Source organism: Geotrypetes seraphini, chromosome 2, assembly GCF_902459505.1.
Source record: "Geotrypetes seraphini chromosome 2, aGeoSer1.1, whole genome shotgun sequence".
Classification (NCBI taxonomy): domain Eukaryota; kingdom Metazoa; phylum Chordata; class Amphibia; order Gymnophiona; family Dermophiidae; genus Geotrypetes; species Geotrypetes seraphini.
Genome location: NC_047085.1, coordinates 466,182,455 through 466,759,170, shown reverse-complemented (window position 1 = coordinate 466,759,170; position 576,716 = coordinate 466,182,455). Strand labels below are relative to the sequence as shown.

At 42.7% G+C, this 576,716-nt stretch overlaps 3 protein-coding genes across 6 annotated transcripts; 2 read left to right on the top strand and 1 right to left on the bottom strand.

Moving 5' to 3' along the window:
• Nucleotides 1-183,996: 183,996 nt before the first annotated feature.
• On the top strand, nt 183,997-266,443 carry RNF32 (ring finger protein 32). The gene is made up of 9 exons (XM_033931613.1): nt 183,997-184,082; nt 196,326-196,441; nt 204,895-205,180; nt 216,044-216,186; nt 239,662-239,694; nt 240,201-240,325; nt 246,530-246,638; nt 258,800-258,967; nt 264,424-266,443. Exons 2-9 carry the CDS (start codon nt 196,364-196,366, stop codon nt 264,658-264,660), a joined length of 1,179 nt encoding a protein of 392 aa, XP_033787504.1. The 5' UTR covers nt 183,997-184,082; nt 196,326-196,363; the 3' UTR covers nt 264,661-266,443.
• Nucleotides 266,444-275,074: 8,631 nt separating this feature from the next.
• LMBR1 (limb development membrane protein 1) lies at nt 275,075-494,143 on the bottom strand. 4 transcript variants are annotated; one of them, XM_033931609.1, is made up of 17 exons: nt 493,923-493,985; nt 489,606-489,678; nt 476,354-476,393; nt 470,474-470,613; nt 433,653-433,756; nt 405,060-405,186; nt 392,226-392,294; nt 391,957-392,021; nt 378,199-378,271; nt 358,071-358,151; nt 335,640-335,716; nt 335,395-335,472; nt 316,364-316,437; nt 316,038-316,128; nt 314,363-314,429; nt 302,812-302,973; nt 275,075-285,347 (listed from the first exon to the last, which is right to left on the bottom strand). In XM_033931609.1, exons 1-17 carry the CDS (start codon nt 493,983-493,985, stop codon nt 285,262-285,264), a joined length of 1,470 nt encoding a protein of 489 aa, XP_033787500.1. In that variant the 3' UTR covers nt 275,075-285,261. The 4 variants fall into 4 exon arrangements, with proteins under 4 accessions (XP_033787500.1, XP_033787501.1, XP_033787502.1 ...); XM_033931610.1 differs by lacking the exon at nt 302,812-302,973 and having other exon boundaries at nt 493,923-494,143; XM_033931611.1 differs by lacking the exons at nt 433,653-433,756; nt 476,354-476,393; nt 489,606-489,678; nt 493,923-493,985 and having other exon boundaries at nt 285,262-285,347; nt 470,474-470,603.
• A 23,021-nt stretch (nt 494,144-517,164) lies between these two features.
• On the top strand, nt 517,165-572,513 carry NOM1 (nucleolar protein with MIF4G domain 1). The gene is made up of 11 exons (XM_033931608.1): nt 517,165-518,091; nt 521,211-521,335; nt 523,285-523,480; nt 530,095-530,418; nt 536,274-536,384; nt 539,729-539,896; nt 540,892-541,013; nt 552,956-553,088; nt 557,635-557,766; nt 562,977-563,086; nt 572,104-572,513. Exons 1-11 carry the CDS (start codon nt 517,282-517,284, stop codon nt 572,279-572,281), a joined length of 2,409 nt encoding a protein of 802 aa, XP_033787499.1. The 5' UTR covers nt 517,165-517,281; the 3' UTR covers nt 572,282-572,513.
• Nucleotides 572,514-576,716: the final 4,203 nt, after the last annotated feature.

Genomic DNA, 576,716 nt, shown 5'->3' with positions numbered 1-576,716 from the left:
GGGAGAGAGATCTGTTATGGAGATTTACCCATCAAGCCCTTGACTCACTCATTAAAATATTTAGGGATATATCTCCACTCATCAGTAGCAGTTCTGCAGTGTTTTGCACAGAGGCATGTTTTGATTATATCCCAGTTGGTGAGAGATCCTATGTGTACTGTATACTCAGGTGCAAGAGAGCTCCTAGAACTCAGGGAACGCGTCTAATCTCTTAAGGCTAGAGTAGCAGACTTGGAGGAGATGAGACAGAGAGTTTATAGAGGAGGTCTAGAGGGACATAGAAGAGAAGTCCTACCTCCATTTTGGTGTTGCCATGGAGAACAAAGGTTTCCTGAAGGAAGAACATCAGCATGGAAAGGTAGAAAAGTGATCCTGTAGCCAGAACTTGCCCTCCAGGGAATGCAGCATAAAATCTGTTTTACTCTTTGGTATCTTGCCAGATACTTGTGACCTGGACTGGTCACTGTTGGAAACAAGTACTGGGCTTGCTGGACCTTCGGTTTGTCCCAGTAGGGCCTCGTATGTTTTTTATGATCGACAACAAAGCAGAAGAAATAATGTTGGTCTCCTCTATCAAACGCAGTAGAGCTTTTTACTGCAGGAATTCTATGAGAATTGTAGCATTTAGCACCCCCAGGCCATTGGTAGAAACCTCTACGCAGCTTAGTAAAATGGGGGTTAATGAAATTACAAAGATAAATTTTTGTAGAAATGGTTAATGTGTAACTGGATGACAAACAACTATATTTCCAAACAGGCTTGTCAAATATCTACAGCAAGTTCTGCTAAGTTCTCTTTCTTATTTTACTTCATTAATATTTATTCATATATTTTAAAAATATCACAAGTTCTTCAGATTTTATACTTAGCTATAGAATTAACTTAAACAAATATATTACCCAAATTGGCCTTCAAGCTTCACGACAGCCTGCTCCCTTAAAGAAAAGGAGGAAATATGAACATAAGAATAGCTTTGCTGGGTCAGACCAAAGGTCCATCAAGCCCAGTAGCCCATTCTTACTGTGGCCAATCAAGGTCACTAGTACCTGGCCAAAACCCAAAGAGTAGCAACATTCCATGCTATTGATCCAGGGCAAGCACTGGCTTTCCCCATGTCTTTCTCAATAACAGACTGTGGACTTTTCCTCCAGGAAATTGTCCAAACCCTTTGTAAAACCAGCTATACTTTCCACTTTTACCACAACCTCTAGCAATGCGTTCCAGAACTTAACTATTCTCTGAGTAAAAATATTTCCTCCTATTAGTTTTAAAAGTATTTCACTGTAACTTTATTCAGTGTCCCCCTAGTCTTTGTAGGTTGGATTTGGGTTATTCTTTCCAGTGTGCATCACTTTGCATTTGTTAACCATCCCTTTTTTAATAATTCCTAGCATCTTGTTTGCTTTTTTTGGCCACCGCCACATATTGTGAGGAAGATTTCATTGTACTGTCTACAATGACACCCAGATCCTTTTCTTGGGTGCTAACCCCCAAAGTGGACCCTAGCATCCAGTAACTATGAATTAGGTTATTCTTCCCAATGTGCATCACTTTACATTTATCCACATTAAATTTCAGCTGCCACATAGACGCCCTGTCTTCCAATTTCCTAAGATCTGCCTGCAATTTTTCACAATCCGCACGCATTTTAACAATTTTGAATAGTTTAATGTCATCTTCAAATTTAATTACCTCACTTGTTGTTCTAAATAGATTCTCCTGTACCTCTAACTCTAGGTCTTCTATATCTTAAATCACATATCTGAATGGAAAATCCCAAAATTTCATGTCCTTGTATCCTAAGGCAAGCTGATGATGCATTCTTCCTGGGAGGGGGAGGGGGAAGATAATACTCACACCTGGTCCTTTCTCAATGGCTTAAGTCTGCTCTACCACTGTAAACCACCTATTCTTCAAGTACTTCTTACAAATAATCTGGAAATTGGAACGACGAGACAATACGATGACACCTTCCTCCCAATATGCGGCAACAGCTGCAAAAGCAAACAGGATGCTAGGAATTATTTTTAAAGAGGGATGGTTAACAAGACTAAGAATGTTATAATGCCCCAAACTCGCTCCATGGTGTGACCTCATCTGGAGTATTGCGTTCAATTCTGGTCTCATTATCTCAAGAAAGATATAGCATCACTAGAAAAGGTTCAAAGAAGAGCAACCAAGATGATAAAGGGGATGGAACTCCTCTCGTATGAGGAAAGGCTATAAAGGTTAGGGCTCTTCAGCTTGGAAAAGAGATGGCTGAGAGGAGATATGATTGAAGTCTACAAAATCCTAAGTGGAGTAGAACGGGTTCAAGTAAATCAATTTTTCACTCCGTCAAAAATTACAAAGACCAGGGGACACTCGATAAAGTTACAGGGAAAAACTTTAAAACAAATAGGAGGAAATATTTTTTCACTCAGAAATAGTTAACCTCTGGAACGCATTGCCAGAGGTTGTGGTAAGAGCGGATAGCATAGCTGGTTTTAAGAAAGGTTTGGACAATTTCCTGGAGGAAATGTCCATAGTCTGTTATTGAAAAAGACATGAGGGAAGTTAGTGCTTGCCCTGAATTGGTAGCATGGAATGTTGCTACTCCTTGGGTTTTAGCCAGGTACTAATGACCTGGATTGGCCACCGTGAGAACGGGCTACTGAAGTAGTAAGGCTATTTTTATGTTCTTATGTTTTTATTGCCCCGGTTTGCTTTTTCACGGGGGAAGAACTTGAGAGAATTGCTGATACGATCATAGTTCCTCAGTCATCCGACTGAAGATTCCTCTGAAGAGATTGGGCACAGACGATGTGGTCAATCATGTTCTGCATGCAGTCACGCTATGGAGGTCAAACCATCAGACACCCTCGGTTTCAGTATGGACAAAAGTTGAGAATCAAGACAGATTGTAATACGGCAGGGATTGTGTATCTAATAAGGTGCCCATGCCACTTACTATACGCTGGGCATACAATTAAAACCAGAATCATTGAGCTCCTCAACAAGATTCTCAGGAGTGATACAGCAGAGCAGTAGAGCTGGAGTTCGTGGTGCTGGAGGCACCAACTTTGAGACTAGGATGAAATGTGGTGGTGCTGTTAAGAGGGATCAGCAGTGGATCTACAATTGGCAGACAGTATCCCCGCTCAGCCTTAATTGTGAGGTCGAGTGGTGGGCTGTTTTGTATTAGGGGCTTTGGTTTTGTTTTGTGGAGAATTGGCAGAGAAGCACTATACTTGATCCTGCATTCGGTCTCTTTGCTTACTTCTCTGAGCACTACAGAGAAACAGCAACAAAATAGAAAAATTGGCTGCTGGTTTGTTTGTCGTTTGCTATGAGCATTTCCAAAGCTAACATATTTCAGGTGATAAATTAAAAAATAAAATGCTTTCTTTTCTTCCTTTGTTGTCTGGACATCTTATTTTTCCATCATTTTCCTTCCAACTTCTCTTTTCTGCTTTCCTGTCTCTGCTAATTCTCCTTCAAACTGTTGCTGTTCATTTGTCTTTTCTCCTCTCTTCTATCTGTTCCATTCCCTCACTACACCTACTTCTAACATATTGATTGTTTCCTCTTCTTTTTTCCTTTACTACCTCTCTGTTCACTCAAATTTTACTCTCTCACCCTTCTTTATACTTTTCAGCTACCTATCATATTCTATCTTCTATTCTCACCTATTAACTCTCCTAGTCTTTTTCATTTTTAACCTACTTCTTCTACCTCTTGTAATCACTAACCTCCCCTCATTCCTCCCCCATTCCTGGCCTTCCCACATCGTTCCACCATTCCCAGCATCTTCTCCCGTCATTCCATCTAGGTCAGCATCTGCTCCCTTCTTTCTCCCCTCAGTAATAGCCTATCTCTCTGTTCCTTTCACTCCACCCCAGCATCTTCCTGGCACTTTTTTCTCTTCCCTCCTACCCCCACTCCACCCTATGGTCCAGGGTTTGAACTTCTCTCTTCCCTCCCTCCCTCCCTCCCATTGTCCTGCATCTCTTTTTCAATCTCTTCTGCCCCTGGATTTCCAACATTTCCTTTTTTCACCCCTCTCCTTCCTATGCATATTTCCTATTGACCACCATCTGTCTCTCTCTTGCACCCAAGGTCCAACTTCTCTCCTCCTCCCCCAATACAGCATCTCTCCTTCTTTTCCTTCTACTGCCATGTCCAGCATTTCTCTTATCTTAGCCCTTCTCTCTGTGCAGCATCTCTCCCTCTCTTACCTCTCTCCTGTGCATCTCTCCCTTTCTTGACCTTCTTCCCCCCCCCCCCAACAGCATCTCTCCCTCTCTTATCTCTCGATGGAGCAATGGATGACTGAATTCAAACTGAAGCTTAATTCAGAAAAACAACATTTTTTGTTTGCTTCGCCACACCCACTTGACACTAAAACATCACTGTGTATCAATAAACGTAGCTATCCCATCCAACCCACTATGAAGATATTGGGTGTAACATTGGACCAGAGTCTAACCATGAAAGACCAGGTAGACTCCTTAGTTAGAAAGGGTTTTTTTACTCTCTGGAAGCTTCGGTCCATTAAAGCATATTTCGATGTCTCATCATTTAGAATCCTAGTACAATCCCATATACTGAGACAACTAGATTATTGCAATCGCCTACCTGGCAATTTTCCCAGAAGAATATGCGGCGATTTACAATTGTGTGCAAAATGCAGCAGTTCAAACTAATTGTTGGGTTGAAGAAGTTCGATCATTTAACACCTTCCTACCAACTTCTACATTGGCTACCGATGGAGGCACACATGAAATTTAAGTTTGGATACTTTTGCTTTAAGGCACTATTCGGTTTAGCCCCTAAACATATAACTGACCTCTTCTCTTTCTCAAACAACAGACATAAGAGAAGCTCACACTCAAATTTTGTTTCCACACCGGTTAAAGGATGTAAATTTAAAAAACACCATCAACATCTTCTCTCACATCAAGCGGCATTTTTGGGACAATTGCTCACGCATACTACTTATGGGGAATTAAGGAAACACCTAAAAACATACCTGTTCCTGAAGTATTTAGGCAACTAACCTGTACAATCCTACTCTACAATAACTGATCTCTAGCGCTGTTAATAACTAGCTTCTAACCTTGTTAATTCTAATTAATTTGTAACATCTTTTAACCATTGTAAACTGCATAGAACTTCACGGTCCTGCGGTATATAAACTGTTATTGTTATTATTATTATTATCCCTCCTTATTTCCAACAATCCCTTCCTCCCTCTCATTATCCACTTTTCCTTTAGCACCCCTGGTCTAGATCCTCACCCCCAACCACCTACCTAAGCACTTTAATGAGTTTCTACAAAGACTCAGGCCCATCCAGAAATGGTGCCCACCTGACAGCCAGCATGGAGGTGGGAAGGTTCTCGGTCTTGCATCGCCCTCTCTCCTTCCCAAAGTGAGATTTTTTTCTTCAAAAAAGCAGCGGTAGCGATTACTATTTGCTGCCTGCAGCTGACCCTGAATACTTTTACCTGCCGCATCCCTCCTCTCTCTTATACAACTTCCTATTTCCTCCTGGGAGAATGCATCAGATGGAAGGCTTTGGGGTCAGCTATGGGCAGTGAATAGAAATTGCTGCTGCTGCTCTTTTGAGGCCTCCCTATGGGAGGGAAAATGGGAGATGCAAGCATGTAGACCTTCCTTCCATGCTGGCTGTCAGGTGGGTACTGTTGCTGGGTGGGCCTGAGTTCATAGTAGATGGGCACAGGCCCACCCAGGACACACAGAAATGACTCATGTAAGGGCAAGCTAAGGCCACTGGTTACTACAGCTTAGTAAAAGGACCCCTTAATATATAAGCCCCTGAATAATGTAAAGATTTTGAACTGAGGCTTCATAGACAAAACATAATTTTCCAAGAGACTTCACAGCCTAGGGGCTCCTTATACAAAGGTGCGCAAGTGGTTTTAGCGCGCGCTAAAATGCCACATGCGCTAGCCGCTACCGCCTCCTTTTAAGCAAGCGGTAATTTTTCATCTAGCACGCGCTAATCTTGTGCGTGTGCTAAAAATGATAGCGCACCTTTGTAAAAGGAGCCCTAGGCGTCCTGTTATGAAATTACTTTCATAAGTATTGCAATAAGACGATGGTAGGCACTGACTGGCCTTTAACCTATGGCTGGATGAGCTATTGAACCTCTGCATGTGAGAACTGGCCAGTGTTCAAGAACTAGCTCTGCTTTTCAAAGAGAAGTTCTCTGAACAAATTCCCTTTGAAATTTATGTTGCAGACCCATGACTACAAAGTACTTACAAGTCTATACGTTCTCTGTCTTATTTTATCATTGCCCTCTCTGTGGAAACAAAATAAGAATATAAAAAATCCAAATCAAAGGAGAAACATAGAAACATAGCAAGTGACGGCAGATAAGGGCCAAGGCCCATCAAGTCTGCCCACACCAATGACCCTCCCCTACCTCCTTTTGTGAAGAGATCCCACCTTTCGATCCCATTTAGCTTTAAAATCAGGCACACTGCTGGCCTCAATTACCTGTATCGGAAGACTATTCCATCGATCTACCACCCTCTCGGTGAAGAAGTACTTCCTGGTGTCGCCATGCAATGTCCCTCCCCTGATTTTCCACGGATGCCCTCGTGTTGACGTGGGTTCCTTGAAGAAGAAGATATCCTCCCCTACCTCGATACGGCGCGTGAGGTATTTGAATGTTTCGATCATGTCCCCTCTCTCCCTGCGTTCCTCTAGGGAGTAGAGCTGCAATTTATTCAGCCGTTCCTCATACGGGAGCTCCCTGAGCCCTGTTACCATCTGTGTGGCCATTCGCTGGACCGACTCAAGTCTCAGTATGAAATTGTGCTATTTGGTTGAAATGATCAAAATAATAATAACCATTATTATTATTATTACTGCATTATAAAAGATCTAATAGAATTAGGGGGGGGGGGGGAGTTTCAATCCTGTCCTTGGTACACACCTTGCCAGTTAGGTTTTCATGATATCTACAAGGAATATGCATGTGGATATTCTAAAAACTTTGACCGCCTGAGGACTATATTGAGAACCCCTGCAATAGAGACATGTCCACTAAAGCTTGCTAAGCAGCTGGCAAATGTTAAAACTCCTAGTACACTTACAAATTCAGAGCTAACTGTTTAGCACAGAATGGAGCAGGGGCTGGGCAGAGTATGAGTAGAGACTGGGCGTGGTCTATACATTGTAGTCATTGCGCTGTGTTGAAAAAAATTGCACTGGTTACCCATACTACAAAGAGTGCAGTTTAAGGTTCTTGTGATTATCCATCACATTGTATCACGCTTCTCCAAAGATTATACAAGAATTCTTTGAAATTTACAAACCGAGAAGAGAGCTTAGATCTGTAATGGGACGAAATTAAGGGCTCCTTTCACGAAGCCGCATTAGCGGTTTAACGCACGTAATGTCACGCGCTAAACTGCCAGCTGCGCTAGACGCTAACGCCAGCATTGAGCTGGCATTAGTTCTAGCCGCATAGCACGGGTTTAGCGTGCGCTAAAACCGCTAACGCGGCTTCGTAAAATGAGCCCTAAGTTTGGAGGGAAGAATGTTGATTATATATGTTAGAATTGGAGCATCAATGATGTCTGTCGCTGATGTAGAACTATGAAATGCCCTGCCTGGTATCCTACGATTCTGTACTGGGAGAATAAATTGTAAGAAAATGCTGAAAAAGCAATTAATTGCTGATGCTTATTTCATCTGAAAATACCTTCTTCAGAATATTCTGACAGTAATGTATGATTTAAAGCTTGTTTGTATTTCTGAAGTGTTTGAATTTGATTTTTTCTGCCTGTATATGTTGATTGGTTTTGTCATCTACCATGGAATGGATCATCTGATCCAATGCTTTCTCGCCTCCTTAATTGCTGAAATCTGATTTGATTTGGTATATTGATAATTTATGTTGGGGGGGGGATGTTAATGATGCTGTCCAGTAATGTCTATGCTATATGTGGAAATCAAGTTTCAGGTTTATTTCAAATTTACTATACCGGCCACTCGAACCTTCTGGGCGGTGTACAAAATACCTTACCATTATACCAATTAAAAAATAATTTAGTCTAAAACCAACCAGGGGGAGAAAAAAAAAAAAATAGATCAAGAACGATTAACAGACACGGACGCAGGGAAAGTAAGATTTTCTGTATGTGATATATAAACCACATAGTTATATGCGGTATATTAATTTTTTTAATAAATAAATAAATGTACGATTGCCACAGCTTCACTTAATGTGACTTGAATAGGTGGTATTAGGTGCAAATGCATTCATAGCAGCTGAATGTAAGGCATGTCCCTGTGGAAACTGCAGAGCAAGGCAGGGCACTTCCCCCTTCCCGTCACATACAGAATTACCGCAAAGCCATTGCACCTAAAACAGGTTAATTATGACTGTTAACCAGCATTAAGGGGTCCTTTTACTAAGGCGCGCTAGTGCGTCTTAGCGTGCACTAGCATTATATCCTATGGACGTGTTAGCACGCATTAGTATTTTTGCGCACACTAATTTTTAGCACGCGCTAAGATGCACTAGCGTACCTTGGTAAAAGGACCCCTTAAGTGCAGAAACTTAAAGTTCCTCAGTAAATCTGCCTCATAGTTTGTTATCTGAGTTTCACATTTATGATATATTTTCATTGGCTAAGCAGTAATGGAAAATCTGTTACATAGGAACAATGGGTTATAATAAACATTTTCTATCAAACCTAAGCTAATGGGTTCATAGACAACGGCGCGAAAGACAAAAGCGCGCGCCGACAATTGAGCACAGCGCGTGCCGCCGCGCCGCTCTAAATTACAGTTTTTAGGGGCTCCGACAGGGGTTTTTGTTGGGGAACCCCCCCCCCAGTTTACTTAATAGACATCGCGCCGGCGTTATGAGGGGTTTGGGGGGTTGTAACCCTCAAAAATTGGTAAAACCAAATTGCAAGTACTAAGGAAGTATCAATTGAATTCTACGGTACACAATTACTTCCTAAATTATTTCTTAGTAAACTTAGCCGTGCCTCAGAGACTGAATCATCTAGCAGATATTTTAGTATTGCATCTCATCAGTCAAGCTCTCATTCATTGGCAGCTGGCAGGTGTTTACATTTTAAATATTGTAAATAGCTTATTTCAAAATTCTTTTTTAGTTTTTCAAAATTTTTTAAGAAATAAATATGCAGATTATTAATAAGATAGTGCAAAACTTCAAAGCACTTATCTTTAAGTAGTCAGCACTGGTTCCCAACGGGGCCACCGTTTCACCCGATGTGGCTTCCTCAGGGGAAAATAAGCAGTGCCTGAAATAAACAAGTTAGTTTGTTACATTTCTTTCTACCTTACATTGTTGCAGAAATCTTTAAGCATACTTCAATGAAACATTTAAATGAAATTTAGTGAAGCAACTTACGGAACCAGATTCTCTCATGTCCTCCGTGTAAAGGGGTTTTGAAAATGGCGACAAGCTGAAAGAACGCTCAGGTTTTTAATTAGTGTAGCACCGCTCCCGGTGCTTACGTGGATGCGTGTACAGACGTAAAAAACGTCATGTTTTTTTCGGAACCATGTGACCCAAGGCTAAGTTTACTAAGAAATAATTTAGGAAGTAATTGTGTACCGTAGAATTCAATTGATACTTCCTTAGTACTTGCAATTTGGTTTTACCAATTTTTGAGATACTATGTCTATAAGCAATTGGAACACCACCTTTGGATTCAATGCTCAACAAGCAGAATCCATCCTCAGTGTACCTTCACAATATGATATCAATTCTTCTGGTATGGACAATCCTAATATGGATTGGAATCTTTTCTTTAATCAAAATAAAAAAATGTTGAAGATTGAATTAAACAGTGGCATCCTTGTAGAATATTGCAAGAATCAAAGAATACCTAGAGGTTTAAGAATAAACAAAGAACCCCAAAACTTCAAAGAAGATAAAGATTTTTTGAATAAATGGAATATGATTCTGAATAAATGTTCCTTCGACTTGATGTTATTAATCATAGAGAAAAGTAGACAACAAGTTGAGGAACTAAAACAAGAGTTAGAAAAAACCTTGACTAATTTAAAATCTACTCAATCTCCTGAATCATTCCAAAATCAATATACCATCACTAATGAAAGTCTATCTAAATTCAAAGAAAATACAAAGAAGTTTAAATTAAAAAAATTCTATAGGGATGAGAAAGATTATATTAACAATAAGGTCTATCATTGGATGCAAATTAATGAAAGTCAGACTAATGCTGGCGTATCAAACAACGTTGACGCCAGCACATCTTCAAGCAGTCTCAGTTCTTCTGGGAGCTCCACTACAGGAAAACCTTTTTTAGGGGCAAGAGGAGGCTTCCAGTCAAGAAAAAACAGACGGGGTCGAAGTACCAACAGAAACAGACCATGGACGAGATCCCAAATGAAAAGTCAATAACAACTGTCAATCTTTCCAAATATGAACTGAACTCAGGGGACCTTGAATTATTAAATCATGGACTTTCGTTTGTCCCCACTGTCCCCAATAATGAATTTCAGTTTAATATAGATTTCGAAAGATTTACCAGACTTCTTGAAATTAAACTTTTTTTCTCCAACAGAAATGAATCTGTGGATTTGACCACAATTGCACCCAAATCAACATGGAAACCATCGGGCCCTATAGATGTTAATATAAAAGTGTTTAAAGATCTAGTTTATAAAGAATGCAAAAAAGTTTTCAATCATCCAAAAAAAACCAAATTTAAATCTAATTTAACATCTCAAGAACACACTGCCTTAATCAACCTTCAACGTAATCATAACATTACTATTAAACCTGCTGACAAAGGTGGAGCTATTGTGATTCAAGATACCTCCACCTATAGGAGGAAAGCCTTAGAACATCTAGAGGACCAAACATCTTACATGGAAATTAAATTAGATCCAACTAAAAAACTACAGAATAAAATACGAAAAATAACTGACATAGCCCAAAAAACAGGCTTTATCACAAAAAAAGATTACCGGTTTTTGAATACTAATTACCCAGTTGTTTCCAATATTTATTTCTTACCAAAAATACACAAAGATCCAAAGGATCCCCCAGTGAGACCCATCACTTCAACAAAAGGGTCAGTGCTCGAACCTTTGTCAAAATTTGTTGACCACTTCATAAAAAATGAAGTAAAAAAATGCACATCATATGTGAGAGACTCGAAAGACTTTTTGAATAAAATAAATTCAGTGGATGTCAATGAAGGACCTTTTTTGATGGTCACTTTAGATGTTACCTCACTATATACATCAATTCCACAAAATGATGCATTAGAAGTGATTCATGATACTCTGGAAAATCAACCCAAACCACAACGGGTACCTACTGAATTTATTATTTCATTGGCTAGATTAGCTATGTGTGAAAATTTCTTTCAATTCGATGACAAACTTTACAAGCAAACCCAAGGGGTAGCTATGGGGGCTACCTTCGCCCCTTCGGTGGCGAACCTTTTTATGATTGCATTTGAAACAACTTGGATACAATTTTCTCCATTTGAACATCTAATTTTTTCCTGGTGGCGATATATTGACGATGTTTTCATGCTTTGGAAAGGCTCTGAAAAAGAACTATTAGCCTTTGTTTCTTGGCTCAATACATGCAATACTCATATTCAATTTACTGTTGCATTTTCTTTGACACGTATTCACTACTTGGACATAGAAATTACCATTCAACAAGAAAATTTTACTACACATACTTTCGAAAAACCTTTAGCTAAAAACACTTTCCTACAATATGGTAGTTGTCATCCAAGACATTTAAAGAACAGCCTCCCCTTTTCTCAAATGCTGAGATTAAGAAGGAATTGTTCCATACCTATGGAATTTAAAATTCAAGCGAAGAATCTCAGCAAGAAATTAAAAGCAAGAGGGTATCCAGAACATATTGTAAAAAATGCATATAAACGAGCCAAATATAACAATAGAGATTTGCTATTAGAAGAAACTAAATCCATGGTTGAAACATCAGATGATCCTTGTTTAACTTGTGTATTAAAACACTATATCAAGCACACAACTTAAAAAAATCATTAAGAAACACTGGGCAATTATTCAATCTCTTCCGGAATTTGAAAGTCACAGAATACGAGAGGAAAAAATTTAAAAGAATTCCTAAGTCAAAATCAGTTTCAAGAAAAGTATGTTACCCCGACCTGCCTGGGGCATTTTAAATGTGGGCATTGTATATATTGTGATTTTTCCTTACAAATTAAACAGTTTGAAAATCCAAACAATCTATATATACATCAGCTAAATCATTTTAGTACATGTCAAACGGACTTTGTGGTTTACATTATCCGGTGTCCTTGCCAAAAGTTATATGTTGGTATGACAACCAGATCTTTTAAAACTCGACTGGCGGAACACAAGTCCAACATTAAAAGACAGCAAATCAAAGAACCATTAGTACAGCACTGTCTTGAAAACACCCACACCTTTGAACATCTTAAAGGATTTGTAATAGAGGTCATCAGAAAAAGTAAAAGAGGAGGTGACAGAATTTCACACTTAAAACGCCGCGAAACATTCTGGATTTTCACATTACAAACTTTACATCCTAAAGGGCTTAACGATAAGATCGACTGGTCATGTTACTATTAAAATAAAAAAATTTCTTTCTAAGTTTTTATTATTCAGGTTTTTTATTTACTGTATTTTCCATGGCCATTTCTAGGCTGAAGATAAAAAAATTTTTTTGGATCTCCTTGGGTCACATGGTTCCGAAAAAAACATGACGTTTTTTACGTCTGTACACGCATCCACGTAAGCACCGGGAGCGGTGCTACACTAATTAAAAACCTGAGCGTTCTTTCAGCTTGTCGCCATTTTCAAAACCCCTTTACACGGAGGACATGAGAGAATCTGGTTCCGTAAGTTGCTTCACTAAATTTCATTTAAATGTTTCATTGAAGTATGCTTAAAGATTTCTGCAACAATGTAAGGTAGAAAGAAATGTAACAAACTAACTTGTTTATTTCAGGCACTGCTTATTTTCCCCTGAGGAAGCCACATCGGGTGAAACGGTGGCCCCGTTGGGAACCAGTGCTGACTACTTAAAGATAAGTGCTTTGAAGTTTTGCACTATCTTATTAATAATCTGCATATTTATTTCTTAAAAAATTTTGAAAAACTAAAAAAGAATTTTGAAATAAGCTATTTACAATATTTAAAATGTAAACACCTGCCAGCTGCCAATGAATGAGAGCTTGACTGATGAGATGCAATACTAAAATATCTGCTAGATGATTCAGTCTCTGAGGCACGGCTAAGTTTACTAAGAAATAATTTAGGAAGTAATTGTGTACCGTAGGGTTGTAACCCTCCACATTTTACTGTAAACTGAACTTTTTCCCTAAAAACAGGGAAAAAGTGAAGTTTTCAGTAAAATGTGGGGGGTTACAACCCCCCACGCCCCCCACAACGCGGCGCGATGTCTATTAAGTAAAGTGGGGCGTTCCCCCCACCCCACCCCCATTGGAGCACTAAAAACAGTCATTTAGAGCGGCGCAGCGGCGCGCACTGCGCTCAATTGTCCCGGCGCGCTTTTGACCTGACACCAAGCTAATGTCGCTAGGATCTGCTATCAAGCTGAAGTTGGTGATCAATGGCTATATTTTCAGAAAACCTTTTGATAAGTATCACATTCAGCAAGATTGAAACTAGCAACACCAGTGTTTTCATTGGACTTTTGTATTCTGACCCGACTACAAGAGGCCGATATTTTAAAGTACTGCATATGTTTGAAAGCCCTCTTAAAATGTTTACGAAATGTGAACATTTGGACATGTTAGCAGTGAATAGCATTCTTTGCCTCATAGCATTTTCTCTTAAACCTCAGCTGTCAACACCAGTAAGATCACTACTTATCTGATGTCATGACTGCCCCAGTGCTCCCATCACCCTGTTCACTTAAAATGCTTTGCTTCCTTTTAATTGCAATAAGCTCAGATTAACTCACTTCAAACCAAGATTGTTGCTTTTATAGTGTTAATAGTCTGTAGCAGAGCATGACAAAGCATCTAAGCTTTTTTTCATTTGTTTCAGTACTGTCTGAAAGTTATCATATGTCCAGGAAAACCTATACACACACATACAGAAGGTAATTTTAAGGAGCTTGTTTCACATGCAATGAATGTAAGAATATACAAGGGAGTGCTGAAAAGTTCTCAGCCGAACCAACCAGTTTCCTACCTCTTGTAATCCTAAATTCCTAAATTCTGAGCACTATTTTGCCACTGCAGTTGAAAAAGAGTGTTATCTTATTTTGTTAAGTTCCAATTTGCAGAAACAAAAACTCTGTTTTGACATTTCAGATCATTGATTAAACCATATCCACATCATTCTCTTCATGGTTGGACTGAGAACTTTTCAGCATCCCCTCATAAAAATAGCCATACTAGATCAGACCAATGGTCTACACCCAGTATCCTGTTTCCAATAGTGGCCAATCCAGACCACAAGTACCTGGCAGAAACATTCCAAGCTACCGATCCATAGCAAATCTGTCACATGTCTGTCTCAATATCAGACTATGGATTTTTCCTCCAGGAACTTGTCCAAACCTTTCTTAAACCCAGCTATGTTAACCACTGTTACCGTCCAAAAACGGAGTGGGGAAGGGACACAGTCAATCAACTTCAAGGACAATCAATTTATTGAAAATATACATGAATAGCTAAAACACATATAACATATTCAAAAAATAATACAAGCCTAACAAAGTCCTTTAACCCTTTTTGTACTGGTTGAACTTGTCTCTTCTCCACTCCTTTTTTGTTCTGTATTATTACACGTGGGGTTGGGTTTTTTTTCCATTTTGTTGTGGGATACAACCACCATTACCATATCATGGGCAACGAGTTCCAGAGTTTAACTAATTTTTGAGTGAAAAAATACTTCCTTCTATTGGATTTAAAAGTATTTCTCTGTAACATCATTGAGTGTCGTCTAGTCTTTGTAATTTTTGATAGAGGTTTTACAGGTAAGAAATTAAATCTTAGAAGAATACTTGCCAGAGGATAGTGGTAAATGAAGCTTATTCTGAGGAAAGGGATGTTACCAGTGGTCTGCCATATAGTTTGGTTTGTGGGCCTGTCCTTTTCAAATTTTTGTAAGTGTTATTGCTGAAGGGCTGCCTAGTAAGTTTTTGCCTCTTTGTAGATGGTACCAAAATCTGCAATAGGGTATACACGCCTGATGGTACAATGGTCCAGAATTTGTAAGCTAAGATTTAATGCTAAGAAATACAGGGTCATGCGTTTGGGCTACAAAAACCCAAGAACAAGGTCCAGTTTAGGGGGTGAAGAACTTTTGTGTACAAAAGAGGAGCAGGATTTGAGTGAGATCGTATGTGAAGATCTTAAGGTGGCCAAACAGGTAGAAAAGGCAACAGTGAAAACTAGAAGGATGCTTGGGTGCATAGGGAGAGGAATGGCCAGTAGGAAAAAGAAGTAATGATGCCCTGTATAAGATTCTGGTGAGACCTCATTTAGAATATTGTATACAATTCTGAAGGCCACACTTTTGAAAAGATATAAACAGGATGGAGTAGTTCCAGAGGATAGCTGCTAAAATGATCAGTGATCTTCATCATAACATATAGGGGGATAGACTTAAAGATCTCAATACGTATACCTTGGAGGAAAGGCAGGAAAAGGGAGATAAGATAGAGAGGTTTAAATACATACTTGGTATAAATGTATCTGGTTTCTCAATTTAATCTGGACAGTTCCATTAGGTCCACACGCAGAATTAATTTGTTCTCCTTTCCATTGTTAAAGGACTGCCGCTACAAAAGATCCTGGACAGAACTCTTGCCTCCCAGGCAGGTAAATGGAACGACTGGCTGGCTAACATCATCAACCATTCCTCATCTTACCTCAATTTTAGAAAATCAATAAAAATGAATTTGTTTAACCGATTGTAACCTATGAATCTAGTGTATCACTCCTCCCAACCTGTACCTTATTTTCGATGACTTTGCATTGTAACTTCTTCGACTTTGTATTGTAACTACTTAAGAAGTTGCCTCCGCTGGGTCAGACCAGAGGTCCATCGCGCCCAGCAGTCCGCTCCCGCAGCAGCCCATCAGGTCCATGACCTGTAAGGTGATCCTTTGTCTAAAACCCTTCAATCCCCTTTATCCTTCTATCTATACCCTTTCATAATCCTATCTCTATCTCTACCTCTATCTATATCCCTCAATCCCCATATCCTTCAGGAATCTATCCAATCCTTCTTTGAAACCCCGTAGTGTACTCTGTCCTATCACAACCTCTGGAAGCGCATTCCAGGTGCCCACCACCCTCTGAGTGAAAAATAATTTCCTAGCATTGGTTCTAAACCTGTCCCCTTTCAATTTCTCCTTGCCCTCTTGTTCTTGTGGTTCCCAATAGGCTGAAGAATCTGTCCCTCTCCACCTTCTCTATGCCCTTCATGATCTTGTAAGTCTCTATCATGTCTCCTCTGAGTCTCCGCTTCTCCAGAGAGAAGAGACCCAGCCTTTCTAACCTGTCTGCGTATCAAAGGTTTTCCATACCTTTTATCATTCTTGCCGCTCTTCTCTGAACCCTCTCAAGTATCGCCATGTCCTTCTTAAGGTACGGTGACCAATATTGGACACAGTACTCCAGATGCGGGCGCACCATCGCACGATACAGCGGCATGATGACTTTTTTCGTTCTGTTCTGTATTGTAACTACTTCGCTGATTGTCCAGCGCCTCTTGTTGTAAACCGCCTCGAACTTTCATGGCTTTGGGGGTACATAAAAATAAAATTATTATTATTATTTTGGAGCACGGCTTGATAAAAGGGGCCTTAATTTCCACACACAGATTTCTCTGGGAAGATGGTTGAGGCGCTGATCAAGGATAGCATAACCCGGCACTTAGACAAGCACGACCTGATGAGAGCCAGCCAACATGGATTCAGGAAGGGGAAGTCATGTTTGGCGAACCTACTTCAATTTTTTGAGACAGTGAACAGGCAAATCGATAGCGGAGAACCGGTGGATATTGTATACTTGGATTTTCAGAAAGCGTTCGACAAGGTTCCACATGCAAGACTCCTCAGGAAACTGCAAGGCCATGGAATAGAAGGAGACATACTAAGATGGATAGGCAAATGGCTGGAGAACAGAAGGCAGAGAGTGGGCATAAATGGGAAATTCTCAGACTGGGAGACTGTGACTAGCGGTGTGCCCCAGGGCTCGGTACTTGGGCCCATCTTATTTAATATCTTCATAAATGACCTGGAGGATGGAACATCTAGTGAGATCATCAAGTTCGCAGATGACACAAAGCTATGCCGGGCAATCAAATCGCAGAAGGACAGTGAGGAACTCCAGAGCGACTTGAACCGATTGGAAAATTGGGCAGATAAATGGCAGATGAAGTTTAATGTGGAAAAATGCAGTCATGCACTTAGGCAGAAAAAATAAGGAACACAAGTACAGTATGTCAGGTGCAACTCTGGGAAAAACCGAACAGGAAAGGGACCTGGGCGTATTAATCAATAGGACCCTGAAGCCGTCGGCATAATGTGCGGCAGCAGCGAAGAACGCGAATAGAATGCTAGGCATGATAAAGAAGGAAATCACGAGTAGATCGGAGAAAGTAATACTAACGCTTTATAGAGCGATGGTCAGACCACACATGGAATACTGCGTCCAACATTGGTATCCATACCTAAAGAAAGATTTAAAAGTACTCGAGAGGGTGCAGAGACGAGCAACAAAGCTAATAAAGGGCATGGAGAACTTGGAATATGAGGAACGACTTAAGAGACTAGGATTGTTCTCCCTTGAGAAGAGGAGACTACAAGGGGATATGATCGAGACTTTCAAAATACTGAAAGGAATCGACCAAATAGAGCAGGATAAAAAAAACTATTTACAATGTCCAATGTGACACAGACAAGAGAACATGGACTAAAGCTAAGGGGGGACAGGTTCAGGACAAATATCAGGAAGTTCTTCTTCATGCAACGAGTGGTAGAAACCTGGACTGCCCTCCCAGAAGAGGTAATTGCGGAATCCACCGTTCTAGGGGTTTAAGGGTAAGTTAGATGTACATCTCCTTATGAGTGGCTTAAGGTGGCATAGGTAAGGGTAAGCTAGATGCGCATCTCTTATGAGAAGCTTAGAGTGATATGGGGACTAATACTATGCCAGGGTACACCTGGCAGGGCCTCCAGAGATGGCACTTCTTATGTTCTGAAAACTGTCTAGCAGATACTCAGGTGAAGTCCTACTTGTTGACTTTCCTTCCAGGCAGGCTACTTGAAACTAACCCCTCAATATATTTCTAGCCACATTTGTTTCCTTAAGCTAACAAAAATAAAAATGTTAACCTACTATCAAGGCTCCTAAGAGGCCCCACATTATATAGGACACCTCTGGCATAAGCATTTATTTTCAAAGGAAATGTCTTTGAGATTATGATTATAAATCACAATTTCATTTATTAATTATGCTTTCATTATACCAGAAAAAAAAGTTGTATTTAATTATGAAAAGCTGTAATAATTACAAAGATTATATTTTCATGATCTATTCCTGGCAAAAAAAAAAAAAAAAAAGAAGCACTGAAGATTTATAGGTGCTTCAGGTTTATGGTTTGTAACAAATATCCACAAGCATGAAATATAACTCCTTATGTATTCTTCTAATGTTATACTGGTTAGTACATGTCTCGGTAGCCCATATTTGAATAACTATTTTGTAAGAGCTTTGTCACATCATTAATAACTTTATTCTAAGTTCATACACCATCACTTTAACAGCATTCAACAATATTGTAAAACGTTTGTAGGCCTCACAAACAAATGGGATTTGAGCCATGTGTCCAGATTTTACCATCGTACAATCCGGACACATGGCTATAAAAAAAACCAAAATGCTTGGGCAGGTTATTTTCTGGCATCTATTGTTCTGTTCTGGAAGCATTTATTGCGCTCTTATCTCCTATGGCTTTATTTTGTCCCCGCTCCTGATGAAGACACCAAAACGAAGCTCTGTCAAGGGGTGACAGAACCCGAGGGGATTCAGCCAAGTCAGCTTTATATTCTGAATTGAACTGAACTCAGCTAAGTTAACTGTTCTCATGGTTTTTCATTCTTTTATACCGTTGAATGATTTTTCAACGTATTTTGTGCAATAGTAGTTTGGGGCTTTTATAGCGCGTCACTCTTTTTCCTTCCACTTTGAATTTTTACTGTGTGGTTGTTGCTTTTTAGTGTGTGGCTTCTCTATCACTGATTTTGAACACTCACACTTATAATTATATAAATTATTTAAGACAGTAATGATGTAGACTTGGATCTGGTGCTAAGTCTCCAATGAGTTCCTGCCTGGGGCAAGGTTAAAACATATGGTGGACTGCCCGTACTGATGTCTTTTTGTTAAGGTTATTAAGTTTCCACACACTAATGTTAGAGGGAGGCAAAAGGTCAATGCCAATTCCTTTTCTGCTAACCCTATATATTACCATTTTTCACTTTTACCACAAAACATTAAAGGCAAGCTGCCCAATATTCAGTGCTTTTAAACCAGCCAGAAACAGCTCCTAGCCAGTTAAATAGTATTTAGTATATAGCCCGCTAACTCTGCTGAATATTAGCATTTAGGGCCTTATTCTATAAATGGCGCCTATCCGTGCCTAATTTTTAAGTACCAATCATGTAGACATCCTTTATAGAATTATGCCTAGCAGCAGTGGCGTACTAAGGGGGGCGGGGGGCGCTCCGCCCTGGGTGCACGCTCCAAGGGGGTGCACAGCCGGCCAGATCCGGAACCTCCCGCACTGCTGTAAACGGCACCTCAGCGCGGCTGCCGTACTTAGAGCAGAGTCGGAAGCCACACTGAAATGAGTTTCTTCAATATTGGGGGTGCTTGAGCACTCCTCCCCACCGAGTTGGCTCCTATGACAGCAAATGACAGAGTGGAGAAAGAGCAACAGAACATTCTGAGTGGACGGGGCTAGTGGCAACTGTTAACATAGGAACTCTGCCTTCTGCTTTCTGGGAGATTGTGATGCTAGACCTGGGAAGAAATGATGTCAAAGCAGAGGGATGAGTTCAGGGGCTCTTCTTCGCCCACGAACGTGGAGCATCGCATACCACATGGCTCCCAGGAAGCACGCCCACGAGTCGGCATGACGCAAGGCACCAGAGCACAGGGGGCAGGCCCCGCATACAAATTAAGTCATTTAAAGTGGCATGCAGGCGCAGCGAGGCCAAATAGGCACTTAGTCTGTTACACAGCTGTTCTCTCCCCTTATTCTGCCTCCTGGCACTGGCAGGCGGGCACTTTCCCCTGAAAAGCGCCGTCTACCACCTCTGTTCTGGAAGCGGGAAGTGACGTCGGGGGGGGGTGGACTGGCAGCCACAGTCATCGCGGGATCTTGCCGCAACTAACTGCGTCTGCCGGCCCTGCCCCCTCCGATGTCACTTACCTCTTCCATCCGGAGCAGAAGCAGTCACCTCGGGACCTTTGGGATGGAGAAAGAAAGGAGCATAGGGTGGGGAAAGGAGGTCAGGGTGGCATGGAAGGGTGTGGAGGGTGAGAAAGGGGGTCAGGGTAGTATGGAATCATGGTGAAGGGTGACAAAGGGGGGTCAGGGTGCTATGGAATTATGCTGAAGGGTGAGAAAGGGGATCAGAGTGCTATGGAATCATGGTGAAGGGTGAGAAAGGGGGTCAGGGTGCTATGGAATCATGGTGAAGGGTGACAAAGGGGGTCAGGGTGGTATGGAATCATGGTGAAGGGTAAGAAAGGGGGTCAGTGTGGTATGGAATCATGGTGAAGGGTGAGAAAGAGGGTCAGGGTGGTATTGAATCATGGTGAAGGGTGAGAAAGAGGGTCAGGGTGGTATGGAATCATGGTAAAGGGTGAGAAAGGGGGTCAGGGTGGTATGGAAGCGTGGTGGAGGGAGAGAAAGGGGCAGATGCTGATGGAATTGCAGGGAAAGAGACATAAGGGGGAAGGATACTGCATGGAATTGGGTTGGAGGGAGAGAAAGGGGGCAGATGCTGATGGAAGTGAGGGGAAGGGTGAGGAGAGAGTGAAATATCAGACCATGTGGGTGTGGGAGAAGGAAGGGAAGAAGAGGAGAGAAGAGATGCCAGACCATTGGAGGAGGGAAGGGAGGAAGATGGATGCCAGACAAAAGGGGGTGAAGGGAGAAATGGAAGGGGGATGCATAAAGTTTCTAGAACGGGAATAGAAAGAGAGAAGATGCCATATAGAAGGGGCAGAGAGAGGGTAGACTGTGGATGAAAGGAAGAGAGTGACAAAAAGATGAGGAAAGCAGAAACCAGAGAAGACAAGGTAGAAAAAAATTATATTTATTTATTTATTGTTTTAGGTGAGATGCATAGTTGTTTCTGTGATGTTGCATTGTATGCAGAGTCCAGCTTCTTAGTGCTTCATAAGAACATTAGAACATAATAAGAACATAAGCATTGCCTCTGCTGGGTCAGACCAGGGGTCCATCGTGCCCGGCAGTCCGCTCCCGTGGCGGCCCCCCAGGTCCATGACCTGGAAGTGTTCCCTACCTAACCTAAAATATCCATACCCTATTTGCTCAATGTCCTGTAAGGTAACTCTATCTGTACCCTGTAATCCCCTTTGCTTCCAGGAAGTCATCCAGTCCCTTTTTGAACCCCAGAATTGTACTCTGTCTTATCACCTCTCCGGGAAGCGCGTTCCAGGTATCCACCACCCTCTGAGTGAAGAAGAACCTCCTTGCATTCGTTATGAATCTGTCTCCTCTCAGTTTTTCTGAATGACCTCTTGTTTTAGTTGTCCCTGCTAGTCTAAAGAATCTGTCCCTCTCCACCTTCTCTATGCCTTTCATTATTTTATAAGTCTCTATCATGTCCCCTCTCAGTCTCCGCTTCTCCAGGGTAAAGAGCCCCAGCCTGTCTAACCGTTCGGCATATGAAAGGTTCTCCATACCCTTTATCATCCTCGTTGCCCTCCTCTGGACCCTCTCGAGTATTGCCATATCCTTCCTGAGGTATGGCGACCAGTATTGGACGCAGTATTCCAGATGTGGGCGCACCATTGCTCGATACAGTGGCAGGATAACTTCCTTCGTTCTGGTAGTGATACCTTTTTTGATAATGCCCAACATTCTGTTCGCTTTTTTTGAGGCCGCTGCACATTGCGCCGCCGGCTTCATTGTGTTATCCACCAATACCCCCAGATCTTTTTCTTGTTTGCCTTCCCCGAGTGCCCTCCCTCCCATCGCGTAGCTGTACATGGAGTTCCCTTTCCCTATGTGCAAGACCTTACATTTCTCCACATTTTAACCTTCTTCAGTTTAACCTTTATCTACGTATTTTTATTCTATCTCTCCATTTACAAAACTGTAGAGCGTTTTTTAGCGTTGGCATCTGAGCTGTTACCACCATGGCTAAAAACTACACTACAGTTTTGTAAAAGGGGGAGGAGTTAGTTTGTGATTACATACTAGGCAAAGGTGTTTTCTGTGTTCTGTGTGTTCGAAAAGACATGGTTTTCTGTTAGGATTGACTGTGTAGGATTGATCTGTACTAGTCTGGCAATGGGTTTATTGATGTACTGCTCACTGCAGTATGTAAGATGCTGCCTTTTCCTAGATATTCATATGTGACTTGTGGATTGTTACTAAAAATCATGTTTTTCATAAAGATGGGAGGGTGGGTCAAAAAATGATTGTCCCCAGGTGTCACATAAGCTAGGTACAAACAACTCAGATATATTGAAAACCAATGTATGTATAAACAACTCTTCCAATAGGAGACTGGTGTGGTCATGAGATGTTATAGTAAATTTACTGCAGAAGCAATGAGAAACCAATATCAGTTCTTTATTGCTCAAAAAGAAGGAAAACGCCTCAGAAAGGGCCCTCCCACCTCCACAATGGTGGATCTAAAGGTGGTTAAGCGGTAACCTCATAGGCAAAACCTTCTTGCAAAAGTGAGCAATTAAATCAAAAACTGTGCTTCACATAAATGCTGAATTAAAGATAGAGGCAAAAAACCACTTATCTTAGAGCTGATCGGCACACCGACGGAGGCCAGCGTTTCACCGACAGGCTACATCAGGGTGTGACCCGACCGATCAGTCTTTCTTCGAGTCCAGGCTTGAAAACCAAAAGTCAGCAGTATCAACCTGCTGTTGTTTAAATCTTGACAACAGCTGATGTGTTTTCAGTTGTGCACGAAGTTTCAGCAGCTGCCCAGGAAAGCTACAACTGGGCAGGATTGCAGACTGGAAGGGCTATTGGAAGAGTTGTTTATACATAAGCTAGGTACGCCACTGCCAAGCAGTGCTTAGATATCCTTAGAATTTTGGTACAGTCTCTTATACTAAGCCAGCTTGATTACTGTACTATTTGCCTATTTGGCAATTTCCCAGAAGAATACGCAACGATTGTGAATAGTACAAAATGCGGCAGTCAATCTGATTTTTAGGTTGAAGAAATGCGATCACGTAACACCCTCCTATCGAGTACTGCACTGGCTGCCAATGGAGGCGCGGGTGAAGTTTAAGTTTGGTTGCTTCTGTTTTAAGGCTTTGTTTGGTTTACCTCCCAAATATATAATTGAGCTTTTCTCTTTTGCAACCAACAGACATAAGAGAAACTCACGTCTGAATTTTTTTTTTCCGCCTGTTGGAATATATAAACTTTTTAAAAAATCATCAAAATCTTTTTTCATATCAAGCAGAGTTATGGGGTAAGGATTTAAAACAATTGCTTTTGCTTACTGACACTTATGGGGAATTTAGGAGACATCTAAAAACATATCTGTTTTTGAAGTATTTAGGCAGCTAATTCGTACAAATGTTATGCACTGTTTTGATCATTTTAGCGCCTCCAATTATTGGCTTTTAACTTTTTTAGTTCTATTCAACTTCTTTTATTTTTTTTTTAACTATTGTAAACCGCATAGAACTTTATGGCCTTGCAATATATAAACTGATTATTATTATTATTATTATTATTGCTAGGTGTCGTCGAGGTAGGTACCAGTATATTAGGCCAGGTTTTACTTGGCCTAATTTACCAACATCTATTTCATATGCCTAGCAATGCCTAGGTTTGCAATGCCTATTCTTTGCCCTAACCAAGCCTGCTTTTCAGGTAGGCATCATTAGGCGTTGGAAGGTGCCTGGACAGGTGTTGCTAGGTGCCATGCGGATATTTATTGATTTATTCAGATTTATTCAGTTCTCTTTACCGTTCTCCCAAGGGAGCTCAGAACAGTTTATATGAATTTATTCAGGTATTCATGCATTTTTCCTTGTCTATCTATCTAATGTACCTGGGGCAATGGGAGGATTAAGTGACTTGCCCAGGGTCACAAGGAGCAGCGTGGGTTTGAGCCCCCAACCTCAGGGTGCTGAAGCTGTAGCTTTAACCACTGCACTACATTTCCCCCACGCATAAATCTAATTATCAAGTAAAATTATTTTTAAAATCAGTTTTTAATGGTATGGTCAATTGCTATGCCCAATTAAGAAACGCCAAACTCAGGATGGAAGAAGATTTAGCTACGAATATTAAAAAAGGGGATAAATCCTTCTTCAGGTATGTTAGTGATAGAAAGAGGAATGCAGACGGGATAGTGCGCCTGAGGAAACCTGACGGCAACTTTGCAGAATCGGACTCCGATAAAGCCAAACTGCTGAACAAATACTTCTGCTCAGTATTTACCTGTGAGGCACCAGGATCCGGTCCACAACTGCAAACAAGGGAGAACTCAGAAGACCCGTTCAGGAACTTTGAATTTTCCACCAGCAGCATCTACCAAGAATTGTCAAGGCTCAAAGTGAATAAAGCCATGGGACCGGATAAATTGCACCCCAGAGTACTTAGGGAATTGAGAGATGTCCTGGCAGAGCCGTTAACCGCGCTCTCCAATCTTTTCTGAGCACGGGAAAAGTTCCATTAGACTGGAAAACAGCTAACGTCATTCCGCTCCACAAAAAGGGATGCAGGTTAGAGTTTGCAAATTACAGACCGGTAAGTCTCACGTCAATAGTGTGTAAGCTTATGGAAACATTGATTAAGCACAAATTAGATATGGTTCTGGACGACGAGAGACTGAGGGATCCCCACCAGCATGGATTTACAAAGGGGAGGTCCTGCCAATCCAACCTGATCAGCTTCTTTGACTGGGTAACAAAAGAACTAGATAAAGGAGAGTCCCTAGATGTAGTGTTTCTGGGTTTCAGCAAGGCTTTTGATAGCGTCCCACACCGTAGACTTTTGAACAAGATGAGTTCGTTGGGGTTAGGAGAAATATTAACTGAATGGGTTAAGGATTGGCTCAGTGGTAGACATCAGAGGGTGGTGGTAAACGGTACTCCCTCTGAAAAGTCGGAAGTGCACAATGGAGTACCGCAAGGCTCGGTCCTGGGTCCAATCCTATTTAATATTTTCATACAAGATCTGCCTAAGGGACTTCGGGGTAAAATTGCATTATTTGCTGATGATGCTAAATTATGCAATAAAGTGGGCAGAGGTACCATGCCCGACACTATGACACAGGACATACTTTTTCTGGAGCACTGGTCTACTATTTGGCAGCTGAATTTTAATGCCAAGAAGTGTAAAGTTATGCACCTTGGTAGCAGAAACCCATGTAGAATCTACACTCTGAATGGTGAGACCTTAACCAGAACTGTGGCAGAACGGGACCTGGGAGTTATCATTAGTGAAGATATGAAGGCAGCCAATCAAGTAGAGAAAGCCTCAACCAAGGCTAGACAAATACTGGGTTGCATCCGGAGAAACTTTGTCAGCCGGAAGCTCGTGATGGTAATGCCGCTGTATAGGTCCATGGTGAGACCACATCTGGAATACTGTGTACAATTTTGGAGGCCACACTATCGGAAGGATGTGCTAAGAATGGAATCGGTTCAACGATTGGCCACCAAGATGGTCTCAGGGCTCAAGGATATCCCATATGAAGAACGTCTAGGTAAGTTGCAGCTTTACTTTCTCGAGGAACGCAGAAAGGGGTGACATGATAGAGACGTTCAAATACGTTACTGGCCGTATTGAGGTGGAAGAAGACATCTTTTTCCTTACAGGCCCTACGGCGACAAGAGGGCATCCGCTAAAACTCAGGGGCAGGAAATTTCATAGTGACACTATGAAGTACTTCTTCACCGAAAGGGTAGTTGACCGTTGGAATGATCTTCCACTTCAGGTAGTTGAGGCCAGAAATGTGACTGACTAAGAATAAATGGGATCAACATGTGGGTTCACTTCAAAGAAGAACTTAGAGGGGAGGGTTATTTGAGTGGGCAGACTTGTTGGGCCGAAGGCCCTTTTCTGCCATCATATTCTATGTTTCTATGATGTTGACGCCTATGGCAAGATGGTAGGTACTGTGACCGGGCCCGTCCCTGAGTAAGTGGGAAACTGCGGCCCGGACCACAAGTAAGATTTTTAATACGCCTTTTATAGGGCAGTGGAAGGAAGACCCGGATACCGGATTCTTTAGAATATAGTATCAGGTTTATTACTAACCCAAAGTTCAAAGAAAATAAAACAGCAGAAGGAAAAACATAAAACATTCACTTCAGTTGGTTACAGTGCTTAGAGTGCCTCTCCCACATTATACTCTTACAGTCCAGGTTCTATTAAGGAGCAAGATTGCACTTCCTTATCACAAGTAAAATCCCAGCAAACGTATAAGTCAGTTAATGCTTTCCTTGGCTCGTAGCCCCTGCCGGGCTTGATTGCTCTCACTCTGGACTTCACCTTTTACGAGCCTAGCTAGCTGAGCACGGCTTGCGTCCAGCCTTTCCTTCTCAGCTCTCTGCATTTGTTTAACACTTTATTAGCACCTTGTTAACTCTGCCCGCATTGCTCATGCTGTCGGGTATACCAACAATAGGAGACCGTTCTTCAGGAGTTTAACTTAGGACCTGCAAACATCATATTCTCCCAGGTCCATGCCCTCTTCACTTATCTCATTACTTAGCACGCTGTCCATTTCCCATTCACACTCCCGGGAACTCTGGCTTGAAGTTTCTTCACTTCTTTCTGTTTGTGCTTCCCCTCCCCCTCTCTGTACGTCTGCAAAACTATCTGCAGCTTTTCTCTGGGGAGGCTTTCCCAGCCCTGCTCTTTGGGACTTGAGTTGCCAGTCACAATACCTCTCCAGGGCAGTAACACCTTTCCCTAGGTGTGGGCTTCTTGCCCTACGTTCCTGCTGGGCTTGAGGCACCCTCTGTGACCTGGAACCCACGTGAGTAGTTTGGCTTCTCAACCACTCCTTCTGGTTCTCCTCTCTCCTCACTCTCGTTCCTTCTCTAGGTTCCTCCCGTCTCCCCTCTCCAGTAAACTGATCTTTCCTATAAGGCCAACCCCGGGGTCTGACTCCACCCCCTTCTAAATTAGCCTCAGGTTTCTCCCTGACTTCAGGAAAGGAGTGATAGGGGAAATCAGTGGTCTGCAGAGCCTTTCTTAATTGGCTCTTCAGCTGTGCTGGAACCTGCCTGGGCTTGCCTTCTTTTGCCTGAGCCAGCTGTCCAGACTTCATGCCTGGTTTTATCCAGCCTTGTGCTGCATTCTGGGGAGTTTCAGTAGTAGTTTTCACCGTGACAGGAGCTTCCCTGTCACAGTACCTACTGAATTAGGCATCTACCAGCTAATTAATCTCCCCCCCCCATTTTACTAAATTGTAACAAGGTTTTTAGTGCTGGCCTCAGTGTTAACAGCTCCGACGTTCATAGGAATTGCTTCTGCCTGGTTAAATAACACTTTAGTGCCTAACTGTGGTTATTCAGTGGGCTATATTGCACAACATAGCTGGTTATGTGCGGATATTCAGTACCAAACTGGCTAGGTTTAATAACTAAAGCCCCCTTTATTCAAGCTGTTGTAGCGCTGCTGCTGTGGTAAATGCTATGATGCTCACTGAAAGTGAATGAGTGTTGGAGCATTTACCGTGGTGGCCTTCGCTAAAACACTTACCCCCCTCTTTTACTAAGGTGCGCTAACCAATGAGCGCGCGCTAATCGAATTAGTGCATGCTAAACGCTAACACGTCCATAGACTAACATGCATGCGTTAGCGTTTAGCGCCCGCTAATCGGTTAGCACACTTTACTAAAAGAGGGGGTTAGTACAAGGGGGCCTAAAATAGGCCTCATAATAGCAGGCCTATCTTAAACTGGTAAGCTCTTAACTGGTTAGTGCTGATGAATAGGACTTAACCATTTAAGCTGCCATTGTCAAAAGTGAAACCAGTTGCCGGAAACAGCCCAACGTTGACTATCCCAGTTGAAAGTCAGCAACAGGCACTCAAAATGCTACACACCACTGGCTGAATATCAGGCCCCTTATTTTTATATATGTATGCAGTTGTATATTTTTTTTATAAATGCCACTTTCTGCATGTACCGTAGTATGAATATGGGGGGGGGGGGGGGAAACTTTATCACATTTCAAATTGAAAGGGGACAGGTTTAGAACAAACGCTAGGAAGTACTTTTTCACTCAGAGGGTGGTGGATACATGGAACGCGCTTCCAGAGGCTGTTGTGGACAAGAAAACACTAAATGGATTCAAAGAAGGTTTGGATAGATTCCTAGAAGAAAAAGGGATTGGGGGGTACAGATAGGTATAGACCATTGCTCAGGCAATGGGCCTGATGGGCCGCCGCGGGAGCGGACCGCTGAGCAGGATGGACCTATGGTCTGCCTCAGCGGAGGCAACTTCTTATGTTCTTATGTACTCCCTTTAAATACAAAGAAAGGAACAATTAATGAATTCAAATCCAGAGGTGTCAAGTATTTACTAACCCCCCCTCTTCTACAAAGTCACGCTAGTGGCTACCACGCGGCAACAGTCCCAAAGCCCTTTAAATCTCTATGGGCTTTGGAGCCGTTACCGTGCAGCTTTGTAGAAGAGAGGGTAAATTTCAGTCCAATAGTTGAACATAAGAAGTGCCTCTGCTGGATCAGACCAGAGGTCCATCATGCCCAGCAGCCCGCTCACGTGGCGGCCCATCAGGTCCAGGACCTGCATATTAATCCTCTATCTATACCCTTCAACCCCCTTTTTCTCCAGGAAAACATCCAATCCTTTCTTGAAACCCAATACCGTACTCTTTCCTACCACAACCTCTGGAAGCGCATTCCAGGTGTCCACCACCCTCTGGGTGAAGAAGATCTTCCTAGCATTGGTTCTGAATCTGTCCCCTTTTAGTTTTTCCGAATAGTGGATCAGGGTTGCAGTAAGGTGAGAAGCAAGATTTATAGTTCAATGGAAAGATGAAGTATTTCTGATAAGGCATTTTCTTTTCTGTTGCACTATGTGAACTTTATGAGGTGTACAAAAGGCAGGCTCGTTCATTGGAAAAACCACAAAAATTCCATTCATGTATATGAGATCATTTTTAAAGGCAATCTAAGGTGTTTCTCAATAGGCAGGTTTGAATTCAGGAGAGAATTGTGTTTTCATATAATCCTTACTGATGTGCAATATCACAGTCATAGGCAGTAACACAACATGGATACTCTTTCATTTAGTATGAGTAAGTTTAATTATGACAATACTACTGTACTTATTAGTAGGAGCAGTCAGCAGTGTCTCGTACTATAAAGACGTGTTACCACATGTACATTTGACTGAGAAATGTGCAAGACAGGGCAAATATTCTGTCAGTCCAACATCTTATATGAGATCCTGTAAAACCTATTATAATATCAGAGGAGCTAAATTGCACATGGTTTTAGGAATATACACATTTTTTTAAAAAAAATTATTTTTGTTTTATTTACCAGTACTTTGTTTTTCCCAAGTCATTTCATTTATGGCATTCTGGTGTTTATTTTGGTTTTTTGATGGGGGAAGCAAGTCTTCCTTTTTTGGACTCCAGCATTAGTGTTTTCCATCTACTGTAAGCTTCATGAAATTTGCAGGCAAGCAGCAGCATCCCAAGGCTACTAAGACAGGGCAAAGTGGCACATAGACGTGGCCCTACAACCCTCCCCAATGGCCTGTCAACATCTCTGCTTCCCCTCTCTGCCTCCCCCCTGTAGGTATCATCTCCCTTTCTCTTCTGTATCTCCTACATCCCTCCCACCTCCATGGCTAGCATGCCCCTTTTCACTCTCTACCCCCAACTCAAGTTGCTAACATCTACCTCTTCCCTCCTCTCACCCCATGTCTAGCATCTTTTTCCCCTCTCCTAGGCTGCTGCTTCCCCTGGTATCTCCTTTGATGGCAGCCCTGGGCTTAAAAGAAGATTGTGTGCTGCATCGACCATGTAAGCAGAGGCCCCCAGTGAAGTGCTGCCATGTCCCACCCACCTCAAACAGGAAATCTGCCTTGAAGGGGGCAAGAATGCTATTCTCAAACCAATTTTGAAAAAAACATTGCTGGACCCAACTATACCAGCTCAGTATAGGCTGGTGTTCAACTTATGCATTCCAGTTCATTCAATTTATTTGATCTACCACAAATATAAAACCAGGGTTAAAACACAGACCATTGACAAATACAACTCTACAATCATCTACAAGAACATGAGGAAAAAGACAAATGGGTAATTACAATAAAATCTGAGGTATGGGAAAGAGGAAACAGGATAAAACATGTGGAGGGGCATAATCAAAAGGAACATCTAAGTCCATTTTCGTCTAAATCATAAGTCTTCCAAAGTAAAAAAACAGCTTAGGACACATTTTCGAAAAATACGTCCAAATTTTTTTTCATTTCAAAAATCGTCTAAGTATATGTCCTGCCGATCTGATCATCCAAGTCGCTAAATCGTCCATCTTTATACCATATTTTCATCCAACTTTTCGTCCAAGTCAAAATCGCCTAGAACAAGCCCTATTGGACATGGGAGGGGTCTGCAAAGTGATGGACTGAACACCCAGACATGGCACCTAAATAGTGGGGTACCTTAAAGGGCACTGCTGTGAACTTCACAAAAAGGGTGCCATGTCTTTACCTCACTACAGCTCCCTTATAGGTCATGGTGAACCCCCCAAATCACCTCCAGAATCCCCTAGACCCATTTATCTACCACCCCAATAGCCCTTATGGCTGTAGGAGCCACTTATATACCAGTAAAAAAGGATTTTGGGGGTGTATAGGGAAGTGCACATGTTTCAATATCAATGCAGTGATTACAGGAGCTTATGGGCATGGGTCCTCCTCTCCATGGGTCCCTAACCCACCCCCAAGACGGCTTAAGACGCCTTTGTGCAGCACAACTAGGTTTTCCTATGCCAGGCTGCCAGGTGATGATGTTCTGGAGGCACAATTTTTAAGTTGTGATTAATATTTTTATGGGGTGGGGGTCTGTGTTCACTGGGTTAGTGTGTGGGGGTCTGTATTATGTGTTTGCAGTGCTTATCTGGTCACTTTGGGTGGGATTTTGTGATTTAGACCATGTTTTAAATGGTCTGTCACAACATCCAAGTTCCGTTGATCCTGTGCTGTATAACTTTTGGTTATACATGCAGTACGACTAAGTCTAAGCTTGCCCACGTCCCGCCCAAATCCTGGCCTCGACACTCCTCCTGACATGCCCCATTTAGCTATGATCGTTCAGTGGCACTATGAAGGCCTAGGTCATTTATAAATACGTCAAAAACACGGTTTTATTATCGGCACTTGGACGTTTTTGACTGATTATCGTCCAAGTGCTGACTTAGGCTGGTTTTTGGACGTTTTTCTCTTTCGATTATGAGCCCCATAAGGTATGGGATAAAAATAAGATCTCATAATTTTTTTTAACTATGAGCAAAATGCCTAAGAAAAACAAGACGCCTTTAATTGAGCCTTAAATTTCGAGAACGAGTTTTCAGTGTGAAGGTAGTGAGGTGGAGAATTCCAGAGTGTAAGTGCCATAACGGAGAAGGAGGAATTCTTATGAACAACAAGGAATGATGGGACATTTAGCAACTGTTGTTGTGAGGATCGGAAAGCTCTCTGAGAGGAGTAATGAACTAAAAAATTAAATTAAAAAGAAGGAAGACTGCTTGATAATATCTGATACGAAAGAACATATTTAAAAGGAATATGGTAAGAAACAGGCAGAATGTGTTCAGCTTTTAGAAGAAGTGTGATGTGATCAAATTTTGAATGACAATAACGTAGTCTTACTTTGGAGTTTTGAACTAGTTGTAACCGATGTAGCTGGTACATTGGACAACCAATGAAAATGGAGTTACAGTAGTTTTAACTTGTCTTAGACAATACCAAGGAGTGTATTAGGATACAAAGAGAACCTAAATGAAGAAATGAACAAATAGATCGGATTTGACGAAGAGTGAAAAAAAAGAAGAAACCACCTTTGAGATATGAGAATGAAAGGTTAGAGCATGCACAACTTTCAAAATCTTAGTTGTTGAAAATTGTAAAGGGACACCTTTCATACTAAAGTTTAAGGACCTTGCTGGTGAAATCTTTCTAAAATTACTGAAAAGACTGCATTTCTCCAACTAAGCCAATTTGTGGAACAGACTCTAGCTCTTCATACACATCAATCCAACGACTGTAATAACTTCATGCATATGTGGCTCAAGATTGAATAACTCTTGCTAGTTCTTTAGATCTATCAGCTCCTTTCAACCTGGTCGACTGCTCGCGTCTTCTTTCCTATCTTTCTAGTTTAGGTTTGTCAGACTTTGCTCTCCATTGATTTCAATCTTTTCTTCAAGATTGAACCTTTACTGTTCTTACTCCGGCTTCCACTTCAAAGATTCAGCACCTGCACTATGGAGTCCCGCAGGGTTCCATTCCCCCCCCCAAAAAAAAAAATATATATATATATATTTGTTTCTAAACTCACTAGCAATAATCTGCTATTTCTTTCCATATTTATGTGGACGATGCTCTTCTTTTATTTCTTACTGAACCAGACAGACCCAATTTCATATCATTTCAAATCTGTTTAGACAAAATTGCTCAATAGCTCTTGAAGAATCATCTTGTTTTAAATCCGGAGAAACCCATAGCCTGTTGGCTAACAGGAGCTCTATTCTGGCCATTATCTAAATTACAGCTTCTAGGAATGACAATAACTCTGGTAGATTCAGTGGCGTACCAAGGGGGGGTGAGGGGGGCAGTCCACCCCAGGTGCAAGCCCTGAGGGGGTGCTCCCGGCCTTGAAGTAATTGGAGTCCGGTCCCCCCCCCCCCCGTGCCTGGTTTCCCCACGACTTCCGGGTCTACCGTCTGGCGTCTGGCGTTCGCTCCGGATTCCCCCACCCCCACCCCCCCAGCCTCCCCGCACCATTTACCTAGAGAAGCAGCCTGCAGCAAGATCGTGATGTCAGCGATCTTTGCGCTGCTTCGGTGCTGTTTCCTCTGTTGTGGTCCCGCCCCTCCTCTGACGTGCTTCTTCTTTACAGTTTCTATCCTTTGGAATTCATTACCCCTGATGATTCAGAGAGAGCTTTCCTTGAAAGGTTTTAAGTCAGCCATTAAAACTGGCTTTTTAAACAGGCTTACTCGGACTAATTTGGCAGGTCTTCAGGGATGTCAACCACCTGATCCTATACTATCCGTTGGATATTCTGTATCTTGGTTTGTTGTTATAAGTTAAATACTTTACTATCAATTAATTGTCGTTCCTTTCCATTTGAATTTTTTGGGTTTGTTTGTTTTTTTGACTACTCACTAGAGGTCTGCACGGGAACGGGGATTGAGGGAATCCCGCGGGTGCCGCGGGGGTCCCACAGGAATCCCCCCATAACCCACGGGACTCTCACGGGGACCCCCCTCTGGCCCATGGGACTCCCATGGGGACCCCCCTCTAGCCAACGGGACTCCCACAGGGATGGAAGGCTTTGGAAGCAGGGTTCGTCCATATAATATAATGAACACATCAGCCTTAGTAAAAGAGGGGATTTATAAGTTAATTACCTGAACAGAAAATAAAATTGGGTTCCACCAAAGAGATTCCACAAGGAAAACAGCAAAAGAAACTGTGGAATTGATGATCCTGTCAGAAGTAATTGCTACTTTTATGGAAACGGGCGGGGATGGAGGATGGGGATGGAGGGGATGGAGGGGATGGAGGATGGAGGATGGGGGATGGGTGGGGACGGAGAGGATCCTGATGGGGACGGGCGGGGATGGGTGGGATTTCTGTCCCCACGCAACTCTCTAACCTGAATGTAATTTACTTTGAACTACAACTAAAAAAAAGCATGTTACATCCAAAATCCTTTTCCCCTCCCCCTTCCTTTGTGAGGGTTTGGGGGGAGGGGTTTGGCAAATGCCCCCCCCCCTCATGTGAAACAGTGTTCTAAAGCCTAAAATGCCAGTGCTTTTGCACATTTTGGACATTTTACAAATTTTTATGTACAGACCCCCCATATGTAAAAAAAATAAAAATGCAGTTTAGTACATCAGCTGCCAAGACAGATGAAAGTTTTTCAATCTCCTGTCACTGGTAATTGATGATGGAGCACGACAATGATGCACAGAAGCATGTCAGAGGGTAGATTGGAGAACACAACAATAACAAAAAAAAAATCCAATTTATTGCAATCTGGAAGGGAATGGGAAAGTGTTGTACATTGCTGGCAGGTTCCCAGTCTGTGGCTAATGTGCTTTTAGATATGAATATGTCAATTACAGTGTTCTCAGAAAACTAAATTGCCCTTAATTTGTTGTCAGCTAATTAGATTATGGGTATGACTGATTGCCAAATCTTAAATAAATAGTACATTTAATGGTACAAGTATGGACATGCTGTTTTGTGCTGAAACGCTAAATTCCTTCTTCAAATCGATCAGAAAGCATCTTTTCAATAAATACAATATGAAACACACCTTTCATTGTTTCCCAGGTTTCTTACATTCAGTGCACTCTGTTTTGTTTGTCAAAGCATTTATTTTTCATTCAGTGTAACAGTATAATTTATGTGTCTAAAAATCTTTCATACTGTTGAAAATAATGTCTTTACTTCTCCTTAAAATTAATGTTTTAGCAGTACATAAGCATCATCTCGCTATTATCATTGCCACTGTTATACACTTTTAGTGATGCTTTTAAATTACCCCTGAGATATGACATTCTGCCCTTAAGAACATAAGAATCGCCGCTGCTGGGTCAGACCAGTGGTCCATCGTGCCCAGTAGTCTGCTCCCGCAGTGGCCCTTAGGTCAAAGACCAGTGCCCTAACTGAGACTAGCCTTACCTGCGTATGTTCTGGTTCAGCAGGAACTTGTCTAACTTTGTCTTGAATCCCTGGAGGGTATTTTCCCCTGTAACAGACTCCAGAAGAGCGTCCCAGTTTTCTACTACTCTCTGGGTGAAGAAGAACTTCCTTATGTTTGTCCGAAATCTATCCCCTTTTAACTTTAGAGAGTGCCCTCTCGTTCGCTCTAACTTGGAGAGGGTGAACAACCTGTCTTTATCTACTAAGTCTATTCCTTTCATTATCTTGAATGTTTCGATCATGTCCCCTCTCAGTCTCCTCTTTTCAAGGGAGAAGAGGCCCAGTTTCTCTAATCTCTCACTGTACCACAACTCTTCCAGCCCCTTAACCATTTTAGTCGCTCTTCTCTGGACCCTTTCGAGTAGTACTGTGTCCTTCTTCATGTACAGCGACCAGTGCTGGACGCAGTATTCCAAGTGGGGGCATGCGACATGGTACAGCGACATGATAACCTCTGATCTGTTTGTAATCCCCTTCTTAATCATTCCTAGCATTCTCTTCGCCCTTTTCATCGCCACCACGCATTGTGAGGACAGCTTCATTGACTTGTCGACTAGTACTCCCAAGTCTCTTTCCTGGGGGGGCCTCCGAGTATTGCGCCGGACATCCTGTATTCGTGTATAAGATTTTTGTTACCGACATGCATCACCTTACACTTAATCGCGTTAAACCTCATTTGCCATGTCGCGGTCCATTTCTCGAGCATGTTTATGTCACGTTGCAGGTCTTCGCAATCCTGTGTCTTCACTACTCTGAATAACTTCGTATCGTTTGCAAATTTAATCACCTCGCTCATCGTACCAATTTCCAGGTCATTTATAAATATGTTGAAGAGCACAGGCCAAAGCACAGAACCCTGCAACGCTCCACTCATGACACTTTTCCAGTCCGAGTATTGTCCATTTACCCCTACTCTCTGTTTCCTATCTGCCAACCAGTTTTTAATCCATGTGAATATTTCACCCTCAATTCCATGGCTCGCAATTTTTCGAAGTAGTCGTTCATGCAGCACCTTGTCAAACGCCTTCTGAAAATCCAGATATACAATGTCGACCGGGTCACTCTTGTCTATCTGCCTGTTTACTCCCTCAAAGAAGTGCAGCAAGTTTGTCAAGCAAGATCTTCCTTTGCTGAAGCTGTGCTGGCTGGTCCTCATCAGATTATATCCGTCAAGGGGATCAATGATGCGGTCCTTTATCAGCAGCTCTACCATGTTTCCCGGTACCGAGGTCAGACTCACCAGTCTGTAGTTTCCCGGATCTCCCTTTGAACCTTTCTCGAAGATCAACGTAACATTCGCCACTTTTCAGTCTTCCGGAATCCTTCCCGATTTGATCGACAGATTGGCTATTAGTTGGAGCAGTTCGGCTATAGCCCCTTAGCTTGTCCCCTGTGTCCTTCACCTGCCCCCTATGAAATTTGTGAGAATAAATTCCTTCCATGCACCGGAGCCTAGAACAGTCTGCACAGAAGTGGCTGCAGAGGAAAGCAACAAGATATTCGAGGGGATGCTGAAAAGTTCTCAGCCCAACCAACCAACCTCCTAATTCTGAGTATTAAATTGCCAATATAGCTGCAAAGAGTGTTATCTTATTTCGCTACGTGCCAATTTGCAGAAATTAAATTCTATGTTTTGACATTGTTTCAGATCATTGATTGAACCATATCCACATCATTCTCTTCTTGGTTGGGCTGAGAACTTTCAACACCCTCTCGTAAAGCCCTGTTAATCAGCACTTCTGTATCACACAGCAAATCAAAACGTCTTGTTTAACATGGCAGCAGGTCTTGCTCAAAGGTGAAGACAAGTAAAACTGGCCTATTACCAGCTGCAACAGACAGACCAAGTTTTACTTGTCTTCCCCTTTGATCTAGAACCGCTGCTATTTTAAACAAGAAGTTTTGATTTGCTGTGTGATACAGAAGTGCTGATTAGCAGGAGTTTATTTCTTGTTGCTTTCCCCTGCAGTCACTTACCCCTGACGCAGCCTCTGGATGAAACGTGGCCATGTCGGGTCATTGATATTACTAATTAAATGGACTTCTGCTTATTTGGTCTGATTTACTTCTTTTATTTAGACCAATCTGCTTTTTGGTGTGCAACTTGCAAAATGTCAATGCAGAAAACCAGCAGTTCTTTTTTTTTTTTTTAATTCTTTATTTATAACACTCTCAGAAACAAATACAAGAACACATCACAATGGTGCGCTCACAGGAGCACCTCATATCCCAAAACAGCATAACAGCTCAAAACAGTGTTAAACAAGTTTGACAAAAAATCCCCCCTCCGAAACTCCCCTCACCACTCACTTCCCTGAACCTAACACAACCCCCCCACTCAGCCCCCATCCAATCCCTCCCTGACCTCCTCCCCCCCGAAGAGACAGCTGAGAATCCCCTATCCAATGCACCCTACACCCCAACTAGAAGAAAATGGAAGATGCACAATCACCCTACCACAGTCACCACATACTTCAGTCCCCCCTACGGGGCGCAGACAACAATTTGAGGATCTTTAGGGAAGATTTGTAGAGAAAAACCAGCAATTCTAAACTTCAGCCATTTCTTCACATGAGCAACGCGTTTTTCCAGACCACTGTTCAATTGCGATGTAGCACCATCAGGTGCATCAGCAGAGAAAAAAGTGGTGATCGGGACTATAAGGAAATGCAACTCTTTTTTTAAAAAATTTCTTTATTGATTTTTAATCAAAAAGTGTCATACAAATGAAAGAACAGTAGGTATTACATACATTACACTAATATCTGTATAGGTAACATAGATATCATTCAATAATTTCAGTTTCTTGCATATAATAATAACACAATATAACCTAATATATAATACAAATGAAGAATAAAGTTACCCAAATGTCACTATCAATTTTTACTCCCCTCCTTCCAACCCCCCCCCCCCCCCAAAGATGTGTAAAGATAAATGAACCAAAGGAAAGATATGATAAATGCAACTCTAACATACAGCAACTGAAAAAATTCAAGGATCTTAAAGTTATGTCTACAAAAATGTTTTCTTTAAGGACAACCTTGTCTTTGAACTGAGAACACAAACACACTAGCCAAAATGTCTTTACAAAGCATTAAATTTATATATATGCGATAGTTTGGAGTCAGATTTGTTCAACAGTATGACAGCAGAGATATCAAAATTGCTTCCTCTTACAGCTCCGCAGCTAATGTCTTGACATCCGTTATGTCTAAGGACTGTGGAAGCAGTCATTTCAACTTTAAACAGATTGTAAAAAATATCCTAGCATAAGTTTCAAGTTTATTCAAAAATTTATAAACCGCCCAATCGGCCTTCTAAGCGGTGAACATTATATTATAAACATATATGGGGTAACTATACATCCTTTAAAACAATAGTCATAATTTAAAACATTTAGAAACATTACAAAAACAAACAGGAACAAAATGGGAAAAGGATAGAACTACAATTTATTAAGTAAGAAAAAGAACATATAGGGAAAGGACAAAAGGGAGGGTATCCAAAAGTAGATTAAAACTACATAGCCCTAAAAAGAGCATTTAGGTCTCGAATGGGGAGGGAGGACTTTACAAAGCCTTCCTGCGTGTAAAGCCTGTTTTATAACCAAAAATACAGCAGAACAGATGTCCTAAATTTGGGACATCTGTTCTGATCTACTATATTCCTGGTTAATAATAATACAAGTCACCCAAAACAAAGACAATGTTAATAGTTGACTGCGGGGCTCATTTTCGAGATAGACATCTAAAAGACAGCATAAACTGGCACTTGGATGTCTTACTAGTCAAAATGTCCAAGTGGGCATTTCCAAAACTGAATTTCTGGATGTCTAGCAGGACTTCTTACCCACTGTGCATCCAGAGTAGAAATGGGCATGTTGATAGGTATGCCATGCACAGGGACTGGTCGGGCTTTGGGTGGGCTTAGACTTGAATGTTCCCGAGCTATAATCAAACCTTTCCCAGGACGTCTTAGACAGAACTTAGACGTTTTCAACTAGACCTGTTTGAGAAGCGTCTAAGTGCTAAAAGAGTACCCAAAATGATCAGATGACCACTGGAGGGATTAATTAATGAGCCCCACACACTTCCCCAGTTGTCACTAACTCCCTCCCATCCCCCACCCAAAATTTGAATGAAACAGTACATACCTTGTTCTAGAACAGTAGCACTTGGTATGGGAAAGCCTAGTAGAGCATCACACAAGTGTCTTAAGTAGTCAGGTGGGTGGGTTAGTGAACCATAGAGAGGATGAACCAGGCCTATAAGCCACTCTAACCACTAAATTTATGGTGGAAAGTGTGAGCCTACCAAAACCCTGATGAAAGGACAATCAATGGGACACTGTGTTACCTGGGTACAAATTATGTCGCAATGATATATATCAAATTGGAGGTGGGATTGTGTAATATGTTAAAGAGGGAATTGAGTCAAACAAAATAAACATTCTGCATGACATAGATAGCAGTGTTGAACCCATATGGATAGAAATTCCATGTGTGACGGGAAGGAATATAAAGAGAGGGCATTCGGAAAAATTAAAGGGGGACAGATTCAGAACCATTGCTAGGAAGTTCTTCACCCAGAGGGTGGTGGACACCTGGAATGCGCTTCCAGAGGGCGTGATAGGACAGAGTACGGTTTTGGGGTTCAAGAAGGGATTGGATGATTTCCTGAAGGAAAAGGGGATAGAAGGGTATAGATAGAGGATTACTATACAGGTCCTGGACCTGATGGGCCGCCGCGTGAGCGGATTGCTGGGCATGATGGATCTCCGGTCTGACCCAGCAGAGGCATTACTTATGTTCTTATACTACCATCTCCCAAGACAGAATGAGCAGACAGATGAAGAAATGTTTTCAGAGATTAATCTGTCCCCATATTGACTTTCAAAAGTTGAGTATCAAAGGACAATAGAACAACAGATGATCCAGTGTCCCTATGTCTAGATGACAGTGCCAGCATCTATTAGATTTAGAACTTTCTAACCTGTGTAACCTAACAGGGGGTCCAAAAAAATCTATGTAACAGAAAAAACCATGTTTGTCTCATAGATGCTGATGCTGTACATCTCATCCTCCAAGTCCAAATGGGGACAGATTAATCTCATATTGAAATCAACAATTCCATTGACATATGAGGTATTTATATGTGGTACATTACTGCATATTAAGCCCCCCATGGACTGCTACAAATGCAGGCTTTTCCTAATCATGACAGGGATAACCATGCAAATGGTAACTTGCAATTGGAAAAATGACGGTCGCCTCAATTTTCCTTTTTGGTGGGCGAGTTTATGTTTATGCTACAGATATGAAAAGATGAATGCGGATATGTTGGGGCATAGCAATTTATTTAAACTGGTTTGAGGCCCGTTGACATCCTTTGTTACTTCATTATAGTTGTCTTTTGTTTTAATTTTTGTTTATTTCCATACACATCCAGGACGGGGGGGGATATCTTTTTGGTTTATTCTTTGACTAAATATGTTGGATGGGGGGGAGGGATATTTTTCTTCTGCATTGTTATTGACTGAATATAAGTGCTTATTTTGATTATTAATGTCTATAATTCTTGGCATTTTGTATTAGTTTTGAAAAATTAATAAAGATTTAAAAAAAAAATAAGAAATGTTTTCAGAGATTAGGAAAGATGGCAAATTGGGCAACAATATAATAAATGGTGATTTCAACTAAACCAACATTGACTGGATAAATGTTATATCAGGGTGTGCTAGGGAGATAAAATTCCTAGACATCATAAATAGCTGCTTCTTGGAGCAACTGGTTCAGGAACCAACAAGAAGGGGAGCTATATTATATTTGGTCCTTAGTGGAATGCAGGATATATGGGAGGTAACTGTGGTGGGTCTGCTGGGAAACAGTGATCACAACATGATCAAATATGAGTTGATAACTGGAATGATGTCACTAACTGTAGTGGCATTTAATTTTTGCAAGGATGTCTACGATAATATGAGGAAAATGGTTAAAAAGAAGCTAAAAGGGTCTGTGACCAAAGGTCAGAAGTGTAAACCAGGTGTGGATGTTGTTTATAAATACCATCATGGAAGCCCAGAACAGATGTATTCCACGTATTTAAAAAGGTGAAAAGAAGAGAAAACAAGAACCAGCGTGGTTAAAATGTGAAGTGAAAGAGGCTATTACAGCCAGATAAACATCCTTTGAAGAAGGGAAAAAAGATCCCAATGAAGAAAATAAGAAGAGACATAAGCACTGGCAGGTTAGATGCAAAACATTGATAACAAAAGCTAAACAGGAATATGAAAAACAACTTGCAAAAGAGGCAAAAATTCATAGTAACAATCTTTTTAGGTACATCAAAAGCATAAAATCTGTAAGAAAATCCGTGGGACCGTTGGATGATCAAGGAGTAAAAGGTGTGCACAGGGAAGATAAGGCCATACCAGAGAGACTGAATGAATTCTTTGCTTCAGTCTTTACGGAAGAAGATGTAAGAAATCTTCCAGAACCAGACATGGTTTTCAAAAGTGATAAAGCGGAGAAATTGAAAGAAATCTCGATGAACCTGGAAGATGTACTAAGCCAAATCAACAAGTTAAAGAGTGATAAATCACCTGGACTAGATGGTATACAACCCAAGGTACTGAAAGAACTCAAAATGAAATTGCTGAGCTGCTGTGAGAAGCCTGTGAGACAGCAGTTTATTCCAAAGCCCACTTCTCCTAGCAAAGGGAAAACTCAGAAAGGGGGTAGGGTAGAAGCAATTACACCTATGAACACACCAGGGAAAGCTTTACTCAAAGTAGGCAGTCTAGTTAAGTAACAGCCAATGAGAACTCTGTAGGTGTAAATAAACAGACAAGAGAACAGCAGCTAGGGCAGAATAGCTCCATTCCCAACCAAGGCTTCATTCCTTATACAACACAGAAGTCACAGGGCAGAAGCCTATTGCCCTCAGGAGGTCAAGCTACTAGAGGAACAAAAGCTAACCCAGGCTTTTGGCAAGGAAACATTCCAAATCCAGCTCTATAGAAAGGTCTGGTCAGGATTTAACCCAAGCAGCAGGTGGACAAGTTAGAGAACTAGTTTCTTTATATGGTGAAAGTGAAATTCAGCCAGAGTATGAGTGAAGGGGAATGTGATAAAATAAGCTTGTTGGGAGATGAAGAAATGCAATGGGAGCCAGGGGACTAAAACAAAAAGAATGTGTGGTGTTGTATGAATGTGTGTTCCAGTGAGAAACACTGAATACAGCTGACACATTTCAGAGCAGTTTCAGTTTCAGTTTCAGAAGATTTTCTGTGAGGGAGGCTCACTAATTGACAAGCACAGCTGCTGCAGCACTAAAGCCTAAAGATAAAGCCCTAATCCGGGGTAATACTAGATGGCCATCTATCCCTTTTTGCCCACATCTCGCAGGTGGTTTCCACCTCCTTCTACTACCTGCATCTCCAAGCCTGACCTAGCTCAACTTCTCTACGCCTATGTACTCTCCAGGATGGACTACTATAACTCCATATTTAATGTAGTGACTGCCAAGGAACTCAAATGCCTCCAGCAGGTTCAAAACTCGGCAATCTGTCTCCTGTGCAACCTCAATTACCATGACCCCACCTCCCCAGCCCTCTATGCAGAACACTGGCTTCCGATCAACAAACGCTGCACATTCAAGGCCCTGGTAATAGCCCACAAATGACTCCATCTCACTATACCAGCCTACAACACCTCCAAACTTCAGCAGTACACTCCCACCTGCCCCCTCCGCTCTGAAGCAGAAAGGCGGCTATGCCCAGGAAGATCTCACAGGATGGAAACTGCCCATAAGTGCTCCTATAGCCATTTTGTACTACACCTATGGAACCAGCTGCCTGCACAGATCAGATCACCAAAGAGCAGTAAAATCCTTCCTCTTCATCTGAACTACCTCCAGCAAGCTGCTCCCCTATACTCTCATCTTCTGATGAACACTGCTTTACAATCAACATGAAACACCTCTCTACTTCCTGTCTTGGCCTACACTACCATGGCCGTCCTACACTACCATGGCTGTCCTATGTAATGCACATGAAAGTCCATATAACTGTATTGTACCTTGAATGTTTAACATAACTGACTGATATGTTCATATAACTGAATGTCCTTTAACTGCAATGTACCTTGAATATCTAATATAACTGACTGTAATGTGCATGAATGTCTAATATAACTGACTTTTGTATAGAAACATAGAAAGATGACGGCAGAAAAGGACTACAGCCCTTCAAGTCTGCCCACTCTACTGACCCACCCCATTAAGTCTGAGTGCTGATGACCTAGTTCCTTAACTCGACCCTCGTAGGGATCCCACGTGGATGTCCCATTTATTTTGTAACCAGTTCTGAGCTCACGGGAGGACGGGATAGAAATCTAAAGAAATAAATAGAATAAAATAAATAAATCTTAATTGAAGCTCACCAAGGGGTTTTGTTAAATGTGAGGGATACAGACAGGCAGGTTTGCCCTCTCTTTGCCTAAGACTCATGGGAGTTGTAGTCAAGTTGCTGAATTGAAAATGGAATCAAGATGAAAAAATAATCCTGCATTGGCATTACAGATTGTGTTTGTAGCAACTTGCCTTTCATTTGTGACAAGATGTTTATGCTTTGTTTTGAGACTGTTGTTTTAAATAAATCAGTGCATGGTGGAAGCACTAAATGAACTTGGTTACACTTGCCTCAACAGCCACCCCAGAGTTTGAGGAATAAAAGTCTTTAATTTTTACACGTCTGTTTTTGTTTTCCTTTTTGAGTTTTGCAATCCCCTTGGCCACTCCAGTAATACCGCTTGGCTGGTACAGTGCTTAGGATTAAGGTCCAGCTGCCAGCTGTCGCTTCTCCCCCATTTAAAATCCATATGATTGAACATGCAGTAAATACTGCATAACTAATGAAAAACTGGAAGCTCAAATGGTTCACCACTATCAGGTAATGGGTTGTCAGTTTTGTGAGTTACAATGTTTAGCTACTGAGCATTTAACATTGAGTGGCAGAGGAGGTGATTTGAAGAAACTGAGACAACGGGAACAATATTAGATTTTTTTTTAACTACGATCTACAGAACCTCTAGGTCTTAATGTAGTGGTTGAATGGCAGGCCTTTTTTTGATATACGAGGGGGTGCTGAAAAGTTATCCGCCCAACCAAGAAGAGAATGACATGGATACGGTTCAATCAGTGATCTGAAACAATGTCAAAAAAAGCATAGAACTTTGTTTCTGCAAATTGGCACTTAACGAAATAACACTTTTCAGCTACAGTGGCAAAATAACACTCAGAATTTAGGAAGTTGGCTGGTTGAGCTGAGAACTTTTCAGCAACCCCTCGTAGACTACTGCAATGTGGTTTACTTGGGTATATCAAAAGATTGATTGAAATGGACAGAGATAATTCAAAATATACTGTAGCTCTCCTCCTAATTTACCCCTCCTTTTACAAGGTTTTTAGCACCGGCTGCAGTGGGAACAGCTCCAACACTCATAGAATTCCTATGAGCATTAGAGCTATTACCGCCATGGCTGCCGCTAAAAAACGCACTACGGTTTTGTAAAAGGAGGGGTCATTCTTTAAAACTTTCTAATCATGTTACCTCTTATTACATGACTTTACATAAGTTGCCAAGCTAGCTTGCCTGATCTTTAAGCTGATCTGTAGACCGGTTCTTACAAGATTACATCTTATTCGCCCTTTTCATTTTCTATCTTTTCCAAGCCTTAAGAATGTGCAATATAAGAAAGCTTTTCGGTCTTTTTATCATTATTTGGCCCCTACTTTTTGGTCAGCACTTCCAATAGAGAGAAAATCTGTTGACTTTTAATTGCTATGAAAAGGCAGTAAAAACATACGTATTCAAGAAATATGTTTCCAACTCATTTATTTATTGCATTCGGTTTTGCATTCAAAAATATGTTAATTTTCCTAGATAAATGATCTAGTTTCCTTAATATTATCCACTTAGAACCTTATTGGGTAAAAGCAGATTGTCATTTTAAGCTCAATTTACAAAATCTCCCCAGTTAGTGCACAGTGCAATAATTGGGGGGAGGGGTGCATGTTGAGTATGATTCTGACAGCTAGCACGCGGATTTTGCACTCAGCAAGAGTTAATTTTTTGTATTTAACACATGATAAATGTAAAAACTTATACTTTAGTAAACAGGAACCTGTGATCCTATTGTGGCAATACAGCCGTTCCATCCTCAGAGTCTGACCTTGTTGTTCAGCTCACAACTACAAGCATTCTGGGATTTAGAGACTTTGCATTGTATAGTGACAAAGCAGGCTCGCAAATCACAGGAAACTACTAAAAGGTGGGATCTTAAGAGCCAGGACTGGTTCAAAATCTCTCATACCTCTCAGACTGATGTTGGCAGATTTTCAGCTACTACTCAAGCGACACATTGTTCAGATGTATAATCAGGGATTTCAGATCTGAAAAGAACGCACGCATTCATCTTGTATTTTAAAAAAATGCTAAATTGACATTTAAAAGAAATGATTACAAATAGGAAATCCCTGGTTCCCTGTATCTAGCATCATTCAGTAGATGAAACCCAATAGAGAAACAGCTTACACTTACAAAGTTTTACAGTTTAGGGAAAAAAAAATGAAAAACAAATACTGTACAATCTGGCAAAGTGTAAGCTTTAATTTATTACACATGCTAATCAATGTAACCCAGAAACATTAACAGCCTGAGGGGCAAACCAACCCCTTTAATGCCAAAGACCCTAAATACACCATAGATCAAGTATCAAGCCTAAGCCTGCCTTGTCTGAGGAAGATGAAAGCACACACACGCAAAAAAAAAAACAACATCCAGGTGAAGGCTTTTTTTTTTAATCATCACCTGCAATTTAGCAAAGGAAAACCAAGAGGAGAAGAGGTAAGCTGAACATGCTTTATAAAGACCCCATCAGAGCAGGTGGATGCTTACTAAGGATGGCTGCGGTGTCTCCTGTCATTCTTTTGCCAAATGGAGCGCATTCATCAGGATTTCCTGCACGTTAACAGTTCACCAAGGACCAGGCATACTTTTTGCAACAGGATCATTCTGAAAAAGTACACAGTCAATATTCTGTCTTTTCCTGGTCCTGAGAATTTGTGTGTGAATTCAGTTTCCTTTTCTGCATCCATGCAACATATTTGACATAGCTGAACAAATGCTGCTATGAAACAATAAAAGATCTTCACAAGAACATAACAATAGCCTTACTGGGTCAGACCAATGGTCCATCTAACCCAGTAGCCCGTCTTCATGATGGCCCATACAGGTCAAAAATACCTGACAAAAACAAAATTAGCAACAATATTTCATGCTACCAATCCAGGACACTTTTAGAGACACAGCACTTAAAATATAGCGAAATCGTGGTTTTTTCATGAGCTTTCACCTCCATTGTAACTATTCTTGCTGCCGGTTCCCTGACGCAGGGTCGAAACATGGCACGTCGGAACCAGCCACACTCTTAAGTTAAGTTTTTCAAATCATTTTTCAAATATTTGTTACTTGGATGAAAAGCTCAGCATAGCTGTAATAGCTAGCAATATAATAGTTAAAGTAAGGGTATATACATTTTTTGAACACTGCAATGATTGGGTGGTGAGGCGGAACAAATTGCCTTCATGTCTCTGAGCAGAGTTCTATTGAATGCCATATGAGTAACACAACAATATAATTGTAATTGTGTGTAGTGACTTTTCTATTTGACCAATCCAGGTCAAGCAGTATCTTCCCCCCATGTCTGTCTCAATAGCAGACTATGAATTTTTCCTCCAGGAACTTGTCCAAACCTTTTTTAAAACTAGCTATATTAACCGCTCTTACCACATCCTCTGGCAATGCATTCCAGAGCTTACCTATTCTCTGAGTGAAAAAATATTTCCTTCTATTAGTTTTAAAAGTATCTCCCTGTAACTTCAGCGAGTGTCCCCTAGTCTTTGTCATTTTTGAATGAGTAAAAAATCAATCCACTTGTAGCTGTTGTACACCATTCAAGATTTTATAGACTTCAATCATATCTCCCCTCAGCCATCTCTTTTCTAAGCTGAAGAGTCCAAACCTCTTTAGTCTTTCTCATACGAGAGGAGTTCCATCCTCTTTACCATCCTGGTCACTCTTCTTTGAACCTTTTCTAGTTCCGCTATATCTTTCTTGAGATAAGGCGACTAAATTTAAATGCAATACTCAAGGTGAAGATGCACCATGGAACAATATAGAGGCATAACACTCTGTCTTGTTTACCATTTCTTTTCTAATAATTCCTAACATCTTGTTTGCTTTTTTGGCTGCTGCAGCACATTCAGTGGAAGGTTTCAGCATATTGTTTACATTAACATCCAGATCTCTTTCTTGGGCACTGACCCCCAAGGTGGACCCTAGAATCTGGTAACTATGATTTGGGTTATTCTTCCCAATGTGCATCACTTTACATTTGACACCAAATCTTAAGGAATCTCTAACTGAGTGGTATGAATAACCAATATGCAAAAAATATCAAATAATCTACTCAAATGAAGAGGTCTATATTCAATAAGCTACTGACAATTCTTGTTAGACATATTTTTAATCATATTTTTGATCGTATTGTTAATGCAGAAAAAGGTCTCAGAGTCACTGTCAGCGTAGACATAATCCGTATAACTACTCCATACTTCAATCACTGGCCAAAAACCTGCTTAATACATTTTTACTATTTATCTTTTTCTTCTTATCTTTTTATCCTTTTTTTTTAATTATACTTTGTGACTAATAAACTCCACAGTGAAAATTTGAATATAGACCACTTCAAAGGTTTGAAAAGAGCCAACAGGGAATTACTTATCTTCAATGTTTTTAGCTTTCTCATGTATTCTGTTTTCACTCTTATATTCCATTTAATCTGTGCTGTATCAAACTACCGGGGCCAGGACCGGAGCTTTTCCATGCTCCCGGAAACAGAGCCGGAGCCGACGCAGCCGGCGTTTCGCGGACCGTTTGTCCACTGCTTCAGGGCCAATTATAAGGCACAGTGGTATCTATAAATTAAAACCAATACAATAACTTATCAGTGAAACGTAATATTTAAAAACAGCAACAAGTTTACTATAGCAAATTTACTTACTGCCTCTCGATACTCTGTCAGGAGTTTTCAAACACTGGCAAGATGGCGCCAGCATGTGATTTATACACCCACAGTCCTAGGTAACCAAATGCTCCACCCCCTCCCTTTTCTTATTGGCCCTATGTTTTAAAGGTCCTAGACATCTGATAGAGCAAACCAAGTACAGGGCGTTTAATAAAAATGTTGCCATTCGATATTTTTGTTCAGCCCTTTAGGGAATAACGTATCAAGACGATATATCCATTTCTGTTCATGCTGGGCCAAGTATCTTCTAAAGTTAACCCCCCCCCCCCCCCTCTTTTTCCTTTATGGACTACTTCAATCACACAAGCTCTCAAAGACTGGAAATCATGCTTATTTTCTACACAATGTCAGGCTAATGGCGCTCCTAGAACTTGCTGTTTGATGTTACTTTTGTGTTCAGTAAGCCTGATGTTGAAGCGCCTAGAGGTTTGACCAACATAAAGGAGGTCACATGGGCACTTGATGATGTACAATCTAGGGAGGTCTGCTGTCTGCCTGGAGCCAGGATACGAGATGTCACCGCCAGTCTGGATAGACGACTCGCGCCCCGAGACCACTTTCCTATGCTTCTTGTCCACATAGGAACCAACAACACTGCCAGGAACACCCCGGAGACCATCACCAGAGACTTTGGAGCACTGGGCGAGAGGCTGAAGCGGACAGGAGCGCAGGTGGTTTTCTCATCGATCCTCCCAGTTAGAGGCAAGGGAAGAGCCAGAGATGAACGTATCCTGAGGACGAACGAGTGGCTACAGGGATGGTGCCAGGATATGAACTTCGGATTCCTAAACCATGGGGAAGCGCTACAAGGACTTCAGGGACCAGACGGACTCCATCTGACCAGTAGGGGTAAGAACGACTTCGGACACCGACTAGCCCGCCTGCTTCACAGGGCTTTAAACTAGGTAAGTCGGGGGAGGGTACCCATTCACATATTAGTGCAGAAAGGAATTATCCTGATGAGGTGAGTCGAAACTCCACTTCCATGTCCAAGGTAAGTACCCACATTGCAAACAGTTCTTTAGGAGTCACACCGACTCGGGTAGGATACGCCTCACAGGGACTTAGCAAACACAAGATATGGAGGGCCATGTATGTCAATGCACACAGTTTAGGTAACAAAATTCTAGAATTGGAGGCTGAAATAAGGAATGCTGACCTAGATGTGGTGGCAATATCTGAAACTTGGTTCACGGACTCACATGGGTGGGATATGGCTATACCGGGCTACAATCTACTTCGTCAGGACAGAGAGGGCAGGTTAGGAGGGGGGGTAGCTCTATACATTAAAGAGGACATCAAAACCACCAGGATCACAGATGTCAAGTACACCGGGGAGTCCCTCTGGGTAAACCTGGCAAGAGGCAGAGAAAAATGCCTGTATCTAGGTGTGGTATACAGACCCCCAAGACAACTGGAAGACATGGACGCAGAATTAATTGAAAACATAGAGAATATCACTCTACGAGGAGAAGCTGTACTGCTAGGGGACTTCAATATGCCTGATGCAGACTGGAACTCATTTTCAGAGACAACCAGCGGTAGCAGGAGGCTCTTAACCTCCATAAAGGGAGCATGTCTCAAACAAATGGTAACGGAGCCCACTAGGTCCCAGGCGATCCTCGACCTGGTACTCACCAACGGGGAAAGCGTCTCAGAGGTCTCAGTAGGAGATACGCTAGCCTCCAGCGACCACAACATAGTATGGTTCAACCTTAGGAAAGGCTTCCCTAGATCAAACACGAAAACAAAGGAACTCAATTTCCGGGGCACAGACTTCGCACGCATGGGAGATTTCGTCCATCAGACGCTGCAGGACCAAGCGGAGACCGATGATGTAGAAGCTAAGTGGTTAACACTGAAATCAACCATACATGAAGCAACTAGCCGCTTCATAAAATCAGTAAATAAACGACAAAGAAACAATAAACCCCAATGGTTCACCGCGGAGATCTCGCACCTCATTAAGGAGAAGAAAAAAGCGTTTCTCTCCTACAAGCACACGGAGAAAAGAGAGGCAAAAGTAGAATATAGGACCAGGTCTACAGCGGTCAAAATGGCAGTTAGGGAGGCAAAACTTCGAGTGGAAGAAATTCTGGCAAAAATCATTAAAAAGGGGGACAAATCCTTCTTCAGGTATATTAGTGACAGAAAAAGGAACACAGGCGGGATAGTACGCCTTAGAAGACCGGACGGAAGTTACGTGGAAGCAGATTCCGATAAAGCCGAACTACTGAATGAATACTTCTGCTCAGTCTTCACCTGTGAGGCACCGGGACACGGTCCGCAGTTGAAGGCAACACAAAGCACAGAAGACCCGTTTCAGAATTTTGAGTTCACACCAGGTGAAGTTTACAGTGAACTGGCAAGACTCAAGGTGAACAAAGCCATGGGACCAGACAATTTGCACCCAAGAGTGCTCAGAGAATTGAGCGATGTCCTGGTGAAACCGTTGGCTGAGCTATTCAATCTCTCCCTAAGTAAGGGGAAAGTTCCCCTGGACTGGAAATTAGCTAATGTCGTTCCTCTGCATAAAAAGGGTTGCAGGGCAGAGGCTGCGAATTATAGACCGGTGAGTCTCACATCAATAGTGTGCAAACTCATGGAAACACTAATTAAAAGCAAATTGGACACGATCTTGAATGAAGGGAATCTTCGGGATCCCAGTCAGCATGGATTCACCAAGGGTAGGTCCTGCCAATCCAATCTCATCAGCTTCTTTGACTGGGTAACAAGAAAGTTGGACTTGGGAGAGTCTTTGGACGTCGTGTACCTGGACTTCAGTAAAGCTTTTGACAGTGTCCCACACCGCAGGCTGCTAAGCAAGATGGAATCGATGGGGTTAGGAGAGATACTAACTGCATGGGTCAATGATTAGCTGAGTGGCAGACTTCAGAGGGTGGTGGTTAATGGTACCCTCTCTAAAACATCGGAGGTGACCAGTGGAGTGCCGCAGGGCTCGGTCCTGTTTCCACTCCTTTTCAACATATTCATAGGGGATCTGACTCAAGGGCTTCAAGGTAAAATAACACTATTCGCCGATGACGCCAAACTATGTAATATAGTAAGTGAATGCAGTTTACAGAATTATATGGCGCAGGACCTGCTTACATTGGAAAGTTGGTCCTCAACCTGGCAGCTAGGCTTCAATGCTAAGAAATGTAAGGTCATGCACCTCGGAAGCGGAAATCCATGCAGGACGTACTTCTTGAATGGAGAAACTTTAACTAGGACTTCAGCAGAACGAGATTTAGGAGTAATCATCAGTGTAGACATGAAAACTGCCAATCAAGTGGAGAAGGCTTCATCTAAGGCAAGGCAGATATTGGGTTGTATCAATAGAAGTTTCGTCAGCCGAAAGCCTGAAGTCATAATGCCGTTGTACAGGGCCATGGTGAGACCTCATCTGGAGTACTGTGTGCAATTCTGGAGGCCACATTACAGTAAAGATGTGCGCAGAATTGAATCGGTTCAATGGACGGCCACCAGGATGATGTCGGGGCTCAAGGGTCTCTCGTACGAAGAGAGACTGAACAAATTGCAGCTCTACACTCTTGAGGAACGTAGGGAGAGGGGAGACATGATCGAAACATTTAAGTACCTCACGGGATGTGTCGAAGTGGAAGATGATATTTTCTTTCTCAAGGGACCCTCGGCCACAAGAGGGCACCCGCTCAAACTCAGGGGCGGAAAATTTCATGGCGACACCAGAAAGTATTTCTTCATAGAGAGAGTGGTTGATCATTGGAACAAGCTTTCAGTGCAGGTGATCGAGGCAGACAGCGTGCCAGAATTTAAGAATAAATGGGATACCCATGTGGGATCCCTACGAGGGTCAAGATAAGGAAATTGGGTTATTAGGGCATAGACAGGGGGTGGGTAAGCAGAGTGGGCAGACTTGATGGGCTGTAGCCCTTTTCTGCCATCATCTTCTATGTTTCTATGTTACACCACTCCATCTGTTTTACAATCTGAAATATGTTTGAGAGTACAGATTACCTTATCTCGTGGATTCAGAAAATTGTCGGTACACATCATATTACATATCTGACATGAACCGCAAGCGCGGTGTCCACAGGGACTGTCACCTATAATAAAACTTTTCTCTGGACAGAGGATTGCTTTTAAATTCTGATTCCTCCTATATGCTATTCTTTGGTCATGATTTTTAAATACACCTGAGATTTTCAGTATCTCCCAATGTTTTCGGACAGACCGCACAGTTTGATAGCTGTTTTGGGAGTACGTAAGTACACATGTGACAGTTTGTTCATCAGACTGAGAGCCTGAGGACGGTTTCGGGGCAAGAAGGATTTCCCTATGATTGAAATATGCCCTCATATAATCATATTTCACTACTCTCGAGGGATACCCCCTATTTAAAAATTTTTTTTTAGTTCAGTTGCTTGGGATTTAAATTCAGCTGTAGAAATTTTACGGAGTCGCAAAAACTGCGAGTATGGTAAACTCTTCTTTAGAGTGGAGTGGTGAGCACTTGAATAATATAATGCTGAATTACAATCCATAGGTTTCCTAAATACTTTGGTATGAAAAATATTTTCTCTTATCTCTATGTCAACATCTAGGAAAGATATCTTAGATCTACTATGTGTGTGAGTCAATTTAACTTTCTCATGGCAGGTGTTCAAATAATACAAAAATTCTTCCAGTTTGTCCAATCCTCCATCCCAGATTAAAAATATATCATCAATATATCTTATCCAGAATTTTACATATTCAAAGTGATTTGAGGGATACACCCAGTCACATTCAAATTTATCCATGAAGAGATTGGCAACTGAGGGAGTCATCGTTATACCCATTGCCACCCCTGATTTCTGTTGAAAAAGGTGGTTCTCAAATATGAAAAAGCTATCTCGTAAAACTAAAGTTGCCAATTTTACAATAAAATCAGTAGGAACCACTGTATCATTTCTTTTCTCTAAAGTTTCATGGATGATGGAGATTGCCTCATTTCGTGAGATTATAGTGTACAATGAACAGACATCGATAGTTACCATAAAGGAGTTCTCTCCAGGAGTTATTCCCCCAATTTTCTAAGAAATTCTGTAGTGTCTTGAACATATGAAGATGTTAATTTCACAAAACTCTGGAGGAATTTATCTACGTATATCGAGGAGGCTTCAAGTAATGACCCCCGATTTGAAACAATTGGTCTCCCCGGTGGATGGGTTTGGGATTTGTGTATTTTGGGGAGTAAATAGAAGATTGGAATTTTAGGATGTAAGACATTCAGAAACCGGAATTCCCTTTTAGTTATAAATCCCTTATCCAATGCATTCTTTGTTAACTTATTGATCTTCAATTGTAAATATTCTGTAGGATCTGTTTCTAAAATATCATAATCATTGCTAAAAAGTTTATGCGCTTCTTCTAGATACATTTCCCTACTCAATAACACCATCATCAATAACAACAACCCTTATCAGCCCAGCATATTACTAAATTTGTATCCTCCTGGAGCGTTTTCAGTGCTGCTTTTTCTCTTTTATTGATATTAAATTTCTGTCTGTAGCTTCTTGCTACGTTCTCATTCTTCTCAATATCAGATAATAGTAATTTATGAAACGTCTCCAACACAGGATCCATGGGGCCTGGAGAGATCCAGGTAGACTTGGGGGTAACTAGAACAATCCTGTTCAGATCCTCTAGAATCTTCATTCGCAAAGTATGAAAAAATTTTTCAATATCTATTTTAGTTTGAAAGTGATCAATGGGTTTAGTTGGAACAAACGAAAGTCCCTTCATAAGAACTGTACGTTCATCTATTGTCAATACATGTTGAGAGAAATTTAGAATTGATATCTCCTACTGTGATGGACTTTCATTTATGGATACCTTTGGCCTCTTTGTGATCTGATTTGTGGCCTTTGATATTGATTTTGGCCCTGTCCCCGGCCACTGCCTCTTCGCCATCTGCCTCTGCGTTGCTGCCGTGGTCTAGGGCCTAAAAAATCATCATCTGAGTTTGAGCTGAAGTTTGAGGATTCTGAGGTCTTATCAAATGTGGCTTTCTTATCTGTCGAATTCTTTTCAGCCCCCTTGGGCTTCAACTATGGGTAAACTTTATGTTGCAGATAATCTTGCTCGTCTCTTTTAAATTTTTTAAACTTATCTTTCTGTATATCAAACCGAAACCCATCTACTTTGACTTTTATATCATCCTGATGTTGTTTTTATAACTGCCATTGCTTTCTTGGTTCGATCAATAATCAGGACCATCAGATCCAAAGAGCATTTATTCAAAATTGATATCCATTGTTGATTAAATTTGGCGCCTTCATTAAACATTCTTGGTTCCTTATATATCCGCAGACCTTGCTTCTGTGATAAAAATACCACATACCATCAAATAATCACAGAATTTTAGATTACATAATATGTTATAAAGCAAAGTACTCAGACCCTTCAACCAAACTGTTCAGTGTAATCACTAAACTGTGGTTGCTTTCGGGACCATCATTGCTGTCATTTACCGTCCCAGACTATCCTGACACAATGTACCTAATGCTAATGAATTTTATACAACTAATGATGATAAAAGAGGACTTATCTTAAGTTCCTTGGTGGTCAGCTGGTAACTCTATTCATGTGGCAGCCACAGTGGAAAAAAGTGCTAATGCATAGTGTTGGTGCTTAAAGTGCTATATAGAAGCCGTTTACTGAGATGCCCCTCCCCCCCCTCCCCCCACGGCTCGAGTTTGGTACTCTTCATCAGGAGGGGACACTTCTCACAGCAAACTCCTACCAGACAGACTGGCAAATTCAAGCTGAAGACGAACAACTGGGTCTGAGCACTTTACTTTACTTTCTAACATATTATATATCTATAATTCTGTGATTATTTGATAGCATCTATTAAAATAACAAGGCTCCTGTTTCCAAAGAGCCTTATGGGCTAAGCAAAGCAACTTAAATTTGCTTCTAAAAGCAATGTGCAACCAGCCTCATTGGGAGAAGGCAGTTTAGATTCGAGATGTTTAAGATTTGTAGAAACTTTGAATTGAACTTCAGACTTGCGCTTCTTCATCGCTGGGTGTTGGGACCAAAATAAAATACAAAATATTAGAACCACCAAAAAAGTACAGGTGGGAAAACAGTGACGATATACTGCAGTGGAACAAAAGCGCTAAGACCATAAGAACATAAGAATAGCCTTACTGGGTCAGACCAATGGTCCATCAAGCCCAGTAGCCCATTCTAACAGTGGCCAATCCAGATCACTAGTACCTTGCCAAAACCCAAAGTGTAGCAATATTCCATGCTACCGATGCAGGGCAAGCAGTGGCTTCCCCTGTGTCTTTCTCAATAACAGACTATGGACGTCTCCTCCATGCAGCCACTCAGGTGCCGAGCAAGCTGGAAGCCAAGCTCAGTTGTTTTCTAATGCAAAATATTGCATTGACATAGGTAATAAATAAAAGTCTACATGCATGCTGCCCTAGGAGGAGAAATTGAGCAGATGTAGCAGCTAGGAAGATGTAGGTGGTAGCACCTCCTACTGCTGCTGGGGATGCTGGGTAAAGAACTGTGGCTGAAGAAGACATGAAGTTGAGAAGCTTGGCCTCAACGAGGATTGCCACACTACATATATCATATGGGGCTCATTTTCAAAAAAGATAGACATCCAAAAGACAGCATTTAACCAGCACTTGGATGTCTCACTAGTCTAAACGTCCAAGTGGGCATTCTCAAAACAGACTTTCTAGAAGTCCTTCTGGTCATTTTGTCTCCGGTGCATCCAAATCTTAAGGGGGCATGTTAGAGGCATGTTTTGGGTGAGCTTAGGACTTGGACGCTTGGTAGGCATAATCATACCTTTAACAAAACATCCTGGGCTTTTTTTAGATGTTTGGAGCTAGACCTGTTTTAAAAGCGTCTAAATGCTAACAAGCTGCCAAAATTGACCAGAAGACCACTGGAGGGATTAAGGTATGGCCTCCCCCTTACTCCCCCAATGGTCACCGACCCTCTTTCACCACCCAAAGATGTGGGGGGGAAAACCCCAGTACCTTCTAGCCTGTATTATGGGGGGGGTTGCTTAAAAGTTCTCAGCCCAAGCAACCAACTTCCTAAATTCTGAGCATTATTTTGCCACTGTAGCTACAAAGAGTGTTATCTTATTTAGTTAAGTGCCAATTTACAGAAACAAAATTTTATGTTTATTTGACATTGTTTCAAATCATTGACTGAACCACGTCCTGCTCTTTTTGGTTGGGCTGAGAACTTTTCAGCACCCCCCTCCTACAGCTTCATATGGTCACACAGTCATCATTCTGAGCCCAGAGGGGCACACTAAGGGTTAATGCAGTGAATTTCACATTAAAAGTCCCAGGTACAGATGTCCCTATAACTTGCTTCTATTGTATGGTGAGCCCTCCAAAACCTACTGTACCTACATTAAGATGACACCTGCAGGCATAAAGTTTTGGGTGGGTTTTGGAGGGCTCATCAAACAAAATAAGCAAGTTATAGGGACATCTGTGCCATGGATTTTTAAAGTTGCATCCACTACAGTACTTCTGTGATCAGCTGTCTGAAGAGTTTGCTAAGAATGCAGGCTGCCTGGATGCCAAGAAAGCTTGCTTTTCTGCGTTTTTCATGTGGATTTCTTTATATTTGGGAATGACCAAAAAAGATAAATGTACCAAAGGCCAAAGCATCTAGATAAGTTATTCTCAAAAAGAAAAAAAGATAGACATCTTGCAGTTTTGAAATGAACATTTTCTCTGCTGGATTTCTGGACTTCTTTCCAAAAATGGACAACGTAGACTTAGATGTTCTATCGAAAATGCCCCTTCACATGTCAAAAACAATACTTTTTTAAGTTATATCTGATGCAATCAGTGAAGTCATTGTTTTCTAATAAAGCACTAAGAACATAAATTCTTCCTATAATAATAAGCAATCTAGATTATTGTAACTCCCTGCTTAAAGTGATTCATCTGCTCAATCTTCCTCATTTCCAGTTTCTCCAAAATACAGAAGTGAAACTTATTTCAGGAGCTAGCAAATGGGACCAGGCTATTCCTCTATTTCAAGTAGATCCCGCTGAAGATCAGGGGAGGGAAGTTTCATGGCGACTCCAGGAAGTACTTCTTCACCGAAAGAGTGGTGGATCATTGGAACAGACTCCCACAGCAGGTGATTGAGGCCAGCAGCGTGACGGATTTTAAGAGAAAATGGGATACTCACGTGGGATCTTTAAGGGAGTGAATTCAGGGGGGGGATACTTGGGCAGACTTGGTGGGCTATAGCCCTTTTCTGCCGCTTTTTTCTATGTTTCTATGTTTCTAACATTGGTTCCCTGTCTCCTATCAAATTACATATGAAATTCAAAACCCTGGTGCATAAAATTGATCATTCTGGAGTTCCTCCTTCATTATTCATATTCCTTATTCCATTCTCTTCATCACAAGTATTACATTCATCTCAGCAGAATCTTCAGGGTAGTAGGCCCTTCTGTTTGGAATAGCTTACCACAATATCCTATCCAGATTTTAGAAAAGGTCTTAAAACATTCCTCTTTATGGACGCATTTGGGCTATATTGACAAGAAAACTAACAGAAGAGTGATAGCACCAACCACAGATCAGGAACACCTGATATAACTACTGTTTTCACCTTTACTATGCTCTAGTTGAGCCTTTATCCATATTCTTCCTTCTATATCTTTGTTTTACTCTATCTAGTTGATAATGACTATTGTAAACCACTTTGTCAGTTTTCTCAGTATAATGGTATATCAAATTAATAAACTACATACCGGTAGTTATGTCAGGGCCAGAAAAGCCAGAAAAGGTAGAGTAGAACCAGTGCAGCAGTGATGGTGTGCGACAGAGCTATGTTATAACTCTCAGTGTTGAGTGGGAGGAACAGAGGCTAAAGAACCTGACCTCTTTCTCAGCACATGACAGTGGAGTACGAACTTTTGAGAAGGGAAGTTTATTGAGGCAGTGAGGCAGCTGGGTTTAGAGCAGGGGTGTCCAACCTTTTGGCTTCCCTGGGCCACATTGGCACAAAAAAATGTTTCTGGGGCCGCATAAACATGCAAACGCTGCAGAAAGACAGAGGAGGGAGCCGGCAAGACGGTAAACACCCGGGGGCAGCAGAGGAAAACACTGCATCGCCCTCAACCGGGGCTGCATAAAATACTTCACAGGGCCGCATGCGGCCCTCGGGCTGCAGGTTGGACACCCCTGGATTAGAGTGTTGAAGGAGGTGGGGGCAGCTGGTGGTTTGGAAGATATTTTACAAAAAAAACAAAAATCATTAAAAAATGCAGCCCTGTCTGTTTATCCTGGAACTGTCCAGAGTGCTTAACTTTGAGAGCAGGTTGTGGGACAGTTTTTATGAGCTGATTTAGGGAAATTCTGACCTATATAAATTTAGAGGAATGGATAGAAATTATGGGCTACTTTTACAAAGCTGCGCTAGCGGGTTTAACGCGGGTGACTTTTCATCACGCGCTAACCCCCGCCCTGGCCGAAAAACTACCGCCTGCTCAAGAGGAAGCGGTAGCGGCTAGTGCGGCCGGTGGTTTAGCGCACGCTATTACGCGCATTAAACCACTAGCGTGGCTTTGTAGAAGGAGCCCTATATTTCACTTGTGAACAGATTCACAGAGTTTAAATTTTAATGCACTTTCTGAGGGAAAGTTTAAAAGGGATTTTGATCCAAAATGTATATGAAAGGCAAGCACTGAATTTGGATGACCTAATTTGTTTGAAATAATTCAGACATTTAAAGAAATAGGAAGAAAACCTTGTTAACATGTCAGGTATTGATTAAAGTGAAATGTACAAGAAACAAGTTCCGTTATGAATTTGGACTACAGCTCTCTGGCAATCTGGTACAGGACCAAACTGAGAGGGATAAATAGGTTTGAAGATTGTTTAAAAAATAATTCCTTAAAAAAAAAAAAAAAAATCAAATCTAGTGCTATTAAAAACGCCTGTCCTGCTACAGAGATTCCCTTGAAAACATTAAAATAACATAACCTATTATCACTCCCTGTAAAAAAAAGCTTGACAAAATGTAGCTCGCTCACAGGAAATGGCTGCCTTGAGTTCCCGTAGTCTCTCGAGCCATTTCCTGTGAGCGATCTGCATGGGGCAGGAGCGTGGGAAGATCGCTCCTGCCCTGAAAACCCGCTAGACCACCAGGTAAGGGACAGGCTGGGACAGACAGGGAAAAATGCTTGAGTACCTGAATAAATTCATGTAAACCGTTCTGAGCTTCCCTGAGAGAATGGTAAAGAAAATTGAATACATAAATAAATAATTAGCTAATTAGTTTTCACACGGATTTGTGAGCCACACCCAAAATTGCTCGCCCAAGTTTGGGGCACCTATACAGAATCTGGCTGAATAGCTGTTTCTGAGAGTACTATGTGATCTTTGGATGATTTCTGTGTTTGGGGTTTCTTGACACCTAATTTTGAGCTTTCGCGCTCTTTTTTCTACCTAGCAACATTTTTCTCTCTTCTCTGCCTCAGCGAGAAACAGAAAATGGTACTTGCTCTACTTTCTTTCACTTTCCTGTTCACGTGTTAATGGTATCATTGGCCACTGAATTTAGAGGAAAGGTGGAAAGGATAGGTTTGTTTAGCTGCTCGTCAATATGTTTCCAACCTGATTGTTAAACTAAAACTAAACTAAACTAAAACTTAACTATATATACCAGGTCTTCAACCAGAGGAAGCTTGACGCGGTTAACAATAAGTTAATAAAAATAAGCTAAAATACAAGAGGATCAATTTTCAAAATGTTTAGCAAATAGAAAAGTTTTTAAAGGTTTACGGAAAGATTGAAAAGAGCTGGGACACTTCAAAATTAAAGGAAGTTCATTCCATAACGGGGGAAATTTAAAAGCCAGAGAAAGGCTAAAATTATCGACTCCTTGAGTTCCTTTCCTAGAAGGGAGGGAAAGTTTAAATCGCTGAGTGCCTCTCGCATATGAAAATCTATAAACGTTCCGTATAAAATTTTGAAAATAATCCAAAAACATTTGGGGCTCCTTTTACAAAGGTGCACTAGCATTTTTTAGCGCACGCACAAGATTAGCGCGCGCTAGTCAAAAAAATTGCCACCTGCTTAAAAGGAGACGGTAGCAGCTAGCGCGCACGGCATTTTTAGTGCACGCTTAACCGCTAGCGCACCTTTGTGAAAGGAGCCCTTAAACTGGATTCTGAGATAAGCCGGGAGCCAATGGAGTCACATCCCTCGAATTTGGTCGAATTTGCTTTTTTCCGTAAATCAAACTTCGCAGTGGCGTTCTGAATCAATTGTGGTCTTTGGAGGCAGATCTTTGTGATGCCAAGATAAATGATTGTTGAAGTGCCTCAAGGTTCAGCCTTCACTTTGACCTAAAGAGCTCCACTTTGTCTGCCTTCCCCATCTCTTGCAGGCATGATTAGCCACCAAAAATGAATTTTATGACTAAGGTTGCAGCTCACACTGGTGTTCTGTCCATTCAGTTTATTTAAAGATATTCAAATCAAAAAATGCACGTTCACTAAGAGTACAGCTCTTTTCCTTACCCTTCTCTTTGTCATTTTCCTCTGGAGAAGCTAAAACTGAACTTAGGTCTGCAAATACGTGTACCCAAGAAGCACAAAACACATCTGTAACACAATTTTAGTTTGCATTTCCATGGTTAATTTGACCGAAACCCCTACCCCACTAGCATAAGCCCTTATTGAAGCCTGCAATCCTATTTCCCGCCTAATTAATGAGTTGAGGTGATATCATAGTCGGGGAAGGTGCATTCTTAAGTGGCATGGAAAAGAACATCATTAGCCAATGTCAATCTCAAAGCAAAAATCACAATGCGTTAGCTTTTACAAGAAATCCTTCATACAACAGAATGTGTCTGCAATAAGTAAAACAAGAATACTTCTTACTTAATGCTACACAAATACTACTTATTCATCGCTGTCTACTAAAAATTAATTTCCAGTCTAACAAGGGTGCATGATGACAACTGGCTACAAAAACATTTCTAAAAATCAAAGTAGCATTAGGATCTATGCATTAAAGGATCAGGGTTTTTTTTTAATAACATGTCAATGTAGTTTAATTAGGCCAGACACAGACAATAAAGGAACTTTATCTCAAAGAAGGTGAACACCTGAAAAGGTAATCTATGATAACATAGCACAAAATATATTTCAGCAAAGTAAGTCTACCTTTAAACAACGAAACGTCTACAGATAGGGCTCCTTTTACGAAGGTGCGCTAGGGGCTTAATGCGTGGAATAGTGCGCGCTAAATTGCCCTGCGTGCTAGCCGCTACTGCCTCCTTTTGAGCAGGTGGTAAATTTTCGGCTAGCGCATACTATAGTGCACGCTAATCCGGTGCGTGCGATAAAAACACTAGTGCACTTTCGAAAAAGGAGCCCATAGTTTTTCACAATTGAAATCTCAGTTCGTTGCACCCTCTTTCTAAACTAAACTAAACCTTAGGTTTATATACCGCATCATCTCCACAATCGTAGAGCTCGGCACGGTTTACAAGAGTTGAGAGAGAAAGGAAACTCCAAAGAGGTTAAAGGGAATAGTGAGAGGGATATTTGGGGGGCTTAGAAGGCCAAGGAAGGGGTAAATGTTACATTTTTTTAAAAAGCCAGGTTTTCAGATGTTTGCGGAAGCGTTGGAAGGAGCTCAGGATCCGGAGGGGGGAGGTAAGGTTGTTCCAGAGCTCAGTGAGTCTGAAGGGGAGGGAGGTCCCTAGTTTTCCTGCATGGGAAATGCCTTTTAATGAAGGAAAGGATAATTTAAGTTTGTGAGTGGGTCTGGTGGTATTAAGATTTAAGGAGTTCCAGGAGAGTGGGATGAAGGGAGGGAGGATGCCGTGAAGGATTTTGAAAGTTAGACAGGCGCATTTGAAGTGGACCCTGACAATAATCGGGAGCCAGTGAAGCTTGGACAGGAGCGGTGATACATGGTCGAATTTACTTTTTGCGAAGATGAGCTTGGCCGCGGCATTCTGGATCCGCTGGAGTCTACGAAGGTTTTTCTTGGTAAGGCTTAGATAGATTGAGTTGCAGTAGTCCAGTCTGGACAGGATGATAGATTGGACGAGAACGGTAAAGTGATTTTGATGGAAGTAGGATCTTACTTTCCTCAGCATGTGAAGGCTGAAAAAGCATTTTTTTGCTAAGGAATTGAGGTGATCGTTGAAGGACAGAGTGGAGTCGATGATGATGCCCAGAACACTGCTTGAGGACTCCAGCTGCAGAGTGGAGCCAGATGAAAGGAGGATGGAGGTGGGAAGTTGGTCTAGTTTAGGGCCGAGCCAGAGTAGTTTAGTTTTGGACTCGTTCAGTTTCATTTTGACAGTATGGGCCCAGGACTGGAGGTTCGATATACAGGAGGATATGTTCTCCGAGAGGTTGGTAAGGCTAGGGTCGGTCTCGAGGAGGACTAGGATGTCATCAGCGTCTAAAGGGTCCTCTTGCAAAACTGCACTAAAATTTGGCCTTAGCCCTTAGTGCACCCTTATACAGGTCTTTTCCACACACTAACGCCATTTTTACTACAGCCATAAAAATCCTGATTTTCTATTTCCCCCTCCCCCCTATTACCCCCATTAATGGTGCATAGCTTTTCAGCACAGTTTGTTTTGTTGAGCATCACATACTTTCAGAGCATTTGTTTTTGCTTCAAGTAGAACTACTGCGGTTTGACTGAGCATGTTTACACTTTAGAACTGTTGTTCACAATTTGGTGTGTGTGTTTGTGGCTACCCATTCATCTCTTGTTTTTTATAGACCCCCCTGATGCAGGCAATGGGGAAAGGTGTGGCTCACTCGTAGAGCTGCTGCCTCTGCACCCAGAGGTTGCGAGATCAAATCCCAGTGCTGCTCCTTGTGATCCTGGACAAGCCACCGAATCCTCGAGCGCTCTCCACCTTCAATGCCAAAGCCACAAAAAGGCAGTATACAAGTCCCCATTCCCTTTCCCTTTCCAAATCACAGCCCATGTCAGGTCTTATTTATTTATTTCAGGCACTTATTTCTCACTTAACACCTAGGCAATTTACAATAAAATCGTGCTTTTTTCTTTGTCTATGTAGGTTTGGTAGTTTGTTAAAAAATGCAAGGTCGTGCATTTGGACTGTAAAAACCCAGTTTAGGGGTTAAAAACTTTGTGCATGAAAGAGGATCAGGACTTGGGTGTGACAGTATGTGATGATCTAAAGGTGGCCAAATAGGTTGAAAAGGCGACGGCGAAAGCTAGAAGGATGCTAGGGTGCATAGGGAGAGGAATGGCCAGTAGGAAAAAGGAAATATTGATGCCCCTGTATAAGACTCTCATAAGACCTCATTTAGAATATTATGTACAATTCTGGAGACCTCAACTTCAAAGAAGGATGGAATTGGTCCAGAGGTTGGCTTAGTTGCACTGCAAATAATCTAGAAAACCCAGTAAATCTCCAGTTTGAAAAAGAGCAGCTTAACATTGTATTCATGGGTGTTGGAATGGGGGGAAGCCATGGGTGCTATAGCACTTCCAAAAATCTCCCTACGCCCCGTTCTCTCCCTCTCTCCAGGTCTTGCAGCCGGCATCAAATGCTTTCTGAGTCAGAAATTAAGGGCTAGATTCACTGAAGTTGATGATCGCGGCTGATCTGATTCACTAAACAGCCCACCGCGTGCTTTTCCCCTCGATCGCCCATTTTTCGATCCAATCCGATTAAACCCATGCAAATTAGTAAAACCCCATGCAAAATAGCCAAGCGACTGATTCACTTACATCGCTTGTCTATTTAGCATCGGGTTTTACCGATCCTAAAACCCAAAAAATGATTCCCTCAGAATTAACAGCTCCTCTAATCCCTTCACTTAGTGCCTTCCCATCATAGTTTGTGGAAGAGCAAGGGGCAGGGATGTCATATTATCAATGAGGGGAGGAAAGACAATTCAGTACCAGCACCAAGAACAATTGGGGGGACACTACTCCCATGCTTCCCCAAACAAAATCCATTCCACGCACTCTCTAATCCCCTCACACTTCCTTCTGATTCCCTCATTCACTCCCCACAACCCTTCTGATCTTCTTACACTCATTCCTTCCCCATTTCAGTTTCTCACCCACAGCTCTGATAATCTCACCCTACCCACTCTCACATACCCACTTTAACCCCTCACAGATATTGCATCTCTGCATAAACCCTGTAGCACTTGGAATATGCTCCCCCAAACAACCCAGCCCTTCAGTCTTCATTCTTGCCCTCCATTGTTCAAACACCCAACAATCCCCGCTTTCTCACGTTCCCTGTACATTCTCTCCATTCTCCCAGTCTCTTTCCTTCCATGTTGTCATCAGATCCCCTTCTCAATGTTGTGGGGCTTGGGGAAGGACAGAGGCAGAGAATGCATCAGATAATGGTCTGCTCCTCTCCTACTGAATATCATACGAGTGGTTCAAAGTAAGACACTTAGCACCAGCTAGGAAATAAAGAGGACATGCCTCGCTGCTGTTTTTCCATAAGCTTCTAGGTGGAGAGGAAGAGGAGTGTGACAGGGAACGATAGGATAACCTTTGCTAGTGCTGCTTGATGCTTACCGTAGCAGTTTGACCCGGTCTCCTGCAACAGTCTGGGAGGATAGGCCAAATGTGTGGCAAGATCCTAATTTTGCTGCCCATACTGTGGCTATCGAATTGTGGTAGATTAGGGACCCTTAATAATAATTACTGAATATTCTCAATTTCATAACACACCAACCTATGGGACCTTTCTATGAAAGCATGGGTGTCCAATTTCAGGATTTCCCAATGAATTTCATGAGATCTATTTGCATACAATGGCAGCTGTGCATGCAAACAGATCACATGCAAATTCATTGGGGAAATCTTGAAAACCCAATTGGATTGTGGCTCTTGAGGACCGATGCTGAACAACCCTGTACTAAAGGGAATTATTCAACACATGAACCCAATTGCGAAAGAATAACCAAAAGCAATATGATAAAAAACAGTAGATAGATCCATATAAAGGCTTTTTATTAAACTCTTACATCAAGAGCATTGGTTCCACAGCTTTGCTTTTTGTTTGGTTGCTCTGTTTTCCTGTGGAACACTTTGGTGACTTATTTTGGTTTAATTTGGAACTTCTTCAGGAGCAGCTACCACATATCATTACATTACATTAGTGTCTTCTATTCTGTCAATACCTTTCAGTTCTAGGCGGATTACAAAAGAATTGGTCTGGGCATACCAGTGAGATTACAAGATAGCTAATTTGAAAATTACAAGATAGATAATTAGAAGAAGCATCAGGGTCCGGGGATATATTGAGAAGGTTAGTTTGACTTGACAAATTTCCTGGATAACATGGTTTTTAAATTTTCTCCTGAAGGTTTTGTAGTTGGATGTTAAGATCAGCAGGCTGGAGGTATGGTGGTCTAGTTTCACAGCTTGGATAGCTACTAGGCCGTCATACATTTTCTTACGTTGTTTGCCTTTGATTGGGAGGTGAGTGAAGGGTGCCTGTGTTCTCCTTGGTTGAATGTATTGCTCCTGGTTAGGCGATTGTTTCGATAGGTTGGTCCATCGCCATTCAGGGCTTTGAATAGCATGCTGACACAACTTATTTTGTAGTGTCACCAAAATTCTTGTTCCGTTGTGTGTATTGGTGGAGAATATTAATAGAGAATGACACGGTGGGTGTTACCCGTGGCTAGCTGTGGGTAGCCGCAGGTAACCCTCCAAAACGGGGGAGAGAAAAGAAGTGGTTGCCGTGGGTACGGGGAGAAGGCCATTCACTGCCCGTGGAGCAGTGAATGGACTTGCTCTCCGCAGTGAAGGGAGGGAACATGCGTGGTCACCGATTGCCACCGCCGGGATGGAAACATCTGTAATATTTCTGCAGCGATGTGCTTTTGATCTGAGCTAGTGAATCACCGCTATATGAACACCTCTAAAACTCCAGCTGTTGACAGCACACTTCACTACAAGTCGAATCTGTTCTTTATGGTGCTGTACGGTTTTCCTTTTTAGTGATTACTCACTGTACATCCTGATTGCTGCCGCTGCTGCCTGAGCCCAATCGCTGCCACCCAAGCATATCCCTCCCTCCCACCCTCCATCCTGATCGCCGCCACCGCCTGAACCCGATCGCCGCCGCCTGAACATCTCCCTCCCTGTCTTACCTTTGCGGCAGGGAATTTCTCTAAATGTGCTTCTTACCAGCACCCGGAGCATTGAAATCATGTGTGGCTGCTGTAAAGCTCATCTCTGATGCAACCAGAAGTTGCATCAGAGATGACCTTTCCTGCAGCCATACGCAATTTTAACACTCTAGCTGCTGGTAGGAAACATATTTAGAAATTGCCTGCAGTGAAGGTAAGGGGCAGGAAGGGAGAAAGGGAAGAAATGTGGGGTGGTGAAAAACAGACGCTGAAGAGACATGGGGAAGGTGGGGTGGAGGAAGTGGGAAGAAGACGCTGGGAAATGGGGAAGAGAGTATGTGGAGAAGACGCTGGGAAATGGGGAAGAGAGAGTATGGAGAAGATGCTGGGAAATGGGGAAGAGAGAGTGGGGAGAAGATGCTGGGAAATGGGGAAGAGAGAGTAGGGAGAAGATGCTGGGAAATGGGGATGACAGAGTTGGGAGAAGACTCTGAAGGGAATGGGGAAGAGAGAGTGGAGAGAAGACGTTGGAAGGGAAGAAGACAGAGATGCCAGACTATGGGGGAGCGGGGGGGGAGAAGATGGGTGCCAGACCAATTGGGGGGTGAAGGGAGAGGCACAGTAACAGAACAAATGGAAGGAATTGATAGTGGATGGAAGGAATTGAATGAGAAGATGAGGAAAGCAGAAACCAGACAACAAAGGTAGAAAAAAAAATTTTTATTTATTTATTTTCTTTTTCTTTTTTTTTTTCTTTAGGATAAAGTAGTATATTAGTTGTGTTGATAAAAATTTATAAACAAAGCCCTGCCAGCTGAACATCTCTTTCTCCAGATCAGCAGCCAGAACTTTTATTTATAAGGAAGGAATAAGCTAAATATTGCAGCACTGAGGCTTATATGGATGCTGCGGGGACGGGGATGAGGCGGTGAATGGGATGGCAGTAACGGTGATGGGGCGGTGAAGGGAATGGCGGTGACGGGGTGGTGAAGGGGACGGTGGACCGGGCAATGACGGGGACAGATTTTTTCCCCATATCATTCTCTAAATATTAACACTTGGCTATTAATACAAAACCAGTCATGCACCGAATGTTAGCTTGTCCGGTTAGCTGTTTAACGGTCATAAAAATACTGAATATTCAATCCTGCTCACTTGACTCAATTGAATATTCAGGTTTAATGCTGATGGCCAGCAGTCAAAGTGCTGCCTTCTACCAGCTGAATATTGGGTGGGGGGTGGGGGATAGGATTTATATTGTCTCTTTCAATAAACTTTCCCACTTTCTTTCCCAAAGCCTAATTAGCAGTTTTCACTCACATCAAAGTTCAGATCTCTTTTCCCTGAATGCAATGATGTACAACATGTCTAATTTCACTTAACCTTTTCTGGCAAAATTTCAAAAGAAAGGATTTTGATGGCAAGAGCTCAGTTTTTAAAAGTTCCAGAAGGAACAATGGGACCTTGTGAAAATGATTACATCATCAAACATCTGGTAGTCTCCCAAAATGTGCTAACAGAACATTTTGAGAGCAATTCTGTCACAGTGCACCTATTTTTAGGCACGTAAATGAGAAGAATTTCAGCATATATGAACATATTTGTGCACATACAAATGCTAACATTCCAGCTATAAACTATTTTATAAAATGACATCTAAATGAGAAGCATGCAATTAGAAGGTGGGCATACGCCTGAATGGAATTTGGGTGGAGTGTGTGCAGGGCATACAAGTACGCATGCAAATTATAGAATAATATAATTTTCATGGAGATTATAGCAATACTCAGAATATAACATAGGAACATAATAGCCATGATCTAGCCATGATCCTGTTCCCAGCAAAGGCCAATCCAGCATCTAGCAGAAACCCAAATAGGAGCAACATTCCATGCTACTAATCCCATATCTCTCTCCGTAGCGCAGATGCAGTTTACACCAGCTGCTATGGCTGCATCTAAAATGTATGTAGATATTTGCCCTGCTTATATGATATTGGACTTCATGGATCACTTTAGCAATGGTTTAGTACCTTTTCTGGCAAATAATTTTTTTGCTTCTTTTCTCTCTTCTTCTGCCTCACAGAAACTTTCACTGCCATGTAGTTCTACATTATTGCCTTCCTGTTTAATTTATTTTTAAGTCCTCTGGCTCATTTCATCACTGCCTGGCTGGCCCAGAACTTTCTCTCCGATGTCAGAATTGACATCAGGGGGAAGGCTTGTGGGCCGGCCGCGTGCAGCATGTGAGTTGCTGCACGCGCCATGGCCCGTCCCTGCGCAGAGTTGCTGCTGGGGGGGATGGAGTGTGTCGGCTCCAGCAAGGTGGGGCAGGGTCGACTTCGGGGATTTGGGGTGGTGCAGCGGGCGGGCAGACTGGGAGGCTTCCTTACAAGCGGCAGCTTCAGCGGGGGCAGACAGGGATCCCTGGTGGTCCCTGCGGCTTCTGTGGACAGGTCAGCTTCGGGGGAGGGGGCATGAGCTCGACACAGAAGGGAAGGGGCTTGAACATGGGAGCACTAACTTGGGGCATAGGAGGAAGGGCATAGAAAGGGAGAATTGATGGGCATGAGTGTGTGAGTGAGAGATGGTGCACATGGGGAAAGGAAGAAAGGAAAACTGGGCAGAGAGAGAGAGAGAGAGAGAGGGGAGTGAAGTAGAGGTGCATGGGGAATAGAAGGATGAGAGGGAGAAATGTTGGATATGGTGGTGGAGAGAGCAGATGGAAGAGGATGCAAGGGGGAGGAATGTTGGACATTGTGATGGAGGGACAAATGTGGCATTGTGCTGAAGAGGGGTGATAGAAGGAGAAATGGGCATGGGGCTGGTGGGCAGTGTCAAGGGCGGGTTAGACATGGGCATCTTGCAGCGATAATCAAACGTTTTGCAAGACATCCTGGGTGGAACTTATATGTCTGGAACTAGACAAGTGCCACTAAGGTGCCAAAACTGACCAGATGATCACTGTAAGCATCAAGGTAAGACACCCCCATGCTCCCCCCCCCCCCCTCAGTGCTCACTAACCCCCTTCCATCACACAAAAAGGTACATACCTGACTCTAAAACAACAGCGTCTGGTATGGAGCATCCTAGTAGAGCTGCACACAGGTATCTTAAGTAGCCTGGTGGGTGGGGCTAGTGAACCATAGAGAGGAGGACCCAGGCCCATAAGCCACTGTAACCATTACACTTATGGTAGAAAATGTGCGCCCACCAAAACCCCCCCAAAACCCTACTCTACTGCCATCTGCAGCCATAAAGACTATTGGGGTTGTAGACAGGTGGATATAGTGGGTTTTGGGGGGCTCACTAACTTATAAGGGAGTTTTGGTGAGATGTTTATCTGGTACCCTTTTTTTGACATTCACAGCAGTGCTTCCTAAGGTGCCCCACTGTTCTGTTGCCATGTCTGGGTGGTCAGCCCAGTACAGGACTGGCCCCTCCCATGTCCAAATAGTCTTGTTCTGTCCATTTAGGACTTGGATGGATGGATAGATAATGATGTTTCTCATTAAGAATTTCTAATGTATGTTTACACGTTTATAGTATTTGTGTATTGTATTTTCTGTAAGATGTTAATACTTAATAAAGATTGAACTTTTGTCCAAAAATGTGGTATAAAAATAGGCATCCTGATGGTCTGGGCATCCCAATGGCCTAGACGTCCAGATAATTTAAATAAATGTGTAGACGTATGGTGGTTTGCCTTTCGAAAATGGGCATTTTGTTATTGCTGACTTTGGACGTCCAATGCCATATGTCCAAATCGGACTTGGATGTATGTTTTGAAAATTCCCCTCCACGTTACTTCTAGGAATGGTCTAGTTTTAAAAGAAGACTTGTACATGCATAAATCAGCGTCTTACCTTTGAAAAAGATTTACAAAATTATCTCCATAATGCATAATTAGTAACAGCTAGCTGTCAAACCTGATAAATTGATATTGTGCATATCCTGTCTATAGAAAATATTTTTGTAATTGTATCGTAAGCTGCTAATCTCTTCTAACGTGACAAATAGCACCTTCCTTAAGTGAAAAAAAGTATGCTTGTTGAAGCCAGGGAATAACTGCACAAGACAAGGGGAACAGATGGCTTACAAATTAATCATTGCCTATACAGGTGATATTTAGTTATGTTCTTAGGCATCTGACAGCATGGTAATTGCAGAGCACTTGCATCCTCGGATCAGTTAAGAATTCAGTTTTATTAGTGAATGTTACTAGGCATTAATTTCACAGAGATATGGCGCAAAAAAAAGAGTCCACCCCATATCGAGGGGAGTTTTTTAAGGACAGCAACAAGGGTGGAAGAAAAGGACCAGGACCATTAATCCGGAACAATTCCAGAAGGTCAAACCAGATTTCTGTTTACTTCTGGCAAGCACCTGGCAGCCTCTCTTTACAGAGTCACATGAGCTCTTAAACTTGCTAATTCTGCTCAGAATTAAAGCTTAATCTTAAAAAAAAAAAAAAAAAAGCTTAGGGGAAAAGAAAGAAAAAAAAAAGTGAAATAGATGTGTTTAGAATGAATTTGTTTTTAAATTATAATCAAAACTTATTCTCCCCCCCCCCCCCTCTTTATCAAGCTGCGCTAGAGGTTTTTAGTACAGACCGGCGAGGTAAGTGCACCGATGCTCATAGGAATTCTATGAGTATCGGAGCATTTACCGCACCAGCTTCTGCTATAAACTTCTAGCATAGCTTGATAAAAGGGGCCTTACTTGTCAAATATGTTAAGACTTGCTACATATAAACTCTCTTGAACAAAAAAAATGAAATCAACATTTGTTTTCATTTGGGGGGGAATTCATCAAGAGGCCAATATAGCCAATATAACCAATATAGCCAATATAACCAATATAGCACACACTAAATGCTAAAGACACCCATATGAATATAATGGGCGCCTTAGTATTTAGCACACGCTAATTGATAACGCGTGCTAAATCGGTTAGAAACATGATGGCAGATAAAGGCCAAATGGCCCATCCAATCTGCCCATTATCTCTTCCTCTCTCTCTGAGATCCTACGTGCCTATCCCACATTTGCTTGAATTCAGACAGTCTCTGTCTCCACTACCTCCTCCGGCAGAACTTTCCACCCTTTCTGTAAAAAAGTATTTTCTTAGAGTACTCCTGAGCCTATCACCTCTCAACTTCATCCTATGCCCTCTCATTCCAGAGCTTCTTGATGAATTCCCCCCTTTATGTATATATTTAAATGGTTCACAGTCATAAGCGTGCGGAACAAAAGCACGCCGACATTACAGAGCAGACAATTGAGCGCAAGACTCCAACACGCCGCCGTAAAAGTTTATTTTAAAGAGCTCCGACGGGGGGTATGAGGGGACCCCCCCCCCTCAGTTTACTTAATAGTATTCATAATGCCGTTGGAGGAGTTTTTGGGGGGTTGGAAACCCCCCCCCCATTATAGAGGAAACTTAACTTTTCCCTATTTTTTAGGGGAAAAGTTAAGTTTTCTGTATAATGTAGGGGGTTACACCCCCCCCACACACACACACACACACACCCAATGGCAGCACGAACACTATTAAGTAAAGTGGGGTGTTGTCCACACACAACACAGGCATAACAGATGAGATTGGAAGACTCAATCCTCACCAGACTGGATTTCAAAGAAGTCATAAAACCAAAATCAATAGCAGATGAGATCTCAGGTCATCAAGATAAGGGCAGTAAAAGACTCCTCCTGAAGAAGCTATTGATGCGAAACTCAGGACTGAGTTGGGGAGTAGATAAAAATCACTAATTAGTACATTTGCACCATTGCACGGATTGCACATATTTATTTATTTATATCACATTGGCAAAGAAGAAAAAACATACAAAGACTCCGGAGCCATAGTTTTGATCATCCACATTGATTAAGATAAGTGCCATTTTTTATTGTATTTATTTATTGCTTTCTTTGAATAACATATGCATAAAAAGAGAGAGAACACATGAGCACAGGTTGGATGACCAAATAATTTTAAGATCAATTATTAATCATACAGAGGACCTATAAGTGCGATGATGGTCCTGGAATAACCTTGCTATGGCTCCCATGCAGGAGATACAAGACTGAGTACTTATTATGAATTATTAATAATCAATAGGATTTTTCAGTAATTAGTTTGGATAACATAATAATTAAAATCTTTTGCTGAATTAACAAAAACAAAAAAGCAGAATAGTTTCCAACATATTCTGCAAAGCCAGCACCAAGACCACTGGAGCTGGTACAATTGTTGTGGCTATGGACTCCAAGGGGGACTTCAATATGCCTGATGCAGACTGGAACAAACTTTTCGCTACGACCAGCAGCAGAAGGTTACTAAACTCCATACGGGGAGCACGACTCAAACAGATGGTATTGGAGCCCACCAATGATCAGGTGATCCTGGACCTCATACTCACCAATGAAGATAGTGTTACAGAGGTATCGGTAGGTGATGTGTTGGCCTCCAGTGACCACAACATAGTGTGGTTTCACCTCAGGAAGGGTTTCACTAGGTCAAACACATCAACAAAGGTCCTCAACTTTAAGGGCACTAACTTCAAGAGCATGGGAGATTTTGTTTATGAGGCGCTGCATAACCAGGACACGACAGATAGTGTGGAGGTACTGTGGTCAGCTCTGAAATCTACCCTACAGAAAGCAACCAACCTCTATATAAAGACCGTGAGTAAACGAAGGAGAAATAATAAACCCCGGTGGTTCTCTGCGGAGATCTCGGAACTCGTAAAACAGAAGAAAAGAGCATTTGTATCCTACAAACAATCACAACGACTGGAAGCTAAGGAAACCTATCTGGTGAAATCTAGGACTGCTGTTAAAGCAGAAGTCAGATATGCCAAGCTCCGGATGGAAGAAAATTTGGCTAAGAATATTAAAAAAGGGTATAAATCCTTCTTCAGGTATGTTAGCGTCAGAAAAAAGAACACAGACGGAATAATGCGTCTAAGGAAACCCGACGGTAACTATGTAGAATCGGACTCCAATAAAGCTGAACTACTCAATGATGCTCGGTCTTTACCTGTGAGGCGCTAGGTTCCGGTCCACAGCTGCAGACAAGGGAAAGCTCAGAAGACCCGTTCCGGAATTTTGAATTTACTGCCAGCAGCGTCTACCAAGAACTATCAAGGCTCAAGGGGAACAAAGCCATGGGACTGGATAAACTACACCCCAGAGTGCTTAGGGAATTGAGAGATGTCCTGGCGGAGCCGTTAGCTGCGCTCTTCAATCTTTCCCTAAGCATGGGTAAAGTCCCATTGGACTGGAAAACAGCTGACGTCATTCTGCTCCACAAAAAGGGTTGCAGGTCAGAGACTGCAAATAGTGTGTAAACTTATGGAAACGTTGATTAAACACAAATTAGATACGATTCTAAACGACGGGAGACTGAGGGATCCCACCAGCATGGATTTACAAAGGGAAAGTCCTGCCAATCCAATCTAATCAGCTTCTTTGACTGGGTAATGAAAACGCTAGATAAGGGAGAGTCTCTGGATGTCGTGTATTTGGACTTCAGTAAGGCTTTTGATAGTGTCCCACACCGTAGGTTATTGAACAAGATGAGTTCATTGGGATTAGGAGAAACATTGACTGCATGGGTTAAAGACTGGCTCAGTGGCAGACTTCAAAGGGTGGTGGTAAATGGTACTCCCTCCGAAACATCGGAAGTGGTCAGTGGAGTGCCGCAGGGCTCGGTTTTGGGTCCAATCCTATTTAATAACTTTGTACGGGACCTGCCTCAGGAACTTCGAGGTAAAATTGCGTTATTTGCCGATGATGCTAAACTGTGCAATGTAGTGGGCAGAGTAACCGTGCCCGACACTATGATGCAGGACCTACTTTTACTGGAAAAATGGTCTAATATTTGGCAACTGAGTTTTAATGCCAAAAAGTGCAAGGTTATGCACCTTGGTAGTGGGAACCCATACAGAACTTACACCCTAAATGGTGAGACCTTAACAAGAACTGTTGCAGAACAGGACCTGGGAGTAATCCACTCAGGATTTTGTAGAATTCAATCATATTCGGAAACAGATGGGAAGCCAATGAAGTGATTTTTAAACCTATTTTCTGTTTTCTATCTTTCAACCAGTTCTTAACCCATAATAGGACATTACCTTCTATCCAAGACTTTCTAATTTCCTCAGCAGTCTATCATGAGGTACTTTGTCAAATGCCTTTTGAAAATCCAAATACACGATATTAACTGGCTCACCTTTATCCACATGTTCATTCTCTCCTTCAAAGACATGCAATAGATTGGTGAGGCAAGATTTCCCTTGACTAAATCCATAGGAATTCTATGAGCATCTGAGCTTTACTGCTGAGGCCAGTGATAAAAAAATGCTAATGTATCTTCATAAAAGGGGAGGGGGAAGGAAGGAGTATGACAACATGTTGTCATTTTGTTCTTTATAATATAAAGCCCCCAGTCTGCCCCCAAACCTCCCACAAAATAGCTTGATTTTAGCGGTCTGTGGTGACATTCATTGATACTAATCAATTAAGGGCCGCTATCAGTGGCTAGTCTCGAACAAGCAATTTAACCAGCTAGAAGTCATCTCTGGCCAGTTAAATCACTTTGAATATTGACCCCTGTTTCTTTATGACCAATATAGGACACCATGTGCAGGAGAATCCTAAGGTCCAGATTGCCAGGGGATTTATGTGTATGAGAAAAATACTTAGCAAACAGAGCTCATATACTGTAACTGAGAGAATGGACTTAGAAAAGATACCTGGCTAGAACTCAGCTGACCAGATTAACGATTTGGCATTGCATGTGTTCTTGTGCCTATTGTGTAAATGCCTGAGTTCCTGCATAGATCACCCTCTTACTTTGTGAGGAGAAGTTAAAGTGCCCATGAGATCTGGCTTCCTTCCTAATAGTGATACAAGTGGCATAAGTCAATATTCTAAGTTCAGATGATTAAACTCATCTTTGGATGCCACGGTTGCTTGCATTCCCAAGGTGATCCTGTGTTCCAGTTCTTCACTAGAGAGGCACGAGATAAAGTGCTTCAAAACGACAGCTCTTATCCTCAGTCTAAGGTGAGACTGAGAACTTCTGTGGCATCTAAACAAGATTACCACTATTTACCTTCCTCCCCAACTACCAACAATTTGAATTCCTTGTTCTGTCCTCTATAGTTTAAAACAACAAAAGAAACTGACCCTATTCACTCCACAAAAAACACACACAAAGGAACAAAGAACTTGTGGAGAATCTATGTCCAAGTTAATGGCTTTATTGGGACAAACATGTAATCCACATAAATGCATCTAAGGCTGGAACCTCTAGAAACATATGGACCCTAACGGTCCGTGTTTCGACGCAATTGTCTTCTTCAGGGGTCCCTACTGGTCCTAAAAATGAACTTGTGGATTAAAACAAAGGTCTCTATGCAAAACCGACGCGCTCAAAATGACAGAATCGTGCTCCGTGCTTTTGAGCCTGGGAGCTCGGAGCACAATTCTGTCATTTTGAGCGCATCAGTTCCAGCCCTAAATGTATTTATGTGGATTACTTGTTTGTCCCAATAAAGCCATCAACTTGGACACCAATTCTCCAAAAGTTCTTTGTTCCTCTATAGTTTAAAATCACTGAATGGTATGCATAGGGGTTTTTTTATTGTATGAAGTCTAAAATCTCCATTTAGGACTGATTCACTAATTTAATATATGCAGGGGTGTAGATAGCAAAGTAAAATGCCTGTGCTAAAGAACGTATAAGCTCCTTACTGTCTGCAGGCTCTGCATATCAAAATCCTCTAAACTAGTCATCCCAGAGTCCAAGGACCAGTTGACATGTGTGGAACCTCTCTCACAAATCAATTACAGATTAGGGGCTCTGTACTCCTCCGACCCTGCCTTCCTCTCCCATCCAATATGGTCACACCCTACCCCAAAAAATAGATTCAGTTGCCCTAAACCTCAGCCTTGGGTTTTATCTGGGCCCCCACTTTCCAAACTCACTGGACTACCTCTATAATTTTTGCCAGCAAGAGGTTAGTTATTGACTTCTGAGCACCACAGTAGAGTTACCTGGCAATGATATAGGATTTGTTTTTGTATTTTATGTTTACATTCTCAAACTCATGTAGACCAAATGAATGCATTTCTCCAGTGAAATATAAATGTCTATGCTGATTCCCTATGAAGTTGGAGTGTAAAAATGTTATTTTACAGACATGCAAATGAGGAAGTGTGGGCAATCACATTTGGTTACATGGCCATACTTTATGCTGACAGCACAAAATAAACATGCGCAGAACCAAAAGGTGATAGACATCGAAGATTAACTCCGCACTGCCCATAGCAAAATGACACTGATAACCTACTGTGTTATAACTAGAGCAATCTAAACTCCTGCATGAAAGTGGTTCACATGACTTTTCTGAGATGCATAGGGAATCCAAGATTACTGTTAAAAAAAAACACCAACTTATGAATTATCAAATTCTCTCCACATTCTCCCTATTTAGAATTGCATAGCTACTTTGAAAAAAATGTATATTCCCATTCTTCACTGTAAAAATTCTCTGAAAGAAACCTGAACCCCTGACTTTTTCTTCCATATAGGAAAAAGCAGATTAACATAATAACTAAAGTGAGCACAGCAGATCCATGCTACAGAAAGAGGAGCATCTCTGTAATCCGGAGACTGTGATTCTTTTTTTTCTGCTGCAGTATAATGACTCAGGATACAATACCGCTCGGAGATTGCTGGCAAAGATCCATTGCTAATATATAACATTTTCCTTTACAGTGTAATTGATAATATCCATGGTGAACAGGCCATTTATTACAAAATGAACTTAAACGAATGAAGCTATCAGAGCCTTGAAAGCTTTTCAATCTTGTTGCATTTCATTTCTAAAATTTTTACCTAAAATTCACTAAGTTTCCCAGATTCTGTTACAGTAGTTACAGGATGAAATATAGCTGCTTTTTCAACACATAGACCTTTATTCATTAATGCTTAACATGCATTAACACCATTATCATGAATTATCTGCCATAAAGGTCATTGCATAAAATGAACTTTGTGATAGATAGCAAATGATTATGCTGTTGTTGCACATGTGAGCAGTAGTATAAGTTAAATCACCATACTTACCCTACAGAATAACCTTCTAGGTAACTATAGTAACATAGTAAATGACGGCAGATAAAGACCTGAATGGTCCATCTAGTCTGCCCATTAGTTATATCCATTAAAAATACATGATTAAATTAACTTGTCTATTCTTTGATATTTCTGGGTCATAGACTGTAAAGTCCACCTGGTATTGTCCTAGGTTCCAAATGCTGAAGTTGCCATCCAAACTCACTCCAGCCTATCCAACCATCCTGGCTGCAGGATATCCACCATAAAGTCTGACCAGTAACATCTTCATGTTCCAAGTTACTGAAGTTTCCATTGATGCCCTCCCCAGCCCAACCTACACCAAATTACCACATGTGGGACACAGACCGTGCAAGTCTGTCCAGTACCGGCCTTAGCTCTTTAATTTTACACCCTTCGTTTAGCATTGATCTTTAGTTGAGACTCTTCCTACAGAACAAAATAAGGAAATGCTTGGAATGCTCTCCTAGTGGTCGGTACCGAGAATCTTTGATGGAACGTGTAGTATTTAATTAGCTGATTGTTATTATACCAGTGAGAAGAGGTGTTCAGAACCCTTGATATAGCTCTATGTGAATCAGGTCCACAGTCGGGTCTGGCTGAAGCAGTTTACTTTGCCTGAATGTTCTCCTGAAGCCCTTGTGGTGTGGAATTCAGCAGTGAAACATTTAAGTACACCAGCCATTGACTGTTCCTAACAACTATTGATTTAACATTGGAGAACTGAAAATAATTGGGGAGTCTGTGGCACAATGGTTAGAACTACAGCTTCAGCACCCTGAGGCTGTAGGTTCAAATCTCACACTGCTCCTTGTGACCCTGGGCAAGTCACTTAATTCTCCATTACCCCAGGTATATTAGGTAGAGTGTGAGCCCACCAGAACAGATAAAGAAATATGTTTGAGTACCTGAATGTAAACCACTTAAGTTATAAGTGGTATATAAATACTTACAATAAATAGATAAAATAATTAATACAAAAAAAATTTTGGTGGAGTTTTTGGGTAGAGACCAATGACTGTGTTAGCTCCATGACAGGACTTGTATGAACTGAAAATGAGGAGTGAAAAGTTTTTCTGAGGTCTTTTTTTGGTTAAGTGCAATGGTCTTTTGATCATAGTTAGGGTTAGCAGATTTTCGAAATTGTGAATTGCGCAAAGCCTTTGGACGTCTAACTTTCAATTATTGCTTGTTAAAGTAATTAATTGTGCTTATTATTCAATCTATTTGGATGCCTCAGGGCTCTTTTTACTAAGCTGCGGTAGCATTTATAGCGCGCGCTACAGATTAGCACGCGCTGCCCCCAGCGCTATGCGGAAAAACTAACGCCAGCTCAATGGAGGCATTAGCATCTAGCGTGTGTAGCATTGTAGTGTGCGCTAACCGCACGCTAAAACCACTAGCGCAGCTTAGTAAAAGGAGCCCTAAGTTGTTGGCCATCCACATTGTGGATGCCTAACTGTAGGCGTCCTTTATAGAATTTGCCCCTCTGTGCACATCTAGTATCCTCAAAACACGATCCTGTGTCTTTGAACCAGCAGGCTGAAAAAATCAGGCAAACGGACTTCCTGATTAACATGGAAAGCCAAAATCATCTTCAGCAGGATAGAAGTAACTGTGTGCAAAGAAATCATCGTCCCCAAGATCCAGAGGAATGGTTCACTGCAAGAAAGAACCTGGAGTTCGGAGACATGCCTCACGGACATAACAGCGACCAGAAAGACCATCTGGAGTGTCATGTCCAAGAGGGAAGCTTCCCGAAGGGGCTCAAAGGGAGTCTTGGGTAGACTAGACAGCACCAGGTTGAAGTCTTATGAAGGGAACAGCAGTTTAATCAGTGGTCTAATGTGAGGAGCCCCTTTCAGAAATCTGGCAATGTCGGGGGGAGACGCTAAAGATGAATGATGACCCCCAGGTTCGCAAACAGGAGAGCCCAGCCACATGGGCCTAAAGGGATACTACAGTGAGGCTTTGATCAAGACCAGCCTAGAAAAAAGTGAACACCATTGAAACTGGAAGGAATATGGCTCCACTTGTTAATGCTGTAAAGTTGTTCACGCCGTAGCGTAAGCAGATACATCAGTCAACTTCTTAGACAAGAGAAGAGTGCCAAGGACCTTGTGGTATAAAGCTGCACACTCAAGAGCCATGCCGTAAAAGCAAAGCAACCCAAGTTGTCCACTCAGACCGGAGCCTGCATAAGTAGGTCAGAATAGGCACTCAACCAAAGGCCACAACCCTAGTGAAGATGCATCAGATTTGCATACCACAGCCTACGAGGCCAGTCTGGAGCCACCAGAATGACACGGCCCGGATGCTCCAAAATATGCCAAATGACTCAGCCTATCATGAGCCAGGGAGAAAAAGATTCCCTGAAGCCACGGCTGTTCCAGACCATCGAGACCTTTGCTTCTGAGCTCAGACCTTCAACTCACGAATCACTAATTTGCTGTCATGTTCTTTGCTGTGGCCATGAGATCGAAGTGGGGCTGACCCCAACGCAGAACAATGGTTCAGATTGCCGCCGGGGTCAGCACCCAATGACCCTGATCCAAGGGCTGTCTGATGAGGAAGTCAGCCTGAACAATGTTGACTCCTGCCCATGTGCTGCTGAGAGTGCCTGGAGGTGGCGCTCCGACCACAGAAAGATAAGGCAGGCCTCCTGAGAGTTGCTCTTGGTACCTTCCTGGCAACTGACATAGGCTACTGCCGTTGAATTGTTAGAGAAGACTCTGGCCCTCCAGAGTCTTCTGAATGTGCACCAGAGTGAGCCAAATAGCTCTGAGCTCCAACCAGTTAATCAACCATTTCCACTGAGAGAGCATCCAATACTTTGAATGGGATGCTGAGTGAAGTGGGCTTCCCAGCCCCAAAGGATGGCATCTGTCATCACCATGACCCAGGAGGCAATCCACAGTGGTACACCCTTGCATAGCGATTGCCCTGATTCAATAAAAGGCGCCTGTAGGTAAGTGCCTAGATCAGTACACCTACCGATTTAGGTGCCTAACTTAAATGCTTTTAATTTGTTTGGTGCTGAATTGAAAGTGCCATTAAAAATTATTTTAAAAATTAATTAGGCGGTAGATGCCTAAATCAGTAGGCATCTACACCAAGGTGCCTACCAGCAAGTAGGCATGATTAGGGATGGATCTGGGGCAGAGATTGGGCATGGACTGAGGTAGGCACCGGTATATTAGGCCAAGAAAAGCCTGGCTTAATATACCAGCTTCTAAGTTATTCACGTCTACTGGCACCTAAGTTGATTTAGGCGCCGATAGGTGAAATTCTACAAATGGCACCTAACTTTGATTGACATGTGGTAGATGTTGTTTTCGTAGGCAGCTATGGAGTTAGGTGCCATGTATAGAATCTGGCCCTATGTACCTATGCAGGTTAATTTAGGCCTGTGATAAAGCAAACCTAAAATTAAACCACATAGCTATACTTCTTGCAGCTGAATATTACTGCTATATATTGTACCAGTCTCTAAGAAAATGGCTGTATTTTCTTATATTAATTCACCGGAATCAGATCTCTAAACGTACTATAACCATACATAGAAACCGGTATGGAGTGTTTTCAAAAAGCTTCAATCGAGTATGAGTATGCCTCAGCCCCACCACTCCACCGCTGTACTAGCTCTTGACTGCGGAGAGATTTATGTGGCACTTCATCATTGGCCGCTCATAATCATTTTAAACCTACTATTGCTATTTTTTCAGAATTGTTTTTTTATGTATATGTTTTTTGTGTATTTTCTTATGCATATCTATAAAAACTTCTTAGCTATAAAGCTCAACTGTGCTTAGTTGTACTTAGCTTGTATTCAATTGAGTTCAATTGTATTCAATTGTACTTAGTTGTACTCAATTGAGTCGGATGACACGCTGCACCTCGGGAGACCCTTGACACAGCGCCTGTACGGTGCGAAACATGTTGGGTTAAACTCCCTGGCGTTGGCTGGATTAGCTATGCAATGCAAGCTAAGTACAACTAAGCACAGTTGAGCTTTATAGCTAAGAAGTTTTTATAGATATGCATAAGAAAATACACAAAAAAACATATACATAAAAAAACAATTCTGAAAAAATAGCAATAGTAGGTTTAAAATGATTATGAGCGGTCAATGATGAAGTGCCACATAAATCTCTCCGCAGTCAAGAGCTAGTACAGCGGTGGAGTGGTGGGGCTGAGGCATACTCATACTCGATTGAAGCTTTTTGAAAACACTCCATACCGGTTTCTATGTATGGATATATTGTACCAGTGGCAGTAATGGCATTACAGGGACATTCAGCACTGCTGCTTATCTATAGAGCAACATCAAATATAGGCCCTCTTTTATTAAGCCGTGGTAGAGGTTTCTACCATGGCCTGGAGTGCCAAATGCTCCAATGCTCATAGAATTCTATGAGCGTTGGGACAGCGTCAGAGAATTTAGCACTCCAGGCCGAAGTAGAAACCTCTACCATGCTTAATATAAGGGGGGTCATGCATTTTTTAAATGGCAGGAAGCATTCTATAGAATATTTTAGGGACTTTAAATATACAATTTAAAATTTCAAAACTATGTTGCATAAATGCTGACAAGCTGCATAACTCTCCACCCATTATGCTACTGGCAAAGTTATACACATGTATTTAAGCACTTTGGACCAGATTCTGTAAACAGCATCGTTATTAGCAGCTGTGTCAATCAAGCAACAGTGCTGTTTACAGAATCACGACTTTCGTCAAAGGTAGGTGCTAGAAATGTAAACCAGGGTTTTAAAGGTCCACATTTCTGACGCCTACCTTTGATGAGAATTGTGTCTAAGGAGGTGCCTTAGAATGCCTAAGGTTGTTTCTGGCAATAACCACACCTACTTCAACCATAGGCGTTCTAAGGTGTCTCTATAGACACGATGAAGACACTATTTTTAGGCGCTTATGTTTTTTTTTAATTTTTTTTTAATGGCTTTACCAATTAAGTTAGGCACCTAAATTAAGGCACCGTTTATAGAATGTGGGCCATAATAAATAATCCAATTTTGAAATCCAATACATTCTGTTTGAAAATTGTTAAGTCAATATTAAAAAGTATATGTATCACTATACTGAAAATTTACTTCCAGAAGTTCCTTGTTTTTGACAGCTCCCGCCCTCATTCTATTTCAATAATTAAAAAATCATAAATTAATTTGGAAAAGTTCAACTTCATATATCTAATTTGTTAATTGTTTTGGCCTGAGAAAAAAAAATCAAAGAGAATACAAGCAGGAGATCTTCTGCCAGGTCACTGACCTGGAACCTTTTTGAATTTGCATTCTTTTCCCAATTGCAGTTAACATGGAAGATAGAGGCAACTGCTGGCTCTAACCAATTATCATTGTTTTGTTTTTTTTACCAGAAAATTATCTCCTGTGCTCTTTCTCTCCCTTTTACATCCTTGTTCTTTCCCATCTTCCCTTTCCTGCCTTATCATTTTGCTCTGTCTTTTTCACCCCCTCTCTCTCTCTTGTGCTTCCCATCTTTTCTTCTATCCCTTCTCTCCCTCGAAACACTAGTCATCTGCAATGATGAATGAGTTTCCAGGCATGAGAAACAGAGTTGTGGTGAGACGTTTATGTGGCACCCTTTTTGTGAAGTTCACAGCAGTTCCCTGTAAGGTGCCTCACTGCTCTGTTGCCACGTCTGGGTGACCAGTCGATTACAAGATTGGCCCCTCCCACATCCAAATGGTCTTGTCCTGGGCATTTGGGGCTTCGATGAAATTTTGGTTAAAAATGTGGTATAAAGATAGACGTCCTGGCAGTCTGGACCAACAATAGCCTGGATGTCCAGATAGATGATTTACGTGGAGATTCTAGATGGATTTTGTTTTTGTTTTTGTGGGGGGTTTTTGTTTTGGTTTTTTTGGTTTTTTCGAAAATGGCATTTTCCCTCTGCTGACTTTGGGCGTCTAGTGCCATTCACCCAAACTGAAGGATTGGAAGATAGCCAATGTTATGCCCATCTTTAAAAAGTGATCAAGAGGTGACCCAGGAAACTACAGTCTGACCTCGGTTCCGGGGAAAATGGCAGAAGCACTGATAAAAGACAACATTGATGAACATTTTGAAAGAAACAAACTTCTGATAACCAGCCAACATGGATTCTGCAAGGGGAGATTGTGCCTAACGAACTTATTGCACTTCTTCGAAGGAATTAACAGACGGATGGACAGAGGAGACCCCATAGACAGCATATATCTAGATTTCCAAAAAGCCTTTGACAACGTACCCCATGAACACCTAGTTCGGAAACTGAAGAACCATGGGTTGGAAGGAGACGTACATAGATGGATCAGAAATTGGTTGGCAGGTAGGAAATAGAGGGTAGGAGTGAAGGGCCACTACTCGGACCGCTGCTATTTAATATATTTATAAATGATCTAGAAACAGGGACGAAGTGCGACATAATAAAATTTGCAGACGACACCAAACTATTTAGTGGTGCTCGGACTAAAGAGGACTGCAAAGAATTACAAAGGGACTTGAACAAACTGGAGGAATGGGTGATGAGATGGCAGATGAAGTTCAACGTTCAGAAATGTAAAGTACTACATGTGGGAAGCAAAAACCCGAGGGATGTTACTGAATGAGAGTACCCAAGAAAGGGACTTGGGGGTAATGGTGGACCGATGGCACAGTGCGCAGCAGCCACTAAGAAAGCGAATAGAATGCTAGGTATAATCAAGAAGGGTATTGCAACCAGAACGAAAGAAGTTATCCTGCCGTTGTATCGGGTGATGGTGCGTCCGCATCTGGAGTACTGCATCCAATATTGGTCGCCATACCTTAAGAAGGATATGGCGATACTCGAGAGGATTCAGAGGAGAGCGACACACTTGATAAAAGGTATGGAAAACCTTTCATACGCTAAGAGATTGGAGAAACTGGGACTCTTTTCCCGGAGAAGAGGAGACTTAGAGGGGATATGATAGAGACTTACAAGATCATGAAGGGCATAGAGAGAGTGGAAAGGGACAGATTCTTCAAACTTTCGGAAAATAAAAGAACGAGAGGGCATTCAGAAAAGTTGAAAGGAGACAGATTCAGAACAAATGCTAGGAAGTTCTTCTTTACTCAACTTGTGGTGGACACCTGGAATGCGCTTCCAGAGGGCGTGATAGGATAGAGTACGGTACTGGGGATCAAGAAAGGATTGGACAATTTCCTGTTGGAAAAGGGAATAGAGGGGTATAGATGGAGGATTACTGCACAAGTCCTGGACCTGTTGGGCCGCCGCGTAAGCGGACTGCTGGGCACGATGGACCTCAGGTCTGACCCAGCGGAGGCATTGCTTATGTTCTTATGAACTTAGACGTATGTTTTGATTAGGCAGCTCCTTTGGATTTCTGAAGCCCAATGCATCTCCCTACACTTTTTCACATTAAAGCTTAACAGCAAAACATTAAATCAAGATTCTAATCTTTTTAGATCACTTTTCAGTAGCCACTCTGTTGCCAGTCTTCCTGTCATTTGTAAAAAGGCATATATCACAGCAGAAAATTTATACAATACAGCCAATTAATTTATACAAATCACACAACTTAAATAAAATAAAAGGTGCATTTTCTTTTATTTCTCCTTGCTTTGCACTGCTTCCTATAGTGTAAACTCTTGAAAGAGGGTTTTTTTTCACCATATTACTACTACTATTACTATTTATTATTTCTATAGCGCTACCAGATGCACACAGCGCTATACATTAAGCACGCAAGAGACGGTCTCATTTAGAAAGAGCTTACAATATAAGGGATCCTTTTACAAAGCTGATTTAGAGGTTTCTACCCCAAGTGGGCAAGGTAAATGCTTGGACACTCAGCCCTGGGTCAAAACCTCTACTACTGCTTTGTAAAAGCGAGTGTAAGTTAATAAAATGAGGCCAAGTGGAAAATGAAGAAAAAGAAAGCATGTTTCTTTAATTTTTTTGGGGGGGAGGGGTTAATTCAAGCTGACCTCATGGCAAGAGAATGCTCAGTGGACTGCTGCTATTCTATTCCAGATGTTGGCCACAGAATAGCTTCACACATTGGTAAAGGGTTAATGAAGGTCCTGAAGATTGCAGTGATATGATTCTGAGCGGAAGCAGTGAACTGATGGTTCCATGACTCCTCTAAGCCGTCCTTTATAAACCAATGAAGTTACCTGCCATTTTCCAAAGTGAAGTGGCATCTTCCTGCTCCCGGACTTGGGTGAATTGCAATCCAGAAACTCTACAATGTATCGAGAACTAATTCCAATGGCCGCACAAAGCAGCATTATGGAATACAAATTTTGAGTTTACCTCCACAGTTTATGGGGACCAACAGCAAGATTAATTATCCCCCCGCTGAGATGCGAAAGCTGGCATAATGGTGTGCCGCCACATACCAAGCAAGGACGTATTCATCACAAATGAGAAGGTTGCAGAGAATAGACATTCCTGTTAGAATTTTTTTTTTTTTTCTTTTAATACTAATGTGGCTTGTAAACAATGTTCTCCAAAAGCCAGATGACAGAAAAGGAAAAAGGCTCTTTTAGCCAAAGTAAATGAAAGGAAGACTTTCAGCTATTTTTTTTTTGTCCCCTTATTTTAGAAACCATTAGGGATTTGAGGAAGATCTGGCGCTTAACATGTTTGCCTATTTGCTTTAAAACAAATCCGGCTGACAACAGCAAAGCGCTTGCTTTGTCTTGCACCACCACTTAATTTAAAGGGAACATGTTTACAAACAGTTTAATCTGTTTGGTACAAATACTCCTGGCATTCTTCAACTCTGTCAATTGCAGGGGGGAGGAGGGGGGGAAAACCTTCTGTAGCCCAAAATTAAACTTTTGAGCAACGTAATATAAATGTATTTCCTGGTTGATTTACACTGAAAATATTTATAAAATGTTTTACAATGCTTTTCACCTCTTAAATGCTTCCTCTGTTTATGAAATATTCTGCTTGCGTGCTTATAAAACTTAAAGAAAGTTGACATCCATAAACAGAGCAAAGGAGATATCAGGAAACAACGAGTGGCGGATATACGATGACTTTAATTGGGTTCATAGACAACGGCGCGAAAGACAAAGGCGCGCCCGGACAATTGAGCGCAGCGCGGAGGCACGCGCCGCTCAAAATTACTGTTTTTAGGGGCTCCGATGGGGGGTTTTGTTGGGGAACCCCCCCACTTTACTTAATAGACATCACGCCGGCGTTATGGGGGGTTTGGGGGATTGTAACCCTCCACATTTTACTGTAAACTTAACTTTTTCCCTAAAAACAGGGAAAAAGTGAAGTTTTCAGTAAAATGTGGGGGGTTACAACCCCCAAAACCCCCCACAACGCCCCCACAACGCGGCGCGATGTCTATTAAGTAAAGTGGGGGGTTTCCCCCCACGCCCCCCCCATCGGAGCCCTAGAAACAGTAATTTTGAGCGGCGCGCGCCTCTGCGCTGCGCTCAATTGTCCGGGCGCGTCTTTGTCCCAGCGCGCTTTTGACCTGACACCCTTTAATTGTGTACTCTGCAAATCTTTCTTTTTTTTAAATTGCAGCTCTTTCAAATTTCCATAAAGTGAAATCACACGAAATGCAGAAAAATCAACTTGAGGTTTCTTTGTCATAAAGAAATGACTGTCACATTAATGGCAGTATAAAATTGTTGCTGGGTGGGCAGTCTTAGGATTTCTAGCAACAATGGGCCCATTGATTAAGTAATGGGGTTCAATTCCTGCTGTGACTCCTTGTGACCCTGGGCAAGTCACTTAACCTTCCATTGCCCCAGGAACAAAACTTAGATTGTGAGCCCACTAAGGACAGAGAAAAGTACCTGCATATAATATATGTGAACTGCTTTGGTTGTACCACAGAGAGGTGACATACCAGATTCATGACCCTTTACCTTTACCCTGTGGCAGTCAGTGAGTTTAAAGGTGCTGACCACCACAGGTTAAATTTGACTCAGAGTTTTAGTGCCAGGCCTAATCCAGGCACCACCATTCAATATTCAGGTCTGACTAGATTGGAAGATAGCGAACGTCACGCCAATTTTCAAAAAAGGATCAAGAGGAGAACCGGGCAACGTACAGACCTGTAAGTCTTCCATCTGTTCCTGGAAAGATGGTTGAAGCACTGATTAAAGATAGCATAGTCCAGCACTTGGACACACACGACCTGATGGGAGCCAGTCAACACAGCTTCAGCGAAGGGAAATCATGTTTGATGAATTTACTTCAATTTTTTGAAACCGTGAACAAACAAATTGATAATGGAGAACTGGTGGACATAATATACTTGGACTTCCAAAAAGCGTTCGACAAAGTTCCACATGAAAGGCTTCTCAGGAAACTACAAAGCCATGGAATAGAGGGAGATATACTAAGATGGATAGGCAAATGGCTAGAGAACAGAAAACAGAGAGTGGGCATAAATAGGAAGTTCTCAGACTGGGAGAAAGTGACTAGCGGTGTACCCCAGGGCTCGGTACTTGGGCCCATCTTATTTAATATTTTCATAAATGACCTAGAAGAAGGAACATCCAGTGGGATCATCAAGTTTGCTGACGACACAAAGCGTTAGAGTGGCCCCTCTTTGCTGCTGTGTTGAAAGATATTACCATAGTGAAGTTCCCATGATCCAAGATAGAGTGAACTTCATTAAGGAAACCTGCTAAAACTGTCTCGGTACTGTGTATAGTTTGAAATCCTGCCTGTCTTGGATTTAGAACCTTTGTTAACTCAATATAAAGAGACCAATTGCTCTAAAACTATCCGCTCTGTCTGAAATGTAGGTGGGAGTTTTAAAGGCCTATATTTTTGGTGTCTAAATTTTTGGAGAATCATGCTTAGCAGCACCTAACTCATGTATATGCATGAAACAGATTTGCCTGCACTGCCTTCTTGGTATGCAAATCTCTCTCATGCATGTTCATTGTGGATATCCAAAAAACCTGGCCTGCCAGTAGATCTCGAGGACCGAACTTGGGCAGCCCTGCAGTAGATCTTTTCCTGTTCCTGAAGTAATTATATTTGAACCTAAGTCCCTTGGTTTACAGTCCATTGCACTAACCCAGTGGTTCCCAACCCTGTCCTGGAGGAACACCAGGCCAATTGGGTTTTCAGGCTAGCCCTAATGAATATGCATGAAGCAAATTTGCATGCCTATCACTTCCATCATATGCAAATCTCTCTCATGCATATTCATTAGGGCTAGCCTGAAAACCCGATTGGTCTGGTGTTCCTCCAGGACAGGGTGGGAATCACTGCACTAACCACTAGACTACTCTTCTGTTCTGCAAGGCAGTATGTGTGACCATTTTCATAAGAATACTGCCAGACAGACATTCTTATGTCCTGTTTTCCCCGTTATAATTTTGATGTTTCAGTTTGTAAAATGGTTGCTCAGGATGGATATCTCTAGCACAGTGGTTCCCAAACCTGTCCTGGGGGACCCCCAGCCAGTCAGGTTTTCAAGATATCCCTAATGAATATGCATGAGAGAGATTTGCATACCTGTCACTTCCATTATATGCAAATCTCTCTCATGCATATTCATTAGGGATATCTTGAAAACCTGACTGGCTGGGGGTCCCCCAGGACAGGTTTGGGAACCACTGCTCTAGCATAAGAAGTTTTTCTCACATATTTTTGAACAGGAAACCCAGACGTTTAAATGGATGGTTTATTGTTGGGGGTTTGTTTGTTTGGGTTTTTATACGTTTTGTACTGGAAATCTTTTTGGCACTTAGACATCCTTTCAAAAATACTGGTATGTACTAAAAACATATTAATAGACAGCATAGGGCAGGGGTCTCAAAGTCCCTCCTTGAGGACTGCAATCCAGTCAGGTTTTCAGGATTTCCCCAATGAATATGCATGAGATCTATGTGCATGCACTGCTTTCAATGCATATTCATTGGGGAAATCCTGAAAACCCGACTGGATTGCGGCCCTCAAGGAGGGACTTTGAGATCCCTGGCATAGGGTATAAGTGAAGATGGAACACATAGATAAGATATAATAAGAGAAGTTAGAAAATAAGGGGACCATTTTAAAGAAAGTTGCGAGAGAAGTCAGAAAGGTACATGAATATTATCTCAGCTAGGGTAAGAGTAGATAAGGAAATCCTGCTACAGTATATGCAGCCATTGTTATTTGTGTATGCGAGAGAGAAATCTGCTTCTTTTGCTTCTTCCATTAAAGTCTTCGTAGATAAGCCAAGTTTTCACCTACTTCCTGAAGCAGATAGAGTCTTGCACCAAGTGAAGCCTTTCAGAGAGTTCATGTTAGAGTATGTAAATCTGAACCCCATGCTTTGCTCACACAGTCATTCAGTTTTTTATACTGTTCTCCCAAGGATCCAGGTGAGTCCTCAGTGCGTGCATTGGTGAGAAGATGACTGAGGGGCTGGGAAAGCCCTCAGTGCCTGTGTGCCGGATAAGACAACCGAGTGATAGAGAAGCTGGGAGAGTCCAAGGACCCGGGGAGCATTGACTAAAGGACTGAGAAGCAGTCCAACTGAGGGACCAGCTGGGACGGTGGCAACCGGCGGAGGGTCCGGTAATGGCACCGGACGCTGCCATAGACCTGGAGGGCTAATGGAGGGACTCAGAAGAAGACTGGAGACCTGGAGAGATTGAGTCCAGGGAGATCTCAGGTTTTAAGGAAATGAATGTGGAATGATGTGTATTTAACCCTGTATGTTTGTGTGTGGTTTTAGCATATACATGAGGGTGTGGATATGTGATGTATATACTGCTTGGCCTGGTAACATGATGACACCGACTCATTTGCAACATATATATAAATGTATTTTTCCATTACTCATGTCCTGCCCCCACCCAGCTTGGACGTTTTTCTGTTGAAAACCACAACTTCTGTTTAGATTTCAGGTGCATCATTCTGATAGGCTACAATCCCTCCACCCTTTCCTGATTTTGTTGTTCTGCTCAGTTTGTGGTTCTGTTTCTGTAAGCCTCTGTATCTCTTGCTTAAAGAGATTCACTCAGAATTCACACAATAAGCTCACTTGTTTTGTACACTCCAGCTCTAGGTTCATGCTTATATCCTCAGTCCCTTCTTGATCACCTAGCAGCCTCCAACGTAGGGTGATCATTTTCAGGATGTCAGAGGAAGATGAAGTGGATGCCTCACAATGATGGGGTACCTTGTGCACTAGGGTTAGTTTCACCGTTGATTGAGAGAGGCAGCCCTTCCATATAGAGAACACACGTGAAAAGATGCAACAGCAAAGGAGGAGTCCAACAATCAACATGATACCTCCAAATAAAAGGTCTTTAACCCAAGGGCCTATTCCTTGGAACCATGAGGTCACTGGATCCCACCAAGTGCCAATTTGAATCCCACCCTGATAATCCTTGAGCTTGAGTTTGGCCAGATCATGAACTTCATTAAGAACAATATGTGTACCATTGCAAATAAGAGTACAACATTAGGACTCAGTGATATATTGACAAACTCCTCCTTGATGTGCTAGCATACCCCCTCTTCTACAAAACTGCGCTAGCAGGTTCTAGCGCGGGGAGCCGTGTGGAATGGCCCTCACTGCTCCCAATGCTCATAGGAACTCAATGAGCGTTGGGAGCAGTGCGGGCCATTTAGCGTGGCTCTCTGTGCTCTCTCTGCGCTAAAAACCGCTAGCGCGGTTTCGTAGAAGAGGAGGATAGTGTCAAGCACTCTATAGTTCTAGAAAGCTATATGTGACACATCATTTAATTGTGTTTGTATTGTTTCAAAAGCTTTATGATATTCAATAGAAATAATATGAAATAGTGATTATAATTTACAGTAAGTATACTCATGCCTAATTCAGCTGTGATAGCAGGGGTTTGAAAAATAGGAATCCATGAAGTATAGGACAAGGCATCAAGACGAACCTTAGTCAAAGGATAGGTAGAATTTATATACTTCATGGCTACTTCAATAGAAGCGCCAATGTCGGAAAGGGAAGAAGGAATTAAGGGGATTTGAAGATAGGGAACGCTTAGTTATGGGGTGTTGGGGAGAAGGAGATGAGAAGGAAAGAGATGGAACAAGGGAAACAATAGCAGAGAAGTGTTGTAGAGTCACTATGGTACAATGACCTATCCAATTAGAAGGAAGAGATTGCAGAAGCTTATTGTATCTACACATAAAGTAATGACCAGCCAAGGCGGTTAAGCTATTATTGAAATGGAGGAAAGGAAAGGTATCCTTCCAGTAACCGTTACAGTCAAGCACAGGAGACATACAAGAAGATGTTGTGGATGTTGTTTTCCACTTCCAGAGGATGATCTTGTATTTCTTAAGAAAAAGTAGACATTAGACTATGTGTTACTGAATATGATGATTACCTCTATATGTCCTCTGCTTCTGCTCACTGCCTTTTTGGCCTCCATAGGTACTCCTGTGTGTAAACCAGTTGTTTCAATCACTTCCTCATCTTTCTACCTATCCCCTTTGTAGACAATCTTTGGGTTCATGAAACCCTTACTACTATTTCAGCTTTAAACATTATTGATTATATATACTGCTCTCCCATTCAAACCTCTGCCTCTGCTTTTTCCCTCATCCTTCCAGCATTGGTCCATCCACTTAATGCTTCCCAATGGGTAGGTCACTTCCCCCCTTATGACTCCACCATAGAACCTGGTCTGACCTCGCTCTTAACACTTCAGACCATCTTTAAATCCGTTTTTCTCCATCTGCGGAGTTATGCACAGAAGGAAATGGACCTACCAACTCAGCTTGCCTTGGTGTTTACCCTTCCTGTAAAAATATTTTCTTCGCTAGCAGTACCTGGTATAACCTGACTTCCCAAATCCCCTCTGTTTTCCACTTCATGTCCCAGTCATTCACTGCCAGTGGTTCTGACTGCTTCTCAGTCAGCATAGATTCCCATAGAGCTCCTTCCTCCGTTCTGGGGCTCCTCCTCGTTCTGGCTTCCGTTCCTCTGCCTGCTTCCCCTGCTCTTCTAAACTCATTACAGAGCCTCCGTTTAAGCTGAGGGAAGAAACCACTCCCCTTTTGCTGCGGGGGAGGAAGTTTTCTTCCCTTGGCTTAAACTGTTCTCAAGGCACCCTGCTGTGCTGCTTTCTGCTTCACAGCACCTGGAAAACAGCGAGGTAAAACTTTACTGCCTGGTTTCTGGACAGTCTCAGGGAAGTCACAGCTTTCCTGTTCAACTTCCATTTCTGTCTCAGAGTCCACCGGATAGTCAGCTGATCTACACCCCCGGGCTCTGACTTGGTCAGCCCTTCTGCATCGGGGCTTGTAATTCCTCCCATATTTTTCTGTGACAAGACTTTGGGATGCAGGATTGTCACAATCTGTGAGGCAGATTTCTTTCCCCTTTGATTCTGAAATCCTGTGCTGGAGGCAGGCACCACATGGCACAGTGAGTAAGGCTATTGAAGCCTATGGGGATAATCAGGGGATCCTTAAAAGTTAAATTTGAGAGTTTTTGACCTCAGAGCCCAGGTCCCCCACCTTCAAAACCTCTTTCCCTGTTAGTTATTTCCTTCAGGGAAGTCTCCACGAGCTGGTTATGGTGTGATTTTTCTGGTAGTGGCCATCTGATTTTTTCTGGTAGTGGTAGCTGATCTGCACAAACGCTCCCATCAATCTCTCCCGCCGGGGAGGGGGGGGCTGAAGGCTGGGATGGAATTTAAAGGTGCCGGGGGTATGTAAAAGTGATGATTGATGGGGAGGGGGGCTGGGACGGAATTTAAAGGTGCCTGGGGGCTGGGACAGAATTTAAAGGTGCCGGGAGGGCTAGGATGGAATTTAAATGTGCTGGGTATATATTAGTATACAATTTGGTTCAGAATGTTTTTTTTCTTGTTTTCCTCCTCTAAATCTGGGAAGTGTCTTATGGTGAGGTGCATCTAATAGTGTGAAAAATACGATAAGTTAGGCATGCTGATGTAGGTGCCCAAATTTAAGTGGACTAAAAAGAGTTTGCCAGTTACTGCCTACAAAATGGGTGGCAGTAAGGGCTTATGCAGTAATATTTGTAATGGCTGTGTGCTAATTGCACAATTAACACATGGTCATTAATTCAGGAAATTGGAAAACTGGTCTATTTCTGACCACTGCACAAGTGTCCTTGGTGCACAGGAAAGACCCGTGGTAAGGATGCACCATGGCCACTTTTGCCACAGTTTTAGTAAAAGGGCCCCTTAGCTGCCAAGAACAGAATGTGAATGTGACTTCCATGGTGTGTGTGTTATGTTAAACCACAGAAGTACTTTATATGCTAACCTTGATTGTGGAAATATGCTTGTTGCCTCAGGACAATTATTGGCAATATAAGAAATATTGATCCAAAATTTGTTAAGAAAGATTGCATGATCACAGAATATTATGGTTTTTATTAATAATATGCCATATTGAGTTCAGTGAAAATGACTCAACGGTCAAAGCTTATAGTTTATGGACTATTAATTAGCTGTTAAGTCATTCTCTTAGTTGACCTACTAATCAACCTGATTGATGTACACTGGGCACCTTTACGGTCACAATAATCTTTTATCTAAGTTTCAAAATTTGAAAACAAATGTTAATAAGGGAATAACATGAAGTGATAAAAAGCCAGACAACTTACAGTATTTCATGATTCTGGGCTTTGATTAGAGGTAAGTTTGAGCTAACTACTGCATTTTCAAGCAACCTCATCTTTCCGATTAATCCCTAAGGACAACTGAGTGAAAACATGAATAGCACCTTGTTTTGTGTCCTTAAATAGAGGAAATTCAAGTGATTTTACAGATCTTTGGAATGTATAATATCAAACATAAATTTGCATTGCACTTCATTTACTAAGTGCTGCATTACCTCATCCTTTAGTTTTAACAATGGATTTTCTATAAATCTTCATGTAGTTAAATATGATAAACTGCTCAACATATCATGGAACATGGCAGTGCTTATTAGCACTTGAGAAGTTATTGATTGCTTATCTTGATTAATCTTTTATGGGTCTCTGGAGTACTAAATCTAAGTAAAATACTTTTCACGTTCCAAAATGTTAGCGCTGGTTCATACACTGTGCTATAGTTACAATAATGGCTCTGCCTATTACAGAGACTAATTATAACCTTTTTGCCACAAATGCATTCTTTCAGTCTTTGAAGACTTGATATTGTCTTTTATTACACATCAAGCAGAAGTAAAACCATTGAAATAAAATACTGTTTGCATTTTAGATTTAAAAGGGAAAAATATTATTTATATTACAGGTATATGAGTATAACAGTTTGTTAGGTGTGTTTTTTCGTTGGCTATACAGCTGATTACAGATACTAAATTCTAGTGTGTTGTAGATCCAGGCATTCCAAATGATACTAAAGATTGTTAAGAGACAGTGTAGGCATTCATTTACATCTTAGATCAGTTGACGACAAGAGATTGTTATTATGTGTTATGGGGAAGTCTCTTCAGGCAAATTCCACTAACTTCAGTTTAACAACTTATGTAAGGTATATTGAGTTCAGGGTAAAATCTTTAGGCCCCTCGGGCAACACTATCTGAAGATCTCTTAGGCCTTTTGGGTTCCAACAGGCAAGGTTCTGGCTCTCTATCTCAATCCATAAATTAGGGTTTTTACAAAGGCATTCTTTCAGGCTAGGTTCTGGTCCCTCTCTCAAGAACTTAAACCAACCAAGTTCCTGAGATTTCACAAACAGTTCCACAGTTTGTCCCCACAGCGTCTTTATCCTTCCTGTGAGGAAATTATGGCTCCAAGTCACTGTATTCCTTTTTTGCCTCTTTCCAACCTGGGCATATCTCATCCAATGCACCGCTCTCTCCCTGGCTTTCTCTTCCACATTTAAAACCCCAACTAATTTGAATTCCATGATTGGGACTGGATCTCAGAGTTGGCGCTCTACCATTCCCCCAACTTTCTCCTTAAAAAGCCCTCTGTTTTCTGTAAAGAGGTTTAGCTTTTTAATTTTTTTTTTTTATTTTCTCTTGTTACAGAAAAACTTATTATGTTCAAACTTACTCTCTTGCTATTTTGCTAGGTTTTTCTTGTGTGAATTATATACTGCAATATATAGGGCCCTGTGACCAACCCAGCACCAGTGCTGGCTTACTCCCAAGAAAAGGCAACATTAGGAACTTACAATCCCTTACCAAAAGAGCTGACCAGGTCAGTAGCCATAGTCAGGAGTTAGCTGGCTACTCCCCAGGCAGTGAAGCTGAACAAGTCAGGGACTGGTTACCTAGCCACACACAAAGGAGACCTCAGGAAAGGTTTATTGCTGAGCCAAGAAGGTTTACTGTTTTTAAAGAGAAGCCTGTTATTTTGTTAAAAAGCAGTAAGTAGGAAGCCAGGCTCCTCAGCTTAGAGAATCAATTCCCCTCTTCTGCTCCAGGTGCAGCGGGCTGGCTCTTCCAAGCATAAAATGCAGGACTTGGAACAGCTAGAGGAGGAGCCGGGGGAGGAGCAAGGGAAGCAGGTGAAACAGCCTCAGAAGCAGTGCTGGAGGCAGCAGAAGGAGCTGGTGGAAAGGACCAAGGGAGCACAGCAGTGCCTTGCTGAGCCATGGTTGGGCCAAGAGGTGGACATGCTTGAGGAGGGACTGGCTTCACCCCAAACCTCCAGGGAACCACCAGATTGGGAAGCTATGGATACCACCTGTGGGTCAGAGGAAGTCAGTTACCTTCCTGAAGTTATGGATGTGGGTCCCTAAAAGTTTAAACCTCTGAACTGTTTGGATTGGGGTTTTTTTTTTTCCTTCTTTGCCTGTTTTGTTTTAACTGGGGCTGGGAAGCCGAAGTTTCTATAGGAAGAAGCAGGAAGCTGACTTTGGGGAGTTTTATTTATTTTCCCCTATCAGTGTTTTGAAGTTTTATTCTTTTCCTGCATTTCTTTTTGGCTGTGAAGTTTATTTTTTTTACTGCTCAGTTCAGCAGTAATTGCAGCAAGGTGTGGGCTATTGGAAGTGTGTTCCTGGGGAGAAGGCTCAAGAGCCCTAGAAGTCAGACCAAGAGGATTGGAATCGAGGAAGCTTCTCCTCGAGGGCGCAGAGAATCTAGGGAGTGGAGACTCTTTTGAATATCAGCTATTACCTGCTGTTTCCTCTCCAGAGTGCTTTCCTGATACCTAAAGTGCCTATTGCCAACAGGCACTGGAGAAGGACACCAACTACCATCGGGTCCTGGCCCGGGAGATAAGAACGCACTTCCTCCTGTGGCAATCTGAGGAAGCTTCTCCTCGAGGGCGCAGAAAATCTAGGGAGTAGAGACTCTTTTGAATATCAGTTATTACCTGCTGTTTCCTCTCCGGAGCTCTTTGCTGATACCTAAAGTGCCTATTGCCAACAGGCACTGGAGAAGGACACCAACTACCATCGGGTCCTGGCCCGGGAGATAAGAATGCACGTCCACAGGTATGCGGCCGCAGGACGTGGCTGGAAGGGCATTCTCTGAGGGGCAGGTCATGCCCCTTATGAGCCCCTTGGGAGCACTGGAGCCTCTGGAGCAGAAATAGAGATAAGTTTAACTTTAGTTTTTGGACTTTAATAGACTGGGTAATGGGTAACGTAAAGGCAAATTTTGAGTCTCAACCCCGGTTACAGTTGGACCTATGGATAAACACTTGACACTACCTGGTACTTCAAAACCCATTGATAAACTTGATTCAATTTCAGGAGCCTCCTTTAGCTCACTAGAACGTACTCCCCCCCCCCCCTCCCTCCTGATCTTCCTAGGGGCTTAGAGCCAAATGGCTCACAAGCAGCTTCTTTTGAAGCCTCCGATCCCCAGCAGGCTATGGAGATTGTATTTTCTAAGATGCCTCAAGTTTTTCTTGGTACCATTAGCCAGGCCAAAGGGCTGGAAGAAAATCCAAAGGAAGTTACTTTAAAAGACTTGTGGACTCTAAATACGAGGATGGAGGCAATGCTGAGAAAGGTTACTAATCATGTGCAGGTTTTTTCCAAGGAAGTAGTAGATAAATTGGGAAATGTAGATGCCAACATTGGGAATCTACATAAACGTACACTCTCGATGGGAAAACAGTTAAAGAATTTACAGACCTCCAAGGTGGCATCTACTAAAGATTCTTTGAACATTCATTATAAGTTAGAAATGAATGAAAATCAGGCAAGAGCAAAGAATTTAAGATTGGTAAATTTTCCATCGACCCATTTGCTATCTCCTGAGATACTTCTGAGAAGGTATCTCAAGGAGATACTTGGGATAACTAATTCAGATGTTTTCCAATTTTTTTATATACCCCAAAAGAAAAAATTTCCAGTAGAAGGGGGAATGGATCAATTGAGTGTAGCAGATTTGGATTTGACAAAATTCTTAGAAGACTCTCAAGAATTGATCCCAACCCGGGCTACTTTGTTAATTACCTGTGTAAATGAATCAGATAAAGAACATAAAAACATAAGCATCACCTCTGCCGAGTCGGACCATAGGTCCATCGTGCCCAGCAGTCCACTCCCGCGGTGACCCCCCTGGTCCGTGACCTGTAAGCGATCCTTTACTTAAGACATTTTGTCCTGTATAGTACCCCTCTAACTATATACCCTTCAATCCCCTTTTCCTTCAGGAACTTGTCCAACCCCTTTTTGAAACCCAAAATCGTACTCTGCTCTACCACCTCCTCTGGAAGCGCATTCCAGGTATCCACCATCCTTTGAGTGAAGAAGAACTTCCTAGCATTTGTTCTGAATCTGTCTCCCTTCAATTTTCTTGAGTGCCCTCTCGTTTTTGTTTCCCCCTCCAGTCTAAAGAATCTGTCCCTCTCTCTTTTTTTTTTTTTTTTTTTTTTTATAATTTTCAATTTACAATTCAAGTATAGCTTGTACAGAAAAACAAAGATAAGCCAATAAAGCACTAATATAAACATTCTACATCCCAAACTTATTACAAGGAAAATCATTATAGCTTAACTTCAACTCTAGTCCACAATAAGGATCCAAGGCATAAATAGCGGAAAATTAAGGTAATATTAACAAACTAAATTGTTATATAAAAGAAAATAGGCCCTTTAGGCAGAGACAGGTTTAACAATAATCAATTATCCTCTTATCCCCCCTTAAACCTGAGGTGCTGTAGACAAGAATGTTGTCAACTGGCTTGGATCAAAGAAAACATATTTTTTCATACGATATTGTATCACACATTTACAAGGGTGTCGAAGATAAAAGGTCGCCCCCAAAGCTATAACCCCTGGTTTTAAAAGAAGAAATTCATGTCTCCTTTTTTGTGTATCTCGAGCCAGATCTGGAAAAATCTATATTTTAAGTCCCATAAATTTCTTAAGTCTATTTTTGAAGAAAAGCCTAAGCAACCAGTTTTTATCTGGTGCTAAGGCTACTGTAATCAAAAGTGTCGCTGGCATAGCCATTTCTATATCAGAACGCTCCAATATTGCAGTAACATCTAACGGTTGCTGGTCCTTTTCTTGTAAGCGCTGCTGTTCCTCTCTTTTGATAGGTAGGTAATAAGCCTCCATAAGAGGTGGCAACATATCTTCAGAAATTTCCAATATTTCCATCATATAACGTTTCACTATGTCTCTTGGTGATATTGTTGCAATCCTCGCAAAGTTAATTAATCTGAGATTATTGTTTCTAGAAGAATTTTCTAAGGATTCCAGCTTCCTTCTCAAATTAGTATTATCTTTAATTAGTGTTTCTCTAATCTGTTTAGAAGCTTTTAACTCCTGGTGGATATTTTCTAGGGAACTTTTAGATTCATCAAATTCAGCTTTTAAATTCCCCATCGTAACCTCTTGAACTTTAAGTCTTTCTTCCAACTGGCTCAGTTGGGGTTTCACAGATTTTGCCAAATCTGCCACCAGATCCCAAAGGGAGTCCAGGGTTACCTCTCTGGGTTTTTCAATATGAAAAACATTAATAAAATGAGAAGTCTCACCAGTTGATGTTCCCTCTTGAGCAGCATTCCTCTGGTTCCAAATTACCCCTTCAGTTGTTAGACTCTCAGTCTCTTCCAAACTCTCCTGAAAAGGAGAGAGAATCTGTCCCTCTCTACCTTCTCTATACCCTTTATGATCTTTTAAGTTTCTATCATGTCCCCTCTAAGTCTCCGTTTTTCCAGGGAAAAGAGCCCCAGTTTCTCCAGCCTCTCAGCATTTCCATGCCCTTTATCATTTTTGTTGTTCTTCTCTGGACCCTCTCGTGTGTCACCATATCCTTCTTAAGGTACGGCGACCAGTATTGAACACAGTATTCCAGATGCGGGCGCACCATCGCCCGATATAACGGCAGGATAACTTCTTTGGTTCTGATAGTGATTCCTTTTTTGATAATGCCCAACATTCTGTTCGCCTTCTTTGAGGCCACTACACATTGCACCCCCGGCTTCATTGTTTGGTCCACCAAAACCCCCAAGTCCTTTTCTAGATTGCTCTTCCCCAATACCATCTCCCCCCCGTCATATAGTTGTACATCGGGTTTCCTTTCACCATGTGCAAGACTTTGCATTTCTCTACATTGAAGCACATTTGCCATTTATTAGCCCATTCGCTCAGTTTGTTCAGGTCCCTTTGTAGTTCTTCACATTCCTCAACAGTTCTAACCCTACTGGAGAATTTTGTGTCGTCTGCAAATTTTATAACTTCGCACTTCGTCCCTACTTCCAGGTCATTAATGAATATATTGAACAGCAGTGGTCCCAGCACTGACCCCTACGGGACACCGCTTGTGACTGCTTCCCAGTCAGAGTAGTGTCCCTTTACTCCTACCCTCTACTTCCTGTCCACCAGCCAATTACAGATCCATCTGTGTACATCCCCTTCTACCCCATGGTTCCACAGTTTCCTTAGCAGGCGCTCATGGGGTACCTTGTTGAAGGCTTTTTGGAAGTCCAGATATATGATGTCTATGGGGTTGCCTTTGTCCAATTGTTCGTTTATCCCCTCGAAGAAGTGCAGTAGGTTCGTTTGGCAAGATCTTCCTTTATAGAAACCATGCTGGCTGGTTCTCATCAGACTATTTCTTTCTATATGCTCATTGATGCTGTCCTTGATTAATGATTCGACCATCTTCCCCGGAACTGAGGAGGCAAAATTTTGTGGAGATAAGGTCTTAATGTTTCCCAATGTGGCAAAGTCAACTCAACATAGGAGGAAAACCTTTTTAGCTTTACGACCTAAGGTTCTTGAAATTGGTGCTACATTTTTCCTGAAATTTCCCTGCAAATGTTTATTACATATTCAAGATAAAGATTATGTTTTTTGGGACCCACTTCAATTAGAATTATTTCTTAAAGGGAAAGAAACCTGACTTGTTTATTTGCTATTCTCAATGGGGATTTATACATGAGTAGCACTAAATGAATATATATAGGTTGTGAAAGGGGGAAAGGTTTTCCTCTTTCCACTCCTATTTTTTGATTTCCGGTTGTTGTCTGAACTATAGAGTTGTCTTCCTTCAAGTTGTGGGCTAGACAGATATTCACCTTAATTGGTTTATTTGATTTTGATAGTGTATTAATTGCTTTGGAATCCATATCTTAATTATGTTTAAGTTGATGTAATATGATGAAAATATTTCAATAAATAAAAAGAGGATTGGCATTTATTTTGAGGTGTGTTTTTTTTTTAATGCTAATTTGTGAATTTCTTCTCCTTTGTGCAAGCCAAAACACACTTACCACTCCAACCAGGAGGAAAAGGAACAACCTTCCTTTCTTTGAAGTACTTACCAGCAAACAGCTACAACTCAGTGGTGCAGTTTATGGGAGTATCTTCTTTCTGTTTGGCATTGCATGTTTCTCTGTAAAGTTTTCTTTTTGATTTTCATGAAAACTGTGGTGGGGATTTTCTTTGTGTTTTATAATTGCCAACCTGGCCATTTTGCTTTAAGCCCAGTGAAAGGGCTAAATAAAGACTACTTTTTCTTTTCACTACTTTTGTGTGGTGGTGATTTTGGGCTAATACAGCCAGCCTACTGGGTGGTCCTGGGCCAGCTCCCAGGCCAGTGTTTACTCCTAAGGGTTACCCTAGTTCCAGGGGAACACGCCAGGGATCCAAATCTAGTCCCCGCCAGCGCTCTCTGCTGTCCTGACTAGAGGCCTGGTGGGCGACAGCCATTAGGTATGATGTGGAAGTGCATTTTCGATATGATCCAAGTTTAGGGGCGCCTTTTACGAAGGCGCGTTAGGGCCCTAACGAGCGGAATAGCGCGCACAAGCCGCTACCGCCTCCTTTTGAGCAGGCGGTAGATTTTCAGCTAGCACACACTAATCCGGTGCGTGCGCTATAACCATTAATGCACCTTTGTAAAAGGAGCCCTAGATGTTTTGTGGAAAGTGCACACAAATCCAGGATCAAACATGCCCATTTTTGAGGTACGTGTCTATCTTTTTGAATCTTTAAAAAAAGAACCAAAAAAACCAAAACCACTTCCAAAAGAAACACACAAAATGAGCTATTGGAATGTTGGAGGTACCAGCATTCTTAGTAGACTGGCCACACAGACATCCCAGCAGAGCAGTGGGGCACCCTAGGGGGCAATGCAGTAGACATCATATAAAGCCCCAGATACACGTCTCACCATAACCCCCTTTTATTTTGTGGTGAACCCTCCAAAACCCACCTAAAACATACTGGACCCATCTGTACAACACAGCAACAGCCCTTATGCCGGCAGGTGGCATCTATATGGTGGCCTGGTAGGTTTTGGGTGGTTTTTGGTGGGCTCACACATTCTAACACAAGTGTAGGAGTTAGAGTGGGATATGGTCCTGGGTCTCAAACTCTGCAGTCTATTGCACTGACCACCAGGTTACTCCTGAGATCTGCTTGCTGCTCTAATAGGACTTCCAGAACATCTGAAGCTAACATGCAGGCAGGCACTGTTTCATTTACATCTTTGGGGATTGGACCACTGGGGGAGTGTGTGTGTGGGGGGGTCATATTTACATCCCTTTAGTGGTCATCTGGTCAATTTGGGTACCTTTTTGGCATTTACATATTCATTGTTAAAAAACAGGTCTAGCCTCAAATGTCTAAATTGTGCCCTGGACGTATTCTAAAAAGTTTGGCTAAGACAGAAAAATGTCCAGGTCATAGTCCCATCCACACCACACTTCTAACATGCCTCCTTGAGATTTAAATAAACTGTGGATGAACAACATAGAAATTTGTCTAGAAAATAGCAAATTGGAAGGGTTTAGTAAAAAAATAAAAAAATAAAAAAAATCCATCTGTCCCTTTATGCTGCTTTTTGAACATTTTTTTTTTCTTTATTCATTTTCAAAATTACATTAAGTATTAAATATATTCATTCACATTAACCATAAATACATCACTTACAAACAATCATTGGTACATTACATAAATACTTATCCCTTCCCCTTTCCTATCCCTCCCACCCATAATCCATTATCATATAAAATATGTAATAATAAAATTGTTTTGAACATTTTTTGAAAATGAGATCCTTATTTTAATCTTTACAATTTCTGTGTAACATATAATACCTACACAGGCTCAGGTAGTCATTTCAAAGGCATATTCAGCCAGCAACTGGACAGATTTCTTCAGTTAATTTTGGATACTTAATTGCATTTCAAGGACAACAGGACAGCTTTTTGTTGGGGGGGGGGGCAAACTCTGCTTCCAGCCTCACCCTTATTCCCATCCCTCTGCTCCTCCATCTTCACCTTTCCCTCCATAAGTCCTTGCTTCTTCTAGTAGCATCTCTAGACAAAAATAGTTGAGGTGACAAGCTAGGAGTGTGGGCAGGGGGGGAAGAAGGGGGCAATTCAAAGCAACATTTCTGCACATTACAACCCCCTTTCCCCCCTTTTAAATTCACAATAAAACACCACAGTCTTCTATACTTAAAAGAAATCATTACCCTTCCAGCCAGTTTCATCTAGTAAAACTGATAACATCATTCAACAAATTAGACATGGAGTTTAGATTCTCTACAGGATTTATTTATTTTAAACATTTCTATACCATTTAAAACTAAGGGCTCCTTTTACTAAGTTGCGATAGCGTTTTTAGCGCACGCAGGATTTTAGCGTGCATTAAACCCGCGCTACGTAGCTAGAACTAATGCCAGCTCAATGCTGGCGTTAAGGTCTAGCACGCGCGGCTATTCGCCACGTGCTAAGCGCACGCTAAAACCACCATCACAGCTTAGTAAAAGGAGCCCTAAGCGGTTTGCATGAATTACATACATAAATTATAAAAGAACATAATAAAACAAACAAACAATCGTAAAAACATATCTGCAAAATAGCAGCAAAAGTTTGAATAAAAAGATCATGAATAATTCTTCAGCTAAACCAGAGAAAATGCTTGAGTATCTGAACAAACTCATGTAAACCGTTTTGAGCTCCCCTGGGAGAACGGTATAGAAAATTGAATAAATAAGAAAGCATCTACAAATAACTGTCTCTTTAGCTATTTTCTAAACAGGCCCCTTTCACGACAAGTTCCATATTTTAACTCCTGCACAACAGAAAGTCATTTTACCAGTTTTCACCAACCTCAAGTTAGCATAGAATATTTATTTATTTTATTACTTGATCCACCACTGCTCGGTCAGCGCAGTGTGCTCTGGGCTCTCTTGGCCATACCTGCTTGGGCACGGCATGGCCTGGTGACACAATGCATGCAGGCAATTCTGTTTGCTTGATCTTACCAGCGTCCTGAGATCGAGAAAACAAGCAATCCAAACTCTGTGAGAGAATGAAAATCGCTAAGCACTGTTTTATACCATGAAACGTTGGCTATTGTTTAAGACATCACTCGTAATTTACAACACAGCAGGCAGCTTTACATCTTAGTCCTGCACTAAGATTAATAGTGGCAGTAGCACATTCTCCTCGGACGTTTTTGCCAGTGATGTGGGTGGAGGAGGTCTGAGCATTTCTGCTCTACCAAAATAAACCTGAGGCTTTTCTTCCGTTGAGATAGTGCTCTCAATTTAAAAAGTGGAGCATCTACGTTTATAATTAATTATTAATTTACCCATTTCATCATTTTAGATTTGGTTACATACATAATATACTGATCGCCCTTTAGTCGCATAGATGTGGACAAACATCTTATCAATTAAACATTCTGCAATTTTATACGTAGAAAATTAGAACAAATTGAAAATCATAATCGGAGATTAAATCTTTGCATCTTGAATTTTCCATTTTCTCCAGGAATTTCACCTATAGATTTTCTCAAAAGATACTTAATTGAAAATTTAAAAATTTCTCCTAACAATATTCCTCCAGTAAATAAGATCTATATCTTCCAAATAAAAAGATGCCTCAAAAAGAAATGCAGAAAAAGAATGGAGGAGAGAAACAGATTGACTTTGGGAATGTCACGGTTCTTTTGGAACAAACTTTGAATGAAGACACTTGAAAGAGCTACTCTTCTAATATCTTTTGTTTTTGAGCAAGACTTAAATATGATTTTAAGATTATATGTTTTAGAACTCTCAAAAACTATTTGGAGAACAACAGATTTGGTTGTATCCAAATTTTTCAAAAGTTACTCAAGAGCGAAGAAAAGATTTTCTTTCCTTACGTCAAGAGACTCTTAAATTGGGGGGGACCACACTTCTTTTAGCCTACCCTGTAAATGCCTGGTGAGGTATTTGGGAATTAAGTATACTTTCTTTTCTCCAGACCATTTGAGGGAGTTTCTAAAAGTCAAAAAGATCATTAAGGATTGATTAAGGAATGGATTATTAGTTAGATGGCACACTAAGCTTTTTTCCATTGAACTTATTAATAATAATAATAATAACTTTATTTTTGTATACCGCAATACCACAAAACAGTTCAGAGCAGTTTACAGGTTAAGAGACTGTACATTTACAGCGAAGTTACAGCATATCAGAAAACAGTTCAGAGCAATTTATGCAATGCAGGTGCAGAGAATTAGTTAACAATTGTATGGTGTAAACCAGTGACAATTACAAAATGATCCAATAACTGTTGCATGGGGGTGCCATCTGGGGAAGAAGGGGAGGAAGGGTAGGGAGGGGGGCGAGGTTGGGATTATTAGTTTGGTAGGGAGGGCGGGGGTTAGAGGAATTTATCAAAGAGGTATGATTTGAGAGATTTCCTGAAGGATTGATAAGTTGGGGCAAGAGAGATGAGAGTGGACAAGCAGTCATTCCATTTGCCAGCTTGGAAAGAGAGGGTTTTGTTGAAGAATCTTTTGTAGATGCATCCTTTTGGGGAGGGGTAGGCAAACAGGTGGGCATTGCGTGTATGGTTAGAGCCTGGGAAGGCGAAGTGGCGTGACAGATATATCGGGGCTGAGCCAGTTAGGGTTTTGAAGCAGAGGCAGGTGAATTTGAAGATGATCCTTGCTTCGAACGGTAGCCAATGAAGTTTTCTATAGAAAGGGCTGTTATGGTCTGACTTTTTGAGCCCGTAGATGAGGCAGACGGCGGTGTTCTGGATAAGTCGTAGTCGTTTAATGGTTTTCTTGTAGGAGCCCAGATATATGATGTTGCAGTAATCCAGGGAGTTTAGGATTAGGGATTGGACCAGCAAACTGAAGGTGGGGAAATCAAAGTAATATTTGATGGAACGGAGTTTCCAAAGGGTGGAAAAGCATTTTTTGACCTGGGCGTTAGTGTGATCTTCTAAAGTGAGGCATCGATCCAGGATGACTCCGAGGATTTTTATAGTGGAGTTGATTGGATACGTTAAACCATTAAGTTGCAGGGTGGTGGACATTAGTTTGTGGTTGGGACTTTCAAGGAAGAACTTGGTTTTTTCTGGGTTTAGTTTCAGTTTGAAGCGTGTGGTCCAGTTTTCTACCATGGTGAGGACAGTTGAGATGTATTGTTCTGTCTCATGTGATTATCACTCCCCCCACATTGTGGTCTAAGGAAGGGATGTAGGGCTACAATCACTAAGCAAACATGTACCGATCGGTTTGCGACCCCTTTGCGGCCCCGACCCGATTCACTAACCTTATGACCGATCCTTTCCGTAACCGATCTGATCCGCGCATGCAAATGAGGGAAATGGCATGCAAATCTAGGAAGGCAGCGATTTACCAACATTTTTCAGACACACCGATTGGGCTGGCCTATCCGAAACCAAGCGGCTGATGAGGACCAGTCGCTCACTCCTTTCCTTTCCTGAAATACCAGCCCTGCAATCCTAAAAAAACTCTACTTTCTGCCGCCCTGCCTGCCTCCTGTGTTCAAGCTGCAAGCCTGCTTCTCGTCCGCTAAACCATTGAGTCTGTGGGGAAAAATGCTGCCCCGACTCTCCTGCTCTCTGCCGCCCTTCCCCACAGTGCAGCCCCGCTTTAAAATCACAGGCTTGTACTGCAGGGAAGGGCAGCAGAGAGCAGGAGAGTCGGGGCGGATTTCGTGTTCTGTTCCATAGTCTGGCAGTTCTCCCCCCCCCCTTGGTTTTTTAAAAAGAGGCTGCAGCAAGTCCCATCGGGAGACGAAATCGGGCCCGGCTCAGCCCTTGACCACATGTCTGCCTTTGCCTACCATTACTTCCTGCCATTACTTGTTTTGATCTCGCTGGTGCAGGACAGCAGCGTATGTACGGATCACATGTCCAGCCATCAATGATGGTCTGCGCACGTGTCGCAATCGGTTTTCAACAATCCGTGAGATCGCTTGTGGGCGTGTATCCGATTAGGTCATTTGCATGGGGAGCCTTTAGTGAATGGGTCGCACAGCAAGACTCGGAAACGGATCGAACAGGTAAGGGGGCTTTAGCGAATCTAGCCCAAAGTTTTACTTCTGTATTTTGACAAGTTTTGTTTAAACGGTTAAAATGTTTCTTTTTCTGTGTTACATTGGAACAAGATTTATTCTTGTGAACTGATGTGAAAATCTAATAAATAAATAAATGATAATAATAATAAAAAACATTCAGCAATAAAACTGTAAAAAGTTAAAACCCAAATATTCATTAGCATTGTATCTTATTGGAAGAACAGAAATAGCAACATTTTCATTAGAAAGCATTAACAAAGAACTGTGTTTTCAACATTTTCTTAAAATTAATCTTTCCATCACAAAATCGCAGTATGTCTGGCAGAGCGTTCCAAAGTTTGACACCCACCACTGACATCATTGATGCTCCAATTAGAACATAAGAATTGCCACTGCTAGGTCAGACCAGTGGTCCATCGTGCCCAGCAGTCCGCTTCCGCCATGGCCCTTAGGTCAAAGACCAGTGCTCACTTGCATATGTTCCAGTTTAGCAGGAACTTGTCCAACTTTGTCTTGAATCCCTGGAGGATGTTTTCCCCTATAACAGACTCCGGAAGAGCGTTCCAGTTGTCTACCACTCTCTGGGTGAAGAAGAACTTCCTTATGTTTGTACGGAATCTATCCCCTTTCAGCTTTAGGAAGTGCCCTCTCGTTCTCCCTACCTTTTAGAGGGTGAACAATCTGTCTTTATCTACTAAGTCTATTCCCTTCAGTATCTTGAATGTTTCGATCATGGCCTCTCTCAGTCTCCTTTTTTCAAGGGAGAAGAGGCCCAGTTTCTCACTGTACGGCAACTTCTCCAGCCCTTTAACCATTTAAGTCACTCTTCTCTGGACCCTTTAGAGTAGTATCATGTACGGCAACCAGTGCTTGACGTAGTGCTCCAGGTGAGGCCGCAACATGGGTACAGCAGCATGATAACCTTCTCCATTCTAACATGAGTAATAGGCATCTTCCTCTCTAAACTTAATTTCATAGAGGGGCATAATCGAAAGGGACGTCTAAGTCTGTTTTCGTCTAAGTCGCAAGTTGTCCAAAGTAAAAAAACAGCCTATGACACATTTTCAAAAAATACGTCCAAAATTTTTTTTATTTCGAAAATCGTCTAACTATACATCCTGCCGATCTGATTGTCCAAGTCACTAAATCGTCCATCTTTATACCACATTTTCATCCAACTATTCGTCCAAGTCAAAAACGCCTAGAACAAGTCCTATCGGACGTGGGAGGGGTCTGCAAAGTGATGGACTGAATACCCAGACATGCCACCTAAATAGTGGGGTACCTTACAGGGCACTGCTGTGAACTTCACAAAAAGGGTGCCATGTCTTCTCCTCACTACAGCTCCCTTATAGGTCATGGTGAGCCGCCTAAACCACCTCCAGAATCCCCTAGACCCACTTATCTACCACCCTAACAGCCCTTATGGCTGCAGGAGCTACTTATATGCCAGTACAAAAGGGTTTTGGGGGTGCATAGGGCACTGCACGTTTCAGTATCAATGCAGTGATTACAGGGGCTTATGGGCATTGGTCCTCCTCTCCATGAGACCATAATCCACCCTCAAGATGGCTTAAGCTGCCTCTGTGCTGGACGACTAGGCTTTCCTATGCCAGGCTGCCAGGTGATGATGTTCTGGAGGCTGAATTTTAAAGGTGTGATTAATATTTTTAGGGGGGGTTGGTGATCACTGGGGTAGTGTGTGGGGGTCTGTTTTATGTGTTTGCAGTGCTTATCTGGTGAGTTTTTGTGAGTTTTAGGTGAGTTTTTGTGACATAGACCATGTTTTACATGATCTAAGTCACAACGTCCAAGTTCCGTCAATCCTGAGCTATATAACTTTTGGTTATACATGCTGTATGACTAAGTCTAAGCCTGCCCACGTCCCGCCCAGCTCCCGCCCTCAACACTCCTCCTGAAATGCCCTGTTTAGCTTTGGTCATTCAGCGGCACTATGAAGGTCTAGGTCGTTTAGAAATACATCCAAAACCCATTTTTATTATCGGCACTTGGACATATTTGGACAATGTTCGTCCAAGTGCCGACTTAGGCCGGTTTATGGATGTTTTTCTCTTTCGATTATGAGCCCCATAGTGTTTTCAGACCTTAGATTTCTTCTAGGTCGGTAAATTTCAAACAACTCCACAATCTCCATATTCCCCAGCAATGATGCTATCCCCCTTACAATTTACCACACAAAAAATATTCAAATTGTGATTATCTCCTTAGGAACATCACACTCTCCTTCCAAAACTTCCAAGTCTCCTTCCAAGTCGGCACTTGGACGTCCTAATAGCTGGGATGTCCAAGTGCCAATAATCACAACTGTTGCTGTTTTCAAGTGTGGACGCTAGGGAACCATATTGCCTGTAATGCCCTAGGGTATACCCTGCTTATATCTTTGTGTCTTTTAAGTACCTGTTTTTTCTTTTTGGGCTATTTTTTGTCCATCATACTTCAACATAAAATTCAAAGTTAACTTGCCATCATAAATTATACAGTTTACATTCAATCACATAGCGTGATTTTTCCCATAACAGTGTACATACTTCAATGACACGCAGTCATAGTCTGAAACAATCAGAAACAATTCTACCTATGACTCGTTTCCTGTATTCAAAGTGTTAGCAAACGTTCTTCATTCCCTAAGCATTTATTCAAATAAATACACATGCAACTTATCTACTTATCAAATCCAGAATAATTTTTCCAATACAAAAAATCTGTGCCATTAGAAGAATGCATTCCACTCAACAGTTTCTAGATCTTCAGTCGAAAAATCCATCTCTTCTTCTGCTGCAAGAGAATCTTCTCACAATTTCTATCTCCACTATTCTCATGCTTAGTGTCAATTCAACCAGACAAAGGAGAACCCACACAATATTCACACACCCGCCAACCAAAAATGTCAAATGAAGAAAAATGTATGATAACCTACTGGCCACCAGAGCAGCAAAACTGGACCGACAACTCATCAATCTGCTGACTTTGACCACAGACTACAAAACCTTCAAAAAAGAAACAAAAACCCTACTCTTCAAAAAATTCATAAAACCAATATAACACAACCAAACATGTTCCAAAAACCTCCAGCAATTGCCAACTACTCCTTAGCAAATGAGAAAATGTTCTAACTATTCCTTAAGTACTTCTTAATATCTTAACAATATGTACTTCTTACTATCATAACAATTCTTATGTAATCCGCCTTGAACCGTAAGGTAAAGGTGGAATAGAAACCACTAATGTAATGTAATTACAAAGCATCTTAAACTTTCTAAACTGCAACCATTTTCGGTGCAGTATGATGCCTCTAATCTCCTACTGGACAAACTTGATCTATGTTCATTCATCCTCAATCTGAAACTTCTAAGTGTTGAGCCCACATAAAATTTATTACATGGACATTTAATGACATAAATTTATAAATTAGATTACTTACCACAAAATGCTTTAACATGCTTTGCAGCATGCATTTTCACATGCACTAAGCATGTGGTAGGGCTTTATACCCCCTAGAATTATATACTGTACAGAAGCTAGAATCTGGGTTATTCTTCTCTATGTAAATCATTTTGCACTTGTCTACTGAATGTTAAATTTAATCTGCTGGCTGGATGCTCAGTCTACCAGTCTTGCATGATCCTCCTATATTTTCTCATAATATGCTTCCAGTTTTAAAATGTTGAATAATTTTGTGTTGTCTGCTTTCATTACCAGATCATTTATAAATATATTTTTTAAAACCCTGGTCCCAGTACAGATCCTTGGAACGCTCCACTATTCACTAGCACAGAGGATCAGAAAATAATGGCCAGTACTGGGCAGACTTGCACGGTCTGTGTCCCATATATGGCCATTCAGGAAGGGCCAGGGAGGACTTCGACAGCTGGGATAGTTTAGATGGGCTGGAGTGAGCTTTGATGAAGACTCCAGTAGTTGCAACCTAAGCACAGTACAAGGCAGAGCTCTGGGTTTCTGGCCCAGAAATATCTAAGAAAGATAACAATTTAAATGAAATCAAAGCAAAGAAAAGAAACAAAAACTTATCTTTGTTTTCTTTGCTTTGAGTTTTGAGAAGTTTTAATACTATTTATTATGCAATTATTTATATGATTACCAAATGACTCAAGTAATGAATAATAGTCAAATGTTGAGTTTTTGAGACCTCCCAAAATTTTTTTGAAGTTGCTATGTCCAGAGGATTACAAAATTTTATATCCTGCTGAGACGCTAAGGTCTTTTCTCTACTGCTATAAAAGTATCTGTGGTAGTTTTCAAATTGTACTGTGACACCTGAATGCATGTTTTGAATTAGGAATTTAAGGAGCATTCAATTTGATTGATTCTCAATTTTTTGCCAGAAGTTATGAACCATAGGACAATAGAATAACATATGATCTAGCGTTCCTTTTTCTTGTCCACAAGACCAATATAGAGGAGAATATTCGGAGTTAATTTTGTTTAATCTAACAGGAGTCCATATTACAAAAAATAGTGATTGTTTCATGGAGGCAGATTGACAACATCCTAGAACCCTTTTTGAAAAATCAGTACCATGAATGATTTTAGTCAAAGCTTACAAATTATGAATAAATCTGCCATTTCATTTTTAAGACTTTTCAGTACTCTGGAGTATATACCATCAAGTCCAGATGATTCGCTACTCTTTAGTTTGTTAATTTGCCTTTATTCTACTGTATCTTCCAGGTTCACCCACTGCCATCTCAATTTTCCTGCTATCCAACACTTCAGCTCTCAGGCCTGATCTTCATAGTAAGTGTTCTGTTCAAGTGATCTTGTACACCCCTTTTCTTTCACGATCTTATTACAGGCCCAGCAAAGACTATATAAAATTTTCAATGGCAGGCCAAAGAAAATTGTACTTACACAGCACTCTGACAGTATCATCAAAGATTTCCGATGGCCTGTAAATGGGAACACTGCTATCTGCTGGGAGAGAAAGGAACTGATAAGAAAAAGCAACTGTTCCTGAAAGACAGGAGGAGAAATGTGAGTGTAGAAACTTCATAATTTATTATTTTTTTATTTTGACAATGAATCTTCTGAAATGAGTTCTTCAAAATACAGCTTTCATTTTAAACACATGCTGAATATAAGTACAGTCTAAAAAGTATCATCTAATTGGTAAATTAAGCCAACAATAATGAGAAGTTAAATATAGTTCGATATGGACTAATTATGTCATTTAAAAAAAAAAAAAATGAGTGGAGGCATGGCCTAGTTAGGGCTGCAGCCTCAGCACCTGGAGGTTGCAGGTTCAAGCTTATCGCTATGCCTTGTGACCCTGGGCTAGTCACCAAACACTCCATCACTACAGGTACATTAGTCAAATTGTAAGCCCACTGGAACAGATGGGGAGAAATACTTGAGTGCCACTTGGATTTAAGCAGTATATAAATACCAAAAATAAATACATTTTAAAATGTGCAAACTAAAGGAGCTCATTTTTACATTTGCAAGAATTAATAATAAAGGCAAAAGCCAATTTCCAGAAAACACTCAATAGAAAATAAGAAATGTACTTCATCCCAGATCATTCTTAATTTTGCATCAAAGGGTGCTGTCTTCACCTGCTGCAGCTATGATAATAATGTAAAAGCTGATCAAACATATTTGAACTGTTGGACAAAAAGAAATAACAGATCGAGATGGACACTTGTCAGCAAATCAAAAGCCTTCACGCGCTGTTTGTCCAGCACTTGCCACCTTTGGATCACAGTATCTACACATCTTTCTTTTTATTATTATGACAACAGTGCAGGCCAATAGCTCTCATTCCTGAAAGACTGATGGAAATGCGTGATGATTTTTTGAAACAAGAGAAGAAATGGCTTATCTTTGTGAAGACACAACCTTTGATGCTAGCATAAAAATGCATGGAATGCATCTTCACTCAATTAAGAAATACTTGGAGGATCACTTAACCTTTTGCAACTGCTTCCTGGGCCATTGTGTAGATAGTTCATTGTATTTTTTGAAGAGCACAGCAAGGATCAGGAGAGTTTGCATTTCAAGTTCCCTCTTTGCTGAATAACTGGAAAGGGGGCCAAACAGTTTAAAGAAAAATATAATTTGTGACCCCACTGAGAATAAAGGTACCAAAAGTGGGTATGTGACTTATTTATGTCACAAGCTAGAGGGATATCAACTGCATAATCCTGCAAAATTTTAGCCTAAAATATCGACTAATTATGTAATTTAAAAATGAGAAATATTTGTCAATAAAAAAGTAATTAACCCCACAAATCACATACTCCACTTTAGGTACCTGTGGATTTTAGGCAGTAGAACATGAAAAACATCAAAAGTTGTAAAAATAAAATTGCATAGTCCCGTTCTACTGGCCTTATATTACACAAAACTTTCAAAAATGAAAGTTACCCCTCTTCATCACACCTAGCAATGTCTAAGCGATCTTAGGTGTCGCTAGGTGTCCTAGACATAGGCACCATTAGGCCAGCTTTTCACGCGCCTATTTTGGCAGTGCCTATGTCGGTTGCCTAACTCAACCACACCTATTCTTTGCCTATAACCATGCCTACTTGTTAACATAATTAGCTAGTGGCACTATATTCTTCAATTATACACTTCAATAAGAGCAATGTTCATAACACCACATAAGAATGTTTGATGTCATCACACATTCATCCTGCTCCTTATTTTTAACAGTAACAGTTTCCCAGATCCTCAGCGGTACCATCACACACTCAAATATATCTCATGGTATGTGGCTTTATATACCAACTCGTCACTAGATCCTATTTATATTACTTTAAACTGAAATTCAAATTCGGATAAGACAAAGTTTTTTATGATGTCACCTAACAAAATTATCCATGAACCCTCTATTAGTATAAACTCAATACTGTATGAAATTCTGAAAATCGTCTAACTATACGTCCTGCCAATCTGATCGTCCAAGTCGCTAAATCGTCCATCTTTATACCACATTTTCATCCAAATTTTCGTCCAAGTCAAAAACACCTAGAACAAGCCCTGTTGGATGTGGGAGGGGTTTGCAAAGTGATGGACTGCACAACCAGACATGCCATCTAAATAGTGGGGTACCTTACAGGGCACTGCTGTAAACTTCACAAAAAAGGTGCCATGACTTCTCCTCACTACAGCTCCCTTATAGATCATGGTGAGCCCCCCCAAACCACCTCCAGAATCCCCTAGACCCACTTATCTACCACTCCAATAGCCCTTATAGCTGCAGGAGCCACTTATATGCCAGTAAAAAAGGGTTGTGGGAGTACATAGGGCAGTTTTAAGTATCAATGCAGTGATTACAGGGTCTTATGGGCAAGGGTCCTCCTCTCTATGGGTCCCTAACCCACCCCCACGATGACTTAAGCTGCCTCTGTGCTGGACAACTAGGCTTTCCTATGCCAGGGAGTCAGGTGATGATGGTCTGGAGGCTGAATTTTAAAGGTATGATTAATATTTTTGGGGGGTGAGGGGGGTCAGTGATCACTGGGGTAGTGTGTGGAGGTCTTTTTTATGTGTTTGCAGTGCTTATCTGGTGACTTTAGGTGGGTTTTTCTTGGACGTTGTGACTTAGACCATGTTTTACATGGTCTAAGTCACAACGTCCAAGTTCCGTCTATCCTGGCCTGTATAACTTTCGGTTATACATGTGTACGACTAAGTCTAAGCCGGCCCACGTCCCGCCCAACTCTCGCCCTCGACACTTCTCCCGAAATGCCCCATTTAGCTTTGGTTGTTCAGCGGCACTATGAAGGCCTAAGTCGTTTAGAAATACGTCCAAACACCTTTTTTATTATCGGCACTTGGACGTATTTGGGAAATGTTCGTCCAAGTGCCGACTTAGGCCGGTTTTTGGATGTTTTTCTCTTTCGATTATGACCCCCTTAATGTTTATATACTGAAAGTACTTAGCTGTAAGGTCTTGCTCTCTCATTGGGATAGTTACACCGACATGTTTCACCCGTTGAACTTTACGTAGGATTTTTCAAGGCTACTATTCCCTAGATTGCTTTAAGCCATTACAACAGACCACAGTAATTTAGGAAATAGTAGCCTTGAAAAAACCTATGTAAAGTTCAACGGGTGAAACATGTCGGTGTAACTATCTCAGTGAGAGAGCGAGACCATACAGCTAAGTACTTCCAGTACATAAACAATAAGTAAATGAAAGTAAATAAATATAAAGTGATATAAATAAGATCCAGTGACGAGTTGGTACATAAAGCCACATACTATGAGATATATTTGAGTGTATGGTGGTACCACTGAGGATCTGGGAGACTGTTACTGTTAAAAATAAGGAGCAGGATGAATGTGTGATGACATCAAGCATTCTTATGTGGTACTTTTTAACATAGGCATCGTTAGGCATCCTTAGCTGTGGAAGGGTGCCTCCACTTAGACATCACTAGGCGCCCTAAGAGTTCAATAGCAACCTCTTAAAATTGATTAATTATTTTTTTTAATCGGCATGGTCAAAACTGGCATGGTCAATTCCTACACTGATTAATCCAATTAAAAAATAAAAATAGGTGCGGATCCTGAACTTAGGCATCGCTAGGGGGCTGCAATTACGGCGCCATTTATAGAATCTGGCCCTAAAGACCTGATTTTATAAATGGTGCCTAGCGGCACTTATCTCTTAGGCACCACTCAGCATAGTTCTCAATCAACCACTAAGCACTGTTTACAGAATCGCACCTAAATCAACTTAAGCATCGCTAGGTATCCTGTTAGATGCCAGTATATTAGGCCAGGGTTTCCTGGTCTAATTTACCAGCACCTAACACAGACACCTAGCAACACCTAATTTATACCATGCCTATTCTCCACCTCTAACCATGCCAATTTTTTTAGGTAGGCATTGGTAGGCACCACTCCAAGTTCCGCTTGAAACTCTTAATTGATTAAGATTTTTACAATTAAGCTTATTAATCAATTTTGTGTTCCACACGGAACTTGGCTAGATGTCCTTAATCAGGGTGCCTCACCTAGGCACCATTTATAGAATCTGGCTTTAAGGGCTTATGTGTGCGCCATGCACCAATCGGGAGCTCGTTCCAAGGATCAACCACTCTCTCGGTGAAGAAATATTTCCTGGTGTCGCCATGAAATTTCCCGCCCCTGAGTTTGAGCGGATGCCCTCTTGTGGCTGAGGGTCCTTTGAGAAAGAGAATCTCTTCTTCCATCTCGATACGGCCGGTAATATACTTAAATGTCTCGATCATGTCTCCTCTCTCCCTACGTTCCTCGAGTGAGTACAGCCGCAAATTTTTCAGCCTTTCCTCGTACGATAGGTCCTTGAGCCCCGAGACCATCCTGGTGGCCATCCGTTGCACCGACTCTACTCTCAGCACATCTTTTCGGTAGTGTGACCTCCAGAATTGCACACAGTATTCCAAATGAGGCCTCACCATGGTTCTGTATAATGGCATTATGACTTCAGGCTTCCGCAGGAGTTTCGTCAGCCGGAAGCTATACTAACCGATTAGCGCAAAACATGCCTACTTTCTGCCCCATACCTGACCCAGTATTAAAAAACTATTTTTTTAGCATGTGAGTAGCCCAGGTACATGTAAAAAACTAGTATAGGATGCCTGTACACACCCTGTGTCAAAGCAGTTCCTGATTGGTGTAGCCTTACTTTAATACCAGGAAGAGTTGGTCGGAAAATACCACAAAAGACTGAGTCTGCGATTCGTGAACCACAAATTTGCGCGGGTATACTGTATTTAAAAGCATGATGTACAATTCTGCGTTCTTACAAAATTGTTGAAGCATTTTCTTATCATATTCCTAGGGGAGGAACTGATGGGCTAGGGAACTGCAAATTAAGGGGAGGATGGGTCAAGGCCAAAGATTCACCCCAATACTCTTGCAACAATTCTGTGAATAAAGCCATGGAAAAAAACAATGTAAATACTACTATTACTTATCATTTCTATAATGCACCAGACTCAAGCAGCATTGTACATTAAACACACAAGAGACAGTCTCTGCTCAAAAGAGTCTATAATCTAATTATGACAGACAGGACAAAAAGGGTGAATCAATACACTGCTCAGGTAGGGAATAACAAATGGAGTGATAAGGCAGATAGGGTAGGGGACTAAAGAGGGAATGACAAATAGATATGGGTTCTTTGAAAGTGGGTTAGAGTTAGGATTTGAAAGCAACTTTAAAAAAGTGGCCTTTTAGCATGGATTTGAATACCTCCATAAAAAGAGCTTGACGTACCAAGTCAGGCAGTTTGTTCCAGGCATATGGCGCAGCAAAGTAGAAGGAATAGAGTCAGGAGTTGGCAGTAGAGGAGAAAGGTACAGATAAGAGAGACTTACCCGATGAACAGAGTTCTTGGGGCAGAATATAGGAAGAGATCAGAGAGGAGAGATACTAAGGTATACCAACCAATAGCACAATGGCGGCGGAGGAGGATCCACTAGAGCATACACTAAAAATGTGATGGGAAAGATAGAAAGTAAACTATGAGATAAGAGAGCCTTGAAACCCAAGCGAGGACAGTGTATCAATAAATAGGTGTAGATCTACAGTGTCAAAAGCCACAGATAGATCAAGGAGGATGAGAATGGAGTAGAGGCCTTTGGATTTGGCTAGGAAAAAGTCATTGGAGACTCTAGCAATGGCAGCTTCTCTAGAACGAAGAAGGCGAAAGCCCAGTTGAATCAGGTCTAGGATAGATCGGGACAACAGAAAGTCAAGACAATGGTGGTGAACAGCGCTTTCAAGTAGCTTGTATAAGAAGGGAAGGAGGGAGATGGGGTGATAGTTGAAAGCACATAGGGCCCAACAAGGGTTTTTTGAGGAGAGGTGTAACTACGGCATGTCTGAAGGTATCATGCACAGTAGACTTGGAGGCCTAAGGCCTAAGGCCCAGTGTCATCATCGAGAGAGGAAGAGCAGGAGGTTTTTTCGGTATGATTATCGGGGGTCGTTGGGGAGGGCTGTCGGCGGCAGTGGGGGATTTTTTTTCTTTTTTTTATGGTACAGATATTTTGCATGTTTAATGTATGCAAAATATCTGTGCCATTGGAAAAAATGAAAAAAAAAAACAGGCAAACCAGTCAGTAACACAGTTACTAGAGCAATCAGGTTTTACGATTGGTAAAACCCGATGCTAAATATCCAAGCGATGTTTGTGCATCAGTCGCTTTGCTATTTTGCATGGGGTTTTACTAATTTGCATGGGTCTGATCGGATTGAATCATTAAATGGGCGATCGGTGGGAAAAACACACGGTGGGCAGTTTTGTGCATCAGGTAATCTGATCCGATCAATCGCTAAATGGGTCAAAACGGTTTAGCGATGATCGGGACACAATCGGTAAGTTTTGTGCATCCCCCAGTTGATTTGGATACCGCAACACCTTCCAGTTCAATGTGGTTCATAATTCAAAGAAACTGAACAAACTCAGGGAAATACAGATTTTATTCTATAAAAATATATCAAATAAATCAACTTTCTATATACAGCAAAAGTCAAAAAATCCATACTGCTCAGGGATTGTTCAGTCCAGATTTTGCAGATTATCAGGCAGTACTTAAGTGCGTAATAAAGAAGAGATGAACAAGCTAATTTTGTTGATTTATTCACTAACAAATTTAAGGACATAAGAACATATGAATTGCCACTGCTGGGTCAGACCAGTGGTCCATCATGCCCAGCAATCCATTCACATGGCAGCCATTAGGTCAAAAACGCAGTGCATATGTTCTGGTTCAGCAGGAACTTGTCTAACTTTGTCTTGAATCCCTGGAGGGTGTTTTCCCCTATAACAGCCTCCAGAAGAGCGTTCCAGTTTTCTACCACTCTCTGGGTGAAGAAGAACTTCCTTACATTTGTACAGAATCTATCCCCTTTTAACTTTAGAGAGTGCCCTCTCGTTCTCTCTACCTTGGAGAGGGTAAACAACCTGTCTTTATCTAAGTCTATTCCCTTCATTATCTTGAATGTTTCGATCATGTCCCCTCTCAGTCTCCTCTTTTCAAGGAAGAAGAGGCCCAATTTCTCTAATCACTCACTGTATGTCAACTCCTCCAGCCCCTTAACCATTTTAGTCACTCTTCTCTGTACCCTTTCGAGTAGTACTGTGTCCTTCTTCATGTATGGCGACCAGTGCTGGACGCAGTATTCCAGATGAGGGCATACCATGGCCCGGTACAGCGGCATGATAACCTTCTCCGATCTGTTCGTGATCCCCTTCTTAATCATTCCTAGCATTCTGTTCACCCTATTCGCCGCTGCCGCACATTGCGCAGACAGCTTCATTGGCTTGTCGACCAGTACTCCCAACTCTCTTTCCTGGAGGGTCTCTCCAAGTACTGCACCGGACATCCTGTATTTGTGTATAAGATTTTTGTTACTGACATGCATCACCTTACACTTATCCACGTTAAACTTCATTTGCCATATTGTAGCCCATTTCTTGAGCGTGTTTATGTTCCATTGCAGGTCTTTGCAATCCTCCTGCATCTTCACTACTCTGAATAACTTCGTATCATCTGCACATTTAATCACCTCACTCATCATACCAATTTCCAGGTCATTTAAAAATATGTTGAAGAGCACAGGTCCAAGCACTGAACCCTGCGGCACTCCACTCATGACACTTTTCCGAGTATTGTCCATTTACCCCCACTCTCTGTTTCCTATCCGCCAGCCAGTATTTCACCTACGATTCCATGACTCACATTTTTTTGAAGTAGTCGTTCATATGGATCCTTGTCAAACACCTTCTGAAAATCCAGATATTCGATGTTGCCCAGGTCACCCTTGTCTATCTGCCTGTTTACTCCCTCGAAGAAGTGCAGCAAGTTCGTCAAGCAAGATCTTCCTTTACTGAAGCTGTGCTGGCTGGTCCTCATCAGATTGTGTCCGTCAAGGTGATAAATGATGTGGTCCCTTATCAGTGCCTCTACTATCTTTCCTGGTATCAAGGTCAGACTCACCGGTTTGTAGTTTCCCAGATCTCCCCTCAAACTTTTCTTGAAGATCAGCGTAACATTCGCCACTTTCCTGTCTTCCGGAATCCTTCCCAATTTGATCGACAGATTGGCTATTAGTTGAAGCAGTTCAGCTATAGCCCCTTTCAGTTCCTTGATTATCATTGGATGGGTGCCATCTGGTCCCGGGGATTTATCGTTTTTAAGCCTATCTGCCTGCATACCTCTTCTAGACTGACCGTCAAACGGGCTTTTTTACAGGAAAACAAACAAAAAAATTAAATATGCATTAGACTATATTAGAAGAGTCATAGAAAAATAATATTTTACTGTACAATTTGTTTTTGACTGTTCATTTTTTCCTGTTTGTTTGTAAATTTACTGTGAAAGCTCCAAAATCACCGTCTTTCTCTCTCTCTCTCTCTCTCTTTTCCCAAAAGTCAGGGTTCTTGGGCAGTCTGAATTTCTGGCATCCAGATTTTTGGCCTTCAACTGTATGTAAATGGCACCTAATCCTTCTAAAATAATTTCTTTTAATTATATTTATTATTTATTATTGTACTACATACAAATATAGTAACATAGTAATGGTCCATCCAGTCTGCCCATAAGTTATACGCATTTAAAAATACAGGATTAAATTAACTTGTCTCTTCTTCGATATTTCTGGGCCGTAGACTGTAAAGTCCTAGGTTTTAAATGCTGAAGTTGCCATCCAAGCTCACTCCAGCCTATCCAACCATCCCATTGTTTGAAGGATATCTACCGTAAAGTCTGGACAGTAACAGCCTCATGTTCTATATTAGTGGAGTTCCCATTGATGCCTACCCCAGCTCAACCTACACCGAATCACCATATATAGGGCAAAGATCATGCAGATCTGTCCAATACCAGGCTTAGTTCTTTAAGTTTCAAGTTTATTTATAATTTGGTATACCGACCATCACAGTTATTGAAAATTAATAAAAACATTTTAAAAAAGAAATAAAATAAGGTAGGTTGAAGCCAAGACAAGGACAAAGTTTAGACAAGCTGGATACAAGAGGAATTGGGGGGAGGGAGATTATAATTACATTATAAAATAAAAAAAGAGGAAGGGAAGAGGAGGAGGAGAATGCAGGAGGAAAGGGGGGTGCTTCTTAAAAGCAGTTCTCTGTTATTTTTTATTTATGTTTTTCCTTAGAAAGTATTCTTAGCAGCAGTTTTGGTATTCATATTTGAACAGAAATGTTTTGAGGTTAGTTTAAATTTGGTTAGAGAGTTTTCACAGCGGAGATGTAGTGGCATTGCATTCCAGAGGGAAGGGGCTATTGCGGAAAAGATAGTGTTTCTGGTATAATATAGGTCTTTGATCGAGGGAACCGTCAGTAAGTCACTGCCCTAATGAGATTACAATCCAAATGGATATCTGATGCACTAGAAGATACAGGGACGTGCCAAGCTCACATGAATGCCAGTGGCAGAAGCAAGATATGAACTCTATCTTCTGTTTTTCTCAGCCTATTCTTCCAGTTACTTGGCCACTTTCTCCTCCATTAATACAATGTCCTGTAGTAAGGATGCCTCAAACCCATCTTCAGAATGAGAAATAAGCCAGAATAGAAAGTGTTATGTTCACTAGTAACTAAACAGCTGATTAATAGGCAGTTCAATATTCAGTGGCAGATACCTTATAAATGTAAAGAAATAAAAAATTTGTTTAAATTTATACATAATTTCAGTAGCATCATCCATGGGCTCCTTTTACTAAGCTGCGATAGCGTTTTTAGCACACGCTTAGCGCGTGCTAAATTACCACGCGAGCTGGCATTAGTTCTAGCCGCGTAGCGTGGGTTTAGCATGCGTGGCAATTCTGCGTGTGCTAAAAATGCTATCGCAGCTTAGTAGAAGGATCCCCATGTGTCATCACTGAAAATCTGCATATAATTTAAATTGACACCTATCTAAGTTAGATTCGGTTTTTAACTGTTAGTACTTGGATGACTAACTTAAATGTTTAAGAACAAAAAAGAAGTCCAAAAAGAAAACTGCCAGAGGAGCTTACAAAAGAGACAAACTGAAAGGCAGTAAAGTCAACAAGTTCTGAGAGTGGTATTCTGGCAATAAGATGTGTGAACAAGGTAGCGAACCCTCAATAAATATATAAGTAAAATTATAATATAAGACAGGATATCCTCAGTGTGAAGGATTAGCGAAGGGAGGAAAACCTCCAGTACTTAACACACTAAGGCAGAGGCAGAAAGCCCCTACCTGCACACCATCATTGGATATCTCATGTGTGCCTAACCAAAACTTGTGAAAAATAGTGTAGTGAATAATTACAAAATCACACAAGTAAATCAATTAAAGCCAAAATACCACTCTGAGAACCCCCCCCCCCCAGCCAACTCCAGAAGAAAATAAACACAGACTTAGCTTGGATTGAAGAGTGGACAAAATCCTCCCAATAGCAGAAAGTCCAGAGAATAACTGATTCAAAAAATTATTCTTCAGGCGGGGTTCAACCAAACCCGGTTTCGGTGACAAAGTGTCCCTTCGTCAGGAACCCATTAGGATTGGAGATCTGAAAGCATCAGAAACCATGCAGGAAAACAATCCAAGCTGGCTGGAAGGAGGGCGGAGCTACCCGAGGGGAACACACACAGAGCTTAAGAGCTGAACAGGAAATACGTAAAACAGGGGAAAGCCAATGGGAATACAGAAAAAGCGCCCTATAAAATAGTGTTCCACTCAATACTGTCATTCAGTCCATCAGGTTGTACAGACCGTAAGTGGAAAATCCAGAATTGCTCTCTCAGTTGGATGCGAGACATTTTGTTAACCTTGTAATTGTCATAAAGTTGTTCAAGAACAAACCAGGTAAGATCATGAAATTCATGGCGCTTATCCAGGCAATGAGGGACTAGGGGAGCAGACAAGGTGTTAGTGTTAAGTCTGCTTTTGTGTTCTGTCAATCTAGTCCTGATTTTCCTACTGGTGTGCCCAACATAAATAAGATTACATGGGCAGATGATAACGTAAATGACTCATTGGGAGTCACAGGTGGTGTGATGTCTCAGATTATAAACTCGCTGCGTTTGAGGATGTTGCCAACTAGTGACAGAAAGCGTATTCTGACACATATTGCAGTGTCCACATGCCCTGTGGCTGCCCAGACCATTGCTAGGCTGGGAAGTCATAGAAGTTAATAGATTATTCAAGTTCTTGGGGCGGGAGAAGGCAATACGAGGAGGCTCCTTGAGTGTAGTATGACAATCCAGGATGTGCCAGTGTTTTTTAATAATCTTGGCGACTGTGTGCGCTTGATTAGAAAAAGAGAGTACACATATCTGTCGATCAGAGTTTTTATTAGATGTCTTGGTGCAGAGCAGCTGGGGATTAGCATAGCGGGCTCTGAGGTAAGCCCGTCTGATGGTCATACTCAGGGTAACCCCCTAGTCTTGAATCGCTGAGTAAGGATTTTAGCTTGGATTTTAAATTCAGCAACTGTAGAACAAATGCGTCATATTCTGAGAAACTGACTTATAGGGAGAGATTGCTTCAGACGGGAAGGGTGACAACTGGAGTAATGCAAGCAAGTATTGCAATCAGTAGATTTCCTGATGACTGTGGTCACCAGCTTACAGGAAGATTTTGTCACCAGGTGTCAAGGTAAGTGACGGTTGAAACGTCCACTGTAACCGAAAACTTCAAATGGATATCCAAGGAGTTGAGCCACTGAAAAAAACTCATGAAATCTTCCTAGAGTGTCAGTCCAAATAAGGAAAATGTCATCTATATAACATAACCAGATCACAATACTCGCCATCCAAGCCGAGGGATAGAGATGCTTCTCCTCAAAGTCAGTCACATATAAGTTGGCGACACTGGGTGCCATCGCTGTACCCATTGCGACCCTGTGTGTTTGAAGGTAAAAGTCACCTTGAACCTCAACCGCCTAGCAACCGCCCCCAGCAGCCGGAAGCAGCTGGGAGACAGGGAGCGCAGGCATTGTTCCTGAAGAAAGAGTTTGGTTTCCCCGAAACGGAGCTCTGTAGGACTTGAACAAGTTTTTCGCTTACATGTGGAAGCATTTCATTAACTGAACTCACAGACTTTCCGACCAATATTCAACACGAAGTCTGGTGCTTGTTGCCTATGAGATCTTGCCCGTTCTGATGTCCTATTATTATTGTCTTAGATACTTTTTCTAGTATTTATTTGAGTTTTACATTCTGGCACATTCTCACCAGGGGAAAAAAGTTTGTTGCCAATTGTGTTTAGGATATTTGTATTATTGGCAAATCTTTTGGGTTCTTTTTTTGAAGCCTTTTATATGCATAATGGACATTTCAGGAACAATCTAATTCTGTATTTACCACCATTACTAAGCTCGTTTGTCATAACTCCAGCAATGCAGTGTTACTCCTTGTCTATAGTTCATATTTTGTAATTCATGTACTGTACCATCATTACCGAAGTTAATGTTCATATGTCCATCAAAGCTGCTCATGTAAACCGCTCTGAATTGACTTCGTAGTCATTAGTTAGCAGTATAAAAGCTTTAAATAAGCAATAAACCCCACTGGGCTGTGTATTTTCCCTATGCTACTTCTGAAGAGGTGAAGTATGGCGGAGATGGAGCCATGTACAAAGCCATCCTTCTCTCCTCTCTCTCTTCTAAGACAAAGACATAAACAGAGACAGCACAGCTACACACAAAGACAGGGCTACTGTAACCATTAAGCAAGACCAGGTGGTTGCACAAGCGAAAAGCAACTGAAGTCAAAGCAAAAATATAGATTCTGACAGCCACAAACCATCAGCACATACTTTAAACTTCAGCTTTATAGGATTTCTGAGGAGCAAAATTACTGAATACAATTATCAAAATCCTGAAGGAGGGGAGGCAGGCTAGAGGTCTGAAAATTAAATTGGAAGGGGGGAGGTCTATGATTAAAGGTTTGCTTTAGATATCTACAAACCTTACACTGGCTCTGAACGCAGCAACACAAATGGAAGTTGGAAAGAATTCCATGAGCCATGTTCCACACCGGTGGAAAGTTCTCAGCCCAACCAAGAAGAGAATGATGTGGAGCCATGAAACTTTCGAGTTATTCCACACTTTTCATTTCAATGATATGAAATGAAAAGTGTGGAATAACTCAAAAATTTAATGGCTCCACATCATTCTCTTCTTGGTTGAGCTGAGAATTCTTCAGTGGCCCCTCGTAGACCTGGAACTAGGATGGACACACAAGCCTGCCCTAATAATGTATCAGTTTTGCCAGAAACAAAATTACAAGTGCTTCTAAGTACCTATTTTACTTATAATTTTAATGCACCCTATTGTCTATTTTTCTGTAAACCGCTTAGAATCCTAACGGAGTTTAGCGGTATATAAGAAATAAATTACATTACATTAATATGGCCATGCACACCTATATTCATTGTGATAGTAAAAGAATAAAAATAATACTTATATTCAGGAAGAAATACTTTTCAACCTTACAGAAGTCCAAAAAGACTGAACTTGGGAACTTCTTTACACAAGAAAATGCAAAGAATTTACAGAGGCATAATTACTGAGCAGGTCCAATGCTAACACTCTGGACGAGTATACACTGATAGCTCTAGCTCATTCCTGAATCAAAAGGGTGTTTGGCTGATCTGAGAGGAAGAAAAAAAAAAAAAGGCCATTGAGGCTTTAAAATGACAACTATTTTTTTCTGAATCAAACTCTTTATTGAAGTTCAAATGATGCTTGTCAAGAAGGTTAACACATTTTAAACTAAAGATGAAAGGAGCAAAAACAAGCTATGTAAACGATTAATTTATCTCGCTGAAGTAATAAAATAAAGGTAAAACTCTTTGTTCAATTTAGCACTTTATGTCTTTGTTGCATTCTATTTTATAGAGCTTGAAAAGGAGCTTTAAGAAACTCGTGACATTTAAAAGGTTGTTTCGAAATTCTGCCTCTTTGTTTTGCCATGCAACAGGTTAGTTTCTTAAAGATACCACAAATCAGGTTAAAAAACACGCACAGGTAAAAAAGTTCAGCACAAAACTATTTTAAAAAAAAATATATTCATTATAGGACAAGTCTGAGTCCTACAGGCACGTTCTGAAATCCCTTTCGATGACAGTTTGAAGAAAGCAACTTTTATGTGCTGCCGAGCCTATCTTTTCAAAGTCTTTTCAATTCAGTTGTTTACCTAAAAACGCAGACCAAGGCCAGAAATCTGGGCTTGAAGAGACAGTCTTTTTTTGCTTGCTCACCGTGAATTGAATCTGTAACTAATAAATTGTTCCGCGCCTTTTTTTTGTCTGGGCCACGGAAAGAAAAAAAAAGGCCTGCGTTTTCTCGCAAGAATGTACAAGCCTCCTCAAAGTAGTAGAGCTTTCTCCCTCAAAGTCAAAGCATTTGTTGACTTAGAGTTTGTGCAAGTGATAAGGTATACTGCTGGTTTGTTACTTCTGCCATCTGTGCTACTGAGTGTACCTCGACGCAGATCAAAGTTGAAAGCTTCTACAAAGATACACAAACCACAACGTGACAAATAGCATGCTTTGTTTGACACAGCAAACAAGAAATTACTTTCATCAGCCCAAGAAAAGAATCCCATGTTTTTAATGCTAATTCTGCAGCCTGTGAGACTAGGGATGGGGCTTTACTTCATTCTCAAAGAATGAATGTCTTTTCAACAATGATTCAAAGACATTCTTCAAACTACAGACTGGCAATTTTATTGGCATAAAGCTGTGCTTTAGTGCAGCATATAGTTATGCAGGTCTATATTTAAATTTTTATTGCTGTAATGAGCATTTTGATTTTAAACCTGATAAAACATTCTTAGAGCATGGATCAAAGTTTTCCACAGTTTTATAAAAGCACTTTGAAATCAAAACTATGCAAAAAAAAAAAAAAAAAAGTTTTTTTTCCATAGGGTTTTTTTATTTTAGGATGCATTTTCTGGGAATAAAGCATGTTTTACAGACAGATAACAGCTATTATAAAATTGCACAGGTATATAACATGTAAGCATGTCAATGAGAACATACAAGGGGCTGCTGAAAAATTTTCAGCCCAACCAAGAAGAGAATGATGTGGAGCCATGAAACTTACTCGTACAAATTATTCCACAATTTTCTTGACATTTTTCTTTTCAGTGATATGAAATGAATTGAAAAGTGTTAAGAAAAGTTTTATAGCTCCATGTCATTCTCTTCTTGGTTGGGCTGAGAACTTTTCAGCGGCCCCTCCTATATATATATATATATATATATATATATATATATATATATATATATATATATATATATATATATGTAGACTGCTCACAAGCATTCTCTGGGGCCTAATCCAGACCAAGCAAGGAGGGAGTTCTACGGTACACAGGACTTTCTAAAGCAGTGGTCTCAAAGTCAAACCCTTTGCAGGGCCACTTTTTGGATTTGTCGGTACTTGGAGGGCCTCAGAAAAAAATAAAGAAATGACAATTTTGCATGAGGTAAAACTCTTTTCTTTTGGCTAAGTCTTAATCAAGGAACTCTTTTATTTTACTTTTGTGATTATGATAAACATACCGAGGGCCTCAAAATAGGACCTGGCGGGCCGCATGTGGCTCCCAGGCCACGAGTTTGAGACCACTGTTCTAAAGCATGCACAGAAAGTTGTTCCTGCCTCAGATCTTTTTTTATGTATTTATTTTAGCTTATTAGTTTTTTTGTAGGGGCTCAAGGTGAGTTAAAGCTAAAGCATGTCATTTCTTCCTCTATAATATCCCCCAAACCTGTTCTTTCCTTTCTGAGCACACTACCAAAACCCCTATCCATACTCTTATCACCTAATGCCTAGATTACCGTAACTTGCTTCTCACAGGTCTTCCACTAAACCATCTCTCCCTCCTTCAATCCATTCAAAATTTGCTGCTCGACTTACCGTATATACTCGAATATAAACCGACCTGAATATAAACCGAGGTAACTTTCCCACCCCCCAAAAAAAGGGAGGAAAAAAGGTTGACTCAAATATAAATGGGGGGGGGCCTTTAATATTCAAGTGCAGTGCCTTTACTTTGCCCTGCACCCTGTTCCCCCTCCCTCGTTACTCTGCCAGTCTCTGCACCCAGCCCCCTCCCTCCCCTGCCAGGTTCTGTACTCCCCCCCCCCCCGATGCCTTGCATGCCTCCATTGGGCCTGCCATGAGTTCTGATGGTCCAACAGTGGCTGGGATAGGAAGGAACTCTCCCACCGCCTGTCCCAGCCAATTCTAATTATTTTTATCTCCCTCCATTCTCCCCTGCGTAACTTTTAGTTTTCCTGGTGGTTCAGTGGTGAATCATGACAGGAGTGATCTTCCTTCACTCCTGCCTGTGCAGAGCCACTAGCTAATTGGCTGCTGTGAGTTTACTGGGAAGGAGGCCTAAGACTCCGGTTGGCCCATGTGCCTAAAGCCACTTCTATGGGTCAGCTTAAGAATCCCTACGCATCTCCCTCAACTACAACAGATGCCTACAATGTAGGCAGCCTGCCTCGGGACTTTTTTTTTTTTTTTTTTAAACATGCATCCCGATTGGCTGGTTAGACAGTGGTAGGACGCCTACTGCCGCCAACAATCGGGACACCGTTTATAGAATTTGGTCCTCAGTGAATAAATGGCACTATTCTATATAACTGCACCCAACGTTTTGGAATGCTCATGCCCCTACTCTAGCCACGCCTCCTCTTCAGTTACACACTAAAGGATTTAGGCATGAGGTGTTATAGAAAACGTGCATGACGCAATTACAAGTTAAATTAGTGTCAATTAACTATTATTATTGATTGTTAAGGCCTATTAATTCACTGTTGATATTTAATTAAATTAGATACTCGCACATCTTGGATACGCACCTAAATTTAGGCGCTGATCTTTCAGCACCATATATAGAAATCCAGGGGGGTAGCATCTATTCAGTAATGGCATCTTAGAACCAAGATTCCATTTCTAGAATAACAACATCAGTCAGCATTAGCAAGGCCATATTTAGGCATGCTCTCTTACACAGGTTGACGTGTCTAGGTGTGCCAAGTGATGCACATAATTTCTAGTATTCTATAAACTATGCATGCAGCTGGGAGACATGCTTATGGCCTGCCTGTGCTCCACTCACATGTACACCCGCTTGCAGTTAGGTGCTATGAAACCTAGGCACTACCTTACAGAATCATTCCTACTGCACGTAGACACCCAACTATCAATTAACGAGGCCTTTGACGTGCATAAGTGGCGCCTGCCTTAGGTGCCAGTTTATAGAATTGCCTTGTAAGTCTGTACCTGAAACTATGGAGGATTAAGCAATTTGTCTAAGATCACAAGGAGGACCCATAGGGTTTGAACCCTGGCTTTCCTGTTTTTCAGCCTGCTGCTCTAACTATTAGGGAAAGGGATTTGGACTTGTATACCACCTTTTTGTAATTTTACAACCACACTCAAAGTGGTTTACATACAGGTACTTCAAGCATTTTCTCTCTCTGTCCCAGTGGGCTCACAATCTATCTTATGTACCTGGGCAGTGGAGGATTGAGTGACTCGCCAAGGTTCACAGGGAGCAGCACTGGGTTTGAAAACACAACCTCAGGGTGCCGAGGCTGTAGCTCTAGCCACTAAGCCACACTCTCCTATTAGGTTACTCCTCCTCCTATTATTTAATTATCTTAACTGTCTGGCATGAATAAAACTCATGTTTATCACAGGAGGAAATCCCACAAATTAGCACAGATAGAAAAACTTATGTACAAAATCAGTCTTAGTAGAGAATCACCCTAAACCCCATCGCCACTCGTGACACCAAGGACCTGAGTATTTCAACAATTCTAACACGGATCCCTCACTTTACGAGTATGATTTGCCTCAGAAAATATTTGCTTCTCAGAAAATAAGTGGGTTTTGTAATCATGGCAATGGTGTGACTGTAATCCTGCTACACTTCCCTCAAATGCTTTGTTTTCCAAAATAGTGAGTCTTGTTGTGTTCACCTACTAGATAACTAGCTTCCCCCACACACAAACACACCATATCTCTCCTCACACACAAATAACAAACTCTTTACACAATCCCAAAAGACAATTTATATACATTTAATGTTATGCAAGCTTTCGGTGTTTGTGACGGCACTGTCTCCATCTTCTGCCCATAAGGTAGAAATATAATTAGTAGTCCACCATATATGCTAGTGCAAACTCAATTGTCTACACCCTCTCCAACGCAACGGGCTAAAGCAGGGGTGTCAAAGTCCCTCCTCGAGGGCTGCAATCCAGCCGGGTTTTCAGGATTTTCCCAATGAATATGCATGAGCTCTATTTGCATGCACTGCTTTCATTGTATGCTCATAGATACCATACATATTCATTGTGGAAATCCAGAAAACCCAACTGGATTGCGGCCCTCGAGGAGGGATTTTGACACCCCTGGGCTAAAGGAAGGAAGGAATGTGAATTCCAGGATCCTGTTTTATAAAGATTCGTAAATTAATATCTTGTCTTTATAAAATACAAAAGAAAATGTTCCTTTAGGTGAGAAATAATATAACACGATCAAAAATTCCACAAAACATTAAAAATGACCAGATCAAGCAGGCTCTTCTACAGCTTTATATGAGCTTAAAACAGAATATTGTGTCATGCTTTGTTGGTACACTTTGAAGAGAGGAGATCTACAAGTGTTAAGCTAAGGATATGCTTTTTTTTATTTTTCATGATTTCGTTGCTGCACTTCAATCACACTAATGTGATACTGTGGGGAGTTTTGGACCGGTGATCAGAATGAAGAGTAAACTCATATAAAGCTCATTTATGCTGACTTTTACAAAGCTGTGATAGAGGGTGGTCCATAAAGTTTACTTTAAAGCTATAGGTTAGAGAATGATGTGGGGAGAAAATTTGTCCCCCGTCCCCACCCCATCCCAGCGAACTCTGTCCCCATCTCCACAAACTCTGTCCCCGTCCTGTCCCCGTGAACTCTGTCTGATCCCACCTGCACAAGCCTTGAATAGTTATGATTTTATATTGAAATCTTTTTATTAAAGTATAAAAAGAAACAATATTCTGTACAACGGTCAATTTATAAATCACAAATACAGAAAAAGGATCAACAAAATCCGTCTCCCCTCACAATATCACCTCCACTATCAGGAAAACTGAATACTACATAGAAAATTCATCCTAGCAGAATACCAATGCCAAATACATAATAGCTAACCAAAAATGATAAATATAACTTAAACCAAAATCACAAGAAGCCACACCTTCCATATAGTACAACACCAAAGAAATAGAAAGATCCATTTCCTCCTATACTATGCAAAATATAAAGATCACACAAGCCAGGGATGGTGTTAGGCCAAGGAGTACAATTAGGGCAACTGCCCCCTGGCTAGAGAAAGCCCTAAGCCTGCTGAAGTTGAAGATGGCACGGGCTAGTAGTGAGCTTTGGGATCTCCTCCCAAATTTCTACCCTGGGCCTGACCCATGTCTAACACCAGCACTAGTGGGATAAACATTTCAGTTCTCATATATTCTAATCACAAAATAGAACATTTTTCTACCTTTTGTTGTATGGTCATTTTATTTTTCAAGACATATTGGTCTCAGGCTCTGGCTTCTGTTTCTCTCTGTCATCTCTTTTCTCACTCGCCGGGGTCTCCTGCTCATTGACATTTCTTCTCTGTGCTCATCTTCCATCTTTGTGCACTTATCTTTCCCTTCTCTGTATCCCCTATACTTCTCTGTCCAGCAACTCCCCTGTGTCCCTGTATTTATCATCACTACTCTGTGTCCTGCATTACTCATCTCCCTTTTGTGTTCCTATTTTCTCCTGCTTCTAGCATTTTCCCTCTGTGTCCATATACCCCCCTCCTATGTCTGGCATTACTCCTCTCTGTTCAGAGAATTGAGCATAACAAGATAAGTACTGGTTTTAAAATACTTTTTGTAAAGTATCTACTTTTGTTATCTAAGGCGGTGGGACTTGATGGAACAATGATGGTCCTGAGAATACCCATACTAGTGAACTTTTTTTTTTTTTTTAATAAATCTTTATTGATTTTTAAACTTTGACAATGCAATACAATTATCTGAACATAAATATTTCATAAAACGCATTATTAAACATACAATTTATACTTAGAGCAATCATTTTCTCCCCCCTTACCAAATTACTACAATAAGACAAATTATGTAATTATAATATTATAATTAAGTATTTTAATAAACAAAATATGTTTCTCTTCCCCCTCCCTCCCCTGGATGTGTAAGGAATTCTACCAACCTAAAAAAAAAAAAAATTAAATAAATAAATACATTACAATTATTATGATGTTACAAATAGAGTCAATGGACTCCACACTCTATTAAATGTACTGCTAAACCCCAAACACTCTGCATTCATTTTTTCATATTTATACGTGGTACAAACATTTGTTCACCAAAATGTGTAATTTAGTGTGTCATACCTCTTCTAATTATGTGTAATCAGTTGGATAGCTATTCCCATCAATATCATAAAAAGTTGACTTTTATATTTATCCAAAGAAGGCTTGACATGTAAAAGCGTACCACAGATTATGGATTCATATGTTAGGGGAATTGCTGAATCAAGAATAAGATTAATTTGTCTCCAAATTGATTTCCAGAAATTAAGTATCAAAGAACAATAATATAACAGATGATCCAAAGTCCCTATATCATTATGACAATGCCAACATCTATTAGACCTGGAATTATCTAACTTTTGTAAACGAACTGGAGTCCAAAAAACCCTATGCAATAAAAATAACCAAATTTGTCTCACCTGTACCTTGTACACTTCAACCTCCAAGACCAAATTTGTGGCCAACGAGAGATACTGTTTTATCTCGATGCTCCAAATGTCTCTAAGACTATTTTTTGGCTTTTTATTACAAAATTTAGAAATTAATTTATACCACCGGGTAGCCTGATGTCCTACTAAATCTGCCTGGTAACAAATACACTTTGGGTATTGGGTCTGAGCACATCAATTCACGTGCAAATAAGATCTTTACAGCAGTAACCAGCAGTTATTTAAATATTATTCAATTGTGAAGTCCTGTGATACTTATTCTATTCAGAAATGGTGCAAAAAGAATCGAACAACAGACCCGGCGTGGATAACCAAAGAAGTGAAGAAAGCGATAGGTGATAAGAAGAATTCATTCAGGAAATAGAAAAAAGGCAAAACTGAGGAGAACTGGAAAGAGCATAGGAAGTATCAAAAAGAATGTCACCATGTGGTTAGAAAAGCCAAAAGAGAATATGAAGAAAGGCTAGCCAAGGAAGCACAAAATTTCAAACCGTTCTTCGGATATGTTAAAGGGAAGCAGCCGGCTAGGGAGGAGGTGGGACCGCTGGATGACGGAGACAGGAAGGGAGTGGTGAAGTAGGAGAAAGAAGTGGCAGAAAGACTAAACATGTTCTTTTCATCTGTATTTACAAAAGAGGACACATCCAACATACCGGAACCTGAGCAAATCTTCAAAGGAGACCAAACAGATAAATTAACATCCATGGAAGTAAGCCTTGAAGACGTACATAGGCAGTTAGAAAAATTAAAAAATGACAGATCGCCGGGCCCAGACGGAATCCACCCTTGGGTACTGAAAGAACTAAAGGAGGAAATAGCGGAACTACTACAGCAAGTTTGCAATCTATCCCTGAAAACAGGAGTGATCCTGGAGGATTGGAAGATAGCCAATGTTACGCCCATCTTTAAAAAGGGATCAAGAGGTGACCCGGGGAATTACAGACCGGTGAATCTGACCTCGGTTACGGGGAAAATGGCGGAAGCGCTTATAAACACAGCATCGATGAGCATTTAGAAAGAAATAAACTTCTAATCATAAGTCAACATGGCTACTGCAAGGGGAGATCATGTCTAACGAACTTACTGCACTTCTTCGAAGGAATTAACAAACGGATGGGCAAAGGGGACCACATAGACATCATATATTTAGATTTCCAAAAAGCCTTGGACAAGGTACCCCATGAATGCCTACTTTGGAAACTGAAGAATCATGGGGTGGAAGGAGACGTACACAGATGGATCAGAAATTGGTTGGCGGATAGGAAGCAGAGGGTAGGAGTGAAAGGCCACTACTCAGACTGGAGGAGGGTCACGAGTGGTGTTCCGCAGGGGTCGGTGATCGGACTGCTGCTATTCAATATATTTATAAATGATATAGAAACAGGGACGAAGTGCGAAATAATAAAATTTGCAGACGACACCAAACTATTTAGTGGTGCTCAGACTAAAGAGGACTGCAAAGAATTACAAAGGGACCTGAACGAGCTAGGGGAATGGGCGACGAGATGGCAGATGAAGTTCAATGTAGAGAAATGTAAAGTATTGCTTGTAGGAAGCAAAAACCTGAGGTACAGCTATATGATGGGAGGGATGTTATTGAGTGAGAGTACCCAAGCAAGGGACTTGGGGGTAATAGTGGATAAGACAATGAAGCCGTCAGCACAGTGCGCAGCGACTGCTAAGAGAGCGAATAGAATGCTAGGTATAATCAAGAAGGTATTACAACCAGAACAAAAGAAGTTATCCTGCCGTTGTATCGGGCAATGGTGCATCCGCATCTGGAGTACTGTGTCCAATATTGGTCACCGTACCTTAAGAAGGATATGGCGATACTTGAGAGAATTCAGAGGAGAGCGATGCATTTGATAAAAGGTATGGAAAATCTTTCATACACTGAGAGATTGGAAAAACTGGTGCGCTTTTCGCTGGAGAAGAGGAGAATTAGAGGGGATATGATAGAGACTTACAAGATCATGAAGGGCATAGAGAGAGTGGAAAGGGACAGATTCTTCAAACTTTCGAAAACTACAAGAACGAGAGGGCATTCGGAAAAGTTGAAAGGGGACAGATTCAAAACCAATGCTAGGAAGTTTTTCTTCACCCAACGGGTGGTGGACACCTGGAATGTGCTTCCAGAGGGCGTGATAGGATAGAGTACGGTATTAGGGTTCAAGAAGGGATTGGACAATTTTCTGGAGGAAAAGGGGATAGAGGGGTATAGATAGAGGACTACTACACAGGTCCTGGACCTGTTGGGCCACTGCGCGAGCAGACTGCTGGGCACGATGGATCTCTGGTCTGACTCAGCAGAGGCACTTCTTATGTTCTTATCACAGTATAAGTAAAAAAGAATTTTCCCACGGAGAAGGCACATTTTATTGTAACCAATCCACATTTTTCCCCCCTCATGTTTTCAGAGATGTTTGCAGGGTTTGTATTTGTTTATTGTTTGTGCTTGTACGCCTCCCTTTATATTTTATTATATTATAAACTGCTTAGATTTTAACCCTAGTTTTATATTTGCGGTGTATCAAATAAATTGAACTTGAACTATATACCATTCCCAAGCAGCATCTCCCTTTGTGTCCCTGTCCCTATTTTCTCCATTTCCTTTATTTCTTCTCTGTTTCTGATACCCCCCTGTGTCTCTCCCTTTCTCTGCTGTGTGTCTAGTATTTCATTCCCTCTTCCTTCATCTGCTTAGTATGGCATCTCTTTTTCTCTTCTCTTCAACCCCTCTCCCAACAGCACCTCTCTACCTTCCTTCAAGCAGCTCCCCTTCCACAGATGCAGCACTTTTTTCCCTTCCATCCAGCTGCCCCCCTTCCACATGTGCAGCACCTCTTCCCCTTTCCTCCAGCTCCCTCTCCTGCAGGTCCTGTAGCTTTCTCCTTTCCCTTCCCTTCAGTTCCAGCCTTCCCCTCTATAGGCCAAACACCTCTCTCTCCCTTCCCTTCAGCCCCAGCCCCCCTCCTGTGCCCTTTCCTCCAGCCCCAACCCCCCTCATGTACCCTTTTCTCCTGCACCAGCCCTTCCTCCTGTGCCCTTTCTTCCAATCCCAGCTCCCCCTCATGTGCCCTTTCCTTCAGCTCCAGCTCTCCTTCCTGTGCCCTTTCATCCAGCCCCAAACCCCCTCTGTGCCCTTTCCTCCTGCCCCAGCATCTGCTTTGCCTTGCATTCCCTCAGTCTCTTCCTTGAGGCTGGCTCCAGCTCCCCCCATGGGTCCAGCCTGGCTCCCTCCCTCCCTGCTGCTGGCACACACCTTGAAGAGTGAGACAATCTCTACACACACCTACTCGATGGTACTCGCGGTCTTCCCTCTGCCAGGCTTCTCCTTTTGATGCAAATTCCTGTCTTTGTGAAAAGAGAAAGTTGTGTCATAAGAAGGGGCCTAGCAGAGAGAAGGCCGCAAGCACTGTCGAGCAGGCATGTGTACAGATCTGCTCACCCTTCAAGGTGTGTGCCAGCAGCAGGGAGGGAGGGAAGCTGGCTGGAGATGCCAGACGCATGAGCAAGGGGGGATGGAGCTGCCGGACCCGCGAGCAACAAGGGGCTGGAGCCGCAAGGTGGGCTGTGATTGTGGTGGGGGTCCCCATGGGTTCAAAGCTTTATACCACTCCTGTGGAATGGTAAAAAGCTTTGTTCCCACACTTGCAGTAAACAGTCCAAACTTTTACCCGTTACTGCAGTTTGCCTACAGAGCCACATGTTGAAAATGACGGGCCTTCACCCTCCCAATTCATCTTGGGATGCAGTGGGAGGGGCCTAAGACCCCGATCTCAACAGGGGCATAGTAAGGGGGGGGCAGTCCGCTCTAGGCGCCATCTTGCTCAGGGCACCAGCATCCCTCCTTCCCACGCCTCCCCCTGCCACGCACATGCCCCTTCCCTTCCCCCATACCTTTTTAACTTTGACGCAAGCAGCCACCAACTTGCTGCCCCGTTGGCTTCGGTGCTCTCTCTGATGTCATTTCTGGGACCCGTGCCTAAGAAGTGACGTCAGAGAGAGTGCCGAAGCTGACTTAGGTAGTAAGTTGGTGGCTGCTCGCGTTGAAGTTAAAAAGGTATAGGGATGGGGTGGGTGGGGAAGAGGGCAGATGAGGGGTGCCACCGCCCCAGGCGTCGCTCACCCTCGCTATACCACTCTTTTACTGTTAACCTGGATTATTAGAACTAGGTCTCATTGCATAAAATAGGACTTGTGCTAAAAGAGTATGAATTAGTGGTAAAATAACATCTTAAATGGTAGCCCATGTTTGTTACTAACTCCTAAATGGCCTTTACACACACATTTCTAAAATGACCTCCATAATCTCATGTGCACATGCTACTGCATTTTGGTTCTCTGAACTAAGCACAGCCTTTGTAAGACCTTAGGACTAAAAGCATATTTGCAGACACGGACTTGTAGTGGAGAAGAGCTAATCAGACAGGACAATTTTACCAGGTAAATCACTGTTTAGTCCAATTTATAGCTTTGAAGCTTGCCTCCATGGGAAACTGCAAACTTCTAAAAGCCTTACAGAGGAGCGCATTTTCTGTCACTGTCTTAAATTCCGCCGTGCTCAGCTTGAGTTTTTGATCTTTCTTTTATTCTACCAACTTTATCAATTCATCAAAAAAAAAAACCCTTCCTCCTCTGCTTCTGGGAAAGCAAACACACTAAATAAATTAGGCCTTTGCATTCCAAACTGGATTTCAACAAGGGTGCATTCATCAGTTTTGTTTCAAAGAAGCCATCTGGTCATCTGAAAATCTAGCACGAGCTTAAGGGCAAATTTTATGAGCCCTTTCTACAGGTAAAACAGCAATTTGCATGCATAAATAGAAATTTATGAAATTGCCCCAGCTATATGTAGATAAAATTACAAGGGGCTGCTGAAAAGTTCTCAGCCCAACCAAGAAAAGAATGATGTGAAGCCATGAAAATTACAAATTATTCCACACTTTTCATTTCAGTGAAATGCATCTAGTAAATGGGCACAAGTATAGGGAAACCAAGCCAATGTGACATCACTGATGAGGTTGGCTCATAGGCATTGGTGGAATGAGGCAGTATAACATCACAATACAAGGGGCCACTGAAAAGTTCTCAGCCGAGAGACAAAATGGTGTCATAGTGGAAGGACGCTTTGTGTTGAGCTCCTGCCGTGGAAATATTTCCTCGTTTGTTGAGTCCTGCATCGCAATTTGCCATGCTGAAAAGGGGCAAGGTGGCTGGAATACTCACTGGCTTCATTTCGTCCTCTCCTAGGGGTGCTCCTGCTATGCCGGACATGAAGGAGGCATCAGCATTGGGAAGCGAGATTTCGCTTAGCCCTGTGAGACCAGCGCGTCCCCTGCAGCCGAGAGAGAGGGGAGTGCCAGGAGCGACGTCGGCGATGGTTCCGACGCTGCCAGTGGAGCTATCTGGCTGGCTGGCCCTCCAAGAACCTCCAGCTGAAGGACCTTTAGCAGGGGAGGAAATTGGAGTCCCGGTTGAGACAGGGGAATTAACATCTATTCAGCCCCTTGTGAGATCCGCCAATATTACCCTTGATTCAATTTGGACTGCACTAGATTCCCTCTACAAAGTATGTCTGGGACTCTATCCTCTTGGTAAAGACCAGATTTTAAAGATTAAAAAATGTGAAGAGGAATTGAAGACCCAAGGGGAGAAAATCAGTTGTTTAGAACAATCAGTACAACAGTGCAGGCTACTTGTGGAACTATTGTTCAGGACAAGCTAGTATTAATGAGAAAAGTAGAAAATTTTGAAAACTCTACAAAACAACTGAATTTAAGATTGCTAAAATTTCCAAAAACAATAACCATGTCACCTACAGAAATATTTTACATGTTTTTGAAAGAAGTTCTTCATTATCCTGAAGAGGGTCTTCCCCCTCTACACAAAATATATTTTCTACCAGTTGTTTCTTTAAAAAAAAAACCTTCTTCCTCAGAGCAAGTGGATATGTCTTCCGTAGTACCTTTAAGTTTGTTGAATATTTCCAACATACTGGAAAACTCTCAGGAGGAAGTTATATTATGTTCTAAGCTTCTTGTGACTTTCATATTCCAACAAAATAAGGAAGCACTTCTTCGCCTTTTTTTTTTTTTTAGGTAAAAAGAAGTCTCCTTTCTGAATGGAAAAATTTCGTTTTTCAAGATGTTTCAAGGTCCACACAAACAAGAAGAAAAAGATTCCTGGAGATGAAAGAAACTGTGAAAGTACTGGTGGCGAAATTTCAATTACGTTATCTTTGTAAATGTCTGATCTATTTAGATCAAAATTCTTATGTCTTTTATGAACCCTCCCAATTACAATTCTTCCTAGAAGGAAAGGGGGTAATATACTGCAGGGAGCCAAATGAAACACATTGTGCTAGTTCATATAGATAAATGGGGATGACCCAATACTATAATTTAAATTTTCATTGCTTTGTTTTAAATATCACTTCTTTTGATAAAGTGTGATTGCCTCTCTTGAATATAGACTTTAAAAAAGAGTCTTAAAAACTATTTTTCCTTTTACAATGATGTTTATAATTGTATGGTTTGCAATGAGACAAGACTCTTGATTCTGTTCAATAATTGTTTTTGTTAGAATATGAATAAATGATTAAAGAAAAAAATGAAAAGTTCTCAGCCCAACCAAGAAGAGAATGATGTGGAGCCATGAAACTTACAAGTTATTCCATCTTTGTGGAAGCCTCTGCCGTCTAGCGGTGCCTGGTCAGCCTGCCCCTGCTGAAGTTGATGCCCTGTGTGGCTCCACCCCCGAATTTGATGGTTCTTTTTTCCTTTCCAACTGGGCGGGTCGTTCTGTCCCCTCTGCCTTGCCTAACTGACCGCAAAACTCACTGACATTGCACTCGGACTCGGCTTCGATGCCTCAGCAGTTCTTCCGCTGGGCTCGAATGAACTAGTAAAAAAAAAAGGAAAAGAGAATGCCTTTTCGAACTGGACTTGTCTCACAGAGGGGTGCTCCTTCACAGCTGCTGGAGTGCTGCGATTCTTGATACTTCAGTCGCAGCGGCTGTCTCCCTACAGTCAGCGGTTTGAATGCCGTGGGGTTGGGCTGGTGGACGGCGGTTTTGTCCCGGCTCCACTTCTGACCACTGACGCTGGAAGCTCGCTGAGGCTGCTTACGCATGTCACTCCTCCTCCCCACCCCCAGGGCTCTCTGGCATCACCGCCATATTCCTTGCTGCAGCCGTCAGACAAAAAGAAGACGGCTGCAGCGGGAAATTCAATAAAGAAACCATCAAAGGCTGACAGAACTTCCTCTTTGCCAGTTTCCACAGAAAGTAAAGGCTCTGCATTACAGTCGGTGTCTGTGCCTCTCAGGAGTGAAGCTCAGCAGGCAGTTAGCTCTCAACAATCTTCCAGAAGTTTGGCTGAAGTTTTTTGCAGGTTCAAATAGTCAAGACTGGAGAGCTTCTGGAGATGGACTTGTTGGGACAAATGGAAGATGTGAACGGGAACGCTGACAGTCTGGTATCCGTATAGCAGGGATATTTAGAGTGGAGTAAATGTCTATATATATTGCAAACTGTTACATTCAATTTAAATTGTTTTAGGGTACTAGCATAATCACTTTAGTACTTTAATGTTATTTATTTTAGTCTAATTTAATCTTAACACCTAATCTTATATTTATTTCATGATATATGTTTAAAAAAATAATTTTTCAGGTTTCAGATCTCATTGATGTAATTTATGTAAACATATAATAACTTAATTGAGGGTTTTTTTAGATTGAGTTGGGGCAATATAAATGGCATTCAATGGGTATATTAATTAAAATATATTTGTTTAAGTAATCTCACTAATTTAATGAATTTCTACATATATAGAGAATGTACTTTATTTTATTATTATAGTCTATTATTTATTTGTTCACTTTTTATGAGTATTTATTCAGGTATTTATAAAATATTTTAGTCTACAGGGGGTTGATTAATTTTAAGTTTATAAGGGGAAATAATTATGTTGCCTGGGGGAGGGTTCTGGCTGCTAGTCTAGATGTATGTCTTCAAGCAATCATGATATAGGGGATAGGAAATTGGGGGGAGAACAGGGGATTTTTATTAAGGGGTTTACGTTTAGGACGTGTATCGAGCAAAGGGTGTTTTGGGGAAAAAATGGATTTTTGGTATCCTATTATGGGTTTTCTTCTTTGAAATTTTGCAATGAATTTTAAAATGTTTTCTTTAAATGTCAATGGCCTCAATCATCTTGTTAAGAGGGAAAAAAACGCTCAATTTTTTAAAGCAGCAAGATGTGGATATATATATGATACAGGAAACTCATTTGTTTGCTAAGGAATCAATGAAGTTGGAAGGGGGGTGGGTCAAGCAGTGTTTCTTTGTGCCAGCTATGGGAAAGAAAGCGGGGATGGCTATTTTAGTACATAGGAAATGTTCAGCTGTATTTAATTTTATTTGTGCAGATCGTTCAGGAAGGTGGGATCAGGTTAATATGACCTTGGGGAAGCATGCTCTGATGCTGTTTAATATCTATGTCCCTAATTCAAACTATTCAGTGGTCGGGTACAGTGGCGTTAAGCTTTAGAAAGGAATATGGCGCCTTGATAAAACCCCTTTGGTGAAACATGTTGGCGGTATAAATCCCTGAAAGCATGACTACAAGTTTTAAACTAAGTATTTAAACTATTTATACACTAAGGTGGAAAAAAGTATTTATAAATTTAATAGCAAAGTATGGAAGATCCGGTGAGGAAGTAGTACATAAAGCCTGACACAATGAATTTGTATGAGTGCTAGGTGGTACTTCTGAGGATCTATAAACGTTGTATTATTTACTGTGAAGAGAGTTAGGAAGGGTAAGAGAATATATACCCTTCCAATCTGAAGTGAAGCCTAATTCAAATATAGCAGAATTTTTCAAAACTCTTCATCAGGTACTTCTGCCACTAGCTGCCTCTAATCTAGTGGTAGCTGGGGACTTCAATGCTGTTATGGATCTATTGCTGGATAAACAACCCAGTAAGCTTTTGAAATCACTGGGATTGGATAATTTAGTTCAATCCTGTGGATTAAAAGATATCTGGCAGATTCTCCATTTTAATGCTTGGGAGTTTTCTTTTTGTTCCCATGTTCATAAATCATTTTCAAGAATAGATTATGTATTTGTATCAGATCAGTTAATTCAACAGATAACCAAAGCTGACATAAATCCAATTGTTTTATCAGACAATGCTGGAGTTTGGAATGAATTAAAATTTGAGGAACAAGATTGTAACAGACCTGTTTGGAGATTCAATAATGCATTGCTTGCAGATTCAAAGTTTATTGAGGAATTTTGATTAAAAATGAATTAATATTTTCAAATCAATGTCTCGGAGGAAATCTCTTTAGAAATATTATGGGATGCTTTCAAAGCTACCATGAGAGGGCAAATAATCTCATATTCAGCGTATGTTAGGAAACAACTTAAAATCAAATATTCTCATTTGGAACAAAATATTAAGGTTTTGGAGTCCCAATTGGACTTGAAATGAGAACAACTTTACAGACCCTCTTAAAAACTAAGGGCTCCTTTTATTAAGGTGCGCTAGCGTTTTTAGTGCACGTAGGAAATTACCACGCGCTACGCTTCTAGAACTAACACCAGCTCAATGCTGGCATTAAGGTCTAGCGCATGCGGCAATGTAGCACATGCTATTCTGCACGCTAAAGCCCTAGCGCACCTTAGTAAAAGGAGCCCTAAATATAAATATAATGATATTTCCTCTCAAATGGCTAGGCTCTCAGCAGGCTCTGTATTATGGAAACTCGAATAAAGCGGGAAGAGTATTAGCTAATTATCTTAAAGCTAAAAAAAGAAAAGTAAAAATTGTGGCTATCACAGATGAGATGGGTGAAACTCATTCTCAAATTGGAAATATCTTACAACAATTTTTGAAATATTATAACACTTTATATTCTTCTGAACTTTATTCAAATAAAGAACTTGAGGGTTTAGAGTTCATGAAGTTAATTAAGGAGCCTAAAATTCCTGAGCATTGCTAAGGAATTCTTGGCACGCCTATATCAATGAAAGAACTACAAGCAGCGTTGAAGTCCCTTAGAGTTGGATCTGCTCCAGGTGGTGATGGGTTCACTGTGGAGTTTTACAAATCATTCCAAATTATATTATTACCTCATCTTTTAAAATTTATATCAGGCTCAATTAACTAAAGGTTGTATTACAGGTACTATGGCAGAATCTTTAACTATAGTTTTGCCAAAGTCAAATAAAGATCCTACATTGGTTTTGAATTACAGGCCTATTTCTTTGATTAATGTAGATGGAAAACTTCTGGCTAAGTTATTGGCTTTACGCTTGGCCAAGGCTCTCCCTTATATTATTGATATGCACTAAACGGGGTTCATTGCTCAAAGATATTCTTCAAACAACACCAGACTGGCTTTCCACATGTTAAATTTAACAAAAGCCATGGAAGATCCGGCCTTCTCTGTATCCTTGGATGCAGAGAAGGCCTTTGATCATGTGGAGTGGACCTTCATGCATGAAGCAATGGATTGGTTTGGTAATGGTTCCGGATTTATACAAATGATTCAAACCTTGTATAGTTCCCCTTCTATTAATACTTTTTCAGAACATTTTCATCTGGAGGGGAGTTAGACAAGGGTGTCCGTTATCTCCTTTGCTTTTTAACATTATACTGGAATCCTTGCTATTGGCTATTCAACAGGCAAAAGAAATACGGGGTATTCCTTATGCAGGTCGGGAATATAAAGTCTCTGTATATGCAGTTGATATTTTGCTTCATTTGAGGAATCCAGAAATTTCCATCCCACATTTACTGGATTTGATTGACCGATTTGGCAAATTTTCTTGGCAAATTTTCTGGCTATAAAATAAATGTACATTGTCCAAAAGGATTATGTGATACATTCCCTTTTTAGAAGGAAGAGGGTATAAAATATTTAGGTATTTGGATACAAAAAACGTTGGAAGAGACGATGAAAGTAAATGAAAAATCTTTATTGCTGAAGGTTACAGAAATGTGTGAGCAATGGAACCCTTTACATCTGTCTTGGTGGGGGAGAGTTCAAACAGTTAAGATGATGATTTTGCCTGTGGTTTGCTACCAAATGGGTATGCTGCCAGTGTTTTTTTCAGGGGTCCTTTTACAAGAAATTAAATAGTATTCTTACTAAATTTATTTGGCTGGGTAAAACTGCGAAAATTGCTTTAGCATCTTTACAAAAACCAATTGCGACCGGGGGGGGGGGGGATAAATTTTCCAAATTTTTATAGGTACTATCAAGCCTATATAATGTGGATCCTCCCTGAGCTCATGGAAAATCTTCCATACTGGTTATGGTTGGAATGGCAACTCCTGTCTCCATTGAGATTATGTCACATTTTAAATATCAAGTTACCTAGGATGTATAAGGACAATAGAATTTTATTAGACAATTGGCAGACATTAAAATTTATTATTAATATAACACCTATTCCTATTCATAAATCCACCTGTCAGTCCCTTTGGCTGAACTCCAAGATTAAAATTGGTGGGTTTAAGATCCTCTGGAAGCATTGGATGCAGGCGGGCATACATACTATGTTTGATGTAGTATCAGAAGGAAAACTGCTTGACTTTTCACGACTGCTACAAACATTTGGTATTGCTAAGTCTCAAAATTATAAGTGGTTGCAGTTGAAGCAAGCCATTCAGAAGGGGTTCCCTGATTGGAGAAATCTTAAAAATCTGTAGTTTGCTAGTTCTATGCTTCCAGACAGATTTCCTAGGGCATCAGGCCGCCCAGTGGTACAAATTAATATCTGAATTTTTGAATAAGAAACCAAAGACTGGTCTTTGTGACATTTGGAGCATTGAGATAAAGCAGCAGATTTCTGCGTCTCAATGGCCACGAATTTGGACTTGGAGGATGAGATGTACGGCGTCTGCATCTATGAGACAAACATGGTTTTTTCTTGTTACATAGTTCTTTTTGGACCCCTGTTCATTTACAGAAATTGGATAGTTCTAAGTATAACAGATGCTGGCACTGTCATCTCGATGTAGGGACATTAGATCATCTACTGTAATATTGTCCCTTGATACTTAAGTTTTGGAGATCCATTTGGGGTCAAGTGAATAAAATATTTGAAAATCCAGTGGCCATTGACGTACAATACCGTGCTATTCGGCATGTTAATGAGGGAATATCATCCCATAATAATAAACTTCTCTTTATTATGACGGGAGTTGCCATACAACTTATTTTGAAGAACTGGAAAAACTGGGACCAGTTAAATTATAATTTCTGTTGGGAATCTTTATGCCACATTTCTAAAATGGAACGTATGATTGCTATACAGCAGGGTCATTATAGGAAATTTAAGGATGTTTGGGAGTCATTGACAAAATACTGTAAGGAGTGATTATGGATTTTGCCCTTTAAACATACACGTCCAGGGTGGGGAAATACTTTTAATTTAATTATGGATGAGTGCAATTGTTATGAAATATAATTTGATTGAATTTAAGTGCTGTTAAAGTGTAAAATGTCTGTATAATATGTTGCACTTATTTTTAGCTTTAAAATGAATAAAGATATTTTTTTAAAAAACAAGTTATTCATTTTGTTTTATATCATTGAAAAGAAAAGTGCCAAGAAAAGTGTGGAATAGCTTGCAAGTTTGAAGGCTGCACATCATTCTCTTCTTGGCTGGGCTGAGAACTTTTCAACGGCCCCTCGTATACCTTCAGGGCTTTTAAGCATACGTCTTTACCTGAAAAGAGCATAGGTTTTTATGGAGGTGGAAATAGGACAGAGTATGGACTTATGCGCATATGTTGTAAAATATTCAAAAACAAACAATGTGGAACCAGATCCTGGACTTCCAAGAGTTAAAATGGTATAGTTTATTAATGTCTATTTCAAATTCAAATATCACAATGTAGTAAAAGCCAAATATATTTCAGGAAAATAAACTCACTTGCTGCAATCTGATGATCAGATCCTACAGGGGCCGTGTTTTGGCAGTATTTGCCTTCTTCAGGGGTCCTATAATGGAACTAAAAGAACACACACGGCCTGTGTAGGGTCTGATCATCAGATTGCAACAAGTGACTTTATTTCCCTGAAATGTGTTTGGCTTTTACTATATTTGAATTTGAAATAGACATTAATAAACTATACCATTTTAACTCTTGGAAGTCCATGATCTGGTTCCATATTGTTTATTTTTGAACATTTTGGGGTTTTGTGGTACCTAGGTCAATTGCTGTGGAAGTTAGGACAGTCCTTGTAACATTGACCACTCCACAATAAGAAACTATTTCTCTGAAACGGACTTTTTACAAATTCTCTATGCCTTCATCCTCTCCCATATGGACTACTGCAACACATTATTCAATGGACTGACAGCAAAAAATATTAAGCATTTCAAATGTATACAAAACACAGCAATCAGACTACTGAAGAACCTTTGCGCCCGTGATTCAGTATCCCAATCGCTAGTGTCAGCCAACTGGCTACCTGTAGCCAAATGTTACCCACCCAAAATAAACCCAATTCTGTAACCGACATCCATGTTAAAGACACCAGTTACAGAACCGGGTTACTGTAGATGCGGCTGCTATACTTATCGTGGCAAGGGATCACCCTGCTATGATAAGTATAGCGGCTGTGGCTGCCAGTCCCCCCCCCACCCCCTTACAATTATAGCAGGAGGGAGCCCAACCCCTCCTGCCCAATGACTGCCCTCACCCATGCACGATTGCAGCAGGAGGAAGCCCAACCCCTTCTGCCTGATGACCGCCCACCCCGACACATACAATCATGGCAGAAGGGAGCCCAACCCCTCCTGCCCGAGATGGCCCATGCATCTAAGGCCCCGCCCATAGGAGGGACCTTAGGCACCTGGGCCAATCAGGCTCTAGGCTCATGTGGGTTGGGCAGGAGAGGGGCGGGCCCACTTCATTTTGATGAACCCGTCCATCCAGCCAACTTTCTCAGTGAGCCCAGGGGAGGGGGTTCCGGGGGATGGGGAGGGAGGGTTTGGGGATGGGGGTTTGCTGGGGGGGGGGTCCAGAAGAAGGGATTGAGCACCCTTCTGCCGGCGATCTTTAGGAAAGGGTGGGCGGTCATCAGGCAGGAGGGGTTGGGTTCCCTCCTGTTGGCCTATATTGTAAGCATCTCCCGCTCTACTAGGGAGATGTGTAGGGCCACCTAGATTCGCCTAAGACTACCGCCTAGCCTTAGGCAGGCTTGTGGGTCTCCCTAGGCTCAGGAGGTGCCTTCAATATAGGCAGCCTGCCTGGGGAGCATTTTTTTTTTTTTTTTTTTTAATATGCATTCCGATTGGCTGATTAGACAGCTGTGGGATGCCTACAGCTGCCTACAATCAGGACACAGTTTACATAATCTGGGCCCTGTCTACCCCATACTTCCCTTGTAAAAGACTCAATTCCTTTGTATTTCCCTCTATCTCCACCTAGCGTGCTATCTTCTTATTACTGTACTCTTCTATGCATTTTGTATATCACTTGATTGTATGTCACCTTGAACCTAGTTAGGTATAGAGGAGCGACTCACAAATTTTAGATTAGAATGGCCAGTAGGAAAAAGGAGGCAATGATGCCCCTGTATAACATTCTGGTGAAACCTCATTTAGAATACTGCCCTATTTGCCAGGACATCCAAGTATCAATTTTCAAAACCGTTTTTTTTTGGACTTCTTGCAAGGTGTCCTAGCCACTGTGCATCTAAAGCTAAAGGGGCCGCGGCCCATCAAGTCTGCCCATACCAATGACCCACTCCCTGACTTTTACTCCTCTAGAGATCCCACGTGGATATCCCATTTTCTCTTAAAATCTGACACGTTGTTGGCCTCAATTACTTGCTGAGGTAGCTCGTTCCAATGATCGACCACCCTTTCGGTGAAGAAGTATTTCCTGGTATCACCATGAAATTTCCCTCCCTTGACTTTCAGCGAGTGCCCTCTGGTGACCGAGGGCCCTGTAAGACAGAAGATATCATCCTTCACCTCTATACGTCCCGTAATATACTTAAAGGTTTCAATCATGTCTCCCCTCTCTCTTCGTTCCTCCAGTGAGTACATCCGCAGTTTTTTTAGCCTTTCTTCATATGTGAGATCCCTGAGCCCCAAGACCATCTTGGTAGCCGTTCGCTGAACCGACTCAATTCTCAGCACATCTTTCCGGTAGTGTGGTCTCCAGAATTGAACACAATACTCCAGATGCGGTCTTACCATGGATCTGTACAGCGGCATTATGACTTCAGGTTTTCTGCTGACAAAACCCCTACGGATGCAGCCCAACATTTGTCTTGCCTTGGACGAAGCCTTCTCCACTTGATTGGCAGCCTTCATATCATCACTGATGATAACTCCTAGATCACGTTCCACCATGGTCCTGGTCAAGTTTTCACCATTTAGTGTATAAGTTCTGTGTGGATTTTTTTTCCCTAGGTGCATCACTTTACATTTTTTAGCATTGAAGCTTAACTGCCAAGTTGACGACCACTGTTCCAGCTGTCGTAGGTCTTGTGTCATATTGTCAGGCACACTGCTTTTACCTACTATGTTGCATAGTTTGGCGTCATCGGCAAACAGTGATACTTTTCCTCTGAGCCCTTGGGTCATATCTCCTATAAATAAATTGAATAGAATCGGCCCTAAGACGGAGCCCTGTGGTACTCCACTCGTCACGGCTGACGTTTTGGAGGGGGTACCGTTTACCATCACCCTTTGAAGTCTACCGCTTAGCCAATCCTTAACCCATGTAGTGAGTGTATCCCCTAATCCCATCGATTTTAGTTTGTTCAACAGCCTACGGTGTGGGACGCTATCAAAAGCTTTGCTGAAGTCCAAATATATCACATCCAGGGACTCCCCGGCATCCAGATGACTAGTCACCCAGTCAAAGAAGTCAATCAGATTTGATTGGCAGGACCTTCCCCTGGTAAATCCGTGTTGGTGTGGATCGCGTAGATTTTCTTCGTCTAGAATTCTGTCGAGTTTCTGTTTGATCAGTGTTTCCATGAGTTTACACACTATGGATGTGAGACTCACCGGTCTGTAAACCACCCTACATCACAATAATTTAAATATAAGTTAAAAGATAAACATTTTATTTTTAAGACTGTGCATATTAACATATATAGGGCCAGGCATTGAATATCCGGAACAAGGTTTGGTGGCTTGTACTTAGCTGGCCAAAAAAATTTTCATTGGCTTCCAGCTAAGAGAAAACAGCAAAATACAGATCTGCTTTTAGACGGATCTATCTGACTGTATGTCGATAAAAATCAATGGTGACACTAGGGGTAGCTGGCAAGCCTGATAGCCAGCTATCTCCAATTGAATATCTCCTGCTGAATATTGACGGATAGCCAGCCAAATGGGGCTTAGCAGGCTGGGAGCCGTTCCCAGCTGGCTAAGTCCACAATTTCACCGTGGCACTGAAAGGAAAGAAAAACACTAAACAATCTTAACTAAGCTATAACCACAGTTTTCTGTATTCTCCTGAGACTTGAAAGATGCTGGAAAAAAAAATGGGGGGGGAGGGGGGAATAAAAGTATTTCTGCAGATAAAACCGAAATATCTTTTAGTATTATGCAGCTGCTCTGCAGGTAAATTCATTCATATAACTTCTACAAACATTACTCAGACTGAGTGCATATTTTCAAAAATTTGTCCAGATGTGAAATTAACCCAGATTTGTGTGAATGTCTATAATTTTATGACAGCATACCTTGTCATATGCCACTTCCTAATTATATATATTCCCTGTAATTTTCAGCTTCATTCTGAGTTGCTGCATTCCTGGTAGCTTTTTACCTCCTGCTGAACCCTATCAGAAAGCTGTTTATGGAGCTTAAAAACCTGTTATGAGCCAGCAGGAGTCAGTGAACCACTGGGGAGGGGTTCCTAACATTCAAGTGCAAAAATAATTGTAGAGGAACTAACTTGAAAAATGTTGCTCTTTGAAAGCAAAACTAACATTCTACATAGAGATGCATGTCAACATGCAAGTATAAGCACTCAGTTTCTTTTAAGTAATTTTTAAAGTTGATATATATGTGCCTTCAATGAAAATTGAGCAAAGAACATAAGAGTTGCCATACTGAGACAGACCGAAGGTCCATCAAACCCAGTATCTTGCATCCAAAAGTAGCCAACCCAGGTGACAAGTACCTGGCAAAGTTTTCAAGGAATAAAACAGATTTTATGCTGCTTATTCTGAAAAGGCAAAGACTGTGGAATGCAATATTCTTGAAATATTGTTTATTAAAAAACAATGAATAAAATCAAGGCAAATATAGTACATCCACTGTACAGAGCAGCTGACCCTATTGGTAGTGAGATCTCTGCCTTTTTGGTAACCTTCTATTACTATGGAACACCTTGGGCTTTCGTTGAATGCTGCTTATTCTAGGAATAAGCAGTGGATTCCCCCAAGCCATCTTCATAATGGCTTATGGACTTTTGTTTTAGGAAATTATCCATTTTTTTAAACCCTGTGAAGCTAACTGCTTTCACCACATTCTCTGGCAAAGTTATAGGTGCATTTTTCATATGTGCAAACATTATACAACTTTAATTTGTTGAATCATAAACAATAAACCAGAACTGAGCCAAAATAATGAGAGTAACATGGTTGTACATCCTGGTGATGGCAGAATCTCCTTAGAACATGACACGCAAGTGATAATGGTATGGATCCATTCTGCCCTGGTTCATTGGACTGAGGTTGAGCTTAGGTTTTTGATCTTATGAATAAAAAAGAAGGGTTAGAATTCATCACTTTTCACTCATTTTAAACCCTGGAAGAACAGAGAATGTTATTTTAAAAAGATATGCACAAAATCTAAAAGGAAAAAAGGGTATTTGACTGATTGTTACAGCTGACATTAATGTAGAGGTGGATTTTCCTGTGAAACTCATTCATCGCTTGCTAAAAAAAAAAGAATTTACAAGCATGAAAAACATATTTCAAAGCAGAAAAGGTCTTTGGTATGTCTTAACAGTATTAATTGCCCTCATTCAGTACACTGGTTGTTACTATAGAAACAAATCTCATTCATTAGTTATGTCAGAACTGAGCTCTGAATGTAGAGTAGTTAAATACCAATAAGCTTTTAACACTTTTCTACACAAGTCTTGTTAACAAGCTGAGTAGCTTAAGATACATGCTACAATAGAAAACTAGGTTAAAAATTGTTTATGTGACAAAAAAAAGAAAGTTCTCATGAAGAAAAAGGAGATTATTAGCAGATTGCCAGAGGGATTTAGTTCTAGATCTACTTCTATTCACAAAGGATGTGGTCAAGGCAACCAATATGGTGGAATTCAAAAACAGATTGAACAAGTTCCCAGAAAAGTCCATAAAATATATTAGCCAGGTAAACTTGGAAGAGCTATTGCTCATCCCTGGAAATGAACTAATGGGATATACAGTAGATATACTTCTGGGCATGTAAAGCACAGTTACTTACCGTAACAGTTGTTATCCAGGGAAAGCAGGCAGATATTCTCACACATGGGTGATGTCACTGACGGAGCCCTGCAGCGGACAGCCTCGAAAGCAAACTTGCTTGAAGATCTTGAGCTTTCGAGTGCTGCACCGCGCATGCGTGCATGCCTTCCCACCCGAACTAGGAGGCGCATCTCCTGTGAAGATCCTCAGTTCAGATACTAAGCCAAGAAGCCAACCAGGGGAGGTGGTAGGGTTGTGAGAATATCTGCCTGCTGTCCCTGGATAACAACTATTATGGTAAGTAACTGTGCTTTATCCCAGGACAAGCAGGCAGCATATTCTCACACATGGGTGACCTCCAAGCTAAGTATAAAGGGATGGAGGGAGAGTTGGCAATTAAGAAAAAAGATTTTGCAAAACAGATTGGCCAAAATGGCCATCCCTCCTGGACAAAGTATCCAGACAGTAATGAGAGGTGAAAGTATGAACCGAGGACCAAGTGGCAGCCTTGCAGATTTCCTCAATAGGAGTTGATCTGAGGAAAGCTATAGACGCCGCCATAGCTCGAACTTTGTGGCCCGTCACTCGACCCTGCAGAGGAAGACCAGCCTGAGCATAGCAGAAAGAGATGCAAGCAGTCATCCAGTTGGAGATGGTACGCTTCGAGATAGGGCGCCCCAACCTATTCGGATCAAAAGAGATGAAGAGTTGAGGAGATTTTCTGTGAGGTTGAGTGCGTTGAAGATAGAACGCCAAGGCACGTTTGCAGTCTAAAGTATAAAGTGCCGCCTCTCCAGGATGAGAATGTGGCTTTGGAAAAAAGACCGGCAGAACAATAGATTGGTTAAGGTGAAATTCTGAAACAACTTTAGGTAAGAATTTAGGATGTGTACGAAGGACCACCTTATCATGGTGAAAAACCGTAAAAGGTGGTTCCGAAACCAACGCTTGCAGCTCACTGACCCATCGCGTAGATGTGAGGGCAATCAAGAATACAGCTTTCCAAGTGAGGTACTTGAGGTGAACCTGGTCAATATGTTCAAATGGAGGTTTCATCAGTTGAGCCAGAACAACATTAAGATCCCAAACCACAGGCTGCGGTTTAAGAGGCAGATGAAGATTAAAAAGCCCCTTCATAAATTGGGAAACCATGGGATGCGAAGAGAGAGGTTTCCCATCCAGAGGCTGATGAAAAGCAGCAATAGCATTGAGATGGACTCGAATAGATATAGATTGAAGGCCCGATTGAGACAAGTGAAGCAAATAGTCCAGAACTGATGCTAAGGAGGAAGACATCGGATGAAGCTGACAAGTGGAACACCAAGCAGAAAATCTAGTCCACTTCTGGCCGTAACATTGACGAGTGGACGGCTTCCTCGAAGCAAGGAAAACATCTTGAACAGACCGAGAAAATTGAGAAGGATCTGTTACGTAGAAAGGTACCAAGCTGTCAAGTGTAGAGACTGCAGATTGGGATGAAGCAAGGACCCTTGACTCTGAGTGAGCAGAGAAGGAAAAACTGGTAGAAGTAGATGCTCCCTGACACTGAGTTGAAGCAGAAGGGAGTACCACGGTTGTCTGGGCCACCGAGAAGCTATCAGAATCATAGTGGCATGTTCCGCCTTCAGCTTGACAAGAGTCTTGAGAACCAGAAGAAACGGAGGGAAGGCATAAAGAAACTGATCCCTCCAGTCCAGAAGAAAGGCATCCGCCTCGAGACAAGGTGAGAAAATGCGGGAGCAAAACAGAGGGAGTTTGAAGTTGCTGGGCGACGCAAACAGGTCTATCTGAGGAGTCCCCCACCGAACAAACACCTGGCGAAGCGTGGGGGAATTGAGTGTCCATTTGTGAGGCTGCAGTAGACGACTCAATTTGTCTGCTAGACAATTCTGTTGACCCTGGATATAGACAGCCCTGAGAAAGATGTTGTGAGAAATCGCCCACTGCCACAACCGGAGAGCTTCCTGACAAAGGGAATTAGATCCCGTCCCTCCCTGTTTGTTGACATAATACATGGCCACTTGATTGTCTGTCCGAACAAGCACTACTTGGTCGTGAAGAAGATGACGAAAAGCTTTGAGGGCAAGGAAAATCGCTCTGATTTCCAACAGATTGATAAGACATCGACGGTCTGTGGACGTCCACAATCCTTGCTATGGATTGCCTGACCAGAGGATTAACTGGAGAATTAACAGATGGTTTATAAAAGGAATTATAGGGGCTTGGCACAGGTATTCTGTTCTTCTCTGCCATCCCTTCTGTTCTGCCCTGCCTGTCTGATCTTAGCACTGGGAATAGAGTTAATGGACAGCTTCTTTGGCTTAGAAATAAGCATATTTGCTTTAAGGGCAGGGTTTAAAACAGATTTTGAACCTGTGACAGGAGCTTCACTGTCACAATGCGCAAATTTCATCTTGACCAGTCGCTTTTTTTGGATTGCCAAAAGCGATCACTTTTTTTTTTAGTGCTTCGGGAAGCCATGTTAGAGCATCATTAGCTCTACTAGTTTAAATGGCATTTTAATATTAATTAGCTTATTTGCATGGTCAGTTCGGGGAATGAGGGATTGTGGAGAAAATCAGGAAGTGAGCCATTTTATGCATTGGGTCAGCAAATGCAATCGTCACTAAAGCTGTTAAAATAGGTTTAGAGGCGATCGCTAGCACTCCCTCCACCACCCGCCGATGACAGCCCACCCCAACCAAGGCACCATGAACCACCCCACCCCCCCCCCCCCGCACCAGTGCAAATAGCAGGAGGAATGCCCACTTCCTCCTGCCATGCCAAATCTCCCCCCATTGCAAAAATTGACAGAAGGGAAGCCCATTCCCTTCTGCTAATGCAATTCCCCCCATGGCAGCAAAACAGGAAGGCACCATTTTTCAGTTCTATCAGTACTCTGGGATGTATACCATCCAGTTCAGGCGATTTCCTATTCTTCAATTTGTCAAATCGTCCCAGAGATTTGTTTCAGTTTCTCTGACACATCAGCACTGAATACCATTTCTGGCACTGGAATCTCCTCCACATCTTCTTTGGTGAAGACTGAAAGCACAGTTACTTACCAGTTGTTATCCAGGGACAGCAGGCAGATATTCCCACATATGGGTGACGTCACCGACGGAGCCCCGCAGCGGACAGCCTCGAAAGCAAACTTGCTTGAAGATCTCGAACTTTCGAGTACTGCACCGCGCCTGCGCGCGTGCCTTCCCGCCCGAACTAGGGGGCGCATCTCCTGAGAGGATCCTCAGTTCAGATACCTAGCCAAGAAGCCAACCAGGGGAGGTGGGAGGGTTGTGGGAATATCTGCCTGCTGTCCCTGGATAACAACTGTTACGGTAAGTAACTGTGCTTTATCCCAGGACAAGCAGGCAGCATATTCCCACATATGGGTGACCTCCAAGCTAAGTAAAAAGGGATGGAGGGAAGTTGGCAATTTACGAAAAAAGATTTTGCAAAACAGATTGGCCAAAATGGCCATCCCTCCTGGATAAAGTATCCAGACAATAATGAGAGGTGAAAGTATGAACCGAGGACCAAGTGGCAGCCTTGCAGATTTCCTCAATAGGAGTTGATCGGAGGAAAGCTACAGATGCCGCCATAGCTCTAACTTTATGGCCCGTCACTCGACCTTGCAGAGGAAGACCAGCCTGAGCATAGCAAAAAGAAATGCAAGCAGCCATCCAGTTGGAGATGGTACGCTTTGATATAGGACGACCCAACCTGTTTGGATCAAAGGATATGAAAAGTTGAGGAGATGTTCTGTGAAGCTGAGTGCGTTGCAGGTAGAAAGCCAAAGCACGTTTACAGTCCAAGGTATGAAGAGCCGCCTCTCCTGGGTGAGAATGAGGCTTTGGAAAAAATACAGGCAGAACAATAGACTGATTGATGTGAAATTCTGAAACAACTTTAGGCAAGAATTTAGGATGAGTACGGAGAACCACCTTGTCATGGTGAAAAACTGTGAAAGGTGGATCAGCCACTAGCGCTTGTAACTCACTGACACGACGAGCAGAAGTGAGGGCGATCAGGAACACAGCTTTCCAAGTGAGATACTTGAGATGAGCTTTGTCAAGTGGTTCAAAAGGAGATTTCATAAGTTGAGCTAAAACAACATTGAGATCCCAAACCACAGGAGGTGGTTTAAGAGGAGGATGGAGATTGAGAAGTCCTTTCATAAAACGAGAAATCATAGGATGTCCAGAAAGGGATTTTCCATCCAAAGGCTGATGAAAAGCAGCTATAGCACTAAGGTGGACTCGGATAGATGTAGTCTGAAGTCCAGATTGTGATAAATGAAGTAAATAGTCCAGAACTGATGTCAATGAAGCAGATCTGGGTGGTAAATTATGTGTAGAACACCAAGCAGAGAATCTTGTCCACTTTTGACCATAACATTGTCTAGTGGATGGTTTTCTGGAAGCAAGTAAAATATCTTGTACAGACGGAGAGAATTGAGAAAAGTCTGTTAAAGAGAAAGGTACCAAGCTGTCAAATGTAGAGACTGTAGATTGGGATGAAGCAAAGATCCTTGATTCTGCGTGAGTAGAGAAGGAAATATTGGTAGAAGTAGAGGCTCCCTGGTGCTGAGTTGAAGTAGAAGGGAGAACCAAGGTTGTCTGGGCCACCGAGGAGCTATCAGAATCATGGTGGCATGGTCTGACTTCAACTTGACTAGAGTCTTGAGAATCAGAGGAAACGGAGGAAAAGCATAAAGGAACTGATTCTTCCAGTCCAGTAGAAACGCATCCGCTTCGAGACGTTGAGGAGTAAAGATGCGGGAGCAAAATTGAGGCAGTTTGAAGTTGAGAGGTGACGCAAACAGATCTATCTGCGGAGTCCCCCAACGAGCAAAAATTTGGCGAAAAGTAGGAGAATTGAGTGTCCATTCGTGAGGTTGTAGAAGACGACTCAATTTGTCCGCCAAACAGTTGTGTTGACCCTGAATGTAAACTGCTCTGAGGAAGATGTTGTGGAGAATCGCCCACTGCCACAATTTCAGAGCCTCTTGACAGAGGGAGTGAGATCCCGTCCCTCCCTGTTTGTTGACATAATACATGGCTACTTGGTTGTCGGTACGTACAAGAATCACCATGTCGTGAAGAAGATGCTGAAAAGCTTTGAGAGCATAAAATATCGCTCTGAGTTCCAACAGATTTATAGGACACCTCCGGTCTGCTTGGGTCCAGAGCCCTTGAGTGCAAAGACCGTCCACATGGGCTCCCCATGCATACATTGACGAGTCGGTTGTGAGAACCTTCTGATGAGGAAGAGGGTAAAACAGTAAACCTCTTGAAAGATTCAAAGAGAGCATCCACCAACGGAGAGACTTTTTTAATGAAGGAGTGATGGAAATTAGTCGAGTTGGTGGATCCACTGATTGTTGCCATTGAGATGCCAGTGTCCATTGAGGAATGCGAAGATGAAGCCTGGCAAAAGGAACCACATGAACTGTAGAGGCCATGTGACCGAGCAGAACCATCATTTTCCTTGCTGGAATAGTGGAAAGTTGGAAGAATTGTTGAGAAATCTGAAGGAGTGCATCCTGACGTGGTTGAGGAAGGTATGCTCTCAGATTGATAGTGTCCAGAGTCGCTCCTATGAACTGGAGAGACTGAGAAGGAATTAGTTGAGATTTGGGAAAATTGATGTGAAATCCCAGACTTTGAAGAAAGAGAATAGTCTGTTGGGTCGCTACAATAACCCCTGAAAGAGAGGGAGCCTTGATGAGCCAGTCGTCTAGGTATGGAAATACTTGGAGACCCTGGTTGCGAAGAGCTGCAGCTACAACCACAAGGCATTTTGTGAAAACTCTGGGGGAAGAAGCCAGTCCGAAGGGGAGAACTCTGTACTGAAGATGAAGATTTCCTACTTGGAATCTGAGGTACTTGCGAAAAGCTGGATGAATGGGGATATGAGTATAGGCCTCTTTGAGATCGAGGGAGCACATCCAATCCCCTTGATCCATCAAGGAATATAGAGTTGGCAGAGTGAGCATTCGAAATTTCTCTTTGACTAGAAATTTGTTGAGAGCTCTGAGATCCAAAATCGGTCGCAAATCCCCCGTCTTTTTGGGAACTAGAAAATAACGGGAGTAGAATCCCGAGTTCCTTTGGGAGAGAGGAACTTCCTCCACTGCTCGCAGGAGAAGAAGAGCCCGAGCTTCTTGAAGAAGAAGAGGAAGATGCGACTGATTTGAAAGACACTCTCTTGGATGGCGATCTGGAGGCACCTGAAGGAGTCGAAGAGAGTATCCCTCTCTGATAATGGTAAGTACCCAGAGATCTGATGTTATGAGCTCCCATTGATGATAAAAATTGGACAGGCGACCCCCTATGGGGAGGGGAGAATTTGGAAACAGAGAAATTTGAATGCTCAAGTTGAGATTGTCAAAAAGACTGAGCAGGCTTAGTGTTAGCAGGGGTCTGTGACTTCTGTTGTCGTTGTTGTGGAGGAGGCCGACGAGCAGGAGGTCTAGAAAAAGCAGGAGTTGTTTTCTGTGGATAGCGACGTGGAGTTTGTTTAAAACCTCTAGTTGGTACAGGTTTAGGTTTTGGACGGATGAGGGAAGCAAAAGAGCGCTCATGTTCTGAAAGACGCTTTGTAGCTGCCTCAATAGAGTCATCAAATAATTCATTTCCTTGACAAGGAAGATTAGCCAATCTATCCTGGAGGTTAGGATCCATGTCCACTATCCGTAACCATGCTAATCTACGCATGGCTACTGCAAATGCCGAGACTCTAGACGAGAGTTCAAAGGCATCATAGGAAGCTTGTAGCATGAATAGTCTCAACTGAGAAAGAGTCTTAAGGATATTTTTAAATTCTGAGAGACGATTGGTAGAGATATCCGGGTAAAAGGAAGACAAAATCTTTAAAAAATGATTGAAATAGGACGTAAAAATGTAATTATAATTTAGAACTCTATTTGCCATCATAGAATTCTGGTATAAACGTCGACCAAATTTATCCATGGTACGGCCTTCCCTACCAGGAGGAACTGAAGCATAAATTTTGGATGGATGTGCTTTCTTTAATGATGACTCTACCACTAGAGATTGATGAGAAAGTTGAGACTTTTCATATCCTTTAGATGGAACCGTTCTGTAACGAGACTCCAATTTAGATGGGATGGCAGTGATAGAATAAGGAGTCTCCATATTGCGAGTGAAGGTCTGCTGGAGGACAGGAGTCATAGGCAATCTGAGTGACTCTTTAGGAGGATGGGGAAGCTCCATATCCGCCAGGTACTCAGGAGTATATTTAGAGTCTGAATGAAGGTCTAGCTTAAGAGCTTGGCCCATATCAAAAATAAATTTGGCAAAAGAAACTGATTTTGGGTCAGATGATTCTTCAGGAGAGCCACTGCGAGATTTATGTTGTACTGAGTAGGATGGAGAATTTTCTCTAGAGTATGTGGAAATGTCCGATTCCATACGCATAGTAGGAGAAGAAGCTGTACTGTGAAGTGGAGTAAGAGAATGTTTCCTCTTCAGACTCCTGGATGGAGAAGTACCCGGTGTACGTGGTACCGAATGAGTCGAGGTGTGTGGAGAACTGTCTCGACGGACTGGCTTCGATGGGGTTCTGGATCGAGAAGGGCTTCGAGTGGAGGCTCGATGTCGAGATCCCTGCTTCGTCTTCGAAGAACGAGACAAAGAAGCCTCGGTATCCAACGGCGAAGACTCCCTCCGAAGCTTGGAGGCAACATGTCTCGAATGCTTCGACCGATGCTTTGGAGGAGGAGAGCCCGGAGACGACTCCGATGAAGAAATGTTTTTCGGTGTCCGGGATCGGCTTCGGGAGACTGGAAGCTCCGGTTGAGTAACAGGCTGGTCAGCCCGAGGCAAGGTCGAGGACGGGACCAGTTGAGCCACCAAAGAATTAATCTGAGTGGTGAGGATAGACTTTAACATGTCTTCCAGCATCGGCACCGAGACAGAAGATTCTGACCTCGTATGTGCAGCAGTACGCTCCGAAGAGGGCGACCTCGAAGGTGAGTATTCCCTTATCTTGGAGGTACGCTTTGAAAGTGGTCGCGCCGAGGACTCTGGTGGCTTCTTGGATACGGCACCTGAAAGGGAACTCGGAGACTTACCCCCCGTAGAAGGCTTCGTGGAAGACGTCGTCTTCGAGGCAACCGAAGTAGAAGAGGTCGAGGCCTTCGAGACCGAAACTCCAGCCGGAGTCTGGGTCGAGGCCTTCGAGACCACAGGTGTCGAGGTCGTCGGAGTCGAGGCCTTCGAGACCGGTGCAGCCGCCACGGTCGAGGCCGGCTCCGAAGATTGCTCCATACCGAAAAGTTGAAAAAATTGAGCACAACGCCGCCGAAAAGCTCGTGGAGTGAGGGTAAAGCAGCGATGACAATCTTCTGGGGAATGAGAGGAACCCAGGCACTGTAAACAGCGGCAGTGGGGATCGGTGACCGAAATCACCCGATTACACTGTCGACAACGTTTAAACCCGGTAAGAGGCCGGGACATGGAAAAAACAAAGTCCGTGTCGAACGAAGGAGCCTAGGCCTAGGCCCAAAGCTCGACGGCCGAACATAAAAGGAAAAAAGAATATACTTTTTTTTTTTTTTTTTTATACGAAAAAGAAAAGAAGAAAGATAAAATTAACACAGCGACCGACTTTAATTTAAAAGAAACAGCCGCGGTGATGAGAAGGCAATGCTGCAGAGAAAGAAAACGTGTCTTCTTGTCTCCGCGGAAATAAACGAACTGAGGATCCTCTCAGGAGATGCGCCCCCTAGTTCGGGCGGGAAGGCACGCGCGCAGGCGCGGTGCAGTACTCGAAAGTTCGAGATCTTCAAGCAAGTTTGCTTTCGAGGCTGTCCGCTGCGGGGCTCCGTCGGTGACGTCACCCATATGTGGGAATATGCTGCCTGCTTGTCCTGGGATAAGCAAAGTATCTAATCCTCTATGGGCTAGATTCTGTAAATGATGCCAAAAAGTCAGTGCCAATATTTTCACGCTAAGTGCTATTCTATAAATGACATTCATAGTTGATTGCTGTTTATAGAATAGATTTTAGCAACATGATCTGTGCCCAATTTTAGGTGCAAGGTTTTACACCAAGTAAAACCTGGTGCAAATTCTCATGTCTAAATTATGCATGGATCTTCTTTATTCTATAAAACCGCACAACTTCCAGGAATGCTCCATTCCACCCATGCCCCTCCTATGCCCGTGCCCTCTTATTGGAACTGCATGTAAAATTTACGGGTGACTCCCTGCACCTAAAACTATGTGCATCATTAGCCCTTTTAGTCGATTATCAGCATTAATTGACTTGTTATTCAATTAAATTGCATGTGAAAATTGGGCACACGTGCAATTTTTTGCATCATATATAGAATTACTGGTAAGTTGCATATGTCCAGAGCACAGTAAATGGAACAGACATAAAAAGAACTTGAGAAAGCATTCAAAGTCCCACAAAATCTCACTTTCCCCCCATCTCAGTGCACCCCTACAAACTACACCACTCCCAATATTTCCCCACCAGTTTCCCACTCCCAGCTCCAGATGTCCAGGAAAACTTGGACATATCCTCTTTTTAAAGGACTTTCTGGGTGCTCAAGAGGGATTTCCAAAACCCAGAAGTTTGTCCGGGTTTTGGAAGGCCCAGGCTCAGGGCTGCATCTGGAGGGCATCATAAAGAAGGGCATAACAACCAGAACACAGGAAGTCATCATGCCATTGTATCGAGCAATGGTGCGTCCACATCTGGAATACTGCGTTCAGTATTGGTCGCCGCACCTCAAGAAGGACATGGCGGTACTTGAGAGAGTCCAAAGGAGAGCAACGAAAATGGTAAAAGGGCTGGAACACTGCCCATACGCCGAGAGGTTGGATAGGCTGGGGCTCTTCTCTCTGGAAAAAAGGAGGCTCAGGGGAGATATGATAGAGACCTTCAAGATCATGAGGGGCATAGAGAGGGTGGATAGGGACAGATTCTTCAGACTGAAGGGGACAGCAAATACGAGGGGGCATTCTGAGAAACTGAGGGGAGATAGGTTCAAAACAAACGCAAGGTTTTTTTTCACCCAAAGGGTCGTGGACACTTGGAATGCGCTACCGGAGGAAGTGATCAGGCAGAGTACGGTACAGGGATTCAAAAAGGGATTGGACGGATTCCTGAAGGATAAAGGGATCATGGGATACTGAGGGAGGAGCTGGGATGTAACACAAGTATAGAAAGCTAACCAGGTAATGAGTATAGAAACCAAACCAGGTCGTGCAGGTGCAAGACCGGAGGGTTAGGACTTCGATAGGAAGACAGGACTTAAATGAGAAACCAAGGTGGCAAGGGAGCCCCTTCTGATGATACAGACAGGTCGTGACCTGTTTGGGCCGCCGCGGGAGCGGACTGCTGGGCAGGATGGACCTGTGGTCTGACCCGGCGGAGGCACTGCTTATGTTCTTATGTTCTCTGCATGCACAGATGTCATGATGACATCCGTGCATGTGCGGAGGTCCTCCAAATACAGCCCCGAGCTCAGGGAAGGAGACACAAGGCTTGTGTGGGGATAGGGCTGGGGGCAGGGCCAGGGCTAGGGTAGAATGAAGTGGGGCTGGGGATAGAACGGTATGGGATCAGGTGTCCTTTTTTTTAAGAGGAAATCTGGTAACCCTACTTAAAGCTCTTCTGCTATCAGTGACCTATTGCCAAAGTGGATGCTAAATCAGTTGATCTCTGGGGTCAGTGCATGTGAAGATTACATTATTGAAAGTATACAGATGAATTGCATACCTAGAAACATGATGGCAGATAAAGGCCAAATGGCCCATCCAATCTGCCCATCCGCAGTAACCATTATGTCTTTCTCTCTCTGAGAGATCCCACGTGCCTATCCCACGTCTTCTTGAAGTCAGACAGTCTCTTTCTCCACCACTTCTTCTGCATCTACCACCCTTTCTGTAAAAGAGTACTTCCTTAGATTACTCCTGAGCCTATTACCTCTTAACTTCATCCTATGCCCTCTCATTCCAGAGCTTCCTTTCAATTGACTCGACTCATTCGCATTTATGCCACATAGGTATCTAAAACGTCTCTATCATATCTCCCGCCTTTCCTCTAAAGTATACATATTGAGATCTTTAAGTCTGTCATTATACCCCTTATGATGAAGACCACACACTATTTTAGCCTTCCTCTGGACCGATTCCATCCTGTTTATATCTTTTAGAAGATGTGGTCTCCAGAATTGTACACAATATTCTAAATGAGATCTCACCAGTCTTATACAGGGGTATCAATATCTCCTTTATCCTAATGGCCATACCTCTTCCTATGCACCCTAGCATCTTACTAGCTTTCACAGTCACCTTTTCAACCTGTTTGGCCACCTTAAGATCATCACATACAATCACACCCAAGTCCCACTCTTCTCTTCTAAGAAAAGGGCAAAGCCAATCTCTAATTAGAACTGCATGAGCTGTGATGGACACCTGGGAATTCATAATAAAAGAACAAGAGGGTAAGTTAAAGTCAGTAGAAGTCAACAGTAGTGGTAATTCCAGTCGAGTGGCATTCTAAGGTCCCATAGCAACAGTTTGTAATGAAAGGGTTTAATAGTAATGACACAAATTCAGACAGGGTGAGAATATGAACAGAGGGAACACAGTGTATAGAGCGAGAGAGAGCAGATCAAAAGTGAGGGAAGAAGAGATCAATTCTGTCCTTGGTTTGGTAAAGTTTTTGACTGATATTAAGTATATTTATATCAAGAAGTTAGATGTTAGAATAATATATGTGTGTTTCTAATTTAAGTCCTATAGCTAGTTAAGCATTAACAGTAATGGTGTGGATATTTTTTGTTTGCTATTATGGCATCCCTTGCAAAGGTAAAGGGATTCCTTTTGTGAATTGATTATATAGCACAGTTACTTACAGTAACAGGTGTTATCCAGGGACTGCAGGCAGCTATTCTCACATATGGCAGCCTATTCTCACATATGGGTGACGTCATCAGCGGAGCCCGGATGCGGAAGCTCGCAAGCAGACATGCTTGAAGAAACTAGAAGTTTCGAGTCGACCGCACCGCGCATGTGCGAGTGCCTTCCCACCCAGCGTAGGGCTCATCTCCTCAGTTCAGATAGCTAGCAGAGAAGCCAACCACGGGAGGTGGGTGGGTTGTGAGAATAGCTGCCTTCTGTCCCTGGATAACACCTGTTACGGTAAGTAACTGTGCTTTATTCCAGGGCAAGCAGGCAGCCTATTCTCACATATGGGTGACCTTCAAGCTAATCAAAATGGGATGGTGGGAGTGTTGGCAATTTAAGAGAATATATTTTGTAATACTGTTTGGCCAAACTGTCCATCCCGTCTGGAGAAAGTATCCAGACTATAATGAGAAGTGAAAATATGAACCGAGGACCAAGTAGTAGCCTTGCAAATTTTCTCAATAGATGTAGATCTGAGGAGAGCTACTGAAGCTGCCGTTGCTCTAACTTTATGGGCTGTGACTCTACTGTGTAGGGGTGATCCAGCCTGGGCACAGCAGAATGAGATACAAGCAGCCATCCAGTTGGAGATGGTACGCTTAGAGATAGGATGTCCCAACTTATTAGGATCAAAGGAGACAAAAAGTTGAGGAGCAGTTCTGTGTGGTTTGGTGCGTTCCAAATAGAAGGCCAAAGCACGTTTACAGTCCAGAGTGTGAAGAGCTACTTCTCCAGGATGAAAATGAGGCTTCGGGAAGAACACTGGAAGAACAATAGATTGATTGAGATGAAATTCCGATACCACTTTAGGGAGGAATTTTGGATGAGTACGTAGGACCACCTTATCATGATGAAACACCGTGAAAGGTGGATCAGCAACTAAGGCTTGCAGCTCACTGACTCGTCGAGCAGAAGTGAGGACAATGAGAAACACCACTTTCCAATTGAGATACTTCAGATGAGCCTTGTCAATTGATTCAAACAGAGGCTTCATTAGTTGAGCAAGGACAACATTGAGATCCCAAACCACAGGAGGCGGTTTGAGAGGTTTGACATTGAAAAGTCCTTTCATGAAACTGAAAACCACCGGATGAGCAGTAGGCTGATGGAAAGCCGCAATTGCACTGAGATGGACTCGGATTGATGTAGACTTGAGGCCAGAAGTGGATAAGTGCAAAAGGTAATCCAAAACAGAAGATAAGGAGGAATGCTGAGGCTCCTTATCATGAGAAAAACACCATCCAGAAAATCTAGTCCAGTTTTGGTGATAGCATTGTCTAGTGGTAGGTTTCCTAAAAGCCTCTAAAACGTCTCTTACAGATTGAAAAAACTGAAGAGGAGTTATGTTGAGAGGTACCAAGCTGTCAGGTGTAGAGACTGCAGGTTGGGATGAAGCAGAGATCCCTGACTCTGTGTAAGCAGAGAAGGAAAAACTGGTAGTAAGCAGTGTTCCCGCTAAGCTGCGTTGGCCTGCGCTCGCGCACAAAATATTACATCGCAGCGCAAAGTTTCTCTTCACAGCGCACACACGCGTCGGTAAGGTAAGGGGACGCATTGGGGGGATTGCACTTCCCCACAATTGCCATGCTTCGGTTCCTCTTCTTCCTTCCTTCCTCCCCCCCCCCCCCCCCCCGCGGGACCCTGCGGCACCATCAACTCTTACTCCCTCTAATGTCGGCCCTGCAGCTCCAGACTTCCTCGCACCTTCTCCCCTCCCCCTTTGGATCGCTATTATTTTAAATGTTATAGCCGCGGAGCTGTATCCATCAGTGGAGATGTCTAACCTCGGCCTGCCCCGGAACTCTTACTGCAACAGTGACTTCCTGTTCCTGCCTAGACGGGCGGCTGCTGCAGTAAGAGTTCCGGGGCAGGCCGAGGTTAGACATCTCCACTGATGGATACAGCTCCGCGGCTATAACATTTAAAATAATAGCGATCCAAAGGGGGAGGGGAGAAGGTGCGAGGAAGTCTGGAGCTGCAGGGCCGACATTAGAGGGAGTAAGAGTTGATGGTGCCGCAGGGTCCCGCGGGGGGGGGGGGAGGAAGGAAGGAAGAAGAGGAACCGAAGCATGGCAATTGTGGGGAAGTGCAGAGCTGCAGGGAAGAGTGTTGTGGTACCCAGCTGGAGGGAGAAGGAAGATGAGGGAGGGAATTAAAGGAGATGCCAGGGCTTGGAGCGTAGGAGGAAGGTATGCCAGTCTAAGGGAAAAGGAAGGGGGAGATGTGAGAGCATGGAGGGGGAGCGAAAGATGGAAGAAAAGGAAAGGAGAGAGATGCCAGAGAATCAGGGAAGGGGAGATACCAGACTATGAGGAGAGGTGTGGGAGAGGGAAGGCGAGGAGAGAGATGCCAGACCAATGGGGTGAAAGGAGAGATGGAAGGGGGAGGCATACAGTTTCTGGAAGGGGCATAGAAGGAGAGAAGATGCCATATAGGGGAAGAGAGACGGCAGACAGTGGATGGAAGGAAGAGAGTTACAAGAAGATGAGGAAAGGAGAAACCACAGAAGACAAAGGTAGAAAAAAATTTCTATTTATTTATTGCTTTAGGAGACATGTGTCACTGTTTCTGTGAAGCATTGTATGCAGAGTCCAGCTTCTTGCTGGTTCAATTTAACCTTTGTCTATGTATTTTTATTTTATCCCCCCTTTTACAAAACTGTGAAGCGTTTTTAGCACCAGCCTTGGTGGTAGCAGCTCTGATGCTCAGAATTTTATGAGCATCAGAGCTGTTACCTCCGTAGCTAAAATCCACACTACAGTTTTGTAAAAGAGGGAGGGGTTAGTTTGTGATTACATATTCCTTACTAGGCGAAGGTGTTTTCTGTGTTCTGTGTGTTCGAAAGACATGGTTTTCTGTTAGGATTGACGGTGTAGGATTGATCTGTGCTGGTCTGGCTTGTTTAGTTTTACAATGGGTGTATTGATGTACTGCTCACTGCAATATGTAAGATGCTGCCTTTTCCTAGGTACTCATGTGTGACGTGTGGTTTGTTACTAAAAATCATGTTTTTCTTACAGATGGGGGGGGGTGCCAAAAAATGATGGGCCCCGGATGTTACATATGCTAGGTACGCCACTGTATGTAAAGATACCAGAAAGCTGGCGTAGCAAAAACTTCTAAGTTTTGAGTATTTAACCCTCCCACAATCTCACGGGCACTCGTTTCAAGTTTATTGAGATTTTGATTTAAACGCAATATCAAATATTTTCAATGCGTATAACAAAAATAAATTTGGGGAAATAAATAAAACCATTTGAACCAGTGTTCCCGCTAAGCTGCGCTGGCGTGCGCTGGCGCACAAAATATTACATCGCAGCGCACACGTTTCTCGTCACAGCGCACGATCGGAAGAGGCGTACGGCAGATGGCAGGGCGGCGAGAGGAGAATCGGGCGAGTTGGCTCATAACTTGCTGGCGCCCGATATTTTTGGCTCACGGTGAAAAAAGTTTGCTCACAACACCCGCCCGCTTAGAGGGAACACTGGTAGTAAGTATGGCTCCCTGCTGCTGAGTTGAAGTAGAAGGGAGTACCAAGGTTGTCTCGGCCACTGAGGAGCAATCAGAATCATGGTGGCATGATCGTTCTTCAACTTGACCAGAGTCTTGAGAATAAGAGGGAATGGAGGGAATGCATATAGGAAGAGATTTGTCCATTCCAGAAGAAAAGCATCTGCCTCGAGGCGATGAGGAGAGTATATCCTGGAGCAAAACTGAGGCAGTTTGTAGTTGTGGGGAGCTGCAAAGAGGTCTATCTGAGGTGTTCCCCACTGTGAAAAAATGTGATGAAGAGACGAGGAATGGAGTGTCCATTCGTGAGGTTGCAGAAGACAACTCAAGTTGTCTGCCAAGCAATTCTTCGCCCCTTGGATGTAGACAGCTTTGAGGAAGGTGTTGTGGCGGATTGCCCAGTCCCAAACCTTCAGAGCTTCTTGACAAAGGGAAGCAGATCCCATCCCTCCCTGTTTGTTGATAAAATACATGGCGACTTGGTTGTCCGTCCAAATGAGGATTACCAGGTCGTGAAGATGTTGAAAAGTATTGAGAGCCTTGAGGATCGCTCTGAGTTCCAACAGATTGATATGACACTGACAATCCGTACTGGTCCAGTAGCCTTGTGTACGGAGACCATCGAGATGAGCGCCCCAAGCGTAGGTCGAGGAATCTGTCGTGAGGACCTTCTGATGGGGGCATTTGAAAAAGCAAGCCTCTGGAGAGATTGGAAGAGAGCATCCACCAACAGAGAGACTGCTTCAATGAAGGAGTGACTGTTATGTGTTGAGAAAGTGGGTCGCAATCCTGCGTCCATTGAGATTCCAGGGTCCACTGAGGAATTCTGAGGTGAAGTCTGGCAAAAGGAGTCACGTGTACTGTGGAGGCCATGTGACCTAGGAGTACCATCATGTGTCTCGCCGAGATGGAAGACCGGGAAGACACTGTATAACAGAGTTGAAGAAGAGCTTCCAGATGTTGTTGTGGGAGGAATGCTCTGAGTTGGACAGTGTCCAGAACAGCTCCAATGAATTGTAGATTCTGTGAGGGCTGAAGTTGGGATTTGGGAAAGTTGATTTCGAATCCCAAACTTTGTAGGAACCAGGTAGTCCGTTGGGTCGCTACAATAACCCCTTGAGATGTTGAATCTTTGATGAGCCAGTCGTCAAGGTAGGGAAATACCTGAAGACCATGGTTCCATAGAGCTATGCTACCATTACCAGGCACTTAGTGAACACTCTGGGAGATAAAGCCAGGCCGAAGGGCAGCATTCTGTATTGATAATGCAGATTCCCCACCCAAAATCTGAGATATGGATGGGAGGCCGAATGAATGGGGATATGAGTGTAAGCCTCCTTGAGATCCAGAGAACATAACCAGTCGTTCTGCTCGAGAAGGGGATAAGGGGATAAAGGGATGCCAAGGACAACATCCAAAATTTTTCTTTGAACAAAAATTTGTTGAGAGCCCTGAGATCCAGAATGGGCCGCAGATCGCCTGTATTCTTCGGAACAAGGAAGTAACGGGAGTAAAAACCCCTGTTCTGCTGTTCCAAAGGAACTGGTTCAATGGCATGGAGACGAAGCAGAGCTTGAGCTTCCTGAAGAAGGGCGGTCTGGGAAAGATTGGAAGGATACTCTCTTGGAGGAAGCTCTGGAGGAACCTGAGTGAAATGAAGAGAGTATCCTTCCCTGATGATGGTGAGCACCCAAAGATTGGCTGTAATAGTCATCCATCGGTGGTAAAAATGATGGAGACGACCTCCTATAGAGGGAAGAGAAGTCAGAATGGTAGAGGTTATGCTCTGTTTTAAACAGTCAAAAAGGCTGATCGCTCACCAGCCAGGGGTGCCTCGTGGAAGAGGAAGGAGAGGAGAGTGAGACACCAGCACCGGCAGGAAGCGGAGAAGGGCTGCGGAAGGGAGACTAGCAGCAGGGAGACCAGCAAGCCTAGGGGTAGCGGCGAGAGGTAGCTCCGCCCCCCCTCAGCGTCATCGGACAGACTCCCCCTTAAAAGGGGAGGAGTCAACGGCGCGAGGCAAGAGATCGCTCACCAGCCAGGGGTGCCTCGTGGAAGAGGAAGAAGAGGAGAGTGAGACACCAGCACCGGCAGGAAGCGGAGGAGAAGGGCTGCGGAAGGGAGACTAGCAGCAGGGAGACCAGCAAGCCTAGGGGTAGCGGCGAAAGGTAGCTCCGCCCCCCCTCAGCGTCATCGGACAGACTCCCCCTTAAAAGGGGAGGAGTCAACGGCGCGAGGCAAGAGATCACTCACCAGCCAGGGGTGCCTCGTGGAAGAGGAAGGAGAGGAGAGTGAGACACCAGCACCGGCAGGAAGCGGAGGAGAAAGGCTGCGGAAGGGAGACTAGCAGCAGGGAGACCAGCAAGCCTAGGGGTAGCGGCGAGAGGTAGCCCCGCCCCCCCTCAGCGTCATCGGACAGACTCCCCCTTAAAAGGGGAGGAGTCAACGGCGCGAGGCCATTCGGTGCGCAGCAAAGGCGAGCGGCAAAGGCGCTCGTCTTAGTGAGAGCGCCTTTGCGAAGGAGTCTTAAGAAGGAGCCAAGAGCCCATTCAAGCTACTAAAAAAAAAAAAAAATTTAACCCACAGTTACTTTTCTTTCTTCTCTTCTCACTATTTTCTTCTCTCTCTTCTCTTTCAGCTAGCTGCACGCCGGGCACACTCCAACATACCGAGGAACTTAACGAGAGCGCCTTTGCGAAGAAGCCTTGCAAGGGAGCCAGAAACGCCAAATAATCACTTTCTTTTCTCTTTTTTCTCTCTCTTACCCACAACAGGAGCACACCAGCACTTTATGAGAGCGATGGAGGACCCAGGATCCCAGAGGTACTTTCCGGTATACTGCACAGAGTGCAATATGTACGACTACCTCCCCTTGGGAAGGCGGGAGTACATATGCAGTCGGTGTCAGGAACAAGAAAGCCTGAGGATGGAGGTCGGCAGATTTAGGGTCAAGGTCCAGGAACTGGAGGGACTGGAGGAACTGCGCACCACAGAGGAGATGAGCTGGTCAACCAAGGACACAGACGGAGCAGGCCCCATTGTGAACCAGGTGAGGGACCTCGAGAGATTCATCGAAGAGGCCTATAGGAAGGTGGAGGATCGGGACCAGCAGCTGCACAGACGGATGTCGGCAGACGAGACCCAGGATCCACAAGGCGACACTGGGGAAGGACCTAGTGGAGGAACCACGCAAGAGGAGGAGATCGTGATTCACCGGGACCTCGAGGGAGAGACACCGCACTACACCAAGGACACGGACCTGAGACAGAGGAGGTTGCTGAGGAAAGGGAAGTCTGCTATTGTGGTGGGAGACTCGATCTTGAGAGAGGTAGATAGTCACGTAGCTGGAGGAAGGGAGGACCGGCTAGTGACTTGTCTCCCAGGGGCCAAGACACGAGACATCACTGATAGGATCGAGAGGATCCTGGACGGAACAGAGACAGAGGAGACTGCGGTGATAATCCATGTCGGAACAAATGATGTGAGCCGGAGGAATTTCAGCATGGCCACACTGACTGATCAGTTCAGGGTCCTGGGACGAAAGCTGAAGCGGAGTACACGGAGGATAGCGTTCTCAGAGATCCTGCCTGTACCGAGAGCAGATACAAAGAGGCAGGCGGACCTCCAGGCTGTAAATGCATGGTTGAGGAGATGGTGCCAGGAGGAGGGCTTCCACTTTGTGAGGAACTGGACGTCCTTCTGGGGAAAGAGCAAGCTCTACCGGCGGGACAGCCTGCACCTGAGCACAGCGGGAACTAGACTACTGGCAGCCAAAGTGAGGAAGGAGATCGAGAGGGCTTTAAACTGAGGAGAGGGGAAAAGCCGACAGCTGATCTGATGTTGACGCTTCGGACAACAGTATCCAAAACAGAAGCTGAACAGGCTGACTGCAGAGAAGAAGTAGAGGGACCGGTGGATCTTATGATCAGATAGCGAGGGAAACATCAGGTAAAGGGAGCTTGCTGGGAGGAGACTAAGGGGCATGGAGACACAGGGGGACTGGGTGGCACGAGGGTGAAAGCTGAGGGCAATGTAGAGGCGCCACAAGGCGAGGGGGATCAAACAGAGGCTCAATGGATGATAGCCCAGGAGGGGGCCGTTAGGGCTAGAAAACCCAGAGGAAAAGCGGGGAAGTGGGGTGGCGGGAATGTGGGGAAGATGAAAGTTACGAGGGTAAAGGCTGAGGGCAAAACGGAAACACAGGGAACGGGAGAACTGCCCAAAAATCAAAAGGAGGCGGCCCAGGTAAATGCAGAGAAGGAGGAAAAACGGCGGGACCTGCGGTGCTTATACGCAAATGCAAGAAGCCTCATGGCCAAGATGGGTGAACTAGAAGTCGTGGCCAAAGAGGAGGACCTGGATATAATTGGAATTACAGAAACCTGGTGGACAGAGGAAAATCAATGGGATGTGGCGCTGCCGGGATACAAGCTCTACAGGAGGGACAGGACCCACAAGAAGGGGGGAGGCATAGCACTATATATAAAGGACTCTATCTGCTCGGTCGGGATGGATATGGCAACGAAGGCAGAGGGGCTGGAATCACTATGGGTCAAATTGCCGGGAAACAAGGGTGCAGGCATAAAACTGGGGCTGTACTATCGCCCACCTGGTACGCCAGAAGGAGTCGGACACGACTTGGAAGCTGAACTGAGACAGGAATGCAGGACTGGAAGTGTAACAGTGATGGGGGACTTCAACTACCCGGGGATAGACTGGAGTACGGGTCACTCCAACTGCACTAGGGAAACAGGATTTGTAGAGTCTGTGAGGGACTGCTTCATGGAGCAACTAGTCAAGGAACCGACGCGAGGGGGTGCAACTCTTGACCTCATCCTAAACGGATTAGGGGGGCCTGCAAGAGGGGTAGAAGTGGGAGGACCACTAGGCAACAGTGATCACAACACGATCAGATTCACATTAGAACGGGGGACACCCACAGCAAGGAGGACCGCAACAACTGCGCTCAACTTCAGGAAAGGGAACTATGTTGCTATGAGGGAAATGGTGGGGAGGAAGCTCAGAAACATCTTTAAGAAGGAGACTGTAGGAAGCGCCTGGACCCTATTCAGGGACACCCTGCAGGAAGCACAAAGAATGTACATCCCCAGTTTCAGAAAAGGCTGCAAGAACAAGCGGTCAAAGGACCCAGTTTGGATGTCAACTGAAGTAAAGAGGGCAATAAATGACAAAAAAGTATCCTTCCGGAGATGGAAAAAGGACCCAACGGAGGAAAATCACCAGGCGCACAGGAAAAGTCAAAAGGAATGCCACCGAGAGGTTAGAAAAGCAAAAGGGGTATACGAAGAGGGGCTGGCCAGGGAGGCAAAAAACTTCAAGACATTCTTCAGTTACGTAAAGGGGAAGTGACCGGCAAGAGAGGAGGTGGGGCCGTTGGATGATGGGGACAGGAAAGGAGTGATTAAAGAGGATAAGGAGGTAGCTGAGAGGTTGAACACGTTCTACTCGTCGGTTTTCACGAGGGAAGACACATCTAATATACCGGACTCAGAGGAGCTCATGAGTGGGGAACAGGCAGAAAAATTGGAGCACATAGAGGTAAGTAAGGAGGATGTCCTGAAACAGATAGACAGGTTAAAATGCGGCAAATCACCGGGCCCGGACGGGATCCACCCAAGGGTTCTGAAGGAACTAAGACAAGAAATAGCGGGCGCAATCCAGCATGTTTGCAACCTATCCTTGAAAACTGGAGAGGTACCAGAGGACTGGAAATTGGCGAATGTCACGCCTATCTTCAAGAAGGGATCGAGGGGTGACCCCGGGAACTACAGGCCGGTGAGCCTGACTTCAATTATAGGGAAGATGGTGGAAGCTATGATCAAGGACGGCATTTGCGAGCACATCGAGAGAAATGGCCTACTGAGAACAAGCCAGCACGGATTCTGTAAGGGAAGGTCGTGCCTAACGAACCTTCTGTATTTCTTTGAGGGAATAAGCAGTCGGGTGGACAATGGTGAACCCATAGACATCATTTACCTCGATTTTCAAAAGGCTTTCGACAAGGTACCACATGAAAGGCTGCTTAGGAACCTGTGGAACCACGGGGTGGGTGGGGATGTGCACAGATGGATCAAGCACTGGTTGTCGGGTAGACTGCAGAGGGTCGGAGTAAAGGGCCAGTATTCTGACTGACGGGGAGTCATGAGCGGTGTGCCACAGGGATCGGTGCTGGGGCCGTTACTCTTCAACATATTTATCAATGACCTGGAAAAGGAGGCAAAGTGCGAGGTTATAAAATTTGCAGACGATACCAAAATGTGCGGCAGAGTTAGGTCCAGGGAGGAGTGTGAGGACCTGCAAAGGGACCTGGACAAGCTGGAAGACTGGGCAAACAAATGGCAAATGCGCTTTAACGTTGAAAAATGCAAGGTCATGCATATAGGGAAAAATAACCCGTTGTTCAACTACAAATTGGGGGGGGCATTGTTGGGAGACAGCAGACTTGAGAGAGACTTGGGTGTACTGGTGGATGCATCACTGAAGCCATCTGCACAGTGCGCAGCAGCCTCAAAAAAAGCCAACAGGATGCTGGGCATCATAAAGAGGGGCATAACAACCAGGACACGGGAAGTCATCATGCCATTATATCGAGCGATGGTGCGTCCACATCTGGAATACTGTGTTCAGTATTGGTCGCCGCACCTCAAGGACATGGCGGTACTTGAGAGAGTCCAAAGGAGAGCAACGAAACTGGTAAGAGGGCTGGAACACTGCCCATACGCCGAGAGGTTGGATAGGCTGGGGCTCTTCTCTCTGGAAAAAAGGAGGCTCAGGGGAGATATGATAGAGACCTTCAAGATCATGAGGGGCATAGAGAGGGTGGATAGGGACAGATTCTTCAGACTGAAGGGGACAACAAGTACAAGGGGGCATTCGGAGAAACTGAAGGGAGATAGGTTCAAACAAATGCAAGGAAGTTTTTCTTCACCCAAAGGGTCATTGACACTTGGAATGCGCTACCAGAGGAAGTGATCAGGCAGAGTACGGTACAGGGATTCAAACAGAGTTTGGACGGATTCCTGAGGGATAAAGGGATCGTGGGATACTGAGAGAGGTGCTGGGATGTAATACAAGTATAGAAGGCTAACCAGGTAAAAAGTATAGAAAGCCAACCAGGTCGTGCATGTGCAAGACCGGGGGGTTTGGACTTCGATGGGACAATAGGACTTCAAATGAGAAACCAAGGTGGCAAGGGGGCCCCTTCTGGTGATTCAGACAGGTCGTGACCTGTTGGGCCGCCGCGGGAGCGGACTGCTGGGCAGGATGGACCTGTGGTCTGATCCGGCGGAGGCACTGCTTATGTTCTGAGTAGCCTTAGGTGCAGCAGAAGTTGAGGTTTTTGTTGCTTCTGAGGCTGCTGTTTCTAATGAGGAGGGCGATTGTAAGGAGCCATCCTCGGAGCAAAACGCCGTTGATAGATAGGAGTAGGGCGTGTAGGTTTGGCAGGAGCTGGCTTTGACTTAGGTCTGACAATAGAAGCAAAGGATTTCTCATGTTCAGACAATTTCTTGGTGATTGCCTCGATAGACTCAAAGAGGTCATTGCCTGCACAAGGAATATTAGCTAAGCGATCCTGAAGATTAGACTCCATGTCAATAGTATAGAAACATAGAACATGATGGCAGAAAAGGGCCACGGCCCATCTAATCTGCCCACACTAATGGCCCACCCCCTAACTACCTCCATGAAGAGATCCCACATGCCAATCCCATCTTTTCTTAAAATCTGGCATGCTGCTGGCCTCAATTACCTGTTGTGGAAGATTATTCCAGCGATCAACCACTCTTTCGGTGAAGAAATATTTTCTGGTGTCGCCATGAAGTTTCCCACCCCTGATTTTCAACGGATGCCCTCTTGTTGCCGTGGGTCCTTTAAGGAAAAAGAGATCCTCTTCCACCTCGATACGGCCTGTGACATATTTGAACGTCTCGATCATGTCTCCCCTCTCTCTGCGTTCCTCGAGTGAGTACAGCTGCAATTTCCCAGTCGTTCCTCATACGGGAGATCCTTGAGACCATCCTGGTGGCCATTCGCTGAACCGACTCAACTCTCCGCACATCTTTTTGATAATGCGGCCTCCAGAATTGTACACAGTATTCCAGATGGGGTCTCACCATGGATCTGTACAACAGCATTATGACCTCGGGTTTACGGCTGACGAAACTTCTACGGATACAGCCCATGATTTGTCTAGCCCTGGATGAAACTTTCTCCACTTGATTGGCAGTCTTCATGTCTTCGCTAATGATCATCCCAAGTCATGTTCTGCTACAGTCCTTGCTAGGATCTCACCATTTAGGGTGTAAGTCCTGCATGAATTTTTGCAGCCAAGGTGCATGACCTTGCATTTTTTGGCATTGAAACTTAGTTGCCAAGTCTTTGACCAATGCTCCAGCAGGAGTAGGTCCTGCTTCATACTGTTGGGCATTGAGCTTTTGTCAGGCACTGTGCTTTCATCTGTTGTGCGGTTGCCTACTATGTTGCATAGTTTGGCGTCATCGGCAAATAATGTAATTTTACCTCGAAGCCCCTCATCCAAGTCTCTTATGAAGATGTTAAATAGGATCGGGCCCAAGACCGAGCCCTGCGGCACTCCGCTGATCATCTCCGTCGTATCGGAGAGGGTACCGTTTACCACTACCCTCTGAAGTCTACCTCTAAGCCAGTCCCTAACCCATGCGGTTAATGTTTCACCCAGTCCCATCGAACCCATCTTGCTCAATAACCTGCGGTGTGGGACGCTATCAAACGCTTTGCTGAAATCCAAGTACACGACGTCCAGGGACTCCCCTATATCCAGCTTTATTGTTACCCAGTCAAAGAAGCTGATCAGATTTGATTGGCAGGACCTTCCCTTCATAAAACCATGTTGATAGGGATCTCGTAGCTTCTCGTTCAGGATCGTATCCAATTGGCGTTTGATTAGTGTTTCCATAAGTTTATTCACTATCGATGTGAGACTCACCGGTCTATAATTCTCAGCCTCCGTCCTGCAAGGCAAGGCGACACATGGCTAAAGAGCAAGCAGCTGCCAGGGCAGATAACTCGAAGGCATCGTAAGATGGCTGGAGATGTAATCGGAGTTGTGATAAAGAAGCAAGGAGTTCTTGAAATTCAAAGTGCTTTTGAGTATCCAAATAAGACAATAATTTTGGTAATAAAGAAATGAGGAACTCAAAATAAGTAATAAAATGAAAATTATAATTGAGGACTTTAGAGGACATCATGGCATTTTGATAGATGCGACGTCCAAATTTGTCCATAGTTTTCCCTTCCCTTCCAGGAAGAACGGTGGCATAAACCTTGAAAGGATGGGACCTCTTTAAGGAGGACTCGACTAGCAGGGATTGGTGAGATAACTGTGAGTTGTCAAACCCTTTGCAATGTACAGTTTTATACCTAGAGTCCAATTTGCCTGGAACAACTGGTATGGTATAATGGGTCTCCAGGCATTGACCAAAAGTCTGAGACAAAAGCTTGTGAAGAGGAAGCTTAAGACACTCTGCCGGAGGTTGAGGAACATGCATGACTTCGAGGTACTCCTTAGAGTATTTGGAACCAGCATCTAATTGAAGATCCAAGTCAACAGCCATCTGACGAAGAAAAGATGAGAAAGATAGCTGGGCAGCCTGGGTCGAAGATGAATCTTCGGCAGGAAAAAAGTCATCAAAAGAATATGGAGACTTGGACGAAGCAATCGAAACCGCTGCGTCTTCGAGGTTCAGAAGTGGAGACCTCGAGTGAGGAGTCGGCGGTCTAGTCGAAGTAGGAGTAGAGCGAGGCTTAGTTGAAGAGGGACGTTCTTTAGAAGAAGAACTATGCCTGGAAATATGCCTCGATGAAGGCCTCGATCGTCGGTGAGAACAGTGCTTGGAAGCAGATCTCGAAGATCGAGGAGACTTTGCCTCGGAGACAGAAGCAGCCGATGCCACCAAAGAATGGATAGGACTAGAGGCTGTAAATCGAAGCTCCAGAGGCTTGATGGAGGAACCTCGATGCACTCCCAAAGACTCTGCTCCTTGTATAGTGTGAATTCCTGCCGAGGCACTTGCAAAGATTCTGCTCCTTGCTTCATGTGCTTGGATGCCAGACCAGACACTCGCAAAGACTCTGCTCCCTTCAAAAAATGTGGAAGCTCAGACTGAGGCAAAGGAAGCGGCTCAACCTCGCGGGAGTCTGCTGAATGCCCAGGCTGGATGAGAGAAAGAAGCTTCGGTCCCATATTAGTAAGGAACTGAATGAATTGCTTCTCCAACATGGTCTGGAAAGAAGCCGGCAAGGATGGATCCGCGTCTGAAACTGGACCACCTGCTTTGGCTGGAGGTTCCACCGAGGCAGTGTAAATGTGCTTCGACTTAGAAGTCTTAGGCATTTTAAGCACCACCGCTGGAACTTTCTGCTGAGCTATCTGACCTGAGGAAACAAAGGAAGATACAGCAGGTGTCGTCGAAGAGAGAGCCGCTGCAAACGACGAAGGTCTGATGAGGCTCGAGGTGGAAGCAGTAGAAGCAGGAGGAGTCTCGGTCGAAGGTGAGGCCAAGGGTGCCTTCGATGTCGAGGGATTGGAGGAAGAATCCATCCCGAACAGCTTCTCCACCAAAAGATGATGATGTTTAAGGGCTCGAGGTTGAAGAGTAGCACAGCGCTCTCACGACTTCGGGTGATGTTCCGGCCCAAGGCACTTGAGGCACCGATGGTGTGGGTCCGTAAGGGAAATCACACGCTGGCACTGGCTACACTTCTTGAAGCCCGTGACAGGCCGGGACATAGAAGGAAAAATAGCCGCCGAAAGATCGAAGCCCTTAGGCTGCGGCCGAGCGGCCTGCCCCGGCAGACAGACGGAAGATTGAAATTTTTTTTTTTAACTAGAAATAAAACAAGAACAGCGATTCGTGAAGAAAAAAAGACAAACCGCGGTTCAGAGAAGGCACGAAGTAACGAAGTTAAACGCAGAGAGTCAAAGACAGACTTCTCGGCTCCGCAGAAAACTGAGAACTGAGGAGACGCGCCCTACGCTGGGCGGGAAGGCACTCGTGCATGCGCGGTGCGATCAACTCAAAACTTCTAGTTTCTACAAGCAAGTCTGCTTGCGAGGCTTCCGCATCCGGGCTCCGTCGATGACATCACCCATATGTGAGAATAGGCTGCCTGCTTGTCCTGGGATAATTATTTATACCGTTCTCCCAGGGGAGCTCAGAACAACTTACATGAATTTATTCAGGTACTCAAGCATTTTTCCATGTCTGTCCCGGTGGGCTCCCAATCTATCTAATGTACCTGGGGCAATGGGGGGATTAAATGACTTGCCCAAGGTCACAAGGAACAGCATGGATTTGAACCCACAACCTCAGGGTGCTGAGGCTGTAGCTTTAACCACTGCGCCATACTCTTTCCCTGCCTTAAGCCTCTCCCTACCACACTCTTTCCACTACAATCTATCCCATCCACATTCTTTTCCCCCCTATACAACTAGTACCCACCTGTCTCTCTCCACTCTTCTGCTTGCCACAAGTACTCTCTCTCAAACCCCAAGTTCAACCCATCACTCTCTCAGCCCCAGCTCACATCTTTCTCTTTTTCTCACTCTGTCATTAAACTATGATTGCTCCTCCATCTTCTGGCACCTTTACAAAATGTCTGTTTTCCCCTCCTTCCTTTTATTACTGTTGTCCCTTCTTGCTAAAGGTCAAAGTTGAAGCTGCTGCGCTGACACATAGCTCTAGCAAGATGAAGCTGCTGGCATCTTCCCATTCTATCCGCCTGGTCTGCATGAATCAAAGACGTTACTACTGAACTTTTACCTATCTGTCTCACAGCAGCTATTAGCTCTCTCTAAGATTAAATTGTAAGTTCTATCCAATTGCTCTGTCGAGCAGGGACTGTGTCTTATGTGTTTAGTGTACAGCACTGTGCACATCTAGTAGTACTATAGAAATGATAGGTAGTAGTAGTAGTAAGGCCCTCTCCTCTCCCAGACCACATCAGAAGAAGCTATCACTGCTGAGGCCAATGTTACGCTGATTTTTAAAAAGGGCTCCAGGGGAGATCCGGGAAATTACAGACTTCAGTGCCGGACAAAATGATAGAAACAATTATAAAAAATAAAATTGTGGAATAAGTAGACAAACATGATTTAATGAGATGGAGTCAGCATGGGTTCATCCGAGGGAGATCTTGCCTCACAAATTTGTTTGACTTCATTGAAGGTGTGAATAAAGGTAAGTCAGTTGATATAGTAGTGTATCTAGTTTTCAGAAAGCTTTTGATAAAAGTTCCTCATGAGAGGCTCCTGAGAAAATTAAAGTGTCATGGGATAGGTGGCAAAGTTTAGTTGTGGATTAGGAATTGGTTATCAGATAGAAAACAGAGGGTAGGGTTAAATGATCATTTTTCTCAATGAAGGAGAGTAAATAGTGGTGTCCCGCAGGGGTCTGAACTAGGACTGGTGCTATTTAACTAAATTTATAAATGATCTGGAAATTTGAACGATGAGTGAGGTGATTAAATTTGCAGATGACACTAAACTTAGGAAATTGGAAGACTGGGTGGCCAAATGGCAGATGAAATTTAATGTGGACAAATGCAAAGTGATGCACATTGGGAAGAATAATCTGAATCAGTTACTGGATGCTAGAGTTCACCTTGGGGATTAGCGCCCAAGACAAGGATCTTGGTATCATCATAGACAACACGATGAAACCTTCCGCCCGATATGTGGCAGTGGCCAAAAAAAGCAAACAGGATGTTAGGAATTATTAAAAAAGGGATGGTTAACAAGAATATTATAATGCCCCTGTATCACTCCATGATGCGACCTCATCTGGAATATTGCGTTCAATTCTGGTCTCCTTATCTCAAGAAAGATATAGTGGCGCTAGAAAAGGTTCAAAGAAGAGCGACCAAAATGATAAAGGGAATGGAACTCCTCTCGTATGAGGAAAGACTAAGCCGGTTAGGGCTCTTCAGCTTGGAAAAGAGACGGCTGAGGGGAGATATGATTGAAGTCTACAAAATCCTGGATGCAGTAGAACGGGTACAAGTGGATCAATTTTTCACTCTTGTCAAAAATCACTAAGACTAGGGGATACTCGATGAAGTTACAGGGTAATACTTTTAAAACCAATAGGAGGAAATTTTTTTCACTCAAAATAGTTAAGCTCTAGAATGTATCATCAGAGGTTGTGGTAAGAGCAGATAGTGTAGCTGGTTTTAAGAAAGCTTTGGACAAGTTCCTGGTGGAAAAGTCCATAGTCTGTTATTGAGAAAGACATGGGGGAAGCCACTGCTTGCCCTGGATTGGTAGCATGGAATATTGCTACTCCTTGGGTTTTGGCTAGGTACTAGTGTCCTGGACTGGCCACCCTGAGAACAGGCTACTGGGCTTGATAGACCATTGGTCTGACCCAGTAAGGCTATTCTTATGTTCATATGCCACCACTATTCTTCAAATCCTCTTGGGTCAAAGTTTCTATTGATCCTTGCCTGATCAGCCTATGAAAGCAGTGTGGGCAGGAGGTAAAGCAACAAGGGAGACTATGAACATGCACATCGCTTCCTGTTCTCAAGCTACTAATTAGCATACAGAGAAACAAATATCAGTTTTCGGTTGCTGGCTCTTACCACTAGTTGGACCATCCAGGACATCAGAATTCAGGGGGCGGCAGCATGCCATGGCATCAGTGTAACATAACTTGAAAATTCCCTCAGCAGGGCAGTGGGGCTTTTGTGAGGAAGAACCTGAGGATTTCTAATCAAAACAGTGGAAGGATGAAAATTACTACTGTCCCCTCCCAAAGTCTAGCGAGACTTGTTCACAGGGAGAGACTGAGGGCGGCGATCAGCAACACCAACCATGAGGTCATCCAGACCAGTCCCAAAAAGAAGCTGACACTGGAACGCCACTGGCGACAGCATCCCCAGCCCAAGGTCAGATCCAAAGAGGTCGGCACAAAGACACCTTATAAGGGGTAAGAACTCATATGAGATCAGAAAAGGTGTCTGCCACAGAATCCACACCGTCCAACAATAGCTGAGAACAGACATCCACTTCTGCAGAGGGCACTCTGCGCAATCTCGTGTGACAGGCACATGCCACAAAGGAGGCTGCTGACACCATGATGCCCGAAGAAGCCACTTCAAAAAGGGTTTTGTGTTTTTTTTAAATATCATATCCACTTTGCGATACTGGGAGTCCTTAAACACTACACCTCCATCACTAAGAAAGTCTGGTACACTGGGTATCCTGCGCCACAGTGGAATCTACCTTAGGTTATTCAAAACTGTTGAAAAGCAGAAGCCAGCAGAGAAAACTTAGACCTAGCTTGAGAAAGCCGGAAAGAGCTACTTTACTGGCTTCCTTCATCTTTGAGCAGGACTTAAATGCCTTTATGAAACAATATTTCCGTCGTTCCAAATAATTATTCCATGGTAAATGAATTTGAGCTTATTTAGATATCAAAACTACACAAGAAAGAAGAACCGTTTCTTTCTATGCGACAAGAGACAAGGGCCCTTGCAAGTTTATTATTAAATATGTGGAAGTTAAATACATTTGGTTTTCTCCCAGAGCAATTAAAGGCCTTTCTGGAATTAAAGAAAATCACCTCAGTATAATTGATGGAAGGATAAAATTGGACAATTTATTAGTGCTATGCTTTTTCTTAAGAGTATAATTTAAAATTTGCCTTCTTGTTAATTCCCTCAATTATGGTCTAAGGAAGGGAAAAATTTATTCTGGATTTTAGTTGTGATATTAACAGATATTATTCCTACTGTATTTCTCTAACAAGAAGTTCTTCTTGTATATTTATGTTGAAAATGATAAAGAATTTAGAGAAAAAAAAGAGAGCAGGAAGGAGCAGCCTGGGCATCCTATTGTACTGTAACCAGACCAAGAAGAAGGAATGGGATGGAAAAAAAAGAACAGCACATTAGAACTGCCCATGACCAAACACTGTGACATGGAAAGAGGAGATTCCAATCTCCAGAGCCAATAAAAAAAGTCTGGTGAAAATTCACACCTTGTCCATTGCTGGGCCCTGCTGAGGTGCTCACACCATGCCAAGAGTCCCCAGACTCAGAATGCAGGTGTTTGGTGCCAAACTCCAGAACGGGCTGTGGGCAAGATATTTTTCTGAAAGTATGGACCCAGGTCAGCTCCCCAGCCCTGCAGGACCTGAAGAAGGCGAAGCCCAATGTTCCTGCTCCCTCCCCCAGCATGCTGCAGCACGCAGTATACGGTTGCTGATCTGGCGTCAATCTAGCGCAATCAATGCACACATTCGACAGATTAGGGGCTGGGTAGTCCATCCCAATAAATCTGTAATCAAATTGAGAGGTTTTGAGGGAGAAATCAAACTTATAAAAAAAAAAAAAGATAAGATTAAAATCTAAGATGGCTGCCACCAGCAAATTTACACCAAAAATAAACAAAACCTGAAAATAAAAAAATAGCAATTTGGTGTTCGGGGAGATGGGGGGCCTGAACCTCATCTTCAGAAACTGTAAAAAATTAATTTTTAAATGTTTTACAAACTACCCCTTAAGTTCCCCTAGGAAATAGGTTTACTCTCAGTCTCTGAAGTGCCAGCCTGTCAGCTTTTTTACACAGCAGCTGAATGGAGAAAAGGATTTTCTGCCTCAGAATAGCTCCAAATTGACCAGACTTGAAGATCTTTGGACTGCCAGTTGGCCGTATACAGACTGTAGTCTCCACCCCCAAGAATCCTCTCCACTCAACCGGGGGTGGGAAATGCAGCCTGCAACCCCAAAATCCCAGTGAAGTTTTACTCAGGACGCATACAGCCTGCACTTAAACCCCTGACAAGGTCAACAGGCAAGCGATCTCCCAGGGGAATGGACCCAGAGTCCAAGAACGGTGGTGACACACAGCAGGCTGGTTCCACAGATCCACCAAAGTATCACCGTGAAGCAGCAGTCTGGACTCACGGGACTGCGTCCTTTCCTCCGACAGCAGTCTCAAGGCACTGAAGCCACAAAAAAAAAAGACAACTTTAAGCGAAAAATAAGAAAAAGATGGGAAGCACATCCAAAAGACTTCTGTAACTTCATCAAGTGTCCCCTAGTCTTTGTAATTTTTGACAGAGTCCTGAGTTTACAGTTACATGCAGGGACTTGTAGCTTTGATTTATCCACTGCAATCTCTAAGAGCAAGACTACAATCCCAACATGCACTGGGATAAACCCAGGATTGGATCAAAGCTGTCCAGGGAATCTAGATACCAGTTGGCAGGCTTTCTCAAGTTGCTTGGGGTGGGGATGAGGAAGGTTTGCAATGCTATTTAGAACTGATATGAATTGGAGGTGGGGGAGAGTACTGCGGACCTCTATCCAGAAGTTATAATGACTAATTACAAATGTATTGCAAATATCGAAAATAAATAAAAAGTTATCCAGGCACCAGCAGATATTTAGTACCGGAGCCCAGAGAGATAACCTGGCAAAAGTCAATGTTTGAAATGAAACATCCACTTTTCCCCCCTAAAAGATTACAAAACTTACACAGCAATAATACAGAATGAGGCTAACAGCAGCCGCATTACACACCTGTCATGTTTTTAGAACAGGGCACCTAGACCTAGTTTACGAACATCTTACTCTTACTGTCTACCTTTTCAGGCAGGAACCCCACTCCAAGCATTAAACAACTACCTCAAGATATAAACCTTCCCCTACGACACAACGCTCTCAAAACTGTATCGCCGCCACTATCCCGATCCCCAAAGTGAGAATGTGAGACCCCCCAACCTCTCCCTCTCCTTGTAGATCTGAAATCAAAATGGCGCCAACTACACTCCGATCAAAACGCAAGCGCGAGCTTTGAGGTCAAACGGTCAGGGCGCCATTTTGATTTCCGCGTTTGGAGAGGCGGAGCGAGGAAGGCCTGCCCCTCTTCCTCCGAAAATCTCAAGGATCGTGGAAACGTTAGGTGAGAGGTCACACAGTTGGGATTGGGACGAAAGGCGGGCGCGTGCACAGCGAATCCTAATTCTGGGGCAGTTCGAGTTTTGCGGTTGGGATGTTTGGGCTAAAGGGGGGGGGGATGATAATCCGTCCAACTCGGCGCTATCCGTGGGAGGCTACTTAGGGGCTTTTAACATCTTGAGGGTTAAGTTATTTGGATTTCGGTGAGATGGTGTTTCTTTTGGAGGAGGAGTTTAAACTACTGAGGGAGGGGTTTCTGCTTTGTATGGAGTTTTCACTATCACAAGTTTCAAGTTTATTAATTTTAATATACCGACCATCAAACAAATATCTGGCCGGTTAACAATAGAATTTAAAAAAATAGGAAGGCTAAAAATTTAAAGGTAAAATAATTGGTATATTAAATATATAGTGTGGACATGAATAATATTGGCAGGACAAACTAGAGAGTGAGGATAAATGGGAGGGGAGGGAAAAAGTTACATATTTAAGAAGAAAAAGGAGATAGAGGGATTGGGATAAAACATATGGGGTGGGGTCGCTTTATTAAAGCGGTTGGTTGCTTAGAAAGAAAAAGGAAAGAAGATAAGTCTAAGCACTGGTAAATGCGTCACAGAATAAGAAGGTTTTTAGGCCTATCTTAAATTTATCTAGGCGTTGTTCATCGCGAAGTTGCTGTGGTAGAGAGTTCCATAAAGTTGGAGCAGTTACTGCAAAATTTACTTTTCGTGTATAGTAAAAATCTTTTATGGAGGGAATAAAAAGGAGTTTTTGATCAGTTGACCTTAAAATGCGTGGGGAACATTGGGGTATGAGGAGTTTATCAAGAAAGGAGGGCTGGTGAGAGTGTTTTATTTTAAAGGAAAGTAAAATGATTTTATAGGTAATATGGTGAGTGATGGGGAGCCAATATGCTTTTTTTAGAAGAGGAGTGACATGGTCGTATTTGCCTATTTTATAAATGAGTTTTATTGCAGCGTTTTGTATTAGTTGTATTTTATTTTCAAAATTCATTTTTTTCTGTACCAGTACATATTATGATACAAAATCTCATTGTTGTGTTATGCCTCTATTAATATGCGCTTTATGTTTATCTTCTAATTGTTATTTTATATTTTAAGGACATGTATGGCACATCTATCCCTTTTATTGTTTTATTCATAGGAGATGTTTATTTACTCATTGTTGTTTTATATTTTTAGAACATGCGTGAGATATTCACCATTGTTTTTCTAATATTAATTTGTCAGTATTTGTTCAATTAACCTTAGGGCTCCTTTTACAAAGGCTTGCTAGCAGTTTAACGTGCGTAATACCGCGTGCTAGCCGCTACCGCCTCCTCTTGAGCAGGCGGTAGTTTTTAGGCCAGCGTGGGGGTTAGCGCGTGATGAAAAGTCACACGCGTAAACCCCGCTAGCGCGGCTTAATAAAAGGAGCCCTTAATGTCTTTTGAACTCGTCCCTAGTATAATTTCAATTTATGGTACATCCATATGCTTCCCATTCTCCACATGTCTGCATAGGCTCACCACACATAGTCTGCATGCACATTCAGTGTTTTGGGTTGAACACACAGTCATACCAGGTCATGTCTCAAACACCAGCTTCCATGCACATTTACTTCACATTAGTTCCCATTTAACACCTTCTGCTTCCAACACATCACACAAATCATCTTATCATTTATTATTTCTCTCATAATCCAATAAATCAGGTCATGTTCCAATATTAGGTTTCATGCACATTCACTTTCTATTAGTTTGCATTCACCATCCTCTGCTTCCAACACATTACAGAAATCATTTTTATTTTTCTTCCCCTTTATATACAATTTAACAGTTTCTCAGTACTCATGATTAACATTTGTCTCTAACAGTTTCTCAGTACTCATGATTAACATTTGTCTCTATACATTACCATCTATCGCCCTCACACTGTTTCTTTCTTTTTCACTGGTACCTTTCTGTTCAATGTATGACATCAGTACGTTCTGGTTTTTTCTTTGTGCTTTCCCATGGCGTTTTTTTTTCATTTTTGCTTTTGATATCGCACTGTGAAGGAGCTATCTCGACTCATATTTTAGTCTACCAAATTGGTAAGTCACCAGGTTTTTATGCCCTCGATGTTTACTACGTGTCTCTATTATGCTCAGCACTTTACAGTATTTCTAAGTTGTGCATCCGTTTCTTCACAGCATTTTTTTTAAAGTCTCACACAGTGCACCATGTCCCTTTCTCAGGTTAGAGTCCCGCTCTCACTTTACTAATCTCCACCGCAGCCGCATTTTTTAAATCACCATTCACGTTCTTTTGGAAAGTCTCTGACTTCCTAAGTTCTAATTTTTAATATTCTTTTGTAATAATGTTGGATTCGGTTTTTGTCTCCTTTTTAACCACTGTCACCATAAAACTTTATACCCTAAGTACAGACTGCATTGTTTCCTTCATTAGCTTTTTTATTTATTCATTCCTTTGTCATCTTTTTTGTTTCTTATTTTGCCCCAACATATCTTTTACCCATTGGCACACGGGTTGTACCCTTGATGCCGTTTCCACACCTCTCCCCCCCCCCCCTTTTTTCACTGAGGTTTATGTTTGTCTTGGAACAATTTTATTTTCATTTTTGGTTTCACAGGTTTTGGCACACAGAATAACAGTCTCTTGATTTGACAAAAGTCCCAAGCTGAGCCTAAAGCTGGTACTACCATGCCCCAAATACAGAATGCAAAAAGTCTTCTTCCAAACAGGTAGCAAGGTCTGGTCCTAGTCAGACCAGAACAGAGTTCACATGTAGTTAGCACAAAAAATTGGCTTAACTCAGCCAAGCCATATCTGGATGTTGAAGTCAAGGAGTATGCTGGGTCCATTTCTTCCTCCTACTTCCCTGGACCTCTCTAACTTAGTTCTGGCCCTGCCTTACGGTATATACTTTCTGGCAGCTGTTTTCCTGACTCCTATCCGTGTCATTTCCCCCTAAGGAGGAGCTACCTATGTTAAGGTAGTTCTGGCAATGTGAGGGAGTATCTAGCAGGTGGGAAGTGCTAGTGTCCTATAGACTCGCACATACACGTAACTGACTTTCCTAGAATCTTTGCATGCTGGACATGCCCCTGACCCTAGAGTTGCTATATATCTGGGTTTCCCTAATCATGTCCTCTTTTTTTTGTGACCATCAGGGCATCTGGACTTTTTTTGTGGATAGCAGTTTTTGTCTGGGTTTTAGTTGGGGAGCCTGCATCTGCTCCTTTTGCTTCCTGTGTGCTCTGGAAATGAAAGGAGAGAGGCACAGCCTCTCAATGCCTCTGATGTTCCAAACTCCTCCCCACTTCAGACTGAGAACCAATGCCTGGAGATATGCCTGCTCACCTCTGTGACTGATGGTAGCCCTGATAATGTAACCAGTGGGTTACAAAATAAATATATGTTATAGCTGACCCAGGGCAGAAGAGACCTGAAAGAGGTTTTTTTTTTCTCTAATATTTTAAAGTTAAAAGTTTTTGTTGTTGTCCAGCAAAGATAATGCTGTAGATGTGCAGGCATTCCCATAGAATGTCAGTGCATGATGGTGATTGGCTAGAACAAACCAGGAAACTGGTTGAGTGTGGCAGTTAGGAAAAGAAGAAAAACAACTGAAGATCTTGAAGAGAGGAGAGTTTGTGAATGAGTGCTCTGTAAGAGAAAGACATTTAGTTAGAGAAAGAGTAGTGAAAATAAAGTTGTATAAGAGTGAAGTTTAGGTTCATTAGACAGAAATATTTATTTTATTTTATGTAGAAAGGCACACAGTATTAGGTTCCTGTGCTTAGGCAGGCATATTCCATAGCTGCACACACTGTTAGGGAGATAGTTTCTCTCCTTTTTATTTATTTTAGGATAAGTTTAGGAAGAAGAACAAGTGAAAATATACAAGAAAGAAGGAGGAACGGAAATTAAAGCTGGAAGAAAAGCTAAGGGCTCCTTTTACGAAGCTGCGTTAGTGGCTTTATCGCACACACCTTTTTAGCGCATGCTAACCCCTGCGCTAGCCAAAAAACTACCGCCTGCTCAAGAGGAGGCGGTAGCGGCTAGCTCGGCTGGCAAATTAGCCCACGCTAATACGCATGTTAAACCACTAACACGGCTTCGTAAAAGGAGCCCTAAGTGCATGAAGATTAAAGAGAGACTTTTTACACAGACAGTACCTGTAAAACCCCCATATTAATTACTATATTTGTGAATATACTTATCATACTAGATCCAGTTAGTTGGGTAAATAAGAGACAAATGTACACAGATTTAACTTGTTGAAATTATTTAATTGGTTTTAAAGGGTTTTAAAATATTTTATTTGAGCAAACTGCAATTAACAAATCTTTTGCAGTTTAAAAAGAAAAAAACATTTGTGCTATTTATAACATTGAGTCTGATTCTCAATTAATTTTAAATTTCACCTCAATCAGGTTCTTCTTGACAAATAAGTCAAGATTTGATTGCTGCATTTCTCTTTAGACCTCATTTTTACACTACATCTAGCCTGAGGTAACTTGGCTATACAACTACATTAAAGATAAAGTAAGGCTGGTGTTACAGAATTACAGACTGAGGCTGGTTACAATAAGTTCCCAAACTGTCCAACTTCAGGCAGACACATTGTCACATACAAGTTGCTCTTTTCACTACCCCTCCCCTGCTGAAATCATATTACACTTCTCCCTCCGTATCCACGGGGGTTAGGGGCAGAGCCGGCCCGCGAATATTAAAAAAATGCAAATAATATTTGGCCCGGTTCTGCCCCTAACCTCCGCTTCCCCCCCCCCCTCCTTAAGCCTTACCTGGTGGTCTAGTGGGTTTTTGGGGCAGGAGCGATTTTCCCACGCTCCTGCCCCATGCAGATCGTTCACAGGAAATGGCTGCCTTGAGCTCCCTTAGTCTCTCGAGCCATTTCCTGTGAGCGATCTGCACGGGGCAGGAGCGTGGGAAGACTGCTCCTGCCCCGAAAACCCGCTAGACCACCAGGTAAGGCTGGTGACGGGTCAAAAGCGCACAAGGACAAAAGCGTGCTGACAACCGTGCACGGACAACTGAGTGCAGGGCTTAATCGCGCCGAAGAAAACCCATATTTTAAAGAGCTCTGATGGGGGTGTGTGTGGGGGAACCCCCCCACTCTACTTAATAGGGATCACGCTGCCATGTTGGGGGGGTATAACCCCCCACATTATACTGAAAACTTAACTTTTTCCCTAAAAAACAGGGAAAAAGTTAAGTTTCCAGTATAATGAGGGGGGTTACAACCCCCCCCAAAGCCCCCCACAACACCAGCGCGATCTCTATTAAGTAAAGTGGGGAGGGGTTCCCCACCAACACTCCCCGTCGGAGCCCTTTAAAATATGTTTTTTCTTTGGCGCGATGAAGCCTTCGCTCAGTTGTCCGCGCTCGGTTGTCAGCGCGCCTTTGTCTTCGCACGCTTTAGACTATGAACCAGTAAGGCTTAAGGGGGGCTTACAGGGCTTAAAATAGCCCAAAAAATTAAAATGGGTTTAAAACCACTATTAACCGATTCCACGGATGCTGAAACCGCGGACTCTGAGGGGGAAGTGTACAAGAGGAGAGAGTGAGAAGCTGCATAGTGGGCTTCTTCCTCTTCCTGTGTCTGCCCAGTAGTACCACAGGGTATTTTACAGCCTCCAGTGGTTCCCATGAGCAGTCAGTTCTCTAACTTGAGGCTAGTATCAATATATAAAAACTTAACACATCTTAGACAATTGGCAGCTGAATTTAGTGATCAAAAAACTGCAGAAGCTGCTTTTGGATTTAAATGAACCATTGTTAAATGATATCATTTGTGTCTTATTTGCCTTTTATGTGGCAACAAGTGTCTTGTTTGCCTTTTATGTGGCAACAAGAGACTCATACATTCTGCAACTTTCTTTCATCATATGACTAGCTGTTCAAGCATCTTACTGTTACTGCAACATTCATCCTAGCATCAAGAAAGCATTAACAAGCCAAAAAATAAAGGAGGTAAATAAATCAAAAACAAGGATACTCAAAAAAGATTAGATTACAAAAGAGAATCCATAATAAACTTAATTCCTAATACATATTTTATTCAACAAATCTTTAAAATCAATATTATGTAAGCACAAACATGCATACATGCAAATACAAAATCGAGAAGGAAATTCATACAGCTAAAGAAAAATCATATCAGTCTTTTGAGAAAACTGGAAATCCACACTAGCAGCACACAGATATTTCAAATAAAGAATAAACTTATCTGGAAACTGGCCCAATCAGCAAGATAGCCAATATCCCATGTTCGTAACGCTGAAGAGATCCAGTAAAAGTAGCTGAGAAGTTAGTTGCTGTCAAGTCCTTCTAAATGCTTGAATGTTCATCTGTGTTCATATCACATGTCTCGCAGAAGATCGAGAATCAGTCAAAGTGCAAAAAGTGAAAACGTGAATCCATTGAAATTGACGAGTGCAATTCATAAAAGATCAATTCATGACATTCAACTCCCTCAATACAGATCTTGTTTCGAACATCTCTTTATCAAGAGGAAGATAACTAAAAAATAGAGAACATGCAAGCCATAAAGCTCCAATTAAAAACAAGACAAAATAAAATAAACATCAATCTCAAATATTTTAAATATGAATACCAACTTTTAGTGGTCTCTTACTGGGTAAGGAGGAGAAACACACATACATCCAAATGGTAACTGCCGACGTAAACAGACCAGAAGTAAAAGGTTTCTACACTACCGGTTCAGAAGCGATTTAAATTTCTTAAGGGCGGGACTAAAAACAGCTGATATTATTTAATTTGATGCTCACACCGTGATAGTCAAATTACTTTAAATTATAATAATTTAGCGCAATGTGAGCCATTCAATCTCTCTATTGAGACCCTGAGGAATAACCGTGTTCCACTTAAAGATAAATTGCTGTTCATGATAGATAAGCAATTGGGAAATATCACCTCCGTTTTTCAGATAACACTGTTTAAACACGCAAAATTTCAGATCAGCAAGGGAATGATGAAATTGAACCCAGTGCTCAACAAAAGGAGCTTCAATTTTATTAGTTCTAATACAGCTGAGATGTTCAGCAATACGGTTTTTAATAGCTCTTTTTGTCTACCCAATATACAATCTCCGGCAAGGACAAAAAATGCCGTAAATCACCTGAGTGGAGTTACAGTTAGTAGATTGCCGTAATTCAAAGTTAACGTTCACATTAGGGATAAGCACATTCTGAACATTTAAAGTATATTGACAGTATCTACATGAGCCACACGGGGCGTGCCTCAGCTGGGAGCTGATTTTAGTGTAGTTAAGGTGATATTTCAAGCGCTCACCTGGGTTCTTACCACGCTTGAAGGCAAATCTAGACCTGTTTCTAAACACAGGATGAAATCCCAATATCTGTCAATGGCATGTAATAATCTTTTGAAGTATACCAGATAAAGGGGAGAAAGGCAAGACATAAGTAAGTCTCTGGTCACTAGTTCTCACGTGAGTGGATTTAGATTTAGAAAGAAAAAGCCATTCATGTTCAGCACAAGAGGCACGTTTTGCAGAGCGTTTAATAATGTTGTTAGGATATCCTCACTCACTAAATTTACGAGTCATTCTTTGAACCTGATCTTTAAAATCTACATTAGATGAACAAAGAAGTTTTAAATGTAGCATTTGACCGGTTGGTATACTGTTGCATAATGTTCTTGGATGTACGGTAATGTAGCAAAGAATTAGAGTCCATAGGTTTACAAAAAATAGATGTATCAAAACAGCCATCTTGGTATATTAACTGAATATCTAGAAAACTGATAGTCTTAGGATGACTACTGATCGTGAACTGATTATTGATGTTACACTGATTAAGATAGGTAAGAAATTCCTGAAGATCTGTATGGGAACCTGACCAGACCAAAAAATATATCATCTATGTATCTTTTCCAGTACAGGATGTTACAGAAAAAGTTAGAAGGATAGACATACTGCTCTTTGAAGGCTGCCATAAAAAGACAGGCAATCGAAGGAGCCACAGATGCTCTCATAGCCACTCCTTTCTTTTGACTGTAAAACGTATCACCAAATTTAAAATAATTCTTATTGATGACAAAGTTAGCCATATCTAGCACTAGATTAAGGTGATTACCAACACCTAAGGAGTGACTAAGGGAGTTTTTAACTGTTTGTAAAACTTCTGATTGAGGTATACTGGTGTACGGTGAGACGATATCCATGATAACCAACAGAACAGAGCTGGCTAGGTTCCGAAGTATCATAATATGCTGAAGTTGAGAAATGAAATCTATAGAATCTCATACATAGGATCTTATCTGATGTACAAGAGGTTGTAGAAAAAAGTCAATATATTGGGATAGAGGTTCAAACAAAGATTTGTGACAAGACACAATGGGACGGCCAGGCAGGTTAATAAGCGACTTGTGAATTTTGGGGAGAAAATAAATGACTGGAATGTTTGGGTGCTGATAGAACAAATATTTAAATTCCTTAGCAGAAATCAACCCTTTACTATTTGCTTCAAAAAGGAGGGTGTATACCTCATTCTGAAATTGGCTGGCTGGATATTGAGCAAGTTGAGAATAAACATTAACATCCATTAATTGACAAGTAGCCACGGTTTGATACATAACTGAATCTAATACCACTATTCCACCCCTTTTATCTGCCCTAGTCACAACAATTGAAGCATCTTGAGATAAAGATCTAATAGCCTCATTTTGAACATGAGTAAATTTATGGGGTTGTTTAAATTTATGATTCTGTAAGGAATTCAGATCACGGAGAACAAATTTCTCAAAAATTGTGATAAAATCATTAGGGTGACCCGGGGGAACCCACGTAGAAGGTACATGATGAGAATGAAATATTATCAGTAACAGGACTATTTTCTCAACCAAAAAAATAATTTAAGTTTAAGAGTTCTGAAGAACTTATGAAGATAAGCATATATATCATATGTATCAATCTGTTTAAATGGGACGAATGAAGTTCCTAGTTGAAGAACAAAAATTTCTACAGACGTCAGTGCGCGAGAAGAAAGATTGAACACAGAGTTTATTGGTTTCTCACTGTTTTGCGACCCCTGGTCTTGCCGGAGGTTATAGATGGGCCGCATTCCCACAAGTGGGGGTAGACGTAAAAAAGTGTCAGCAGTATTATTATGCAATGGCCTTGTTTTAGAGACGGAACTATCAATGGATGAATCACTGGACATAAAGGCAATCCATTTTTTTACATCTAGATTTCCTACCCCAATCCATCCATGGATAAATATATCCACGGGTATAGTCTACTTCATCCTGATGAAATTTAGCAATTTTTTGTTTGCAGATGTCTTGTTGATATAGGTCCATTTGTTTAATATGTTCATGATAATTGTAATTCAAAGTCAGAGCTATTGTTAGATTGTTTTAGCTGATCAAGACGCTGAATTAATTCAGTATCAATATCATTGATAATGGTATTTAAATGATCTATCGTCAAAAGCATTAAATCCAATGAGCACTGGATCAAAACCAAATTCCATTTTTGCACATAATCAGTGTAATCCAAGAAACGGGGTTCTTTATTCAGTCATAAGCCCTGGGGGATCCGTTGCATATGACAGTATTCTAATAGTGTGGCAGCATGTAACTGTTCTCTAATCAAGGTCTTATGAAGTTTGGAAACAGAAAGCCAATCGAACTGAATATCAGAATATTCTTGTCCAGGGATAAATAGTCTATTCCCATTCATAAGCTGAGCAATTTTGTCAGCCGAGAGGCCAAGTTTCGACTCCCACCTGATAGAGGCCATATCTCCTTAAAGAATATTGAACTAACAAGCCAAAAAATAAAGGAGGTAAATAAATCAAAAACAAGGATACTCAAAAAAGATTAAATTACAAAAAATAAACTTAATTCCTAATACATATTTTATTCAACAAATCTTTAAAATCAATATTATATAAGCACAAACATGCATACATGCAAATACAAAATCAAAAAGGAAATTCATACAACTAAAGAAAAATATCAGTCTTTTGAGAAAACTGGAAATCCACACCAGCAGCACACAGATATTTCAAATAAAGAATAAACTTATCTGGAAATTGGCCCAATCAGCAAGATAGCCAATATCAAGAAAGCATTTCCAACGTTTAATAGACACTTATTTTTCTGTTATCTATTACACCCATATCTGAAAGATAATCCAGTTACCTTTCCAGAGGTTGTAAAAACATAGGCAACTGAATCTTGTCAGATCATATCAAAATGGAAGGCTATATTTGTGATTTATAGACAGTTGTACAGAATATTGTTCCTTTTTATACTTTAATAAAAAAAAAGGTATAAATATAAAATCATGTGTTCAAAGCTTGTGCAAATGAGAACAGAGCTCATGGGGGCAGAGATGAAGATGGAGCCTGTGAGGATGGGGCGTGGATGGCGACAAACTTTGTCTCCATGTCATTCTCTAGAAACCTGAGAGAGGTGCTAAAAAGTTAACCCAACCAACTTCCTAAATTCTGAGCATTATTTTGCCACTGTAGCTGAAAAGTGTTATTTTATTTTGCAAAGTGCCAATTTGCAGAATCATAATGCTAGGTTTTGACAATGCTGGCATTAGCGTCTAGCGCGGCCGGCAGTTTAGCGCACGCTAGTACGTGCGTTAAACCGCTAACGCGGCTTCGTAAAAGGAGCCCCAAGTGGACACTTCCAAGTTAACTTTGCAGCATTGTCAGCAAGCTGGTACCAACATTTTGGAACGACTAGTTACTGATGATGAAACATGATTACACCACTATGATCCTGAGACAAAAATGGCGGCACTCATGTTCTCCAAGACCAAGGAAATTCAAGATCCAAAAGTCAGCAGGAAAAGTCATGACAACAGTATTTTGGGATTAGGAAGGTGCTATAATGACTATCTTCCAAGGGGCCAAACAATGCAGAGTACTACTGTAATGTGCTGTGCCAATTAGATGCATTGATAGAAAAAAGGAGAGGGGAAGCTGCAGAAAGGAATTCTCTTTTTGCAAGATAATGCACCTGCTCACAAGGTGTGAAACCCTACTCACCCTTCAGACCCTCCACCCTACTCACCAGATCTTGCTCCATCGAACTGTTTTATGTTTCCTAACCTTAAAAGAGTTTGAAAGGGTGACAATTTCTGAGTGATTCGCAGGCAATTGCAGCAATGGACAGTGTTTCAGTGACCAGACAACAGAGTATTTTTGGAAGGATTACAGAAATTTTGCAAGCGTGTTGAACTTACAAGTTATTCTACATATTCACCCCTAGTTATCATGGCTCCATGTCATTCCCTTCTTGGTTGGGCTGAGAACTTTTCAGCACCCCCTTGTATAGGATATTCAGGTCCCTAAACACCAGACAAATCAGCATCAGATAAACTTAAAAAAAAATCAGAGAGAGCAGATCCTTGTGGCACCCCTGCCATTCAATGGTACAACATTGAAAACAGTATCATTCCAACATACTTGGTAATGTTGACTTGTCAGGTATGAGGAGAACCACACTAGTACAGTACCACTGATGCCAATAGATTCCAAACACTATAACTGAATTTGATGATTGACTGTATCAATCCCAGAGGAAGTATCTAAAAGTACCACAGAATATTGTGATTATACAAGGATTAGATCACTGATCATCTCAATAGTTGAAAGAAGAGAAGTTTCAGTGCTATGGGATCTTTGAAATCCATACTGGTATAAATCTAAAATGGCTCTATAATCAATAAAATCATTGTTGAGATAAAACTAACCTCTCATCAACCTTCGCTGCCATAGGGACAGCTGAAATACTGTAGGTCTAAATACACTACTACAGATATATCCAAAGGTTCTTTCTTCAGGTGTTGTTTGAACCTTAGCAATTTTAAGAGTCCAGAACGTTGCTGCCTTTAAGTGAAGGATTAACAATGATAGTGAGAGTAGGAGATAATCTTCCATGGAGAACAACAATCCTGAAGCGACATAGTAGGATTCAGGATTCTAAGTAGTGTCTAGACTAATTCAAATTTAGCCTAAGACTTATCCCAAAATATGGAAGCAAATCTGTTTAATTTTACAAGCCATAAATATGCATATACAAAATTCTCTGCTAGGTACAATACTGAAACATGGATAGCAAATAGATAAAATTTATTGATAGCAGAGTACATTCAGGGAGCCTAAGTAAAGGTGTACAGTGTATTAGATTTTAATTTATTTTTCTATATTTTTGTATTAGGGTCAAAAGGAACCTTCAAGTTGAGAAAAGCAGATCTAATGGATCATCATGTTTTTCCGCCGAAGTTAAATAAAACCAGCTGTTCTTTATTCTTGAGTAATAAGAAAACATCCAAGGTACAATAAATAAAATATGATGTAATTGTGTTTATTGGGGTAGATTTCATAAGAATAGCCTTACTGGGTCAGACCAATGGTCCATCAAGCCCAGTAGCCCATTCTCACAGTGGCCAATCCAGGTTACTAGTACCTGGCCAAAACGCAAGGAGTAGCAATATTCCATGCTACTGATCCAGGGCAAGTTGTGGTTTCCCCCACATCTTTCTCAATAACAGACTATGAACTTTTACTCCAGGAACTTGTCCAAACCTTTCTTAAAACCAGCTATGCTATCTGCTCTTAACACAACCTCTGGCAATGTGTTCCAGCGATTAACTATTCTCTGAGTGAAAAAGAATGTCCTCCTATTGGTTTTAAAAGTATTTCCCTGTAAATTCAGAGTGTCCCCTGGTCTTTGTAATTTTTGACAAAGTGAAAAATCAATCCACTTGTACCCGTTCTACTCCACTCAGGATTTTGTAGACTTCAATCATATCTCCTCTCAGCTGTCTCTTTTCCAAGCTGAAGAGCCGTAACCGTTTTAGTCTTTTCTCAAACGAGAGGAGTTCCATCCCCTTTACCACCTTGGTCGCTCTTCTTTGAACCTTTTCAAGAAACACTATATCTTTCAAAAACTAAGCAGTTAGTTACAAAATATGTAGGTGTCTTTAATGATGGACTCCATGGCAGTTCTCAAAGAAAAAAGTATGCAGATTCTTTCTTTTTTTTTCTGAAAGAGGAGAAACAGAAGAAGAGGATGTGCGAGCAGCACAGAAAGCGATGCCTTCAGGCTCTCATCAGGCTCTTATTGTCTCAAAATTCTTTATTCAATTTTTCATCTTACAACAAGTACACAATATTACATCAAATAAAACTTTTACACATCACTTGAATTTCTTTCTATTGTCATCGTAAATACATAAATTTATTCCCACCCACCCTTCCCTCAAATATTTCAATCAAAAATATAATATAAATATTGTATTCTTATTTATTGATTAACCTTTAATTAGAACTTTATACCATCCCCCCTCCCCCCTATGTATAAATATATTGTCAGTGGAAAATGATGTCTAATCATTACAATAATTTGCCAATGGCCCCCAGATCTTTTTAAAATTATTATAATTCCCTTTCTGCAAAGCAATTATTCTTTCCATTTTGTAAATGTGGCACAACGAATTCCACCAGAATGTATAACTAAGATTATTGTAATTTTTCCAATTACTGGTGATATGTTGCATGGCGACTCCTGTCATAATCAATAAAAGTTTGTTATTGCTTGATGAAATTTGACTTTTTGTTCTCATTGACATACCGAACAAAATAGTATCATATGATAAAGCTACATGGTTTTCTAATAAACAATTTATTTGAGACCAAATTGATTTCCAAAAGGCCATGATACAGGGACAATAAAATATTAAATGATCTAGGGTCCCTGCTTCCAGATTGCAATGCCATCATCTATTAGACTTAGAACTATCTAACTTTTGTAATCGAACTGGGGTCCAAAAAGAACCAAGTTTGTCTCATAGATGCGGACACTGTACATCTCATTCTCCAAGACCAAATTCGTGGCCATTGAGATGCAGAAATTTGATGCTTAATCTCAATGCTCCAAATGTCTCTAAGACCATTTTTTGGTTTTTTATTCATAAATCCAGATATCAATTTATACCACTGTGCGGCTTGGTGTCCCAAAATATCCATCTAAAAGCATAAGAACTCCAGACTACACTGCTACCTTGGATTACGAGCATAATCCGTTCCAGGAGCATGCTCGTAATCCAAAATGCTCGTATATCAAAGCAAGTTTCCCCATAAGAAGTAAGGGAAACTTGCTTTGATATGTTTCCCCCCCACCTTCCCCCCCCAAGGCCATCAGCGCTGCTCCCCCCCACCACGAGAACCGGCATTGCTCCCCCTGAAGGCCTCCCCGCGAACTGGCACCCTCCCCTCCGCGATCCGGCACCCCCCACCGCCATCGTGCTCCCCCCCCCCGCCGCCACCGGCACCCCCCCCTGCCGCGACCTGAGATCCCCCAACCCACCCGAACCCTCTTCTTACTTCCAGTGTAGCCTCCGCATTGGCACCGGCACCAGCATGTCCTGTGCCCGAAAATCTGCTTCCTGTGCCGGGCCTTGAGCATGCGCGCATGCTCAAGGCCCGGCACAGGAAGCAGATTTTCGGGCACCGGCACCAACGCACAGGACATGCTGGTGCCGGTGCCGATGCGGAGGCTACACTAGAAGTAAGAAGAGGGTTCGGGTGGGTTGGGGGATCTCAGGTTGTGGCAGGGGGGGTTGCCCAATGGCGGCGGGGGGGTGCTGGATCGCAGGGGGGAAGGTACTGGTTCGCGGGGGGGGCGCTCGTACAGCGAGGCAAGCTCGGTTTACGAGGCACCAAGTTTGCGAATGTTTTTCTCGTCTTGCAAAACACTCGCAAACCGGTGCACTCGTAAACTGAGGTACCACTGTATACTGATTTTTCCATTCAGGGAACCCCTCCTGAATAGCCTGCTTCAGTTGCAACCATTTAAAACTTTGTGATTTATTAAGACCATATTTATGCTGCAACTGTGAAAAATCAAGCAGTTTACCATTTGAAATAACATCATCTAAAGTCTGTATACCTGCAATAATCCAATGCTTTCATACGATTTTAAATCCGCCAATTTGAATCTTGGAGTTTATCCATAAAGATTGATTTTTTGTATTTATTTATTGGGTTAGGTGTTAAATTACTGACATATCGCAATGTTTTCCATGTATCCATCATTATTCTGTTCTCTTTATATTTTCTAGGCATATTGATACTGAGAACATGGGATAAATTTAGAGGAAACAAGAGTTGCCATTCCAAATACAACTAATCCGGGGTATTTTCCATGAGTTCTGGGAGGACCCAATACATACCCTGGCATAGAATATAGGCTTGATGATACCTATAAAAGTTTGGAAAATTTACCCCACTCTCCGCAATTGACTTTTGTAAAGATATTAAAGCAATTCTAGGCATTTTACCCAACCAAACAAATTTTGTAAGAATACCATTTAGCTTTTTATAAAAGGACCCTTGAAAAAAAACTGGAATCATACTCATTTGATAACAAACCACAGGCAATATAATCATTTTAATTGTTTGGACTCTCCCCCACCAAGAAAGATGTAAAGGATTCCACTGCTCACACATTTCTGTTACTTTTTTTTAATAAAAATGTTTCTTTCTCTTTCGTTGTGTCTTCCAGTGTATTTTTTATCCTGATACCTAAATATTTTAATCCATCTTCCTTCCATACGAATGAGAAAGAATCAAATAATCCTTTAGTACAATGTACATTAAGTGGAAGAATTTCTGACTTACTCCAATTTATTTTATAACCTGAAAATTTTCCAAATGTATCTATCAACTCTAGCAAGCATGTAGATTCTGGATTTCTCAAATAAAGCAGTATATCATCTGCATACACTGAAACTTTATATTCCCAATCTGTACGGGGAATATCCTGTATCCCCTTTGCTTGTTGAATGTCTAATAACAAGGGTTCTAATACAATATTAAAAAGCAAAGGAGATAATGGACAGCCTTGTCTAACCCCTCTCTGCAAATTAAAACTCTCTGATAAATTATTATTAATATACAATCTTGCAGCAGGGGAGCTATACAACATCTGAATCATTTGTATAAATCCCGAACCTATACTAAACCAATCTAATGCTTGATACATAAAAGTTCACAAATTTAGAAATTGACTTAAAATATTTCCAATTTGAGAATGTGTAACTCCTTTATCATCCTTTATTGCAATAATTTTTGTCCTTCTTTTCTTTGCTTTGAGATAATTTGCCAATCTTCCCACCTTATTTGAGTTTCCATAATACAGAGTTTGTTGGGAAAACAAATCTTTCCTTACCAGTTTTGAAGATAATTCATTATATTTACCTTTTGCTTTTAATAGAGCCTATAGAGTACCATGCTCCCATTTATCAATCAATTTAGATTCTAAATATTTAATTTCTTTTTCCAAGTTAGAGTATTGCTTTTTAAATTGTTTTCTAATATAAGCAGAATATGAAATAATATTCCCTCTCATGGTAGCCTTAAAGGCATCCCATAAATTCTCCAAGGAGATTTCATCTGATATATTAAGTTGGAAAAATTCATTAATTTTTAATTGAAATTCTTCAAGGAATTTTGTATCCACAATCAATGTATTATCAAATCTCCAAACAGATCTGCTATACTCTTGTTCATCTAATTGAAGTTCAATCCATATACCAGCATGATCAGATAAAATAATTAGATCTATGATATGCAGATTCTTTCCATTTTTAAACTTCTTAGTGCAATGCTTACTCCTTATCAAAATCTCCATGGCTTTGACCCCCATTATTGTGGCCACAGTAAGCATGCAAGCTCTGGCGGCTCTTCCATCCATGATGCTGCTCCTGGCCCTTCTACAGTGTTACAGCCAGTACTGCTGTCATTCTCTATCTTTTTGTAGAGCCAACACTGGCCTCATCAGGAGGCGCAATCCAATGGGTTTTTTTTCCTTTTTTTTGGTCTGTCTAGGTCATGACCCCAAATGCAGATTACTGTATATACGGGTTTTTGTCTAGTTTTTTCAGGAATTGGCTTATTTTGGATGAGTAACTTTTTTTTTCATTGGTTCTGCTGCAGCACAATGGGCCAATTACAAATGACCTTAGGGACTCTGAGGTCATTTGTGATTGGTCCATTGTGCCCCAACTGAACCAATGAAAATTCACAACGAGACCGGGTCTGGAACAGCCAGCATGAGATGGACCGCGGCAGAGGAAACTGCAGCGGAGGACCTGAGTGACTGTTAAAAACGCTCCAGCGCCGACAGTCCTCTGCAGACAGTAATTAGCTTCTAAAGTTAGTCCAAGAAGTCCAGGGAGATGCCGGACGAAGGTGGAAACAAGGGAGAAATATGTCAGCCTTTGGGGGGGGGGGTGCTACAACTACAGGGCCGAGGGCAACTGCTCTGTTTACCCTAAAGGCCCTTGTTAAAATACATGGGAGGAGGGGGTTATAAGAGAGGGGAATATGCCGGACTGAGGGTTATGGAGGGGTTGAAGGGGAAAAAATGATGGGCCTGGAAACAGGAGAAGGCGAGAGATGGTGAACAGTGGGATGGAGGGAGGGAAAAGAAAGGGGGAGAAGGTCTTAGAGGGTGGTGTGGAGGGAGGGGGTATAGAGATATTAGATAGGAGGGTAGTTGGGAAGAGAAAGGGAGAGATGATGGACCCTGGGGTAATGGGGAAGGAGGGAGAGATATGTTGGATGAAAGAGTAGTTGAGAAAAGGCAATATGGTGGTTCTGGGGATGGTGGGATCTATTGTTGCAGCTGCTCTTTCATTCTTTGGGCGATCGGCAGCATGACTGAAGTAAACATGCTGCCTTTCACTGCTTAGAAGCTTTCCCTCTGCTACTGCTTCCTGTCCCCACTTAATAATGAAGCAGTAGCAGAGGGAAAAATTCCAGGCCTGAAGAATGCAAGAGTATCTGACTTTTTATTATTAGTTATTTATTCATTTTATTAATAAATTTACAAGCATCCACTTGTTCTGGAAATACAGAGAATAAAGAATTAAAAAGAAGAAAAAGTCTAACAATATCCTAAAATAACAGGGCTCTTTTTACGAAGCCACAGTAGTGATTTAACGCGCGTAATAGCACCCACTAAACTGCCTGCCGCACTAGCCGCTACCGCCTCCTCTTGAGCAGGCGTTAGTTTTTTGGCTAGCACGGGGGTTAGCGCGTGATTAAAAGTCATGCGCATTAAAACCGCTACCGCGGCTTCGTAAAAGGAGCCCTTAATCTCTTCCTCAGACCACAAATATCACTGGAGGGGGGACACAAAAAGATAAGGAGATCAATTAAAGATATATAGTAATTAAGGTATATGCTTAACGGGTTATAACATCATCTACAATTAAATCATCCCTGTACTTTCTGGACCAGCTTCTTAGTATCTAGAAAGGCCTTAAGCTGCTCTGGAGCAAAGAAGGTATATTTTGTCCCAACTTATTTGACAAGACATCTACATGGGTAACTTAGTAAAAAAGTAGCTCCCAATGCCTTAACTTCTTGTCTCATGTTTAGGAATAATTTCCTGCTTTCTTGAGTGGACTTAGTCACATTAGAGTAGACCCTAATTCTCTGTCCAAGGAATAAGGCTTGAGAAAAATGAAAAAACATACGCATCACAGAATTTAGGTCTTGTTCAAAAACAAATGAGATAAGGAGAGTAGGGCGAGATTGAATTTCTAAAGATTTTTCCAACAAATCAGATAGGTTATTGATATCAATTGATTGTAAGTTCTCAGCTCCAGAGGTATTTTCCAACTTCTTTTTTTTTTCAGGAAGATAATAAATGCGGTTTTTGGGCAGCATTGTTTCAAGTGGAAATGTTAAAATTTCAGACAAATATTTTTTGAACATGTCACCCGGAGTTACCCCTGAGGAAATTAAGCAGCCTAAGGTTTAACCTTCTGTTAAAATTTTCAATTTGTTCAACTTTTCTTTAAATATAAAGTTTGTCCTTGACCAAGCTCCCAGTTAAATGTTGAAGAGACGATACTTCTTTATTATTAGGATTTTTTATATTATTATTATTAGGATTTTTTATATACCGCCTATCAAGGTTATCTAAGTGGTTTTACAATCAGGTACTCAAGCATTTTCCCTATCTGTCCCGGTGGGCTCACAATCTATCTAACGTAACTGGGGCTATGGAGGATTAAGTGACTTGCCCAGGATCACAAGGAGCAGCGTGGGGTTTGAACCCACAACCCCAGGGTGCTGAGGCTGTAGCTTTACCCATCTGATAAAGCCTACTGGTTGTTTCCTTTCTAATAGAATCCACGGACATCGTTAAATCATCTATTTTACTCACAACCATTGAAACCATTGAAAAATCTGAAGTCAGTTTGGTTACTGCAGTTTCCAGCCTTTTTGGCATACTCCAAACTCCATCTCTCACTCCCTGGCTGACCCTAACATCAGTGTTGGATTTCAGCTTAGCTCCCTCTTCACGCATCTGTACCAACCCTCCCTGGATTGGAGAAGCAACGGCGTCGCTGTAGTCCGACGTCGGCCACAATGGAGGCAGGGTAAATGGAGGAGACAGGAAGCCCAGAAACTCTGGAGGCTCCTTTCTTCGAAGTGAAAGCAGGCAGCTCAACTCCGAATGCAGATGGTGAGCTTGCCATGAAGTGGTCCATCCTAGATCTTTTCCTTGAGTGCTGATCCACAAGGTGGATCGTAGCATCTGGTAACTATGATTTGGATTATTCCTCCCAATGTTCATCACTTTGCATTTGTCCACGTTAAATTTCATCTGCCATTTGGATGCCCAGTCTTCCAATTTTCCAAGATCTTCTTGCAGTTTTTCACAGTCTGCATGTGTTTTAACAACTTTGAATAGTTTGGTTTCATCTGCAAATTTAAAAAAGGTTTGGACAATTTCCTAGAGGAAAAATCCATAGTCTGCTGTTGAGACAGACATGGGAAAAGCCACTGCTTGTCCTGGATCGGTGGCACGGAATGCTGCTACTATTTGGGTTTTTGCCAGGTACTTGTGTGACTTGGATTGGCCTCTGTGAAGACAGAACCAGCTCGCCTTTATCCACATGTTTATTCACACCTTCAAAGAAGTCAAGCAAATTGGTGAGGCAAGTAATAGTAGTTGCAGCAATGGGTAACTTCTTCCTTCTGTGTCAGCTCAGACCTTTCTATCCAATTCTCTTGTCACCCAGTACTCATACCTTAAATGTACAGTGCTTCAATAGCTCACAATTTTAAAAAAAGTAGGATATGAACCCGAATCCCTTGATTCACAGCCCACTACACTAACTACTAGGCAGACTTGCTTTCTGCTTTAAGAATGCTGATAACACCTATAGGTGTCATATAGCCTGATATCCCTTTTCAGTTTCATTTTTAGAAAGAGGGAGGGAGACAGCAACCACTCGGGGATTAAGGAGGTGCCATGCCTTAAATCTTCCAGTGGTCAGCTGCTCAATTAAGAGCCCTTTATTGTACCTTGGTCATGATTGAAATAGGTTTAACTTGGGGCATCCTTCTTTTCAGACTTAGATGTTTCTTCCCTTTTGGTAATTGCTGTTGGATGTCCTGATTTTGGTCCCTCTCTAGTCTTGCCCACAACATGCTCCCTTGCTATTTGGACATACTGCAGTGTTGGATGTTCCTTTTCTGCCTTTGCAAAATTGGGACCTGGATGTTTCTAGTACATGGACATCCATTTGGGCATGTTGAGACGTCCATATGCTTCAAAAATAAGTGCTACAGTAACATATAGTATATGACAGCAGATAAAAGCATGCATGGTTCATCTAGTCTGTTAAAATCATGCAAATAATACATATGCATAATGTAAAAAAGTATTGCCAATCATTTTATTATCTTTTTTTAACATTTAGGATAGGCCTTTCAAACATGAATCGTTAACACTTACTGCACTTACTGCAGCAGCTCTGCAAGATCACATTTTGCATGATCTTCAGCTCCAGAATCTTTCATTATCCAGTCCATTTAGAACAGACATAAGAACTAACAAAACCAGATGCAAAATGGTGAACAAAGTAGTAAGACCAGTAGTGGACACTGGACTAAGAAGGAAAAATGTATCCCAGCACCAGAATAAAATGAAAGATGATTCAGAAGAGGAATATGTTCTGGATCCTTGCCCTCCACCATTATCTTTAGGTATTTTTACAATATTTTAAATATTTAGTAACTGGTTGTCTTGTTTATAAAAGCAAAATGTTATGAAAATTTAATATTTTCTTTTCTTCAAGGACAAATAGGCATAATATTCCACGTGTGAGTGACATCATCCATAGAACTTGGTACGGAAACTAGTAAGTGCACTGTCACTTTAAATCTTTATAATCCAAGTTAATAGTCCCTAATGAAATAATTGAGATAAGTTGGCATTAAATCAATATATAATAATTCTTGTGTAATAGGTGTACCCTCAGTGTGATCATAAAAGCTAACGGTACACTGGCACAGGTACTAGAGTTCCAGGTTTAAATATGTTTCAAGCAGGCAATTTTTCACATCCTGCTGCACACCATCACGGGCGTACACCATGTGCTTCAAATAATAAAGTGGCAATTCTAAAACGTTTACTATTACAATTTACATTATTATTTATTTTGTTTGTTTATTTTGTGCTAACTTATCAAAATTAAATGTTCCAACTCGGCGCAGTTATTTGTACTTATCTGGGCTAAGCTCTTCCCCACTCACAATCTATGATTCACAAAGATCCATCAATCAGCACTTCCCCGTATTAAAGATTCACATCCAAATGTCTTCTGTCTGGATTTGCTGCAAATCCAGATAGAAGACATTTTATACCGGGAAGTGCCAATTGATGGAACTTTGCAAATCATAGATTGTGAGCGGGGAAGAGCTTAGCCCAAGACAGCCTGCACATCAAATTGGAGCTTGCTCACCCCAGGTTCGTCCACTAGTGGGTAGAGTGCAGGCTGAGCGGTTCCATGGTGGTGTGACGGGGATTGGAGCCAGACTGCATTCCTCCGCCAGGCATCTGCACAGCGTGTCCAAGAGTAGTGGAGGTCTTTGGCCATGGTGGTCAGGCCAGGGGTGCAGTCAGAAGAGATAGAACCCAGGTTTCCAGTTTTCTGAGGCAACAGATCTCCCTGTTAGCAGTTTCTGCTGTGACTGCAGTGTGTTTCCATTCAGCACAGATCACAGTGAGTAAAAAGCTGACAACCTATATCAAGATTTTGGGGGTCTTAAAAAGGAGGTTTTAGGAGGTTTCCCTGCATGCCCTACCCATGGCCACCTCTAAAATCCCCAAATCACCATTTTTAGTGGGTTCCTGTGATTTTCCCAGGCTATTCTTAGTCAAAATCGGCACCCATGGCAGCCATCTTGGATATTTCCCGATTTGATTTTTTTTTTCACCTTCTAAGCTTTGTTTTTACAAGAAAGCTGCATAGATGGCCTCCCCAGGGTAGGATTGGATGGATTCATGCCTCATTTGCAATGGACGGTGGTCAGTTGCGCAACTGCATTCTGTGTGTGCTGCGGCCCAAGGAGGGGGGGAGTGTGATTTGTCTGGATGTGGTGCATTCGGACCCCGGAGAGGGTCTTCTAGTGCTTTCTGCCCAGACTCCCACGAAAGTAGTGTCGGGACCCTGGGGAGTGCGCTGGCATCATTTTGCGAATCGCAAGTGCAGCTTTGGCTATTTTACTTACAAATCTCCAAACAGGCTAAACCTGATGTGTAGTGCATGGCTCCCGCTGCGGAGGATGTCTTTTCTCCAGGATTTTGTAGTTGTGCTTCTCAGGTGTATTTAATTAAATTTCTGCCTGATTCCCTTTCGCTGGACTTTGTACTGGACATGGGGATCCCTGCTCAGGGGGATCAGGATTTGTCTTCTTGCCTTTCTGCCTAAGTGCTGGTGCATAAGACCACTGTGTCCGCAGTTCCGCCAGACACTTTTCCCAGCCCTCTGCTGTCACAGGGCAGATCGGTGATGTTCACTGTTATGATGAATCTGGCGGATCTTCAGGATCCAGACCAGTGCAGAGACGGTTTTTAGGAGGACTGTGCTGTACATAAGAACATAAGAATTGCCGCTGCTGGGTCAGACCAGCGGTCCATCATGTCCAGCAGTTCGCTCCCGCGGCGGCCCTTTGGTCAAAGACCAGTGCCCTATCTGAGTTTAGCCTTACCTGCATATGTTCCGGTTTAGCAGGAACTTGTCTAACTTTGTCTTGAATCCTTGAAGGGTGTTTCCCCCCTGTTTCTGAATTGCTGCAGGGATAGTAGCTGCAATGGAACAGCCGGTCGCTGCTGGAAGTTGCCTCATTTCCTGATCTTTCTATCCTGGGTCAGATTCTGGTAGATTTCTGGTAGACCCCTAACGGTCCCTTCAAATGTGCCCCAGCTCTGGCACGGCTTCCTCCCAGGGCAAATGGACAGAACAAGCACTTTTCTCCCCTGAAGAGGAGATTCTTCGGTGGTGCAGGCCACCAAGCACACATCCCTCCACAGTGTTGGGGGTTGGTCCTGAAGGATGTCTAGGACCGACGCATGGGATTTCATCCGTAAGGGTCTGTTTGATTCAACTGTGGCTGGTATCAAAGCAGCGACAGACATCTCTTCGTAGCTCAGGTGTGTCATTCCAAGCTGCGCCATGTTCCTGACACTGTGGTGCTGCGTGCTTTGGATTTTTTTCCTCCGTAGTGGGCGCCTGTTCAGTCTCGGCTCACAGGATGCTCTGGATTGGCAGTGGTCTGGTGATTCATCTTCTAAGGCTACGTTGAGCAGGTTGCCATTTAAGGGCCTGTTTCTGTTCGGCAAAGGTCTGAATGAACTTATGGCCAGTGTTCAGGATTGTTCCCAAGGCATTTCCTGGGAGCCGGTCCCGCCCTCCTATGATTTCAGGATGTTCTAATTTTTGTCCCTTTCGGCATTCCCATCTGTACACAGGTTCTTCCTCAGGACAGCGATCCTCTTCGTCTGCCTGACCACGGGTCCATAGGTCTAGCCATCAGCAGTCAGTGATAAGATGGTCAGCAGCTTCAGCTAGGAAATAGTTCTGACACGAGGCGCCAGCTCCTCCGTGCATCTGGGGGAGGTTGTTGGCCTTTCTGGCAGAATGGGAGACCACTGGGATATGGATGTCCTCCGATATGGCCACGAATTAGAGTTTCTCTGTCCTCTGCCGAGTGTTTTCTGGTTTCCCCTGTTGGCGGCCCCGAGAAGGTGGTTTGGGTGCAGGCCACAGTCTGCAGACTTTTGGATCTTGCAGCAATTGAACCCTTGCCAGAGCGAGACTTGGGCCCTGGGAGATACTCAATTTACTTCATCGTTCCAATGAAAGGTGGTCAATGCGGCGCTGAAAGTGTCCCGCTTCCACATGGAAATGGTGTGATAAGTAATAGCGTCGGTAGAACTGGGGAGAGTTTCTAGCCTACCTAGATCTGACAGAGGTGTATCTCCACATTAAGCCTGGATCTCAGAAATCTTCCTGTGCAGCCTTCGACAATCAGCAGTGTTTCTGCCCCACCCAGTATTTCTTTTCCCGAAGAGGTGACAAATTTGCTGGGGAGAGATGATACTAGCAGAGCAGGAGTTGCTGAGAGCTCCCTGCAAGGGTCAGGAACCGAAGCTGTGCTGCAAAGTTAGATATCTCTGACATTGGAGATTGTGGGGGGTGTATTGGGAGCAGAGATTTCTGAAGTGCGTCAGGACACTGGTGGAATTTCCTCTTCAATGGTAACTGTTTCAATTCCTTCTTTGGTCAATCGCCCCTCTGTAATAACTTAAGATGTAATCTGGGAAGCTCTATCAGAGACGGCAAAGATATTCCACAAACTAATGTGGAGGATCTTAACAAGAAATTTACCACTAATCAATCTGTGAATGAAACTTTAATTAAAGATAACTTGAGGGGGGTCACGTGATATAGCAGTGCTGAGCGGTAGCTTCTTGCTTGAGCTCTGACCCTCACCCGCCTAACTTTGCTCTTTTCTATTGCTTTTTCTGCCTGCCATGCTTTATTTTGGTACCGGAGTGTGGAGCTTCTTTCGCTGCATTGAGGGGGGCGACTCCTATTCCTGTTTCTGGACCCGGGCTTGAGTTATGCCCATAAAATTGGCACGACAGGCAAAGACTCCCAAGCACTCCAGCGCTGGTAAGATGGCGTCTGCGCCTCCTGGGTCTCCGACGGTGGTAGCTGCTGTTAAAGAAATGACGAGGACCATCTCGACCGTGATTGACGATCGCCTTTCTAAGCTGCAGGCAATGGTGGAAGATATCCGCGATCGCATGGAGCGCCACGAGCAGTGTCTGCAAATGGCAGAGTCCCGTATCACGGACTACAAGGACGGCGCGACAACCATGGAGGTGCAGGTGCGTGCACTGGAGACGCACTGTGCCACCTTTCACGCCAGACTTGAGGACCAGGAGAATCGGGGACGTCGCAACAATGTTCACCTGGTGGTCCTCGCCGAAACTGTAAAAGATGAGGAGCTTTGGGGGATTGTTGAGTGATGGCTCCCCAAAGCTCTTGGCCTCCTTCCCAAGGGCCCGAAACTGCTGGTAGAACGGGTCTACCGCTTGGGACTGCGGAGGGAGGGAGATGGCAGGCCGCGACCTGTAATCGCCCAGTACCTTAATTTTGCGGACAAAGCCAAGCTGATGACCCTCTATAGAAAGAAAGGAGCACTGGAATATCAGGGGGTCAAGCTGTTGCTCTTCCACGACTACTCAGCGGAAGTTGCTGCACGCCGGCGTGCCCTGACCCCCTATTTCTCTGAGCTCCGCAACCGGGGGCTGAGTTTCATCGTCCAGTTCCCGTCTCGGGTCCGTATCGTGGGCGCGGGAGGGCCAAAGATCTGTGAAAGACCTTAAAGCCTACCTACAGAGTTTGCCCCTTCTGGCTAACTAAATCCTAGTGGAGTTGATCTGCAGTTGCTGAGCCTTTGGGGTACATCGCGGCCTTTTCCACGGCGTTTCACTGCCTTCCGTGGGGGGCTTCACCTGTTGCTATTTGCTGCTCTTTGCGGATGTGTTACACCTCCCCTTGGTCATTTTTCCCTGGTTTGTGTTGGCAAAGCGGGCCCTGGGACTTGAGGCTCTACGGGAACTGGGGCTGGAGGTACAGCTAGAGACTTAGACTTGAACATGATGCCTGCTGTGGAGTTCTTGCTGTGTGGGGTCGGAGAGGACGCGGGAGATTGCTTCAAGATGCTGGGGCCCATGACTGTTTGTTTCCCTCCTGTCTGCCTCTCTGCTGCTCTGCACCTAGGCCCATAGGGGCTCCTCTAGCTGCCTTTTTTGTCTCCCCTGTGGCCTGTTATGTTTGTTTTCCGAGTTGGAGTTGGGGGCTTTTTTCTTTCTCTATTACTGCTGATATGTGGGTTGTAGAAATCTTAAGTGGACATTTCACCGTTCTGTCTTAGGTTGGGTTGGGTGGGGGTTGGACGTGGGCTTGTTTCTTCTTTTTATTCTGGACGGGATGGGAGAGATGGGCTGGGAATCGGTGGGTGGGTGGGAGTGTGTTTGTCGGGTTGGGTGTATGGCATTGCTTGGGATTCTAAGCGTGGTCCTGCTTTGGCTATGGGGTGAGTCGGGGGGGGAGTGCTGGTTTGGGTGGATGAAATGTGTTGTGGTTTTCCCTTGAGTGTCTGCGGGAGTGTAGAGTTGTCATGTGGTGGGGATGGATGACTGAGCGGGAGTTAGGGGGTGTTGGATGGCTGGGTGATTGGATTTTCTCTACTTGTCCCAGGAGGTCCAGCTGGGAGGCCCTTGGAGACCAATATATACCTGAGCATGTGTGTGGTTTGGTTTTCTGTACCTCTCGTGGCTACGGCTGATTTCACATGTATCACGTTAAATGTAGCTGGTATCAACTCCCCGGTGAAAAGGACAAAAGTTCTCTCCTTTTTTGTGGCGGGAGTGGGCCTCTTTGGCTTTTTTGTAGGAGGCTCATCTTACGGCATCTTACAGCGAGTGAGCACCGCAAGTTGGCTAGAGACTGGGTGGGGGAGGTTGTCTCTTCCTCCTTTTCTTCTAAACAACGGAGTGTTGCTATTCTCATTCATAAAGGGCTCACGGTGGTAACGCACAAGGTTCTTCAGGACCCCCAGGGCCATTTTGTCATCTGGGCCGGGACATTGTCTGTCAAACCCGTAGTGCTTTGTAATTTATATGCCCCCAATGTGCCTTCTTTTCAGGTATCCTGGCTCACCTCATGGCACTGCCTAATTATGAACTCATTGTTAGCGGGGACTTCAATATTACCAATGATCCCTCCCATGATTGTAAGCCACCTCGGGTGGTAAGGAGGGACAATGAACGCCTGGGGGTGAATTTTCTGATGGGGGAGTTGGATCTTCAGGATGTGTGGCGTGTATATCACATCGGAGAGGTAGATTTCACCTTCTTCTTGGGGGTGCACCATAGTCATTTGCGTTTGGATTACATCTTGCTCCCCTCCCGGTCTATTGGGCAGGTGGTGTGCGCCCGAATCCTGGATGTCCCGTTTAGTGACCATGCGGATGTCCTGTTGACTCTGAGTTGGGGTGGATCCTCACCTGACTGCATATGGCGATTCAATCCCACTCTATACCTGGATGATGCCTTCCATACTTACCTTATTGAGGAATGGACCAAGTATAAGCAATCCAATGAGGGGAGTGTTCTTTCTGATACAGTGTTCTGGGAGGCTTCCAAGGCATACCTTCGGGGATTTATCATAGCATACACTAACCGCAAGCATAAATCGCGAGATGCTGAACTCATGTCGCTTGCGAAAAAAGTAGGTCTCACCATTTGCAACATCGCTCTGACGAGGCCCATCAGTCATATCTTAGCTTGCGTAAACGCATTGATGCTATCCTTACCGATAGAGCCTTGACCCACATCGATGTCTACAAGTATAAACTCTATAAATGGGGCAATCGTGCGGGGAAACTTCTGACTAATCTTGTTCGACCCTTTAAGAAGGCCACACGTATTTCCCGTATTCGGGAGAGCCCTACGGCACTGCATACGGAGGAGGTTGCCATTCAGGAACAGTTTGTGCGCTTTTATAGTGAACTGTACAGCTTGGGCCAGTGCGACGCCATGACGCGAGATTCGTTCTTTAAGGATATGGACCTTCCCCAGCTCACCGAGGCCTAAAGGGATTTACTCAATGCTCCCATTACCTGCACTGAGATTCAAATTGCTTTTGGCAGCTTGGGAGTTCCACATGTGAGAATATTATGCCTGCTTGTCCTCAGAGAAAGCAAAGATACTTGACTGTAGCAGGTGTTCCCTAAGGACAGCAGGCATATATTCTTACAACCCACCTACCTCTCCTAGTTGGCTTCTTAGCTTTGTTACTGAACTGATGGTCCTGTGAGCTGACATTGGGCGGGAAGACACCAGTTTGCATGCGGTATGGGCACTGCCTGAAGATTTAAAGTGACAATGTATTTGGTAGTATCCGTACTGGGTTCCATGGATAGTGTCACCCACATGTGAGAATATATGCTTGCTGTCTTCAAAGCACACCTACAACAGGTAAGTGTCTTTGGTTTATAATCTAATGTTTCAGGTATGAAGCACCATTTTATGTAGGATGTCTAGGTTGTAAATAGACTCTAATAACATATAACATAGCATTAGAGCAACTTAATGTGAATAGAGAGATAATCAGTTTAAACCACATTGTATCATATATAGTTCATTTATAAGTAGGATCTTCAGGGGTGATGTCAGATAGCATTTCTCATTTGTCTGACCCGAATGCTCTTCATCGATCCAAACTTTTAAAATGTGCCATCTATGTAATTATTCAAAATCTATTTCTATTTTCTTATTTTATCTCATTTATAATGAATAATTTCACTTATCTCAAATGTCTTTGATTAAAGATGCCTCCCCTGACATGAGTCCATGTTTCACAAACACAGCATCAGGATGAAGGCACCTAAAAACATACATTGTGAAGATCCAAACCTTAAGAATGCACATAGTTTATTCTGAATAAATAGGATAAAGGGGATGGGACTTGTATACTGCTTTTTCTGTGTGGTTTACACAATCAAAGTGGTTTACATATTAGTTGAGCTAAAATATTCACCCCACACTTCTTTCATAATTCTCTGCGGTTGGTAACAGTGGCAACCCCCTTAATTTAAACAGACACTGCTTATGTCGCTTCCTGCAATCACTCTACACAGCATCATACAAGCGTCATCCATTCTGATTTTTCATTGATGCCCTCTGGATTTACTGTATTCAATCTAAAAATCCATCTTTGCTCCAAATAATTCAACAGTTGATTGTAACTATTGTAACTATTACCCTCCCATCTAGTCTGAAGTACATCAATAATCTTCCATCACATATCGCATATCTTCAATGGAATGAGATTTTGCACTCCAGTGTTTAACCAGTATTGCTGATTCTACTTTCATATTAATTCTACATTTATGTTCATTCAGGCATAGGACTCCTTTTACAAAGCTGCGATAGCGTTTTTAGCGCATGCAGAATTGACGCGCACGCTAAAGCTGCGCTACGTGGCTAGAACTAATGCCAGCTCAATGCTGGCGTAATCATCTAGCGCTCGCTAAGCGTGCACTAAAACCGCTATCGCAGCTTTGTAAAAGGAGCCCATAGTCTTCTAGGTTATAAGGTGCTCTCCAAATATACCAAATCACATGGGCATTAAATAATATATACCACAAGAGAGGAACCACAAGAAGTATCTGTCCTAGAACATAGTAACTGGCCTGTTTTAGGATATCCAACTTGAACCCATTAATGTAGAATCACACCACTGGCAATGACCACATGTTGTGTGATTTCTAGATGTTTGTTCTACAGTAGGTTGTTTTGTCATGGTATTTAATAATTCCTCTATACTGAAACCCCCCTGAAATGCAAAAACAAGTTATTCAGGAAAAAACTTTAATTGTTCCACAACATGCAAATATTTCAATATGAGTTGGTTAAGCTGGGTTGACAAGGGAGAATAACGCTGAACAAATGTAAGTACTGTCTGTTCAGATTTCTGTAAATATTGTAATAAAAGATCTATTTGTGCATAATGTTACATTCCATTGAGTTTTTTGCAGCCCAAAGACATGACCCTATATTTCTTAGCATTAAATCTTAGCTGCCAGAGAGGCAAACTTCAGCAGACAGCCATTCAGCAATATCACTTACAAAAATGTAAAAAGGAAGAGGTCCAAGAACCAAACTTTGTGGTACACTGCTAGTAATATCCCTTTCCTCGGACTGAGCATCATTTACCACTACACTCTGTACCCTTCCTCAACTGGTTCATAACCCAGTAACTTTGGAGCCCATACTGAGGGCTCTCATTTATTTATTAGGCATCTGTATGGAACCATGTTAAAGGCTTTGCTAAAATCTAAATACACCACATCTAGCACTCTCCTATCCAACTCTCTGGTCACCAAATCAAAGAAATTGATCAGATTTGTCTGACTCTAGTGAAACCATATTGCCATAGATCCTCAGCCAGTTGGATTTTCATGATATCCTTAATGAATATGCAGGAGGCAGATTTGCTTATAATAGAGGTGACGGGCATGGAAATCTGCCTCATGCATATTCATTAGGGATATCTTGAAAACCTAACTGGTTGGGGGTCTCTCAGGACAGGTTTAAGAACCACTGCTTAATCCATTAGATTCCAGAAACTTCACTAGTCTCTGTTTTAAAAGTATTTCCATTAATTTACTTACCACAGATATAGAGAATGACATGGGGACAAATTTGTCCCTGCAGGAACTCAATTTCCCCATCCCTGTGAGTTTTGTCCCTGTCCCTGCCCCATTCATGTAAGCTCTGCCTTAACCACACAAGCCTTAAAAACTTATGATTTTAAAGTGTTTGAGGCTTTTACAGATGAGGACAGAGCTTGCAGGAATGGGGCAGGGACAGGAAAAGAATTCTCCATGACGGAAAAATGAGCTCCTGTGGGAACGGGAAAAAAATTTGTCCCTGTGTCATTCTCTATACAGACGTCAGACATACCGGCCTTTAGTTCACTACCTATTCCACTTTTGTGGAGTGGGACCATATCCACCCTTCTCCAGTCCTCTGGTACAACTCTCGACTCTAGAGAAGCCATCAGAGCTGCCAGAACTTCCCTAAGTTCCTTCAGTACCCTCGGATGTACATCAACCAGCCTCATCATTTTGTCCACCTTTAGTTTTGCTAGCTCCTCACAAACACAGTCCTCTGAAAATCATTCAGGGTCTACCACACCTTCATTTTTATTTGGTTTATCTTCTGTGGTTCTGCTCCAGACCCTTCAGCTATGAACATAGAACAGAAATATTCATTAAGCAATTCAGCCTTATTTTTATTAGCTTCTGTATATTTCTTCTCTTGAGTTTCAGAATGCCACTTTTACAGTTTCTCCAATCACTAACATATTTAAAAAAAATGTCTTGCCTCCCCATTTACTGTGTTTGCTTTTTTTCTTTCATATGCATTTTTGTTTTCCTGACTACTCTTCCAGCATCTCTTAACTTTTCCAGATATTTTTGCTTATCTTCCTCTTTCTGCGGTTTTTAGTAGTTTATGAAGGCTAACTTCTTTTTTCCTTATTTTTTTCAGCTATTACTTTTGAGAACCAAAGCTGCCTTCTTTTCCTCTTACTTCCTTACAAAATGGTTTGTTGCCCTTACAATAGCTGCTTTCAATTTTGCCCACTGTTTTCCTCCCCCTTCCAAATGTTCCCATCCAGACAACACCTTGTTATAAAATACATGCATATGTACAGATTTCTACCAGCACATACATGCACAAAGTTGTTGCTTTTTTGGAGCAGGTGTAGCTATGTGCTTTTATAGAATTGCCTTTCTGAAAACTGCCATACATATTGCCTTTATGAAATAGACTATGTGCTTATGTGCCTTTTCTGCTTCTTATAAAATTACCTTTCACGTGGTATGATGCCTATATGAAAAATAAATCATCTGAAATCTGTGTTAGTGAACAAGTGAAAAAAATATAATAAAATGTCATATTTGCCCTTGCATGTTTTTTAGCTCAAAAATTAGGCTTAGTTGAGGCCCCTTCCTTGCCACTTACAATAGCTGAATGGAACAAAGCGAAGCAGAGATCCATAGAACAAGGAGATTCTTCACAGCCATGTGTAATATGTCGAGAAGAATTTGAACTTTATCCACAGGTATTTAAGTGAAATATACAAAGTAGCCTTTATTGCTGTTCTAACTTTTATCTGCTTACTTAACCAGTTAGTAGACTGAATATTCCCATAAATTGTTTAAATGCTGGCATTCTCCTGCCTGATTAAACCTTTTTGAATATTGGGCCCTTATTATATAACATAAAACTCTAAGGGCTCCTTTTACAAAGCCATGCTAGGGCCTTAACGTGCTAGCCGCTACCGCCTCCTTTGGAGCAGGCGGTAGATTTCCAGCTAGCGCGCGCTAATCCAGTACGTGCGTTAAAACCGCAAGCGCGGCTTTGTAAAAGGAGCCCCAAGAGCTGTGTACTATATGATATTAAGAAAACTATACTTCTCTAAAATTACCCTATATCTTTGCATGCCTACGGAAAAGTGTCACATATCATAGCTGAAAAATTGGTGTCCAGTTGGTTTAAATTTTATGAGGGCAAATCAAAAATTTAAAGCAATTATTAAATTATGCAATAACCAGAACAGAGCTAGCAGAATGCAACATATGTACTCATAAATTGCCTGTTGGATAGTTCATCCATGCACAGTGCAGTGCTCGGCCTTTAGTCATGTGGCAGCCATGAGGTCAGAAACATGGACATACCATTGCAAGATTGCATCATCGAAGAACAACGTGCAGTAGTGCTCTTTTTTGGGGCAAAGAAAGTGAAATCTGTGAATATTCACCGTTAGATATTGACTCAGTATGGACATAGCACCATGAATCAATGAAAAGTTTGAGTGGTAAAAAGTTAAAACAGAAAGAACAGGTGTTCTGGTCGCTCATCAACATTTCGTACACAAGAGCACATTGACAGGGCAGATGTCTTGATTAGAGAAGACCAACGGATAACTGTGTCTTAATTGGCTGCAAATTTGGATATCGGTTATGGATCTTCATTTGCCATAATATATGATCACTTGGGATACAGGAAAGTCTTTCTCACTGCTCACCACATATTAGATTCTCCACTTATTCACCATTATAGGACCCTCAGAGACCCCTGAAGAAGACTTTTTGTCGAAATGTGGACCGTGTTGGGTCCTGTGCCCCTAGTGAACTTGGTCCTCTAAGGTTTTTATGTGGATTACTTTATTTTTATGTGGATGATTTTAGTGTACTTTTGGAACTTTGACATTTACAAATAAAGTCCATTTAAGGAACATCATCACTTCACAGAGTTTCTTTTGCTTTCCTCTGGATTTTCTTCTCTGTGGATACTTTGGGGTCATTCTCCTTGGTTTTCACGATGAGTTCTTAAACAGTTTACTGATCTGCACAAGCAACAGCATGTGGAGGTTGTGACCCCATTCCTGAGACAGTATGAAGATCTGAATATTCTGGAGAGAATTGTTTCATGGGTGCATCACTGTGACCCGGAGAGCAAAAGACCAAGCATGATGAAGTAAAGGAAGTAGTGCTCACCTGGCTTTGGGAGCAGCCGAAAAACTTCTGTGCAGGAATGCAGAAGTTAGTTGAACGATACAAAAAATGCATCATCTTGCATGGGGACTATGTGGAAAAGTGATATATTCAATTGCTCATAGTTACTTCTGTTAAAGCCGCTAAATATATTTTGCCTTTTGAATTTACCCTCGTATATGTGTATGTGTGTTAGAGATGTCACAGCTAGCAGGGTTAAGTATAAAAAATAAAGTGTATGCTTTCCACAGTATCAGATAATTAACTATGATTATGAAAATGGAACACAGTAAATTTCCTATTGTAGAGTTTTCTGGGAATAATTTGATATATCGCTGTGTAGATCCATACAACATATTACCAGCAATTGGAAAAATTACAATAGGCTTAACTACACATTTTGGTGGAATTCGCTATGTCATATTTATAAAATGGAAAGAAAAATTTTCCATACAAAAAGGGAATTATAATAATTTTAAAAAGATTTGGGGGCCCTTAACAAATTGTTGTAATGAATAGACATCATTTTCCACTGAAAGTACATTTATACATAGGGGGAGGGGGAAGGGTAGAAAGTTCCTTTATTGGTCTTATTAATAGATAAGAATACAATATTTATATGATATTTTGAATTAAATTACTTGTGGGAAGAGTGGGTGGGGAGGGAATAAATTTATGTATGTAAAATCATAATTGAATGAATTTCAAGTAATTTGTTAAAGTTTCAAATGATGTAATATTGTGTACTTGATGTAAGATGAAAAATGAATAAAGAATTTGAAAAAAAAAAAAAGATATATCGCTGTGTAGATCCTGGAATTAACAGAGCATTCCCATGGATAACTCAAGAATTCTTGTGTTTTGCACAGAGATTTATCACTTTAGGACAATTCAAGAACTCATGTTGTCAAGAGTGAGAGTGTGTGGAGAAGTAGAGGAAGATTTAAGAAGACGTGGTAATAATAGTATAAAATATATATATATATATATATATACACACACCCCATTTTAGGCAGGTCATAGAAGTAGGAATTGAGATGTGTAGGTCAGTGCATCTCAAAGATCTTTATTCCAATAGATAAGAACTATTATCCACAGCCTATACTTTGGACTCCCAGATGAAGGTATCTCTTAGGTTTCATCATAGACATTTAAAAGACGAAACCTTGTCAATCGATTTATCAAAAGCTGCAGACAACATGAACTAGGGATTTAAACTGTACCATCCCAGAGGACACTATACTAATTGCATTAACTAAACTGTATTCTCTAAAGCCTTTATGTATGAGATCCAAAATGGCACCGCAGTGGAAGGACATGCTGAATGGTTGCACTGTAGAGGCATGCTGAAAGGTCACATTGAAAGGCTGCACAAGCAAGGCTCAGTGTTTTGAAGAGTTTTATCTGCCATTGTCTGATGAACCAGAACATACGCAGTAAGACTAGTCTCAGTTAGGGCAATGGTCTTTGACCTAAGGGCCACCGTGGGAGCGTGCTGAGCATGATGGACCACTGGTCTGACCCAGCAGCGACAATTCTTATGTTCATATGTTCATTATCTCCCTGACGTTTTTCAATGGGAAAAAGGAGAGGAAAAGTGTGGAAGCCTCCCCTGGTGCCACTATCCACTCTGGGAATGAGACAGCCAACTTTTGATTTCTTCTAAGCTCCAGTAGGACTTCTCCTGCAGTTGCACCTGGAGTTTTTGCATCAGGCAGTAGTTTGGGGCGTCTTGCCATGTAGAACGAATGGCTTTCCCGCGACAAGGTAAAAGTTTACCAGAAGTTCAGTGTTCAGCAGGGGAACCCGAGCAGGATGATATCCCCTGTGAGCAAGGGGAAGGAGGGCTGCCTTCTGAGGATTTGGAGTTTGCTCTAAAGGAAGAAGAACTGATACAAGCTACTTCTAAAACCTTGGGTCAGGAAACAGTGAGTAATCTAATGAAAGCTAAGACCCGGGTGACTCTGGTTTCAGAGGAGCAGGGAAAATTAAGACCAGCCATTGTGACACTTGATTCACTATGGAATGCCATTAATGGCATACAGTCTTCTCTGCTAAAAAAAATAATCAAAATACTATGGATTTGAAGAATATTTCTGAAGCAATCTTGGTTCAAGCGCAGGCTGCTAATCAACATAGACAAGAAATGGATTCTTTAAAGGCTAGGCTCCAGGCAGTGGAGATGTGTGACTCCTTGATGGTAAAAGACAGAAATTATATTGCAAAATGCTTAGAGTACCTTGAAAATCAATTGAGACGATTTAATTAACGATTTCTGAATTTTCCTAAGTCTCCGCTAGTGCCAGCTGTGGATATGTATAAGAAATTTCTGATTGAAGTTTTAAATATGCCGTCGGAGGCACTTCTTCCTGTTACACGTGTTCAATACCTCCAGGGTTGGAAAAGATCTGCTAATCTGGAGGTAACAGCTGAGAAGAAAGAACTCCTGGGACTTACTGCCTTTTTGGAATCCTCTCTGGAAGTGGTTACCCTTAGGACTACATTGCTGGTCACCTTTGCTTTTGAATTTGACCGTCACAATATTCTTTGACCCTAAACAGCTTGAGGAATTTTTAAGTGCTAGAGAAGACTTTGAATCTGCTCTAGCTCATCCTTGGCACCTATTTTCTTTATCCCAATTACCCGGCCGCCTCTTGCCACCTGCAGTACATTCCAGTGTTCTTCGTTCTTGGCATTTTTGCTGGAGGGCCTTGGTCATGTTGTTGGGGGCGACCCTCAGGTTTTGGATCAGTTGTCTATTCAAGGGCATCCGCAGTTCCTACCTGGCAGCGATAACCCAATCTTTACGCGTTGGTCTGGGGAGGGCTAGATTCTTCTTGAACATTTATTGGAATCAGACGCTATAAAATCCTGAGCTGCTCTTCCTGTGCTCCATCCCTTGGGGGTGGGCAGTTTATTTGCATAAAAATTCACCATTATGTGGAGTCCTTGGCTTGCCCTGGCCTACAGTTTCGTCTGGGATACTAACTTCGTCTCTTTTTCGCTCAGTTTCACGATAGTGGCCTGACGGTGTCTGCATTGCATGGGGCTTTATGGAGTCTCTCTCCCCGGAAATCTTAAGAGGCTTTGGGGCATCGCTGGGGGAGAGATCTGGGTATACCTGTCGAGGTCCTTGAATTTTCCCTCCCTTATTAATCGTATCTCCTCTATCTCTATTAGTGGCGAATTGAGGGGATGCCAATTTTGGGTGGTTTATCGAGCATATTTTTCCCAGGAGCACGTGCACAAAGTGGGGGGTATTTCTTCCCCAACCTGTCCTAAATGTCAACAAGGTTGTAATTCCTTTTTCCATGCTTTTTGGGGTTGCCTTCGCGTGAAAGTTTTCTGGAGGGCTGTACTCCGCTTTATGGAATGGCTTTTTGGACAATCTCTCCTGATGTTGCCGGCAGGCTTACTTTTGGATCGGTATGAATCTTTGAGGGTGTCTGCTTGGGGACATCGGATGTTGATTCGGAAGGCTGCTGTTTTAGGTAAGAAGATCATACTTATTGTCTGGATGCAACCGACCGCACCTGCTTACTGGGCTTGGCGGAACCGCTTTCATAATTTAATGCTCTTGGAGCAACGCCATGCCCGCTTGTCTTTCAAGCAGAAAAAAGTTTTTTTGCAGGTCTGGGACTCCTACATTCAATCACTCTCCCCTAGGGCCAGAAGTTTGGTCTTAAACACATTCTAGGTTATGATACCGCTTGCCCTAGGATGCTTCCCCTGGGTGCTTGGTATGGTGTTTGGTTGTGTGTGGATGGCTGGTTTTGATGTTGTGCTGAGAGCTGTTCGTATGTTGAATAGGGTGGGGGTGGTTTCTGTAGGAGGCTGATTGAGGGTTGGGGACATTTCTGTTTGGTGCTTGCTGAGCGACATAAGAACACAGCTTGCTCAGCAGTCCTTCTGGTCTGTTTGTTTCTTCTTTGGGAAGGGGGGCTTGGTGGGATCTGGGGTTTGGGTTTAGATTTGGGTTGAGTCTACACAAGGGGAGAAGGCAGGGTGGGGGGGGTGTACATGCAAATTGCTTATTGTTGTACTTTAGGTTTTTTCAACTTTGTTGTGCTTTTGCACTGTTCTGTTTGTATGCTGGTTGTACAACAATAAAAATGATTTACACTAAGTGCTAGAGAAGAAATTAATGTCATAGGGCCTCTTCTATCAAACTGCGCTAGCAGTTTGTAGCATGGTGAGCCACGCTGAATGGCCCGCGCTGCTCCCGATGCTCATAGAGTTCTTATGAGTGTCAGGAGCAGCGCGGGCCATTCAGCACGGCTCTCTGCGCTAAAAACTGCTAGCGCAGTTTGATAGAAGAGGCCAATAGTGTAAATCCCATACGTTCATTATAGGCTGGCAAGGGACAGGGTCTCGGAGCGACCTTTCAATGCATTTTTGTTCCTTTATTACTTATAGATATTTACTTTTTCCTAAATTTTGGATCACAATTACCTAAATATTTCTGGGCGAAAGGTGTTAATTACTTCTTAATTGTATTTTCAGCCTTATTTTATTTTTATTTCAAGAATTTCTGTTTGCCTCCAAAGTATTGGTGATGTCTCACCACAGAAAAACCAAAAAATATATAGAAAACAAAGCATACAACTATAAGAAAGAACAGCTGCCTCAAAAAAAGAACTCAACAAAACACATACAGATGAATCACATCAACCCATATGCTCAGTCTAGCAGGCCTGCAAAAGGGTGTAACATAATTGTTTCTAAAAAAAAAAAAGTCCACAAAAGTCCAAAATTCCCAAAAAGAAATTAACAGTTTAAATTCTCAATATGTGCAGCAATATACTTATCTTAATAGTTATAGCCTGGGACTAGTATAATTCAATTCAAACAGTCACAGATGTAGAGGAGCAAAAATAAACATCTTTCTTACAGCCAAGCCCGACAGCGGCCCTGTTTAGCATAAATGCTATCTCAAGGGCGAGGCACACATCTTCATCCAAATATCCAGAGCAAAAATCCCAGCACAAACTAACTGGAAGTCAGAACTTTCCTCCAAAAAGACAGAGTTTAAATGCAAGCATAAAGTGGTGACGTCCAAAAGGCCCACCACACAACCAGACATCATGATATCATCACTTCAAGTCTATTCAGTTGGTGGATCTGTCTAGGTGTTCATCTAGATACTGCTTTAACTTTTCAGCGTCAGATATTATCTATGGTTCGGTCTTGCTTCTTTTCATTGCATCATATTTATAGTATTTACTCTTATATTGATACACTTAGCTGTGCCTGTCATATTTAAATTAGATTACTGCAATGTTATCTATGCGGGTCTTCTAGCATATTCTCTGAAAAGATTACAACTAATTCAAAACACTGCAATTAGATTACTCACTTCTGCCCATCATTTTGATCATGTAATTCCTTTACTTAAGGAGCATCATTGACTACCAATTAAATACCACATACATCGTAAAATTCTGACTCTTGCTTTTAAAGCTTTTCATTTCAGTCTTCCACATTATTTGGCAATCTCATTGTTCTTTATAGACCATCATGCTCATTTTGTTCATCCTCGGCTCATCAATTAGCTATTCCATCAGTGCATATGTCAAAATTAGTATCAACAACACACTCTGCATCCTTTGCCATGGTTCTTCTCGTCGGTTTTCACGAGCGAAGACACTTCTAATATACCGGACTCAGAGGACCTCATGAGTGGGGAACAGGCTGAGAAATTAGAACACATAGAGGTAAGTAAGGAGGATGTCCTCAAACAGATAGACAGGTTAAAATGCGGCAAATCACCGGGCCCGGACGGGATCCACCCAAGGGTTCTGAAGGAACTAAGACAGGAAATAGCGGGCACAATCCAACATGTTTGCAACCTATCCTTGAAAACGGGTGAGGTACCAGAGGACTGGAAATTGGCAAATGTCACACCCATCTTCAAGAAGGGATCGAGGGGTGACCCCGGGAACTACAGGCCGGTGAGCCTGACTTCAATTATAGGGAAGATGGTGGAAGCTATGATCAAGGACGGCATTTGCGAGCACATTGAGAGGAATGGCCTACTGAGAACAAGCCAGCACGGATTCTGTAAGGGGAGGTCGTGCCTAACGAACCTGCTGTACTTCTTTGAGGGAATAAGCAGGCGCATGGACAAAGGGGAGCCCATAGACATCATTTACCTCGATTTTCAGAAGGCTTTCGACAAGGTGCCACATGAAAGGCTACTTAAGAAGCTTTGGAACCACGGGGTGGGAGGGGATGTGCACAGATGGATCGAGCACTGGTTGTCGGGTAGACTGCAGAGGGTTGGAGTAAAGGGTCAATACTCTGACTGGCGGGGAGTCACGAGCGGTGTGCCACAGGGATCGGTGCTGGGGCCGTTACTCTTTAACATATTCATCAATGACCTGGAAAAGGAGGCAAAGTGTGAGGTTATAAAATTCGCAGACGATACCAAACTGTGCGGCAGAGTTAGGACCAGGGAGGAGTGTGAGGACCTACAAAGAGACCTGGACAAGCTGGAAGACTGGGCAAACAAATGGCAAATGCGCTTCAACGTGGACAAATGCAAGGTCATGCATATAGGGAAAAAGAACCCGTTGTTCAGCTACAAATTGGGGGGGGGTATTGATGGAAGACAGCAGACTCGAGAGAGACTTGGGTGTGCTGGTGGATGCATCACTGAAGCCATCTGCACAGTGCGCGGCAGCCTCGAAAAAAGCCAACAGGATGCTGGGCATCATAAAAAAGGGCATAACAACCAGAACACGGGAAGTCATCATGCCATTGTATCGAGCGATGGTGCGTCCGCATCTGGAATACTGCGTTCAGTACTGGTCGCCGCACCTCAAGAAGGACATGGCGGTACTTGAGAGAGTCCAAAGGAGAGCAACGAAAATGGTAAAAGGGCTGGAACACTGCTCATACGCCGAGAGGCTGGATAGGCTGGGGCTCTTCTCTCTGGAAAAAAGGAGGCTCAGGGGAGATATGATAGAGACCTTCAAGATCATGAGGGGCATAGAGAGGGTGGATAGGGACAGATTCTTCAGACTGAAGGGGACAGCAAATACAAGGGGGCATTCTGAGAAACTGAAGGGAGATAGGTTCAGAACAAATGCAAGGAAGTTCTTTTTCACCCAGAGGGTCGTGGACACTTGGAATGCGCTACCGGAGGAAGTGATCAGGCAGGGTACGGTCCAAGGATTCAAACAGGGATTGGATGGATTCCTGAGGGATAAAGGGATCATGGGATACTGAGGGAGGAGCTGGGATGTAACAAAAGTATAGAAAGTTTGTCAGGTAATGAGTATAAACCAACCAGGTCGTGCATGTGCAGGACCGGAGGGCTGGGACTCGATGGGAAGGCAGGACCAAATTGGGAGGCCAAGGTGGCAGGGGAGCCCCTTCAGATGATTCAGACAGGTTGTGATCTGTTTGGGCCGCCGCGGGAGCGGACTGCTGGGCAGGATGGACCTATGGTCTGACCCGGCAGAGGCACTGCTTATGTTCTTATGTTCTTATGGTTCCCACACTTTGGAATTCCTTACCATTGGAAACACGTTTTGAGCTTTCATATATGAAATTTAGTGCACTACTGAAAGCATATTTATTTCAACAAGCATTCTCAGGTGAACCTTGAGCCAGTTAATGTGTAATATGTCAGTAATGGTATCTGAAAATTAGCTATAAGTTTGTAATTCTTCTCCTCTCTCCTATAATTAATTTGTAGTTCCTTCTCCTTTTTGGATTTATTGTAAACTGCTTTGATGATTTGACGAAGGGAAGTATATAAGCCTCAATTAACATTAAACATTTAAGTGATGTTGCCTACATTTCAGGTGGGTTCTCTGCCAGATATGCTAGTATGTTATAAAAAATAAGTAGGCAACTCTGGCACTTGGTTATAAAGTTATCCTCTTTTTGCCTGCCTCAGAGCAGGTGTAAATGTCCCTGCCTGCTTATCAGGGATTTATTTTTGTAAAGGCATATGGGTGCTGTGTGCCTAGGTGCCCTGCTTTAAAAAGACTCTTTTTATGTAGAGGCCATACCAATGAGCCTATATTCTTTTTTTTTAATATCTTTATTCGTTTTTACATTATGCAAACAAGTGTACAATAATTCAAGTCATACTATACATTCTTCACTTGAAACTCTACATTCATTTTATACCATAAACTATCTCCCCTCCCTCCCTTTCCATATATTACCCCTCATAATATCATAAAACCCACCCATCCCTCCTCCCCCCTACATATATTTAATGGGGATAAATATAATTATTTATTTATTATAATACTCAATTAATGGTCTCCACACCTCTTTAAATTTCTTATAATAACCTCTCTTGATTGCCAATGTTTTTTCCATTTCATACACCTGACAAACCGAACTCCACCAGAAACAATAATTCAATCCTCTATAGTCTTTCCAGTTATGTGTTATATGTTGGATGGCAACTCCTGTTAAAATCATTAACAGTTTGTTATTATTCGATTAAATTTGACTTTTGGCCCTCATAGACATTCCAAACAAAACTGTGTCATATGATAGGGCCACAGGATTCTCTAACATACAATTTATTTGACCCCAGATTAATTTCCAAAAATTATTAATAAAAGGACAATAAAATAATAAATGATCTAGAGTTCCAGCCTCAAGATGACAATGCCAACATCTATTAGACTTAGAGCAATCCAATTTTTGTAAGCGAACAGGGGTCCAGAGTGCTCTATGCAACAGGAAAAACCATGTTTGCCTCATAGACGCAGACATTGTACATCTTATCCTCCAAGACCAAATACGTGGCCATTGAGATGCATTAATTTGATGCTTAATCTCAATGCTCCAAATATCTCTAAGTACAGTCCTTGGTTTTTTATTTAAATATCCAGATAATGTTTTATACCACTGTGCGGCCTGGTGACCCATAAAATCTGCCTGGAAGCATAAGAATTCTAGAGTAAAATGAGTATTTAAAGACTTCCATTCAGGGAACCCTGCCTGAATAGCCTGCTTCAATTGCAACCACTTATAACTTTGTTTTTTATTAAGTCCAAATTTATGTTGCAATTGTGAAAACTCCAGCAGCTTACCATCATTAATAACATCATCTAAAGTACGTATTCCTGCTTCAATCCAATCCTTCCAGACAATCATAAAACCGCCTATTTGTATCTTGGAGTTCAGCCATATATTTTGACAAGTAGATTTTTGAATAGTAATAGGAGTTAAGTTGTTTACATACTTTAATGTTGTCCATGTGTCCATTAATATCCTATTGGTTTTCCTTATTCTAGGCATTTTAATGCTAAGCAGATGACGAAGCCTGATAGGAGACATGAGCTGCCACTCCAACCATAACCAATCTGGAAGCTTCTCCATGAGTTCTGGGAGGACCCAATACATACCTTGGCGCAATATATAGGATTGATGAAACCTATAAAAATTTGGAAAATTTACCCCTCCCTCCTCAATTGGTTTTTGTAAAGTCACTAGAGCAATTCTTACAGCTTTACCCAGCCAAATAAATTTACTAAGAATATTATTTAACTTTTTGTAAAAAGACCCCTGAAAAAAAACTGGTATCATTCCCATTTGATAACAAACCACAGGCAATATCATCATTTTGACAGTTTGAACTCTTCCCCACCAAGATAAATGTAAAGGATTCCATTGCTCACATAACTCTGTTACTTTTTGCAATAAACTTTTTTCATTCATTATAATTGTCTCATCAAGCGTGTTTTTTATCCATATACCTAAGTATTTTATTCCTTCTTCTTTCCAAATAAAAGGTAATGAGTCAAATAATCCTTTTGTGCAATGCACATTTAAAGGAAGAACTTCTGATTTAGTCCAATTTATTTTATATCCTGAAAACTTTCCAAATCTTTCAATCAAAACCAATAAATTTGGAATGGTTGTTTCCGGATTCCTCAAATGAAGTAATATATCATCCGCATATGCAGAAACTTTATATTCTTTATCTTTATGCGGTATACCCTGTATCTCCTCCTCTTGTTGAATAGCTAATAATAAGGGTTCAAGCACTATATCAAAAAGTAAAGGAGACAAAGGACATCCCTGTCTAACTCCCCTTTGCAATTTAAAACAATCAGAAAAATTATTATTGATATATAATCTAGCAACAGGAGAGCTATACAGAGTTTTAATCATTTGTATAAATCCCGAACCAATACCAAACCACTCCATGGCCTGATACATAAATGTCCATTCCACACGATCAAAAGCTTTCTCTGCATCTAGAGACACAGAAAAAGCCGGATCTCCAATTTCTTTTGTTAAATATAACATTTGCAATGCCAATCTGGTGTTATTAGAAGAGTGTCTCTGAGCAACAAACCCTGTTTGATGCATACCAACTATGTGAGGAAGAGCTTTTGCCAAACGTGTAGCCAAAAGTTTGGCTAATAATTTACCATCTACATTTATCAATGAAATAGGCCTGTAATTTGAAACCAACATGGGATCTTTATTTGGCTTCGGCAAAACAATAGTTAATGATTCTGCCATAGTGCCTGATATACAACCTTTCTTTAGTTGATTCTGATATAAATTTAATAAATGAGGTAAAAGAGTATTTTGAAATGCTTTATAAAACTCTACCGTAAAACCATCACCACCTGGAGCGGTCCCTACTCTAAGAGATTTCAATGCTGTTTGTAATTCTTGTAAAGATATTGGATTTTCCAAACTTCTTTTTATATGAACAGGAATCTTCGGACCTTCAATATTATTTAAAAACACTATACCATCTTTTTCTTTATTTAAATAAGACTCAGAAGAATACAGGTTTTTATAATAATTTAAAAACTGTTTTAAAATAGGACCAATCTGAAAATGAGTTTCACCTTTTTCATCTTTTATTGCATTCAATTTCATCTTTCTTTTTTTCACTTTAAGATAATTAGCCAATAATCTTCCCGCCTTATTTGAACTACCATAATACAAAGCTTGCTGACACATAATATTTTTTTTAGCCAAATTAGAAGAAATCTCATTATATTTATATTTTGCTTTTAATAAAGTTTGCAACGTAGAATTCTCCCACTTATTAATCAATTTTAATTCTAAATCTTTTATTTCGTGTTCCAGTTCCGTAAATTGCTTATTTAATTGTTTTTTAGAATAAGCTGAAAATGATATAATTTGCCCTCTCATCGTTGCTTTAAAAGCATCCCATATTATTTCTGTAGATATTTCCTCTGTAATATTATTTTGAAAATATTCATCCATTTTTAATTGAAATTCTTCACAAAATTTTGGATATGCAAGCAATGCATTATTAAATCTCCATACAGGCCTACCATTATCCGGGTCATTAAAATTTAAAGAAATCCACACTCCTCCATGATCTGATAAAATTATTGGTTCTATAGAGGCTTGTGTAACATCTTGTATTAGCCCATCAGAAACAAGAATATAATCAATTCTAGAAAAAGATTTATGAACATGTGAATAAAACGAAAAATCTCGATCATTAAAATGAAGAATTCTCCATATATCTTTTAAATTGCAAGAATTTATAAAATTATCCAACCCTAAAGATTTTAAAATTTTACTAGGTTTTTTATCCAATAAAGGGTCCACAACAGCATTAAAATCTCCTGCTACTATCAAATTATTAGCAGCCAGTGGTAAAATTATTGGTTGTAGAGTTTTAAAATATTCAATTTGATTCGAATTAGGTACGTACACATTAAATAGCGCCACAGTATTATTGCCCAAACTCATGTTCACATGCACCCATCTTCCTAATTTATCTGCTTTCACCATATTAAATCCTGCTGAACATTTTTTATTTATTAAAATTGCTACCCCAGCTTTTTTCCCCACCGCCGGTGCAAAAAAGCAATCTCTCACCCAATTACCAATTAGCTTTTTTGATTCATCTCCATTAAGGTGAGTCTCCTGTATGAAATAGACATCCGCATTTTGTTTTTTTAAATATAGCAATACTTTTTTCCTTTTTATCAGGTGGTTGAGACCATTAACATTTATTGAAAAAATTTTTAAAGTCATTATATCAAATCAAAACAATAATCAATAATATTCTTCACATCAATATTATAACCTCTTTTCCCCTTTTTAAAATTATTATTAGAACCCATCCCCTCCCCTATACCCCTTCCCATATTCTTAATCCCCTCCCCCTCCCATCCCTCCCTTAAATTACTTGCCAACTTTGAAACGCACACCTTGACTAGGCAATAGATAAACTCCTCACAAGCTATATTTATTATTTTAAAACCATTAGCCAGATCATTATCATATTAAAATGAATATCATTTTATCACACAAGACTTCTTTATCAAGGATTACCTCTTTTTTTTTTTTTCCTTTCCCCCATCTCTCATGAACCCTCCCTTCTCTACTCACTCATTTCCATTAAGATATTATTGAAATACATAAATAATCACACCAAATTTTAAAATTACATTCATCCAAACCACATCCATCTTTCATGTCAGATTACATCACATTCCCTCAAGTTAAATATCACTTTTAAATATTATTAAATATATAATGGAAATCTTTTTTCCTAACTTTTCCTATTCAAAAAGTCAATAAATTCCCCAAAACAACAATTTTTATCCCTTTAACATAACCCTCCTAACATTCCATACCCATTTCCACACTAGCATATTTGCTACCCTTTTAATTTCCACTCCATTCACAACATTCTCTTATATCATATGCTTTATATTATAACATCCAAACTTTCCTACATCCTTCGCTTTTACCAAAACTTCTAATTAATTTTTTTTTTTTTTTTTTAATCTCCTCGTATATCCACCATTATTTATATTAAGTTCAGACCAATTTTTATCCCAAACAACAATATTATGACTCTTGTTGCATTAATAGATTTGCAATTTTAAAACTATAGTCCATACATAACAACAAATTTCCTTTTCTTGTAATAAGATGCTATATGTCTCATAAAGTCTCATTTCAAATCTCCTCTTGCTTGCAGATCCATATCAAATTCTATCCTCTCACACTACTGTTTATACATTCTCAGTCTCATCTTTTGATCCACCTTAAATCTCCTTTCCAATTGTTTTGCATAAAGATTTACAATGACCACAATTTCAAACTTGTGGTGCCAATCATAGATCCTTCACATTCTACATATACAAACCCTGTTCCTTTTTTTTTTTTTTTTTTTTTGACCATCGTAGCTCTGTCATTTTTATTTTAAGGTCAGGCCAACTATATACCAGAACCATCTTCAAAAAATCCTCTGCTGCATTTAGAGAATTTCCATTACAATGTCTTATTCCATATATCACAGCTGACTTCCCCTTTTATGCAAATGAAAATTGTAAGGCTTACAAAGTCACAGTCTAACTCTCATCTTGCTTGCAGATCCATTCTATTTAATGTCCTCTTGCTTGTAGTTTATATCTTCTCAATACTATTTAGAACTTATTTCCTTCAATCTGTTTTGCACAATCCTCTATCGTTTCTCAGTCTGTCTGTCCAAACAGCAAGTCAGTACAATCCATCTTATTAACCTCTGTCCTTTAAAAGGTCTGTAATATTGCATCTCTTATACTCTTGCAGGCTACATTCCATTTGCCTCATGACAAGATAGAATGTGGAATGTATTTGAAATCCAACTGCAGCCATGCCTTCAGAATCCTATTAACTCTTTTTTTTTTCTTTTTTCTTCCTTTAACATAGAAATTTCCAAACAAAAATAAACATTTCAACCAAGAACACAAATACTTCCATCCAAGTCTCTATTAAGTAGCCATTGGTGATTCACACTGCTCCAAAAACTCCTTAAGTTTATCTGCAGTATCAAAATTCAAAGTTTTATTTTTATAAGTGACCCGCATAGTTGCCGGGTATATGAGCCCATATCTAGCTCCCAGACTTCTCAGCTGTGGTCTCAGGTCTAATAGCTGCTTTCTCTTTTGTGCCGTTGCTCTGGCAAAGTCAGGCACTATGTAAATCTTTGAATCCTGACACTTTAAGTTTTTATTATCTTTAGCTAATTTAATTATTTCAGCTACCTGTTGATATCTAAGTAGCTTAAAGATCAGTGGACGTGGTCCTTTTTGGCTGTTTGATAATCTCGTTGGGACCCTGTGTGCACGTTCTATTTCCAATGGAAACTTGTTTTGCATCGGGAGCACCTTGGGCAAAAAATTAATCAAAAATCCAATCGGATCCGACTTTTCAATTCCCTCCGGGACCCCAAGCACCCTTAAATTGCTCCTTCGTTCCCTATTGGACAAATCTTCCAGCTCCCTTTTAAGTGCTTCAATTTCCTTACTGTGTTCCATGTGCTTTATACTTTCCTCCTCACATTTTTCCACTCTTTTCTCAATTTGATCCACTTTCAATTCCATTGCTTGCAGTTTATTTGATAAACATACCACCTCTTCTTTCACTTCTTTTATATTTTTAGCGCATTCCAATACTATTTCCTTTACCGCCTGTATTTCCTTCATTATGTCTTTATTTTCTACATCCTCCGGCGGCAACGGAACTGACATCGGTGAAGCCGTATCAAGTTTCGATCGCTTCCCGCTTCCTGAGCTGCTCCCCGCCGCCAAATTTTTGTTTTGCTTTCCCGAAGCCATTATCCACCTCTACCTCACTTTTCAGAGTGAAATTTGAATTTTTTCTGGCTATGATCTCTGTCAAATAGCTTGTCTTCACAGAGCAACTCCACTACCCAGCCATTTAGTTCCGCTCCAAAGCCACGCCCCCAATGAGCCTATATTCTATTATTGTGTTGTCTGCTGGCAATATGAAACTGCAATTATTGAAGACCTGACTATGTTAAATATATTCTTCTTTAACAGCCTGCTAGTCCAGTCCAAATGAATGAGTTATCTCCCCCAACCAGGAGATGGAGAAAAGAAACTGAGAAATCAGTGATGTCATCAGCAGTCCTAGAATTTGTCAGTATTTCTCTGTCTCCACCAGATGGTCCAGTTGAAATGATGCAGCAGGATTCTGAGACAGGCCTCACTACCAAGAGTACAGGTTTGGCCTATGGCCCTGTGGTTGAGTCACTTGGCCTTTAGTGGCTCTCAGGGATTAGTCAGTGAACCTTTCTCTGGTACAGCTAGATGACCCATGACCTCTGAAATCCTGAGCCTCAGTTTATGGATTCCACTTAATGAGGCTTGTTGGTGAGGGCTTTGAGCCTCTATTAATGGAGTAACCCCCTGGATTCGACATGGCACTCAAAATTGAGCGCCAGTAATTGGGCATTGATACAAGAGGTGCACCCAATTAAATTAGTGCCAATAATTAGGTGCTAATTGGCACTAATCAGTACTTTGCTGTCTGTTATTCTATAACAATGTGTGCCCAAATCCCATAGCATGCAACCCAAAAGAGTTCATGGGTTGGTCAGGGGTGTATGCCCAAATTGGACACCAGGAATTTCACCTGGTTTTAGCAGGTTGGTCACAGATTGACACTTAAAGTGGAGTCTAAAGGCTCACTTTTGGACTTCTAAAACCCGAGTTTGTTCACAAGGCCCTGAAGCCTTTGTGAGTCTCTTGGAGTTGATCACAGATGGTGCGAGACCCATGATTGGTCCAGAGCTCCTATGAACATTGTCTTGGAAGTGGGTCTTATGTCTTCATAGTTTGTCTGTTAGATTCAGGTTGAATGCCTATTTAGGACTTCTGGTTGTTGAAAACTCTGGCTTCCAGAGTAGGTTCCTGTTAGAAGTAAAGGATCCACAATAGGCTGTCTCGACACGTCACCAGGATGTAGCCTCCTCTTCTATTGTTTGTTTGCAGCTACTGGTTGTGGAAATTTTGGCCCATTTCACGGGCATGTGTTATATACCTGGTATGGATTCTTATTACTTTTCTACCTGGCAGTTCATAACTGGGTTCTATTGATGCACAGAGATTCTAACCTAGTCCCCTAAGGAAGTCTAATGATTCCAGGTAACTCACTCAGATCTCCCTGAGATTGAGGTTTTTCTCTTCATGATGCTAAGCTTGTTCCTGGTGCTTGTCTCAGTTTTCACCCACCTCTGGTCACCTGGCCTAGGTTGTAACCACAGGTTCTAAGCTGAGCTCTCCTATAGTACCTAAGCATTTCATAGATGGATCCAAAATTGGCTGGCGGATAGGAAGCAGAGGGTAGTAGTAAAAGGACACTACTCTGACTGGAAAGGGGTCACGAGTGGTGTCCCGCAGGGGTTAGTGCTGGGACCACTGCTGTTCAATATATTCATTAACGATCTGGAAACGGGCACGAAGTGCGAAGTTATCAAGTTCGCGGACGATACAAAACTCTCCAACAGAGTCAAAACTGTTGAGGAATGCAAAGAACTGCAGAGCGACCTGAACAAACTGTGTGAGTGGGCAAAAAGATGGCAGATGAGCTTCAATGTGGAGAAATGTAAGGTCTTGCACATGGGGAAAGGGAACCCCATGTACAGCTATACAATGGGAGGAAGGGTGATGGGGAAAGGCACCCTAGAAAAAGACCTAGGGGTATTGGTGGATACAACAATGAAGCCAGCGGCGCAATGTGCAGTGGCCTCAAAGAAAGCAAACAGAATGCTGGGCATTATCAGAAAAGGTATCACTACCAGAACGAAGGAGGTTATCCTGCCATTGTATCGAGCAATGGTGCGACCACATCTGGAATACTGTGTCCAATACTGGTCACCGTACCTTAAGAAAGACATGGCGATACTTGAGAGGGTCCAGAGGAGAGCAACTAGGATGATAAAAGGAATGGAGAACCTTTCATATGCCGAAAGGTTAGACAAACTGGGGCTCTTTACCCTGGAAAAGCGGAGACTGAGAGGAGACATGATACAGACGTATAAAATCATGAAAGGCATAGAGAGAGTGGAGAGGGACAGATTCTTCAGACTAGCGGGGACAACAAAAACAAGAGGTCATTCAGAAAAACTGAGAGGGGACAGATTCAAAACGAATGCAAGGAAGTTTTTCTTCACTCAGAGGGTGGTGGACGCCTGGAACACACTTCCAAAGGAGGTAATAGGACAGAGTACAATACTGGGTTTCAAAAAGGGACTGGATGACCTCCTGGAAGCGAAGGGGATTGCAGGGTATAGATAGAAGGTTACTCTACAGGATATAAGCGAAAAGCGTATGTGAGTTTTAGGGTAGGGGCACTATCAGGTCCTGGACCTGAGGGGCCGCCGCGTGAGCGGACTGCCGGGCACGATGGACCTCCGGTCTGACCCGACAGAGGCAGTTCTTATGTTCTTATGGAGGATATTCAGTGGGAAGGACCCCTGAAAATAAATAGGTATCATACTCATTTGATAACAAACTACAGGCAACATCATCATTTTAATAGTTTGAACTCTCCCCCACCAAGAAATATGTAAAGGATTCCATTGCTCGCACAACTCCGTAACTTTTTTTAATATAAATTTTTCATTCTCTTTTACGGTATCTTCAATTGTATTTTTAACTTGAATGCCAAGATATTTAAATCCTTCTTCTTTCCATATGAACGGAAAAGCGTCAATTAATCCTTTTACACAATGAACATTTAAAGGTGTAATTTCAGATTTATTCCAATTAATTTTATAACCTGAAAATTTGCCAAACATATCAATTAATTCCAATAGACAAGATAAGGTAGACTCTGGATTCCTCAAATAAAGTAAAATATCATCCGCATAAGCCGAAATTTTATATTCCATATCAGAATATGGAATACCCTGTATCCCCCTTGCTTGCTGTATTGCTAACAATAAGGGTTCTAATACAACATCAAATAACAAAGGAGATAAAGGACAGCCTTGTCTAACTCCCCTCTGCAATTGAAAACCATCAGATATCATATTATTAATATTTAATCTTGCAATCGGGAAGCTATACAAAGTTTTTACCATTTGTATAAATCCAGAACCTATACCAAACCATTCTAAAGCCTGATACATAAAATTCCATTCTACCCTATCAAACGCTTTTTCTGCATCCAAGGAAACTGTAAAAGCCGGTTCATCCATTTTTTTTGATAAATTTAACATATGAAACAATAATCTAGAGTTATTAGAGGAATGTCTTTTAGCAACGAAACCCGTCTGATGCATGTCTATAATATGTGGGAGAGCTTTGGCTAATCTCAAAGCCAAAATTTTCGCCAAAAGTTTATTATCCACATTTATTAAAGATATAGGCCTGTAGTTTGAAACCAAAGTGGGATCTTTATTTGGCTTAGGCAAAACAATTATTATTGATTCAGCCATAGTACCTTTAATATTACCTTTTATAAGTTGTGTCTGATATAAATTTAGTAAATATGGGGATAGGACATTTTGAAATGTTTTATAAAATTCTACTGTATAACCATCACCACCTGTAGCGGATCCAACTCTAAAAGATCTCAATGCTGTTTCTAATTCTTTTAATGATATAGGTTCGTCTAAACTCCGTTTTATATGATCAGGAATCTTAGGTCCATTAATAGAATCTAAAAAATTTTTTCCATCTTTTTGTCTCTCCAAATAAGGCTCGGAAGAATACAGGTCCTTATAAAATTTTAGAAATTGTTTTAAAATTATATTTGTTTGATTTGTTATTATACCATTATCATCTTTTATCCCATTTATATTAGTTCTTCTTTTTTTTGCTTTAAGATAATTTGCCAATAATCTTCCCGCCTTATTAGAATTTCCATAATACACTGCTTGCTTGGAAAACAAATCTCTTCTTATCATTTTTGAAGTTAATTCATTATATTTACCTTTTGCTTTCAAAAGAGCTTGCAAAACCTCATGTTCCCATTTACTTACCAATTTAGCTTCTAATATTTTAATTTCTTTTTCTAATTCTATATATTGCATTTTAATCTGTTTCCTAACAAAAGCTGAATATGATATAATATTACCCCTCATAGTTGCTTTAAATGCATCCCATACATTCTCAATAGATGTATCCTCCACTAAATTTATTTGAAAGAAATCATTAATTTGTGTTTTAAAATTTTCCAAAAATTTGTCATCCACAAGCAATGCATTATCAAATCTCCAAAGAGGTCTACCATTCTCCAATTGATCCAATTGTAATTCTATCCATACTCCCGCATGATCCGAAATAATAATAGGATCTATGGAAGCTTTAATCACCTGTTGCACCTTATTTGTTGAAACAAAAATATAATCTATTCTTGAAAATGATTTATGAACCTGTGAACAAAATGAAAATTCCTGATCATTAAAATGAAGAATACGCCATATATCCTTCAAATCACATGATTGAGCCAAATTATCTAAACCTAAAGATTTTATGCTTTTACCTGGTTTTTTATCCAATAATGGATCCATTACAGCATTAAAATCTCCAGCCACCACTAAATTAGAAGCAGCCAGTGGTAACAACATATTCTGTAACTTTTTAAAAAATTCTGATTGATTCGAATTAGGGGCATATATATTAAACAACGTCAGGGCATTATTTCCCATACTTATATCAATATGTATCCATCTTCCATGTGGATCTGAATTTATTACCTTAAAATTGGCCATACATTTTTTATTTATAAGAATTGCTACCCCTGCTTTTTTACCTACTGCTGGAGCAAAAAAACATTCCTTTACCCATCCATCCTTTAGTTTTTTTGATTCCTTTATATTCAGATGAGTCTCCTGCAAACAATAAACATCCGCGTTTTGCTTTTTTAAAAATGCTAATACCTTTTTCCTTTTGATTACATGATTCAGGCCATTGACATTAATAGAATATATCTTAAAAGACATTATATATTTTAAAACTTATCATAATAATCTTTTTCCTTTCTTCCTTCATATTTAAAATCCAAAAAATTTTCTCTATGACACACATTTTTACCCCTGAAGTATCCAATCCCTTATTAACCTTTTCCTTAATCATTCTAGTAAATCCCATCTTTTTCCCACCCAATATAATGACTGCTTAAGGACACACATTGGAACAGCAACCCGAACATCCCCCTCCCTTCTAGGCAACCAATATTTAATTAATATCCCCTTTATCATTTCTTAAAATAAATTCATTAATCTTTCACAGTGTATCTTAGTATTTCTCCTTTTAAACATAAAATCTTTTTTTTTACCATTTTTGAAATAATTATATTTTCTATCTATCTATATTAACCTTTGATAACTTTAATCATATTTTACTCCTAACATTTCATTAATGTATCTTTATCCACTCATCAATCTTTAATTTATATTTCCCCAATATTTTAGTTTATATCATAAAATTCTATCATAAACATATATTTAATATAGTAATGTTATTTTTCCTATATCTTGTACATTCTATTCCATCAATTCTTATCATCCTTTTAATATCTAAAAACAAATATACATATCTTCATATATTACTTTAAAAGTTTTTAATATATTTTTTTTCCTTTTTGCATTCTTTTTTTTCCCAATTTTTATTTTTATCTGGTGCATTCTTCTTTTTTTTTTTTTTTCCTGCTTTTATTTTTTATTCAAGTTTTTATTTCTTTCTGATCACTCTTTACTCCAGCCATCCATATTTTACTCTTCTAATTTTAGTCTCTTGAGTTTCCAGTCTGTCTTTCTTATCTATTTCTTCTTTTATATTTTTTATTGTCTTTTTCTTTAGTTCATTTTATTTCCTGTTCTTTATTTCATATTCTTCTTTCTTTTTTTCCACAATGTCATCAAAACCAGTCTTGTTATTTTATGATCATTTCAACATCCATTATGTTAAAATGACATAGGTTCTGATTTTGAAAGAAAGGTTTTTAGCTTTTCTGGATCTTCAAAATACAAAGATTTATCTCCAGAAGATACCCTCATTTTTGCTGGGTAATATAATCCGTATTTATATCCTTTTTCTTTTAGTTGAGGTCTCAAGTCTAAGAATCTCTTTCTTTTATTTGCTGTGTTTTTAGCAAAATCCGGCAAAAACCATATTTTGGATCCTTTGTAATTTAAATTTTTGTCTTTCTTGGCAGCATTTAAGATTTCTATTGCTTGCTGGTATCTTAGCATTTTAAATATTAATGGTCTTGGTCTGCCTTGATTTTCCATATTTTTTACTGGGATCCTGTGCGCTCTTTCTATTTCTAATGGTTGTTTAAAATCCAATTGTAGTATTTTGGGAATTAGATTTTCTAAAAATTGTATGGCATTCTTCCCTTCCAAATTTTCCTGCATTCCAAAAAGTTTTATATTCTTTCTTCTTCCTCGGTTTTCATAATCTTCCAGCTGATTTTTTAATTGAATCAGTTCCAAACTGTCATTTTTACATCTATTTCCTTCACATTCTAAAGCCTCCATTTTAGTTTCTAAGTCAGTTGTTCTTTTATTATTTATTTCCATCTGTCTATGAATATTTAGTATTTCTTCCTTCATTTCGGCCATATTACTCACTGTTTCTTTAAGCATTTGTTTAATTTGTCTCAGTTCCTCCATAAGTTCTCTAAAGATGCTGCATACTGTGGTACTAAGCTGTAATGTGGTTCCGTAACTTTGGATCCTAAAGCTGTGTAGATGTTGCATATCTGACTTTGCAATAGTATACTGGCAAATTCCAGGAGCTGTATCACATTGTATACTACTGATGATAGCACTGATTTTGCATTTCCTACCCCTCTCTCTTTCCCTTCCCCTTACAACCCCTCTTACATTCCCTCCCCAACACCCCCCTTTCTTCTCTAACATTCCCCTCATGCATTTGTAATTCACTGAATGTCCAGCCTTCTTTCGATGTGAGCCGCCTAAAAGTTGTCTGACTATGGCGGTATAGAAAAATTAAGTTATTATTATTATTATTATTTTCTCTGCCTCCATCTTCTGGTTGGGGGGTGATTAACACAATCACCTGGACTGGTCTAACTGAACTCATGAAATGGAAATTTAGCAGATAAGAACCAATTTCAACTTCAATCCATTTGCTAATGTTACTTTTAATAGTAGCAGATAAAGGAATTTAAAATGGAGAAAAGACACAAAGCAATATAAATTTCTGAAAGCTATGTAGTTAAACTGCATATATGATTCTCATTTTTGAAATTACCTTAAAACTTTTATGCTTTTGTGTGAATGACAGGTGCTGCTGTCCTGCTCCCATGTATTCCACAAAGTAAGTACATTTACACTTTATTTATAAGATGACTTTCACAAAGCTAATTGTACCTAATTACATCTAGTTGTTTGTTTTGTGCTAGCAAGTTATTGCAGCTAGACAGTTATTCATGTATTGTGATCTGCCTTGAACAGACGTATAGTTCAAAAAGACAAAATACATGTTTTTGTATTAATTTTTGTAACTAACCACAAAAGCTGTTCCTATGAGCGTAGGGAGCAGCACAGAGCATTCAGTGCACTAGCCTGCGCTGCGCTAAAAACCGCTTCCGCAGTTTTGTTAAAGGGGAGGTAAATTATTTAAAGGTTGCGTTTTATGTAGTTGTTAACACTAAGGTATAGTTTTAAGGATTCAAAATACTATATAGTATTGATAGCATTAATTTTAAATTGTTGTAATTAAGCTATTATTGTAATCCACCCTGAATAGGCCACATTTCTTATAAAGGTGGAATATAAATTTTCAGTTCAATTGCCAAAATAATAGACATTTTTATCTCTAAGGCTTGTCTTCAAGCATTTGAAAAGTTCACCGGCAAAAAGATCTGTCCCATGTGTAGGAAGATGCAATATCAAACCAGAGTGATTTATGATGGGGCACGTCTGTTCAAGACAAAATGTGCAACTAGGTAAGGAATCTTTTATTGGATTTCAATTTAGCTCATGTCTTTTCAATAGAAGCCATTTTCTAATGAATAATTTGTATATGAAAATAACATAATATATATATATTTTTGTTAAACTGTAGTTATGTTGAAGGGTTTCTAATCAATTTAGAAATATTATAATCAAAAGGGCCAATTTATTAAGCTACATAAGCAGTATAATATATTTGATCTTCTGTTTTATTTGGATTTATTTTGACTTTATTACTTTGATTTGGGGCCTCCATTCTCATTTTTACATCGTTAAATTTAAATTACTAACTCTCCAGTTTGACCGGCACTTGGCGTTCTGGTGGAGAACAGCCAGTACCAAAGTGGAGGTGGCAGTCAGAGGAGGTGGCCTGCAAAGGGTTCAGCTGGAAATTGGACGAGAGGTGCAATTGGTTCTCCAGGTGCTTTCAACAGTGGCAGTAATACACTTCCCTCTTCCGACATTATTGATTCAGGGCTTGTGTGCTGCTTTTTACCCACGATTGAGATCGAGAGCCAGCTGGGAGGAGTGAGACGCTTCATATTGGGGAGGTGGCCTGCGATGACATCCGGAGTGCTGATGAGGATATGCTGATTGTTTAGTGCACCAAGGACTGTGTGCCGACTTTGCTTATGTGATCCGCTGCTTGATCATGCCATCTGGAATGACGGTTTGTTGGGGCATGTGTGGCTTGTCATTAGGGATCCTTCTGTGACCTGTCTGTTATTCCAGATATCCTTGGCATAATGGATTTGGCTGTTGGGGCGCTCCTGCCTCTTTTACCTTAACCATTGTGTCCTGCCGTTGCCTTACATAGGAACATAAGATAAGAACATAAGAAGTTGCCCCCGCTGAGTCAGACCAGAGGTCCATCTTGCTCAGCAGTGCGCTCCTGCGGCGGCCCATCAGGCCCAGTGCCTGAACACTAGTTCCTGATTAATTTTGTAACTTACCTCTAATCCCATCCCTATAATCTACCTCTACTCTTATCTGTACCCCTTAATCCCTTTGTCTTCCAAGTACCTATCCAAAGCTTCTTTGAACCCCTGTAGCGTGCTCCTGTTTATCACATCCTCTGGTAGTGCGTTCCATGTATCCACCACCCTCTGTGTGAAAAAGAACTTCCTGGTGTTTGTTCTAAACCTCTCCCCTTTCAATTTCTCTGAGTGCCCCCTTGTACTTATTGATCCCCTTAATTTGAAAAATCTGTCCCTGTCTATTTTTTCTATGCCCTTCATGATCTTGAAGGTTTCTATCATGTCTCCTCTAAGTCTCCGCTTTTCCAGGGAGAAAAGCCCTAGCTTTTTCAGTCTGTCAGTATATGAGAGGTCCTCCATGCCCTTTATTAGCTTAGTTGCTCTTCTTTGGACTCTCTCAAGTACCTCCATGTCCTTTTTGAGGTCCGGCGACCAGAACTGAACACAGTACTCCAGGTGCGGGCGCACCATGGCACGATACAGTGGCAGGATGACTTCCTTTGTCCTGGTCGTGATACCCTTCTTAATGATACCCAACATTCTGTTTGCTTTCCTTGAGGCCGTGGCCTCATTTGCCACTTTTTGGCCCATTTTTCCAGTGTTGTTAGATCTTTTTGGAGATCTTCGCAGTCCTCCATGTTATTGACCTTGCGATATAGTTTGGTGTCATCCGCAAATTTAATAACCTCACATTTTGTTCCTGCCTCCAGGTCGTTAATGAATATATTGAATAGGAGCGGTCCCAGCACCAACCCCTGTGGAACTCCGCTCGTGACCCATTGCCAGTCTGAGTAATGTCCCTTTACTCCAACCCTCTGTTTCCTGTCCGCCAGCCAGTTTTTGATCCATCGGTGGACCTCCCCTTGCACCCCATGGTTCCATAGCTTCCTTAGTAGTCTTTCGTGTGGCACCTTGTCGAAGGCTTTTTGGAAGTCAAGGTAAATGATATCTATGGATTCCCCTTTATCCACCTGGCTGGTTACCCCCTCAAAGAAGTATAATAAGTTCGTGAGGCATGACCTGCCCTTGCAGAAGCCATGCTGCTTGACTTTAGCTGCCCATAGTTGTCGATGTGTTCCCAGATGCTGTCTTTAATCAGTGCTTCCATCATCTTTCCCGGGACCGAGGTCAAGCTCACCGGCCTGTAGTTTCCTGGGTCTCCCCTTGAGCCTTTCTTGAAGATGGGTGTGACATTTGCTATTTTCCAGTCTTCCGGAATCTCTCCAGTTTTTAGGGATGGGTTGCATATTTGTCGAAGTGGCTCAGCTATTTCGTTCCTTAGTTCTTTGAGTACCCTTGGGTGAATGCCATCCGGACCTGGCGATTTGTCGCTCTTTAGCCTGTCTATCTGCTTGAGGACATCCACCTTGCTCACCTCTAGCTGGACCAGATTTTCATCCTGCTCTCCTTTTACGATCTCCTCGGGCTCCGGAATGTTGGTTGTGTCCTCCGTCCGAGCCTTTATTTAATTGGACTTTTGTTTTACTTCATGTTGCTAATTTGCTTAAATTTTCTTTATTTTTAAAGTTGTTGGGTTTTTTTTGTTTCCACTTGTAATTGATTACTTGTTAGGATATGTATATATCTTGTATCTTTCTCTATCTCTACCTTTCCTATCTGAATATGTTCAATGGAGTTTTCTTTTTAAGTTCAAATCTTTTTATTGAAAATTAGAAGAAGAACAGGAACTATTCAAAATGGAGTTTCCTATTTGAATATGTTCTATGGAGTTCCTTTCTGTTTTTAACTGTTACATTGTAAACCACTTAGGTCAGTAAAATGCGAGAGTGGTATATCAAATTCTGAATAAACATAATGCATCACTGAAAGGCCCACCCGGTCATCTGGTCTTGAAGCGCTTGAGCTCTCATGGGTGGCAGGAAGACTGCTGCATGTTGTGTCTTGAAGATTGCTCCTATGAATTGCAGTGTCTGAGACGGCGTGAGGTGAGACTTTGGAAAGTTGAGCAGAAACCCCAAGCTCAGAAGAAGGTTTACGATCTGACTCGATGCTTGGCAGGTGAGGCTGGGCATTGAAGTGGAAATAAGCCAATCATCTAGATAAGGGAAGATTGACAGCCCCTGTTTGCGAAGATGTGCTACTACGGGGATAATACATTTCGTGAAGACCCTTGGAACTGACGATAGGCCAAAAGGAAGTACTTTGTATTGATAGTGGCGGTTCAGAAAGACAAAGTGGAAATATTTCCTGTGGGATTGGTGAATGGAAATATGAAGATATGCAACCTGAAGGTCTATGGATGTAAGCCAAGCTTCGTCTTGTAGCAATGGGGTGATGGATGATACTGTGAGCATACAGAACTTCTCCCTCAAAATGTACTTGTTCAGATTCCGGAGATCTAAAATAGGACAAACTCCACCTGTTTTTTGGAGGGATAAGGAAATACCTGGAGTAAAATCCTTGACCCCACTGAAGCTCTGGAACCGGTTCCACTGCTTGGATGTTGAGCAGCCGAGACAATTCCTGCTGTAATGGAAGAAGGTGAGCCGGTTGATGCGATGGTGGGCACCATGGAGGAGATGTTTGGAAACGTATCCGGTATCCATTCTGTATAATGCGAAGAACCCAAGTATCTATGGTAATGTACTGCCAAGCACTGAGGAAGAACCGTAACCGGCCTCCCACTGGGATAGATGGAAGTGGAAGGTTGTCAAAACGATTGTTGGGGTTTCTGGTCAGCAGGTTGAGAAGGCTTCTGTGAGCTTTGGTCCCTTGGCGCCCTGGCTGAATATCGTTGTTTAAATGGTTGAAATTGTTTCTGTGGATAGTAAGGATACTGCCTGACAAGGAATATGGTTTCTTGGTATTGTAATTCCTCTGCATGTGGTAAGACTGCTGTTTCTTGAATGGTTGCTTGGAGTGATGAGCAGTGTCTTCCTCCAGGGCATATAGAGTGGTGCAATCTTCTTTAAGGCTCTCAATGAGGTCTTTGACCTTATCCTCAAACAAGCTGTCCCCCAGGCAAGGGGCATCCACTACCTTAGCATGTACATCAATTCCCAATTTAGAACATTGCAACCAGGCCAGCCTCCTGGTGCAAATGCCCTTAGCTGCTCCCCTCATAGCTGTATCGAATGCATCATCTGCTGCTCGGAGCATTCTTAGAAGTTGGCCAAAATTGAATTGAATGCCTCCTGAGTGGGCACCAGAAAGGTTTCAACCAGTTTTCTCATGTCCTCCATATTGGCGTACAGGTATTGTGTATAGAAAAATTGATGAATTGTAATTTTTCCAGCAAGCATGGAGTTCTGATATGACCTCTTCCCCCTGCCCTCCATGATCCTCTTATCTCGTACTGGGGGAGTTAAAGCGAAATCCTTAGGGGATTTGTACTTTGGTAAAGCTGAGCAGATCACTAATGACTGATGTTGCAATTGTGATTTACCAAATCCCGCCACATCCTGTTCCTTGTATTTGTGCTCCAGATTACGCTTGGTCACCCTTGATGTGTATGGAGTGCTCCATATGGACTTCTGAGTCTCCGCCAAGTCCTCATGAAGTGATAATGACACTACCTCCTTCAGTATGTTGAGATATTTAAGTATTTTAAGTCTTTTCTCTCTGGGATCAGGCTGAGCTGTTGTTTCTAATTGTAGTGTAGTCGCCATCTTAGAGAAGAAATGGGGATATGAAGTGTCCTCTGGAGGCGACGTTCTATCCCGTTCAGACAGTGTAGGTTCCTGAGTAAGAGAAGACAGCAATGGATCTGCTTGAGCATCAGGCGATGGAGAACAGGAGGATGCGTTTGACAAATAGACAGCTGCCTCCATGGAAGATGTAGTGGAGATGGAGTCAGATTGCTGATACTCCAGTGGCTGGGCTAACTGAGAAAGGGAAATGTGCTGGTTCCCTTGTCCCGTGGTTTGGGAGGGGAGGAGAGGCAGAAAGCATTTGCTGCTGCCAAAACTGCTGGAACAGTTATAAAATAGCAGGCTGCATGGTGGTCTGTGCTGTTGATGGAGGAGCTTGATCCATTTCTGGTAGAGGAGCAGGAGAGGAATGAATTGAGCCCCCTGAAACACCCAAGGAGGAGGGCGAACTAGAGGAGGAAATCATGTGTTTAGATTTCCTTCTAGCCTTAATTGGTGGACTGGCTGAGGCCCAGGTCAATGACCTTTTGTAGTCAGATGGCTGCTGTGCTCTGCCCTGCTGGCCTGGGTAGGTGGAGGCCAGTGCTGCAGGCTCCCAGTTTGAGTGGGAAGCTCTGTCCTGACAGCTCAAACTTTTTAGTGCTGAAGATAGGACCGAAGGTGGAGGCACAGGCACACATGGAGCCATTGTGGATGGCCCCGACGCTGTGGAGAGCGCTCTTGCTTGTGACGTCATCGGCACCGACGCTGCACACGCAGAAGATGCTGCTTTCCGTGCTGGCTTTTTCAGTACAAGCTTCAGCACCTTCCAAACCGCCCCTAGTGGTTCACCTGCCCCTTGCTGACAGGCGAAGGGGAGAACCGAAGCAATCTTGGGGAGCTGAGTAAGTTCCTTGAGTTTTAGCGCTCTGATTTTTAAGGACCGCTTATTTAATTGTGCACAGTATGGGCAAGTGTGGGTCACATGTTGGGGCCCGAGACATCTGATTCAGGCAGAATGCTAATCTGTGACAAACATCTTCTGGGCACAGTCGGAACAGCGCTTAAAACCAGGTTTTATTTTATCGGGCATTCTGAAAAGTAGTGGCGCAAAGTCAAATTCTTTAAATAACACAATTGTTATAATGAGGTTGTTTTGGATGAATTAAAAGTTGTAGCAAATTTCATTGTAAGGCTGACACGAACGACTACTGTCACACTCGATCGCGGAAACTTTTAAAACTAGAGGGTGACAGTTGGGGACTTGTATTATATGTGTATACAGTAGATACATTTGGGCGGGAGGGCTGGCACATGCGCAAAGCTTTTAGCTTTGCAGCTTATAGCCTACCGGGTCAGCTCTGTCACAGCTCTGTCACCAACTTGTATGGCTGGAAGATTTCTGTCCAGGGAGAACCAAGGCTGATGCAAGCAGCAGCTAGATGTATCCGGGAATGGAGAGGAGGAGAGGTACTGATACCTTGGGAGATCCACCCCACCATCCCCCTCTCTTGCCACCCCACTCTATGTAATCACATTTATTCAGAGAAAGCAAGAATATTTACTCTGTTTTGTATCATATTTTTCTTTAATTGTGTAGTTGAATCTAATAAACTTTTTCCTGTAATAGGATTCAAGCTTGCTGGCGTGGATATATTGTCCGTAAATGGTATAAAAATATTAGAAAAACAGTTCCCCCCAAAAACATCAAGTTAAGAAAAATATTCTTTGAGGAAAAGGTATGTTTCATTTGGTTAATAACTGTAATCAAATGTGTCATTTTAAGAAATGCCAAAAGTGGTCAAATCAATGATCTTTGATGGTGACCAGTTTAGGTTGTTTGGGTTGCTTGAATGTATCTGGCAAGTTCCAGTGGGGGGTAGCCATTCCTTTATGTTAACTTCCAGATCCTGGTAAGGGGCAGATTTAGCTGACTAATAAATTTATCCTCCAGAAATCTACTGAAACCTTTTTTTTAAACTTATGCTAATGATCTTGATCACATTCATGGACAACAAATTCCACTGCTTAAATTTGTGTTTGCTGAAAAATATCTTTTTCCAAGGACAAACAGAGCATGGAATTCTTATATGTGGGTGACATCACTGATTGAACCTGGTGGGGATGCTGCCCAGCATTCCAAAATTTCTAGAAGCCATTGCTTTTTAACATATTTATCAAAGATCTAGAGATAGGGTGAGAATGAAATTTGCTGATGACACAAAGTTGTTCAAAGTTGTTAAATCGCAAGAGGATGTTGAAAAATTGCAAGAGGACCTAGTGAGACTGAAAGCCTGGGCATCAAAATGTTTAATGTGAGCAAGCACAAAGTGATGCATATGGGAAAAAGGAACCCAAACTACAGCTACGTGATACAGGGTTCCACATTAGGAGTCACTGCCCATAAAAATGGTCTAGGTGTCATTGTTGAGGATACATTGAAACCCTCAGCTCAATGTGCGGCGGCTAAGAAAGTAAATAGAATGTTAGGAATTATCAGAAAAGGAATGGAAAACAAAGATGAAAATGTTATAATGCCGTTGTATCACTCTATGGTATGGCTGCACCTTGAATACTGTGTACAATTCTGGTTGCAGTATTTCAAAAAAGATGTAGCGGAATTAGAAAAGGTACAGAGAGGGGCGACGAAAATAATAAAAGGGATGGAACGACTTCTTTATGAGGAAAGGCTAAAGTGGCTAGGGCTTTTCAGCTTGGAGAAGAGATGGATCAGAGGTGATATGATAGAGGTCTATAAAATAATAAGTGGACTGGAAAGGGTAGATGTGAATCACTTGTTCATTCTTTCCAAAAATATTAGGATTAGGGGACATGCCATGAAGCTACGAAGTAGTAGATTTAAAACAGACCGGAGAAAATATTTCTTCACATAACATGTAATTAAATTCTAGAATTCATTGCTGGAGAATGTGTGAAATCAGTTAGCTTGGGAGGGTTTAAAAAAGGATAACTTCCTAAAAGAGAAGTCTATAGATCATTATTGAGATGGCTTGGAGAAATCCACTGCTTATTCTTAAGATAAGCAGCATAAAATCTGTATTACTATTTGGGATCTAGCTAGGTACATGGGACCTTTTATCTATCTTGGTTGTGTCTGGGTTTCTGCTTTCCTCATCTCTTCATTCTCATTCTTTCCCATGTCTGCCCTCTTTCTGTGCTCGTTCCATATGGCTTGGCCCTCTTTATCCCCATTCCATCCAGCCTGATTCCCCCCCCCCCCCCCCCCATTTCTCCTTGATCCAGCATTTCTCTTCTGTGTCTCTCAGAGTTACCATTCCATCTGTTTTCCAGCATCACCCTTCTGTGTGCCCACCTCACCTATGTCCCTATCTCACTTCTTTTTCAGAACCTTCATTACGTTCCTGTCCTTATCCTCCCCCTATGTTCACCATCTGTCCTCTCAATGTCCTTATCTTTGCCCCTTTTTTCAGCATTATCTCCCTTCAGCATTGCTCCCTCTCTGTGTCCTTATCACTGCTTCCCTTTTCAGCATTGTCCCATTAACCCTCTATTTCAGCATTCTATCCCCATTAACCCTCTATTTCAGTATTCTTTAGCGTCCCTCCAGACTGCCACAGAAAAGGATGGGTTTTCGCTCCTCTGCCAGCAGGTGAAGATTGAGGCCAGGATTCTCAAAAACCTGCGTTAAAAAGAGATGGTCTGCTAACGCGCAGCCGTTTTGATACCGAATCTAAAAAACTGAGTCATTCTTAAAAATCATGCATGCAAATGAGGTCAACGGACAGCAGTGAAGATTCACTAAATTTGCATGTGCCCATCGCTGGTGATAGCGATGTGCACATGTGCAGAAAAAAAGCTGTCAATGCTGTCAAAAAACAAAAACACAACAGTGGGAGAGATGCCCACACTCCTGCTGTCCTAAAATCTCAGCCGTAAACCCCCCCTGCAGCAGGAGAGATGCACACTCTCTCCTGCTACACTAAAAATCCTACTGTGACCACCCCACCGTGACCCAACTGCCCCCCCTGCAGCAGGAGAAATGCCCACTCTCCTGCTGCACGAAAAATTCTGCTGCAACCAACCCGCAATGACTCGACTGCATCAGGAGAGATACCCACTCTCTCCTGCTGCACTAAAAATCCTGCCGCGACCCAACTGCCCCCCCCACAGCCGGAGAGATGCCCACTCTCCCCCACTTTTAAGTGACCCCTCCCCTGTCTCCGCTGTCCCCCTCCCCCTTACCTCAATATAGATGAGCCGGAGGGATGTGGACACTCTCCTCCCAGCTGCTGCATCATCTAAAATGGGCCTTCCTCTCCCCGATGCATCTTGGGATGCAATGGAGAGGGGCTTGAGGCTCTGATCGGCCCAAGTTGTTTAAGGCCCCTCCCATGGGCATCTCTCATGCTGCAGGGGGGGGGGGTCAAGGCCGGGATTTTAGGGCAGCGGGAGAGTATGTGGGGGGAGGGGTTTGCTGCCGTTCCAGGGGGAGGGGGTTGTGTTCGCCACCACTGCAGGGAAGGGGTGTTGTGTTGCAGTGCAGACACGTCACGCTCTAAATATAGCAGGAAACACCGATTGGTCTATGTGGCTGTTCATCACCAGGCACTCTGTGCATCAGCAGATGACACTGGCAGCTGGAGGGATGCAATAAGCAATGAGGTCAAGGTTACGACACGCACTAGAAATGTCTGCATATCCCCATTAATAGCTATTTTCAAAATAGCTGAGAAGTCTGCTTTGAAGCATCATTTTATAACATTAGATTTAAAACGCGAAATCATTCTTTTAATCAAAACAAAAAAGCATGGAATATTGCTACACCTTGGGTTTTGACCTGGATTGGCCACCATGAGAATGGGCTACTGGGCTTAATGGACCATTGGTCTGACCCAGTAAGGCTATTCTTATGTTCTTATGAAAACATAAGCGGATATTGTACGTGACTATGGTATAAGCCAGGGGTCTCAAAGTCCCTCCTGGAGGGCCGCAATCCAGTCGGGTTTTCAGGATTTCCCCAATGAATATGCATGAGATCTATGTGTATGCACTGCTTTCAATGCATACTCATTGGGGAAATCCTGAAAACCCGACTGGATTGCGGCCCTCCAGGAGGGACTTTGAGATCCCTGGTATAAGCAAATCTGAGCTACCATCTACATGTGAAGCAAGCATGGCGTTGACACTGCTGCAGCGTTACATTGAACATAACACTAATTATTCTGTTGAAGCAGATGTACTGATTAATTGCATTGGAAAACGATGCGTACATCAACCTCTGAAAGAAATGCAGCCCAGAAGAAAATGACAGATTTTTTTCTTTCCAGTAATTTGCGTACAGTACGACATAATGTTTTAGAACATCTTTTGGTGTAGAGTATTAGAATACAACTCTGGATATAACGGACTGTTTTGCCAGGTCCCTTAAAGTACATTATAACGGGATTATACTGTAGTACAATTTATTTGGGGCTGAATCAAGTTGAATATGAATATTCAGTACAGTTCTAGTACATATGCTGGGACAATTTTGTAAGTGCCAGTTTCTGTACATAGAGTGCTGTTCTACATGCTCAAGTTGCCTGTAAAATTAACCCATTAATGAACATTTACCATAATAACTACTGAAAGTCAACTCAGCTTCATCCAAGCTATACCAATACCGATCACAGTTTTATTCCCTTTTTTTAGATTTAAATCTATAAACATATCATTTGTATTTAAGTGCCCTGATCTTATTTATTTTTTTATAAATCTTTATTCATTTTAACATCTTACATCAAGTGTAACAATAATCAACATTGAAATTGAATACATCACTTGAATTTCTATCATATTCAACATTAAAACATAAAGTTTTATCCCTTCCCTCCCAACCCTACTATAATATATATAATCAAATATATTTTATAAAAATTCTGTTCTATTGATCTAAATATTTGATAAAATTCAGAACCCCCCAACCCATCTCCGTATTGCAATGTTCTTTATATTGGAAACATGGTATCTATTCATTACAATAATATATCAATGGCCCCCAAATCTCCTTAAATTTGAATCTTGGAGTTTAGCCATATAGTGCCCTGATCTTAAAGGATGCAATGATGATTAAGAACGCCACACACTGTTTTCATGTTTTCATGAGACACATTGGTGGATACAAATGTATTGTGATCTGGCAAATATTGACCTACATTTTTAAATTACAGTATTGAAAATGTTGATAAAGGGGGCGTGGCTTGGGAGTGCACGAGGATGGTCGGGTAGGGCAGAGGCTCTGTACATACAGACATTAATGACATAAAATACTGAAATAAAATTTTCATTTTAACTGAAGAAACGAAGGAAAATACAACGTGATGGCTTCAGGAAAACAAAACAAGTCTGAAATGGGGATTTCTAATACCGGCAGTGTTAAGAGATCTAAGCCAGAGCCGGCAACACCCTCAAAGTGTCCGTTGTCAAGAGAGAAAAGTGACATTGATTTCTGGAAAGAAATACAAGAGATAAAAGAAATTCTTCTAAAAAACGCCAAAAAGCTGGATGAAATACAGGAAGAAGTAATGACTTTAAATAAAAGAACAGAAGTGCTGGAGATTAAAACAACAAAAATGGAAATGAGAATGGACAGTTTTGAAGCAGAAAAAAGGCAATATAAACTGGACAGAGAAAAAATCTTTGCACTCACCAGGGAAGTCGAGGATTGCCAGAATCGCATGAGACGGAGTAATTTGAGACTTTTGGGCGTACCGGAAGGGGTGGAGAAAAATAATCCGGTTTCATTTGTGGAAAATTTTTTGATGAAAGTCCTGCCCCTCAAATCTAATTACCCGATAGAAGTTGAACGTGCTCATCGCATACCAGTGAAAAGACTGGATACTTTAAAAGGTCCTCGCCCCATAATTTTCAAGTTGCTAAGACACCAGCAAGTTTTAGAGGTGTTAAGAATGGCTAAAGAACATGCAAATTTAAAATGTCAGGATGCCAAAGTTCACATCGTTCCTGATTTCGCTAAAACAACGGCAGATAAAAGGAAAAAATTTCTAGACATGAGGCCGAAGTTAAGAGAAATCGGAGCTAGATTTGGCCTGATATACCCTGCGATTATGAAAATAACTATTGACAACAAAACTATGAGCTTTGATGAGCCTGTGAAGTTGGAAATGTTTTTAAATCAAAGGGAGCAGCCGATGTCAATTTAATTTGACTTATTTACTTCCTGGAGTTGGAGTTGATTCTTCTTGGTTTTTATTTGATTTTATTTGTTATTCATCTTTAATATATTTGAGAATCTGCTAACTGACAGTTTGGCTCTGTTTATTTTGAATGGAAACTGAAATGGAATGTTGATGAAAAAGGCAGTTTGTTTCTCTGTGAGCCTTTAATATCTCTTTCTCAAAGGATGACTTTTAAAGTTGAAATGATTTGTTCCTTTGCTGTTACATATCTTATTAAGATATTAGAATCTCTGATATATGTTATTGCAATATATTCATGAAGATAAGATATTAATATACAGAGCTTATAGTGGCAGATTTAGATCATAGGTTATGATGAGTTAATGGAGGTTGTGATAAAAATTCAGTACAAAAGATTTCAGTTAGCAAAGATTTTCAAGGGACTCTAGTTTAAGGTTTAGTAGGATTCTTTGAGAATATTTAAAAATAAATAATAACAATAATTTAAAAAAAAAAAAAGGAAAATATATTATTAATGCTTAATTTTCATTTATAGGTTTCTTACAAGTCTGATACTTTTAGCAGACAGAGTTTTACATTCTTTTTTATCATTTATAATGTGAGTGGAAGATCTTTATTTAGTTTCTTATTTTGATTTTTTAATATTTTGAGAATATTACATAAATTATTTATAAAAATACATATGATTATTACATACAATATTGTTTTATAATTGAAGTCTGTATAGAGCTTTTAGTTTAGCTTTACTTGGTCTTGTATGTGCAGTTCCAGGTTTTATCAGCCAATATTAAGGGTGGGAGAGGGAGGGATGGGAGGGGGGTTAAAGGGATTTGATGATTGGGGTAGAGATGTTGGATTGGGAGATATAAATGAAGGTGGTGTTTATTCATTTCAAATGATTTCAGTTTTTTGTTCAGATATAATAATTGGAAGAACTTTTGTAAAAATTATTTGGATTGATGGAGATTAAAATTTTTTCACTCAATGTTAATGGCCTTAATCACCCAGTAAAGAGAAAAAAAATGTTAGCATTTTTAAAAAGGCAACAGGCTGATGTGTATTATATTCAAGAGACACATTTATCAGTGGTTGAATCCAAAAAGCTAGAAGATAATTGGGTGAAACACTGTTTTTTCGCTCCCGCAATAGGGAAAAAGGCAGGAGTGGCTATATTAGTGAACACAAAATGTTTAGCTTCATTTAAAATGATAGATTTTGATCCTTTAGGGAGATGGATACGAGTGGAAATGAGAATGGGAAATAATACTTTGACTTTATTAAATATCTATGCCCCGAACTCGAATCAAAATGATTTTTTTATTAATATACAAAAATTAATACTCCCACTGGCTGCTTCTAATTTAATAGTAGCTGGAGATTTTAATGCTGTTATGGATCCTTTTTTGGATAAAAAACCAAGCAAAAATATAAAATCATTAGGGTTAGATAATTTGGTGAATACTTGTAATTTGAAAGATATATGGCGTATTCTTCATTTTAATAATCAGGAGTTCTCTTTTTGCTCACCAGTTCATAAATCTTTTTCAAGAATTGATTACATATTGGTATCAAATTCCATAGTGCAACAAGTGACACAAGCTTCCATTGATCCAATTATTTTGTCTGATCATGGAGGAGTGTGGATTACACTTACACTAGATAATAATGAATACAATAGATCATTATGGAGGTTTGATAATACATTGGTTTCAGATTCAACTTTTCTTGAAGAAATTAAGTTAAAAATTTTGGAATTTTTCCAAATAAATACCTCAGCAGATATTAATGCGGAAATCTTATGGGATGCATTTAAAGCTACTATAAGAGGTAATATTATTTCTTATTCTGCGTATATTAAAAAACAACTTATTAAACAATTTTCAGATTTGGAAAAAGAAATTAAATTGCTGGAATCCAAATTAATAGATGATTGGAATCACGAAAATTTGCAAACTTTATTAAAGGCTAAAGGCAAATATAATGAAATTTCTTCAAAAATGGCAAGGAAAGATTTGTTTTCTCTGCAAACCTTGTATTATGGAAAATCTAATAAGGCAGGAAGTTTACTTGCAAATTATCTTAAAGCAAAAAAGAGAAGAATAAAAATAAGTGCAATAAAAGATGAGAAAGGAAATATGCATAATCAAACTAATAACATTTTAAATCAATTTTTGGCTTTTTACAAAGAGTTGTATTCTTCCGAGTCTTCTATTGATAAAGTTCAAAAAGGTATGGAATTTTTAAATCTTCTTGAGGGTCCAAAGCTTCCTGATCATATAAAAAGAAGTTTAGAAGAACCTATATCATTAAAAGAATTAGAAACAGCATTGAAGTCTCTTAGAGTTGGATCCGCTCCAGGTGGGGATGGTTTTACTGTGGAATTCTATAAAACATTTCAAAATTCTTTATTACCCTATTTACTAAATTTATATCAGTTTCAACTTAATAAAGGTTGTATTAAAAGTACTATGGCAGAATCTATGGTGATTGTTTTGCCAAAGCCAAATAAAGATCCCACTATGGTTTCAAATTACAGGCCAATATCATTAATTAATGTTGATGGAAAATTAATGGCTAAAACACTGGCATTAAGATTGGCAAAGGCTCTTCCTTACATAATTGATGTACATCAAACAGGTTTCATTGCTAACAAACATTCTTCTAACAATACAAGATTGACATTTCATACATTAAATTTAACTAAAATGATGAATGAACCAGCTTTTGCTCTTTCATTAGATGCAGAAAAAGCTTTTGATAGGGTAGAATGGTCATTCATGTATCAGACTTTGGATTGGTTTGGTGTGGGTCCTGGTTTTGTTCAAATGATTAAAACTTTGTATAGCTCCCCTATGGCAAGATTATACATTAATAATAATTTATCTGAGAGTTTTAAATTACATAGAGGAGTTAGACAAGGATGTCCATTATCTCCTTTGCTGTTTGATATTGTTTTAGAACCCTTATTGATAGCTATTAATCAGACAAAGGGGATACAGGGTATTCCCTTGAAAGAATGGGAATACAAATTATCTGCTTATGCGGATGATATTTTATTATATTTGCGCAATCCAGGTTCAACTATACCATGTTTGTTAGAATTGATTGAAAGATTTGGAATGTTTTCAGGATATAAAATCAATTGGAATAAATCTGAAATTCTTTCGCTTAATGTGCATTGCATAAAATCTATGTTTGATTCATTTCCTTTTGTATGGAAAGAGGATGGATTAAAATATTTAGGAATTTGGATTAAAAATTCAATAGAAGATACAGTAAAAGAAAATGAAAAACTTTTATTAAAAAAGGTTTCGGAATTATGTGAACAATGGAACCCATTACATATATCTTGGTGGGGAAGAGTTCAAACCATAAAAATGATGATATTGCCTGTGGTTTGCTATCAAATGTGTATGATTCCGGTATTTTTTCAGAACTCTTTTTATAAAAAATTGAATGCAATAATTATTAAGTTTGTTTGGCTTGGCAAAACACCTAGAATTGCTTTGGTATCTTTACAGAAATCAATTAAGGAGGGTGGGGTAAATTTCCCAAATTTCTATAGGTATCATCAGGCCTATATTTTACGTCAAGGTATGTATTGGGTCCTCCCAGATCTCATTGAATACACTCCAGATTGGTTATACTTGGAATGGCGACTCCTGTCTCCTTTACATCTTTGTCACATTCTCAGTATCAAGATGCCCAGATTGTATAAAGAAAATAAACTTTTATTAGATACATGGAAAACTCTAAGATATGTAAGTAATTTAACTGAAATTCCTATTAGTAAATCGACAAATCAATCTATATGGCTAAACTCCAAGATTCAGATTGGCGGAACTAAGATTGTCTGGAGGCATTGGTTAAATGCAGGAATACGAACTTTAAATGATGTTATTTCAAATGGAAAAATGCTTGAGTTTACACAATTGCAAAATAAATTTGGACTGAATAAATCACAATTTTATAAATGGTTGCAATTGAAGCAGGCCATTCAGGCAGGGTTCCCTGAATGGAAAACTTTAAATTTTCAATACAGCATGGAATTTTTATGCTTCCAGGCAGATTTTCTGGGTCACCAGGCCGCACAGTGGTATAAAGTTATTAGTGAATTGGTTAATAAAAAACCTAAAAATGGTCTTAGGGATATTTGGAGCATTGAGATTAATCATCAAATTTTGGCATCTCAATGGCCACAAATTTGGTCTTGGAGAATAAGATGTACACTGTCAGCATCTATGAGACAAACTTGGTTTTTTCTTTTGCATAGAGCATTTTGGACCCCTGTTAGATTACAAAAATTAAATAGTTCAATGTCTAATAGATGCTGGCATTGTAAGCTTGAAGTAGGGACTTTGGATCATCTTTTATTTTTCTGTCCCTATATATTAGCCTTTTGGAATTCGATCTGGGATCAAATAAATTCTTTATTAGATAATCCTGTAGCATTAACTTATGATACTGTGATATTTGGCATATCTATGAGGAAAAAGAGTCAGATATCGGCAAGTAATAACAAACTTTTATTGATTATGACAGGAGTTGCCATGCAACATATTACTACAAATTGGAAAGATCACACAAGACTTAATTTTAATTTCTGGTGGAATTCACTATGTCACATATATAGAATGGAACGTTCAATAGCAATACAAAATGGAAATTATAAAAGGTTTAATGAAATATGGGGGCCATTGACATTGTTTTGTAATGAATAAACACCATTTTATTAACATTATTTATGATTGGAAGGGAAAGGGGAGGGATTATATAAATGAAAAAAAAAATAAAAATGTAAAAAAAGAAATATGACAAAGATTGATTCAATTAAATAATTGTATGGAAAGGGAGGGGGGAAGAAGGGTTTAGATATATATACCTTTGTTATGATCTTGATAGATTTATCAAGTGATGTTAGTAAATCTATGTATTACTTATATTGTACACTTGTTGAAAGTTTAAAAATGAATAAAGAATTATTAAAAAAAAAAAAAAAAAAAAAAAGAAAATGTTGATAAAGTCTCAATAAAAATTTTCTAAAATATTTTAATGTTTCAGAGGGGCTGATGAAAAATTCTCAGACCAACCAACAAAGTTGAGGCAGTCTCCATTGAGGGCTATACACTTTTTCAAATGATTTTCCACTTTTTTTTGTTCTGTCGGAAAAATACAGAATGGAAAAAGTGGAAAATTGCTGGACTAAGGGCTCCTTTTACTAAGATGTGCTAGCATTTTTAACGCACACAGGATATTACTGCGTGCTACGCAGCTAGAACTAATGCCAGCTCAATGCTGGCGTTAAGGTCTAGCGCGCGCTATTCCTCATGTTAAAGCCCTAATGCAGCTTTGTAAAAGGAGCCCTAAGTATAGCCCTCGATGGAGACTTCCCCAACTTTGTTGTTTGGCCTGAGAACTTTTCAGCAGCCTCTCGTACAAATAGATAAAGCAGTGCTGATATATATATATATATATATTTTTTTTTTTTTTTTTTTTAACCAAGAAGAATATGCACTAATTTTAATAGTATACTATCCTGTAAACAAAGTGTCTCTATACCAGCAATCAATATGTAGAACAGCCATGAGTTATTCAGAAAGCAGAATACTAGTTAGGTGTTAAAAAGAGACAAACAAAATCACCCAGTGAACTTTGTCCAGTACAGAGGGGACTTTTTAAGTGATCCATCTTAGTGTCAGCAAATTGCTTACTAATGTGTTGACTTATGGCAACCCTCAAAAGCAAAATGAAAAGGGTGGAATTTACAGCATATCAGTGAATCAGTTGATAAGCTTTTACTGGTTTAATATCCTTCTAGCCTTGCAGTTTGGAGTGCTTCAAGTTAGCAACAGAATGTTTGCCATCTCCATGTGATAAAGGAAGTCAAACGGCTAAACAAACCTAAAGAACCATTATACTGTTTGGTGAGATTTAAATGAAAATTGTTGGAGAAATCACATGGTATAAGAAAAGAGAGGAAATACTGAAGTCAGCTGTGTCAATCACAAATGTCTTACCTTTTTAAACAATGGGTCAAGAAATTAGCTATGATGATAGATAAATGTAATGTATCTGAAAAGATTTAATTGCAGCAATAAAAAAAAACCCTTCTATTAAATGACAAATGCAAGCAGAATTTATAGATAAAGATCAAATAAATTCACTACCAAACACATCACATTCTAGGCAACAGTTTACTTTCTATATACATGGGTTATAGATTTTAGCATAACAGTGACCTTTTCAATCCTCTTTGATCTAAATTAGTAAAGAACTTTAATGGATAAGTTTAGCACCATTGGACAAATAAAATACTTTCTACTTGGTGATGTTTCAGGCCTTAATTTTAATGGTATATGCCATGTATGTAAAATATTAAATATATAATTTGATTTTTTTACAGGAAGTATATGCTAAGTTTTTCACATGACTGTATATATGTGTTTATGTAATTTTTATGTTTTGAATTATATTATTTGACTTTAAAATATTAGCATGTTGGTATTTAGTTATTCTGGATATTTTGTTTAGTTTTTATTATATTTTTATCACTCACCTAGGGGAATTGGTAACAAATACTATATGATAAATGAAATTTAATAAAAGAAATGATTCATACTACACAGATTGCTACCCTTTCCTTGGAGAATTACTGGTTATTACTCTTTTCACTGATCTCATTTCAGTCTTATTTGGGTTTCTTTTTGTTTACATTTCAGTTTGAAGAAATCAGCAATCGATTATTGAGATCTTATGATACCAACATCGAGGCATTCTTTTCAGAGATTGACGATTGCATAGCTGCGAATCGGAATGTGCTTCAGCAGCTAGACAAGAAAAATGTTCCAGAAATCAGTGAAGCTGAATGGGAGAAAATAAAAATACAGGTTGGTTTTAAAGATAGTAATTTCATATTAGGTCTTTTAAGCTAGAAGCCAATAGATAGCCATTGTGAGGCTATTTTATAACGTAGCTTGACCAAACCTGCTGAAACCACAGCTAAAATGTAGTCACATACATTTGCACTAGCTTGTGAGTCAGTGCATCAGCTCCACTTTGCCCATTCTCTGGGTTATGCTGGACCAGCAGCATGTTGGGCCAGGGATTGGCCAGCTGTGCGAGTGGCATACTGTGGTGGTGCGCTGCTTCTTCCCGGCGCAGAGACAGTACTGGATGCTGAGCTTCTCACAGCCTTTCTTGGCGGCAGAGACTCCTACTCAGACTGCCCCTCCCCTCGCTTGCTCCCTGCAGGTTCCTCACAGTGCAACTCGCTCAGTGTGCAGCACTAGCCACGACTAACTGGCACCACCGACCAAGCACTTCCCCCAGCCAGAGCATTCATACACTGCTTCCCCTGGCTCGTGCCAAGCTCCTTCTTCCTTCCTGATTACTCCTGATCCAGGTTTCCCTCGCCTCCTACTCGCGTCACGATTTTCCAGACCAGAAGCTGGGTAATAGAGGAGATGCATGCACAAAGGGTTAGCTGCATGTGGCCAGAGCTTCCCGCTTCCCCAGAGTTCTGGGTTTTGCAGAAATGAAGGGTGAGAGTAGTGCTGCTGTTGCGGTTTGTGCTATTTCTCCTCTTTCTCCTGCATCTCATTGGGGCACAGGGTTTGAAGAAAATGGGACCCACCGTGACAGACAAGGTGGGTTTAAAGTCAATATTTAAAAAATACTAAAAGTGAAGGGATGGATGATCACTTTAGGAAAGTAGGAGAGGGCTTAATATAAAGCACTGCTTCCGTCTAGCAGCATTATACAAATGATTAGTAGTAGTAGGGTATGAGGGGTTTAGAGGCGATGATCGAATTCCCTTTCCTTAATCTTCAGATGTTTAGCTACAAACTTCGGTGCACCGAGCACTCTCAAAAGGTTTTAAGGGAGAGGATGGAGGACAAACTTTCTTGCTTGAAAACCTAAATAATCTAGATACAAAGCAGATAGTTGAATGGAGGTTGAGCTTCGGTCATTTTTGGACCTGGAGGATACGCTGTGGCAGGGGAAAGACAATTTAAATGAAAGAAGTAGGGCTCTCTTTCAAGAAAGTTATACTAGTGAAGTTCAGTGTTTTGTCAACTGCCTAGAAATGTTTTAATAGGCAGGTATAAATGCAAATGAATGGTCCTGGGGGGATTTAAAAAGGTACTGGGGGTGTAAAAAACTGTTAGTCAGCTGGCACTAATCAGAGAGGGGACAGGGTGCAGAGCCTGGCAATGATTTTGGGGTTGGGTGCAGAGCTTGGCAGGGAGAATTTGGTTCAGAATGTTTTTTTCTTGTTTTCCTCCTCTAAATCTAGGGTGCATCTTATGGTCGGATGCATCTTATAGTGTGAAAAATACGGTACTTCTTGACTCCATCAAAACCCTTAGGCTAATTTTATATAAGGCCTTTTATACAATTAAACTTTGTATTACTTTATTAGCAATATACATTCATGAAAATACTATTTTGATACAGCTTTAAATAAAAACTGAGTTAACACGCTGCTAAAAGTGGTGACATTTCTCACTGTAAAATAGATTATAATGCGCAGATGAACAAAAGAATCACACTAGGTACTCTACTGCATGGTTCAGGATAGCCATGGTGAATATTCAGGGATAAATGTGTATCCATGGGATCTCCAGGACAAAGTAGAGAACCACTGTTCCATTGTATTGCATTCAATATCTTAAAGGGAGACAACCACCACATTCATTTAAATGTTGGCACCACCATTTAAATTAATATATATATTCAACAGTACTGCCACCACTATCCATTTAATTTACTATGGCTATCATTTTACAAACATTATTGGTATCAATCCTGGCATTTATATGTTGTTGTAAAAACTGGCTTATACCATTTAGCTACAAGGCAGGTCAAAACCTTTAAGCCACTAAAACGTATAGGACTAGAGGAGTCATATTGGGGGGGGGGGGGGCAGTACAGGGGAGTACCAAGTGTAATGCTGTGTTGGTTCTGATTCCAGAAAGCGTGTCAATGTATATCCAATACTAGATGAAGGTTGGGATTTAGACTAGTTTTATTTGTTTAAGTTTTTTTTTATTGAATTTTTTTTCCATTTAACAACAAGTGTCATAAATTTTCATACAATTATCTTAACAATACACTTGATATTTTTATAATATATTTTATATATAACATTTCTTGTCTTATTTTTCTTATGGTTTTATATATCATATAATTGTAATTATTTTTCTTATAAAGTTATACAATATATATATTGTAATGATTTTATCAATTATTATTTAAATATGAACCTTTTCCCCCTCCCTTTATTACGTTATTTTCATGTAAGAATATCATCTATTATAATATTTTATTTATAATATATGATAAAGAGAATAATTCCCTCCCCTTAACCCTTCCCCCCCTCCTTCTTTATACTATTTTCTTATCATGGGAAAATGAAATTCAAATATTGCAATATTCTGTTTTTAGATTTAGACTAGTTTTAAATCATGAATAAGTGTTGCTGCATCATATTCCTGTGACTGTTTGCATTGGTGCTGACTGTGAGATTGCTGAGAATCTGTGAGCCTGATTGCCCTTTCTGTTCACAACTTCTCCCTCACCTTCCAATACCATATACCTCTTGTGCCTCACCTGTCTCCTTCCCTTCCCATTATTCCTCTAGGGTGCAGCAGGTCCCATATAGTTTTTTGCATGTTCCTCATTATGCCCTTTGTAGGATAGGAATTAGGAATTGCTTACCTTGCAGTCTCTGGCAGAGATTATAAAATGGCAAGCATGAAGTTTACATATGCCTTAAAAAAAATCTAGATATGAGGGCTATAAACATTTCTAGTTGGAACATCCAAGTTTCTGAAATTGTCAGCAGCCTGCCATTTTACAAAGCTTGCAGCTTCTCTATCTCAGTATTGAAATATGAGCCAAAGCTGTTTATAAAAGAGTTGGGTGATATAACAGTCTTTTTATTTCATTTGCTTTTTGTGATTTGCACAAGCGCCATTTTTGAACAAATTGTTGTTCTAACTGATAAGCGTTGGTGGCAGATCCACCCTTCAGTTTTTCACCATGATAAAGTGGTTCTGCGCGTGCATCCAAAGTTTCTACCGAAAGTTGTTACAAAGTTTCATCTCAATGTTGATTGTTCTCCCAGTTTTTTTCCCTAAACCTCATTCTCATGCAGGAGAAAGAACATTACACATTCTGGACCGTAGGCAGCTTCTGTAACTTTCCTTAGATCTATTCCTATTGATCTATTCCTAAAGCTGCCACCTGGTCCTCAATTCATACATTCACCTCGTATTATTGTCTGGAGTCTTTCTCCAGACGGGATGGGCACTTCGGTCAGTATTACAAAATTTATTTTCTTAAAGGCCAACTCTCCCACCATCCCATTCTAGTTAGCTTGGAGGTCACTCATGTGTGAGAATATGCTGCCTGCTTGTTCTGGGATAAAGCAGTGTTACTTACCTAACAGGAGTTATCCAGGGACAGCAGGCAGATATTCTCACAACCCACCAACCTCCCCTGGTTGGCTCCTTAGCTAGCTTATCTTAACTGAGGGACCGTGTGCCTGCGTCGGGTGGGAAGGCACTCACACATACGCAATGCAGGCTGATCGCAAACTTTCTAAAACCTAAAGTTGCAATTCACTTTTTAAGTGTCCATACCGGGGCTGTGTCGGTCTCATCACCCATGTGTAAGAATATCTGCTTGCTGTCCCTGAATAACACCTATTACAGTAAGTAGTTGTGCTTTAAGACAGAAAGGGTAGCCTCTGCTTTCCCTGGATCGGTAGCATGGAATGCTGCTACTCTTTGGGTTTTTGCCAGGTATTAGTGACCTGGATTGGCCACCTTGAGAACAGGCTACTGGGCGTGATGGACCATTGGGCTGACCCAGTAAGGCTATTCTTATGTTCAAAGCAGATGGACATCTCAAAATGGCCAAAAAAGGTTCACCTGCCAAAAAAGTCCAAATTGCAGTTTTGAAAAGGCAGAATTTGGGCATTTTACACTGCAGTTTGTCTAGATAGCAAGGGGGCATGTGGAGGCATGTTTTTGGCAGGAGTAGGGTGGGTCCAAAATTAGAACATCTTTCATTGGTATGGAACAGGAAGAAACGTCTAGTCTAAAAAGGATGTTTTAATCTAGACCCGTTTCATTCACGTCCAAGGTACAGCTGATTAATCAGCTGACTTCTGGAGGGATGAAGGCATGACCCTTCCATCTCTCAGTGGCTACTTACCACCCCCCTCCTAAGATGTGAAAGTGTTAGCAAATACCAGGTATTATGACCATTCCTAATAGCTCCAAGCAGCAACCAAGTATGAGTAGCCTAGTGGTCAGTGCAGTGGACTTTGAAAAACGGGACCCAAGTGTAACTCCAATGTTAACTCGTTTATTTTTGTACAAATATGTAAGCCCTTCTGGAACATAAAAATACCTACTGGACCTAAATTTTTAAGACAACTGCAAGTGTGATGACTATTATAGTGGTATATCTTCAAAAGTGTTTTTCTCTTTAGTTCACAAGTGCTGGGGATGCGAACAAGGCAGCAATCACTATGGGAATATGCTTCTCACCTATCCCCTTCCCTGAATGGGTATTTTCCTTTCCAAAACAAAAGACAAAACTGCAGAACAAATGTACAAGATGCAGGCAAAGTTTATTTCAATAAACAATTTGTTGCACACAAGTGAATCACCTTAAGTGACTAACAGGACCCGACACAGTCAGTGTTTCGATCAGCATGTCTCCATCAGGGGTCCCAGATATGGAGGTGAAAAATATATATATGCAACAATTTTTGCCTGATCGATTGACTGCGGTGTGTAGTGAGGCATGTCACTGCTGTCACAGCCCATCGATCTGGGGGGGGGGGTATTGGGACTTGTATACCATCTTTTTATAGTTTTTATAACCACATTCAAAGCAGTTCACATATAGGTACAAACATTTTTTCCTATCTGTCCTGGTGGGCTCACAATCTATCTAATGTACTTGGGGCAGTGGAGAATTAAGTGACTTGTTCAGGGTCACAAGGAGCAGCACGGGGATTGAACCCACAATCTCAGCGTGCTGTGGCTGTATCTTAACCACTATGCCACACTTTCCTCCTAGTTATTTTATAAATCACTTTGACTTGCCTGGTCCAAAATTGTGTGAATTATCAAGTGTAATAAGTAAACATTAAAATATGCCATTTCCAAAACTACAGCCATGATTATTATTTGCAGGAAAGTATTTAGAGCACCTGCAATAGTCTCTGCTGCAAAAACTGATAAACAGTATGCTATTAATGTGATGTGTAATATTCAGACTATCTCCAAGCCTGTTTCTTAATTGTACATTCCTCTTTTTTTAGGCAGTTCGACGAGAGATTTTTGATTGTCCTATCTGTATCATGCCACTGTGTCTCACCAATTATATTCAAGGCTGTCCAGGAAACACCACTCCATGTTCTCGTCAAACAGTTTTGTTGTCTTGTTCCCATGTATTTCATCACACATGTCTGCAGGCGTTTGAAGACTTTTCCTTTGGAGAGCTTCATATTTGTCCTTTGTGCCGTTCTTGTTATCAAAAAAGAATTCTTATGTGCTAATGTAACTAAATGTGTGTAATAGTATCAGTTAACATCCATGATCCAGGATGGTGTACTCTTAAAAAAAAAAAAAAGTCAGAGAATGTGCAGAATACATGGAACATGATACGAAGAGTATGCCTGGGGAAGATGATGTTTTAAATTGTTCTTTTACTTAGCAGTGCTAAAGCTATACATCTAATTATCATAGAACTATATGTATTATAACTTCTACATACAAGTTGCACATACAAACAGAAAATGCCAGTGCTATAACTATGTTATATATTTGGTTTGAGTGCTTCAGATTATATCTGGTTTTCTGCAGCCAAGCCAAATGTATAAACTACTCATATTGATGCGAGCCAAATAGCAGCACCTCTGCATCTACCTCATATATACCTGGGATGCCCCAACTGTGCTTTCTCCATTCCACATACAGAGGACTGTACATACACTAAAACACATGTAATGGACACACACAAAAAAAAGGTAGATAGCTCGCATGGTGCTGACCACTTAGGTGTTTTTTTAAGATTAAGTTCATGCTCCCTGAAATGTATCTGCAGTGGTCAGTGTTCTTTTTAAATGTGAGCCACGACAGGGTTTTTGGGGTTTTTTTTAATGCCTGGATAGATGGTGCCAGACTGTACTTGGATAACAATGCTACTTACCTAGGTAAAAAGTGGCTATTTACACTTATCTGGCTAGACTATGGCTGGTACCTGGGTAATTACCCAGATAGAGCTAAGACAGCCTTATCCTGATCAATACCAGGTTAGTGGACCAAACTTCAGCACTAATGGGGTTTATGCTAGTCTCCATTTTAGCTCTGCCCCCAGACTGCCCTGGCACTATCTAGATAGTAATGGAGCAGACAGTGATAATTTCAGTTACATTACCTGGCTTATATTGCTGAAAATTCATAGTGGGCTATAGTGAATGGCACTTATCTGAATAGAGGCCACTCCTATCCATGTAAGTGCCACTGAATATCTACACCGTGTTTTAAAAATATTTTTATTTAACTGTTTAAACAACCTAGCACTATATTGGTTCAATTTAGAGCTCCTTTTACTAAGGTGCACTAGCGGTTTTAGCGCACGGTACAATGCTAACACCTCCATAGAGCTTGTGTTAGAATTTTTCGTTTAGCACTTGGTTTGTGCGCGCTAAAAACGCTAGCACAGTTTAGTAAAAGGAGCCCTTAGGGTAATTAAACTTTCATAAGACATCCACTTACTAAAGGAAAAAGAACAACATAAAAATGTGGCACTTTTAAGGTGAGCTCTATCCCCCCAGTGTTTGTAAAGTTTCCCTTATTTGGGATAATAAGTTGCCCCTTCCCAATATATAATATCCCCATCCCATCATGCCCATACCATCCCAAACATGGAATCTCACCCTGTGCTCAATTTCACACATTTAAAACTAACCTGTAATGCTTCCCAAATTAGCAACCAAATCTGTTGAAATTATCTTCCAGGTTCTGGGGAACTCAGGTCAAACATCCAATCTTTCCTGCTTCAATAACATATTCTACTCCCTTTTTTAAAATTTGAATTCCAAAATTTAAGTCATTAAAAGGAATAGTCTTTAATTTTTAAGGTTTTAGATTCTATCACATTATAAAACAAGGAATGGAAATGATTTATTGGGGAAAATTTATAAGGTGTCTGTATTAAAATCTTAGAGGGGCATAATTTAAAAAAAAACCCGTCTAAGTCCCCTTTTGGCCTAAGGCCTTAAACGTTGAAAGTAGAAGCAGGGAAAATGTCCATTATAAAAAAAAAAAAATGTCCAAAAGGAGGTTTTTGTTTTTTTTAAATAATGGCCTGCCTCTACGTTCAGCTGTTTAAATGCCCAGACCACCACTACATCTACACTAACACCATATAATCAACCTAAAAAAAGCCTAACTCCCAAACGCCCAAAACAAGAGCTTTTAGGCGAAGAAGGAGCCAGTCCTTCACCTAAAAGCTGGATTCTGTAACCGGTGTCTGTCAAAAACAACACCAGTTACAGAATTCCCCCCCCTTACAACAATCCGGGCAGGAGGGAGCCCAAGCCCTTCTGTCCTGGTGAACAGCGACACCCCCCCCCCCCCCCCCGGCTGACATTGGGGCAGGAGAGAGGCCAAGCCCTCCTGCCCGGTGGCACCCTCACCCCTCCACTGGCCGATTCCGATGGAGCCAGGAGGGAGCCCAAGCCCTCCTGGCCCGGCGGCACCGCGACCCCCCACCCGCCCAAACGATCGGGGCCAGGAGGGATCCCAAGCCCTCCTGGCCCGGTGACACCCCCTACCCCCACTAAAATACAAACCGACCCCACGACCCCCCCAACCCCCCTACCTTTAAATCATTAGTCAGACGGACAGGTGCCAAGCACATCCATCCGACAGGCCAGCCATCCATTGAATGGCTGGCCATAGGGCCTGATTGGCCCAGGTGGCTCAAATCTCGCCCACAGGTGGGGCCTGAGACGCCTGGGCCAACCAGAATAGGCCCAGTAGGCTTAGGTCCCTCCGTCCGACCAACGATTTAAAGGTAGGGGAGATGTGGGGGGTAGGGGGTGTTAACGGTCCAGGAAGGCTTGGGCTCCCTCCTGGCCCCGATGTTGTTGGGCAGGTGGGGGGGTCGCGGTGCTGCCCGGCCAGGAGGGCTTGGGCTCCCTCCTGGCCCCGATCGTGTTGGGTGGGTTGGGATTGCGGTGCCGCCGGGCCAGGAGGGCTTAGTGTGCCGCTGGGCAGGAGGGCTTGGGCTCCCTCTTGCCCGATTGTTGTAGGGGGGGGGGGCTCATCGCGGCAGGAGAGATGGCTCATCTCTCCTGCCGCGATGATCGTCCACCCACCTCCGAACCTTGCCCCAATGCTCACCCTGAAGTGCCACGGTTCGGAGGTGGGTGGACGATTATCATGGTAGGAGAGATGAGTCATCTCTCCTGCAGCGATAGGCAGGTTGCTAGGGCCGCTGAGCTGCAGCGATCAACTCAGCGTCCCCTTTTTCGGCATTTATACCTGTTTTGACTTGATCTAAGTCAAAATGTATAAGTGCCGACTAGGCAACCTGTCAAAATCTTTGGTTATACCTGTTGTATGCCTAGGTCTAGGTCAGCCTACCTCCCAGCCACCCCCGCCTCTAAAAGCGCCTCTTTTCTCTCTGTGCGTTTAGAGGCAGGGGAAAGGCATAAGCTGGTTTTAGATACGTCTAAAACCAGCTTTGATTATGGGTACTTGGACGATCAGGCTTTTTGATCGTCCAAGTACCCATTTAGGCCACTTTTTAGACATTTGTTTTTTTTAATTATGAGCCCCTTACTGTTTTAGCTCACAGGGTTAATGTTGTGTGATAGGTTCTACCTGGCTGAGACATTACAGTACACTTAACTAGGGTGTGATGCTTTTTATCTATTATCATACATGATAATATTATCATATCTATTATCTATTATCTTGTAAAAGTCTTCACACTCATGAAAAAAATTATGCTGCTGTTGGAAAATTCAGATTCAAAATGCTTTAAAGGAGGAGTCTGCAACTGAGTTACACAATATTGTACACTCATTAAATATGGATGAATTATAATATTCAAAAAATAAGAATAAAAAAAACAAACTCTTGATTACATAAGTCTGCACATCTCTTGACTCTGTACTTGAAGAAAGCAACTTAAGACAGAAAAATAATAACCATAAGTTGTTTAAGGATGTGTCTGCCAACTTTCTTTATAACTGGATGATGCAGTAATGCTGGTGCTTCATGCCAGAAGAAATCAAATTCTAAGGGGTCCTTTTTGCTAAGCCCTAATACTTGCTTAACCACAGCTTTTTTTTTTTCTTAATTCTTTATTCATTTTTAAACTTTCATCAAGTGTACAAAAATTCATAATAAACACAATTAATCTGAGCACTTGAACATCATCATTATAACCTATAAATACAAATGTAACCCTCTCCCCACCCTCCTTCAAAGCCCATTATTCATTATAAGATTATATACTTGAAACCCTCCCCCCACCCAATACTAAATGGTGTATAATTAATAGAAAAATGGCTTACTGTGGGACATGTGCTGGCATCCTGCACTAAGTTTGAGATTTGCAAATGCAAATACTATTCTAAAAATATTTTTTCCCATGATGAAGGGGGTGCAGAGAGTGGGTATTCCTGTGCTGATCAGGCAATGTGGCTATATCACATTAGCTACGTGTATTGTAATGGATCCACTTAAGAGTCTGTTGCTTGCTTATAAAGCATTCTACACCTGATCAGCACAGGCTCTGCCTCTACTTGGCCTATAAGTGAACTGATTGAAAATGTTTAGTGCACTTACTTGAATATAAAATTTTACCCAAGCACACTATATCCTCCAACTTAGATAATGGAACTAGCATTTGCTTAGATCTTCTTGTATTTAAAACAAATAGAGCATCTGTCATTTGAGGGGATGTAGAGCACTGAAACATTATTCCAGTCTACTCGGGACCCTCTGTTGGTGAGATTTTTGGAATCGTGCAGTGCTAGCTTTAAAGACAGACACTTCAACATTTGCTTAAAAATTATACAGTATGCTGCTTTAAAACAAGTTCTTTACCAGTAGCAGGTGTTGCTCATGTTATTCCTTGCTGGATATAGTGTGAACACATACAGACGTACATTCAGGGCAGGTTGCATAACATCCATGGAAATGATGCAGTCTGGGCATGCTTGTAAATGGGCTTGATGGATGCTGCCTGCAAAGACTATATAAAAGCAGTTCACATACAGGGATAATCTTCATTACATGAACGTCAGTTCGGGAGTATTTTATATTGCATATTTACATTCCATTATAGAATACAGGATATGGAAATACAACAAAAATATATTCAGCAGAAAACATCTTCTAAATTCAACATTCCATCAAGTCCACATCTAGCGAGAGATGACACCATATATATCATTATATAGTTTTAAGAAAATTCTTGGAAATAATCCCAAAATAAATCGTGCCTTCATGCAATTTTAGAAATTGCTCCAACTGTAATGGATCCCCACCAAAAGATCTTGATATTTCAAGATACATTTACAAGGAAAAGAGTGGTACCTAAAGTCAACACCCTAGGTTTTAATACCAAAAAGGCCTTTTCATTTAAATTGTTTTGCTTTGGCCAAATCAGGAAACAGTAGTATTTTTGCCCCACAAAAAATGGCATTTTTATGCTTAAAGTTTTAAAAATTAAACATAGAAACATAGAAGATGACGGCAGATAAGGGCCATAGCCCATCAGGTCTGCCCACTCTACTGACCCACCCCCAAGTCTACTATCCTAGGGATCCCACTCCTGGTGACAGGTTCCCTTGGCTTAACCCTCTAAGGGATCCCACATGGGCATCCCATTTGCTCTTAAATTCTTGCACGCTGTTTGCCTCGATCACCTGCACCGGGAGCTCATTCCAATGATCAACCACTCTCTCGGTGAAGAAATATTTCCTGGTGTTGCCATGAAATTTCCCACCCCTGAGTTTGAGCGGATGCCCTCTTGTGGCTGAGGGTCCTTTGAGAAAGAGAATCTCTTCTTCCATCTCGATACGGCCGGTAATATACTTAAACGTTTCGATCATGTCTCCTCTCTCCCTACGTTCCTCGAGTGAGTACAGCTGCAAATTTTTCAGCCTTTCCTCGTACGATAGATCCTTGAGCCCCGAGACCATCCTGGTGGCCATCCGTTGCACCGACTCTACTCTCAGCACATCTTTTCGGTAGTGTGGCCTCCAGAATTGCACACAGTATTCCAAATGAGGTCTCACCATGGTTCTGTATAATGGCATTATGACTTCCGGCTGACGAAACTCCTGTGGATGCAACCTAACAACTGTCTTGCCTTCTCCACATGATCAGCAGTTTTCATGTCTGCGCTGATGATCACTCCCAAGTCTCATTCTGTTGAAGTTCTAGCTAAGGTCTCACCATTCAAGGTGTAAGTTCTGCACGGATTTCTGCTGCCGAGATGCATGATCTTGCATTTCTTAGCGTTGAAGCCCAGCTGCTAGGTCGAGGACCAAAGCTCCAACATGTAGGTCCTATGTCATACTATCGGGTGAATTGCCGTTTCTCACTATATTGCATAATTTGGCATTGTCAGCGAATAACGTTATCTTACTTTGAAGCCCCTGAGTTAGATCCCCTATGAATATGTTGAAAAGGAGCGGGCCCAAGACTGAGCCCTGCGGTACTCCACTGGTCATCTCCGATGTTTTAGAGAGGGTACTGTTAACTTCCACCCTCTGAAGTCTGCCACTCAGCCAGTCATTGACCCATGTAGTTAGTGTTTCTCCCAGCCCCATTGATTTCATCTTGCTCAACAGCCTGTGATGCGGGACACTATCGAAAGCTTTGCTGAAGTCAAGGTATACAACGTCCACGGATTCTCCCAAGTCTAGCTGTTTTGTTACCCAATCAAAGAAGCTGATGAGATTGGATTGGCAGGACCTACCCTTGGTGAATCCGTGTTGACTGGGATCTCGTAGATTCCCCTCATCCAAGATTGCATCTAATTTACATTTGATTAGTGTTTCCATGAGTTTGCATACTATTGATGTGAGACTCACCGGTCTGTAGTTTGCAGCCTCTGCCCTGCAACCCTTTTTGTGCAGTGGAACGACGTTAGCTGTTTTACAGTCTATGGGGATTCTCCCCAAACTTAGGGAGAGATTGAAGAGTCCTGAAAGCGGTTCTGCCAGGACATCACGCAGCTTACTGAGCACCCTGGGGTGTAGATTGTCTGGTCCCATGGCTTTGTTCACCTTGAGTCTTGCCAGTTTGTAGTAGATGTCGCCAGGTGTGAACTCGAAATTCTGAAACGGGTCTTCCATGCTGGGCCTTGCCTGCAACTGCGGACCATGCCCCAGTGCCTCACAGGTGAAGACCGAGCAGAAGTATTCATTCAGTAGTTCTGCTTTATCGGACTCTGATTCTGCGCAGTTCCCATCTGGTTTTCTAAGGCGTACTATCCCGTTTGTGGTCTTTTTCCTATCACTAATATACCTGAAGAAGCCAATCGCTTTCAGTGGACCAAACCATCAATAGGGTGGATCTACTTTGAATTACATCTTGAGAGTTCTAAAAAAAAAAAAAAAAAAAAAAATCTGTAAGGTCAAATTCTGTGGTAGTAAGTTGATCCACACCTAAATCTGAAAAGTTTTTTTAGTCCTGGGAATATAATAATTTGAAATTACCATTGAATCAACATTTTGTAAACCTAAAGTTTCTTTGAGATAGTTCCTCAAAAGAATTTAGGAGATATCAAATGAGTTATTGGGAAATTTAATAATCGCAGATTTTTAGATCTTGCATTATTTTTGAACATCTCAACTTTTAAATGTAAGCTAAGGGAATCTTTAGCTGATGATGTGGAAACAGCTGGCAAGGCAGAAATCTGTGTTTCAACCATAGAAGTTCTTTTATCAAGGATCTTGACACTGGAGTCTACATTTTCTAATTAGCAACAACTTCTTGTGAAAGAACCTGTTGATTTATGACTGATTTTAATAAACCCTCCATCTTATATTTAAAGCAACATGGGGTCCATTAATGGAATTTGTTAAATCTGATTAATTGTATAAGCCTTCAGTTCCTACTTGATTTTCATACACATCCATGGAGGGAGCAGGGGGATATATTTTGAATTATTATTTGATTGGAGGTAGTAGAAGAGAGGGGGGAATATATATTGTATTATTATTTGATTGGATGTAAGTGCTATTCATTGTATTTGTTTGTAAAAATTTTTTGCACTTTGTACTCGAATTGAAAATCAATAAAGAATTATAAAAAAAATAAAAAATAAACCCTCTATCTTGACATTAAATAACCAAACATCTTTCAGGGAAATTTCCTGTGGTACCTCCACTAATCCATGATCTGCAGAACCATTTAACAACATAGAATAAACCTTTGGCATAGAACTAAACTTAATCATAGACCAATTCTGAAGATTATCTGGTGGATATATATTAGGACCTTTACTAGGACCCAATACAACAGGAAAAAAGAGGAGGGAGTGGATTTCTTTTGTTTCATGAGTAATCAAGGAAAAAAATGTCAACTGTTTGATTTTTTTTTTTTTACTCAAATAAAGTACATATCTAAAAGATGAAAAAAATATGACTGCGTGAGCGGGAAGACAAAGGCAAAATTTGAACATATGTTAAAAATACATGACTTCTTAGCTCCGTGAAAAACTAAGAACTGAGGAGCTTCGAGTGGAATCATGTAGGAAGGCACTCGCACATGCACAGTGCAGGCAGTTTGCGAACTTTCTCAAGTTCTTAAAGTGGCGATTCACTTTTAAAGCTGTCCATACTGGGGCTCCATGGATGACATCACCCACATGTGAGAATATCAGGCTTGCTGTCCCTGGATAATACCTGTTATGGTAAGTAACTGCGCTTTATTTGCCATACTATGGGCATTATTAGTATATGAAGCTTTCCATATGTTACTTTTATTCCCCCTTGTCTATAAAACTATTTAATATTTTGCTTATCTGAGAGCTTTTACTTACCTGTGTACTTTGTTTACCCATCTCCAATGATCCCAATTTAAAGCTCTAGTCTGTGGCGTAAATCAATTCTTCCCATCTTTAATAGGTGGGCACCATCACTGCTCAGTAACCCTTGAAAAATCATCCCATTGTTTGAGAATCCCATCACTCTACATAGCACCATCCATGGGGCACTGCATTAATTTCCAAGATGTGAGGTTCACTGCATCAGCCTTTACCCTCAACAGGGAGGATTGAGGAGATTACCACCTGCATAGTTATCTGCTTTTTTTTCTCTCCAAGAGCCACACAGACTTTTTTGAATGTTCTGGTAGGTACCTCATAGTATCGTTTGTGTCAGCAGAAAGAAATACCTATTGGCAAAATACATGCAGGAAATGACAATTTCAAATCTGCATGCACATTTCTCCCTTTCCCTATACCTGCAGAAAAGGAGGTGAAAATAGATGTACAGGAGATATAAAAGTACCTACAAATGCTACGCATAGGTAGGCTACTAACTTTGTCCTATAGACCCCTGACTTTCTACAATATACCCAGAACTTAAACAGGAGACAAAAAGAACAGTCTGTTTAATAGAATATTGTTAACTGAAAACTAAGGATTTTTTATGTGTAACCGTAAGTAAATTTATTTTCCTCTATAAGTTAGGCATAAGTGTAAGTTTTGCCAATGTGTGTATGCCTATCTGTAAAATACATGATATGTAAGATAAAACACATTTACAGAATAGCACTTAATAGATTTTTGCCATTTGTGCGTGCATGTATATGCAGTATTTTAATCTTTTATGTTCATATTCAGTGCAGAAATGTTAGCTCCCATTTTATATAATCACCCTCTAATTATGCAATCAGTTTACACATTTATTCTACATTTTTTCAGGTTGATCATGATCATTGTGATTAGTCCACATAAACAGCTAACTAAAGATGAGAATATATGGAAGTCCCAAGTATCTCTTCTATTTCCAGATTCTATTTGTTTCCAGGATCAATATGGCTACTAGAATTTTGTACTACAGTAATTATTTTATCATTTAAAATCATTTTTATTTTTGTACATTGAAACATAAAGGAGATTTTCAGTCTCACTTAAATAGCCAGAAAATATAATCAGAAATAACACACCTTGATGCATCAGTCTCCCAATAACTTAAGCTGGTGATATCAAGAGTAAATACACACACCTTTATCATGAATCAACACATTAGGAATCCATTATCTATAGACCTCTGGATTTTAGGGTTAAGTCTGATAAACCTTAACAACTAAACAAAATTGTAAAATTTTGAAAAAAAGCTTATTTGCCCCATCATTAACCATACACTCCTGTAGAAAAGATTGACACACCAAGTAACCTCATGCCCTGTTCAACTGTAAGTTTTGTTTGTGCAAACCTTAAAAACACATTGCCTTGCTAATGATGCAATTTATTTTAACATATATCACCAAATTCATTGAACCAGAATTAAGAAACGTTTGACTAAAAAATTAAGAACATAAGAATTGCCATACTGGGACAGACCAAAGGTCCATCAAGCCCAGAATCTGTTTCCAACAGTGGACAACCCAGGTCCCAAGTACCAAACTACATTCCAAGTAGTATAACAGATTTTATGCTGCTTATCCTAGGAATAAGCAGTGGATTTCCCCAAGCCACCTCAATAATGGCCTGTGAACTTCTCTTTTAGGAAATTATCCAAACCTTTTTTAAACCCTGATAAGCTATTTCACCACATTTTCCTGCAACAAATTCCACTTAACCTACATTAATTCGTTAGTACACCTTACTAAAGAAATCCCTTAATTACTAACAATGTTTTGTCACATTTATGTTAATTGGAATATATGCTTAAAATTAACTTAATATGAACCAAGAATACAGTACAACAGGATATTACACAGTAACTTTATTAGCTGATGACTGTTCACATTCATACTGAAAACACATTTAGAAATATAATACAGAGATAGACAGTAACACATTTATAAATGCACCTATCCATTGCTGGTATATCCAAACATAAAGGATTAGATTTATGTATTAAGACCAGGTAAATTATTGTAAGTAGTCGCTATTAGAAAACAACTTGCCAAACAAATATTTTTCTACTGCTAAAGCTTCATCTTCATAACAGGAAAAAAAAAAATGTATTTCATTCAACAAATTAACATCATCAAGTTTTGTGAATGCAACGCTTAACAGATCAATAAAATCAGACAAATATTTTCTATCCAAAACTCACAGTCTCAAAGCTGGTATCTACACTAAAGCTCAAATACACTGGGAAGAACTATCAAACAAATTGACTGGCATAATCAAGAAAATAATGTTTTGTATGTTTTTCGTAAGTCAAATGTTTCCACAGACAATAGAATCTACTTCCTTATCCTCACACATGTCAAAACCAGAACAGTGTGATGGAAACATGGAACCTGCTTCCTGTAATACTGAATATCAGACATCGCGTTTTACTCGACTGACCAGTTTTTCTTTTAATATGTACAGTGGTGAACTTGTAATTTTGTTAAAAAAAAGTACTGTAGTTGTCTTTGTAATATCTTAAACTACTTGGCTCATATTTAACAATGATGCATAGTGGCATTCATATTCCAGTCGCAGCTCTTGATAACATATCAACTCTCTTTAAGATAGAAATAGGAAATGTTGATCCTAACAAATAGGCAATCTGAATTTCAAATTAGCTAATATAAAGCAATTTGTATATCGTAACTTGCTTGGGAAAGGGCAAGAGTGGGTGGTGTTCATGTGTGATTCAACAGAAGTGATGATGGGGGTTGTAAGGGGGTGGAGTGCTTTGATGTGTTGTATGAGTGCAGCTGAATGAGAGGGGTGTTTGTATGGAGCAAGTATAAGTGAACTCTTTCACACTTGCATTCTTCACTTTGGATGATCTCTGGTTCCTCCTTCTTATCATCATCTGCCTTCTGCTCCCACCTCACCTCAAGCCCCCCTTGCACTGAATCTTTGTCCTCTTTACTACCTTCCTTCACAACCCCATTCCAGTCACACCCTCACCTACCCCTTGCCCCCTCCAGTCACTCTTCCATCCCATACTCTCTCCCCTATAACCACTCACTCTCCCTCTATTTCTTACTTACTCTGTGTTAGCTGGCTCCACTTAAAGAGTTGACTGCTCTTCAATTGAGTGAGATAGGTTTCCATAGGCCCACTAAGTTTTCTGCTACTGAAAGAGCAGGTACTGCTGCTGCCATTTCTTCAGCTGGCAGGAATTGAGTCCCCACTGCCCCATTCATCTCTGAGATGCTGCACACAAGTTTTCTTCCATTTTCATGTCACTGAGATTGGGGTCCCTGCTACTTCCTGTTCAGGGGTTCTCCTTCTCACCTTTCCCTATATAAATGGTCTGTCTGCACATGTGCAAACAAACCCATGCATGCATATGGATGGATGGACCCTCCTTAAACAGCACTTTCCATTCTAGCAAAACACACCTAAAAAATGACACTATTTAGGTCTTATGTATGCAGAATTATGTATAACATGTAAACTTTACCAATTTGCAGCACCGACTTGCTTTCTATACCCCTGCTTTATTGATAACTAAAAACTGAACCTCTCTAAAGCCAGCTACATAAATCAAAAGCTTAATCCAATGTATATAAATGTTAAGTCACTCAGTAAATTCTTGCCAAATTCTAGCTAAACAAAAAAGATAAACTACTAACAGCAGCAATCAGCAAATTTAAATACTGGCCTCAAATCCAGTTTCTTGTGCACCAAGAGACACTTCCCAAAACTGTCCACTAAAAACATGACTCAGTAGTCTACTAGATTTGGGATGCTAGTATGCATATTCTATGGCATACCTAGCCTGATTATTACCATTTTTGTGATGCTTTTATTTACAAATATTGATATTTTTATATAAAATGTTTTTGTCTACCTATATCTTTCTAGCAAACTATAACCTGCAAAGCTTAATGTGTAGATTTTTGCATCAACATTTTTATTGCTGCTCAGTGGCCTGATACTGTGCTTCTATTTTCTGGGAAATACAAGTATGCCTTCAGAAGTACTTTGGTCCCAACTAAGCTGAGAAGAAACCCACACTTGCGTTTCATTATTAATCATGGTGATAGATTATAGTTTCATCATCAATCAAAAAAGGTAAGAACATTAAATCCCTACTAGAGAATGACACGGGGACAAATTTCTCCCCGTCCCTGCAGGAATTCAATTTCCCAGTCCCTTCCCTGCAAATTTTGTCATTGTTCCTGCCCCAACAGCAGAAGCCTCAAACACTTATGATGGGACGGGAAAATGAATTCCCATGGAGATGGGGAAAAATTTGTCCCCATGTCATTCTCTAATCCCTACCATGGCACACAGAGCTACAGCTGCCTTGGCACAGGATTTACTTCTCATTAAAAAATGGTTTGTACATGACAACTCTTAACAAAAATAGTACCTCACAAAACCAGAACAATCTATTTGTGAAATTTAAAGGGCCTTTTACTAAAGCACGTTAAGCACTCAGTTGCTACCGATTAATGCAATCAAATGATTAGGTTTTTATCTTTGTTAATCTTCTTTCTTGTAAATCTACGCTCTATTCCTGGACAAGTGGGTTATGCATCCCATGTCACGAGACTGCTTGTAGGAAGCCTCCCCTCTTACCTCAGGACTGCCCTCAGGAATCCAGTTTGTGTAAAAGCAGACAGTGACACCTGTAGAGAACAGACAAAAGAGAGGGCTACAGGGACAACACCCAACAAATAAATCTAATCAGCTCATAACATGAAAAGTCATAACAATCATAAACAACTGAAACAGGTTATTAAACAGTATAAACCTGAAAGAAATTACTATAAGTAGACACAGCCTGCACCAACAGAAGGGGGGCACCCCAGCTAGAGACCCCCAAAGCAAAATGCTTAATATATTTGGATGGTACTCTTAGAAAGGCTGGTCACGAAATCATAAGTCCAGCTTTCCAGTACTTACAAAGGCAGACAATTGGCAAATCAGCAACTCACAGGGCAGGTTCTAGGAATAGAGAGTGTATTAATAAGAAACAAGATTAGAAAAGGTAAGAACCTAATCTTTCATTCTTGTACAATCCCGCTCTATTCCTGGACAAGTGAGATGTAATAGTGCAGTCCCGTAGAGTCAGGGTGGGATTCATGAGCCTCCTGCCATAATGGAGGAACCAAAAGTAGCATCCTGCTTGGCCCCCATATCGATCCTGTAAAATTTGGTGAAAGTATGCAGGGAAGACCATGTAGCAGCCCTGCAAATCTCCTCGAAAGAGATCGCCGACAACTCTGTCCAAGAGGAGGAAACGCCTCTAGTAAATGAGCCCTCACAGAAATAGTAGCTTCTTTCCAGCTGCGATGTAGGCAGACGAAATAGCCATACAGACCCATCTTAAAATGGTGTCTTTCAAAGCTGGCCTGCCCTTATGGGCTGGCCTCACTAAGATAAACAGATGGACAAGTGCCACAAGAGCCTTCGCACATTGAGTGACCGCAACCCTCGGTCATGTTCTCGCGAACTGGACAGAATAAAGGTAGATAGTCAGACCTCCTGGTTGATGTGGAAAATAGAGACCACTTTCATGAGAAAGGAGGAGAACAGTGCGCAGAAACATGCTAGAATCCATAATCCTAAGGAAAGTATCTCTGCAGGATAAGACCTGGAGCTCAAAAACCCTGCAGGTTGAAATTATGGCAACCAGGAAAACTGTTAAGATATATTAATAGTGCCTGCTCCAGAAGATCATAGAGCGGATGAGCCAGAGACTGGAAAACTAAATTGAGATTCCAAGTTGGATAGGGTAGCTGTAGCGGGAGCCGAAGCTTTAATGTATCCTTATAAATTGTACAACATCCAAATGAGCGGCCAAAGAGCCTCTCAGAAGCTTAGGACCCAAACGAGAAACCGGCGCTCTGAACCCTCAGAGAACCAACAGCCAGGCCTTTTCCAGTCCATCCTGAAAGAACACGAGAGGTAACAACAACAAATTCGGATCCTTGTGCTTCTGGACACACCTCAATTAATAACTCCTCCAAGCCTTCACGTAGTTTGCCACAGTTGACTTTTTTTCTGTGCAAGAGAGTAGCTATCACACCCAAAGAATAGCATCTGTGAATTATGGTCTTACGGCTTGGTTATTGAGCATGCAGCCTAAGCAGTCCGATCCTGGAGCGCAATCAGGCCCTGTGTAAGAAAATGAGGATGACAGGGAAGTATGAGTCCCTGATCCAACTACAGATGAACTAGGTTGGCATACCACTGTTGCATCGGCCAGCCAGTCACCATGAGAATCACCCGACCTGTGTGTGCTGTGATAGCTAGCAGACAGCCTAACATGAGCCATGGAGGTAAGACATAAAGAAGACCCTCCAGTGGCCAGGTCACTTCCTGGCTTGCGACAACAGCTGAAGAGATGATCCACCTTCTTATTGAATGCCAACGCCATGAGGTTGAATGTTGGATGACCCCACTGTTCCACTATGCAGCTGAAAGCTCTCTGGGATAGAGACCATTCCCTGGGATCCAGAGTCTGACAGCTGAGATAATCTGCCTGGACATTGTCTACTCCTGCCACGTGTGCTGCCGAAATCACCAGGAGGTGGTTTTCCGCCATCGAAAGAGAAGCTGGACTTCCTTGCGCAGAGATGCACTCCTGGTGCCTCCGTAGTGATTGACATAACCTACCACCATGGCATTATCCAAGAAGACCCACACCATCTGATTCCGGAGATGACGCTTGAAGTGCAGGAGAGCCACACAAATCTCCTGAAGCTCCAGACAATTGATCGACCACTTTCTCTCGAATGGGAACCACCTGCCCTGGTCCAGGCTATCTGAGCAAAGGGCACCCCAGCTGAACAGGCTGGTATCTGTCATCAAGGTCACCCATTGGGAGATCCGGAGGCGAAGACCCCAGGACAGATATCGAGGACTCAACCACCAGGTCAGACTGTTCCGAGCCTCTGCTATCTAAGGGAGCTGGGCATGCAACGGATCCTGCTGTGGATCCAATGGTAAATAAGAACATCCTGTAGTGGATGCAGGTGGGCCCTCACCCAGGGAACCACATCTATGGTCACAGTCATGGACTCCAGAACCTGCAGGTACTGCCAGGCTGTCAGGACTGGAGTCTCCAGGAAGGCATGCATCAGTTGGTGAAGCTTCTCCTGGTGTGAGAGGGGCAGAAACACAATGTTCTGTCCTGTGGTGAAGTGGGCCCCCAGGTATTCCAAGTTCTGCATCAGCATGAAGTGGCTCCTTCAAAAGTTGATTACCCAGTCTAGACACTGAAGCAGCTGAATGATCTGGCAAACCGCTTGACACCCCTCAGACTCCAACTGGGTTCTGATGAGCCAGTCATTCAGGCTGAACTTGAATCCCGAGTTTGCGCAGGTGGGCTTTTACTACCAACATCACCTTGGTGAATGTCCTGGGCACCATCACCAACCTAAAGGGCAAGGCCACAAACTGGAAATGCCGCTGCAGAACATGGTATCTCCTGTGTTCTGGAAAAATGGGGATATGAAGTTAGGCCTCCATCAGATCCAGGGAAGCTAAGAATTCCCCCGGAGCCACCAAGGCAATCACTGACTGTACAGTTTCCATCCTGAATTGGGGAACTCTGAGGGCCACATTGACCGCTTTGAGGTCCAGGATCGGCCGCCAGTCTTCAGAGCTTCTCTTTGACATGATGAAGACTATCAAGTATCTGCCAGAGAACGAGTCGTGTTCCATCTTTGGACTGTGGCCTCCTCTACCCTGGCCACTTTTCGCTGGCCTCCCTACTGGGAAGATCAGAAAGAGCTCCAACAGAGGCCAATAAAACTCGAGTGTAGCTGTCTTGAAGAACATCCAGGACCCAGTGATCAGAGGTGATAGCCATCCATTCTATCAAGAAGGCTGAAAGCCAACCCCCGATCTGCGGACGAGCAGCCAAGGTCCTGGTGTCAGAACTACTTTTTAGGGGTAGACTCGGGGTGGTTACTCATAGACTGCAGATGCTGGGAATCACCAAACCACTGTTTGGCTGACTGATAGGATCTCTGACCTGAGGAGCCTGCATAGTTCTGATGGGAACATCTGGAGGGACAAAAACTAGAGCGCCCTGGACCTTGAGAGACCTAGGGCCTGCTGTCTGGCAAGGACTTGGGTCTACTGTCCTGCACACCAGCCATGAGGTCATCTAGACCTTTATCAAACAGTAATTGCCCTCTAAAAGGTAATTTACTCAGAGTCGCCTTAGAGGATGAGTCACCGGACCATTGCCGGATCCACAACATCTGACATGCCAAAACAGAATATGCCAAGAGCTTGCTCACCACTTTGAAAAGACCATCAAGGCGTCCGCCACTTAATCCACACCTGAAATAAAAAAGGGGAGATCTTAGAGCACTATAGTGTCCGAATCATGGCAGAACTTAGAATGACAGGCTCTAGCCACAAAGGAAGCGGCCATGACTGTTTTAAGCCTGGAGGCTGCAGAGTCAGAGCAATTTAAGGAGAAAATCAATCCTATCGTCCTATGTGTCTTTCAGCATAACCCTTCCATCACTAGGGAGAGAAATGTGCTTGGTGACCTGTGCTACCAAGGAATATACTTTCACAGATTGAACACATCACAGATTAAACACATCCACCATCAGGCAAAGCTTGGACATGGCTCTAGCAACTCTCAAAGGACCCTCCAGCGCCTCCCAGTCATCCATTAGCATCTTTGCTATGTCTAAATTATCAGGAAAGGACGAAGACTGTGGCTTCATGCTTATTCATAAGAGAGCATTCCGCTACTGCTGACTGCCCAACCTCCAATTTCAACTCCTGGAGGGATTCAGAAATAAGACTGACCAAAGTTGAGTGTTTAAAGAATCTCCGCATCATGGGATACTCATCCAAGTCCAGAATCTCTCCTAGATCTTAGAGATCTGCGAATGCTGCTATATCCCCCACCCACACACACACAGTGGTACTGCTGTCTGCTAAGCAATGGCATCGTCAGGTCATCTTGGTTATTCATGTCATTAGCTGGCAAATCTCCATGGACAACTCATGGAATCTGGATTTACGACCCGTGTTCTGGGAAGGGGGAATCCCCTGTAGCCAGCAAGGATGCCAAAGGAGAAACACATTTTTCTTGGCCAGATAAGCCTGTAAGAGCATGTTTAATTCCAGTGGAAAGCCCTCATCTGGGTCAGCAGTCGCATCCTGGGAACTCCTTTTGGAGCCTATGAAGGATTTTATTTTGCTTTTGCCGCTGAATTGCGACTGTGTTTTGCCTGGGCTGCAAGCACGCTGTCCCTGGGGACCAATTTCAGTTTTTTGGACTGGCTCTGGCTGGAGTGAGTGGCAGGACCCCCTAAAGGGATCGAGGGAACCAGGGTCAAAGAAAACTCGCCCCCTCCCATGTCGCAGAACATGTGGAACACGGCTGAAGCCAGACAGCTATCCACTGCAAACAGGGGATGAATCTGACATATTCTGCCCTGATGAGTCCATCTGAGTGGTTTTCTTGCAAAAACAAAGCTTGTAGAGACAAAAATAACTTAAAATTCAAATTGAGAAAATCTAAAATGGCTGCCGTAGGAGCAATTTTCAAAAGAAAATAGCCCAGGCAAAGCACAGGAACCCCCCTCCCCCCAAGCGGATATTTTAGGATTTTAGGGGTGGAGGTGGGACTAGGGATAACTCTCAAACTGCCCAAAAATCACTTTTAAAGACTCCCCAAAATTGATGTGACAGGTGGTCCACCCTATACTCCATGCAGTGCTGAGAGCTGCAGTAGAAGAAGCTGAAACAGCTGGCAGAGAGATCCTCTGCCTCAACAAGCCTTGCAAACTGAACTGCTGGTCTTTTGACTGGCCCTCTGGCCCGATTTCACTGGTCAGGACCCTCTGCCACTCGCAGAACACACCACATACACAACCTGGTGGAGGAACACAGGCGGCTCCAATATCAGGCACACGTTCACGGAGTCATGCAGCCTGCGCTCAAACCACTAGTGGATAAACCTGGGGTGAGCCCTGATCTGAAAGTGCAGGCTGTCCAGGAGGTGCGCTGCAATACAGCCAATACTCTGGAAACAGACTTTATCCATAAAGTCTGCGATCTCCCATAGCCAGAGTTATCCCTGCTGGGAACCTCTTCAGCACAAAGAAACGTAAAAATAATGAGTAGAAGAAAAATTAAACACGAGCAGATAGGACTAGCTCCTACTGTCTCACTTGTAGGAAAACAACTGGATTCCTGAGGGTAGTCCTGAGGTAAGAGGGGAGGGTCTGAAAAAAATATGTAAATGAGGCTACCTACAAGCAGTCTCGCAACATAGGATGCATAACCCACTTGACCAGGAGCGGGATTGTACAAGAATGTTTGAAATTAGTGTGTGCTATTTCCTGCGTTGTATAAAGCATGGAAAGAGGTTGAGCATGAGCGTGAACTGTGCCTTGCAGTTAACGTGCAGTATATATACTGTCTCTGCATTAACTGTATGGGAAGATGCTGGGCAAACCTCCAAAGGTTACCATAGACTATCTGCAGTTATCAAGCATTAATTTGTGCAAATAACATACTGCAAACTTTTACTTCATCATTGTAAAAGGGCCCCTTAGTACTAAAACATATAATGTTTTTTCAGTATTTATGCTTCCACTATATTTTTTTTCTACAATAGCTTGTTGCAATTTTGTTAAGATATCAAACTAATCCATCATACTCAAACAAAACTCTCTGTGAATCTAAGTAAGTTAGACTAGCCTAAATAGCATTTATGCAACAATTTGGGACCAATTTCAGTTTTTTGGACTGGCTCTGGCTGGAGTGAGTGTCAGAACCCCCTAAAGGGATCGAGGGAACCAGGGCCAAAGAAAACTTGCCCCCTCCCATGTCAAAGAACATGTGGAACACGGCTGATGCCAGACATCCATCCACTGCAAACAGGGGATGAATCCAACGTATCCTGCCCTGATGAGTCTATCTGAGTGGACTGCTATCTCTGATGTCACCGACAATATTAGGAAAATGCTTAGCCTGTAGCTGGAAGATATATGTAGACCCTGCAGCCAGTCACTACACAGTTGTACAACTTAGCATTCTACTTTAGAGAAAGAAAGTAAAATTTAAATGCTTAATGAGTCCTCTAGTATAGGCTGCAGGTCTAAGCATACACTGTTATACGACTGGAGCCTTACAAATGATTGTACAACTAACCAAATCACTGTGAAAATTGACAATTTTGACCTAATATAAGGAAAAAGTTGGAACTTCAAATCATAAGCCCAAGAAATACAAGCAGGTAATATGTAGCACAGTGACCATACTTCACGTCTCACAATCAGTAGCACAGACTCTTTGAAAAGAAAACAAATATAAGATGCACGCTCCCGGTGGAAGCATCATGTTTTAAAAAGTTGAATTTTACTGTGATTTTTCTATGACAGAAAACTAGATGCATTATAGAAAATAAGAACCAGTTTGGCACAATATACCTTTAAGACAAAACCAAAATTTTTTGAAAAAATAGTAAAATAGACTCTACTTACAAAAATTCAAAACTCAAATTTCAGGAGGATCAACAGCCAGTGCCAAATCAGTTTAGAAGTCTGAGCTCAGTCCGGCTCAATCCAAGATATTCATAATGAACTGCACAAGACAGATTTGTATACAAAGCAGACCATGCAAGCAAATCTCCTGCACGCAAATTCACTGAATATCTCAAAATCAAGAGGCAGGTCCGGTGGTCCAGGAACATTTGAGAATCAATGGATTAGAACAGCAGACCTCCTTATTGAAAGTTCAGTTTTGGCACAGGCTTCAGAATATACAAAATCTTTACTTTCTTTGGTAAGTAAAGTGGAGTGGACCAAAACTATCAAGTGAAAAGGGCTCAATTACATATAAGTAGTTCTTGCTTCTCTTTGAAGCATGCAGTGCATATAACAGCATGATGAATTTGAGTCCAATGCAGCACAAAAACAAAGTTCAAGGCAAAAATATTTTGATGAAGATGAGGAATGTTGTGTTGAGGTTTTCATCTCTGATGAATCAATTTTGCTTGTATACCTCACAGTGCTTTCTGATGCCCATTTGTGGAAGGTTTAGCTGATTCTGAGTCTCTAGAGGTATTTGATAGCTGAAGTTTATCTAAACCTGAACAAAGATGACAAAAACTAGATGTTAATATATGAAAGACAGCATTTTTAAGTTATGAAATCTGCTATAATTATACCCTTAGCGCGCATGCACACTTCAAACTTGGTGGGTCCGTGATCCGTGGTGCCATGCCCCCGCATGCGCAGTACAGTAGAACTCTGCTTGCAGCAGTATCCCCATCGCCCTCCCTTGAGACAATTTCCAGGCTCCGACCCGCGCGAGTGACGTGTAGCGGGCCGCTGTTGAACTCTGTGCCGGAGAAGGGAGGGAGGAAGCGAGGCTGAATGACAACAAATAAGCGCTGCCCACAGAGGCGAGCAGCAAGTGAGGGTCTGCCGCATGGAGTCGCGCGCTTGGCTTATTATCCCCCTCCTCCTCTTCACGCTGGTGTTCCGGCCTCCCTTTTCTCCGTCATCTGCCCCTGTCCGGTGCGGAGGGAGGGGGGTACTCGAGCACCCTGGAGCAGGAGAACAGGGAGAGAGTGCGACCATTGGGGAGAACTGAACAGAAGGGGGCGCTGCAGGCATTCCGGCAATGGGAAGAGGAGAGGGCCCGGGGATCCGGGTGATAGGGGAAGAGAAAGTGGAGGGGGGTGTAGTCACCCAGGTGCAGGTGCTGCAGAAACCCGGGAAGAGGGTGCGGTTACTGCTGCACTGGGACAGTGGTCTCGGCAGAAGTGGCAAAGATGATCGCTGGGACCAGTACTCCTAAAGGATCCGACAGGGGGAGGTAAAAGGAAGGGAGAAGGGCTACTGCTGGACAGGGGGGAGCAGGGAAAGTATACTACTGGACAGGGGTGGAGGTAAAAAGAAGGGAGAAGGGCTACTGCTAGACAGGGGGAGCAGGGAAAGGGTACTACTGGACAGGGGGGAGGTAAAAGGAAGGGAGAAGGGCTACTGCTGGACAGGGGGAGCAGGGAAAGGGTACTACTGGACAGGGGGGAGGTAAAAATAAGGGAGAAGGGCTACTGCTGGACAGGGGGAGCAGGGAAAGGGTACTACTGGACAGGGGGGAGGTAAAAATAAGGGAGAAGGGCTACTGCTGGACAGGGGGAGCAGGGAAAGGGTACTATTGGACGGGGGGAGGTAAAAGGAAGGGAGAAGGGCAACTTCTGGACAGGGGGATATGGGAGGTAAAAGGAAGGGAGAAGAGACAGACAGAAAGACAGAGACAGTCAGGGAGAGAGACAGGGGGCCAGAGAAGAGACAGAAAGAAAGAAAGGGGGGCAGGGAGAGAGAAAGAAAGACAGATAAAAAAAGAAACACCATAGCGCCCCATTGTGCTTAAAGTCTACCCGTTAATGTAACGGGCTTAAACACTAGTTGTGAATAAAATGAATTAGCAATGTACTCGCTATTAAACAGCTTCAAGATCCTGAAATGAATTCTCTGAAATAACTAGTAACTAAATTCAGAATACTTGCAATCTTACTGGTTAATCAAAAGCAGATTTGGGCCTACTTACCCACTATTTGCTAAGATACACAAAGTAGGAGGTTCAGTTTTGAAAGGCTTTCTACGAGTAAAACTGGGTGAAAACCAGGTTTTCCTGAAACAGCATTTTCCAAAACATTGTATTGGATACACATGTAACTGTGTATACTTTTAAACCTTTTTAAGTAGGCATTTCTGGGGGTGGAATTGGGCATATTTGAGCAGAGTTTAGGGTATACTTTCCAAAATGCAGAAAGCAAAGTATAGATGTAAATCCTTGCAGCTGCATACCCATATACCGTATTAATATCCGTACCAGAACAAGCATAAATATACATCTGCCTGCCACTACTACAGTTTTAAGTGCACACGAAAGTGGTAATTTTTAGAAGGGCAAGTGCACATGTACTTTTTGCTTTCCAAAACTGCTACTGTTTATACTATATGTACACAGCACAGTTATTCATAGTCAACTGCTTTTAATGAAAAAAGGTAGGATTGCCAACATTCAGTTACTTTAGAGAAAATAGTAAAACCATCCAAACAGTATAAAATAACAAGTGGGAATGACTATGGCTGTTAAAAGTGTCTATAGTGACACTTTTGGTAACCTTTTTGATAGCCATAGTCATTCTCTCTAATTTTTTTCTAAGACACAAATGGGTGTATACTCCTCCATTTCATTTTTTCCCCCTTTATTTGAATTTGAACATCATTTTTCTAAAATCAGTCCAAAGTAAAGCACAGATACTTTACCTGTAACAGATGTTATCTGAGGAAGGCAGGTAGATATGCTCACAGATGGGTGCTGTCATCCACGAAGCCCTGGTATGAACAGTGTAAAAGTGTACTGAGACTAACTTCTTTAGAAGTCTAGAGACCATCCGTACCGTGCATGCGCAAGTGCCTTCTTGCCTGATGTCAGCTCGCAGAACCATCAGTTCTGTAGAAAAGCTAAGAAGCCAACTAGGGGAGGAGGGAGGGTTGTGAGATTATCTGTTAAAGGTAACTATAATTTATCCCAGGACAAGCAGGCAGCATATACTCACAAATGGGACTCCCTAGCTAAACTGAAAGGGATGGAGGGAAGCTGGCATCTAAACAGAGAATAAATTTTGCAGAACTGCTTGGCTGAACAGACTATCCTATCTGGAATCAGTCTCCAGATAGTAGTGGGATGTGAAAGTATGGATAGAGAACCAGGTGGGCAGCTTTACAAATGTCTTCAATAGGAGTGGCATGGAGAAATGCTATTGAAGCTGCCATTGCTCTGACTTTATGTGCTGAGATACGACCTTCCAACAGTAGCCCAGCCCAAGCATAGCAGAAATAAATACAATCCACTAACCATGTAGAGATTGTTCTCTTGGTTACAGGAGTTCCCAGTCTGTTAGAATTGGGAACAGGTGTTTCAATATGTGAGCAGTTTAATTCAGATCCCTGTGGAAATGAAGCTGAAAGGGCATTATTGGGAGTATGGGTTGAGGGATTGTCATCCCCTCAATCTAAACTTATGGATCTGGCATTTATAGCTGCCCGATTAACTGTGGCTCAGCAGTGGCGTAATCCCCTTGCTCCTTACATTAAGAGATATGAGGGATTATTTAGGAGTAGCCTCTGAAAAATATAGATTATCAGCCCTCTTAACAAACCGGTAGTTACAATTTAAAGATTTTGGGGGAAAATATTTTCAAATGGAGAAGGAGGATTTGGGGTATGGTTAGAGGGGAAAATAAGGATGCTATGCATATTATCCTGTCCTTATGAAAAAAAAAAAAAATTCTTTCAGATTAATTCCAGGTTCCTTGGGGGGGGGGGGGAAGTGGAAATGTTATATCTAATTATACGTTTAAAGATGTGTTACTTCCACATTTTAATGCATTATATATGGGTCTTCTGGATAATATTATCGGTTTGTATTTTATGCTTTTCTATGGAAAATATTATGCTATATTTTGTTCAAAATAAACAATAAAAAAAAGAAATATATGCTAAATCTTTTTGAATATATGATAAATCTTGCTTCTTAAAATTTTGGGGTACAGTATCCTGAGAACTAGTGTTGAATAAATGGTGGCATCATTATATGTCAGTTTCCTATTGTTTTCGATATCTTGGCGTCTTCAAATCTTTCTGCAGCTATTTTGAATGCATGGCTTGGGGAGTATTGGATGATCGGCTGGGCAAAGCATCAGTAAGTGATATGTGTTGGCTTAATCAGTGACCAGAAGAAGCCTATTATCATGTTTAGACCAAATTAAATATATATTTTAATAAACATTTATATTTATCTTTTCAGAAGAATGTCTGCATCGGTAAACTGTTAACATACAGTCTTTTTATTTCCCCTGAAGTTGCAGGTGAAATGGGAATGCTCCATAGGGATTCTCAAATGTTGTATTTTTTGTTTCACTGAATACCACTGAATGACCATTAGTGAATATTGAACAATTGGAAGTTTTTGACCTATGATTAAATCGAGTTAGGGAGTAGCAGCACTGTAGAATGATTTTCATCAGTGCAGTCTTTTTTCCTCCTTTTACTACGGTTCAAAAGAATAATTAATTAGTATTGCTTAGCTGGTCTGGTTCCACTGTGTGGTGCATATTGGACAATATAATTTCTTTGAGTGAATCCTATGTTTCCTACTTTGGATTTATATAGAAAAATGTAAAAGTCATAAACGCATTCTAGTTCTGCTCACACGCCCCCTTGAGATTTAGATGAACAGCACGGATAATCTAGAAAACAGGTTTGAAAAATAGTGAATGGGAAGGGTTTGGTGAGAAAAATATTCATCTTCCCCTTTAGGCCACTTTTTGGAAATTTTTCTTTTTTGAAAATGAGACAATAATATCCTAATCTTTGTGGATGATCTTTTTAGTTTCCTTTTAACTATTTTCCTGATTTTATCATAGTCATCCTTTTGAAAATTAAATGTTGCTACAGTAGATTTCCGTTGTGACTTCACTGTAGATATCAAGTTCAATTTTGATCATATTTTGATCACGGTTTCCCAGTGGACCCAACACTTACATCTTGTACTATGCCCTACATTCTACTAAGGACTAGATCTAAAATAGATCTCTCCCTCTTGTTGGTTTCTGAACCAATTTCTCCAAGAAACAGAAATGTATTACATCTAGCAACTTTACCTTCTTTTTTTTAAATTCTTTATTCATTTTTATAACTTACATCAAATACATCAAAAAGTATCAACCATTTTGACTTAAATACATCACTTGGAATTCTACAATTCTTCATATTAAATAGAATTATCCCTTTCCCTCCCATCCCTACAACATCTCATAACGCTTATACCATATAATAAAGTCCCCCCTCCCTCCAACCCATTCTTTCATTTGTACAAATCAGGGAAAATAATACTTATTCATTGCAATAATTTGTTAATGGCCCCCACACACCTTGAAATTTATTAAAATTTCCTTTCTGTATAGCTAATGTTCTTTCCATTTCATAAATATGACACACTGAATTTCACCAAAAAATGTAGTTTAATCTATTCCAATTTTTCCAATTACATGTTATTTACCTTCTTAGTTCTCCCTGATTTAATATTTATCCAGTCAATATATATTTAAAAAATCTACTCTCTTCCACTGGAGAGCAACCAGTAGTACGCACAAATACAAACTGCATGGAGAAAAAAGACCTCGGTATAAAAGCAGCTCTGCCAGTAAAGCACAAAGATATAAATATGGCAGGTTCATATTAATCATCAGTCATATAAAACTCCACTCTTACAACTAATAATATCCAAAACTTGTGACAAAAAATGTACTTGTAAATGAGGCATCTCTCAAAGTGGGTCCAAAAAAATTTTAATTCAGAGGAAATATCTTTAAATGTATTTCAACAAATGGTTTTTCAATTCCCAAAAATCTGCTAGAGGAAATATCTCTCAATTTGCTTCCAAACCACACTTCAAAATTGGCACTTACCTACTTCACTGCTAGACTTTAACAAGCTCGCACACAAAAAAATCCCAACAGGAGTACCCTACTTCTTTTGCTGCCTCATCAGAGGATAGCTCTCTCAAATGTTTCACTCTCTGGCTACTTCCAAAAATGGCAAACGGCTCAGCATTCTGATGTCAAACTTGACATCACTAGGTTCCACCTCTTCATAGGAAAGCCTCCCTTTCAATCATTGTATTCAATTTTTTAGGGGCTATTGTTTGCAACTGAAAAATCCAGCATTGCTCCCTTTGCCTTAAACACTGGTGAATATTGCCCTGACATTCATTAACAGTAAGCTGTTTGAGCATCAAACATTTAAAAGAAGAAAACACATGTCTCTTTTTTATAGTGATCTACTAAAGCATAGGGTGTAACCCTCAGCTACTTACTTGACATACCCACTGGTCTTATGTGATTAGAGCCAACAGCTAGTGAAAGTAGAAAAGTATGCCTCCTATGGGAAGACTTGGAAGGAGAATGAGGGAATCGTTGGCAAAGCCCTCTAGAAGAGATGTCTGTGACTTAGATAAAGATGCCATAGTATCTATGCGTTTTTAAAAATTTTATCTGCAGCCTCTTCAATTTTTTCTCCAAACAGATCCATCTCCCTTGCAAGGAATATTGGAGAGACGTTACTGAACTGAAGTTTTCAGATCCAAAACGCAAAGCCAGGCAATTCTACACAATGCAATTGCTACTACAGATGTTGTGGAAGAAATATCAAAAGCATCAAATGCTGCTCGAGATTTGAACTTTCTGATAGTGAATAAAGTTTCCAAGTTTTCTTTAAAATTTGATAAAATGCTTATAAAAATTTCTAAGCGATTTACAATTAAAAGAGGAGGAAGATATGGTCACAGTCCAACAATTGTTTTAGTAAAAACTTAAAATAAATAAGATGTGTAAAACTTGTAGTCTTGACCCTGTTAAGAAACACTGAGGCCTGGAATATGCACTTGGCCATAGGAGCCAATATACTGGCTTCTTTGCCTGAAGAAGCATAAGATCGTGAACTATGTGAATGTTTGAGGTCAGACTCTATGCTCAGTGAATGGTGTTGAGGTCTGTCAAATCCTGGACATGTTTGTGTTCTACAGTACCTCAATGTGAACGACTGGGAAAAATTCAAAAGAAAAAAGTTCCTAAAGGTCAATAATACACTAACACTAGTATAGGAACAATAAAGCTACTTTAAATGCCTTTTAACCTTAAGTAGTGCTGACTCCAAGATGGATCGTAAGAACTCAATATGGGGACAAGCCCCTGTATATGCTCACCGCTCTTATTTGTTACATTACACTCCTAATCAATCTGAAGATCGGATGGTTTGCACGCTTCCTTACTCATATAAAGCGTTTGCTATAAAGAAGATCATCAATACCCACTGGCACATTCTTCAGGTACACCAAAGTCTCGCACAACCTCCTCTTTTTGCATACTCTAGAGGTAGAAACCTACGGGATTGCATATCTACTTCTCATTTTGTCAGCAAATCAGAGAGTACATTGACGCAATCTAAAGGTCACTTTAAATGTGGGCACTGCACCACTTGTGTGCATGCATTGGAAACTACCTGCATTCAACATCCCAGTTCACCAAAGAAGTATTTTTTACGTCAGCACACTGATTGCGACACGCAGGGGGTTGTTTATATGATCCTTTGTCCATGCAATTTGCTTTACATTGGACACACCACCAGAAGTATTAAGACACGTATCATTGAACATTTGAGCAAAATCAGAAGGGGAGACATGAGTGCCCCTCTTGTTCAACATTGGCATGCCTTACCACACCAGCTACAGGATTTTCAGTTCGTTGTTCTAGAGGTGGCCCATTGTAACAGAGGGGGAAATGCCCAAGCCTGGCTGTGGAAACATGAACAAAGTTGGATATTCCACTGGCAGACGGTGTCTCCTGCTGGTTTAAACAAAGAAGTGGAGTGGTGGGCGTTTCTCCACTAGGTGATTGACACATCTTCCATTGCATAAATACCGGGCGCTCAGCTGAGCGCTTACGTCACAGGAAACAGAAAAATTACTCTTTGAATCAGGTATCCTGCCGTCAGCGCCGTGAGCGTTGTATTGTACTAGACAATTTACTTGTATTTTCAGCACTACAATCACATGCACTATGTTTTGTTTTTGTGTGTTTAGGACACGTATTGCATTGAACTTTTCCAGCAACTTAGCGGGTTCTCTGAGGAAGCCAGGGCGGCGAAACGCGTCAGAACCCAGCTGAACTCACGCTGTTGGCATTTTTCAAGCTAAGTCTATTTTTGAAGTCACAATTTTGAAGTTACTTTATAGTTGGACATTATTTTTCTCTATATGGATTAAGTGAAATATATGAGTACTCTTCAAATAGCGCTTTGAATCACCTTTAACTGTACAATGGTGCAATGATAGATACCATAGGAATCTCTACAGGGGCTTGTCCCCATATTGAGTTCTTACGATCCATCTTGGAGTCTGAGCACTACTTAAGGTTAAAAGGCATTTAAAGTAGCTTTATTGTTCCTAAACTAGTGTTAGTGTGTTCTACAGTATACATTGTGCCTATTTTTCTAGAAGTTACTTGTACTGAGGTCTACAAAATACTGTGGAGTGGAATGGGTAGATGTGAATCACTTTACTCCTTCTAAAATATACTATGACTAGGGGGGCAAGCGATGAAGATTCCAAGTAGTAGATTTAAAACAAACCAGAGGAAACATTTCTTTAATCAGCATGTAATTAAACTCTGAAATTCGTTGCCGGAGAATGTGGTGAAAGCAGTTAGTTTAGCAGAGTTTAAACATGGTTTGGATAATTTCCTAAAACAAAAGTTCATAAGCCAATATTAAGGCGGATTGGGGAAATCTACTACTCATTCATAAGATAAGCAGCATAAAATCTGTTTTTATTTATTTATTCATTCATTCATTCAATTTTCTATACTACTCTCTCAGGGGCTCATGATTTTTTAAATTTTATTTTATTCAGGTACTCAAGCATTTTCTCCTTGGGATCTTGTCAGGTACTTGTGATCTGGGTTATTGGGAACAGGATGCTGGGCTTGATGGACCTTTGCTCTGTCTCAGTATGGCAATTTATGTTCATAGGTAAGGGAGTTTCACAGTTTTTAAATAAAGTGTCCTTCATGACTTTGTGTAAAGGAACCTTAATGCACTCATCTGATGGTATTTCAAAGTCAAGAAGTTCAAAAAGTTCAGGAATGAGGTTCCTCCTCTGTCTTCATTTTGATGGACAATGCCTGCTCCATTTACCTGACAAAGCCAATTAAAGAGATGCTCTGGTGGAGATGTGCTTTGTGGAGGCAGAAATTAAGGATCTGAAAGTATACCGTAGGACTCTTCTGCGGAATATTCTGGCAACTTCTCACTTGTGTGGATGGAGATATCTGCGTCAAATTCCTAGGTGTATTAGAGATTGTGCTTCAAGGAGAGCACTGATTTTGCATCGAGGTGAAATGGAGGATAATTTCTCCACTGATGATGATATATGCATCAAGCAGTGTTCTCCCCAGAAATTTTTTCCAGCCGGGTGGCATGAAAAAGTAGCCGGGTGGGTGGGGTGGGGAAATTTGGTAGTGGGGAAAATTAAATGTATACTATTTTTATTAGTTAATTATTATTATTTTCCAATGCTCGATATGACTTCCTTTTTTAAGGTTTGACACTTTACTAAATTTAAGAAGTATCCAATTCTAGAAGTGAATAATTAGATATTCACCCTCTTTCAAATAGTATAGCGGTTTAAAAAAGGGAAATGCGTTAATGAAGTCATTAGGTTCAATTTAACCATTTATTTCTGCATGAATTTAAACAACTAAAAAAAAAAAGATAAATATAGCTCATCCAGTCATACAAGAAATGGCTGTACAACACCTCTAATAATGTTTTGATCACTAGGTTCCTTCCTGAGGTCTCACTGAGGATATGAAATAGATGCTATTCCCACTTCCAGACCTCTGCCACATAATTTATGCAGAGGTGTTACTGAGCCTTGAAGGGCACCTGTGTGATTGATCTTTATCTGCTTCTTTTTTATTTTGCTATACTGCAAAGTAAGAGCTAGGGCAAAACAGTATAGGTAAAGATGCAGGTAATAATTAGCAATGTATAAAAAATATTTTATTTTTATTTGCTTATAATGTCATTTGAAAGCTGCTTGATTATAATACAACTTTAATTTAATTCTTTATAATGGGTGTGTCTGTGTGTTGGGGGGACAACACCTATGTCAACAGTAAAGTTAGAATAGGGTCATTAAATCCAGTAGTGTACCTAGTATATATGACAGCCAGTGCTAATCATTTTTTTAACAAACCCTCCTCTATATAAAGAAAGATATTTTTTAGTAATAATCCATGAGTCACACAATAAGGGTGCATCTAGGAAAAGGCAGCATCTTAAACACTGCAGTGAGCACGATAACACCAACACACGCATTGCAAAACTAAACAAACCAGATCCTACACAGTCAATTGATCCCGTAGTCGATGCTAACAGAAAACCATGTCCTTTTCATACACACAGAACACAGATACACCCTCGCCCAATATGGAATAATCACAAACTAAAAATAGAAATATGTAGACAAAAGTTAAACTGAACAAAGAAACCAGACTCTGCTTACAATGCAACACCATAGAAACAGTGACACATGTCCCCTAATACTGTGCAAAATATAAAGACAGTAGATGTAAATTTGAAAAAAACTTCTACATAACAGTCACCACTTTACAAATTAACAAATAGAAATAAAATAATGAGAAATATGAAAATACCATTTTATTGGACTAATCCATTTTTCAATTAGCTTTCAGAGGCCAAATCTTTCTTCAAGACAGTACAGTATACAGCTGTTATTGTATCCTGTCCTGACCTGAGGAAAGGGGTTTATTCCCCCCCAAAATTGCCTTATTTCCATTTCCTATTGATAAATTTTAATCAATACAGTTACAATACTACTTGATTCTACGTAAAGCAACAAAAATATTTTTTTTCTACCTTTTGTCGTTTCTGCTTTAGTCATCTTCTCTTCACTCTCTTCTTTCTATTTAGCATTTGTCCTCGCTCCCTTCCATGCAATATCTGTCCTCTCTCTTTGCCTCTTCCACCCTGCCTCTGCCCTCTCTCTCTCTACCCCTTCCATCTACTGTCCACCCTATCTCTGCCCCTTGCATCCACTGTCCACCCTTTCTGCCTTTTCCATCCAGTGTCTGCCCTATCTCTGTTCCATATGGTATCTTCCCTCTTTCTATGTCCCTTCAATAAACTCTATATCCTGTGCCCTTTCTCTCCTTTGTACATGATTTATTTCAGCTTCAACCCCTCTCCATTTTTTGTCTCCACCCTTCCCCTATGCTCTGGCATCTCTCTCTTCTCCTTTCCTTCCTTACTTCCTTCCTTCCCACTCCACCCCATGGTCTGACATCTCTATCTCCTTCCCTTCTCTCCCCTCTCTCCAGTATCTGCCTCCTGTCTTTCCCCTTTGGTCCAGGCTTCTCTCTTTCTCTCCGTCTTTCTTCTGTGAGGAGATCATATTGATCTTGAACACTGAATAATTCTTCCACATTCTCCATATCACTGTACTGTAGTCTGGTCCAGCAGACTGCTTTGGCACTATTACATGGGTAATAGTAAATTCATTATGCATCAGCTTTCCACACAGAATGCCACAAGTCTCTATTTCTTGTGCTGTGTTTACATCTGCCAGCAGCAGAAACTTGTGAGACAGATCCCTTGGCAATACTACACTTTGGAGCCCTTTGACCATCTGGTTCTGTATGGCTGCAGGCTTTAAAGCTCTGTTTACTGGAGGAGACTGTCCAGCATACATAGTTGCATCGCTCTTAAGGATCTGATCAGAGATTACATTAGACAAGGTAGTATATTTAGGCATGGAAAAACAGGACATGTTCTCCTCAATCTGCTCAGATGCCCTTTAATGTTCATCTGATCTCGGGCTAAATCTTGCCTCCTGAGCTGATCTTCAAAGGAGAGCGGAGTGAGAGCCATATCGGCAGTGAGATCCGTTTTGGGCCGCATGTTGTGCAGGGCTGGACTAAGGCAAGTTGTAAGCTTCCTTCTATCGCTGACCTAACTTCCATAAGTCAGCAAAGGAGGGAAGCTTACAACTCGCTGCTCTCGCTTGCTTCGGGCCTTCCTCATTGCCGGGTCCTGCCTTCACGGAAACAGAAAGTAGGCAGGAGTGTTCCCTCTAAGGATTGATGAGGTGTGTGCAAAAAAAAAATATGCATGAGCGACAAGTTACATATTCCACAAAATTATGAGCAGGCACGGAGGACGCATTTTTAAACAAATGTAGTTTATCCTTGTACTCCTTATGTATTTTTAATCATCTATGGATATGTTTGTATGTTTATTGTTCAAATGGTTTTATTTATTTCCCAAAATTTATTTTTGTTATACACATTGAAAATATTTGATATTGTGTTTAAATCAAAATCTCAATAAACTTGAAATGAGTGCCCATGAGATTGTGGGAGGGTTAAATACTCAAAACTTAGAAGAATAACAATTTACTTAAAGTTTTTGCTTCGCCAGCTTTCTGGTATCTTTACATAATGCAGTGGTGTACCTAGCATATGTAACATCCGGGGCCTATCATTTTTTGGCACCCCCCCCCCCCATCTGTACGAAAAACATGATTTTTAGTAACAAGCCACACGTCACACATGAGTACCTAGGAAAAGGCAGCATCTTACATATTGCAGTGAACAGTACATCAATACACCCATTGTAAAACTAAACAAGCCAGACCAGCACAGATCAATCCTACACCGTCAATCCTAACAGAAAACTATGTCTTTCGAACACACAGAACACACCTTCACCTAGTATGGAATATGTAATCACAAACTAACCCCTCCCTCTTTTACAAAACTGTAGTGTGGATTTTAGCTACAGAGGTAACAGCTCTGATGCTCATAAAATTCTGAGCATCAGAGCTGCTATCACCACGGCTGGTGCTAAAAAACGCTTCACAGTTTTGTAAAAGGGGGGATAAAATAAAAATACATAGACAAAGGTTAAATTGAACCAGCAAGAAGTTGGACTCTGCATACAATGCTTCACAGAAACAGTGACACATGTCTCCTAAAGCAATAAATAAATAGAAATTTTTTTCTACCTTTGTCTTCTGTGGTTTCTGCTTTCCTCATCTTCTTGTAACTCTCTTCCTTCCATCCACTGTCTGCCGTCTCTCTTCCCCTATATGGCATCTTCTCTCCTTCTATGCCCCTTCCAGAAACTGTATGCCTCCCCCTTCCATCTCTCCTTTCACCCCCATTGGTCTGGCATCTCTCTCCTCGCCTTCCCTCTCCCACACCTCTCCTCTGCAATCCCTTTCCCTTTTTTCCCTCATTTCCCTTTTCAATTTATTTTCTGCATCTGTCTAGATTATGTTCTTACTACCCTCTCATCAATGTCCTTTTTTACTGTCTACCTAAAGCTTGCCACCTCTTTGCCTCACCCCTCCAGTGTTTCCCTAACTCAATCCTTTTCTCCCCATCATGTGTCCTCCTTTTATTTATCCTCTCCTTCCATCATGTACCCTCTTTCTCCAACCCTTCCATCTAGTACCTTCTCCTCTCTCTGTCCACTTATCATCCAGCATCTGCTCCCCTCTTTCTCTCCTCCCATTTCCTTCTGGCATTTGCTCCCTTATCTCTCCCATCTGCACTTCCATCCAGCATAGGCTCCCCACTACCATCCAATGTCTGCCTTTTCTCCCTCCATCCACCCCTCTTCAATCAGCATCTTCCCCCTTTCTTTCCCTCCAATATCCTTCCCCCTTATGTCTCTCCCCTTTCTCTGTAGATCAATTCCATCAGCACCACCCTTCCATAACACCCTGCCCCCTTTCTTTCCCTCCACCACTCTTCCATTCCAGCAGTCCTGCTCCTTTCTCTCCCTTCATGCAGCAAGGTCCCGCGATGATTGTAGCTGCCTGCTGCCAATCCACCCCACTCTGATGTACTTGCTCTAGTGTGGACTCAGCAGCCGCATGCTGGAAGGGCCCGCGATGACTCGTCTGCTGGCTCTGCTCTGGAAGAAGTAAGTTACGTTGGAGGGGTGGATCCGGCAGACGCAGGGAATTGCGGCAAAGTCCCTTACTTCTTCCAGAGCAGAGCCAGCAGACGAGTCATCGCGGGACCTTCCTGCACCTTAGCCCGGATGCTGACTCTGCTGAAGAGAAAGTAAGTCAGTGGTAACGTGACCATTTATTTTTTCATCAAAAGGGGACATCTATTAATTTACTGTGTATCCTTTCTTTCTTTCTGCACTCAGGCCCAACAATTGTCCCTTTCTATTCCCTCCCTTCTTCCTTCCCATGTCCTTAGTGCCCCCAGTGCCTCCTTCCCGTGTCCATAGTGCCCCCTAGTGCCTCCTTCCCATGTCCTTTGTGCCCCCAGTGCCTCCTTCTTATGTCCCCCCACTGCCTTCCAGATTTTGCCCACCCCCAAAGCCAGTCAGCTCTGCCACCTCTCCATTTTTTTCTCTCTGTCACCACCGCATCCCCTATGGCTCTGGCATCTCTCTCTTCTCCTTTCTTTCCTTTGCACCCCATAGTCTGGTATCTCCCCTTCCCTGATTCTCTGGCATCTCTCTCCTTTCCTTTTCTTCCATCTTTCGCTCCCCCTCCATGCTCTCACATCTTCCCCTTCCTTTTCCCTTAGTCTGGCATACCTTCCTCCTACCCTCCAAGCCCTGGCATCTCCTTTCATTCCCTCCCTCATCTTCCTTCTCCCTCCAGCTGGGTACCGCAACACTCTTCCCTGCAGCTCTGGACTTCCCCACAATTGCCATGCTTCGGTTCCTCTTCTTCCTTCCTTCCTCCCCCCCCCGCAGGACCCTGTGGCACCATCAACTCTTACTCCCTCTAACGTCGGCCCTGCAGCTCCGGACTTCCCCGCACCTTCTCCCCCCCCCCTTCGGATCCCTATTATTTTAAATGTTTTAGTCGCGGAGCTGTATCCATCAGTGGAGACGTTTAATCTCGGCCTGCCCCGGAACTCTTACTGCAGCAGCCTAGGCAGGAACAGGAAGTCACTGTTGCAGTAAGAGTTCCGGGGCAGGCCGAGGTTAGACGTCTCCACTGATGGATACAGCACCGCCGCTATAACATTTAAAATAATAGCGATCCAAAGGGGGGACAGGTGTGGGGAAGTCCGGAGCTGCAGGGCCGGCGTTACACCAATGAGACCAAGGGGAGGACCGCCCCCCCACTTAATATGCCACTGATTGCGGGGATCATGAAAGGAGTCGCCGCTGCTGCATCTTAGGCGAGCAGGGCAGACTGCCACCGCCGCCGCTTCCTCTCACTTCCGCTCGAGTGAGCGACACCAGAAGAAGCATGAGCGACGCCACTGAAAATAGTGAGCGATCGCTCATGCGCTCACCTTAGAGGGAACACTGGCAGGACCCGGCAGTGAGGAAAGCCCGAAGCAAGTTGTAAGCTGACCTGTTTCCTATAGCGAACCCATGCTCCGGGGCATGTGCATGCCGACTTCCCTTCTCTTCCCCCCTCGGGACGTGAATTCCGGTTTCGGAGAGAAGCGGCATTCACATGTTAGAGCCCCGGAGCATGGGTTCAAGTCGCTTGCTGGCGTTAAAAACTAAAAAAAAAAAAGTCAGGCTCCTGCGATTCAAGCTGTGCCGAGTCAGCCCGGTAAATCTCCAAACCGGTGAGAAGGTTTTTTGTTTTTTTTTATGTTGAGCAGAAGGCAGCAGCAGGATTGCCATCGAGATTACAGCCAGGCGCTCATCTAAATTAGCTGGGCGGAGCGCCCGGCTGAAAGGCCCTGGGGAGAACACTGATCAAGTGTATCTGCATGTGTTCCAGGCTGGGCTGAAGTTGGCATGAGAGGGCTTAAGGTCTGTGATGACTGCATTTGCAGTAACCCTGAAAGCTCTTGTTTGAACATAGCCCAGATCTCTTCCTGGAGACTCAGTGCCAGTACTGAAAGAGACAGTGGCATAGAAGCAGTCTGCTGTATTAGTTGGTGTGGCTTGGGAGACCTCGATGTCGAGGTACACCATCTGCGGAGACATCATAGAAACATGAACTTAGAAACATGATGGCAGATAAAGGCCAAATGGCCCATCTAGCCTGCCCATCCACAGTAATCATTACCTCTTCCTCTCTTTTAAGAGATCCCATGTGCCTATCCCAGGCCCTCTTGAATTCAGACACAGTCTCTGTTTCCACCACCTCTTCTGGGAGACTATTCCACGCATCTACTACCCTTTCTGTAAAAAAGTATTTCCTCAAATTACTCTGGAGCTTTACCATGCATTGATACAGTCAATGCTTGGGAGGACACAGCGGCATGCTTAGAAGGGAAAAAAATTTATGCTTCTTAGCTTTCTTACATACTATGTCCCTTGACACTGGAGGCATTGATGGAGTCTCAATGCTGCATGGAGCCAATGCTTGATGTTCACGTTGCAGCTGGGGTCGATGTCTATGTCAAGATGGCTGGAAGCTGAGTGTCAGGTTCCAGATCCCTAGCCATACTAGATGTTGATTTCAACGTGGTACCAAAAAGATTTTCAAATTGTAGTTTGGGCAGACTGGATGGACCTTTCAGGTCTTTATCTGCCATCATCATTTCATTTCATTTACTATGTAGTTTGCGGACTTTAAGTGACCTCTTTTGCATATGGAAGCAAAGGACACATTTAATATCCCAATGTTGAGGACCTAGGCATTGGCGCACCAGTTATGTGGATAAGTGTCTGAAATGTTCCCATTACATTGAGAACATTTTTATATCCGCTTAGTACTGATTTTGACTTGGAGGGGAAAACAGCCAAAGTTAAGTCAAAGGGCTCACTAGTCCAGGAAGCTCGAGTAGAATGAAGCCCAAAATCGACTGATGATTCTGGGCAGAAAAAGGTTAAAAATGGCCCAAAGGCCAAAAAAGGAAAAGTTCACAAAATGAACCAAAGAAAAACATTAAAACAGAATGATGATAAAAGCTACAAAAAATAATAATGGGAAGGCACCAGAACCTTGAAAAGTTTGATACACTGAGAACACTGAAGACAATTTCTCAGCTCAATTGCAGGTCCCATGAGCCGACATTGGGCCAGAAGACACCGATATACACACGGTAAGGGCTCTGCCTTAAAAAATTTTATGTGATAGTGTACTTAGTAGTGTCCTTACTTGGTTCCATGTATGACATCAACCACATGTGAGAATATAATGCCCGCTTGTCCTACGAGAAAGTGTCACTGTTACACAGATCCTGCCCTATTTTCAACACTGTAGGAAGTCCAGGCAGTGGACCTCTTTGGCTGGTGAGCAGTGGTGTAGCTGGGACTGAATAGGTCCTGGGCAGAAAAATTGAGATAGGCTCCATATAACACCATCATTCCCAAGATAGTGGACAAAGATGTACATTTCCTAAAATTGACACAGTACAATTAATAAATCAGAAAAAAAAAAAACTTTTCCCCTTTCTTGTCTGAGCATTAATTTGGTCCTGGTGTCTCTCATACTTTTCTGTTTTGTCTTAACTCTCTCCAGTATCTCCTCTCCTTTTGATGTTTCTCTATGCCCAGCATTCATCTTTTGTGTGTGTCCCTATCTGTCCTGTCCAGCATTTGCTCTCTGTGTCCTTATCCTCCTCCATGTTCAGCATCTCTCCTGTGTCCCTTTTCCTCCGTTCAGATCCAGTTTTGCCTCTGTGTCCCCTGTCCTTAGTCCTTCCAGGGCCACCATCTCTTTTGTGTGTCTGACCCTGTTCACTTCACAGCCACTATCTGTGTCCCTTGTCCATCCCCATGTTCAGCTTCTCTCTTCCCTTCCTCCTGCACCCCATCCCTAACCCTCTTTCTCCCTCAGTCCATCATCTGTTCATCCTCTAGTCCAGTGAGTCTCTGTGCTCAAAATGTGAAAGCATTTTCAAGCAGATCAAAAATCCAAGTAAAGACTATAAATGTAATTCTAGGAACTAAGTGCCAAATTCAGAAAATATATTGGTAAAATGAAATAAAAACCCATGTGTTACCTATTGCCTTGAGAAGTTCTTCCCGCACAGCAGAAGTAAATGTTCTAATCAGACACAGTGTGGTCATAATAGTAAAGAGCAAATTGTATGATAATACAATATAAAAATTCCCCAGCCAATTGAATCTTCCAAAATCCCCCAATAGATCAAATCTTGTAACCCCTGAAAGTAAACAAAATAAAAACAATAAAAGTTTCAAAATATGATTAAGTAGAAATGTGCATACAAATAAACATTAATTAGATAAGTTGATAAATGTTCACACTCACAAAAAGCATGCATTTTACTGGATTGTCAAAAGTACACATGCACTTCCACTTTGAAAATTACTCAAAAGAAAATTGTGATGTCAGTAGTCAAAGACTTATGCATCTTTTAAACATATAAAAAATCATTGTTAGGTTCACAAAGGCATCAGATGGATAATATACTGTATATACTCTAATATAAACTGATCTGAATATAAACAGCTGGTAATCTTCTAAAAAGGTTGAAAAAAGATTAACTATATTACGTGGGACAAAGGAAGGAAGGAGGGAGGGAAAAGGAATGCATTGGAACATGGGAGGAGCATGAACTTGGGACAAAGGCTGGAAGGAAGGAGGAACGAACTCAGGACACAGAAGAGAAGGAGCACGTTTGGACCCAGAAGGAATAATAATAATAATCTATTTCTTATATACCACCAAAGCCATAGAAGTTTGAGGCGGTTTACAGTGAAGAAGAGCTGGACAATCAGTGAATGTGTACAATCAGAGAAAAGGTACAATCAGCAAGTACAATCAGTAAGTGGAACAATCAGCAGAATAGATACAATTAATAGAGGTAAGAAGGGGGGCTGGAGCAGTGTAAGGGGTGGGGGCATGAACTTGGGACACAGAAGAAAGAGATGGAGAAAGGGGGCATGAACTTGGGACATATGAAGAAGAAAAGGGGATGCTGAAGTGGGGGAAGGAATAGAAAGGAAGAATTATTGGGCATTCCTTCTGAGTCCAAACGTGCTCCCTCTCTTCTGTGTCCTGAGTTCATTCCTCCTTCCTTCCTGGTCCAGTGGATGAGAAAGGGAGAAATGTTTGATGTGGCAGTAGAAGGGGTGGGAAAGATGCACCCTGGATCACTCCCTCCCCCCTCTCTCTCTCTTTCCCCACTCCCTTTACAGTAAGGGTGGGAATAAGAGAAAGAAAGATATAAACAGTGAGAGAGAGGGAGGCAAGTTGCACATGGGGGCGGAGAAGAGAGGAAGAAATGCTGTGAAGTGGGGAGGGGAAAAAGAGGTAAAATGATTCAGGATAGACAGGAGTGAGGATGCTGTACAATTGGAGGGAGGGAAGAGAGAAATGGTGGACCATAGTAGGAGGAACCAATGAACAGCAACCTCTTGAAGTCGAAGAAGAATTTGCAGAAGACGAAGAAAGCAGAAAAAGAGAAACTGGAACCAACTTGATGGAAAAATAAATCTCCACACAACAAAGGTAAAAAAGGGAATTTATTGACTGAAATATGTTAGTTTTTGAAAATGTATATAGCAGATGTCTTTGTATTACATTCAGCAAAAAAGAAAATAATTTCTGATTTTATTTCTCCAGTGTTAAGTACTTGCTGACCCTTGCTGTGGCTGGTGGGGATCCCCAAGCACTGCCAGCTGAGGACACTTCCAAAGACAATCGGAACTTCCCTCCACCAAGTGTAGCAGTCATTGCAGCATCCCTGAGCCACTGAGGTGCCAGCATCTGAGACTCAGGAATGCTGCTACTGCCTGCCAAACTTGGCAAAAGGGACCCCTGGCCACTTTCAGAAGAAGTCCTCAGCTGACATAGCTTGAGGGTTCTCATTAGCCGAAGTATTTATGTGTTGGTAATAAGATTATATTGTGTGTAAACTTTTAAGTTTCAAGCTGGCAGACAGCAAACCTGGCTAGGCAACTTCACTGACAAAGCCAGGCTGACCTATGGCGCCTTTCGGAAAGAAATCAAGACCGCTCTGTTCAATAGATTTATTTCCTAGCCAAACAACGCACCCCCTTTATTTAAAGCTTTTCTCTTCATGCTGATATTATGCTTCTTCTCTAACGGTATTCTGTTCTTCACTCGACTGTTCAGTGTCTTCCTCACCATTTGTATTCTGTAAATTGCTAACCATCCAGCCCTTTCGATGTAACATGTTAAGATTATACTGTAACCTATTTGTACCCTGTAATCACTCAGTGTCATCCTACCTATTCTTACCCTGTAATTCGCTGATTGTACAGCCCTCTTCACTGTAAACCGCTTAGAAGTCGCAAGATTAAAGCGGTATAGAAAAAAGTTATTATTATGGGGGTGGGGTCTGGAGCAGAGCTTGATTGGGGGCACTCCTTTGATATTTCTTAGACTTAGGTGGTACTTGGCTTGAAGAAGTTGAGAAACACTGTTCTAGGCAATAATGCAAAGTGACTGTGTAAACAAATGGCCATATTGCAGCTCTACAAATCTATTCTATGAAGGCTGGCCTGATCTGTACCCTGAAAATGGGAATGTTGGTTTGAATCCTGCACTGCTCCTTGTGACCCTGGACAAGTCACTTAATCCCCATTGCCCCAGGTACGTTAGATAAAGAGTGGGAGCCCACTGGGACAGTTAGGGGAAAATGCTTGAGTACCTGAATAATTTGTAATCCGCATAGAATTGTAGGATATGTGGAATATAAATTATAAAATAAATAAATAAAGACAGATCAAGATAATGTATCATTTGCTATGAGTTTCTTGTTGGACAGACTGGATGGACCATGCAGGTTTTTATCTGCTTTATTCACTATGATACTATGACCCACCAATGCTTTGATATTATGACCCTCTATGGTTAGGCCTGCCTTAGCATAAGTGAAGAAAATGCAGTCTACTGGCCATCTGGAAAGTATGCATTTGTTGATGGTAGCCCCCCAAAACTGGGTGGACATTTGGACAGAGATTTCTTTGGAAGAATTGCTACCTGAGAACTGTTACTTGTTTCTAATTGCTCCTCTGTACTTGCCCGCGGGAGAACTTTGGAGGGAAGCTCTTGCTGCACTGCTGGCCTGGATGATCTTAGCCACGCCCCTGAGTGATGTCACTCGGGGGAGGGAGGTGAAAAAGGCCAAGCCAGTGGGGCATTCCTTTGGGAGGACTTTGGGGGACTATGGTGAGAAAATGTATTGCTTGATGACTGTTTTTCTTTTTGTTTCTTTTTTTCACTTGGAGCAATAAGACCTTGAAACCTGTAGGTAGAGGAGGAACTAAGATCGCGGACGTCTAGCGGATGTGGTCCGATTGCTGAAATTTTTTCTTTTAAAATTTTTACCTTGCGATGCTGCTCTGAGACGCTGTTTGTGTTTTTTCTTGAAGCATGCCCCACACTAAAAGAAAAGGAGTAGTGAAAGAGTTGCAATCTTTGCCTCTCACCTCCTCACCACTACAGCCGACACTGCAGCACTTTTTTGAATTGTGGACAACAGCCGACCCTCAGTCATCCCAACGACGGCAGACTTCTGTGCAGACTCGGAGTGAGGGAGCACCCGAGTCTTTGGAGTTCCAGACATCACTGTCACCGCCGATGATCTCTGCACCGCTCTCTGTCCAGCAAGCGGACAGAGTAGTGATTCCTTCTCTGGAGAGGAGGTGGACAGATGCTGGAGAAGGTAACGGGTGAAACTACACTCCAGGCTGGAGTGCAGGGATGGAAGAACGGTGAGGGTGAGGGTTTGGGAGCCTCAGCTAAACACCCTGTGGTAACTCTGGAAACTATTGGAAGTCATAAGGAGAATAGATGAAAAGGTGGATAAAACTTCTGATATGCAGGTACTGGTTAATAAAGTTGACTCTTTTTTTTACATGTTGAAAAGGTGAAACAGGAATGTTTTGATAAAATTGAATCTGAGACTATCTCTTTGAAAACTCTTATTGCTACAATTATTAGAGAACAATCTTTAACCTCAAGCAAGATTGAGATGATTGAAAATCATAATCGTTGTCTGAATTTGAAAGCATTGAACTTTCCAAAAATTTCTACTATGCTGCCAATTGAGCTCTTTAAAAAATTTCTTATAGAAAATTTGAAGTTTCTGGCTGACCAGATATCATCAATAAATAAATTGTTCTATTTGCCTGCCTCAAGGAAAAACTTTGAGACAAAAGAATTACCTGCAATTGGATTACCTGTGTCTGATAGTTTACCTGTTGACACTGATTTACAGAACTTAATGGAAGTTTTGGAAAGTTCGTATTCTGATATTAAAGAGAGAGCTACACTGATTGTTAGTTTTATATTTGAGCAAGATCTTAATTCTATAATGAGATTATTTTTCAAAAGCTGTTTCACAATTTTGTGGCCAAAAAATTTGGTTATATTATGATGTAACAAAATTAACCCAAGAAAGGCGCAAGTTATTTCTTACAATGAGAGATGAGACAAAGAAATTGGGTTCTACCTTTATGTTAACCTACCCCTGCAAGTGTATTATTAAATATATGGGTTTGAAATATATATTTTATGCGCCTGATCAGATAAGATCCTTTTTGGACCTCAAGGGATTTATCAGAGATGGAGCGTCCGGTTCAAATAATTTGTAACTGGGAGGTTTGACGTATTAAATCCTTTTCCTATATAGTTTCCTGTAATCTAGTTATCTCACGGTAATTTTGATTCCTCCTTTCCTTCTGTTTGTGGTCTAAGGAAGAGCTATTTCCTTATGATTGTTATTACTTCTTATTTCCTTATGATTGTTATTCCTTATGATTGTTATTATTTATTTTCATGTTGGATTATGGCTCTGTATTTCCTTATAACTGGATAAGACTTCTCAATATACAAATAAGCAAAATATATATCTGGCTTATAAAGTAAGTAAAGTGTTCACATACACTCACAATTGTGAAATTTGACCAAGAGCATTAGCTCCTATAGCCAAACTCATTGCCCCATCACTGTGTATGACTTATTTTGAAAAAGAGCTTGAAATGAACATGCTGTTCAAATGCTCAACTAATTTTCAATGGCAAAAGAGAGAAAGAAGTTCCCACTTAGCTTTCAACTGTATCTAAACTAAACTAAACTAAACCTTAGGTTTATATACCGCATCATCTCCATAATCGTAGAGCTCGGCACAGTTTACAAGAGTTGAGAGAGAAAGGAACTCCAATGAGGTTAAAGGGTATAGTGAGAAGGATATTTGGGGGGTTTAGGATGCCAAAGATGGGGTAGGTATTACATTTTTGAAAAAAGCCAGGTTTTCAGATGTTCAGCAGGTCCCGACATGGACCATGTTTTTAAATTCTTTCTCAAGGGACCCAGAGGGTGATGTAAACTGCTCAAAATGCCAAGGAAATAAGAGTGGTGTGATACGGGCAAAACACCTTATAATCATATACATAACGTAACTTTACTTCACTGCTTCAATCATATGAAGGCTGTGCCATTGAAAATTAGTTGAGCATTTGAATAGCATGTTCATTTCAAGCTCTTTTTCAAAATAAGTCATACACAGTGATGGGGCGGTGGGTTTGGCTATAGGAGCTAATGCTCTTGGTCAAATTTCACAATTCTGAGTGTATGTGAACACTTTACTTACTTTATAAGCCAGATATATATTTTGCTTATATGTATACTGAGAAGTCTTATCCAGTTATACAGTATTACTTTGACTTCTTTGCCCTTTAAGCTACAACAACACACACCCTCTACTATATCCAGTGTGACTTAGTCTGTATTTCCTTAAACAAGTTGTTATACTTGTGAAAAAAGTTATAATTAATAAAAAAAATTTTTTTTTTTTAAAATGGGTGGACTTTCTACAGGCTTTAGACTACTACAGATAGAGGGCAAAGGCTCTCTTGTAATCCAAAATATGCCATGTGCTTGAGCCATAATGGAAGTGTCTCTCAAACTGTTTGTCATGGCATACTGGTATGCCCCAAATTATTCCGGGTATGCCACAAGAGATTCCAGAGTAGATGACATGTACATTATGTATGCAAGAGTCTGTCACTATTATGAGCGTCTGTGTGCATAAGGATACAACCGCCCAGACAAGCATCATTCTTTGATGTGACTGGTCCTTGAAAACTAACTGCAAGTAATTTTATTTTTATGCAGTTGTTATCCTAACTTGAACAACAAAGCAATCAAGGCTTTGTTACTGTTTGGATCTTCTTATCTTTGCAAATTTGGATTTTTCAGCTCTGACAAAATTAAATTTTTAAAAAAAGAGAACAACTGCAGATGGTGGACGATGAAAAGCGTGTTTGCTTGTCGCCTATCGATCCGTGTTTTGAGTTAATTTGCATTCAAAAACAAGCACATCCATCACATTGATTAGCAATTCTATTCTATCTACTTTAGTTTCACCTTTTTACAATTACCCATACATAGCTTAAAGAAGTTCAAATTAATAACTTTCAAATTTAATTTTTTGTTGGTTTTACAGTTTTATAATTTCAATTATAATGTGCCTCGAAAAACATTTGCTCCATTTAGTGTGCCGGAGCTAAATAAGTTTGAGAGAGACTGCATTATGGACAAGCAGACTATTAACCAGTCAAAATGGAATTCCACCACTACTTTGGGAAGGAACTTCATAAGGATGCACAGAACTCTGTTGTTGAAAAACCTAGTGTAAAATGGATCAATTATTAAAGCTTAGAGCTCACTTACTTTGCAAACTGAAATTACAGTCTCCAAAAACAAGACCTTCCAAATCAGATACTTCAACTAACATGTGTCAAAAGGCTCAAATGGAGTTTTCATCAGTAGGGTAACAACAACATTGGGATGTTAACAATGCTCCCTTATTATACATACATTATTGTAAACCACTTTAATATTTTTGGGAGGAGAGTGGTATATAAAATTAAATTTAAAAACATTTCTGTTTCATGGGACAATTGAGAACCAACAGAAAAAGGAACCAGATTTTTATCAACCAATATTGGGACAATTAGAAATCATGGTTCCTTGATTTTGTTTGAGCTTCAGAAGTGTTCTTACTATTAGATGAATCATAGAAAGAAGAAAAAGGTTGGCAGAGAAGGCCCATATAGTCAATCCAGTCTGCCTATCCATGCCATCTACTAATCTCTACCAACCTTTTCTTTCACTTAAAAGACTAGTGCTGCCTAATTCAGGAAAAAATTTCTCAATTCGATTCAGCCTATTGAATCGATTTTTCAATTCGATTTGCTTTTCCTGTCCAACTGGGTGTTTTTTTCAAACATCCTGGCAGGTTTATTTTGTAGCCTCTTCACCCACCCCAGCCTCTTTGCCCTCTCCTACCCAAGCTGGTGCTGTGGTGTAAACAAAATAAACAAACAATGTGTCTATTTTGTAGAGGGTGGTTGATGCCTGGAATGTGCTCCCGAGGGACGTTGTGGAGAGGAAAATAGTAACAGAGTTCAAAAAAGCGTGGGATGAACACAGAGGATATCTAATCAGAAAATAATGGTATATATTGAAGAACTAAGGCCAATACTGGGCAGACTTGCATGTTCTATGTCCCAGATATGGCCATTTGGTTGAGGATGGTCTGGGAAGGGCTTCGACGGCTGGGATGGTTTAGATAGGCTGGAGTGAGCTTTGACAGAGACTTCAATAGATGGAACTTAAGCACAGTACTGGGCAGAGGTCTGGGTTTCTGACCCAGAAATATCTAGGAAAAGGGACAATTTAAATTAAATCAGATTGGGCAGACTGGATGGACCATTCGGGTCTTTATCTACCGTCATTTACTATGTTACTTTTCCTCTCTCCTCTGGCAGGATACACATTTCAAATCTGACATATTGTAATCACAAAACAGAAAACAAATTATTTTTTCTACCTTTTGTTGTCTGGTCATTATTCAAATAATGTTGGTCCCAGGCTCTTGTTTCTGTTTGTCTTCTGATAACTCACTTGTCAGGGTCTCCTGCCCATTTGACGTTTTCTTCTTTCTCTGTGCTCAACATCTATCTTCCATCTCTGTCCTCCCCTTCCCTGCCCCAGAGGTCTGGCATCTTTCCTTTTTTTCATATCCAACCCAACAATCGAGCATTTCTCTAATGACACCCTCCCCCCACCCCCACGTTCCTCTCCTCCATGGGATCCGATAAGGCAGTACATGCGCTCTTCGGGCCACTGGCAGCATGAGTAAAGCTTTCCCTCTGCTACTGCTTCATGCCTAAACGGGACCAGGGAGCAATTGCAGAAGGAAAGCTTCCAGCCATGGAGGGAGCGTGTTTACTTCACTCATGCTGCCAGTGGCCCGAAGAATGAAAGAGCGGCTGCAGCGATGGATCCCACCATCCCCAGATCCACCATATCTCCTTTTCTCAACTGCCCTTTCACCCAGCATCTCTCCCTCCTTCCCCACCAACCCAGGGCCCACCATCTCTCCCTTTCTCTTCCCAACTACCCTCCTATCCAGTATCTCTATCTTCCTTCCCTCCATACCACCCCTTGGGTCCAACTTCTCTCCCTTTCTTTTCCTTCCCTCTCTCTATTCCATTGTTCACCATCTCTCTCCCTCTCTTGTTTCAGACCCATTATTTATCCCCTTCCCCTAGTCCAACATATAGTCCTGCCTTTGGACCCCCTCCCTAATAGCTAAACCAGGGGTCCCCCCCAAAGGCCGGCATGTTTCCCCTTCTCTCCATCATCATCTCCCTGGCCTCCCAGTCTCACTTAGAAAACAAATTACGGCTTGCAGAGGATCACTGGTGCTGCATGCTGCCAGTGGCCTCCGCCGCACATTCCCTTCTATTGCGGTCCTACTTCTTCTCTGATATGATGTCCTGTTTTGGTCTGGGATGGACCGTGGCAGAGGGAACATGAAGCAGAGGCCGACGGCAGCCTGCTAGAATCACTATAGCACCGGTGATCCTCTGCAGGCTGTAATTAGTTTTTAAAGTGAGACTTGGAGGCCAGGGGAAAGCCGGACAAAAGTGGAGAGAAGGGGAAAACAGCCTTTGTGGAGCCCAAAGCAACGGGGCCAAGGGTAATGCATCACGCGAGGTCCCCAAAATATTGGGGGTGCTTGAGGACCCACAGCACTGGCACCAATGCAACACTTCCTGACCGAAACACCCCTGTGAGCACTGACATCAGGCCTCCTAAAGCAAGAGCAGCAGTGGCAGTGGACAACCAGCAAGAGGCAGTGCTTAGGAAAGGCTTTTCACTGCCGCTCCTCCTGCTTTAGAGAGTCCAAAGGTAGGCTGGTCACTGAATCGATGAGTCCAATTTTTTAAGAAAACATTTATTCAATTCACTAAAGTGAATCGGCGAATCAGACAGCACTATAAAAAACCCTCTGTGCTTGTCCAAAGCTTTCTTGAATTCAGATGCAGTTTTTGACTCCAACCAGGAGGATGATCCACGCATCCCTGATCCTGGTCTTTAAGTCTTTCCCCATACACATTATAACAGAGATCATCTACATCTGTTTATATATCTTTTTGAAGGTGCAGTGTACAGAATTGCAAACAGAACTCTAAATTAGGGCTCACCAGAGGCTTATTCAGATGCATTACCACCTCATTTTTCCTGCTGGCCATTCCACTTCCTATGCACTCAAACATCTTTTTGCCTTTGACTGCCACCTCTTCCACCCTGTTGGCCACCTTAAGATCACCATATACAAACATCCCCTACTCTTCCTTTGTTCACAGAAATACTTCACCCTTACCCTGCACCTTAGTCTGTTGTAGACCAAAGGCCTTATTCTGCATATTTTTAGCATTATATCTTAGAAATAATTAATAGTAATAGTAGTAGGCAAATTCTAGACCATTCTTCAAGCTTTGCTAGATTCCTTCTCCTATTATCTTCACCATTCAGAGTATCTAACCTACTGTAGACTTTTGTGGTATCAGCAATGGTTGCCCTGTCGAATGACTGCACTGACACCTCTCTGGGTTCACATTCTCATGATTAGGCCTGCAAGGGCTAGCATCCTGATTGATTACAACATCATCTCTCTGAGTTCACACTCATAGATATGTTCAAAAGCTAGTGTCAGATACTAATGTTACCCTCCCGCAAATATTTTAACTCTTCTAAAAGCGGCATCTGTGTTGTGGGTGCATGCTGAAAGAGTGCACACAAGGAGCAGGTCATGCTGCTTGAATGAGCAACTTGGAGTGATTCCTGGGTGACCCAACCCATACTCCATATTTATCTATCAATCCTACTACTACCTTTTTCGACTATGACCTCAATTCCAATTCTCTGGGGCAACCACCTAGCACCTGTACCCCCCTGCCCCACTCTTGAGTACTAGTTCCTTTATCCTCTGTTCTCTCTCTGCCTCATTCACTAAGGTCCCCTTTAAATTGCTGTGCTCCTAAAATATCAATAGGGCTATCCCTCTCTTTCTTTTGAGCTGCTACTTCATTCAGTGGCTATTGCCAACTTGGTCGCTTCCAACCTGCACTTCTATTTCTTCCTGTACTGAGACTTGACTTTGGCATGGTGAGAAACCTCTCCTCTCACAGTGCTCTCCCGCAGCTAGAGCTGTCCCACAAAGGAGATTCCTTGCAGCAGCAAAAAGTCTCACAAATGGTTAGCGAAAAAGACCGAATTTAAAACATGACTTTTAGGACGACAACTGAGGAGTTGAAGGACAGCCCAGAGGTAAGGGAAGAGGAGCAAAAATAATGCAAATGAAGCTCACTACAAGAGTTCTCCTTATCTCAAGAAAGATATAGTGGAGCTAGAAAAGGTTCAAAGAAGAGCAACCAAGATGATAAAGGGGATGGAACTTCTCTCGTATGAGGAAAGATTAAAAAGATTAGGGCTCTTCAGCTTGGAAAAGAGATGGCTGAAGGGAGATACAATTGAAGTCTACAAAATCCTGAGTGGAGTAGAACGAGTATAAGTGGATCGATTTTTCACTCCATCAAAAATTACAAAGACTAGGGGACAATCAATGAAGTTACACAGAAATACTTTTAAAACCAACAGGAGGAATATTTTTTCAGTCAGAGAATAGTTAAGCTCTGGAACGCATTGCCAGAGGTTGTGGTAAGAGCAGATAGCATAGCTGGTTTTAAGAAAGGTTTGGATAAGTTCCTGGAGGAAAAGTCAATAGTCTGTTATTGAGAAAGACATGGGGAAACATAAGAATATAAGAATTGCCGCTGCTGGGTCAGACCAGTGGTCCAAAGCCACTATTTGCCTGGATCTGTAGCATGGAATGTTGCTACTCCTTAGTTTTTGGCCAAGTACTAGTGACCTGGATTGGCTACTGTGAGAATGGGCTACTGAGCTTGATGGACCATTGGTGTGACCCAGTAACGCTATTCTTATGTTCTTATGAGAAGAGATTGACTACTCGAGTGTTCAGGAATAGAGTGCCTGTGGTATTAGTTTGTTTTATTAATAACCCGCCTTTCCCAAGGCGGCTCATAATATAAACATACATAATAAAAAAACATAAAATAGTTCTCTAATTAATGAGGATTCAGTGGGATATAAGACTGTATATAACATAAACATATTATTTCATGATAAAGTCAGTAGCTCAAGGTCATTCTAAAGGTCAGCTACACTACCAACACAAAACCTACCTAGCGTTCTTGACATCACTGGCAGTGCAGAACTGAGCACAAGGATTGACACACAGTTCCCAATAACCTGTTTCAAATAAGAGAAAAATCAACCCAATTCAGTAAAGCATGAATGGTCAGCTTTACAGTGACACTGGAACACATTTCAAATTACCTGCAGTCCATATATTTAACTGCCAAAGTTTTAGAAAAAAAAAACATGCTTGTCTCATCTGACAATGAACTGTCATTAGGCCTCTTAACCTTGCTGGCAATAGGCTGGCGAGGTATACGGAGGGTAATTTTCAAAGGCATTTCTGCATGTCAAGCAATACTTATCCCACAGAAATAGCCTGTTAAAAGAAAAAAGTGCATGCCCAGTATGTGGGTATGTACAGCCAGTATATGTGTAGATATCCCTACTGTTTGAAGATGCATACTTTTGAAAATTTGCATATCTGCACATAATTTTATCCAGAAAATGTGTGTGTGTGGGGGGGGGAGAGGGTTATGTGTATATATTTAGAAATCCAGAAGACCAAAATAAGGATTCATGCATGTGATAAAGCATTATTTTATAACATAGAAATATGTTGTGCTCATCAGATAAGATAACCAGTTAATTTTGACTGCTATCTCAGTGGATCCTAATTAGCTATATTTTTAGCTGAATATTCTCCTAAATCTATCTGGTTAAATTTTGTCCACCCTGCTCACCCCCCACCCTCTAAATTTTGCTAGATACAATTAAAAAATACTTAAAATATTTTGAAAATTGGGCCCTTGCTTGTATAAATAGCCAGAGAACAACCAAAAGCAGTTCTCATACTTGTTGAAGTTATATTTTTATAAAGATATTCTGTATATTTATATTATGGCCATTTCCAAGAGGTAATAACCATATTAATTAATAAAGGTCCCCTTTTACAAAGCCATGGTAGGAATTCTATGAGTGTCAGAGCATTTACCTAGCCAGCCCATGGTAGAAACCTAAAAGCTAGCGTCAATACTGTTCCAGTTCAAAGAAAAAATACAAATATATGTACATGTGCATTAAAATGTAAATGCCCTCTAATTTTTGTAAACTGTGTCGAGCTTTATATTTATAGAGAAGATGCGGTATATAAGCTTAAGGTTTAGTTTAATTTATGCGCTAACCTTAGTCAGCTTGTGGGAATATCTGTGAAAAATCCCCTGTACATGCCTGAATCAAAGCATCAGTATGTGCTATTATGAAGCCAATAGCAAATTCTGAGAAGTCAAACTAGCCTTCAAATTCAAAATGTTGCTGAATAGGACCTCTTATTCTTACTTTATTTAAATATCAATTGTGTCACCTGAGTTCTTCAGATTTCAAACAAGCTCCATGAACTATAGTTAGCACAATGAAAGTTACTCATTAGTAATACCTTTCTTCTAGGAAAAAAAAAAACCAAAAACCTTTCAGTAGTTTTTCTATGGCTAATTCACAATCTTTGCCTTTCCAGACTTTTTTTTTTCTAACAAGTGAATGGATGCCAGCCAAACTAAAGTACAGTTTGCATATACATTACTTACAAGCCAAATACTAATTGCTACTAATGAGACAATCAAAGTAATTACTAAATTAATCAGAAAGTTTAACTGAGCAGTTAAAAGGGGGAAAAAAGGGTGGGGGAGTGGAAGGTATATCAGCACCTTCTGCTCCACCATTTACCTTTGTCATAGTCGTGTCATCTTTCTTAGGAATGAAAGTTCGGAAAAAACACAAACTGTAGAAGCCGACGACAGAGGATACCATGAGATAGCTGTGAGAATCAAGGAGAAAAAGCCTTCCAAGGAATGCATTTATCACTTAAGTTCTCAGCTGTCTCCCAAACTTCTTAAGAACAAAAGTAAAAACAAAAATACTCTTGAGTGGTTGAGGACAAACCTATCATATTTGTTCTCTTTTCTGGCAATTGTTTTAGCAAATTACTAGTGCCCCAGAAAACCAGATAGAATACTTGTTAACAGACAGAATTCTTAGTTCACAAAGGATACAAAATCAAAATGATTTCAAGTGCTGCCCCTAGAAAACCAAAAGTGAAAAGAGAAACACTTCCAATTCCAGGACCCTGAGGCAAAAACAAAAACAGAACAAATATTTTGAGCGATTTAAAAAGTTAAACATATACACATTTCATTCCCAAGGACTTGAATTTGCTACCAGAAAAACACACATACTGTGATGAAATGTTATTAAACAGGATACTCGTACATTACATCTATTCTCCAAACAGCTTTCTAACTCCTTTCTATTGTGCAGGACTTAAAAATAATTTACCATTTAACCTACCATTGGAGCCAAATCAAAAGCATGCTGATATAACTTCTCAGGCTCATGCTCAACATTGCTAAAGCTAATATGTAAAAATAAAACAAAATCAAATGAAAATAAATATAATATTTTTTTGGACTAACTTAATGTAGCTTTGAAAGCTATAAACTACATTAAGGGCCTGTTTTATAAAGCCGCACTAGCGGCTGCAGCGCGGTAACGGCCCCGAAGCCCATAGAGATTTAAAGGGCTTCGGGGCTGTTGCCGCACGGCAGCTGCTAGCACGGCTTTGCAAAACAGGCTCTAAGTTAGTCCAATAAAAAAGGTATTATATTTTTTTCCTTTCTGTTTTTGTTTCATTTCTACATATTATATTGAAGAGTGGACTACCATGGCCACCACACCTTTTTGCTAAAGCTAGAAATTTTGCACAAAACAGACAAAAAAACAGCTTTTGCTGTTTGGCAGAACTACTTCCCTACACTGTGAAATAGAGAATGACACAGTGGCTGTTACCCGTGGCTAGCTGCGGGTAACCTATCAAAACAGGGAGAGAAAAAATAGTGGCCGCCGCAGGGACGGGGACAAGACCATTCACTGCCCCGTGGAGCGGTAAATGGTTTTGTCTCCGCAGTGAAGTAAGGGAACGTCCCCTCCAACCCCAACTTCCTACTGTGAAGGAATACACACGGTCACCAATCGTGCAGTTCAGCATCCCCCTCCCGCTCAATCGCCGCCGTCCCGCCATCTCCCTCCCTCCCTTCCCCTCATCTCACCTTATGTGGCAAATTTAATTTTTCTTCTCCCAGCAGCACGCTTTCAACAAGTCATGTGTGGCTGCTTGAGTTGAATCTTCTCCTCTGACCAGAAGCAGGGAGTTGCGTCAGAGAAGATTCAACTCAAGCAGCCGCGTGCGACTTGTTGAAAGCGTGCCGCTGGGAGAAGAAAAATGATATTCACCACATAAGGTGAGGGGAAGGAAGGAAGGGAGGGAGGGAGGGAGATGGCGGGACGGTGGCGATCGTGCGGGAGGGGGCTGTTGGACCATGCGATCCATTACCGTGCATGTTCCCTCACAGTAATAGTAATAATAATAATTTAATAATAATAATAATAATTTTATTCTTATATACCGCCAAAGCCGTAGTAGTTCGAGGCGGTTTACAACAAAGAATAGGTACAATCAGCGAATATAGATACAATTTATATAGGTAAGCAGGATACAGGTACAATATATAAAGGTGAGCAGGATAACAGAGGAAGGCATAAGAGATCTTGGGAAACAAGAGGTCGGGCATAAGAGGTCTTAGGTTAAACAGGTTTGTTTTTAATAATTTTCTGAAATTTAGGTAGGATGAGGAGCGCGAGATAATATTGCCCAGCCAATCATTTAGTTGGCCTGCTTGGAAGGCAAGAGTTCTGTTCAGGTATCTTTTGTAACAGCAGGCCTTTAGTGTTGGATGGTTAAACAGATGAACTCTGCGTGTGGGTCTGGATGAACAATCTAAGATAAAATGGGGAACCAGGTATATGGGGGCCAAGCCAAGAATGGATTTGAAACAGAGACAGGCAAACTTGAACTGCACTCTTGCTTCCAAGGGCAGCCAGTGGAGTTTTTGGTAGTAGGGAGTTATGTGTTCCCATTTTTTTTAGCACAAAAGATCAGTCGGATTGCCGAATTTTGGATGATTCAGAGTCTGAATGTTTTTTTTTTGAAAGACCCCAGGTAAATGATGTTACAGTAGTCGAGTAAGCTTAGCATGGAGGATTGCACCAGTAAGCGGAATGAGTAAGTATCGAAGTACTTTCTGATGGTTCTTAGTTTCCATAATGCGGAGAAGCCTTTTCTGACCAGTAAGTTGGTGTGTGCTTCAAGGGTAAGGTTGTGGTCTAGTGTCACTCCCAGAATTTTTATGGAATCTATGATAGGAAAGACTTGACCATTCAAGGAAATTGATGAATCTTTGATTTTGTCATTCGGACTTGCCAGGAAAAATTTTGTTTTTTCTGCATTGAGTTTCAATTTGAAATTGGCCATCCATAGTTCGATTTGTTTTAAGATAGATGCCAGGTGATTCCCTAGAGCAGCCAGGTAGACGTTGAACAGTGAGTGGGGGAGCCCTGCGGGACTCCACATGCTGAAGGAATGAGTATTGTCACTGTAAACTTGGTATGATCGTTTACTTAGAAAACCCTGGAATCATTTTAGCACATTGCCGGAGAGACCGATTGACTCCAAACAGTCCAAGAGAATGGCATGATCAACTAAGTCGAAGGCATTACTTAGATCAAATTGCAGGACTAGTGCACTTATGCCCTGGCTAAACAGTCTATGGAGGGAATCTAGCAGAGAAGCAATAACTGTTTCGGTGCTGTAACCGGAGCGAAAACCTGACTGGTTATCATTTAGAATGCTGAATTTATCCAGATAGGTTACTAGATCCTGGTTGACCAGACCTTCCATTAACTTTGCAAAGAAGGGAATGTTCGCAATGGGTCTGTAATTTGATGCCAGGTTGATGGAATCGTTGGGATTTTTTTGAATCGGAGTGATTAGGATCTGGCCTAGGTCCTCAGGAAAAATGCCTGACTGTAAAAGGGAAGAGAGCCAAGTGTATAACTTGGCTTTGAAGCTGATCGGGGCAACTTTCATTACATTTGGTGGGCAACAGTCTAGTTTGCAGTGAGAATTAGCGTATTTTGAGTAAAACTTGCATGGATGGTAAAATTGTTCCAGAACAGATCAGCCCTAGGTTCGTCTTTGAGCTGGGGAACTGGGTAGTTCAGATGGTTGGTTGTGACGATCGGTAGGGTGGATCTCAGATTGGAGATTTTGCTGTTGAAAAACTCGGCCAGGGCATTGGCTGGTGGTGGGGAGTCTAGGGTGGGACGGGTTAGGTCTGAATGTCGTAGAGGATGTTGACTATTTTGAAAAGATTTTTGATGTGGGGGTTTGGAGAGCCGATTTTTAGTGCGTAAAAGTTAGTGCGTTTGGTAGTTATAAGTTTTTTGTATTCTTAGGAAGGAAGGAGGAGTGTATTTGTTTGTATTCTTAGGTAGGAAGGAGGGAGTGAAAGGGAAAGAGATGCTGGGCCAAGGGGATGAAGTAAGAGGGAGAAAAAAACTGAACCCACAGCAGGAAAGAGAAAGGGGAGGACAGGCAGGTGAGCCAGATGCTGGAAGCGGGGGGGAGAAACAGGGAAAGAAGCTAGATGGGGTTGGAGAGGAGAGAGACACATTGGTGTGGAAGAGGAAGAGAGGGGAAATCTAGACAAAGAAAGGTAACAGAAACAGAGGGGAAATATGTGCATGGGGGCATAGGGACAGAGATATAAAGGGAAGATACATGGGGATGGTGTATGGACACGGAGGGGGGCAATGCCGGACACAGGAAGGAGTATACAGATACAGAGGGGAGATATTAGAAATGGGGAAAATAGGAACACAGAAGGGAGATGGTTTGTGGGGATGGGATGGGGACTGAGTTTGTGGGGACGGGGACAAATTTTTTCCCCGTGTCATTCTCTACTGTGAAACCTGCAGCAGTGGTGAAATGCTGCTAGGTGAAGCTATTCAGAGATCTGCAGCAGTGGTGATCTTACACATCTTTCCTGAGTCTGGAAAGTAGTAGTGTGCGATCAGAGCCTTCAGGGGATTCAGTGAAGGCAACTGCCAGCTCTGCAATGCTCCGGCTCCTTTTTACCTCCCGACTATGCCTCCGTGGATGACACAGTCCTGAGTGTTGTGCCAGTGTTGTGTAGTCCTAGTCCACTCTCTGACATCAGGGAATTCTCATCCAGACACTGAATCCCCTCAGGCTGACCAATCAGAGACCAGCACAGTATTCAGGCTCCTCCTCCATAGCATCCTGCCATCCTCCAGCACGGTAGTGTCAGAGATTCAGAGGCAGAACTGAATCTTAAAGGCGTTTTTGCTTTCTGTATTGTTTTAATTTGATTAGTTGGACTGACAGAACTTTTGAGCCTGTCCAACAATCAAATTAAAACAAAAAAAAAAAAAAAACCCCACCTTTGAGATTCATTTCAGGCTCTGAATCTTCTAAGGCAGGACACGCTTAAGTGCTGTGGGTTTGCGCTTACAAGTGACTCAAGGCTTTCTCTTCTTTCACCAGTCCAGGTCTGTTTGGTGCTGCAGCAGCAGGCAGTTCAGGTATATATCTTTTTTGTTGTTGTTGTTCTTATAGCGAGGAATGAGGCGGTGCCATTTATCTTCTCTTAATTGTCTTTGCTTTTTCTCTTCTGTGGAGTACAGCGATGTGTTGGACCAGTATTTTGGTTGGCTTTAGCTTGGTATTTTGTGGGGTTTCCGGCTTGGAAGAATTCTCTTGGGCTCCATTTTCAGCTTTTCCTGATTTATTTCCATTGCTGTGTGTCAATAAACCTCTTGCTCCCACGACTTGGCGACAGGTTCCTGCCTGAATTCTTCACCTGGCTCCTGCTATTGATTATGTTCCAACCAGATTAGATTTGCTCCGGCATCTGTTTATGATTTTTTCCCTTTGCGCATATTAGATAGGCATGAAATGCTGCTGTTATTACTATATGTTAAATCACTTCTACATGGGGTGAAGAAAGATTAATAGGGCTGGCAAAAACTCTAATACATATAAAAAATGACAATTACCCTCTCAACAAATTCCCATTGTGATATATAGAGCCTCAGAAGCAGCTTATTTCACGGGATCAATGACCCGATGTATTTTGGAAAAAGGCCGCAAGCTTCCTCACCAGCTCAGCAAAAGCATACTAGCTTTTTTAAATATCTTATTCAATAAATATATAAAGTGCTCATAATCTTTATTATAGTATTTTTTACTTATCTTTAAATGCCAAACCCCATGCCAACATGCACATTTTCACAATCTGCGTCAGGGCTGGGTTTCTTTTAGTTGAAACACAGCCCTGATGCAGATAAAACATGCATGTTGGCATGGGGTTTGGTATTTAAAGATAAGTAAAAAATACTAAAAGATTATGAGCACTTTACATTTTATATGTTTTATATATAGTCCAATCAGCATGCGCTGGAACCAATTGTATGATATCAGAGATGCTCCTATTTTCTATTTTGTTGTTTTTTCAAAAATTGAGATGACAATGGTCTCTTTAAACAATATCAGGATAAACTGGTTATTTTTTTTAATAAAATGTAATTTTTGAGACTTGCGCACTACAGTTGATATGAATTAATGAGCACATGCGGCGGACTCTATTTCAACAGAAGACACGATGGGCAGTCCTTTCCCGCTCAAACTTTTGTCTCACGGAGAAAGGAGTAAGTACTAGCTGGGAAGTGGGGGGGGAGGGGAAGAGGATGACATTACAAGAGTTAAATGAGTATTGGTGTCATCCAGGAGTGGAGGCTGCCAATATTTAAAAGGTAACACCCCTCATTGTTAGAGCCATAGGGCTCCTTTTATTAAGCCGCGCTAGCGGGGTTAATGCGCACAACTTTTCATCACGCGCTAACCCCCGTGCTGGCCAAAAAACTAGGGGAAACTCAAAATAACAGACTTATATTTTTAAAATTAATAGAAGGAAATATCTCCTAAGCATATCTCTAGGTGTAACCGTAGTTACTCTTGGAAAGTTTATCAGTCTCAAGTTATTAATACGCGCTTGATTCTCTAATGACTCTACTTTTCTTCTGAGATTCATATTATCTTTAATTATAGTTCCTGGATTTGTTTTACTGAAACCATATCCTGCTCAATTTTTTGAGATGAGTTTTTGGAAGAAGTCATGTCCAACTTTATTTTTTCTAACTCTTCTGAATGCTGAACCAATTTTTTTTCAATTTGCTGGAAATTTTGATTAATTGTCTTCCCAAAGTTTGCTACCAGATCCCAAAGGGCTTCTAGAGTCACCTCAGCAGGCCTTTCCCAAAAGGAAACTTGTATTGGAGTACATAGTCTCTCGCCTTCCTTGGAATATCCTTGGCTTTTTTCCTTCTGGATCAAACTCCTCTTGACACTGTAATTGCCCCAGAATCCTCTTCAGAGATTCCCTGACCCGGGATCTCCATTTCCAGACTCCCTGATGTTATGTCATCTGCCTCTGGTGATAGGACCGCCCCTACCTTTGGGGTTTCCTTGCCCCTGGAGAACTGGTGGTCTGGGGTGGAGGAGGTGCTCTAATCTCCGGGCTAAGGGTGGTATCAGGCCCTAGAGAGATCCCTCCGGTCTCGCTTACACCTGGGATCCTCAGCGGGCTAACATCCGGAGTTAGATGCAGCTCCCTGCATCCGCCTGAGCAACTCTTCGATGTTGCCGAGCATTGGCACTCCAGAGCGCCATGAGGCGTCAGCAGCGCTCCAGCCTCTCCTCTTCGGCATCACGTCGAAGAAGAAACAAAATTAAGCTGGAAACAGGCTGTCACCAGCTAAGAAAACAGGTAACTAGGGAGCTCTGGTCAGATGCGTGTCACCTGATTGTATAGACAGCAGCCATCTTGGATATGCTTAGGAGATATTTATTAGAAATTTTAGAAGTTTCAGAGGAAAATCTTCCACCATTTTCTCAAGTGTATTATCTTCTTAGCAAGATTCCGCTTCAACAGCAATCTGAATCCACGGAAGAACAAGCATTGAATGTTACTGAGATTCTGGAGAAATCAGACACGGAGGTGGCAACACAAGCCACAAGCCACAAGCAACACTGGTTATAAAGCTAGCTCTTTCTATTGATAAATCATGGTTACTGAGACTATTTCTTAAGAATAAACAGAAGGAATTTCTTGGTTGTAAAATTCAAATGTTCCCTGACGTTTCAAGGGAAACACAAAAACGCAGACGCGATTTTCTTCTCTTAAAGCCAGGGGGTCATCTCACTAGTTTTATTTAAGACATCCTTGTAAGTGCATTGTTCGCTACCATTCAACTAAATATGTTTTTTTTGGGCCTCAACAATTAATTAATTTTTTCGTTTTGTCCCATTTGAATAAAGATAAACCTTGAGCTTTACAAGTAAAATGTGTAACTCCGTTCCCGCTGTACAAAAGACAGCATTACTTTGTTGTATAGATTATGCTTTTTCTTTAGTTCGCCAGTTTAAAACTTCTTGGATCTAAAAAGAGGACTTGAGCTAATTTTACCATTATAATTACTCTTTTACTTTTCTTTAATTCTTGTTAAGTATGGATTTACTATGCCTAGGCTCTGTAAATTTGTTTTGGTTTAATTTGCTTTCTTTACAAGTTGTACTTGATACTATATTTGAAATCAATAAAAATAATAATTAAAAAAGGAGGAACTATTTTTTCACTCGGAGAATAGTTAAGCTCTGGAACATGTTGCCAGAGGATGTGGTAAGAGTGGTTAATGTAGCTAATTTTAAAAAAGGCTTGGACAATTTCCTAAAGGAAAAGTCCATAGTTTTCTGTTAAGACAGACATGGGGGAAGCCACTGCTTGTCCTGGTTTGGTGGCATGGAATGCTTCTACTATTTGGGTTTTTGCCAGGTACTTGCGACTTGGATTAGTCTCCATGAAGACAGGATGCTGGGCTGGATGGACCATTGGTTTGATCCAGTAAGGCTATTCTTATGTTCTTAAGATGGGAATGTGGAGGTATGCCTCTGTTAAATCCAAAAAGGCTAGGAATTCCCCCAGAGCCACCATTGTACTGACTGAGCGGACCATCTCCTTACGGAAGCGGGGAACTCTTAGTGTCTCATATATGGCCTTCAGGGTCAATATAGGCCTCCAATCTTCTGTGCCTTTCTTGGGCACTATGAAGTATATGGAGCATCTGCTGGAACCCGGATTCTTCTTTAGGAACTGGATCTATGGCATTTTTGTCCAAGAGTTATTGCGCTGTCACTTGGACCCTAGTCTCCTTTTCTGGTCAACCTGCTAGAGAATCCATGAATAGATCTGGAGGAGGATGAGAAAATTTTATCATGTGCCCTTACCAAATAATGTCCAGAACCCAATAGTCTGATGAGATCTGTTCCCATTCCTTCCAGAAAGCCAACAGCCACCCGTCAATGTGAGGTGCTGTGGCCGTCGAACTGGCGTCATTGTGGGTTTTTGTTGACTGAGCCGCAGAGATTTGTTGATGCTTGTAGTTGCCAAATCTCTGTCTGGACCCCAGGAAGGGCCTCTGGGAAGAGGAACTGGAGGAAAACTGGCAAAGTCTCCAAGAGGAACTAAAATTGCCTCTACCATCTCTGGGGGAATGAACCTTACTATCCAGCACACTGGCCATAAGGTCGTCCAAATTTTTGCCAAACAGCATCTGCCCCTTGAAGGGTAATCTGCTGACAGTAGCTTTGGAAATGAATTGCCTGCCCACTACTTGATCCAGAGAATCCAGTGGGCAAAGACGGCATAAGCTGAACTTTTGCTCATGACTAATAATGTCATAAAGAGCATCGGCTGGTGCGCTCCCAGGCCCATTAAGTAGGCTTTCCACAGGAGACTGACAAAATCTGAAAATCTCTAGATAGTAGGTCCTAAGAACCCTGCAAGGACCCCGGACTAAGGTGGTAGGACCTCCTCCACATCCACGGCGTTTTGCTCCCTCACAGCGTGCAGCCTCTAGATAGAATCTTTTCCCCAAAGACTGGGCTATTTGTGGTTCTAGCGCTTTGGAGGACTCAAGAGAGGCTGAGCCCTAAGCTTCGCCCCTTCCTCTAGTGCTCCACGGCACATGAACATGGCTGCTCCTCAGCCAGCATATCTGTACAAAAAAATGCATGAATTAGGGCTAGATTGGCCTGTGGAATACAATGCAGACGATCCCTAGGCAAAATGAGGGGTCTTGAGGAAGAAAAAAAACACTTGAAAAAAAAAGCACTAAAAATTCAAGATGGCTGCTGCCAGAAAAAAAAAACCGCACCAAAAATGGCCCTTGGGAGCCTACCTGAAAAACAAAGAAAGAAAAAAAAATAACAAAAGGTAGGGGAACCTAACTAACTCTAGAAACCCTTGAATCTGCCTTTTTCAGACACACACACCCCAACTTAGAATAAAAGGAGTACTCACTGTGACTTCTGTTGCCTGTCAGCTTGCAGCACAGCCTGCCTGCAGAGAAAGGATTTCTGCCTCAGAAAGTGCCAGGAACAAGTTCATCACTGGAAATCTTCTGGTTGCCAGTCAGGCCACCCTGACCAAGGACTTCGACCCCTGAAAATCCATGTGATGTGTTGGTGGGAGAAAATTCACAGTAGCTGCCTGATACCCAGAGGGTTGTTACACAGGAGTCTCACAGCCTGTGCTCAAGAACCTGCTGAGTCAGCAGGAAAGCAGGTTCTCAGGGGAACGTAGCCCAAGCTCCTGATGTGACACAAAGTAGGCTGGCTCCAAAGGTACTCGGGGAGATAGGCTGTAAGCAGCGGACCGCCCTCGTGAGTCTGTAGCCTTTCCCTGGCACAGTAAACCCAAAAAGGGAACCTCCAAGCACTGAAGTCATGCAGGAAAAAAGGAATAAACAGCACCCAAAAATAATAAAAAGAACGCAGACCAGATCAGAATGCATCTTCTCAGTTCACTTTCAGAAGGAAAAACTGAATGGGGGAGCTGTTTTCCACTGGTGAAGGGGAGAAGAGAGTTTTGAGTGATACCCTTCTGCAAAGTTCGCAACTACGGAGAAGCAACAGCTACAGTACAGCTACAGTACAGAATCCTATGTCTTTGCAAAAGAATAACTGTGTTAAGACTTCTCACCATAGCAGGACTGAAAATGAAAACAAAATAGCACAGCTACTTACCATAACAGGTGTTATCCAGGGACAGTAAACAGACTGCAGACAATGTACAAGATGCAGGCGTTGTTTATTAGTAAATGCAGTAACATATACAACCTTACAGCCAACCAAGGGACCCATTTACTATGGCTATAAGGTTGTATATGTTACTGCATTTACTAATAAACAACGCCTGCATCTTGTACATTGTCTGCAGTCTGTTTGTTGTTTTCTGGTTGCTGTTGTTTACTGCAGACTACGTTGGATTTTCTTTCTCCCTTTTGTGCATCCAGGGACAGTAGGCAGATATTCTCAACATATGGGTGACGAAATCCACGGAGCCTCGATGCGGACAGCTTGACAAGCAGACTTGCTTGAAGAACTTTTAGAAAGTTTGCGACTGCTGCACCGTGCATGTGCGAGTGCCTTCCTGCCCGAGGTAGGGCGCGCGTCTCCTCAGCGTCTCCTCAGTTCAGATAGCTAGCTAAGAAGCCAACCAGGGGAGGTGGTGGGTTGTGCGAATATCTGCCTGCTGTCTCTGGATAACACCTGTTACGGTAAGTAACTGTGCTTTATCCCAGGACAAGCAGGCAGCATATTCTCAACATATGGGTGACCTCCAAGCTACCAGAATGGGATGGTGGGAGTGTTGGCAATTCAGTAGAATAAATTTGGTAATACTGCCTGGCCAAAGTAGCCATCCCATCTGGAAAAAGAATCCAGACACTAATGAAAGGTGAATGTGTGAACCGAGGACCAAATGGCAGCTTTGCAGATTACCTCAATAGGAGTAGATCTAAGGAAAGCTACAGATGCCGTCAAGGCTCAACCTTATGGGCTGTGACTCAATTCTGTAGATGCAGCCCAGCCTGAGCATAGCAGAAAGAGATGCAAGCAGCAAACCAGTTGGAGATGGTTCTCTTGGAAACTGGGTGTGCCAGCTTATTTGGACTGAAGGAGACAAAAAGTTGATGAGAAGATCTTTGTGGCTTAATCCTTTATAAGTAGAAAACCAAAGCAAGCTTGCAGTCCAGAGTATGAAGAGCTGTTTCTCCTGAGTGAGAATGAGGCTTTGGAAAAGACAATGGACTGATTGTGATGAAATTCTGAAGCAACTTTTAGTAAGAATTTAGGATGAGTATGGAGGACCACCTTTCATGATGAAATACTGTGAAAGGTGGGTCTGCTACTAAAGCTTGTAGCTCACTGACTCTGTGAGCAGACGTGAGAGCAATGAGAAAAAAACCACATTCCAAGTGAGATATGTCAGATGAGCCGAGACTGGTTCAAATGGAGGCTTCATCAATCTAGCAAGGACCACATTGAGATCTCAAACCACTGGAGGTGGATTGAGAGATGGTTTGACATTGAAAAGTCATTTCATGAATCTGGAAACCACAGGATGAGCAGATAAAGGTTTTCCCTCTAACGTCTCTGATAAAATAGAGGAGGTCTATAACTCTTAGCAGTGGAAGGCTTCGGCTTCGGCCTAACTACAGAGGCAAAGTATTTTTCATGCTCAGACAAGTGCTCTGTAGCTGCCTCAATAGAATCAAACAGCTTAGTCTCCTGATGGAAAACAGCAATTGCACTGAGATGGACTCTAATGGATGTGGATTTGAGGCCTGATTGAGATAAATGCAGCATGTAATCCAAAACTGAAGACAAGGAGGTAGATTGAGGCTCCTTGCGATGAAGGGTGCACTAAGTAGAAAACCTAGTCCATTTCTGGTGGTAATATTGCCTAGTGGTAAGTTTTCTGGAAGCTTCTAAACTGGAAATTGGCAGTTACGTTGAAAGATACCAAGCTGTTAGGTGAAGAGACTGCAAGTTGGGATGAAGCAGAGACCCCTGATTCTGTGTAAGCAGAGATGGAAAAACTGGTATTACAACCAGAACGAAATAAGTTATCCTGCCGTTGTATCGGGCAATGGTGCACCCGCATCTGGAGTACTGCGTCCATTATTGATCACCGTACCTTAAGAAGGATATGGCGATACTCGAGAGGGTACAGAAAAGAGCGACACAATTGATGAAAGGTATGGAAAACCTTTCATATGCTGAAAGATTAGAGAAACTGGGGCTCTTTTCCCTGGAAAAGAGGAGACTTAGAGGGGACATGATAAAGACTTACAAGATTACGAAGGGCATAGAGAAAGTAAAGAGGGACAGATTCTTCAAACTTTCCAAAACTACAAGAACGAGGGGGCATTCAGAAAAGTTAAGAGGGGACAGATTCAGAACCAATGCTCGGAAGTTCTTCTTTACCCAGAGGGTGGTGGACACCTGGAATGCGCTTCCGGAGGGTGTGATAGGACAGAATACGGTATTGGGGTTCAAGAAGGGATTAGACAATTTTCTGATGGAAAAGGGGATAGAAGGGTATAGATAGAGGATTACTATACAGGTCCTGGACCTGATGGGCCACCGCATGAGCGGACTGCTGGGCATGATGGACCTCTGGTCTGACCCAGCAGAGGCACTGCTTATGTTCTTATAGTAAAAGTAGTGGCTCCCTGGTGCTGAGTTGAAGCAGGAGGGAGAACCAAGGGTGTTTGGGCTACCAAGGTATGGCATGTTCATGTTTGCATGTTCATGGTGGCATGTTCATGTTTGAGGTTGACGAGTGTCTTGAGAATTAGAGGGAATGGAGGAAACACATACAGAAACTTGTTCATCCATTCCAGGAGAAAAGCATCTGCCTACAGGCGGTGAGGAAAATAGATCCTGGAGCAAAACTGAGGCAGTTTGTTGTTGTGGGGAGACACAGAGAGATCTACTTGAGGAGTCCCCCACTGAGAAAAAATGTGATGTAGAGGCGACAAATTGAGTGTCCATTCGTGAGGCTGTAGAAGATGACTCAATTTGTCCGCCAGGAAGTTTTTCTCCCCTTGAATGTAGACGGCTTTCAGAAAGATGTTGTGAAAAATCGCCCAATTTCAAACCTTCTGAGCTTCTTCGCACAGAGGAAGAGATCCTAACGACAAATTCAAAGACTCATCGATCTCCTTGAATGGTCAGGACTTCCCTATTGACCACTCCATTAAAATCCTGGGAGTCACCCTGGACCGCCACCTCACTCTAAATGCTCACACAGATTTATTAGTTAAAAAATGCTTTTCGGTTCTATGGAAACTCAGAACTATCAGAAAATACTTTGATGCACTATCCTTCCGCTTACTGGTTCAATCTTCCATCCTGAGCTTGCTCGATTATTGCAACATTATTTACTTGGGTTCCTTCAAAAAAACCATCCTAAGACTCAGAGTCATTCAAAATTCGGCAGTCTAACTGATCTTTAGACTGAAGAAATGGGAGCACATAAGCCCCTACTATCAAAAACTCCATTGGCTGCCCCTAGAGACGCAAATCCTGTTTAAGTTCTCCTGTCTGTGTTATAAATCAATATTTGGTCTGGCCCCCTCTTACCTGGTTTCCCACTTCAACCTGGCAAGTTATCTTAGGCCCACATGAAGAATACATCTGTTCACCTACCCGACAATAAAAGCCTGCCACTACAAAAGATTCTTGGACAGAACTCTTGCCTTCCAGGCAGGCAAATGGAACAATTGGCTTAGTAACTTCGCGCTCTCATCATCCTACTCCAATTTTAGAAAACTGGTAAAAACAAATTTGTTCAATCGATTTGTAAACTAATGAATCAACTCAGCTCTGCCTATTCAATCAGTAACCCTAAGAACTATATAGCTCTCATATTCTTTCATTATGTAAGATTGTATTGCTGACTTTGATTGTAACCTGTTCGCTGATTGTCCAGCGCTTCTTGCTGTAAACCGCCTCGAACTTCTATGGCTTTGGCGGTATATAAGAATAAAATTATTATTATTATTATTATCCTTTTCCTCCCTGCTTGTTGACATAGTACATGGCGACTTGATTGTCTGTACGAATGAGGACTACTTGATCATCAAAATCACTCTGAGTTTCAACAGATTTATGTGACCAATATTCTTGAGTATGGAGACCACCGAGATGAGCCCCCCACGCGTAGGATGAGGAATCTGTCGTGAGGACCTTCTGATGAGGGGGTGTTTGAAACAGTAAACCTCTGAATAGATTTGGAAGAGAGCATCCACCAGTGGAGAAACTGTTTCAACAAAGGAGTCACTGCAATGTGTTGAGAGAGTGGATCGGAAGCCTGCGCCCACTGAGATGCCAGGGTCCACTGAGGAATTCTGAGGTGAAGTCTAGCAAAAGGAGTCACGTGAACTGTAGAGGCTATGTGACCTAGGAGAACCATGTGTCTCACCGAGAGTGAAGTGAGGGACGACACCTTGAGACAAAGCTGAATGAGAGCATCCTGACGCTGTTGAGGAAGGAATGCTCTCAGTTGTTCTCCCCTTGTCCAGTACAGGTCTAATGAACTGTAGGTTTTGAGAGGGCTGTAGCTGGAATTTTGGAAAGTTTATTTCGAACCCCAAACTTTGGAGGAACCAAATAGTCCGTTGGGTAGTTACAATAACCCCCTGAGATGTTGAATCTTTGATGAGCCATTCATCCAGGTACAGAAAAAACCTGAAGACCATGGCTGCGCAGAGCTGCTGCTACTACAATCAGGCATTTGGTGAAAAACTGTGGGAGATGATGCCAGGCCAAAAAGCAGCACTCTGTACTGAAAATAATGATTTCCCACCCAAAATCTGAGAAACTTGCGAGAGGCTGGATGAATGGAAATATGAGTAAAAGCCTCTTTGAGATCCAGAGAGCATAACCGATCGTTGTGATCCAGAAGGGGATACAATGATGCTAGAGACAGCATCTGAAATTTTACTTTGACAAGAAATTTGTTGAGAGCTCTGAGGTCCAATATAGTCCTGAGATCTCCTGTCTTCTTCAGAAGAAGGAAGGAACTGAAATAAAACCCCATGTTCTGCTATTCCAGGGGAACTCCCTCGATGGCACGGAAACGAAGCAGAGGTTGAGCTTCCTGAAAAAGCAGGGTGGTCTGAAGGAAGGGAAGAGAGTAACCTTCTTGGATTATTGTGAGTCCCAGAGGTCGGGTGTAATTGTTTTCATCATTGTTAAAATTGATAAAGACGACCTCCGATGGGAAGAGGAGAGGACAGATGCAGAACAATTGAAGTTATGCTCTATGTTAGATGGTCAAAAAAAATGAATGGCCTTGGATGCAGGAGCGTGAGGTTTATGCTACCATTGTTGTTGCTGTTGCCTTTTTAGGAGGCGGCCTTGAAGGTGCAGACTTTTGAGAATAACGGCTCTGGTAAGATAGAGGAGGCCTATAACTCTTAGCAGTGGAAGGCTTCAGCTTAACTACAGAGACAAACGATTTTTCATGCTCAGACAAGCGTTCTGTAGCTGCCTCAAGAGAGTCATCAAACAGCTTAGTCTCCTGACATGGGATGTTGGCCAGCCGATCTTGCAGGCTTGGATCCATATCAATGGTGCGAAACTAGGAAAGATGGCGCTTGGCCACTGAGAATGCCATCACTGTAGAGGACATTTCAAAAGCATCATATGCAGTCTGATTTTGGGAGATACTTGAAGAAAGTAGCCATAGCATTGACCCAATGCTTGAGATATGATGTAAAGACAAAATTGTAGTTTAAAATTCTATTTATCATCATGGAATGTTGATACAGCCAATGGCCAAACTTGTCCATGGTTCTTCCCTCTCGGCCAGGAGGGACGGTGGCATAAACTTTGGCAGGATTGGTTCTTTTTAAAGAAGATTCCAAAAGAATATGGCCATCCGTCTCATTTTTGGCTTGAAGAAATTGGAACATGTTACCCCTTTATATCATTGGAATTCAGAATTCTATTTAAGTTCTCATGCATCTGCTACAAAACAGTATTTGGTACGTCACCTGGTTATCTTAACCCTCACTTCACTTTGAGTTATAACAATAAGAGCTCTCATAGAATACATCTGTTTGCTTTTCCCTCATTAAAATTATGTCATTATAAAAGGTTCTTTGAAAGAACCTTTTCATTCCAGGTGGCTAAACTAAATTCATGGCTCACCCAAATTGTGCTTGATGCCTCTTCTTATCTTGATTTTAGAAAGCAGATTAAAACTCAATTATTTAACAGGCTGAGTTCTTAACATATTTTATTATTATAATCTTTTATTCTTTTAAGATTGTTGTACCCTCCTTTTATGGCATGTGTGCATTTTTCTTATATTATATGCATATAACTTGTTGATTTCAATAATTTGCATTGTTTGCATTTCAATTAATTGTTGTGAACCACCTAGAACTTCCTGGGTATGGCGGTATACAAAATAAAATTATTATTATTATTATTATTTTTGATGGGATAATTGAGACTTCTCAAATCCCTTACAATGGACCCACTGATATCGAGATTCCAGCTTTGCTAACACAGCAGGAATGGAGTATGGTGTATCTAGGTTCCTCTTAAAAGTCTGAGAAAGAATGCCATGCATGGGTAATTTAAGAGAATCCCTAAGAGGATTAGGCATACCCAACTCTTCCAAATACTCCTTAGAGTATGTTGAGTCAGACTGCAAGACAATGTTGAGATCTTTACTCATTTGGCATAGAAACTTAGTAAACGACACCAGATCAAAAGAAGGAGAACCCTGTTGAAGTGAAGATGAACTTGATACTGAAGATCTGAATCCATAGACAAAGATGAAGATGAAAGTCCACTTCTGGATGAGGCTCCCTAGTAGATTTCCTCGACAAGGAAGTCGCTGGCCTCGAGTGGTGTTGATGCCTCAAAGAATGAGGTTTAACTCGAGAAGAGGACCTGGGTCGAGACAAATGCCTCGACAGATGGTGTGGAGAAATACTATGCCTCGAAAGACGGGGCAGTGATCTTGAATCCAGCCTTGAGTAGGAATGTCAAGGTGTCCTCGCCCTATGCCTCGAAGAAGACAATGCTTAGGCTGGAAGTTGAGGATCGAGGTCAAGATACTTGCAAGGACTCGGCTCCTTGTATAGAGTGTCCAGTGACCTCGAGGCACTCTCAAGGACTCGACTCCTCATATAGAGTGGTCAGATTGACCTCGAAGCACTCTCAAGGATTAGACTCCTTGTATAGAGTGGTCAGATTGACCTCGAGGCACTCTCAAGGACTCGACTCCTTGTATAGAGTGATTAGATTGACTTCAAAGTGCTCTCAATGATTCAACTCCTTGTATAGAGAGGTCAGATTGACCTCGAGACACTCTCAAGGACTCAACTCCTTGTATTACTTCTGAGTGCTCAGGCTGGACTGTAGGAAGCAGTGACGAGACAGGAGTTAATTTGGCAAAGCCGGCACCGAGACCAATGGAGCTGGTACAATTGGTGTGGCTATAGTCCAAGGAAGATGACCTTGAAGAAGAGTGTTGCCTCGACTTTGAGACACTCTTCTTGAAAAATCTCAAAGCAACCGGGCCCATTAAGGTTGCTGGAGGAATGGGCTGTGACTCCTGAAGTACTAGTCTGGATAGCTAACCTGATGGAGACACTGAGGATAACGGTCCCTCTGAAGACAATGTTGAAGATTTCCCCGAGGATGAGGACTACCCCATCGAGGGAGGCTTCAACGAAGTCGAGGTCAAAGCTTTGGGCCCCACAGAAGGGTTTGACGGGGTCAAGGTTTAGATGAAATAAAATACAAACACCCAAAAATATTTTCAAGTTAAACGTGACGTCATTTGAGGGCTCGATTTTTAAGTGTAGCACAGCGGGCGCACGACTCCGGGCAGTGAGCAGGCCCTAAACACTGAATACACCAGTTATGTGGGTCAGTGAGAGAGATCGCACTTTGACCCCAGCTACACTACTTAAACCCCGCTGGGACATGGAATGAAAGACGGCTGCAGCCAAATCGAAGCCTGCAGGCTGAGGCCGCAGAGTAGGCCCCGCAGTGACCCGACGAAAAAAGAAAAATAATTATTCATTTTGGGGGGGGGGGGGACGCTACACAACGATTCCAGAAAATAAAAGAATTACATGAGCCGCAGTGAAGAGAAGGGTTTGAAACAAGGGCTTCTCAGCTCCGCAGAAAACTTAGAACTGAAGAGATGCTGAGGAGACACACGCCCTACCTCGGGCAGGAAGGCACTCACGCATGTGCGGTGCGGCAGTCGCAAACTTTCTAAAAGTTCTTCAAGCAAGTCTGCTTGTCAAGCTGTCCGCATCGGGGCTCCGTGGATGATGTCACTCATATGTTGAGAATATGCTCCCTGCTTGTCCTGGGATAAAATAACAATATAAAAAATTTATATACAATAAATCTAAGTGCATCGATATATAATAAGCTAACAATTATAAGCTAACAATTTGAGAAATCAATTCCAGACTTCAAATACTTATCAAATAACTTTCTTTTAACAGCTTCATGATCTGAAATAATTAGACTCACATCTTAATAGACAGTAAAGAATTCCACAATGTGAGAGTAGTCAAACTAAATAATTGTTTTCTAAAAGTGATGTTCTAATCAACACAGAAGATAATAAATTCATTCAAATGAATTTCTTGCTTAGAAACTGCATGGGGTGAACTACCACAAAATCTTAAATATAAGAAGGACAAGTCTCATATAAAATTTTATAGGTCAAGCTTAAAATTTTTAATTCCACCCTTACAATAACATGTAATTCACCAAGTTGCATTGTTATATTTCTAATGGTATAGTGAAGATAATATAAAAACTAATATTGGGAGACTTTATTTAAAGAATTATAGAACTGTAGTCAATTATAGTTTCATTCAGTAAATATACAGGGGTTCTTCAAAAATTTTCCACACTTTCATATTTTCATGGGAAATGATTGGGGCGGGAGAAGTGGTAAGAGGGTGAATCATAGAAAGTCATGTGACTAGTCAGTCAGGCAAGCCAGCTCACTATGTAGTTAGTAATGTAATTTGTTTTTGAGATATTTAATAAATAGTATTTTTTTTAAAAAAGGGAAACTTTTTGAAGATCCCTCATATATACTGTACATACACATACATAGGAAAGGTGAATAACTGTTGAGTATAATTGCCACAAATCTTCTTCTAATATTCTTGGGAGCAAAATTATAATTGTGACTGTTAACCATACCCTTGAGCCTTTTGGCATTGCTGTCTCATCAACAAGCAGGCGAAGAATGTTGCAAGCAACTAAGATAACAGATGATGACTGTGAAAAACAAATTAAGATCACTTCAGTTTGATGTCATTCAATAAGCATCTTATAAAAAAATAATTTTAAAATACTGTAAAATATAAAAAGCTCTCCATGAAACTGTGTCAAATATGAAAAACAATCATAGATAATTAAAGCAAACTGAAGAAGTCAAAACTTACTGTCTCAATTAGAAGCAGGATCATGACAGCTGGATATACCAAGTTCCTCTCCCATGCAGAAGCCTTTTTTCGCCGTTCTTTCAGAAGAGAAATGACAAATGTAGTTTCATTAAATTTGGAGGTTTCTTATACTGAGCACAAGCATAAAGATCCTATGGGTTTGAAGTTTTTAATAGGTTTGATAAACAAACTTATTGGAATATTCTGCAAAGCAAATGGACATAGTCAAGAAGTGGAGACATTTGTATCTGTTCTTTCTGCAGAATGTCCTGACTCCCAGTTTTTCCATACACAAACTTCTACTCTTATTGCTGCCTCTTTATTGTTTATCACTTATCCTTTGTTCCTGAAGCTAATGCATATAAGCCAGGTGGTATTCTTGCTGTGGGTCTAGTGCCTCTTCCCTTTTTCCTAAGGTATGTATTATTACATGGGTGGAAGAGACGGGAAGCTACAGCGGAAAGAAAAGGAAATTATTAGGATCTTACCTTGATAATATTTTTTCAAGTAGATAGTGTTATCTATGCGTGCTCGCAAGCATACTGCAGATAATGTCATAGCGAAGCTTTTCAGCTCCTCCTCTTTCTCCCCAGTCTCTGTTGCCCCTTTTAATTTGTACTAAAGCCAGCAACAGTTCTATAGGACAAGACAAAAGAAGAAGTGGTACGGGGAACTCCCCAAAACCAAGTGTCTGATGTGCTCACATGAACTTAAAACAATCACAGAATGATCAGCAATGTAGTTAAAACATTAACATTATCCTTCTTGATCTGTTTGCTGCCTTTGATACTGTAAATCACAGCTTACTCCTTGATATGCTGTCCTCGTTTGGATTCCGTGATTCTGTCCTCTCGTGGTTTGCCTCCTACCTTTCCCAATGCACCTTTAGTATATGTATTGATGGGTCCTCTTCTGCTGCTCTCTCGTTAGCGGTTGGTGTACCCCAGGTTTCTGTCTTAGGATCTCTTCTCTTCTCTCTACACCTCTTCTATCGGTGCCCTGATCGCCTCCCATGGCTTTCAGTATCATCTTTATGCTGATGTCTCCAAGCTCTACCTCTCTACACCTGAAATTTCACCTAAATTCCATGAACAAGTCTGCTTGTTTGGTTGACATTGCTGCCTGGATGTCCTGCCATCATCTGAAACTAAATATGTCCAAGACTGAGCTGCTCCTCTTTCCTCCTAAATCCTCTGCTCCTCCTCCTCCTTTCTCCATCTCTGTAAATAATACTGTCATTGTTCCAGTCTCCTCTGCTCGCAACCTTGGAGTCATCTTCGATTCTGACCTCTCATTTTCTAAGTATATCCAACAAGCTGCTAAGACCTGTCGCTTCTATCTCTTCAATATCACCAAAATTCACCCCTTCCTCTCTGAGCACACTACCAGGACCCTTGTCCAAGCTCTCGTAACCTCACGCTTAGATTACTGCAATCTACTCCTAACTGGTATCCCTCAGTGTCGCCTCTCCCCCTTGCAATCTGTGCAAAACTATGCTGCACGACTCATCTATCAACTCTCTTCTTAAGTCACTTCACTGGCTCCCTATCTGCCATCGCATACAGTTCAAGATCTTATTGCTGACCTACAAGTGTATTCATTCTGCTGCCCCTCAATATCTCTCCTCGCTTCTTTCTCCTTATACACCTCCCCAGAGAACTCCATCCTCAGATAAGTAACTCTTAACGTTACCTTTTTCCTCCATTGCCAATTCCAGACTTTCCTTTCATCTAGCTGCCCCCTATGCCTGGAATAAATTACCCAAGTTTGTTCATCAAGCCCTTTCCCTTGTTTAAAAGCAGACTGAAAACACACCTTTTTGATATAGCTTTCAATCCTTAACCCTACTCCTCTGCCCTCCAACCCAGCCAGCTGATTAACCGTTCCCTTTAATTGTATCCATGACATCTTGTTTGTCTGTCTTGCCTGTTTAGATTGTAAACTCTTTCAAGCAGGGACTGTTGTATTACTCTTTGTGACTCTGTACAGCGCTGCGTGCGTCTGGTAGCGCTATAAAAATAATTAACAGTAGTGGTAGTAATAACAAGCCTCTGAAATGAACCATGAATGCAAGAAAAATAAAAGTTAAATCTAATCTATTTGTGTGGTGCTCATACCTATACAGGCTCAAGGCGACTTTAAAGTGAGGCGAGAGGGGAGAGGATGGAGAGGGTGGGAGGAGAAGGGAAGGAGGAGAGGGAGGAATGGAGGTGGGAGGGGAAGGGGAGGAGAGAAGAGGATACAGGAGATTAAGTGTCGAACAGAAGAACATAAGTCTGTACCATTTATGGAGCTCAACCATTCCTCCCTTTTAATTATATACAGTACATAGATTCTATGTAATCCCATAGTCTGACTGATAGGAAAAATCTTAGCTGTGTAGTTGACCATTAAGCTTGAGTCAGAAAACATGCGCATCAGTTAATTGCTGGGCGAGGGGCTCAGCATACCATCCCTATCTACTGGAAAGATGTTATCAATGTAAGAACCTATTATCCCAGGACAAGCAGGCAGCATATTCTCTACATGTGGGTGATGTCATCCATGGAGCAACATTGCGGACAGTTTTTCAAGCAAACTTGATTGAAGATCTTAAAGTTTGCTAGTGCGTGTGCTAGAGAGCGCGTCTCCTCAATGTGGTCCTCAGTTCTTAGTTTTCTGCGGAACCAGAAAGTCCTGTCTCTCTTTTCTGCGATCCTAAGTGCCTTTCTTGTACCGCGGCTTCTTTTCTTGTTTTCTAGTCGGGAAGTCACTGTGTTCTTCGTCTTTTTCTTAAAAAAAAAAAAAAAACAGGTAGATTTTTCAGTTTTTCTCCGTCGTTTTTCTTGGCCGGCGGGCCTCACGTGGTCACGGCCTTCATTTTTACCATATGTCCCGGTCTCTTACCAGGGTCAAGAAGTGCACTCAGTGCGGTCGGGTTATTTCCATCACAGACCTGCACCGTTGGTGTATTCTTTGTCTCGGTGTTGATCACCCTACGGACTCTTGTCCTCATTGTGCCACCCTTCAGCCTCGAGCTCTTCGTCGGCGTCGGGCCAAGATTCTGGACCTCTTCGCCATGGAAACTGACCGCACCTCGACCCCGGTCTCGAGGACCTTGGTCCCGATCAAGTCTCCCTCGATCTCGAAGGCCTCGGCGGCTCCGGCGTCGAAGACCTCAACCTCGGGTAAGTCTCCTCTTCCTCCTTCAGGTTCAGCTCAGCTACTGCAAAAGCCGTCCTCGGAGTCTCTGGCCACCCACGCAGTGAGTGTAGTCCTGCCAGCCTCGACGAGACCTCATCCCAAGCGTGCCTCCACATTAAGGGAATACTCTACATCGAGGTCGCCCTCGTTGGAGCGCACGACTGCACCAGTCTGTCCAAATCCCTTGGTCTCGGTGCTGATGTTTGAGGATATGCTTAAGGCTATCTTAACCTCGCAGATCTCCTCTGCTTTAGCTCAACTTGCCCCAGCCTCAACCTCGCTCGTTGCGGACCAGCCTGAGTGTCGCTCCGAGGGCTCTTGAGGCAGGGTGCGTCGGTCTCGATGCGTGTCCTCGAGTGACTCCTCGCCTGTTCCCTCGAGGCGGACTTCTCCTACTGCCCAGCCTCGTTTGAAGCGCCGGTCAAGGCGTACTTCTTCCTCAAGGCAGAGGTCTACCAAGCGGCCCAGGGATTCTTCCCTGAAGTGGGGTAGGTCACTAGGCCCTCACACTACGGGTTCTATCAAGCCGTCAGACCTCGCACTGTCTGACCCTAATCTTCTCCACTCTCCTGTGCTGTCTTAGTCCCCGGACCGAGGAGCCCCAAGGTCGAAGACTCCTGCCTCCCTCCCTCGCCGACAGGCCTCTTTTTCGCCGAGGCGGGCTCCCCGGGCCTCGGTCCCCCGGGTCCTCACCGTCCAGGCTCTCTAAGCGCCGTCCAGGCTCTCTAAGCGTCCTCGACTCCCCCTCGTTCTTTCAGCGGGGCCTCCTCGACATCCATGCTTGTTGACACTGACGTGCCGGCACAGTATTCGAGGGAGGCTTCCCCATCATTTTCTGCTGCCCCGAAATCTCGCTCAGCTTTCCCCCTTGAAGGGCCTTCTGCGAGCAGGCCATCCTCTTTCACCAGGTTCGTGGTGGACATGGGCAAAGCGCTGCAATTGGACCTCCATTCTGATTCCAGGTACACCCGGGAATATTTGGAGGAGATGGAGCTTCCTTATCCACCGAACGAATCCCTTCGCCTCCCTTTGAATCCGGTTTTGCAGCACACTTTCTTCCGGAATTTGGAGACTCCTTACGCTATCCTGGCCATTCCGTCCAAAATGGAATCCAGGTACCGGAAGGTCCCCTGTAAGGGGTTTGAGAAGGCTCAACTCTCCCACCAGTCCCTGGTGGTGGAGTCTTACCTGAAGAAGTCTAACCCTTCCAAGGTCTACGCGGCGGTCCTGCTGGGCCGCAAAGGCTGGACTATGGATAAGTTTGGCAGACGCCTGTACCAAAATTCGATGATGGCGAACAGGGTTCTGAATTACAATTTTACTTTCACATTCTATCTCAAGAAGTGCATCAAAACTATGCCCTCCTTTCAGGATGATTTGCCGGTCCATCACCAGGCAGAATTTCGCTGGCTCCTGGATATGCTGTCGCAGATTCGGCTGTATATGTTTCAGGCGACATATGATGCCTTTGAACTCTCCTCGCGGGTGTCCGCCTTTGCGGTGGCCATGCGCCACCTGGCTTGGCTCCGCATAGTAGATATGGACCCGAATCTGTAGGATCGGCTGGCAAATCTCCCGTGCCTGGGCAATGAGCTCTTTGATGACTCCATCGAGGCAGCCACTAAACTCCTCTCCGAGCATGAACTCTCCTTTGCCTCCTTAGTCTGAACCAAGGCGAAGCCCGCTCCTCCTAAGTCATATAAGTTGCCTCCCCGGCGCTATCCCCAGAAGTCAACACCAGCTTTTTCCAGGCCACCTCCTTGACGTCAGCAGCAGCAGAGGGCCCCTCAGAAGCCTCAGACCCCCTGCGACAGCTAAGCCTGCGCCGTCCTTTTGACTGTCTCAGTTGGAGAGGGTCGGCTCCCTCCATCCTCGAGCCTTCTCCTCTGCCTATAGGGGACCGCCTGAGTGCTTTTTATCACCAATGGGAACTGATTACTACGGCAATTGGGTCCTCTCCGTCATCAGCGAGGGGTATTCCCTGCACTTCCGGACGCCGCCTCCGGACCTGCCCCCAAGAGAGTGTCCTTCCAACAGAGCACAACTCCCCCTTCTTCTCCAGGAGGCTCATGCCTCCTTCGCCTCCAGGCGGTGGAAGAGGTCCCCTTATATCAGCGGGGCACCGAATTCTAGTCCCCAAGAAGACCGGAGACCTGCGCCCTATCCTGGACTTCCGGGTGCTGAACAAGTTCCTGGTCAAGGAAAAGTTCCGTATGCTCTTACCACGTTATATCCCCTGCTGGATGAGGGGGATTGGTTATGCTCCCTGGATCTGAAGGAGGCCTACACTCACATTCCGATCCACCCGGCCTCTCACAGGTTCCTTCGCTTTCAGGTGGGAGACCTTCACCTGCAGTATCGGGTCCTCCAGTTCGGGCTCGCTTCGTCCCCATGAGTCTTCACCAAGTGCCTCGTGGTGGTGGCAGCAGCCCTGTGGTCGCAGGGTCTTCACGTGTTCCCGTACCTCGATGACTGGCTTATCAAAGCACCGTCACAGCAGGAGGTTATTGCAGCGACCCTACGGATTATTTTGTTCCTTCAGCGTCTGGGCTTCGAGGTCAACTTTCTCAAGTCCCAGTTGTGCCCCTCTCAGTCTCTGCAGTTCATTGGGGCGGTGCTGGACACGGTTCACCTCCATTCGTTTCTGCCTCAACCTCGGCAGGCCACCCTCATCCACCTGTGCCGGCAGGTCTCCCTTCAGTCCATGGCCTCCGCCAATCAGATGATGATCCTGTTGGGACACATGGCCTCCACCGTTCATGTGACTCCTTTTGCCAGACTTCACCTCCGAATACCTCAGTGGGCCCTGGCATCCCAGTGGAGACAGGACCGGGAACCCACCTCTAAGCGCATTGCGGTGACTCCCTCCTTGAGGCGTTCGCTCCGTTGGTGGACGCACTCTTCCAATCTTTCCAGAGGTTTTCTCTTTCTCACGCCCTCGCCGCGGAAGGTCCTAACAACAGACTCCTCCATGTATGCCTGGGGGGCTCACCTCGATTGCCTCCGGACCCAGGGTCTTTGGTCGAGCGCCGACCGTCGCTGCCACATCAACCTGCTGGAGCTTTGGGCCATTTTCTATGCCCTGGTCACCGTTCGGCATTTGCTTCAGGATCAAATAGTCCTGGTGCGCACGGACAACCAGGTGATGATGTATTATGTAAACAATCAGGGGGGTACGGGTTCCCTGTCTCTTTACCGGTAGGTTCTTCGGCTCTGGGAGTGGGCGATACGCCACAACATCTTCCTTCGAGCAGTCTACATCCAAGGCGAGCACAATTGTCTGGCGGACAGGTTGAGTCGCCTTCTCCAGCTACAAGAATGGTCCCTCCATTCCTTTTTTTTTTTTTTTTTTAATGATTTTATACAATATTCCCAAGCACAAACATCTTGTACAGTAAGATTGTATTAAAACAAAATAAAGAAAAAGAAAGCAAATTACAATACAGTATAGAAGATATTAAATATCATAAACATCTTCTCCTTATAAAGACAATCTCTAGTCCACAATTGTTGGATCCAAGACTTCAATAGAGTGAGATAAAACGAAAAGATCATAATATTAATCTTAAACTTAAGAAAATCTAAGTGGATGACATCACGGGGAGCTTAATCATGTGTTTCTGTTGTTACTTCCATTTTTTCACCTTTCTCAAGACGTTTCAACGCCACAAATTTAGTTAGGTGTGTCGGATCAAAGAAAATATATTTATCTGAACCATAATGAACAATACATTTACAAGGAAATCTAAGGAAAAATTTTCCTCCCACTGAAGTTACACCAGATTTTAATAACAGAAACTGCTTTCTTCGTTTTTGAGTCTCTTTGGTAACATCTGGAAAAATTTGTACTTTCTGACCCAGGAACTCTTTAGTTCTATTTTTAAAGAACATCTTCATAATCCAGTTCTTATCTGGCATCAATACAACTGTTACCAGCAATATCACAGGTTTAACTAATTCCTTCATTGAACTTTCCAGTAGTGTAGTAATGTCCAATTTTGATTCCTGTTGTCCCTCGTTGATCAATTGCTGATCCAATTTTCTATCAGGCAGGTAAAATACTTGTGTGAATGGTGGAATTAATTCTTCTGAAACTGAGAAAATCTCCAAAAAGTATTTTTTTAACATTTCCCTAGGAAACATAGAAGAAATCCTAGGGAAGTTTAGGAACCGCAAATTATTGGCTCGTTGGCCATTTTCAATCATTTCCAGTTTCATCCTGATATTTGTACTATCTCTAATCATAGTTTCTTGTACTTGTTTAACCCCTACTATCTCACTTTCATTTTTTTTTTTTGAGATGGCTTTAACTGAAGTCAGTTCTGATTGCAATTGAGTCAGTTCTTGTTCCTGCTTATCAATTTTCATTTCCAGTACTTTAATTTGTGGGTTCAATGAATTTCCTAATTTAACTACTAAGTCCCAAAGAGACTCCATTGTAATTTCAGTGGGTTTTTCAACCAAAAAGGAAGAAGTCTCACCTGCCAAACTTGTGGGTATCAAGTCTTGTTGTGCCTCCCTTTTCCTTGATGTTCCAGCCGCAGTATCCTTCTCCAGACTCAAAAAGTCTTTTGATAGATCAATAACATAGCTCGCTGATGAACCAGCCTCCTGGGCTACCGGCACTGCCTCTATGGACGCGCCTTGTGCCTGCAGCGAGCTAGTGTGCTGCGGTTGGGGGGGGAGTGTCTCTTACTTCCGGGCTCAGCATGACCTCTAGCCCTTGGATCCTAGCGGCGTCACCCTGTACCGCCGAGTCCTGCGGGTGATTCCCCAAAGTTACCGGCTCCCTCTGAAGCCGAGTCAAGAGCTGTTCAATAGTGAGAGGAGGAGGATTTTCAGAGCGCCGCGAGGCTCCAGCGGCACTTCTCCCTCTCCTCTTAGGCATGAGGAAATTCTCAGAACAAGCTGATCAATTATAAACAGGTAAATTCCAAAATCTACCGAACACTCAGGAGACGCTTCCGAAATTCAGCCACTCGCAGCCATCTTGGATCGTCCCTCCATTCCTTGACACTGCGTCAGGTGTTTGCTCGATGGGGGACGCCGCAGATAGATATGTTCGCCTCGCCCCTCAACCACAAGTTGCCTCTCTTCTGGCTCCAGGATTTACTCCCCGGATCGTCTCAAGGCGGATGTTTTCCTTCTGGATTGGATGGACTGGTTCCTTTATGCGTTCCCTCCTTTTCCCCTGATTCTGAAGACTCTCGTCCAGCTTAAGTCGGTTCACGCCACCATGATTTTGATAGCTCCACGGTGGCCCAAACAACCTTGGTTCTCCCTTCTACTTCGACTCAGTGTCAGGGAGCTTCTGCCTGTGTTTCCTTCTCTGCTGTCTCAGAGTCAAGGTTCGCTGCTGCATCCCAATCTGCGATCTCTAGACTTAACAGCTTGGTTCCTCTCCGCGTGACTCCCTCCTTCAGTTTCTCTCAGTCAATGCGGGATGTTCTCGAGGCCTCTCGGAAGAGTTCCACTCGGCAATGCTACTCCCAGAAATGGACGAGATTTGCTGCGTGGTATGCTATGCATCACATGGAGCCATTGTCTGCCTCTTTGTCTTCCATGCTGGATTATCTGTTACACTTGTCTCGGTCTGGTCTCAAGTCGACATCTATTCGAGTCCACCTCAGTGTGATTGCTGCCTTTCATCAGCCACTTGATGGGAAACCGCTCTCTGTCCATCCGGTAATTTCCCATTTTATGAAGGGCCTCTTCAATGTCCATCCTCCACTCAAGCCCCCTCCTGTGGTTTGGGATCTTAATGTGGTTCTGGCTCAATTGATGAAACCTCCATTTGAACTCATTGATAAGGCTCATCTGAAGTACCTCACTTGGAAAGTGGTGTTCCTGGTTGCTCTCACGTCTGCTCTCAGAGTCAGTGAACTGCAGGCTCTGGTTACGGACCCGCCTTTTACTGTATTTCATCATGACAAGGTGGTCCTTCATACTCATCCAAAGTTCTTGCCCAAGGTGGTTCCGGATTTCCACCTCAACCAGTCCATTGTTCTTCCGGTGTTTTTTCCGAAGCCCCATTCTCATCCTGGTGAGGCAGCGCTTCACACTCTTGACTGTAAGAGGGCATTGGCTTTTTACCTCCAACGCACCCAGTCTCATCGGATGGCTCCTCAACTCTTCCTATCTTTTGATCCTAATCGGTTGGGCCGTCCTGTTTCCAAGCGCACCTTGTCCAACTGGTTGGCTGCTTGTATTTCCTTCTGCTACGCTCAGGCTGGTCTTCAACTGCCGGGTCGGGTCACGGGACAAAGTCAGAGCGATGGCGGTGTCTGTCGCTTTCCTCAGGTCCACACCTATTGAGGAGATCTGCAAGGCTGCCACTTGGTCCTCGCTTCATACATTCACCTCTCACTACTGTCTGGATACTTTTTCCAGGCGCGACGGCCAGTTCACGCCTGGAAAAAGTCAGTTTTGCGTAATTTGTTCTCCTAAATTGCCAACTCTCCCACCGTCCCTTCCTAGTTAGCTTGGAGGTCACCCACATGTAGAGAATATGCTGCCTGTTTGTCCTGGGATAAAGCACAGTTACTTACCATAACAGGTGTTATCCAGGGACAGCAGGCAGATATTCTTGCAACCCTCCCACCTCCCCAGGTTGGCTTCTTTGCTAGCTATCTGAACTGAGGACCACGTTGAGGAGACGCGCCCTCTAGCTGAGTGGGAAGGCACACGCATGCGCGGTGCAGCACTAGCAAACTTTAAGATCTTCAATCAAGTTTGTTTGAAAAGCTGTCCGCGATGGGGCTCCGTGGATGATGTCACCCACATGTACAGAATATCTGCCTGCTGTCCCTGGATAACACCTGTTACAGTAAGTAACTGTGCTATCTCTTTTTCCAGTACAACATGGATGGTATCCTGAACTATAGGGACATACCTAAGCAGTCTCCAAACTCTCGGGAGCGATAAGGGAGTCTGATCGTAGTACTGAGGACCCAAAAGTGTCATCCTCCTATACTGCTACATCCACCCTATAGAATTTGGTGAAGATATGAAGGAAAGACCAGGTTGCTGATCTACAAATCTGCTTGGGTGGAATTGTCCAAGATTCATCCCAAGAGGAAACCACTCCTCTTATCAAATGCGCCTTCAACGAGGTAGGAGACTGTTTGCCCCAACTGATGTATGCAGAGGATATAGCCCTACAAACGAATCCATCTACAAATGATAGCCTTGGAGGCCGGCCTGCCTCGTCTTGCCTCACTGGTTAACACGAAAAGATGATCTGAGAGACAAAATTCATTGGTTACCTCCAGGTAACGCAACAGTACTCTTCTGACACCCAAAACCTTTAAGGCCTTGTCTTTTTTTCTTGGTCCCTGATTTAGAAATGCTGACAGTCTAAATTTTTGCTTTACATGAAATACTGAAGGAAGGAGGGAACCCTATGCAATGTCCCTCCCGCTTCCGTGATCCGGAGCAATGAGCCATTGCATGACAGGGCCTGCAATTCTGAAACTCTCCTGGCAGAAGTGAGAATGAGGCTTAGGGGAAAATACTGGAAGGACAATTGATTGATTAAGATGAAATTCCATAACAACTTTTGGTAGAAACTTTGGATATGTGCACAGAATCACTTTGTCATGATGGAACACAGTGAATGGAGGGTCTGCCACTAATGCTTGAAGTTCACTGACTCTTCTGGAGGAAGAGAGTGAAATGAGAAAAACAACTTTCCAGGTTAGATACTTAAGATGATCCATAGACATTGGTTCAAATGGAGGCTTCATCAACTGAGCAAAAACTACATTAAGGACCCAGACTATTGGAGGAGGACTGAGGGGTGGTTTCACATTGAAAATCTGAAGACCAAAGAATAAGCTGTGAGAAGTTTACCCTCTACTGGTTCTGTCTGTTTTTTTAGCTTCTGATGCAGAGAAGCTGACCAGGCATCTGTAGAAGATAGGGAACTCAATAGAGAAAGCTTTTTTTGTGTGTTTTTTTCCTTTTTTTTAAGGAACAGCTCCAGCTAAAGGGAGATAGGGAATTTATAACAGGTATTTAGAGCTGGAAAGGCAGGCTTTTAGTTGGTTTATTTGAGTACTGCAGCAGAGAGAAAAAGTGCTTGTGTGTAAACAGCTCTAATGACAGGCTTAATTAAGGCACTGTTGGCACCTACTAAGCCAGTAGCATATCTGTGCATTGCAGCAGTAAGAGAGTGAGAGTTGCCTTAATTACCCCACTGAATTCAGCTGGGAATAGTTATCTGAGTTGTGCAGAGAAAAGAACTGCTGTAGGAACAGGAACTATTGGAAATTCTGAAGTGGATTTACTAGATAAGGGCAGTACTAGAGGCTGTGCAAAAGAAGGTGCAACTTGCTGTCAAAAGGAAACAAGTGTTTATTGTGGAAATTGTGACTGTTGCCTAAGTGTAATAGAAGCAGTGGAATTCCTAGTTTGGAGTGTTGTTTTAAAAGTCAAGTACTCCAGGTTAAACTAGTGAGAGACCAGAATCTGAGAACCCAAAATGGGAATTTGGGCGCAAGAGTGACAAGAAGAACACAAGTATGCCAAAAACTTTGTAGAGACAGAGTTTTTTAAAATGAAATTGGCATACTTGTATGATATTTTTGAAAAGTTAAATCCGCTGAATCTCTCCTTCCAAGGAGACAACATGCACATTTTGAAATTGATCGAGAAGATTTCAGCTTTCAAAAAAAAAATTACAATTATGGTGGAGAAAAATGCATGAAGACAGTGGCAAAGATTGTTCCCCCTTTAGCAGCAGTTCATGATCACCAATGAAGTCCATGATCTCCAATGTTTTATCTGACACTACAAAATCAGTTTTTGAAGATCACCTATCACAAAGTATCAAATGGTTTGAAAAATATTTTCAAGAAGATGATCCCACAAAATTTGCTTGGATTCAGGATCCCTTCAAAGCCATCTTCCAGCTGACTTTATTTCTGAAGAAGAAACTCTCATTGAGCTGTCTTGCGACAATACGCTCAAGACACGATTTAGTAGCATGGATATTACTGAATTTTGGTGTTCAGTAAAAGATGAATATCCACTGTTAAGCAATAGAGCACAGAGAATCTTAATTCTGTTTGCAACATCCTATTTATGCGAGTTTGGGTTTTCGGCGCTCGCAGTAATAAAAAGTAAATACTGAGCAAAAATCAATATGGAACAAGAAATGAGACTGGCTGTATCAAATATGGTTCTAAGGTTTGAGAAGATTTGTAATGAACAGCAAGCTCATCCATCTCATTAATTCTATCAATATTTTTTGTGATTATTTTTTTTATATTCGTTGATGAATTTTTTTCAAATAAATAATTCAAGATTATTGTAATAACCTTTATGATAAGTTGTTTTAATTTTTAAATTAATAATCATCTCAAGCTAACAACTATCAGTATGTATTAGATTACAGAACTATCGTTTGATCTGGGGAGCCATGGAAAAATTTTGAAACATTAAGTGAGCCATGAACATAAAAAGTTTGGGAACCACTGTCTTAGCTCAATATGCACAACCAGTCACAACAGGGTTTGGATGGGGGACGCTCAGAATAAGTAATAGTACTAGCCTGAAGCAACTCCACTGAAAAGGTAAAGGGCGCTCTCAGTGTGAACCATCAGCAATGGGAGCAAAAGCTCCGATGCTTCACTTCCGGGCTGAGGCGGGAAGCCTCCACCACCACACCATCATTGAGCCCCCTATGTGTATATAATAATGAAAACACCTACAATAAGGCCCTAAATAAATAATGTAATCCAAACAAACCCGTGAGCAATTTAAACTCAAACGGTGGAGATACAGACTGAGCGACCCCCACACAAACCCTGCCAGCCGAAACCCGCCAAGCTAACTACAAAGCAATATCAAACCCTAATTAAACTAAATCAAAATTATACTTATCCAAACCAAACTGCCACAATGAGAGCGCCAGGAGCCGAAGTTCAACCAAGCTGGTTTCGGGGAGGAGCCCTTCTTCAGGAACCAAGCCCCCGACCGCAAACCAAAAACAAAAAATGAAAAAGGAGGGCTCCCGGGATGATTCCCTTTTCAGGGTCAAATCCCATTGGATCCCCCCGGGGCCTATTGATGCTCACATCAAAGTATTCCGGGACCTGGTTCTACGTGATATAGACCAGCTCCCGAATGCACGCTCTACCCATCATTATGTCAACATTACTAAGGGCCAACGGCTTGCTCTGGAGGCTCTCAAGAACGCCCCTGACTTGGATATTAAACCCGCCGATAAGGGCGGGGCGGTGGTTGTTCAGTCCACTGCCCAATATGACGCCCAGGTGGCGACTCATATTTCCAACGCGGACTGGTATACTAAACTGGAGAGGGATCCCTCTCCCGGTTTGCGTATGGAAATAGCAAACTTGGTTCAGGAGGCGCTCTTGGATAATATCATTACTCAATCCGAAGCCAGATATCTATCCCAACCTCCCAGTCGCAGCCCTCGCTTCTACACGGTACCCAAAATTCATAAAACACTTTCCAACCCTCCGGGTAGGCCCATAGTTTCCCTTTGTGGGACCATTCTTGAGCCCCTGTCCAAAATGGTCGATCACTTCCTGAAACCCAGGGTTGCCCAGGCACGTTCCTTTGTATTGGATACCACCAATTTTTTGAATAAAATTGAGTCCATCCAGGTCCAACACACCGACCTTTTGGTTACTATGGATTTGGAAGCCCTATATTGCAATATCCCTCAGACTGAGGCCCTGAAGATTGTGGAACAACAGTTATCTGAAGGGCTTTTCCATCATCGTATAACCAAGGTTTTTCTGATGCAATTGGCTACCTTGGTTTTACAGCGGAACTTCTTCGAAGTAAGAGGGGAATTTTATCTGCAGACCCACGGGGTAGCCATGGGGACGGCCATGGCCCCTAGTGTGGCCAACCTCTATGTTACGAATTTCGAAGAACAGCTGTTATATCCATCTATGTGGATGTCGGATATTGGTACATGGCTCCGGTACATCGATGATGTGTTCCTGGTGTGGACTGGTACCAAGGCCAGATTTGATGAATTCCTTACCTGGTTGAATACATTGGATAGACACTTGAAGTTCACCGCTACGGTGGATGGTGCCAGGGTCACCTATTTGGACACTATGGTCAGCAAGTCCGGTGGGCATTTGGTCACTACGGTCTTTCGGAAAGTTACCGATCGTACCTCATATCTTCATTTCACCAGCTGTCATCCTGCCAGGCTGCGTCAATCAGTGCCTGTGGGGCAATTTCTCAGGATCCGCCGAATCTGCTCCTCACTAGGGGAGTTCAGAACTCAGGCCAAGCTGTTATGGCAGCGCTTTAAGGCACGCGGTTATCCAGACTGGACTATCAAGAGAGCCTATCGCAGAGCTCGTTATGCCAATCCTGAGCTTCTGCGGGCTCCTGCCATTAGGCCGCCCATGGAACAGCAGGTGTGTGTCATTTCATTTTCTGACCAAGCTCACCAGGTAGCCGGTATTGTGAGAAAGCACTGGCATGTTTTGGACCATCATTCCATTTTTAACCAGGCTCCGTGCATTGCTTTCTCTCGTCCAAAAAATTTGAAGGAATTGTTATCTACTAAAGGCCGAGCTGTCACCGGGGGGAGGCATGGTCCATGTGGCCATTGTGACATGTGTGCGTCTTCTTTATCCATTTCTCAATGGCAACATCCTCGGACGCAGCGCATTTACCATCTTAGATCCCAAACGTCCTGTGATTCTGTTTGGGTGGTATATATTATCATCTGTCCTTGTGCGCTTCACTACGTGGGGCGCACGAGTAGAAAGATCAGGACAAGACTTCAAGAACACAGGAGTCGGATCAGAACGGCATCTCTAGCCGCCCCTCTGGTGCCTCATTGTCTGGAAGTTGGTCATCAGTTTACTGATCTCACATGGTTCGTGCTGGAGCAAATTCCCTGGGACTTCAGGGGGGATAAACAATTTCAGTTAAATCTTAGGGAACAATATTGGATTTTCCAACTTCAAGCTGTTGTTCCCCATGGCCTTAATGAAAGTGTGGAGTGGAACACCATTATATAGGGTTCCCGTCCATCCTTTCTGGGTGCCGTGTTTTCGTGTAGGTTTTCTGTGCTGGGTGGTTTTTTGCATGTTTGGGTGTGAATACTGCACGGAACTTGCTGTTTTCTCTTTTTAGTTTTGGGGCTTTTTTCTATGTCCCGCCTCTGTATGAGTGATTTAGGACGCGTTGTGCGTCCTGTATGATTGGTTGGGTTGTGTGTGACGTAATTCCTGGTCCGCCTTTTAAGCGCGGGTGCTCTCCCGCCCGGTCACCCCTCCCTCCAGCCGTCCCGCTTCGTTTTCGGCGTTTTTTCATTTTTTGTTTTTGGTTTGCGGTCGGGGGCTTGGTTCCTGAAGAAGGGCTCCTCCCCGAAACCAGCTTGGTTGAACTTCGGCTCCTGGCGCTCTCATTGTGGCAGTTTGGTTTGGATAAGTATAATTTTGATTTAGTTTAATTAGGGTTTGATATTGCTTTGTAGTTAGCTTGGCGGGTTTCGGCTGGCAGGGTTTGTGTGGGGGTCGCTCAGTCTGTATCTCCACCGTTTGAGTTTAAATTGCTCACGGGTTTGTTTGGATTACATTATTTATTTAGGGCCTTATTGTAGGTGTTTTCATTATTATATACACATAGGGGGCTCAATGATGGTGTGGTGGTGGAGGCTTCCCGCCTCAGCCCGGAAGTGAAGCATCGGAGCTTTTGCTCCCATTGCTGATGGTTCACACTGAGAGCGCCCTTTACCTTTTCAGTGGAGTTGCTTCAGGCTAGTACTATTACTTATTCTGAGCGTCCCCCATCCAAACCCTGTTGTGACTGGTTGTGCCTCTTTGTTGTTACTATTATAGGATTTTTGGCATATTTATCGAGTGTATTGTTGTGTGTGTTAGCTCAATATGCGGCAGCGGCTAAGAAAGCAAATAGAATGTTAGGAATTATCAGTAAAGGAATGGAAAACAAAGATGAAAACATTATAATGCCCTTGCAGTGTTCTCCCCAGAAATTTTTTCCAGCCGGGTGGCATGAAAAAGTAGCTGGGTGGGGTGGGTGAGACAGGGAAATTTGATGGTGGGAAAATTAAGGGCTCCTTTTACAAAGATGCGTTAGCACCTTAATGCGCAGAATAGCGTGCGCTAAATTGCCGCGCATGTAGCCGCTACTGCCTCCTCTTAAGCAGGCGGTGTGTGCGCTAAAAACACTAGCGCACCTTTGTAAAAGGAGCCCTAAATGTGTACTATTTTTATTAATTATTATTTTCCAATGTTCACTATTGCTTCCTTTTTTTAAGGTTTGACACTTGTGCCAGAATATTTTTACTAAATTTAAGAAGTATCCAATTCTAGAAGTGAATAATTAGATATTCGCCCTCTTTCAAATGATATAGTGCAATGGTCTCAAACTCAAACCCTTAGTGGGGCCACATTTTGGATTTGTAGGTACTTGGAGGGCCACCGAAAAAAATAGTTAATGTCTTATTAAAGAAATTACAACTTTGCATGAGGTAAAACTCTTTATAGTTTATAAATCTTTCCTTTAACCTTTTACCTTATTTTTTCTGCAGCCCTCCAAGTACCCTATTTTTTCTGCAGCCCTCACATTTATCTTTCCTTTCTCAAAACTGACACATTTCAATCACTATATTGAAAATAAAATCATTTTCCCTACATTTGTTGTCTGGTGACTTTATTTTTCTGAAAACAACGAACAGACTGCAGATAATGTACAAGATGCAGGCGTTGTTTATTAGTAAATGCAGTAACATATACAACCTTATAGCCAACCAAGGGACCCGACCCTCGGGGGTCCATGGTGGTTAAGGTATAAAGCAAACTGCATAAAAGATAACAAACACATGCCAATCACGATCAAATGGGGTCAAGCAAGTCTTACACAATGCCATTTGATCGTGATTGGCGTGTGTTTGTTATCTTTTATGCAGTTTGCTTTATACCTTAACCACCATGGACCCCTGAGGAAGGCATGTTATCAGAAACACGGACCGGGTCGGATCCCTTGGTTGGCTATAAGGTTGTATATGTTACTGCATTTACTAATAAACAACGCCTGCATCTTGTACATTATCTGCAGTCTGTTCGTTGTTTTCTGGTTGCTGTTGTTTACTGCAGACTACGTTGGACTTTCTTTCTCCCTTTTGTGCATCGACTTTATTTTTCTGTGCATTTAACTATGTTTCCAGGGTCTTCTTGTCCTTTGACTGTTTTTCTCTCCGTCTTCACTTTCTGCCTTGCATCCATCTTTGGCATTAACTTAATATTCAATTTTTCTGCTTTCTTTTCAAAATCTATGTTTCCATGTCTTCCCTTCTATCTCTCTCTTCTTCTGTCCCTATTTCCATGGTCTGGCATCTGTCTCCTTCCCTCCCCCAACTTTTTATTTCTTTCACCCTGCCCCCTTTCTTTCTTTCTCTCTCTATCCATGCCCCCATTCTTTCTATATGTCTGTATTTCTTTCTCTCTCCGTGCCCCCTTTCTTTCTTTTTTTCTTTCTCCATGCCCGCCCTTTCTCTCTCCATGCCCCTTTCTGTCTGTGTCCTGTTTCCCTTCTTTCTTTCTGTCTCTCTGTCTCTCCTTTCTTTCTTTACTTCTCCCTGCCCTCCCCCAAGCCACCACCATTGGGGAACAGGCCGCCACCGCCGCAATCAAGTAACAGGCCGCCACCGCCGAAATCGGGGAACAAGTTGCCGCCACCACAATCAGGGAACAGGCCACCACCACCGCAATCGGGGAACAAGCTGCCACCACCACAATCGTGGAACAGGCCGCCGCCGCAATCCGGGATCAAGCTGCCGCCGCCACAATCGGGGAACAGGCCAGTACCGAGGTCTTAACTCTCCCTGCATATCTTCTCCAGCACGGGCCAACCAATTCACGCCACCCGACGTCAATTCTAACGTCGGGGAGGAACTTCCGGGCCAGCCAGGCAGCAATTGGCTGGCCCAGAACTTCCTCCCCGACATTAGAATTGAACGTCAGATGGCGAGAATTGGTTGGCTCCGAGCTGGGGAAGATATGTAGGGAGAGCTAAGACCTCGGGCGCTGACCTGTTCCCCGATTGCGGTGGCTTGGGGGAGGGCAGTGGGGAAGGGAAGCAGATTGGGGGCCCCTGCTTTAGGCAAGGACAGATCGCGGGCCTCAAAATAGTCCTTGGGGGCCCGCGGCCGCGTGTTTGAGACCGCTGGTATAGAGGTTTAAAAAAGGGAAATGCGTTAATGAAATCATTAGGTTCAATCTAGCCATTTATTTCTGCATGAATTTAAACAACAACAAAAAAAGATAAAATATAGCTCATCCAGTCATACAAGAAACATCTCTACAGCACCTCTAATAATATTTTGATCACTATATTCCTTCCTGAGGTCTCACTGAGGATATGAAATAGATGCGATCCCCACTTCCAAACCTCTTCCACATAATTTATGGAGAGGTGTTACTGAGCCTTGAAGGAGACCTGTGTGATCGCACTACAGCAAAATAAAAAAGTAGCAGATAAAAATCAAAGTGAGAGCTAGGCAAAACAGTTTAGGTAAAAATGCAGGTAATAATTAGCAATGTATTAAAAATATTTTATTTTTATTTGCTTATAATGTCATTTGAAAGCTGTTTGATGTTAATACAGCTTTAATTTAATTCATTATAGTGTGTGTGTGTGGGGGGGGGGGAACAACACCTACATCAACAGTAAAGTTAGCATAGGGTCATTAAATCCAGTGGCCTACCTAGTATATATGACAGCCAGTGCTGATCATTTTTTAATAACCCCCTCCTCTATATAAAAAAAAGTTATTTTTAGTAATAATCCATGAGTTACACAACAAGGGTGCACCTAGGAAAAGGCAGCATCTTAAACACTGCAGTGAGCACTAGAACACCAACACATGCATTGTAAAACTAAACAAGCCAGATCCTGCACAGTCATTGCTAACAGAAAGCCATGTCCTTTTCATACACACAGAACAGAGATACACCCTCGCCTAATATGGAATAATCACAAACTAAAAATAGAAATATGTAGACAAAAGTTAAACTGAAACGCCAATAAACCAGGCTCTGCATACAATGCAACACCACAGAAACAGTGACATGTACCCTAATACTGTGCAAAATATAAAGACAGTAGATGTAAATTTGAAAAAACTGCTACATAACAATCACCACTTTACAAATTAACAAATATAAATAAAACAGGGAAGAGAGAAATAAGAAAATACCATTTTATTGGACTAATCCATTTTTCAATTAGTAGTAATTAGCTTTCAGAGGCCAAATCTTTCTTCAAGACAGTACAGTATACTGCTGTTATGGTATCCTGTCCTGACCTGAGGAAAGGGGTTTAGTCCCCAAAAAACTGCCTTATTTCCATTTTCTATTGATAAACTTTAATCAATACAGTTACAATACTACTTGATTCTACGGAAAAATTTTTTCCACCTTTTGTCTTCTCTTCACTCTCTTCTTTCTATTCAGCGTTTGTCTTCGCTCCCTTCCATGCAACATCTGTCCTCTCTCTTTGCCCCATCCACCCAGCCTCTGCCCTCTCTCTCTCTCCCCCTTGCATCCACTGTCCACCCTCTATGCCCTTTCCATCCAGTGTCCTCCCTCTCTCTGTTCCATATGGCATCTTCCCTCTTTCTATGTCCCTTCAATAAACTGTATATCCTTTGCCCTTTCTCTCCTTTGTACTCTGTGACCTTTGTACTTTGTGCCTTTGTACTCCTGTGCCATTTCTCTCCATTTCAGCTTCACCCCCCTCTCCATTTTTTTTTTGTTTCCACCACTTCCCCTATACTCTGGCACCTCTATCCCCTTCTCTCCCCCCATGCCCTGGCATCTCTCTCCTCTCCTTCCATCTCCCCCTTCCACTCCATTATCTGGCATCTCTTCTCCTTCCTTTCTCTCCTTCCTTCCTTTCACCTGGTCTGGCATCTGTCTCCTCCCCCTCCCCCCATATGCCCTGACATCTCTCCCCCCTCCATGGTCTGGTAGCTCCTTTCCTTTCCCTCCCTCCTATGGTCTTGGCATCTCTTTCCTCTCCTCTCCCTTCCCTGGTCTTCCTTCTCCCCTCTCTCTCCCCAATTGTGTGCAGCAGCAGCACTTCTCTTCCTCTCCCCCCCTCCACAATTGGATGTTGCAGCAGCATTTCTCTTCCCATCCCTCCCCTCATGTCCTGGAATCTCTCTCCTCTCCTATGTCTCCCTCTGCTTCCTTGCTCTGGCACCTTTCTTTCCTTTCCCTCTGGTCTGGCATTTGTCTCCTTAGTTTCCCTTCCCTCCCCTCCCCCATGCCCTGGCATCTCACTCCTCTCCCCTACCCCCTCCATTATCTTGCATATCCAATCCTTCCTTTCTCTCCCTCCTTCCTTCCTTTCCCCTGGTCTGGCCTCTGTTTCCTTCACCCCACCCATAGTCTGGTATCTCCTTTCTTTTCCCTCCCTCCTATGGTCTTGGCATCTCTTTCCTCTCCTCTCCTTTCCCTGGTCTTCCTCCCCCTCCCCCCCGATTGGGTGCAGCAGCAGCAGCATTTCTCTCCCCCCTAATTGGGTGCAGCAGTAACAGCATTTCTCTTCCCCCATCACTTCAACCCCCCCCCACCCGAGGCGGTCAGCAAATTCACTACAGGCTAAGGTAGGAGTTAGGTCAGCGACGGAGGTAAGCTTACAACTTGGAGCTCTTCCTTGCTTCGGGCCTTCCTCGCTGCTGGGTCCTGCCTTCATGGAAACAGAAAGTAAGCAGGACCCGGCAGCGAGGAAGACCCAAAGTAAGCAAGAACACCAAGTTGTAAGCTTTCCTCCCTGCCCTATCTCCCGCCTTAGCCTGTAGCGAATCTATTTCTCGGATCTACTTCATTTCTCTTAGGTACCTTCTCCCTCCGTTAGCCAGCAGCAGTTACCGAAGCACGCAGCTGCGAGCTTCCGCCTCTCCTCTTTCCGATTGGTTTCGCTTTGTGCAGGAGCGTCTTGTGCGATAAGCTGCAGAACAAACGTAAACACGACATCGGGGTTCTTCCTGTTTGTGCACTGGGTCATAATGAGCCTGCAGCTCCTGCCTCCACTGCGACTGTAAAAATCGACCAGCAGTAGGAAAATTGTTTAAAAAAGTAAAGCTGAAAACCCTTTTTCTGGCGCTTAAAAAAAAAAAAAGTCAGGCGGAGGCGAATTTGCAGCCAAGATGACAGCCGGGCACTCACCTAATCTAGCCGGGCGGGGCGCCCGGCTGAAAGGCATTAGAGAGAACACTGCCCTTGTATCGCTTATGGTATGGTCGCAACTTGAATACTGTGTGCCATTATTGAGATGGCTTGGGGAAATCCACTGCTCATTCCTCAGATAAGCAGCATAAAATCTGTTTTTCTACTTGAGATCTAGCTAGATACTTGGGACCTGCGTTGAACACTGTTGGAAACAGGATACTGTCCCAATATGGCAATTCTTATGTTCTTATGGTCGCCGTACCTCATGAAGGACATGGCAATACTTGAGAGGGTTCAGAAAAGAGCGACAAAACTGATAAAAGGTATGGAAAACTTTTCATATGCTGACAGGTTAGAAAGGCTGAGGCTCTTCTTCCTGGAAAAGCGGAGACTCAGAGGAGACATGATAGAGACTTTCAAAATCATGAAGGGCATAGAGAAGGTAAAAAGGGACAGATTCTTCAGCCTATTGGGAACCACAAGAACAAGGGGGCACTCGGAGAAATTGAAAGGGGACAGGTTTAGAACAAATACTAGGAAATTCTTTTTCACTCAGAGGGTGGTGGACACCTGGAATGCGCTTCCAGAGGTTGTGATAGGACAGAGTACACGGGGTTCAAAGAAGGATTGGATAAGTTCCTGAAGGATACGGGGATTGAGGGATACAGATAGAGGTAGGGATAGGTTATGAAAGGGTATAGATAAAGGATTAAGGGGACTAAAGGGTTTAGACAAGGATCACCTTATAGGTCATGGACTTGGTGGGCCGCCGCAGGTGCAGACTGCTGGACGCGATGGACCTTCTGGTCTGACCCAGCGGAGGCAACTTCTTATGTTCTTATGGGGAGCTGTGTGAACCAGAGAATATGGTATTCTCTAAGCTTTTTTCCTTCTCAGTTCAAGAATTCTACATTGCTTTTTTTTGCTGCTGAAAATTTATTTTATACCAACGTTAAATTGATTAGATTTTTGGAAAAACAGTATAGCAAATTTATTAAGCATTGTACAATGTGTAGTCAAGAGAAACAAAGGAAATGTGTCTTACCCAGTTTAGTTTTCATGGTTCTCACATTGTCAAGTTCATGCTCCAGCTCCAATGAATTGAATTCCACAGCAGTACTCACCCCTGTTAAAATTTAAGACACGAATATTTAAAATTGTCTAATTTATCTTGTTAATTCTATAGCAGAATAAGACAACAGACTTAGTTATCAAACCACAGTAGAAGTTTAGCACAACGAACTGAGCTTTGCAAGCAAACTGGGGATTGAAAAACTTTGCAGATATATACAGTTTTAAACACCACCTAATACTGCAGGCTTTAAGACCGCAAAAATATCTTTTTTCCTTCGAGGCTAACACCATGGACAGCGGTTCTCTCTCCCTTTGCGCCGGTTTGACAGCACCCTCTCATTTCTCGCTTTATGAGAGGTCTTACCAATCTTAGACCTCCACTGAGACACCCTCCTTATCCTGGGACCTCAATGTAGTCTTGGAACAATTGATGAAGGACCCTTTTGAGCTACTGGGATCTGCATCTCTCACCTTTCTTTCATGGAAAACAGCCTTTCTTATAGCGCTCACATCATCTAGGAGAGTTAGTAAGCTTCAAGCTTTAGTCACATATTCTCCTTATTTACAATTTTTTCCAAATAAAGTGCAATTAAGGACTCATCCTAAATTTCTTCCCAAGGTAGTTTCGGAATTCCATCTTAATTAAACCATCACTTTGCCGTCGTTCTTTCCACCTCCTCATTCCTCTGCAGCAGAAGAGTACCTTCACACATTAGATTGCAGAAGAGCACTTCTTTTTTTACCTTAAGGAGGCTTCTCATTTCCGCAAATCCAGCCTATTCATTTCCTACAATCCAGCTAACTGTGGTCAACGAGCAACTAAAAGAGCTATATCATCATGGATTGCATGCTGCATCCATTTTTGTAAATGTTTAAGTCACCTCCTTCACATCAGTCTAATTCCATATAACTGTCTATCTAAACTGACCAATGCATAAAACATTTCTTTTAGGGCTTCAGATATGCCAGTCGTTGTTCGCTATTATTTTTGCGATACAACCAAACATTTTTTAATATTTGGCTATGGCTGTGGCTTCTTCATTTGCCCATATATTCTATAAATAATTTTTGTGTTATTTTAAATATTTTTTAACCTTTTTTTTGAAAGTGTTTCTCAATAAATATATATTTGTAAAAAAGTTCACTTAGCTTTTCCTTAATAGGATCAAATCGGGGTTTGTCACATCGACATGTTTCGCCTGAACGGCTTTTTCAAGATATCAACCCCTATTAAAAGTAAAAGCAGATATTACCACATCTTTCCATTTTAAATGATTAATATCCCTTAAGGGGACCACACAGCATAATCTTCATAGCTAAATGCTCACCCTTCGTTTTACTACCAGACCATCCCGATATTCAATGCTCTTTTGATCTTTCCAAGATGGCCGCGGCGTCTTTTTTCTCCCTTTAAGTACCACCCTCATTTGATGACCTCATTTCCCAACTGACGAATCAGGAACATCCCATTAGATTAAAGTATTCCACTCAATTTCTTGGTTTAAACCCCCCGGTGTCACTGTATTTAATTTGAAAATCCATTTCTGTTCCAACCAATTCAGTCTGCGTTTGTAATTTCCACCCTCCCACCCTTCCTTTATATGAGATATAATACGCCATTTTATATCCGTGCTCTCATGCCCCAGGGTCTCCCAATGTTCCACTAAAGGGGCTTCCATTACTTTATTGATGATCCTGGATTTGTGTTCATTGAGTCTAACATTCATCTGGCGACTTGTTCTACCCACGTACATCAACTTACAGGGGCACAGTATGACATAAACTACATTATGTGTTCTACACGTAGTTGTTGCATTAGCTATGATATTTATTTCTCTATAAGGAGGCTGCCATTCACTTCCTTCGATTGTGCTACTGCACCATTGACATCTCTGGCATTTCTGATGTCCCTGTATAGACTGTACTTCATCCTCTTCTATAGTGTAGCGATGTTTTGCTAAATATTCTCCTATATTTTTACCCCGTTGGTAAGTAATGGTAGGAAATTCTTCAAAAACCTTGGGAATTGTTTGTAAAATGTGCCAGTATTTTTTCATACTGTTTACTATATGTTTAGACTCCACATAGAAGGGTAAGACGCATGTCATTCTAGTGTGACTTTCTTCAGGATTCTTCACCTCACTCCCGATAGTGGATGTCTGTTGTAAAAGTAACTCACGATTAGCGTATTTCGCCCGTAAAAACGCTTTTCGAATAGCTCTATTTGGGTACCCTCTCATTTTTATCCTCCTTTCCAACTGTCTAGACTGGGATATAAAATCCTGATCTTCCGAGCATAGGCGGCGTAATCTTAAAAATTGTCCTATCGGCAGATTATATTTCAACCGATATGGGTGGTGGCTGTGAAATTTCAAAAGTGTGTTTCTCGCCACAGGTTTGCGGAACAATGTTGTAATGAACTTTCCATGTTCAAATCTTATTGTAAGGTCCAGGAAGTTGACTTTACCCTTACTATACTCAGCTGTGAATTTTATATGCTGGTTCAAAACATTCAATTCTCCTATAAAATTTAATAGTGTTTCTTCAGAATCTCTCCAGACGACAAACACGTCATCCAGAAAACGTCTCCACATCCCCACAGCTGAGTATAGTAAGGGTAAAGTCAACTTCCTGGACCTTACAATAAGATTTGAACATGGAAAGTTCATTACAACATTGTTCCGCAAACCTGTGGCGAGAAACACACTTTTGAAATTTCACAGCCACCACCCATATCGGTTGAAATATAATCTGCCGATAGGACAATTTTTAAGATTACGCCGCCTATGCTCGGAAGATCAGGATTTTATATCCCAGTCTAGACAGTTGGAAAGGAGGATAAAAATGAGAGGGTACCCAAATAGAGCTATTCGAAAAGCGTTTTTACGGGCGAAATACGCTAATCGTGAGTTACTTTTACAACAGACATCCACTATCGGGAGTGAGGTGAAGAATCCTGAAGAAAGTCACACTAGAATGACATGCGTCTTACCCTTCTATGTGGAGTCTAAACATATAGTAAACAGTATGAAAAAATACTGGCACATTTTACAAACAATTCCCAAGGTTTTTGAAGAATTTCCTACCATTACTTACCAACGGGGTAAAAATATAGGAGAATATTTAGCAAAACATCGCTACACTATAGAAGAGGATGAAGTACAGTCTATACAGGGACATCAGAAATGCCAGAGATGTCAATGGTGCAGTAGCACAATCGAAGGAAGTGAATGGCAGCCTCCTTATAGAGAAATAAATATCATAGCTAATGCAACAACTACGTGTAGAACACATAATGTAGTTTATGTCATACTGTGCCCCTGTAAGTTGATGTACGTGGGTAGAACAAGTCGCCAGATGAATGTTAGACTCAATGAACACAAATCCAGGATCATCAATAAAGTAATGGAAGCCCCTTTAGTGGAACATTGGGAGACCCTGGGGCATGAGAGCACGGATATAAAATGGCGTATTATATCTCATATAAAGGAAGGGTGGGAGGGTGGAAATTACAAACGCAGACTGAATTGGTTGGAACAGAAATGGATTTTCAAATTAAATACAGTGACACCGGGGGGTTTAAACCAAGAAATTGAGTGGAATACTTTAATCTAATGGGATGTTCCTGATTCGTCAGTTGGGAAATGAGGTCATCAAATGAGGGTGGTACTTAAAGGGAGAAAAAAGACGCCGCGGCCATCTTGGAAAGATCAAAAGAGCATTGAATATCGGGATGGTCTGGTAGTAAAACGAAGGGTGAGCATTTAGCTATGAAGATTATGCTGTGTGGTCCCCTTAAGGGATATTAATCATTTAAAATGGAAAGATGTGGTAATATCTGCTTTTACTTTTAATAGGGGTTGATATCTTGAAAAAGCCGTTCAGGCGAAACATGTCGATGTGACAAACCCCGATTTGATCCTATTAAGGAAAAGCTAAGTGAACTTTTTTACAAATATATATTTATTGAGAAACACTTTCAAAAAAAAGGTTAAAAAATATTTAAAATAACACAAAAATTATTTATAGAATATATGGGCAAATGAAGAAGCCACAGCCATAGCTAAATATTAAAAAATGTTTGGTTGTATCGCAAAAATAATAGCGAACAATGACTGGCATATCTGAAGCCCTAAAAGAAATGTTTTATGCATTGGTCAGTTTAGATAGACAGACATCCATTTTTGTTGCACAAGAGCTCATATACAGCCCCCTAGTTCAACTGGGACACATAAACTACGAGTTACAGCTGTTTCAATAGCAAACTTGAAATTGATCCCAATTCAGGATATCTGCAGAGAAGCAACCTGGTCTTCAGTGCCTATGTTTACAAAGCATTATTGTTTAGACCAAAGCTTAGCACAAGACGTTCATTTTGGACAATCAGTCTTACATAATTTATTTGCATTATAATTTATATCTACCCCCCCATCCCCATTGGCTTTTTCAGCTTGGGACTCACCAACAAGTGTGCCTGCATATCCCCTGCTTGTCTCCAGGGAAAGCAAAGTTGCTTACCTGTAGCAGGTGTTCTCCGTAGACAGCAGGAGAATGTAGCCACACTTGCCCACCTACCATCTTCTCATCTGGACTTGTTATATTGCTAGAGACAAAACTGACAAGACGAGGGGAGGGGCTCCAGGTGTAGGGCATCCTGCACATGCTCAGTACGCTAAAAGCTTACTATAGCTAGGGGAGAGCACTGACACACAGGCTCAGAGGACTTCACAAACAAGTATGGCTGCATTTCCCTGCTGTCTACGGAGAACACGTTACAGGTAAGCAACTTTGCTATACCTCACAGCACTTTAGATCTACAACGTGACATAATCAGACTCGAGGAATAGGCATCGACATGGCAGATGAGGTTCAACGTGGACAAGTGTAAAGTGATGCACGAATACAGGATGTCCAGGGCGATACTTGGAGAGAACTCCCAGGAAAGGGATTTGGGAGTTCTGATCGACAAGTCAATGAAGCCATCAGCGCAATGTGCGGCGGTGGCGAAAAGGGCGAACAGAATGCTAGGAATAATAAAGAAGGGAATCACAAACAGATCGAAGAAAGTTATCATGCTGCTGTACCGGGCCATGGTGCGCCTTCATCTGGAGGCGTACAGCACTGGTCGCCATACATGAAGGACATAGTACTACTCAAAAGAGTCCAGAGAAGAACGACTAAAATGGTTAAGGGGCTGGAGGAATTGTCATACAGCGAGAGATTAGAGAAACTGGGCCTCTTCTCCCTTGAAAAGAGGAGCCTGAGAGGGGCCATGATTGAAAAGTTCAAGATAATGAAGGGAATAGACTTAGTAGATAAAGACAGGTTGTTCACCCTTTCCAAGGTAGGGAGAACGAGAGGGCACTCTCTAAAGTTAAAAAGGGATAGATTCCGTACAAACGTAAGGAAGTTCTTCTTCACCCAGAGAGTGGTGGAAAACTGGAACGCTCTTCTGGAGGCTGTTGTCAGCCTAGAGGCCTCTGGGAGATTATATCAATCTGACCTTGGCATGGGAAGGCAGATAGACCCTTAGTGCAGGGAAACTGTTTTAAGTAGCCCTGATTGATATATTTTAAGTTTCAAGTAGCCCTGATTGAATCATGGCTAGCTAAAAGGTGTTAATGTCTGATTAAGAGGGTGCTTAGGACAATGGTGCACAGATCAAGCCAGAGACTTAATCCCATCACCATGCTTACAGGTATCTCACCCTCCTTAGCAATTAAATTAACCATTGTTTCAAACAGTTTACAAATTCTAAACAGAAAGATACTGGGGCATACAGGTTTCTATATTGAGTCAAGGTATAAAAGCCTGCTCTCTGCAACACACAGCTATCTCTCTCTTTTTCTATGCAGCTATCAATATCTCTCTCTCTCTTTTTCTATGGAGCTATCAGGAGAGGGGTCTTGGCCCTCTCTCTCTCTTTCTATCTAGCTATCTCTTGGCTCTTGGCTTGGCACTCTGGCTCCCCCTCTCTTTGTCTATCCTTCCCTTTATCTATGGAACACGAAGCTTCCTAGAACTGCAAGCTTCTATGTCCCTCTTTGCCTCTGACCTCTGTAAGGCAGTGAGACTGCTTGCTCTCTGCTTAAGTGTAATGCTCTCTGCTTAATTGTAATGCTTATAAATATTACTTTTCTGTAAGACTATTTCTATAATATATTCTTTATATAATCACCCCTGGCTGTGCTTCTTATTTGATTCTATCCCTAATGAAACTTCTGTGAAGGAACTGAACCTGGGACCTGGCGTCTGTCAGTGCGCATTTCACTTAACCCCTACCACCTAATATTGTGGGGGCCACTTTCAAACTGGCAGCTGTCAAAGGGGAAAACACCCTCCAGGGATTCAAGACAAAGTTAGACAAGTTCCTGCTAGACCAGAACGTATGCTGGTAGGGTTAGTCTCAGTCTCAGTTAGGGCACTGGTCTTTGACCATAGGGTCGCCGCATGAGCGGACTGCTGGGCATGATGGACCACTGGTCTGACCCAGCAGCGGCAATTCTTATGTTCTCAAGTTCAGTTTTATTTCAGAGCTAACCATTTCAAAATGCATCCTCTCTATTACACTCTTTTGCCTTCAGTTTTCCAATGCCTCCAATTCCTTTGTAGCACCTGTATTTTTGTTTAGTGTTTTTTCAAGATCTTTTTTGATGCTTTGTTTTCTTCTTTAAAATCATTTTACTAAAACTTCTAAAATCAATCTGAGAATCCTCCTAATTCCAGAAAGTATTTAACCTATTGCATTTCCACAATATCATTTGAATAAACCTGGGTCATTCCATATTATCATATCATATACCCATGCTTGACCTCCTCCAAACTGAATAAAATTTTACTTTGATATTCCTTAGGGCAGGGTTCTCAAAGTCAGGTTTTCAGGATTTCCCCAATGAATATTCATGAGATCTATGTGCATGCACTACTTTCAATGCATATTCATTGGGGAAATCCTGAAAACCCGACTGGATTGCAGCCCTCAAGGAGGGACTTTGAGATCCCTGCCTTAGGGTTTCAAACAAAACCATGCAAAATTTTTGAGCATGCCGGTATGGTTACCATTTCTTGATGGTAAGAAATGTGATGGCTGTATTTGCTGGATCCTTACTAAGATGATTCTGTCTTAAGGCAGAATCACTCTGAGTACCTATGCAGTTGTGATCATTCAGATGAAGTTTTGATGACTAGATAATGATGGAAATGAGCCTCTATTTGTAGCATTGTGAAGAAAGTGTGATGTGAGTGTTATAAGTGAAACAGTGTTGTTTTTGTTGTATTTTTATAGCTTCTTATGGCTATCTCCTTGGCTCTTAAATTGATTCTTGCACACCTCTGAGAGTTATAAAAATGTATTTATATCTATTTTCTAACAAGTTATTTACTTAGGGCCTCTTCTATTAAACTGTGCTAGCAGTTTTCTAGCGCAGGGAGCCGCACTGAATGGCCCACGCTGCTTCTGACGCTCATAGAGTTCCTATGAACGTCGGGAGCAGCACGGGCCATTCAGTGCAGCTCTCCGCACTAGAAAACTGCTAGTGCAGTTTAATAGAAGAGGGCCTTAATCTCTGTACAGCAAAAAGATAAATATGGAAAATTTGATAGTTGGGCCTCTCTTCAATTTTTTTTCTTTTTTATGCTAATAAGAAAAATCCATGCTGAATGGTGACCCTGACCTGTAATGAATTCTTAAGCAATTCTTCACTCTTTATTTACTGGAGAGCTGCTGGGCTCTAAAAAATATTCTTACTTCCAAAGTATTGTGTTTCAATCTCCAAATCAGCCTTTCCGTGGGATAAAGCCGAGACTTTTATATTAAAAGAAAAAGTTGCCCTTAGCTATTAGTTTTCCTAAATCCAAAGAGACGGGTGGGGCAGGATCAAAAATACTTATTTGATCAAAGATATTGGCTTTGACTGCATTCTTACCTATGTATGGAAAGATGAAAGGTGGTGTTTTTATTGCAGCTAGTAACAGTGTAATTTTGAACTAATTGGAGTTGAACTGCCAATCACCTAAGGGGAATGCAAATAGATACTCTTACAGTTTTCTTTGAGGTACTGAAACCTTATGTCGGGACTGGAAGAAAAATAGAATTAATACCGTTAAATTGACCTTAAATGAGCTGCTTTGTGGTTTTCTTGGAGAATCCCTTCTAATTCTTCATAACGAGTCCAAACAAGTTATGTCTACCCAGTTGATTTATTGGCTAGACAGTACTGACACTGAACTTTGTTCATGTTAGAAATAGCATGAGTTTGTTTTAATGTAATTGATAGATAATGGTGTGGGGGTTCTATTTATGTTGTGCAACATTTTGTAGCAAGCTTTGTGAAAGAATTGTTTATCTTAAGTATAATAGTGTAAATATCTTTGTGAGTCTAATAGATTACTTGTGAAATAAACATGGGTGTTGAGACTATTTACAGAACAGGATAGGTTCGGCAACTTCTCCCAAATTTATCAATTTCTTATAAATGCAATATCGTGGTTTAAACAATTTTTCATAACAGCATAGGTGTTCCCCTTCTTCTCCCTATCTATTTCTAAATACACTTTAAAAAAAAAAAATATATATATATATATATATATATATACTTGAAGTGTGATTATTTTTATTTAAAAAATTCTGTAAATTGGCTTGGGCTTAAATCATGGCCAGCATATTTTGCGCCAAGTCTCCTGTCTAGTAGTGAGTAGAGGTATGCACGGGAACGGGGATCACAGGAATCCCGCTAGTCCCGCGGGGATAAGAACATAAGAACATAAGAAATGCCTCCGCTGGGTCAGACCTGAGGTCCATCGCGCCCAGCAGTCCGCTCACACGGTGGCCCATCAGGTCCAGGACCTGTGCAGTAATCTTTTATCTATACCCCTCTATCCCCTTTTCCAGCAGGAAATTGTCCAATCCTTTCTTAAACTGCGGGGATGCCCCCTGACCCACAGGACTCCCACAGGGATGTGCCCTGGCCCACAGGACTCCCACAGGGATGCCCCCCTTGCCCACAGGACTCCCAGGGGGACACCCCCCTGGCCTGCGGAACTCCCACAGGGATGGAAACAGGATTCCATTTACTGAGGCCTACCTAAATTCTGGCGATGCAGCTGAGAGACAAGTCCGGCGCCGCAGCGGAAACAGCCATACTGAGCAGTGAGCTCAGCAAGTACACAGCTGAAAGCCTTGCTTGCTGATTGGTCCTGCGGCACGGCGGGGCGGGATCAGCAAGCAAGGCTCTCAGCTATGTACGTGCTGCCTTTTTGCTCTATGGCTGCAGGTCTCCTTTCACTGGGGCACCAGACCTCGCTCACACAAAGGCCGGGAATGCAGAGTTGGTTCCGTTCTCAGTAGGGGATGCCTCGGTAGACTGGACTGCATCATGGCACTGGCTCACAGCTCAGCCACTGGAACCCAGATTCGGTACTGTTCTGGGTGGAGGAAACTTGGGGTGGAGAGGAGGGGGGCTTGATTGCGCCATCATGCTGACTCACCACTCTGCCGGCAAAAGCACGGAGTCTGTCCCATTCTAGGGGGAGAAAACCTAGCAGGGACCTGGCTGCACCAAAATACTGGCTTCTAGAAGGCACAATGGAATGGGGGGTCTAGCCACGTGTGGCACCATTTGGACCCATGTAGACTTGCAAGGTCATTCTGATGCTGACCTGAGGTCCCTTTCTCTCCAGCATCTTCCCTCTCCTCCATTTCCATCCAGCATCTGCCCTCTCTTTCTCCTTTCCATCCAGCATCTGCCCCTCCCCCTCTTTCCATCCAGCATCTGCCCCTCTCTCTCCTGCCCAGCATCTGATCTGTCTCCTCTTTTCCTCCTTTCTACCCCCTCTGTCACTCCATCCATCATCTACCCTTCTCTCTCCCCCTTCCATCCAGCATCTGCCCATCTTTCCTCCTTTCAGCCCAGCATCTGCTTCATTTCTCTTTCTCTCCCTTCTATTCAGTGTCTGCCCCATCTTTCTCTTTCCTCCCTTCCATCCGCATCCTCCCCCTCTCCTCCCTTCCATTCAATGTCTTCCTCCCCTCTCCTTTTCTTTACATCTATCATCTGTCTTTTTCTCTCTCCACAGGCATTCCAGCTTATGTTATCTTTCCCCTTTCATCCAGTGTGTCTGATCCCTCCCCCTTTCTATCTACAGTCTGTCTCCTCTCACCTCCTACATCCAATATCTACCCCCTCCCACCTGACACCTCAGCCGCCGCCAGACTGATGTGAAGCCTTCCCTCCAACGTCAGCACTGACTTTGGGGGAAGACTTTTGGATCGGTTACACATGGCGTGCTACAGGCTGCCTCCAACCCCTGCTGTTATCTGGACTCGAATGAAGGGGTGGGAGGAAGTGCATTTTTGGATACAGAGGGCATGAACTCGGGAGAGAGGAAGGGAGGGAAAGAGATGCTGAGGTGGGGGAGGGAACAGAAGGGGAGAATTGGGCGTGGGTGTGTCAGTGAGCGGGAAAGAGAGATGGTTGTGTATATACGGGGAATGGAAGAAAGATGAGAATTTTTGGTCATAGGGAGGGAGTGAGGTACAGAATGTGATAGGGAAGAGAAAGATGAGTGAGAGATGTGGTGGCAAGGGAACAGTGGGATAGATTGAAAGGGATGCATGAGGGAGGAATGGATGGTGAAGGGAATGGAGGGAGAGATGTGGCATGGTGCTGGAGAGACGTGGCATGGAGGGAGAGATGTGGCATGGTGCTGGAGAGGGGTGATATAACAGAAGGAGAAATGTTGAGCATGGGGCTGGTGGGTAGGCACGAAAGATGAGAAAGGTATAAATGCTGGACCATGGTAGGAGGAACCAATGGACAGCAACAGAAGAATTTACAGAAGATGGGAAAGTGGAAAAAAGAAACTGGGACCAACTTGATGGAAAAATAAGTTCCCAGACAACAAAGGTAAAACACTGAATTTATTGATTAAAATATGTTAGCTCTGGGAAATGTATATAGCAGATGTCTTTGTATTTTGTTCAAAAGAAAAGGAAATGCATTTCTGGTTTTATTTCTACAGTGTTGAAGTACTTGCTGACCCTTGTTGTGGCTGGTGGGCATCCCCAAGCACTGCCAGCAGAGGACCTCCTCTAGAGATAGCCAGAACTCCCCTCCACCAAGCGCAGCAGTCACTGGCAGCATCCATGAGCCACTAAGGTGCCAGCATCTGTGACTCAGGGATGCTACTGCTGCCTGCCAAGCTTAGCAAACTGCAGAGGAAATCCTCAGCTGAAAGCTTGGGAGTCCGGACTCCTATCATCAGCTGAGTATTTCTATTTTATATTTACAATAGAGGCTCTGGTAGAGACCCATTTACAAATAAGCAAAGACACTTTATTAATTTGGAAATATTAATTGGGAAGAATACATACTTTGTAAACGGTTTTCTACCAGAGCCTTTAATTCAGTAGCATAATTAAATGAAATAACTATTTCTGAAGTTTATAGGGATGGGCGGAGACGGAGGGATTCCTTACGGGGACGGGTGGGGACGGAGGGATTCCTCACGGAGACGGGTAGGGACAAGTGGGATTTCTGTCCCCATGCAACTCTCTAGTATTGAGTGCTTAGTTGAGCCATGGAAAAATGTGTTTGGGCTCTGAAAGGGAAGAAAATTGGAAGTTTCTTTACCAGCAATCTACACTAATGAAGAGTAATACTTAAGTGCTTAGTCTTACAGAAGATAGGGACTTTTGGCCTCTCAACTAACCAGTCAACAAACCTAAAGTCACCCAGGTCAGCTACCTTTAAGAAAATAAATTTTAAAGAGAGAAAAAGGGGGATCTTTTACTTACTCTAAAGAGTTTAAAAATGGATTTACTATGTGTTTGCTATTAAGTATTCCAGTACAATAGGAATGGTATGGTTGTCCATGTGTGCTCGCAAGCATTCTGCAGAAGATGTCAATCACAGCTTTTCAGCTCCCCTCCTCCCCGGTCACTGCTGCCCTTGTCAGTTCTTCCTTCTGCTGGTGAACATGAAGAGGTCATTCTGATCTGCTTCCTTTATTTCTTTATTTTTGCATTCTTTTTCGGTTGTTTGTGGATTTTTATGCAGCTCCAGGACTGGCTGTGCCTGCATAGAAAAGAGCAGATTGTCTGCAGATAGCAGGTGCATTCTTCGGGGTCCTGTTCAGCCAGCCTGCTTAAATATATGTGGAGCTCAGGGATCAGGGACCTCAGCATTTCTTGCTTCCTTGACTGAGCGCAGGCTGTTAAGTAGCAATAACGTCCTTTGGAGTGCCTACAGTGCCGATTGCAGTTTTGCGCCCTCCCTCTCTTTTGCCAGTCGCTATGGCCTAGGTGGGGGGGAAGTGGTGGTGGTGGTGAAGGTTCAGTCCGACTGGCAGCCCAAAGATCTCAGCGTGACAGCTAACTGGTGGAATGAGCAGAAAATCCTTCCAGATCCAGCTACTCTCTCAAGGAACTGAAGCAGGCTACAACACCTATTTCCCTGCACAAAGTCTGTAAGTACAGGCTGTGATGGCCTATTGGAGGGGGAGGGATTGTCTGAAAAACTGTGTTTTGACTTTTTCTACAGATAGAGTTTTGTCTCCCCCTTCCCACTAAAACCCTATTTTTGACTACTTTTAGTCAGTCTTAAAGTATTTTAAAGCCTTTTTTTGGTGCCAAAACGCTGCTGCAGTGGCCATTTTGGATTTCCCAATTTTTTTTTTTTCTAAGTTCTCATGCTTGCTTAAAACACCTCATTTTACTTCAACATTGATAGGGATAGTGTCTTCAGATCCTAATTTCCCTATATCATGCCTTATTTGTGCTGGATGGGTGTCTGAAGAGCGACTGTGCACAATATGCCATGTGGCATGGTAAGGAGGGGCAGGAGCTTCGGACTTAGCCCTTATACAGGCCTCTAGGGCTGGTAAAAAGCAGATGGGCCTGTCAGAGGGAGCAGAGCACCTTCCACGACCCCAGGGCAGCATCTTTGTGCACAGTAAGGGTATAGAAGCGTCAAACCCAAGAGCTACTACTACTATTTATCACTTATGCAGCGCTGCACATTATGGCATTTAATAGATGGTCCCTGCTCAGAAGAGCTTACAATCTAACTTGGACAGACAGACATGACATATAGGGTTGGGGATGCAGAATCTAATCTAATCTTCTATTTGTGTGTCGCTCATACCTATGAAGGCTCAAGGCGACTTAAGGAGAGGTGAGAGGGAAGAGGAAGGAGAGGGGCAGGGGAGAGGGAGAGGAGGAGAGGATACAGGAGATTAAGTGTCGAACAGATGCGTTTTCATCTCCGGAAGATGGTGTGTTTAGGTTCAGTTCTGGTCGTTTCCATAATGTCATTCCATGTTTTTACTCCTAGAAAGCTAAGCATGGAGTGGAAAACTCATTTATAGTGAAAGTTTTTTGTGGATGGGAGATTTAATAGCATCCTGTTGAGGGTTCTGTGAGAAGTAGGCCAAGCCATTGAGAAAAGCTGGATGAGTGGAATCGCTGAGTTTCCATAAAGTATGCGGTGAATGATGCATGATATTTTGAAGGTTATTTGTGATGGGATGGGTAGTCAGTGTAGTAGTTTGATAAAGGCTGTAACGAGTTGTATTTTCGCTGGTTGAAGATTAGTCTTACAGCGGTGTTTTGGATGAGTTCCATTTTATGGATTAGAGCAGTATTATTTCCCATGTAGATGGAGTTGCAGTAGTCCAGTTGTGGTAGTATTATCGGTTGTATGATTAAGGCAAAGTGGTGTTGGTGAAAGTACGGTCTGATTAATCTTAGTTGTTTTAGGGTATAGACAGATTTCTTTTGGAGACTGGAGATTTGAGGCTCCATGGTAAGAGTGGAGTTTCAAGCTTATCAAAATTTTTGATTAAACACAAATCATGGATTCTAAGCATATTACAAATTATATTAAAGAAATTATATTAAAGAAATATCCACTTAACATTACTAGACCAACAAAAACATTAGGAAAGTTGGGAGAACTACAATTTAAAAGTAAAGAATACATAAAAAGAAGACCACAATAGGGAGGAGTGACAATCAGGATTATCGAGTAGCTCTGGCGAAGACTGAAATCTATTTAAAGATTAAATGCATCATGGAAAAGGTAAGTCTTTAGATTTCCTTTAAATTTGGCTAAGTTTTCCTCCGCTCTGATGTACAGTGGATTCCATATCATGGGGGCTGTGTCTGCGAAGGAAGTAGCACGACGTGAGCCAATAATTTCTAATGATGGTGTATGAAGAAGGTACTGAGAGGAGTTTCTTAAGACTCGTGTAGGTTCATGTGGAATAAGAAGTTTATGAATAAAAGCCGGTTGTTTAGATTCCTGTGACTTAAAGGAGAGAAGAGCTATTTTATAAATGATTCGATGTGGAATAGGCAACCAATGAGCAGATCTTAGCAGAGGAGTGATGTGATCAAACTTTTTCTTATTAGTGATAATTTTTATAGCAGTGCTTTGTATCAGTGAGGGCAAGGAGGAACGAACTCGGGACATGGGAGGGAGAACGAAGGACAAAAGCTAGAAGCCAGTGAGGGGGCACGAATTCGGGACATGGGAGGGAGGAAGGACAAAGGCTAGAAGGCAGTGAGGGGGCATGAACTCAGGACATGGGAGGGAGGTAGGTCAAAGAACAAAGACTGGAAGGCAGTAAGTGGGAGGGGGCACAAACTTGGGACATGGGAGGGAGGAAATAGAAAGGAACAATTCTTTTGACTGAGTGAAGGAAGAAAGAAAGGAAAAAAGGAAGGAAGGAGACTCATGAAATCACCAGACAACAAAAGTAGGAAAAATTATTTTATTTTCAATTTAGTGATCAAAATGTGTCAGTTTTGATAATTTATATCTGCTGTGTGTATTGTGTGTATATGAAAAATGAAATGAAAAGCATGGCAGAGAAGGGAAGACAGAGTGCATATATTAGTACACCATTTGGTTCAGAATGGTTTTTTTCTGGTTTTCCTACTCTAATTCTAGGGTGCGTCTTATGGAGCGAAAAATACGATATTTAACATCTATATGGCTGCTATAGGCAAACTATTTGAATCTTTAGGAGTTGAATATAGAAAATATGCAGAAGATATTTTTTTTCCCCAGTAGGTGGATGGGATAAGAATTTTGAAAAATCATTGAGTAAATATATATGTATAATTGAGACATGGATGAGAGAACAAGGTTTGAAATTAAATGCTGGTAGGAATGCCGGATCATCAGTGGCCTAAAGAAGTGAAAGTTATTGATGATGTTCTTTCAGTACATGAGTCCATGACCATCTTAGGTGTAAGGCTTGATTCTGGCCTAACAATGAAGATGCAAGTAACCAAGACCGTACAAGTATGTTTCACACAAATGCATTTTGTTACACCGATTAAAACCAATGTTAGCGCCATATGATTTCCGTACTGTAGTCCAGGCTATGGTTTTGTCGAGACTCGATTATTGCAATGCTCTCTACCATGGAATAACAAAAGCAAGATGTAGAGCGTTGCAGGTTATACAAAACGCAGAAGATTGATAATGGGATTGTCTAAATATGATCACATTTTGCCACATCTCCAAAAATTGCATTGGCAACCAGTCGCCTTCAGAGTACAGTATAAAGCAGTAATGATTTGTCATCAATTTTTGTATGGAAACATTCGAGAATTGTTTAAAAATAATATACGTAGCTATACACCAATAAGATCATTGCGCTCTGAGAATCCAGCTTTACTGAAGTCTGTGAATCCAAGGCTTGTTGAGACTGGTAAAATTACTTTTTGTTGTGCAGGAGTTAAGACATGGAACTCCTTGGTGGGTCAGATACGAAACTGCCGTGAAAAAGGCATGTTTAGTAAACTACTTAAGACCATAGATGCCTCTCTCTAGCCAATAATTTTCCTCTCTGGCAGAGTTGATGCAAGCTATGGTATTATTTTGAAGACATGATTTCTAAGGATTATTTGTATGTTTATTTTGTCATGTTTTTGTTTTGAAATTATGTAAACCGTTTAGTTTTAAACGGTATAGAAATTTTTTTTTTTTAAGTTCAATAAGTTTTATTCATTTTCAAGCACATTAATAAACAGGTAACAAATAAATAAATAAAAAAATAGCTGCTCTACACATTTCTGTGGGAGGAACTACCCGAGACTCCACCCATGAAGAGGCGACACCCCTGATGGAATGCCCCTTAAGAGAGACCAGCAGGCAATGTATGCCGAATAGATGGCCTTGCAAATCCATCTAGCTATAGAAGCCTTGGATGCTGGCCTACCACACTAGGACTAGCTGGTTAGCGTCAGCCTTACATTGCTAGCTGTCAGAATTTCTGTTGGCCTAATCAATGTCAGCAAAGGCCTATGGGAACTTTATATTAAACAGATCTGATCTTAGGCATGTCAGTGTAGACTAGCGATCTCACTCGCGACCCATAGGCCGCATGCAGCCCCCCAGGTACTATTTTGCGGCCCGCAGTCTGGCCAGCTCCCTTGCTGAAGCCATTCTTCAGTTCAAAGCTGCGGGAAGCAGCAGCAGCTCCATACACGAATCACACCTGTGTCGGAAGCCTCTCTAAAATCCAGCTCCAATGCCGAAGTCAGGGAGCAGGTTTCCGACGCAGGAGCGGATTGCACAAGGAACCACCGCCACCTGCAGCTTTGAAGTAAAAAATGACTTCGGCAAGAGAGCCGGCCAGAAACAAGGAAGAGAAATGCTTCTTCTGCTGCACAAGGAAGTGTGTGTGGGAGGGGAGGAGAATACTGCTGCTACTGCTGTTGCTGCTACACAGGGAAGTGGGGGGAGGGAAATGCTGCTGCTGCTGAACAGGAAAGGGGGAAGAGAAATGCTGCTGCTGCTGCACAGGGAAGTAAGGGAGAGGAAAATGCTGCTGCACAGGGAAGTAAGGGAGGAAAATGCTGCTGCACAGGGATGTGGGGGAAAGGGAAATGTTGCTGCTGCACAGGGAAGTAGGGGGAGGGAAATGCTGCTGCACAAGGAAGGGGGGAGGTAAATGATGCTGCTGCACAGGGAAGGGGGAAGGAAATGATGCTGCTGCAAAGGGAAGTGGGGGAGAGGGAAATGCTGCTGCTGCACAGGGAAGTGGGGGAGAGGGAAATGCTGCTGCAGCACAGGGAAGTGGGAGAGAGGGAAATGCTGCTGCTGCACAGGGAAGTGGGAGAGAGGGAAATGCTGCTGCTGCTGCACATGGAAGTGGGGGGAGAGGGAAATGCTGCTGCTGCTGCACAGGGAAGTGGGGGAGAGGGAAATGCTGCTGCTGCACAGGGAAGTGGGAGAGAGGGAAATGCTGCTGCTGCACAGGGAAGTGGGAGGGAGGGAAATGCTGCTGCTGCACAGGGAAGTGCGAGGGAGGGAAATGCTGCTGCTGCACAGGGAAGTGGGAGGGAGGGAAATGCTGCTGCTGCACAGGGAAGTGGGGGAGAGGGAAATGATGCTGTTGCACTGGGAAGAGGGGAGGGAAATGCTGCTGCTGCACAGGGAAGTGGGGGAGAGGGAAATGCTGCTGCTGCACAGGGAAGTGGGAGAGAGGGAAATGCTGCTGCTGCACAGGGAAGTGGGGGAGAGGGAAATGCTGCTGCTGCTGCTGCACAGGGAAGTGGGGGAGAGGGAAATGCTGCTGCTGCTGCACAGGGAAGTGGGGGAGAGGGAAATGCTGCTGCTGCTGCTGCACAGGGAAGTGGGGGAGAGGAAAATGCTGCTGCACAGGGAAGTGGGAGAGAGGGAAATGCTGCTGCTGCTGCACAGGGAAGTGGGGGAGAGGGAAATGCTGCTGCACAGGGAAGAAGGAGGGAGGGAAATGCTGCTGCCCAGGGAAGTGGGATGGAGGGAAATGCTGCTCAACAGGGAAGTGGGGAAGAGGAAAATGCTGCTGCTGCTGCTGCACAGTGAAGTGGGGAGAGGGAAATGCGGCTGCTGCACAGGAAGTGGGAGAGAGGGAAATGCTGCTGTTGCTGCTGCACAGGGAAGTGGGAGAGAGGGAAATGCTGCTTTTTCTGCTGCACAGGGAAGTGGGGAGAGGGAAATGCTGCTGCTGCAGCACAGGGAAGTGGGGGGAAGAAAATGCTGCTGCTGCACAGGGAAGTGGGGGGAGGAAAATGCTGCTGCTGCACAGGGAAGTGTGGGGGGAGGAAAATGCTGCTGATGCACAGGGAAGTGTGGGGGGGGAAATGCTGCTGCTGTTGTTGCACAGGGAAGGGGAAAGAGAAATGCTGCTGCTGTACCCAACTGGGGAGAGAGAGAGGAAAGGAGGGAGAAGGAAAACAATGAGAAGGAACAAGAGATGTCAAGTTCATGGGGGGAGGGAAAGGAAATAAGGAAAGGAGATACGAGACCATAGAGGGGGAGGCAGAGATGCAAGGGCATGGGGGGAGGGAAGGAGACAGATGCCAGACCAGGGGAAAGAAAAAAAAGGAGGGAGGAAGAGAAAGGAAGGAGAGAGTTGTCAGACCATGAAAATAGGGAGGGAAGGAGAGAGAGATAGGAAGGGAAGACATGGAAAAGTAGATTTTGAGAAGAAAGCAAGTCCAGTTTACCTGAATAGATTGATCACCATATGTATGGACTCCTGAGTAAGATTACTATGTACATTCATTTGGACATTTATTTTGGATTTTGACATATTTTGGAGTTATTGAGAAGCATCTTTTCTGCAACAGATTGAAGAGAAATATAACCACAGTGAAATGAAATGCCTTGATTTTGAAAATCAGGCCAAGCAGGATTGCAAACCACCAAAGTCTGACTGTATTAAAGCTTCCCCTCTATTTAACTGGGGTATGGGAAAGGCATCCAGGAAGACAAAAATGAATTATCAAGATGAAAATGATGCCAAAATGTGACAACTCAGATTAACTCCCTACTGGGTTGACCAATATGACTGTTTTAGATTTCAAGAAGCATCAACTATCTGGAATTTCACATTCAAATCTTGTCAACAATATGTGCATCCCATTTCATTTGTTATGTTTGTTTAGCGTCTATTTGTTTTGCTGCCCCCTTTATTATCTGTAATTTTAAAGATATGTACATCGCTTAGAAATTTGAGTAAGCGATTAATCAAATATACAATAAACTTGAAACTTGAACTTGAAACTTATCTAGTTTTAATGTTAAGTTTTTGCTTTAATAAATAAATTAATAGGCCCTTTTCAAGATTTCTCCAATACTATTTATCGTATAGAGCAGTGGTTCTCAACCCTATCCTAGGGAACCCCCAAGCCAGTTGGGTTTTCAAGATATCCCTAATGAATATGCATGAGAGAGATTTGCATATAATGGAGGAGACAGGCATGCAAATATGTCTTATGCATATTCATTAGGGATATCTTGAAAGGAAGGAGGAAGGAAGCTGTCGGCAGCACGCACCCTGTTAGAGCCCCGCGGCGTGTGTTGAAAGCAGTTGCCAGCCCTGTTTTGCTGATCGAGGGGGGGGACCCTGTTTCGACGATTGAGGGGGCGGGGGCTGTTTTGCCGATCGAGGGGAGACTCCAGTGTTGCCGATCATTGGGGGGGGCAGGCTTCACCAGAGGCAGGAGAAAGCAGTAAATGAGTGGAAGTATAGGCCTGGGGAGGGGAAGGGCAGTAGAAATACGTTATGTTGGAGCAGGGGATGAGAGGGAGGGAGAGAAGGGGAAATGTTGGACAAGGGCAGGAGTGGTGCTAGATCATAGGGTAACAGGAAAGAGAGTGGAAGCAATCTTTGACCCTGAGGGGGAGGGAAGAGAGAGGTGGTGAGATGATTGATCATGGGGAGACGGACAGAAGGAAATAGAGATGGGATAATAAGATAGTGAAGGAAAAAGTACAGGGAGATGTCAGGAGAGGAGATTTTGGGTTTCAAAAAGGGATTGGATGAGTTCCTGAAGGGAAAGGGAATCCAGGGGTACAATTAGAGGGTTACTATACAAGACAAAATGCTCTTGAGTAATAAATCACTACAGGTCATTTGACCTGGGGGGCCGCCGCGGGAGCGGACTGCTGGGCATGATGGACCTATGGTCTGACTCGGCAGAGGCAATGCTTATGTGCTTATGTGCTTATATCTTGAAAACCCGACTGGCTCGGGGTCCCCTAGGACAGGGGGTATAGAGGGTTAGTATAGAGTATAGAATAATACTGCATACATACCATTTAACTTCCTCTGGAGAATTTCTTCTTTTAAAGTGATGATATAAATCTGTTCATCCAGATCTTCAAGAATCTAAAAGTTTACAAATCCATTGTTATATTTAGCAAAAATTAAATAATTGGCAACAATGTTATTTGCTTCAGTTCAGGATTCTCTTGCATAAAAAATATAGAGAGTAATATTTTGACAGCTGCAGTCAGAATGTTTTTATTTTTTTTTAGGGTCGGCCAATGCAGATTGGTTATACCCAGATATTCGGCACCAGTATCAGGATACCAGCCAGTACTGAACATCTGGGCACAGGTTTGCCAGCACTAAGGAGAAATTAGGTTCTTACCTGCTAATTTTCTTTCTGTTAGCCAGTAGGCCGGTATAGTCCTTTACAGATGGGTATATACCTCACTGTGACCAGCAGGTGGAGACTGAGACCAAAACTTGTATATCAGGATAGGTTCCCCCCTACCAATCCAGTCTGCTGAATAGCCAAGCAGAGCCTAGGAAATACTAAACTGAGAACAGTAAACATACTCCAAACAGGAATGTAAAAGAACTAACACATGACAACAACTATTGGAACATGCATAGAACTAAAACCTGGTATAGAAAATGTCCCCACAGCTCACCAGCTAAGCTAGCCGCTGTTATTAAATCTCCCTGGCCTTAGAAAAATCTGCACACGAGCAAAAACCCGCAATCACCGCACAAACAGATAGGGCGAGTGACTATATCAGTCTATAGGCTAGCAGAAAGAAAATTAGCAGTTAAGAACCTAATTTCTCCTTCTGTGTCACCTGGTAGACCGGTATAGTCCTTTATGGATGGGATGTACCAATGCAGTACCCATCAAGGCAGAGGAAGAGGATCTGCCACCAGATGCCTCACCAGGTCCGTGTACTATGGGCGTGTGGGCCAATCCAGAGCCCCCAGAACCACAAAGCCTGGATGTCGAACTATGCAAAGAAAAACTCTGCCCACTAATGGCCACTGAGGGAACACATATAACAGCCCCTCTGTTGGCCATGGTTGAACCAGAGCATCCAGCCCCTTGGCCTGACCGTCTCTATGACGACTGAAGAAGCGGGGTGTTTTGGCATTGACACTTGTGGCCATCAGGTCCATGAAGAGCGCACCCCAAGACTGAACTATTAACTTAGACACCACTCTCCGGGATCTAGGGCATGATGATTCAGGGAGACCGAGATGGCCTGAAGATGAGACTCTGACCAGAACATGAACAGAGCCGCCTCCTGCACCAACAAAGTGCTCTTGGCGCCCCCCTGATGATTGAAAGACTTCTGACTGACTTGCCCATCAGAAAGGACCAGAAGGCTAACAGCGCTATATGAATGGCTCTGGTCTCTAAGACATTGATCAACCAGGAGGCCTCCTCCGTGGACCAGGTGCCCTGAGCAGAGTGACCTAGACACTGAGCTCCCCAACCAAGGAGACTGGCATCCGTGAGCAGCACCGTCCATTGTGGCTAGTCCAGACTCACCCCTTGCACAAGATGGGAGGTCTGGAGCCATAACCAAGACTGCAATGAGCCAAGCCCTGAAGAGGAACAGGATGAGCTCCGAAGAAGAGCATGCTGAAGAGGACGCATATGGGCACGAGCCCACCTCACTACGTCTAGGGAGGCCACCATCGACCCCAAGACTTGGAGGAAATCCTGCACCCGAGGACACCGGGATGCCATAAATAGGCAAATTTGAGATTGCAATTTGTTAACCTGGGCCTCTGGAAGGAAGACCTTCCCCAAGGAAGTGTCGACCAGAACTCCAGGCACTGAGAAGGGACCAACCGGTTCTTGGAAAGGTTACCAACCCAACCCAGTGATTGCAGGAATTCCACCACCCGAGCGGTGACCTGGGTGCTCTCCTGGAACGATTTTGCACGAATCAACCAATCGTCCAGATAGGGAGGAGCCAGAATGCCCTCTTAGTACAATGCCGCCACAATGATCACCATAACCTTGGTGAACTTCACCGGAGCCATGGCCAGGCCAAAGGGAAGCACACAGAACTGATCGTGTTGCTCCTTTTTAAATTTTTACTGTAAAACACTTAAAATTTATGATTAGAGTTTTATCAAATTTTTTAATAAACTTGAAACTTGCCCCAAGATCACAAAGCGCAGGAAACGATAATGGGAAGCAACAATTTTGTATTAAAGAACAGAATTCAAAATTCAGAAATACTCACAGGCCTCCATCAGATCGAGAGAAGGTAGAAACTTCCCTGGCTGAACTGCCAGAATCACAGACCTCAGAGTTCTCATGCGGAAGGATGGTACGGGGACAGCCCTGTTGACCCCTTTCAAGTCTAGGATGGGGCAAAAAATCCCTTTTCTCTTTGGCACCACAAAGTAAATCGAAAACCAATCTGTGCCTCACTCCAGAGGGGGAACTTGAACAACCGCTTGGAGATCTAGCAATCTTTGAAGGGTCTGGTGAAAAGCCTGCTGCTTCCACGCCACCTGCGAGGGAGAAGCGAGAAAGTGATCTGGCAAGTAACGGGTGAACTCTAGAGTATAACCGTCCCGAATCACATCCAGAACCCACTGATCTGTGATCTCTGCCCACTTTGGATAAAAGTCGCGCAGCTGGGCACCCACTGGAACCAAGGCGGGTGCTGGAAAGGAGTCATAGAGCCGGACAGGCAGCAGGAGACCCGGCAGGGGTGCTACCTGCACCCCAGCGGGCCCCTCGAAAGGACTGCATACACTGGAAGAACTAGCCTCTGGAGAACCCGGGGGACTAAAAGGAAGTGGCCCCCTGACCAGGACGGAAATCACGCCCACAAGAAGTACCCCCCGGGACAGCAGCCTAGGCCCATCTTCAGACAAATGAGGCACTTTAGAAACAGTTAATGTCAACTTGCTTTGGACGCCGCATCCGCCGACCAAGCGCAAAGCCACAAGGTACAGCGTTCTGCCACTCCAAAAGCCATAGACTTGGCAGAAGCTCCCAAGAGGACATACATGGCATCTGAGAGATAAAAAGCACTTATCTCAATTTTGGCAACTTCCTGCTCCACTAATACCCAGTTAGCAGACTCGCTGTCAAGAATGCGCTCAGCCCAGTGAAAAAGATGCCCGAGCCACCAGCCCACCACACATCGCCGCCTGGACCGCCAGAGCTCTCATATCAAAACTCTGTTTAAGGAGGGACTCCACTCCATAGAGTCCTCCAAGTCCGCACCACCTTCAACAGGCAGAGAATACCACTTAGAGATGGCCGAGACCAAAACTCACAACAGATGCATCTTTGCCAGCAGGTGAGTGCTCAAACCCACCGCTGGCGGAATCTGTTCCCCAAGGGAATCCTGGAGAGCTCCCCTAAGGGTCCATGTCCAGAGAAACAACAGACTGCTCCGTCCAAACCCACAGCGTCCCATGTGACCCTCAGGTGGTGAAATGCAAGAAGAGCAGAGGGGAACAAAACTGTCACTGAATGGGGCTGACCATAGAGGACAAATCCACCCCCCCAGACCCCCGGGACGGAAGTAGGACCTCTGGCCGCAGCAATAAAGCCAAATATTGACAATATTGGGAATACCCAATAGGGAAAACCTCTGGCAGCTCCATGAGCCTGCCTGCCACAGCAGGGGACCCATTCAAACAACCTGTCACCTGTGTCACCAAACAGGGGTGAGGTCACTTGAGGCTAAACAAAAAGTGGAGGTGCTTCCCGCCAAAAACGGAGCTGAACCGCCAAAAAATAGTTCCATAGCCCTGCAGCGGTAAAAAGGCCTAAAACACCACAGCCGCTAAAGCAGAGAAGCCGGCAGCAGCTGAACCGCGAATCCCCAGCCACTTTGCAGTAAGGGAATCCTCCCGCTGGGCAGCAAGGGAAGCCTGGGCTTCCCTGCAGACTGCTGCCAGCCGCGAGGCACTCGCGAAGGGGATCCATGGTCACTGGCACCCGATGCCGACGAGGACTCCCCTTCGCAGCAGACTGCCTCGCTCGAACAGGCCAGCCACAAGTGCCTCGCGGCTGGATACCAATGATCACTTTTCCCCCTGCAAAAGTGCTCATTGCTCCAGACGCGACCTAGCTAGAAGAATAAGTGCCAGTTAGATTTAAAAAATACAGAAAAAGACAGTAAATTTAAAAGGAAAGAGCCCTTTAGACCGGAACAGCCTCAGGATTTCTTTTTTTTTTCAGAACAGACTCCATGGCTCTCGAAGCTGGAAGCCTGACCAACCAGGGGGGCCATGCTGCAAGCTGAGGCACCTCTACAAAAATGTAGGGAGGTGGAGGAAGGTGGGGGAGGGACCCAGCATGAGACCCGCTGGTTTTAACACCCCCGAGGTCGGACGGATCCCTAAACAGGACCCATCCAAGCTCCGTCCAGCAAAACAGGGGAACCCAGGAGTCTGAAACAAATTCCAACAGCCCTAAGGGGGGAGCCGAATTAGTCTTACCACACTGCTAGGAGACTGAAAAAGACTGGATTGGTAAGGGGGTTAAGGGGACAAGGCCATTCACCGCCCCGTGGAGCAGTGAATGGCCTCGTCCCTGCAGTTAGGTATTTTGCTTGTGTTGCCTCACTTATCACTCATTGCGATCGCACGGTGCAGCCGCCTCCTCCCTCCTTCCTCACGATCGCCGAAATCCAGGCATCTCCCTCGCTACCTTCCCTTCCCCTCATTTTTCTGTCTCCGAACAGCATGAGCCTTTTCACACAAGTCGTGTGAAGTTGCCTCAGGCTGAAACTTCTTCTCTGACACAACCGGAAACAGGAAGTTTCAGGGCAGCCGAACGTGACTTGAGAAAAGGCTCGGGCCGCTTGGAGACAGAAACATGAAAATTGCCATGAAGGAATTCGAAAGGAAGGAGGGAGAGAGGAGGGGGCTGCTGGACTGCGTGATCACGAAGTGTGATAAGTAAGGCAACACACGCATGGAAGTGGATAGGAGAGAGAGGGGAAAATGCTGGAAGGAAGTGGAGAGAGAGGGGGAAGGTAGGGAGGAGCAGACGCTGCATGTTAGTGGGTAGGAGAGAGAGGGGAGAAGACGCTGAAGGAAAGTGGGGAGGGGAGAGAGTGGAACAGATGCTGAAGGGAAGTGGGGAGGAGAGAGACAGAGAGACAGAGGAGCATATACTGTATGGAAGGAGGGGATAAAGATAAAAGAGCACATGCTGGATTGGGGAGGCAGATACCAGATCTGAGGGGAGGAAAGGAGGCGAAAGATGCTAAAAACCACCTGGGGGAGAGAAGGAAAGATGGAAGGGAAGAAGACAGAGATGCCAGACTATGGGGGGAGCAAAGGGAAGAAGATGGGTGCCAGACCAATGGGGGGGGGTGGAGGGAGAGATGGAAGGGAGAGGCAGACAGTTTCTGTTTGAGGCATAGAAACAGAGCAGATGCTATATGGAAAAGGCAGAGAGAAGGCAGACAGAGGATGGAAGGAATAGAATGATAAGAAGATAAGGAAAGCAGAAACCAGACAACAAAGGTAGAAAAAAATGTATATTTCTTGCTTTACGATAAAGTAGTATTGTAGTTGTGTTGATAAACATTTATAAAGAAAGCCCTGCCAGCTGGAGATCTCTTCCTCTAGTTCGGCAGCCAGAACTTTGATTTATAAAATGACAATTATACAGAATAATGTTTCTTTCTATACTTTAATAAAACAAGTTCAGTATAAAACTATTTGAGGCTTGTGCAGATAGGATCAGATGGTTTGCGGGGACAGGGCAGAGACGGGGACCGAGTTCACGGGGATGGGGCAGAGATGGGGACAAATTTTTTCCCCAATTCATTCTCTAGGTCAGATATTCAATGCCATTATCTGGACAACGTCATAGGATGCTGAGCTGAGAAGACACAGGCAGCTGGAGCCCTTGCCAAATTTGTTAACTTACTAGAACGGTTGTTGAGTCCATATGTATCTGGTACAAATTTGAGATCTATGTGCAGAGAGATTATCATTACTTTCAATATAAAAATTTCTTAAGTTTTTAAGAGCTTCCTAAAAGCAGTGTAACAAGCTTCTGATCTAATTTAAAAAGACAGGCATTCCAAATTAAAGGAGCCTGATAATAAAAAGATACCTTCCATTGAGTAAATAATTTACTTTGTTTCGGAGAGGGAAATTGAAGATAATACTGCATCCTTAAAGAATGTCCTGGTCTGCCTACTAATAAGGAGACTAATTCCAGCAGATAAGATGGTCCTTGGCCATATAGACTATTAAAAATCAACATACAAAGCTTAAAATTTATCCATATGTGTATTGGCAACAAATGTAATTTAATAAAATATGTAATTCTATCATATTTAGAAATTGAAAAAATGACCCTAACTACAGTGTTCTGTACTGTCTATAGTTTCTTCAAAAACCCCTTGCACATCCTATATATATATTACAATAGTCCAAAGAAAATATAAGTGGCAGAACTACAATTGCAAATTGATACAATATGTATCAAAATATTTACGTACTACCTGTAATTAAAAGACAGAAGGCTTTCTTACTAACACCAATTTAATCTTATATTCCATAATCAGTAAATTATCTAAATGGACTCCCAGAATTCTGGTTTGTGTATCAAAAATATAATTATTCTGACCTATAGTTGACATGTCTAATCTAGCTAGATTCTAGGACCCAACCACAGAAACTTACCCCTCTTTTACTAAACCGTGCTAGCAGTTTTAGCGTGGGGAGCCGCGCTGAATGACCCGTGCTGCTCCCGATGCTCATAGGAACTCAATGAGCGTCGGGAGCAGCACAGGATATTCAGCGTGACTCCCCACGCTAAAACCGCTAGTGCGGTTTAGTAGAAGAGTGAGTTAGTTTTTTCTTTATTTTCAATTTTTAGGATAAAACCCATGGTTTCACAGTATTAAGCACTACTTTTAACAAGATCCAATCTAAATTCATATTGCCAAAAGGTAAAATGATATTAATGGCCTCTGCATAGATATAATGTTAACTAAACATGTTATATGCTTCTAATGTTTTACCCAAAGATTACAGTAAATAGTATAGGGGAGAGGGGCAAACTCAGTGGCACCCCACAACCTATTTTCCAACTTGTGGATAGCAGAGTATTCTTTTTAATTTTATATAAATGATGAGACAAAAACTCATTTATCCAATTTAATACTTTGCCCTCTAAACCCCAATTTTGTAATATAAATGAAAGTTAATAAAAGATCAAATTGTATTAATACGAGGTGCTACCCAAAAGTTCGGGGAATTCAATTGTAAAAAAAAAAATTGTTTACCGAAACTCCTAGTTTCCACTGTCTCGTTCGAAGTAGTCCCCTTGAGAATGTATACAGCGATCCCAGCGTTTTTCCCATGAGTCCATGCATCTATGGAAGTCATCTTAGGTGAGTGTCTTGAGGACCTCCTGCCTGGATCTCTTCAATCATGTTAAAACAGTGCCCTTTCAGTCATAATTTCATTTTGGGGAATAGGAAAAAAATCACAAGGGGCAAGGTCAGACAAATAGGGAGGGTGCATAATCACTATGTTTCTGGAAGTCAGGAATTGTCAAACGAGTGATGTGTGAGCGGGCATGTTGTCATGGTGGAGCAAACAATTTTTGTTTTTCCTCTTGTCTGGGCACAAATGCGTCTCATGTTCAATTTGTCTGACAAAATTTGTTGAACTGTCCCATATGACTGTCTTACTATCTCACAAACATCGTGGATAGTTTGTCTACGATGTGCAAGGATAGTCTCATGAACTTTTGCTATGGTTTCCGGTGTTGTGCTTGTTGACGGGTCGTCCAGAACGGTCATCGTCGTGGGCAGATGTTCGTCCGTCCCTGAAGTGTTTGTACATGGCATTATCTCCAAAGGCTTCCAGGAGCATACGATGGGTTTCTGCAGCAGTTTTTTTTAAGTTTTAAACAAAATTTGATGCAGATTCTTTGCTCAGTAAAATCCGTCATATCGAAATTCACCGCATCACTAAAACACAACCTTACAAAATTGCACAGAACAACTTCGACCACTCAGCTACATGCCTGTTGGCACACTGATTCACAAAGCATACTGCTAGACACCTCTAGCGGTGAAGGGCATACTATATCCAGTTCGCGTGCACTGTTCACATTCCCCAAACTTTTGGGTAGCACCTCATATCATTTTGACCTATACTTTAGCTACTAAAGAACAAAACAAGATCTTGGTACTAAACCAGACCTAAACCCTGACCGAACTGGGTATAACAGATCAAATTTGTCCAAATAGTCCGTCAAATTGATTGCAGCACAGCCTCCTTTCTTCAATAAGTAGTAGACATACTTTCAGCTATCCGCCTAATTGATAAAATTCTCATACTTATTAGTTTTTATTTTTCACTAAATTTACCATCTTGGATCTTTAATATGGGACTTTAAAATTTGATTAAGCAAATGAGTTATTCTCTAATTTTGTATTTAGTTTCTTTTTTGTAATACTGTTGATTGTCTTGATCATATTCAATAAAATAAATAAATAAATAAATAAAAGTAGTAGACATATTAGCTACTGGTCCATTCAACAGAAGATATGGGCTTGATTGTTTCCAAAACCCAGTTGAAGGTATGGGCCTGACCACCTCTTACACCACATGCTTTTTTTGAGCCCAACTATAGGGAAATACAATAAAAGTATCTGAAATAAGCACCAAAAAGTCCAGGGGGGTAACCATGACAGATGGCCTCTAAGAACTACCGATCTGAGATGACTAGGGCCCATTCCCAATAAAATAGATGACCCCCTCATTAGTGCCCCCTGGTGGCAGGATCACCTTCCCTGAAAGAACTGAATCCTAGACAACTCCCTTTAACTGCAGAAGAGGAACATTTTCAGTTGGAAAGCCAGTGATCCAAATCTCTGAAGTACCGCTATCCTTGGACACAACCCAAATCAACTGCCAAAAATCCGGAGGGCCCGCATGATCCCTTATGAAAGTGAGAAAAATTCCTATTTTTCTGGAAGAGTGTCTTTATATACCTCTGTGTCTTGGCTAAAGACAGGCTATAAATTTAATAAATGAAATGAAAATGAGAAACCGTGGTCCAAATGAGGCAACATAAGGGCCAAACAATCTAATGGCAAGATGACTGTCATTCCCAGAGAAAAGGCTCCTCACATTGTTCTGTCTGCAAAAGTTATCAACCTGAATTCTTTCTGCTGCTTTCCCAGAGCTGCACAGCAGTGAAACCTCCTTGTCCCTGTTACAGTGTACAGCTAATACACCAGCTCCAACAGTCCCCCCCACCCACTGGTATTGCGGATGACTCAGAATCAGTCTGAACAGGCATTCCAAGGCTCCCATCACGCCTGGACTCACCTGATTTTTTTTTTTTGATTTATAATTTTTATTCATTTTCAAATTTTACATAAAGTGTACAAAATATTAAAATACAATTGATGAATACACAATATCACTTTTATATCTAATACATCATATTTTAAATATATATATATTTTTATTTTTTCAGCTCCTATCCTTTTTTGTATTTAAAGCATCCACAGCTTGCAAACTTTTTTGATCATTATTATTTATAAATTTAGAGTAGAGAGGACCCTAGGAAAAAAGGGGAGAAGAGCAAGAGACAACTCACCCCACAGGCAGGGGCCACTGCTGACCCTAATGTCAGAGGGAATCCTCACAGGTCATGCTCAGAGCCACAGAAGGCAAAGTCATACAGAGCTAGATCAGAGAAAGGTTCATGGAATGAGCTCGGGTACATTGGCACCAACTCTACCTCAGCACCACAATCTATAGATTATGGCTTAGGGAGTCAGGTATATCCTTAAATCCTGCTCCACCAGTTTGAATTACACCAGTGTTTCTCAACCTTTTCAAGCCAAGTACCCCCTAAGCCTAACAAATACCAACCGAGTATCCCTGCCCAAGCTCCACCCCAGACCCACCCAAACTCCGCCTGACCTGCCCAAACTCCACTCCATAATAAGTAATGCAATTTCTTCTATCCATTTTTCATGCACAAATATAATCTTATTAATACATCATGGTAACCGCAAAATTAAAAAAACACAAAGCACACTGTATGCAGAGAAACTGTTAATTATCAATTATATTCAGGTTTTTTTCAAAGAGGTCAAGGCAGAAGACTTTAAAATATGCAATGTCACCTCAATAACAACTATAGAAAAATAGACAAATATAGTGCAAAATATAGACAGCAGATATAAATTCTCAAAACTGATACATTTTGATCACTAAATTGAAAATAAAATCATTTTTCCTACCTTTGTTGTCTGGTGATTTCATGAGTTTCTGATTGCACTTCCTTCTAACTGTGCATCCAATATTTCTTTCTGCCACCTGTATGCTTCCTCTCCTCCAGACCTCATTCCATTCCCCAACCAACATCTCTCTGTCCCTCCTTGAGTCCAACTTTTTCTTCCACTCTCCCTGCCTGCATCCCCCCCACTGAAACCACTACTGCTGATTTCTCCCTGCCTTCCCGCCCCACCCCTGAAGTCAACCCTGCCACCTGACACACTCCATTCTGCACCCCAACTTTTTCTTCCTCTCTCCCTGCCTGCCCCCCCCCCCACTGAAGCCACTGCCGATTCCTCCCTGCCCCACCCCTGAAACCAACCCTGCCACCCAACATGCTCCATTCCCACCCACCCACCCCCGCCACAGCAACAGGGATGGGCAAGGTGCGGCCAGCCCATAAGCCTTCCCCCCCCCTCCAACGTCAATTCTTACATTGGAGAGAAGGTTCTGGGCCTGGAATCTTTTCTCTGATGTCAGAATTGACGTCAGGGAACGGCTTGTGGGCTGGCTGCATGGAGTCACTGCACGCGCCTGGCCTATCTTGTTTCTGCGGTGGTGGGGATAAGGGTGGGTGGGAATGGAGCATGTCAGATGGCAGGGTCGGCTTCAGGGGTGGGGTAGGGAGGAATCTGCGGCGGCGGTGGTGGCTTCAGCAGGGGGCAGGCAGGGAGAGATCCTAGGTGGTGGCCAGCCTGCGTACCCCCTGAGGTACGCGTACCGCAGGTTGAGAAACACTGACTTACACCATCTGCTGGAGACAAAGGGATTCCATCCATACAGCGGCAATATAACTGGAACATATAACTTTCATTACTTTTTATCTGATGGTAGGAGGACATAACCCATTGGTCAGGATTAGTTTAGCATAGGATTACCATATGGCTCCAGAAAAAGGATAGATTGAGACATCCAGGTTTTACAACCAGGTCCAGGGGATTGGACAATGGAGGCCAATATTTAGCTATTTTTCTTGATATTTTAGCGGCTTAAATTGTTTAGAAGCGTATGGAATTACAGGATTGGTTCTATCTTGGTTTCAGTCATTTTTATTAAATAGGCAGAAAGAAGCAGGAATGAATGGTTCAGCACTTTCTGCTGCTCTTTTCAATCTATACCTTCTCCCTCTATGTAAGCTGCTGCAGAGTACCGAGGTTAGCTACCGGCTTTATGCCAATGACATTCTGCTCCTACTACCTGTTAAGGGGAATTAGAGAGAAATGGAGGAACGACTGCAAGTAGTGATGATGAGTGTGAAGGAATGGATGGAGAGTAGCAGGTTAAAATTGAATGTACACAAAATGAAAATAATGCTAGTCCAGAGACCGCTGGGGCAAAAAACTCCAGGGTATTTACAGCTCTGGGACACCCCTATAAAGCTCTCTGCTGAGGTAAAATATTTATGTGTTGTGGTGGATTCAAATTTGAGTTTTAAAAGCCATGTTCAGGAATTGATAAAAAAATATTTTTTTTTGAGATTGCGCCTTTTCAATTAACTTTGACCGTATTTGTCTCCTTCCATATTTAGGGTCATTTTGCAGTCAATGGTCTTATCATGTCTGGACTATTGTAATCTTGTGTTCTTGGGTTTACCAATATCCCTGATGAGTGCATTACAGGTTGCCCAAAATTCGGCAGTTAGAACTCTCTTCCAATTGGAAAGGACTGAGCATGTCACAGAATACTATGTGAAGTTATACAGGTTGAAGTTAGAAGATCATATATATTTCAGGCTGCTTATGATGGTATACTTGTGTTTGGCTCCTGCAAGTTTGGTGGGTACTATTCAGGCTTATGTCCCTTTATCAAAATTACGCTCTGTCCATCATGGTGATTTGTCAGTGCCATCTGTAAGGGAATTGAGACTGAATTCTTCACGTGTGACTATGTTTTCCTGTAGGGGACCCCAGGAATGTAATCTTCTACCCTTGTATATCAGAAAACAATATAATCTTGATGGGTTTAAGAAGTTATTGAAGAGACATTTATTTTGCCATATGAAATATGGGCATTAAAGCATCTGTTTTGGTGTAAGCGCTGGTCGCTTATTTTGTGAGTGTTTTTACATGTATTTTATGTATTTTTATTATGTATGTTTACATTATGAGCTGCTTTGAGAAAAGCGGGTTATAAATAAAACAAAAAACATACTTCCATTGAAAGAAATGGAAGTAAGGAAAACAGAATAGTAAATGACGGCAGATAAAGACCTGAACAGTCCATCCAGTCTGCCCATTAGATTGAGGAATCCAGGTTTTTTACTTCCTTTGAAATAATGGAAACAAAACCTGGATGTCTCAATTCATTCTCCTTTTCTTGAGCCATATGGTAACCCTAGGATAAGGAATGCCATTTCTTCTGTGTGACTTCTTACTGATGATGCATGGAAGTATGTCAACAGCACTTACCGCAGCATGGCTTGCTTACCACATATACTCTAGCTGAGATCAGCTGCATGTACCTTTTCTGACTCCTTATGCAATTTTAACAATTTTATTTTCTAACTTCTGTTACTGTATTTTATCTATGCTCCAACTCTACTTATCCACTATGCTGCCTATTAAGATGCTGCCTACAAAGATGTTTTAATATGTACTGTGTTGATATTGCAAGTAGCATAATATGTTCTGTTGTCTGGTAATGTTTTACTGCTTTGTTCATTGTATATCTTCAGGTTATAATTGCAATATTCTGCCTCAAGTGAATTTCTTCAGAATGGTAAATAATTCCTAATAAATAAGTAAATACATGAGCACAATATTGACACTATTTATGCACTGTTCAGTAAATCTACAGTAAAGCTATAAAATTTGTAGACTTAGCTTATGCTGCTAGAGCAACTCAGTTTTAACCAGTGAATGAAGTGAAGTAGTTCTCAACACACTTGGGATTAGAATGTTGAAACACAACTAAGATATTCTACCTGCATACAGTCCTTAACAAATAAGGACAAACATAGCATTCAGATGTATTGTGTGGATAAATACATTTCAGTTTTATGCAGGACTTAATTTATAGGAAAAAAGAAATGGAACATGGTGCTAGAGGAGGCAGCAGACTAACCAAGGACAGAGGCAACAAGAGAAGAGTGGGATAAGGAAGTCAATGGACCACCTTTTTTTTTTTTTTTTTTTTAGAATATCCTTAATGAATATGCATGAGAAAGATTTGCATACAATAGAGGTAGTGAGCAAGTGAATCTCCCTCATACTCACTCATTAGGTATATCCTGAAAATCTGCTCTGCTGGTGGCTCTTGAGAACTGTGAATGAAGACCAAGGAAGTACAGAACTGTTCCCTGCTAGGCTCCAGACTCACCCCCCTTCCACTGTTTTCTCTGTAAGCTGCATGGAGAAAAACACCCTAGCTGCTCTGGAGTGTGAAAAAAACATGATGGACTGCTTTCTAGGCCATTCCCCCAGAAATTAAGTGCAGTACAGCATTTCACACAGTTTTGAATGAAAGCTTAAGGGAAGAGTAGAATGGAAAAAACTTACTGTTGGCTTGACTAACAGCTGACCCATCACAGTAAACATTCTGGAAAGACCCACAGGTGTGCATACTGAGAAGAAAAATATTTTGTGTATTATACAACACTAGATATATATTGTAGACTTTTAAAAATTATTATCAAATAAGCAAAACAAGGTATGCAGGTATAAAGTGATTAACAAAGCTCAGACATATAAAAGACAGTTACAAAACAGATTACCACCACCTAATTCATCCAAACATGAAATATTTTTTAAGTAGAAAAATTACTTACAAAGCAGCAACAGACATCCCATTAGCGAAATGCAAGAATATAAATAAGGGAGGTAGAAATCCCAAAGATCTGTAATACAAGTATTAAATAAAATCCATTACAAGTAGTAAACTCAGAACAAGTAAGACTACCATTTTGCTCTAATTAAAATTTCCTTAGCAAGCTTGTTATTGCCAAGTCACCCTAATACCACCTTCAAAGTCTTACACTGGATGGCTAAATGTTGACTGCATAGAGCACAGGTGTCAAAGTCGGTCCTCGAGGGCCAGAATCCAGTCGGGTTTTCAGGATTTCCCCAATGAATCTGCATGAGATCTATTTGCATGCACTGCTTTCAATGCATATTCATTGGGGAAATCCAGAAAACCTGACTGGATTCCGGCCCTCGAGGAGGGACTTTGACACCCCTGGCATAGAGCTTTATGTCACAGACAGATTGTTTTCTAATCCAAATTTTATTATGAATTTATATTTTACTGTTATCAATACTTGGAAGTGGGGGAATATAAATTTGATAAATACATCAAATTGAAAAACAAGTGTAATATTCTCTCTGGATTATTAACATTTTTAGAATTAAAGCTAAAATTCATAACCCAATGAGTAAATAAGAGTACTCAATGGAGTTAAGTGCTATATGAAACAAGAGTGTTGACAGGGAAATGTCATCAAATATAGCAAGGGATAAACGGTCCATCTTTAAACTTCAGATGGAGTGTTTAGAAAATTTTCAATGTATATTTTCAGCATACCCAATCAATTCACAGTTTATTTTGTACATTTTAAGACAATTTATTATCAAAGAGAATGGGATGAAAAGCTCTCTTACAGTCAATCCATACTTTAAGTTTTAAGTTGTTTTTTTTAAAGTTTTTATTAGGATTTTATATACCGCCTATCAAGGTTATCTAAGCGGTTTTACAATCAGGTACTCAAGCATTTTCCCTATCTGTCCCGGTGGGCTCACAATCTATCTAACGTACCTGGGGCTATGGAGGATTAAGTGATTTGCCCAGGATCACAAGGAGCAGCTGCTTTTTTAACCATTGGCCATAGAGGCTTTATTCAATATTTGCTGGTCTTTGTTTCTATATGCTCCCCTCTTATTTCTTTCTTTTGCATTACTATGTTATTATTGAAAGAATATGATACTGTATATTCTGAGGGCACCTATTGAAATGAACAGCTTATAAATTATAGGTAAAGAAGTTATTTGTCCACAATTTTTGAGAACATTACATGTCTTCCCCTTTGAGAAAAGAAGTGTCCTTCCTGTTATTAGGTAGTGTGGTGTTAAGTCTGGCTGCATGACCAATTCACTGTTCCAGTTTACCAGGTCTTGGTGGAGAGATGGGAAACTACTTAAGAGTACCTGTTTACTATTCAATGTATTGTAAACCTCTTTGATATCTGCGGAGGAGAGGCAGTATATCAAATAAAGATAACCATAACCATGCTTGAACCAAAAATTGGACATTCCCATAAGGGCCAAAATTTTTCAAGGGGGCCTTCTCTTCCTCCAAAACAGGACAGAAGAGCTTCAATTTATTCCACTTGTCTGGATGGATCAAGGAGGAAGATAAAGTAGGTGAAATTTGTTCTCATCTAAAATTATCTTTACTTCAGAACTGCTAGAACAATCCAGGCTTGTAGTTTCTTTAGGATACCTAGTAATAATATGTAGCAGGTCTTGAGGCCAAACCAGTGTTTTTTTAATTGCTTTTTAACTTATTTTCTAACTTTGTTATTGTTACTTCAGACCATTCCATTGATGTTCCTTTACCAAATCCTCCTGTATTCAGAGTAGCTATTCTGCTTTTTTGTACCTCTCTAGGCTTCTGTTTCAGCTTTAATTGATAGCATTTTCACAGTATTGATGCTCCTTCCAGCATGATGCCATCAGATCAAACATCAGTGGGCCAAATAACTCACCACCTCAGGAAAGCCAGAGCCTCCAGCTCCTATTTGCCCAGATCCAAGACATTCCACATATTTGCCTACATATATTCTCCAAAGACACAATGTGTGCTCTCCAGCTGTATGCAAAAATATTGATTCTAGGCCCGCAATCTGTTCTTGATCAGAAACATTTTGCTGACATTTGTGTCAAACCAAGCACACAGATGTTCTGATGACAGAAGAGCATATACATGACTGTGCATTTTTTTTGCATAATCTTAGTTGCCAATTGCTGAGTCATTCTTCAAGCTTCGTTAGGTGCCACCTCATGTTATTCACACCTTCTGGGAGCCTACCATATTATAGAGTTTAGTATCATCTGTAATGTTTGTCTTTTTGTGGATCATACCAAACTCTGTGATAGGGTAAACACTCTGGAGGGTATGGATAACATGAGGAGGGATCCAGCGAAGCTTATAGAATGGTCTGGTAATTGGCAACTAAGATTTAATGCTAAAAATGCAGGGTCATACACTTGGGCTGCAAAAATCCAAGAGAACAGTATAGTATAGGGTGCAAAGTACTTCCATATAAAAAAGAAGAGGGAGACTTGGAGATGATTGTGTCTATCTCAAGGTGGCAAAAAGGTAGAAAGGGTGATGGTCAAAGCCAGGAAGATGCTTGGGTGCATAGAGAGAGGAATGTCCACTAGGAAAAAGGAGGTAATAGTGCTGTTGTATAAGTCTCTTGTGAGGCCCCATTTGGATTAATGTGAGCAATTCTGGAGTCCGCATCATCAAAAAGATATAAATAGGATGGAGTCGGTTCAGAGGGTTGCTACAATTTGTTTAGTGGTCTTTGTCATAAGGCATTTAAGGGCAGACCTCAATATGCATACTTTTCCTTTTTCTTTTACAGCCTAGATCTATTATAAGAGGGGATAAACTCTTCACACTGACTCTAGTCTTTCATACTGCCGGCAAGGTTTATTTTATATAGTCTGTCAGACCAGAAAGCAGCTTTAAGGTTTAATCTGTAGTTAGAGATTATAGCAAAGAAATTGCTAGATAGATTTCTTGGTGATATTTGGAATTTTTTTTAAAAAAGGAGAAAAGGTAGATTCCAGCAGAATTTGTATCAAAGTGTCTCAATTGCTAGTCCCTCCAATAGAACTGCTGATAGGGATCTTATCTTAGTGACTCAATGAGACTTTAATCCCATCCACCCTTCTCTCACCCCACACATCCCAGGGTTTGCAACTCATATATAGACAGCTGATAATCAAGAAGACTCAGTCAATCCCCATTCCAATCAATCAAGGTGACATATTCAGTACAATCATTGTGGTGCTTTAGTTCCAAGTCACAACATCTAGAGGGCTCAAGGCTTGCTGCATCTATCTTCAACTTGCTAGTATCAAACAGGAGCTCTGTAAACTTAAGCAGGAATTGGAGGCAATTAAAGCAGCTACAATCACCACACAGAATTATATCAATTTACCACAACTCTCTCAGAGAGTAAAACAACTCTGGAATAAATGGATCACAGTAGGCTCAGGTAGACTGCAGCATGTGACACAGAAATATCCAGCCTCACAACTGTTTCCCCCGAACTATGAGGATTTTCTTAGAGATCAGACTCCACAGATCAACCTTGAGGGGAGAAATGCTGGCCTAGTGCCTAACCCTCAGTAGCCTGGTTCTAGAGAGGTTGTAGAAGCTCAGTATAAGTTTTCACAGCAACTTGTGACCTACTGTCTGCTTCTGAGGGAGGATCTGCTTTGCTAAGGAGAAGAAACATCTATTGAAATATCTTGCCTGCTGGCATTCAAACTTGGGAAAGGTAAACTTAGTGTTCAGTAGGTTATTTCATTGTAGTTCTCTTTTTTAGCTCAGCAAAATCAGTGGGGCAATGGTGTAGCCTTTAGAGTCTCTGATAGGGATTCATACAAAAAACTGTTTTAGTCTAGATCAGTATTTTAGGTTACTTAACCCAAGGCAAGCGGGGTTTCAGTCAATGCATAGTACTGAGACAGTATTAACATGCTTTCTTAGTGAGGTTCATTTGATCTTGGATGGGGGGAATTTTGCAATGGTAGTTTCATTAGCTCTGAGTTCAGCGTTTGATCTAGTGGACCACAGTCTTCTATTAAATTTTTTTTACAAGAGATTGGTTTAACAGGAGTAGTTTGGGATTGGTTCTCTGAGGACATACTTTTAGAGTAGTCACTGAGGGATCAATATCTCAGGATAGATTGTGGGGTACCACAAGGATCAGCCCTATCGCCAGTTTTATTTAATATTTTCCTGAGCCCTTTGGCAAGACAAATCCAGGAATTAGGGATTAGTACATATATTTATACAGATGGCATCCTACTAGTCTATAGACTTATCACCTGCTACGTTAGATCTAGGTCCTCTTTTGGCTAGTTTAAATAGTATAGAAGAATGATTGAGTGATCATAAATTGGTATTAAATATGTCTAAGACCATAGCATGTTGTATTTCTGGAGATAAAGCAACACCTCAACTAGATTTTTCATTAAATAATTGCAGTATAAGACTAGTAGATAGTTTCAGATATTTGGGGGTTATAATCGACTGTCATTTACATTTTCAGGAACAGGTATCAAGTGTGGTTTCTAAATGTTTAGGGGCACTAAGACAGCTTAGAGCCATTCGAGATTTTTTGGATGAGAAATCATTGCATACATTAATTCATGCCTTTGTATTGTCAAAGCTAGATTATAGTAATTTAGTATATGCAGGCACTGGGTTGGGAAGTTGAAGCATTTGCAAACAGTGCAGAATACTGCAATTAGATTACTAGGCCGTGCGTTTATTCTTGATCATGTGACACCTTTGTATTTAAAATTCCACTGGTTACCAATGGAATTTAGGATCAAATTTAAAATCTTAATGTTAGCACATAGAGCATTATTCCAGTTATAGCCTTCATATCTTTCTAAGTTGGTACTATTTTACACCCAAGACGTTTATTACGATCTCTGAATGACATTAGGGTAGTCGTTCCTCATATTTCTAAGGCACATCTTGCATCAACTAGAGATTGTGCATTTTTTATTTAGTTCCATGGATATGGAATAATCTGCCCATAGATTTGAGACAAGAAGAATCATATAGAAATTTTAAAAGACATTTAAAATCATATTTTTTCCAATTGGCTTTTTCAATTTAGAACAGAGTTTGGGACTGTGATCTGTGTTTTATTGTTTTACTATTAGAATTGTTACTGTTGAGATATTTGCTATGATATTTTATGGGGAGAAAAAAAATTAACTTTTGTTCTTAATCTTTTCTTTTCTATTTTTAATGGAGTTCTTTTCTTAATGAATATGAATTGTGTATTGTAAACCACTTAGATCCTTTTAGGCTGTTATGCGGTATATAAAGTTCTTAACAAACAAACAAACATTTCAGGGAATAAAATCAGATTAGGGCACAAATAGCTGTTGAGGAAAGTCTGTTTGGTTTTACTTCCCTCCCGCCCGCTTTTTGATTTATAGGCTCTTCAACCAATCAGAAACAGGGCATTACACTTTGGTAGTATTTTTCTGCTCTTTCTTTTTTTCTTCCAGGTGTAAGTACTTTTGCAACCACAGTATGGTTGGAAAGCATCATGTCACCAAACCTGCTGCTCAAGTTACAGCTTCTATCTCTGTCCACATAGAAAATATTACACAGGCAGAGGGAATGATTCCGGGCAGATGAGCAGGAGGAAAGAGAAGGAGTTTACAGGGGAAGAAAAGCAGGCAAACAAGAGAGAAAGAAGAGGGGGAGAAAGAGCAGAAGGGAACAGAGAGAGAACTAGGGGCAGCAGCGAAAGTTATCTCCGCCCACCGTCACCCACCAGAGCTCCCTCTTAAAAGGGGAGGATCCAATGGTGCTCCGCCGTTTAGCGCGTGAAGGGGAGCGTTAAAGGCGCTCATCTTAGCGAGAGCGCCTTTGCGAAGGGCCTTAAGAAGGGAAGAGTCACTGAAGAAGAGAAAGAGGACAGCCTCAGCAGACATCTGAAAACCTGGCTTTTCTCAAAAAATGTAAGTCTCCCTCCAACTTAGGAATCAAGGAAACTCTTATATCTTGGCATCCCAAGTCCTCTAAATTTTCTTCACACGTTCCTTCCTATTTCTCCTACTGTAAACCGCGTCGAGCTCTACGAACGTGGAGATGATGCGGTATACAAACCTAAGGATTAGATTAGATAAAGCAGTGATTCCCAACCCTGTCCTGGAGGAACACCAGGCCAATCGGGTTTTCAGGCTAGCCCTAATGAATATGCATGAGAGAGATTTGCATATGATGGAAGTGATAGGCATGCAAATTTGCTTCATGCATATTCATTAGGGCTAGCCTGAAAACCCAATTGGCCTGGTGTTCCTCCAGGACAGGGTTGGGAACCACTGAGATAAGGAAGCATGGAGAAGCCACTTCAGACAACAGACCAGCAAACAGACAACAATGGAAGCAGTAGACAGAAGGAGGAAGTTGAGCTACCCAGTTTTCTGCACGATCTGCCATATGTATGACTACCTCCCCTCTGGGAAGCGGTCTGATGTATGCACTCGATGCGGAGAACTGGAGAGCTTGAAGAAACAAGTCAGACTCCTGGAAGGCAGAATGCTGGAACTAGAAGCACTTTGAGTAGTGGAGGAGGACAGAGAGGCAGAGAAGGTCAAGACAGAGGAAACCATTGAGGAAAAAGTCCGAGAGTTAGAGAAGTTCATCAAGGAGGCATACAGGGAGGCCGTGGAAAATCACCAGCGACAGTGGAACTGCCAAGATACACCTACAGGGAGTGAGGACCACCTGGAGGACAACCACAAGGAAGAAATGAGTGACACAGTAGCGAGATCTCGAAACAGCGGAGGGAACCCTCACAAAGATGAGTCCGGTACAAGCCAACGCCAGGAGGAGAGAAGATGGAAGTGCACAGAGGACACGGACCTATAGCTGGAGAGATGGTCATACACCAGGGACACGGACCTGCGGCTAGAGAGGCAAGAGAAGATAGAGAGGACAGCGATCATTGTGAGGGACTCCATCATCAGACAAGTCGACAGCCACATAGTAGGAGGAAGACAGGACTGGCTGGTGACCTGCCTACCTGGAGTCAAGTTAGAAGACATAGTGAGCCGCATAGACAGGATCATCAACAGCGTAGAAGAAGATACGGCGGTGATGATCCATGCGGGGACAAACAACGTGAGCAACAGGAACTACAGCAGGGAAGGACTGAAGGACAAGTTCCAGATGCTAGGAGGGAAGCTGAAGACCAGAACGCAGAGGGTAGCGTTCTTGGAGATCCTGCCGGTACTCAGGGCCAATGAGAAGAGGTTGACGGAGCTGCAAGCAGTCAACGTATGGATGAGGCGCTGGTGTGAGGAAGAAGGATTCCACTTTGTGCGCAACTGGACAACATTCTGGGGGAAGAGCAAGCTATTCAGGAAGGATGGACTCCACTTTAGCAGAGATGGAACACGGCTACTTGCAAGCAACATCAAGAGAAAAATTGAGAAGTTTTTAAACTAGGAAGAAGGGGAAAGCCGACAGTCGACCAAGAGTCGGTGGTTCTGGAACCGGTGTACCCAGAGGATACCATGCAGGAAGACAGTGGGGAAGACTCACCGGATCATAGGCAAGATAAAAATCCTGACGGATCGAAAAGAATACAAGAGGGAAGAAGTTGCAAGAAAGTAACAGGCCGCAAACTCAAGTGTATGTACACAAATGCAAGAAGACTAAGAAACAAGATGAGGGGATTAAAAGCTATGGCACAAAAAGATAACCTTGACATCATCGGCATCACAGAAACATTGTGGAGTGAGGAAAATGCCTGGGACACCGTGCTACCGCAGAGGCAGTGGGTCAAAAAGGTGGGGGTATTGTCCTATACATCAAAGAAGAAAATAAGTCTACCGGAGAACATGCCAGAAATGAAAAATAAGGTAGTCTCAATGGGCCCAAATTCCGGGAACAAAAGGAATGGAAACGAAGATCAGCATCTACTACTGACCCCCAGGGCAGTCCGAAGAAATTGATGGAGAGATAACGGATGAGATTAAATGCAACTACAAGGGAGGTAATGCAGTTATCATGGGTGACTTTAATTATCAGGGGATAGACTGGAACCTAGGCACCTCCGGCTGTGCTAGGGAGACCAAGTTCCTGGATGCTGTAGGCGATTGCTTCCTGGAACAACTTGTCAAGGAAAATACGAGAGGAAATGCAATTCTGGCTTAATTCTAAATGGCGCAAGATGTAGAAGTAGAAGGGATGCTGGGAAGCAGTGATCACAATATGATCTGCTTCGACCTGGACACAGGCAAAACATCGATCCAGAACGTCAGCCACGGCACTGAACTTCCGAAAAGGGAATTACGAAGGGATGAGACTCATGGTGGGGAAGAAGATTAATAAGAGGATAAGCACTGTAAAAACTAGAGCAAGCATGGTCACTTTTTAAGGACATGGTCACCAAGGTGCAAAATCTACATATACTGCGTATCACCAAGGCATCCAAGAGGAAAAAGAACAAGGAACTGGCGTGGCTCACTGTAGCGGCGAAGGAAGCGATCAAGGACAAGATCCGGGAAACTAAAGACCAGTGAGTCTAACCTCGGTACTGGGAAAGATGGTAGAGGCGCTCATAAAGGACCGCATCACTGATCACCTTGATGGACACAATCTGATGAGGACCAGCCGGCATGGCTTCAGGATATTTTGATTGACGAACTTGCTGCACTTCTTCGAGGGAGTAAACAGGCAGACAGACAAGGGCAAGCCGGTCGACATTGTATATCTGGATTTTCAGAAGGCGTTCAACAAGGTCCCGCATTAACGACTACTTCGAAAAATTGCAAGCCATGTAATCGAGGGTGAAATACTCATGTGGATTAAAAACTGGAGGAAAAAGACTCAGATTGGAAAAGCATCACGAGTGGAGTGCCTCAAGGTTCGGTGCTTGGACCTGTGTTCTTCAACATATTTATAAATGACCTGGAAATTGGTACGACGAGCAAAGTGATTAAATTTGTAGATGATGCAAAGTTATTCAGCGTAGTGAAGATGTAGGAGGATTGTGAAGACCTGCAATGTAACAAACACACTCGAGAAATGGGCCGCAACATGGCAAATGAGGTTTAACGTGGATAACTGTAAGATGATGCATGTCGGTAATAAAAAACTTATACATGAATACAGGATGTCCGGTGCAGTAACCTCCAGGAAAGAGACTTGGGAGAAGTGGTCGACAAGTCAATGAAGCCGTCCATGCAAAGTGCGGCAGCAGCGAAAAGGGCAAACAGAATGCTGGGAATGATTAAGAAGGAGATCACAAACAGATTGGAGAAGGTTATCATGCTATTGTACCGGGCCATGGTACACCCTTATCTGGAATACTGTGTTCAGCACTGGTCGCTGTACATGAAGAAGGACACGGTACTACTCGAAAGGGTCCAGAGAAGAGCAACTAAAATGGTTAAGGGGCTGGAGGAGTTGCCGTACATTGACAGATTAGAGAAACTGGGCCTTTTCTCCCTTGAAAAGAGGAGATCGAGAGGGGACATGATAGAAACATTCAAGATAATGAAGAGAATAGACTTAGTAGATAGAGACAGGTTGTTCACCCTCTCCAAAGTAGAAAGAATGAGAGGACACTCTCTAAAGTTAAAAGGGGATCGATTCTGTACAAATGTAAGGAAGTTCCTCTTCACCCAGAGAGTGGTGGAAAACTGGAACGCTCTTCCATAGGCTGTTATAGGGGAAAACACCCTCCATGGATTCAAGATAAAGTTAGACAAGTTTTTGCTGAACCGGAACGTACACAGGTAAAGCTAGTCTCAGTTAGGACACTGGTCTTTGACCTAAGGGCCGCCATGGGAACGGACAGCTGGGCACGATGAACCACTGGTCTGACCCAGCAATGGCAATTCTTATGTTCTTATGTGCAAACTGTCTTCAGTTTCAAACCCTCATGAAGGAAGTAAAGGAACTGAGAGAGGAAGTGGAAAGACTGAGAAGCATCCATGAGAATGAGAGGGACATCGATTAAACGGTTCATGAGGTGTCAAAGATTTCCAGCAGTGGGGAAGAAGAGGCTGTGCTGAGGGAAGACAGCTGAACTCTGATTATGCAACCCTGCAAGATTGGTATTGTGACTCCACCGGCCCTTGAACTGAAGAACCAGTATGCTGCCCTGGAAGAGGAGGAAATGAGAGCATCTCAGGGAGAGGAAAGACCAAAGCTTGACATCCCAAAAATTCCTGGATCTGTGACCACTAAGAGGTATAAGGTAGTGGTGGTTGGCGATTCCCTTCTGAGGGGTACAGAAGCGTTCTTTTGCAGACCAGACATGACGTCCCAGGAGATATGATGTCTACCTGGTGCTAAAATCCAAGATGTTACAGAGAGAATGCCAAGACTCATCAAGCCTGATGACAATTATACAATGCTGCTCATCCACATTGGCACTAATGATACTATGAGGTACCCCTGTGAACGTATCAAAAGTGGCTTTGTGGCTCTGGGAGAGAAGGTGAAGCAGTCAGGAATACAGATGGTATTCTCGTCCATCCTCTCAGTTGAGGGTAAGGGACAGATCAGAGAAGCACACATCCTGGAGATGAATGCATGGCTACATGAATGATGTTGTCGAGAACAATTTGGCTTCATAGACATGGGATGATTTTCCAAGGGTTGCAGAGCAAGGATGGTATACATCTATCAAAGAAAGGAAGAAGTATCTTCGGCAGCAGGCTGGCTAATCTACTGAAGAGGGATTTAAACTAGAAGTGATGGGGAAGAGTGATCATAGCCCCCGGGTGAGTACAAGTCCTCAGGTAAGTAAATCACTGAATATCTGGAATAGAAAAGGGGGAATGTCTGGAAAGCAGTATATACTAATGCTCAAAGTATGGGAAACAAGATTCTGGATCTAGAAGCTGTAATGGAATATAATGAATTAGATATAGTGGCGATTAAGGAGACGAGGTTCACGAAGAACAACAACTGGGATGTAGTTATACAGGGCTATAATCTGTTCAGGAAAGACAGGGAAGAAAGAAAAGGAGGAGGAGCAACATTATATGTTAAAGTTCATATTAAAGCTACACAATTGCAAGATCTGCAGGGCAGGGAAGAGGCACTTTGGAAAGAAGGAATTGTAAATATTTTTACATTGGTGTGACATACAGGCCTCCTTCACAGACAGAAGAAGTGGACAAATTTAATAGTAGGCATTCAGAATATGTCTAAAAAAAGGGGGAAGTTTTCCTAATAGGTGATTTTAACATGCCGGATGATGGGGTATCCCTATTGCGGAGTCTTCTAGAAGTAGGGAGACCTTGGATTCTATACAAGAAGAGCTGTTCTAGCAGTTGGTAATGGAATCCACATGGGATGAAGTCTTACTGGACTTAGTGCTTATAAATGGGGAAAGTGTTTCTGATGTTCTGGTGATCTGGCATCCAGTGATCACTGCATGGTACGGTTTAATATTAAGATGGGTATAGAGAGAGCTCATTCAAAAGCAAAGGGTCTAGACTTAAAAAAAAAACTAACTTTGTTTGGATGGGGGTTTACATCAAAGAATTGTTGTCTGGGTAGGAAAGTCTGGAAGGAGAGGAAATATGGTGGGCAAAACTGAAAGGGGCGATTATAAGGGCGACAAACCTTTTTGTGAGGCAAGTAAGTAAAAGTAAGAGGAAAAAAGGCCACTTCGGTTCTAAAAAGTAGTAGCTGAGAAGGTAAAGAATAAGAGGCTAGCTTTCAAACCTACAAAAAATCGCAGAAAGAGGAAGACAGGTAAAAATATCTGGAAAAGTTAAAAGAAGCTGGTCAAGTAGTCAGGTATGGAAATTGATGAAATTTCTGTCCCTGTGCAACTCTACATCAAACGTCAAGTCCATAGATCTTAGCCAGGTAAGTCAATACTTGTAGTAGAAGCACTGAGTATGATATAAAAATGTCACAGGTTGCAGAAATCATGTATTTTTCGCAGTCCTTCCCTCTAGCTACTGACCTAATTTCTTTGGCCTTCTCCCCAGGGACAGAGTCAGCAAACCCCATTACACTGTTCACTGTGTTCTTCGTAGAATCCTATCAGCTCTTCATGGGCATGCACTTGTAGTATGAGATCACAGCATTCTAAAAAAAAGTTTCTCTCAACAGAATCCATTCCTGGACATTTCTCAGAGTTTTTTTTAAAAATGCAGACAGCTCCAATCATCCTACTGTGCAAGTGACTCTGTCCTCCCTGTTTCCAGGATAACTAGTAGAGGATACTCTCGATAGCATTCCCCCAGCTGAGAGAAAGGCTGTGGAAGCCAAGCACTTTCTGCAAATGGCAATAAGAGAAATAAAACCACCTTTCAAGTAAGAAAAAGCAGTTTCAACAGCTGCAGCATACAAACACATATTCACAGTATCATCGTAATTACAGGAATGCACCTTTCAAACAGTCTTCCCTTCTCATCTCCTCTTCCCATCAAAGACACAAAAAGAACACAGATATAATTACACACACAGTAATTTCCAGACACACATACATACCATACATGCACTGACACAAAAATGTATGTACATAGCTACAAATGACTAGACATATCAGCCCACAAAGAAATACATACACACTTGAAGATAAACACAAGACTGAGGTGCATATATATACACAGATATGCCTGTGCATACACATGCACATGTGCATATGCAGAGGGGTCAGAAAAACTTCCATAAATCTGCATGCTTTCCCCACTTGAATAAATTTAATATAATATGAGGATATTAACTCCACAAATGCAAATTTAGAAAACTATGAATAACTTGGTGAATGAAAACTATTACACTTTAATGTGAAAATTATTTCTTTCGCATTTATTGAAGAAATTAAGTTCATAGAAATAACCTGCTCACTCCTTACCATACAGAGACTCCTTGCTGGCAGTATCATTGTCAATAAGGGCAGAGGCCACCCATACTATTCCAAAAATAAGAAGTGCCAGAAGAATCAGCATAACAAGCGTTTCCAAAATACGAGCTTTGATTCCCTAAAAAATACAATGAAGAAGTGGGAAATTAACAATTGAAATCTGAGATCTTCCTCCTCTTTCTTTTTTTTTTTTATTTGAATTTAAATTATTTTATACTTTGAATGATTTGCTACCAACATACTTGAGTTTTCCAAGTGTGCTTGATTGTTTGTACATATTTTGAATGAGCTTTTTTTGTGGTTATCTAAAAGACATAGCAAAGAACTTGGTCTGGCTTCTAATGAATCTTTTTACAAAAAAAGCCCACCTAAGTATTTTAGTGTAGACAGCACGCTACTATCATAGAGCATCTGAAACAGAAAAAAAAAAAAATCTTTTAAAACTATCTTAGGTTTATTCTTTGGAAACAAATAGATATGATCCACTGTTCAAAATGACCATTCTTTTCTTAAAACCATGGAGAAATGTTTTAAGATATTCATACTTCGACGTTAAATTTAAATTCAACAATCTCAGTCCAAAAAAGAAAACATTTCATAGAATTGGGTTTTGCAACATTTGTTTTAAGATGGATTATGCTTCTTCTGAATACTTTTAGCAGAGAATATAAATTAGCAAATTGTATTTAAGATTTCAATCAAGAGAATGCAAGGATATGTATGGCAAATTGCCCAAAAACTGTAGTCTTGCCAAGATCAAACCCTGCACAACTACACCACCAATCTATGTCAAACAAACTTTTTCCTGTTGAATTACTTTGACAGTCTGGAGAGCCCTCAAGTGTGCAGCTATAGTATTGCTCAGATTTTAGCAGATTGCATACTGCTGAAGGATACATGTACAGAAAGCTATAAATATCTAAGAAAAGAATCCCTATGTATAATAGGTACCTATAATAGACAGTAACCTTTGGTGCTTATTTTATTATTAATAATAAGTTATTTGAAAGTACAAAAAATCTATTTTCACAGGTGTTTTCACACCACACATACTATTGCTGATCAATGGAATTAAATATGTGCATTTCTGCCACTTAGGCACTATCAGCTCAGAAAAGACATAAACTGAATGGAGATGAATGATAAACCAGAAGATGGGTGACAGTACTAAGGAAGTGGTGCTATTTCAGTGTTTATTCAATATATGAGATATTCAAAAAGTTCCAGGACTGATTTTATAAAAATGTATTAAAGAATCTTACAACTTATTCCATTGGGTGCACTTCAAAGTATTCCCGTTCCTACATATACACTTTTCCCAACGTCTTTTCCACTTCTGGAACAGTCCTTAAACGAATCTTCAAGAATCGCCAAAAGTCGCTGCGTCAAATTTTGCTTTATGTCTTCAATGGTGTTGAATCACTTTCCTTTCAGCCTGGATTTAAGTTTAGGATACAAGAAGTCGTCAGCAAGGGCCAATACCCCTTTGAGATAAAAATGTAAAATAGATGTATGAGGTCTTTATAAAAAGTTCCAGGACGGTTTGAATTGCACGGCAACGGGATGTTCTTTTGAGATGTACTAGGCGGCGTTGAGTAGCTTGAAATCTCACGAGTAACCTTCTTTTTCTGTTTGTTGATATCTGTTTTTGTCTCCGAGCTACAGCAGCTTTTGATAAAGTGTGTTTTCGTGATCAGCTATTTTAATTCATATGTGACCTCAATGAGTAGTGCTGAATCCTCTCCTGGTCAGGGTGTTCAACAGTACGGAGGAGCAATCTAAACTACCACAATCCTGGAGACAGGCTGCGGTCATTCTTTTGCCTAAACCAGGAAAGGACCCTAAATTCTGTGGGTCCTATCACCCACTCTTTACTGAGTGTTGATTATAAGATCTATACTAAAATTCTGGCAGCTAGACTTCAAAAATTACTACCGGCTATTGAGCATCCTAACCAGACGGGGTTTATAGTGGGCAAAACTACTTTTGATAATATAAGGCGAGCGTTACACTTGATTGAGATAGAACCAATGAAGGGATATGCTAAATATGCGCTATCTCTTGATGCAGAGAAGGCCTTTGATAGGGTTCAGTGGTTGTTTATGTTAGCGGTGTTATGCCACATTGGCTTCTCGGGGCCCCCTTCTGCATTGGATTCAGACTCTTTATATTCATCCCTTAGCTTCTTTACAAATCAACGGTCAGTATACTGCATCTTTTGACCCCTGAGGCAGACAAGAGCCCCTGAGGCAGACAAGAGCCGAAACACTGTCAGAACACTTGTTCAGAATTTATGCAATAAAGTACAAGTTTTATTCCAGTTCTGAAGGCAGTTTCACCAGTTTTCTCTTATCAGCTCTAGTTTTTGAGATACAGAACATGTGCCATATACCACTCTTCACTCTGCTCATCCATTAAAAAAAAAAAAATCTGGAAATTTTAATGTAGTGTTTAATATCTTTTAAGCATGAAGGAAACATTAAAAATTAGAAGACAAGTGTAACATAGTAAATGATGGCAGATAAAATTTAATTTAATTTAATTCTTATATACTGCTAATAACTGTGAGGTTTCTAAGCGGTTTACAAAAATGATGCATTAAAAGATACAATAAATAAAAATAAATAAGATAGGTACTTGGAAATTCCTGATCGGTCCATCCAGTCTGCCCTTTAGTTATACCCATTACAAATACATGATTAAATTAACTTGTCACTTCTTTGATATTTCTGGGTCATAGACTGTAAAGTCCACCTGCTATTGTCCTAGGTTCCAAATGTTGAAGTTGCCATCCAAGCTCACTCCAGCTTATCCAACCAAACTGTTTGCAGGATATCCACCATTAAGAAGTATTTCGACGAAACTTCCTTTCATTTACTGGTACAGTCTTCTATCTTAAGCATTCTCGATTATTGTAACATTATATATCTAGGTGCCTACAAGAAAATTTTCAAAAAATTGAGAGTGATTCAGAATACTGCCATTCACCTCATTTTTGGTTAAAAAAAATGGGAGCATATCACTCCTTTTTATATGAAACTCCATTGGTTGCCGATAGAGTCGAAAATTCTGTTCAAATTTTCTTGTATTTGTTATAAATCAGTTTCGGGTTTGTTACCAGGTTATCTTGTGTCTCATTTTTCTTTGAGTCACGCCAAAAAGACCACAAGAGTGCACTTGTTTTCATATCCCTCCATAAAATCCTGTCATTATAAGAAGTTCCTTGAGAGAACCCTCTCATTTCAAGTCGCTAAACTGAATGTATGGCTTGGAAAAATTATGTTAGAGGTCTCTTCTAGAGAGTTGCGCAGGGACAGAAATCCCACCCATCCCTGCCCGTATCCTCACCGTCCCCACCTGTCCCCGCCAGGATACTCTCCGTCCCCACCCGTCCCCATCAGGATCTTCTCCGTCCCCACCCATCCCCGCAAGGAATTACCTCCATCCCCGCTTGTCCCCATAAAATGCAGAAACTACTTGTGACAAGATCATCAATTCCACAGTTTCTTTTGTGTTTGCGCTGCTGTTTTCCTTGTGGAATCTCTTTGGTGGAACCCTTTTTTTGTTTTCTGTTCAGGTAATTAACTTATAAACCCCCTCTTTTACTAAGGCTGATGTGTCCATTATGTTATATGTACGAACTCTGCTTCCTTAGCCTTCCATCCCCATGGGAGTCCCACTGGCTAGATGGGGGTCCCCGTGGGAGTCCTGTAGGCCAGAGGGGGGTCCCCGTGGGAGTCCTATGGGTTAGGGGGGATTCCCACGGGACCTGTGGGACTCCCGCGATCCCCGTTCCCGAGCAGACCTCTAGTCTCTTCCTATCTTGATTTTAGAAAATTGTTAAAGACTCAACTCTTTGCTAGGCTGGTACCTTAATGCATTCTGCTTCATTTTTTCAATCAAGTTCCTTATATTCAACTTGATGTATTTTATCTGTTCTATGTATTACTTCTTTCCATGCCATGCCGGTATTTTCTGCATTAATTTGTAAATGCTTTCTGTCTTTATCTGTTTTTAAGTCCATTATTCTAATTTGTATTTTATCTGTATCCCATGTATTAACATAGAAACATAGAAGATGACGGCAGATAAGGGCCATAGCCCATCAGGTCTGCCCACTCTACTGACCCACCCCCAAGTCTACTATCCTAGGTTCACCTTGTTGTGAACTACCTAGAACTTTTTCAGTATGGCGGTATATAAGAATAAAATTATTATTATTATCATCATCATTATTATTATAAAGTCTGGCCAGTACCATCCTCATGTTCCAAGTTAGTAGAGTTTCCATTAATGCCCTCCCCAGCCCAATCCTACACCAAATCATCACATATGGGACACACACCATGCAAGTCTGTCCAGTACTGACCTTAGCTCTTTAATTTACATTCTTCGTTTTCTAATTAGAGATACTCTATGTTTATACCACGCTTTTTTGAAAATCTACTTATTTCATACCAAAAAACAAGTTTATGATATAAACGTCCAGTCATTCGACACACAAGAAGCTCCTTTTGTAAGACTTCTGAGAGCGGGATCTGCCAGGACAATCCCACAAAGATTCCAACAACAGTCTGCCATCATGTGTGCATCCCATCTTCTTTAGTATCTGGCTTTCATTGTTTTTGTCTTGGTGAAATATTTCACCTTGCTCTTCGCTTAAGTCACTAAGGTTCTCTGGAAAGTGATCTGTGAATGTTCAGATAATAGACTATGGCCTAGATGCACAAAAGTCTGTCGGTATTACCAACTGGATTGCTGTTGGTGAATCGGAAGTGCAAATCATTTGCATGCAAACCAACCAATTAAATCACTCAGTGAGCAACTGTGCAAAGCCCTAACAGCAGTGACAGGAAAGCAGCCTCCTGTCATTGCTGTTAGGACTTCTGATTAGAGAATGACACGGTGAAAAAATTGGTCCCCGTCACCGCCCCGTCCCCGTCTCACCATCCCCGTCACCGCCCCGTCCCCGTTTCACCATCCCCGTCACCGCCCCGTCCCCGTCTCACCATCCTCTTCACCGCCCCGTCACCGCCACTGCCACCCCATTCACCGCCCCGTCACCGCCACTGCAATCCCATTCACTTTTCTTTATTTACGTATAAAGGAAACATTCTTTAAAACTTTAAAACTTAGTTAAATATTAGTTAATAACTATACAAAAACAAAACACGCAGAGAAAAAATTAATTAATATAAATTCCCTGACTTCCCTGCACTGTCCCCCCTTGAAGGTCTGTCCCCATCCTGAAAGCCTGATGCCCCCCCCCCCCCCGACGTCCGATACATCCCTCCCCCCGAAGGACCGCCGACTCCCCAACAATATCGGGCCAGGAGGGAGCCCAAATCCTCCTGGCCACGGCGACCCCCTAACCCCACCCCGCACTACATTACGGGCAGGAGGGATCCCAGGCCCTCCTGCCCTCGACGCAAACCCCCCTCCCCCCCAACGACCGCCCCCCCAGCTTCAAAATGATGCCTGAAGTTACCTTGGGGGTTCTGAGCACTATTAATTTTAATTTATTACAGCACTCCAGAAATATTTTTCTAATTGTTTTAACTTGGAAAAGCGAACCAGGATTGTCTTAATGAAAGGCTTATGTTCTGCACTGCAGCCCTCCTGCCCTCGACGCAAACCCCCCCCCCCCCAACGACCGCCCCCCCCCAGCCGACCCGCGACCCCCCTGGCGACCCCCACGACCCCCCCACCCCCCTTCCCCGTACCTTTGGTAGTTGGCCGGACAGACGGGAGCCAAAACCGCCTGTCCGGCAGGCAGCCAACGAAGGAATGAGGCCGGATTGGCCCATCCATCCTAAAGCTCCGCCTACTGGTGGGGCCTAAGGCGCGTGGGCCAATCAGAATAGGCCCTGGAGCCTTAGGTCCCACCTGGGGGCGCGGCCTAAGGCACATGGTCGGGTTGGGCCCATGTGCCTCAGGCCGCGCCCCCAGGTGGGACCTAAGGCTCCAGGGCCTATTCTGATTGGCCCACGCGCCTTAGGCCCCACCAGTAGGCGGAGCTTTAGGATGGATGGGCCAATCCGGCCTCATTCCTTCGTTGGCTGCCTGCCGGACAGGCGGGTTTGGCTCCCGTCTGTCCGGCCAACTACCAAAGGTACGGGGAAGGGGGGTGGGGGGGTCGTGGGGGTCGCCAAGGGGGTCGCGGGTCGGCTGGGGGGGCGGTCGGAGGTTCTTGGGGGGGGCGGTCGTTGGGGGGGAGGGGGGTTTGCGTCGAGGGCAGGAGGGCCTGGGATCCCTCCTGCCCGTAATGTAGTGTGGGGTGGGGTTAGGGGGTCGCCGTGGCCAGGAGGGTTTGGGCTCCCTTCTGGCCCGATATTGTCGGGAAGTCGGCGGTCCTTCGGGGTGGGGGTGCGGGTGGTCCTGCCGGGGGGGGGATGTATCGGACGTCGGGGAGTCGGCCGGGCAAGAGGGCTTGGGCTCCCTCTTGCTCCGATCGCGGGTGCGGGTGGGAGCGCGTGCGAGCGGTCGTTCGGGGTGGGGGTGCGAGCGGTCCTGCTGGGGGGGTGAATCGGGCGTCGGGCGGTAAATAGCGGTTCCTAGAAGGGGGTACATTGGCCCGCGGGGACAAACCTGTTCACCGTTTCCGCGGTCGGTGAATGGCCTTGTCCCCGTCACCGCAGCGAATGCTAGTTTTCTTCCCCGTTTTCGGCGGTGACCCGCGGCTTAAATGCGGTGGCCGCGGGTAAACCGTCACCGTGTCATTCTCTACTTCTGATTTTGGTTTTTTTTAAATGGCAGATGTGCTGTGTTAAACACAACCTGTCCCATTTAAAAAAAAGCCTCTACACCATACCCTCCCACCCTGCGCCAGCACCTCGAGCCACCGTTCACCTGTGCTGACCTGCCGCAAAATGGCAGGTGGGATGCCCACTCCATCCTGCCATGAAGGAGCCCACTCCCTCCCCCCCCATTCCCCTAAAAAGGCAGGAGGGATGACCACTCCCTCCTGCCACAAAGGTGCTCACTCCCCCCCCCAAAAAAAAAGGCAGGAGGGATGCCCACTTCCTCCTGCCATGAAGGTGTCCACTCCCCCTTGTTCTGTACCTCAAAAGTTGGGAGCAGGAAGTACTAAAAAACAACTCCTGCTCCTCCTCCTCCCTCAACGACACTGGGCCTTAGGCAAATCCCTGGTGCATCATGGATGAATGGGGAGGGGCCTAAGGCCTTGATTGACTCAGACACCTCAGGCCTCCCATTTGTTTTGACCAATCAGGGACTTCCTTAGGCTCCTTCCTAAGGAAGAACTGATTGGCTGAGGTGCCTGAACCAATCAGAGCCTTATGTCCCTCCCCATGCATCACATGATGCATCGGGGAGCCCAGTGTCATCGAGGAAGGAGCCTAAGGAAATACTTGATTAGCCATTTATTTTGGCTAATCAGGGACTTTCATAGGCTCCTTCCTAAGGAAGTCCCTAATTGTCTCATACACCAATTAGGAGTGGCCTGCGGCATCTGAGCCAATCAGGGCCCTCCCCGTATATCACATGATGCACCGGGAAGGGACCTGAGGCCCAGTGTACTCGTCAAGGTAGGAAAAGCAGGAGGTATTTTCAGTACCTCCTGCTCCCAACTTTTAAGGTACGGAGCAGGGGACCTGGAGGAGTGGAAAGGGGAGAGGGGCATAGAAAGAAGGCAGATACCATATGGAAGGGGGAGAGGGCAGACAGTGGATGGAAGAGGTAGATGCAGGATTGAAGAGACAGATAGGGCAGACGCTGGAAGGGAGTGAAAAGAAGATGAAAGCAGAAACCAGAGACAAAAGTCTGCCCTTTGGGGAGGGGGTCTTTCTTTCTTTCTGCCTTAGGCCTTTCTCTTACCATCATTCTGAGGCGCATCAGACCTCTCCCCCCACCCCCATCCCCCCGGTCATCCTCCCCACTCTCCCAGTCCCTCTGTCCAAATTTAAGAGCCCACTGTGTCCCACGAGTCAAAACGTTTGCCCACCCCTGGCATATTCTCTACTAATTGTATGTAGTTGTCTGCCTTCTTGTTGCCAAGAAAGTTTTTCACAATAAGAACAAATGAAGATCAGGCACATGATTCGATTTCATTCATTGATGCTATGAAAAATGGGTTATTAATAAGTTATCTGATCTGTGGACCATCGAAAATTTCTGCCTTCGGTTTTTCCATGGTAAGTCCAGGTAACATATGCGCTATGTATTCAATGCATGAACCGTCTTTATTCAAAGCCTTTATAGATTGTATCATCAGGCTTAGCTTGGTGGTGGCAGTATGATTCTCTCTCGTGCTACCAAAGGTTCATTGATTACATTTTGTCCTCCAACCACCATATAGTCCTTCATATATTCTGCAGAAGAGATCTTTTAAATAGCAGTAAAAAAAATATATATATATATAAATTCAACCATATCTAAGAACTAGAGATGATACAGTCTGAATCAGCGCCCCAAATAACCCCAACAGGTCAAAAAACCCAAGGTACCAAGAAAGCACAGCTACTTACCGTAACAGGTGTTATCTGGAGACAGCAGGCAGATATTCTCACATATGGGGTGGCGTCATCCACGGAGCCCGGTATGGACAGTCTGAAAAGTGAACTGTCACTTTAAAAAACTTCTCAAACGCTCACAACTATCTGATCGTGCATGTGCGACTTCCTGAAGAAGCTCGCGGTACCTCAGTTCCATAAGCAAGCTAAGAAGCCAACCGGGGAGGTGGGAGGGATGTGAAAATATCTGCCTGCTGTCTCTGTAAGTAACTGTGCTTTATCCTAGGACAAGCAGGCAGCATATTCTCACATACAGGACTCTCTAGCTTACTGCAATGAGATGGAGGGAGAATTGGCTGTTTAAGAGAATAAATTTTTTAACACTGCTTGGCCGAAGTGACCATCTCATCTGGAATAAGATTCCAGGCAGTAGAGAGAGGTGAATGTGTGAACTGAGGACCAAGTAGCTGCTTTGCAGATTTTATCAATGGGGGTAGAACACAAAAATGCAACTGAAGTTGCCATAGCTTGTACCTTGTTTGTTGTTACACGACCCCCAAACTGTAGCCCAGCCTGAGCATAGCAGAAGGTAATACAGGCTGCAAGCCATGTGGAAATAGTTATCTTGGTTAGTGGGCGGCCCAATCTGTTGAGATCAAAGGAGATGAACAGTTGAGGAGAGGTTCTGTGAGACTGTCCTTTGTAAGTAATAAGCCAAGGCCCGTTTGCAGTCCAAGGTCTGAAGCGCTGTTTCTCCCGGGTAAGAATGAGGCTTTGGAAAGAACACTGGAAGCACAATCGATTTAGATGAAATTCTGTAACTACTTTAAGCTAGAATTTTGGATGAGTGCAGAGGACTACCTTATCAAGGTGGAAAACCATAAAGAGTGGGTCCGACACCAAGACTTGAAGTTCATTCACTCGATGTGCAGAATTGACGAAGATTAAAAATATCATTTTCCAAGTGAGATATTTAAGATGAGCAGAAGACATTGGTTCAAATGGAGGCTTCATCAATCTAGTGAGAAAAACATTAAGATCCCAAACCATAGACGGCAGCTTGAGAGGTGGTTTGTATTGAAAAGTCCTTTTATAAACCTAGAGACAAGAGGGTGCTCAGCCAGAGATTTATTGTTGACCAGTATATGGAAACCACTGAGAGCACTCAGATGGACTCTGATTGAAGTGGTTTTAAGATCTGAGTTGGATAAGTGAAGTAGATAGTCCAACACAGATGATATAGGAGAGGATGTAACTTCAAGATGTTGAGGATCACACCATGTGAAAAAACGTGTCCACGTCTGTTGGTAGCACTGCTGTGTAGAAGGTTTTCTGGATGCATTTAAAATGACTAATAGGATCAGAAAGATCAATGACTGAGGTCAAGCAGAGCAGTACCAAGCTGTCAGGTGTAACAACTGTAGGTTGGGATGTAAAAGAGACCCTTGACTCTGTGTGAGAAGAGACAGAAAAATCTGCAAAGGTACTGGATCCTTGACCATGAACTGAAGTAGAAGGGAGACCCACAGTTGCCTGGGCCATTGAGGAGCTATAAGGATCACAGTGGCAGACCAGTGTTTTGAGAATGAGAGGAATTGGTGGGAATGCATAGAGGAACTTGACCAACCAATCCAGAAGAAAAACATCTGCCTCCAGATGATGATGATGATGATGATGATGATGATGAGAGTATTGCCTGGAACAGAATTGATACAGTTTGTGATTGTTGGGGGAACGCAAATAGGTCTATCTGAGATGTGTCGTTCTCCCCCCCTCCCCCCACTGAGAGAATATCTGATGTATGATCCTGGAGTGAAGTGTCCACTCGTGTGGCTGAAGAAATCTGCCGAGTTTGTCAGCAAGAGAATTTTGTGCTCCCTGAACACAGACAGTTTTTAGGAATATGTTTTGAGCGACTGCCCAGTTCCAAATCTTTTCAGCCTCCTGACAATCAGCCTCCTTGCCTGTTGATGTAACACATCAATACTTGATTGTCGGTGAGAACCAGGAGGACATGATTGGATATACTGTGTTGAAAAGTCTTCAGAGCATTCCCAATCGCTCTGAGTTCCAAGAGGTTTATGTGAGCTTTTTTTTCTTGAGCAGACCAGTGACCCTGTGTCGCAAGACCATTTAGATGAGCTCCCCAAGCATACATGGACGAGTCTGTGGTCAGAACTTTTTGATGAGGTATTCAGAACAGCAACCCTTTCGAAAGATTTGAGAAATTCATCCACTCCTGCAGAGATTGACAAAGTGATGATGTGACTATAATCTTCTGAGAGAAGGGATCGAGAGCTTGTCACCATTGGGATTGCCAGAGTCCACTGAACTGTTCTGAGATGAAGTCTGGCAAAGGGGGTAACATGGACTGTGGATGTCATGTGGCCTAAAAGTCTCATCATTTGTCTGGCTGAGACATACGGAAGATGGTAGACTTGATGACAAAGCTGAAGCAGATTGTCCTGTCGTTGTTGAGACAGGAGTGCTCTGAGCTGTATGGTGTCTAAGAGAGCTCCTATGAACTGAAGAGTCTGAGAGGTCTGAAGTTGAGATTTCAGAAAGTTGACTTCAAACCCCAAATGTTGAAGGAACAGGATGGTTGACTATGTTGCTGAATGAACCCCTTGAGGGGAGGCATCTTATGAGCCAATCGTTCCGATAGGGGAAAAGGGGAAAACTTGAAATCCCTGATTCCTTAAATCTGATGCTACTACCTACAAGGAATTTGGTGAACATTCTTGGAGAAAAGGCCAAGCTGAAGGGCAGAACTTTGTATTGAAAGTGCTGATAGGCAATTTAAAATCGCAGAAATTTTCTGTGAGCCAGATGAATCAGTATATCTGTATACGCTTCTTTTATATCTAGAAAGCATAGCTAATCGTTTTGATCTAACAGAGGATACAGAGTTCCTAGGGATAACATTCAAAACTGGAGGAACTTGAGCTCTCTCCAAGTTTTCTGCAAACATCTGAAAACCTGGCTTTTCTCAAAAAATGTAAGTCTCCCTCCAACTTAGGAATCAAGGAAACTCTTATATCTTGGCATTCCAAGTCCTCTAAATTTTCTTCACACTTTTACCTCTAACCCTCTGTTGTAGTTCCTTCCTATTTCTCCTACTGTAAACCGCGTCGAGCTCTACGAACGTGGAGATGATGCGGTATACAAACCTAAGGATTAGATTAGATTAGGAAGCATACAGGAGGCTGAAAGAAGGGAAGAAATATTGGATGCCTAGCCAGAAGAAGAAAGTGTAACCAGAGACTCATGAAATCACCAGACAACAAAGGTAGTAAATATGATTTTATTTTCAATTTTAGTAAAATGGGAGGGGGTATATTTGTCTATTTTTGTATGGTTGTTACTGAGGTGATATTGCATAGAGTCATCTGCCTTGACCTCTTTGAAAAACAAACAAACCAGAATATAAATGATAATTAACATTTTCTCTGCGTACAGTGTGCTTTGTGTTTTGTTTTTTTTTATTTTATTGTTGGTAGATCATTTTGACTTGGTCATTTTAAAAGTAGCTCGCAAGCCCAAAATGTGTGGGCACCGCTGGTCAAAATGATACTTCTTCGCTCTGCGGAAAATAAAGAACTGAGGTACCGCAAGCCTCTTCGAGCAGGAAGGCAGTCGCGAGCACTTCAAAAGTTTTTTTAAAGTGACAGTTTACTTTTCAGACTGTCCATACTGGGCTCCATAGATGACATCACCCCATATGTGAGAATATGCTGCCCGATTGTCCTAGGATAAAAAAATGTTTTTGTTGGCCTGTGATTATTGAGAAAGTAACCCTGCACTGATAATACTTTCAATCAAAGCAAAGGAAAAGAAAAGAGATGTCCTATTCAACCAAAATGTAACCTTTATTATGAGTGAAGTCTAGTTTTAATCTGAATTGGCATATCTAAATTTATTCACAACAATATAAGTTCTATGGCAGGTATAAATTAGAATGCCTAAGTGCAATATGTAAAGTATTATTTAAGTTGTGGGCATACATTATAGAGACATCTATACCCCTCCCATATGGACACCCCCTGGAAGTTACCTGCACATAGCACATGTATGTGCTTAAATTGCAATTCTCTGTGCAGTTACATACACAAGAGTACACATAACTGCATGTGCCTTTCACATATTATTGTTCAACTTAATTCCTGCATCATAGTTAAAGCAGGTCATAAATACTTTGAAATAAAGGTATAAATTTCAAAATTCTAAGTAAGATTTCAATCAATTTTTACATAAAAGAATAAGTTTACAGCAGCATCTTTTCTAAGACATACTCACTATTCCCCCCCCCCCCCCACTTTACAAATTTTAATTCTTGCGGATAAAGACAAATTCCATTAAAGTACACAGGGGCATTCATGAAGCAAAAATGTGAATGAGCTGCATACATAAAACTAACAATAAATTGATGTGTTTCTATGGTGATGCACATCTGAACAGGATTTGGCTAGGGCATCTTGACCTTTTGCAAGGTATGTAAACAACAATACTTGCTGCACCCCACCACCACCTACCCAAAAGGTCTGGGAAAAATATTCTACATTCTTAGCATGTTTCAAAAATATCAAGTCTATTGTTTTCATTTAACAAAAGAGGGTTACTCTTAGTAACCCTTAAATAAAGTTTACTTAAGAAGACATGTAGATTATAATAAAAAGACATTCCATCATCCGGAACACTGACAGAAGCCCTGAAAAGGGAATGAAAATAAAAGCAGGTATTCTGTTATTTTAGAAGCCAAAAGCCAATAATGTGCATATATTTTTAATACCTGTTTATGCTGTCTCATTCCTTGGAACTGGCCATTAAAATAACGAGTAAGCAGCTATCAAAAATGAGTTTTGTTACCAGGAAAGAACTGAAACATTTCAAAGAATTTCCCTGTTTTTAGACATAAGGGATAATTTTACAAGAGGGTGCCTATATAAATGTTAAAAAACAAAAAACAAAACAACACAGAACCTATCTTATAGCTTCTATAAAGACTATATAAGCACCTACCGGTAAGTAGATCTACAAAATAAGCAACCAGAGCCAATCTCAGTGTATAAATTTACATCTGCTATATGTGTGTGTATTTTCATTCATTCATTTATTTATTTATTTAATACCAACTTACTATACTGCCATTAAACTGCCCAAGCAGAGCAAGGCAGCATACAATCTTTAAAAAGAAAAGAACTACAATATTGTGATAGGACAGGTTCACTCATACTAACAAGTAATTCTACCAGAAATGAGTGTCAAAACGATGTATGTCTTTGGGACCTTAATTCTGACCAAAGCAAGGCCAAGTCCAAGATGAAACAGGGTGACTGTAGCAAAAATATGATGCTCTTTCAAATCACAAAGAATAAAAATGGTGAAAACTTGCATAAAGAGTGACATCACATCTTTATGTCATTATATCTTTGTTCCAGTAAGCTGCAAAGCCTCTTAGTGCAAATCCTAGATGTACATCGTCGGCCACGACTACTAATCCAGTAATGGTCTGAATCAAAGTATATGTCAGGAGCAATGAGTTAAATTAAACCTTAAATTTCTTATTGAAACATTTTTCACATAGTTTGCAGACCCCAAAAAAAGGGAGGCAAACTCATGTTAGGTTCCAAACTTTGCACAGGAACTTACTACCAAGGGTTGTACTAATCTAAAAAAAATTGCAGTCCCCTGACAGGTTTTATTGAGCTGTTGCCTGGACAAAGTGGCTGTTTTGTGTTATGTGGAGCATGGCATTCCAAAGGTAACCTCCATTCAGCTGCCTGGAAGTCTCAATCTCAATAGACATTCAGCCATAAAAGTTTACAAGGTTTTGCTTGAGAACCTAGGGAACATCAACATAAAATTTTGTTCAATTTGGAGGCTAAATGTGAACCCCTGGTGCACTTGATATTGACTGACCCATAATAGCTTATTTTGTCATTTCTTTCCAATTTCTTGCAGTTTGTTTAATTATTAATAATTCAGCATTACCATTTATCCATAGTTCTTTTCAATTCTTGTTTTTCATATTTAGGGGCAATCCAATCTAAAATTTGTTCACTAATTTTATTCCAATAATCCACATGAGATAATGTATCCATTGGCTCAATAGAGAAATGGATTTTGTCATTCTCCTAAAAGCAAGTTTGATCATTTTTACCTCTGACAGAGTATTTTAGGCCTACTTTTATTTTAAATTTTGTTTTCATATTCATAAGGTTTAAGTTGTTTCCACTTTTTGCTAAATTCCAGTAATTAGTGATCAGACTATAATACTGGAATCCATACAGAATCTCCAGTATTTAAAATTACATCACAGTATGCCCAAATAAACTAAAACAAACAAAACTGGTATCTAGCAGTCAACCTTTGAGGCAGGATTCAAACTGACTACACCTAGAGATAATGGGCAATTTCATCAAATAGTTTACATCAGGGGTGCCCAAATGGTTGATCGCGATTGACCAGTAGATTGCAAAGGCAAAGCGAGTCAATCGTTTTGCCTTTGTGATCATTTTCTCTCTGTTGCTTCCCCAAGCCAGGCCTGTCACATACAAGCACCGGACTCACAAGACTTCACCTCCGACGTCAATTCTGACATCGGAGAGGAAGTTCTGGGCCAGCCAATCACTGCCTGGCTGGCCTGAAACTTCCTCCCCGATGTTAGAATTGATGTCGGAGGTGAAGTCTTGTGGGCCCAGCACTTGTATGCGCCAGGCCTGGCTTGGGGAAACAGCAGGGAGAAAGCGGCGTGGTGGCTTGGGGTGTAATAATAATAATTTTATTCTTATATGCCGCTAAAGCTATGATAGTTCGAGGCGGTTTACAGTAAGAAGAGCTGGACAATCAGCGAAAAATAGGCACAATGTAAAGTTATCAAATACATGTAAGCAGAATACAGAGATAAGGCTCAAGAGTTCTTAGGTAACAAATCAGTTAGAGTAAAGAGCTAAGGCTTTAGGAGTTCTTAGGTCTTTAAGGGTTCTTAGGTAACAAATCAGTTATACAAGTTTGCTTTTACTAGTTTTCTAAAACTTAGATAGGATGAGAAGTGCATAATAATGTTACCCAGCCAATTGTTCAGTTGACCTGCTTGGAAAGCAAGTGTTCTGGCCAGGTATCTTTTATATCGGCAGGCCTTTATTGTTGGATGGGTAAACATGTGAACTCTGCGTGTGGGCCTAATAGAACAATCCAAGTTGAAGTGAGAAACCAAGTACAAAGGGGCCGAACTAAGAATGGATTTGAAACTAAGACAGGCGAATTTGAACAGAACTATTTGCCTTCAGGGGCAGCCAATGAAGTTTTTGATAATAGGGAGTTATGTGTTCCCATTTTTTTTATACCAAAAATCAATCGAACTGCCGAATTTTGCTGCATATGATTTCTGCGTAGCAGGTTGTCATGCTGCAAGAACTGTTTTCACAGATTGGGAAAGTGGGAGATCAGTTAGGAGCGAGCTCTCAATTTCCATGCCGTGAGACTCAGACTGCGGAGGTTGGAATGTAGCAGCTGGCCGTTGTGGTGAGACAGAAAAGATGGATGGTCGCCCAAAGGTATTGGGGGTGCATCAAGTAGGTCCAGACTTGTCTGGGCCACCTGGGTGCAGTGAGAATGAGATGTGCTTTGTATGCTGAAACTTTCTGAAGCACTTTGGAGATGAGAGGAAATGGTGGGAACAAATAGAGAAGAATGTGGTTCCATGTACGGTAATTGAAAAGGCATCCTTGGCTAGAGCTCGTGGCGCTGAGCGCAGGGAGCAAAAAAGGGTGCACTGTGCATTGATTGGAGAGGCATCCCCCATTGATGGAAAATGGATGTTACTACTGAAGGATGGAGGGCCCATTCGTGTGGGTCGAGTTTCCTGCTGAGGGAGTCTGCCAGGATATTTTGATCCCCTAGAATGTAGACTGCACGAAGATCGATGCTGAGAGTCTGGGCATAGGACCAGAGGCAATATGCTTCTTTGCAGAGTTCGAGGGATCTGGAACCGCCCTGTTTGTTTATATAGAACATGGTCACTTGATAGTCGGTCTGAATGAGAACGTTCTTGTGACCAATCCAGTGTCGAAAAGCTTGAAGAGCATAAAACACTGCTCTGAACTCCAGATGATTGTGAAGGGACTGCTCGGATGGCATTCACTGTCCCTGCATGCAAAGATTGTTGAGGTGTGCTCCCCACCCCTGATTGGAAGCATCGGTGATTATGGTTACAGAAGGCGGTGGGAGCTGAAATGGACATCCTGCTTGAAGGGAGGTGGAGTGAATCCACCACACAAGGGAATTTTTGATGTTGGACGGCAGGGGAATCAGCTGTGACAGTGGGTGAAGACACTGGTTCCAGTGCAATTTGAGGTGCCACTGCAATGAGCACATGTGGAGTCTGGCATGTGGCACCAATGCAAGCGAGGCTGCCATGTGGCCTAGCAGTTGTAAAATTGTAAAATCTCTCGAGCTGGTAAGAGATCGATTGTCTGGCTTGGGTTGCCAATCGTACGATTGCATGATGCAGTTCTTCAGCCAGATAGGTCCTTGTAGCGTAGTTGTCTAGAAGTGCTCCAATGAAAGTTAGGAAACGCACTGGAGTGAGTTTGGACTTTTCGAGGTTGATGATGAAGCCCAGACTTTGTAAGGTTTGCACCATGGTTTGAATGGTGAAAAGAAGACGGTCCTTGGAATGAGCTAGTAATAGCCAGTCATCCTGGTATGGAAACACTATATAATGTTGTGTTCTTAAATGTACTGCCACCACTACCAGGCACTTTGTGAATACTCATGGGGCTGACAAGAGGCCGAACGGTAGGACCTTGTATTGGAAATGGTGATTGAGAATGGGAACATACATGTAAGCATCCTTGAGATCTAGGGTGGCTAACCAATCGTGTTGATGAAGTAGAGGCAGAATCACTGAAAGGGAGAGCATTCTGAACTTCCCCTTTTGAGGCAGACATTGAGGGGTCTGAGGTCGAGTATTGGACGAAGCCCCTGTGTCTTCTTGGGGATAAGAAAAATCTTTGAGTAGAACCCCTCATTGAGCTGAATGGGTGTTACTTCTTCTATGGCATTGTTTTGGAGAAGAAGTGCGATTTCTGCTGGCAACTGAGATACATGTTGAGGAGGAACTGTGGATGGAGGTGGAGCTCTGGAAGGCAGGGTATGGGATTGGAAATTTATGTCAATACCCCTGAAGCACAATATTGAGGACCCATTGGTCTGTTGTGATCTGCTGCCAAATAGCAATGTTACTTACCGTAACAGTTGTTATCCAGGGACAGCAGGCAGCTATTCTCACTAGTGGGTGATGTCATCAGACAGAGCCCCGGTACGGACGTCTCACAAGCACGTGTTGCTTGTAGAAACTTAAAGTTTCTAGATGCCCGCACCGCGCATGCGCCGGTGCCTTCCTGCCCGGAGATCCGGGCGTGTCTCCTCAGTTCAGGTAGCTAGCCTGAGAAGCCAACCCAGGGGAGGTGGGTGGGACGTGAGAATAGCTGCCTGCTGTCCCTGGATAACAACTGTTACGGTAAGTAACATTGCTTTATCCCAGGACAAGCAGGCAGGTATTCTCACTAGTGGGTGACCTCCAAGCTAACCTCAGTGGGATGGAGGGGGAGTTGGCGACTTAAGAGAATAAATTTTTCAATACTGTTTGGCCAAACTGTCCATCCCGTCTGGAGAGAGTATCCAGACAATAATGTGAGGTGAATGTGTGAACCGAGGACCAGGTGGCAGCCTTACAAATTTCCTCGATTGGTGTTGATCTGAGGAATGCTACTGAGGCTGCCATTGCTCTGACCTTATGGGCTGTGACCTTACAAGGAAGTGATAATCCAGCCTGGGCATAGCAGAAAGAGATACAAGCCGCCATCCAATTAGAGATGGTGCGCTTCGATACGGGTCTTCCCAACTTGTTAGGATCGAAGGAGACAAAAAGTTGAGGAGTGGTTCTGTGTGGCTTGGTGCGATCCAGGTAGAAAGCCAAGGCACGTTTACAGTCTAGAGTGTGAAGGGCCGATTCTCCGTGGTGAGAATGGGGCTTAGGGAAGAATACTGGAAGTACAATGGATTGGTTGAGATGGAATTCGGAGACCACCTTAGGCAGGAATTTCGGGTGAGTGCGTAGGACCACCTTGTCATGATGGAATACTGTGAATGGTGGATCCGCCATCAATGCCTGGAGTTCGCTGACTCTGCGAGCGGACGTAAGGGCTACAAGGAAAAGCACTTTCCAGGTGAGGTACTTAAGAGGGGCCCTGTTGAGTGGTTCAAACGGGGGCTTCATGAGATGGGAAAGGACTACATTGAGGTCCCAAACTACTGGGGGTGGTTTGAGAGGAGGGTTAACATGGAAGAGTCCTTTCATAAATCTGGCGACCACTGGATGGGCCGAGAGGGGTTTCCCTTGTAGGGGCTGGTGGAACGCCGCAATAGCGCTCAGGTGGACTCGTATGGATGTGGACTTGAGCCCAGATTGAGATAGGTGTAGGAGATAGTCCAGCACGGAGGATAAGGAAGCTCGCTGAGGTTCCTTTGACTTAGAAACACACCATGAGGAGAATCTGGTCCATTTCTGGGAGTAGCATTGTCGAGTGGCGGGCTTCCTGGAAGCTTCCAAGACCTCCCTCACTTCTTGTGAGAATTGGTGAGGGGTTACGTTGAGAGGAACCAAGCTGTCAGGTGGAGAGACTGCAGGTTGGGATGAAGTAGTGATCCTTGATGTTGAGTAAGCAGTGAAGGAAACACTGGAAGTGGTACTGGTTCCCTGCTGCTGAGTTGGAGTAGGAGGGAGAACCAAGGTTGTCTGGGCCACCGAGGAGCTATTAGAATCATGGTGGCCCGTTCGAGTTTCAGCTTGACCAGAGTCTTCTGGATCAGCGGGAATGGTGGGAACGCATATAGAAATCGTTTCCCCCAGTTCAGTAGAAAAGCATCTGCCTCGAGGCGATGAGGAGTGTAGATCCTGGAGCAAAACTGAGGCAGTTTGGAGTTGTGGGGAGCCGCAAAGAGGTCTATCTGAGGCGTCCCCCATTGCGTGAAGATTTGGTGAAGGGGGCTAGAATGGAGAGTCCATTCGTGCGGTTGTAGCAGACGGCTTAGTTTGTCTGCTAAGACGTTGTTCTCCCCCTGGATGTATACTGCTCTGAGTAGGGCGTTGTGGCGCACCGCCCAGTCCCAGACTCGTAGAGCTTCCTGGCAAAGGAGGGCCGAGCCCGTGCCTCCTTGCTTGTTGATATAATACATGGCGGCCTGATTGTCTGTGCGAATGAGGATTACCATGTCGTGAAGTAGATGTTGGAAAGCTTGGAGCGCATTGAAGATGGCTCTGAGTTCCAGTAGATTGATTTGGTGTAGTCTTTCCGCACTGGTCCAGAATCCTTGGGTGCGGAGACCATCCAGGTGGGCCCCCCATGCATAATTCGACAAATCGGTTGTGAGAACTTTCTGATGGGGGGGAGAGTGCATCAGCAAACCTCTGGATAGATTCGAAGAGGTCATCCACCAAGGTAGAGACTGCCGAAGAGCAGGTGTGACTGAGATGTGTTTGGATAGTGGATCGGACGTCTGATTCCACTGTGATGCCAGGGTCCACTGGGGGATCCTGAGGTGGAGTCTGGCAAAGGGTGTCACGTGTACTGTGGAGGCCATATGGCCCAGGAGCACCATCAGTTGTCTCGCCGGTAGAGTTTGGCGAGTAGACACCGCCTGGCAGAGATGCAGAAGGGACTCCATGCGTTGCAGGGGCAGGAATGCTCGGAGTCGGGTGGTGTCCAGGACCGCTCCGATGAAGGGGAGGGACTGGGAGGGTTGTAGATGAGACTTGGAAAAGTTGATCTCGAAGCCCAAATTTTGGAGGAAGTAGGTTGTAGCCAAGGCCGCCGAAGTGGCCTCTGGGGCTGACGGGGCCTTGAAGAGCCAGTCGTCGAGGTATGGGAACACCTGTAGACTCCTGTCCCGGAGTGCTGCGGCCACTACCACCAGGCACTTTGTGAAGACTCTGGGGGACGAAGATAGGCCGAATGGTAGCACTCGGTACTGTAGGTGCAGATTTCCCACCCGAAATCTGAGGAACTTTCGGGAGGCCGGGTGAATGGGGATGTGAGTGTAGGCCTCCTTGAGATCCAGGGAGCATAACCAGTCGTTCTGCTCGAGGAGGGGGTATAGAGAAGCCAAAGTCAGCATGCGAAACTTCTCTTTGACCAGAAACTTGTTGAGGGCCCGAAGGTCTAAAATGGGTCGCAGGTCGCCCGTTTTCTTCGGGACGAGGAAGTACCGGGAGTAAAACCCTCGGTTCAATTGGTCTAACGGGACCGGCTCGACAGCCCGAAGCTGAAGTAAGGTTTGGACTTCCTGAAGAAGAAGGGCGGTCTGCGTCGAGCTTGAAGGATACTCTCTTGGAGGATGGTCCGGGGGGACCCGGTGGAATTGAAGAGAGTATCCTTCTCTTATGATGGTGAGGACCCATAGGTCCGTGGTTATGGCCTCCCATCGATGGTAAAAAAGATGGAGGCGGCCCCCTATGGGAGAGGCCGAGGTTATGCTCCCGGGAGGGGCGTCAAAAGGGCTGGGGAGCCTTAGGTGCAGCCGGTGGCTGAGGTTTTTGCTGAGACTTCTGGGGAGGTTGTCTCTTCGCAGGCTGTCTCGCAGCAGGCGTTTGTCTGGGCATGTAACGCCGCTGGTAAATCAGGGGTGGCCTGGAAGGTCGAGACTGTTGAGGTTTGGGTTTGGGCCGCAGGATGGATTGAAAAGATTTTTCATGATCCGACAGCTTCTTGGTAACAGTTTCGATAGACTCATCGAACAGGTCAGCTCCAGCACATGGTACGTTGGCGAGTCTGTCCTGGAGGTTGGGGTCCATATCGATTGTACGGAGCCATGCCAGGCGACGCATAGCTACCGCGCTTGCGGCGGCGCGTGCCGAGAGTTTGAATGCATCGAAGGAGGATTGCATCAGCTGGAGGCGTAATTGGGAGAGGGAGGCTACCACTTCCTCGAACTCGAATCGAGTTTGGTTGTCTATGAACGGAGTGAACTTGCGGAGCACCGGCAAGAAGAACTCCAGATAGGAAGAGAAAAAGAAATTGTAGTTTAGCACCCGTGACGCCATCATGGAGTTTTGGTAGAATTTTCTACCAAATTTGTCCATCGTTCTCCCCTCTCGGCCCGGCGGTACAGAGGCGTAGACCTGGGAGGGATGAGAGCGTTTAAGAGAGGACTCGACCAGTAGGGATTGGTGGGAGAGTTGAGGGCCCTCAAACCCTTTATGGTGCACGATGCGGTATCGAGCATCGAGTTTGCTGGGGATCGCCGGTATGGAATACGGTGTTTCGAAGCACTGCATGAAGGTCTGGTCCAGTAATTTGTGCAAGGGGAGCCGAAGCGACTCCGTTGGAGGGTTAGGTAAATGCATGGTGTCCAGATACTCTTTGGAGTATCGGGAGCCCGTGTCAAGGGTCACATCCAGATCATCCGCCATTTGTCGGAGGAATGATGAGAAGGACAATTGTTCCGCCAGCGTCGGTCTGTGGGACGGGCTGGAGGAGGAGGAGGCCTCCAGGTCCATGGACATCGGGGAGTGGCAAGGAGAATCGGGCACCGATGTCTCCTCGTACTCCGGGCCCCCCGGAGGGGACACCTCTGATGAGGAGTATCCCCTACGTTGCAGTTTTTTCTGCGGTGACACCTCCGAATGGCGTGAGGAGTGCCAGGATGAGTGTCTCGATCGGTGCCCGTCTCGGTGGCGAGACGGGGATCGGGATCGTCTGTGCATCGCATGGTCTCCCGAGGCCCCCAAGTGGATAGGGCTGGAAGCGGTGGATCGCAACTGGGTTTGCGATGCGGGTTCTTGCGATGCTACCCAAGTCTGGTAAGGAATACGGAAGAACTCTTCCTGACTATGCCCAGGGCTTCGAGTATCGATCGGAGGTCTGGTCCCATGTTGGCGCGGAGGCGTAATGGGTTCTAATGGCGGCATATCGGTAAGCGAGGCTTGCCGCGTGGGCATCGCCGCCCTCCCCCGTTCGTCCTCGTCGGTTGTCGAGGTCGAACGGTGTGGGGGAGGGGGAGGGGGCGGACCGCCCCTTTGGACCGGTACCGGGAGGTCACCCTGTATGGCAGCGATGAGCCCGGGTCCGATGGTCTGCATGAGCTCAACGAATTGAGCTTCCAGCACGGACCGTAGCGAAGCCGATAAGGAGGGATCCGCACCGAAAGGAGGTCCTCCTGCACGGACATCGCGCTCCTTCGAGGCCGAGTGCTTCTGCTTAGTAGCTTTCGGCACTTTGATGACCACTGGTGGCACTGTGGAAGGAAGAGGTACCTGAACCGAGGAGACCGGGGCAGGCACCGACGTCGAGCTCGTGGATGGTGTCGGGTTGAGCGATGCCGGTTTCACCACACTCGATGCAGGGGGGGTCGATACCGGTTTCGCCCGAACCGGGGAGGTATCAGATGAAGTGGAGGCTGAGGGATCCTTAGCTGCGTCCATCTTGAACATCGATTCCCACAATAGGCAACGCCGCTTGAATGAGCGTGCCGTAAGGGTAGAGCAAGGCCTGCACGATTTCGGGATGTGGTCAGGGCCCAAACACTGCAAACACCGCCAGTGAGGGTCCGTGAGTGAAATCGCGCATTGGCACTTGCTGCACTTTTTAAACCCGGTGATTGGCCGGGACATAGGCCGGAAAATCTCCACCGCGAGGTCGAAGCCAGTGGGCCTGAGCCACGTGGCCGGCCCGTTCGACCCGCCGGAGGAAATAATCCTTTTTTTTTTTTTTTTTTTAACTGAAAAAGAAAAGTACTGTTAACTGTAATTAAAAGAAAGCGAAAACGCGGACAAGGAAGGCAATTTAACTGAATTCAGCTAGCGCATGATGAAGTTGAACTTCTCAGCTCTGCGGAAAAGAAAGAACTGAGGAGACACGCCCGGATCTCCGGGCAGGAAGGCACCGGCGCATGCGCGGTGCGGGCATCTAGAAACTTTAAGTTTCTACAAGCAACACGTGCTTGTGAGACGTCCGTACCGGGGCTCTGTCTGATGACATCACCCACTAGTGAGAATACCTGCCTGCTTGTCCTGGGATAATGAGTAAAATTGTGTTAGCCACCCCCCTACTGGAAGATGGTCAAAAACTAGAAGCAGGCTTGAATTTTGGGAGCTGAGAGACAGCCTGCTGCTTACCATCCCAAGGACATTGGCTAGGTGCATACTGAGACATCTGCGCATGTTGAAAAGGAACTCTGGCATAAGGTGTAAAACATCTGCTTGGATAATATTACTGGAAGAACTGTTGTGGTTGATATGTTCTTCTGTAAGGATAATTAGAAGAAGGGCGACAAAATTGGTTAGACTGATCTGAGGGAGTAGCCGAAAATTCTTGGCTGGTTGAGGAATCCTCCTTCAGTTGAGAAACGGTGTCTCTTACCTTTTCTCAAGCAAGGAGCATCCGCCAGCCTGTTATGAAGATCCTCCCTAAGATTTGATGCCTTCAGCCATGCAGTGCATCTAGCAGCTATGGCCACAGCTGCTGAACTGTGATCATGTCATAGGCATCATAGTTTGTTTTAATTAAATGGTAAGTGGATTCCTGAAGAGCCACCTGTAAATTGGAAATGGACTCAGGCAAGGATGATTCCAGCTGTTGTAAGATTGAATGCTGAAAATGTAAAATCTGGAGCTGATGGGCCATAATTCTGGCGGAGAGCATAGCACCCTGATAGACCTTACATCCTGTAGAGTCCAAGAGACGACAATCCTTACAAGGATCTGGAAGCTAGTTATGGATCTGGAAGCTTTACCTTTTTTAATGGCTGACTCCGAAACCATAGAATGGTGAGGAAGCTGAAGGGAGGCATGACCAGGCGCCTTCTGCACCTTATATTTAATCTCCAGGCACTTGAAAGCCGTGGATATTGACCATAGCTTTTGCCAATTATTAAGGTGAAGATCATGCAGGATTTAATGCACTGGTAAGGCAATAAGATCTTTGACTGGAGACTTACAGGACTGAAGGATGGCTTGGAAATCCTTACTTCCTGAGGGAGTTGTATCTGGAGTAAGACTGAGAAGAGAAGATACCTTTTGTAAAAACTTTGGGTAAGAGTGCTCCTCTGTGGTGGCTGGCTGGGACAGAGGCTAGTCAGGTTCTGCTAAGTCTTCAGGCAAAGAGGCCTGATGGTCCGGCCATTCTCTGGGAGATGACGGCCCTTGGGATGGAGAGGAACACATGGGGCTCTAATCCAAAAGAGGAGGCATATCTACTTCAACTGGCTGGGGCATAGCATTAAAACAGCCAGGACATTGTTGAGGCTCTAAGACAGGAACAGGAGGTGCAGAGGCTGGAAGTTGGAAAAGCCCTGCACTTTCCCGCATAAATCTTTGAAAAATAGTGAAAAATCTAGCCATAGCTGGAAAAGACTGAGAATCAGGGGAAGGAGCCACAGGCAGTACAGGAGACAGAGCTAGCCATTTAGGAGGTACCTGTCTCCCAATGGAGACGCAGACCGTTTGGACTTGGAGGTGGCCTTCACGCGCTGTGGTTCAGGAGCCGGCAAGTCTGTGAGGGAGAGAAGAGGAACGTGAAACCGTAGTTGGGCCCGCGGGAGTCCCCTTTGAAGCAGCCACCACCAATAGGATAGTTACTGAAGCCCTGTCAGCGGGACATGTCAGAGTCGCTGCTGACAGTGGAGAGGGAGTATTTAGCCTCTGTACCGATGGGTGCCTCTTCTTATCCTTTCCCTTCATTTGAGAAGCCACCGTTGCTGAACATTTAGAATTCGTCAGCATTGGCGGGTTTGTGCTTCCCTCCTCTGCCAGAATCGAAGCGGGGCCCTGAGTGGAGGGAGCCGGAGGAATCAGCTGCTGTCTAGCCGGTGTTTTATCCTTGCCGGCTTGCAGGACCATCTGAGGCATGGGCATTGTTTTAGTCTTCGCAGTCCTAGTAACCGCCGCATGAAGCGCGGCAAGCAAGAAGAAATATAAAAACGCTAACCGGCTGTCACACGTAAAGAAAAAGTTGACAGGTTGCTTCCATTGTCTTTTTTTTTTTTTACAGTTGTTAATCGGGGAAGAAAATACTTGCGGCTTGAAGAAACTTTTCTTCCTGTAAAAACGCTGAGTGAACCAAAGAAATTCACTCGGTGGCTGGGTTTGTTTTTTGTTTTGTTTTTTACAGTATGCCCTAAGACAGGGGTGCCAACACTTTTTTGGCTTGCGAACTACTTTTAAAAAGACTAAGTCAAAATGATCTACCAACAATAAAATTTTAAAAAGCACAAAGCACACTGTACGCAGAGAAAATGTAATTATCATTTGTATTTGGAAGGTTTTCAGAGGTCAAGGCAGATAACTTTAAAATATGCAATGTCACCTCAGAAACAACTATACAAAAATAGACAAATATACCATTTTTCCTACCTTTTTGTCTGGTGACTTCATGAGTCTCTGGTTGCACTTCCTTCTTCTGTAAATCCAATATTTCTTTCTTTCTGCCTCCTCCCCTTTTCTGTCTCTCTTTCTTTTTCTCTCCCCCTCTTTATTTCTGTCTTTCTCTCTCCCCCTGCCTGCCTTTCTTTCTCTCTCCCCCTGCACCTCGCCATCGCGCCAATTTTTCCACTTTCCCGATTTTTTCTCTCTCCCTGCCTGCCTGTCTTTCTCTCTCCCCCTGCCCCCCCCAAGCCACCACGCCGATTTCTCCCTGCTTCCCTGAGCCAGGCCTGGCGCGTACAAGGGCCGGGCCCACAAGCCTCCCCCCCCTCCCCGACATCAATTCTGACATCAGTTAGGAAGTTCCAGGCCAGCCAGACAGCGATTGGCTGGCCCAGAACTTCCTCTCCGACAACAGAATTGACGTCGGAGGTGAAGGCTTGTGGGTTCGGCGCTTGTATGCGCCTGGCCTGGCTAGGAGAGGCAGAAAGAACAAGATCGCAAAGGCAACGTAATCAGCTCACATTGCCTTTGCGATCTACTGGTCGATCACAATCGACCATTTGCGCACTCCTGCCCTAAGGGCTAGAAAGCAAAGGCTTTCTGACTAAAAAGTCAGAATTTTGGTAATAATTTATGTTCTTTCTCTGAAGAGGGAGAGAGAGCCGCGACTGTCAAGGAGCGGGTCAGAAAAAAAACTGACAGGAGGAGGGGAGGGGGCTCGAGGAGTGGGCAATCCTGCACATGCTCAGTAAGCTCAAAAGGTTACTATAGCTATGGGAGAGAGTACCAACATCTTTGGCTCAGTCAGAGACTTCACCAGTCAAGTGGGGCTGCATATCCCCTGCCTGTCTCCAAAGAACTCTGGGTATTCATCTGAAAAGCATGGTGACAAATCTGAGTCAGAGTCATCGATGTCGGCTCTTCTGGTAATAGAGCATTGAGTGAAGTGCTGAGAGTGTGATAAGAACCTCAAGGAGATGTTGGTGTGCTCCACTCCCTAGAGAACTTCAGATGTGGAAGCTTGATGTTGAGGCATCCAAGATCAGTCATCGATACACTGCGTGGTTGATGCTGGGACTGGGCTGAGGCCAGGAATGATGATGCAGGAGGCTGTGCAGGATGTGACTGCAGTAACCCAGCCAGATCTTGCTGCAGCAGTGCTCAAAGCTGCTCTTGCAGCGATGGCACCAGTACTGATATTGACAAAGGTACATTAGGCACTTGTTGAGTTGGGTGCCCAGGCACTGGGGAAAACTAATAACTGCAGATCCTGTGAGCTGATGTTGGGCAGGAAGGCACTAGCATGTGCATGATACAGGCGGTCCTAAAGTAAACAGTTACCGTACACTTTTTGACTGTCCGTACCAGGTTCCATAGATGACATCACCCAGATGTGCGAATATCATGCCTGCTTTTCCTTGGAGAAAAATTATGTATATGCTTAGACTGCAACCCTTTTCTCTAAATATGTTTGCTTATAAAATTATTATTGCAAGCAGATGTTACACAAAATACATGTCCTCTTGAGTATCCTTATTTGTATTTTACCCAAGGATCCACATTTAGCAAGACTTTTGTAATATATAGTAAAACCTTGGATTGCAAGTAACTTGGTTTGCAAGCGTTTTGCAAGACAAGCAAAACATTTTATTAAATGTTAACTTGATATACAAACAATGTCTTGCAATACAAGTACATATAGTATACACACATCACAACTAAGCCGATGGTTCTTCTCTACCTGATGCTACAGGAGTGTAGTGACTGTTCTAAACAAGCAAAGTCTTGCAATACAAGCACATACAGAATACACATGTCACATAATCACAACTGAGCCGATGGTTCTTCTCTCTCTGACGCTGCAGGAGTGTAGTGACTGTTCTCAAGAAGGACATGGCAATACTCGAGAGGGTCCAGAGGAGAGCAACGAGGTTGATAAAGGGCATGGAGAACCTTTCATATGCCGAACGGTTGGACAGGCTGGGACTCTTTACCCTGGAAAAGCAGAGACTGAGAGGGGACATGATAGAGACTTATAAAATCATGAAAGGCATAGAGAAGGTGGAGAGGGACAGATTCTTTAGACTAGCAGGGACAACAAAAACAAGAGGTCATTCAGAAAAACTGAGAGGAGACAGATTCATAACGAATGCAAGGAAGTTCTTCTTCACTCAACGGGTGGTAGACACCTGGAACGCACTTCCCGGAGAGGTGATAAGACAGAGTACAATTCTGGGGTTCAAAAAGGGACTGGATGACTTCCTGGAAGCAAAGGGGATAACAGGGTACAGATAAAGGTTTACCTTACAGGACATTGAGCGAACAGGGTATGGACATTTTAGGTTAGGTAGGGAACACTTACAGGTCATGGATCTGGGGGGCCGCCGCAGGAGCGGACTGCCGGGCACGATGGACCTCTGGTCTGACCCGGCAGAGGCAGTGCTTATGTTCTTATGTTCTAAGTTTTTGGGTTATGGAACGAATCGTCTTAGTTTCCATTATTTTTTATGGGGAAATTCGCTTTGATATACGAGTGCTTTGGATTACAAGCATACTTCTGGCATGTGGGTCAAATTATACTCGCAAACCAACATTCCATCTGACATCTCATTTCCATTGTTCTGAGCTATATTGGGTTTTTAATGTTCCAACTTACACAAAAGTAATTCTGTAAATTTAAGTATTTACCTTTTTTAACCCAGCAAAACCTTCAGATTCCAGAAAGAAAAAGGCAAATGGCATGAGGACAAATAAGCACAAGTTTGAAAAAAGAGAAACAAGGTTCCATAAACCTGAAAAAAAGAAGGCTGTGATTAAGTTACTGCTTTTCAAAACAAATTAAAGTAAGAACAAGTAGGTTTTACAGTAAGTAGTTTTGCTAGTTTTCAAGTATAAAGGTTTAAAAAGTAAACTATATTTATCAATCCACAAGAAAAAAAGGGTTAGTGTACAGTTCAAAGAAAGAATCATTCTCCGCTGGCTCGTAATTATCAATTGCCACCAAGTGATCACTTTGTTCATCTGCAATTCTTGACTTCCAAGTCTATTAAACCTACTGTACAATCAAATGAGAAAATACTGTTCTGTAAGACTTATGTGAAGATTTTTTACAATGCTGTACTCATAAAAATGAATTTGTGTTATAAAACATTATCTCAGGGATAAGATGCTTCTTAATCTGTCTCACAGAGCTAAATGGGAAGCTGAGCTGGGTACCTAATACAATACAAAGAGCATGCTTGGGAGAACTGGGTTAAAATTATACAGTCCTGGTAATCTTACTCTGGCTCGACTCTACCATGTTTCCTGCTGCCTCAGTGCCCTGTGAGAGAAAATGGGACGAGAGAGGAACTATGGGTCTTATCAGGTGGACATGCCTCGAGGTCAGAGCTTATTGGAAAATGGTGCAACATAAGCTTTAGAGTTGGTTGAGACTTGTGATGCCTTGGCATCAGGGGATATACTTTTCAATAAACCAGTTCCGGGTGAACTTTTGAAGCAGCAACGTCTTATTCAGCATTGTTTCAATGCAGCCCATCTCATCCTGGCTGCCGCCTGGAAATCAAACTGTTCTACCTGCCTGTGTGTGAATAACTAAACTTTGGTTTATAGCCAACATGGAAAAGTTCACAGCTCAGAACAAGACCCTGGTCAAATGGGAATGCATTTGGGAACTCTTTACTCCTAAAGTATCCTGTTAGGCCCATATTCTATACATGACACCTTAAGTTAGGCGTTGGTAGGCTCCCTAGCAGCGCCTAACAAGTGAAAAAGTTTAAACATGATTAAAAGTTTTTGTTTTTTTAAATGTAGGAGCTACTGGTGTCTAGAATACCATCACCTTTATCGCAGCTACGGAAGCACTTTACAACACCTAACACCACTTTAGGCATGGCTAATGTCAGAAGGAAAAATTATGTTCTTACTTGCTAATTTTCTTTCCTCTAGACGCAGCAGATGAATCCAGAGACTACTGGGATAGCACACATCTACCAGCAGATGGAGATAGAGAACTGATTAACAGGTGGTCCCATTGGCTGGCACTCTCCCTGTATCTTCAGTATTGCTCCTTGCCCAAGCAGTGGGAACCAGAAATATGGCCCCATGTAAAAAAACTTCTTTCCCATAATAAATGTAAAGGCAACAATATAGAAAACTACCAACTAGAACAAAACGGTGGAAACAGAAACAGAGATCTAATAGCCAGAAAGGGAGGGCTCTGGATTCATCTACTGCGTCTAGAGTAAAGAAAATTAACAGGTAAGAACATAATTTTTCATTCCTCAGCAACAGCAGCAGATGAATCCAGAGACTAGTGGGATGTAGCAAAGCAATCCTCAATTAGGGTGGGAAGCGAACGCCGCCTCAGCAATAACCGACGCACCAAAGGCAGCCTCCGCACGTACTGCCACATCCAACTGGTAATGCTTAGAAAAAGTGTTCTTAGAAGACCAAGTAGCCTGACAAATCTCCGAAGAAAAACCTCTGGACTCTGCCCAAGAAGTAGCCATCGCTCTAGTGGAATGAGCATGAAGCTTGTCCGGCAACTGCTTACCTGATGTCAAGTAAGCGGAAGCAATGGCTTCCTTGACCCATCGAGCAATGGAAGCTTTAGATGCAGCCATACCCTTGTTGCTGCCTGCAAACAAAACAAAGAGGTAATCTGAACGGCGAAAGTCGTTAGTAAGATGGAGATAATGTAGAAGAATCCTAAGAATATCCAGGAACCGCAGCGAAGAGAATTTCTCCCACCCAGTCCTCCTTCCGGAAGGCTGGAAGGAAGAGAGACTGGTTAACGTGAAAGGGCGATACCACTTTAGGAAGAAACGATGGAACAGTCCTAACAGACACACCAGAATCTGAAATGCACAAAAAAGGATCTCTACATGACAACGCCTGTAACTCAGACACATGCCTGGCCGAAGCCATACTGACAAGAAAAACTGCTTTCAACGTCACATCTTTCAAAGTCGATTTCGCCAAAGGCTCAAAGGGAGGCTTTTGTAACCCCCCAAGGACTACTTTAAGACTCCACTCCAGACAGATTTTTTTAATAGGAGGACGAATATGTTGCATCCCTTTTAAAAATCGATTTACATCAGGTTGTTACCCAAGGGAAGAATGAGCCACACGGCCTCTGTAACAAGCAATAGCGGCCACTTGAACCTTAAGAGAATTATAGGCCAATCCCTTGGCAACTCCATCCTGAAAAAGAGCAAAGAAGCTTGAAAGCTTGGAAGGGCGACAGACCCTGAGCAGCACACCAAGAATCAAAAACCCTCCAGACTCTAGCATACGAGGCAGAAGTAGATCTCTTTTTAGCTTGAAGAACAGTGGAAATAACTTGCTCTGAATATCTCCTACGTCTCAGCTGCGACCTTTCAAGAGCCAGTCCGTAAGACCAAAGTGGGACGGATTTTCCATGCAGATCGGACCCCGAGTTAGTAAGTTCCAAGTCACCGGAAATGTCAACCGATCGCCCGTCGACAGATGCATTAGGTCCGCATACCATGGACGACGCGGCCAATCCGGAGCTACCAGGATCACCGTGCCCGGAAAGTGAGATATGCGATGCAGCACCCGACCTATCATCGGCCAAGGAGGAAACACATAAAGGAGACAACTCGGAGGCCATGGAAGAGCCAATGCGTCTACCCCCTCGGACGCCTGCTCCCTGAGTCTGCTGACGAACCGAGGAAGCTTTGCATTTTGAGATGAGGCCATGAGATCTATATCCGGAAGACCCCATCTCTGAACTAGTAGGTTGAAAGCCTGAGTGTAGAGTTCCCATTCTCCGGGATCTAGAAGATTTCTGCTGAGGAAGTCCGCCTGAACATTGGCCCGCTCCGCAATGTGCGCCGCTGAGAGAAGAGGAAGATGAACCTCTGCCCACTGAAGCAGTACCATCGCCTCGCCGGCTAATTGAGGACTTCGTGTACCTCCTTGCCGGTTGAGATAAGCCACCGCCGTCACATTGTCCGAAAAGACTCTTGTCGGATGGTCCTGAATCATGGACTGAAACGCGAGAAGCGCTAGCCTGATCGCTCTCAACTCTAGCATATTGATCAACCACTGAGCCTCCTCCTGAGACCAGACTCCCTGTGCTGAAGATTGAAGGCACTGAGCTCCCCATCCCAGCAGACCGGCATCCGTTGTAACTATGATCCAGTCCAGAGTCGCAAGTGGCATGCCTTTGAACAGATTGGTCTTACTGAGCCACCAATGCATGCTGAGTGCCGCTAGAGACGTCCATTGAATATGACGATTGTAGTCCTGAGACACCGGGGGCCACCGTGAGAGAAGGGACTGCTGCAACGGTCTCATGTGGAAGCGAGCCCATGGCACCACCTCCAGAGCTGCCACCATCGATCTCAGAACCTGCACATGATCCCAAACCCTCGGTCTAGGTGACTGGAGAAGCAGGCAAACTTGAGATTGCAACTTCTCTCCCCAGTCCTTGGGTAGGAACACCTTCCCCCGACTTGTGTCGAACTGTACTCCCAGATGCTCCAACGATCGGGAAGGGGTAAGGGAGCTCTTTGGAAAATTGATGACCCACCCCAAAGATTGAAGAAGAGAGATCACCTGTTGGGTTACCTTCAAACTCTCCTGACTGGAAGTCGCCCGGATCAACCTGTCGTCCAAGTAAGGATGTACCCGAATCCCTTCCTGGCGAAGGAAAGCCGCCACTACTACTATGACCTTCGAAAACTTATGCGGAGCCGTGGCTAGGCCAAATGGCATGGTTCAAAACTGATAGTGCTGGCCAAGTACCACAAATACCGCAGATACTTCTGATGCAGCGGCCAAATAGGGAAGTGCAGATAAGTTTCCTTGAGGTCTAGAGCCGTAAGGAATTCTCCCAACTGAACCGCCGTCATGACCGACCGCACTGTTTCCATCCGGAAATGCCTGACCCGCAGAAAGCGATTGACCTTCTTGAGATCCAAGACAGGCCTGACCGAACCCCTTTTTTTGGGCATTATGAAAGAAATGGAATATCTTCCCTGTCCCCTTTCTTCCGGAGGAACTGGAATCACAGCCCCAATCTCCAAGAGAACTCGAAGGGTGATCTGTACTGCTTCTCGTTTGGCTGCCCCTGTACAAGGGGAGACCAAGAAAGAATCTGCGATGGGAGAGGAAAATTCTAATTTGTAACCTTCTCGAATAATATCCAAGACCCACTGATCAGAAGTTATCTTGGCCCACTCCGCCAGGAAGGAAGACAGCCAACCCCCTATGGTTACGACGGAGGGAGCCGGCATACCGTCATTGGGAAGTACGTAAGGCCGGGGTTCAGGCAGGTTGAGCAGATTGGGGTTTTGCAGGATGAAAGGAATTCTTTTGTGAAAACTTAGGCCTAGAAGTATAGGAAGAACCGTAAGATAGTGAAAAGGACGGCTTTCCCGGCCGATTTCTCTTAACATCTCGGAAACGATTTCTGGTTGACAAAGCCTTCAAAGGGGCTTTAGGCTTATCCTCCGGCAACCTCTGCGTCTTGGTATCACCAAAATCTTTAACCAATTTTTCCAAATCATCACCAAATAACAAGCGACCCTTAAAAGGAAGTCTCGTTAGTCTAAGCTTGGAAGCCGCATCTGCTGCCCAGTGCCTGAACCACAACAATCTGCATGAAACAACCGAGAGAGACATTTGCTTCGCCGAAGCGCAAATAATAACATAGAGGGCATCCGCCAAATATGCAAGCTCCGTCTCCATATCTGGAAAGTCGGAGGGGACAGGAATCCCTGTCTCCATCATGCTATCTGCCATACGTTGAGCCCATTGCAGACAAGCCCGTGCCGCATATGAACTGCACACAGCTGCCTGCAAGATAACCGCCGCTACTTCAAAAGACAGCTTAAGTGAAGACTCAATCTTCCTATCCTGAATGTCTTTGAGCGCTATACCCCCCTTCACTGGCAAGGTTGTCTTCTGGGTAACCGCTGCCACCAAAGCATCCACCATGGGGTTCTTAAATTTGTCCAGCTCATCCTGAGCAACCGGATACAACTGGCGCATAGCCTTCGCGACACGGAGACCAGCATCTGGCGTGTTCCATTGAGCCGAAATGAGCTCTTGCATCGCCTCATGAACTAGAAACGTTTTAGCCGGTTTCCGTGTGCCTGCCATCAGAGGATTAGTGGACCCCTGCGCATGTGGATCAGGCTGAGAGATATTAAGGCCCTGTAGCGCCTTGGAAATAAATGAAAAAGACGGAGCGCTGTAGGATCATCCACCTCCCTAGCAAGCGCATCCTCAAACTCCAAGTCTGTTACCTCACCGTCCTCCAGAGATTCCAAAAGAGCAAGAGATAAGGTGGAGTCAGATAGAGGGTCCCCTCCGTCCAGAGGCGCCACCCTGCGCCTTTTAGCTGCCTGAGACTCCAGAGGAAGTCTATTGGCATGAAGCACGGGAACCTGGGTCACAGCTCCTGCCCGTTGCTGTGCAGACTGAGAGCCCTGCATCAAAAAGGCCTTATGCATCAACATTACAAACTCCGGGGAAAAAGCCACCAAATTAGCAGGAGCCTGCATCGAAAGAACCTGCTCCTGCCCAAAAACCTGCCCCGCAATGGAAGCAGACGAAGAAAAACAGCTGACTGCCTGCCCAGCCGCCGACGTGCACTAAAGCGGAACGGAAGCAGCCGCGAGTGCAGGAGAAACAGGCCCAACTTCAACCGCGCGGGAAACAACCGAAATATCAAGCGCGATCTGTATTTCTTCACCCCCGCCGAACAGAGGCCCGATGGTGCTCGCCGCTTCCCACAGCTGGAACACAGTTTAACCGCCTCTGCCGCCATTTCTTTGCACAGAAAACTAAACGCTGAGCAACCCAGAACTGGCAGCCAACAAAACAAAACCACGTGCACTAACACCCTAGCAACCAAACCGGCAAACCAAGGAAGCAGAAATAAAGTTGTAAAAAGAAATTTTCTCTCATCCGAGTTCACCTTTTGTTAAGGCTGGCAGTTGCAGACTGGAAGAACAGGAAAGTACCATCCAGCTGCAGGGAAAGAAGAAAAAATAAAGAACCAGAAATAACCTCAATCCAATGGAGAGGAGGGTGGACTAAGGACCTACGGGGGCCCAGGTGTACCTCCCAAAGTTGGCACCGCATAGTAAACACCCCTATCTACCTGAAGAGAAAAATCTCAACAGAAGATGAACAAATATTTCAGCCAGAATGCAGGAGCTAGTGGAAAAGCGACCATCACCTGCTGGGAGATAGAGAATACTGAAGATACAGGGAGAGTGCCAGCCAATAGGACCACCTGTTAATCAGTTCTCTATCTCCGCCTGCTGGTAGATGTGTGCTATCCCACTAGCCTCTGGATTCATCTGCTGCTGTTGCTGAGGAAGTGGTGATAGGTGTCATAAAATGCCTCTGTAGCCACAATTCACATGAAAGGTAGGCACCAGAAATGTAGATCTTTAAAATCCTAACCTACATTTTCAGGAGGGTTTAAGAGGAAGGCAGAGTAAAAGACTCAACTTTTCCCTGTCTTCTTAGTAGCCTGTAGTTGCAAGGAAAAAACACAATTTGAAGTGTCTGTATGCAAATTCTAGAAGCCTAAATAATAAAATAGGAGAGTTAGAGTATGTAGCACTGAATGATGAGATAGATATAATAGGCATCTCAGAGACCTGGTGGAAGGAGGACAATCAATAGGACACTTACCTGGGTACAAATTATATCACAAGGATAGAGTAGATCAAATTGGGGGGGGGGGGGGTTGCACTATATGTTAAAGAAGGAATTGAATCAAATCAAATAAACATTCTGCATGACATAGATAGCAGTGTGGAATCCTTATGGATAGAAATTCCATATGTGAAGTGAAGGAATATAAAGGTAAGGGCTATACTACCGGGACAAAATGAGCAGACAGATGAAGAAATGTTTTCAGAGATTAGGAAAGTTGGAGAACTGGGCAACACTATAATAATGTGTGTTTCTGCTTTGAATTTAATGTGTGGTGTATGATTGTGGTGGTGTATTTCCTCTATCTGTGAGTGATTATTTGGCAATACTGAGTGGAATTGTAGGGGGTTCTATAGATATATTTGTTTATACAGTATGAGCTTTGTTATTTGCTGATTTCAATTACCCCCAACAGAAGAACATAAGAATTGCCGCTGCTGGGTCAGACCAGTGGTCCATTATGCCCAGCAGTCCGCTCCCACGTGGCGGCCCTTAGGTCAAAGACCAGTGCCCTAACTGAGACTAGCCTTACCTGCATACGTTCTGGTTTAGCAGGAACTTGTTTAACTTTGTCTTTCCCCTATAACAGCCTTCAGAAGAGCGTTCCAGTTTTCTACCACTCTCTGGTTAAATGTTACATCGGGGAGTGATAGGGAGGTAAAATTCCTAGATGTCATAAATGACTGCTTCTTGTAGCAACTGGTACGGGAAACAACAAGAGGGAGTGCCAGTTTAGATTTGGTCTTTAGTGGAATGCAAGACATAGTACAGGAGTTAACTGTGTTGGGTCCCCTGGAAAACAGTGATCATAACAATCAAATTTGAGCTGATATTAGGAGTAACGTCACACAAAAGAAATCTACTGTAGGGGCATTTAATTTTTGAAAGGGCGACTATGATAAAATGAGGAAAATGGTTAAAAGGATCAGTTGCAAAGTTAGGACTGTAAACCAGGCATGGATGTTATTTAAAAATATTGTCGTGGAAGTCCAGACCAGATGTATGCCACGTATCAGCAAAGGTAGAAAGAAAAGGAAACAAGAGCCAGCATGGTTAAAAGGTGAAGTGAGAGGCTATTAGAGCCAAAAAAAAATCCTTTAAAGCAGTGTTCTTCAACCACTGGTCCACGGACCGGTGCCGGTCTGCGCAGGGCCGGCGAGATCAGTGTGCAAAATTCCTGCTGGTCTGTGCAGGGCCGGCAAGAGCCTCCAACAGTAACTTCCTCCCCCTCCCCTCCCCTCAGCTCTCAGTACTTCCCCTGCAGCAGCAATTCACTTAGGCAGCTTTGGGGCTTTTGCTGAGTCGCAGCCCACCTCTGATTATGCAACTTCCTCTTTCCTCAGAGGCGGCACGACCCATCAAAGGACCCAAGGCTGCCTAAGTTAATCGCTGCTGCAGGCAAGTACTGAGAGCTGCTGGGAGGGGAGCGGAGGGAAGGGGATGAAGCCACTGTTGTAGGCTGGGAAGCTGCTGGATAAAGGGAGAGCTGCTACTGGACCTGGAGGGAGGGAAAAGGAGAGATGCTGCTGGGAGGGGAGGAGGGAAAGGGAAGAGAAGAGAGTTACTGTTTGATAGGGGGAGGAGGGGAGAAGGAAAAAAGGAAGGAAACAGCTGGCAGGGAGATTAGAGGAAGGGAAGGGGTCAGGGTGGAATGGAGAGATCAGATGATGGAAAGGGGAGAGAAAGGAATGAGAAAGTAGAGAGAGATTGATGCTGGAAAGGGGTTCAGCAGAGAAATAAGGAGAGAGGGACAAAGATTCTAGATCTGGTGGAGAGATAAAAATGGAGAGAGCAGTGAAACTGGCATGAATCATGTAAAAAGGAGAGAGGGGCACAGGCTGGATGGAAAGGGGAGAGGAGCATAAAAAGAAGGCAGACACCATATGGGAGGGGGAGAGGGCAGACAGTGGATGGAAGAGGCAGATGCTGTATTGAAGAGACAGATGGCAGACGCTCGAAGGAAGAGAGTGAAAAGAAGATGAAAGCAGAAACCAGAGACAACAAAAGGTAGAAAAAAAAATAATTGTTTTCTTTTTTTTTTTAATTTTATTTATTAATTTTTCATTCTTACAGCAATTGAATCATACATAATATAATTAATTATTACATGACATTTGTAACTACAATCAATACATCATATCATAAATGATAAATCCCTCCCCTTTTTTCCAATTCCTATTTCCAAAAAGTATACAAATCCCAACCCAACCCTATATACCTACTGCCAATGTGCTAAGAAATCTGATCATTAGAATAATTAGTCAATGGTTCCCAAATTTTCTTAAAATTTTGAAGATTCCCTTGTTGTAACACTAACACTTTTTCCATTTTGTATATATGACAGACAGAGTTCCACCAGAATGTATAATTTAATTTGGTATAATCCTTCCAATTTTGAGTAATTTGTTGCATGGCGACCCCTGTCAATAATAATAGTAGTTTGCTATTATTTGCTGAAATCGGACTCTGAGTTCTCATTGCAGTACCAAATAATATGGTATCATATGAGAGTCCTACATGATTTTCTAGTAACTTATTAATTTGGGGCCAAATTAATTTCCAAAAGGCATTTACATAGGGACAGAAAAAAATTAAATGATCTAACGTCCCTACTTCTATTCTACAATGCCAGCATCTATTGGATCTAGTACTATCTATCTTTTGCAGGCGCGTAGGGGTCCATAACACTCTATGTAACAAAAACATCCATGTTTGACTCATAGATGCTGACCTTGTAGACCTTAATCTCCAGGACCAAAATCGTGGCCATTGAGAAGCAGAAATTGTCTGTCCAATCTCAATACTCCAAATATCCCTAAGTCCAGTTTTCTTTTTTTTATTTAAAAATCCATATAAAAATTTATACCATTTTGCGGCTTGGTGACCCGAAAAATCCGCCTGGAAACATAGAACCTGTAGACTATATTGAGTATTAATAATTGTTTTCTTGATAATAGAGGGGATATATGTGAAGCAGAGGGGAGACAGGGGTTTTGTTGATCCTTGCTCTATATTATTTGTATTTATAAAATGACAATTGTACAGAATATTGTTTCTTTTTATACTTTAATAAAATATGTTCAATATAAAATCATAACTGAGGCTTGTGCGGATAGGATCAGATGGTTTGCAGGGACCGAGCTTGTGGGGACAGGACGGAAACAGGGTTTTAAAATTTCAGTCTTAGTAATTTGCTGGTCCACAAAATAATTCTTTTATTTCTGCCAGTCCATAGGTGTAAAAAGGTTGAAGAACACTGCTTTAAAGAATAGAAAAAAGATCCGAATGAAGAAAATAAGAAGAAACACAAGCACCGGCAAGTTAGAAGCAAAGCACTGATAAAGATAGCTAAGAAAGAATATGAAGGGAAACTTGCAAAAGAGGCAAAAACCCATAGCAATTTTTTTTAGGTACATCAGAAGCAGAAAATCTGTGAGGGAATCTGTGGGACCGTTGGATGATCAAGGAGCGAAAGGGGCACTCAGGGAGGATAAGGCCATAGCAGAAAGACTGAATGAATTCTTTGCTTTGGTCTTTACGGAAGAAGATGTAAGATATCTACCTAAACCAGAAATGGTTTTCAAGGGTGATAAAGAAATCTTGGTGAATCTGGAAGATGTACTGGGCCAAATCAACAAGTTAAAAAGTGATAAGTCGCCAGAACCGGATGGTATACATCCCAGGGTATTAAAAGAACTCAAAAATGAAATTGCTGACCTGCTGTAAGTGATCTATAACCTGTTGCTAAAATCGTCTGTAGTACCTGAAGATTAGAGGATGGCCAATGTTACACCGATTTTTAAAAAGGGCTCCAGGGGAGATCCGGGAAATTACAGATCAGTAAGCCTCACTTCGGTGTCGGGCAAAATGGTAGAAACAATTATAAAAAATAAAATTGTGGAACATATAGACAAACATGATTTAATAAGACAGAGTCAAAAATGGGTTCAGCCAAGGGAGATCTTGCCTCACAAATTTGCATGACTTCTTTGAAGGTGTAAATAAACATGTGGATAATGGTGAGCCAGTTGATATAGTATATCTAGATTTTCAGAAAGCTTTTGATAAAGTTCCTCATGAGAGGCTCCTGAGAAAATTAAAGTGTTAAGGGATAGGTGGCAAAGTTCAGTTGTGGATTAAGAATTGGTTATCGGATAGAAAACAGAGGGTAGGGTTAAATGGTCATTTTTCTCAATGGAGGAGAGTAAACAGTGGAATGCCACAGGGGTCTGTACTGGGAACAGGGCTATTTAACTTATTTATAAATGATCTGGAAATTGGAACAATGAGTAAGATGATTAAATTTGCAGATGACAATAAACTGTTCAAAGTTGTTAAAACACATACGGATTGTGAAAAATTGCAGGCAGATCTTAGGAAATTGGAAGACTGGGTGTCCAAATGGCAGATGAAATTTAACAAGGACAGATGCAAAATGATGCACATTGGGAAGAATAAACTGAAATCACAGTTACCGGATGCTAGGATCCACCTTGGGGATTAGCGCCCAAGAAAAGGATCTGGGTGTCATCGTAGACAATACGATTAAATCTTCCGCCCAATGTGCGGCAGCAGCCAAAAAAGCAAATAGGATGCTAGGAATTATTAAAAAAGGGATGGATAACAAGACTAAGAATGTTATAATGCCCTTGTATTGCTCCATGGTACGACCTTATCTGGAGTATTGCATTCAATTCTGGTCTACCTATCTCAAGAAAGATATAGTGGCGCTAGAAAAGGTTCAAAGAAGAGCAACCAAGATGGTAAAGGGGATGGAACTCCTCTTGTATGAGGAAAGACTAAAACAGTTAGGGCTCTTCAGCTTGGAAAAGAGACAGTTAAGGGGAGATATGATTGAAGTTTACAAAATCCTGAGTGGAGTAGAATGAGTACAAGTGGATCGATTTTTCATTCCGTCAAAAATTACAAAGACTAGGGGACACTCAATGAAGTTACAGGAAAATACTTTTAAAACCAATAGGAGGAAATATTTTTTCACTCGAGAATAGTGTTGCCAGAGGATGTGGTAAGAGCGGATAGCGTAGCTGGTTTTAAGAAAGGTTTGGACAAGTTCCTGGAGGAAATGTCCATAGTCTGTTATTGAGAAAGACACGGGGGAAGTCACTGCTTGCCCTGTATTGGTAGCATAGAACATTGCTACTCCTTAGGTTTTGGCCAGGTACTAGTGACCTGGATTGGCTACCGTGAGAACGGGCTACTGGGTTTGATGGACCATTCTTATGTTCTTACCTTTTACAAAGCTGAGATTCTATAAACGGCGCCATTGCATGATAAGACACGCAACCAGCAGCCATTTTTCAGGCAGCCTATGATGGCACTTTTTATAGAATCTGACCCTTATTGCTTACCTACTTTGTTACCTGATCCAATGGATAGGGAGCTGGGTGGTAAGGGCACTGTTCTCTCTTGGGGATATGTACTGTTAAAAATTAGAGGCTCCTGACTGGGATTATATATATCCAAGAAGCAGTTTGATCTATACGATGACTGTTTTATTGATTTAATTTTCAAATAAAGAAAGGGACCTCAAAATTTTTTTTAAAGAAGCATCATTCTCCAAAGTCAACAGTCAAAGTTCAACTAGACCCAAATATATTGCTCTCCTTGAGGCAAAACTATCACTGGAAAGTGAATTACATAGGTGACAATGAAGACTGCATCCCTTTAAACTTAGAGCTTTGAAGTTTACATCTTTACTTATGACCTATGAATCTCTTTGTGGTAGTCTTTTGCACTTTAACTACAGACTATGGAACCAGACACTTTCTTTAAACGCCTCCTGTGTGCCATTATTTTACACCAGTGATATCAAATTGCAATTCTGGAGGGCCACAAACAAATCAGATTTTCTGAATATCCTAAAGAATATGTGTGTAGTATATTTACATACAATGGGATAAGTGCATGGAAATCTCTCAAAAACCTGACAGGATGGTGGTTTGACACCCCTATTTTACACTGTTAAACTTGCCATTTAAACTGATTTAGAGTATAATTAACACATTAAAAAACTAGAAAGCATGCACCAATGATTTTATTATTAATATGACAAAATGATATAGAAATAATTCATGAACTATGGTATGCTGATTCCACCTGAATATAAACCAGGACCCACATAAGAACCAGTTGCCTGACCTTCTAGAGAATGACACGGGGACTGTTTACTGCGGTAAACCGCAGGTCACTGTAGTAAATCCGCAGGAATGGAGACATTTGCAACTGGTTTACCACAGGAATGGGGACAAGACCTTTCACTGCCCCATGGGAATGGAGACAAGACCTTTTACCGCCCTGTGGGAGTGGTGAAAAGTCTTACTCCTGTGATAAAAAAAAATTGCACCCGTGTCAGACTCGGCATCTTCTCCCCAGCTCCTCTTGTGTTTATTTTACCTTCAGGAGCCAGCCATGCCACGATGAAGACAGAAGGAATCTAAAACCAAAGCCTGAGACCAATGTGATTTGAAGAATAAAATTACCAGACAACAAAAAGAAAAAAAATAAATTTATTTTACATTTTGTGAATAGAATATTTCAGATTTGAAATATGTATCCTGCTAGAGCTGCTATTAGACATAAGTGGGGCCACAAAGCCCAGGCTGTGCTTCTTTAGCTTCCAGCTGGCTTAGGGCTCTCTCTCTCTCTCTCTGACCAGGGGCAGTTGCCCTAGTTGCACTCCCCTAACATTATTCTTGCCATGTGTGACTAAAGTATTCTGTTAGCTTGATTTTTCTATGTAGCATTGTGTAGTAATTTGGTTTGTTCAGTTTTCACAATAGTGAAGGGGATATTTGTGAAAGGGAGGGGAGATGGGTTTTGTTGAACCTTATTCTGTTTTATTTGTGTTTATAAAATGACAATTTATTATCAGACGAGAAGCTTCCGCCCACACTCATGCAACTGCAAGGTGGCACAGGCAGGCTTCTCCGGCATCAGTTTCTTTTCTAAAGTGCCACGAAGGTAAGGGGAAGGGAGATAGATTTGGCCGGAGGGAGGGAAGGGGCCGCACGCGATCAGTGACCGCATGCTTCCCTCCCTTAAGTTTCTTTACGCCGCAAAGCTAAGGGGGAGGGTGGGAGATTCTCGGGCTGCTGAAGGGCGGTGAAGTGGCGAGACGGAAGGGTGGATGCTGCGGGGACGGGGCGGTGAAGGGGACGGCAGGTTCGGTGACAGGGCGGTGAAGGGGATGGCGGGGACGGAGCAGTGAAGGGGACTGTGGTCCGGTGATGGGGCAGTGATGGGAACAGATTTTTTTCCCCATGTCATTCTCTAGTGCTGATATTTAATGTTAGTGCCTGGTCATAAGCCAGCACTGAATATCAGGGCCTAATTTTGCTCAATATCAACTGAAACATTTACATTCCATTGGAGTGAATAACTAAAACCCTAGATTCAAGTAATTTTGTGTTTCTTTCAATCCTGTTATCTTACAACTCAAAATAATAGCTGAAGACTAAAAATTCTAATGATGTTTGAATGAAATATATTTAAGCTTAGGAGTTCATTTTCCCCCGATTACTACATCTGTTGCAAATTATAAACTCTTTACTACTGTACTACCACTTGTATTGCCATGTAACTTAACATACAGTATATTCTGTTCAACATGAGGATCTAAAGAACATGCAAACACCAAGAGAATCACTCAGCACTCATTTTACAAAAGATACATTTTAGCACACCCTAAAGTCAGGATAAAGCCTGCGATGCTGTTCAACTCCTTGCAACAAGGTCTCACACGGTACTGGGTCTGTGGTGATGTTAGTGACAAAGTCAGTGATGTAACAGTGAAGGTGGTTAACGACACAGCCAAACAAGGTGTTAAAACTGATAACCGACTTTGCCACTGGCATCACCACAGACTCAGTGAAGCGTGAGGCCTTATAGCATGGAGCTGAACAGCATCATAGGCTTTATCCTAACTCAAGATGACATTGAATACGCCATTGGTAGATTACTACAGCAAAGAGTACATGTTTAGCTTTTAGCAAAGTTTATTAAATTTCTGTAATTTTTCCACAATAAAATACAGATATTGAAAGTTCATTTAATAAAATACTGTTAGAATTTTTGCATAAAACGTCTATCAATGTATCATTGCTGAGTGTAAAAATATAAAAATTATAGCTATAATATCAAGAAATTTGCTCCATTAAGCAAAAATAGCAATTTTTTATTGAAATTTTGTATAACAACATACTATAAAGCAGGAGAAACAAATTTACTGCTCATAACAATTATTAACACAAAGCTTAGGATATTAAGAGACAAAATTCTTGAAATAAACTCTCCCCACCCACCCATCCCATTTGCAGAGAGTCCATCCTTATATACATCTCCATTCTTTCATTATACCTCAACTATTATCTGCAAACTCTTGTATAGGTGCCCATAATAACTTAAATTTGGCCCCTTTGCCTCTTTTCCATTATGACCGCCTCATATTTCCCAATTAATTTCACTGAATTCCACCAAAATTGGAAAGATAACAAAGATGCATTTTTCCAAGTTTTCAAGTCTTTAATGAATTTTAGTGATATCAACTGAAGCAAAGAGATTAAATATCAATCCAGCGTATGTTAACGGAACAATTATATCAGGGGTGTCCAACCTTTTGGCTTCCCTGGGCCGCACTGGCCAAAAAAAATTTTGGGGGGGCTGCGCAAACACTGCAGCAAGACAGAGGAGGGAGCCGACAAGACGGTAAACACCCGGGGGCAGCAGAGGAAAACACTGCCATCGCCCTCGATCGGGGACACACAAAATATTTCACGGGGCTGCATGTGGTCCTTGGGCCGCAGGTTGGACACCCCTGATTTATATGTTTATATGATTTTCCAAAAGGAGTATCCAACTGGGAATCAATTTCAACAAGTGCCCTCTGAGTAGACTTTATAATAGGGTTTAATTTCAAAAATTATGGCAGCACACCAATTAGACCTTGCAATCTAATTGGGCTACGTAAAATTTTTTCTAGTATACACCACTTTGGCAAATTATGCCGATCAGGTATTATCCAATACATACTGTATTTTTCGCAACCAATCAGAAAGCAGCGCAGGGCCAGGCAGGAGCATGGAAAGCTTGCACCTGACTTCCGCGCTCCGGGCCAGGAAATAGAAGGAGACAGCTAGTGAGGGAGGAATCACGCTGGACCACCAGGATGTTTTTAAGAGTAATATCTTGTTGTATTCCCTCTGGTACAGAAGGTATCTCCGAGTCACTTGAAAAATCTAACACTTTAGGAATTTCAGTATAAACTATTTTATTGGTAACTTCGGGTAAAGCTTCCGAATCAGAGGGATTAGTGGGGTTTACTACGGTCCCACCTGAACTTGATACTGGTGGAGGGGGGAGAAGTTCAGTTGAGAGGGCTTAATGAAACTCCTGAGACTGAAGATGAATCCTTTGAGAAAGCAGTTACTGAAGTGTTTTCAATTAATTTTAAATGCTTATTCATTGGACATGTAACTGCTGGGGTTGAACTTTTAGGTTTAGGCTTAATTTTCCTCTTTCCCATAATTTGACAACAATATTTCAAGAATCAAGCAAGGTACCTGAAATAACTATTATTATGATCCTCTGCTCCATGTGGCTCCTCGTGGCTCTCAAGGGGCCTGGAGTGCCCCTTCGGCCACGCACTGCGGCTGCTGGAAGAGACGGACCCAGTGACATCAACAGTCCGTCTCTCCAGGTGCCTGCCCGACAGCCTGCAACAAACTCAGCAAAAGTTGAAACAGTAAAACTGTTATGCTGCCGCGGGAAGCTCAGGGCCAGGTAAGACTCCTCTCCAATGCCCTCGGAAGATAGTGCAGCTCCCTGGATGTTTTTAACAAGGTACGACAGTGGCGGGTGTTTGCGGGGGATAGGGGATAATTTAGAAAGATACCAGGGGGAATGAAAAATATCAAAATAGCCGTTTAGGGAGTGAGGGAGGGAGGGATTTAAAAAGATACGGGAATGGCTACCACACAATGAGGAAAGGGATGGGAGGGTTTTGCGGATCGTGGGGGCTGCTTTTCTCTGTTTTGCTGGAGGGGTTGTACACAGGGGACGGGTATGATTTTGTCATAACAAAAATTTTGTATTGGGCATGCCTTCAGTTCTGATACTATACATTATGCTTGATCTTTACTTCATCGTGTTATTGTTATTCTGTATTTGGTTGTATTCAGCACTGGTTCTGCCAGAGTGTTATTGATGTACTTGTATGAATTACGGTTTTGCCTAATAGAGATTTTACAAAAAAAAAAAAAGATATGGGGGGGTTCGGGCTGGCTGGCTGCCATTAGATATGCCTACCATTAGACGTGCCCTGTACTCTGTCTCGGCCTACCACTAGACCATCAGAGGGGGAACAGGGTACACCATTTGGTTCAGAATTTTTTTTTTCTTGGTTTTTCCTCCTCTACAGGTGGGTGCATCTTATGGTCAGGTGCGTCTTATGGAGCAAAAAATACGGTAGTTTGTCTTATTATGTAAGCATCATGATATTTGTAAAGATGAGGTTAAATTCAGACCACCACATTCCCTAGTACGCTGTAAGGTTTTAAAAGCAAACATTGGTTGCTTGTTTTGTCAAATAAATCTTCTGATCTCTTTGTTCAAATCCTTATACAATGCAAATTTTAAGAAAAATGAAGCTTTATGTAATGGCTTTAAGAGATCCCAGGATGAGCTTTCAATTTTTATTTTTTTTAATTTCCTGATCAAGCACAATCAAATTCATGTGAAAATCTTCAATTTGCACAGTTTTTCCAACTTTAGAATTTCTGGACAACCCTAATGTACAGGATATACAAATACATACACAAGTTTAAAATGTAGTCAAGTCAAACATACAGAGAAAAAGAGACTTTGCAAGTTTCATTAAGAAACGTGTCAAAAAATAAAAGTGTGGTTCTCAGGAGAGCCAGAGATTAAAATGTAAATAAAAGCTGCCTGAAAAAGATGAGAATTTAGAATGGATATGAATTATTATATTTACAAATATATGCTCAAAACATCTAAGAGATTACCTCAATCCAACATATACCAAAGGCACCAAAACTTAATATAATTATAGTACTTAAAATGTTCTTAGTCCAAAATATGAGAATTTCAATTTCTCAAGGCTATCTCAGAATGATTTTTTTTTTTTAATTGTGCACTAATCTAAAAAAATTTCTTCAATACTCTTCTATCCAATGGAAAAGTCACAGATAGGCCTGGTCCCACCCAAAATTGTGGCACTCTTATTATGACTGTTAGGGATCTAACTAAAGAGGTCCTCATTTGACCAATGCCAGGTTGCCCTACATCTGCATATATGCAAAAACTGAGCATGGGTTGGGGGTCAGAGGCTCCACTGACTACTCTGGAGTCGGGAGTGGTACCAGAGGAATGAAGAAGGGCAGATGTGGTCTCTCTCCACACAACAGAAAGTAAAGAAAATTGAGGGAACTTCAGGACAGTAAGTCTGACTTCTGTGGTAAGTAAATTAATAAAAACACCTTCACTATTTACTGTTGTGAAAAACTGTGTGGCTGAAGAAACTGGATGAGTTTGTCTGCAAGAGAATTCTTTTCTCCTGGAAAAGTACAATGGTACCTCGGTTTACGAGTGCACCGGTTTGCGAGTGTTTTGCAAGACGAGCAAAACATTTGCAAAATTGGCACCTCGGAAACCGAGCTTGCCTCGATGTACAAGCGCCTCCCCCCGCAATCCGGCGCCCCCCCCCCCCGCTTGCGGCGCTTCCCCCGCCACAATCTGACATCCCCCCATACCCATCGCTTACCCCCCATCTGGCACCCAGCACCAACGCACAGGACATGCCGGTGCCCGAAGATCTGTCATCCTTTTTGCTGGGCCTTGAGCATCTGCGCATGCTCAAGGCCTTTGAGTTCCTGCTCTCTCCGAGATTCTCGGAGATCTCAAGAATCCCGGAGAGAGCGGGAACTCGAAGGCCTTGAGCATGCGCAGATGCTCAAGGCCCAGCAAAAAGGACGACAGATCTTCGGGCACCGGCATGTCCTGTGCGTTGGTGCTGGGTGCCAGATGGGGGGTAAGCGATGGGTATGGGGGGATGTCAGATTGCGGCGGGGGAAGCGACGCAAGCGGGGGGGGGGGCGCCGGATGCCCATGCCCTGTGCGTTGGTGCCGGTGCCAGATGGGGGGGTAAGCGATGTGTTCAGGTGGGTGGATGGGTGCGGGGGCGGATGTCGGATCGCGGCGGGGGGGCGATGCGAGCGGGGGAATTCCGGATCGCGGGGGAGGGATGGCGGATCACGCAGGGGGCGGCCTTCGTGAGGGGGGGGAAATGCTAGTTCTCGGGGGGAGGGGGGTAGAGCAGTGCCACTGGCCTCAGGGGGGGTTGGAACGAATCAAACGAGTTTCCCTTACTTTCTATGGGGAAACTCGCTTAGATATACGAGTAATTTGGTTTACGAGCATGCTTCTGGAACGAATTATGCTCGTAAACCAAGGTTCCACTGTATATTGCTTTCAGGAAAATGTGAGCAATTGCCTTTTGGGCCTCCTGACAAAGACGGAAGACGGAAGAGAGCCCGTGCCGCGTTGTTTGTTAATATAATACAATGCGATCTGATTGTCTGTGTGGATAAGGACATAGTTGGTGAAAATGTGCTGAAAAGCTTTGAGAACATTATAGATCGCTCGGAGTTCCCATAGATTGATATGGCAAAGACGGTCCTGAGTAGATCAGTGACCTCAAGTGCGAAGACCGTCCAGATGAGCCCCCCAAGCATAGGTGGACGAGTCCATTGTCAGAACCTTCTGATGTGGATGTGTGTGGAACAATAACCCTATGGAAAGATTGGAAGAGTTCATCCATCACTGCAGAGATTGTCAAAGTGAAGGAGTGACAGTAATGTGTTGAGACTTTGGGTCGAGAGCTTGAGACCACTGAGATGCGAGTCCCCATTGAGACGTTCTGAGATGAAGTCTCGCAAATGAAGCAACATGCACCATGGAAGCCATGTGACCCAGTAGTACCATCATTTTCCTGGCCGAGAGTGATGGCAGGTGCAAAGCTGAATCAAATTTTCTAGACTTTGCTGAGGGAGAAATGCTCCGAGATGAAAGGTGTCTAGCAGAGCTCCGATAAATTGCAGATTCTGAGAGGGCTGAAGTTGGGATTTTGGAAAATTGATTTTAAAATCCAACTGCTGAAGGAAGAGAATTGTTAAGCAAGTCACTGCAATCACACCTTAAGAGGTTAGATCTTTGATTAGCCAATCGTCCAGATACACCTGGAGACCCTGAGTCTGCAACAATCTTGCAACTACCACCAGGCACTTAGTGAATACTCTGGGAGAGGATGCAAGGCCAAAGGGCAGAACCTTGTATTGATAATGGTGCTGTGCCACCTGAAATCTGAGGAATTTCCTGGAGGTTGGATTCACTGGAATGTGAGTATAAGCCCATTTGAGATCTAGAGAGCATAGCTAGTCGTTGCAATCTAAGAGAGGATATAAATTTGCCAGGGACAACATCTGAAACTTTTCCTTCACTAGAAACCTGTTAAGGCCCCTAAGGTCTAAGATTGGATCCAGACCCCCCGTCTTCTTTGGGATAAGAAAATACCGGGAGTAAAACCCCCGGTTTCTGTGCGCAGGTGGAACCTCCTCTATAGCATTGAGAAGGAGGGATTCAATCTCCCGAAGAAGGGACGTCTGTGAGGATTGAAAAACTATCTTGGCGGATGATCTGAAGGCATATTGATTAAGTGAAGAGAGTATCCCTCTCAAAAGACTTTTAGCATCCAGAGATCTGGGGTTATCAGTTCCCAACGGGGATAATATAGCTAGAGCCGATCTCCGATTGGTTGAGGAAGAGGCTGAGAAATAGGAACAGTGACTATGCTCTCTAGAAGCTCATCAAAAAGACTGAGAATGCTTTTGAGGAACTGCTGATTGAGATTTTCGAGAGCACAGTTTTTGCTTTTTCTGCTGCAGTCTAGGAAAGGCAGCTGGTTTTGAAGAAAAACGTCTTTGATATGAATGAAGCTTAAAAGGTTTATAAGTTGAAGGCTTAGGCTTGGATTTAATCAAAGCATCCCAATGATTCTGATGATCAGTAAGCTTTTGTGTGGCATTTTCAATAGAGTCACCAAACAGCTCCAAACAGGGAATGTTCACTAATCTGTTCTGAAGATTGATGTCCATATCCGAGACTCATAGCAAGACGTCTCATTGCTACTGGCATAGCTGATGCTTTGGAAGATAATTCAAATGCATCATAAACAGATCTTGCAATATATCTTCTAGCTAGGGCAAGGGTGCGAGAGATATGATGAAATTCCTGCAAATGTGGAGGAGTGTATCTATCAAAAGAAGACAATTTCATAACAAGGTGCTTTATATAGCACGAAATATAGAAATTATAATTTAGAACTCTATTCGCTAACATGGAATTTTGGTATAGGCGATGTCCAAATTTGTCCATAGTGCGTCCTTCATGCCCTGGTGGCACTGAGGCATAGACTTTCGATGGAGCAGATTTTTTCAAAGTCAACTCTACCACTAGGGATTGGTGCTGAAACTGTGGTTTGTCAAAACCCGGAGAAGAAATTATTTTATATAGAGAGTCAAATTTTCTGGGAACCACTGTAATGATTAGGGGTTTTTCCCAGTTTTTGTGAAGTCTTTTTGAGTATACCATGCAAAGGTAGTCTGAGAAGTTCTTTAGGAGGCTCATTATAATCTAAGGCCTCCAAGTATTCAGCACTAGAGGCAGAATCAGCTTCTAGCTTGACTGGTAGCTGTTTTCCCAACTGGTAAATAAATTTGATTTTAAAAAGTTTCTCAGGAGATTTAGTCCTTGGTGGAGACTTTTGTAGAGATTTTTCTGAGGTAGTATCATAAGCCTTACTCAGGTAAGTCTTCAGCTGAATCAGACTGCAAGGGTTTTGGTGAAGGAGTGCATCAAGAAGATTAATGGTGCCCTTGAGCACGGTGTCAATCCGATGATGAAGATGATGCATGAGGTGACACTCTTTTACGCTTCGAAGACCATGAGGGAGAACGGTGTTTTCTTTTTGAAGCTCCTGAAGAGGAACAATGCTTATTGGACTCGGAGCATCGAGATGAGGAGGAAGAGTAACGATGCCTCGATGAACTGGAGTGGGGCCGCAATGGAGAGCTGGACCTGCGATGAGATGACCTACGCTTGGGTGTGGAATGTTGATGCCGCTCTGGAGAGCCAGTGTCAGTACCACAGGACCTGGTGGCCTTATGCTCAGGCTGGATCAGTACCGAAGGAGTGAATGTCAGGGTAAGGAATTTAAATATATCACTCAATTGGAAAAGCGCATCGAGCTTTTCATGGAATGAAAGCACTGGTACCTTTGGCCTTTTTTGCCGATACCATTGGTGCCACATCTTGCCTCGGAGAGAGTGACCTCAAAGAGGATGCACACCTTCATGTAGGAGAGGCAATGTGCAAGAGAGGTCATCACTCGGTTGGCATCAAGGGATTCAATGTAAGGGTGACCTGCGACACCTGTTGGGAATCTGGCAGCTTCTTAGCTGTCTTACCAGACGGAATGATGTCTTCCAACACAGGTGTTGATGTTGATGGTTGTGACATCTTCTCTGTGTCCATGCCAGTGCCAAACACGACTTCTTAGCTCTGCGGAAAACTAAGAACCGAGGTACCGCAAGCCTGCGTCTGGCAGTTCACAAACTTTCTTAAGTTCTTAAAGTGGCAAAGCACTTTTAAAGCTGTCTGTACCAGGGCTCCCTGGATGATGTCACCCACATGTGAGAATACGCTGCCTGCTTGTCCTGGGATAAAAGTTGTTTCTCAGGTTACTTCTGGATCTATTCCCTTTCATCCTGTGCCTCGTAAAACTTCTTCACCCCCCTAAACTGTACCACTCCCTCTGGTTTTGCAGCCCAAATGCATGACCTTGCAGTTCTTAACATTAAATCTTAGCTGCCAAATTTCAGACTAATGCATGACCTTGCAGTTCATTTTTTTTTTTTTTTTATTTATAAATTTATTCATTTGTTACAACTTATAACAATTCCATGAAAAAGAATAATCGTGGAAAATACATCAAAATAAAAGAAAATCTAATTCAAGTCCACATTATATGAGGGCTGCTTATTCTATTGGCATCACCAAATCATAAGAAAAGATTAACAGAAAATAAATTATTCAATAATCTTCAGATCAGGCAAAAGAAAGAACTTCTATATTTCACTCAACCTCAATCTCTGTATTAGTTTCAGGTAAAATATTTACTTTGTTTTTATCTTGAAGAAAATTCTCTAAATGAGCTGGATCTACAAAAACATATCTAACATTTTGATAAGTCACCAAACATTTGCATGGGAATTTAAGGAAAAAGGAAGCTCCTACACACAAGATTCGAGTCGTAGGAATTGTTTCCTCCTGTATTGTGTTTGTTTGGAGACATCTGGAAAGATGTTTATCTGTTGACCACAAAACAGGGCATTCTTATTTATAAAATATAATTTAAGAATGTCTTGTTTTTCTATGTCAGTTTTGAAAGTGACCAACAGTGTTGCTCTTTTGGCTATAAAATCCTTCGATGATTCCAAGAATTGAGAAATATTTAAACTGTCAGGAGACACTAATTGATCCTTATCCCCCTCTTCTGAAACCACTTTTACTCCACTAGGAATATAATAAAGATTATCTGGTATGAAAGATTCTATCTTAGTATAGGAAAGTATATCCTTTAAATACATTTTTAATAACTCCAAGTGAGAAAGGTAATGAGATATAGGAAAATTCAGAAATCTGAGGTTCCTGGATCTCATAGCGTTTTCCATTTTTTCCATCTGTAAATGTAATAAAGTATTATCCTTAACATTAGAAACTGCACAAGATTGCATTACAGAAACAGATGCTTCCACTTTATCAATTTTTTTCTCAATTGAGCATCATGATCAGTCACTTTACTTGTTATCTCAGAGGAAAATTGACATAATTTTACTACTGTGCCTTGTAATGAATTCTCAATTCTGTTCACAACTGTCCAGACATCTTGAAGAGTAACCACTTTATTGCCCAACTCGGGCCTATTAACAGGTCCATTAGGCATAGAAACAGGAGATACAGATAACGATTGTTTCCCCTTTATTATGCTTATGGCTGCCCCCATAACGGTCCCGACTCTTGGTGGATAATAGGTCCTTTAAATTCTTAGGACGGGAGAAGGCTATGCAAGGGGCTTCCTTGAATACTGTATGGTGGTCCAAAACGTGCCAGTGTTTTTTGACAATCTTAGCCACTTGATGGGCTTGGCTAGAAAAAGAAATCACGCACACTTGGTGGTCCATAGGGATCCTGGCCACAGGTGTCAACAGAAGCTCAGGATTAGCGTAACGCGCTCTGCGGTACGCACGCTTAATAGTCCACTCAGGGTAGCCGCGGGCCTTGAAACGCTGTGTCAGCAATTTGGGGGCAGCCATAAGCCCTGTTGCCACTGTGACATGTGTAATCTGTCTCTATCTCATGCTGGCAACACCCCCGTACTCAACATATATGCCAACTAAGGGATCACACTTCGTGTGACTCTGAATGGGTGATTTATGTCATCATCTGCCCTTGTGCTTTGATCTACGTTGGACGTACCAGTAGAAGGATTAGAACTAGATTGCAGGAACATAAGAGCAGGATTCATACCGTCACCCATTCTGCGCCCCTGGTCCCTCATTGTGTAGAACATGGACACCAGTTTGCTGACTTATCATGGTTTGTTCTTGAACAATTACCCAGGGATTTCAGGGGCGATAAACAGGCTCATTTGAATCTCCGAGAACAATTCTGGATCTTTCAATTACAGTCCGTTTACCCTAATGGGTTGAATGAGAGCGTTGAATGGCATACTATAATCTAGCCATAATCTAGTTTTCCTTAGTATGGTTAGCTTCTCTCTGTTTCCCTCTCCTTTGTGCCTTTTAGTTACGTTTGGTGTATGCGTGTGTGTGTGTATGTGTGATTGGTGGATGTTCGTATGACGTTGCTTGCTGTCTGCTTTTTAGCGTGAATGCGTTCCTCTCCGGCCGCCCCGCCCTCCAGCCGACCCAACTTTTCTTAGTGGTGTTCATGGGTTCCTGAAGAAAGGTTTGTCCCCGAAACCAGCCTGGTTGAACCTGGTATCCTGATGCGCTTTAATTTTGTGCCTCAGAGATGTGTTCCTGCCTTATTTTTCAGCTAAGTTTATCTTTTTTTGCTGTTTGACTTTGTGCTGGGTTTTGGCTGGTAGGGTTCACTTAGGGGCCGCTCAGGTTTTACCTGTTATTCACCTTAGTTGATTCACTCGTTTTGATTTGTGAATTTTTTCATCTTGATTTATTGCACACTTAGGGTGCTCAGTGATGGTGTGCAGGTGGAGGTATTTTACCTCTACCTGATCTGTGAAGCGTTGGAGCTTGTCTCCCGTCGCTGCTCGCTCACGCTGCTCACACCCTTTAATTATGGTATTATCCATGCCAGTCTTTACGTGGCTTGTGTGGTGTGCACAGTTTTGACTCTGAGCGCCCCCTTGGTGAACCTGTTTTGACTATTTCTGCCTTTTTTGTTGTATCTAGTTTAGGTTGTGGCAGTTTTTCTTGGAGTGTGTTCCGTTTTGTAATTTAACAAGACATTTGCATGGAAATTTTAAGTAAAAAGATGCCTCAAGAGCTAAGACTCTTGTTCTTCATTTCAAAAATTATTTCCTTCTTAATTGCGTAGCTCTTGAGACATCTGGAAAAATTCTGACTAAATCTCCATAAAATTTTGTCAACCTATTTTTAAAGTAAAGCGTCATAATTAACATTTTATCTATCTCACTCATGCATGTTAATACCATGGTGGACCTACTCTGAATAACATCCTGAGTATCTTCCAAAAACTCTGTCAGATTTATTTCACTTGCTACCAGGTGGTCCACCTCCTGGTCGGATTGTATTTTCTTTTGCGGAATATAATAACAATTATTGATTGGGAAATTCTCTGGATTGGGTAATCCCAGTATTTCTTTAAAAAACTTCCTTAGCAAGATTTCAGAAGATAGTAAATGAGTCACTGGGAAATTAACCAAGCGTAGATTCCTCGCTCTATGCATGTTTTCCAACATTTCTATTTTAGTATGTAACACCGTAGAATCCTTAACCGCAGATACTGAGACAGCCTGCAATGTATTACTTTGAGTTTCAACCACATTTAATCTTTTATCCAAAAAGCTTAAATTGGAGTCCACATTCTAAAACTTTTGAAAGACTGAATGTGAATAACCCACAGTTTGTTTCAATGACTCTCTGAGAAACCCTTCAACTCTAGATATATATAACCATAAATCCTTAAGGGTAATATCTTGTTTTTCCACTGTTATTGGTTGATCCTCTACTACACCTGAAAGTTCAAGTGGTTTAGGTATTTCAGAAAAGTCCAGTTTACTTATCTGAGTGGAAGATATCCCTACTTCAGTGGAAGTAGCGGGCGTAATATTCCCGCTGCCACAAGATACTGGATGAAGGGGGGGGGGGTTTCTTTTGAGGGGACTCAACGATGCTCCTGATATGGGAGAGTTCATGTCCGGTAAAGATCATGAGGTAATTTCTGTTGAAAATGTCAAATGTCTATCCATAGGACCCAAAACAGCATGTGTTGAGCTTTTAGGCTTAATTTTCCTTTTGCCCATTGTAACAGAATAAAGTTATAGACCTAAACTCCCACTCCCCGGCTCCTCGTTGCTCCAAGGAGCTCCCAAGGGGCGGGATCTGCCCCTTAGGGCATGCCCCTTCAGCCACTCCCTGCGGCCGCATCCGCAGCATCATTAGAATTTAAAGAAAATCCACGAGCAGGAAAGATGGACCCAATGACGTCAGGGGTCCGTCTTCCTCGATGCCTGCCCGATTCTCCTCCGAGGCCAACCGCTGCTGCGGGAGCACGGGGCAGCGTTCAGGATCTCCTCTTATGTCCCAAGCAGGTAAGCAATGCACTCCCAAAGGCTCCGCGGCAGCATTAGAATTTAAAGAAAATCCACGAGCAGGAAAGACGGACCCAATGACGTCAGGGGTCCGTCTTCCTAGATGCCTACCCGATTCTCCTCCAAGGCCAACCGCTGCTGCGGGAGCATGGGGCAGGTAAGCAATGCACTCCCCCGGATTTCAAGTTGTTCGAGTTCTGGAGCGTTCAGATTCTGAGGTATCACTGTATTTAATCTCTCAAAGGCTGAGAAAAGATTGTAATAAGCCTTAAAACGAGAGAATCAGCAGAGAACGGAAAGGGGAAGCATATTACACAAACAATATGCCAGTAAAGACAAAATCCCCTCAGAGATTTAGTAAGGAAAGAATGAACAGAGTGAGTTGTTTAATATCCTTGTAAAAACAAAAAGTTGATCAAATTTTTTAAGGCTCCTTATTTATTGAAAAAGAGGAGCTTAGTATAAGGTTAGAGCATTACTAAAATTGGGACCTGAACCCATGAAAGTATATTTCTAGAAATAGTGTAGCCTTCAAACTACTATCCCTGGTTAATTGCGCATTAGAAACTTGGGAATCAAAATATATACATTTAGGAAATGGGTAACCAGCAGGAGAAAACGCAGCGTTGCACAAAGAATGCAATGAAGATTGACTGGATGCATCCACCACTAAAGAGATTTTTGAAGTGACCTCAATGTTCTCAGATAAGGGGTCAAAAGCTTCAGATCACTAAGATGCCAGAGACCACTGAAGCACTGAGGCGAATAGAGTAACATGGACTGTGGATGCCATATGGCTTATGCATAAGCTAACGTCAAAGGGCCAGCCAGAAAACCACATGGATTCAGAACAAGGATTTTAGAAAGAGAAACCAGAGAAATGTGTGAGAACGTTTCCAGCACCCAATCACTGAAGGAACTACAAGCAGGCCAAAATGCGCACTACGATATGTTCCCCTAAAGGGTTGAATGAGAGCGTTGAATGGCATACTATAATCTAGCCATAATCTAGTTTTCCTTAGTATGGTTAGCTTCTCTCTGTTTTCCTCTCCTTAGTGCCTTTTAGTTACGTTTGGTGTATGCGTGTGTGTGTATGTGTATGTTTGATTGGTGGATGTTCGTATGACGTTGTTTGCTGTCTGCTTTTTAGCGTGAGTGCGTTCCTCTCCGGCCGCCCCGCCCTCCAGCCAACCCCACTTTTCTTAGTGGTGTTCATGGGTTCCTGAAGAAGGGTTTGTCCCCGAAACCAGCTTGGTTGAACCTGGTATCCTGATGCACTTTAATTTAAAAAAAATTTAAAAAAAAAAAAAAAAAAGAGATCAGGATTTTTTTTTTTTTTACACCTCAGGGCCAATTAAAACAATTCCAACAGTGGATCAAGATTACAGAATTTCGATGTCACCGTGGAGGAATTCCGAATCTTCCCATAAGGAATAATAAAACAGGAATGAGTCCTATATAGGACCTGACTGTACCACATTACCAGAGATGAATGTACTATCAATAAGAGAGATAAAAAGGAGGTGACCTAGAAGTAGTTTAGAAGTCACAACATATAATCAAATTAAGATGATATCCCAGCATACTGCAGAGATTGATTGATATAAAAAATAAGGACATGTGACAGAGGTACGGCTTAGTGTCAGTAGTGGAACGATAGTCAATGATACTATACAATGCTATAAAACTTGCATATGCTCATTGCGTCCAAGCATGTTTATTTTCTCCCTCTATAGATGGAAAATGAAACTGAAAGATAGAAGTGTGAACATAAGAATATAAGAATTGCCGTTGCTGGGTCAGACCAGGTCCATCATGACCAGCAGTCCGCTCACGCAGTGGCCCCCTGGTCGAAGACCAGCGCCCTAATTGACATTAGCCCTATCAGCATACATCCTTATTCAGCAGGAACTTGTCAAACTTTGTCTTGAATCCCTGGAGGGTGTTTTCCCCTATGACAGACTCCAGAAGAGCGTTCCAGTTTTCTACCACTCTCTGGGTGAAGAAGAACTTCCCTACGTTTATACGGAACTTTAGAGAGTGCCCTCTTGTTCTCCCTAGCTTGGAGAGGGTGAACAACCTGTCCTTATCTACTAAGTCTATCCCCTTCAGTACCTTGAATGTTTCGATCATGTCCCCTCTCAATCTCCTCTGTTCAAAGGAGAAGAGGCCCAGTTCAGTTTCTCTAATCTTTCACTGTACTGCAGCTCTTCCAACCCCTTAACCATCTTAGTCGCTCTTCTCTGGACCTTTTTGAGTAGTACCATGTCCTTCTTCATGTACGGCAACCAGTGCTGTACGCAGTACTCCAGGTGATGGCGCACTAAATCAGTTACTGTGTAGAACAAGCTTGTCAAACTCGTGGTCCACAACTAGAGAATGACACGGGGAAAAATTATGTCCCCGTCACTGCCCCGTCCTCGGACCACCATCCTCTGCACCGCCCCGTCCCCGCTGTCCCTTTCACTGTCCCGTCCCCGTCTCTGCCGTCCCTTTCACCGTCCCGTCACCGCCCCGTTGTCTCTTTCACCGCCCCGGCCCCATCCCCGTCTTCAGCGTCTTCTCCTCTCCATCCCCCCACCCCCAGCACCCTTCACGTGGTCCAGCAGCTCCCTCCCACCGGCCAACCATGCATTTCCCTCCCTCCCTTCTTTTCCCTTACCTTTTCTTATTAAAACGCACGTTTTCTATAAGGCGGTGAACCATCTGGAACGCGCGGTGAACGAGCAGCATCCCACTCTCTCCCGCCGGCCAGCCGACCATGCATCTCCCTCCCTCCCTTCTTTTCCCTTACCTTTTCTTGTTAAAACGTGCATTTTCTATAAGGCTAGGAGCTGTATTACAGCCGGAGCCTTGAAGTCGCATCGGGTTGCCGGCTAGAAAAGTCTCCTCCGATGCAACCGGAAACAGGAAGTTGCGTCAGAGGAGACTTTTTCCAGTGTGCAACGTGACTTGACTTCAAGGCTCCGGCTGTAATACAGCTCCTAGCCTTATAGAAAATGCGCGTTTTTAACAAGAAAAGGTAAGGGAAAAGAAGGGAGGGAGGGAGGGAAAAGCATGGTCGGCTGGCCGGCGGGAGAGAGTGGGCTGCTGCTCGTTCACCGCACGTTCCAGATGGTTCACTGCCCCGTGCTACCATTCACCGCCCCATGGGGCGGTGAATTGCCTTGTCCCCGAACTTGCGATGACCATTTTTTTTAGTCACTGTTTTGGCGGGTTACCCGCGGCTAAACACGGCTAGCGGCGGGTAACTGCCACCATGTCATTCTCTACCCACAACATCTTTGCGGCCCAGTCAATGTAATCCAGTAAGTCATAATGGGAACATATAAGTCCCTATTATCAAAATTTCACTGGTTGCCCCTGTAAGCAAGAGTTCTGTTCAAATTCTCTTGTCTTTATTTTAAATCAATATTTGGGTTGCCCCCTACATTATCTGGTCTCTCATTTTAAACTGAACTGTTCTAACAGGCCTACTCATAGAATTCATATGTTCATTTATCCTACAATAAAGGCCTGTCGATATAAAAGATTCTTGGATAGAACTCTTGCTTTCCAGGCAGGTAAATTAAATGAATGGTTGGGTAATATCATTATGCATTCCTCATCTTACTTTAGTTTTAGAAAATTAGTAAAAACAAAATTAATCGATTTGTAAGTTAAGGATTTACTTTTTACACTGTATTTATGTACAGATGATTTTATATTATGTTTTATTCCCTGATTGTCCAGCACTTCTTGTTGTAAACTGCCTCAAACTTTTATGGCTTTGGCGGTATATAAAAATAAATTATTAAATTATTATTATAATTAAAGTCATGAAATTTCTCCCGCAATCCATCAGTGCCGAGCAGTCACCTATCTAACCCAGTCGAAAACAACAATACAACGTACGGGTATAACCAGTTGCTTATTCTTATTAAGTACTACGATACAGACACCTTTGGTATCCAAGACAAGTTTGCACCTAGTCATAACGCATCATTCCCCCCCCCCACCAATACTAGCAGTGAATAAGATGATAATAATACCTACCACGCCATTAGTCTTGTATTGACTTGCCTGGTGCACTAACAGGAAATATTTCGCCTTCAGAGTACAATAAAAATATGAGTATAGGTTTATTTACGTTACACTTATTAATTTGTGCAATTATTCTGTGTCTGGTAAATTAATATTTAAGAAAAGATATTGATATGTTGTTTTTTTATGTTAATGATTACTCATTTATTCCAGCTCTTTGTATTCAGTATGTCTTTATCAAGTTTCAAGTTTATTACGATTTTATATACCGCCTATCAAGGTTATCTAAGCGGTTTTTACAATCAGGTACTCAAGCATTTTTCCCTCAAAACCAAGTGGTAGTAAAACTAAACAAAAAATTGCTGATGAACATCGAAATTTCCAAGAAAAGTGGGAATTGAAGTATTTTTGCTATGAAGTAAAAGATAAAATAATTTGCTTGATATGTAATAATGCTATTAGTGTGCCAAAGTTAAATAACATTAAACGGCACTATGAACAAATGAAAATATGACAATTATGAAGGATTAATGAGACGAGAAAAGTTGAAAGAGCTCAAGTTAGGACAGAAAAAACAACAATTCATGTTTACTAAAGTATCACAAGAAAGTGAAGTGGCGGTGCATGCAAGCTACGCCTTGTCGAAATTGATAGCTAAATATTCGGAATCTTTTACCGAAGGTGATTTCATCAAGGAATGTCTAATTAAAAGCTGCTGAAATTGTTTGTCTTGGAAGTGTGAAGGTTTTTTCAAACAATCGCCGTCTCACAATACAGTTGCAGAAAGAATTACTGATTTGGTCAGCAATTTAAGTGATCAATCAAAGCAAAATCATCTAGTTTCGAAGCTTTTTCCATTGTCTGTTACGAGTACGGACATTGGAGGCATAGCTCAATTAGCTGTGTTTCTTTGTGCTTGCTACATGAATTTCAACATTTTTGAGGACATTAGTGAAACTAGTACCGCTGCATGGCACTACAACAGGACAAGATATTTGTGTTTATGAACTTCTGCAAAAATACAATTTTCCTTTTTTTTCCCCACCCTGGCTTAAAGGGCATGGTTTACAATTGCTTAAAGACAAGATCAGGTTTCATGATCAGGAGAGAACAGGAAACATAGGAAGTGCTGGAAGGATTGAGAGCTCAGGGAGTGCAGAAGCTGAAAAGCAGCAGGAGTTTGCTCCAGGAGCTGACAACTCAGACTGGGTAATGCAGGAGGTGGATGAAGTCTCTTTGCAAGAATGTTTGCCTAAGTCTGTGATTTCCCTGCGGCAATGCAGATCAACTCAAAGAGTGAATTTATGTTGTTATTCTCTTTAATGGTGCTGGGTTGACTGCGGAAAGAATTGTGTTTTTTTCTGCTATGACAAATTGCACTCTCACTTAATAGATCATTTATTATTTTATTGCCCTTTTATTAATTGTTTTTGGAAATTGATCTGGAGTCAAATAAATTGTATGTTGGAAAATCATGTAGCCCTGTCCTATGACACAATTTTATTTGGGGTGTCTATGAGGGCTAAGTGTCAGTTATCCTCTAATAATAACAAGCTTTTAATGATTTTAACAGGAGTTGCCATTCAACAAATAACAAACAATTGGAAGGATTATAGAGGGTTAAATTACTGCTTTTGGTGGAGTTTGGTGTGTCATATGTATGAAATGGAAAAAACATTGGCAATTAAAAAAGGATATTTTAATAAATTTAAAGATGTTTGGGGGCCATTAATAGATTATTATAGTAAATAGATTATTATAATAAATAAATTGTATTTAACCCCATTTATTATGTATGTGTGGAGGGTGGGGGGGGTTAAAAGTGTTGGATATTTATAAAGATATATGTATGGGGTTGAGGGAGATAATTCTTGTGGTGTGAAATTTGTAATAATTTCAAGTGGAAATGTATATTATGAAATGATTTATTGTACACTTGTTTGAAAATTTATAATGAATAAAGAAATTAAAAAAAGAAAAGAAAAGCTGAACTTTCTTAATGTGTTCAGAAATTTTGAAAAATGTCTGGTTTTGAAATGTATGAGTATGAGACAGTTTTGGTTTGATTTTTTTTTTCTCTTTCAAAACAGCCACCATTGGCTCTCTAAGCCTTGCCAGTATCAGTGGCAAGGCTTACAGCAGAGGCACCTCTAGAAAAAAATTTTGGGGAGGTGGAAGAAATGGGCAGAAGAACTCAACTCGTGACCCATCGAGTGTGACACCCCCGAGGTCAGATGGACCCCCAAAAGGGTCCCCCCAAGCTCAATCCGGCACCAAACAGGGACAAGAAGGCCACTAAACAACTCCCAACAGGCCTACACTAACCGTTTATAGGGAAGACTGGCACAGCTTATCACACCTGCTGGAGACTGAGCAAAGACTGGTTAGACTAGAGTAGTGGTCGGCAAACTCATTAGTCAAAAGAGCCAAAGATCAGCAGTACAACGATTAAGATTTCTTTTGAGAGCCAAATTTCTTTTCAAGAACTATGTTTTTAGGAGTCAGTTTAAACTAGCTACTAACATTAAATAAAACCACATATCATAATAATAATCTTATTAACAAAAAATATTTTTTATATTAAAATAAAAATATAACATTTGTTGTGGGCTTGGAAAGGAATTGTGTATGAAGGTTTGAAGATTGTAAATTTGTGGTGGTTCTTTTTTTTCTCCTGATATCATTTGATATTGTAATTATTAAAATTTATAAATAAAAAAAAATAAATAAAAATATGACAACACACACATTTAATATGAACAATGACCTTGCATTTCCTTGGAAAGTTTGGGTAAGTCAGGTTTGTATGTCGTTTTTAATTTCAAGCAGGATTCCAGGTTCTCATCAATAAGACGATTACTCAATGTACTTTTGATAAGGTTCATGCTTGAAAAAGATTGTTCGCATGAATATGTAGAGCCAAAGAGTGAAAGAACAACAAATGCTAGGTTTTTTTTAACTGATCATATGAGTCGGGAATACTATTTCAGGTGTTGAAAATTATCATGTCTTCCTTCTCCAGCACAAGTGGTCTTTCAAAGCAGACCACTTGTGCTGTGAACTAAAATTACATTTATTATTCTCCAATTTTTCCAGATTAGCATTAAGGCATTCAAATTTCGAGCTCCATAATTCTTTGTTTTTTAACTCCAGTAATTGCATTTCAAATGCACCAATGTCAATATTAAAAAGAGAAAAATTCAATTCTGTTTCGTCAGCACTGAGAGGTTTTTTTAACAAAGGCTAGCGTAGCCATGCTATTTCTGAATTCCTGAAACCTCCATAGAAAAGCTTCCCTCATATTTAAAATTGCTGTCTTGAAATAGTAAATGTCAATTACTAAGTTATTTTCTTGGCGATGTTTCAGCAGGCTCAGAAAATGAATTAATGTTTCTCTTTCAAAATCTTGAGCAAAAAGGGATAATTTGTTTTCGAATGAAATGACTCCTTCCAACATCGAAAAAATTGTGTTTCCTTTCTCCTATAGTTTATGATTAAGATTATTTAGATGAGACATAATGTCAACCATGAAGTAAAATTTTTGGATCTATTGATCGTCCGTTAGTTTAGGATAGTCAATACCCTTCTCAAGGAGAAATGCTTTAATTTCTAATAATAAGGAAGCGAAACGTTTTAAAACATTTCCTCTTGAAAGCCAACGTACCTTATTATGCAGCAGAAGATCTGCGTATTCATTCTCCATTTCAACTAAAAATTATTTAAATTGGCGATGATAAAGAGCTTTAGCTACAATTGTGTTGACAATTTTGATCACTAATTCCATAACATTGCAAATTTCTTCTGGAAATGTCTGCGCACAAAGTTCTTCTTGATTAATGATGCAATGGTAAGCAAGTATCTCGTGATTAATTTTTTCCTTCAAAATAGAAACAAAACCTTTTCTCACTCCGGTCATACTTTTTGCCCCATCTGTTGAAATTGAAACAATTTTATCGAGTGGAATACAATGTTTCTCCATGCATTCAATGTGAGCATTTGCAATATCCTCGCCACGTGTTTGACCTTTCAGTGGCAATAATCCTAAAAGTTATTCTTTAGGACCCGTAGACGAAATAAATCGAACAAAAAATGAAACTTGCGCTGTGTCATTTATGTCACAAGACTCGTCAACAGCTATTGATAAAACTGAAACCAATTTAAGATCTTCGATTTGCTAATTGGTTATATTCAAAGACATTTTGACTGTCCTATCTTTTACTGTTTTAGCAGACAGTGGTAACTCTCTAATTTTTTAAAGAATTTCTACCTTGTTCTTAAAATCCCGGAATAGCTCTTCAGATGCATTTATAAAACAACTTTTAATGTACTCACCGTCTGTGTATGGTTTGCCTCTCTTAGCAATCTCTTGACTAACAATAAAGTTTGCAATATTAACATTGTTGGAAGATTGCACCCAATAATTAAATACAGAACTTGATTTTTCCTGACTCTTCTAAAGATCCTCAACTGCTTTCTTCCTCGCATCACTGGCGGGATATTTACTGCCAAATGACACATATTTCGTTGTAAAGTCTCTCTTCAAATTTGATTTCCTGTTATGCACCAATTTTTCTTAACAAATAAGACAGGTCGGAAGGCCATTTGAGTTTTGTATAAACATGAACGATTCGGCCCATTCAACTTTAAATTCACGGTTTTCATCTTCCGATTTTCTTTGCTTCTTCTTTTTAGCCATATCAAATAGATGGCACCTAAAAACATGTTTCGTTTTAATTTATAACAATAAAAGCAGCAACACAAAGTTAGAACAACTTATTAAATTAATGCCAGAAATACCTCCGAGATCTGGTTGAAAGATACAAGTAGCTTAATGCACTTAAGGTACTCTTGTCGCTCGTGTGAGACTTTTCGGCACGCTGGCACTGATCACTGTACACACTGACGGGCAAGCTGTGACTTGCTCGCTCTTGCTCAACTCGTGCATTAGTCGCGTGTGCCTCCTCCGCGCCGAATACCCTGCGCCCGCTTTCGCTACAACGGCTACGTCAACCCGACTGACACCTTGCTCACCTGCACGTAATTGAAATCGATTCATGGCAGAGCCGCAGTCAAGTAGCTAAAGAGCCGCATGAGGCTTGTGAGCCACGGTTTGCCGACCACTAGACTAGAGGGACACACAGCTATTAGTATTACAGCCAAAGTTTTGTCTAGGTCTCCACCTGCAGGTCATGGCGAGCCATTACTCATTCCCATTCTCGAGGCCACTTACGCTGACTTCAGAAAATCACTGAAGACCCATCTCTTTAACAAATTCTAATTCCCAATTCTTGTCCAATCCCCCTCAGCTATCCTCATCCCATTCCCCAATTCTCTTGATTTTAGATTAACTCATCCTTCTTCCCATTTGTAAAGGTATTCTACCCAAATTGTTTTCCCCTGCACCCCAATCTCTAACTAGATACTTCCTTTTGATTCAAACCATCTTGGTTCTCTTCCATTTGAAATTTGTATACCAGAAAGTACTTTTTCTGTTCCCCTTACATCTCTCATACACTCATTGTATGTATCTCGTTGTAAACATCTCTTACTTCTTGTTGTAAACATCTCTTACTCTCATTGTATGTAACTTGTTGTAAACCGCTTTGAACTTAAGGTATAGCGGTATATAAGAAATAAAATTATTATTATTATTACCCATCAGTGAACTGTACCGGTCTGGAGAGATACTAAAGAAAGAATGCTATGAACAGGTAAGAACACAACCACATTAAATTACACTAAGTTCACATGTACTTGCTACACAACTGTGTAAGGCATATTTACAAAAAGATGTCAGTCCACAATTACTTACCATGGATTAGAGAGCCATTTAACCACTTAATATAGTAGTTCTGGGGAAAAGAAAGCAGGATCTCATTGCTGACTATAGAGAATGGAAGCAGTAGCACTGAGGCAGCCGATACTGCCAGAGTAAAAGTACTCAAGAAGAGCCTGCAAATCAAGTAGAAGTATCACAATTACTTCTTAAGACATACTGTATAAGTAAAGGAAATTTCAGTTGCAGAATATTCATAAATATTACATAATACAATCTAAGTCAAATTAATTCTCCACATGACATGCAAAAAACAAAAATCTACATATAATAAATTACAATAAAAATCATTAAATAAAATCATATGCTTGAAACGCCAAACACAAATGGACCAGTTCACAAGCAATATGAGCAACTAGATAATCCTTCATTTAAAGTACTATACTTTAAAAATTTCTTAAATATTTAATTTTCATGATTTTAAAATTGGTAGGCAAAAAGGTTTGTAAGGAGATAGAATAGTAGGATGGAGCTTATTTTTCAAGTTTATAAAAATGGCTTTCCTACCCCACAATTTTCTTTACATCCACTATAATAATTCCCTTAGCGCGCATGCGTACTTCAAACCTAGTGGCTCCGTGCGTCAGTAGCTCTGTGGCCGGCAGAGAAATTGTATTGTAAAGCAAAGAAGTTGGTAAAGCATGTGGTGCATGCACTAGTGCTGCTCGATTCAGGAAAAAAAATTTGATTCGATTCAGCCTACTGAATTAGTTTTACGATTCGATTTTCCTGCCCAATTGGGTGTTTTTTTTCAAACATCCTGGTGGATTTATTTTATAGCCTCTTCACCCCCTTTGCCTTCTCCTAACCACATTGGCGCTGTGGTGTAAACAAAATAAACAAACAAAAAAGACTTTTCCTCTTTCTGTTAAATCCTAGCTCACGTTTGCGGTCTAACACCAGCTCTGGCAGGATACACGTTTCAAATCTGACATATTGTAATTACAAAATGGAAAACAAAATTAGTTTTTCTACCTTTTGTTGTCTGGTCATTATTCAAATCTTGTTAGTCCCAGGCTCTGATTGTCTTCTGATAACTTGCTTGCCAGGGTCTTCTTTCTCCGTTCTAACCATCCATCTGCCATTTCTGTCCTCCCCTTCCGTTTCCCTTCCCTCCTCAGGAGGTCTGGCATCTTTCTTTTTTTCGTCTCCATCCACAGATCCACCTTTTAACTACCCTTCATCCAGAATCTCTCCCTCCTTCCCCACCACCCCAGGGTCCACCATCTCTCCCTTTCTTTTCCCAACTACCCTCCTAGCCAGTATCTCTAGCCCCCCCTCCACACCATCCCTTGTATCCAACTTCTCTCCCTTTCTGTTCCTTTCCTCCCTAAATCCCATTGTCCATCATCTCTCTCCCTTTCCTCTATTTTAAGACCCATTATTTTGTCCCCCCCCCCCAAAGTCCGGCATATACACATCTCTTTGAACCCCCCTTCCCTCCCTCTGTGTACTTCTACACCAGGGCCCCCCTCCCCTGAAGGTCTGTCCCCCCTTGAAGGCCTGCACCTCCCTCCTGAAGGCCTGTACCTACATCCCTGAAGGCCTGTCCCCCCCTTGAAGGCCTGCCTGTCCTCCCTGAAGGCCTATACCACCATCCCTGGCCTGTCCCCTCTTAAAGGCCTGCACCCCATGGGCTAAAAACTGCTATCGTGGTTTAGTAAAAAGGGAGGGGGTATATTTGTCCTCAAAGAATTATACTCTCATCATTTCCTCCAGATTCCACAAGATCTTCCTCCAACAGAGTATCCTTCCAATTCATCGCAGACCACCCTTCTTCTTCAGGAAGCTCAAGCTCTGCTTCGTCTCCATGCCATCGAGGAAGTTCCCTTGGAACAGAAGAGCAGGAGTTTTTACTCCCTTTACTTCCTAGTTCCGAAGAAGACGGGCGATCTGCGTACTATCTTGGATCTCATAGCACTCAACACATTTTTAGTCAAAGAAAAATTCCACATGTTGTCTGAAAGGGGTTATAGCTGAACTGCTTCAACTAATAACCAATCTGTCGATCAAATCAGGAAGGATTCTGGAAGACTGGAAAGTGGCAAATGTTACGCTGATCTTCAAGAAAGGTTCGAGGGGAGATCTGGGAAACAACAGGCCGGTGAGTTTGACCTCGGTACCGGGAAAGATGGTAGAGGCGCTGATAAAGGATCGCATCATTGACCACATTGACGAACACAATCTGATGAGGATCAGCCAGCATAGCTTCAGCAAAGGAAGATCTTGCTTGACAAACTTGCTGCATTTCTTCGAGGGAGTTAATAGGCAAATAGACAAAGGTGACCCGGTCGACATTGTATATCTGAACGACTACTTCGAAAAATTGCAATGGAATCGAGGGCGAAATACTCACGTGGATTAAAAACTGGTTGGCAGAGAGTGGGGGTAAATGGACAATACTCGGACTGGAAAAGCGTCACGAGTGGAGTGTCGCAGGATTTGATGCTTGGACCCGTTTTCTTCAGCATATTTATAAATGACCTGGAAATTGGTACGATGAGCAAGGTGATTAAATTTGCAGATGATACAAAGTTATTCAGAGTAGTGAGGACGCAGGATTGTGAAGACCTGCAATGTGACATAAACATGCTCGAGAAATGGGCCGCGACATGGCAAATGAGGTTTAACATGGATAAGTGTAAAGTGATGCATGTCAGTAACAAAAATCTTATACACGAATACAGTATGTCCGGTGCAGTACTTGGATAGACACCCCCAGGAAAGAGACTTGGGAGCAATGGTCAACAAGTCAATGAACAAAAATCAAAACTGCAGACTATGTACAAGATGCAGGCTTTGTTTATTATGCCAATATTAGAAATGCAGTAAATATACAACCTTATTCACAAGCAAGGGACCCGACACGGTCCGTGTTTCTGATAACACGCCTTCCTCAGGGGTCCATGGTGAATAAGGTATGAGACAAACCACAGTATAAAAGTATAAACAAGCACCTGTGCCAGTCAAATGTACAAAATGAGTGTGCGTCGCAATGATTTTTTTTTTTTTTTTTACAATCATTGCGAAGCACACTCATTTTGTACATTTGACTGGCACAGTTTCTTGCATATATATCATACTATGGTTACTCTCTTCACTCTGCATCTTGTACTGATTATATATTCTTTCTTTCTTCACGCGCTAACAATTGTTTTGGAGTCTTTACACTATCATCATCTTTTTCTTTGATATCCGTCAGGGTCTTTCACCAACTCATCATTATTAGTTCCAGCTCTACATCACTGTATCTTTCATCCCACATTTTCTTTGCACATGATGTCACTCACAGTCTTAGATTCAACATTATAGTCATTATCTCTTATAGCCTACACATCATTTTAATGTACCCTCCATTATTTATAGGACCCCTGAAGAAGAATTTTTATCAAAACGTGGACCGTGTTGGGTCCTGCACTCTTAGTGGATTAGGTCCTTTAGGTTTTTATGTGGATGATTTCATTGTATCTTTGGAACTTTGATATTCTCAATAAAGTCCATCTAAAGAACATCATCACTCCACAGAGGTTTTTTGGTTTCTTCTGGATTTTCTTCTCTGTGGATACTGAGGACGAATCAGAGGAGAATCAGGAGTAAGACCTGCATGAAAATGTACGCGGAAGAAGACACAAGCATAAAACCTGCATATATTGTAGGCAAAGACCCCTGAGAACGCCAAATAGTTATAGTTCTAAGAGAGACATTGTGCATATGAATTCAAACTTCTAAGCTGTCATTTTCCTCTCTGCTAGTAAGAGAGAGATTCACCTTTGCTCCAGAAACCAGCAATCAGATCTCCTGACTGTGGCATCACTGTTTGGGACTTTTTAGAACAGTACAATACATGATAAGAAGTCCTCCTAAGAAGCGCTAGTGAAGGACAGTGTATCTCAGGAAGGTGAGGGCTTGCTCTCTGGAGTTATTAGCCTTAGTATTGGAAATGCATTTGTCAGGGAATTATAAAAAGGTCAGTTTTGGCACCAGGTGACGTCATGCTTCAGTATGGCTCCATGATAAGTGTATAGACCATTCAGCCAATAAAAATGACATATGGCAAACCAATGAGAAGTGAGTAACTAGGAGGTACCCTAATCTACTGATATAATGTATATGTGACATGCTGGATAGCATAGGAGTAGGAGAGAGAAGTCAGACCCAAAAGAACATCAGATTGCTATTTCGTATGTATGCTATCCTTTGCAGCCAATATGCTGTACTTTGCTATTTCATGTGAGTTGCCTTTTGCTTATTGCTAATAAACTTATCTTACTGTAACTATCACTGTCACGAGGTCTTTATTATGGGCTAATAAGATATCGCAGCAATCTTATCAATACTTTGGGGTCAATTTTCTTTGGTTTTAGCTCGTTTTCTTCTTTAGTAAACCAAGAAAAAAAACTGAATTAAAATAATGAAATGATCAAAAAAATAAGCCAATTGATCTCACTGACCTAGGTTACAATAAGATAGCAAAGAAGAAAAGATCAAAGCCAAGCAACCACATTTTAGCATGAAGACTTAAATTGCCATTATTAATGCATTTCTCAACATCCAGGAATTCTGGGATGGCAGATTAGGAGCAACATGAATATTTATGTAGGGGGCAGTTAATAAATACACAGCACTAAGGCTAGTTCGTCCTTTTTCCAAGTCAGTTTGGGATGTTTCAGCCCACCCTGGGACTATGGCATTTTGTGGAATAGAGAACTTTTACCTACAGAACAGATATCTGGAGATGGGCCATCTCTTTTGATGAAAAATATACGCAAACTGACTGGGTTTGTCAACTTACAGGAACAGCAATATAAGTTTTTGCTTCATGTGTAGGTTTCTTCATCCTGTGTTTTTCAATTCCAAATAGCCAGTCATACTGAATGTCCTCACTGTCAGCATTCGCCTGCAAAACTGGTCCACATGTTTTGGTCTCATGAGAGGATACAAATATTTTGGACTTTAATTACAAACTTCTTGCAGACTTTGTTGCATACCCGTATTCCAATATAGGCGGACATACAAATATTTTTTAATATATGGGCTTTGGGGTTTCATAAAGGGACCCTTGCTTTGCTTCTAAAAGCTTTCTTAATAGCCAGAAAGTGTATTCTTTTAGGATGGAGGCAATCAGAGGCCCCTACATTTACTCAATGGAGAAATGAGTTGTTTTATCTGTTAAAAATTTAGTATTTAGATGCTAGGAGGGGATGTCCTAAAAAATGGAAATTATATCAGGATACTTGGTCATCTTTGTGGAATAGTATGTCATCTTGGGCATGTAGTTTTATTTTATTTCCTGTTATAGAGGAAAGCACTAAAGGGATTTAAGAAAAGGTTAGATAAGTTCCTGCTGAACCAGAATGTACGCAGGTAAGGCTAGACTCAAATAGGGTGTGAGTGAACTGCTGGGCAAGATGGACCACTGGTCTGACCCAGCAGCAACAATTCTTATGTTCTAATGAAGCTCCTTGTGGGTTGGGATGGGTGGGAGGTAAAGTGATTTGTTAATGTTTGCTCTGTATTTTTGGACCACCCATGAAGAAACAAACCGGGAGTTCACTTTTGTCATTTGGTTTGATTGAACTGTATTTTTCTATTTGGATTCATGACTGTTACTGTTTGAAAGTTAAAAACAATAAAATTTAAAAAATAATAATAAAAAATACACAGCACAAAGTGTTCTACAGAAACCAACTTCAAAATCCAAACACAAGAATAAAACCATGCAGAAAATAACAACTTTCTGGTTAAAGTATATTACCAGGACTGCTAAGAGGTGCCCATAATAAACTCAGAACACTATGTATTTCTTCTCTGTGACATAATATAAATCTAACATCAACTATGTATGGTTATACATACGAAATTCTGTTGACAACAGCATCTTCATCTTCTTGCTCATCTATAAAATAAAAAAGAAATCCTAGAATTACTTTCATTTTTTAGACTATTATATTCATTCTAACTTTTTTCTTACACATTAATATTTTTGAGTAGAAATCTAATATGTGAGGACATTCAGTTTACTTCATTGTAAACTGCCTGAATCTGTGCAGGCTAAGCTGTATGTCAAATTTTTATAAGCTAGACCAGTATCTCTCAAACATTCTCGGACCGGGGCACACTAAAGGTAGTAGACACGGCACGAGGCACCCAGAAGTGCGCGGATGTCACCATGATGACATCATGCGCATGCATGACATCATCACACTGACATCCATGCATATGCAGAGGCCTTCCAGAATGCAGACAGGCCCTGAAATGCCAGTAGGGCGTGCCAGCAGGGAAGTCTTAGCAAATATCAACTGAGTACTCCCAACCACAGACCTCCCAAACGCCATCCTAGACCCACCTAAGCTCTTCCCCAGATCCCACCCTCTTTACTAATTGTAATGCAATTTTTTTCCATTAATCTTTCATATACACACAATATACACAGCAGACATAAATTCTCAAAACTGACACATTTTAATCACTTTATTGAAAATAAAATCATTTTCCCTACCTTTGTTGTCTGATGACTTTATTTTTCTGTGCTTTTAACTATATTTCCAGGGACTTCTTATCGACTGGTTTTCTCTCTGTCTTCACTTTCTGCCTTGCATCCATCTTTGGCATTAACTTAACATTCAATTTTTCTGCTGTCTTCTCAAAATCTACTTTTCCATGTCTTACCTTCCCTTCCTAGCTCTCTCTCCTTCCCTCCCTATTTCCATGGTCTGACATCTCTCTCTCTTTCCTTTCTTCCCCCTTTCCAGTGGTCCAACATCTCTCTCCTTCCTTTCCCCCCTTCCCAGTCTGGCATCTGTCTTCTCTCCTTCTCATAATCTGGCATCTCTCTCTACCTCCACTACTATTATTATTTCTATAGCGCTACTAGACTCCCCTCCTTCCCTTCCATTTCCTGGTCTGGTATCTATCCCTTCCTTTAGTCATCTCTCCTCTCCCCCCCCTGTTTAACATTTCTCTTTCCCCTCCTCCTTTGCGCCCCCTGCAGTCCATCTCCCATCCCTTCCTCCTTTCTGGCCCCTCTCCCAGTACATTTCTCCCTCCTTTCCACCAGTCCAACATTTTTTTCTCTCTTCCTCCTGCATGCTTTTCCTCTGGTCCTCCTTCCCTCCCCCAACCAATATCTCTCTCTCTCCCCCTCCCTCCATGAGTCTAACTTTTCACTTTCTGCCCTCTCCCCAGAGTGTAACATTTCTCCTTCCCTCCTTTCTGTCCACCCCATCCATCTCACCCTCTCCATGAGTCCAACACTTTCTGCCTCCTGCACGCTTTCTCTCTCTGTCCTTGCCTCTTCCCTTGAGTGCCATCCCTCCTTCCCACCCCCAACCCAACATTCTCTCTCCCCATGCACCATCTCACCCTCCCCTCCAGTGTGTAGTACCTTTACTTTCCTTCCCTTTCTGCCAGGTCTAGCAGCACCTCTTCTCCCTTCCTTTTACTTCCCCCCTGTCCAGCATTACCACTTCTCCCTTCCCTCCTCCCCCCTTCCCTGCTCCCCATGTTCAGCAGTACCCCATCTCCCTTCCCTATCCAGTAATACCACTCCTGTCTAGCCTAGCGGCAGCTCACTGTGCTTTTAACTTCAGCACACAGCTGATGCTAGAAGTAGTTTAACCACGGTTTCATCAGGCAGCCTCGGGGCATTTGCTAGGCCGGCCCGCTTCGATAATGCAATGTGGGCTGGCCTAGCAAAGGCCCCAAGGCTGCCTGATGAAACCACAGCTAAACTACAGTTTAGCGGCAGCTGTGTGCTGAAGTTAAAAGCACATAGAGCTGCCGCTGTTGGTCCAAGGGTGCAGAGACAAGGAAGGCAGGAGTCCCGGAAGATAATCGATCAACACTACAGTGGTAGAAGTTAGCTGACAGAGGCGCCGGAACCTCTCTTCCAGCCCAGTGAGTAAAAATCTCAAAAGGCACACAGTTTGCGATACACTGAGCTAGACTATAAAGATAATAAGGAACACCATGAAATCTACAAGAAAAAGACCTAAACCATACACTCTAATGCAGGGATGTCTAACTCAATCATATAAGGAGCTGAAATCTAAAACATAGGCTAAGTCTTGGGCCAAATTTTTTATTTAGATATTAAGGTACGCTAACCGATTTAGCATGCACTAAATGCGCACCTTTATAAAAGGACCCCTTAAGTCTTAGTAGAAGTATAGGGTTACAACCTCTCCAACCCCACGCCGGCTCTGTGTTGTAAACAAAATAAAAAAAGAGACTTTTCCCCTCTCTTTTATGTCCTAATTCACACTTGCTGTCTAACACCAGCTCTGGCAGGATACACATTTCAAATCCGACATATTGTAATCACAAAACAAAAAATAAAATTATTTTTTATACCTTTTGTTGTCTGGTCATTATTCAAATCATATTGGTCCCAGGCTCTGGTTGTCTTCTGATAACTCACTTGCCAGGGTCTCCTGCTCATTTATCGTTTTCTTCTTTCTCTGTGCTAACCATCCATCTTCCATCTCTGTCCTCCCCTTCCTTCGTTTCCCTTCCCTCACCTGGAGGTCCGGAATCTTTCCCTTTTTCCGTCTCTATCCCCGCAGCTTCAGCGATGGACCCACCATCCTCAGATCTACCATCTCTCCTTTTGTGAACTACCCTTTCATCTAGCATCTCTCCCTCCTTCCCCACCACCCTAGGGTCTACTATCTCTCCCTTTCTCTTCCCAACTACCTTCCTATCCAGTATCTCTATCCCTCCTTGTGTCCTACTTCTCTCCCTTTCTGTTCCTTCTCTCCCTCCATCCCCCACTATCCACCACCTCTCTCCCTCTCCTCGGTTTTTAGACCCATTATTTCTTCCCCTCCCCCCACTTTCAGTCTGGCATATGCACGTCTGTTTGGACCCCTCCTTCCCTCCCTCCGTATACTTCTACACCATGCCCTGCCGCCCCCTTCCCAAAGGCCTTCATGTTTCCTCCCTTCTTTACACCAAGGCCCACCTTCTTTCTAGTGTCCTGCAACTTCCTGGTCTCACCTTCAAAGCAGCCTGCAGAGGATCGCTGGTGCTGTAGCGAACCCAGCAGGCTGCTGTTGGCCTCCGCAGCATTTTCCCTCTGCTGCAGTCCTGCCCCTCCTCTGATGTTCGGGACCGCGGCAGAGGGAATGTGCTGTGGAGGTTGACGGCAGCCTGCTAGGTTCGCTACAGCCGACCGGCGATCCTCTGCAGTCTACTTTGAAGGTGAGACCGAGAAGCCAGGATGGAAGAAGAGAAGGAACAGAGGGCCAAATTGCGGTCAAATTTAATTACCTTGCAGGCCAAACTTGGCCCACAGGCCTGAGTTCGACACTCCTGCTCTAAGGGAATGAGAGAAAAAGAAACATAAAACTGTGTCTATGTATTTGCCTATCTATACTAGTACACTTTCTATTTTCCACTAGACTGGATAATAAAAGCCAAATTAAAAAAAAAATTTAATAAAAAGATTTAAGGCCATTTCAGCATGGATGCATTCTAGGTAAATTATACCAGAGAGTTGGAGCAATCCTTGTAAAAGCACCCCCTTGGCCAACAACTAACACTTGAAGCCCACCCAACATCCTAATCAAAAAATGTTTCAGCCTTCTATGGAAACTAAGCACGCTAAAACCCTACTTTGACTTTGCATCGTTCAGATTGTTAGTACAATCACTATTCTTAAGCTCCCTGGACTACTGCAACATAATCTACCTAGGATCCCACCAAAAAAAAAACCCAAACATTAAAAGACTGAAAACAATCCAAAACACAGCGGTAAGACTAATCTTAGGACTGAAAAAGTTCGACCTTATTGCCCCATATTTCAAAAAAACTCCACTGATTACCGATCGAGGCCAGAATTATCTTCTAAGTTCTGGTGCCTATGTTACAAGACATTCTTCGGCACCTCACCCACCTACCTCCTGAGACACTTTGTCCTTCAGGTTAAACCTTGCCTCTTTCACAAACCATTACTATTCGCTTTCCCAAACCCCGAGGGATGCCAATTCAAAAGATTCCTGGAGAGAACTCTATCCCCCAAGCAGGCATCTGGAACAACACCCTAAGTGACCTTCTCCTGAACTCCCCAACATACCAATATTTCAGAAAAGCTCTGAAAACCCACCTATTCGACAAATTCTTCTGAATTTCCAACTTCCTCCCAATGATTAAATACCCAACATACCCCCCTCTTACTTTATTTACCTTGCTCCCCTCCATCTATCCACACCCCTAATCCATGCTGTATTGTCATGATACACCTGTACTCTCCAAAAACCTGTAACTGAACCAATACCATGTAATCACGCTGCTTGCTTCAACACTGTATACCGTCTTGAACTGAAAAGCCATTATGTTCTAAGTTTATTCTTCCATCTTTAAAAGAAATAGAACATTTATTTCAATCCATAAAACTTAAAGGTTCCAAAATTGAATCCTTTCCACCTTTTCTTCTTAAACGTTATTTTTCATTATTTGGACCAGTTATTCTCCAAATTATTCACAAAAGTTTGTCTACTTCATCTCTCCCAACTGAATGGAAACATTCTGTTCTCCTTCTGATTATTAAGGATTCAAAAATCAGTCTCAACGATAGTTCAAATTATCGTCCAATAGCTAATCTTCCTTTTTTAGCAAAACTAACAGAAAAAGTAGTATTTCAGCAATTGTCAGACTTCGTTGACAAAACTCGGGTTTTGCATCCTAACCAATCAGGTTTTCGTAAAAATCATTCAACAGAGCATTCCCTTGTAGGTCTCGTCACATCTATTCACTACTATTTGGACCAACATAAATCTGTCATACTCATTTCCCTATATTTAGCAGCAGCATTTGACACAATTGACCATCATTTACTACTTCAACGACTCTCCTCCATCGGTCTAAATGACCAAGTTCTTGAATGGTTTCGATCGTATTTTACAGATAGATTCTCTACTTGGCCCCTCTTTTAACTCTTTGTCAATCCATTGGATTCACAGTATATGCTTATGCAGATGATTTCCAACTTCTGCACACAATGTGCCCCTAATGTACTTCCCTTTTATGTACTTTTTCTTCAAAAATTGTATTTCCTCCCCTCTTTCCTATTGTTTCCCGTGGTTTTAAAAAGCAATTACCCATGTAGGTCTGATTAATGTATTATGTATAAGTGATTTCTCTAAAATCATATTTTTATCTTTTGTACAACGCTTTGTAATTTGGAAAAGTGTTCAATCAAATAATATGAATAAACTTGAATAACTCTTCTCACATCCAGCGTTTTCAGAATGCATTCCTTCTTACAACTTCTGGATTGGAATGCCAGCAACATGACTTCTTGATTGACATGGAAAGCCAAAACAACCTTTGGCAAAAGGGATGAAACGGTGCGCAAAGAAACTCCTGCCTCTGTGAATTTAAGGAAGGGCACTCTGAAAGAAAGAGCCAGTAACTTGCAAGATTCTTCTTGCTGGGTAATGGCCACAAGAAAGACTGTCTTGAATGTCAAATCCATCAAGGATGCTTCCTTCAGCAGCTCGTATGGAGCTTGGCTGAGGCCTTCCAAACCCCGTTAAGGTTCAATGCAGAGAACGAGTGTTTACCGAGAGCCCGAGACACAGCGCCCCCCTTTAGAAATCTGGCTATGTCCAAATGAGACTAACGAAGCCCTTCGGCCTCAAGCCCTGAAACAAGAGAGTACTGTCACTTAAGACTCTGAGGGACTCCTCTGTAAGCCCCTTGTCAAGGCCAGACTGGAGAAAGGCTAACACTATGGAGCTCGGTGCAAAGGCAGGCTCCACCTGTTCCTTAATGCACCAATGCTTGAAAGTTTCTCATGTTTTAGCATACGCAGAGAATATCGTAGGTTTTTGGATCTAAGCAGAGTAGCAATGACTACTTCTGAGTATGCCTTGCATGCTAACGCTGTGCACTCAAGAGCCATGCTGTAAGATCAAAGCGATCTGGAACTTTTATGACCAACTGGTCCCTGAAAAAAAAGAAGCTCCAGCTATACTTGTAGGCTGAGACTTGCGCCTGAAGATGCATTGTCTGCATACCATGGTCTGTGTGGCCAATCTGAAGCCACTAGAATGACTGTTCCTGGATAGCTTGCAATTCTGTAGAGAATCTGGCCCATCATGGGCTAGAGGAAACACAAGAGCATACTCTTCAGCCAAGGCTAAACCAGAGCGTCCAGATCTGCGCTTTCGGGCCTGGATCTTCAACTGAAGAATCTGTATACCTTCTCATTTCTAGCTATCACCATCAAATTGAATGTCAGGAGACCCCCAACAACGAGCAATAGCTTGGAAGGCTGCTGCAGACAGTGTCCACTCACCTGGATCCAGTGTCACGTTTCAAGTTTATTAAAAATTTGATATACCACCTTATCAATTTATTTCAAGGTGGTTATTCATTTTAAAATAGGGTAAAAACAATTAATACAAATTAACATAACTTTTTTAAAGATCTTTATTCATTTTTACATCTTACAACAAGTGTATCAATAAATCAACAATTGAAATTAAATACATCACTTGAATTTCTGTCATATTTAACAATACATAAAATTTAACCCCTTCCCTCCCAACCCTACTATAACATATGAATCAAATATGTCCTATAAAATATTATTTTTTATTAATCTAAACATTTAATAAAATTCAGAATTCCCCCCTCCCCTCCCTTCACTTGTATTGTACTTACAATGGAAAAATGGTATCTATTTATTACAATAATTTGTCAATGGTCCCCATATCTCTTTAAATTTTTTATAATTCCCTTTTTGTTTGGCTATTGTCCTCTCCATCTTATAAATGTGACACAATGAGTTACACCAGAAACTGTAATTAAGCCTGCTCCAATTTTTCCAGTTATGCGTGATATTTTATATGGTGACTCCTGTCGTAATCAATAAAAGCTTATTGTTTGATGTAATTTGGCTCTTTGTTCTCATTGACATACCAAATAGAATCGTGTCAGACGACAAAGCCACAGGGTTCTCTAATAAACAATTTATTTGGGTCCAGATTGATTTCCAAAAGGACAAAATCAAGGGACAATAACATAACAAATGATCTAATGTCCCAATCTCAAGATTACAATGCCAACATCTATTAGATTTAGAGCTACTTAACTTCTGCAATCTAACTGGGGTCCAAAATGCTCTATGTAAAAGGAAAAACCAAGTTTGTCTCATAGATGCAGACACTGTACATCTCATTCTTTAAGAACAAATTTGTGGCCATTAACATAACTTTAACAAAAAAACATACTCGACAAAACTATAACATACTAGACTAGACAAACGGGTACGAGAGGGGAAAAAAGGGTAGAACTACAATGGTTAAAGAAAAATAAGATATAAAGGTATAAATATAAGGAAGGGGCTAAAAAAAAAATAAGTCCAATACAAGAGGACATTTATTCTTGAAAGGTATCTTTAAAAAGGAATGTCTTAAGAAAAGATTTAAATTTCTCAAGATTAGTTATCTCTCTTAAAGCATTTGGTGCAGAATTCCAGAGTGTTGGGGCAACTACTAAAAAGATAGAGTTTCTTCTAGTGTTGATATGATTCAGAATTGGAATTGCTAATAAATTTTGCTCCGAAGAACAAAGAAAACGCGATGTAGTGTACGGTATCAAAAATGTATTAATGAATTCTGGCTGTCCAGTGTTTCTTGTTTTAAAAGTCAATAATAGAGTTTTATAAATAACATGGATTATTTGTAAACTTTTTAACTCTTTTTTGGTAATACCATGGTATAAGGCATTGCCATAATCCAGACAAGAAATGACTAGTGAATGGATTTAAATATTTAAAGCCGATATGTCAAGAAATTTAGTTAGAGAGCGTATCATTCTTAAACAATAAAAACATTTTCTTTTCTTTTTTTAAATCTTTATTCATTTTCAAATATTACAACAAGTGTATAATAGTCAAACAGAAAATCTTTAACTAATCACTTGACAATCTTATTTAAATTCCTTCAAACATATAAATATAAAAGAATCCCTACCCACCCACCCATATTAATAATAAACAATTATCAATTATTATCTTTCACATTCCCACCCACCCCCCTATTTTATCTAATACTAAGGTGTTTAAGGTGTCTGATCATTAGAATAATTAATCAATGGCCCCCAAATCTTTTTAAACTTGTGATAATTTCCCTGTTGCATGGCAAGCACTCTCTCCATTTTATAAATATTTTCTTAAAACTGTACTTATATGATCATGAAAAGTGAGAGATTCATCCAAAGTGATACCTAGAAGCTTAATACTACGAACAGTCTGTATTGGAATAGATTTGATTTTAATAGGAGAGAGAAGAGAACTATCTTTCTTGAAAGGAAAAACCATTGTTTTGGTTTTAGTGACATTGAGTGATAATATGTTCGAATTTAACCAGTCATAAATCTTATCGAGCTTTTTGTTGATGGTATGAATATCATTTGGATTATCTAAGTTGAGGGGATGTATTAATTAGATATCGTCTGCATAAGCGTAGAAGGTAAAGCCAATTGCTTGTCCTAGCGTGATTAACGGAGCCAGGAAAATATTAAAGAGAATTGGAGAGAGTATGGATTCTTGTGGTATGCCTTAGTTGTTAGTGAATACGAAAGATTTTGAGCCATTAAATGATACTTTTGAAGTACGTTCCTTGAAATATGAAATAAACCAATTAAGGATTTGGCCAGTAATCCCTATTTCCTCTAGTTGATGAATTAGCAAAGGATGATCGATTGCATCAAAAGCAGAAGATAAGTGTCTGTCTGCTGAGGATATTGGCTTGGACATGTGTCCCTAAGAGAGCCTAAAGATGAAGCTCTTCCCACCTGAACAGTAAATAAGCCTCCAGACTCAGCTGCACACTCTTGGTGCCTCTGGCGACTGACATACGTCATGGCTGCAGCATTGTCCAAGAAGCCTCGGACCGCTTGTCCTTCCAGACTCTTCTGCTGCCTCTGGAATTTTGAACCATTTGATTGGCGTTGCAATCTGTTGATCGATCACTTCCTTTAGGAGGCTGACAAATGTCCCTGAATCAGGTGTCCGTTGCATTGAGCCCCCCCCCCCAACCAAACAGGCTGCCATTCGTTGCCACAATTATCCACAAGCCTATTCGGAGGGGCATGCCTGTAGGAGAAGCCACTGGGCTTCATGTGTCCTCAGCAGAGACATTTGCAGGGAGTCTGATTGAGGGACCACCACGACAGAAACGCATTCTAGAGAGGATGCATGTGAGCCTTCGCCAGAGGACCATGTCTATCGTGGCTGCCATGGAACTTAGCACTTGGAGGTAGTGCCATGCAGATGGAGTCGATTTGGCCAGCAAGCTTGTTATCCAAGTGCAAAGCTTCTGTCTGTGTGCCTCTGGAAGAAAAAGATACGGCTTTCTGCCATGCTAAAGTATACCCCCTCCCCCAGGTATTCCAGGGACTGGGACAGAACTACATTCTCCTATGTCATTGGTACCCACATATACCAAGATTGTAGGTTCCTTTCCAGCAATGTCTAAAATGTTATCTAGGTGACACGTGAAGTCCCCACCTTTGCACCAGGCAGGCAAATGACCAAACGATCCTCGCATCCACCAGCCATCCTGCTATCTATGTGCCTAATAATCGAATATCCCACTATAATGCCTATCCTAACTACTTCACCAAGTTGATGCTCTCCTTTTAGGAGACCTCCTTCTTCCAAGGCAGCACAGGGGCTGCCAGACTGGAGGTGGGACTTCTCTACAACATGCCTGTAAGGTGATGAATGTCGGTAACAAAAATCTTATACACAAATACAGGATATCCAGTGCAGTACTCGGAGAGACCCCCCAGGAAAGAGACTTATTTTTAAATTATTAGGAGTACTGATCGACAGGTGAAAAAGGCGACCAGAGATAGTAAGGGACCACTGCTCAGGCAATAGGCCTGATGGGCCGCCGCGGGAGCGGACCGCTGGGCAAGATGGACCTCTGGTCTGCCTCAGCGGAGGCAACTTCTCATGTTCTTATGTTCTTAATGCTAGGAATGATTAAGAAGGGGATCACGAACAGATCGGAGAAGCTTATCATGCCGCTGTACCGGGCTATGGTACGCCCCCACCTGGAATACTGCATCCAGCACTGGTCGCCATACTTGAAGAAAGACACAGTACTACTCGAAAGGGTCCAGAGAAGAACGACTAAAATGGTTAAGGGGCTGGAGGAATTGTCGTACAGTGAGAGATTAGAGAAACTGGGCCTCTTCTCCCTTGAAAAGAGGAGACTGAGAGGGGACATGATAAAAACATTCAAGATAATGAAGGGAATAGACTTAGATAAAGACAGGTTGTTCACCCTCTCCAAGGTAGAGAGAACGAGAGGGCACTCTCTAAAGTTAAAATGGGACTGATTCCGTACAAACGTAAGGAAGTTCTTCTTCACCCAAAGAGTGGTAGAAAACTGGAACGCTCTTCTGGAGGCTCCTATAGGGGGAACTAGAACATATGCAGGTAAGGCTAGTCCCAGTTAGGGTACTGGTCTTTGATCTAAGGGCCACCGCGGGAGCAGACTTCTGGGCACGATGGACCACTGGTCTGACCCAGCAGGGTCAATTCTTATGTTCTTATGTATGTGACAGTACAAAAGACTAGATAGCCTCCATCGCGCTGTTGGACTGCTTTTTTTGCTAAATTGCTAAGGGAGTTGGAATATATACACTAAGGTCCTCTAAGATTGCTAGCTATATTTTAAGGCTATGGTACTGTTTAGTTTTTACTATTTTGTAATGTTGTAATTGGTAGGCTGCCCTTCAAGGATTTCTTAAGAGCTAATTACTAGATAATAGAAATTAGCTGATTACTTTTTTAGCCTTCTAATTGGTTCAAGGGCCTATAAATCAGAGATCAGGCTATGGATGGGTGGGAGAGAATTAAAGTCTAAGCTGAAGCTGCCTGTGCCTATTAGCTATGCTTTAAAGCAATTTAAAATAGCCCCTTGAAATGCTAGCCTATGTACTCTAACACAGTCTTCCCATGCTAAGGAAAAAAAATTGGAAAAAAAAACCATCCTTAACTCCCTACGTGAGCAGAGTACTTTAAATAAAATAAGTCCCTGAGCTTATCTATTTAGCTTTAGGTCTCTCTTTTCCCAAGTTTGTAAGCAATATCCAGCAAAGCCTTACCAGTGAAGATCTCTCTGTCTCTGTCAATCCTCACACCACCTCTTTTGGACTGAGGAGAAAAATCAGCAGTGTCCTATTTTTGTGATGTTGGTTCTTTGCTGATTCATACTACAAATAATGTGCCATTTTGGGCTGCTGACTTTAATCAGAAACTGTAGTTTGATTGCGCAGATGGGCAACACACATCACTATCACCTTGATTAACTTGGGAGATGCTGTCATCAGAAGGATGCAGAAGATGAAAAAGTGAGGCAAACTGGAAACAACCACAGCAATCACAACCCTCACTTATTTGGGTCAATTACAGGATGGCAAGAGAGCTTACAATGCCATTGATCCAGCTTTTGCTCATCTAATTGCCTCCTCTTTAAATGCAGCTTGCTTGTCTGTTGCTGTATTTCTTACTATTACTTTTCAAAAATAAATACTAAACAGCAATTCTTTTTTTTACTTATCCTTTTAATGCAGTGTCTCTAGCATGCCCCGACGGGACCCGTTTCATCCACAAGGGCTTTTTCAAGGGTTCATAAAGGAGTTCTCCTTCAGCGTCCTTCCTCATTTGGGGCTAGAGCTAGTCTGCTGTTTAGTATTTATTTTTGAAAAGTAATAGTAAGAAATACAGCAATAGACAAGCAAGCTGCATTTAAAGAGGAGGCAATTAGATGAGCCTAAGCTGGATCAATGGCTTTATAAGCTATCTTGCTATCCTGTAATTGACCCAAATAAGAGAGGTGCTGTCATCAGCCCAAATGAAAGGGTCCAGGACATGAAATCTCAGGAACTTTCTGTGATCCAGAAAGATGGGAATGTTCAGGTACACCTCTGTCAAATCAAGAGACCAGAATTTCTCCCAGCGCTACCACCTCTATGACTGAACATACTGTCTCCATGCAAAAGCATGGAACTTCAGCGCCGCATTAACATGTGCAAGATCTAAAATGGGTCTCCAATCATCTAAGTTTTTCTTGTGCACGACAAAGTATATGGAGTATTTGCCCGAGCCTTCGGGCAGCACAAACTTTAGTGTTAGTATTTTGTATTGAAGAAACCTGTTTTAGATTTTATGATCCTGTCTCCTTATATTGTTGGAAGTTTGGATAGCTGTCAGTCTGTAGCAGTGTATGGACACATGGACTAAATAATAGGCATATATTTTTGAATGGTTATGAAGTATGATCAGCTCAGCGGCCCGCTCTGGAACTTATACCTGTTTTGACTTCATCTAAGTCAAAACGTATAAGTTTCTTCTGGCAACCTGTCAAACTTTTTGATTATGGCTGCCAGAAGACTAAGTCTAGGTCGGCCCACATCCCACACATCTCCCGCCCTATCCACTCCTCCAAAAATGCCCCTTTTCGCTCTGGGCAACAGACAGTGAACAGGCCTAAGCTGGTTTTAGATACATCTAAAATCAGTTTAAATTATCCGTACTTGGATGACCTGTCTTTTTGATTGTTCAAGTACCGACTTAGGCCAGTTTTTGGACACTTTTTTAAATTATTATTATGAGCCCCCTAATGTAAGGAATATGGAAGGGACGTAACACTTAAAACAAAAGGAATTGACCCCAAAATATCCACAAAGAAGAAAATCCAGAGAAAACCAAAAAAACTGTGGAGTGACGATGTTCCCAAATGGACTTTATTTGAAAGTATCAAAGTTCCAAAGGTACACTTAAATCATCCACATAAAATAATCCCATCCACATAAAAGTAAATCATCCACATAAGAGCCTTAAAGGACCTAGTCCGCTAGGGATACAGGACCCAACACGGTCTGCGTTTCAACAAAAAGTCTTCTTCAGGGGTCCCTGGGGGTCCTATAAAGGTGAGTACGTGGGAAACAATTGTGTGGTGAACCGGAAGTGAGACACTGCTTGCATTTTATGTGGATGATTTTAGTGTACCTTTGGAACTTTGATACTTTCAAATAAAGTCCATTTGGGAACATCGTCACTCCACAGGGACGTAACACTTGCCTGCTTTTCTCTTGTATCTTCTGATAATGAAGTATGAAACAATGTAGAGAATGGCAAACAGAAGAAAGCAGATCTGAAAAAAATGATAAAAATATTCTTAAACTTAGAAATCACCGTTGTAAATTTATATTGCAAAACATACACAACCAATAATTTTCCTACACATTAGAATTATTCTATTTTTCACCTAATGTATAAGTAAATGATCCAAGCCACAAACCTTGAATGCTGAGAGCATGGCTGGCCTGACAGGTTGCATAACACCACAGCAAGGACTTAAAATTAGAAATAAAAAGGAATCTTTCTTACTCTGGTTCAGTTGAGAAATCAAGAATGCAACTGCGATTATGTTTACAGTTTTCAAGACCTGAAAAGTAGGATGCATCCTCTGAAGCACTTGTGACTCCATAGGCTCTTAAATTGTTAAAATGTACTATTTTTCATGTGGCTAGGACAGTTGCTTTATTATTTTAACTTTGAACTTATAAAAATATGGAGAAGTAACTCCCTGCCATCTAACACCACTGGAGAGAAGGTGGTAACAATTCCTCATAATACTACATAAGAGTACTGCTGCAACAACAGAAGCAGGAGTAAGTCCTGTAGCCCAGACAAGCCTGAGCTAAATAATGGTTAAATGAAAAACAGCATTAGAACAGCATTTGGTCACATGAGATTTATCTCGCGTGAGTTGTATGTAGAACACTGGACTATGCATTCCAAATTAAAACTGAATCCCAAAAAAAAATATATATATTTTCTTGGCAAGTCCCAATAACAAGATCGTGAACACCTCCTTGAGACTAAATGGGTCAGACTACCCAATTAATCCTACAACCAAAATCCAAAGCGTCACCCTGGACCGTAGCCTGACTTTTGAAGATCACACTAACGCTCAAATCAAAAAATGCTTTCTCACTTTATGGAAACTTCGTACCATTAAACATTACTTCAATTTCTTCTCCTTTCGACTGCTGGTTCAATCCCTGATCTTAAGTACCTTAGACCACTGTTCTTCAACCGCTGGTCCGCAGACCGATGCTGGTCCACAGAAAATTCTTGCCGGTCCGCATAGGGCTGGCTAGATCAGATTGGGGCCATCAGCGTCTGGGCGGCATCGGGCCCCCCCCCTGTGACGTAATTCAAGATCGGCAACGGGCCTCCCCACCTCCCGCGACAGCACTCAAGTTCGGCAATGGGTCTCCTCTTCTCTGGGCATCAACAGCACTTCAGATCGGCAGTGCGGTGCTCAGCCCAAAGCTTCCTCTCTGACGCAGCTTCCTGTTTCCATCCAGGCAGTTCGAGTCGGAAGGAAGCTTTGGACTGAGCACCAGGTTGACGATCTGAAGTGCTGTTGATGCCGGGGAAGAAGGAGGCCCTTTGCCGATCTTGAGTGTCATCTGGGGGGGGGGGGGGCTGATGCCAAAATCGGAAAGAAAGGCGAGAGGAAGGGAGAGAGATGGGCCTGTGGCGGATGGAGAGATTGAGAGAAGGGGGCAGATGATGGAAGTGGGGGGAAAGAGAGAGAAGGGGCAGATGATGGAACTGGGGAGAAGGGGGAGATGATGGAAGTAGGGAGAAGGGGAAGATAGAAGAGGACAGATGAGGGAAGTAGAGAGAAGGGAGAGCAAATGCTGAGTGGAAGTGGAGAAAGAGAACACATACTGGATGGAAGGAGGGATAAAGAAAAAGGACATATGCTGGATGGGGGAAGAAGATAAAGTTAGTGAGATAGTGGAGGGGTGAAGGAAAGGGGTGGCATGCTGTGGGTAGACAAAGTGAAAAGAGGGAAACTGAGGACTGCATAGTAAGGAAGAATTTAATTTAGATGTAGACAGAAAATAAAGAAGGAAGACCAGAGAAGGAAAGGGAAGAGAGAGAGGAGAGAGATGCCAGAGAACGGGGAAGGAGACAGAGATATCAGATCTGAGCGGAGGAAATGAGAAGAGAGAGATGCTAAAAACCACAGGAGGGAGGGAAAGAGAGATGAAAGGAGAAAGATGCCAGACCATGAGGGAACAGAGGGAAGATGATGGATGCCAGACCAAAGGGGGAAGGGTCAAGAGGAGAGATGTCAGGGGGAGACAAGACAGTTTCTGGAAGGAGCAGACAGTGGATGGAACGGGCAGATGCTGGATTGAAGAGACAGGGCAGACGCTGGATTGAAGAGACAGGGCAGACGCTGGAAGGAACAGAGTGAAAAGAAGATGAAAGCAGAAACCAGAGACAACAAAAGGTAGAAAAAAATCATTTTATCTCTATTTTGTCATTAGAATATATCAGATTTGAAATATATATCCTGCTAGAGACATAACTGGGGACTGCAAAGCCCAGGCAGTGCTTCTTTAGCATCCAGCTGGCTTAGGGCTCTCTCTGACCAGGAGGCACTCCCTAACACTATTCCTGTCATGTGTGACTTCAGTATACTGTTAGCATGATATTTCTGTGTAGCATCCTGTAATAATTTGGCTTGTTCAGTTTTCTTGATAGTAGAGGGGATATATGTGAAGGGGAGGGGAGACAGGAGTTTTGTTGATCCTTGCTCTGTATATTTGTATTTATAAATGACAATTGTACAGAATACTGTTTTTTTTTCAGGGAACTCACCAACTGAGTCACATCTGTTCTGCTCTTAATTACAATTAAAGAAAACCAATGCCAATAGGAAGATTAAAAAACAAGGTGGAACCCTACAAGTCACCTACCTGAGTGCATCCAGCACTATGGAGACCTTCTGGGTATTCATCACTCTTTAGACCTATTAGACAGGAGGTCAAGTACCCGGAAAATACATACATGTCTGAGACAGGAAGCAGGCTAAATTTAAATCTAACAGGGCAGGGGTTCAGTACCAAAGTTAATTTGTGCAGTACAAAACAATGCACAGCATATTAAAATGTACAACAAGGAGACCATTAGTTAATCTTCCACAATGCAGAGAAATTAAGGAAGCACAACATAAGATAGTTACTGTAAGGTCTAAGGCAAAATAAACAGGTTAGGGTTAGTTGAAGAACTAAATCCCCCCCAAGCCCCCAACATAAAAATTAACCCCTGATAGTCTGGTGACTCCTCCTCACCTCCCTGAACCCTCATCACCCACCTAAAAAAAAAGTCAAAACGCAGAAGTTGTCATTCAAAATTATGACACCCCAATGGCCTGCTAGATGTCAAATAAGGACCACAGAGGGAAAGGGGTCCACCAGACTACCATGTAATTTTGGACTATTGAGTTATACACCTCACTTTTTTTAAATATCCCCTTCCTTTCAGTACATAAACCATTCATCCACCGACAAGAACAGGATCATTTTGGCAATGAGCTGCAGATTACTGCCACTGTATGCAGTTTGTTTTCTGACAGTGTACACTTTAATGAGCAAGCAAATTATTGCTACAGCCTATTTTCATTTTATTTCACAGTAGAGACCGCACACTCAAACTTCAAGGACTTTCTACATCACCCCCCCCCCCCCCAAGTACTTATTGCATGAAGGTCCTGGTACACACTAATCAAACCATAACAATAATAGGGAAAGGGATTTGATATACTGTATATACCCCTTTTTTCCACCAAAGTAGTTAACATATAATATACAAGTACAGTACTTATTTTGTACCTGGGATAGTGGAGGATTAAAAGTGACTTTTAGCCAGAGTCACAAGGAGCTAGAATCACCTTAGAACTCCCTAGTATAAATAAAATTGACAATTTCTAAGCTTAATTGTGAAGTCCTACATATCACCATAAGTTCCCGTAAGAAAGCAAGCAGCATAACTTCATGTTTGCCAGATAGCTCTGACAAATTATAAGAGAGGAAGAGGAAGACGTCTAGGTGATGAGGGCTCATGGGGCTGGCTACATACCTGTTTTGTTTTTTTGGGGGGGGTTTGTTTGGTTGGTTTTTTTTTTTGTTTACCTAGTTTGCTTCAACTGCTACTTATTTATTTATTTTCTAAATTTTCTTAACCGCCTATAACTAAGTGGTTTACAGCATAAAACATGTGACAATACTTCTCTTGCTCAGAAATAACCCCCCCACACACACACACACTTTCGTTTGGGGGAAACCAGACACTCAGAACAGTAATTTGCACCCTCCGCGGGGGTTCAGCATCTAAAAAAAAAACCCCGAAGACTGTTAAGCTTTATCAGCATCTTCAACACCCTCTATGACCCACCGGGCACCAAGATCCCGAAATGAACCCAAAAAGCGGGAAGGTAGAGTACCAGGGAATAAAGGGAAACGAGAGGCACCGACTCCCGGTTGCTGCCTGTCCCCGCCCAAACACCCCCCCCCCCGGACCGCTACTCACGATGTATTCCCTGACTTGGCTGTGAAAGTTCTGCTCCCTGATGCTCACGTCGTCCTCGTCCATTCTTCATATTGCACGCGCGCGGCTAGTAACGGACCCCCTTACACCTCTGTCCTGCGTCTGCCACCTGAAGCGCGCCCAGCGCGGGTAGAAAAACAACAGCGTAAGGAGGACAGAAAGAGGAGCACACAAAGCTCCGCCCCTCAGCTGCGGCTTCCACACCAAACACCATCTCCCCCCCCCCCCCCCCCCCCCCCCGCCTCACATGTCCCAGCACGCCTGCGCGAACCACGCACTACCTCACAGGGCTGCGACTCGCTGTACTGACGTAATCGGCCAAGCTTCTCTTCCGATAGGCAATGAAAGAGGGGGCGGGGCCATAGCAATTGGTCTTTGTTGGAACAGGGACGGTGGTAGGTTCTCTCAGCCTTGCCAAGGACTAAAACTAGTTACTAGAGATTTTTGTTGCTTAGTTAGACTGCTAGGTTTCTGTTTAGGCTCAGTGGTCATCACCACGAAAATGCTCAACTTTCTGAATAAGTAATAATGTCTTGGAGGTACATGATCCAGTTTTTCAAAATGATTGGGAGTTCTCAACTTGCCAAAAATGACCATGTTCATATAAAGGAAATTAAGGTATGATGGGTTGTCAACACAACTGGTCGACTGTCTTTAAGTGAAGAGTACAGCATGTGGTACCACACAGAGAGAACTTGTGGCTAAAAGAAATGTTAGGGGTAGCACTGCAAGTCTCACCAGTTTCTCTCCCTCTCCAACTCAAACTCATTACCACAGCTTACCATCCATAAAGGGGATGGAATCAGTGGCATAGTAAGGAAGGGGGGGTCCGCCCCAGCACCTATTTCCTCTCTGCCCCCCCCCCCCCGTTCCCACCTCCCTTGTTGCTCATGTGTACCCCTTCCCTTGTACCACTTTAATTTTCCCATCACAAGCAGCATCACAAACATGCAGCCCGCATTGATCTGAAGTCATTTCCGGGTCCTGCACCTAGGAAATGGCATCAGAGGGAGAGCTGACACAATGTGGGCAGATGGGAAAATAAAAGAGGTACCGGGGAAGGGAAGGCAGAGAAGAGGGCAGGGAGGGGCACCACCACCCCACACGCCACTCACCCTTGCTATGCCATCAGATGGAATATCTCTCCTATGAGGAAAGACGAAAGAGGTTAGGGCTCTTCAGATTCAAAAAGAGACAGCTGAGGGAAATATGATTGAAGTCTACAAAATCCTGAGCAGTACAGAACAGGTACAACAAGTGAATTGATTTTTTTACTCCATCAAAAATTACAAAGACTAGGGGACACTCGATAAAGTTGCAGGGAAATACTTTTTAAACCAATAGAAGGAAATATTTTTTTCACTCAGAGAATAGTTAAGCTCAGGAACATGTTGCCAGAGGATGTAATAGCAGTGTCTGCTATTTTTTTCTTCCATTTGCATCTTTGCTTTCCTGACTATTGGACCAGCCTCTCAACTTTTCCAGATATTTTTTGCCTGTCTTCTTCTTTCTGCAATCTTTTGTAGTTTATGAAAACTAATTTCTTTTTCCTTACCTTCTCAGCTACTACTTTTGAGAACCAAAGTTGCCTTCTTTTCCTCTTACTTTTACTTACTTAATTCTTACAAAATGGTTTGTTACCTTTACAATAACTCCTTTCAGTTTTGCCTACTGCTTTCCTACTTCTTCCAGATGTTCCCATCCAGACAATTCCTTGACATAATCCCCCATCTAAACAAAGTTAGGTTTTTTTTTAAAGTTTAGAACCTTCACTTTTGAATGAGCTCTCTCTATACCTTTCTTAATATTAAACCACACCTTGTCGTGATCACTGGATGCCAAATAATCACCCACTGTAACATCAGAAACACTTTCATAAGAACATAAGAATTGTCACTGCTGGTGGTCCATCGTGCCCAGCAGTCCGCTCACACGGCGACCCTTAGGTCAAAGACCAATGCCCCAACTGAGACTAGCCTTACTTGTGTACGTTCTGGTTCAGCAGGAACTTGTCTAACTTTGTCTTGAATCCCTGGAGGGTGTTTTCCCCTATAACAGCCTCCGGAGGAGTGTTCCAGTTTTTTACCATTCTCTGGTTGAAGAAGAACTTCCTTATGTTTGTACGGAATCTATCCCCTTTTAACTTTAGAGAGTGCCCTCTCGTTCGCTCTAACTTGAAGAGGGTGAACAACCTGTCTTTATCTAATAAGTCTATGGCCCCATCTAATAAGTCTATGGCCCCATCCCACAAGGGTTCCATTACCAACTGCTGGAACAGTTCTCCTTGTAGAGAATCCAGGATCTCTTTACTTCTAGGAGATCCCACAATAGGGATACTCCAATCAACATCTGGCATATTAAAATCTCCTATTAATAGTACTTCACCCTTTACAATTATATTTTGAATGTCTTCTTTTACAGATGGAAGAAGTGGACAGAGACTAGAAGCTGCTCATACTACTACTACTACTACTACTATTAATTATTTCTATAGCGCTACCAGACTTATGCAGTGCTGCTGTCACAAGGAAGAAGAAAACAGTCCCTGCTCGAAAGAGCTTACAATCTAAATAGCCAAGACAGACAAACAGGATGTCATGGATACAGTTAAGGGGAACGGTTAATCAGCTGGCTAGGTTGGAGGGTAGAGGAGTAGGGTTAAGATTTGAAAGCTATATCAAAAAGGTGGGTTTTCAATGTGCTTTTAAATAAGGGAAGAGAAGGGGCTTGACGGACAAACTCAGGTAATTTATTCCAGGCATAGGGGTCAGCTAGATGAAAGGGACTCTGGAATTGACTCATAAGTGAAATTTGAGCTGTGGAAGTCTGCAGGAGTTATAATGTTAATTCCCGCAAAGATAATGTAATGACTTCCATCAAATCTGCCCTTTGAAGGCTCTAGGGAAGATTTATGCCCCAACAGACAAGCTTCCTGCAACTCTTAAGACCCTGGAGGGACCAGAGAGGGTTAAGCCCAGCACTCCAACCCCCTCCTCATGTGCTCCGCGGCACATAACACAAGGAACCATACAGAGCAAATCTGGTATGAAACAGGGTCAAACAGCTTGGGGAGTTCATATCAAATTATTTTTTTTATTAAAATTGAGGGATTTGGGGCAAATAGAGGCTTTTAAAATAAAATCAGGAAATCCAAGAAGGCTGTCACGGCAGTGTTTAGGCTCCAAAAAATGGCCCAGGAGAACTGTGATAGTGTTACAAAAATTCAGTAAAGGGGCTTTTGGATGTGGGGGACCCTAAAGGAATCCTCAGATACCCTCAAAATTTCAATAGACCGTAATGCACTGTACTCAGAACTGGAAGGTGCTGTACCTGCCTTAGCTCCCACTGCAGCTGGATTATGGAGAAGATTTCTGCATCAGACAAGCTGATGAACTTCTCCAGGGGCTTGTCTCTTTGGGTTTCCTTTTAGTCAGAACCCAAGTGTCCGAAACCCCACATCTTCAGGGGGAAATGCAGCCAGCACCCACTACAGTTCTCTGGACCAACATGGAGCCACTCAGCCTGCACTCCAGCACCTGATAAATCAGGGGTGAGCTACGTTCTCAGGGGAATTATCACTGAGCTGCCTTAAAAGTTAGAGTAGGCCGGCTAGGTAGGTTCCCTGTAAAAGGGTTGCCCATCCAGCTACAGCCCTCTGAACACAGAGGCCTTATCTTCTCCCAAGCAGATCTATCCCAGGATTTCTGAGAATCTCTGTAGCATCATAAAGCCTCATATGTCAGATAAAAAATACCCGAAAATAAAAAATCAGATGCAGAGCAGATGAAAAGACACTTTCTCAACTTGCTTGCAGAAAGAAAACTGAAAAGCTGAGGCACTGCCCAGTGACACAAGGAGGCAGATTTGAAAAATGTACATGATGCCTTCTGCATTCCTTGCAGATAAAGGGAATAAACCCACTTATCAAGACTCTTGTCTCTTTTGTACTGGAATATTTTATCTGTTCCCCTGAACCTGCTGTGTGGCTCAGATTCGTCCAGGCTCTGGACCCGCCCTCACTCATGTTACTACCACCACCTCAGCTGTCAGCCTTTTTAGTTACTAAGGCCCATATTCACTAAAGATAGCGACTCAATCGCTGTTGGCCGATTCTCTGGCCAATTTTATAAACAGCGATTGATTCACTATCAAGTTTGCATGCAAATGATGTACATGGAGGTGCAAATCATTTGCATGCAAACTCACCAACTTAATCACTCAGTGAGCGACTGACAGAGCCCTGACAGTAGTGACAGGAGAAGCAGCCTCCTGAGGTACCTGAGCCAATCGGGGACTTCCTTAGTGAGGAACTAAGGAAATCCCTGATTGGCTATTGTTTTGGCCAATCAGGGACTTCCTTAGGCTTCTTCCTAAGGAAGTCCCTGATTGGCTCAGGCCCCGAGGCACCTAAGCTAATCAGGGCCTTAGGCCCGTTCCCGTGCATCACATGATGCCCCAGGTAGGGGCTTACTGCCTGCATTGTGCAGGAAAAGGCTGGAGGAGCAGGGGGGTCTGACTGGGCACCCCTCCTGCTCCCAACTTATAGGTATGGGGGAGGAGGCTGATGGGGGCAACAGCAGGAAGAAGTAAGCATCCTTCCTGCTTTTTTGGGGGTTGGGGAGGTATTTGCAAGCAGGAGGGAGTAGGCATCCTTCCTGCCATGGTTTTTTTCTTCAGGGAGCAAGTAGGCGCCTTCAGGGGCAGGAGGGTGTGGGCATCCCTCCTGTCTTTTTCTTCAGGGTGGAAGGGAGAGGGCCTTCATGGCAGGTGAGAGTGGACATCTGTCCTGCCATCTTTTTGGGGTTCGGGTGGGTTGTCAGGGGAGGGGGCGCACGCTGATCAGCGGGGAGGGCCTGCTGCGGCGGTGGGAGATTTTTTTTTGGGGGGACAGATATTTTGCATGTGTAATACAGTACACAAAAAATATCTGTGCTATTTTAAAAAAATGGAAAAAAAACCCTGGCAGACTTGTTGGTAACACAGTTGGGTTTTAGGATCGTAAAACACCCGATGCAAAATAGCCAAGCAAATGTTAGTGAATCAATTGCTTTGTTCTTTTGCATGGCCGGATCAGAAAATGGGCGAACGAGGGAAAAAACACGTGGTGGGCCGTTTTGTGAATCGGTTAGCAGGGATCGTCGCTAAACATCGCTGACTTTAGTGAATCGAGGCCTTAGAGGGTAGTTGTGGGAGTGGATGGGGATCCTCCACATATTGTTAATGGCTAATGCACACTCTTATTAATTGGCTATAGCTTGGACAGAAGTGACTTAGAGGTCCTTTTACTAAGGCTTGTTAATGGATTTAGTGTTCGCTAATGAATTAGTGTTCATTAAGTGCCATGAAGCCCATAGGTATATATATTTATATTTTAGGGCTGCGTGGCATGTAATGTGTGCTAAGTTCATTAACACGCCTTAGTAAAAGGACCCTTTATTTTCATCATTTTCTTATATTATTTCAATTCTCCTTAATACTCTTAAAATCTATATAGTAGTCTATTTAGAGTAATGATAATTTGATTTATTTAAACACTGTGCAACAGAGGTTTTGGGGCATGAATTGTAGTGGGTGTTCTATACTGATCTGGGGTCACTGAATTCAAAACTGATCCTAATTTTTCACTATAACCCTCTGATTTTTTTACAAAAGAGCATTGTAATGCAAAAATTAACATTTTTGATATATTTTCTAATGCTTGGAGTAAATGTTATAACAATCTCTGAAATATGAAAACAGTTTCCCTCAAATTAGATTTTTAAGCTAAAGTATTAATTTTAATGATGATGTAATAATGTGCTATATAATTAAATTATTATGGGTGAGGAGGCGGAGCTAGAATATGCAGTTCTCTGTAGGCCTATTGCATCATCAGCAATTTTTAAGCTTCATCAGCACAGTTGAGATTAAATTGTCGATTTTGTATCAGGGTTTTGCTTCTTAGTTAAATTGGCACAATGCGTTACATTATGACTCTCGTGCTATAAATATTTGTGATTTGCTCAAAAACTATACACGATAGGAGAAAACTGAGGCTATTATCATACACAAGAGGTCAAATTCCATAAAATAAACCTCATTTTCTTCTTACCCCAGAAAAAAAGTTAAAATTTGTTGCACAGTGGTAAAATGGCATCTACTACCGACCCCCAGGGCAGTCCGAAGAAATTAACGGAGAAATGACAGATGAGATTAAACACAACTGCAAGGGAAGCAACGCAGTTATCATGGGTGACTTCAACTATCCGGGAATAGACTGGAACCTAGGCACCTATGGCTGCGTTAGAGAGACCAAGTTCTTGGATGCTGTAGGCGATTGCTTCCTGGAACAACTTGTCAAGGAAAATACTACAGGAAATGCAATTCTGGACTTAATTCTAAATGGCCTGCGAGGACCAGCACAAGATGTAGAAATAGAAGGAATGCTGGGAAGCAGCGATCACAATATGATCCGCTTTGATCTGGACGCAGGGGAGCAACATTGGTCCAAAACAACAGCCACGGCACTGAACTTCCGAATAGGGAATTACGAAGGGATGAGACTCATGGTAGGGAAGAAGATTAAGAAGAGGATAAGCACTGTAAAAATGCTAGAGCAAGCTTGGTCCCTTTTTAAGGACACGGTCACTGAGGCACAAAATCTATATATACCACGTATCAACAAGGGATCAAAGAGGAAAAAGAACCAGCGTGGCTCACTGTAGAGGTGAAGGAAGCGATCAGAGACAAGAAAACTTTGTTTAAGGAATGGAAAAGGTCAAAAACGGATGAAAACTGGAACAAGCACAAACAACATCAATGCAGGTGCCATAAGGCGGTAAAAGGGGCCAAAAGAGACTACGAGGAAAAAATAGCCAAGGAGGTGAAAATCTTCAAGCCGTTCTTTTGATATATTAAGGGGAAACGACCCGCAAAGGAAGCAGTGGGACCATTGGATGACCATGGAATAAAGGGAGCGCTAAAGGAGGACAAACCAATCACCGACAAACTGAACACATTTTTTGCGTCTGTATTTACCGAAGAAGATCTACAGAGCATACCGGAAATCATCAGGCTATATGCTGGAAACAAAGATGGAAAGCTGACAGGATTGACAGTCAGTCTAGAGGAGGTGTGTAGACAGATTGATAGGCTTAAGAGCGATAAATCCCCGGGACCGGATGGCATCCATCCGAGGGTCATCAAGTAGCTGAAAAGGCCCATAGCTGAACTGCTTCAACTAATAGCCAATCTGTCGATCAAATCGGGAAAGATTCTGGAAGGTGGCGAATGTTACGCCGATCTCCAAGAAAGGTTTGAGGGGAGATCCGGGAAACTACAGACCAGTGAGTCTGACTTCGGTACTGGGAAAGATGGTAGAGTCGCTGATAAAGGCCCGCCTCATTGGTCACCTTGATGGACACGGGCTGATGAGGACCAGTCAGCACGGTTTTAGCAAAGGCAGATCGTGTTTGATGAACTTACTGCACTTCTTTGAGGGAGTAAACAGGCAGATAGACATTGTGTATCTGGATTTTCAGAAGGCATTTGACAAGGTTCCACATGAACAACTACTTCGGAAAATTGCAAGCCACGGAATCGAGGGTGAAATACTCAAGTGGATTAAAAACTGGCTGGAGCATAGGAAACAGAGAGTGGGGGTAAATGGACAATACTCGGACTGGAAGAGCGTCACCAGTGGAGTGCCGCAGGGCTCGGTGCTTGGACCCATGCTCTTCAACATCTTTATAAATGATCTGGACATTGGTACGACGAGTGAGGTGATTAAATTTGCAGACGATACGAATTTATTCAGAGTAGTGAAGACACAGGGGGATTACGAAGATCTGCAATGTGACATAATCAGGCTCGAGGAATGGGCATCAACATGGCAGATGAGGTTCAACGTGGATAAATAAAAAGTGATGCATGTAGGTAACAAAAATCTCATGCATGAATACAGGATGTCCGGAGTGGTAATTGGAGAGACCTCCCAGGAAGAGATTTGGGAGTTATTATCGACAAGTCAATGAAACCATCTATGGAATGTGCGGCGGCAGCGAAAAGGGTGAACAGAATGCTAGGAATTATAAAGAAGGGGATCACGAACAGATTGGAGAAGGTTATCATGCCGCTGTACCGGGCCATGGTGCACCCTCATGTGGAGTACTGCGTCCATCATTGGTCGCCATACATGAAGAAGGACATGGTACTACTCGAAAGGGTCCAGAGAAGAGTGACTAAGATGGTTAAGGAACTGGAGGAGCTGGCGTACAGTGAAAGATTAGAGAAACTGGGCCTTTTCTCCCTCGAACAGAGGAGATTGAGAGGGGACATGATCAAAACATTCAAGGTACCGAAGAGAATAGACTTAGTAGATAAGGACAGGTTGTTCACCCTCTCCAAGGTAGGGAGAACGGTAGGGAAAGGGCACTCTCTAAAATTGAAAGGGGATAGATTCTGTACGAACATAAGGAAGTTCTTCTTCACCCAGAGATTGATAGAAAACTGGAACGCTCTTTCGGAGTCTGTCATAGGGGAAAACACCCTCCAAGAATTCAAGACAAAGTTAGACAAGTTCCTGCTGAACCGGAACGTGCTCAGGTAAGGCTAGTCCCAGGGCACTGATCTTTGATAAGAGGGCCGCCGCGTCTTGTCTGCCACTGGTTAACTAGTTTTCCAAATATCTAGTCTATGTTCCCTCCAGCCAGCCATGTAAACCATCCTCTCACAGTTTACCAAGAAATAATCTGGGTTATCTTCCAGGGCCATTTTAGGTAATACTCACTCATATAGAATGCTGATCTCTGTAGTGGTAGAAGTGTCTGGTTTAGAGAATCCTGCTGCAGCTGCACCAAGTACTGTAAAACTTGCTGCTGCTTCAAGTATGCCTGCATGAATTGCTGTTCTAATTGCAGCTGTAGTTAATATATATATATTAACTACAGCTGTAGTTAATATATACATATATTTTATTTATATATATATATATATATCAATAATAATAAAACTCTAAGCGTTCATGCGCACTTAGAGTTTTGTGATTCTTGGCTCCGTGCCGAATTTGATTTTCGAACACGGAGGCAGGTCAGAACACTGCCGCTCCCCAAGACAACTGAGAGCAAGGCGGAAGCCCGCGCCGAAGAAAAACAGTGTTTTAAGGGGCACCGACAGGGGGTGTTGGTGGGTAACCCCCCACTTTACTGAATACAGATCGCGCCGGCATTTTGGGGGGTTGTAACCCCCCTCATTATACTGGAAACTTAACTTTTCCCTGTTTTTTAGGGAAAAAGTGAAGTTTTCAGTATATTGTGGGGGGGTTACATCCCCCCAAACCCCACACAACGCCGGCGCAATCTGTATTCAGTAAAGTGCCACGCCCCCTGTCAGAGCCCCTTAAAACACTGTTTTTCTTTGGCACGGGCTTCTGCCTTGTGCTCAGTTGTCTCTGCGCACCTTTGTTGGCGCACACTTTTGACCTGTCACCCTGCCGCTGGCCTCGGCGTAAAACAGCCTAAAGTATGCACAAGCGTGCGCCTAGGTATCTTTAGCTTCCCAGGCATGCCGGGGCTGCACTTACGCTGCTGTTCTCGCCAGTCCAGTGCACCATCGCTTGGTTGTGCGACGCATCCCCCTGGAGCACAAACGAGGTGCTGAGCAGTGCGAGCCGCTCCCCGGCAGCAGCCACTGCTCTTCCAAAGCGCCCCGGGGAGACAGGCAGTTGGCAGGGCCCGAGCAGAAGCAAAGGCAGGGTCCCCGCGGAGGGAATGGGGTGGGTGGGCCCCCTCCAGCACCATGATCACTGGCGGGCGAGGAGCGGAGTGACGAGCCGTGGTCAGGGGCACGGGATGCCACTGGGGAAGGGGCAGCGGCGCCACCTGCTGGCGGCGATCCAACAGGACACTCAAGCGGAGGGGAAGGGGCTTTTTGCTCACCAGGTCCCGACCAGGCATCGCCTGAAAGGCACTTTTGATTCTTTTCTTCCTCTAGAATGCACGCAAAATACTGCTGCTGTTGTTGCACAGGAAAGTTGGGGGAGGAGGGAAATTCTGCTGCACAGGAAAGTGGGATAGGGGCAGGAAGAGAGACAGATAGACAAAGGACAGAAAGAAAGACAGGGGCAGGTAGAAAGACAGACAGGGGGTCACGTGATGCTCTCAGCCTGAACAGACGTTTCTGGCCACCTCTCCCGATCCCGGAGCTGCACTATCTGTTTTTTTTTCCTTATTCTTGCTTAGGGGAGGTCTGAAATTGCCCTAGTCGGCTGGAGCAGGTTGCAGGGTTCCTGCAGTTCATATTTTCTGCTGCGGTAACACGGTATGCCGACAAAAATCACGAGGGCTACTAAAAGTCAGAGAGGCCCCTCGAGTCTGGCTAAGATGGCGGCGGCACAGTCTCCTACCCAAGTACAAATAAGCCCGACCATTACATTGCCGGCTGATGCTTTTGAGGAGCTCCAAAAACACCTGACCACGTTCCTGGATGACAAACTTACCAGGTTGCAGACTACCGTCGATGGCATCAAAGATACGGTAGAGAGACAAGCCGCCCGTATCCAGCACGTGGAAGATCGGGTGTCCACACAGGAAGATCGTACCGTGGCTTTAGAAGCGGGAGCCCAATTGCCGTCGGCTGGAGGAGCGGGCGGAAGATCTTGAGAACCGGAGTCGTCGGAACACTCTTTGACTTATCAGCCTACCGGAGTCTCTCCTGCCTGCAGATCTGCCCCGCGTGATCTCCACGTGGCTGCCTGCTGAACTGGGCATGGACACCGGAGGCCTCCCCCTGATAATTGAGAGAGCGCACAGGCTGGGGACCCGCCGGGAGGAAGCTCAAAGACCGCGTCCGGTGATTGCCCGACTCCTGAACTTTGCTGATAAACAGCAACTTCTGGCCAGCTATAAAGCGAAGAGCACAATCTCCTATGAGGGGCATAAAATTCTGCTGTTCCAGGACTATTCTCCTCGAGTGTCGGAGCAGAGAAGAGCGATGGCCCCGTACTGCACGCAGCTTCATCAGCGTCAGCTACGTTTTGCCTTGCAGTACCCCGCTAAGCTCAGAGTGCACCATAACAACAGGACACTATATTTCTCCACACCGGCAGACATTCGCACCTTTCTGGAGGGACTACCGGGCTGACTGACTTGAGCACGCTGAGATCGAGAATCCTGAGGAGCCTTTATTTTACCTCCATGCTGACTTCGGTGCCGCTGGGACTGCAGCTGGCTAGTGCCTGACTACCATTTTCCCCAGTGGGGATTGGACTGGGGGCCCTGCCCTTCCACTTCTCCTTCCTTTGCCCCCCTTTTTCTCCTGCTTCCATCTGTACTGTGCGGGGAATCTGCGGGGTTGAGCTGGCTTTCATCTTTCTGTCCCTTTTGCTCCTAACTGTTTTCTCCTTCTGTGGCCCGGTGGTGGTCACCAGACAGTGGGGCACCCGGTTGTGTGCTGCGGGGTGCGCCTTCTGCCCCCAGGCGGGAGGCGCTGGGCGGGTGGCCCTTGTTCTGCTCTGTGGCACGTACCCACTAGGGCCCAGGCGATCCTCGACCTGGTACTCACCAACGGGGAAAGCGTCTCAGAGGTCTCAGTAGGAGATACGCTAGCCTCCAGCGACCACAACATAGTATGGTTCAACCTTAGGAAAGGCTTCCCTAGATCAAACACGAAAACAAAGGTACTCAATTTCCGGGGCACAGACTTCGCACGCATGGGAGATTTCGTCCATCAGATGCTGCAGGACCAAGCGGAGACCGATGATGTAGAAGCTAAGTGGTTAACACTGAAATCAACCATACATGAAGCAACTAGCCGCTTCATAAAATCAGTAAATAAACGACAAAGAAACAATAAACCCCAATGGTTCACCGCGGAGATCTCGCACCTCATTAAGGAGAAGAAAAAAGCGTTTCTCTCCTACAAGCGCACGGAGAAAAGAGAGGCAAAAGTAGAATATAGGACCAGGTCTACAGCAGTCAAAATAGCAGTTAGGGAGGCAAAACTTCGAGTGGAAGAAATTCTGGCAAAAAACATTAAAAAGGGGGACAAATCCTTCTTCAGGTATATTAGTGACAAAAAAAGGAACACAGGTGGAATAGTACGCCTTAGAAGACCGGACGGAAGTTACGTGGAAGCAGATTCCGATAAAGCCGAACTACTGAATGAATACTTCTGCTCAGTCTTCACCTGTGAGGCACCGGGACACGGTCCGCAGTTGAAGGCAACACAAAGCACAGAAGACCCGTTTCAGAATTTTGAGTTCACACCAGGTGAAGTTTACAGTGAACTGGCAAGACTCAAGGTGAACAAAGCCATGGGACCAGACAATTTGCACCCAAGAGTGCTCAGAGAATTGAGCGATGTCCTGGCGAAATCGTTGGCTGAGCTATTCAATCTCTCCCTAAGTAAGGGGAAAGTTCCCCTGGACTGGAAATTAGCTAATGTCGTTCCTCTGCATAAAAAGGGTTGCAGGGCAGAGGCTGCGAATTATAGACCGGTGAGTCTCACATCAATAGTGTGCAAACTCATGGAAACACTAATTAAAAGCAAATTGGACACGATCTTGAATGAAGGGAATCTTCGGGATCCCAGTCAGCATGGATTCACCAAGGGTAGGTCCTGCCAATCCAATCTCATCAGCTTCTTTGACTGGGTAACAAGAAAGTTGGACTTGGGAGAGTCTTTGAACGTCGTGTACCTGGACTTCAGTAAAGCTTTTGACAGTGTCCCACACCGCAGGCTGCTAAGCAAGATGGAATCGATGGGGTTAGGAGAGACACTAACTGCATGGGTCAATGATTGGCTGAGTGGCAGACTTCAGAGGGTGGTGGTTAATGGTACCCTCTCTAAAACATCGGAGGTGACCAGTGGAGTGCCGCAGGGCTCGGTCCTGGGTCCACTCCTTTTCAACATATTCATAGGGGATCTGACTCAAGAGCTTCAAGGTAAAATAACACTATTCGCCGATGACGCCAAACTATGTAATATAGTAAGTGAATGCAGTTTACAGAATTATATGGCGCAGGACCTGCTTACATTGGAAAGTTGGTCCTCAACCTGGCAGCTAGGCTTCAATACTAAGAAATGTAAGGTCATGCACCTCGGAAGCGGAAATCCATGCAGGACGTACTTCTTGAACGGAGAAACTTTAACTAGGACTTCAGCAGAACGAGATTTAGGAGTAATCATCAGTGCAGACATGAAAACTGCCAATCAAGTGGAGAAGGCTTCATCTAAGGCAAGGCAGATTTTGGGTTGTATCAATAGAAGTTTCGTCAGCCGAAAGCCTGAAGTCATAATGCCGTTGTACAGGGCCATGGTGAGACCTCATCTGGAGTACTGTGTGCAATTCTGGAGGCCACATTACAGTAAAGATGTGCGCAGAATTGAATCGGTTCAACGGACGGCCACCAGGATGATCTCGGGGCTCAAGGGTCTCTCGTACGAAGAGAGACTGAACAAATTGCAGCTCTACACTCTTGAGGAACGTAGGGAGAGGGGAGACATGATCGAAACATTTAAGTACCTCACGGGACGTGTCGAAGTGGAAGATGATATTTTCTTTCTCAAGGGACCCTCGGCCACAAGAGGGCACCCGCTCAAACTCAGGGGCGGAAAATTTCATGGCGACACCAGAAAGTATTTCTTCACAGAGAGAGTGGTTGATCATTGGAACAAGCTTCCAGTGCAGGTGATCGAGGCAGACAGCGTGCCAGACTTTAAGAATAAATGGGATACCCATGTGGGATCCCTACGAGGGTCAAGATAAGGAAATTGGGTCATTAGGGCATAGACAGGGGGTGGGTAAGCAGAGTGGGCAGACTTGATGGGCTGTAGCCCTTTTCTGCCGTCATCTTCTATGTTTCTATGTTTTTATGTTTCTTCTCTGACAAGAGACCGCCGCTTTATTTCTGGTGCCGCCCCACTCAGCTGCCTTGTCACATCTCCTATCTTCTTTTCTTTTCCCTGGCCTCCTGTAAATTTTCTCGATTTTCTACTCTCTTTCTCTTTCCTACCCCTCTCTACCACTTCCAGCTTGGTGCTTGGGATCTGTTCGCTTTTTTCAAATTTTTTTATTTTGTTTTCTCTTTCGTCTTTCTGGCCAGTGGGGTGCTCACTGCCTGGGCCATCATATCAGGAGACAGGTTCTTCCCTTTCTTTGTGGCTGCGATGTAGCTCTCCCCTGGTCGGGCACCCTGGAACCCTTCTGTGCTGTTTTCTATTTTCTTGCTCTCTCACTTTCTGGGTCTGGGTCTCTGCATGGTGGGGGAGGTGGGTCTGTGAGCTGGTGCGGTCAGGGGTCCGCTTTCCACCCATGTAATGACTGATCTTTCTTAGCTTGTTTGGGGGCTACCAACTGCTCTCTTCATGCCATATAACTTTGTGATGTTATATTGATTCTGCGCATGGTTATTCAGCAGTCTCTGTTTGCTAGATGTTATCAACTTATTTAACTCATACCGTATTCCAGTTCTGACCCTTCCTTTCTCTTGGGATTTTGTATGAGGGTTAGGAATGTAGTACTGGGGGCTCTTCTTCCCTTTCCTAGTGGGAGGGGCTTTTTGGTGGGATGCTGGAATGGAGGGTGGGGGGGTGGACTGGACAGGGCTGCGAGGGGGGAGGTCTAATTGGGGAATGCTGTGGGGATGTGGAAGGCTTGGAGGTTTCCTGGGGCAGGGGTAGTTCCCTATCTTGATCACAGGTTGGGGGCTGGGTACGGAAAGGGGGGGGTGCTTGCTATGGCTCCGTGGGATTTTTTATATTTTTTTGGCCCGGGTGAGGGGCTAGAGGGCTGAGAGCTGTAGTCCTTTTTTTGGAATGGGGACTTGAAGGGTTAGGGGAAGACTTTCCGGGGAGGGGGAGGGGAGGTGGGCGGGTTTGGGAGTATGTTTGTGGTGTGGCTGTGGATGAATGTGGGGTGGCTGGGTCACCAGTGGGGTAGGGGGGTGGGCCTTTATAGTAGAGAGACTGGAGGTGCTGTCCGGGCATTGCCATTCTCTGGAGGCGAGCCTGGCTGGGGGGCTTGGTCTCTGGTCTGTTTTCCCTTTTTTGTCTCTTGGGCACAGTGGTGGTTGTTTTTGCTGAGTAGTTATGGTTAACTTGACTGTACTCACTCTTAATGTAGATGGTATACACTCTCCTATCAAGCGCAAGAAAATCCTTATATGGCTCCGGAAACACCAGGTTGATATAGCCTTCCTACAGGAAACTCATCTGACCAGTGGCGAACATGAGAAGCTGCGTAGGGAGTGGGTGGGCGACGTGTGCTACTCCTCTTATAATAGTAGGCAACGGGGGGTGGCGATTCTGATCCATAAACAGGTTCCTCTATGCATTCATAAGACCATTCAGGACAAGGAAGGTCGCTACATAATTGTTTTGGGAGAGCTTTGGGGTTCTCAGCTCCTTTTTGTAATCTTTATGCCCCGAATGTCTATAATCACAGATTTTACTCTGGGCTGTTGGGGCTGATAGCACAATACCCTACATACCAATTGATTGTGGGGGGCGATTTTAATGTTACAGCTAATCCCACCATAGATTGCTCTCCTGCCAGGCTGCTACCCCGAAATTCCACCCGTATGGGGGTCAATTTCTTATGTGACCATCTGGCGGTGGTGGATGCATGGCGGACTCTCCACCCCTTTGACAGGGAATACACGTTTTATTCTAATCCGCATTCTATGTATTCTCGTCTGGATTATGTCTTAGTATCTTCCTCAACTTTCCCTCGGGTGGATAAAGTAACTATCGAAGACACTTCGCTTTCGGACCACTTGGCGGTGGTGCTGGTTTTGAGGGTTACAGAACAGGGGGGGGATAGGACCTGGAGGTTTCCCACTGCTCTATATTCTGATAAGGACTTTTGGGCATATTTACGTACTCACTGGCTGGAGTACGACTCGCACAATAATACTTCTGATGTGGATCCGGAGGTGTTTTGGGAGGCTTCCAAGGCAGTACTGAGGGGTCATATCATCCAAAATGTTGCCATTAAACGGAAACAGCAGGGGGAGAAACTTATCGCTCTTTCGGAACAACTGGCAGCAGTACGACGGAGGCATCGGGTTGGTCTTCTGAAGGAGGATGGTCAGCGAATTAAATTTCTTCGTCTTCAGATCGATGGGATCCTGGATGAACGAGCTCACCAAGATATTTTCTATCAGAAGTTTCGTCTTTATCAATGGGGTGTAAAGCGGGTAAACTCCTCGCAAATTTGGTACGGCCTTTTCGGAAAAAACAAATCATAAAATTGGTAAACAACACCCGGGGAGAGAGTTTTACCCAGGAAGCTCACATCCAAGAACAATTTGTGGAATTTTATAGCGCCCTCTATGCGTGGAGGGACTTCACAGAGTAGGATAGGGATCACTTTTTTCGGGACATTCAGGTCCCCAGATTATCTGAGGCGCAGGTGGCGCAGCTGAATGCTCCTATCTCTCTGGAGGAAATACGGCAGGGGATCAAGAAGCTGAAACTTACCAAATCTCCGGGACCAGATGGGTTCGGCCCTGAATACTATAAACTCTTGCCGGACCTTCTGGCTCAGCCTCTGGAGCGCTATTTCAATTTTCTTTCTACCTCTGCCTTCAGTATTCATACTAACCTAGCTCATATTACTTTGCTCCCGAAGCCGGGGAAGGATCCTACGCAAGTGGGCTCCTATCGCCCGATTTCGTTACTTAATCAAGATGTTAAGCTGCTGGCCTCTATCATGGCAGCCAGGCTGAATTTGGTTCTACCCCAGCTCATTGCGAGTGACCAGGAGGGATTTGTCCCCCAACGGTACGCGTCTATGAATCTCCTTAAGGCCTTGACGGCACTCCATGAACACAGGGGTGATGGTGGCACGTCGGTGATCGTCGGTCTTGACATGGAGAAGGTCTTTGATAGTATTTCTTGGGAGTATTTATTTTGGGTCCTGGGGGAGTTTGGTTTGGAAGGGACTTATCTCACCTGGATCCAGGCTCTTTATACCTCTCCACAGGCTCGGCTTATTATCAATGGGGGGCTTTCACCTTCTTTTCCATTGTGTCGGGGGACGCGACGGGGATGTCCCCTCTTTCCTTTGTTATTTGTCTTGGCCCTCGAACCGCTTGCCATTAAGATTCGAAATAGTCCAGAGCTGCGCGGCATTATTCTTGGACGGGCAGAATGTCGTATTACCTTGTTTGCGGATGACATCCTGCTCTTTTTGGACCAAGAACCTCTTCACTTACCGGTAGCGTTGAATTTGGTGGCTGAGTTTGGCACTCTCTCGGGCCTTCGGGTGAATTGTGACAAGTCTGAATTATTGCCCTTGGCGGGATTGGGCTGGGAGCCATGGCACGTGGGGTTGCAGATTCCCCCGGTGAGTAAGCCGATGCGTTACCTAGGTATTAATTTGCATGTGGACCCGGCGATGATGTACAAGTGTAATGTCTCAGCTGCTATAACCAAAATACAGAGCCTCTGTTCTGCTTGGCGTGATCTCCCGTTGTCTCTGTTAGGACGGGCTGCCCTGATTAAAATGATGTTTCTACCTAAATTATTATATCCTTTGCAAACGGTTCCCTTTTGGGTACTCCAAAGTGACATTCGGAAAATTCGCTCACTTTTCTCTGCTTTTTTGTGGCATCATCGGCCGGCACGCGTTGCCTATGCAAAGTTATCCTTCTCTAAGCGGGAGGGGGGTCTGGGTCTTCCGGACGTCCGAGCGTATGGCGGCTCTCATGCGATTTGTTCATGAGGGAGTGACAGGGGTGGCTCGATTTTCTCCTGCAGAGTGGATTTCGGGTTGGTGTGCACCCTTTACTTTTCTGAATCTTTTGCATATGCCCAGAGGTACAGGGGGAACACTTTCTTCTAAATTGCGGTTCTTGCGCCCTTTTTGCCTGGCCTGGAGATGGTGGCGTAGGAAACAGGCTTGTTCCCCGCTGGCTTCCCCTTTTCTGCAACTCCTGGGTAATCCTAGCTTTCCTCCGGGCTTGAGTCGATCACCGTATACTACCTGGGCTGCTCGGGGGGCCTCCACTTTATTTCATATGGTGGATGGAGATACAGGGGCCTTTGTTTGCTCACTTTAAGGACCAATGGGACATTCCCAATCGCCATTTTTTTTGCATATTTACAAGCAAGGCATTATTATTAGAGCATTCATCAACGGTTTGGAGAGGACTGGACTTGCGGATCTTTGGATGAGTACCTTTTTAGAGTCCCGGAGTCCCAGGGATCCCTTTCGGGGTATAGGGTGGTTCAGTCCTCTGCTGCCAGTGGGTCGCTGGATGTTCTACGCGCCGGGTGGAATAGGGACCTTGCTGCCCAGTATAGCCCTGAATCCTTTTTGGACCTTTTTCATACCTTATATGCCTTTGTGAAATCTGCGGCCTGGCAGGAGACCCAATTTAAAATCCTACATAGAGCCTATATCACTAAAGAACAGGGAGCCCGTATGGGATTATGGGGGGGACTCTTTATGCAGTAGATGCAAGGGGGCCACAGGAACTCTACTACATTCCTTTTTGGAATGCCCTGCATTGTCTCTATGGAACTCCTCCTTCGCGCAGCTTCAATTGGTCTTGCAATGGGATATTGAGTGGGACTACAGAACTTTGCTTCTTGGGGATCAGGTCCTGTTGGAGGAACAGGGTTTCTCGATACCTCAGCGACGTTTCATTTATCTGACCTTACTGGTGGTACGAAGAACAATTCTGCATCACTGGACTCGGGAGGACTCTTTTTCTTTGACTTACTGGATCAACCAGATGATCGAATTGGACCGCTTTGAACTATGTTATCATGTTCACTCCACTAACCCTGAGGTGCTGGCATACCTGGCTTTATGGAGGGTGTTTCTGCAGTTGCCTCTGGTCTCTTGGAATGGGGTTGGGGGCGGGGATAGGGAGGGGGTGTGTGACTGTGGTGTGTTCTTGGTCTGAGTGTGTTTGTCTGTATGGGTAGTGTTGTCTGGTGGGCGTGCTTTCTCCCTCCTAGTGGTATGGGGGGGATGTCCTATTGTCTGGGGAATTGAAAATGATGGAGCCGCCATGAGAGATTGGCAGCCTTTGTTTTCTTTTTTCTGGTCAGTTTTGCAGTGTCATGTTGCATATTCTTTTCTTGGTGCTGCTTGTTATTCTCTTTTCCTGATTGCCATTGTTTGCTTGTTTTTTCTTCTGTGTTATGCTTGTTTCTCTTGTTGTCTCCCAATAAAAATGATTTAAAAAAAAAAAAAAAAAAAAGAAAGACAGACAGACATATATTCTAGCACCTGTTAATGTAACGGGCTTAAAGACTAGTATATATATAAAGTAATACCTTTGTATTAGACTAACAACATACTTTTTGAAAAGCTTTTGGGAGCTAAACCTCCTTGTTTCAAGTAAGGACAATCAAATCTATGACACAGCACTGAAGTAGCCTACACAGAGCATCAGGTATCACCTGAGAAGGCAGTGGTAGTATTTTCAAAAGTTGGGAGGGAGAGACCTTTATTGGAACCATACAGTAAAATGATAAAAGCTATCCAGATTAAATACCCTCTAGTGGTGATATGATGTAATTACATTACAATTAAATGTATAAAATGTTAAAATCACAGTCAGATGTTTCAATAGCTTTCTCCTTCAATTCACACCAACACAGAGGTTAAATATTTGTATTTATTTGTTGCAACTTAAAAAAACAACAATTGAGGGTGAAAGAAAACTAAATAGGTATGTCCAACAATTGTTATCAGATGTTTAAATAAGGTAAATTAACCCCCTCTTTTACTAAAGTATGCTAACCGATTTTTTTATCAGTCAACGCGAATGTTATAATACATAGATGTGTCTGGATGTACCATCTTTGTGTGTGGTGAGACTCTCAGGACATCGTAAAACTATGGTGATGATACAAGGGCTGATGTATTAGAATGTGTTGCCGTTTGAGACAAGGCAAGCATCAGGTATTTTGCAGTTAGGAAGATGGTGAAAACCAGGTTATTTGAACAAGTGTTTTCTTTATCATTCAGATTTTTGTTAATTCTTATTTTTGTTCTTATTCTGACTATGATTGTCTTAACTTTTATAGTGAACAGTTTTAGCATGTTAATTTTATGATTATATCAGTTTTGTTTTTTTATTTTAAATGTTAAATATCATTAGAGATTCTCAACTGCATGTATTTGTATGTTATTTTATTATGTATGTTGGATTGTTACCAGCTTAGAATTGTCGAATATGCAGGTTATAAATTTTTTAAATAAAATAAACTGTGTACATTTATTTTTTTTTAGTATTTATAGACCACTTATAGCCTAAGGGGCTCATAATTGAAATGAAATACATCAAAAACCCGCTCACATTGGCACTTGGATAACCAGAAAGACTGGTCGTCCAAATGCCGATAATCGAAACGGCTTTTTGGATGTATTCAGGGACTTTTTAGACCTCAAAATCCTGCTGTGCGGCCAAAGCTTAAAGGGGCATTTCTGGAGGGAGTGGTTAGGTTGGGAATTGGGCCAACCTAGACTTAGTCAAACTGCAGTGATATAATCGAAGGTTTAACGAGAGACTTCCTGGATGGAACTTATACATTGTGACTTAGGTGATCTAAAATCGGGTATAAGTGCCCAAAAGGTATTCAAAGTGACCAGATAACCACTGACCCCATTGCATCTCACAAAAATTGGAATAAAAACATAAATACCTGGCATAGGAAAGCCTAGTAGAGCTGCACAGAGGTTTCTTAAGTAGCCTGGGGGGATGGGCTAGTGAACCATAGAGAGAAGGACCCAAGCCCATAAGCCACTCTAACCATGACATTAATGGTGAAAAATGTGAGCCCACCAAAAAAAAACAACACAAAACCCTACTGTACTGCCATATTGGTGCCACCTGCAGCCATAAGAGCTATTGGGGTTGTAGACAGGTGGATATAGTGGGTTTTGGGGGGGGCTCATCATAGCCTATAAGGGAGTTCTGGTGAGATGTTTATATGGCACCCTTTTTGTGAAGTTCACAGCAGTGCCCTGTAAGGTACCCCATTACCATGTCTGGGTGGCCAGTCCATCACAATGCTGGCCCCTCCTACATCCAAAAGGTCTTGTTTGGAACTAGGATGAATTTTTGGTCAAGAATGCGATATAGACGACTTGGCAGTCTGGACGATCAAATGCCTGGACGTACAGATAGACGATTCTAAAAATAAATAAATAAAGCTTGGATGTATTTTTTGAGAATGGACTGTGGACGCTGCCAACTTTGGGCGACTAGCACCCTAAGCCCAAAATGGACTTAGACGTTTCTTTTGATTATGCCCCTCCATGTGGCTTATGTTCAGGTACGCAAGTATTTTTCCCTACCTGTCCTGATGGGCTCACAATCTAACTAACATATCTGGGGCAATGGAGTGTTAAAGTGACTTGCCCAGAGTCACAAGGAGCAGTACTGGGCTGAGGCTGCAGCCTTAACCACTAGGCCACTCTGCCACTACTTAATGGGGATGACTTTGAAGCACATTATAATTATCTTTGTTATTATTTTTCTGTACCTCAGGACTGGGGTGGGGGGCTTGGGGAAGGGGTTCTGTTTAGTATACATGTGAGGACTGATAGGCAGTTGAGCAGTATGGGGTGAATGCTTGGTGGTGTTTGGAGGGTAGCGTGTGTGCATATATTAGGGGGGAAATTAAAAAGGTGAAAGGATGGCAAAGTTCACTGCCCGCTCTATCCTTTATGCTTACATTTGACTGGACAATTGTTTACTTATCTTACAGGTTATAGTTGGGGTGTTGTAGTTTGCTGATGTATACTGGTTTTGATCACCTATCCGGTCTAGTTCACCTCAAGGGATTTCTGTACATACCTGATTGTTTTTATTTGTAGATGTGCTGAGTCTGAATTGACCTTGTATGCATTCAGCCAGTCAATAAAGTATATTAAATAAATAAATAAATAAATTAGGCTTAGAAAAATAGATTCGCAAGTTGTCAGCATAGAGGTGGCACTAGAACAGAGTTACCAGATGTCTGGGAAAACCCAGACATGGCCTCTTTTTCTAGGACTGTCTGGATGGTTTAGCCAGCTCTCCTGACTCCTCCACCTACCTTCTCCTTGGGCCAGGCCTCTGTAATTAAATCTTCAGGCAGCCAGTTGTAGCAATAAGCCTGCTGCCACTGGCCTGCCCCGGAAGCCACCTCTCTGCAGGGACTTCCTATTCCCGTGTAGGTGAGACTTGCAGAGAGGCGACTTGTGGAGCAGGCCGGCAGCAGCAGGCATACCTTGTTGCTACTGCTGACTACCCAAAGATTGAATTACAGTGGCTAGCCAGGGAAGAGGTAAGTGGGGAAGTCAGGAGCTAGAGAGCAGCGTCAGAGAAGGGAGGGGAGGGGGGCTGAAGAAACAGAATGGATGGAGTGAAAGAGGGAGGGGGCTGGAGAAACAGCAGTGATAGAGGGAGAGAAGGGAGAAACAGCATTATGGAAAGGAGTTAGTGCTAGAGAAAAGAGCATGGAGTAGGGTAGTGCTTGATGGGAGGGGAGAGATAGAAACAGCAGAAGATTGGAAGGAGAGGAGTACCCACGGAAGGGAGTTGGGGATTGGAAAGAGACAGACAGAAAGAAAGAAAGAAAGAAAGAAAGAAGCACCCACAGGAGAGGAGGGTTGGAAGGAGAGAGAGAAAAAAGCACCTGTGGGGGAGGAGGGTTGGAAGAAGGGAGAGAAGCACCAAAACAAGGGTACAGAGGATGGGAAAGGGGACTAAGAAAATGGTGGAATATGGGCATGGTCATGTGTCCTCTTTCTTTGACTTCACAAATATGGTAACCCTATACTGGTAGCTGTGGGATGATATTAGAGCACCAAGGGAAGAAGTGTAGATGGAGAATGTTGATGTTTTTATGTATGTAATAATAATAATAAAAAATTTGGTTCCGATAAAGAATTTTATATATTGGTCCTTTTTGATTATTCCTGCAGTCATTTTCATCTGTCCACTCCCCAGTTAATGCGCGGTAATGAAGATGTTAGCCACGGGAACGGCCTTTTATCTCTATGCGCCCTTGTGCATTAACCCCCCTCCTTTACAAAGCCGCGCTAGCAGCTCAATTCCTATGAGCGACCGAGGTGCTAGCGCGGCTTTGTAAAGGAGGGGGTAAACGTCTTCAAAACCCAGCGCAAAACAGAAGGAAGAGAAGCGTCTCCCCTGCACCAATCCCTCCTCTGTGCAATGTGTCATGTGTCTCAGCAGGTGGCGCTTCATTTTCAGCCGGCTCCCAGAAATCAGCTGAGTGGGGACCGGAAGTTTCTCCTTTGCGGCTTTTAACGCGCCACTTCCTGTTCCCACACCAGCATGGCGGCGCCCGTTGAAAGTAGGTCTAAAAGCAACTAGCCGTTTTGGTTCCGCCTATGGCCGCCGGGCGGATGAAGCGGAAGGCGCAGGGCGCTAGCGCTAGCGGCAGGCTGAAGAGGCTGAAGGTGTCGGTGGAGGCCTTCGTGCGGAAGGGAGAGGGACCCGGCGCCGTGCGCGAAGGGGCGCCCCTAAGAGCCGGCGTTAGCCGAAGGAGCAGGAAAGAGCTGCGCAAAGAGCAGCGCCGGCTGAAGAAAAGCCGGAGGAAAGATCACTACGAGTGGCGGCATCTGGCCGGCAAGGAGAGCGCTCCGCCGCAAGTCCCGGGGCAGAAGACCGAGCCGGAACGAAGTGCCGGGCAGCAGCAGCAGCGGCGGCGGCCGGAGGCGGCCGAGAGTGGGGAGCGGAAGGTGGGAGGCGGCGGGAAGGCGACGAGAGGGCCCGAGATCCCTCGGCGAAGCGGCTGCCAGGAGGCGAGGAAGCGGGCTCTGCTGGAGGCGAACGTGCAGGAGGAGCGGGAGATCCGCAGGCTGGAAAAGAGCTTGCGGCTGCACAAGCGGCGGAACAAGAGCTCTTTGCCGCAGTCCTTCGCCCGGGACGGACTGGATTATGTTCTAGGGGCTTTGGAGCCCGGAGCCGCTGAGTCCGCAGTATACGAGAGCGGGGAGGAGGCGGAAGATGCCGGCGCGCGTCACGGCAGCGATCCCGAGGAGGGGCAAAGTGACCCCGGAGAAGGAGGCGGCGAGTCGGGGGAAGAAGAAGAAGACGACCTCGAGGAAGAAGGAAGTGATAACGAGGAGACGGGGGAAGAGATGGAAGATGAACTACTAAATGAAAGCAGCACTAAAGACTCCTCTAGAGAGGGGAAGGTATGATGGTTTAATCTTATGTACGAGTAAATTAGTCCCTGCTGAGCATGGTAGAACAGCTGTAGGGTATCTTTGAAAGGCAGACCACCACTCTTTTCTGTTTGTTTGTTTTTTCCTGATTTGTCTGGCTCTTCCTCTTTAGTCACTCCTGGTTATTCATCGTTTTCTTGAATCTTTAGAAAGTTTGGAGCTAGAAGTACAAACGTATATATGACTTATTCAGTTTCTCTTTTAAATTGGATTGGTAGAGACTAGGAGCTCCTTTTACAAAGCCGCACTTGTGGTTTAATGCGCGCTAAACCCTCGGCTGTGCTAGCCACTACCGCCTCCTCTTGAGCAGGCGGTAGTTTTTCAGCCAGCGCAGGGCTTAGCGCGTGATGAAAAGTCGCGCGCCTTAAACCCGTTAGCGCAGCTTTGTAAAAGGAGCCCTAGATTTTTTTTAAATTTCTTTATTTATCACATTTCTTATTAACAATCAAGTATAATATATAACAACTTGAATCAGATCAATAATTTCCAAAGGAAAAAGAAGAAAAAAGAAATTTCTATTCAATTATATAGACCACAATACTTTGAGAATGGACTTCAGAAAATTAATTTCTAGAAGAGAATTATATAATTGATCAAACGAGAAAACAGCAATACCCCGTTGATCATAAAGCCAAAATTATGACAACTTACATATCTTAAGTTACAGATGCTGCACCCTCTCTAGATTCTACAAATTCTAACAGGAAATTTCAACAAAAAAGTTGCCCCCAGGGCTAGGACTCTTGACCTTAATGCCAAGAGTTCCTTTCTGCACCTCTGGGACCCCTGAGACATGTCAGGAAATATTGGCACAGTAGACCCCAAAAACTGATCATTTATATGTCGGAAATAAAGATACAATACATATTCTCTATCACTTTCTAAAGCAAGAGTTATCAGCAAGGTTTTTCTTTCCGTTATGACCTCAAGCGCTCTTTCCAAAAATGTTGTTAAATTCATATCCACCACTTTGTCAACTTGAGTTTCTTCATTTGAAGGTAATTAGCTCTCACAATCGGACGCAAATTGTCCGTTGGAATAGCAAGAATTTCTGTAAAACATTTTCTTACCATCTGCAATGGAGAAATCAAAGGACACTTAGGAAAATTCAAAAGTCTCAGGTTATTTTTTCTTAACTGATTTTTCAAAAGATTCCATTTTCCTTGCCATAAAAATTCTTTCCTTCACCAATTCATTTTCTACTACCTTCATGTCCCAAATCTTTTCTTCCTGTTTCTCCAACTTTTCATTTACCTTTGTAAAGGCTCAACTTTGGAAAAGCACCCCAAAATGAATGGAAGAGACGCCAGAAGCACCTCTCATCTCTGCTCCAGTGCTTGGCAGCTCTCCTACTGCTCCTTCTCCCAAAGAAGTTGGTGCGGGAAAGCCTCCAACGCTGAGGTCCGAAATCTCCATTCTGAACTTGGCTAACTCGGTCTCTCCAAGCACTGGTATGCTTCCTGGTTGGGGTGGGACTAGCCACTGCTCCAGGCTTAGAGACGTCCGGTCAGAGTGGAAGTTGGGATCACCTGAAGTCGTCGGGCTCTCCCCCGAAGTAGGGCAAACCGGCTCACCAGAGAGGAAAAAGGCTACCGGTAAGGTTGTCTGCCTCAAATGCTGCAGGACCACCACCGCCGCTGGAGGATTACAGTGCGTGGTTCTCTTCCTCTTTCCCATAACAAATGGGAAAGGCCACTGGAACCAGCGCGAGTGGGGAGCTGACTGCTTAGAGCCTCCCTCTCAGGCGTCTGCTCTCAATGCCATCTTAGCCTGCTCACTCTCTTTGGTTTATGGTAGAGACTTAGTTTTGACATGAAAGAAAATGTGCTTAATGGCTTGTCAGAGATCTAGCATGATTGGATGATGTTTACAGACTCTACATCTCATTTTCACATATTGCAACTGACAACATTACAAATAAATAATTAAATTGTACCTTAAAGTAGAAATGTGTGCATATATTGAGCAAGTGGTAACATATGCATAAATAAAGTGACTTGGCACCATTTTGAAACAAACCAAGCAAGGTTTCCCTTTAGGGCTTAGCTTCTGTTCACTTGTGCATCTTTCGAATAATTCTAAAATAATTAACAAAAGTTTGGACAATTTTCTGGAGGAAAAGTGCATAGTTTGTTATTGAAAAAGAAAGAAACTGCAGAATGGAATGTACAAGGTGCAGAAATCTTTATTTAAAAAACATATAAAATTGTGATCCTTAAAAAATGGCTCTCATATGCATGGAATACGGACCACAATTTTGTATGCTTTTTAAATAAAGATTTCTGCACCTTGTACATTCCATTCTGCAGTTTCTTTCTTGTTTTTGGTGTTTACCTTTTCTTATGTTCTTGCTTGTACTATCAGATGCACTCATAGATCTCACTTGTTTTCCTTTCCTACATTGAAAGGCTATCTTTGCAAAAGATTCCTGGATAAGACTCTTTCATTTCAAGCTGGTAAAATAAATGATTGGTTAAGTGAAACTATTCTGAAAGCTTTTTCCTACCGATCTCTATTGCTGTTTGTAACTTTGCTGCTTCTCCTTTATTGTGAACCCCTTAGAAATGTTATGGTATTGCACTATATAAAAATAGTTATTATTATTTCTCATCTTTGAACTCTCCAAATATTGTCTGTGTTGTTTTTGTGATTTCTTGTAGTTTTTAACACTAATCTTTTTTAACCTTTTCACTTACTGCTTTAGGAAACCATAGGAGCCTCTCGTTACCTGTTCTTTCATTTAAAAAAAAGAGGCTTGTTGCCTTTAGACTATTTCCTTTCGATTTTGCCCATCCAGCTTATCGCTTCTTGAGGTACTATTCTGTCATAGTCACTTGTAGGCTGAACCATCATTGCTTGCTCTGTGCTGATGGGGGAGTTTTCACATGATAGTAAAACTTCCTGAATCACCTGGTACAACACATCTTTATTCATTGTATGTAAACAAGTATGCATCGATTCTAGTTCATAGTGTATTGGTATTCTGTTGCAATGTCTTCCAGATTGTTTCAGGTCCCTATCCTATTCAAAGCCATCACCCATTTCAGCTGAGAGGCTTTCTGATATCAGCCTTTTTTTTCTTATCTCAGGGGAACCAGGAAAGTGATACAAAATATGTCCCGCCACAGTTGCGGTGTCCAGTAGAATTGGTAGATGCCAAGAAAATGGAAGAACGAGAGAGACTGAGGAAAAGTGTGAAAGGACTATTAAATAGGTATGATACTGTACACTTGCATTTGGGATAAACACTTAAGACGGCATACAGGGCAGAGGCCCCCTCTATTTTCTTTCTCCATTTCTGTCATACCAATCCCTGTTGGATCTCTCTCAGTAGTTTACTGCAGGCTGGAAGAGGATTTACACCAGTCTTGCTGAGGAATAGTTTAATAGATAGAGCCGTGGGCTGGGAACTTGAAGGCCCAAGTTCAAATCCCACAGCAGCTCCTTGTGGCCTTGGGCAAGTCACTTAACTCTCTGTGCTTGTATTATGCCAAAAAAACTATGAGGGGGTCCATTATTGTGGCATCATTAAGAGATGAGCCAGCTCTAGGTGAGTTATCATGGGTGTGTGGAAGATCATTTTGCATGAATATGCCAAGTAAACCACCATCATTGTCAAATATGTATCTGAACTGTTAATAATATACTGTTTAGTTTTCTTCATCAAACAGAACAATTTCAAGCATATGTATTTTTGAATTGCTAACTGGGTATCCCTCCTGCCGGTGATCTTCAGGGAAAGAGTGGGAAGTTTTCTGGCAAGAGGAACTGGGCATCATTCCTGCCGGTGGTCTTCGGGGAAGTAGCCGCAGGAGGAATTGTGCACTCCTTCTGCCGCATCTGTGTTGGGAGGGTTCGCTGTTGCAGCAGGAGGAATTGGGCACTCCTCCTGCCGCAAACATTTGTAGGAAGGGTCCTTGGGGATTCCAGCAGGAAGAACTGGGCATCTCTCCTGCTGGGGGGATGCCTTGGGGGTGGCAAAAGGAGGAATTGGGCACTCTTCCTGTTGCATCTGTGTCGGGAGGGTTCGCTGTTGTAGCAGGAGGAATTGGGCACTCCTCCTGCTGCAGACATTCGGGGAGGCTTCAAGGGATCTGGCAGGAAGGACTGGGCATCTCTCCTGCTGGCCGACTTCGCAGCTGGGGGGTTTTCTGCCATAGCCGCTAAGCTGATCATGGCAGAGAGATTCCCTTGCCGCGATCAACTCAGCGGCAATGTGATTCTCTAACCGGCGCCTGTGACATGGAGGCCGGTTAGAGAATCGGGGGGGGGGGGGGGTTGACGGACAGACGTGATTCTATATAGGATGCCCATGTGCAATTCTCAAAAGCAGCTTAGGTGGCTGCTGAGATTGGGCATCCTATACAAAATCCAGCCCCAAAAAGATCATTGGAAGGGTGTTTGGAGATTCTCTGGAGTAGAGGGAGGGATTATAGAAACATGATGGCAGGTAAAGGCCAAATGGCCCATCCGCAGTAACCATTATCTCTTCCTTTCTCTAAGAGAGGATAATTCAGAGTGATTTATGTATGTACCTGGGGGCTAAGAAAAGAGGTATAATGGAAAAAGTGCATAGTGTAGGAAAGTATTCTTGAGAGAATGTATATGTGTTGATGCCACACTTGACATGGTGTTTTAACTTTGATAGAAAGATAATCTGCTTTACTTTTTTTTCCTGCCTTTGGCACTGTGTTTAATAAGTATTATGGCATACGTTCCTGTAAGATGGTTTTCTGTATAAGAGGAGGAGGAGAAAATGCTTAGACTGTCACCAACAATGTCACCTCTAAGTATGACTTTTATAAGTCTTCTTGACTTATAGTTAGAATTTTTATGTTGATTATTTCTGCTCCCACTATAGAGTATACTTTGCCCTATATGTAAAAAAGAAATGTCAAATAAATAAATATACCATAAGAGGACTGTTTATGACAGATAATAGTGATTATAGCTTGTTGGCCAGAAAGTTACATGAGCTATGAAGTAGTGTGAGATCTTTCTTCCCTCTTCCTCCATAAGATATTGGTTTACACTGTTAAAGACAAATCCTTTGTTCTGTGGCGGTGGTGTACACAATAAGACTCTTGCTTTTATTTTGAGTATTTCTGCTGGAAGAAATAGAAAATTTATGCTTGCCGTGAACTCTCTTTATCTCCCCAACAGATTGAGTGAACCAAATATGGCCTCCATAAGTAACCAGTTGGAAGAGTTATACATGAGCAGTAGCAGGAATGATATGAATGAAACTCTGACAAGTATTCTTATGAGTGCTTGCATCACTCCAGCCAAGATGCCAGATAGGCTCATGTTGGAGCATGTTCTTTTGATCAGCATTCTGCATCACACTGTTGGAATTGAGGTAATATATAAAGAGATGGATGTGAATTTTTAAATTCATTGTATAAGGATTTTTAGAGTTGCTATGTATATTTTAATTTTTCTGAGACTATAGTTTTAATTGTATGGCCTTTGATATGGATAATGGTCTAGTAAACCTCTTGTATAATAATAATACTTAAACAGGTGATAGACTAATAATTTCACTGTTGAGGTTAAGGCAGATTTTTAAAAAAACAACAACTTTGAGTAATATTTTGAGGATTGTGCATAAATTTGTGTATGGGTGTTAGATCTGGAAAAGGACAAAAAACGGTACCATAACTAAAACCGTGGGACAAAAACGTGGTGACAATCCCGCAATGGACATAGGCGCGCAATCTTTAAACAGTTCCTGTTAGCGCTCTGAAGAGGGTTTGGGGGGACCCCCCAATAAACTTACAAGTGTTTGCGCTCCGGGGAGGGAAAATCCCCCCCCCCCCCATTACAGTGGAAACTACCATTTTCCTTCATTTTTTTGGATATTCTGCAGTTTTCAGTGTAGTGGGGGGTCCTCCCCCACCCCAACAGGAGCGTGATCACTTATAAGTTTAGTAGTTCCCCCCCCATACACACACACACCCTCAGAGTGCTTTAAGGTGGAGCGCATAAGTCCTGCGCAGGATTGTGGGCATGCAATTGTCGGCGTGTTTTTGTCCCGTGCGGGTTTGGTGTGCCACCCAAAAAAACAGGAGGTATAAGTGGAAACCAGAATACATTAATTGAAAAATCAAAGCACATTCTAGTCCAGGAGATTAAATGGAAGTGACATCCTCTTGTTAGATGTAATTGGTTAAACATAGAAACATGATGGCAGATAAAGGCCAGATGGCCCATCCACAGCATCCACTATCTCCTCATCTCCCTAAAAGATCCCACGTGCCTGTCCCACACTTTAAACACAGTCTTTGTCTCCACCACCTTTACCAGGAGACTATTCCACCCATGTACCACCCTTTCTGTAAAAAAGTATTTCCTTAGGCTCAGGAGTAATCTATCATCTCTTAATTTCATCCTACGCCCTCTCATTTTGAAGCTTCCTTTCAGTTAAAAGAGACTTGCCTCATGCATATTTATGCCACATAGTTATTTAAAATGTCTCTATCATATCTCCTCTCTTCCCACCTTTCTCTCAAGTATATACAGTATATTGAGTGATGGAATTCAGAAATGTATGGTATAAAAGCAGTGGATCCCTCAATAGCAAGAGGGTGGAATCAAAGTAAAATACAATGACCTTCACATTTTAAATAAAGCATAGAGGGATATAACCTGCATGCAATGACAAGTACAATTCTAAAAACCAAAAGGTATTACCAATACCGTGAAAAATCTCTAATTGAAAAATTGGTGTAAAAACAAACAAACCCTTATTTTACCCAACATCAGGATAGCACCCGCACAATAAATTTAATCTTGTAATTTGCAATTTTCAACAATTGAATAAGGGAATTTCAGTACGGGCTCAAATTTCCATATGAGTGACTAAGGCCCCGGGGATTTCAAATAAACTTCAAAAAAATTCTCCCCCCCCTCCTTTTTTTTTTTTTTTTTCTCCCACATCGGATGCATGTCTGCACTTTGTATTTATTTATTGAATGATATTATTTGAAGAAAAAGGGCAATTATGATGTACAGGGCAGTGTTTATTTAGACCCTTTGGTCTGGTGCTAGTCATCTATGAATACCTGCCCGGGGTCTTGGTCACTCATATGGAAATTTGAGCCCGTACTGAAATCCCCTTATTCAATTGTTGAAAATTGCAAGATTAAATTTATAGTGCGGGTGCTATCCTGATGTTGGGTAAAATAAGGGTTTTTTTAAACTAATTTTTCAATTAGAGAAGTACAATTCTAGCCAGAATATTGGATGGGCCATACTGATCTTTTATCTGCCATCATTTACTAGTGATGCATGTCATCTGTAAAACCATTAGAAACTTTTGTATGCTTTTGAACATATGCAGTAATTCCTCACAGATGTGTGGTCATAACAGTCTCGCTTGTTTTCCATGATTATCAGATTTTTTAAAAAATTGTTCTAAATTTAGATTTTTCTGTATTAATTTTTTGTTGTTTTATGAGTACATCTGCAGCTGCCACTCAAAATATTTAACAACCTAATCACAAACCATTACAACCAGCCCTCCATTGGGTGCCTCCTTTACCTGTCTTATGTTCTATTCTAGCCCTCTAGATAGTAATAAATTTAAGGACTCCATTTACTAAGCCGCGTTAGGGCTTTAACACGCGGAATAGCTCGTGCTAAATTGCCAGCGCACTAGACCTTAACGCCAGCATTGAGCTGGCATTAGTTCTAGCTGCGTAGCGCTAAATGTGTGCGCTAAAAACGCTAACGCAGCTTAGTAAAAGGAGCCCTAAGTCTCTTCCTCCATATCTTTTTCCTCTCATTGGGGAGCCATTTTGATCTGAACTGTCCCCCACTCCAGTACAGTGTCATTCTAAGCTGTGCTGCTCATAATACAGTTTTTAAAATCCAGAACCCCTAGGCCTTCCTCCTCTTTTTGTACTTTCAATAATTTTACTACTATTTAACATATCTTTAGCACTGATAGGTGTAGGCAGCACTCTGCAACAACATATTTAAGAGACAGTCCCTGCTCAGTAGAGTTTACAATCTAAATTAACAGACTATAGGACAAGTAGCGGCTTAGGGAGTTTCTCAGGCTGCTTCTAGGTATTTTCTTTAAAAATATATTGTTTAAATAATCCTGTCCAGTTCCAGGAAGAAATCTTCTGGGTCCTCGCAAGGAAGCATGAATAGGAATGAAATTCTGGCGAATGAATTTTTCACTACAATGGATTCTCAATGAAGGCACTCAAAAAATCTCACCTTTCCAAGTCTTTCTTAATTTGGTCTATTATCGAAGGATAAAGACTTGCAAACATATCTTCAAATTTCAAGTTTATTATTTATTTGCTATACCTCCTATCATTACTTCTAGGCGATTTACAATATATTTTTTTAAAGCATATATGTTAAAACAGGGAATTTAAAGAAAACATCTATACAAGAAACGTTAAGAAAAAAAAAGACAATGGCAGGAAACAAAAGGGGGAAAAATACAAATTTCACAAAAAGAAAATAAGAAAAAGTCCACACAAATGGGAAGGGGAGTAAAACAAATGTTCTATGCTTTGATGGTAGTTAAATCCTCTTAAGACAGTATATGCATCCTTAAACAGAAATGCTTTTAGATTCAGCTTAAATATTGGTAAGGATGTTTTTTGTCTAAGATAGCTTGGAAGGGCATTCCATAATGTAGGAGTAAATACAGAAAAAATGGTTTTGCATGAACTATGACGAATGGACAGAATCAAAAGGAGATTTTGCTGAGTCGGACAAAGTAATTTGGAAGTAGTGTGAGGGAGCAATCTATCGATAAGCTAAGAGGTTATATTCACTGAGTTCCTGAACCTGTCGAGCTTACAGGCAAACGTTAAATATGTCAAAATGTTATTCTCTGCTTTGATTTAACAAGGGAGGAAATAGAAGTTCACATGATGATGTACTGAAGTGCAGGTGCATGCAAGGCAAGATCCCAGGCTTTAATTTACTCTCTGTACCGCAATCTTTTTGGATTAGAAGGTTCTTGTTCTTGGGTGTAAGCTCTATATTCTTTGTCTTGGAACTTGATTCAGTGGTCATGACTTCCAAATTGTAGCAGAAGGAAAGACGAGCAGCGGCCCGAAGAAACTAAGATGACGGAAGTTGAGCCAGCCCTGAGCTCGCTGGTATGCTCCGCGTGAGTGGCTGAAGTTGTTGTTGAAGTTAAGACTGCTATTGAATTCTCTTTGGACAAATGGCTTCAACAAATTACTGACAACCAGATGTTATAAATGGCTGTCTGGAATCCATTAAAAGCAATTTTTCTGATTTGGAGGATAATATGCACCAACTTACTGGTACTATCACCAACCTCAAGTTACTTGAGGACAGTCTAGATGACATTGAGAATCATTCCCACTGGAGAAATTTGATATTGGTGGGGCTTCCGGAGAGCATTCCCGACGTGGCGGTGTGAGGGTTTCTGGAAACGTGTGCTGGTGAGTTCACTTCAAGTGCAGTTTCCAGTGGGCCCCATTCAGATCGAGTGGGCTCATCAGCTAGGGCAGAAGTACTTGGCTGAGGCTCGCCCCAAGTAGTCATCTGTAAATTGCTTTAATTATGATCACAAAATAGAAATTCTGTGAGCTATTTGCATGTGTGGCCTGCTTACTTATGAAAACAAATTCATTTTCTGTTTTCAAGATTTTTTGTGCAGATCTTCACAAGTGGCACTTGCGTACAATTTTGTCTTCTTATACCCGTCTAAACTGAAGGTCTTCTTTTTAGAAGCTAGCCCTCACTTTTTTGACTCTGCTGAAGTGGCCAGTACCTTTGTACAAATGTGAGGAAGTTCTTCTTCACCCAGAGAGTGGTAGAAATCTGGAATGCTCTTCCAGAGGCTGTTATAGGGGAAAACACCCTCCAGGGGTCAAGACAAAGTTAGACCAGTTCCTGCTGAACCAGAATGTACGCAAGTAAGGCTAGACTCAATTAGAGCACTGGTCTTTGACCTAAGGGCCGCTACAGAAGCGGACTTCTGGGCACAGTTGGACCACTGGTCTGAGCCAGCAGCGGCAATTCTTATGTTCTTATGTATGTACCATCGTCCAAAAATTCTTTTATTAAACAATAATAAACTTGTAAAAAGTCCACAAATGGTATCGATGGGCTAAACTCTTTTCTTTTATAAACACACAATGCATAGTACTATAGGGAGTTCAGATCTCCATCTGAGTTGAAGATCTTATTCTTCATAATTCCCGGTAATGCATTTCTTAATTGTTAAATTAGTTATAAGTTAATTTTTCACTATTTCATTTTAATGTACTTTTAGAATAAATAAGTTCATAACTTAGCTTAATAATAAATGATTCCCCGTCCTGACGCGTTTTGCTTGACTTTATCAAGGTCGGGGGAACTGTCAAAACATCAAAATATAACAGTCAGTTCACTCATATGAAGCCAATCTACTCAAAATACATAAATTTATTAAATAACCTAGATTCTACATGTTAGAAAGCGTAGAAAGCTTCAGGAATTGGTTTACGTTAAATCTAAAGCTCAGCTTCTCCCATTCAGAGCAGACGCTGGCGATCAAAAGATGGCCGCAGCATTCGTTGACAGCGCTAAAAATAGACCCTCCCTCCTATGACGTCAAACGACACCGGGATACCTAGCAACCACCCACAGCAGGAACCTTATTTTTATATTAAAAAAACTTGTTTATATAAAAACTGATTATTAAAAGAGCGTTATAAAAGGGAATCCATCTTCACCCACATAATAGCACAGTTAACTATGCACTTGAGCCATCCAGTCTGAGGTCTCATTCAGACCATCCGGGGCCATAGTTTGAAGTTCAAACATCCACATCAGTTCTCTAAGGTTTAACGTGCGCTCAGTAACCTTAGAGAGCTGAGGTGGATGTTTGAACTTCAGGTACGGGGGGGGGATGTTGAGGGTGGGGGGTCAGTGGGTGGGGGCCGATCGGAGGTTCGGGGGGCGATCGTGGAAGGGGGGTGCGCCGAGGGCAGGAGGGCCTGGGACTCTCCTGCCTGTATCTTAGTTAGGGTGGGGGATAGGGGGTTTTGCGGGAGCAGGAGGACTTGGGCTCCCTCCTGCCCGATCCGATCGGGGTGGCTCACTGCAGGAGAGATGGCTCATTTCTCCTGCTGCGATAGCAATCCTAAGTGCCGTGTTTGGCAGTACTTGGTGGTATCGCGGCAGAGGAGATGAGCCATCTCTCCTGCCACGATCGTTGGTGGTGGTGGTGGTAGGCAGGTTGCCAGAGCTGCTGAGCTCATCGCGGCAGTGCGATCAGCTCAGCGGCCCTTTTTTTTGGCACTTATATCTGTTTTGACTTGGACTAAGTCAAAACTTATAAGTGCTGACTAGGCAACCTGCCTAAATCTTTGGTTATATCTGCTGTTCAACTAAGTGTAGGTCAGCCCACCTCCCACCCTTTCCCCTCCTCTAAAAACGCCTCTTTTCGCTCTATTAGTTTAGAGGCAGGGGAAAGGCCTAAGCTAGTTTTAGATGCTTCTGAAACCAGCTTTGGTTATGGGTACTTGGACGATCAAAAAGCCTGATCGTCCAAGTACCCATTTAGGCCACTTTTTTAGACATGTGTTTTGATTATGAGCCCCATGGTATATATGTGTTTGTGTGTGTGTGCACGTCTCTCAAGCCTTTAAATAAATTTTCTGTTTGTGATCAGCTTCAAAAACCACAAACCATTAAGGGATCTGATGAAGAGATTAGTCACTTGGGGGATGGGGGGAGTAGGAAATACAGTTGGTATTTTCTGGTTCATAGGATGGTGCCACAATCGAGGAGAAAAACACTAGTTTTGTTAGAGACACCCACCTATACATAAATGGAGCCTTAAAAATCTGGTTTGTCTTAACTGCTAAATTAATTAATTTTAAATTGGTTTTTAGTACCATGACTTCAGCTAGAATATATTGTACCTGCCTGCTTTGTTCTGCAAATTTAAATAATGTTCTCTGCTGTCCTAATGGTTTACAGGTGGGTGCCCATGTGCTGGAAAGTATGGTGAAGAAGTTTGATGAGCTGTACCGAAGCGGCAGTGATGGCAAAGAGTGCAATAACTTGATCACATTTGTTGGTCATCTTTATAACTTCCACGTGTTGGAGCCCCTGCTAATTTTTGACATCCTTAAGAAACTTGTTGACAGCTTTACAGAAAAGGATATAGAATTATCCTTGTCCTTGCTGAAGAATGTGGGCTTCTCCTTGAGGAAGGATGATCCTTTGGCTTTGAAGGAGCTCATCTGTGAGGCCCAGAACAAAGCCAGTAATGTGGGCAGCAAATTTCAAGATCAGTCCAGGGTAAGAATCAATCTGGATATATCGGTGTCTGTGGCTTTTATTATACACTACTGAGACTGGGTTGTGTGTTAAAAAAAAAAAAGGTAAAGGTATTGAAGAGCTAATAATGGGAAACTGCTATTTTTATTGTACAAAGCTTGATGGACACATTGATATTGAACTAATAAGATTACAGCTTTGTTCATATGTGACTAATCCTTTTAAATAGCCTAATTCAGTTCTCCATGTTTGTGTGGAGGTGTCTATTCTTTTTGAATTGTTTTTCAGTGTAGGTGGTGAGTGATGATTAAGAAATATGTAGAGGTATGCAGCCCTTTCTCTATATAACCATGAGCTTCATCAGTAACAGTTCGTCTAGCAGTGCTGAACACTAAGGTTATTCATCTGAACCCACAACTTGCTTAAAGAATGCTATCAATCATTGTTCAACTCCGCCTCCTTCCCAAGAAGCTGCTCCTGGCCCCTAAGGTTTTTTTTTTCTGCAAGCAAGTTGCTCATGTATATCTGCTCTGCAGTTTTGCTATTTTCTGTTTTATTTTTCTTAGTATTCTGTTGGAGGATTGGTGCCCAGAGGTCAAGAAGCAGTGAAGGTCCTAGACCATGGCAAAAACCCCACTGTGCGCTGGCTGTTCAGAGCCTCAATGCTCCCGAGCATCATATCTACATCACTGTGAAAATTGAAGCTGGAAATTCTTCTTGTCGCAGTGCTCAATTATGAGTGGCTCAGGTACTCCAACCATGTTCTTCCCCTCGCATCTGGACACCACAAAGCTAATCACGGACCACTAGGAGTAATCAGAGGGGTCCCTGCAAATGGCTAAGATTGACCAAGCTTTACCCTGTGGCTCCAGATTTTCAGCAGCTGTTCAGCCGAAGTTAGATTTGCTGGTGACGCAGGTCACTAAACAAACCTCCTTGCGTAGTGAAGGAGGTGTGATGTTAAAGGATACTCGGGACCATAAAGTAGACGTGATCCTCAAAAGCCAATTTGAAGCTTTGGCTCTAGGGATTAAGGTGGCAGCAGAGGCTTCCTTTGTGTCTAAAGTCCCAGCCTCAGAGGAAGACAAAGACCCCCAAATGCTCCTATCTGGGGTGAATTAGCTGACACTCTATTAATGACTGGGAAGTCAATTCAGAGTGATTTACAAGAGCTTCTGTAAAGGTGTTACAATATAGAGTTAGCGTTTTTTGAGATGGTTTCCAATACAGATACATTTATACCATAATCGATCATCCTACGTATATGTTCACAATTATCTCGATCATCCTACATATATACACATATAATGATAATATTGTGTACTATGTTCATACTAAATCCTACTATTTGCACAAGTGGAGAAGGCTTCATCCAAGGTCAGGCAAATGCTGGGTTGTATCTGGAGAAGCTTTGTTAGTCGGAAGCCCAATGTCATAATGCCATTGTACAGAACCATGGTGAGGCCTCATCTGGAGTACTGCGTACAATTCTGGAGGCCACATTACCGTAGGATGTGCTGAAGGTTGAGTCGGTTCAGCGAATGGCCACCAGGATGATCTCGGGACTCAAAGATCTATCGTACGAAGAAAGGCTAAACAAATTGCGGTTATACTCTCTCGAAGAACGTAGGGAGAGGGGAGACATGATTGAGACGTTTAAGTATATCACTGGTCGTATTGAGGTAGAAGATGATATTTTCTTTCTGAGAGGACCTTCGGCCACAAGAGGGCACCCGCTGAAAATAAAAGGGCGGGAAGTTTCATGGCGATACCAGGAAGTACTTCTTCACCGAAAGAGTGGTTGGCAATTGGAATGAGCTTCCAGCACAGGTTATCGAGGCCAGTAGCGTGCCAGATTTTAAGAACAGATGGGATGCTCATGTTGGATCTCTAAGAGGGAATGGGACATCAGAGTGTGATCTCTCACAGGCAGTGTTCCCTCTAAGCGGGCGGGTGTTGTGAGCAAACTTTTTTCACTGTGAGCTAAAAATATCGGGCGCCAGCAAGTTATGAGCCAAATAAATATGTTGTCAAAGTTGCTGATACATGAGGACGAGGTATTCAAAGGAATTTTAGGCCTACACGCTAAATTAAATAACGTTAAATAATATTTTTAAGAACACAAAACAACGCATTAATTCTTGAAAGTACAAAATTCTTTATTTATTTATTTTTTTTTAACCAGAAAAACTCAAATTTATTTTAAAACAGTCTACAGAAATTGTAGGGATGAAATGATATCTTAATAAATGTTTTACAACAAATGTAGTTATGTCTGTTACATCCATATGTGTAAACTGTAAATTAAAAACAGTCCAGAAGACAATACGTTTGATGCTTTCAATTTCTAGACAATCTATCAATTCCAGCTTCTACACAAAAGTATAAATACATTAAAACAAAATATTGAAAACCATTTTATTGGGCACAAAGTTTGCCTTCAGTGAGAAGAGTTCACTCAATATGTTGTAGAATAATTGTTGTGAAACTGGAATGGAATCAATTCTTCACTCAAGTTAGATATCATCAATATCTTCATCATCATCCCCAAGAAGAGGCGGTCGGAGCGTACGCGAGTCCGGCTGCCTCTCCTTGTTGGCGAGCTGAGCGGACCGTCGGGATCGACCCCCCGCACCCCCTAGGTACGCCTCTGCAAGTCTTGCCTTGCCCGGATTTGCCGCTCGCTTCCGGTGTTACTCCCCCCCCCCCCCCACCCGACTCTCCTCTCGCCGCCCTGCCATCTGCCGTACGCCTCTTCCGATCGCCCTCCTCCCTGCTCGCACCCCCACCCCGACGTCCGATTCCTCCCCCAGCCTCCCCTTACCTTTGCGACGCGTTACATGGACTGCCAGCTCGCCTGCCTGCAAGCACGTGTGTGCGCTGTGACGAGAAACTTGTGCGCTGCGATGTAATATTTTGTGCGCCAGCGCACGCCAGCGCAGCTTAGCGGGAACACTGCTCACAGGGTAGTTAGGAGGGTGGGTGGGTCAATAGAGTGGGCAGACTTGATGGGCCTTGGCCCTTTTCTGCCGTCACTTTTCTATGTTTCTATAATACCTGTATCATGTTTTATGTTATGTTCATAATTGAGACTAGCCAGCTATCTCCTCTATGCTGCTTTATTAGTTAAAGTAGTCTGTGAAGAGGATGGTCTTTATCCCTTTCTTGAAATTTCCGGTGTCATGAGCAAGGTGTCAGCCTATGCTATGTCTGCCCGGTGGATGCTCTGGTCAGACAGTAGGCAGGAGATTCAGACTCTAAAGCCACACTGAGCAGGCTTCCCTTTCAAGGACAGATGTTATTTGGCAAGGGTCTGAATGATCTGATAGCCAGTGTTATGGACCATTGCTCTATGGCCTTGCTGGACAGCATATCCTGGATTACATCAGGGTTTGGGATGTGGGAATTTTCAGGGCTCTCAAAGATTCCGTCCTTATTTGAGAGGCTGAGTGATGCAGAGGTCCTTTCAGGGGTGGTAGCAGAGGTTTAGCAGGGGCAGGAGATGGCAAGCCACTGGTTCTTATCTCTCTCCAGCCTCCAAGAAAGTACAGTGATGCCAGGTCAGGGGCCAAGTCTCTTGGACAGGAAACAAGCTGCCATTGGTCGGTCTGGGCTCAGATTGGCGCAGACCATTTTGCCCTAGAGATTGCTCGAGAAGATTACAACATCGAGTTCTGTGCCTCCCTTTCGGACCTGTTTGTAGATTTCTGGCCAGTTGGAGCCCTCTTAGTCCGGGCAAAGGTTCAAAGGCTACTGGATACTCGTGACATAGAACCAGTCCTGGACAAAGAATCGGGCTTGGGCAGATACTCCATATACTTCATCGTGCCAAAGAAAGGCTCAGACGACTGGAGATCAATCCTGGACCTCAAGTTGGTCAGTGCTGCACTAAAAGTGCCGCACTTCTGTGTGGAGACCGTTTCGTCTCAATAGTAGCAGTGGCACGGGGGGAATTTCTTGCCTCTCTCGATTTGACAGAAGTCTATCTCCATATCCCCATTTTTCCGGCCCACAGGAGGAGGTAATTGCGATTTCATGTACTGGATCTGCATTTTCAGTTCTCTGCGCTTTGGCCTAGCAACAGCACCTCCTACCTTTACCTAAGTAATGTGGTGGTAGCAGGGCAACTCCGCAAGGCAGGGATCCAAGTGCACCCTTATTTGGATGATTGACTAAACAGAGCCCTGTCCAGAGAGGAAGGCAAGCTTGCAGTTTCAAGATTGCTCCAACTTCTTCAGGACCTGGGATGGATAGTCGGCTTCAAAAAGAGTTATTTGGAGCCAACCCAGCACTTGAAATACCTGAGAGTTTTGTTCGACATGACCTTGAGCCATATTTTTCTTTCAGAGCCAAGCAGCTTGAAGTTCCAGAAGCAGATTTTGGACCTGCTACAAAGTCTGACTCCTGCAGCGTGGCATTATCTGTAGGTCTCTCTCTTCTCGCGCTGCTCTCTTGATGGACTCGCTTCAGCAGGCTCTACCATGGTTACAGGAAGTGAGAACTAGCATGTGGTGGTGGATGCAGACAGCTGCCCTCTCAAGAGGCATGATTCTCCGCATTTCCTTCTGGGAGATACTAATGACTGTGCAGTCTCTGTCTTTCCCAATCTCTTCCCAGTCCGTGCAGCATCTATCCTTGCTCTCCCAAACCTCCTCAGCCCATGCAGCATGTCCTGCCCTCATTCCCAACCCCAGCCCTCCTCTCTCAGCTGGATCTTATAATATGACCTGTCCCCAGTTCCCGACTCCCCCCACCCTACCACCTCCCCGCTGCTGAAATTTAAAATCTTCAGGCAATGAAGCCAGCTGTTGGCCTGCCCTAGAAGTGTTCTTTCTGCATTACTTCCTCTTCCCGCGTAGGCAGGACGCTGCAGAAAGAATACTGCCAGGGCAGACCAGAAGTGGGAGGCTAGCTTCACTGTGCCATCAGCTGCCCGAAGATTTTAAATTTCAGCGGCAGGGAGATGTTAGATGGGGGAATTGGGAGAGCCATAATTCCGATTGGCAATTTTTGGAGAGGCCTTGGCCCCTTTGGTCCCCCCGTTACGACACCTATGTGTGGGGGGAGGGATTTGAGATATACTAATGTAAAAACTTTTTGATGACTGGAAATTCTTTATCTAAAGCTGTGTTACAGCTATATTCACTTGAAGAACGTAGAGAGAGAGGAGACATGATAGAGACGTTTAAATATATCACCGGCCGTATTGAGGTGGAAGATGATATCTTCTTTTTTAAAGGCCCCTCTGCCACAAGAGGCCATCCGCTGAAAATCAGGGGTGGGAAATTTCATGGCGACACCAGGAAGTTCTTCTTCACCGAAAGGGTGGTCGATCGTTGGAATGAACTTCCACCTCAGGTGATTCAGGCCAGCAGTGTGAAGGATTTTAAAAGGAAATGGGATACACATGTGGGATCTCTAGGGGGGTAAATTCAAGGGGGTAGGGTTGTTGGAGTGGGCAGACTTGATGGGCTGTGGCCCTTTTCTGCCGTCATCTTCTATGTTTCTATGTTTCTACTGTAACTTGCTTGTGTTTCATTTTGCCTACCTTTTTCACAGTTTCTTGTATTATGCTAATATCAATAAAATTTTATGAACCTGTGGTGGGTGTACTGCAAATTGCACAAAGAGTTGTGTGTTTTTTAACGATTGGTTTTTCTCCATAAACTTTTAATGTGAGTTTTTACTCACTGTTCAGGATTTGCTGTTGTCTTCAAACTCTATTCTTTTTCCCAACACTGTCTATTGTAGTACCGAATATAGTGCATTGGTGTCTAAGCTGCTGGCTTTGACCCAGTAAACACAGCAACTACTTAAGCAAATGCAGGACTGTATTGTAGCTAACAGTAGTAATGATGCTTGAATTTGTTTGCAAGGTGCGGTTTATGCTTGAGACAATGCTTGCCCTGAGGAATAATGATATGCGGAAAATTCCAGGTTACAACCCTGAACTGTTGGAGAAGCTGAAGAAACTTCAGAGAGTACAGGTAATGGGATTTATACCCTTTCTTTGGCAAAGATGTGAAACTAATGGAACTGGAGGAATAACCTGTTTTTGTAGCCTCGTAATCAAAAATGGCTGAATTAAAATAACAAATCATTTTATGTAATTAGCGGAGAAGCCCAGAACAGGCAGGATTGTCCAACAGACAGAGAATATAGTGCTAAAACTGAAGAACTGAAAATGTCATCAGTAAAGATAGGAAACAACACTTCATCTTTTAGACTAACTTTTTTCATTAGGGAGTACAGTACAATCATAACTTATGTACTGCATATTTGTTAAGTTTAAAGTGGTTTACAAAATTCAAAGAAGCCAAGACATTGTCTTGGGAATTACAGCATTTAGCTCTTCAGAGTAGTACCAAGAATTGCAATTAATAATCAAGTTTAAAGTTACACATAGAGGCATGAGAAAGTAAAATGACTTTTTCAAGGTCACCTGGTCAGTGGCAGAGTTGGTATTAAGACTCCAGAATCCATGACTCCCAGTTTAGTGCCCTGATTACTTTGTGTATAAGTGACAGAGAAGCATTTTTTCTAAAAGTTAGTGCGCACTAATGTGCGCCAGTTGCTGCTGGACCCAGAGAAATAACAGGGTCACAGCAACAAACCTGTACATTGTTTAGTACACTGTTCTTCAACTGCCGGTTCGCAGGAAATTTCTGCCGGTCCACACAGGGCCGGCAAGATCGAGTTATTTTCATCTGGTCCACGCTAGGCCAGAGAGATCATGGGGAGCCTCCGACAGTGACTTTCTCCCCTCTCTGCAGCTCTCCTTTACTTACCAGCGCAGCAATTCACGAAGGCAGCCTTGGGGCATTTGCTGAGTCGTGGCTGCCTCTGATAATGCAACTTCCTCTTTCCTCAGAGGCGGCGCGACCCAACAAAAGACTCGAGGCTGCCTTCCTGAATTGCTGTGCTGGGAAGTAAGGAGAGTTGCTGGGAGTGGAGAAAGCCACTGTTAGAGGCTGGGAAGCTGCTGGGCATGGTAAAAAAAAAAAAAAAAAGGGACAGCTGCTACTGGACCTGGAGAGGGATAAGGAAAGATGCTGCTGGGAGGGGAGGAGGGAAAGGAGTCTGGGAAGCTGCTTGGCAAGGGAAAAAAAGGGACAGCTCCTACTTGGCCTGGAGAGGGAGAAGGAGAGATGCTGCTGGGAGGGGAGGAGGGAAAGGAGTCTGGGAAGCTGCTGGGCAAGGGAAAAAAAGGGACAGCTGCTACAGGACCTAGAGAGGGAGAAGGAGAGATGCTGCTGGGAGGGGAGGAGGGAAAGGAGTCTGGGAAGCTGCTGGGCAAGGGAAAAAAAGGGGACAGCTGCTACTGGAGAGGGAGAAGGAGAGATGCTGCTGGGAGGGGAGGAGGGAAAGAAATCTGGGAAGCTGCTGGGCAAGGGAAAAAAGGGACAGCTGCTACTGGAGAGGGAGAAGGAGAGATGCTGCTGGGAGGGGAAGAAGGGAAGAGAGTTACTGCTGGACACGAGGAGGAGGAGGGAAGGGATAATGAAAAAAGGAAGGAAACAGCTGGCAGAGAGATTAGAGGAGGGGAAAGGGAGACACAGGCATGAGAAAGTAGAGAGATTGATGATAGGAAGGGGTCAGCAGAAAAATAAGCAGAGAGGGACAACGATGATAGATCTGGTGTAGGAGAGATAAAAATGAAGAGAGCAGTGAAGCTGGAATGAATCATGTAAAAAGGAGAGAGGGGGTACAAGCTGGATGGCAAGGGGAGAGGGGCATAGAAAGAAGACAGATACCATTTGGAAGGGGGAGAGGACAGACAGTGGATGGAAGGGGCAGATGCTGGATTGAAGAGATAGAGAGGGCAGATGCTGGAAGGAAGAGAGTGAAAAGAAGATGAAAGCAGAAACCAGAGATGACAAAAGGTAGAATAAAATAATTTTATTTCTATTTTGTGATTAGAATATATCATATATCCTGCTAGAGCTGGTGTTAGACTAACTGGGGACTGCAGAGCCCAGGCAGTGCTTCTTTAGCTTCCAGCTGGCAGTTGCCCTAGTTGCACTCCCCTAAAACTATTCCTGACATGTGTGACTGTAGTATTCTGTTAGCATGATATTTCTGTGTAGCATTCTGTAATAATTTGGCTTGTTCAGTTTTCTTGATAGTAGAGGGGATATATATATGAAGGGGAGGGGAGACAGGGGTTTTGTTGGTCCTTGCTCTGTATTATATGTATTTATAAAATGACAATTGTACAGAATATTGTTTCTTTTTATACTTTAATAAAATACATTCAATATAAAATCATAACTGAGGCTTGTGTGGATGGGATCAGATGATTTGTGGGGACCGAGCTTGCGGAGATGGGGCGGAAACGGGGTTTTTTAATTTTAGTCCTAGTAGTTTGCCTGTCCACAAAATAATTCTTTTATTTTTGCCAGTCCATGGGTGTAAAAAGGTTGAAAAACACTGATTTAGTAAACATGCCCCTTAGGTTAAAGGAGGGGAGCCCAGAAATTTGGTGGCAGATAAAGGCTAAATGGCCTATCCAGTCTGCCATCTGCAGTAACCATTATCTCTTCCTCTCTCTAAGAGTCTCTTTGGGTCCTCGCTTCATGGCATTGTACATTGTAGCTTTAGGGAAGAAGGATGCTAGAGTAGACCATAAGCCTGTGGACCAACTCTCCAAGTTCTTGTGTTGGACTTTTCATGAGTCTAGCACATACATGGAAAAAATGGGACTAAATGGAGGAAGAATAGGTAGTCTGAGTTATACAAAAGATCTATCCCTTAAATGTGAGATAGCTATATCCTCTCAAGAACAGAAATGCAATCTTGTGGAAGATAATTTTGTGAAACAGAGTAAGAGCTGATAACTATAGGTTTTCTCATTAAGAAGAATTGGACTTGGATGTAGCTCAATATTTTTCAGTTGTAGACCAAGGCAAGTTATTGTGCTTTCAGCTATGGTAGGTATTTTCCTGTTTTCAGAGGGCTTAGAATCTAACTCCCCCTTTTACAAAACCACACTAGCGTTTTTTATCACTGATCGCAGCAGTAACAGCTCATAGAATTCCTATGAGCATCTGAGCTATTTCTGCTGCGGCCGATGATAAAAGAAATGCTAGTGCGGTTTAGTAAAAGGGGAGGTAGATTTATACCTGAGACAGTGAAAGCGTTAGGTGATTTGCACACCCAAGGAGTAGCACTGGGCTTTCAACCAGGCTTTTCCCACTGTTTCTAGCAATGACCACATAATCCAGCTTAAAAGATGCTAATAAGAGGAATAAGCTACAATGTGGTCTCTAACCATTAACTTGTTTGTCTCCCTGAGGGGAAAAAAATCAAAAAACTATTTTTTGTCTGTAAGGTGCAGAGCAGTGGATCTGGCAGTGACAGTCGTCTTCGTGTATCTCTGGAGAGCCTCCTGAATGCAGATCAGGTTGGCCGTTGGTGGATTGTAGGTTCATCCTGGAGTGGGGCACCAATGATTGGTAATTCTAGTAGTAAAAGCCAACCAAAGCTGCATTTGGGAAAGGTAAACTTGAAAATACAGTATTTGAGTTGGGATTATCCCTGTTTTTTAGACATGTTAACCTTGGGTTCAGATAACCTGATCATTTTGTGAAAAAGGCATACTTTTATTTCTGACTTTCTTCCAGTGTTATGTTGAACAGAGATTGTTCCCTGAAATGATTGTTTTTTTAATAGAACTCTCACTGATTGTACAGTGATCCTTTTGTCTTAATGAAATTTGCCATATTCTACTGCTATTGTCCATCACTGTTATTTTTTTAACCAAAATTTAGAGTTTACTGGAAATTTTCCTAAAACAAAGTTGATATTCAGAATATATTTAAATAATGCACTTTTATTCTCTGTATCATGGCATCAGATGAAGTATTGTTTGCTTTTTATATATGCTTAATGCAATTTTCTAATGTACTCTACACTATGTAATCTTGGAGCCAAATAGTGGACTTGAAAAAGATTAGTATGTTATTTCCTGATATATTTTTTTCCCTTTTTTATTTGACCTTAGACTATGTAATTAATTTCTGTACAAGTGTTTTGCTTGATATAATGAATGAAATATGATAAATAATTAAAAAAATTAATGCATCCATCTATAGATATTTGTCCTCTCTAATTACTCAAGTCAGTCCACTAAGCAATTGATAGAATTATGTATAAATCCCTTTTTCTGTCTTCACCCTAGCAGAAGAAATGGTGAATGTAGGACATATTTAACTTTCCATTCCACCACTATAATTTAGCAAATAAAATCATGTCTTGCCGACTCATGTGCTTCCAGCACAACTAACAAGGTAGAGCACATGGGACCTTTATGATAAAAGGAATTCATATTCTGAGGTGGTTGTGGATTATTCCTACCTACCTCCCCCCCAAAAAAAAGTTTTCAATATAAGAAACCCAAATCAGGTCCACACAACCCCAACTGAAACCTTAAAGATCTCTCCTAAAATAATTGAGCCAGTATTCATGCTAATAAAATGTTTTCTATTGTTCAAGGTAAGCACTAAGATTCTGGAACTAGCACGCAAGCAGAGAATGAACACAGATATCAGGAGGAATATCTTTTGTGTTTTGATGAGCAGTGAAGATTTCCTGGATGCCTTTGAAAATCTTCTGAAGTAAGTTTTCTTGGTGAGCAACATTAGTCCAGTTCAGAGGTTCAGTGGAGGTGTGCATGCAAATTTATTTTATGTATTCATGGTGGATGTATTGAAAACCTGACTATTTAGGGATGTCCTAAGAAGCAGGGGTTCTCAACCTAGTCTTAACTATTCTCAGAAAGCATGGTAGCTCCAATTGGTGTCTTTAGGGTCTTTCCTCTTCTTTCATAGCTTTCTACCTTCTCTTCTCTTTCCTAGGCCTGGTTCTTTCCATCTCATTATACCTATTTCTGCTGAGCTGTCTCCAGCAATTGCAACACTGTTCCACTCTGAACAGCTGAAAGGTGGAGAAGTCCTTTTTTTTTTTTTTTTAACCATGAAATTTTATTGAAAAATTTTTTGAAAGAAACATAAGAAGGGATAACAATTTCATAATATCATCGTATGTATGAGACAATAGAACAGTATCATAAACAAGAATCCGATCACAACATAAAAAGATCAAATATATATTTGGAGAAAATACTGAAAGTTGTGTTAAAATCAAGAAAGAGGAGGGGAAAGGGAGGGAAAAAAGAAAAGGGGGACGGGGAAGGCTAGCACAGAAGGAGGGAAGGAGGAAGACTATAGTGAAAGGGGAATAAAGAAATGGATCCCTCAGAGGCCAGAGAAAAGAGGAAAGGAGAAGGAAGAAGATAGAAGAGTGAGACTGTAAATAGTATAGGTTAAGCGTGAAAGGTGGAGAAGTCCTGTAGATGCTGTCTTGTACTCCCAGAGTGATCCTCATTTCCACTTATTTTCAGTTATTTAATGGCTTTTTAATTTTATTTCCAGTTTTGCAGTAGTCTTAATTTTTAAGATCTCGTGTTGAAAATAAGAGGAGTCAAAAATACAACCAAATTTGTGAGTTATGATAACACTTTTGTGAGTGTCAAGGGACTTGGCACCTCAGAGGTAATATCATGGTAAGCAGATCTAGCTAGACTACAGATATTTATTTTAAATTGCAGATACATTTCATTATAATATGTGTAAATGATACAAAACTTTCTTTAATGAAGTACAAACAGTTCTTCCCACTCAAAATAAACACTCACCAGTCTCTTTTGCTAGAATAAAATAATTAATAATCTTAGCATTTCATAATTTGAATCAAGAAATAATACTAATCTTGAATGAAGCCACCGATGCACTCTGGAAAAGTCTACAAGCTGCAAAGTGTTCTTGTACAATCCCACTTTATTCCAGGAGCAGTGGGTTAATTCCGTCTACCTGTCAGGACTTTGTAGGAAGCCTCAAACTTCAGAGGTTTAAACCCCTCCCCCCTCTTACCTCATCACTTACCCTGTGAGCATCAGTCTTTCTTCCTACAAGCTAGGCTATAGGAGCTTGTCTTTTCTGCTCGTGTTTTATTTTGTGTAATTTCAGTCTTTGCGTTTGCGGTTTATCCCAGGACAAGCAGGCATGATATTCTCACATGTGGGTGACGTCATCTACGGAGCCCCGATGCGGAAGCATTTTCAAGCAAACTTGATTGAAGATTTAAGTTTGCTCTGCTGCTCCACGCATGCGTGCCTTCCTGCTCCACTAGGGGGCGCATCCCCTCGTGATCTCCAGTTCAAAATTTTCCGCTGAGCCTAGAAGTCATGTTTCTTCAGGTTCTGCCCCAACTGCCTTCTAGCACCACGATTTTTTCTTATTTTTCTCGATTAAGTCGCTGTGCGCAAATTTTTTTCTTGTTTTAACTTGTTCCTGCTTCGTTTTTGACCGACCCGGAGGCTTCCGGGTCCCCGTGGCCGCGTGGCTACTCGAGCCGCGGCCAGTTTCGATTCTATGTCCTTGCCTTTGACCGGCTTTAAAAAGTGCACGGTGCGAGCAGCTTCTTTCCATCACAGACCCGCATTGCCGGTGCATCCTCTGCCTGGGGGCCGCTCATCCAACCGACTCCTGCCCCCAGTGTGCTACTTTCCAGAACCGGGCCCTCCGCCGAAGAAAAGCCCGCATGGCGGATCTCTTCGCCGCCGACCAACCCTCTACCTCGGCCTCGAGGTCGGCCCCGGCCTTGACCTCGGCCCCGAATACCTCGGCATCGCCTCGAGACTCGAATCCGAAGTCCTCGGGACAGCAGAAAGCCTCGGCTCCGGGTAAGTCCCCTCTTCCCTCTTCAGGTTCCGTAACAGCGAAGAAGCCAGCCTCGGGGACACCGGCGACACATGGCGGAAGTCCCATGCTCACAGCCCCGGCGAAGCCTTCGGGCCGTGCCTCCACCAAACGGGAATACTCTGATACGAGGTCGCCCCCAGTGGAGCGCACCGAGGCAGTGGACGTGCCCTCGATGCTGTCCGTGCCCGTTTTCCAGGACCTACTCCGAGCGATGATCTCATCGGAGCTCTCCGCTGCAATGGCCCATCTACAACCGGCCTTGACCTCGACCCCGCATGTGCCAGACCAGCTTGAACCTCGCGTCAAGCCACCTCGGGGAAAAGCGCGCAAGCTCCGTCGCATCCCATCCTCCTTGGACTCCTCGCCGAGACACCCGAGGCGCTCTCCCTCCACAGACCGCCGCGGGGCAAAACGTCGTGCTAAAACGACAGAAACCTCGAACCGCCGTACCTCCAAGAAGGCCCGGGGTTCCCCCACTCTACGAGGCCGTTCACCTACACCTCGTACGGGACCGCTGAGGGTGACGGAGCTATCACTCTCCAACCCGCGCATCCTCCGAACTCCCCCTCGGACCGGGGCTCCGATCCGAGGTTTTAGGCTTTCACCGAGGGAGTCCGGGTCGAGGTCACCGATTCGACATCGATCGGTACCCTGAACCCCGGCATCGTCTCCGAGGGGCTCCTCGAGACGTCGGAGATCCACGACCCCGGAACACTTTCACAGTGCTTCCCCGGCCTCGGAGTGTGGATCGGAGCAGGAGCCTCGATACTCGAGGGAAGCCTCCCCATCCTTCTCCACCCGACGGAGGTCTCGTTCACCGACCCCGCACGGGGCCTCGGGAACATCCCGCCCATCCTTCTCTCGCTTTGTCCAGGACATGGGCCACGCTTTGGACTTGGACCTCCAGTCCGACTCCAGATACTCTAAGGAGTACCTAGCGGAGCTGGATATGCCATCACTACCCAGAGAGTCCCTTCGCTTACCGCCTAACCCGGTACTCCAACAGGCTTTCTTCAGGAACCTGGAGACCCCCTATATGGTCACAGCAGTACCCTCCAAAATGGAGGCTAAGTACCGTACAGTACCCTTCCCGGGATTCGAACAACCGCAGCTCTCCCACCAGTCGCTGTTAGTAGAATCCTCCTTGAAAAAGGCTCACCCCTCCAGGGTCTCAGCGGCGGTCCCCCCAGGCCGAGAAGGCCGAACCCTAGACAAGTTCGGCAGGAGACTATATCAAAATGCGATGATGGCCTCTAGGGTGCAAAGCTACACTTTCACCTTCACATCTTACCTCAAACACCTCATTGGACTACTGAGAGCCTTTGAGACTGACTTACCGGCCTCCCGCCAAGGAGCGTTTAGCCTGCTTTCAGAGTCCCTCTCCAACCTACGCCTCCATCTATTCCACGCGGCCTACGATGGTTTCGAACTCTCCTCCAGAGAGGCAGCCTTTGCTATCGCCATGCGCCGACTAGCTTGGCTGCGCCTGGTCGACATGGACCTTACAGGACCGGTTGGCTAACCTCCCCTGCGTGGGTAAAGAACTGTTCGATGACACTATCGAGGCAGCTACAAAACGCCTCTCCGAACACGAATGCCTCTCCCTCGTGCGGCAAAAGCCTAAACCGCCCGTGTCCAGGCCGTTCAGGGCCCCTCCGCGCCGCTACCCACAAAAATCCACTCCTGCCTTCTCGCGGCCTCCGCCCAGGCGTCTGCAAGCCCACCATCGGGCTCTGCCCAAGTCCCAACCGCCTGCGACTACCAAACCATCCCCGTCCTTTTGACGGGATACGCGGAAGGGGGCAGGCCCCCTCCACCATAGTCCCAGGCCTCCTTCCCATCGGGGGTCGCCTCAAAGTCTTTTACCCTCGCTGGGAACAAGTCACGTCGGACGCATGGGTCCTTGGCGTGATCTCATCAGGATACTCTCTCAACTTTCGGGCCATTCTTCCAGACAACCCCCCAAGGAATTACCCTCCCAACCGGACGCAGCTACCCCTACTCCTCCGAAGCTCGAGATCTGCTTCACCTGAGAGCAGTGGAAGAGGTTCCCCCCGGCCAACGGGGGAAGGGCTTCTACTCCCGTTACTTCCTGGTACCGAAAAAAACGGGAGACCTTCGCCCAATACTAGACTTGAGACGCCTCAACAAATTTCTAGTACAGGAAAAATTTTGGATGCTTTCCCTACCGACCCTCTACCCCCTGATCGACGAGGGCGACTGGCTCTGCTCCCTCGATCTGAAGGAGGCGTACACACATGTTCCAGTGCACCCCGCTCACCGCAAGTTCTTGCGTTTTCAAGTGGGAGACCTGCACCTGCAATACCGAGTCCTCCCCTTCGGCCTAGCATCATCACCTCGGGTCTTCACCAAGTGCCTCGTGGTGGTCGCAGCTACCTTACGCTCCCAAGGTCTTCAGATATTCCCCTACCTGGACGACTGGCTGATCAAAGCCCCGTCCAGAGAAGGGGTTATCTCAGCGACCCAACAGACTATTATCTACCTACAGAGTCTGGGGTTTGAGATAAACTTCCCAAAATCCCAACTACGCCCCTCGCAGTCCCTACAATTCATCGGGGCCACGCTGGACACGGTTCGCCTCCATTCCTTCCTCCCCCCTCCGCGTCTAGAGGCGTTAGTAAGTCTGAGCCGAAGGATCTCACTGCTGACCTCGGTATCAGCTCGACAGATGATGACTCTCCTGGGCCACATGGCCTCCACCGTCCATGTCACACCCTTTGCCCGTCTCCATCTGAGAATCCCTCAATGGACCCTGGCCTCTCAATGGCGTCAAGACCGGGACCCGATCGATCTTCCCGTGACAGTGACTCCTTCCTTGCAACGATCGCTCCGCTAGTGGGCCGACTCTTCAAATCTTTCCAAAGGTTTGCTCTTCCTCGCCCCTCCTCACAGCAAGGTACTCACCACGGACTCGTCGGAGTACGCTTGGGGAGCCCACCTGGACGGCCTCCGCACTCAGGGGATGTGGTCAGCAGATGACCGCCGCTGTCACATCAACGTGCTAGAGCTCCGGGCCATCTATCTCGCAGCTGTAGGTTTTCAACATCTGCTTCACGACCGGGTGGTCCTCATCCGAACCGACAACCAGGTAGCAATGTACTACGTAAACAAACAAGGGGGGACAGGATCTTGGTCCCTCTGTCGGGAAGCCATACGCCTCTGGAAATGGGTAATCTCCAACAACACCTTCCTTCCAGCGGTGTACATACAAGGAGAACAAAACTGTCTGGCGGACAGACACAGCCGCCTCCTCCAGCCACACGAGTGGTCACTGCACTCTCAGACCCTACGACAGGTGTTCGAAAAGTGGGGGACGCCTCAAATAGACCTGTTCGCATCCCCCCACAATCACAAACTGCCCCTCTTCTGCTCCCGGATACACTCCCCGGACCGACTCGAGGCCGACGCCTTCCTCCTCGACTGGGAGGGAAGGTTTCTGTACGCGTTTCCGCCGTTTCCTCTGATCCTGCGGACGCTGATCCACCTGAAAACGGTGAAAGCCACCCTGATCCTGATTGCTCCTCGCTGGCCACGCCAGCCTTGGTTTTCCCTTCTACTTCAACTCAGTGTCAGAGATCCACTGCCTCTGCCTCGGTTTCCCTCTCTACTATCACAGAGTCAGGGTTCGCTGTTACATCCCAATCTTCAATCTCTTCATCTGAATGCTTGGTTTCTTTCCCCCTGACTTCTCTCCCCGTGTCTCAATCAGTCAAGGAGATATTGGAGGCCTCTAGAAAGACCTCGATGAGAACCTGCTATTCTCAAAAGTGGACCAGATTCTCAGCCTGGTGCTCCTCTCACAGCCAGGACCCGGTGTCGGTCCCCGTCCCTCTGGTCCTTGACTATTTACTGAAATTATCTCACTCCGGCCTAAAGACCAACTCCATTCGAGTACATCTCAGTGCGATTTCGGCCTTTCATCAGCCCCTGGAAGGAAAAGCCCTCTCGCTCCACCCCTTAGTCTCTCGCTTCATGAAGGGTCTTCTGAATGTCCACCCTCCTCTCAAACCCCCTCCGATGGTTTGGGACCTTAACGTGGTTCTGGCTCAACTAATGAAACCTCCTTTTGAGCCCCTAGACAAATGCCATCCTAAATTCCTCACGTGGAAGGTGATTTTCCTGCTTGCACTCACTTCCGCCCGGCGAGTTAGTGAGCTACAGGCTCGTAGCGGACCCACCCTTCACTGTTTTCCACCATGACAAGGTGGTACTCCGCACACATCCAAAGTTCTTGCCTAAAGTAGTGTCTGATTTTCACCTCAATCAGTCCATCGTCTTGCCCGTGTTTTTTCCCAAGCCCCACTCTCACCCCGGAGAGGCGGCGCTTCACACTCTTGACTGTAAGAGAGCGTTGGCCTTTTACCTCCAACGCACTCAACCACACCGGAAAGTCCCACAATTGTTTTTGTCCTTCGACCCAAACCGGTTAGGCCACCCAGTTTCCAAGCGCACCTTGTCCAACTGGTTGGCCGATTGCATCACCTTTTGCTACGCTCAGGCTGGTCTCGCGCTGCATGGTCGAGTAACGGGACACAAGGTCCGAGCGATGGCAGCCTCCATAGCGTTCCTCAGGTCCACACCTATTGAGGAAATCTGCAAGGCTGCCACGTGGTCTTCGGTTCATACTTTCACCTCCCACTACTGTCTGGACTCTCTGTCCAGAAGCGATGGCCAGTTCGGCCAATCGGTATTGCGAAATCTAATTGCTTAAATTGCCAACTTCCCTCCATCCCTTTTCAGTTAGCTTGGAGGTCACCCACATGTGAGAATATCATGCCTGCTTGTCCTGGGATAAAGCACAGTTACTTACCGTAACAGGTGTTATCCAGGGACAGCAGGCATATATTCTCACAACCCGCCCACCTCCCCGAGGTTGGCTTCTTTGCTAGTTAAGTAAACTGGAGACCATGAGGGGATGCGCCCCCTAGTGGAGCAGGAAGGCACACATGCGTGGAGCAGCAGAGCAAACTTAAATCTTCAATCAAGTTTGCTTGAAAATGCTTCCGCATCGGGGCTCCGTAGATGACATCACCCACATGTGAGAATATATGCCTGCTGTCCCTGGATAACACCTGTTACGGTAAGTAACTGTGCTTTTTGCCCTCGTGCTGCAGAGGTTTCCTGCGGGGACAGCTCCAACTGCAGAAGTACCAGCTTGAATCAGAGATTTGTTTTTGGGGGGGAGGGTCTTTAAAAGGGGGATTTAGATGGTTTCCCTGTATGCCCTACCCCCTCCACCACCCCTAAAATTGCCATTTTTGAAGGTTTTCTGGTTTTCCCAGGCAAAAACAGGCGAGGGGGTGCAAGACTTGCCCGGATTCGATGCCTGTGACCTCCATGAGGGGCTTCTAGTGGCTTCTGTCCCAACTCTCATGAAAATGGCACCGGGGGGCCCTGTGGAATACGCAGTGATACGCAAGTGTGTCACAGGAGAAAAACCCTGTAAATCCCACACACAATTCAAACCTTGTGCGCAGGGGTCAGCTCCTGCCGTGAAGGATGGGTTTTCCATGGATTTTGTTAATATGCTTTATCAGTCATACTTGGTTAAAAAGTCTCTGCCTGTTTCCCTTTTGCCGGACTCCGTGCCAGTAATGGGGACCCCCCTGCTCTGATGGACCAGGGTATTCTCTCTTGCCTCCCCTCAGGAGTGCCCGTGGTTGCATCTGATACGCATTTGCAGGGGAGCACCACAGCAGCCATGGATCTGGCAGATCTCCAGGATTCGGATAGGTGCAGAGCCCCTGATTTAGGAGAGGATTTCACTGTGCACAGATTTTTCAAGCATGTGCATCTTGTGGATTTGATCTCTCAATCTCTTCAGGAATTAAAGTTACAGTCTGAGCAGCCTGTCACTGCAGATTCCCTCATGAGTGACCTGAAGCCACAATCTGCCTCTTTTCCTTTTCATCCTGACCTCACTCAGATTCTTATGGATATTTGGGAGACTCATGAGGGTCCCTTGAAATGTGCTCGTGCCATGGCATGGTTTTATCCCATGGCAGATGCCTTTTAACAAGCGCTTTGCTTCTCCAAAAGTGGATTCCTCGGAGGCACAGGTCACTAAACACACTTCTCTCGTCAGTGGCGGGGGTGTAGACCTGAAGGTTGTTCAGGACCAATGGATAGATTTTGTCCTTGGGCATCTGTTTGATTTGGTGGCTGCTGGTGTTAAAGCAGCATCAGCCTCTTCTTTCGTGGCAAGGGCATGCCATTCCAAGCTGCGCCATGATCCGGACACTGGTGCTTCGTGACTTTGATTTTATAATCTCAGGAGTGGATTATATGACTGAGGTCTCGTATGACATCTTGAAAGTCTTTGCTAAGCTTTCCACCTATTCCATTTCAGCTCGCAGGATGCTCTGGATCCAGCAGTAGTCTGGTGATTTGTCTTCTAAAGCGACCTTAAGCCGGCTATTACTTCCGACCTCTGTGTCTTGGATCTTCTCAGGGATGGCTACAAATTGGAGTTTCTCTGACCGAGTATTTTTTGGATTCCCCAGCAGGCCACCCCAAGAAGGCGGTTCAGGTGCAGGCCACACTCCGCAGATTGCTCGATATTGCAGATTGTACATAGAATCTGTTCCAGAGCGATACTCGGGCTCTGGGAGATATTCAATATACACCCCAGATGGTATGAATAACATAAAGAAAGATCTAGTGAAGCTTGAAGAATGGTGTGAAATTTGGCAGCTAAAATTTAATGCTAATAAATGCAAGGTCTTGCATTTGGGCTGCAAAAACCCAAAGGAGCAGTCTTGCAGCTGACTTGCAAGATCCTGTAATTTTACTGCTCATACCATGAGCCTGACCCCCCATGTGGCAAAGGAAACTGACATGATATTGATATTAATAACCATTCTTCTCCTTGCCACAGGGACAAAAATGTTTTTTGTAAGTAAAATGTACTTTTAGGGGACAGGTAGAGAGGACAGTATTTTTAAGTACCAACTGGTTTAGCACTTTTGCTACCCCTAGAATCTTGGTGTTCCAGGCAATGACATAGTTCATGTAATGGAAACACCAGCCCTGCTTGTTTTATTTGGGGAGAATTTGGCCTCTCGTATCTATTGATGTAAATCAGAGCATTGGTGCATCCCATCATTTAAAGAGTAATCCAGAAATGTCAAGTACTAAAATATTCCACCTCAGGGGCTGCATGTTTAACACCTCCTTCAGCATGTTCCTTGGATTGGGGGGAAGAGGTGGGCTCGCCTAACAGATGCTCCCACTGGAGCCAACTCTTATTGTCCATCTGGTGCCCTGATGCCTCCACCCAAGAGGATATTAAAGGGGAGGGGGGTTCCCTTCCCTTCAGAAACTACTATAAAATGTCAGTGACTTCAATTCTGTCAAAACCCTCCCTGCTTTCCCTCATCACTAAGCTCAATATTCTTTTGACAGTCTCTCATATCTGTCGTCTGTGATCTTTCTTCACTGCCAGAGATTACCTTTCACCCTTCTATCATTTAATCTGCTAACTAAGTGATGTCACATAACTCCCTCCCTGAGCCAAAGATTCACCCATTGATAGTTCCCTTAGAAAACTCCTCTCCCTTCTTCACAGGCTCAGTTGCCATGCAGAAGACAGAGGAGCAATGGCCTAGTGGTTAGAGCTGCTGCCTCAGCACCCTGAGGTTGTGAGTGCAATCCCAGCCTGCTCCTTGTGACTCTGGTCAAGTCACTTAACCCTCCATTGCCCCAAGTACCAGATAAGGGACATACTTAGAGTACCTGATTACTATTCAATATATTTTTGATGGGGTGTATGTCCCATCACGTGAGAGAGGGCCGCCCCGAGGGAAGTCTACATCAGAGTCTACCTCTCCAGAGTTCCCAGGGATAATAGAGTGCCCAGGGTTAAACAGGGAATAGCTGGGTTCAACTAGTTCCTAATGGGGTGGTTCTAGTCATAGTGGAAGACCAGGTGGGTGGTGTTAGGAACAAGCTACCCCTATTGATCCGGAGTATTCTGTTGCCCCATAGTAAAGACTGAATGACCTTGCCATTGGACTTGAATAACTAATTTGCATCCTAATTTGCATAAGAATCAATTGGCAGAGAAAAGTGGTGATTTGTAAAGAAAAGAGACTCCTAGAACCTTAAACTGGACTTCTGATAGGAGAGGAGCTCTGGCTTGGGTGACATTTTGGGTGACATTTTGAGGGGGTCAACAGGGACCTCACCCTGGACTGACAGGGGGGTTCATTAATGGACTCCCAGCAGAAAGGCACATAGTTAGAGTTCCTAGAAACAGGAGCTCCTGGATGATCCTCGAGGGGAGGAATGTGGGCCTAGTGCCTAAAACTCTCTCCCAGAGCATAAGAGCTCCAGTGAATGGACACTCGGCCTATTCCCCGATAGGCGGTGAATGAACACTCGGCCTACGCCTCTGTAGGCGGTGGCAGAGACTCAGCCTTGCCCTTCGGATAGGCAGTGCTAGGATCGTGACAAGTGGTGGGATTTAGCACCCCACACCAGTGGATTACAAGTTCTGGTGACTCAAAGCCTGTTATTGGAGCTAGTGTGGTAGCCAAGATCTGGAGGACCCAAAGTCGGAGGCGTTGTGGACACAGGTGGAGCCACAACACAGTTTCCGGTGCAGAGTCCAGGACTTACAGAGCCGTGATTAAGTGAGGAGGTGCCATTGGAGCGGAGGCTTTGGGTGAATCTCTTCATTAAAAAGTGGTTAATAAATCCCAATAAAATAAATAAATTACCTTGCGCGGGGTTAGCACATGTGGCAATGCAGCACACACTAAAAACGCTAGTGCACCTTAGTAAAAGGAGCCCTTAGTTGACAGCTTGCTCTTGTCTCACTAGTATAACATCAAGTACTGACAGGAATATGATACAGATGAAAAAATTAAAGCCCAGTTTATATATGGGACTATATTTTTAAAATGAAGAACTCTTTTCTCATTAGTTGTAGGGCTTTCATATGGATGCTACAGCATTGATTGTTCACTAACCTGGTATGGGACATTTTGTATCCTTGGAAGATGTCTGTGAAGGAAACAAGTGCATTGTTTCCCTTTGAGGATGTACAGAGCTTCGTTTTGGAACATACCCTTTGTGTTTGACCCAGCTCTAGTGCATGTCCTATTATGTTTTTAAGCTCCGACTTCTGATCTGCAACATGGGTTTGTTAGCCTAATAGAACTGAAGTATAACACAATTGACATTTTGTTTTTTGTGTTATACTTCAGTTCTATTAGGCTAACAAACTCATGTAGCAGATCCTGTTTTGTGACTCCTTTGCTGTCATGGGTTTCTAGAGTTGGTATCTATGCCTGATCTGTTTGTTCTGCTTGTTGTGATCCTGGTTGTATGTTCCCTTTGCAATTGCTAATAAAGATAATATAAAAATTAAAAAAAAAGAACTGAAGTATAAATTCTTTGAACTTGAGAAATGCACTGAGACTATATTTGTGCATAAATATGCTCTTGATTAAAAGCACTTTACAAGAATACAACAAATAAATGCTGTATACCCCCTTGGATGAATCTCTTTATAAAAGTATTAAATCCTAATCAATAAATACATAAAAGAAATGGTGTGCAGGTGGCATAACCATATGGGGCAGTGATGGTGGCAGCCAGATTTTAGCATCTGAGTTAGAAAATATTTATTCCATAAAACAAAACTGCAAAAAAATTATTTTGAATCCAGCCTTAAGTAAAATGATTCAGAAAGTCAACAGGTGGCAAAAATGTTTTAAATTTTTTAACCAATTATTTGTTTTATGTTTTGTTCTTTTGTACCTCATTTTCAGGCTTGGACTTAAGGATCAGCAGGAGCGAGAGATTGTCCACGTTTTGATTGACTGTTGCCTGCAGGAGAAAACTTACAATCCTTTCTATGCTTATCTAGCCAGCAAGTTCTGTAAATATGACAGACGATTTCAAGTAAGAAGTTTGTGTGCTCCATTTTGAAAGTTGTACATTAGAGTTGGAAAGATATGTAACTCATTGATTTGGAAAAGTCACAAGAACCCAAAAATAATGGGAGGTGAAAAAATCAATACAAAAAGCAAAATCCTCCCAAACCCCAAGAACTATAACTAGACAAGGGGGAGAGACAAGAGCGGGAACGGCAGAGCTGCACAACACAATCTACAGATAATTATTATGTATGCACGGGAGGGCCCTCAGTCACACAGCCACCCATTGGAAACTCCCAGCGGTACAGGCTGTCACTTGGCTTACACCCAGAAGAGTGTTAACTGTGAAACATCCCCGGGCTCACTCTGTGTTTTTTGTGATAAAGTGCACCCAACAGTGCTAAGTGTGAAAAAAGATATAAATAAATCAAAAAAACACACTCTACCATTCACAACAATTGTCTCTATCCCTTGTCCAGGGGGCCAAAGTATCAAAAGTCCATGTCCAGCAAAGCCTGGACCAGGATGAGGATGGCAGAAATCCAGGTCTGGCCTGTAAGCGATGTTGCTGAAAGACTGTCTGGTCCGGTTTGCTTCATTGCAGATAATACCAAAATCTGCAATAAGGTAGACATTCCTGATGGTGTGGATAACATGAGGAACAGGAAGAAGAACGTGGCAAATGGTCTGGACTTTAGCAGCTAAAATCTAATGCTAAGAAATGCAAGGTAATGTATTTGAGCTTCATAAACCTGAGGAACGGTACAGTTTTAGGGGGTGGAGAACTTTGTGCACAAAAGAGAAGCAGGACTTGGATGTGATCATTTGTGATGATAATAAAGTGGTCAAACAGATAAAAAAAGGCAATGGCGAAAGCTAGAAGGATGCTTGGGTGCTTAGGGAGAGGGATGGCCAGTATGAAAAAGGAGGTAATGATGCACCTGTATAAGACTGGTGAGACCTCATTTAGAATATTGTGTACAGTTCTGGAGACCTCACCTTCAAAAAGATATCAACAGGATGGAGTCAGTCCAGAGGAAGGCTTCTAAAATGGTCAGTGGTCTTCATCATAAAGCATATGAGGACAGACTTAGACTGAATGCGTATACTTTGGAGGAAAGGCGGGATATGATAGATGTTTAAATACCTGTGGCTCAGGCTTCAATTGAGGAATATTCCTGTGGCTCAGTCCGCTGCAGAAGGCCGATTCCGGGGGCTCAGGCTTCAGTTGAGCTACGGGATATGAGCTGTACGCTGCCTAGCTTGGGGGGGGGGGGGGGCACATCACCTGGGCTCCCAGTTCCCCTCTCCCCCTGAAGGATACTTCAGTTCCATAAGTTCACTTGGGCTATGAGCGTGGAGTTACAGGGGCTGCTGTTTTCTTCAGGGAGGCACCAGTATGGGGAGTATTTTTACTCCTTTCCCGCGTAGGGAAGCGGAAGCTGCTTCAGCTGTAGTAGCAGATGCCCACGGGCTTCCAGCCAGGTCGGGCAGCAGCGGCGGTAGGAGACCCTAAGGGCAGGCGCTCGAAGCCCTTCCCTCCCGCTGCGGATCAGGGGTCACTTCAGTTGCAGCTGTCGTTGCCGCCGCTGCTAGTATTTCTACTCTCGGAGTAGGAACGCCGCTTCCAGCAGTACTGCCTTTGCCACTGCTAACCGGCCAACCCTGGTTGCTGCCACACGTGGTGGGTTGGCCTTGGCTAGGGAGCCATTTCAGTTGTGGCCTGGTGTACCATGTTTACTCCCAGCCGGATGGCAGTTAAGCTATGGCTAGGCTGATTGCAGGCTAGTTGATAGCTCTCACTATTGCTCTGAGTTATTCTTTCCACTCCTTCTGGGTTCATTCATGTGGAGGAATGGACTGGCGGTTGAATAAGCTACCTCAGTGTCTGAGACTGTTACTGTTTCTCCTTGGGATGCTGAGACAGGCACTTGTTACTTTGTGGCCTGGATACAGAGTAATGTTTGTTTACAAGGGGATGCCTTACCTCTCCTCTGGTATTATTCTTGACTGGGGTCAACCGTGTGGTCTCCTGTGTCCTAGGGACTTGATACTTGAGAGGGCTTCAGTCAGATGGGAAATCTTCATTTGTCACGAGTCCAGGCTGGCTGGGCTAGAACCTTCCGAGGGAAGTAGGTTTGGTTTACGACGAGGCTCATGGGGGTTTGCCATCAGCCAAGGACCGTTGCCAGACATGTTGGTTGCATTCCACAGGAGGCTATTTGAAGCCTGGTGATTGCATTAGCAGGCTGCTTTGCACTCATACTATTTATGGAGGGTCACTGTTGCTGGGGTTTTCCGCAGCCTGGTGCTCTTAGGCAAGGATTGCTCCTGCTCACATGGGCTAGAGGGGTTACCCTCTGTATGTTCTTAGGATACATACTCTCTGGGTGTCATATCTCCTTAGATATGTGCAGCAGGGCAGATTTTCAATTCACTTGTTTATTTCCCTCCCTATGTTTGGACTGCTTTTGTACATCCTACTAGTCTCTGGATTCATCTGCTGTTGATGATAAGGAAGGTAAAATTATGTCCTTACCGGATTAATTTTCTTTCCTTTAGTCACAGCAGATGAATCCAGAGCCCCACGCTGGTGCGGGGTTTGTTGGCTCTTAGGAACGGTTTGGGCTTGCCTTTAGACCGAAGTTGCAGTCTTGATTTTGATGTATCAATGATTTGGGTAGCGCATGTGATGGAAGAAGTTCCATAGGGGTCCTATATCTCATATGTTTAATGCGGTTAATGTGTTCTATGTGATTTACTTTTATATGATTTATTTCAACTGCTTTGAGAAGACCTATACCAGGGGTAGGCAATTCCGGTCCTCAAGCCGGAGCCAGGTCAGGTTTTCAGAATATCCACAATGAATATGTATGAGATGGATTTGTATGAACTGCCTCCTTGAGATGCAAATCTATCTCATGCATATTTATTGTGGATAACCTGAAAACCTGACCTGGCTCCAGCTGTCGAGGACCGGAATTGCCTACCCCTGACCTATACTGATTGGCCAGGAGGATGTGCATCCAAGATATACCCGAGATCACTTCAGTGCGCTCTATCTCCTCCTGCTGGTTGGTGGACGTAATCCCACTAGTGTCTGGATTCATCTGCTGTGACTAAAGGAAAGAAAATTATCAGATAAGGACATAATTTTATCTTCTTTTAGTGCAATAGTTTGCAAAGCAGGCATTGGAATATACCTAGCCAATCAGATTTTCAGGATACCCACAGTGAGAATGCATATGAGAGATATGCATACAGTGGAGGTGTAGTGAATGCAGGTTTATCTCATACATATTCATTATGGATATCCTGAAAGTCCAACTGCTGGGGGTGTCCTGGGGACAAGGTAACCTCCTAACTCCTCAATACATCGAAAACCACCATTCTAGTTTAAATATACAGTGGTACCTCGGTTTACGAGTGCACCGGTTTACGAGTGTTTTGTAAGACGAGCAAAACATTTGCAAACTTGGTGCCTCGTAAACCGAGCTTGCCTTGCTGTACGAGGGCCCCCCCACCCTGCGTTCCGGCATCCCCCCCCCCCCCCCCGCTCGTGTCTGCCCTCCCTCCCCCCCGCGATTCTACATTCCCCCCCCCCCCGAGCACGGCAATGACATCCCTTACCCCGACTGGGCACCAGTGCCGGTGCCCGAAGATCCTCCCTCTTCTGGGCTGGGCCGGGCTGGACTGGCTTTGAGCATTTGCGCATGCTCAAAGCCTTCTGGTCTCTCTCTCTCTCTCCCGAGATTCTCAGATTCAGAATCTCGGAGAGAGCATTTGCGCATGCTCAAAGCCTTCTGGTCTCGCTCTCTCCGAGATTCTCAGATTCAGAATCTCAGAGAGAGAGAGAGAGACCAGAAGGCTTTGAGCATGCCAGTCCAGCCCGGCCCAGCCCAGAAGAGGGAGGAACTCCGACGCACCGCCCAGCCCAGGCCGTGCCAGAAGAGGGAGGATCTTCGGGCACCGGCACTGGTGCCCAGTCGGGGTAAGGGATGTCATTGCCGTCTTGGGGGGGGGATGTAGGATCGCGGGGGGGGATGCCGGTTCGCAGGGGAGGATGCCGGATCACGGGGAGGGGTATTGAGCAGCATCGGTGGCCTCAAGGAGGGGGGGAATGGAGCAGCGCCGGTGGCCTCGGGGGGGGAGGGAGGAGGTGGAACCAATCAAAGCGAGTTTCCTTTACTTCCTATGGGGAAACTTGCTATGATATACGAGCAATTTGGTTTACGAGCATGCTTCTGGAACGAATTATGCTCGTAAACCAAGGTTCCACTGTACTATATAATGTATGACAAATAGAGAAGAGTAGAAAAACTTAGATGGTGTAAATGTAGAGATTTCTATTTTGCCTTAAAATATATTTCCTAAGAAAAGAACTTTAATTATCATAAGAGCTTGCATTTTTAAAAATGAAAGTTATTGCTTCCATTATTGCTATTATTGTCATTAACTAATGTGCACTACTGGTAATTAACTTTCACATGAAAAAAACAGTACCACTGCATTGCTGGTGTTAAGCTTTTTTTTTTTTCTCTCTCTCTCTCTCTCTCTCTCATTACCTCTAGATGACGTTTCAGTTCAGCATGTGGGATAAGTTCCGTGATTTGGGAAATTTGTCCACCACAACAGTCACCAACTTAGTCCATCTGATAACTTCTTTATTGAAGACAAAGTCATTATCACTAGTGGTTTTCAAGGTCAGAAGATACTTTGAAGGCAAAATTGATAAAATAATAAAAGCAATTTAATAAAAATATACTGTATATTTTACAAAAATAGACAAAATATATTTGTTCACACAAACATTATCTCCAAGATTCCATTACTGGGTCAGACCAATGGTCCATATAGCCCAGTACCATATCTTCACGGTGACCAATCCAGGTCACTAATACCTGGCAAACACCCAAATAGCAGCAACATTCCATTCTACCGATCCATGGCAAGCAGTTACTTCCTCCATGTCTGTCTCATTAACAGACTATGGACCAAATTTTTTTTTTTAATAATTTCTTTATTCATTTTTAAACTTACATCAAGTGTACAGTAAATATCAACCAAATATAATACAACTTCACTTGAAAAATTTTCAATATCATACACCAAGAAGATTTAACCCTCACCCCTCTCCCAAATTCATATACAACTAATATATACCACATGAAAATAATATCTTACGACAATCATCTATATATTCTTAATGGAAAAACAAGAAATCCCCCCCCCCAAATCCACACGGACCAAATTTAAAATAACTCCTCTTATCAGTGCCTGAACCAGTTGCTCCAAGAAGCAGTCATTTATGACATCTAGGAATTTTACCTCCCTGGTATTCCCCGATGTAACATTTATCCAGTCAGTGTTGGGGTAATTGAAATCACTCATTATTATACTGTTGCCCAATTTGCCATCTTTCTTAATCTCTGAAAACATTTCTTCATCTGTCTGCTCATTCTGTCGTAGGGGACAGTTGTATAATCCTATCTATATATTCCTTTCCTTCATACATGGCATTCCTATCCATATGGATTCCACTTCTATCTTTGCCATGCAGAATGTTTAATTTGTTTGGTTCAATTCCCTCTTTAACATATAGCACAACTTCCCCCCCATCCCTCCTTTCAATTCGATCTCTTCCATCCTTGTGATATAATTTGTATCCAGGTAATGGTGTCCCATTGATTGTCCTCCTTCCGTCATGTCTCTGAGATGCCTATTAAATCTATCTCATCATTCAGTGCTATAACCTTTAACTTTCCTACGAGGGTCATTTCATAAATAATGCACAGATTGGCAACGTTGGGGAGTGGATGGAGATATCGTTTTTACCTGAAAATAAGACACTGTCTTATATTAATTTGGGGCCCAAAAAAGGCACTAGCTCTTATTTTCAGGGTAGGACTTATTTTTTTTTCATGTACAATGATCATCTCTCCTTTCCTGTCCTCCACCCCAATTCTTCCTATTTACTTTCTCTCCCCCACATGTGCAGCATCATTCCTCCCCTCTCCCCCATCCCCTTGTGCAGTATCTTTCTTTCCCTCCCACCCATCCCCCTGTGCAGCAGAACTCTTGCAGCTTCTATCCCTCCCATCCTCTCCCTCCGCCCCCCACTCCCCCCGCTGACACTCATCTCTCCCTTCCATCCAAACCCCGACCGCAAGACCGAAATATCTGGTAACAAATGGTAGCTTCAGCAGCACAGGCTACATTGCAGCCTTCTCACATCCAGGTGTTCCTCTGCCGCATCACTAATGATGTCATCAGCAACATAGCACATGGAATGCCCAGGCATGAGAAGGCCGCTATACAGCCTGTGCTGCCGACGCTGCCGTTTGTTACCAGAATTTTGGTCTTGCAGTCAGGGTTTGGATAAGAGGGAGAGATGGAAGGGTCAGCGTGGGGGGAAGCACTGCTGCCGGTGACTAGGGCTTATTTTCATGGGTAGGGCTTATATTAAGACCTACCCTGAAAATCATGCTAGAGCTTATTTTTGGGGTAGATGTTATTTTCGGGGAAACATGGAAGCAAAAAAAAAAAAAAAAAAAGTTGTAACTATTGTTTGGTGCACTTATATTTTATTTGTATACTAGTCTTTAAGCCCGTTACATTAACGGGTGCTAGAATAGATGTGTGTGTCTGTCTGTCTTTATTTATTTCTCTCTCTCCTTGGCTGCTGTCTGTCTGTCTTTTTTCTTTGTCTCTCTCTCCTTGGACACTGGCTGTCTGTCTTCCTTTCTTTCTGTCTCTCTGGCCCCCTGTCTGTCAGTCATTCTTTCTGTCTGTGTCTCTCCCTAGCCCCCTGTCTGTGTGTCATTCCCCTTTCCCTCTCCCCCTGACCCCTTGTTGTACCATGCCTGCCTGCTCCGTGGCCCCCTTCTGTTCCCCCCCTCCCAGAGCAAAGCATGATTGCTGTCTGCCCCCCCAGCACACCCCTCCCCCCAAAACAGCCCCCTTTCCATCTCTCCCTAGCCCCCTGTTGTGCCATGCCTGCTTTCTCCATGGCCCCCTTCTGTTCCCCCCCTCCCAGAGCAAAGCATGATTGCTGTCTGCCCCCCAGCACACCCCTCCCCCCAAAGCAGCCCCCTTTCCCTTTCCCTCTCGCCCTGGCCCCCTGCCTGCCTGTATTGTTCCCGTTCTTATCCTCCTTCCATCCCGGCTTCCTGGTGTCTTCTGGCCTGCTCCTCTTCAAAGCAGCCTGAGGATTGCAGCCGGCTGTAGCGAACCTCGCAGGCCGCTCTCCACCTCGGTAGCACGTTCCCTCTGACGCAATCCCATGCATCAGAGGCAACGTGCTACCGAGGTGGAGAGCGGCCTGCGAGGTTCACTACAGCCAGCCGCTATTCCTCAGCAGGCTAATTTGAAGAGGAGGAGCAGCGGTTGGTGAGTGAGGGCGAGAGGGGGGAGTTGCTGGCGTGTTCCCTGCCTCCGTGTTCAAAAATCAAATTCAGCACGGAAACAGAGACAGACCATGGTGGCAGGGAACACGAAACCCTAAGTGCGCATGCACGCTTAGGGTTTTATTATAGAGGATATGCAAACTTGGATGCATGAGGTGCTGGACTTGTACTTTGAATTTTGGTGGTGCACATGGAAGAGTCCACCATGTGTCTTTTCTTTGTGGCCTAAATGCACTAATGTCAGCAATTGTCTTAAAATTGCTAAACCAATTTTGCCAACCCGATATAGAAACAGCTCACCACATAGTTTTCTGCACAATCGCTCATTCTCTGATTCGGCCATGCAAATAAGATCATTAATATTGAAATGACAGGTAAACTAGGAAAGCAATTGATGATCTAAAAGAGGGAGGCAGCAGTTTCCTGCAGTCCCACAAACAAGAGAAGAAAAGAAATTGTGATGCACAAAAAAGCAAACATTTTTAGCTATTTTTACCAAATAGTTCAGCACTGAAATTAATATTTTATAACTGGGACCCGAACCTCCCCCCTCCCCACACACAAAGAAAAAATTGGCAGGAGAAATGCCCACTTTTTCCTGCCAATGGAGGCACTCCCTCTTGCATGCTCCTCCCCTTACAAGTAACCTTAGGTGCCTGAGCCAATCAGCCCTTAGACCCCACCCCATGCATCACATGATGCACCAGAGTGGGGAAGGCCCATCATTTCAGACTGGCATCCCTCCTTCTCTCAACTTCTCACAAAGGTACAGGTTGTGGGGGGAGGTTTGGGGGAGCATCCAGTGGCAAGAGGGAATGAGCATCCCTCCTGCATTTGTGGGGGGAAGGGGAGGTAGGGGTTTGTATATTGTGAGTTTAATTTGTATCAGAAATGTATCCACTAAATTTCTCAGCAGGATCTGATTTCCCTATGGCTTCTGAAGCTTCTTTAGTTACTGAAAGGAATTAAAACTCTAGAGGCATAGAGAGATTGTGTATGTAAATGATTTCATCTCCTTGAGGCGCCCCCTCTACCATCCCCCTACCACCCACAAACCTTCCAATAAAACAGTTCACCTCAAGACTTGGCACCATAGAAATCTCAGCTGTGCCCTATATAAAGCAGGTCCTCTTCTCCCATAACCCGTTAGGCTCTGCATTCTTACTTAAGAGTGCACGGAGGCGCAGTAGTTTATTGCTGACTTAGATTTGTGTTGCAGCCTGTTGATGTTAGGGACTTCACTTGGCTTTGGAAAGCTTATTTGAATTAGATTTTAAATTGTAAACACTAAACCTTTTTTCAAATAACAGGAGGTAATGGGACAACAAATCTTTGTCTGTTGCTATGCTGTTGCAATTTATTTTAGTAAATATATATAACCACTGTATTGTAATTTCTGCTAGTTGACTGCCAGAGTCTGTTAATCATGAAAAAGTAATGGGATTTTTTTCTGCTTGTTAGCAGATATTAATGACCTGATCTTTGCCTTACTTTCAGTGACTTGACAATTGACTGTGCAGATCCTTTGCTTTAACAGAATGCCATTTGACCAATAAAATATATTTTATTCAGTGAGGTTTGGGGGGAACCAACCCTACCTCCCCCTCCCCCCCAAAAAAAAAAATGCAGGAGGGATGCTCACTCCTTCTTGCCACAAGATTCTCCTCCGAACCTCCCCCCACAATCTGTACTTTTGTGAGAAGTTGAGAGCAGGAGGGACGCTAGTCTAAAATGACAGGCCTTCCCCTCCCTGGTGCATCATGTGATGCACAGGGTAGGGCCTAAGGCCCTGATTGGCTCACGCACCTAACACCATTCCTAAGGGGAGGGGAAGGCAAGTTAATTTTGACTGGCACGCCTTGGAGCAGTAGGGGCCAAGCATCCCTTCTGCTCTCAACTTCTCACAAAGGTACGGTGAGGGGTCGTGGGGAGCATCTCTCCTGCCCTTTTTTTATGGGAAGGGGAGAGTTTAGGGGATGTTCACGGAGGGGGGCCTCCGTTGCAGGGGGAAGTGGGCATTCTTCCTGCCAATTTTTGCAAGGGGGGGGTCTCCCAGTGCCAGTTCATAGGGGTGGTGTTTGGGGAGGGCTGTCATCGACAGGAAGGGAGGGGGCACAGAATTTTTTTTTAATGGGATATTGTGTGTGTGTGTAACACACGCACAATATCTGTGCCATTAAAAAAGAAAAAAGCACCAACAACTGAGGGGCTTCCCCAAACCGGCTCTGTGCATGTGTCAGTTGCTCTGAGAGCGATTGATCGGATGGGGATTACCATGAACCCCTGTGCAAATAATTTGTTTGGAGGTTTGTTGGTGCATCAATCGATGTTACAGTCAGCCAAAAAATTGGCCAACATCAGTTCACATGTTCTTAACGACCATGTTTTGTGCATCTAGCCCTCCATTTGTTTTGTTGTACTGAATTTACCTTATAAAGAGATTTTTTTTTAAATGTAAAACCATAGCAAAAAAAAAAAAATGAAATTTCTATTGTTTTCTGGCCTAGGTGATAGAGTTTAGTGAGCTAGATAAAAGCAGAGTTCACTTCCTGCGACAAGTTCTATATAAGCTATTAATGGAAACAGACCCAGAAGAACTAATTCAGATTTTTGGAAGGTAAGTAACAAATGTTTATAAACTTCATGACATGCAGAGAGCAGGATTCTTTGGGCTAATAGTTTCCAAAGCTGTCTGGAAGATGTCAGATTGTCAGGGTATTGGTATTGGTATGAATATACATGAGAGAAATTTGCATGCACTGCCTCTGCAGAGTGCAGGTTTATTGCAAGCAAACTGTATATTCTGAAAATGCAATGGATGAGGATTCTCCAGGACAGGTTTGGGGGGGGGGGGGGTTTAGTCACCTCACTTCAGGTTTTCAGAAGAATTAGTATGAGCTTTGGTTCACAGCTTTGCTAAAAAGACAGAAACTGTGAAATACAATGTTCTTGATACACTTGCTTTTGTCTTTAATAAATATTACGTCCACTGTAAGAAGCAGTTGACCCAATTAATGGCGACACAGTCCATGTTTCGGCTTACGCAAGCTTTCAGGGGATCCTAGGGGTGTGAAATAAATGTATCTGTAAGGGAATAATGTAAATAAAGAATGGGAGAATGGTGAGTGTCATAGTGCAAGAAAATGGTACGTCTATGAAAATGTAAGCTTGGCTGTATCGTAACCAGTAAAACCCCATTGTGGGGTGTGAAAGGGATGGAATATTTGTGATAGACATGGATGAAGTTAGGTGCAGCTTGCAAATTCAATAAGATTTGAGAGCGAGGCTGAATGAGGTGCAGCCAACATTTTGCACGTTTTTAAAAAAATGATCATAATAATAAAAGGTGAGAAGATAGAGAGGAAGGCTTGTGTAAGCCAAAACATGGACCGTGTCAGGTCTGCTGCCATTAATTGGGTCAGCTGCTTCTTACAGTGGATGTACTTGCTTTTATCTTTAATAAATATGACATCAAAAACATTGTATTCCATAGTTTCTGCCTTTTTTGGATTCCCTTCTACTACTGTCTTGAACTGAAAAGGTATGATGGGATTTAAATAAAGCTATTATTATTATTGTGGAACCTTTGGGCTTTTGTTGTGTGCCTTCACAGCGTTGCTAGAAATGTATTTGATTTGTTGACTGCTCCCTTAATGACATGAAATAAACACTTCACAATTTTCCTTTTCCCACGATCAGATTTTTCTCTTGAAGCCTATATATAGGCATAGCCTCAGATTTTGTGCTGTGCTTATAAGACTTCTATACTGGGTCAGATCAAAAGTTCATAGTAGTGCTGCCTGATTCAGGAAAAAAAAATTCGATTCGATTCAGCCTATTGAATCGAATTTTCGATTCGATTCAATTTTCCTGCCCAATTGGGTGTTTTTTTCAAACATCCTGGTGGGTTTATTTTATAGCCTCTTCACCTGTTTTACAGCCTCTTCACCCCCTTTGCCCTCTCCTACCCACACTGGCGTTGTGGTGTAAACAAAATAAACAAAAAAGACTTTTCATCTCTCTGGTAAATCCTGGCTCATGTTTGCGGTCTAACACCAGGTCTGGCAGGATACACGTTTCAAATCTGACATATTGTAATCACAAAACAGAAAAGAAAATGATTTTTTCTACCTTTTGCTGTCTGGTCATTATTCAAATCATGTTGGTCCCAGGCTCTGGTTGTCTTCTGATAACTCGCTTCTTTCTCCGTGCTAACCATCTATCGTCCATCTGTGTCCTCCCCTTCCATTTCCATGATCTTGGCATCTCTCTTTCTTCTCCTCTCCCTTCCTGGTCTTCCTTCTCCCTCCTTCCCTCTCTCTCCCTCCTTCCCTCTCTATCCCTCACTCCCTCCTTCTCTTCCTTCTTCCCCTCTCACTCTCCTCCCCCATTGCTCTTCCCCCTTCCCCCATCCACTCCTCCTCCTCCACTGCTCTCCCCTCAGTCCTGCTGCAGCTTTTCCTCTTCCATTTTAAGTCCAGCAGCACTCTCCTCTGTTCCCAATCCAGCAACACCTCTCCCTCTTACCTCCCTCCACCACTCAGCTCCAACAGTACCTCTCCCTCCCCTCCTCTCTACTTCCGTTTCCCCCACCAACTAGCTGCAGACCTCTCCTTTCCACCCCCAGGGCAAGCAGCACCTCTCCTCTCCAACTAGCAGGGCTCCTCTCCCTTCCCTTTCCCTCTGACTAGAAGCAGTACCTTAACCACTCACCTCCCAGGTCTGTCAGCACCACTCCCCCCTCTCCTCGCCTCCTATCAGCACCCCTCCCTCTTGTCTCCCAGGTCCATCGGCACCACCCCCCCCTTCCGATTAACAGACTCTCACCAGCTTGTGGATTCCCCGGCCTGACTCAGCACAACCTGAAGTTCTGTGTTTGACTCCGGCCAAAGAAAGTAAAAAAGAAAAAAAACCCCGAAAAACCAGGTGATTTTTCAATCCCTCCCGGTAACACTAGCCTGGATTAGTAGCTGCACCGCTCTCTCCTTCCGTAGCTTTAGTGAGTCAGTTCCCTTCTGCAGCCTCAGGGCCTTTGCTAGGCCATCCTGCCTCCAATGATGCAACTTCCTTCGTCCTCGGAGGCAGGGCGGCCTAGCAGAGGCCCTGAGGATGCAGAAGGAATTGACTCGCTAAAGCTATGGAAGGAGAGAGCGGTGCAGCTGCTAATCCAGGCTAGTGTTACCGGGAGGGTTTGAAAAATCACCTGGTTTTTTGTTTTTTTTTTTTCTTTTTTACTTTCTTTGGCCGGAGTCAAACACAGAACTTCAGGCTGTGCTGAGTCATGCCGGAGAATCCACAAGCTGGTGAGAGTTAAAAAAAAAAAAAAAAAAATGTTTTGAGTGTCGGTGGCAGCAGGATTCGTGATCGCGATGACAGCCATGCCCGGGGAGGAGGGTTGGGCCCCGAATCGGAGAGGCCGATTTTTTTAAAATACACATCGATTCACCCAAAGTGAATCGGAGAATCGATTCGAATCGGAAATCAGGCAGCACTAGTTCATAATATAGCATAGTAAATGACAGCAGATAAAGACCTGACAGCAGATAAAGACCTGAATGGTCTGTCCAGTCTGCAGTCACACATCAATTTTACCATAAAATACACCAGTGCAAAAATAAAACAAAACACCAGAAAAATCAAACTTTTCCATGTACTGTTTCACCCTTCCTCTTGTAGCCTTGAATTGTACCCTCTGGTTGTGTGCCTTTTTCAAGATGGTGATTGCAGCTGTACACTGAATTCTGCTGGGGGGGGGGAAACCCACATCTAGCTCAGTATTCTGTTTTCCAGGTCACAAGTATTCAGCAGTAAAGAATGACATGGTAACTGTTACCCGCAGGAACAGAGGGGAAAAAGACTGGTTGCCGCGAGTAAAGGGACAAGGCCATTCAACGTCCCATGGAGCGGTGAATGGCCTTATCACCGCAGTGAAGTATCTGCCGTGAGTTGCCTCGTGTTCTCCTCAGCGAAATCACAAGTCCAGCAGCCCCCCTCCCTCCTTCCCCATCGCCGGTCCAACAGTCCTCCAACCCTCACATCCTCCCTCCCAATGGCGGATGGCAAAAAAAAAGAAAAAAATCCCTGCAATTGTGACTCCTGGGTCGGCCCCTTCTCGCCACCCGGGTTGGGCATGCTTGCCCCAGGAGGTGCCCTCGCAGGTTTGTTTGTTTTTTGTTATTTGGGGGGGGGTTACCGTCCGCCATCGAGAGGGAGGGTGCGAGGGTTGGGGGGGGCTGTTGAACCAGCAATAGGGAGGGAGGGAGGCTGCTGTTGCACCCACAAAGGGGGGAGGGAGTTGCTTGGGCTGCTGGACGTGGACCGGCTGGAGCTGAAGGGAAGAGAGACAGTTGCTGGATCTAGTCTGGGGATTGGGGGTAAGGGAACAAGTGCTGGGCCCATGTGGTGGATGGAGTGATCTGGAGAGAAGGGAGAAGTGTCAAATCCACACCTGGGAGAGGTGCAGGACCTGTGGGGAGGAAGAAAAAGAAGGAAAGGAAAAGAGAAACTCTGAACCAAGGGGATGAAGGAAGAGTGAGTGAAATATTGAACATAGCAGAGGGAGGGAGGAAAGAGAGAGAGAGAGAGAGAGTGTGAGATACACATTGGTGTAAGGGAGTAAGAGAGGAGAGAAGCTGGACACGGAGCTATAGAAAAAGGAGAGAAAGGTGGGCATGGATGGGAACATAGGAACAGGGACAAAAAGAGGAATGCTGCATCTGCATGGGGGTGGTATATGGACACAGAGGGGTAATGCTAGACATGGGAGGGTTATGGATACAGAGAGAAGATGGCTAGACATGGAGAATAAGAATGCAGAAGGAAGATGCTGGACAGGCAGGGCATATCGAGGAGTGATATTGTACACAGGAGGAGGGGATCATTGAATGGTGAGATGATGAAGGTAGGGAGATGTGCACAGGGGAAATACTAGAAAGGGAAATATAGGAGACAGAGAAGGGAGATGCTTACTGAACATGGAGGAAAAACCATACACAGAGATGGAAGATGAATAGTAAGCATGGAGAAAGAAGACATGTCAAATGGTCAGGAGATTTGAAATATGTATCCTGCTAAAGCTGGTGTTAGACATAACTGGGGACTGCAAAGCCCCCACTTGTTCTGCTTTAGCTTTCAACTGGCTTAGAGCTCTCTCTGACCAGGGGGAGTTCCCTATTTACACCGCCTAATGCTATTCCTGCCATGTGTGACTGAAGTATTCTGTTAGCTTGATTTTTCTGTGTAGCATTCTGTAATAATTTGACTTATATAGTTTTCTCGATAGTGAAAGTGATATTTGTGAAGGGGAGAGGAGACAGGGGTTTTGTTGATCATTGCTCTGTATTATTTGTGTTTTATAAAATGACAATTGTACAGTATATTGTTTCTTTTTATACTTTAATAAAATCATAACTATTCATGAAAGGCTTGTGCGAATGGGATGGGGACCGAGCTTATGGGAATAATAATACAGAACAAGGATCAACAAAACCCCCTGTCTCCCCCCTCCTTTCCCCTTCATAAATATCCCCTCCATTATCTAGAAAACTGAACAGGCCAAATTACTACAGAATGCTACATAGAAAAATCATGCTAACAGAATATCTTGGTCACACACACAAATGCCAAATTCATAATAGCTGACCAAAAATGATAAACATAAGTAAATTAAACCAAAATCCCAAGAAGCTACACCTTGCATTTAGCACAACACCAAAGAAATAGGAAGATCCATTTTCCCCTATATTGTGCAAAACATAAAGATCACACATAGTAGGGGAGTGCAACTAGGGCAACTGACCCCTGGCGAGAGAGAGCCCTAAGCCAGCTGGAAACTGAAGAACCCAAAGATGCCAAAAAAATGCCAGGCCTCAAAATGACATCCTACCCATATTGAAATCTCTATAGAATAAGTGGGTAAAAAGATGATCAAAAACAATTATCTTTTAGTGATATTCCTATCCTTATAGTCGCTGAAACTTGCTGAGACATCCTAACTTACCTAAAAGTTTCAACTAAATTTATCACTGACAACTTTCATGTTCCATGTTCACATACTATTCCCATCAAACACATTTCTTATAATAGAGGGTGGGCATATCACATATCATAGGAAGTCAGATCATAGGACCTCTTACAGTGTTCATTCGCAAATCGCAGACTCAGTAATTTGCAGTATGCTCCGACCGCCTCTTCCTATTACTAAAGTCAGGCCACACCAATCAGGAGCTGCGTGTCAAAGCAGCTCCTGATTGGTGTAGCCTGATTTTAGTAATAGGAAGAGGTGGTCGGAGCATACCGCAAATGATTTTCTGCCCTCTCCTGCCTTTTGACAGACGCAAAACTGCATTCGCGGGTTTTTCCAAATTTGTGGGTGTACCTGGAATGGAACCCCCATGAATTTCGGAGAAATACTGTATGACTTAGATATCATTTCAAGTCCACATCCTGCGACTTTGCTTTTAATCATGTATGCCCATTCCTCCTTCCCATCCCTTACAGTTTATTCAAAAATAATACCTAGTCACTGGTCTCTAAGGTAAAGCAACTCTGTTGCAATGAAAAATCTCCACTCATTAACAAGAAATAATGTTGCCAATTACTAATAAGCAACAAAATTGCAATATTTGAAAATCTGCTGGAGAAACAATTATATCACAAAAGATAGACATCCCTGCATAGAAAGGCAACACTTATCTTGAGTGGATCAAACCACAACCAGCGCTGATAAAATGCTCAAAACTCCCGACACCCTCAAGTGGTTCTTCATCGGGGGATTTTAAAATGCACTGCCTCTCTGTGTTTTTAATTGTGCGATGCTCCTTCTTGCTCTAGGTCAGGGGTGCCCACACTTTTTGGGCTTGCAAGCTACTTTTAAAATGATCAAGTCAAAATGATCTACCAAAAATAAAAAAAATTTTTAAATTAAAAAAAAACACAAAGCATACTGTATGCTGAGAAAATGTTAATTATAATTCCTATTCCGGGGTTTTTTTCAAAGAGATCAAGGCAGATGACTCTATGCACTGTCATCTCAGTAACAATCATACAAAAATAGACAAATATACCCCCCTCCCTTTTTACTAAACCACAATAGCAGTTTTTAGCACAGGGAGCTGCGCTGAATGCCCAGCGATACTCTCAACGGTCATAGGCTCCCTGCGCTAAAAACTGCTATTGTGGTTTAGTAAAAGTGCAAAATATAGACAGCAGATATAAATTCAGACACATTTTTCCTACCTTTGTTGTCTGGTGATTTCATGAGTCTCTGGTTGCACTTTCTTCTTCTGACTGTGCATCCAATCATTCTTCCCTTCTTTCAGCCTGTATGCTTCCTCTCCTCCAGACCTTATTCCCTCCCCCAACTTTTTCTTCCTCTCTCCCTGCCCTTTCTTTCTCCCTGCCTCCCTTTCTTTTTTCCTCTCTTCATGCCCCCTTTCTTTCTTTCTGCCTGCCCTCCACCAAGCCACTGCTGCCACCATCGGGGAACAGGCCCCCAAGCTGCCGCCATCAGGTAACAGGCCCCAAAGTCACCGCCCCCCCCCCAAGCTCTCCCTACTTTCTTGCGTTGGGCCGACCAGCATTCCTCTCCCCGATGTCAATTCTGCCGTCGGAGAGGAAGTTCCGGCCCAGCCAGGCAGCGATTGGCTGGCCCGAACTTCCTCTCCGACGGCAGAATTGATGTCGGGGAGAGGAAGGCTGATCGGCCCGGTAGATCGCCAAGGCAAAGTGAGTCTATCACGGAGCCCAGGATGGGCTCCACAATCAACTCACTTTGCCTTGGTGATTTACCGGTCGATCGTGATCGACCTATTGGGCACCCCTGCTCTAGGTATTGGTTTCTCCTCACTGTTCCATTCTCCTCCAGGGTTGTATTGATTCTGTGGCTGCTTGAAAAAGAGACAGCTGAGGGGGAGATATGATTGAAGTCTACAAAATCCTGAGTGGTGTAAAACGGGTACAAGTGGATCGAATTATTATTATTATTTTTTTTTTATTCTGTCAAAAATTACAAAGACTAAGGGACACTTGATGAAGTTACAGGGAAATATTTTTTCACTCAGAGAATAGTTAAGTTCTGGAACGTATTGTAAGAGTGGTTAATGTAGCTGGTTTTAAGAAAGGTTTGGACAATTTCTTGGAGGAAAAGTCCATAGTCTGTTGTTAAGACAGACATTGGGAAAGCTACTGCTTGCCCTGGATTGGTAGCATCGAATGTTGCTACTTTTTGGGGTTTTGCCAGGTTCTAGTGACCTGGATTAGCCACAGTGAGGATGGCCTACTGGGCTAGATGGACCATTGGTCTACCAGGACAGAACTCTGAAACGTAAGTAAAATTCATCCATTATTAAATAATATGCAAGTTACTTGAAATAAGTTGAGGTGTGCTTTAAATGGAAAAAATGGTGTTATGATTAAGAAAAGAGACTTTTAATAGTAGATAAAGTTCACACCGAGGTCTCAACTTTTAAGAAATCTTGAATGAAAAAAAAACCCATCTATTTGTTAAACTGGAGGTGATAATTTTTTGCATACATTTTTCATCAGTTTTTGTTACATTTGTTCCCGGGTATTTGGGTAGTCTCCTACTACTACCATTGGGTGTCAAGTTGCCACACATTTTAACTCTTCAATGTTGCATCTTAAGCTTTTTGAATTCACAGGTAGACAAGCTTAAACCATGTTTTTCATTTTGTATTCATAACCATGTAGCAGGTGATGAAGCTAATCTGGAATCCTTTCTCTGTTCTATATTGAAATGTACCTGGGCTACAAAAACTTTACTGGGATATTCTAATTTCAGAGTTTTGTCAGCATCTTCTGAAGATGCCTTGCTCTGAAACATATGCAACTCAATGACTACCCACATTCTCCAAAGCTGGGTACTTATTAGCTGATGTGTTTTGCCATCTATAACTTTGTTCCTAATATCAGAGAGTGTTATTTAGATCCTTTGCAGTGATAGAACAGCTGGCTCTGGGCAGTCGGATGACCAGGAGCCATCTGTGCGATATGTTAGAAACAACCCACCAGCTGAAGAGAAGGTATGAGAGCAGCTTTAATATGGCATCTGTTGTGTAGCTGAATACCTTTAACAATGATTTTAGTCACAAGGCACAGTTGCTTGCTATTGCTGTTTGCAGGTGTCAGGTCAAAAGCGCGCTGGGACAAAGGCGCGCCCAGACAATTGAGCGCAGCGCGCGCTGCCGCTCTAAATTACAGTTTTTAGGGGCTCCGACGGGGGTTTTTGTTGGGGAACCCCCCAGTTTACTTAATAGACGTCGCGTTGTGGGGGGTTGTAACCCCCCCACATTTTACTGAAAACTGAACTTTTTCCCTGTTTTTAGGGAAAAAGTTCAGTTTACAGTAAAATGTGGAGGGTTACAACCCCCCAAGCCCCCCATAACGCCGGCGCGATGTCTATTAAGTAAACTGGGGGGTTCCCCAACAAAAACCCCCGTCAGAGCCCCTAAAAACTGTAATTTAGAGCGGCGGCGCGCGCTTTTGTCTTTCGCGCCGTTGTCTATGAACCCTGTTTGCATTTTAATTTTTGCTCTTTTCTTTAAGGTCCCTGGAATCCTGCATGGATCTAAGGTGTCATGTACGTATTCAATTATACCTGTTTTTCCTTTGCAGGGTATCTGGCAATGCGCAATTAGGCATGCTCCGCGAAGGCTTGAAGCTTTTCATGACCCACTTTTTACTGAGGAATGTGCATGCAAACAGAAGTGCTGATGAAGCTGAGATGCTTACAGAGAGAGTTAATGTGGCAGGGAAGGCGTTACAAACAAAAGAATCAAGATTGAAACTCTAGATTTTCAGTGAAGAGCACCTTTTTAAATGTAAATTTTTAAAAATCTATTGTCCTACTTTCAACTCCAGTAATGCTTGTGAAAAAGAGCATTTTTTTCTGTACTATTTAATAATGCACACAATTTTCTACCATTTGGATAGAAATTTTTGTTTTACCATAATATGGTATAAAGATGCAATTGTTGAATTGACCACAAGATGGTGCATTTCTAATAAAGCCATTGTACATGTAATTATTAAAGGAATGGTAGTTTTCTTGCTTCATTGAATTATTCATGTCTTTTTACTAGATTCTCAGGGCTAGGTTTTGGGTGTTTTTTTAAACAAGCACATTTTTGTTGCCTTCCTCTGGACCAATTCCATCCTGTTTATACCCAGACTATGGCACACCATCCCCCCATCTGTTAGAACATTAGATGCACTCTGGAGCTTCAGAAAGGCTATGAAAACCGTCCATTCACAAACCCAGCCCCTTAAGGACATGCACCCAGAAATGCCATTCAGAGTCAACCCACCTACGCCGCCTACTCTTACCAGAGCTGGATATATTTTTTGTAATGTCTATATTGTAAATTATGTAATCTTTGTCCTGTCTCGATTATATTGTGGATGTACTTTGTAACCCGTTCTGGGCTCCTTTGGGAGGATGGGCTAAATAATTGAGCAAATAAATAAAATAAAATATCTTTTTGAAAGTGTGGTCTCTAAAGTTGTACACAATATTCTAAATGAGGTCTCACGGGGGTGGGGCATTGGGGCATCAATACCTAACAGCTATTCCTGTGCTCCCAAGCATCCTTCTAGCTTTCGCTGTCACCTTTTCAACCTGTTTGGTGTGACAGTATGTGATGATCTTAAGGTGGCCAAAGTCCCTCTCCTCTTTCGTGCACAAAAGTTCTTCACCCACTAAACTGTACCATTCCTTCGGGTTTTTGCAGCCCAAATCCACGATCTTGCAATTCTTAGCATTAAATCTTAGCTGCCAAATTTCAGACCATGCCTCAAGCTTTGCTAGGTGACGTCCCTGTTGCAAATTTGGTATCATCCACAAATAGGCAAATTTTACCTATCAACCCTTCAGCAATATCGCTTTCAAAAATACTAAAAACAGGACCAAGCACCAAACCTAGAGGCACACCACTGGTGACATCACTTTTCTCAGAGTAACCTCCATTGACCAGTACCCTCTGTCACCTTCCACTCAACCAGTTCCTGACGCAGTCCGTGACTTTTGGGGCTCATCCTGAGGGCACTCAGTTTATTTATTAGACGCCTTATGTACTATAGCTTTACTTTCCCTTTTGCCATTGCTATTTTTTTTTTTTTTTAATTGCACACTGATTTGCTGTGCTGTGGTGCTAAGGGCAATGTATCAAGCAAATATAATAAAATTTGTAAATTTAGCCCTTGGTGTGCTAATAAGTTAATAGAGGTTGTTCATTTGGAAGAAAGCAACATTTATTCATCTTTCCCATGAAGGCTGCTTGCTGTGGAACAGAGAGTGGTGGAACACTGGAACACTCTTCCGGGGGCTGTTGTAGGAGAAAACACCCTCCAGGGATTCAAGACAAAGTTAGACAAGTTCCTGCTAAACCAGAATATACACAGGTAAGGCTAGACTCAGTTAGGGCACTGGTCTTTGACCTAAGGGCCACGGCGGGAGCGGACTGCTGGGCACGATGGACCACTGGTCTGACCCAGCAGCAGTAATTCTTATGTTTTTATGTTCTTAGATATAAGGACTGCTTGTTGCAGGTTTCTGGGTCTCGCTCACTCGCTGGACAAAGAGATCAACTAACGTTCACAACAAAATTTAAATTTCCATGCAGTGAGACCCAAAAACCTACAACAAGCACCAATACCAGCTGTGGAAACCCTGAGAGAACATGTAACCCAGCTCCATGGGGAGAACATTGTTAAACCCACCAGAGACTTTTTTCATTCTGTGGAAAAAAAGAGACCAATTGACTTTTACAACAAAATTCAAATTTCCATGCAGTGAGAATCGGAAACCTGCAACAAGCACAATGCCAGCTGCAGAAACTCTGAGAGGAGAGATAAGGACTTCTGTTGATAATCAACCCTAGTTTCCCATAATAATTTCTTGTGGAGTGAATAATTTCATAGGAAGGAATAGAATTGAAGGAAATGAGGTTCCTTGGTTTTGATCAGGGAAAGCCTGGTTGGGAGATTTTTAAAAGACATCCGCAAAAGAGTGGAATTTTATATAGGGCTTGAATGTGGTCAGGAAGATGATTCCAGGCAGTGTAGTATGGTTGGAATTACAAAATTAAGAGTGACAATGGAAACGAGGGGAACAGATAAGAACTTCTAGCCTGATAAATGGAGTTTGCAGGCAAGGGAAGGTAAGTAAAAGACTGTCATGAAGAGCAGAGTGAGTTCACTTGTAAATAAACGGGAGCTTTAACTGTGTGGAATCAAATGTGGAACCAGTGTAGTGACTTGAGGAGAGAATGGTTGTGATGACATTGATAAAAAAAATGTTCAGCTTGATTTTGGATAGACTGTCGGTATGGTTTGTTGATAGGTCTTTGAGGGCACAAGATAAAGGATAAAAGGGAGGAGGGTCAGAAAGCGAGTGATTTTTAATCTACCATTTATGAGACACACATACCTATACAGGCTCAAGGCGACAGATCAAAGAAGAAGGGGAAAGTAGTAGGGGAAGGGGGTATGGATAAGCAAGAGGAGGGACCTAGAAGTAGGGGGTGCTATACAGAAATTAAGATAGTTAATTGTCAGAGGTGAGTCTTCAGGTTTTTTCTGAATGTGGTGTAGTTTGTCTCTTTCCTGATGGCTTCTGGTAGGTCATTCCAGGTTTTTACACCCAGATAGTTAGCATAGAGTGGAAAGTTCACTTGTAGTGGAGGTATTTAGTGGATGGCAGGTTTAGTTGGATTCTGTTAAGGATATAGATATAGAGCTATAGATATGGAGAGAAATTACCCATTTTATCAGTGTTTGAAGGAAGGAGGTATTGAAGGATTACATGAAAATTCTGGGCTGAGAGAACTGGAAGAGTGACTCCTTTGTAGAGAAGGGAGGAGAAATGGGTTTGGAAGAAAAGATCCATTCTTGGCCATATAGAATTTCCAGGTTGTGTTAGATAAGTAGGCCAAGATTTGGGGTTGATTGTTGATGAAAGTTCTGGTGTAGGGAGGTAGATTAGAGGCTCATCAGCAAGAAATTGGTGCTGAAATTGATGTATGGAGATAAGAGCACCAAGAAAACAAATGTGGAGATAGAAGAGGGCCTAGGGTGGAGCCCTGTCGTATACTGACTGATAGTAACATAAGGGCCAAAGGAAGGTTCACCAAAGGATGCACTAAAAGGGCAGTGGGACTGGTAAGAGGAGAACCATAAGAACATAAGAAAGCCATACTGGGTCAGACCAATGGTCCATCTAGCCCATATCCTGTTTCCACAGTGGCCAATCCAGGTCACAAGTACTTGACAGAAACCCAAAAAGTAGCAATATTCCATGCTACCGATCCCAGGACAAACAGTAGCTTCCCCCGTGTCTGTCTTGGGATAGTACAGAATGTTCATATCCAAGTTTGACAAAGAGTTGCAGAGGGTCAAGGGTCCAAGCACTCTCACTTATTCTTAATGTAGAAGGAACAGTAGGTCATGTATAATGTCTAGGAGGCTGTGGGTTGAATCCCAGTGCCACTGCTTGTGATCCAGGGCAAGTCACTTAACCCTTCATTGCCCCAGGTACCATAGTTAGATTGTGAGCTCGCCAGGACAGATAAGGAAACTACTTAGAGCACCTGTTTAAAGTCTGTCTGTTATGTCTATACTGTAAATGCTGTATTTTGTCACTAAAGTACTATGAATGTATCTTGTAACTCATTCTGAGCTCTTTTTGGGAGGACGGGCTAAATAAATTATTAAATAAATATAATTTTGGAAGGGTTTTAACCCAGCAGTTTGATGGGTTAGATTTTGGATCTGGCAGTGTGAATACTTATTCAGTACTACCAAGGTTCTGGGTTGGTCAGGGTTGGAGAACCTGCAGAAATGATATTAACCAGCACCTGGATAGGGAGGGAATAGCTGTTTATGAAAAGGGCGACACCTAGTCACTGGACTTAGTCTGTGACTATAGGCTCCGGAAAGAGTGTTTGTGCTTGACCTTATGCTGAGGAGTATCACAATGACTAGACTATCTGGTTATGGTTATCTTTATTTTACTTTCAGTGACTTGACAATTAACTGTCTAGGATCCTTTGCTTTTAACAGTAGACATTTGAAGTGAACAATAGAATATAAGAAGATACACATATATTTTATTTAATGAACATGCTCTCTTTCCAATAACAGCTTGGGCAGAATACAATCTATAAAATAAAATACAGTAGTGTTAATTTTCTTTAAGGGGAATAAGTATAACTTTCTACCTCTCGTATTGT

Excerpts from the sequence above, each read along its gene's own strand:
- NOM1 (XM_033931608.1), top strand. The coding sequence starts at position 517,282 with ATGGCCGCCGGGCGGATGAAGCGGAAGGCGCAGGGCGCTAGCGCTAGC. Across the intron at positions 518,092-521,210 it reads ACTCCTCTAGAGAGGGGAAG|GGGAACCAGGAAAGTGATAC; the intron begins GTATGATGGTTT and ends TTCTTATCTCAG. Across the intron at positions 536,385-539,728 it reads AGAAACTTCAGAGAGTACAG|GTGCAGAGCAGTGGATCTGG; the intron begins GTAATGGGATTT and ends TTTGTCTGTAAG.
- LMBR1 (XM_033931609.1), bottom strand. The coding sequence starts at position 493,985 with ATGGACGAGGACGACGTGAGCATCAGGGAGCAGAACTTTCACAGCCAA. Across the intron at positions 392,295-405,059 it reads CAGCAAGGAGTCTCTGTATG|ATCTTTGGGATTTCTACCTC; the intron begins GTAAGGAGTGAG and ends CTTGTATTACAG. Across the intron at positions 392,022-392,225 it reads GGGATGTCTGTTGCTGCTTT|TATGCACACCTGTGGGTCTT; the intron begins GTAAGTAATTTT and ends TTTTCTTCTCAG.
- RNF32 (XM_033931613.1), top strand. The coding sequence starts at position 196,364 with ATGGATCATCATGTTTTTCCGCCGAAGTTAAATAAAACCAGCTGTTCT. Across the intron at positions 205,181-216,043 it reads CCCTCCACCATTATCTTTAG|CTCAAAAATTAGGCTTAGTT; the intron begins GTATTTTTACAA and ends CATGTTTTTTAG. Across the intron at positions 239,695-240,200 it reads GCTCCCATGTATTCCACAAA|GCTTGTCTTCAAGCATTTGA; the intron begins GTAAGTACATTT and ends TTTATCTCTAAG.